The 576,716-nt window shown below is 41.5% G+C and overlaps 12 protein-coding genes, 1 non-coding gene and 1 pseudogene across 47 annotated transcripts; 7 read left to right on the plus strand and 7 right to left on the minus strand.

Moving 5' to 3' along the window:
• The first annotated feature begins 4,031 nt into the window (after nt 1-4,031).
• Nucleotides 4,032-127,272, plus strand: MCU (mitochondrial calcium uniporter). The gene is made up of 8 exons (XM_061635304.1): nt 4,032-4,293; nt 109,997-110,066; nt 112,334-112,504; nt 113,476-113,580; nt 120,590-120,750; nt 121,739-121,942; nt 123,625-123,741; nt 125,378-127,272. The coding sequence occupies exons 1-8, from the start codon at nt 4,147-4,149 to the stop codon at nt 125,453-125,455; spliced, it is 1,053 nt and encodes a 350-aa protein (XP_061491288.1). The 5' UTR covers nt 4,032-4,146; the 3' UTR covers nt 125,456-127,272.
• A 7,470-nt stretch (nt 127,273-134,742) lies between these two features.
• Nucleotides 134,743-184,766, plus strand: OIT3 (oncoprotein induced transcript 3). The gene is made up of 9 exons (XM_061635305.1): nt 134,743-134,997; nt 142,579-142,953; nt 150,740-150,850; nt 153,561-153,683; nt 165,480-165,602; nt 170,061-170,221; nt 171,389-171,804; nt 179,035-179,134; nt 182,224-184,766. The coding sequence occupies exons 1-9, from the start codon at nt 134,907-134,909 to the stop codon at nt 182,404-182,406; spliced, it is 1,683 nt and encodes a 560-aa protein (XP_061491289.1). The 5' UTR covers nt 134,743-134,906; the 3' UTR covers nt 182,407-184,766.
• LOC133389914 (5S ribosomal RNA) lies at nt 143,987-144,105 on the minus strand. The gene has a single exon (XR_009764221.1). It is a non-coding gene; the product is annotated as a 5S ribosomal RNA (ribosomal RNA).
• Nucleotides 175,616-197,363, minus strand: PLA2G12B (phospholipase A2 group XIIB). Of its 7 annotated transcripts, none has more exons than XR_009763959.1 (5): nt 196,970-197,358; nt 192,637-192,725; nt 190,602-190,767; nt 185,555-185,760; nt 175,626-176,099 (listed from the first exon to the last, which is right to left on the minus strand). XR_009763959.1 is itself a non-coding variant. In XM_061635308.1 (4 exons), the coding sequence occupies exons 1-4, from the start codon at nt 197,205-197,207 to the stop codon at nt 176,038-176,040; spliced, it is 555 nt and encodes a 184-aa protein (XP_061491292.1). In that variant the 5' UTR covers nt 197,208-197,363; the 3' UTR covers nt 175,616-176,037. The 7 variants fall into 7 exon arrangements, 5 of the variants coding, with proteins under 5 accessions (XP_061491292.1, XP_061491294.1, XP_061491293.1 ...); XR_009763958.1 differs by lacking the exon at nt 175,626-176,099 and adding an exon at nt 176,106-176,224; XM_061635308.1 differs by lacking the exon at nt 185,555-185,760 and having other exon boundaries at nt 175,616-176,099; nt 196,970-197,363.
• Nucleotides 197,364-221,706: 24,343 nt separating this feature from the next.
• P4HA1 (prolyl 4-hydroxylase subunit alpha 1) lies at nt 221,707-268,087 on the minus strand. Of its 5 annotated transcripts, none has more exons than XM_061635316.1 (15): nt 268,006-268,087; nt 259,827-259,948; nt 258,252-258,348; nt 257,609-257,760; nt 255,758-255,895; nt 254,396-254,638; nt 248,822-249,030; nt 248,504-248,680; nt 246,314-246,384; nt 233,384-233,483; nt 231,991-232,044; nt 229,600-229,665; nt 229,032-229,100; nt 226,971-227,067; nt 221,707-226,541 (listed from the first exon to the last, which is right to left on the minus strand). In XM_061635316.1, the coding sequence occupies exons 2-15, from the start codon at nt 259,912-259,914 to the stop codon at nt 226,471-226,473; spliced, it is 1,632 nt and encodes a 543-aa protein (XP_061491300.1). In that variant the 5' UTR covers nt 259,915-259,948; nt 268,006-268,087; the 3' UTR covers nt 221,707-226,470. The 5 variants fall into 5 exon arrangements, with proteins under 5 accessions (XP_061491300.1, XP_061491297.1, XP_061491298.1 ...); XM_061635313.1 differs by lacking the exons at nt 246,314-246,384; nt 268,006-268,087 and adding exons at nt 244,199-244,269; nt 267,833-267,999; XM_061635314.1 differs by lacking the exons at nt 231,991-232,044; nt 268,006-268,087 and adding exons at nt 231,879-231,932; nt 267,833-267,999.
• A 5,635-nt stretch (nt 268,088-273,722) lies between these two features.
• Nucleotides 273,723-292,684, plus strand: NUDT13 (nudix hydrolase 13). 11 transcript variants are annotated; one of them, XR_009763961.1, is made up of 12 exons: nt 273,723-273,838; nt 275,730-275,832; nt 276,232-276,396; nt 278,315-278,454; nt 279,007-279,114; nt 280,730-280,836; nt 282,382-282,507; nt 284,127-284,238; nt 284,558-284,712; nt 287,526-287,750; nt 290,849-290,917; nt 291,066-292,684. XR_009763961.1 is itself a non-coding variant. In XM_061635318.1 (11 exons), the coding sequence occupies exons 2-10, from the start codon at nt 275,744-275,746 to the stop codon at nt 287,718-287,720; spliced, it is 1,197 nt and encodes a 398-aa protein (XP_061491302.1). In that variant the 5' UTR covers nt 273,723-273,838; nt 275,730-275,743; the 3' UTR covers nt 287,721-287,750; nt 290,849-292,684. The 11 variants fall into 11 exon arrangements, 9 of the variants coding, with proteins under 9 accessions (XP_061491302.1, XP_061491301.1, XP_061491303.1 ...); XR_009763960.1 differs by having other exon boundaries at nt 273,724-273,838; nt 290,836-290,917; XM_061635318.1 differs by having other exon boundaries at nt 290,849-292,684.
• On the plus strand, nt 291,108-292,766 carry LOC133389652 (protein FAM200C-like; annotated as a pseudogene).
• Nucleotides 292,767-299,144: 6,378 nt separating this feature from the next.
• ECD (ecdysoneless cell cycle regulator) lies at nt 299,145-320,846 on the minus strand. 3 transcript variants are annotated; one of them, XM_061635328.1, is made up of 14 exons: nt 320,695-320,846; nt 318,005-318,217; nt 316,892-317,009; nt 316,430-316,517; nt 315,947-316,125; nt 314,777-314,969; nt 312,754-312,882; nt 310,514-310,639; nt 308,310-308,395; nt 307,643-307,749; nt 302,917-303,100; nt 301,431-301,498; nt 300,887-301,104; nt 299,145-300,662 (listed from the first exon to the last, which is right to left on the minus strand). In XM_061635328.1, the coding sequence occupies exons 2-14, from the start codon at nt 318,201-318,203 to the stop codon at nt 300,438-300,440; spliced, it is 1,920 nt and encodes a 639-aa protein (XP_061491312.1). In that variant the 5' UTR covers nt 318,204-318,217; nt 320,695-320,846; the 3' UTR covers nt 299,145-300,437. The 3 variants fall into 3 exon arrangements, with proteins under 3 accessions (XP_061491312.1, XP_061491311.1, XP_061491313.1); XM_061635327.1 differs by lacking the exon at nt 320,695-320,846 and adding an exon at nt 320,173-320,519; XM_061635329.1 differs by lacking the exon at nt 320,695-320,846 and adding an exon at nt 320,006-320,155.
• Nucleotides 320,326-355,798, plus strand: FAM149B1 (family with sequence similarity 149 member B1). Of its 5 annotated transcripts, none has more exons than XM_061635331.1 (16): nt 320,327-320,643; nt 324,491-324,586; nt 325,459-325,591; nt 326,683-326,825; nt 327,672-327,791; nt 331,119-331,289; nt 332,303-332,490; nt 333,622-333,755; nt 334,330-334,383; nt 335,811-335,923; nt 337,369-337,593; nt 340,514-340,631; nt 341,055-341,180; nt 342,371-342,452; nt 342,549-342,683; nt 354,739-355,798. In XM_061635331.1, the coding sequence occupies exons 1-16, from the start codon at nt 320,594-320,596 to the stop codon at nt 354,804-354,806; spliced, it is 1,956 nt and encodes a 651-aa protein (XP_061491315.1). In that variant the 5' UTR covers nt 320,327-320,593; the 3' UTR covers nt 354,807-355,798. The 5 variants fall into 5 exon arrangements, with proteins under 5 accessions (XP_061491317.1, XP_061491315.1, XP_061491314.1 ...); XM_061635330.1 differs by having other exon boundaries at nt 320,328-320,643; nt 354,736-355,798; XM_061635333.1 differs by lacking the exon at nt 341,055-341,180 and having other exon boundaries at nt 320,326-320,643; nt 354,736-355,798.
• A 4,424-nt stretch (nt 355,799-360,222) lies between these two features.
• DNAJC9 (DnaJ heat shock protein family (Hsp40) member C9) lies at nt 360,223-366,770 on the minus strand. Its single transcript, XM_061635336.1, has 5 exons — nt 366,223-366,770; nt 364,060-364,200; nt 362,643-362,897; nt 361,411-361,497; nt 360,223-360,768 (listed from the first exon to the last, which is right to left on the minus strand). Exons 1-5 carry the CDS (start codon nt 366,400-366,402, stop codon nt 360,649-360,651), a joined length of 783 nt encoding a protein of 260 aa, XP_061491320.1. The 5' UTR covers nt 366,403-366,770; the 3' UTR covers nt 360,223-360,648.
• An 8,727-nt stretch (nt 366,771-375,497) lies between these two features.
• Nucleotides 375,498-392,012, minus strand: TFAM (transcription factor A, mitochondrial). The gene is made up of 7 exons (XM_061635337.1): nt 391,542-392,012; nt 386,456-386,589; nt 384,126-384,196; nt 383,788-383,937; nt 381,191-381,286; nt 378,477-378,533; nt 375,498-376,304 (listed from the first exon to the last, which is right to left on the minus strand). The coding sequence occupies exons 1-7, from the start codon at nt 391,601-391,603 to the stop codon at nt 376,047-376,049; spliced, it is 828 nt and encodes a 275-aa protein (XP_061491321.1). The 5' UTR covers nt 391,604-392,012; the 3' UTR covers nt 375,498-376,046.
• Nucleotides 392,013-395,004: 2,992 nt separating this feature from the next.
• UBE2D1 (ubiquitin conjugating enzyme E2 D1) lies at nt 395,005-447,739 on the minus strand. Of its 4 annotated transcripts, none has more exons than XM_061635338.1 (7): nt 447,441-447,739; nt 408,779-408,842; nt 408,656-408,687; nt 401,013-401,090; nt 399,635-399,740; nt 398,114-398,207; nt 395,005-395,850 (listed from the first exon to the last, which is right to left on the minus strand). In XM_061635338.1, the coding sequence occupies exons 1-7, from the start codon at nt 447,708-447,710 to the stop codon at nt 395,805-395,807; spliced, it is 690 nt and encodes a 229-aa protein (XP_061491322.1). In that variant the 5' UTR covers nt 447,711-447,739; the 3' UTR covers nt 395,005-395,804. The 4 variants fall into 4 exon arrangements, with proteins under 4 accessions (XP_061491322.1, XP_061491323.1, XP_061491324.1 ...); XM_061635339.1 differs by having other exon boundaries at nt 447,495-447,735; XM_061635340.1 differs by lacking the exon at nt 447,441-447,739 and adding an exon at nt 410,133-410,425.
• An 8,305-nt stretch (nt 447,740-456,044) lies between these two features.
• On the plus strand, nt 456,045-463,773 carry CISD1 (CDGSH iron sulfur domain 1). The gene is made up of 3 exons (XM_061635342.1): nt 456,045-456,172; nt 462,106-462,311; nt 463,365-463,773. Exons 1-3 carry the CDS (start codon nt 456,142-456,144, stop codon nt 463,452-463,454), a joined length of 327 nt encoding a protein of 108 aa, XP_061491326.1. The 5' UTR covers nt 456,045-456,141; the 3' UTR covers nt 463,455-463,773.
• A 15,842-nt stretch (nt 463,774-479,615) lies between these two features.
• On the plus strand, nt 479,616-541,333 carry IPMK (inositol polyphosphate multikinase). Of its 6 annotated transcripts, XM_061635348.1 has the most exons (9): nt 479,618-480,278; nt 488,197-488,282; nt 492,206-492,302; nt 497,054-497,226; nt 506,690-506,771; nt 507,579-507,812; nt 537,662-537,756; nt 538,154-538,202; nt 541,316-541,333. In XM_061635348.1, exons 1-7 carry the CDS (start codon nt 480,074-480,076, stop codon nt 537,667-537,669), a joined length of 885 nt encoding a protein of 294 aa, XP_061491332.1. In that variant the 5' UTR covers nt 479,618-480,073; the 3' UTR covers nt 537,670-537,756; nt 538,154-538,202; nt 541,316-541,333. The 6 variants fall into 6 exon arrangements, with proteins under 6 accessions (XP_061491327.1, XP_061491328.1, XP_061491332.1 ...); XM_061635343.1 differs by lacking the exons at nt 537,662-537,756; nt 538,154-538,202; nt 541,316-541,333 and adding exons at nt 511,487-511,647; nt 512,043-514,159 and having other exon boundaries at nt 479,616-480,278; nt 507,579-508,151; XM_061635346.1 differs by lacking the exons at nt 537,662-537,756; nt 538,154-538,202; nt 541,316-541,333 and adding exons at nt 511,487-511,647; nt 512,043-514,159 and having other exon boundaries at nt 507,579-509,181.
• The last annotated feature ends 35,383 nt before the right edge of the window (nt 541,334-576,716 follow it).

Raw genomic sequence — 576,716 nt, forward strand, 5'->3', positions numbered from 1 at the left:
TTTCCTGAGGCTTTTTAAAATATGTCGTAAGATATAAACTGAAATAAATAAACCCCAGCAAAAAGGATATTCCCATTTCCTTTCGAAGAGAATGCAAAAGAAAATGGGAATATCCAGAGGATTTTCCTGGAGTCAGAGGAATATTGTTGGAGGTATCCCACTTCAATGCATTATGTATTATTTATTTATTATTATTTGATTTATATCCCACCCTTCCTCCCAGCAGGAACCCAGGGTGGCAAGCAGAAATGCTAAAAACACTTTAAAATATCATAAAAGCAGAGCTTAAAATACATTAAAACAAAACATCTTTAAAAACATTTAAAAAAGCTTTAAAAACGTCTTTTAAAAAGGGTTAAAAACATATTATTAAAAAACATTAAAAAGCAATTCTAACACAGACGCAGACTGGGATAGATCTCAATTTAAAAGGCTTGTTGAAGGAGGAAAGTCTTCAAAAGGCGCTGAAATGATAGCAGAGATGGCGCCTGCCTAATATTTAAGGGGAGGGAATTCCACAGGGTAGGTGCTGCCACACTAAAGGTCAGTTTCCTATATTGTGCATAACAAACCTCCTGATAAAATGGTATCTGCAGGAGGCCCTTACCTGCAGAGTGCAGTGATCGACTGGGCATATAAGGGGTAAGACGGTCTGTCAGGTATCCTGGTCCCGAGCTGTATAGGGCTTTGTATACCAAAGCAAGAACCTTGAACTTGGCCCAGTAGTAAACGGGCAGCCAGTGCAATCCTTTCAGCAGCAGGGTGACATGTTGGCGATACCCTGCCACAGTGAGCAGTCTCTCCGCCACATTTTGCACCAGCTGCAGCTTCCGGACCAACCTCAAGGGCTACTTGATTATAGCTTCATCTTGATATGATGTGACATAGCAAAGGTGCTGAAAATTAAACTTTAAGCTCTTCAAGATGTGGATGATCTTCTGAGTGAGGAACAAGGAAAACATCAGCATGAGCTACTACCAGAATAGCAGAAAAAGCTTATCAGAATAAGCCTTACCATACTGTTTCCTCCTGTATATTAGAAAGGTCCATCTCATGCCTTCATAGAATAAAGACGTTTCTACAGCTTCATCTTGATACAGTGAAGCATGGGACAGGCAAGGGTTGAAAGTGTTCTTCATGGACAAAAACAGATCTCTCAGGAAATTGATCTTAATGTTATTGCTAATGAGTTCATTCAGAGACCACCAATTAGAATTCGGTGTGCAAGAAGTCTATAAATGTGAAGGATGGCTTGCATTGTTATGTCATAACCAGTGGGTCACATAGACAAAGGATGTGTCAAGGAAATCAGCAGTAAAAGTACAGGTTTGTCACAAATCAATGAATGCCAACTATGGGGGGGTTTAAGGGAAATTGGGGAGGATAGGTGGGATATGGTGGATGGCTAGGGAGGGATACAGAGGGTTGAGGGATATGAAGGAAGGAGGAGAAAGTTTACAGGAACAGAGAGACAGTTTGACTTTGTTGTAAAATTTTAAAAACTGTAAATAAAAATGTTTGTATTGTTAATTAAAAGTGAAAGGTTGGTTGTATTTCAGTTGCCTGAAGATTTTTTGTTAAAGCCAAATGTGTTTTACAAGTTGAACCTGTACAGCAGAAATAAGCACCATTGAGTTTGATGGTGCATACTCCCAGGTAACTATGCACAAGATTGAAGTCATGCCTCATAAACTTAATTATAAAATTTTATTGTTTGCTTTGAAAGTTTGTCTTTAAGGTGGAGTTTTTAAGCAGTGTGTTAGAAAAGATATATAAAATCCCAGTGGCATGACTCTGGATTTTCCTTGGGGGCATGGCTGTGTGGGCTGTCATGATGCACCTCACAATTGTCCCCAAGATGTGCTTGTAACACTCACAAGATAGTTGGTTGAGAACTAGAAGTGAAAAGAAGATGATTGCAACTACTTTGAACTCTATACAATGCTCAGAAACTGAGTTAGAGCACAGCAACTGTTTTGCACTCTGCAATGGCTAAGAGACAACCATGGACATCCCAAATGGAGGTCAGCAATTATCAAAGGTGCTATGGACTTTGAAGAAGCACAAATACAGGGCGAATGGGACAAACGAGCTAAGCGGAAGGCATGTCAAACAAATCTTCATGATGACCTTCTTCCATCTGGAAACCTATGTCCTCACTGTGGAAGGCTGTGTGGATCCAGAATTGGCCTGCACAGTTACTTAGGGACCCACAGTTAAAGACCTTATCTTGGAAGACAATCTTACTCGGCCACAAGTGATTGCCAAAAATGTCAACCATGTCTTTACCAAATAAAGGCACCCATGATGCTATAATTTCATACTGCTATGTCACTCTTCTGAATGAAAGAGAAACAACACTCCTGCAATTGGATAGCCAAGAAAATTACAAGAGGCTACCGTAAGGACAGAATATGGAGAAACCGATTGGTTCCCCATCGGAAAGGGTTTGAGACAGGGGTGTATTTTATCACCCTATTTATTTAATCTATACGCAGAACATACCATACGGAAAGCAGGATTGGACCATGATGAAGGAGGTGTGAAAATTGGAGGGAGAAATATCAATAATTTAAGATACCATACTACTAGCAGAAACCAGTAATGATTCAAAACGAATGCTGATGAAAGTTAAAAAGGATAGCACAAAAGCAGGACTACAGCTGAATGTCAAAAAGACTAAAGTAATGACAACAGAAGATTTATGCAACTTTAAAGTTGACAATGAGGACATTGAACTTGTCAAGGATTATCAATACCTTGGCACAGTCATTAACCAAAATGGAGACAATAGTCAAGAAATCAGAAGAAGGCTAGGACTGGGGAGGGCAGCTGTGAGAGAACTAGAAAAGGTCCTCAAATGCAAAGATGTATCACTGAACACTAAAGTCAGGATCATTCAGACCATGGTATTTCCGATCTCTATGTATGGATGTGAAAGTTGGACAGTGAAAAAAGCTGTTAAGAGAAAAATCAACTCATTTGAAATGTGGTGGTGGAGAAGAGCTTTGCAGATATCATGGACTGCAAAAAAGACAAAGAATTGGGTGTTAGAACAAATTAAACCAGAACTGTCACTAGAAGCTAAAGTGATGAAACTGAGATTATGATACTTTGGACACATTGTGAGAAGACATGATTCATTAGAAAAGACAATAATGCTGGGAAAGAGAAGGAAGTAGAAAAAGAGAAAGGCCAAACAAGAAATGGATTGATTCCATAAAGGAAGCCACACATCTGAACTTACAAGTTATGGACAGGGTGGTTTATGACAGATGCTCTTGGGGGTCACTGATTCATAGGGTCGCCATAAGTCGTAGTCGGCTTGGAGACACATAACAACAACAACAACCAACTTTCTTGTGTTACCTTTCTTAATGTGAAATTTGTGTCCATTTATTCTCTTGGGTAGAGACTGCCCGGTTTGTCCTATGTACATGCATAGACATTTGCAGATCTTAAAGTGACCATCCTAAACGTGAATTTCAAAGACAAGACACAGCAGGAGACTACTGAGATACCACTATAGCCACTGGCCTGCACCCATCTTTTTCTAGGGTTGCCCCCCTCAGAAACTGGAAAGTCTACACTCCTGCTTCTTTACCTAATGCCAGAAAACAAATATTAACTAGCTTTGAAGATTGGCCAGCAGTGTAATCCTAACCATGTCTACTCAAAAGTAAGCCCTATTGAATTCATTGGGGCTTACTCACAGGTAAGTGATGTTAGGATTGCAGTTTAAATTCTTGACGGCTGTCCAACTTCCACCCACCCTCCTACTCTTGTAGGCGGATCCAATTTGGGGTATGGACAGCAATCCGCTTTTAAGTGTCGCTAGCGGCTCTTTTCTTTCTCTACCTGAAATTCGCTCGCTGCTTAATAAGCCAGCAGCTCATACTGAATTACCCCCCCCCTCTGACCGAAGATTCTCTCGATGTTTTGTCCCGCCTCTCTTAATAGCTACACGCCGGCGATTGGCGGCCGCGGTTGCGGCGGGCTTGGCCTGGGATTGACACGCGATGCCCGCGCCCTTAGCAAAGGGGAGGGCCGAGCGATTGGCTGGTGCGCGCGCGGGGATCTCCCCGCCCCCTTCCAGCAACCCCGCAGCGCTGCCTGCCGGAGAGCGGGGCGATTTCCAGTTGAGAGATGGCGGCCACCGCGGGCAGATCGCTGCTGCTCCTCCTCCTTTCCCGGACCCCTGGCGGTGGTGGAGCAGGAGGAGGAGCGGCGCTTACAGCCGCCGGCTGCTTCCCGGGGCTGGGGAGGCATCGTCAGCAGCAGCGGCACAGGACGGTGAGTCCCTCGAGCGGCGGGGCGGAGGCCAGAGCCGGGACAGGAGGGCAGGTGCTGAGAGCCGGGACGCCGGCAGGGCAGCGGAACTCGGGTGGCTTGGCGTTGCCCTTCCTCTGAGGCGCACTGAGCCGCCAGGCTGAGGCGTGTGAGGCACTTGAGCGGCGGGTTTTGTCACGCGGGACGTGCTCGGTGCCGCCGCCCGTCGGAGCCTCCTTCTTTCCCCCTTCTTCAGGCAGGGAGCCCAACCCAGTTCTCGCCCAGGGTCCGCCCCGCCAGCGGAGGGCCCGCCCGCTCGCTTGCCCGCCCGGGACAAGGGCGACCCTGGTTCCTCCTCCCCCGTTGGGTTTCCCCGAGTGCTTTCGTGCCTCCTGTTCTTGGCAGTGGCGTCTTGGACAAATCGATGCATAGCGCGGCTGGTTGGCTGGCAGAGAAAGCGAGAAGGAGCTGCATGCTGCGGTGTGCAAGGAAAAGAGGCGGAGGAGGGAGCCGCTGCTGCTGCAGTGACTTGGAGGAGTCTTTTTCTCTCTCTTCCATCCCCTCCCTCAGTGCTGCATCCCCTTTTTATCACAGCAGAGCACCCGGCCTTCCTTGCGTGGGCCCCTCTTAACTTGATAGACTGAAAAAAGGGGAGGGAAAGAATAACTTGAATAAGCGTTTTTGGATGGATGGGATCTTGGCTTCAACTCAATTTTTCATTCATCCAAGGAGCAAAAAGGATGGGGGCACTGCCCTGTTATTTCCTTATTAATTATCCCCCTTCATTTCTACTTAGGAATGCAAGGACTATGGAGAAATTGTACAGAGTCTTTCCTCTCTTCTTAGGCTTCCTAGATCTGTATTGTGGTTAGATTCCAGCTAGTGATCTCTCATAGTTGTGAGAAGTACATTCTCTTTCTCTGCCTGCCCCTTCTCCCAGCGAAGTTGTTTGTTAAATAGAATCAATACAGAATCAGGTTGAGCTGAATGTGCATTGGTGGGCAGAACTTCTCTCATTGATGCTTTGCCTGTAATGTATAAGTTGTAAAATAATAAAAGTGCATTGATGCGTCCCAGTGGGTGCACTCAGTACTCGAATCCCGGTAATCTGAACGTTCATTAATTGACAGCAGGGAATTTGCATATGATACCAAAGAGTTCACAAGTGAAACTGTTAAAACAGTACAAAGGGAGTGTGGGTGCTTGTGTTAAACGCCTGTTGCTGAACTTTGCTGTGCACTTCCCCGTTGCTGCGATGGGAGCGTACACTTCCTCGTCTTGTGGTTGCATTTAATTAAACTTTGGGTATATTGAGTGGATTATATTTCAATGTGTCTGGGAAGCAGCTGTGCACTTCTCCCCCAAAAGCTCTTTAGAGGACTCTCTGCAGCCTGTTACAAATTTCTTGTGATCCTTTCATGATCTAAAACGCCAGCAAATGTTCTCATTAGGCACATATGTACTGTTCAGAATAAGTTAAATATAACCTACCATGAAAGCTCTTACGTTTTTTGTTTTGTGATCTTCAAGTGAACAGTTTGAAATTACTGTGGCATTTTCAACAAGAAATTAAGTTGTAGAATGGCATGTAATGAAAGCTTGTTCATATTGAGTGATCCTTGTAATTTTTATCTTCAAAGATGTAAAGTGTTGGAAATCTTATCATCCAAGGTGTCAAGTGAATAGGTATCTTGTTCTTCATTTATACTTGACTTCTAAGCCTCTTATCCCTCTTAATTTTTACTCTCAGTTTTGACATGTTGGGCCAAGGAATGCATCTTGTGTAGAAATTTAGAGTAATATATCATTGCAATGAAACAGGTATCTGACAGTCTCACCTGATACAGGATTTCAATGAGATGCGGATTTGCTAGACTTAGTTACTTAAGCTAAATGTTAATAGCCTTTCCTAATGTAGCAGAAAAATAGTACCATGGTAAAGTGAGTGATAACAATGTAAAACAGCTTGGAAAAATAAGCTTAATAGTTATTGTGTTGTTCAAAACAATCTTAACAAATTTGAAGGAAGATATTTATTTATTTATATGACACTGATTGCAGTCAACCAGTGGATCACTGATCAACTTTGTTACTGGCTGTATTGCTAAGAAATCAGATTGCTTTTGATGAGCATGGCTGCATGGATTATTTGCTACTGATGTAGCAATAAAAACAGGAGTATATATGAAACATTTTGTTTAGCATTCTCCATGCTACAATCATGCTCAAGTTAAAAGGTCTTAAGAAAGACAAGGCAGTTGTATGTTGTGTTCACTTTGTTTCAAGGTTATATTATTTTTCATCGAGCAATCATCCTGTGTATGCAGTAGATGGCAGTCTGTGTTGTTCTGGTGATTTGTACAAGACCAAGGTAGTCTCTGGCTGTTCTAGTATGCAATTGAGAGGAATGCTGAAGTTGGTTGACCTCTATATAGCAGACAGTTTAAGAATCTCTGCTGCCCCTGTCACGTGGAACATCCTCTTTCAGTTAACCTGGCATGATACAGATTCTTAATAAGGTTAGGGAAGTCAGGGATAGGTGGCTGGGTCCTTTTTTCACTATTGATGCCCATGGGTTTGGCCCTGTGAATAGGATGGATTTCCACTTGCTATTAAGATGAGGGGAAAGCAATGAATCCAGCTAGCCTTACTTATTTGTCCTGATTCTAGGAGAAAGAACTGGGTATGAAGTTCTTTCCTGTGCATGCATGACGCTTTTTTAGAACCTGCCCATCTGTGTTGTGTTTTTGTGTTGTTTATCCAGTTTTTATAAGATAAATATCCATTTGGTTATGAAAGTGGTTGCTGTAATAATGAAATAAAATTTGAGGAGCACCATGGACTCCTCCTTGGGAACTGGATTTAATCCTGCAGTGCCACTGATTTCTGCAAGCCGTACAATACCAGTGTGTTGCCCTGTATTAGTTTATCTACCACCACCTCAGGGCCACTGCTAGCTTAGGACTGGTAGTGATATAGAACTCTCATTCCTGTTTTGTGTGCACAAGGAGTGGTCTTCCTCATTGTTTTGGTGTAGTACAAAATTGCCGTGGAGACTTGCCTTGTAAACCTTAACTCAGTTAACAATGTCAAGAACTCCAGTTTACCAGGGGAAATGTCACCTCCTGGTGGATGAGCTAAAGAGTTCGGCAGTACTTTTATACATAGGATGTAGCTAATTGTACTGGGAAATAATCCCAAAATCAAAGTAGGGTAGCAACTATTAGAACCAACCAAAATGTAATGAAAAAGTGAGCAATTTTGTTTGCTTTTATATGTTAGCTCAAATTGCATTATTTCTTTCATTGAATACCTTTTTCGCTTCTTGTGTTTATATTTATTACATAACTGAAATACTCAGTTATGTACTTATAATGATATTCAGAGAGGCATGTTCTCTGGCAGTTTCCCATTCAGGCATTGACTAGATCTACAGCTGCTTAACTTCAGAAAGTCTGCTGCATTATGTACCTTCAGATTGTGCCTATAGGATATCTTCAAAGTAAACCTTTGAACCCAGTACTTAAGAAGGGCCAGTTAAAGAACAGATTCAAAATTCAGATGGTAATGCAGCAGAGTATTCCTTTCCATATGAAGGATGGTTTGATGTGGAAGGCACATTCTTTTATACATTTCATAGAAATAATAAAATATATATCAAATGGTTCCAAGGCTGAGAAAAATGGGGGAGGGGTACATTCTAAAGTGAACTGCCCTATGTGCCTGTGTGAACTCTTCATTGTGCTCTTTGACAGAGTTTGTGATTTCACTCAAATTGTTTCTGTGACTGCTGGCTTTCAAGTAAACTATATGGGGAGTTTTTATGCATGGACGTGAGTTATGTGTGTTGGGGGGAGCATTATGCTGTTGTGAATGATAAACATGCTCATGTCTCTTCTACATGCTGATCCAGCCCTTTCCAACCTGTTGCCCTCCAGATATTGTTGGGCTACAATTCCCATTAGTCCCAACTAGCACAGCTGTTGGTGACTGGGGCTGATGGGAGTTGTAACCCAGCACTATCTGGAGGGCAACAGGTTGGAGAACACTGTGCTAATTGAAAATAGTTCACTTGCTAATACAAGTGAACCAAACAAAATGATCATGTCTTGTAATGCAAAGCGTGTGTCATGTTTCTTCTTTGAAGACAAATGCAATAAGAACAGAGTGTGGGTTTGTAATAAAATTTCATAGTACACATACACAGGATCTTTACATTTGTACTCAACTATGTGGTTCAAAGTGTTGTGAGTATGCATATTCAGTTGCTATTTGTAATTATCTGTATGTACTGCAATTACACTTTTTATTTTTATTTTGTCTTTACTTGACTGACTGGTGAATCAGTGGCACTGTAAGAAGTTCTAATGGAACAGCTTGGTGTTCCTAAAGGAGGGGAACATAAGAAACAAAATTTCTTTAGATCTAAATAGAGTCTTCTGGCACCCTAAGGTACCACAAATCTATCATGGTATATTGTTCAGTAGACTACAGTCCACATCTTCAATTGTGTGATGTGCTCAGTTGACAGGTGAACATACACATGAAAATGGAAATGGACTGCCAATTTATGGCGACCCTATGAATAGGGTTTTCATGGTAAGCGGTATTCAGAGGGGGTTTACCATTGCCTCCCTCTGAGGCTAGTCCTCCCCAGCTGGCTAGGGCCTGCTCAGCTTGCCACAGCCACACAAGCCAGCCCCTTCCTTGTATGCAACTGCCAGCTGGGGGGCAACTGGGCTCCTTGGGACTATGCAGCTTGCCCACAGCTGCACAGGTGGCAGGGCACGTAACCCCTGAGCCACTCACTGTGGGGGTGATCTTTAGCTGGCCCTTGACACCCAGGAAACACGAGCGGGGATTTGAACTCACAGACTCTGGACTCCCAGCCAGGCTCTCCTCCTCACTGTGCTATACCAGCTGTGATCATACACATAGATATAGAAAAAAAAATGTAAAGAGTAAAGTCAGAGGGAAATGAAATGTGAAAAATACAGATGAGCAATTAAAGTTTAAATGTATGTGAAATGTGTCAACCAAATCTCACCTACAATGAGATTCTGTTACTTCTTTCCTGTGCTACAATTTGATATGCCTGTCAGTAATTCATCTGACCATACATCTGTGCTGATAGCTGTAACTAATTTTGGTTTCTTATACTGTGAAACGTACCTTATCTAGTAACATCTTGAACTTGGCTCCCTTGCTTAACTTGTTCCACTCTTCATGTGCCTCCACCCATGGCAACAACCATCTGCTTGTGGTAGAGTGTACAGACAGCTTTGTGCATGCAGCCTGCTGTTGCATTTGACATTTTGTGGAATAAGGCAAGAAGATATTAAGTAACTCTTTTGGTGGGAATCTCTCCCTTCATCCTGCTTGCTTTAGAGGTAGAGAATGGGTTTGACTGAAATTAGCAATTGCGTCAGCAGAGTGGTTAGTATTGCAGATGTACCTGGAGGATCTGGTAGACTGAAGGATTGAAAATCACCTTGTGCAGGTGGGGGGCAAGAATTCTTGGGTTTGAAGGGACAGGATGAGAGTCAGTAGGATTTACCCAGTTTCTCTCATGCTATTTCTTTTCTGTATCACAGCTTTTTGAAGCTTCACATGGTGCCTCCTACCTTCTTGTCTTGCCATGTTTGTTGTGAACATGCCTTTGCTTTATGGGGATAATGTCTGCGTCAGAAATAGCTATGAGTGAGAAAAGTCAAAGGTGAGGCTACCTACAGTGTATGTTTTTGTACATGGGAGCCACTCCCAAGTTTGTGGTCCAAAGAGCAGGATGTTACATTTCATAATAATTTGTAGGATTTGAGGGTATAGTGTAGTAGTAATACTTGAATGATATTTGCAATAAAGGGAACAGCATCACTGGAAAATTATTTTTAGTGCTTTCTCATAACAGCCATACTCAGAAAAGGATGAACATTTCAAAGTTAAGGTCACCTGGATGGCCAAATGCTTGGGATTTTTCCTGTCCAGATGATAATAATAAAATATTCTTACTTGAGGCTCTGTCTTGTTGATATTTGCTTCTTCTTGTTGTCATGCTGAATACTTGAAAAAATGCACGGTGTTGAGTAAATCATACAACTGGATGTCTAACTCTCTAGTAGGTGCTTAGTCCAATACTAGTAGATACTAGCACCAACAGTCTGTTACTTATCTATATTTGCACAAGCCTTCCACTTGCACAACAAAACTTTCCCTTCTTCTCTGCAGTCCCCTGTGAACCCAGAAAATCTATTTCAGGGAGCTTAGATATCTTCCAGAGCTAATTTTGGGGACCCATAGAGGGAGCTCAGGGAGAAGAGAGGAAGAAAAAGTCTTACGTAGGCTGGAACTCCACTCATGCAGCATTGGATACAACCCTGAATAAAACCATTGATAAAAAAAACCCTTAATAAATACTGAATGACTGATTTATTCTTAGGACGTCAAAAAAGGGAATATTTTCCTATTCTATTTTTGATTCATTTGTCTTTTTGTCATCTTGAAATGTTTTGCTTGATACATATTGCCCTGGCATGACTAAAGATTTGAATAACATTGCAAATGGAAGCTCCCTGACTGCACTTAACAGCACCATTCAGCACACAAACAAGTAAAAACAATCCTGTTGGAAAGTCTCTCTGGGCCTCATAAGCTCAGTTGTAATGCCCTGCAATGGATCACTGGGAACTTGCTATTGTTGAAATACTGTGGTGGATCCGCTGAGTAGATTCAAAGATCATAAAACAAAATCTTATAATTGACAAAATATTGAGAATTATTCTGAATGATTTCGTGTTTTAACCAAGATACCCAAGGTATCTCAATTGGCAGGTATGATGGTCTTAGTGATATGGGGCTTAAGAGCATGGCTTTGTTAAGGCTGAATCTTGGGTGAGATTTCATGCTGTCATATGGTAAATTGTTCTGCAGCAGAAGGTAACTGTTCAGTGAGGACTGAAAGGATACTGGATGATGCAGTGTACTAGCATTCTGAACACACTGGGGATGGTAATGTTGCAGTTGCACCAGCGCTGGTACTAAATCCAATGTTCATTTCTAGAAAGGCTTGTGTGGATGATGTGCAATTGTTCTAGGATAGTGTAACAATTTTAGTGTTGATTAAAGTTATCGCTCACCTGAAAGATTTTTTTTATGCAGGTTGAGCACAAGACTTTAGAATATTATTTGGGAAGAAGGGTGGGATATAAATTTAATAATAAATATTAAAATAGCAGAGAATTCCTTGACATGGATGGGATAAGCTTTGTGGCTAGATCTGGAGAATAAAATTTCTAATGCTTTAATATAGAGCACCCTGAAACTACAGACATCGCATCAATAAGGCTGATGTATTCTTAGAAGTATGTGGATCTTCAAGAACACTTTACAGAATGAAATAAAAGCATTCAGCTAGCCAATAATTACAGTAAAGTCGGTTCATCTCTGTCCCCATTTTCCAATAGTATGCATTTATGCAAGACTTTAAATTAGAAAGATCTTTGTGATGCTGAGATACTGGTGAAGGATTGCAGCCAAAGAGGTTATGTGTCAATTATGAGTCAAGCTGCTGTTCCCAAAGTGTGTTTTCAGCTTAACAGCAATAACGCATTGCTTCTATTTAATACGGTATTGGGCTTTGAACAGGCCAACTGTTCCTTCCAAAATTCTTGGCAGAACCCCCCCCCCAAATGCTCCTATCGGACTACTCTTGGAATTGAAGATCAAGAGTTTATTCCATGTTCTAACGCCATTGATGTCTGTCACTTGTGAGTGACTCCTGTCGTATATTCTGTTTTTAATCGTGGAGTGGTACAATGTTTTAATATTACATGTAAGTAATATATGAATGCTACATGTCTGGATCTGGATACTACCTGCTGCTGCTGCGAACCATTTTCGAAACATGCTCATTGACTGCCAGACTGTTTTTATGCCCAATTTGAGGTGCTATTCTTGAGCATTAAATCCCTAATAATTCTGAGTAACTCATGGAGTATCTTAACTAAGATCTGCTCTGAGCTTTGGTGGTTCTGCTTAAGGAACAGAGCTATTTTTGTGCTGGCCTTTCCTTTTCTGGAGCTCCTTCCTTATAGAGGTTTGGCAGGCACAGTTTTTCTTCTTTCATTGTGCCTTCAACAATTATTTTTGTTGCTGTTACCTTTTGCTTATGTCCTTCTGTTAATTCTTCTTTGCAGATTTATCATCTCAAAATCATACCATAATTTTTTACTATTGTTTCCTCATATATGTACTCATATATACACATGTAGGTTTCTCTGTTTGTTTGTGTGTATGTATGTGTGTGTGTGTGTGTGTGTGTGTGTATACACACACATAATATACACATATACATATGTATATATGCTTATTGTATTTTATGTATTTAAAATAATTGTATTTTATGTATTTAACTTACTGTTTTGGCTTGTGTTTTTATTCTGTATAATTTTATTATGTATGTGTGTGATTTTATTGTAAGCTGCCCTGAGTGCCTCATTGTGGGGTAAAAGGGTGGGATAGAAATATTGTAAATAAATAAATAAATACATACATAAATAAATAAATTGTTCAAAATTAAGTAGCTCAACATTCACCAAATTGAGATGGCTTTTGTTGTCATATGAATGATATTAATAGTTTTTACAACTCATTCTGATATCTGTGAATTTTTAAAGAGAACAGTTACCTGTTGTGCAGCAAATGTTTTTTAAAAAAATAATGTTTTTAAGAGGCTGCTAGGATCTAAATACTTTTTGTTCATCCTTGTGTTCATGGAGCATTTTTCACCCAATGCTTATTAGCCATCTGGTAGCGAAGATATTGGGGAACTAGAACCATTGGCTTTGATACTAGCAAAGTTACATCTAAAATTAGAAATTTTAAAAAAGGTGAAGTCCTGATGTGCCCCGAGTGAGCACCAAGGAACATGATCAGCATCCTCGGGTAATAATCTGTAGCTGGACTCTTAACATTTAACACTTAAGAACATGAAGGTGGGGGAGAATGGGAAAATGGCGAGGAGGCTTTTTAGGAGATTCTTGATTTTAGTAGCTTCATAATATAAATCGCAATAGGTAGGGTTTTGTTTGATTTAATTGTGTAATAACCTTACAAGATCTTCTCATAATCTTTGATTTGGGTGCCAGAAAGGCAAGGATTACATTGTTACACGTATCAGTATTTATACATTGGCAAAATTGATACAAACTCGAAATAGTGAACATTGGAAATACATTGCTGATTAAACAGTATGGATGAGCATTGCTTTCTACTGAAAAGTCGCTGTTCTGAAAGATTGCGGTGCTGATTGACGGCCTTTGAGCTAGTGTTATACATCTTCTAAAAATGCTGATGCCGCAGAAGGATTGATGTTTAGAAAATGCTAAAGGGGCTAGAGCTGAAAAAAGGCTCCTTTGGCAGGAAGGGTGAAATATAAATTCAGTAAATAATAAAAAAATGGAATGCTCTCAGTATGTTGGAGTAAATACTGCCACTTCAGATTGGGGTTAGAAATGGAATTAACCAATCTAGCAACAATTTTCTTATATTCTTTATCAAAGGAGTGTAATTAAGTAATTCAGTTTTGCTTATTTTTTTAGAAATGAAAACCCCAAGATATTTGAGTGTAGAAATGCAAAGTTTTAATTGAGTTTCCCGTTGTGGAATTCCTTGTAGTTTGGGAGCCAAATTAAAACATAACATTTCTGATTTATCAAAATTAATTTGTAAACCAGCCAGAAATCCATATTCCTTTATAATTTCAATTAGCCTAGGAATAGCCTGCATAAGATTTGTTACCAGAACATCATCTGCAAACAGATTTAACAGATGCGATTTACCCTTTAAGCATAATCCCTTAATAACCTTATAAAACCCTCAAAATTTGAGCTAATGGCTCCATTGCCAAAGCAAAGAGTAAAGGTGATAGTGGCCAGCCCTGTTTTGTACCTCTTCCAATTTCAAACATCTGAGAATCTGTTCCATTTACCCGAACACACCCTCTTGAGCCCTCATACAGACTCTGTATTGTGCTTTTAAAATTCTCACCAAGATTCTTGGAAAAGAAACTTCCAGAGAACCTTATCAAAAGCCTTTGTTGCATCAAGCGAAATGACCAATGGCCTCTTTGTACGGTTGCTATAGTGTACTGCATTAAATAACCTGCGTATAGGGTCCACTATAGTCCTATCCCTTACAAATCTTGGTGCAGGTAAGTTGGGGTCATGTTTCAGTTCTGATAGAAAGGTTTTCATTTCCTCATAAGGAGCAAAAGAAAGAATAGAAAAACTGATAGTGAAAATAAATGAAAGAAATGCATTTAATATCTTATAGATCTTTGTGTTACAGCTCAGATTCATACTTGCTACTTATTCTGTATTGGCATACGCTACTGTCATTTTCCTTTTGTCTACTTCAAATATTGTTTTATATCCCTTGGGAGTTGTTGTTGTTATGTGTCTCCAAGTCGACTACGACTTACTGTGATGCTATGAATCAGTGCCCTCCAAGAGCATCTGTCATGAACCACCCTGTTCAGATCTTGTAAGTTCGGGTCTGTGGCTTCCTTTATGGAATCAATCCATCTCTTGTTTGGCCTTCCTCTTTTTCTGCTCCCTTCTGTTTTTCCCAGCATTATTTTCTTTTCTAGTTCTGGTTTAATTTGTTCTAACACCCAGTTATTTGTCTTTTTCGTAGTCCATGGTATCCGCAAAGCTCTTCTCCAACACCACATTTCAAATGAGTTGATTTTTCTCTTATCTGCTTTTTTCACTGTCCAACTTTCACATCCATACATAGAGATCAGAAATACCATGGTCTGAATGATCCTGACTTTAGTGTTCAGTGATACATCTTTACATTTGAGGACCTTTTCTAGTTCTCTCATAACTGCCCTCCCCAGTCCTAGCTTTCTTCTGATTTCTTGACTATTGTCTCCATTTTGGTTAATGACTGTGCCGAGGTATTGATAATCCTTGACAAGTTCAATGTCCTCATTGTCAACTGTAAAGTTGCATAAATCTTCTGTTGTCCTTTAGTCTTTTTGACATTCAGCTGTAGTTCTGCTTTTGTGCTTTCCTCTTTAACTTTCAACAGCATTCGTTTCAAATCATTACTGGTTTCTGCTAGTAGTATGGTATCGTCTGCGTATCTTAAATTATTGATATTTCTCCCTCCAATTTTCACACCTCCTTCATCTTGGTCCAATCCTGCTTTCCGTATGATATGTTCTGCGTATAGATTAAATAATTAGGGTGATAAAATACACCCGACACACACCCTTTTCGATGGGGAACCAATCGGTTTCTCCATATTCTGTCCTTACAGTAGCCCTTGTCCAGAGTATAGGTTGTGCATCAGGACAATCAGATGCTGTGGCACCCCCATTTCTTTTAAAGTATTCCATTGTTTTTCATGATCTACACAGTCAAAGGCTTTGCTGTAATCTATAAAGCACAGGGTGATTTATCTGGACTTTAAGGTATAGTATAGGATATGTATTGGAAAATGGTGTTACTAGATTTAATTGCCCACAGTGAATTTGGTTTTGAAGCACATTACCCCCCAAATGCATTCTGTTCTCTTTTCAGTGCTAATTACTACTTGTAATTGTGGCATAAACATTCTTTTGACTTAGATCAGGCCACTTAGCTGATAACTAATAAGAATTGGCAGACATCATTGGTAATTCTGCAATAGTGACTGTTAGCAGAAAATGTTTTCTTAACAATCTCAATTGCCTTGTGAGCAAAAAAGAAAATTTGGAATTTAGGTGGCAAAGCATTGTATAGTGCAGTGGTTTCCAACCTTTATGAGTACAGCTCAAAAAATCTCCTGACCCCCCTTCCCCACTAATTGTAATTTTAGTCTCTTAATTGAAAAAATGGTGCTTGACAAAATCACATCTCCAAATAACCCTTTCCATGAAAAGCTCCCTGAAGACAGGGGGGTGTTGCTTTTTTTCTTAATGCAAATGTCCAGTCAAACTGGGATCCCGCTTCTCCCCCCTCAACAGTCTGAAGATGTACAGTCCTGTCTCCCAACACCACTGGGTTACACTGTTGGGCTAAGATCCAGGTTCAAATCCCCACCCAGCCACCACTGGGTGACCTTGGGCCAGACACAGTCTCTCAGCCTGACGTGCTTCACTGGGTTGGTGTCAGGATGAAATGGAGGGGGGAGGAGAACCATATGACCACCTTGAGCAGTTTGGAGGAAATGTGGGATATAAATGCAATAATCATTAACTAAATAAATACATTTCAGCTGCAGTATGTGGGTCCCAGCCTCAGCCAACCTATTGAGCCTTTTAAAAATCATCATCATAATCAAGAAGCAGCAATGTGGTAGTGGTGGGGATGTGAAGACAAAAGGGTGGATAGGTTGAGGAGGGGGGGTTAGTGCTTTTAGACCTTGGGATGATCATCAGAACTGATAACTTGATTAGCATGCTCTTGGGGAATGAGAGTGGAGCAGAAGACAGATCAGCACATGTACACACACAAACACATCTGCCCCTCCTGCAAGCATCTGCAGGCATCCATGCATTTGGGCATGTGGGAGGTGGGAAACCCTCAACTGCTGCAGCATCTTGGAGAGAGAACTTGTGGGGGCAGAATGCAGGTGGAAAAAGGGGGGGCACTGGCACATGCACTTAGCCTCAGAGATGGGGGGCAAGCATGTGCTGAGTTTCCTCACTGCTCCTTGGCTCTGTCTGGGCTAACGGCGCGATCTGGGCGACCTCGCAAATAAGAATAATTTTTAAAAGGAGGTGGCAGCGAAGCAGGAGTCAAGAAAGGCAGGCAGGCTGGCTGCCAGGAAGGAAGGGGGAATGCAGCCTTTCCTTATAGCTTTGTTTCTTTTTGTTTCATGAAAAGCCCTCTGTCATTCTGAGTAAGGGTGTTGTCAGCAGTGGCAGTGCAAGGAGATGGGAGTTGTGATAGTAATCCCCTCTTCTTCCTGGTAGCACCTCTCTCAGCCTTCTTTGGCATCTGCCATGTGTGGTATAGGCAGACGCCTGCCGTCAGTGCGCCTGAAAGATGCTCTGGTGCTTCAGCAAAGGCCTCCCTTCTCATTTGGAGCAAGAAGAGAGGTGTTATCTGCAGCAGCAGTGGGAAGCGGACAGTGTCCAGGTAGTGAAGAAATCCTTTTTTTTTACTGTTCGAGGCCTCCACTGGATTACTTCGTGCCCCCCCGGAAGACATAGCCCTCAGGTTGGGAACTACTGGTATAGTGGTATGAGTGAGGGTCATCAGCCCTAACCACTGGTAAGGAACGGATGTGAATAATTTGAAACATTATTTTCACTGCTTTATAGAAATTGGCTTTATAAGCAATACTGTAGGAATCAGTAGCGTTCAATTTTTATATTGCCAGTATATCCCAGGTTGTATCAAAAGCTTTATGATTATAGTTAGTGCATTTCTGGTATGACAGCAGTTATGATACCACCTGTGCACCCAGACCTCTTGGTAGCTATAGCACTTTACTATGCACACTGTTGTCCAGAGCAAGCAGGACAGATAATATTATGCCATCTTCATTAGTAACAAATTGATTTCTGGCTCAATTCTTGATGCTGGGTTTCGTTTTTTAAGCACTAAACTAGGAACAAGGACATTGTGGTTCTCCAGATGTTGAACTCCATCCCCTATAAGTCCCAGGCAGTATAGCCAATGGGAAGTGATGATGGCTGTTGTAGTCCAACAACGTCTGGAGAGCCACAGGTTCTTCATCCCAATCCTAAACTGTCTGACACCTGGACATCTTGGGAATCACCTTCTCCTACATGAACCTGCCCAGGAACTTGGCTTATCTTCTGAGATGTTGCTTGTTCCCACCAACTGAACATCTGTCAGTGGCGTAACAAGAGAGAGGACCTTTTCATTTGTGACTCCCAGGTAATATAATGACCTCACTAGAAAGCTGTGTTTTGACTGCTTTAAAACTGGCATTTATGACACTATAACTTCAGTAGGCATTTTTTAGTTGGGATTAGTTTTAACATATCTGTCTGCTTTCTTTTTTAATTGTCTGCTCTCTTATTGTAGTCTTGTTAGGCAATTTTTTATTGTTAAAAGCTGACTTGTGAATACTTGCAGAGAAATGTGGTGTGTATATATTTAAATGATTCACTAGAAAAGATAATACTGCTGGGAAAAATAGAAGGGAGTAGAAAAAGAGGAAGGCCAAACAAGAGTTTGATTGATTCCATAAAGGAAGCCACAGACCGGAACTTACAAGATCTGAACAGGGTAGTTCATGACAGATGCTATTGGAGGTTGCTGATTCATAGGGTCGCAATAAGTCGTAAGTGACTTGAGGGCACATAACAACAACATATTTATATTACAAACAAACAAGCCTAAAAATGTTTATTGTGCATCAGTGCACCTTCTTAGTACTGGAGCTCACAATTTTACTCTTCCTTCCTTTTTTTAGAATGAAAATACTTATCTCTTCTTCCTGCCCTATACCAAAGCCCTAAAGCAAGACTTCCTAGTCCATGCCACTATTTTTGAATAGTTGGCATACTGTTGCTTCAGGGTTACTCAAAATGATCTCCTGAGCAAACTTTTCAGCTTGCAACATGTCTTCAATTACTGTTCTTAAAACAAGTAATTGGAACATCCAGTCTCTTTGTGAAACTAGTAATTACACAGCCACGAGAGAGAGGGGAAAAACAGACCCCTTTTGGACTTTTTTCTCATAATCTGTTGAAATTCATTAAAAAATCAGCCATGTTCACAGAGTACCTGTAATCCTATTACTGACCTTGCCCCATACTCTGACCTTCATCTTCTGCAGTTTAAAGGTTTAAAAAATGCCTGGCTGATTTTTAATTCATTTAAGAAATTTGGCTTGAACTCAATGATAATGTCAGTCCTGCTCAGTAAGAACCAACTGTCAGTGTTCTAAAAGCCAGACTCCCAGCTGCTGGGATTGGCTAATCGGGGCCACACCCACACCAGGTTTCACATGAGACAGTCCTGGCTTCCCCCAGAGAATCCTGGGAAGTGTACTTTGTGAAGGGTGCTGAGAGGAAACTCCTATTCCCCTGACAGAGCTCCAGTGGCCAGAGTGGTTTAACAATCAGCCACTCTGATTGAAGCTCTGTGAGAGGGTGTCTCCGAGCAACTCTCAGCACCCTTCACTAGCTACATTAGGGAAGAAGCCATGACTGTCTAAAGGGAAATAAAGGTCTGGTGTGGATGTGGCCAGGGACAGTTTTGGTTTAAATTTGGGTGGGAGGCTACATGTGCCTGCTGTAGTATGAAAAGGTGGGGGAAACCCTGAAAAAGAATGATACTGTTCACAGTGTTTTCCTTTTGGAAAGGAAAGGGGCTTCCCCTCTGCCCAGTGCCCACCCACCCAATCTCCCCTCCTCTCCCCTTTCTGCTCTCCTTCTCCCCCCACCCTTCCCCCAGGTGACTTTCACCTCTCCTAAGCATGATTGCACAGGAGTAAATCCTCATGAAGTCAAAAAGCATGCAAATGATCAAACTTGCCTCCCCTTCTCCCTCCTATCCCCTCCCTCTTGCCCCTTTCCTTCTCCTTCGTTCACCCCTCCCTTCCCCTTCCCCATTTCATTCCAATCCCCTCCTTCCCTCTCCTCCTCCTTCCCCTTCCCTCTGCCCCTCCCCTCCTCCTCCCCCATGGTCAGTTTTACCTATCCTAGGACTACAACCTGGAAGACCAGGGTTCAAATCCCCACACAGCCATGAAGATCACTGGGAGACCTTAGGCCAGTCACGGCCTCTCAGCCTCAGAGGAAGGCAGTGGTAAACCCCCTCTGAATACCACTTACCATGAAAACGCTATTTATAGGGTCGCCATAATTCAGAATCAGCTTGAAGGTAGTCCAATTCATTTTCAAGCATGATTACATGAGAATAATCCCACTGAACTCAATAAGCATGCAACTGATCAAACCTGCCCTCCTCCTCCCTCCCATCACTTCCCCTTTGCTCCTGCTGTCCCCCTTCCTTCCCCTCCCCCTTCTTCTGCTCCTCTTTCCCCCCTTCTTTCTTTCCTCCCCCTTCTCCTCCCACATGGTCAGTTTTACCTATCCTAGCCATGATTGCACAGGAGTAAATCCCACTGAACTCAGTAAGTATGCAAATGATTAAACCTGCCCTCCTTCTTCCCCTCCTGCCTGCTCCTCTCCCCATCCCCTATGTTCAGTATCATCTATCCTAAGCATGACTGCAGGGGAGTAAATTCCACTGAACACAATAAGCATGCAAATGGTCAATCCATTCTCAGCAAACTTGCACAGGATCCCATTTCTTACCTCCCTGATTAAAAAGAACAGAAATTCACTAATAGGCAAAAAACCCTTGTGGTTTAAGAACGTACCTATAGCCAACAAATATTTCTATCAAACATTAAAAAAGCAGGGGAATCGTGCAGCATATGCTCAGAGCAGAGCTTGGAAGATTACTTTTAAAAAGTAATAAATTACAGTTAGAGTTGCATAGCCCAAAAGGTAGCAATCACCGTTACAGTTACAATTGCTCTGAAAGTAACTGATTACTTTACTTTTTCTCAAAAGTATTCACTACAGTTACATTTCAGGTACTTTAAAAAAAAAACACCTACAAGGTGCTGGCCTTGGCTGCTGCACATCTAAGTAGCCTAAAACAACATTAAAAATAAACACACACATACAGAGGTAGTAGAATAATTCTTTTTATCCATAAGAGAGTAATGGTGTTCTCTCCACTGGTAAGGGAGGTGGGGAGGGAGGCAGAGGCCACTACTCAGATCTTTGCACGTCAAATCAAGTGCAACCCGCTCCCCTCAGTCAGCAAGCATAATCTTTCTCACTTAACCACCTCCCGGACCAAGCAAACATTTCCCCCTGAGATGCAAAAAAGTTAAATACTGCAAATGCAGCACAGTAGCCAGAGAGGGTGGTGGAGGCCACTTTATGTGCCAAGTGCAAACACACACACAGACATGTTGTCATCTTTCACCTCCACAGTTCTTTATCTCCATTCTGCTTCTGCCTCCTTCTCCTTTATCCATGTTCTTGCCCTCAGACTCCTTTTTCCCTCCACTCCATTTTTTAAAACAATTGTTTTCTCTACTCCACCCTGTCTCACTCTCCACCTCCTCCCTTGTTGCCTCCTACCCACCCACAGATCATGATGATAATGAAAGTTAAAGAGGAAAGCACAAAAGCAGGACTACAGCTGAACGTCAAGAAGACTAAAATAATAACAACAAAAGATTTATGTAACTTTAAAGTTGACAATGAGGACTTTGAACTTGTCAAGGATTAGATAATCTGAAAACTTGTTTTTGTTTTAGTACTCTTACCAGTACTGAAGACCAAAGAAGTAAACCTGCTGTAAACCGCCCAGAGAGATTCAGCTATGGGGCAGTATATAAATGTAATAAATACATAAATAAGTACCAATGAATTTCTTGGGCAAAATAAATAATATGGTTCCTTTTGAAAAGCCTGGGATAGATTCAGCAGCTCTCAGTCCCACAACCTGGTTTTTTGTGCCAAAGATCAGACCTTGAGCATCTGAAGCAATAAAAAAGAGAGTCTGTTTTCACGTGCAGAGAGCATTTCCATGCTGACCTCCAAACCACTGGTCTTGATTTAGACACATTGTTTGCTGCAGGCTCAGGCAGAGATAGTTATTATCCCAATGCTTTGCTCTTTGCAGTCCTAATAGATCTGAAATCAGCAGTAGGGAAGGGAGGTGTGGCCAACATCGAGCAGAGTAGCTTCAAAACACAACCAGAAAAACCATTCTGGCTGTTTGAAGCACCTAGTGTGCCCACTGCCAGAGAAGATCCAGAGGATGAGCTACAGAACTTTGAAAAAGATATTAATCACTATTTTATTTACTTTATTATATTTATTTCCCACTTTTCCACCAAGAAGCTCAAGGTAGTGGACATGGTTCTCCCCCTCCCATTTTATTTTTGCAGCAAACCTTAGAGGTAGGTTAGTCTGAATGACAGTGACTGCACCAGGATCAACCCAGTGAACTCCCATGGCTGAGTACGGAATTGAACTCTGGTCTCCCAAGCTCCTAGTGCAACACTGTAACAACTACTACACCACACATCCTTCAATTTTCCAGTTGCTGCAATCACTACAATAACTATACAGTTTTAATTTCATCTGGAACTCCTCTCTCTCCATGTGCTGTGGTTAGGATAGACAAACTGGATTAACATATAGATAAATGGGGCATATTCAGGGCAGCCTATGAAGGATAATCCCATTTTAACCTCACAACAATTCTGTGAAGGAGTATCCAGTGAATGTCATCGCTGGCAATGGATTTCAACACAGGTCTCTGTCCTCCGGGAATTCTGTCCACACATAGTACACAAAATACATATCAATATTTTCCCTTAGCATATTTATGGCTGGCTTCATTCCAGATGAAATTTCTGCTTTCATCTATTTTTTTAAGCTGCCCTGGAACCAATGACTGCCTCAGAGCCAGTCTTCTTCATCCATTTCCTATTTTTATTATATGTATCATCCTAAGTAAAGGCATTCCTGCTAAAATGTTTATTAGCTGCAGTGGGGGGCGGGGCTAGCCAGAGGAGAAAAGAGAGGCAAAAATAAAGCTTGGTGATTTCTCTGCCCAGCTGTTACTCAGTCCTGGCAGGGGGGCACCCCCACCTGAGAATTAAAAACCTGCAATGGAAATGGCACAAGCATTACACATAGATGAGCCACACAAACACACGCAGGCCGGCAGATCGGCAGCATTGTCCAGTTCTCGAGCAACCCCAGAGCGAGGCGAGTACAGGGGGGGAAAGGGGACGGGGAGGCACTAGAGAAAAGGGGAAAGGGGGATTAACTAGAACCTTTTCCTTCCCCCATCTTGCCGCCACATTGTCTCCCTCCATCAGTTAGATGGTGTGCCTCAGCCGGCAAGCCCCAAGGAGCGAAATCAACAAAGCCACACTTCCTAGTCACATGCCCAATATTTTCATCCTGTCGACTTTTCACAGGGTTTCCTCCCCCCTTGCCATGTGAAGCAACAACCCAATTGTGATGCCTCTTCTCCCTTTCCAGTCACTGCCATCACACAGCTACCTCCACATTTTCCTCCCAGCAAACTGGGGTGGGGGAGAGAGTGAAGAAGAGAAAAAGCAGGAGGAGTGGGAGGTGGAAGTACTACAGATGAGGAGGGAAAAAACTGCTCTAGCAGCCAGCTACCTATGCTGGAGACAGGCGTAGATCATGTGCTCTGGTTATCTGTCAAAATAAAAATCCTGAAGCGATACCTAGTCATCACTCATGCATCTGCAGGACTTTTACACCTGATTTTCTATTTGGTTTCTCCTTCCAGTTGCTAAAAAGCTCTCTCCTGAACTCACCACTGTCACCAGTGACACCATATTTGCTGAGCAGGGTTCTCTTGACTAGGAGTGTGCAAGAGGGGGTGGCAGAGACAGCGTGGGCAAGAGAGTGGGGTGGGGGTGTTAGGAGGAGTGACGGAGTGTGCAAGAGGGGGTGGCTGAGACAGCGCGGGCAAGAGAGTGGGGGTGGGGGTGTTAGGAGGAGTGACGGAGTGTGCAAGAGGGGGTGGCTGAGTGAGTTCGGGCAAGAGAGTGGAGAGGCAGTGGCAGGCAGGAGGGGGGAGGCAGCGATAGGTGCGAGGGGAGAGGCAGCAGGCTGGGAGGAGGTGGCAGGACAAGCTGTGGGGGGCACACACACACACACACCATCGTCACTCATCTCAGCTCTTCATCTCCATTCTGCTTCTGTGGTCTGGCTCTTTACTTCCTCCCTCGTGCCTCCTAACACAGAGCACGAGGGAAGAGCAGCACTGCGCAGAAGCCCAGTATAAGGGACATGTCTTTCATCCACCAATCACAGCAGCAGTCTTCTCCTGCTTCCCACCCCGTAACATCCAAATGTAACAGAGGAAAAGTTACAGTTTCAGCTGAAAAGTAATGAAATTACCATGCGTTCTGTTACAAGCAAAATGTAACGAAGTTACCCCCTCGTTATGCAAGAAAGTAATGATTACAAGTAACTCGTTATTTCTAACGAGTTACTTCCAAGCTCTGGCTCAGAGGCACATGTTACGAAATTCTTCCAAGCTACACAGGAAGTGGATTGGACTGTGAAAGACCAACCCAAATGGTGTTTGCATTTTGACAAATTTGTAGGGCAGTACAATATCTCAGAGGAGGTCAGGTCTCCTGCTCCCCTGGTGCATTCACTATAGCTGCCCAATTCCCTTCTTTCTAAAGTTTGATAGAAATATCTGTTGGCTATAGGTACATGCTTAAACTGCAAGGTTTTTTGCGTATTAGTGAATTTTAATATTTAAAGTTTTGTTTTTGTAGTATTAAAATTTCAATCCTGTGTATAGGTAGCTTGTTTCATTGACCATCTAGATTAATACCAATACCAAAGTTAACTGAATATCTTGGCATATTTTCAAAGTATTTCTCCTCAGACTGAAATATATTTTACCTTTCTCAACAAAAAGCTACATTATGTGAATTGCTTGATGCAAATTATAGCTGTCTAGAGCTGTGGTTTGTATGTAGATGGCCATGACAAATTAATTTGTAGTATTGTGGTTCTCAAAGAGTTTGATATCTTCTTGAGTTGCTAAGTTAAGTGTGTCAGTCATACAGAACCATAATAATGTTGAAATGACCTGGCAGTGGGATACTTCTTTTGGGGAAGAGGTTTTTAATAACCTATTGAGTTGATTGCCAAATGAAAATATATATCTTCAGTTTGTAAGTAGGTAATTGCTACACTTTGCTACTATCAAATACTTAGTCCCTATTTATTTATTTATAAATGTTCATACTGCTAAATCAAGGGAAAAAGTCCTGTACATAGGAAAATGAATCTCCAGTATTTCCAGTCTTGCTAACTAGGTTTGAACCAACAGTATTGGTCTGGAAAGGCACAATCCTCTAAAACAGGTAAATGCCTTCAAGAATTGTAATTAAAGAATTACACTGAAACACATTTTAGAAATGAGATTGCCATATTGGATTGCTGACAAATCCTCTACCCCCTCTATCAGTTTTTCATGATATTATTCTTTTTGACCCAGGTTTAAATCACACTGGGTAATTTTCCAATTACACATTGAACCTAGATCTAATCAGAGTTCGAATGGATCATAAAAATGTATGCTGATATTTTGTTAGCTTTGAAAGAAAGTGTTGGTTTATTGAACATTTGCAGCAAGTATTAAATCATGGGTGGAAGCTTCTTAACCTGAACTGTGTTTCTGCTCACTCTGAATATCAGAAAAGCAATGGTGTATATTTTTCCAACAAGGGAGGTCAAAGAGTTCTCATACAGCACCTCCCCATACAGCTTTGCTTCAAGCCAGAAATATAAATTGTCTCTTCCATTAACTCATAATGCAAATCAATGAATTTTTTATGTTTTGAAAAGAATTTGATTATAAATAGCAAAGTGGAATAAAAATGTCTGCCGAACTATTTTTAGCTTGAGTAGCTGAAAGGGTCTTGTGGAATAAATCAAATTTAGATTGCACATTTCATACCTTCTTTGTTTATGGGTATGGATTAGGGATCTAATTAACATTTTATAAAGACATTCTTTCCACTGAAATGTTTGACCCAATTACTGCAGATAAAAATAATATATGAACAAATATAATGATAAATCTTTTTTTTAAATTAGGGCTTCAAGTGCATTGATACTGGCCCCTGGAGTTCTATAATAGCAAATGTTAATATCCATTTTTGAAAACATTTTATAAATTAAATCAGTATTTTCTGACAGATTTCTTATACTTTGACAATTAGTAACAATCTCAGTAGGCTACATTGAAATGTAACTCTTAGAATCTTTGATTTTTATATAAAATCTATTTTTCATGTTTGTTGCTATATTGGCTTAGGGCCAATTTATAGTTGGCAAGCTAAAGTGATAAAACTTTTCCCGGGGTGTCTCCAACCTTAGGCTGCGGGATAGTGATGATGAAAGATTTTAGATATTTGAACACTTCCCCCCCCTTGCATGTACAGAGATAACTTGTTGGGGAGATGTCAGTTTGTGCCAGGAATATGTCAGAACCATTGAGGAAGAACAGAGGTAACAAATTCTGGCATGAACTTGGTGGACACTTGTAAGATTCAGAGGTCTAAAACCTGGTGGCAGTGTTTGAATGTGTTACCTTTTGAGGCACAGAGTCTGCAGACTTGCAGGCTGAACAGTGCCACCTAGGCATCATTACAGCCTCCAACAGCTATTTAGAAGGTGGCACAGGGAACCTGTACAGCTGCACCTAGCTCTATAAAGCTTCATCCTCAAAGCCTGCTCTTCCATCTGATGGTAGCTCGTTTCTGCCTAATGGAGCTCCTGATCACCCTTTCTCACAGTAGCTGCTGCCTCAGGAATCTGGCAGTTTGCATCCCTGGGTATGCTACTTGACTCCGGCCTGTCTGCTTATTAGGTGCTGCTTTGGGAATTTGACCTTTGTCTCTCTTGGGCACAGTGATGTGGGTATTCTAGACTTTTTTTCTTCTGGAAAGGCGTCTGTAAAATTTCTGATCCACTAAATTTGGCTTACATTTAGTAAACAAAACTAAAAAAAGGTTTTATGCAACAGGTTTTTATTTTTCTAGCGAAACATTTTGGCTTCTGCCTTTATCAGCTGCTAATGTGCAAATGTAATGATGCCGTTACCAAGGTGGTAAATGTTCACTAACAGGTAAAAAACCCTTGTGGTTTAAGAATATACCTATAGCCAACAGATATTTCTATCAAACTTTAAAAAGTAGGGAAATTAAGCAGCTATAGCGAATGCACCAGGGGAGCAGGAGACCTGAACTCCTCTCTGAGATATTGTACTGCCCTACAAATTTGTCAAAATGCAAACACCATTTGGGTTGGTCTTTCACAGTCCAATCCACTTGCTGTGTAGCTTCGAAGAATTTGGTAAAGTGCCTCTTGAGCATATGGTGAGTGGTGGCAACACCTGCAATCAGGATTACATCTCCAAAGATGGAGAATTACCTTTTTTGTATGTTTGTTGGTGTTCTTACTTTGCTTCTTTCTTGTGTTACTACTGTTTCTACAGAGAATTTAACATAGAAAATTATATTTCTCTCATTATTCATCCTAAAAATCTGTGTCAAATTTATTTGTATTAATTTCAGAGCCTTTTTATTGGTCAGGGGCAGGGAGTGGAGGAGGAGAGGAGGGAGGGTGGGTCAGGGAGGAAGGGGGAGGAGAGAGGAGGAAGGGGGAAGTAGGGGAAGAGAAGGGAGGAGATTGGGTAGGTGGGCACTGGGCAGAGGGGAAGCCCCTTTCCTTTCCAAAAAGAAAACGCAGTATCATTATTTTTGGGGTTTCCCCCCACCTTGTTATTCCACAGAATACATATGTAGTCTCCTACCCAAATTTAAACTAAAGCTGTCCCTGGCCACATCCATGCCAGACATTTATTCAATTTTAAACAGTCATGGCTTCCCCCAAAGAATCCTGGGAAGTGTAGTTTGTGAAGGGTGCTGAGAGTTGTTGGGAGACACCCTATTCCCCTCACAGAGCTATATTCATCAGAATTCATTGGGAAGAGGGGCTGACTGTTAAACCACTCTGGCCACTGTAGCTCTCTTGGGGGAATAGGAGATTCCTAACAACTCTTAGCACCTTTCACAAACTACACTTCCCAGGATTCTTTGGGGGAAGCCAACTGTTTAAAGTGGAATAAATGTCCGGAGTGGCCTGTGACGCCCTTCCCTGGCTCTCCCTGTCAGGTTCCTACCTGCTCATGGTTACTGCCTGTCTCTAGGCACCACCAGGGACTCCACCAGTCCGGACTGTCCTTTATTTTATTTTTTCTCTCCCCGCTCTAGCACAGATCTCAACAGATCCCCCTGCTAGGCAGCCACCAGTCACGTCCTAATACTAGTATTCCCAGAGACTCTGAATACTGGTATTGTTATTCTCTTCACCGCTGCCACCATTTGTTACAGTTTCCCTTCAGCCTTGGTCATTACCTTACCCTCCCTTCTGGTCTGTGAAACCCCAGCCAAGGATCAGGCCTTTGGTAAACCAAATTAAGTATTTATTAAAGATAACAAAGCTAACAAGATTAACAAGATTTCTTCTTAAGGCACATAAGCATATGGTTTTACTCAATACTAATCCGAACTCCACCCCCCTCCTTCTCCACTCTCTCCTGGCAAACCACTCTCTCAAACCCACCAAACAACCCACTCAGTTTCACCTCATCTCCCCAGATTCCACTCTCACTCTTCCTTTTATACGTTCACCCATTTTAAACACTCAGCCAATCATCTAGCATTCTACTGCCCATTCACTCCCCCTCCTCTTTCACTCCACTTACCATGTATCTTCTAAACAACCAACACTTGCCATATATACATTAATATAGGAACATCACATGGCCCTCTGATTAGCCAAGCCAAACAGCTTTAGTCTGGCTTCTAGAACACTGACAGTTGGTTCTTACTGAGCATGCTTGCGCTATTATAGACTCAAATGTTAATTTTCTTAAATTAATTAAAAATCAGCCATACATTATAAAAACTTTTAAACTGCACAAGATGAAGGTCAGAATATGGAACAAGGTCAGTAATAGGATTACAGGTACTCTGTGAATATGGCTGATTTTTAATTAATTTCAACAAATTATGTGACCACTGACAAAAAAGTCCAGCAGGGGTCTGAACTTTTTTACTTGTGTTTCAGATTTTAAAGTCTGGATTCTCTCTGAGTGTTTTGTATATCACTATGAAAACTTAGAGGGTTCTTAAGCAAGCATTTCTGAGTTCAGGATTACCGTATATTCCGGCGTATAAGACGACTTTTTAACCCAGGAAAATCTTCACAAAAGTTGGGGGTCGTCTTATACGCCGGGTGTCATCTTATACGCCGGAATATAGTACCGTATTTCTCCTGCTTGCAGCCTGGCCCGGCGTCCCCTCCCCTGAGGGGAATCCCCATTGCTCCTCCGTCCCCGCCATCTCCTGCGCGGCCTCCTCCGCCGCAAAATGGCGGCCGGGGCGGGGAGCAGCAGCAGCAGCCTCCCCGTGTCCTTCTCCTCCGTGGCGGCCTCGCCTGCGCCGCCTCCCACCGCTGCTGCTGCTCCTCCGCCCGCAGCTGCTCAGGCGAGCGACGGGGCCGCGGCGGCGGTGGCTGCTCCTCATCGGGCGGCCAACGGCGGGCCGCTTTCGTTGTTCTCGCCGCCGCAGGCCGCGCCGGCGCCTCCGCTGACGCACAACCACCAGGCGGCAGCAGCAGCAGCAGCAGCCTCCCCGCGTCCTTCTCCTCCGTGGCGGCCTCGCCTGCGCCACCTCCCGCCGCTGCTGCTGCTCCTCCACCCGCGGCTGCTCAGGCGAGCGACGGGGCCGCGGCCGCGGCCATGGCGGCTGCTCCTCCTCAGGCGGCCAACAGCGGGCCGCTTTCGCTGCTCTTGCCGCCGCAGGCCGCGCCGGCACCTCCGCTGACGCACAACCACCGGGCGGCGGCAGCAGCAGCGGGAGGCGGCGGAGGCGGGAACCCGCTGCCGACAGCTGCCCCTGCGGCCTCCTCCTCGGCGCCCTCCACCGCCGCCGCTGCCTCCGGCCTGCTGGCACCGCGGGAGCTGGCCTACAACTGGCAGGCGACGAAGCCGACGGTGCAGGAGCGCTTCGCCTTCCTCTTCAAGAACGAGGTGCTCAGCGACATCCACTTCTTGGTGGGCAAAGGTCGGTGCGGGCTATGGGGCGAGGGGGCGCTGGCCACGCAGGGAAGAAAGGGGAGAGGGACGCTGGCTTTTTAAACGGGGATCAGGGTCTTTCTTGCGGCTGGGGGCAGGTTGCTATGGGGGCAAGCGGGTTGAAGAGTTGTGGCTGTGGTTGGGGGGCTGTTATTCCGGCATATAAGATGACTTTTTAACCCAGGAAAATCTTCTCAAAAGTTGGGGGTCGTCTTATACGCCCAGTCGTCTTATACGCCGGAATATACGGTATATGTTTTGTAAGATTTTGTTTTGAAGTGAGTTTTCAGAAGCAGCAGAATGACATGGGGGGTATTTTCAATTTAACATGGTGGAATGTAGAAAATCCATGCTGGCTATAGTATACAGTCTCATGGCTATATAATGAACAGTTTTTCCAGGAGCTGGAAGTAATTTTATTGAAGTATTTGATTAGGAAAAATATTTTAAAAAGTGCTCTTAGTGTGGTTTTAAGTGAATAAATAATACTGTGTCTCAGAATTGAAAGGTAAAGTGGGAATGGGTCCTTAGATATGGGTGTTGTTACTTGTCATAAGCCAGGTACATCCTGTGTGTTCATCTGAACATAAAACTTATGGCTTTTGAAGCAGTATTTCTTGGCTTGCTTTTGAGCCTTTGTGGTTACCAATGAAAAGTTGCCTGTTTTAAGGGTGTGAGAGGGAAAACAACCAGAGAACATATATATTGAAAAATGGAGCAACTTCAATATGTATTGGTGCAGCAGGATGCAGGACAATGTTCAAACATGCATTTTGTTGGAAATAATATAGTAATAGACCACATTTTTGACCTTGCCTACTCAGTTGAGTAATTATGTACTTTCTCCTTTTTTTGCACGCATATACACACAGGATTATATTTTAAGTTCAATGCTTGTATGTTTATTTAAAAAAATCCTTTAAAACATCTTTTTTTTGACAGCTTGGCCCCAGCTGAGTTCCAGTTGTTGTTTCTAGTGATTTATCAAGTGTACACAGGAGCTGTGTTGAATGCCACAACACTAATTATTAGGAGCTACCTAGTGGTATGTTTTATATATTTCTGACTGGAAAGGCAGTTGCCAACCTTTACTCTGCCTTGCTTTATCTATATGAATTGAGCCCCTTGGTTAGTCTGTGAAAGGAAAGGTTCTTCTGATTGTGGGGTGGAAGAGAGATGCTATCAATATAGTCCTCCCTGAATCAATACAGAAGTTCCCTCTTGTGACATTTACTAGCATTTGGCAGGATGGTGAGCACACAGCCAAATCATAAATATCTGAAGAATGCCACAATGTTGGTCTTACAGTATACTAGCTATGGATGTGCAAGAAACAGCAACAGAAAAACAGCAGCGGATGTACTGAACTTAGAGTGATTCAGATGGGATTTAAGTTGCAGAGTGGCAACTGTGTGTTACGTGCTGCTCAACTGGAGCCCCTGTAGGCTTTTGTGATGAGATTCAATTTACAATATGTATTTTGAACACTTTATAAATAGTATGGTATTGCAAACAAATGGAAAAAAGTATAACTTTATAACTTGTATTTGCTGTTTTGTTTTGTGCAACTCCATTCTGTGAAAAAGATCCTCCTAGTACAGTTTCCAGGCAGTTCTCTACAATACATTATATTGTGAAGTATGGGGTGAATACTGTAATTGCACAACATCGTTATGAGCACTGTGCTCTCCCACCTTTATAAGTCTTGCTAAGAGTCCATGAAGCCAAGAAACTCTAGCAAAGTCAGCATTCAAGACAGGAACAATTATACTGCAACTACTAATCGCCACTTAAGCTACAGCTCACATGCCAGAAATGGCACCTGCTCTTGTCCTTCCCTCTTAGAGCTCTCCAGCTGCCTATAACCCAGTGAGATTGATTAATTTTGCTCAAGTTTGCAAATAGAAGACAACATTTTCCTGACTCTGAATACATTTATGGTGTCTGGGAAGCTGCATAATACAGGAAGCAAATGATGGTCTGCATGGTTTGTTCACAGGCTTGCATAATTTGATTGTATGATGCATATAGCTTGCTTAGCAGAATTTCAAACAGAAGTAAAGATGTGGCCATACACAGATGGATGTGTTGGATTGGCAGTATTTTGTTAGTAGTCTGGTAACATAAGCAACTTTCTTAGCATCAAATAGTCCAGAAGGAGATTTGGGATACAAATCATTAAGAGATACATTAGAAAATATAAATCCCACTGTAAATTTTAAATTTCTGTTTGGTTAATTAAGCATTTGTAACATGATTGCTTTCATGTTTTCAGATTTCTTGGGAATCATGGAGCTTAAGAAAAAAAGCTGAAGTCTTTGGTATTCTGATAGGTCATACGGAATTGCCAATGTGGTACCTGCAAATGCAGGAGCCCCACACTTAAAAAAAAAAGTTTCTAACTCTTCTAGAAAGAACGTTACAAAGCAAAATGTGTATATATCTGTCTAAGTAATTTATGTGAAATGAGCCAGCCTGGCTGCTCCCATCTATCAATGTTTTTAGCCAATGAGTGCAGTCAGAGCTGTGATTGATCATTGAGTTGTTTGGACGCCAGGCAATAGAAATTGCTGGGGTTATAAAGAGCTGCTGCTTTCTCCTCCCCTTTAGCGCATTTTTCCTGCCTCTTTCTGATTTTCTAGTCCTTGGAATCTCCATAGTTTGCCTTTCCTTTTCCCCTACCAACCAGGATGCATCTTTCCTGTGGTGGGTTCATCTGAGATGAAGGTAATCCCTAGGAGTTATTTTCTGCAAATACTGCTGCACAATACATGTAGGTGGATGTTAAACACAGGCAAATGTGAAAACTTTGCCAAGAAGCTTAGGCATGTCTCTTGCTGTGCAGGAGCTAAAGACCAGGGACTTACTGAGAATTTACTGTACAGTGAATCACGGCTGGCCCCAGACTGCAGCAGGCCCTTGAAGGTGGTGGCGATGCAGCAGCACTGCTGCCACCTTAAATAGGCCTGGCCACATCAGAGCATTAGCACACTGTGTGCACACACTTGCCATCACCCAAGATGGCAGTTGAAGCATGTTGATGCCCCTGCCACCATCTTATTTATTTATTATTTTTTTATTAAATTTATATCTCGCCCTTCCTCCCAGTAGGATCCCAGGGTGGCTTGGGTGATGGCAAGGATGCATGTGTTGATGGGCAATGCAGGAAGTGATGCAACCAGCCTGTGCCTCAGGAGGGGTGTTTGCCTTGGAGGGTGGCTCCCGCTCCACAATCTGTGCCAGCATCCCGTGCTAATACGGATGGCAGAGCCGGAGCTACGCCCAGCCAGCAACAGGGACCCTTGGCCAGAGTTGAATCTGGCTGCCTGCTGGTGCTGAGCCTGCAGTGAATTCATGTACAATACAGTGTTATGCATGTCTACTTCAAATGTAAATCTTTGTGTTTAATGGGACTTACACCCAGGTAAGTGGGATGGCAGCCTAGGCTTTGGTTTAGGGTTGGCATTGAGGGGACTTCCGGGAAGGGTGACTTAGCCTGTGCCTGCTTTTGAGACGGGCTCCTGCCTCAAAAGAAGCTTATTCAGATATATCAGTCAGTTTTTTCTTTTTTTTTGACTGATTAAACTTCTCCCGGGTAGGGAGAAACGAAGAGATTAACCTCAAAGCCTATTTTTGTTGGGACGACCAGATCTCATTAATTTATGGGACGAGGTCCAGCCGACGAAGGTGGGACGGATTTTCAACAGCAAGCTCTATCTGTTAAAGCGAACGTTCATCTTATCTTCTAAGAGAGAACGCACTAACAGGCAAGCACCCTTCTTTCTATATTTTTCTTTTACTTGACTTAAATTGTTGCTGTTTAAAAGAGATTTGCCAGATTGATCGGTTTTTGACATCTCACTGGGGAGCCGTAACTTCTCTCTGCTACGCACTAATTAATAGCTTATCTCTGTTTTTGTTGCAAAAAGCTGTCCTGGATTTGCATTCTAAAGATACACACAGAAGAGGGATTTCTATTCCAGATTTTTATTTTGAAAAATATTATACTGTTTTGAGACTACTCTCTTTTTGGTCTATTTTATTTTGACGAATCTGTTTCTTGACGATTGCCATTAATTGCTTCGATCCTGGGAACTGCATTTTGTTTACTTAACTATTGGAGAGATAAGGCTGTCTGCTCTGTTTATACTGTGATGTCACCAAGTTTGGAGTATTAACCCAATTGTTGCTGAAATAAGAAGTGGTTTTCCTATATTTTTCTTTTAAAATGGCAATTAAGAAAGTGGCTGAGAATCTGGAAATAACTATGTTTCAGAGAATAATGAATGAGATTGAGATAACGAAAATTGAATTGAGTAAAATGAAGCAGGAGATTAAAGATATAAGGGTCCCTGTGAGAGAGGTGACCCTGGAAGGGGTCCCTGTGAGAGAGGAGACCCCGGAGATTGGAATAGGGGTCCCTGTGAGAGAGGAGACCCTGGAGACTGGAATAGGGGTCCCTGTGAGAGAGGAGATCCCGGAGATTGGAACAAACGTGGAACAGGAACAAGATTTGGAGTCTATGGACTTTAGAAATAAAATCTATTGTTTGGAACTCAATGTTATCTCTGAAGAAATTAATGAAGATTCTAGAGATAAAGTTATCAATGGCATGGATTATCTTCTGGACTGGAATGATGTGATGGAGCCCAATATAGAGAAAATCTATGGAATTAACTGCAGCCATGTGACAATGGAAAAACTTTTAAGAGATGACCCAGTGTATTTTGAAAAAAAGAACAGAGATATGATTTTACAGCAGTATTTCAGCAACTTATTCAGAATGGATGGCAAGAAAATATTTGGGATAGAGGTAATTCCCATCAGACTCTTATTATATGACTATGGCTTTGACAGCAAGATTATTATGGAATACTGATAATGGAAGATTGGATATTGAAATTACTGGACTTAACAAGACTACTGAAGATGGAAGATGGAAAATGGAACTAATAGAGATAATAGAACAATGGCTACTGAAATTACTGAACCTAACAGATTCTGATGTGATGGATTAATTGAAATGTTTATTTTGACTATGGTTATGACAATAAGATTATCATAATTAGTAATGAGATGGATTAATCGATATGCTTATCTGGAAAAAAAAATTGATAGATATATTTCTTAAAGAATTGAAACCTCTCTTTGACTTTTTGTGGAAAGAATAAAGTAATGTTTATGAGATTTGATGATTAAGTAAGATAACTACTGGAGGAAAGTGATTTTATAATATGACTTAAGAGACAGGATTGCTATATATTATAGACTTATAACTGATTTGATCTTTGACAAATGGGAAGTCAATATTTTACTCTTTATTTTTTATTTTTGTTTTTTTTTTTTCTTCTTCTCTTTTTTTCTTTTTGTTTAACTATTTTTGATTTTGTTTTTTGTCTTTGAATGTTTTATGATTTTGTCTTGTATGTTTTATGAAAATCTGAATAAAAATTATTGAAAAAAAAAAAAAAAAAGGGTTGGCATTGAGGAAAGCAGGGTTCTTTAACAGCTGTATGGCAAGCAGAAATTCAGCAGGTTAAGCTTATCTAGTATGGAAGTACAATTATGGGAAAAGCTTCACCATGGCTGTACTGTCTAATTTTGTGTTATGCCATGCCCCTCATTACAGCCTTGTTGTGTTATGCCACTCCCCCCCTGACAGCCATTTTGTGCTGGCACCCACAGCATTCTTTCAGAACTCAGAATGTGCTACTGGTCCAAAAAAGTTGGTGATCCCTGCTTTAGTGGTTGCCTTCATGCTATCATGTTTCCATTTAGTAGCATGTCACACTGTGTTTGAGCTTATCTAAGATGGATTCTTCTCAGTTGGAATCTGCATTACCCTACAAGCTGCAACAGCCACAAATCTTAGTCCTTAACTGCGAGTTTATTTTGCTTAAAATAACTTTTAACTTTTTACCCTCTGACATGCTGCTACAGCTTAGTTCAGCAGGTAGAAGGGGTGAGGTACGGAATGTTAAGTACAGGGAATTTTGTAAGTGGTATGAGTTTTGTAAATTGTGAGTCTTTGTTCCCTTCTGTCTATATGCTCTTATGTCTTCTCACTTGCTGCCTGAATAAAGATCATCCTTACTCATGGGAACAACTTTACTGGTAGAACTCCTTTGCTTAATTCATTTTAGCAGCAGCAGTTTTTCTTTCCTCCTCTACCAGAGCTACTTGGATAGCATCTGCTTTGTTGTTGCTTTTTTCCTTCTCCCTTATTCATTCTTTTCCCCCCATTGTGAACCATACTGTTTCTCAGAGAACTGAGGAAGGAATGAAATCTCCTGTCTGAATGTCATATATGACTGTTTCTGAATGATATCCAATATTGTGTGAACAGAAGACCAACCTGTGCCAGGAATCTTGCCTTCCACAACTCCCAAGTACTCAGTGCCCCCCCCACCACTTCAGAGGGTCTAGGCTACTTCGTGGTCTGAGCTGATAAATATTATGAGTTGGGGGGCAAAATCTATATCTTGGGATGATTTTTGACATCCCGTGTTCTTATGCCACATGCCAGTATCTGAGCCCTGTGGCTCCCTTTCTTATTTTATACATTGGTAAAAGCTCTTCTCTGCCCACCATATTCATTCATTTTGTATTAGCGTGTGCTGTGCTGCACTCACCTCTGAAGCAAGGCATATTATTTAAACTGCCCCTGAAATTTGGAATAGAGTATTGGGTAGCCAAAACATGTACAAGAAGGGAGCTAACAGAAGCTTCTCAGGCTTGGAAGAACCCCATGTTTTGAAGAAGTTCCAAAAAATTTTAGGAGAAAAAACTTAAATCCTGCCCCCAACAGTCCATTAAGCATGATCAGTGGCTGCAGAATGCTGGCTGGCTGATGTTGGGTGGGGCAGGAAGAATGGAAAACTAGGTGGGAAGGGGAATAGATGGAGTACCATGGAGGAGGACATTGCTGGCTGGCTGGACCAGTGAACAGGAGCACTAGGTTTATGGCTGGAAAGGGGAATATAAATTATAGTCCATCATGCTGACAATAGTTGAATCACAATAGTTAATTCAGCAGAAATGTGAAGATTCAGAAAAGAACCTAAACTTCTGAGAGAAATTTTCCCTTGTTTCCTGAGAGCTGGTATAGAAAGTTTAAATGTGGATGGGGGGATTGGATAAACCTCTTAAGAAATGTTGATGCTTGCAGAATGTCCAATAAAATTAATAAAGAATTGTTATTGTTATTAATATTGTAATAGGAAGCAAGTACTTAACAGGACTATCAACAGATTAATCTGTTTTTAACTAATATATATTACTGTAAATTAGTTAAATCTGTTATTGATTTTATATTTAAATAATATTACCAAAACCTCAGTATAGGTGCCTTTTTTGAGATACGGAGAGAAATGTAAGTACTTAAACTTAAATCTTTTAACCCTTTTTCATTCTCTATTACCATAACCCGACATAATAAAAATGGCTTTGCAAACACTAGTTTATCTTTAACTTGCAGCTCCACAGATTAAAATTTGGCCCATTGACTCGTCCATGGATTTAAACTCATTAAAGCCTACAAACTCACATTTAATGTGAAGATATGTCATTTGAGAATTATAACATTAGTGCATTTCTTCAAATCACTTAGTTATGAGGTAACTAGGGAAATATAACTCTTAATAAATACACCACAAATAGTACTGTATTCCCAACCCTCACCTAAAAAAACCTCTGAAATTTTCCCTTTGGGGAAAAAAGGTAAACTTTTCCAAATCATGAAAGTTCCCAGGAATTTTACATTGAAGTAGTTATTTCCTATCCCCTGAGTTGTTGAAAGAAAACCATTTAGAAAAAAACAACTGGGTTTTTGCTTTGTTTCCATTCCTAAATAATAACATTTTAAAGGCTCCATAGTTAGAAAAAATTACTGGATCTATTAAAGTTTAGACAGACTGCATTTACCTTTGTTATACCTTCTATAGCTTGGCTTTCTCTTTATGGGAACTGCTGTGGCTGTGCATTCCAATGGAAGCCTTTTTCCTTTTGTTCTTAAGATGAGGGGAAAATACAATACCCAAGGTTTTTCATAGATAACCAAGGGCTGATCCTGATAAACCTGGTTTTGCCTTCTTTTCAAACTGGGTTATTTTCTGGCAATCATTTGAATTGCATATCATGTAGCTGTGGTTTCTTTCATATGAAGTAGCTGTGTGTGTTTCTTTTAAAACAAGCTTGGTCTAAATTGCTTTGAATCTACCTGGGTGCCACAACTGGGTGCTGAAAACATTGACATGGATCAGTGAAATATTGCCCAGAGCTTGGGATTTAAAAAAACAGTGGGGCTGGAATAGCATTGTCTGTCACAAGCATCAATCTACATTCTTCTGAACAGGCTTGGTGCCAGTGGGCAGCCAGATTGGGTATTCGCTGAGGGCCTCTGGAGCTGAGAGGGTCCCCTGTTGCTGGGGCTGGGCAGGTTTAGCTCCAGGTCTGTGATCTGCGCTTGCATTTGTTTGTGGAGCATGTGCTCTGGGACCTGATGCTGATGTGGATTGCGGAGTGGTAGCCACCCTCCCTGGCACCTGCTGCTCCCAGTGTGGGCTGGCTGTGCAACTTCCCATGGTACAGTGTCATCTTGCTGTGCACGAATGCTTACCGTCACCCAAGATGGTGGGAGAGGCATCAACATGACCCCCATATTGGATGTTAGCAGGGATGCGCACGCAGCACACTAATCTGTGATGTGGTCGGACCTATTTAAGTCCCTGCTACCACCAAGGGCCCCTGCACTCTGGTGACCAAGCGCCCACTGCAGGCTGCTGCCAGCCCTGATTCTGAATTTAGCTGCATTTGTATCTAAATAGGTGCTGAAAACCATTGTGGTGGTCAACAAATTGACTGAAGCGTTCTCTGCTCAGCTGTCCTCAGCTAACCTCAATATGGAAAGCAGGACTGGAACAAAAAGCACAAGAAGTAAAAATTTAAAAATGGCTGTGTTAATCTGGTATTTACAGTGTTAGAAATCTGGTCCTAGAACCAAATTACCATTACTACCATTGCCACCCTGGGCTCCTACTGGGAGGAAGGGTGGGATAAAAATTGAATAAATAAATAAATAATACTGTATGAGCCAGTCAAATTCTGTCTACGTAGACCCAGTCTAATTTGAGAGACAGAGAAGCAGTTCCTTATCAATCTGTGTAGGGAAGATATGGTATTTTTTGTAAAATGTATGCGGAATTTTGTGTAGCCTACCTTGCCAGTTGAGACTTTGCATTTTATTTTAGGATGATCAACCCAGATAACTTTTATTTTTCTAGAATGGGGGAAGATCATTGTGGATCTACACACAAATTTTTAATTGCAAGACAACTTCCTACCTTTTTTCTTAAAGCATCCAGCACTGAAAACTAACAGTTTTGGTTTGCCTGCACATGCCCATATCTGTACTTGTGGTCAATAGACTTCCCAATGGACTGTAAATGATACTAAGTAAATGGTATTATTAGTTGGGTTTACTATACTTTATTGTCAGTAAAATTCTGAAGGGGGGGAACTGTATAAGCTTTTTAAAAAAGGAACCCAAAATTGCAATTATATTTCTTCAGTGATTCAGATGTAATAACTTTGTTTTACGGCAATCAAGCAGTTTCTTTCTTCAGACTATTGTACCGTAGCCTTAAGTTCCTTATAAATGAGAGAGCTGAGGCATTACCATGAAATCAGTAAGCGTCTCTCTCAGTGAATTTTTTTTTTTTAGTTTTGAGAAGCTACAAAATTGCTCATACGTATTGCATGGCTCTTCTTTATCACTTTTGTTAAAGTCTGGATCCACAAAAAGTTCATTGGGCTTAGAATCCTAGCCAGAAAGCTTCTGTTTTTGTCCTGGAGGTAAGCAAGGATATTATTGCAAACTGTCAGTCTTCCCCATCAGAGACATAATACAGGCATGGTCAATGCAGAACAAGTCCCAAGAGCAAACGGCATTCCCTTTGTTTTTAAAGACCTCAGAACTTAGCTCAAGAGAGTGAGTGACATCCATTCCACCCAAAGAGAAGGGCTGCTGCTTTTTGTAACAGCCTTCCCTTGCAAGCCAGGGGATGGGGGGTCAGCTGTAGCCCTTATCTACCAGAAAATCTACTTATTATCAGTCTCAGTTTAACAATTGATTAAATTTGGAATGCGCATGATTAGAGAAGTTCCAGCCATCTGATTACCAAAGGACCACCAATTCTGGACAGGAACTGGAAATATTTTTCAAGTCTGTGTGTCCTCTAATCATGAAATCAGGCTAGGAGAATCATAGCGAGGTTTTTTGTTAATACTTTGGGAACTGATGTGTCTGTCCTCAATATATCTTAGGGGTGACTCAGGTGGGTCTAGCCAACTTAATTATTAGGGTAGGGCCTCAGTATTTAACTTTGTTTATTTGTTAGGTTAACACAGCAGTGAGGAACCTCTGGCCCAGCCTTTCCCAACTAGTGGGCCACTAGATGTTGTTGGACCACAATTCCCATCTTTCCTGACCACTGGCAATGCTGGCTGAGGCTGATGGGAGTTGTGGTCCAACAACATCTGGTGGCCCGCTAGTTGGGAAAGGCTGCTCTGGCCTGTGGCCCTAATTAAGCCTGCCAAGCTTCTCCATTTGGCCTGTGAGCCATGTCCATCTGCTTTGCATCTGATGTCAGGTGTGGGGCAGGTAAAGTTGGGACTTGGATGAAATGGGCTTTGCATCTGTTCTGTGGTTCCTGCAAAACCCCTTGCACAGTGTTTCCCAAGCACCAACAATAAGCTCAGACACCAGCAGTCAGCTGTTAACAATAAATAATAGAAATATGTAGGATTTAAGTACCTACTAAGCTGTGAACCTAAGTTAGGACTAGCGTAGAATACCACCCTTAGAAAATGAACTATAAAAGCAAGCACACACATCAGCTCCAGAATGCATTAAACTTTATTTATCTGACTGATATCCCACCTTTCCTCCGAATTTGTAGTCCTACACATAGTCTCTCCTTCTCCCCCCCAAAAAATTCTTGCAACAAACCTTCAGAGTAAGTTCAGCTGAGAGGACTGGCCAAAGGTCATCCAATGAGCTTCATGGCTGACTGGGAATTTAACCCTGAATTTTCCCAGTCCTGTGGCCTGCGAAGAGCCATAAATTGGTGGATTGTGTTGGATGACTGGCCCCTCATCGGCTCTCCCTCTCTCTCCCTTTTGAATTAGAGTTCTACTCCTGGTATATCTGATCCTCACACAGAACCCTGACATAGTAAACTCTAACTTAAGTGAATCCACGAATGACAACTTCAGCTTCACTTTCTGCCCTGGATTTGCTTTGTCGTTTGGACCCCAGGATTTCAACATAAAATCCAAGATGGCTTTCAACAGATGTTGAGGTGCTATTTCATTAATCTTAACTTGTCAAGGTTACTTGGCAATAAATGTACACAGATGGCTCTTGCAAAATAACCTGAGTTATAGTTCTTATCAGCATAAATGCTCCAGTATATAACTGTTAGATGGAATGGAAGTGTCAACAGTGCAAGTAGGTTTCAGTACAAGCATGAGGCCTTGAGGGAAATCTTTCCTGAGAATTGAGCAATTTACTATTTTCCATCCTTTCAGTTAGCATCATTTGCGTTACTGCAGAAACAGAGCTTCAGAGAAGCCAGATATGAAAATGGGATTTTCTGTAAGAGGCACATTTCTTTGAATCAGAAGCCAAATATACAGAGACCAAATATCAAAAAATATTATTGAATAGTATTGAGACAACAGAACATATCAAGGGCATGTGGTTCCAAAATGTGTTGTTCTAGTTATATCTGTGTTCTCTTATAAATCTTATTATCATTGTTAATAATAATAATAATAATAATAATAATAATAATAATAATAATAATAATATGGACCTTGAGTAACTGTAGGTGAATATTAATATGTAGTGCAGTGTGGAATGTCCTCTGCACTTTCTCTAGAGAACTTAACAAAAATTCAATCAGTTTTACCCATGGGCAGGGCGGGTTCCAAAGGGCGGCCAGGTGGGACACTGGCCTGAGGGTCCCTGGAGCTACAGAGGCTCCTTCGCTCGCCGGACAGGAGCTTCCAAGCTGCCCGCCATCCCCGCAGTTCACCTACCTTTCTCTCTGCTGTTTTTTGCAGTTTGCCATCAGTCAAGATGGCAGCTGAGGTTTCCCTTATGGGCTGAAATCTTTGCCGCCATCTTGGTTGATGGCACGCAAGCGTGCTACACGCGCGCATTGCTGCCATCAACCAAGATGGCGGCAGAGCTTCAGCACCTTAGGGAAACCTCAGCCCCCATCTCGATTGATGGCAAACCTGTGCGTGCAGTGTGCGCAGCCGCAAAAAACAGCAGAGAGAAAGGTAGGTGAAGCGGGGATGGCAGGCGACTCAGAAGCTCCTGTTTGGTGAGCTGCGGCTGTTTCCACGGATCATGGAAGGGGAGTGGAGGTTCCCAGGGCAGGCTGGTGTCCAAGGGCCCCGGCATGTCTGGGGCTGGCCCTGCCCATGGGGTTTAATTCATGTTACAGAGGAGCATGTTTCTGTTCAGCATATGCTGACTTGTTCATAAAGTTTATCTGCATAACTCTTTCTTCTGTTCACTTGTAAGTGCAGATTGTGATGCATTATAAACACAATTATGTGTTCTGTCTTTAGTTCTGTTCTTGGAAGTCCAGTGCTCTTGCAGAAAAGATCCTTGTACCCCTCTCCAGCTCCAAGGTGGAGAGAAATGCTGGGGCTGCTTGTGGTGTGCATCTCAGAGGAGCACAAGGTGGAGAGAAGTCCTGGGGCTAGTTGTTCTGGCACTGTGCTTGGATGGAGCACCTCAAAAGCTTCTCAAAAGTGCAGTATCAGAACAAGTCCCAAACTCCTCCCAATCCTTGAAGCTGGAGAGGGGAGTGGGGATTGTCCCTTTAGTTGTATTGTTGGCTTATTGGTACAAGGAGACTTCCACCGTGGAGTTCCTTCCTTTGGTCAGAGCTAGGTAGTAGCACACAGGCTACACCCTTCCTAATGCCTCTGAGGTTGCCAGTTCAAGGTCTGGTACAAGTTTGAGTTCTGCCTTTTTCATAGTGGTAGTCTAGGTACCTACTGCATCACCTAAAATGCCTGAGAAGCACTCTGTGGGGATTCTCTTGTGTTCTGAGACTGCTGGGTATCTCTCCCTGCCCCAGTACTCGATGCCTTTTGCGGACCACAGAAAATATGTGAATTCTTACTGGATTAAAATTCTTTTATTAAGCCAACATTTTCAGGTTATATACGAAAATCTGCAAGTGTCCTGCATGTCATGTTTATAAACATTTAAATGAGCTGTTAGGTAATATTTTATTTCTAGGCCCCAAGAGTTGTTCAGAAATGCTAAATTGTAGCCAGAACTATTGCTGAATGAATGATGGAACTAAGAGAGGGGAACATAACACTCTAAGTTTCGTTTCTTCTCTCTCATGAGAGATCACACCCTGAGGTGCCTCTCAGGCTGTAACATCTTGGAAAGGAGATAAAATGTATCCCTTCTGGATTGTTGTTATTTCTCTTGCCTTGTTTCACTTTACACATCCTGTGCAGTGTATACAAACTCAGCACAAAGGAAGAAGTGTTTCCCAAATACTTTGCTTTGAATTGTATCTATAGCTTTTACGTCATAATGCTGAGTGGATAACTGTTACAAACATACTAGCCTATCTTTATCTCTTTTACTGGTGTCAATCTAATTCTTTTCCTCGCCTTCCTAAGTTCTTATCTCAAATTAAGTTTTCTTTGATTGACAAGTGTATGAATTCTTTATCACTGCCTCGCTTTTTAAGAATTGTGAGAAATGTAACAAGGATAAGAAGATGCGCTTGCTTTATCTCTGTAATATTGTATTCCCTTCTTGTTATGATTTTAGTAACATTATATTTTGTTATGCTTATGAAACCTATATAAATGATGCTTCAATTAATAAATGGTGCTCTCTTCCCTGTCAGACTGCTGTCTGAACAGCTTAGAGACCCCTCTTGATCAAGCAGTATTGTGTGTCTATTTTCTGTTTATGTTTGGTATCTGGCTGAACCACTGAGAAAGGTAAATTACATTGCCAAGCTTGCACTCCCATCCAGGGCGGAGGGGTGCGTTAGCTCGCCCTTTCACAGGGAAGGGGGGGCACTTAGATTTGGACCCAACAGAGCTTTTCCCAAAATATGCCATCTTGCACACCAATCCTATATAGCTTTAAAGGCTTAAGGTAGAATATTGTGCTTTTTCATCTTTTTTTAAAACATAACTCAGCTCAAACAAGTGTCTCTTAAAATCCCCCATCAACAATTAACTCATGATGATAGCATCCCTTAGGCTTTCTCTTACTGCTGTTTTTAACAAGAAGATAATCCTTTTGGTTCAGAGAACTCTCACTTGTTCTCTCCATTTATGCCTTTCATTGCAGCTGTGCATATAGAAGGGCCTCCATCTTAAAATGTCTGCCCCCAGGAATTACAAGAGGCTTCCATATTGATAACTGAAGATGCCCTGGGTTGAAAAGGCTTTCTTCTACATGTTCAAGGAAAATGAACCTTTTAATATTCACCAGGCATCATGCATATTTTGGAAGAAGGAAGCCATTCAGACTCCAGGCAGTTTGCATAACAAGCAATATGCATAGAAGCTCCTCTTCCTACTTACTTTCAATAGCTTTCAAGATCTGCCAGATGAAGTAGATAGCCTTGCTCCTACTTCCATATAAGGGAGCACAAATCTTAAAGCCTATCATTCATTACATAAACCCTCCAAGTACTTCTCTGTTAGTCTTGTTCTCTGGATTTGACATCCTTTTGTCTAGTCTCTCTTATGCCTATGGACACACTTGCATTTATAGCATTTATACTGGTTTTATTGCATCTCCACCTCTGTGTTGTGTATGCTGGGACACAGGTCAGTCAAACTCCAACTCCCCCTCCAAAAAAGGTTAAAAACATATTGTTTTTTTAAAAAAAATCATAGAAGGATTAGATCCTAAAAGGTCTAACATAAGCAATGGGGCTAGGTTATTCCAGTCAAACAACAAATATGTGTGCAGCTGGGTGCAGATTCATTTCCAACTGCACTCAGACAAAATGGTCTCGCTGCTTTTTAAGGAACTAGTGTGCACATAACCTGAGGTGCAAAAAGGGGCAAGTGTCTCTGAGAAGGGCTTCCTCTTCTAAAGTAAACTAGTCATGAGCGATTGTTTCACAATTTATTCTCTTGTCAACTTATAGAGCAGCATCTTAGGGTTACTATCCATAATGTTTGGGAGGTGTTTCGCATGAGTAGTATTTTGATTCTACAGAAATTACATCCTTCATTTGAACCATTAATCTTAAATTTTGTGCCTCACCTTTATTTTGAATGAAATAAATACAGGGAAGTAAAACAAGTCTTCAGCTCTGCGACATCTATTGTATAGATTACTGTAGGTAGTATTGATTTCAGTGAAAATCCATCTATTTGTAATCATGTGCTTGCTAGGAAGTGGCTGATGACTTGTTGGGGAATTCATCCAATAAAGGAAATGTTTCTTAGCATCTCAAAGGGCGCTCTGCTATGTCTAACTTGGGGTCTCAAGTTTAAAGGTATGTGTGTGTTTGATATTTTACTTACCTGTTTTTTCCAAGACAGAACAGGAAATATTACTCAGAGACAAATAGCATTTATGATATTTCCTGGCAATTTGTTTTTGGATTTCTGATTTTTCCTCTTCTTCTTGATAGAACTTTTTAAAAAAAAATTCAGACTTGTCAGGGGACTGGAAACAAAGTCCTATGAGGAGAGATGATGATGATGATATTTATTTATTTATTTATTTACTTACTTACTTACTTACACACACACACGCTCTCTCTCTCTCTCTCTCTCTCTCTCTGCGCCTTTTGGCCAAAAGGCCCGTAAGGTGGCTTACAAAAACTAAACACAAATATAAAAATACATCAGTAACAACAATACAATTTACAAAAAGCAGCAGTTACAACAGCCAATAAAATACATTAACAAATCACAAACCAAACATTCACTCCTCTCTCTTCTTGGCCTTCTAAAAAGGGCCCAGGAGAAAAGATGGGAGGCAAACGCCCATCTCCAAACTGGCAGAGACACACACAAAGCAAGAAAAGCCCCTCTAGAAGGAGCAGAGAGAGGAAGCCGGCCCAGCAATTGCGGACAAGGGAAACAGCAGCAGAGTCAACACCATCCTGAGAAATGTGTCTCTCTGGTGAACCTTCCCAGTCTAGGCTCAAGGCACACTCTCCTCCGCACTCCCAGCACATCCAATAGGCGAAGAAGCAGGACAAAGGCTTGAGGAGGAGGCTGAAGATGGCCATGCCGGCACTGAAGTGGGTGGTGTCAAGCAGCGAGGAAGGGCAACACAAGCCGTGGTGGCGAGGACGCCGGCAGCAAAGAAGAGGGCCAAGGTGAACTTGCAGCGCCCGTCGCCGGAGACATTGCCCAGGCCGGAGATGCCGCAGTTTTCCTAGGAGGTGAGAATACTGAGGCTTGTTGCTGGCAGAGGGAATGCCTTGGAAAGCAGCTGCATTCTGGATGATGAGGAACTTGAGCTCCATGCTGGCTGACTCCAGATTGAAAGAACTGGGCATGTTTAGCCTTGAGAAGAGAAGACTGAGGGAGGATGTGATAGCAGTGTTCAGGTACTTGAAAGGTTGTCACACACAGGAAAGCTGGGATCTCTTCTCGATCATCCCAGAGTGGAGGACACTGAATAATGGGCTCAAGTTACAGGAAGCCAGATTTCGTATGAACATCAGGAAACACTTCCTAACTGTTAGAGCAGTACGGCAATGGAACCAATTACCTGGGAAGGCGGTGTGCTCTCCAACACTGGGGCGTGAGGTGCGAGGAAGGGAGAAGGAGGGTGGTGCATTACCTGAAAAGAAAGACAACTGAATTGATGGAGGGAAGTCATTCAACGTGAAAAGCGCCAACTGGCAGTCCTTCCACCCCACCCTGCGAGAGAGGAACATGCTCACTGTTGCGCTGGCGTGTGGGGGAGAGAAAGAGCGCTCCTCACCGCAGCTTCCCGGCACGGGGCCTCCTGCTCAACAACAGCCTGGCACGGGGTCTCCTGTGTGGGGCCTCCCAGTGCAGGGGCCTCCTGCTCAACAACAGCTGCTGCCGCCGCGTCCTTCTCCTCCTCCTGCTCCAGGCAAGACCCAGGTCCCCGAGCCCGAGCTCCTGCAGCTGCCTCCCAACATAAACCATCACCACCACCACCAGCAGAAGCCTGGGGAGTAGCAGCTGGGCGAGCCCGAGGACATGGAGAGGAAGACAACACTGAAAGAGCAAACAGCTTTGCTGTAGCAAATGCCTGTCGCCCTTCTGCCTCTCAGGAACTGCCGCCCCCGCTAACACCACCTCCTCTTTCTTGGCGGTGCCGATAATGATAATGTTATTTGTTATTTAATTTTCTTTGTTATTATAATGTTATTTATTATTTAATTTAATTTTTGTAAATTGCATTGCTTGTATTGTATTTTTATTGTATTTTTATATTGTATTTTTATACCTGTGTTTATTTTTGTTTGTAAGCCGCCTTGAGGGCCTTTGGCCGAAAGGCAGGGTAACACCACCACCACCACCACCACCACACTGGAGGCATTCAAGAGGCAGCTGGACAGCCACTTGTTGGGTATGCTTTAAGCTGGATTCCTGCATTGAGAAACAGGCTGGACTCGATGGCCTTATAGGCCTCTTCCAACTCTATGATTCTATGAAAACAGGTAGTAAAACAAGAACAGGGAAAGTGTTAAAAATATCAAATGTTTGTAGTCATAACTTCTTATTATGGGATAATTTAGTATTTATTTCTATATTTCGTTTACTTGTTATCGGAGTCTGAGTACACCTTCCACCCCCATGTCAAAAGCAGCTTCACGTGCTTTTTATAGTGATCTACTTTCTCTTCTTTGAAAACAGGGCTTTGAGTTTATTTGCAGCCTTGTTAGGTTTTTGGGGGGGGCATTATGTAGCTTCTATTGATCTTACACTGATTATTAATTTAAACATCATTTATATCCTGACTTCCAGGTCCTTCTCAAGCTTGCAGACTTTCCCTTAGGTTACTTGCCCAAACGGCAAGAGCTGTGGGAAGGCTAAACCAACAATAAGCTTCTTGAATGAGACCAGTAGGCTGTGAAAATGGATGAGGAATATAGTATAGAACTGGTGTATATGTTGAGTGTCCCTTGGGAAGTCTTATCACATTGTCCGCCTAGAAAGCTGTCCTCTTTGTGAACATCAGTCAGAGGCATCACAAGAAAATTCTCCCTTAAATAGCTGCTGTATCATTCCTAAACTTACTTCTAATGTCTTCGACCTCAGTGTTTGGGGAGACCATGATGAATCTGTAACTTGTAACTAAATTGTACCCATCAGTGCACTGCTGCTATTTTGTTATTTTTCTGAAGTGCATGTTCGCTGTAAGTAGGAAAATTGTGCAAAGCTATTATAACCTCCTAAAACTTTACCAGCAGACCAGAAAAAACATCAGTTATATAGTTGTGTATTTTGTAGTTTGTTTACATGTTGCTTCTTGTAGATCAGTATTTAGATTCAGACACTTAGAAAAATAAGCCTGAGTGCTATACAAGCCTGAAAAGTACAAATTGCTTATGATTTGAAACAGTAGTTTTCTTTCCTATTTTAATAGCTTAGAATTGAGTATAATGTATGATATGAACTGTAATGCTTATTAAGACTATTTCCCCTTAAATATTTCACATTGTTTCATTGTCATTTCCTTATTTTTTTAAAATACCTGTGCTCTGAAGCCTATTTCTTGCTTCCTTGAAGTGTACTGATGTTGCTAGTTGGGGGAGGGGTGTTGGAGCATATGTGTGGGTTAGGGTTGCCAGGTCAGAAGCATCTGAAACACTGAGATTTCAGGGGCGTGCTCTAGTGATGTCATGTGGGCGTACCCTAATGATGTCGTTAAGCATGATACATTAAGCATCAACCACAGTTGCTTGGAGCATACCACTTCAACAATTTTTTTTTCTGATTGGAAATTGGTAGAAATCTTAGCTAAATGAGAGTGTTCCCAGGCCCAGCTGAAGTGCCAGGATCATTCCTTCTCAGAGAGTCTGGGTAAAGAACATTTAATCTAGTCACTTGCTTCTGGCAAGAAAGGTTTAAGTGCCCTCAGGCCAGGCCAGTCACCAGAAGGCCATTGTAGGAAGAAAGCCTAGTGTTGTGGAAATGTTGGATGGGAGCACTCAAGAGAAAAGATGGATGCCCCCGAAGGCTGCAATTCTAAACGCACTTACTATAAGGGGCTAAGCCACACTCAACAGAACTTACTTCTGAGCAAATATTGTTAGGATTGAGCCATTGGTAAGGCTTAACTAGAGATCCTCTGCAACGATATCCATATCAAAGCAGGCTTGGCAATCCCCTGCCTGGAATGCCCTGCCTGCCTTTTAATGTGGCTGCTCCAAACATCTTTACAGACTTGACCCTTCACTGCAGAGAGATGTTTGAGAAATGAGTAAGAGTAAGATGTTTCTGTACTCTTTCCTGCCTACTCTGTGGGCTGCTATAAACTCACTGTGACAGCCAACATAATTCCAATGAGTAATAATTGACAGAGAGAAAACACACACGGTTTGGTCTGCTTTCACAGGCAATAGATTGGGCACAAAAGCAATTGAAGCCATACTTCCCAGTATGTGAATTTTCTTTTACCACTATTGGGCAAGAAACAAACCATCATGCAGATAACAAGGTGCATCATCAGTGGGTTGAAGAGGGTTGAGCTGACCACATGGAACCACTGATGTTGCTTCTATGGATGTAAGGGAGTAAGGTCAGAGGTAAACGAAATGCAAATAGAAATAGAAAAACAAAAGGCAGTGATGATTTCGTAAATGCAATACCATACCAACCACAACAAGATTCTTGTAAGTAGGACAGAAAGCTCAGCATCCCACAACAAGTCAGGGTTCCTAACCAAAACTAAAAAAAATCCTGGCAGCCAGTCAGCCAAGGTGACAGAAATCCCCATGCAGCACAATCTGACCTGGGAACTGCAGTTAGTGCAGAATGCTGTGGCACGATTGCTGAGATGAGTGAGACCCTATCAGCACATACCTCTGCTCTGAAATCTGCGCTGGTTGTTGATTTGCTACCAGGCCAAGTTCAAGGTGTGCTTTTCATGTTATGGGTGCCATGTAGTACTTGTTTTGGTCTTGTACTGAGTCAGGTCATTTGGTACCATCTAGCTCAGTACTGATGACATGGACTAGCATTGGCTCTCCAGGCAATAGTCTTTTCCAGAGATTTAATTTTGGACCTTTTAATGCAACACATGTGCTCTACCATTGAGCTATAGCCCTGTTTTAAAAAGTATCTTTTAAAATTGTTCTTTTCAATTCACTAATGAATGGACAGCATACTAGGGCAGATTCACACCATTCATTTAAAGCACATTCAACATACATTTGAAGTACATGAATCCCACCATAGAATCCTGGGAACTGTAGTTCGTTAAGGGTGGTGGGAACTATATGTATGGGGGAAACGACACTTCCCAGGATTCTTTGGGGGAAGCCATGGACTTTAAATGCGAGTTGGATGTGCTTTAAATGTATTATGTGGATCTGTATTCATAAACTTTGCCTGCATATAAATAATTTTAAATTAAATTTTAAAATGGAAATATTTATAAAGTTTACTGGGTGATCATAGGCTACGCACCATCTCTCAGCCTAATCTGCCCCTCACGGTAAAAACTACAGAGGGGGACCATGACAACCCCAAGGAAGAAGGACAAACGTAAAATGTAAAGAATAATTTAGAACCATAGTGTGAAGTCAGATACATATGAAGACATAGTATGAAGAAATATGTATATAAGCATGAATGTCAAAGATGTTTATTTACACAACCTGTAAAGATATTTATAGTGCAATCCTATACATGTTTACTCAGAAGCAAGTCCCAGTATATTCAATGGGGCTTACTCAGACAGGGAAGCATGCACAGGACTGCAAGTTAGTGATAAGGAACTTCACTCACCCAATCCAAAATTCAGAATCATGCCACTTTAAGCTGTTTTGCAACTGTTTTATACTTGTTTTATGGTTATTGGATTTTAAATGGATTTAGTTCTTGTTGTGAGCTGCCTTGGTTTCCAACCCTACCTCACAGGGTTGTTGGAAATATTTCATACACACACACACACAGAGGAGATGTAAAAATACATACATCCCATATAATAGTTTATTGTCAAAACCAGTTGGCCATTGCAGAACATTTTTTAAAAAAATAAGTATTAGTTTCCTGCCAAATAAAAGCAGTGACACCTAAGTAAGCCCTGCCTAACTGCTTAAAAAAAAGGATCGGAGGGGAAGAGAAAGATTTACAGCACAATCCTTTTTTACGTTCTCTCAAACGCCCCATTGATTTTCACCACAATCCTAACCATGTCTACTTGAAAGTAAGTACTACTGAATTCAGTGGAGTTAGCTCCCCGGGTATGTGGAATTAGCACTGCAGCTTTGATCCCAGAAAAGCTTCATACTGGGAAGGTTTTCAAAACAGGTTATGAATAAGACAAATAAACTGCCCTCTTCAACAGTCCAGTAAAATTTAAACTTGTTTGACTCCTTAATTAGAAATGTATAACACTGCAGCATGTACACTTCTTAAAATATATGTTCAAAAATTATTTGAAAGATAAAATGTATAATATGCCAGTTTAAAAAATCCTGCATGTACGCTTTTATGTCTACCAAGATCCTGCTGTGATCTTCTGTTGTAGTGCAGTCCTATGTATGTTTACTCAGAAGCAAGTCCTAATCCTGTACATAGAAAGTATTCTTTATGCTGCTGAAAGCTATATATTTACTGAATTCCTGATGTGAGATAAGCAGGAAAAGGAAAGTGGGTTTAGGTATTGCCAAGGGGTCAACAAATCTTGTCAACCACAACCCTGACTTCACTTATTGGCTAAAAAACTGAAAGGGTGGGGATTACAGCAGCCCGTACTAACAGAAGTTGCAGGGGGGTGGCTGATATTTTGGTTTATATCTTTTGAACCAGACCACCTAGAAACTTAATTTTTTTAAAATGAAAGCTAAGAATCTGGAGATTAAGGTGACTCACCCGGTGACTTGGAGAGGACCCCCCAAAACCAGAGTCTCTGGGTGAAAACCTGACACCTGGCAAACCTAATGTGGATATTTTTGCAGCAAATGAAATGCCAGAGAAATCCCATGCTTCAATATATGCTGTATCTTCCTAGAACTTGTTCACAGATAGATAGGCTTTTATTAAACGGTTTTCTATAAGCCATTTCTGTGCTTTTTGGTGGTGGTAGGGAAGCAGTGGTTTCAAAAATAGAGTTATTCTCCCTTTTTACAATCAAAGCAATGGTTAATTGAAATGGAAACTCTAAATGTTTAATTCATTTTTCTATGTGCTTCATGCTTCATTGATAGTTTAGATGAGAAAGGTTGAAGTAAATATTGTGTAAAGAATCAAAGCTTCCTTCCTGCCAACGCACTCCAAGTAGTTTACAATTTTTAAAACAATGGCATGCAATCTAATAGTCACAATACAGAAATGAGAAGGTGATGGGGAGAGAAGGTGAAAATGAGAAGGTTCCAGTTCCCACATAATGTAACATAATTGTTATAATGACCAGGTGAAATGCATACAAGGGAGACAGTTCTAGGAAGGAAAGGGTCAAAAGGTATTTGGTCCCAGCTGAGCCGATGGAGGGGGGCTTGCAGTACATTTACATTTACATTTACATTTCAGACAACCTATTCTGATCTTGCAAATGGAGAACTGAACAAGAGAACAAATGTTCTGTTGACCAAGTTTATAGTTGAACTAGGGCTGAATTGAATGGCTACCCAAATTATAAAAAAAAACCCATTCACAGGTGACAAATTGGGCCACTTGTTTCAGCGATTCTGAGCCCCTGAAAGAGTTTGAGGGTTTAACGGTATGTTTGCCAAGGTGGCAGTTGCTGCTTTCTAACCCCCTTTAACAATTTAAAAGGTTTTGCCACTGCTACTGGATTTCCTTCCCAGAGTGCCCCAGGAATTATACTAGCACTTTGCAGAGGAAGCTGCAGCCACCACCGTAGTAAGGATCCCAACCTGCACAAATGGTGCAAACTGTTCTGGTCTTTGGTTCTGCATGTGTATAAAATCCCACCCACTCCCAGCCCCCAAAGGAGGCAAACTAGCAATTGGAGGAGGTTGCTACAGCTGTAATTTGAACCCAGATGTTTGAAATCAAATTCAGGCTTGCACTCACTAAATTCCCTGAGCTAAAATGTATTTGCAGTGCCTTTATTATATTCACTAAACTTGAAGCCAAGGAGGAATCTTCTCCATTATCTCCCTCCACCACGCATTTCCCGGCTGAGATTAGCCAGTGTGGTGGGAAACATGTACATATTCCACCAGTCTTTTGGCTTTGTGATTGAATATGGCTGCTGCTATATTAACTTTTTATGATAGGATAGCTTGTTTTTTTACTGTTTTTGTGGTAATCTCAAGTATAACCTGCCTTGAATACTTTTCTGAAAGGTGGGTCATAAAATCTAAAAAACTTTCAAATTATGGTAGCATTTTCCCAGTCTTATTACACTTTCTCTGGTCTGTTACTAAAACTGTATTTTGTTACAAGGCAGCAACGTATTACTAGATTAAAAGGGCATCTGAATCACTGCCATAAATAAAGGAATGTCAGTACATATTGCAGTAGTGAGCATTGCTTTGTCAATCAGGGTGCTCCTTTTATAATGTAAATTAGATTCATCATGAGAGTGCTCTACTGCTGGGTTTAGGCCAGGGATTCCCAAACTGTTGTCCATGAGCTTCATTCAGATGATCTGCAGCATGTCTACATTAAATATTCACATTGAGTTTTAATTGTATTTTATTATATTACAGTTTGAATTCTCTGGAATGCAGACTGTCCTACTATAAAGTACAATATAAGAAATAAATGAAGTAATAAAAAGACAAGTAAAAATCATATAGGCTCTAGCCCCTAAATCTGTTCTGGGTTTTCCCCCAACCCTCCAGAGCAGTTTGTGGGAGGACATGGGGCACGCACGGGGAGAGGAAGGGGGGAAATGTTCCATCAGTGCAAGGATTTTTCCTTGTACAACAGAATGAGTTGTGTTTTACAAAGGATTATGTATCCTGCTCTGGGATTATAACAAAGAACAGATAAATAAATTATTAAATAGAAGATGCTAACGACAAAGAGCAAAAATATCCATGGAGTATGCTGTAACTTGCACAAATGTCTAAAAATGCAGTATTTGAAAACACCAGTATTTGTATATGTACCTGCTGTTGGAATGCTTTCCATCAGTTCAGGTCAGTAACCTAGAAATTTATTGTAAGTACTTCTTAGATTCTAGATTCACTCTAGCTATGAGAAAATTAAGAGTTAAATATATATATAAAAAGTGTGGGGTGAGTGGGATGTGACATGGCTCTGCTATGGCTGTAGTATTTACATACAGTAGGGCCCCACTCATATGGCAGGTTAGGTTCCAGACCCCCGCCAAAAAGTGAAAACTGCCAAAAAGCTGATCAGCTGTAGCACGGGGGTCTGGAACCTAATCCGCTGATCATGCCACAGGATCCCCTCCTCCGGCGTGATCAGCAGGAGTGCGGGAGTCTGATTGTCCCCGAGGAGAAGATAAGCTGTAGCGCGCTACAGCTGATCTTCCCTTCTTCTGGCGAGATCAGCTGGAGTGCGGGGAGCTCCAGCCTCCCTCCAGCTGATCGCCCCGCTGGCGCCATATTGGTGGAATGCTGAAAAGTGAGGCGCCGAGAAGCGGGGCCCTACTGTACTAAGTCATGGGGTGGGTCAGTGTATCTTTCGCCTGGGAAAGGAAATTCTATTTGAAACTTATTGCTGCTATTTCTTTATTGTATGTTATTGAACTATTTGATGAAATATGATTTGTATTTTAGTATGTATTTTGTATTTTTCTTTAGGACGAATTGTGGTAGCCTATGGCTCTGAGCAATAAAGATATTCATTCATTCATTCAACTCTAGATGCAGTGATTATGCAGTCTAATGAAAACAGCAAGAACAAATGTCCCATTTTTCTGCTTCTTTAGCTGACACTAGTATAACTGTATTCTTATAGAAAATAAAAACTGTCATTTTGTGTGTGTATGCTTTTAATGGTGGAAATTTAAATATACATAAAATATTCCAATAGCATGTTGTAATGAGACCAGAAATAGCCACAGAAAATATTTAAATGCAAAAATATTTAAATGTTAGATCTCTGAAGATACCTTTGTGTGACAGGAAATCTCTGTGTTACCCACATTTTAGCTGCCAAGCATTCAGACTGGTGACAGATTCTTTAATATAAAAAATGTCAGGGGAACTGTGCACATGACTTTGTACAGGAAATGCGCCAAGCCTCTTGTACTGAAAAGGACTATAGAATTGCCTTACATTTCTTTCATTTCTAGGGCATACTATGGGAGCCTTGCACCAAAAAAAGGTAATTCCCAGGGGTCCTAGGGAGAGAAAAATAGAAAAATAATATTTTAAAATAACTGTGTTCTGGGCACATTCTGACTAACAGTAAGCATGATTGAAATGTGCACTGAAGAGGAATTTTGTACGTCAGGAGCATGGGATTTCCAGCCATTACAATGCTCCTCCTCTGCTTTGCCTGCTTAGCATGCAAAGGGAGTGTCATCATTCAGCATGAGTATCTCTCCGTCTCTTATACATCACACACTCAGCAAAGCCACCAGCAGTGGATGCGGAGAACCTTGGCAGCACAAATGGCAGTGCTTTGCTAATAACCTTGGTGCTGCTGCTGCAAGGTTACTGGCTGTACTGACTGAAAGCTACAACTTTATTTCCATTATCAGATAGTCTGTGCATACCTCACTTTTTTTATCTTCAGGCTTGCCATCCTTTCTAAAAAGGAGCTAGTTTATTAAGAGTTGCAGTCAAATACAAATTTGGTATACAGGCAAGATATCAGTTCTGATATAGGCTTGCTCCTTCTGGTTACTTTTTTTCTTTAAAAACAACAACCCCTAGGTATTAGTCTCAGAATGCAGCTGTTTGTAATAAAATACAGAAACAGATGTTTTTAAAGCTCGCTCAAAATTTGAGTATAAAATGAGGCTGCATACACACCATACATTTAAAGCACATTATTTCCCCCAGAGAATCTTGGGAACTGTAATTTGTCAATGATGCTGGCAGTTGTTGCTCTGTGATGGGTAAACTACAGTTCCCAGGATTCTTTGGAGGAAATAATGTGCTTTAAATGAATGGTGTGTATGCAGCCCTAGGTTCCATGAGGTACGAAAGTTTATCAAGAAGTTCATTACTAGTATTTTTTTTTCTAATGCTGCTGTTGCAATTAAAGGCATAATAGATGTTCCCCAGTTATATTAGAAAGTATGTGTTTTATTATAAAAATGTTCTTTTGCCTGGCCATGCATACTTACTCTGGTCTAAAAATGTATCTCCTTGCACGTCTTTCAAAATAACCCCTCTATGGGCTTGTTGCCTCGTATAAATGATTTTATGCTAGAATTAGGGAGCAGAAGGGTTTATTATTTATTGATTTGATTTATATCCTGCCCTTTCTCCCAGTAGGAGGCCAGTGTTGTGATCTGTATCCAGCCTACCTAAACATGTTCATGGTTATGATCTTTGTTTCTATTGGTGAAATACTACCTCTCTTAACAGTATCTAAACTAACCTCTGTCCAAAGGCTGTTGAATTGATCATATTCCTATATGTTGTTGAAACAGTATTCAGTTGTGTTTAGACCTTGTGAATATGAGATTCAACTCTAAAGCGAGGAGGATAAGACACCTTTCTTTGATTCCTCGGCTGTGACATAGCCTTCAACTGAATGAGTGAAGCATCAGTAGAGTGTAGTGATGCTGTAGAACAGCATACCCCAACCTGGTGCCCTCTAGGTGTTGTTGTACTCTAACTCCCATCAACCCCACCCAATATGGCCAATGGTTAGGAGCTGTAGTCCTATAACATCTGAAGGGAACAAGGTTGGAGAATACTTGTGTAGAAGCATCGATACTTAGAAAGAATCCTACAAAACAGAATTTACGTATCTCTAGACTTCCTTTAGGCTTTCATACAAATGTATTGGATTAGTGTGAGCACAGCACACACCTAAATATATTTCTACTAGGGGCATTGCCCCTGCTTGCTTCCTTGCCAACCCTGCCTATACCCCACCCTACAACACCTCAACCCCTCTGCTAGGAACCCCCTATCCATTTCTCCATCCCCGCTGTCATGGGCCCCCTTGCATTCCTCCACAACCTCTGCCAGGTGGCCCTTAAGTGTCACCAGAGCTCCCCACCCCACCCCAGGGGTTGCCAGAGCTCCCTGCCCCATTCTCCCCCCCACTGCCACCCCAGTAGTTGCCAGAAGTCCCACCCCCCTTCTCCCAACCCCCCAAGGGGTGCCAGATCTCCCCTTCCCTGGCTGACCTCCCACCCACCTGGTGAGGCAGAGCTCCCGGCCTTGCATTCAGGGGTAGTGTGAAGCTTATAAAAATATAATATAGGTAGAAAAATCCTTTTACAGTGTAAGCTTTCAGTCTGCACTGAATGTGTAGAGGAAGCCCAGCAATGCAGGAATCGATTCTGTGTACAAGAATATATATTATTGCATGGCCTGTCTCTAGGACCACTTTATAAGTCACAGTTAGTACTCAGGATCTGCTTTCTAAGTAGAAAATATGCATGTGTAAAGTCATTTATGCTTGGTGTTCATATGTAGCATGCAAATAATGGCTTTCCCTTGGAAAATGTGTCTTCTGCAACCAAAAAAGATAAAGCCTCCTTCCACTCACAGGCATGAAGGTATCATTCATAACTTGCACTGTGGGAATTGGTTCCAGAGTAAAAATGCAATTTATAATATAACCCTTCATTGTCTGGCTGAGTCAGAGTGGAAGAATTCTTTTCCCTGAGTTGAGTACCATTGGCAAACGCAGTTCTTTGAGTTCCTAAGGTGACCAAAAGGCACCATCTGCATACAAGAAAAAGGTATCTGCAAGGGCTTGTGTGCGTGCGCATAGAATTCAAAGAATTGCAGAACTGCCAAAAACAACAACACAACTCACTAGAAAAAAATCCTAAAAGGGGAAGGTACCTCAAAAATAGCCCAGGGAGGACTGAGCATACCCAGTGGCCACAGAATGCTGTCTGACAGTTGGAAGTGGGGAATGGAAATTTGGGGGTGGAGGGGGTGGAACAAAGTATTCTAGGAAAGGGCAGGCTGGCTAGGACCTTGAACAAAAGCATTTCACATTGCAACATTTTGTTGTAGTTTCCACTTTAGCAATTCTTAAACATGCTTGTTAGCTTATTTTGAATAATCTATTAACTATACAAGTGAAATTTGTTAGTTGTATTGTCTTTATAGTAATGATGTGAAATACTGGCTGTTACCAAAAGACACAGTCACAAAGGTGAAGTCCTCCTTAGAGTCTGAAGGGACAATGCAGTTCTCCCAGGGAAGTCAACAGTGCTTCCTATTCCTTTACCCAGAGGTCCTGCAGAATCAGTGCTCTCTAGTGCAGATAGTTGGCTGATACTAAATTTGGTGTTCCTGTCTAAATAGAGCAAGCATTTTAAACCAAATTTGGTAATATGAAGATAAGTACACAAGATTGGCTTGATATTCTAGTCAAATGACCCTTCACAAATGTAGGTGCTTGCAGGAATGCTGTGTCCTTCGTTCATGTCAGCTGTACAATGGGATCTATATAAGACAAGAGATAAGCCTCTAGAAATGGTGTCTATGAAGCAAATAATCTTTTTGTCATGGGACTGAGTTAAGAGATGAGATGATTGATTTTGTCTCAGGCTGGATAGCGACATCTCATTATTTACTGAAAGTTCCTGCTTGAAATGAAGCTAGCCACTTCCACTCTCACAACATATAGCCTTGCTTGCTTAGTCACCTGAATATCAAACTTCATCTGAGAAGGGAACTCAAATTTTCTCAAAGTGAAGTAATATTACTCTAACTTCTCAGGCTCAGAAACGAAATCTGTTTGCATCTCACTCTCCCCCCTCTCCCTCATTTTGAAGAACCCACTTAAGAGTATAAATTCCATTTCTTACATATTTGTCACTTGTTTATGTTTTTATCTCATATATATTTAGTTTCATTACTTAGCAGTCCAATTTATCATTTCTATTTGCTATTAGTTTTTAAATGAAAGCAGGAGGTAGACTAATACTCATCCAGCATTTTGCTAGATTGGCTGAGAGATAATTTGTTGTTTTTCACCTTCCCGTTCTTTTCAAAGTGTTCTAAGACAGAAATGAGTAATAGTCACAGATTCTTATAGCAATAACAACAAAAGTGTTTTTTTCCCGTAAAGGCCTTGCTGGTGAAACTCCACATGTGAATAATAGCATGCTATTGCTGAAAAGTTTAAATTCATAGATCACAAATGAATATATCTGTGACTGTCATCCTAAAGTGTAAAATGGAATTGCTTTTTGCCAGCAAGCTTTCAGGTATATTGCTTTGGCCTGGGCAGGTGTGGCGCTTTTGTTCCAGGTACAGGTTCAAAGAGGCTTCTCTTCCTCTGGAATGGAGAGCTGCTGAAGCATGAAGCTGTGAGCTGCTGCTTTTCTCTGCAAGTTGGTTATGTTAACGTTCCTTTTTCAGAAAAATAAAATTTGCCAGCTTTTTAAACTATAGTAAGAGACTCTGTGTAACAATCAGTCATGCTCTGGTGCCAAAGTGGGTATGCTACTGTAGTGTGAAACTTACGAGAAAGGTGGTATGCACGTAGATTAGGACTGAGCAAAATGAGGAGGACCAGGCATTCATGCAAAATCTATGCCACATCTCTCTTTGGTCCCTGTTTTCTCAGCTGAATGTCTTTAAAGAATACTGTAAACCTATTTAGAAAGCAGTAATCTGTTGAAAAAGGCTTTCAACGAAAAGCTTACAGCCATCAGCATGCCTTGGCACTATTAAATAACTTAATTACCATGGATTAGTTTTTGTTGTGGTGTTGAGAGTAAGTATGTGCATTGGGCTACGTTTGGTGTGTTTGGATAAATGTCTCTCCCCACCCCCTTGATGCCTATGTGCTTTTGCAACTTGATGAGGAAGAGTTACTGTTATAATCTAGCTAACAGGATTTTTAAAAGCTGTGTTCATTTGAAAGTTGCTAATCCAGTTATAAATTACTTGATGTGAAAGTATGCAATTCTGCAGTTGGTTCCTCTGAAAGCTGGTACATTAGCACGCTGCTGCAAGTAAGACTAGCAGGCATAAGTGTTTTGATAAATTATGCACAAGTAGCGAGAGATGTTGCATTTGCAAACCTTCTCCATCGCCCCTTTCCCCAAGCACAGAAAGGGAATTTGAATTAAAGCAAGGAGTAGACGCATTTGCAGCTGGCATGGAATATAATTTCTTTCAGGATCAGGTCTGGTCTAGATAAAAGTAATGGCTTACATTGAAAACTTGCAGTACTGCAAGTAATAGGAAGTGATAGACTGCAGTGATAGATTTGAACTATATCAGTGAGAGAGGTCAATGTCTTTCAGCTGAATGATGGCTGTTTGAGAAGGTGTAGAGAGGCAACTGCAGCTAAATGTCAACAAGAAAATTATGACAAGTTTATCTTGCCAGATATAATCTTGGTTTTGGAGGACCAGCAAAAGTCATTCATTTTTCTAGTTATATACTCTGTGCAGAAAAAAACCTGAATCCTGCCCTAAGAGAACTGAATTCTGTCTGTGTGAATGATGTCATATGCATACTTGCCTGTTTTGCATGATTCTGCTACTCAATGAAAGAGAGTAAAGGAACTGTGCAAGGTGTTAAATCTCTGCCCCCTAGTAAGTAAAAACTCTTGAGTCTCTATCTAGTTTCCAGTATCTCACCAGAAATTAACTGTGGACTCTGAAGTGTTTTTGGTGTAAGGACTAAAAGCTTGCTTTAAATAACAGCACCTGACGTGTACAGAACAAAAAGCTTTAGCATTGCTGGTAAAAGTGCAGTGATTCTGAGGTGTGTGTGTGTTCTTGGGTATACAAGCTAGTCTGTGTGATTTCATTTTTCTGTTTTTTTGTACAAGATTTAGAACATAACAATCGACAACAATTGCTCCTTTACTCCAGTAACGATCCTTCTGACAATGGCATCTACTGGATTGAACAGAAGTATTTGCTAAAACTGCTTCCTTCTTCTTAATAGTGTTCTGCTTCTTTTGGTTTCCTTCCCACCCACCCCCCGTGATACATCTGTCCAAGTGTTACATTTAAAGTTGCTCAGTTTCCATAAGGCTCTCAAGTCACAATGCAGCTGCCATGTGTGCAAGCATCCTTATCTCTGGATATATTATGGTGGTGAAGAAAAGTTTCTTTAATGGTTCTTTCGTGAGAAGTGCACAGTGTAGATGTACCTAATTTGGAAATGGCAAATGCTAAAAAAGGGGAGGAGAGTAACATATATAAAAAAAACTTTTTTAAAAAAGCTGTTCAGTATTCCTGGGTTTATTTTCAATATGCACTATGGCCATGGTTGATGAAAAAAAAGCAGTGTGATTCAAATGCTACCTTTCATTTTGCTTCATAGGTTTTTTTCTGTTGGCCGTCCTATGCACCTTTCATTTCATGCTGTGTTGTATTTGGCAAAATGTGTTTCAATTAGGACAGGCATTAAATTAAAGAAATTAAATTAATTGATTATCTTTATTTATGACATTTTTATGCCACCCTATAATGTAAAGTTCTCTGGGTGGATTATAATAACTAAGTACAAATAACTGAGATAAAAAGTAAGATGTAAAACCATTAAAAGGGGGATCTACACATATACCGCAAAACAGAACTCACTACACCCCAAAATTAAAAGCAGATTTTAAAATGCAGAGCCCTAGACTACTTAAGTTATTCAAAAGGCCAGGTGGTTCATGCATTTTAACTATGTGCAATTATAAATAAAGGAGTTCTGAAGAATAAATACTTCAGATGATGTCCAGTGTTAGTCATACTTGAAAAAGACCCACTCATATCAATGGACTTGAGTAATGATTCATTGGGTCTGCTTTGAATATGTCTTAGATTGGATTTCACTCATATTTTGTTTATACATGGTGCACACATGTGAGAAGGGAGGAATGTTTCTAATATGGCTTTAGCCTTCTGCATTTTTATGTACTTAACCCCTCCCCCCAAAAAATGTATTTAGGGCAGTATCCAACAAATTCATTCTGTCAGTTTTAGATTCTGGATTTAGGGGGGTGCAGCGGGAGGGGAGTGGGAGTTCTGTTGCATAAACAGAAATCCTTGCACTTATGGAAATAGTTAGTAGGATGCCACAATTATTATTTAGAAATTTATGTCCCATTATTCTTCATAAAATCTCACAGCAGTGTACAACACGTAAACATTCATAAAATATATAAAACGTATCACATCTAAATTGCTGTCATCCGCATATTGAGGATACACAGTTCCAGATCCACAGAGGATCTCTTCCAGCCGTTTCATGTAGACGTTAACAACAGAGGATAAGAGAATCTTGAGAGACTCCACAGAGCAGCGGTGGAGGGGTCAAACAGGAATTGCCCAGCATTGCTTTCTATGATCTTCTAGTCAGATAGGACTGAAGCCAGTTCTGCTTATGCAACATAACTCCTACCCCCTTCTTCCCTGCAGCCCCCTGCTTATCCTCAAAATACTCCAGAGTGTTGGGGGACCCTCTCGGGCAGTTTTTAGTGCCGCAGGGGGAGAGGAGAGGAAGGGGAAGTTTCATTGCATCAATGGAACACCATTTGCACAGCATTGAATGCAACCCAGTGTTCTTACTAGGTTCATTGTAAATTGACAAAATGTTGCAATCCTAATTACACTGTGATTTTCACCCTTTCCATAACATGTAAATTTGGGCATTTGTGCTTTACAGCAAAGCCTTTTATTGTGTAGATCATGAAAAACTATGGAATGCTTTAAAAGAAATGGGGGTGCCACAGTATCTGATTGTCCTGATGCACAACCTATACTCTGGACAAGGGGCTACTGTAAGGCCAGAATATGGAGAAACTGAATGGTTCCCAACTGGAAAGAACCAGACAAAGAACGATCCAAGAAAGTCTTCAACGGCAGAACAGGCAGAGGATAACAATGTGTATGTTACAACGGCTGTGAAGGCGGATGAAGGCTGCAGCAGATAAAAGACTTCCAATCGTCGTGGTGTCCATGCCATTGGATCAAAGCCTTTTTCTGTCAAGATTGTGTGTTGATCGTCATGTGCCAATCTCCCCACGTAAAACAAATTAACACACAGGTGTCTTCCAAGCAAACCAAACCAAACCAAAAGTCCCATGGCGATCGGTGAATGGCAACAGGGTCAGGACTGTGAAATCTGGAAGCCCCTAGTCATGGACTGGCACATGGGCGGTGGATACAGACTCAGTCATCCTGGCTCAAGGACTGAGGCAGTTGAGTAGTTTGGCAGCTATATCCACGACTGAGCAGTCCTATTCAGGATCCACTCTGCTCACCCTGTATGAGGAGGGGGCTAGAAAAGGTGCCCTAAACATAGTCTGCCTCATCTCTCTCCCTGACTGGATTACCGTGTCCAGTGGGGTCACCACTTAGCGGTTGCAAAAGACATTTGAATTTTGGAACATGGAATATACGGACATTGCTGGACAGTACAGATAATGAACGTCCTGAATGCAGGATTGCCATCATTGTGAGGGAGTTGAGACATTTTAATATTGACATAGCAGCACTCCAAGAAACTCGAAGAGCAGGAGAAGGACAACTGAAGGAAGAAAAAGGAGGTTATACCTTCTTCTGGAAAGGACTGCTTGAACAAGAACGACAAATACATGGAGTAGGCTTTGCTATTAAAAATGATCTTGTGAAGCTCTTGTCAGAAGTTCCTATTGGCATTAATGAATGACTCTTATTATTTTTTATTTATTTAAAATATTTCTATCTCACCATTCTATTCTACAATAGGGCACTCGGGGCAGCTCACAATAAAATCATATACAATAAAATCACAAAAACATTTAAGCAGACGAAAATAATAAAATACAGTTAAGAAATATAGGGGAGTGATATTAAAAGGGACTAAAAGGGGGAAAAATAAATAAAAACTTCATGCAAGTCTTGTTTTTTATTGTTTCTCGCTTAATCAAAAGAACCCTCTGGAGGCTACAGTTGTGACTTGAAAAGCCGGGGTTGGGGGAAGGAAGCTAATTTTCATTTTAAATTTGCCCCTTTTTGCTTTCCTCTACTCCATAGGATTCAGGTCCATGTTTATAAAATGCACTATATCCTACAAACCAATTGCACAAACTTGTTTTGGAATATTTTGCATATTCCTTATGTGAAATGCATGGAGTATAAATATAGTGCTTTTGAGAAGGAGTTTGAATTTGAAATAAAAATTCCAAAAATAAAGTAACCAAATAGGATGATCCAGTATCAGTAAAGTAAAACAGAACAGGATATTATTGACTACATGACTTAAATTAGTAAATCCATTTATTTTAAAGTAATGCTATCTTCAAAAAGGTTAGTATTTTGGGGAAAAAGTAAAAATCCACTGAAATCCATAAACATTGGGCTTTAAAAAAATATGATCAAGGCTCGTTGACAAGAAGATCTAGAGGAGTTTCACCAGATACTGTTTATTTCATCATAGCCTGTAATCATATCCTATTTCTAATTTTCTTTATAAGTTTGTCTTGTGTGAACAGAATTGATGCCAGAAACTGAGCTTTGGATGCAGTCTGGATGCTTTTCTTCATTGGTAGAGTCCAAACTAATGAAGTACAAACCAGAGTGGTGCTTTAAAAGCCTGGAAGCTAGTTAAGCCTATGCCACCACAGGAAAAGCTTTCTCTTCAGTTTCAGCTTATTGCCTAGCTGCTAGCACATGCTTTCTGTGGACATAGTTACTGCCAGTGTTTTGCCAATATATTTAAACGATATATTTAAATCCCACTAAAACATGCTTGAACCAGAAAGAACTGTGGAAAAACTTGTTCTTTTTCTAAGACTTTGTGCAGTTCTTTTTACACTGTAGATAGTTTAGTTTTTATTTTTTTAAATACTGTAACTTTGGGGAGAATGTAGTTGTAGTGTTCATCCATTTTTGTATTTGCACATTATTACCTAGAGCACTCTGAAAAAGACCATTGCTTTGTACATGGTTGAAATGAAAGCTTTATGAATGAAATCTGAGGAATGAGTCATGCCTTGAAAGAGACTTTACTAGTATTTGTAATGCAAGCCCACTCACCCTTGTGTTTGCATTGCTTATTTTGTTATTGCAGTAGCGGAGGTGGTGTAGGCACTAGATGAAGTACAAACCTCCCATTGAATCAGTTTTTCTTGCAGGATAAAAATCATGCAAGTCTAAGCATTAATGGGATTCCTGGCTGCTTATCTATTTATAGTTCTCCATCCAAGCCCTGTTACTCAATAGCATTAAAAAGTGTATTATGGGGTGTGTGATGCATTCATGTCTAAGCGCTAGACAAATGCTGCAGCTGCTTTCCTATATGAGAAGTTCAAAACACAAATAGTTGGAAGGAGAGAATTAAATGTCAGCCTAGATAGGTGGAGTTGGGGGCAGGTTCTATGTAAGACCAAGGACTTGTTTCTAAACTCTTCTGTTCTAAACACTGTCTCAGTCTTGCCAGAATTGTTTATGTCTCTGTTAGTTCCACGCATAAAATGACAATAAATATTACATTTGTTTTACAGTCTCTCTTGGTTTGACCAAAACCCAAACGTTTCTTCCTAATAATTAGAATCAGTTAATGGCTAGTTTAACTAATAGCAGCAATAGATTATTTTAAATATTTTTTGATATAGACAGCATCACAATTAAATGGCCTCCTTCAGCGTTGTACTTTGTTTACTGTTGAACAGCAATGTGTGGCTTGTCCGTTTGGGAGTTAATAGTGAATTCACTGTTACTCATGTCTTCAAGTTTTTTATGATATCCACATCGTATCATCCTTATTAAAAGGTAACCCCGTGCTTCCTCCTGTTTAATCCGGATTTTCCAGTTCTGCAGGTGTAATGGTTAGAGACAGTTAGTTCATGAATTCCAATGAGGCCATTAAAACACAAAACGGTAAGCAGTCTAGTAGCCTTTATTACTGACCATACACATAGAAATAAGCAAATATCCCATGTTCCTTCAACAGCGTTTAGGAGCTCCCCTGAAGACAGGTGGTTGCCATTCTCCCACCCCTGGGAAATGCCTTCGCCAATGGCTAGAACAGGTGGCTGCTATGTCCTGCTGTGTGTGTCTCTGTCCTCCCTCTCCCTCCTTCCAGCAGCTCCTGCATGGTGTGACGGGCTGCTGCTTATACTCTGGGTGCTTTCACACTGCACTTTATTCCGTTATTCTGACGATTTATTTCCTGTTAATTTGCGCATTAAATTTGAGCTTTCACATGACATAACGGGTAGCTCCGGAATTCTGGTGGAATGTAGTGGAAGTTTAGGGCTAATTTCCGCAATAAATGATACCAGAAAAATTCCGATAGCAGGCTGGGAACCTGGAAGATTGTGAGAGTTTTGCGCTAGCTGCCGCTGCTCACGTGACAGCCCTCCCAGCATGCAGTGCGTTCCCGCCCTTACCAACAGCCCTCCCAGCATGCAGCCTTCGCTCAGCCTGTGCTGCTGCTGCTTGTGCTCAACCAGAGCCTCTGCTGCTGCGCTGCTGAGCCTCTCAGCTGATCGCAATCGCACCTCTTTCAACCCCCCCCACGCACCGAAAGAACAGGCCTCAAACCAAAGGTAGACGAAGACCTGCTCATCTGGTGTTGCGTGAGGCCGAATGAAGGGGGGGGGAGAAAAACTCTGCTCTGTGTGTGAAAGACTGTTGTGCAAAATGCCGGTATAAGAGGTACTGCAGTGTGAAAGGGATTTTTGAAATCCAGAACAAAGCGCTACCTTTTTAATCCGTTAAACTAGCGCTATTAGCCCCATGTGTGAAAGCAGCCTCTGTCTGATCCTTCCCTCAGACTGCCGGCATGGTGGAGTGTCCTACTACAGGTGGAATGTTTCCCTCATGAGGGCTTACAGTTCTCATGGGAATAGGAAGGGGATCAGCCAGTACAATTCTGGACATGTCCTCCCTATAATGCGTTCATCATTTTATTTGTATGCTGCCTTTCCACAAAAAATTGTGCTCAAGGCGGCTTATTTTCCGATAAGAAAAATAAATCCAGTTTCAAATCAAGCATATCACAAATGTAGACATACTGTGTCACAGTTGTTTTGGTGGGTGGTTCTTCAAATGTGTGGTGACATTCTCACTAGGTGCTCTCTATTGCTAAACGCTCTGCTTTCATTTGTTCCTCACCTGGCCTAGCCTAGCTAACATGTTGCCACTATATCAGTCTTTTAATTTACTTTTATTTTTCAATAAGAAGGTGTTGTGCAGAACTGTTCTAACACAAAACATCTTTTTATTTTAAAAAAAATATAAGCATGAATCAATAGCTATAATATATAAAGCGGAATCTGCAGTGAAAGGAGACAACAATGTGACGGGAGACCTAAGGGACATGGAAGGAGGGAATCAGTGCTACTATTTCTGTGCACAAAATGAGTTCAGACCTGTTTCCAGAAAATGCCAAGCAAATGGACTCATTATTCACTCATCAATCCAGTCAGAGGCATTTCACTTTTCAAAGGAGCCATTGGAATAGTTGTGACATAAGCTTTGCTCGTCTACTTCATAAGATTTTCCAACACAGCTTCCTGCAGGTGTTTTTGTTGTGTGATTCTTTAGTGTGTTTGGCTACTAATTAGGAGGCTGATAGTTCAAGTCCACCCAGGAGTGGTTGGTTTCATTTTATTGTGTTACCCATTGTAACTATCCCTCATTTTATCTGGGTAGAGGAATCACTAGGGAGGAGAAGGGATGTTGGGGTTCAGTCTCATCATGTGTGCACCTATTTACGTGGCCAGCTGGGCAAGAAGGTGGAGGAACTGGGCACCAAGAAGTAAAGGCAGTGCAACCTCAGCAATTTAAAAGGCCAGATTTCCCCCCCCCCCATCATCCCTATGCTGCAGGAAACTCTTTTATGTATGAAGCCCCAACTGTACAAGAAGTGGCCAGTGACTCCCTTGTCTTCCCAAAGCAGCTCCTCAAGGAGGGGTCCCACAAGGTGAACTTCTGGTTTCCTGGATTTGCTTTTTCTAGAACCTTGTCACAGCCACCATCACCCCTTCCCTTTCTCCTTCCTTGTATCTCCTTCCACACCTTGGAAGTATGTCAATTTTGCACAAAAGTGCTCTTTTTTACCTTGGCTGCCTCCCGCTCAGGCCAAGCAGTCGAGGACTGCGTTCCCAACAATGTCTAATTGGAAGTATATCCCATTTAAGCGGGGTTAAGATTTCTTCCCAAGAAGTGAGCTACCACCATGCATTTCCCCCTGTGATTGGTGCTGCTGCCCTCCACATTGGCTCAATTAAGCCAAGATTTAACCAAAGGAAATATAATTGTGGCTGCAAATAAAATCAGCATTGAAGAGCAAGTGGAGTTGTTGCACATCATCAGGTGAAGAGGTCTCATTAAGGGGTGGTAATGAGGCATCAATGGATATCTAGCGGACTTACACAAATTGCCAGCAAATTTCAGTCTTGTACAGTACTTCTGTTATTAAAGGTTAAAAGAAGTGAACAAGTGGAAATGAGTGTTTTCCCCCAACCTCCTGCTACAGTTTCCCCATTGTGAATCATGATCACCAAGGCTGGTAACATTTGCTTTTTTAAAAAAACAGTTTTTATTATTATTTTTTAATATCTTTAATACAACTATAATGTTTAAATACAATTCACTCATAAAACATAAATCTTAATAGGTAAATGAAATTATTAAAATATGAATCAAAATATACCCCTCCCCTCCCCCTTGATAGTGGCTTAATTTTGAAACAATCTAGTTAATTTACCAGAATAAGTAATATAGTTTAAAGGAGACAAAATATTATTAGGCATTCACAATTTTATAGTAATAAAAAAATGGGTGTTGGTGGCACCCATCCATGTGCTATTTGAATTACATGCAAAATAAAGGGATACCCGAAATCTGCAAAAGTGGTAACATTTGCTTTTGTGGTCCTACACACTTCCAGGTTTGGGTTTTTTTTAAAAAAAATGTGTGCACAAATACGTGTAGGAAAAGTAAAAAGATAGTAGAGGGCAGAGGAAGAGGCATGATTGAAGGGAGAGACAGCCCCCCCCCGGATATCTTCCAGCAGGCTCCACCCACTGTGGACAGCAAGTGCCAGAATAGCCATGAATATAGTAAAAAAAAACCCAACAACCCTGGGGTGTCTGTATGTTTGCAAGCCGATCATGCAAGTGAAAAATTGGATCTGAATAACCTGTTTGTGAGATAATGCCTCTGTAGACACAGCTTTGGTTAGGGCATTCTGCAGAGTTGTTTGGTTATGTTGTCATAGTAAACAGCTCTCTGACTAATCTGTTATATGCACTGTCTGTAGAAAACAGCTGAATCTAGTAGTATTGCACAGAGGGCACAATCCACTGAAAGTTTAAGTCCCACCGGTATCGATTGGAAAGAGTATGTGCTTAATTCTCCCATTGGTTAAATGGAACTTAAAAGTACTTATCTTTGGCTGGATCATGCCCAAAGTATTTGTTATTAATCAGCATTGTTCATTTAAAAAATATCTCCTGCTTATGTAAAATCCCTAATGTGTTTCAGATCATGTAACAATTTCCAAGAAGTAGTTAAAAAGAATTCAGAAAGTTTTTTTCCACTCCATGTTATTTTACCTCTTTATGTATCATCCCCAGCAGGTTTTATATATCTGAAAAGTCTGAAAAATTCGAGACTCTGGGGACAAACTGTACATTACAGTCTGCTTCTGTGTTGGAATTGCTTTTTAATATGTTTTAAAGTGGTTTTGTTTTAATGTACTTTAAGGTCTGTTTTTTGGTGTTTTAAAGTGTTTTTAGTGCTTTTGTTTGCTGCCCTGGGCTCCTACTGGGAGGAAGGGTGGGATATAAATCGAATAATAAATAAATAAATAAATATATGGGGTCTCAAATTGTATATTGTTGACATTATTGGCTTCACTGAATAGAAGATGCCTCTAAATGCTGCAAGCCGCTATTAACTACATTAGAGCTGCACAAACTAGTACAGTAGGGCCCTGCTTCTCGGTACCCCGCTTTTCAGTGTTCTGCTAATATGGCGCCAGTGGGGCAATCAGCTATAGCATGCTACAGCTGATCTCCTCTTCTGGCGCGATCAGACTCCCCCGCTTGAGCTGGAGGAAGGGAAGATCAGCTGTAGCACTCTATAGCTGATCTCCTCGGGGGAGGTCAGACTCCCACATTCCAGCTGATCACGCTGGAGGAGGGGAAGATCAGCTGTAGCTTCTGGCATGACCAGACTCCTGCTCGAGCTGATCGCACCTGAGGAGGGGAAGATCTGATCTTCTCCTCCTCTGATGCGATCAGCGGGTTAGGTTCCAGACCCCCACGCTACAGCTGATCCACTTTTTGGCAGTTTTTGCTTTCCGGCGGGGGTCTGGAACCTAACCTGCCATATGAGTGGGGCCCTACTCTATGTTGAAACTGTCTTGTGCTGCTTTTAGCCGGGCTTCTGGTAACTCATTCTTACGCACACTTAGGAGTAAATCCTTGTGAAATGAGGCTTATTTTCAAGTGAGTGTTTTGAGGATCAGGGTTCACTTTATATTAATAATGATATATTACTACTTAAGCGTCTAAAAGAAAGGCAGTATTAAACAGAATTAACAGCTAAACCCTGTCCACGGACTTATAAAGCTGAGCTTCAGGAGACAGAGTGGCCTGGTTGTAAAAGACCTCACAAAATACTGATAGATTAATTGAAATGGGATTACAGACTTTCCCCCCCAGTTTTCACTTTAGTTGATGTGCTGTGTTTGAATCTGCCATCCATGAAATGACTAAATGCTTGAATTTGTATATAACCTTGCTATGCATGTAGCACTTGTATGTGTAGTTTGAAAGCTTGCATGCTTTAAACAATAGATATTTGTCAAATAATAGGTAACACCTTACTTTGTCTTCTTAAACTTCTGCTTATGAATTATAGACTGCATTCATATCCATGTGAAGCATTGAATTCAGCCTTCGCACTGAGCTATATAACTGTAAAGAATTCAGTAGTATTTTATGATTTCAACTTCAGAATGATACATACACACAGTGTTCAAACATGCCACTGACTGCGTATGCCTTTTCAAAACCATCTATTCATGGACAGGAAAAAAATATCTAGTAGAGTGTTCTGAAAAATGTAGCTGGCTAGATGAAAATATACTCAAACCTTTTATAATATGGCATTCTAAAATATTTATTAACTATCCAATATTTGCTGAACACATTTTAAACTCCAGCTGTAAGTGATGGGTATTATTTTTGTACCTTATTTCTGATAAACTTTTTACACTAATATACATGTCATGTAACAACACTTCCTATTTTAAACAGAAGAGTTAAGTGCATCCTGCAAAACAGCAGAGTGCGGTCTTTTTACTATGCTGGCCAGCCACTGGTTTCTTTTCAAGAAATAAAACGTATACCATTCCATATGCAGATAAGGTACCGTATGTAGAGTATTAAGGGTTGACACCAATATTCTTAGCTTTACAAGAAGGGGGGCTTAACGTTTACTGAAAGCAGTTCTTACATTGGCAGGTATTACTTCATTAATGTCCAAATCTTTGTTGTTTAAGTGTGTCACCTATCAATTTTGCATGTGTACTATATTGCATGTAGAAAGCAATGGTTAGAAATCATTTTTAACAAGTGTGATTAAAGTCTAGGAGACAGCTGTTAGATGGGTTTACACCCATAGGTCTGCCAGTTGTGGGGTTCCTGAACAGAGTTAGCCTGGCCACAGTGACCCATGTACTGATAACCACCTGGCTGGGTTACTGTATTGCATGCTATGTGGGGCTGCCCTTGAAGGTGGTTTGGAAGCTTCTGCAGAATGCTGCAGCCAGATTGTTTGAATGGCTCAGCTTTTCGGGACTATGTGAATGCTGATCCAGGAAGAATTGCATTGACTACCAATTGTCCACATTTATCAACCTGCCTGTATGCTAAGATCAACATTGGAGGTCCTCTTTGGTGTTCCACCACTATTGTGAGATGCATTATGTGGTAAATTGGGACAGGCTTTCTGTGCAGTTGTGCACTGTTTGGAATACACGCCCTCTCAAGATACGGTTGGTGGCATCCCTTCTTGAGTTTTCTCCTTAGCTGAAGTTGTACATATTTGCTCAGGGGTTTGCAGAATATTAATGATCAGACTGGGTTACAATGTAGTTATTCCTGTATTTGATGCTGTCATTGATATGGTGTATTGTTCTGATGGTTTTATTATGATTTTAAAGTGTACCCCCTAGAGATGTGAAAGCCTGGAAGAAAAAGGGAAAATGTGGGGGGGGGAATCCCCCCCCACTTTCCCCAGGCCTTAAAATCTCTAGTACCTGTTTTAAGATAGTTTATGATGAAGGGCCGACTAGAAATACATTAATTTTTTGAATTTCAGCTCTATAGCTTAGTTTAGTAAATGTGGAAGGTGTGTGTTTACACATAGTGCTCTCATAACTTTTGTCAGTTCTTAAAGTTGTTTTGTGACCTGGAAAAGTGATCTGAGTTGTCATTCTTATCTCTCCGGGTTTCCCTATGTGTAACTTGCTTAACACTGGTCCATAAAAACGTTCCTAGTTTCTATATTGGTGTGTTAAAGGCTTGACCCTGTTTGTTATACACATATGTAATCTAGGAATACTGTACATACAGGGTTGCAGCCTCTAACACCTACCCAGGGTGAGGTCTGAAGGCACATAACACCACCACTTTGTTGAAGCAGAGTGAGTCTGGGCCTGATCAGTGCCTGCATGGGAGACCACCCAGGAACTAGAGGTGTGTCACCTGGGGTTCCATGATAGAGAAAAGATGGAATGCAAATGTAAGATAAATAAAGTGCACCGTAACTCCTGAACTGGACATATGTACATGACATTCCCAAAGCTTTCAGTCCTCCTTCATCCATATCCTCCCAAAACGGGTGGAAAAATTGTATGCGCCAATAGTATTACATGTATGCCCAATTGACATACAGATCTTAGTTCAATTATTCACAATTCACATGGGAAATATTCAGCAGGCACACCAGCCAGCATTCTACTATGCACTGGATTCTACTACGCACTGTGTTGTAGACATTTTTGGGAGATGAAATGATGCATCTATCTCTTAAGTGAATCAGAAATAAACATTTTAATGTCCCTGTTGTTACATGATGATTTTAACAATCATGTTGAGTTCTTACCTGTTTTTTTAATCTCATTTCAGTAATTCTGGCTAATATGTAATATTTTTGAATGTATCTAGGCCATTTATTGTTAAATCATTTTTATGTAAACATTTATATTTCCTTTACATTCTGTCTTTCGTGAAACATTAAATTTTTATTTATGCATAGAACTTTTATGCTTTTAGAATTGGGATTGCAAATACTAAAACGACAAACCAGAAGTGCTCAACTTCAGAAGTTCAGTTTACTGACCACTATGTTCAGTCAACAGTTGTGGTGTGTGTTTTGGTAAGAGGTAATCGGAATAATATATGGCCTAAGAGCATAGCCTCCTAAGACTAGATACAATTTTTACCATTGGAGGACAGATTCTTTGGTGAAGCACGATAGTTTTGGCAGTAGTCCAGGTTGAATGTACTGGCTTAACAGTCCGTTGCCATCTTTCTATTTCTGGTTTGACAGTTTAATAATTTGTTTTTCTGTGGCAGCTCATAGTGCTAAATGTGGCACATCACAGAACGATCAAAGAGTAGAATCTTGCTGTCTGAGCCAAGGAGTCACCCCTGGTTTAAAAGAACAAGTTAACAATAAACATTGTTTATTGTAATTTTAAAAAAACTTGCAGTGCCTCCTACTACTCTGTTAGGGTTCTTGCCCTCATATTAAAACTTCCCCTTCAGAAAGCAGTCAGGCATGAGTTGTCTTTGAAGCTTGTGGTTGGAAAGAATCTACCATAAACCCTAAAAAGTCCATGTCAAATGTCCAGGGTGATTTTAAGGCAGAGCTGTGTTGAATATTCAGCTTTTCTGGGTAGTTTTTGGGCCCATGTTTCTCTCACTTGATGCATCTTCCTCCTTCTCCACAGTGTTCTGTAGAGGAATGAGGAAGACCCTGAGTGAAAGCTACAGCTAGTTTTTGGCTGAAATTTAAGGATTCTGCTTTTCTTTTAAACATGGTAACCATTAGCATTTGTCAAAAGGATAAACTGAAAGGAGATGAGGAGAAACTACCATGTATGTTACTCTCTGGAGTAAGAGTGATCTCTGCTTTTATATATGCCCCCCAAAGCATTCTGTTCAGCCTGCCTCTGAAACTTTGTTATTCATTGGTCAGTTTTATTGTTTGGCCATAGGCTGTTACACAGCTTTCGGTTATGAAACTAAGCAGCTATTTTAAAAGCCTTCAGGTTATATGTTGATTGAGGAGTGAGACAAACTTTATATGGTGAAGTACATTCACAAAAACATTTCTGAACTGAGGAGCTTATCTTATGAAAAGTATTATGTACCAGTTTCTCCTAGATTCTAATTATATATATCTGTGGAGCTGGACACTTAAAATAGAAAGTTTCTGGCTCTTTACATTCCTTTTTGGGACATAGAAGTTCCCAAGATTGGGATGGGTCACCAAAATATTATGCCAGCATCTTTGAAGAAGCTAGATTTTTTATTTTGTAGTCTATATCTGACTTGACATGCACCTTTTTATTTTGAATGGAAATCTTGGTGCAACAAGTTGCCTTTGTTTTGAACATCATGTGCTGGAAGTGGAGAGTGCAGAAAGGTCAGTTATTTAGAGATGTGAAGTATGAGAAGGGTACCAAATCTAAAGGACTTGTGGAGGTCAGAGTTATAAGTCAGAATATGAAAGAATGCCTTGGGCAAATGTTGTTATACGGACAGTAATTAAACAAGGTTTTATGGATTATCTCATTGGTGATCTATTCAGCCTTGTAGTGAAGGAGAGCTGTAACAAACTATCAAATGATATGAAAGAAAGATAATGTTTGTTCTGTTACTTAATCACTTGTACACTCCTTTTCTGGTCTTGATAAATAAGCAAACTTGAACTGGGGAAATCTTTTTGCTCCTCGCTTATTTTCCCCCTCAGTTTTTTTCTCTATTGTCTTTTTTCTCTGTTTGTTGCCTTTTATGGAAAATGATTCATTTTGGTTTATTTTTAATAACACATTCTTCCACATTTTCTTCAATGGAGTTTTAATAGGCACAGCCTATTGTCCAGGCTTTAATGGCATGTACATCTATTTTCTTAGGTTCTTGTATATTTATTGTAGAGAAAAAACATAACCACAACATGCAATACAAATGCACTCTTCTCTTGTAACTCAGAGGAAGGGTAGGAAAATTGCATAGGTGTTAGCATGTTAGAGGATTTCTGTAGGAGACTGTAACAAATATAGCAAGGATGTCTTCTCCTTTCGTGCATGAAAGATGTTAGCCCCTCATTAGTGACACCTGACTAAACAGCGGCAAGTGTGGTGCGCAGGCAACCTAACCCAGCTATGTCTCAGTCAGATATTTTAGGACTCGGTTTATCCGAATGAATATGTGGAAGGATGTATAAGTTTCTACAATATCCTATTTAGGTTTTTGTTATAAAATATCAGTCTGAACAAGTTGTTTGAACTCTTACTTTTTGAGTGATTTAGGGGGGGAGACAAAGTACCTTGCCTATTGGAAAGCTAGTATGGATTACCAGCTGGGCAGGAGCTGTCAATTAATGTGAATATATTAAATCAATCTGCAGTGCTGCTTGAGTAGAAAGGATTGTATTCCTGAAAGCGGTTTTCTTCTGCTTCACACAGAGGTCAAGGCTTTGAGAAGATCCCAGGGGCTTCTTTCTTTTCCTTTATGTCTGGAAACAAAGCAAAGAAGATTGCTTCTAATAAAACATGTTTTGGTTTCAATTTAGTAGAAGGCTATAGTTATATCATTATTTAGTGCTCCAAGACAAGTGAGTGATTAATTCTTCCCACATTCACAATCACTGGGATTCTACCAGTTTTGAAAACTGAGTGCCTTCCATTGCCCTTTAGGAAAAGGATCATGTAAGAAGGTTTGAACATGCAGACATTTGCCTATAGTGAACTCACACATGATCCATAGGGAGCTTATCAGAAACTGTGCATGTATCCCACTTGAGCAGGTGTGCAAATTTGGTTTTGGAGTTAGAGTTTTTTTTTCTGATAGCAAAAGTGGGCATGGCCAGACACACACCTCTCTCTCCAGGCAAGCAACAGTTCAAGGATGCATTCCAACCAGGTAAAATTACTAGAGGAGGGCACAGGCAAGTCCAGTGTAGTCTGAGGATGTGTGGCCTGGGCAGAGTCCCATGATTGGATAGCCACAGCTGGAAGGAAGGGATTAGTATCTGAAATATATGGGAACTGTGAAAGGAAAAACCCCCCTGCATACAAGTAATTGGAAGAAGGATGAGAGAAGGATTCAGTACATTCATGGCAAGGATGGCTAAGCCATTGCCCTCCAGATGTTGCTGGACTGCAACTCTCATCATCCCTGTCCATTTACCATGCTGTTGGAGCTGATGGGAGTTGGAGTCCAACAACAAATGGAGTTTCCTCACCCTTGATGTATGGCAAATAAATGTTTCTCTTGCTAAAAGTCCTTAAAATTATGTGATTTCAGTATACATTCTATTATTGTTGTTTCATGAAAAAGGAAATGGGATATTGAGAAGAAGAGATCCTTTTCTCCCGCCCCCCTTTTGCACATAAAGTCTTGCCAGCACATTCAAAGGTTCTAGAAATGTGTAATGGAAGTGAGCCAAAAACTATCAGGGCATGATATTCTATTTAACCCATAATTCAAATGTAGGACTAGCATTGAATATCACTTTAAGCCTTTACATTTTACAGTGTTAATCCTTAGGCTGAAATAAAATGCTTGAAGATAGAACATGAGACCATTGATTATTCTGCGTTCTGTAGTTCTTGCAGAAATATGAAGGCTGGAGCCACACATTACATGCAGACAAGCAAGGTGTGACTAGTGGTAGTAATTCTTTCATGTTTATAGGGCTTTTAAGAACAGGGCACCTGCCCAAGTAGTTAATAAGTTGGATCTTGCAAGGATCTGTTTTGGGACTAGTGCATGTTTGCTTGTTCATAAATTAACTAGAGTTAAGGGTGAACAGGGAAGTTGTCTGGTTTGCTGATGATATAAAATTATTCAGGGTGGCAAAAACAAAGCTCCCAAAGTGGATGAATGGACAGTAAAAAGTCAAATGTGGTTCAGTGTAAGCAAATGTAAAGTGATGGACACTGGCGGGCAGGGGAGACTCCTAAGTTCTACATGGATGGAGTCTGAACTGTCAGTGGATGACCTGGAAAAAAAAGCTTCGGGCCATTGTGGATAGCTCAGTGTCACAGCCCCCCCCCAAGTAATCAGTTTCTTCTAAGAACACCTGAAGTTGAATAGCCACCATCCTTTAGAGCACCTTCTCTAAAAATGGGATATTAGCAACTGGGCAATAGTTGTTAATAATCTTCCCAGTCCTAGGTGCTTCCTGCAATGAACATTATGATTTTGTAGCATAGTGGTCAAAAGAAAAACACCTGGCATGCTCAGTGTCTGTTATTTGTAGGGGTTAGTATCTTTTTCTTAAATCTCCTTTTGTGAAACCATTGATTTTATGTTGTACCATCACTGTGATCAGCCTGGTTCCCATAGCTTAGGTGTGGGGGACCTTGGGCCAAATGTAGCCCTCCAGGCCTCTTTGTCTGTCCCTCAGAACTCTCCCTAGGCCATTCACTTTCTCCAGGCCATGCCCCTCACCACCCCTGCTCTGTGCCCTCTTCAAGTGTTTTTGCCTGGCTGGAATGTGTCCTTGAACTGTCGTGCCTCCTGCTAGCCAGGATGGGAAGATTTATATGTATGGAAATGTCTGATCTTTGCATAGCTGGAATGTAGCCACCTGCACAAAAGGTAAAAGCCACACCCATTGCTCCTCCCACTTTCATGTCTGATCCCACACATTGACTCCTGAAAGAGTTCCCCATCTTTGCAGAGAAATTTGTAGGATATACTTCTTAGCATCTCTTTCCTAAATCCCTTTTTAAACTGTTGGTTCCATCCTGCTGTACCATTGCAATATATTTTAGTAGTTCTTAAAAAAGAAAGATAATCTAGGTATGTTTTTGTTGTCTTGTGATGTTTCAGTATTGCCACATTCATATAAAACTAGTGAAAACGTTTAATGGTGAAAAACAGCATGACATAACATGTACTTCTGTGCATTTAAACTATGCCCCAAACCAAGTTAGTGTAGCATTTGTTCACGGTCAAAGACATTGCTGAAGTATGCATTGGCATTCAAAACAATATGGCATGTGGTTTCATATTCTAGTTGTGTGACAAGCTATGAAAGTTTCTGACAGTGCCTATAAATGTGACCTCAGATGTGCCAGTTAATCAAATGCTTTCTCCTATGGCATAAAGACAAGTTGGTCATTGCATCGCTTGATATCATCAGGATAGGGCATCTTTTTCATCTAGAAATAAGCTTGCCAAGTCTAAACTGGCCAGTGGTATGCTGCCAAAAACAAGGAACACACCCTGCAAATAGTCCGTTTTGCTTTCCATCAGCATTAGTGTGGGTTGTGTCCTATGTAAAGCAACCTCCAAATTCTTATTAAAAACCAAAGGGAAGCAGACACTGCATTAAATGAAACCTTTGCTCCTTTCTTCATTAAATGAAACCTTTGCTTGCATGCAGCTTCTTGAATATTTATAGTAGTTGAATGTTTAGTTGCATTCCTTTCATAGTTACAAAGATGGATGCATGTGAACGTGCTGGATATTGTGTTTAACAGTGTGAAATTATGTAAAATGTGAAAGCAAGCATTATTGTGTGAAGTAAGATCTTTATTTGAATAGAAGATCTGCAAACAGAAAAATTATTTTTAAGTAGTATCTAATAGCTGGAATCAGGTTTTTTTCTTCTGTTCTTCATTTCCTTGGGTTTGCTCTTGGACATTAAAATATTACCCAGTATAAAGATGCAGTTAAAGGCATGGATATAAAAAGATGTTAAGTTGTTCCATTAAACTATTGTAGTAATGCTTTTGTTATGCCTCCTGCAGTTACTAAAATTATTTCCATGACTCACCAGGTATTCTGGGCTATAGTTCAAGAATAAATGAGTTTGGTCAAATAGTTCAAGAAAGTTCTAGTGTCTTTAGTCATAAATCAAAAATGTGTTTTTCATCGATACACCTTTATTTCCCACCCACATTCCTATTATGTTCACTGGAGCACAACTAAAACTTGTGAAGCTGATAACATTTTGTTTTGGATTTTATCAGAATATTTTTGTCAAATAGCTTGTGTTAAACATTGTTCAAGAAACTCACATTAAGCATTGAAGTATACATATTCTCTACATACTTACCTAGTCCTGTTGAAGATAGACTTCTGACTAAATATGTACAGGATTGCACTGTTGACATGGGTTAGTACAGCTGGCATATATTACTCCAAAAAGTACTTGATTTCATAAATATTTGGTGTATTCAACACAGTGTGGAAAAATGTTAAATGGGTGCTGGCTTTTAAGTCTTTCCCTTTCAACCATTCTTTTAAAAACCCTTTCTCTGCCTTGATAGTGTATGAAGTGTGCTTAAAGGGGTTTAATGAAGGGATGGGAACGTGTGGCCTTCCAGATGTTGTTGGACTCCAACTTTTATCTGACCCAGCCAGCGTGATCAATGGGTTCCACATCCCTGGTTTAATGAGTAAAATATTCATTGCTACCTGATCCTAGAGTCAAATGTGCACAAGTCAGTGTGGCATGAAATAGGTTTATGATTAATTATGAAGTAAAATAGATTTATTTCATTTGGAAAAATTTGGACCAGGATTTCTTATGTCTTAATTCACTTTATATACCATGATGGTGAATATAAGATAGTGGCTAAAGAGTTACAGTACTAGAATGGATGTTTGCTGTTTTGGTTAAGAATGAGTGTATTTTGTGTGTGGTGGAGCTGCAAAAAGCTGAATAAATAAATAGATTTTGTATTGATTGAAAGTGGATATGGAGAAAAAATATATGGATGTATATTTATATGTGTGGTTTGGTACTTTAAGGCTGACATTAAATGAATGATTTAAAAAAGAGGTGATGGAATCATAGCACTTGACTCTACACCTCTGCCGTAACTTTTTCTCTCCAGTGAGAAGATGATTTTCCCCTTCCTTCATTTCTGGCTTTGAAGTATTATGCTTTTACAGTAGGGCCCCACTCATATGGCGGGTTACCTTCCAGACCCCCACCAAAAAGCGAAAGCCGCTGAAAAGCAGAACTCCGTCAATAAAATGGCGCCCGATGCCCGAAAAGCACCGTAAAAGCGGAACAAGCTCCATATGACTGTGGCCTTACTCTAATTGAAAGCTGCCATATTAGCGGAAGGCCGAAAAGCGGGCTGCCGAAAAGCGGGGCCCTACTGTACTGATGATCTAGTGCTAAGGTTGCAAACCTTTGCATGCTTACCTGGGAGGAAGTCTCACTGAACAAACAGCACTTACTCCTGAGTGAACTTTGTCTGCAATTGCACTGTAAATGAATGAAGCAGAAAAGGAAATGGTAGTGGTTGTTGGTAGCAAAATCCCTAAAAGCAATAAGGATTGTGTGTTGGCTTCTTTGTTGACTCTGAATTCTTTGGTATTTTCCTTAATTCACCTTACTTGTTCTTCTCTCATTGTCCCTTTCTCTGTGCTCATGTGTTGAAAGGTTTTATCTGACCAACTCCATGTGGCTCTGTACAGGTCACTGTGAGCCTCTTGATCATCTGTTTATAAGGGTGTAGTCATCCAGGGTCTCGCACAAGGTATTAGACCCTTTAGTTTTTGAGGAGCAGGGTCCCTTTGTCTCCAGCATCCTGCGAGCCATTCAGCATGACGGGGGAGTGTGCTAGCCACTGAGAAGAGTCTTATAACATGTTTCCTTGTCCTTTCCTGCAGGTTGTAGCCAATCAGAGTGAAAGGAGGTGAGTCAGCCCCTGAGAAGATTCTTCCCAGTAGCTAACACACCTTTTTCATGCTTATTGGCTCCTAGGGATGTCTGCTGTTGTGGGAGAAGGCACTAACAAGGATCTCATTCTCAACTCAGCAGCAAAAAGGGGGGAGGGATGGCTGTGACTAATACGATGAGACCGTGCACTTCTGAACTTGCCACTACACTTCTGTCTGTATATGGCAAGGTCTACATTCCTGGCATGATGTTAGGGCAGATTTTTTTGGACACACCAGCTGCACCTTGCTTTCCTTAAAACTATTACAAAGAATTGTAAGGAACAATGACTACCCTTCTGTATTATTTTTAAAATATGTGTTTTTTCTTCCAAGAAGACTGTCATATAGTTGGGAGATTAAGAGAATAGCTATAATTTTAAAAGCTTCTGCAATTCCATTACATGAGTTCATATAAATTAAGCTTTACTTGGCCAATATTTTATTAAGGTCCCTGTAATTTTATTGGAACAATGGTATTTTTTAACTTAGGAAAAGAGTGCAAAAGCAGAATCATAGAGTTGGAAGGGACCTCAAAAGTAATCTAATTCAGTCTCTTGCCAATGCAGGAAATCTGCTGTTACAGCATCCCTGATGGTTGGCCATCTAGCTCTTTCAAAACTTTAAAAACAAAGGAGAGCCCAACAGCTTTTGAGGCAGTCTATGCTACTGTTGAACAGCTTGAACCATCAATATATTCTTTGTCGCAGTTAGGCAAAATCCCCTTTCTTGTAACTTGAACCCATTGGTTTGGGTCTTACCCTTTGTACCTGGGGAAACAGAAAACAAATTGGGTCCATCATCTGTGTGACAGCCCTTGTTTAAATATGGCTATCAAAATGCCTTTTAATTGTCTTGTTTTCAGGCTAACCATACTGAATTCTTTCAGCCTTTCCTCCTAGACTTGGTCTCTAGACCGCTTACCATCTTTGTCACCCTCTGTTGGATATGTTCCAGGTTATTTATATCCTCCTTAGTATCCAGAGACCCTCCATGGCGCAGAGTGGTAAGCAGCGGTAACGCAGCCGAAGCTCTGCTCACAGCCGGAGTTCGATTCCAACGGAAGGAGGAAGTCGAATCTCCGGTAAAAGGGGTCGAGGTCCACTCAGCCTTCCATCTATCTGTGGTCGGTAAAATGAGTACCCGGCATATGCTGGGGGGTAAAGAAAGGCCGTGGAAGGAACTGGCAATCCCATCCTATATATGCGGTCTGCCTAGTAAACGTTGCAAGACGTCACCCTAAGAATCGGAAACGACTCGCACTACAAGTGCAGGGACACCTTTACCTTTAGTATCCAGAATGGGGCAGAGTATTCTGTTTGGTCAAACCTCACCTGGAGTGGAGCAGTACCATTACTTCTTGTGATCTGCAAACAGTTCTTCTATTGAAGTCTACAACTGCATTAGTCCTTTTTGCTGCTGCATTGCACTGCTGGCAAGAGAACTAAGATAAGATTGGTAAAGGTCATTTGTGTGTTGACAATGGTATCAGGAAATCATTCTTATGATTATTCTAGTAACTAAATTACAACATAGAAACACTATAATCTCGGGGTAGTTTTCTGTATTAGGAAGTATCCCTTTGATAACTCACAGGCTTGTCCTGTGTCTTACACACACTACTTTTTTCAGTCTGCTTTTTGTCAGTTCTGCCCTGTCATCCTGTCTTAGCTACTTGAGTTGTGATAAATACATAGGTAATGGCATACTGAGCAAGTGAAGCAGCTGCTTTTATTGGGTCAGTTAACCATTTAAAGTATTGCAAGGTGTCAAACTGCACAGAGAGAGAGAAAACATGGTTGTTATCCTCAGAATCTGTATGTGCCTATGTGCAAGGGGGAATGCACAAGGAGTTGGTACATGGATGATTTTTCTTCTGACAAGAGCCGCAGAATCGGGGGGGGCACAATTTGAAATGGAGACATGGCACATGGTATATTTTTAACTTTATAAAGTGTTTAAAATTTCTAGGTGCTGTACAAAAATTAAAAAGGGTTTTCTGCCTGCAGGCTTATGAACTAGCTTGTCCCTGCTACTCCTCCCCCAGCTTTGCAGCACTTTGGCAGGAACCCAGGTTTTGACCTGGATTTTTGCTGAATATGTAATCATGGTCTAATTTTCATCCAATGCTAGATAGTACCGTCAAATCTAAAATGAATTAGCAAGTTAGACTTAGAGCGTTACAGCAATGGAACCAATTATCTAGGGAGGTTGTGGGCTATCCAACACTGGAAGCATTCAAGAGGCAGCTGGACAGGCACCTGTTGGGTATGCCTTATAGGCCCCTTCCAAGTCTGCTACAGTAGATTAGCTGTAGTGCGGGGAGCTCCAGCCACCGCACTCCAGCTGACAGCGATCAGCTGTAGCACAGGGAGTTCCAGCCACCGCACTCCAGCTGACAGTGATCAGCTGTAGTGCGGGGAGCTCCAGCCACCGTGCTCCAGCTAACAGCGATCAGCTGTAGCGCGGGGCACTACAGCTGATCGCTGTCAGCTGGAGCACGGTGGCTGGAGCTCCCCGCACTACAGTTGATCATCCCGCTGGCGGCGCCGCATTAGTGGAACACCGAAATGTGGGGCCCTGCTGTATTCTATGATTCTATATTCTAAGTGGTTTGTGGATTTAGTGTGTCTTCTCTTCAGAACTAAGTTCTATATTCACTAACAGGCAAAAAAAAAAAAACCTTGCAGTTTAAGAACATACCTATAGCCAACAGATATTTCTATCAAAACAGATATTTCTATCAAATTTTAAAAAGCAGGGAAATTGGGCAGCTATAGTGAATACACCAGGGAGCAGGACACCTGAGCTTCTTTCTGAGATATCGTACTGCCCTACAAATTTATCAAAATGCAAACACCATTTGGGTTGGTCTTTCACAGTCCCATCCACTTCCTGTGTAGCTTGGAAGAATTTGGTAACGTGCCTCTGAGGGAGGAGGGCGGGCGGGCTGGAGTAGGCAGAGGAGGAGAAGGAAGAGGGGAGGGGTGGAAGAAGGGAGAGGAGAGGGGAAAGAGGGGAAAGGCAGGTCTGATCATTTGCATACTTATTAAGTTCAATGGAACCTTGCAGTCATGGTTAGGATAGGTAAACCTGACCATGGAGGAGGAGGGGAGGTAGGGAAGAGGGGAGCAGAAGGAGGGAGAGAGGCAAGGAGGGGGTTGGAAGGGAAGGAGCGAAGGAAGGGGGAGGGAAGGGGCAAATGGGAGGGAGGAGAAGGGCAGAGCAGGTTTGATCATTTGCATGCTTATTGAGTTTAATGGGATTTACTCCTATGCAATCATGCTTAAGATAGGTAAAACTGAACATGGGGGAGGGGGAGGAAGAAGGAGGGGAAAGGAAGGGGGAGGGAAGGGGCAAGAGGGAGGGGATAGGTGGGAGGAGGAGGGAAGGGCAGGTTTGATCATTTGCTTGCTTTTTGAGTTCAGTGGGATTTACTCCTGTGCAATCATGCTTAGGATAAGTGAAACTGACCTGGGGGAAGGGGGAGGGAAGGAGATTGGGTGGGTGGGCACTGGGCAGAGGGGAAGACTTTCCATTCCAAAAGGAAAATATTGTGAACAGTATCATTGTTTTTCAGCGTCTCCCCCACCTTTTTATTCTACAGCAGGTACGTGTATTCTCCCACCCAAAACCAAAGCTGTCACTGGCCACATCCACACCAGACCTTTATTTCACTTTACACAGTCATGGCTTTCCCAAAGAATCCTGGAAAGTGTAGTTAGTGAAGGGTGCTGAGAGTTGCTAGGAAATGCCCTGTTCCCCTCACAGAGCTTCGGTCAGAGCAGCTGTTAAACCACTCTGGCCACTGGAATGCTGTCAAGGGAATAGGAGTCTCCTCTCAGCATCCTTCACAAACAACACTTCCCAGGATTCTTTGGGGGAAGCCATGACTTTCTAAAGTGAAACAAAGTTCTGGTGTGGGTGTGGCCCCCTGATTAGGCAAGCCAAGCAGCTGTGAGTCTGGCTTTTCGAACACTGACAGCTGGTTCTCACTGAGCATGCCCAGGCATATCATTGACTTCAATGCTAAATTTCTTAAATTAATTAAAAATCGGCCAGGCATTTTTAAAAAACTTTTAAAGTGCAGAAGATGAAGGTCAGAGTATGGGGCAAGGTCAGTAATCGGATTAGAGGTACTCTGTGAACATGGCTGATTTTTAATTAATTTCAACAAATTATGAAAACTCTGACAGAAAAAAATCCAGCAGGGGTCTGGTTATTTTTTCTCTTTTTACACTTTGAACTCTCGGTCTCTGATTCTGTGTATCACCATGAATATTTAGAGGGTTGTTCAACAAGCATTTCTCAGTTCAGGACTATAAATTTTGTAAGGTTTTGTTCTGAAATGAACTTATGCGAAGCATCAGAATGGCATGGGGAATATTTTCAATTTAACATTGCAGAATGTGAAAAATCCATGCTGGCTATAGTATACAGCCATTCTCATGGCTGTACAATTATAGTACAATAGGGCCCCACTCATATGGCAGGTTCCGTTCCAGGCCCCCGCCGAAAAGCAAAAATCACCAGAAAGTGGGGTCCTACTCAGCTTTAGCGCAGGGAGCTCCAGCCGCCGCGCTCCAGCTGACAGGGATCAGCTGTAGCGTGCGAGCTACCCACTCTTCAGCTGATTGCTCCGTTGGCGCCGGTGTATTAGTGGAATGCCAAAAAGCGGGGCCCTACTGTGTTGTGCAAAGCAGAGTAAACCCTACTCATGCTTGAAAAGTTGTCATCTTTTCATAAGTGCAATGAAAAGTTGCTCACAATAAACAGTTTTTGGCTTTTTTTAAAAGGTCAAGGCTTGTTTTCTGTAATAAACATACCAGGTTTTCGTATCTGTCATATGATGACTAAATGATTTCATATTGCTGTGCATAGTGACAAGTAAACACTTCAAGTTGAGGGCTTTTTAAAAATGTATCAAGTACACCTTGAAATAGTTTACCACTGTGCCATATCAGTAAAGTCCCCTGATACTGAAACCCTCTTAAAGTCTTACCCAAGTTAAAAGGATAGCTTCTGAGGTGACCTTAACTATATAGTTCTGTCCTAGATTGCAGGATTTCCCCACACATTTCCAGAGTGGGAGGCCTTATCCAAATTTGTGTTCTAGCGTTGGGGGCTTGAATCCTTTGCCTAATCTGTAGTCTTGATCCAGATCAAGACCCCCATATCTACTATTTCTATTGCAAAAAAAGGTTCCATTGAAATTAATGGGACATTTTAAAATTGTAAATTGTAGATTAGAGGAGGCTTAATCCACATTGAGACCACTGGAGGGGGCAAAGGACTGCAGATAGTTTCAGAAGGCTTGTGCAAAACCATGTAAGCTATAATTAAGGGAAGGCAAAACAACTACCTCCCACACACACTCTTTGTATTACCCTGATCCAGATTGGTCTCCTGCAGTGTGTGTGGACTCTCTCAAGAGTAGAACTGTGCAGTTAAAGTGATGTAGCTTGGCCTTTGTGAGCCATTAAAAGAGGAAGGGAGACGGAGTAAAAGTATAAACCTTATAAAAATGCTAAGGGTCTTTAGTGGGTAATGGGATACTTTCAAATAATATCAAATTATTATAATTGTATTTGATTATATATCTTGCAGTCTTTACTGGTTAAAAATACCATATACTGTACACCTATCATAAACCAAGGAATAGTTCTTTCTAAAAGTACTTTGTAATAAATGTGCCGTCAATAATTGGAAATTGTGCTACCTAGTTTATATTAGCACAGTTTGAACATTTCATCTGTTGTAACTTTCCTTCCTCAATTAATGGTCTTTTTGGAACATTTATTTGGTGAATCTGACATTAGCATTCTGCCTGAATGTGTGTGTTTGTGTTTTTTTAAAACAAACATATTGTGCTGTTGGGCCACAGGCAGCATTAGCAAAGAAATTATTTATTTATTTATTTACTCAATTTGTATCCCGCCCTTCCTCCCAGCAGGAGACCAGGGCGGCAAACAAAGCACTAAAACACTTTAAAACATCATAAAAACAGATCTTAAAATACATTAAAACAAAACAGCATTAAAAATGTTTTTTAAAAAAACTTTTTAAAAGGGTTAAAAACATTATTAAAAAACATATTAAGTCCTTGTGCCTGCAGAGCAGATAGTTTCAGAAGGCTTGTGCAAATTAAGCTGCAAACGGCACAGCAACTAAGGTCATTAGCCAATCTGCTCCAGCCTGGCCTGCTTTGTTTTCAGCTGGCATTCATGCAAGGAGGAAGCAAATAATAATGTTGGTGCTCTTCATCCATGCCATTGCCTGGCCCTTCCTCTTTCACAATTGGAGGCTCTTGCTTAATTTTTGTTTGTGACTTTGCCCCATCTCCCCTGGTGCCACATAGATAATTTGCCAACCAAAGCTAAAGACCTGGAAACCAGAACTTGGCTTCTCCACAATCCTTTAGTGAATGCTGCATCAAACTTACAGGACATTTGGTTGCAGGAGTGTGCAAGAGTGAAAATTTCACATTTCTGCAATAAAATTGGCTACCACACAATTCTAGCAGTGTGATTACTACTTCATGCCAGCCAGAAAATGCAAAGTGAAGTGAAATGCAACCATCGTATTAAAGCAAAAAGTGTTGTAACCCTTCACACAGCGTATGTCTTTCAGAACTATGCCATTGCTTGTCTGAAACATATTGTGAAACTGATAAACTTGGCAACTAAAACTAACTAAGATCATACTGGCTCTAAACCAATCAATTTCCCTGGAGCCAATATATTCATTGATATGTGAATATTTTATATTTGTCATCATTCCTACTGGATCAGATATGCTGCAGGGAAACAGAGCAGAGTACCACTCAAGTTGACATAGTGTACTTGGACTTTCAAAAAGGTTTCGACAAGATACCTCACCAAAAATTCTTGTAAGCTTAGCAGTCATGGAATAAGAGGAGAGGTCCTCTTGCGGATCAGGAACTGGCTAGGAAACAGAAGGCAAAGAATAGAAATAAATTTATAGTTGTCCCAATGGAGAGATGTAGAAAGCGGAGTCCCCCAAGGATCAGTATTGGGACCTGTGCTTTTTAACTTATTCATAAATGATCAAGAGTTAGGGTTAGCAGTGAGTTTGCTGAGTTTGCTGATGATACTAAATTGTTCAAGGTTGTTAAAAGGATTGTGAAGAGTTCCAAAGAACCTCTCCAAACTGAGTGAATAGGTAATAAAATGGAAAATGAAATTCAATGTAAACAAGTGTAAAGTAATGCATATTGGGGGGGGGGGATATTAGTTTTACATATACACTGATGGAGTCTGAACTGGCAGTAACTGACCAGGAACGAAACCCTGGAGTTGTAGTGGATAGCTAAATGAAGATGTCAACCAGTGTGCCACAGCTGTGAAAAAGGCAAATTCCATACTAGGGATCATTAGGAAAATACTGAAGATAAAACTGCAGATATCATTGTGCTGTTATATAACTCTATGGTGCAGCCACATTTGGAATACTATGTACAGTTCTGGTCACCTCACATCAAAAAGGATATTGTAGAGTTGGAAGAGGTTCAGAAAAGGACAAGTGATCTTCTATACATGACTGTAGGTCAGTGGTAGAGCATATGTTTTGCAAGGTTCAATCCCTGTCATCTTCAGCTAGAAGTTGGGAAAGACCTTATTTGAAACTCTGAAGAATTGCTGCCAGTCACTGTAGACAGTACCTCGGCTTGATGGACCAGTGTCATGCCTCGATATAAGGCACCTTCCTAAGTTCAGCATCAATCATTCCGAGACCACTTACTTGACCCACATCTACATTCTTATGAGCGTTTCTGTGGCTCTCATTGCATGTATGATGCCAGGATGTGTTAATGAGTCCTAGTGTTTTCCTATGCAGCCTCTTAACAGGTCTGTCAACATCAGAGCCAGCCCATTACTTCCCTTAACAGTCCTAACAGAATAAAGATCAAGAGCTGTTCTGTGTAATAATAGCAGAATTTGGGGATCCTTAAATCCAGAAAGGTTGAGAACCATGGTCCTGGAATAACTTAGTTATCGTTTTAAAGACGCACTGAGACGTTCAAGATAGCCAGATAGGTGTCTGTCTAAGATTTGTTTCCTATATTCATATTCTAAACAGCATTAAACAGTGCTTGTGTGTCTCGGCTTTCCTTAAAGGCAATCAGGGCTTTTAAATATTTATTACTTTAAGAGCACTTTTTGACAGTTTCAAAATTTTTGAAATTTAACAATCGGCTTCCCCCTGCTAGTTAATTTTTATAAATAAAGGTTTTGGTAAAGATGATTATTTGGTATAATGATTTGTAAGTATTAAATGTGGGGATTTAGTGAGTCATTTATGGGACAGCCTTTTTTTTTTTTTAAACACCTTTCTTACACTAGTTCATATCAAAGTGCTGAATTAACGAGAGTGCAGTAATCACTGAGGGTAGGAATACTCAGTTCTGCACTGGCTCTTTAGTGCTGTCCTGTAATGTGTGGCTGAACCCTGCGTGAGGTGGTGATTTTCTTTTTGTCCTATTCCAAGAGAAGGCCAGGGTTGAGACTCTTGCTTTGTGAGCCTTGCAGAAAACTCCTGTTATTGGGTAACTCTCTCTCTCTCTCTCTCTCTCTCTCTCTCTCTCTCTCTCTCTCTCTCTCTCTCTCTCTCTCTCTCTCAATATTTATAAATATATAAAAACTATATAAATACTACTTGCAGGCAGATAGGTTGGGGATGCAGTAAAATAGACACATCCTCTTGCTCTTTCTGTGCCCCACACTCTTAGATTGGATTGCTGCAGTACTCCACAGGGATTTAAGAGCATAAATGGCACTTAAGGGGAAAATTCTTTTCTCTGTCTTATCTCAATAGTTATTCTCCATGGGTGTTGAAATGATCTATGGAATTGTGTGTGGATGTGTGCAAATGCTGTGGTAACAGTGTGTTAGACCCCATAAACTGTTGCTATGTTGTGTGAACTGTAATACAAAAATTCAGTTACTTTGTGAGGGTGAGTCCCCCCCGATATCAAGATTAATAGCTTCAACTTTGTCTGAGACTACCTTGTAATAACAGTATCTTGTTTTTCAAAACTATCAATATGGCATTCTAACAAGTTATAATCTCTCCTCAGGTCATCATAGTAGCATATTTCTGTGATGGCAAAAGTGAAAGCTGCATTATCTAAGGAGGAGCTTAATTCCTACTTGAATATTAAACAATGCCATACAGTTTCTCTTTTACATTTTAATTTTTTTTTTTTTTTCAATAATTTTTATTCAGATTTTCATAAAACATACAAGACAAAATCATAAAACATTCAAAGACAAAAAACAAAATCAAAAATAGTTAAACAAAAAGAAAAAAAGAGAAAAAAAAAAACAAATAAAAAATAAAGAGTAAAATATTGACTTCCCATTTGTCAAAGATCAAATCAGTTATAAGTCTATAATATATAACAATCCTGTCTCTTAAGTCATATTATAAAATCACTTTCCTCCAGTAGTTATCTTACTTAATCATCAAATCTCATAAACATTACTTTATTCTTTCCACAAAAAGTCAAAGAGAGGTTTCAATTCTTTAAGAAATATATCTATCAATTTTTTTTTTCCAGATAAGCATATCGATTAATCCATCTCATTACTAATTATGATAATCTTATTGTCATAACCATAGTCAAAATAAACATTTCAATTAATCCATCACATCAGAATCTGTTAGGTTCAATAATTTCAGTAGCCATTGTTCTATTATCTCTATTAGTTCCATTTTCCATCTTCCATCTTCAGTAATCTTGTTAAGTCCAGTAATTTCAATATCCAATCTTCCATTATCAGTATTCCATAATAATCTTGCTGTCAAAGCCATAGTCATATAGTAAGAGTCTGATGGGGATTACCTCTATCCCAAATATTTTCTTGCCATCCATTCTGAATAGGTTGCTGAAATACTGCTGTAAAATCATATCTCTGTTCTTTTTTTCAAAATACACTGGGTCATCTCTTAAAAGTTTTTCCATTGTCACATGGCTGCAGTTAATTCCATAGATTTTCTCTATATTGGGCTCCATCACATCATTCCAGTCCAGAAGATTATCCATGCCATTGATAACTTTATCTCTAGAATCTTCATTCATTTCTTCAGAGATAACATTGAGTTCCAAACAATAGATTTTATTTCTAAAGTCCATAGACTCCAAATCTTGTTCCTGTTCCACGTTGGTTCCAATCTCCGGGATCTCCTCTCTCACAGGGACCCCTATTCCAGTCTCCAGGGTCACCTCTCTCACAGGGACCCCTGTTCCAATCTCTGGGGTCTCCTCTCTCACAGGGACCCCTTCCAGGGTCACCTCTCTCACAGGGACCCTTATATCTTTAATCTCCTGCTTCATTTTACTCAATTCAATTTTCATTATCTCAATCTCATCCATTATTTTCTGAAACATAGTTATTTCCAGATTTTCAGCCACTTTCTTAATTGCCATTTTAAAAGAAAAATATAGGAAAACCACTTCTTATTTCAGCAACAATTGGGTTAATACTCCAAACTTGGTGACATCACAGTATAAACAGAGCAGACAGCCTTATCTCTCCAATAGTTAAGTAAACAAAATGCAGTTCCCAGGATCGAAACAATTAATGGCAATCGTCAAGAAACAGATTCGTCAAAATAAAATAGACCAAAAAGAGAGTAGTCTCAAAACAGTATAATATTTTTCAAAATAAAAATCTGGAATAGAAATCCCTCTTCTGTGTATATCTTTAGAATGCAAATCCAGGACAGCTTTTTGCAACAAAAACAGAGATAAGCTATTAATTAGTGCGTAGCAGAGAGAAGTTATGGCTCCCCAGTGAGATGTCAAAAACTGATCAATCTGGCAAATCTCTTTTAAACAGCAACAATTTAAGTCAAGTAAAAGAAAAATATAGAAAGAAGGGTGCTTGCCTGTTAGTGCGTTCTCTCTTAGAAGATAAGGTGAACGTTCGCTTTATCAGATAGAGCTTGCTGTTAAAAATCCGTCCCACCTTCGTCGGCTGGACCTCGTCCCATAAATTAATGAGATCTGGTCGTCCCAACAAAAATAGGCTTTGAGGTTAATCTCTTCGTTTCTCCCTACCCGGGAGAAGTTTAATCAGTCAAAAAAAAAAGAAAAAACTGACTGATATATCTGAATAAGCTTCTTTTGAGGCAGGAGCCCGTCTCAAAAGCAGGCACAGGCTAAGTCACCCTTCCCGGAAGCCCTCTTTTACATTTTAATTTTTCACTTTGTTAAAAAGCAGATACATTTAAAGTGCTTAGCGATTACCTTGCTATTAAATTATTTAAAGAAACTATGCAGAGTAACATTCCAATATTCAAACAATGTCCATCTGAAGTATCCTAATCTCTGAGTAGTTGAGTATACTTCTAGAAGCAGCCTAATAGATGCTTTACAAAGGTAATATACCTTACTATGTTGACACTTTAAATTTTTACTTATTTATTTCAACAATTCATATAAATCTTAATTACAGTCGTCTCTTGGTATTGTACAAGAGATGCAGAACAATGAAACTAAAAATGAGTTACAACTATAAAACTAGAATTCAGTTTAAAAGCCTGTTAGAATTGTTTTTTAAGTCTTCAGTAGGTGATGGAAGTTCAATAAGGAGGGAGCCTGTCTGACTTAAACTGAAAGGGAGTTCCATAAAATTGGACCCACAATACTGAATGCATGGCTCCTGGTAGATCTGAGTCATAGCGGACCTCTAATAGCGATTCCCCTGAATACCTCAGTGATGTGGCAGGGATGTAAGGGATCAGGAGGTCCCTGGGGTATTCTGGGGTATCCTAGTCCTGAGTTGTTAAAGGCTTGGTAAATTAACACAAGAACCTCATACCTAGCCCGGTAGCATATGGACAGCCAGTGCAACCTTTGGAGCACCAGAGTTATGTGCTGATGATAGTCTGACCCCATCAACAGTCTAGCTGCAGTGTTTGGCATCTGCTTGAGCTTCCAGACCAAGACCAAGGGTAGCTCCACACAGAGTGCATTGCAGTAATCAAGTCTTGAGGTTACCATGAGTCACCACGCCCAGACTATCCCTGTCCAAGAACAGCCGCAGTTGGCATACCGGCCATAGTTGCTCATGCTCAGTTTTATTTTGATTAATCTGAGATGAGAATCATCCTGCTTCCTTAGATTCTTGATTCACTGATATTTTTCCTTTGAGAGAATTGGTCCGTCTTACTTTTTAAACAAAGCAGATTATGTAAGAGACACACTGTTTGCCTAAATTACTATTAATTCAACAGTGATGTGACACTTGATTGTCACATGTAGAGTATTAAAAATCTTGAGTAACTTGGTATGACATAAATCAGAATGATGTAGTGGTTAGACTGAGTATTGAACTAGAACTGGAGACCAGGGTTTACATCTCCACTCAGCTGTATGAGGATAAAATGGTGAGGGGTAGAACTGTGTATACCACTTTGATCTCCTTGGAGGAAAGGTGAGATATCAATGTAATAGATAAGAATTTTGGGACATGTTAGAAATGGAAATGCTGGGAGCTTCTCTTCTGTCCTTCACCACCTCCTTATCTGTTCGTTTGTATGCTGCCTTTCCACAAGATTGTGCCCGATATATCAGATGAGTATAAGAACGCAAACTAACAACTCCAAAATAAGTTAATACATAATAAAATTATCAGTCCATCCAACTTTGTATAACACAGTATAAGTAAATGAATCTAATCCAGTGTCTTAAAACCAATTAGAAAAGAGAACAAAACCTAACACAGAAATAAAAATATGCTACATGCATGGCCAAATAGATCTCTGTTCCACAATGGCAACATGGGGTTCCCCACAATTTTCTTAAGACACATTGGTTATGAGCCACACCTTGTGGCAGCTTTTTTCCTATGTCTTCCCTGTGTCTCTTCCCTTGCCAATCTCTTACCTGAGGAAATAAAGATGATCACTTCTCCTTCAGACCCCCAGATGCACACACTGTCTTGATGTTAGTCTTGCTACCAAACACCCCTTATACCATTGTCACCCGGGCAGCAGATTTTAAGAGATTCCAGGATGATAGGGTGAGGCAGGTGGAAATGCTCAACCCCTTGATGTTTGTTTCTCCCCTACAGACCTCTTTAGGGACTACTTAAAATGAATGTTTATGTCCAGCATTATAGAATCATGGAATTTTAGAGTTGGAGGGTATCATGGAGGTCATCTAGTCCAACCCTGCATTCAGTGCAGACCGTACAGTGCAGGGTGCAACCACAGCATCCCTGACAGATGGTCCAGTTGCTGCTTAATTATCTCCAAGCAAAGGAGAGCCCATCACCTTCCAAGGTCATCTATTCCACTGTTGCACAGCTCTTACGATTAGGAAGTTTCGCCCATGATAGCCATTGCATCAAATACATGAGAGCATATTGCTTGTATGGGAGTCAGAGCATTTCACTATTCCAGTATGTCTGTTTTGATTGGCAGAGATGTTCCAAGGCCCTAGAAGTCTTTCAAGCCAAGCATCTGGGGTATTTTAGCAGGAGATGAATCTAGCATAAGAACATAAGATCATAAGAAGAGCCTGCTGGATCAGGCCAGTGGCCCATCTAGTCCAGCATCCTGTTCTTCATCTTCTGCATTCAAAATATTTGCTCTACCACTGCTTTGGAGAAAAAAGGTGTTATCTAATTTCTCTGACTGCTACAGAGGGGACACTGTGCTGGTCTTATTCATTCTTAATGGCAGTAGGACAGGTGCACAGAGTGGTGGGTGTCCCAGGGCCACCAAATCAGAGCCCTAGAACAAGTGCCAAGGTATATCACTGTATCAAGACAAAGTACAAAAAACTGCCTTTTAGGAAACCAGAATGACTGTGTAAACAATAAGCATAAATATCATGGAGTAATGGTTTCCCTTTTTCAGGAAGATTTTATTCCTCCTCTGCTACCTGCTCCTCGTGTAGATTATTCTAACCTATTTTTGAGTTCTCTTAGTAATGCAAGGCATGAGCACAGGCATGGAAATATTTGTGACAGCTTCCAGGTTTGAGTCAAGGAATCTGTAAGCGACACCAAGCCTTTTGCCAGTAAAAACAGGTTATGGGAAGACCAAATGGCAGGGGCTCTGCTTTCATGGTTCTTCCCTCTACAGCATTCTTGAAATTACACCCTGTGTATGAATCACAGCGTTGTATATTAAGGATGGGGAGGAGCATCTTCCTGGTGTCCAGCCTAGTTAGTGATCCCAAGAATATTCTTCCCTCCCCCTATGTATCTCATCTGCTTTTAACACCATTCTTCCTCATGTCAAGGGCATTATAGGTTTTGGCAGACCTTCCCATTTTTATGTGCTTCAGTACTGGCATCAGTGACTAGATTTGCTGGGGGAGGGTACGCATCAATGCCAGGATAGATTGGAAGTTGTTCTGTATTATTACTGGAATGATGGTGAACCTGGATTATATGGGAGCATTCTTTTTTCACAAGTATAACATTGCCGCAGTGTGGGGGAGGCAGAGAGAGGGAGAGGCAGGCAAAGAGTTCTTTAACGTCCTGCCCCTGAGAGTGAACATCAACAGAGGCTCTGTCAAAATTCTCTAGCTTGTTTCCATTTATTCTTTTATATGAAGACTAATCTGTGGGCACTTTTCAGACTGTCATTATTTTTGGGTTTCAGTCATATACCAGCAAATTCAGATTATGACTGAATTATGACTGTCTCACATGAAATCAAAGTCTGGTGTGGGTATGGCCCCCTGATTAGGCATGCCAAGCAGCTGTGAGTCTGGCTTTTAGAACACTGACAGTTGGTTCTTACTGAGCATGCCTGACACTATCGTTGGGTTCAAGCCAAAATTTCTTAAATTAATTAAAAAACAACCAGGCATTTTTTGTTAACTTTTAAACTGCAGAAGATGAATGTCAGAGTATGGGGCAAGGTCAGTAATAGGATTACAGGTACTCTGTGAACATGGCTGATTTTTAATGAATCCAAAAGGGTTTGGGGTTTTTTTCTCTATTTTTAGACTTTGAACTCTCTCTTCTCTCTGACTGTTTTGTGTATTGCCATGAAAATTTAGAGGGTTGTTAAGCAAGCGTTTCTGATTTCAGGACTATAAGTTTTGTAAGGTTTTGTTTTGAAATGAGCTTATGGGAAGCAGCAGAATGGCATGGGGGGTATTTTCAATTTAACATTGCCAAATGTGAAAAATCCACGCTGGCTATAGTATACAGCCATTCTCGTGGCTGTATAATAAGGAATGCCATAAGCAATCCCAGCTATAATTTCCAACCCGAACCTTCCAGCACTCCATAATCTCACTACTAAGTAGGGAATCCTGCCCACATCTTTAACCATAAGGATTTTGCGTTTGCAATACTGAAAAGACAGTGGTATGTCAAAAATGTTTTCATAACTGAAATACATGTCCTAGTTTAGAGTAGGAGGATTTATGATTGCCAGGGGCAGGGCACAAGCCGAGACAGCATTCAGATAGATTGGAAACAAGCAAGATGCACAGCTTGGTAGGGCTGGGAGAAAGATGTTACCCAAATTCTCCTCACTGCTTTTGTGCAGAAAGGGGTGCAGTTGAAACCTGAGCATACCAGCTAGATCAGGGATGGTGGAACCTGTGGCCTTAAGGAGTTCCTGGGCTCCAATTCTAGTCATTCCTGACCATTGGCCATATTGGCTGGGACTCATGGGTTTTGGAGTCCAGTGACATCTGAAGGGCCGCAGGTTACCCATCCAATAAAAAACATTTAAAACCTGTTTAAAGCATAAAAATATATGATAGACAAAGTTTTGTATTTTAAATGATCTAAACTTTGAAGAAATAGAATGTTTATACCCTCAAAACATGGACTCTTCACATCAGATCATTGAAATGGACTCAACCTATCTTTTCCAAAAAAAGGCTATCCTCCAAGTTGCATATTGATTAGTTACTTGTAATAGACAGCTTTAAAAAAACTGTAATTAATGTCCTGTAATACTGGAATAAAGTTGATATTCAAGAATATAGTCAGGCTGATCCTCCAGTGCTGCTGCCCTGCAAATACAGAATCAGTCTTGGACTGGGGTGCCCCAAAATCTATCTCTGTGTTTGTGTCTTTTCCATTTGTGTGCAAGATATATTATGTATTGTCTTTTTATATGTATGCTTGATAGCCTGTCATGAGAATAGGGTACGGTAAAAAGTTAACATTAGACTTTAATGCTGAGCTTAATATATAACCAAGCATGCTTTACTTGCATTTTTTCTCACATACTCGAGAAAAGAGCTTTCTGAATCCATTCTTTCTCAGGAAAACGTCTGAGCCATAAGAGTAAGCACCTTGTTTCCTTATGAAAGCTCAAGGATGAAAGAAGTACTTAAATATCTGATACATGCTTAATTCTTTCATTCTAGTTCTTTATATTCTGAAATACTGCTTAAGAGAACTGTCTAAACAGAAGATGTTGAAAAGGACTTCTGGCTGCCTTGTCTTTGGACTTTGCTGGTCTTCAAGTGAATATAGTTTACTAGTAATTATTCAGCATCTCTGCATTTCTGAGAGCCTTAAAATTTGCAATAGAATATATGACTGCTTAAGATTGTGGGAAAGTGCAAGTGGGGGGGGAAGCATAGGTTTAGAAGAGATGCAGTTTAGCCCATCACTAACTTGACAGCCAGAGGTACTGATATTGCTTTAGGAAAGCTTGCAGCACTCCTGTAATGTTACTGGGATTGTGGCCAACAAGTTTGAAGGTACTTGTATGTTGGAGCCAAAAATGGATTTTTATTTCACAGTGCAGAGCTGGAAGGAAAACTTGGCTTTTCATCCATAAGCAACTAATTGGTTTGACTGTGGGTCAGACGTGACTGGATTCATTTTGAGGGAACCTGCAGCATAATGATGTAAAAAGCTGTTAATTTCCCCTTTAGTCCTTTTAATTTTTTTTCACAGACAGTAGGAGCTGAACATCTGTCTCCAGAGCTTCAGTGTCCCAGTGCTAGATTTTACCATAAAACAAGAAAGTAGAGTATAAGATTATGTCTGTATGGAATATTATGTTAGCTTGAAGTTCAGATATCTTAATTCTGTGGTCAGATAATGGCTATACCTGTTTTTCACATAGAGAAATTCTATAAATCTTACTAACATTGGATTTGAAATACAGAAGTTAGCTGACCAGGAACTATTCTGGAATATATACAGTTAACAATCTAAACTAGATGGAAGCTAATATAACCAGCATATATTGGGCTGGTGCAGGCATCATATATGGTTGGTTGCCTTAAACCTGATTAAAAGTCGAAATGCTAAACCCTGCAGTTATGAGCTAAATCCTGCCAAGGGATTGTGTGCTAGGGAAAGACCAATGAGATTTGCTTTTAATCTTGCAAGCAGAGAGGTTATAAAAGCAGGGAAATGATGGTTTGTTCAGTATAGATACAAGATTTAACTATGGTTAATGCGAACAATGATTGGCAAACCCATTTCAAACATAGTTTCATATCCTAGTTTGCAGCCCGTCCTTAACTATGCAGTGGTCATTCAAGTGTAACAATTAGCCATGATAAGGGGAACAAACAATGAATAAAGCATTGTGTCAGCATGGAGTCACTGATCAAAGAATAAAAGATGGTAGCAGTTAAATCAATGCCAGCTGCAATGGAAGTTGGCATCCTATTTAAAATGCTTTTCATCCAGATTACAAATATCGCTCCAGACTGGGGAGTGGGGGTTGAATTATGGAAGCTGCCTGCTTACCCAATTTTTTAAAATGCCTATCATCATTGCATCAATGAGAGGTGAAGTAGGTCATATGTAGAATCTTTTTACCATTAGAATGCAACCCAACGATCCTGTTTCTCCTCTAGTCACATCCCCTTTTGTCATCTGAGTAGTTACAGTTTCCTCCAACCCTGCCACCCCCACCCCCAGTTTGGTGTGAAGTTAGCATGACTAATTTTATTCCACAGCAGGTGGAAGGGAGTGTTGGTAAAGGGGCTGGCAGAGGTCCAGGGTGGGGCTATGGAGCTGTTAATAGGTCTCTGTGCTGTATACATGAAGCTTATTTGTCATGTATCCATATTAGCAACATATCATTGAAGGAATGGTTGTGAAATATAATAACTGAAGTCTGGAATGAGCATTCATTATTCTGCTGAATTTTTGTAAGTTTGTTGGATAGCAGGTGTTATGGTCTGTTACCCTTAAGATCAGAAACTAAAATCTTTCAGCACCTTATAGATGGGAGAGCACTGATGTTTTTATAAATGTGAGTCTGCTTTGTATGGTGGTTTTGGGAGACCAAGAGCAGCACTCAATGATAATGGATTCATTTATCTCAGTGTATCTAGTCACTGCACAATTAATTTATTTTATCTAATTTGCATTAGCTATGGCTCATAAATATTATACCAGGCTTCAATTCTGAGATTTCTCTCATTTGGTATAAATGTCTGTTATAGCAGTATACTGTAACTTGTAGAATCACAGAATAGTAGGACTGGAAATTACCTGAAGGTCATCCAGTACAACTCCTAACGTTGAAGCATGATTTTTTATTATTACACTTGGTCTTTTAAATCAAACAGATAAGAAGGCAATTGAAGCTACATCATACCAGAGAATTGTGTTGAGGCTGATGAATACATTCAATAAGAAAAGGCCAGAGGACTTGGACACTCTTTCCTTACTGCATACTACAAGATGTGTCCTAATCCCATGAGCAGCTGTCCTTTCCTCTCATGTTCAAGGGCAGAGACAGATTTGGGGAGTGTGCTGAAGGTAGTTCAGTGACCCCACTTGTGTTTTACACTTCATGGACCGTTATGAAAGTGCTTAAAATCGTGTTACTTTAATATTTTGGGTACAACCCATCTTATTCGATGTTTGTTCATGATAACTAAAAGGAACACCCATAGTAAGAGGCAGCATGATTACTATATGTTTTTAAAGATTTTTGTTTTAATATGTTTTAAAGTCTTTTGTTTCTAAGATGTTTTAAAGTGCTTTTAATGTTTTTGTTTGCTGCCCTGGGCTCCTTCTGGGAGGAGGGGCAGGAGATAAATTTAATAAATGAATAGATGGTTCTTTCTGTGTAAGTGAATGCTTTTACATAGCTTAGGTTAATACACCACTTGTCCCTGCTTCTAGACAAAACAGGGTTGACCATGGTGTTATATGCCTTGGTTGTAGCTATTTACCTAAAACATGGGGCTGCTGTTAAAGTATTAGGAAACATAAGCTGGTTCAAAATGCTGCTTCTGCAGTTCTAACAGTGAGCAGTCCTAGATCATGTGGCTGCTAGGGCTGTGCACTGTATTTGTACAAATCACAAACCAGATCAGTCGGATTTGGTCCAATTTGTATCCTGTCCAGATTGAGTTGAAGCAGATACAAATCTCTATAGAGCAGATCGACTAATCGTGTATCAATTTGTAGAGGTATGTACAGATCTGTAGCTCGAAACAGTCTCTAATGAACCCAGACAGGATGTCTCTGAAATGGAACAATTATATCACCTTAAAGGAGAACACCAAGGTGGGGGGAAAGGGAGAAAGGCGGGCATGCTATCACCCCATCACAGTGCTTGGAAAGGGTGAAGTCTTAAAATGGAGAAATGTTTTGTAAGTTCTGTCACTTAAAAATGTTTGGGGGTTAGGTGGCATTTGTTCAGCTTTTGTATGTTTTTTGTTCTTTCCCAGTTAATCCCAGTTCCATCCTTATTTAGATATTTTTTCAAAAATGTTTGTTTGTTTTTATTTTATTCTCATTGCTAAGAATTATTATAAACTGGGTGGGCATATTTAGCCACAGCTTTCTGAATTCAGTATTATTATTTTCAAGTTGCTACCCACAAACTATGAGAAGCAGCCAGGCTGTTTGGACACATGTTTTATTATTATTGGCCATTCAGCCAGCCAAACCCTTGGGGACATATTAGCCAGCATTCTGAGTAGTAGTAGTAGTTGTTTTCAATTGCTAACCAAGGTGAAAATTATTGATAATAAATAGTATCTTTATTTTTATCTCACTCGCTACTACTCGTCTGAAATTTCGCAGGGTTAATTCCCTCTATAGGGGCTATCATGTCCCCAGATTTTATGTATTTATGTGTATTATCTCCATGGTGCTCAGTCCATGCCTGCCTGATAGTATGTACATGTGTATATTCACTAATAGGCAAAAAAACCCTGTGGTTTAAGAATGTACCTGTAGCCCACAGATATTTCTATCAAACTTTAAAAAGCAGGGAAATTGGGCAGCTATAGTGAATACACTAGGGGAGCAGAAGACCTGACCTCCTCTCCGAGATATTGTACTGCCCTACAAATTTGTCAAAATGCAAACACCATTTGGGTTGGTCTTTCACAGTCCAATCCACTTGCTGTGTAGCTTGGAAGAATTTGGTAACATGTGCCTCTGAGCATATGGTGAGTGGTGGCAATGCCTGCCATCTCCAAAAATGGAGAATTATATTTTTGTATGTTTGTTGGTGTTCTTCTTACTTTGCTTCTTTCCTGTGTAACTAATGTTTCTACAGAGAATGTAAACTAGAAAATTTTATTTCCCTCATTATTCATCCTAGAAATCTGTGTCAAATTTATTTTTATTAATTTCAAAGCCTTTTATTGGTCAATGTCATATGATGGTGAAGACAGCCTTTTGTGTTTCAAATGGTAGGTTCTGTTCTGTTTCTATTTTGGATGCATTAACATTGAATCTGAAAGTAGTCTGATGTAAAATCAGACTGATTACAATATGTTGCTACTTCAGCAATGACTCTAGCTATTGGAAAAAAGAGGATGCATATTTTCAGCCTGCTATGTTTAAACCACTTCATTTAAGGCAAGGTGGGCACTGTCAATTAAAAACATAGAGCACACCTACAATTTTCCTAGAATATATTTCACCTCCCACTGTTTTATCTTGTGCAAACTGAGACACTCCTGAGGTCCACTGCAGACTATTCTGCAGAATAGTCCGTGCCGTTATTCCACAAATATGTTTGGAGTTTTTTTAGTATAAATTTTGCAAAGAGTTGCTGTACTTCACATATTCACAGAAATAAAAGAAAAAGAAAATGATTTATTGTAGAGAACTTCATGTTGCTTCCTCCCTGCTAAAACAAGATCAGCACAGCACATGTCTTCTTTATATTATTTGGGCTGATTACTAAATTCTTCCAAGCTACACAGCAAGTGGATTGTGTTTGCATTTTTACAAATTTGTAGGGCAGTCCAATATCTCAGAGAGGAGTTCAGGTCTTCTGCTCCTCTGATGCATTCACTATAGCTGCCCAATTTCTCTGCTTTTTAAAGTTTGATAGAAATATCTGTGGGCTATAGGTACATTCTTAAACCACAAGTTTTTTTGCCTATGAGTGAATACACTTAAGAAGCAACTGTGTGTTCTGAGATTCTTAAACCTGAAAAGAGTCACATTATCCACAGTATCGAAAATACTGATTAAAATTAAATCATAGCAGACAATAGCAGTGTTGCAAAGGAAGGCATATTACAGCCAAGTCACAAGCTAACCTCTGACTCATTTATTATTTAAATTGAGTGAGTGAGTGAGGTTCGGGGGGCAGGGCGAGTGAGTGAATGGAGAGGGCAGGCAGGGGAAGAGAGCGGGGTGAGGGGGGCAGGGCGATTGAGCGAGCGGAGATGCAGGCGGGGGGAGAGAGCGGGGGTGGAGGTGAACTCTACATTGCAGTGTATGGATGCAGGAGGATTTTTTGTTTAAGTCACAAACAGTAGTGTAGTCATCCAGGGTCTCAGGGGGTCTTAAACTCATTACATTTTGGGAGCAGGGTCCCAGCAGGGTCTTTATGTCTCCAGCATCTTATGAAACAATCAGCATGAAAGGGGAGTGTGTTAGCTACTGAGAAGAGTCTTCTAACATGCTTTCTTGTCCTTTCCTGCTGATTGGAGCCAATCAGAGGGAAAGGAGGTCAGTCAGTCACTCAGAAGACTCTTTTCAGTAGCTAATACTCTCCTCTTTTGTGCTTATCCTAGGGACGTCTATTGTTATGGGAGAAGGCATTAAAAAGGATCTTATTCTCAACCCAGCAGCAAAAAAGAAGAAGGGGCATGACTGTGACTATCATGAAGAGACCCTGCACTTTTTATTTTGCTACTGCGCTGCTGGTCACAAACAGAAAAAACACTTGGCCACCTCATTAGTGTAATATGGTATTACACTAACTGCAAATGTTTGATGCCCCTGCAAATGTCTGATGAAGACCTTCTGTTCTCTGCAAAAGATGAAGAGGAAAATGCCTCTTCCCTATACAGCAAAGGCTTTCACAAAAGTGGGAGGTAGCGGTCAACACAGGACTAATTTCAGATGGGGGCTTCAACACAGGACTAATTTCAGATGGTCTGTCTGTCTCTGTCTGTCTCTGTCTCTCTCTGTCTCTCTCTCTCTCTGTGTGTGTGTGTGTGTGTGTGTGTGTGTGTGTGTGCATGCGTGAAAGTGATTTAAGATTAACAGCAACCAAGGCTAAATTCAAGATTAAAGTGTTAAAAACAAAGTCTCATAAAATCTCAAAATAACTACAGCAATGTTATGAGCACAGGTCAAACAGCCACACACACTCCAAACCAAAAGTATTTGAGCCACACACACTCCAAACCAAAAGTATTTGAGCATTTGTCATTTATAAACCCATTCAAGGATTTATACCACCAGCATCAACCCAAACACAAGAAGCCTCTATTTTTCTCCCATGAGTGGGAAAGCAATGATCCCTCCACCCATTGCCGCCCTGGGCTCCTTCTGGGAGGAATGATAGGATATAAATTTAATAAATTAAAGAAATAAATGCTGCTGCTACAGTCAATTTAAAAGTTCTTTAAAGAAAATAAAAATAAAAACCAAGAGACTGAACAACACTGGACTACACTTCAAGGCTGTCATACACAACTCCTTCTCAGCAGGGCTGATGTAACTTATGCATTCTGAAGCACTATATCCACCCCTCCCCACTGCTGCACTATGAATATACTAATGATGAATTTATTTCCATTTGCTTTAGCAGGGTAATTTAGCAGTCTATGTAATTTTACATACATGGGGGGGCAAACTTTTAAAAAATGAAATTAAACCTGAGTTAGACACAGCACGATATTATCTTTGCTGCTACCTTTTGCTTTTGGGTGGATATGTTATTGTCCTGTTAAAGCTATGCTAAAATCCTATATTTTTCTGTTATCTAGAGAACAATCACTTCTGTACTAGGGAAGTGACTGAAAATGAGCCAGACTTCTCCACTGCTTGAATCTAGAGAGAAAAATGTCTCTCACACATACACATGCATGAACACTCACTTTCATTCTCTCTCTCTCACTCACACACACACATACCAGGTGGGGGGAGAGAGTGGGGTGCGGGGAGCAGGGCGATTGAGCAAGCGGAGACGCAGGCAGGGGGAGAGAGCAGGGGTAGGGGGTGGGGGTGGCAGGGAGATTGAGTGAGCAGAAAGGGCAGGAGGGGGAGACAGCGGAGGTGGGAACACACACATATACACACACATCACCGTCACTCACCTCCACAGCTCTTCACCTCTTCACCTCCATTCTGCTGCTGCCTTCTCCTCTGTCATCCTTGCTCTCCGACTTTCTCCCTCCACCATCCATTTTTCTCTCTCTCTCCACTTCCTCCCTCGTGCCTCCTCACACAGAGCATGAAGGAAGAGCAACGCTGCACAGAAGGCCAGTGTGAGGCACATGTCTTTTGCCCACCAATCACAGGAGAAGGCTTCCCCTGCTTCCCCCAAGTAACGGGAAGGGGAGGGGGGAGAGGGAGGGAAACGAAAGAACTCCTGGTTTCAACTGCCCTTGCGTGACGTTATCATTCACCATAATGCATTTTTTAATCAATTAATTAAAAACAAACCATGCCTTTTTTACTTTAAACCTACTGAAGATGAAGGTCTGTGTTTGGGGCAAGCTCAGGGATTTGATTAGAGATACTTTACAGTCATCTCTGATTTTTAATGAACGTCAACAGATTATGAGAACTTCTGAAGAAAAAAGTCCAAATGGCTTCTTGTTTCTCTAGCTCCCATTTTTCACTTTAACTTGTGAATTCCTCGTGGGGGGATTGTGTATCACCAAGAAAACTTTCAGGGTTGTAGAGCAAGCGATTCTGAATCCAACAGTATAAGACTTGTAAGTTTTTGTTTTGAACTGGGACTATACAAAGTACCAGAAAGGTGTGAGGGGTATTTTCATTTAACATGGTAGAACACGAAAAATCACTACTGGCTATAGTTTACAGCCACTCTCGTGGCTGTATAAGTGTTGGGAACCTAGTTTTAAAATGCCCTCATTTTTTTTCAAATGTTGAAGAAAGGAACAGGGGAAACGCAGGAGCATGTGAATTGGCATGACTGAGCACTCACAGCCTTTAAAAAATGAAAAAAGCAAATTTTAAAGCTGGCTAGCATGACACGCCCTAGAACTGCTCATCTGAAATTTGGCAGGGTTAATTTCCTCTATTAGGGTTGCCATGTCACCAAATTTCATGTCCCTATGTGAAAAAACAAAACCATTATGTCCATTTTAATTGTAAAATATTTTAAAATTTGTAGCTGGCTAGGATGAACACCCTTTAAGCTATCTACCTGTGACTTGGCAGGTTTAATCTCCTATATAGCAGCTATCACGTTGCCGTATTTCATATCTCTAGGTCAAAACCCAAGAATGTTACAGCCATTTCAGTTTTTGACAGGACCTGTTGTACTACTTTACGATAAGTGTCCAACAGTTAGATATCAACAACTATATATGCTGACCTCAGAAGAAAATTACCCTGTGCTTTATAGATTACAGCAAAGCCTTTGATTGTGTAGATCATGAAAAACTATGGAATGCTTTAAAAGAAATGGGGGTGTCACAGCATCTGATTCTCCTGATGCGCAACCTATACTCTGGACAAGAGGCTACTGTAAGGACAGAATATGGAGAAACCGATTGGTTCCCAATTGGAAAGGATATGAGACAGGGGTGTATTTTATCACCCTATTTGTTTAATCTATAGGCAGAACATATCATACGGAAAGCGGGATTGGACCAAGATGAAGGAGGTGTGAAAATTGGAGGGAGAAATATCAATAATTTAAGATATGCAGACGATACCCTACTACTAGCAGAAACCAGGAATGACTTGAAACGAATGCTGTTGAAAGTTAGAAGAAAGCACAAAAGCAGGACTACAACTGAACGTCAGTTCAGGACAATAACCATTTAATATATGCTTACCTCCCTAGAGCATTATAGGTACAGTAACTCCTATTGTCAACTGCACTGTTTTGTCTCGTTGTATAAGTTATTCTTGTTTTGTATTCTGTTCTACCCAAAACCAATAAAAACATTATTAAAAAAAAGAAGAAGAAGGCTCTGTAAACCACCCAGAGAGCTTCAGCTATGGGGCGGTATACAAATGTAGTAGTAGTAGTAGTAGTAGTAGTAGTAGTAGTAGTAGTAGTAGTAGTAGTAGTAGTAATAATAATAATAATAATAATAATAATAATGACAACAGATTTATGTAACTTTAAAGTTGACAATGAGGACATTGAACTTGTCAAGGATTATCAATACCTTGGCACAGTCATTAACCAAAGTGGAGACAATAGTCAAGAAATCAGAAGAAGGCTAGGACTAGGGAGGGCAGCTATGAGAGAACTAGAAAAGGTCTTCAAATGCAAAGATGTATCACTGAACACTAAAGTCAGGATCATTCAGACCTTTGTATTCCCAATCTCTATGTATGGATGTGAAAGTTGGACATCGAAAAAGGTAGATAAGAGAAAAATCAACTCATTTGAAATGTAGTGTTGGAGGAGAGCTTTGGACCATGAAAAAGACAAATAATTGGGTGTTAGAACAAATTAAATCAGAACTATCATTAGAAGCTAAAACGATGAAACTGAGGTAATTATACTTTGAACACATAATGAGAAGACATGATTCACTAGAAAAGATATTCATGCTGAGAAGAACAGAGTAGAAAAAGAGGAAGGATTGATTCCATAAAGGAAGCCACGGACTTGAACTTACAAGATCTGAACAGGGTGGTTTTAACAGATGCTATTGGAGGTCACTGATTCGTAGGGTTGCCATAAGTCGACATCAACTTGAATGCACATAACAACTATTAGTAGTGGTAGTGGTAGTAGTAGTTGATTTCTATCCCGTCCTTCCTCCCAGCAGGAGCCCACATGCTGACCACATAATGATATATAGTTTCAGTCTTTTCTCTTCTTAAGAACATTTTATATGAAAGCAGGTGTCGCAGCCTCAATCTAGTTTAAGAGTATATGAGCCCAGGTGGAGAGAGAATTAATGATCTTGTTTCCATCAGGCAAACATATCCTCCTAAACTGAGGCTCTAGATTAGTTGGGGTAACAGCTGCAAAACTACACAAAGAGAGACGAACCAATTTAGGCAGTTTCATAGATTCCGATGGAGCAAAGAAGTGTAGCAAGGAGATTATTGGGAATAAATAGTAATAACAGTGTAGATTAGAATTAGGGTGGTTGAGAATGCATGTTAATAAAAAAAGAAAGGGAAGTAAAAACTGGAGTGATGAACTTTTTTATCTTCTCATAGATTATTTTAAATCTATACTATTTTAAAACTGAAACTCCTGTTCAAGATGCTTGGAAAGGGAGTCTCTGCTGTTTCTAGATTCAACTTGAATGAGCATTATATTCATTACTGTATAGTAAGATAGAGACTGCAGCAGTGAATATAATATTAAATCAAGATGGACCACAGTAGTTTTGTGATACTGACAAACTTCTAGCTGTACAGCGATATCATACAAATAAACCCCTGTCAATTGTTTCCCACTTAGGATGTCTCCTATGTGGTATAGGAACCCATATGCCTCAAAAACAACCATCACCTACGAGAGAGTATCCCTTTTATTACTCACTCCAAAAGCAAACAATTTATTGTGCATTGAAGGATTGGAGATGCAACTACAGCTGTTAGCTAGTATTCAGAAAGAATAACAAACTTGCTGAAGGAAATATCTACATCCTTGCCAACCAATACAGCTATGGGTTGGTGTTGGTGTTGCAGTGGCAGTGCTCTGTTAAAAGACAGGATTGCTTTATCCGATTTTGAAATATCAGTTCTGGAAAGTGCAGTAATGCATTGCAATACTATCCCGTTTCAAAATGCATATGGCATGTAACAAAAATAAGTTAACCTACAGGAAAAATGTCTCCTTGTAGTTCATTTAGTTCAGTAAAGCAATTTGATGTGTAGCATGGTAATTATAGCATATTTGAGCAAACTCCTTTATATGAAGTATTGTACTTAAGAAATGAAGAAAATAAATCCCTTTTTCCAAATGGCACTTTGGTGTCCTCTGGATAAATTGATTAATATATTAATGCAGAGCAACAAGAGGATGTTCCTTGGCAGCTCAAGTGATAGACTACCATTTTCTCTTAGGAAGCAACACGCTGAGACAGTGCAGATGTTACTGCAGCCAGATAACCTGGTGACAGGCTGCACACACGAGTGGTCTACTCAAGATCTGCAACAAGTATTCCTGGGATTAGAAAAAAATCTTTTTTTTTAGTCATGGACGTAGCCCGTGCTACTGTATGTCCTTACTTCAGACATTAATTTATACACAGAAAAAACAGATGTTAAACATTTCATAATGTAATGATAGTACTGTCTCTTAATTATCAACTACTGTATTATATTCCAAGTCACCATTTCTTTTTCAGTCACACTTAACAAGACATTAGAGGTTATCAGTGTGGGCTGAACACAGTGTAAAATTCTTGAAAACCAAAGGCTTCCATTAATAATTTAATTCAGAAATGTAAAGGCTGCAGTCCTCAATACCCTTATTTGTAAGTAAGCATTTGGCAAAATGAGCCTCGCTTTTACATAAGGAAGTTTAAGATAGAAACGCATTTGTAAGCTTTGTGGAATAGTTAACCTTTTAAAATTTTTATATGAAGTTATCGAGATGTGTGCATGGGTTTTGCAGTATGTAGATGGCAATGAACATAAAAGGATTTAAAATGATTTTATTAACTGGAGTTTGGAAGGGGAGGTTTATGGTGATTTTGCCATTATTTCTCCAACATAGTGAAATTCAAATTTCATCATCAAAGAAGTTAACATGACATAAAAATGCAGCAGATTTTATACTGAATTGTTTGTTATTTAATTGTTTGTTAATTGTTGTCTGTGGGATTGTTTGAATAAAATGATCAAGGCAGAAATGTGTAATTGATGTGAATAATCAGTACTTCCAAGTAGGCCCTCTTAAGCATTAATTAATGTAATTACTCTTTCAGCCCTCAAACGCTTCCCTGTTTCTACTTCGAGAAGTTTGCTTGTATAAAATGTACCACATTGAACAATGTTGTGCAGTCTGAGATTCCTAAAAAGATGTATAACCTGGATTCTAAGTGATAGTAATCCATTCTGTTAGTATTGTGCTTCTTTCTTAGATATGTTCAATATCTTGAATCTTTTTTCAGCCTGTTAACAAACCTACTCCTTTGACTTGGAAAATGGAAATGTATTCCTAAAGTGCTGCTTAAAGATTTCATGACTCATTTTCTTTCCTTTAAATCACGTGAGCAAAAATTTGTAAGGTATAAGAATTGGCTCATGAAGACTATATACTGAATAACAGATGGCAAAAGGTGCTAACAATTTATTGTCTTCCACAGTAGGTGGTAAGATGTGGCTAGATTGGAATCCTGACATGGGTCATCTGAAATAACCTAGCAGTTGCTGTTTTGATTAATAAATCTTGCTTTACTGTGTTTATTTTTCTAGGCACACCAAAGGCTTCCTCCGTGGCAGACCATGAGAGTGGTCTACTGCAGTACTGTAGTGCCCTCTGATGGTGAGTATGATAAATAATTTTGTTTGATAAAAGATTTCTATCCAAATGCTTCAAGAGTTATGTGTGTGTTAGTCTTATTTTAATCAGGGGTGTAGCTCAGTAGTTTTTTCCCCCATAGTAGCTGTAACAAATGAGATTAAGTTGTAGAAGGAAGTAGTTCAAAATTAGATGAAATGGTTTGCTAGTTGAAAGAATATACGGTACCTTGCCTACTCTAGCCTTCCTGAACTGCTAAGTTACAAGAAGTGGTGCATGATTTTCTAGGTCATTTGCCTCCCCTCCCCTCTCTTGCCTGTTCTTCAGCTAGATGAGAATCTTTTTCATGATTTTTTTTTGTTCTTGGTGACTTCATGTCAGCCTTGTCTAGGGCTGTTGTTTCAAGGTCATTCCTGTGTCTTGAAGGTAAATAAGATTTCCTCTTCCAGAAATTCAGAATGACCTGCAGCTGTGTGTGGTCTCATTCAAAAAGTAACTTAAATCATTTAATTTTTAAATATCATTAAATTTTTATTTATTCAACTACAGTTTCCTTTGTTTTGCAAATGCAACTTTCACAACTGATATTTGAAAAGCTTTTTTTGCATTTCCTGCATTTTTAGTTTGAATTTGAAACCTATATGGCTAGAATATATATGTAGCCTTAAACTGACACTCTTGGTTTTCTGTACCATGTATTCACACCCTCTACAATGTGTAAATTCCAGACTAAAGACATTCTTAGTGGCTGTTGCCCAGACTTCTTTAGTTGTATTTGCTTAAGAGTGACTGTGGTTGTAGTTGCTCAAAATACCCCCCCCCCCGATCATCTGGCCTTGGGAATGTTCCAAAGCAATTCTAAAGTCACCCTTGTTTCAACCACAAATGGAAAGAAGATGTGGAGTCTACAGAGTCATATTGAAACTTTGTATCTGACAAAAAGCCAGTGAATACTTAATTGAACTGAAAAGTCCAACTAAAAAGAAAAAATATTTTTATAAAACACTCTCCCCCTTCACAGACTTCTATGAAAGACATGGTCCCTGCATCATGTCAATGAACCCCTGGCTTTGTTCCAGTGTTTAAAATGTAAGTGAGCTGTTATGTTAGAGCCAGCCAGATATTGTGTGTATTCGGCTTATATCCTGTGTCTCTCTCTCTCTCCCCCCCCCCATTTATATTTAATGTAATACAGTGTATACTTGTCACACTGATGGGAAACATGAAGTCTTCTGACCACTGTCTAGTGGGGCACTTTGAAACATGGCTGTTATTCTATAAAAAAAACAAACCAAGTTGATCTAGATAAATAGTCAGGACTGCTCTAAATTTATATATGCTGAAATGCTCAAATGTTTTAAAAATACTGTTTTTATTATTTTAAAACTAAAATATGGATTTGAGAATCCATTGTAATTAGTAATAATATCCCATTTAACAACCACAAAAGGAAGAGTTTAAAATACTATCCAAAATAAAAAGTATTTTCTAAATATTGGGTATACATTGGCTCATCTCCAATAGTACCATGTTAAAATTGGATTTAAAAGAAATTGGCCAGTAAAAAGGAATTGTGAGATTCCTGGCATTTCACATGAGGTTTGCATGTGCAATGACTATGCAAGCCTTTAACAACTTAATACATTCAGTAGAGAGCAGATTTTAAAAACTGCAAGAAGCACCAGTTCTTCACCCAGATAGTAGAGAGCTCATGGATTTTGGTCTGAGGGTTGTATTCAGAGTAGCACTATGGTGAATGTTCCATTAGTGCAAAGATTTCTCCTAATGCAATGAAATGTTCTCCCCCATCTTCTCCCACATGCCCCTTAAATCCCCCAACCCTCTGAAGCAGATTTGGGGACAGTGAGAGGCATGGGGCGGGTAGGAGAGAGGGGAAAATCCCATTGCGTTAGTGCTAATTCTTGCTAGCACAAGGATTTAGTTGAATACCACTCCTGAATCTTCCAGCATTCAGCTTCATTGGATGGCCCCAAGTTCTAGTATTATAAAAGAGAGAACCTTATCCCTAATCACTTTCTCCACATGATGCATAAAGCAGAGGCATGTTTTTTCTATGTATTAGGCTTCAAGACAGCACTAGTGCCAGTATTTATGTGTGTGGGAGCTGGGGGCGGTGCATGTGTGCATGCAATCTAAACATTGGCCACCTGAATAGAGCTAATATTCTTTATTTGTTTGTCCTGTGTATTGTAAACTTTGTCTACCTCTATTTTAAATTATGTGATATGCTTGAAATAGAATCTGTTTTTACTGTCTGCTTTCCTCCCTAGACGTTACAGTGGTTTACCAAAACGGGTTACCTGTAATATCTGTGAATCTTCCATCTCGTCGTGAGCGTTGCCAGTTTACACTTAAACCTATCTCAGATTCTGTTGGAGTATTCTTACGGCAACTACAGGCAGAAGACCGGGGAATCGACCGGGTTGCAATTTACTCACCAGGTACTATTCAGCATTAGTGAAGCAGTCAGATGAACTTCTACAATACAAAGTTAAATTCTGCTGATCAGTTAACTGCTGATTAATTTTATTTCTTTGGAATAGTAAACATGCTGTGATTTAGACTGCTTTTCACCTAAGGTAAATTTTAGCATTAGTGAATCATTTAACTCTCACTACAGCTGACATATATAGTTAAGTTTCAGTTCTGGTAAAGAGTTGTCTGTTGCATACTACTAGGCCTACAGAGGTTGGTTCTAGGTTAGAGACTTATCTACTTTGGTTCTTGGAGAAATGAGAAATACTATGCAGAAAATTATACATTCCATTTTACCACAAACTGTGGTTACCAAGCAGATAGCAAACAGAGGGGCTAACTATGTGAAGTTGACATTACCTGTGTGTTAGAATGCTGGTTGTGCCAGATTTGTATAATGGGGTGGGGTTAAACAGAAAAGCAGCAGTCAGGAAGGGGGCGTTAAAGCCTTTCCCCCAGCTGCCATTTCTTGTTCGTACCCTCTTCTATCCAGCTGTTTTTCTCTTGGAAAAGCTTGCTCAGAGTGCCATCGAGAGAAAAACAACCAGAGTGAATGGGACTTGCAGTAGAAAAAAGTGGGCAGGAAATGGGTTCAGCATCCCAAAGTACTAATGCTCCAGTTTAAATCCTAGCCTACCTACCCTACTTCAATCCTAGCCCTCCTACTGTACTTAATATGAATTTGGTAATGACCTACATTCTAACACATAGACCTGCCACTGTAATTAAAACCCACAGACCCATACCGAGGACAGCTCAGATTCTGGGAAGCTTTTGTTGTACAATTTTGAAGCTGTGGATTGCACTCCTAGAAACATGTTGCAAATTTAATAAGCTCTTACAAAGTATTGTACAGTGATTTGCACTGGAAGGCAGTACATAGACACCAAATTTCCAGAGTGTTCTTAATAAAACCTCTTCCTATTTTCTTTTGCAGATGGGACACGTGTTGCCTCTTCAACAGGCATAGATCTTTTACTTCTTGATGATTTCAAACTAGTAATTAATGACTTGACTTATCATGTTCGTCCACCAAAGAGAGGTAACAGCTTCATGGAACTGGGGTATATATCCAGAAGTCATTTTCAGGGAGACCCTCCATCTAGCAATTTAAAAAGAGATAATTTCATCTGTAGTGAGACAGATAATTGATGGGTCATCTTTTGCAAACCTTAACATTCTGAATTGTGACCAAATCATGCTTTTTTCTGACTATCATGATGTGGAGATAACTGCGTAAACACCCAGACAGTGTCTCCAGCGTCTCAAAGACAGAGCTACTGTGACTTGCCCAGCTATATGCTCCCCTCTCTGAGTCTTCAGTCACTCCTCCCACCCTGCACTCATCCACTCTTACCATCTCATTTCATTAATACTTCTCATCTTTTGATTTTATTCTCCCCCCCCATTTCTATAAGAAGGGCTTCATACTGAAGAAGTGACAGTCTGGTAGAAAGATGTTTCAGGTGAAAGTTACTGTCCTCTCATACAAGAAATTCATCTAGGGTAAAAGAACGCTTGTACAAGGGGGTTGAGGGTGGATCCCATTAATAAGAATATAGATTATTTGAATGTGTAACACATATATTGGCCTCACGGTGGCTTAACTTCCTCTTGCAAGCATTGCTGGTATAATAAGGCAGTTTGTTAGTCTGCTAGGGATTATTTGGAAAGCACCAGTAGTTGTGCTACACATGAGCTTGGATTTGAACTACAGCAAGCAGTATTCTGTTCATGGAACAAGACTTTTCCATCTCTTCCTCACTCTCTACTGCAGTTCCCAGCAATCCCTCAGAAGCCAATCCTGAAGGTCAGGAGAGCCTCAGGAATGGTGTGGGATAGAACAGTGGAGACTGCAGATAGAGGTGAGAGTCAGTAGAAATCACAGACACCGCCCTTCCCTTATGTAAACTGAAATGCCTTTCTGCTTTGAAACCAAAACATGGATAGCAGTGCATGTAGGTACCCTTTTTTAAAAAGCCAATTATAACATGCAACTAGGGCAAAACTTGGTATATTAATAGGACTATGCTACCAACCATGTGATCATGATGGTAGCTGTGACTTTGAATATTGAAAAGACAACGAAAATATTAACCGCCAACTTCACCTACCACCTGCTGAAATCCAGGATCTTGGTTTGACCTAGGTGCCAAGGGCAGCAGCGAACCAACTGCTGTTCACAGCGTTTAGCACTTCTAAAGTTTTGGTTTTGCTGTTGGACTGTATCTGTGAAATTCTTAAATTGTAGATGTCACCAAAAATAACTCTGCTCACAAATAATGAGGGAAGTCCTGTGCCATAATCGAAGCAGCCAAAAGTAAATTACATTTTTGAGAAGAGAAGTTGTTGCCAAATACTTATGAGACAGAAGAGGCAAGGAGAATTATTGATTCCATTTCAGTGAAAAGCTTTTCTGTTTTAGAGGTGACCTGATGAGCCTTACCATGCATAGAACTAATCTGAGTGTTTAGGGAATAAGATTTGGCCCAGCCTTAGGCCTAGCTGTTCACTTTTCCACCCTAGTTGCTTGGTCTCCTTCCTGTCTTGCCCTCACTACCATAATGTTTGAGTAGTACTGCTCAAGTTGCTTCTGCTTTAATATCTTAGAGTTTCTTCTGACATATTACAGTACCAGTGTCACAAAGATGGTTTTGATGAGATGCTGATTCGTCTGACTTGTTTAGTACTCATATCTGCATTCCCTGCCCAGTTTTCCTGGAAGCACCACCTCCCCTCCTGACTTGTCCATTCCCAGCAGCATGTGCTCTTGTTTTGTCATGTGAGAAGTGATCAGTCCTGTCAGATTGGCACTGTTAGACAGAGTTGTCTTGCTTTACTTTTATCAACATGGGGCTGTTAAATAAAGTTTTCCCAACACAGAGTTTGTAGTATTAGATATAATATACTGGTTGCAAGAAACAGGAACTGTGTTTCAAGATGAAATGTTCCATAACAGCTAAGTTCTAGTGGAATTCCTTCCGAGCACTGTCTTGCTTGGGGGACAGCTTTTTGTGTCAATCCTTGTGTTCATTGTTTTGGTGTCATAGGAAATACTGGAATATCCTTTTAAGGCTACTTTGTATATTATTATTTATGTGCAGAAACATAATTTCCATGCAGGAAGATGTGTATAACATAAAAGCATGAAAGCTAGAGCAGATGTGCCTTTCACCCAGATGTATAGTAACTCCCCAAGTTCCTAGTGCATAGGCACATGACAGGTAAAAAAATCTTCACTACACATTTTCAGTACTACAGTATGTGCATGTTTTCTACTGAGATTTTACGGGCAGGAAAACTAATTGGCCCCATATGTGTCCAAATACCAGTAGCGAAAAGCAAGGAGCACAGGAGGCAGTGATAGTACTTGTTGAATTGGAGTTACGCTTGCTTCCATGGGTGTGTTAACTTAGTTTACGAGCAATACTAAGATTGCCACTAGTGACAAAGAGGTGTTGGTACCATTTATGCCAGCAAGTACTGGTGGCCATGTGGCAGGGGAGGGGAATCTGTGGTCCTCCCAGATGTTGCTGAACAGCAATTCCCGTCAATCCCAGTCAACGTGGCCAGTGGTTGGGGAGGATGGGAGTTATCCAACAACATCTGGAGGGGCACAGGTTCCCCACCTCCACCATTGAGCAAACTTCTTGACGCTTTGTGAGGCAAACTGAGCCTGTACTCATTATGTTCCCTGAGGTTTCCAAAGGCAGCTTTTTTTAAAACTGCCTTTAGAACTTGCCTGACCACTCTTAACTTATTTGTGTATTCACCTAAAATACCTTTCACCAGGTACTCTGTCTTGACCATCATACATTTCGGACAATATTCATATATGGTGGAGTCCCTTGCCTAATATCAGAAGACCGTCGCACTCTGAGTCAGATCACTTAATATATAAAATACACTAGCCTATTGTTCATTCTTATCAATACATTTCATTGTAAAGCATAGGATGCTTGCATGTTTGAAAATGGAAATGGATTGCCTTCAAGTCGATTCCAACTTATGGTGACCCTATGAATAGGGTTTTCATGGTAAGTGGTATTCAGAGGGGGTTTACCATTGCCTTCCTCTGAGGCTGAGAGGCAGTGACTGGCCCAAGGTCACCCAGTGAGCTTCGTGGCTGTGTGGGGATTCGAACCCTGGTCTCCCAGGTCATAGTCCAACACTCTAACCACTACACCACACTGGCTCTCACTTGCATGTTTATATAGGCAGTTTTATGTTGCCTTGATCAAATATATAAATGGGCCAAATGTGTAAGTGCAGTTTGTGGCTCATACACGCTGCTCCAAAGCAACTTTATGGTCTGTGTTTTGGCCTCAGATATGGGATTTGTTTAAAAAAAAAAAAAAGTAAAGCTTCCCAAAGCAATAGATTAAATTGTGAAGGTAGGGATAAAGTGAGGGACCCTGGTCTTCTCTCTAAGGTCAGAGAAGAGCTGCATATGAGACATCTGTGAGCATAATAAGATAGGCTAGAGGTTCTTATGAGGAGAGGGGGAATGTGAAGTATGATGGGGTTGAATTCTAAAGTGGATGGAACCTTTGTGCTCCACCAGCCAAATTTGTGCAGGATAAATGCACTCTTGCAGAGAAACCTCTTTGATCCTTATAGAATTGGTGGGAGTGACTTCACCCTTCTTTTCTTTTTACCCCAAAAGTGATTTGGGAAGAAGAGCTCCTGCTTTCTTATGATACATGGCTTTAGGACCCCATTTTTGGTCTCTAATACCAGTGCTGAGATTACACCTCAGTCAACAGACCTTTGTATGCAAGGAACAGGCTGGATGAACACAGTTGTGTCTGCACACAAGGATCTCTGCATGCTCTCCTGTAGAACACATTGTTGGTACTGGGTTGGTGCGGGCAGAAATTAGTGTAAATTTAGAAGGGAGGTGTAGGTTCAGAAAGGTTGAGAAACGCTGACTTGGACCAAATTTACATGAAGCTGGAGAGGCTTTTGTCCGTAGGAATGCAAATAATAATAATAAAAAACCTTATTCCAAACACCAAGCGGAAGTGGCAGTGTATCACATGTTCAGTTTATTTACCCATTGATGTGATGAACTCCTCCAGGTTTTGATTGATAATAATAGAGTTGCATATAGTGTAGATGCAGGGATAGGGGGTAGGTCCACAATAAGACCATTAACAAAATGCTGTATAGACTGTAAAGGCCCTTCCAAGCTTTCTGTACCATTTTGAAAGGTTATTCTGGCCTTTCTTAACCTGATGCCCTCCAGATGTTTTGGAGAACAACTCCCGTCGGCCCCAACCAGCATCGCTAATGAGCATAGCCAATGGGAGTTGGAGTCCACCAACATCTGGAAAGTACCAGGTTGAAGAAGGCTGGTTTAGGCATGCCCTGTCTTTTGGAGGAACTTTTCATTAGGTATGAAAAGTACACATTTTTGGAACATTTATCTGTAAACCTGTGACTGACTTGCTTATGTAGAGTTGCAAGCTGGTATTTACTTTCATTTAAATCCAGACATAAAAGCTTTCTCAGAACAGATAGAAACAATTCGTTTCATTTCAGTCAGTGAACCATATAGAACCACGTAAGTGTTCTTTGACTTTTTTCTTCAGGGTGCTAAGTATTCTGAGAACAACAGTAGTGCTAGGTTGCTGGCCTGGATATCTCAACATCAGATCTGTTTCCTAAGATGTCTACTACCACCTGATTCTGGAAAGCAAAGGTTAATTGTGTGTACTAGTTCCGTCACTTTTCACCTATGCATGATTCAATATATTTTGAGATGCTTCTTGGATATATTGAAGCACATTGATATAAAAACACACTGTAGTTTATAAAACATCTATGTTTATATTTCTTTGTCTCAATAGAGAAGATTAGAGCTTGCAGGTATTGGCATGGTTCAAAAGTTGTACTGTCTTCATCTCTGAGCATTGTCTGCTGTTGTATAACTGCTGAACTGACATGTCAAACTTGGCCTGTCTTATAGATTTCACTGAGACTTAACAAAGGCAAGCCAAACCTGAAGATGGTTTGCTGAAATTTACTGCATGCAAGGTTCTACATATTTTAGTTTGCATTATCTTGACAAAATTTACAATATCTAATTTTTAAGTAGAAACACCAACTAGTGTTTACATTAATCTTAATAACCTTCACATTAATTGCTTGGTAATGCATACAAATTTGTAATAATACTGAAACAATATAGTTATAATAGGCCAGCATGGAATATGAAATACCATATAGGAGTTGGCTTCACTGCCTTCTTGGACTTGCAAGTCCATCTTCTCTTAGATACTGGGATTATTTTATTCCAGTTTATTATCTTAATATATTTGTACATAAAATGCCAGTACCTCTTTAGCTATATTAAACCAATTAGACCAAGCAGCCACTGATCTTAACAAATGGTGAGTACTAAACTCTGGCACCTCCATTTGGCCTATTACATTTTTGTTGTTCCTGGGCTATGTTGCAAAACTGTTGTACACCCATGTTAATGGAAGCCTCTGTTTGTATTAGTGGGAGATGTAGGATTAGCTCTGAATTTAGGGAAGCAGAGAAGAATGCAGTGTGGTCATGGCCTAATAGTAAAATTAGATTCTGAAAGATCAAGCTGAGTACTTAGAAGAGATGTGAAGGACTAGAAAACAATTTGAAAAATTCAGAGGGATTTTTTTCTTCCTTCTCTTGCAATGATTCTCCCCGCCTCTGCTTTTCCAACAGATTTTGGAGAATGCTGAAAAAAAGGTATTGAGAAATGTTTTCTCTTTTGGAATGAGTGGAATCCTTTTTAGTAAAAGGCTTTACTCACTCAAAATGCGTAGCATGCTGATTCTCTTACATAAAAATCTTCAGCATTAGACTTATAATTTCTGTGTATGTTATAGGCGTATACAACACTCAGATTGGCTAGTACAAAACAGTCCAGTCCTATGCATTTTTACTCTAAAGTAATTCCAACTGAATTTCAATGGTTAATGTGGTTGTGTGTATGTACCTATTTAAGCACCATTAAATAGAATGGGTCTTAATTCTGACTAAACATGCATAGGATTGCTCTGCAAATTTCAGTAATACTGAGTTATAAATGGTACAAGGAGTTGTATTCAACTAAGTCCTACTCAGAGTAAAAAGGTAAAGGTGTCCCCACACTTGTAGTGCGAGTCGTTTCCGACTCTTAGGGTGACGTCTTGCGACATTTACTAGGCAGACCGTATATATGGGGTGGGATTGCCAGTTCCTTCCCTGGCCTTTCTTTACCCCCCAGCATATGCCGGGTACTCATTTTACCGACCATGGATGGATGGAAGGCTGAGTGGACCTCGACCCCTTTTACCAGAGATTCAACTTCCACCTTCCGTTGGAATCGAACTCCAGCCGTGAGCAGAGCTTTCAGCTGCGTTACCGCTGCTTACCACTCTGCGCCACGGAGGATCTTTACTCAGAGTAGACCCATTTAAATTACTCAACCTGTTAGTCATGACTGTTAACTTCATTAATTCCTGAGTAGGAATAGCATTGAACACCACCCATTTATGTTGTTGAAGCAGTACAATTGATGTGATTTAATAAGGCAATTGCATATATTTAATAAATATATTGCATGTATTTCAGTTTTACCAAATATGTCTTTCTGAGGGACAGAGGGGACGTTTTTTCCATGGCTTCAAAATTTCTGGCACTTTTATGTTTCTAGTCCTGGGACTTTCTGCCTCTGTAATTCTAATGATGAAAACTCTTGCAGTGTAGAATGTTTGGAACTGAAACTATTGATCAGGATTTTATTTTTTTAATAACAAGCGAAGTAATAATCCCAGTGTTTTGATTAGCCTTTGATTTTTAGGAGCTTGAAAGAACATGGTTGTCCATATCATGTGTGTCACTTTAAACATTAGTTTTCAGTGTGCCTTCGTTTGAAATGAGTGGTGCCGTTCTCTGTTTCACTTTTTTCTATAAGCTTCAGTGCAATTGGAAGTTTTTTATTTTGATTCTGGTAAGGTGTAAGAAGAATAACAACTGTAAAAAACAAAAAAGAGCATTAAAAAGTCCTTCTGCTTCTTTAGACCTTTTAAGCCACGAAGATGCAACCACGCTGAATGATGTAAAGACATTGGTTCAGCAGCTGTATACCACACTGTGTATTGAGGAACACCAGCTGAATCAGGAGAAAGAACTGATTGGACGGCTAGAAGACCTCAAGCAGCAGCTGGCACCTCTGGAGAAGGTGAGAACCTCTTTTCCATTGAGTTACATTCTGAGGTCCTCTGACAAGTGAATACATCAGTGACATGGCACAAATTGCATGGTACGTTAGCAATAAACACAGCGGAAAAAGTTGAGTTTAATGTCTTTTTGTTGCAAGTAGGATTCTTAGCCCAAAGGGTAACATCCTTTATGCACTTCTTTCTGGTCTTTGTAAGAGTAGCAAACATTAAATATGTTCAAAGTGAGTTATTTTTCATCAGCAAAATGAATTTCTTGTGCTGATATTAAACATTTCAGGGTAAATCAACAATGTATTTCAGATAAAAACGTGAATATCTTTTCAAAGGGAAATATACTATACATGTCATTGCACATGCCACAGAAACCATCTGGTCTTGACTTCCTGGCTATGTTTACATAGAGTACAAGGAAGTTGAGAGTACGAAATTCCAGCACTTTTGGGAATCACCTGTAATAAATTGTCCTAGAACTGTGTGGGGTCAATGCTCTTTTTCAAGCTCTTTTATCAAAAGCCACCAAGAAAAACAAAATCAGCTAAGTTGCTATCTAGTTCAGTTTGTCCCTCCATTCTTTCTCTTTCACATTTATAAAATCTGCCACAATGTCAAGACTACCTTCATAATGTAAAATACCATGGCCCGGTTTAGATTTAACATTCTCAGCTCACTAATCACAAGCTGTAGCCAAGGTTTGTTCTAGTGTTATACAGGATTAAATGTTTTTATGTTGTTCCACCCCCTTTTTATATATGTAAAAAAGGGAGGGACCACTGGTATTCAACAGAAAGAAATGTGGCACAAAATGAATGGAAACTCAGTTATTTTGAACTTGAAAAATGTCAAGTCACTCAAGTCAACTGTAAAAAGGATTTTTATAATATCAGCATTGAAAACACCAATCAATGTATGTGCCTATTTTATGTTATATCTTCTTTGAAAAATTAACAGCTCAACATCATGCTAGTCCTGAATATTTTTGTCCTGCAGGTTAGGATGGAAATCTGCAGAAAAGCAGAGAAGAGGACCACGTGGGTGCTATGGGGAGGGTTGGCTTACATGGCCACTCAGTTTGGAATTCTGGCCCGGCTCACTTGGTGGGAATACTCTTGGGACATTATGGAGCCAGTCACCTACTTCATCACATATGGTAGTGCCATGGCAATGTATGCGTACTTCGTAGTAACGCGTCAGGTGAGATTTGCTTTTTGTTTTATTCTACCTTATAGGGAACTCTCCAAAGAAGCATTATCATAAGTATTATTTTTTCTCAGCTGTCCCACTCTTTTCTTGCAAGCTAGAGTAAATATCCTTGCATAGTTGTTCACCTTTGGCTGGTTTACCAGTGCCATCATGAAGTGACAAATATGCAACATAAAGTGATAACTTGCATGTGTGAATGGGCCACGACATATACAGCTTTCAGATCCTCTCAGTTCCGATTACTTTTCAGTTGCTAGTTCACACATGAAGTTGTCACACATTCAATCACCAATGATAGAGGTTTCTTTTAAAAAAATTATAAAGGTGTTTATATACTGCAACTCATAAAGTGGTATACATGTTTAAGCCAGTCTTTAGGCTTTCTGTTGTAACCAGTATGCCTTATAAAGAATGGTGTGGCCTGTCATTCTTTTTGGATTTCCACGCTTTTCTTCGTGTTTCTGTTCTGGACTGTGAAGGCTGTCTAGGGAAGCAGAGTGCACCAAGGCTAAAGGCAGGATGTGCAGGGAATATCCTACAGCTATTGTACAACACTTGCACATTTTTGTTTGATAGGTTTTGGGGTAACTTTCTCATCCAATAGTAGGAACTTTTCTTGAGGATGGGGCTGGCTTTCTCTAGAGCTGTTTGTGTTTCCAATAACCTATTTTTAACCTGTCCATGAGATGTCTGAAGATTTATTTTTTTTAAAAGAAGTGAAAGACTCAGGCTTATGATATATTGCCACGTTCTGATGATCTCTCTGCCCATGTCCACAGTTTCCAGGCTGCCTCTTACATTATTTTTCTAAATTCACTTCTATTAGAGCGTAGGTCACTTTTTTAGAAACCCCATAGCTTTGTAGAGGAGTGCCCTCAATACTTTTATTAAGTGTAGTAGGATACAAATTGCAGCTGTACAGTTTTAAATGTCATGGTGACATGAGTTTAGGGCTCTGAACTTTTTAATATCATTTGAGATGTGTTACACCATTAAATTGTGTATAGGATTATAGTTCTCAAGGAGTAAATATTCCAGTTCCCTAGCAATGGATCTAGCCTATATTTACTCAACAACCGCCCTGGTTCCCGGTGCAGTTTGCATGAAATTCTGATTCCAGTAGATGGTGTTGGTGTGCTAAGCAACAATTGTGGAAGGAGATGGTATGGACTGAGCAGCTTTGGTCCTTTCCTTTCCTACCCACAAAGGCTCACTGAGCATTAACTGAGCAGAGGAAATACCTTCATAAATCAGAGCTTCATTTCCTGACTGCTGTGGCTGTAATGCATCGCTGCACATTTGCCCTTTGTCAAAGCTTACTTTCTGCTAAATCCTAGAGAAGGCAAAACCAGAGATGTAAAGTGGGGAAAAAGCCCTGCCATATCTTGACCCCTGCATATGAATCTAACCATATGTAAGATGATCAGTGCGGAATTGCAGCCTCTTCATCGGTGATGTGCCTAAAAGACTTGTATTTTACCCCTCTTCATTTGATAGCCAGACTTGGTTCTTGCATGTAGATAAGCTTTGATATTCTGTGATGCATTATTGCCCGTGTCCTACGTTAGCCAACACGGAGATTAATTAAACAACAATTTGGTCCTCTTTCTTTCCAGTCCTCTTATGTTCATGTCCTCATAGTTTTTTTTTTCATTCAATCTCAAATGTCACAGGAGTATGTATACCCAGATGCCAGAGACAGGCAGTACTTATTATTTTTCCATAAAGGAGCCAGAAAGACGCACTTTGACCTAGAAAAATATAATCAGCTCAAGGATGCTATTGCTCAGGTAATGAAAATAATTCCTTAAATAATGGGAGAGTGAGATGAACTCCTCCCCCTCCCTCCACTTTGTTGGTTCTTGGTAATTGAATGGTACAGTCTCCCATATTCTCTTCTTCCCACATATTACGAAGGCACTGCATCTTATGGCAGGCCTTTATAATTTTGGCATATAGGTACAAAGTTGAAATGGCTTATTTAAACCTGCAAGAATACAGCTTGGGAAATCAAAGTCCTAGTTGAGTTTTGCAGTGACTAAAATAGTAATGTCTGTTGGACGCGTAGTATACACTTGAAATGATTGCACATGTCAGACCTCTGTTCCTCCCAGTAGATGATTATGAGCAGTTGCTACCAAACCTCAACCCTTTTGCCCACTATTTGTGAGCACAATTGCTGGCAGTTTCATGTGCTCAGCAACCCCCAGGTGGGAATAAATGTGCATTAATTTATGTGATAGGTTCAATACTAATGGCCCTATGAGTTGCCATGGCAACAAGACTAATCTATCCTTGGCCAACCTAGGGTTAATGTTAAAAATGGCGCGTCTGTGGGAATCTTACTGTCTTGCATAGAATAAAACGGGTAGGGATGAGGAGATCGTCACGGGCTGACAATTGAATCGCAAATGACGAAACAATTCCATAGTTGGAACTCTTTCGAAGAGCATTGTAGTCCTGCTGTTCTGTACAATTCTCATTTGTTTCGGTAGTCTTCAGTGAATTTCATCTGATCTTTAGAATTGCCAGCTGTTCGTTGTTTTCCTAGTTTAGTCAGTAAAACCACATTATGTCACATAGCCATTTATCATGGTCTGAAATTTCAGAGAACTTCACAGTTGGCCCAATAAAGAGTTTTTCCTCTTAATCCCATCACCAGACCCACAGTGCCTTCATCTTTTGGCCCTGTCAGACTTGGCCCTGATGGTATTTTAGAAGATAGACTTGGCAAGCTTGCTTATCTTTCTGAAATGTTGTTCTTTCTGCCACTAGCATTAATTTTGGATTCTAAAATGTAGGGTTGTTTGGTTGCATTCAGGAAATAAGTATTAGCTGGTGGGAGGTCCATATGGTCTCTAAGAGAGAAATACTCTGACACACGCTATTTTTTTTTGGCAACTTGGGAAGATGCTGCAGCTGAAATTGCTAAGATTTTGGAGATAAGTATGCAATTATGTAGAGGGGGATTATTGTACTTAATTACGTCTGTTCTTTATTTCATTTGGGTATATGTAAATAAGAACATTGTGCTTGTGTTATCATTGGTTCAGAAGATATAAAGTATTATTTTTCTTGTAGATTTCTGACAGTTATAGCCTCAACAACAAAGATCATATTACAGCAGGAATGATTAACCTGTGGCCCTCTAGATGGCCCACCTGTCGGGTATGCTTTAAGTTAGATTCTTGCATTGAGCAGGAGGTTGGACTGTATGGCCTCATAGGCCCCATCCCACTTTACTGTTCAATGATTCAGTGTTGGTGAAGCACAACACCCATCATTCCTGACCATTGGCCATACTGCCTGAGGCTGATGGTAGTTGCAGTTCAGCAACATCTGGAGGACCACAGGTCAGCCACACGTGTATTATAGCACATTGAGGGGAATTATTGTTCTTATGTCTTTGCTTTTCTTAATTTTTAGGCAGAATTGGATCTTAAGAGGCTTCGAGACCCCTTGCAGGTACATTTGCCTGTCCGACAGATCAACGATAAAGACTGATCAGCAGAGATCCTCTGAACCCTGGCAGAATTGGCAAAACTGTTCATAGCTCTTGCCTCTTTAATTAAAGCATTGCTGGTGGAAGCTGGGTGGTCTTGTGGGGGTGGAGGGCTTTTTTATCATTAAAACAGAACAAAGACCTTGGCTAGGGATGGGGCAATGTGTTCAATCAAAAGATCGGGCATTGTGGGATGTTAAGTCTTTTCAAAGGGCTTGACAAATACTGTCACATGTATATGTTCTTTCTTCCTGGATGAAAATATATATTAAAAGGTTCGGCATTTCATAAACAGAATGTATGGGGGCATATTTTTCCAGCTTTGCAGTGTCTGCCTCTTGATGATGCACCAGCAGCCTGCTAAGCTTTTTAAAAGATTTCTCCTGTTTCAAAATAATTATAATAGATAATGATAGAGCATCAAAAAAAGCGAAGAAGAGAAAAAGCCATCTTAAGACGCTGTGGCTGCAGATCCAATTGGCCCTAGTTTCTTCATTAACATGCACTCTAGATTGAACCTAGTGTGTTTGTAACATTAATGTGAAACTGCTGTTTACTTTTAAAATTACAAATCATGAGGTTACCCTCCCTGCCCAGTTTCTATCAAGAAGACGTTCTCCTTTAGTGAATGATAAAATCACTAATCAGCTTTATCAGTGTCACAAACTGAATAACCCTTGTTCTGAATATTTGATAATTGACACTTTCAATGACTTGCTACATTCTTAAACTTGAATATGTCCCACTGCCCTGGATCTGCTTCTAAATATAAATAGTGATGTTGCATGAGATAATTTTTCATATTCAGTCTTAAGGGACGAAAGTATCCCCCTACTCTCTCCACCCCAAAAACTGGTAGCAACCTGGATTATCAAATCAAAAATGTTGGTTTAAATATATATTATATTGGGTACTTGGCTACAATCATGACTCTTTACTTATACAGCTTTAGAACAGGGATAATTAAATGTGACATTTGCACAGCAGAATGAATTATGTGTCTTAATGAAATTGCCTGGTCTAGAGACTTTGTCAGAGGCCTGGAAGAAAAGACACAAGTTCCACATTAATTCACAAGCCCTCTCTTCTTTTGATAGCTTTAAAAGAGCCCTCTGCTGCCTACAGGCCAGGGTTTTTCTGTGGGGTAGCAGACTCCTTTTTATTATTTAAATATTTAAGGAAACGGCACTCATCCTCCTCCTCTTGCAAATCGACTGGGTTTTTTCTAAGCGGATCTTGCATCCTACACTGAGTGGAATCAGCCTCTTCTTATCGTCCTATTTGACAAATACTGTGCAGACAGGATGGAGGTTGGAGAAGGGCTCTGAGCTTAATTTGCAGAAAGGCCAGGTGTTTCCTACTTCTCACTGTGTCAAGGCGAGAGGCTCCCACTCTCTGGAGAACTGTGTTTCAAAGTGTACAAAATAAATATAAACCAGACGCCAGGTGCCTTGCAGATGTGGAAATGCAGACGGGATTGTTGCTGCCTCCTCTCACTCGATGGCATGTTGGACCGAGTGGATGCATGTTCCAAGGTGTTTTTCTCTCCCCACCTTTTGTTTTTCTGTTTTCAATTATTTTTGAATTTTTTAAAAAATGATTGTTTTATCCTCTTTGTATGTAGCATTTTAAAAGGGAAGAAAATGAACAGTCCTGTAGCAGAGTGCTTGGTGTGTGTTTAGGGTGAGGCAGGGGCATGAAGAAAAAGTCCTGAAAAATAAAGTAAAATATGGAACATGTAAAATCCTGTATCATTTATTAAATATGTATAAAAGAGCAATGTACTTCTGGAACAATAAATAATTATTCAGTTTTTGAACTGGTGTGTTGAAATTGCTTTGTGCCCACTTGAAGGCAGCATACCCAAGATGAAAGGGTTTGCTAACTTTGTCCTGACAACCTCTTGGGCTGCTTCCATTTACAGACAAGCTAAAACCAAAATGTCTCCTGCATTAGAAAAATCATACATGGAACATAGTTCTGTGTGGAAAATAATGTTGCTGTTGTTGTTATGTGCCTCCAAGTCGACTACGACTTATGGCGACCCTATGAATCAGTGACCTCCAAGAGCATCTGTCATGAACCATCCTGTTCAGATCTTGTAAGTTCAGGTCTGTGGCTTCCTTTATGGAATCAATCCATCAATGAATCCCAAATACCATGAATGTGGTGATAATCCTCATTGAATGTACCTCTTGTACACATGGAAGTTGGAGGTGCTTACTTGAGCTCTCGGCAGGTGAGTCACTGCTGTGTACCGGGAGGGGGAGGGAAGGGGTGGGCAGTATAGTGCAAACACACCAGCAGGAGCACCAGATTGGCTTGACCAGTGAGTTTGCACCACACCAACCTCACCACCACCTCACCTCACCTCTCCTGGTAAACAGTAGCGACTCACCTTCCAGGAGGTCAGGTAAGCACCTCCCCCCCCCGCCGCCTGCTACTGACTTCAGTAAAATTGAATGGCATGAGAATTCTAGTGTCTTATTCAAGATTTGGTACTGCAGCATGATGAACAAGAAAGAAATATTCATTTACTTCCATGCTGAAATTTCCACCAGCAGGCATACTGCTAGACATCTGGGGTTGTTTTGGCACCCAAGATGCTTGTTAGGGATAAAATAGGCCAGGTGGCATGATGCTGCAGTTGAAGTGATGAATGGAAGGGTTAAGCTCTGTTTTCCAGCATAGCACTTTTTTGCTTCAAATTGCATACTCCCGTGACCACTTTGCAACAGTAAAGATGCATGGACTAAGATTCTTTAGCTCAATTGTCTTAACTTAATATTCTATGGAAGTCCCTGTAGGCATTGTTTAGGGAGAAAGGGGCACTGCCCTAGAAATGCACTGAAATGTAAACAACCCAGTCCTGTTCAAAATCAGTTCATTAAGTACTTCCACACTACAAAGATGCACCTTTTGTTGTTGCCTCATTAAAATCTATGAAAAATTTAAAAATGTGCTTCAACAAGTCATCATTGGTACCATCCTCAATCACAATAGTTCCAGGAAATGTGGCCTTTGCTGCATCAATGGAGACCCCCCCATCATCCACTGTTTAACCTATCCTGCCAGCTACTGATATAAGCAGCAAACAGGCATGTGTCAACTCATAGCAGGATTCCTGCAGCAATACAGTAAGGCTCAGATTATTCATAAGGCAATTCAAGTGGGGTATCTTTGCTGTTGCCAAGCATCCATCCTTCCTGTTTGGATTCGGTCCTGAGAGTCTAAGGAAAAGTGTGGATACATGAAGAGTAAGTTGCAAGCAAGCACAATTTGTGTCATTACACAACATTGTTACTGATCATGAGGCTCATCTACTATGGACTTTGTTTCCAATTACCTAGCTTTGTGGTGCTCCTGCTGAACAAGAAAGAAATATTCATTTACTTCCATGCTGAAATGTCCACCAGCAGGCATACTGCTAGACATCTGGGGTTGTTTTGGCACCCAAGATGCTTGTTAGGGATAAAATAGGCCAGGTGGTATGATGCTGCAGTTGAAGTGATGAATGGAAGGGTTAAGCTCTGTTTTCCAACATAGCACTTTTTTGCTTCAAATTGCATACTCCCGTGACCACTTTGCAACAGTAAAGATGCATGGACTAAGATTCTTTAGCTCAATTGTGCTCCTGCTGGGAGGAAGGGCGGATATAAATCAAATAATAAACGAGAGACAGCCTTAAGTCAGATCTTAACCTGGCAGGCTTATTGTATGTATGTAGAAGCATTATGTGAGTTCTTACTATTCTGAAGTGTTACAGCCAGACACAGGACCTCAATGAAAACTCTGTCCTTGGCAAGATTACTTGCAGAGAAGTGTGTATGCGAACATGTCCATGCGATATTTCGCTGCCACTATTAGATCATCTCTCAACCGTCCAGCAGAGCTCTTTAAAATTGTCCGAGGGCTTCTACATTCTAGCCCTCAGGATATTAAAGATTCATCGGTAACCTGCTGTAATGAGTTCGCTGGGCACTTCCAAGAGAAAATTTTATGCATCCGCCGGGACTTAGACTCCAATGTTATGGCAGTTGAACCTAATGAGGTAGCCGGAGCACAGTCTTGTCCTCATTTATTGGATGAATTTCAGTTAGTACAGCTTGAGGACGTTGACAAGGTACTTGGACTAGTGCGCGCAACCACTTCTGCACTAGATCCTTGCCCCTCTTGGCTTGTGAAAGCTGCCAGGGATGGAACAGCCGGCTGGGCCAGGGAGGTTATAAATGCCTCCTTGAGAGAGGGAGTGGTCCCTAGCTGCTTAAAAGAGGCAGTAGTGAGACCACTCCTGAAGAAACCCTCCTTGGACCCAGATGATTTGAACAACTACAGACCGGTTGCAAACGTTCCATTTTTGGGCAAGGTCTTGGAACGGGTGGTTGCCAGCCAGCTCCAGGTGCTCTTGGATGAAACCGATTATCTTGATCCATTTCAATCCGGTTTCAGGCCCGGTTTCGGCACCGAAACAGCCTTGGTCGCCCTGTATGATGACCTATGTCGGGAGAGGGACAGGGGGAGTGTAACTCTGTTGATTCTCCTTGATCTCTCAGCTGCTTTTGATACCATCGACCATGGTATCCTTCTGGGAAGACTCACGGAGTTGGGAGTTGGAGGTACTGCTTGGCAGTGGCTCCGCTCCTACTTGGCGGGTCATCTCCAGAAGGTAGGGCTTGGGGAGCATTACTCGATACCCTGGACTCTCCATTGTGGAGTCCCACAGGGATTGGTTTTGTCCCCCATGCTTTTTAACATCTATATGAAGCTGCTGGGCGCGGTCATCAGGAGTTTTGGAGTGCGTTGTCACCAGTACGCTGATGACACGCAACTCTATTTCTCCTTTTCATCTTCTTCAGGTGAGGCTGTTGATGTGCTGAACCGTTGCCTGGCCGCGATAATGGACTGGATGAGAGCTAACAAACTGAGGCTCAATCCTGACAAGACTGAGACGCTGTTGGTGAGTACCTTCTCAGCCCAGATGATGGATGTTCAGCCTGTTCTGGATGGGGTTACACTCCCCCTGAAGGAACAGGTCCATAGCTTGGAGGTTCTTTTCGATCCGTTCCTGTCTCTTGAGGCTCAGGTAGCCTCGGTGGCACGGAATGCGTTCTACCATCTTCGGTTGGTAGCCCAGCTACACCCATATCTGGATGGCAACAACCTCGCCTCAGTTGTGCACGCTCTGGTAACCTCTAGACTGGACTACTGCAATGCGCTCTACGTGGGGCTGCCTTTGAAGACAGTCCGGAAACTTCAGCTAGTGCAAAACGCTGCAGCCAGACTGCTGACGAAGACCAGGCGGTCCGCGCATATTACACCTGTTCTGGCGCATTTGCACTGGCTGCCTATTTGTTTCCGGGCTAGATTCAAAGTCCTAGTTTTGACTTATAAAGCCTTACACAGTGCAGGACCACAGTACCTGGCGGAACGCCTCTCCCGATACGAACCTACCCGCTCACTACGTTCAGCATCAAAGGCCCTCCTCTGAGTTCCGACCCACAGAGAGGCTCGGAGGGTTGCAACGAGATCTAGGGCCTTTTCAGTGGTGGCCCCCAAATTATGGAACAGTGTCCCCGATGAGGTGCGACTGGCGCCCACTCTTTTATCTTTCCGGCGCCAGGTCAAAACTTTTTTATTCTCCCAGGCATTTTAATATTCTTAATATTTTTAATACTTGAACTTATTTTAACATATTCACTTGTAGCTAATAATGTTTTAGGATGTTGAATGTTTGAAATGTACGTTTTGATGTTTTTATTGTGATTTTATTGTACTTTATAGTTGTAATAACTTTATGCTGTGCACTGCCCAGACAGCCTTCGGGCTTTGGGCAGTATAAAAATTGAACAAAATAAATAAATAAAATAAATAAATTGATAGGCCCATTAACTCACCTGGCCACTCTATTAGACTAACAAAGGGAGTTCTGGCCAGCAGAGCCTCCTGGTGCAGGGTTCCAAATCAGAGGCTGGAAGAGGACTCATAGAAATCATCCATCTCAACCCCAAATTCCTAACAGTATCTTGACTCACTACTATTACACCACAAATTGTATTTATAATTAAAAGGCATGATATTTCCTTTTGAAAATTAAAATAATTATGGGAGCCAGGTTTGAAAGAGGGTGTGGGTTAAAAAGATTGAGAGAAACTGAGCTAGAGGCAAAGATGTAAAATGTGTGCAACTTTCATAGTAAAGTGTAAGGATGGGGCATTCAGGTTAGGATATTAGATAGCTTATTTGCGAATGGTTTTCCCCTATTTTCCAAAATGCTTATTTTATTTATTTTTTTGGATTGCTGCCTCAATACTATTTTGTTTGTTTTACCTAAAATTAATTTTTCCTTATATCCATCTTCGGATCCAGTAACATTTCAGTTAAAGGCAGGTGATTTTGTATTTTTAACTTTTGCCTGGGTGGAATATGAGATCATAGAATCCTAATATAACTTGTTTACCAAAATAAGGTCTTCCTAGCTCCTTGACCTCTAACAATCAATCTTAGACACGTGTTCAAGCTTATCTAGAATATGCAATCTTCCGTCAACTGCTGACAGGGTCTTGCCACATGTGGCTGATTCTTGGTGGCCTAATAAAAGCTACAATTAAAATATGTTTTTCTTGTACTCCCCTCCTAAATCTTGCTGGACCACATTTGCTGTGAAAAGCTACCAAAAACAAATACTCCACATTGTTTATGTCAAACTGGATAGTGGAAATGAGACTGGCAAAATTCTTTTAACTGGCTACTTAGATGCAGCAAATCAGGACAATGATACCAGAAAATGACAACAAGTCTCTGGCAGAGGTGCACCTTGAAACTGCTGTTGATCTTTAATGTCCTCTTCTGTGTGTGTTTTAATGTACTGTTGCCTGGCTTGAACTGATAGGCTATAAATGAATTGGACAGAGGCAATGGCCAGTTGGAAGTGATTATACAGCCATGATGGTTGGCTGTATACTATAGCTAGCATGGATTTTTCACATTCTGCCATGTTAAATTGAAAATACCCACCACTCCACTGCTTCCCATAAGCTAATTTCACAACTAAATTTTACAAAACTCATAGTCCTGAATTCAGAAACGCTTGCTTAAAAACCCTCTAGGTTTTCATGGTGATCCACAAAACACTCAGAGATAATTGAGAGTTCAAATAGTAAAACAAGAGAAAAAGAATCCAGACCCTTGTTGGACTTTTTTCTGTCAGCGGTCTCATAATTTGTTGAAATTAATTAAAATTCAGCCATATTCACAAAGTATCATCCTATTACTGACATTGCCACATACTCTAACTTCATCTTCTGTAGTTTAAACATTAAAAAAATGCCTGGCTAATTTTTAATTAATTTAAGAAAATTAACATTGGAGTCTGTGGTACAGCAGGCATGCTCAATAAGAATCAACTGACAGTGTTCTAAAAGCCAGACTAACAGCTGTTTGTCTTGGCTAATCAGGGGACCACACCCACACCAGACATTTATTCCACTTTAAATAGTCATGGCTTCCCCCAAAGAATCCTGGAAAGTATAGTTTGTGAAAGGTGCTGAGAGTTGTTAGGAGACTCCTATTCCTCCAGTAGCCAGAGTGGTTTAACAGTCGGCCCGTCTTCCGATAACTATAGCTCTGTGAGGAAAATAGAAGCTATGACTGTTTAAAGTGGAACAAATGTCTAGTGTGGATGTGGCCCCTGTTAGGGCAGATCCACACCATACGTTTAAAGACCATCCAACACACATTTAAAGCACATGACGTCCCTCAAAGAATTCTGGGAACTGTGGTTTTCTCTTCACAGAGCTACAAATTCCCAGCACCCTTCAGTTCCCAGGATTCTTTAGGGTAAGTCTAGTTCTTCCAAATAAAGGAAGTGCTTTAAATGTGCATTGGATGCGCCTTGAATGTATGGTGTGGGTTTTCAGAAAGCCGGACAGGCTACTCTCATTGCATGTTGCCAGAAGTTCCTTTGATGCTATGGCACCTGCTTGCTTGCAGAGCCCTGTTGAACTGAAGAATCCTCTAGCAACTCTCCTGAGTCTCCTAGTTTTTTCATGTTGGGGTTGGGCAATAGAGAGAATAGACTAGAATGTCTCCAGTTTCTATCTTTTAGGGTTTAAGGCAGCCTTTCCTCACCTGGTACTTTCCAGATTTTTGTATTTCAGCTCTTAGCAGCACTAGCCACCACAACTAGGCAAAAACACTCAAGAAGGGCACAGCACAGGGCTAGTGAGGGGTGTCATCTGGGGACTATCCAGGGGATACTGCATTTGATCCCTGAGCCTGAGGTTCCCCACCCCTTGGCCTTAGTGCCTCTATATCTTCCATCAGCAAGGAAGGAGTCTAAGCTGGACTATCAGAGTCCTGGCCTCTGGGAGGGTACAGAGCACAGAGATTACACAAGCCAAGACTGCTGCCAGTGAATAACCAGACTGGCTGTGCTGATTGTTAACCCAATAGGGCTGCACAGGTCTCTCTGGACTTTCAGTCAGTTGACTACCTCCTTTGAGTCCTCCAGTTCCCATGGCAACTGAGAACTAGTCAGCAGCCTGCCTCTTAATGTGGCCATTTTTGTTTGGCCCTTCCCAAGGTTCACTACACACAGGGCTCCCATTTTGTCTGACACAAGCCACATTGTGGGGGATTTGCTGTGGCATGCAAAACTGCTGGTTCTGATCATGGCAAAGCAGGAAATCCAAAGCACTGATACAAAGTGGGCAGGAAAAAGCATCCCCCTCCATTCCTGAGCAGAGAGGGTGAACACCAGTTATGCGCTCTAGCCTGAAGTAATTGGTTGCTTTTGTTTGGATCACTTGGCTCCTAAGTTTTAAAAAAGCGTGGTTGCAGCACGAGATGTAGATCCATAGCAGGAGATATCTGTAACATCATCACTCAAAGACACCCACCATTCGGCTGAGATGGATAATTCCACCCCCTCCCCAGAACTGTTTTGCCCAATTTTGGCAGTCTCATAACAGGAGAGAAGGCCCATTGTCTCTTTCTCCACAATTTCCTCTGACCAAGACTCTCTGGTTGTCCCTTCCTTATTTAGGGAAACAGAAAACAAAAATGGAGATAATAACTAGGAGCCATCTTTCCTTCTTCCTGCTCTCCACAGGATGTCGGTGTACCCTTCCTCAGTGGTCCTTCCCAGATAAGATAGCAGACGTGTCACTGTCGGGCACTTGTAGAAGAAAACAATCAGAGGATGGGTTTGGAAACAAAATGAATGTGAGTGTGTGTGGGGGAAATAACCCTCTTTGTCTCTAAAAGGCAGCCTGCTATGGGCAGGTCAAGGCTACAGCCACTTCCTCGAATAAAACCTCCAGGACCCTTAACAGACCTTCTCTTCATGGGATCTTGCTTCAGAAGTCCAAAACCGATTAGGTGTGATTAAGAGAGCGAGAGAGTCCAAGTGAATCCACAGTGTGCGCTTACAAGGAATTATTTTGACAAGCGAGCATGGCCTTTGTCAGAGGGGGGATGTTCCTGTTTCACATGTTGTCCTTCTGTCTCCATGCTAAAGCACAGCCCTTGCAGGAAAATACTGTAGGTGAGTAAATGCAGTGCCATTTATCACATGTTTGGAGAGTCAATGTTCTTGCAATGACTTTGTCCTCCTCTTAGGCCTTTTCCAGCCAGTCCGGTTTTAGTGCACTGAATGCACAAATATAAGTTACCCCTTTGTTGTATGCAGTCCAGAGTTACACTTATATTGCAGGGGTCATGCATTTCCACTATCACTCCATGTGCTGAATTTTCTACTACTGGAAAAATGTGGTCCTTCTCTGTAAATCTCACAGGCACCTAAATCTTGCTCTGTTGTCCTATTAATGAATGTCTTATTAGGTGTCAAGAATTTTCTCTGACAAGAATAGCAGGCTATACATTTTTCAAAGTAAATAAATCCTAGCTTTATTTAGCAGTGATAATGATTGATTTGATTAGTTTTAATGTTTTTATTGAAATTATTATATTGTTAGTTTGATTTTTCTCTTTGATGTTCTCCATCCTGAGAACGTATGTTTGATGAAGGATGGGTTAAAATGAGATAGATATCACCTTGGGTCAGAAGATGCTTCTCTGTTCATGTAAGCAAGCACCCACTCCTCCTGTATCTGCAGCTGTATCCCGCACCATTCCCAATGATCCCCCAAAGAAGCATATTTTTTCATGGGACTGCTGAGGGAAAGGGGAGGTTGGTAAGCTCCATCCTATAAATGTGAACTCTCTTGAGTTCATGGAAGGAAAGGTAGGATTCAAGCCTTTGCCTGTAATGGAACTGCTGAGGTGTGGTACCACTACACCTTCCCATGCCTAGGCCATATTGTAATTTTCAGTGGTTTTAGGGCAGGGATGGATAACCTTTGACAATCCAGACAATGTTGAACTCCAGTTCCCATCAGCCCCAGCCAGCATGGCCAATGGTCAAGGTTGATGGGAGTTGTAGTCCAACAACATCTGGAAAGCCAAAGATTCCGCTGCCATGCTTTAGAGGCTGAACAATGCCCCACCACCACCACCCATTTCACTGGTTCTATACCACCAAGCCTGGATGAGTTCTTCAAACTTTTTTTAAGTGACATAAATAAGCAAATCGCCAACCTTTGGTTTTGCAGCATTTCAATTTAATCTTATTTTATTTAGTTACGTGAAAGTGGAGCACTACCCCATGCAATGTTGCCCAAAATGCACGCTCCAGATATTTTTTTGAAAGAGGGACCAAACAGGAATTCAGCAATGCCCCCATAAAGCAAGTGTATTGCTTGCGCGCGCACACATGCATGCACGCGTGCGCACACAGACACACACACACACACCAAGTGCAGACTGAATATTGAGCTACTGTCTTTGAATGGGAAATGCTGAAAACTATCCAGCAAATGCTAAAATGAGCCTTTTTGCCAATTCTCTGGATAGGACCTAAAATGAATCTAAGTGCAGATCCAGAAATTACTGGCATGAAGATTATGCTTTGCATATGAGAAACAGAATGAAACATGGTTCTTTTCAAGAAATTGGAACACAACTCTCTCAAAAATGTAAATTACCACAACATTGCTGTAAAAACTTGAATAAATGTTGGATTCATTTCTCTATCACATCAGCATCCTATCCTTTCTCCAAAGAGCTTGGGGCAGGGCACATGGGATTTTAGCCACTTTATCCTCGAAAGAACCCTGTGAGGTAGGTTAGGCAGAGATTGGTCACCCAATGAGCTTCATAGCTGAGGGTGGATTATAGGTGTGCGAAATCAAATCTAGTGTGAGCAGCATCTGCTCATGCAACAGAGCTTCTCCTTCCTCTCCTCCTCCCTGCAGCCCCTCATAGACCTCCCAAATCTTCTCTGGAGGGTTCAGGGCTGGAGGGGAGAGAATATAAATAGGAAGGTCCACAGCGCAACCAAATTGTGCAAATGAGCAGACATAATTGGATGCCATCTACTATCTAAGCATCTGTTCAATAAAATCCCATGCTCTCATTTACTGGTTTACCACTAAGCCAGACTCCGTTAAGTGATGCATTTCAAATCCTAGATATGCATGGGATACCTAGGCACCAAAGACTTACTTCAGAAGCATAATTTCAAATAGGGTGCTGGCAGCGGTGTAGTCGTCCAGGCTCTTGGGGAATCTTAGACCCTGTACTTTTTTGGGAGCAGGATCTCAGCAAAGTCCCTTTGTCTCCAGCATCCTGTGAGGCAATCAACATGAAAGAGGAGTGCCTTAGTCACTGCTTCCTTGACCTTTCCTGCTGATTGGAGCTAATGAGAGTGAAAGGGGGTGAGTTAGCCACTGAGAAGAGTCATCTCAGTAGCTAACACTCTCCCCTTTTTATGCTTATTGGTTCCTAGGGATGTCTATTGTGGGAGAAGGCATTAACAAGGATCTCATTCTCAACCCCGCAGCAAAAAACGGGGAGGGGGCATGGCTATGACTAACATTAAGGGACCCTGCACTCCTGAATTTGCCACTACACTATTGGATGTTGGTTTCAAGAAATTCCATTGGTAGAAGGCAACATTCAAACAGAGTCCAATGGCTCAGTCTGGATCCATTCAGAGCCAAACATTCAAATCACCACATGATATGGGTTGTGTGGCTTTCCCCTCCTGTATTTCCCACTGTCGGGCAAGAACGGCTGTGGGTGGGGTGTATACTCATGCTGCTTTTGATTAAGAAAATGGCATAATCACAGTAGACACTGACAGACAGGTTTATACACAGAGCTACATTTCTATTGTGTTAAAATGCCAGGAGATCAGTCATGGATCCTGCTGTATAATGTGCCTATCTTAACAGGAATATGAATTTCATCCACCTCATTATATATAATTGTGGGCAAGCAAAACAAGAATGAACAGTCAGCAATCACAGTTTATTTGTGTCCAAGTTATTTTCTCATTAGGTTATAATGCATATTCTTACTTTCAAATGGTGCTAACTACATTGCATAATTCCTAAAATTTAGACTGAATAATATAACAGTGACTTAAGAAGCCTAGTGGGAAATAGAACCTCAAAAGGGAGGAAAATGCTTTTTTGATATGTCTAGTTGGGACAATTGCCTTTTTAAATGTCAGGATCATGAAAAGTAACTAATTTGCCTTAGTCATGAAAATATTAGCATAAATCCTGCCTTAATGATGGACGTGGCCAGTCATGGTTAACTGCTGCTTAATCAGGTGTTAAGTGAATGCAAAGATTTATGCTGCAAACTTTCACTGCAGAAGCTGCTGAGGGAAGATTAAATTCAACCTTGATAAAAAGTGAACTGAATATTTTTTATTACATTCTTCTCTCTTGCGGCTTCTACTTGAAATCTCTATGAAATTCTGTTTGTTAGGTATAGGCCAACTCAGATGCCCTTTGCACATATACACAGCAGCTCCCATTGTAGGGAACAACACTTGTGTGTAATCGAGAAACGGACATTGCTTAAATGAGGTGGCTCATGTAACACCCCTTCATTGTTGCACAGTTAGGAAAATTTCATTGCAACAGGGAGAGGGGAAAGCGAGATGGAAGGCAAGGTGTGGCAAGGAAGGAACCTCCCTATGAAAGTGGTTCATAAGCTTTAATTGGAACAGGACTGTGGCACACATTTATTGATAAACAATGGTCATAAGGAAAGTTGCGCCAGTTTTGTCATATCTGTTCTGCATGGCGCTGGCTGGGGCTGATGGGAGTTGTAGTTCAAAAAAGTAACTTTTCCAAGCTCTGGTTGGTAGTTAGCTCTCAGCGTTTGTATTATGCAGAAAACCCCTGCGCCCTGCATTCAGGGTGAACTTAACTCCTGTACAGTCATTTTCAGACCTGCAGATCAGAGAAGCAAGCCTTGGTTCATGTTCCCTCTTGCTCAAATATAAGATTGGTTGGGACACATAGCACGTCCTTTTCTGTTGTGGCACACACCCTCTGTCTTCAAAAACCCACCAAGTCACCCTCTAATGTTCTTTCAACTGCTAGCTCAAAGCATTCCTATATGGAAGGTCTTTCTTTGGCTGTAAAATGATTGGTGTTGCTGCATCGTGCTTTAGTTGTTGCAGATTTCATTGTATTTTTATGGTTTTATATTGTATTTTTACCATGTTTTCAATATGATTTCCTTCATGTAAAAAAAAAGTAACAATGCAAATCAAGCGGCAGGCAGATCATTAGCATCAAGGGCCAGGCCCAGTCTTTAGACCTTTAAATGCTAGAGGACTGAAATTCCACTCTTCCACTGTACAAAATATATAGGAAATTGGTTTGTAAGGTGGGGGGAAATTGCAGACCACTGTACCTGATGGTAGCTTGAGATAAGTGCTCTGTCCTGAAGTGAGATCAAAGCCACTCTAGCTAACCATTATCAATGAGAACACCATTCTGTATAACTGTCTGTAAAAAAGACACAAAATATTTATTTATTTATTTGTTTATTGCACTTGTATACCGCCCCATAGCCGAAGCTCTCTGGGTGGTTTACAGCAATCAAAAACACCAAAACAAATACACAATTTAAAACACATATTTTAAAAACAATTTAAAAGACAATTTTAAAATTTAAAACAATATAAAAACAATTTAAAACGCATGCTAAAATGCCTGGGAGAAGAGGAAAGTCTTGACCTGGCGCCGAAAAGATAACAGTGCTGGCGCTTGAAGCCAACAAAATAGAAGCCTGAAGACCTTTTTTAATCTCCACTTACCAGCAGGAGGTCAGCAGGGCAGTGAAAAAGAAGGACACAACATATCTGCCAGGGCAGGGAAATATGACAGAGAAGACAGCCTCCCCTGATGAGGCAGAGACATTGCAAGACATTGCTAGGTGCATCAGGCAATTTAACAGCACAGTGGGCCAACTCTATAAAGCCCAGTTTGAAAATATGTGAGATTTTAAAAGAAAAAAGAAAAATAGTTCTCAGTCACAAGAGTAGCTTTTGGTACACAAAAATATTATTTGATTAAAATGTTTAGGATGAAATCCTATAGGCCTTGGGAGGCCATCCCAGGGGCCATCAGATGTTGTCTCCAAGAGAAAAGGCGGCCCACTGCTGGAATTCATCCCTGGACATCAGAGGGAACTTTTCACCATCATGAATGCTTCATCAAAGGAGAGGATACAGCATTTGTGCAGGGTGTGTGTATGTGTGTACTGGGACCACCCAAGACCTGCAGGATCCTAGGGTCCCTCCTGCGCTCTCCACAGCCTCCTCTGTCAAGCAGAAGCAGAAACTGCACCAGCCCAAGACCAGCCCATTGGAGGGAACCAAACAAGAAAATAAAAGGTTTCCCTTTCCCAGCTTTTGCCTTAGCCTCAGCAAGCCAATGGGGCTAAGGAAATGGTGGTAGTTTCTCAGAAGATCCCTTGGATTTCTCTGTCCATTGGAAAGAACGCAGGAGTATATTTGTATCACCTCAAAAAAGACATTGTAGAGTTGGAAAGGGTTCAGAAAAGGACAACCAGAATGATCAAGAGGATGGAATGACTCCTCCGTGAGAAAAGATTGCAGCATTTAAAGATCTTTAGTTTAGAGAAAATGTGAGTAAGAAGCGACATGATAGAAGTGTATAAAATTATGCATGGCATAGAGAACATGGGTAAAGAAAAGGTTTTCTCCTCTCATAATCCTAGAACTCTTGGACATCCAGTAAAGCTGAATATTGGAAGATTCAGGATAGACAAAATAAAGTACTTCTTCATGCAGCGCATAGTTAATATATGGAATTTGCTCCTACAGGAGGCAGTGATAGCCACCATCTTGGCTGGCTTTAAAACAGGATTAGATAAATACATGGAAGATAAGGCTAGCCATGATGGCAATGCTCTGCCTCTGTGGTTGGAGGCAATGTGCTTCTGAATACGAAGCCAAAGAAGGGGAGAGTACTGTTGCACTCAGATCCTGTTTGTGGAGTTCTCATGGGCAACTGGTTGGCCACTGTGAGAACAGGATGCTGGACTAGCTGGGCCATTGGCCTGATCAATCGGGCTCTTCTTACGTTGTTATGAGTATAAAAACCAAGACATCAATTACAATTCTCTCTCTCTCTCTCTCTCTGTATATATGTTTAATTATGACCTTAGTCATACGTGAGTTTGTACGTGAATAAATGCAACACCCACCAAGCTCTGGTGGCCAGTAGTACTAATTACCATTTTTTTTTACATTACATGCATAATAACTTTTACAGTTACCATGCAATGAGATCTCAGTGGCTATAGGTTATCAGAGGGAATCCAATTCATGCCAGATGTTGGACTACAGACCATTATGGTATAAAAAAAACCTTGCAAATCCATGTGATGGCTACAGGTTACATCTCATGTTGGCACCTTGAGATAATCTAGCTTCACAGATACCACACTACTCATAATTAAGTCTTGCTTTGTTTAATGGGGCTTACTTCCAGTGAGTGTGCACAAGACTGCAGCTTTAAAGGTATTTTTCATTCCTTAAACTGGGGATAGATCCAATACCTAAGATCATGTTATGTAATTCTCAAAGCCTCTACTGAATTTTAATCAAGGTATGGTGATAATATTTGTATAAGAAAAGGGGAAAATGTGTGACATACATTCCATAATTTAAATGTATTGCCATTTATGAATCACTTTAGAAAAAATATCTTGAACACACACGCACACACAAAACCCCAAGTACAACAATTTCATATATGTAAAAGCAATTTGAATACACACGCAGACTGGGATAAAAATCTCCACTTAAAATGCTTGTTGAAAAACGAAGGCCTTCAATAGGTGCCAAAAGGGCAATATGGGCAGAGTATGTGCTGCTATGCTAAGGGCCCAACTCCTACATTGTACAAAACAAACCTCTTGATGAGATGTTATCTGCAGGAGATCCTCTCCTGAAGAGTGCAGTGATTGGTGAGCGTATAAGGAGTGAGACAACTGCATCTCTTTTTATGGATCGGTATGTAAGGTGTAATTTAATAGGTGTTAACTTGTAAATGGGATGCGATGCTGGAGTACATGTGCTTACCAACTTTACTGCGGAATCTGGCCACGGATAATGAGGCCAGCTTGTGACTCTGAATCACAGTACAGTTCCAGGGCTGGTCTATTGTATGGAGAATAGAATGGCCCCCAAGAATACAGAACTTGGCCATCTCTGTCTCAAGCAACTGATTATTTGTCTTTTATTTATTTATTTATTTATTATTTGATTTGATTTATATCCTGCCCTTCCTGCCAGCAGGAGCCAAGGGCGGCAAACAAAAGCACTAAAAACACTTTAAAATATCATAAAAACAGACTTTAAAATACATTAAAACATCTTTAAAAAACATTTTTAAAAGCTTTCAAAACATCTTTTTAAAAAAAAAAAAGGTTAAAAACCTTTTTTTAAAAAAGGCTTAAAAACATATTAAAAAGCAATTCCAACACAGACGCAGACTGGGATAAGGTCTCAACTTAAAAGACTTGTTGAAAGAGGAAGGTCTTCAATAGACACCTAAAAGACAACAGAGATGGTTCCTGTCTAATATTTAAGGGGAGGGAATTCCACTGGGTAGGTGCTGCCACACTTTTTGCTAATCTTCATTTTTCAGATCTTTCTCCACAGAGTTTTGGCATGTATACTGTTGTTCTTTTGATCACCACTGGGTTCTCTCTTCTTTCTGTGTTCCAGCTCTTGATCCTTGCTCTGCCTACATCAGTCTGAATGAACCTTGGAGGAACACTGAATACCACTTCAATGGCTCTCATGATCAGCCTGAGTGTGACAGCCATGTCGATGGGGAATGGTACCGCTTCACTGGGATGGCTGGTGATGCCATGCCCACCTTCTGCATCCCAGAGAACCACTGTGGTACCCACGCTCCAATCTGGCTGAATGGTAGCCACCCTCAAGAGTCAGATGGTACTGTCCAAAGGCAAGCCTGTGCAACCTTCAATGGAAACTGCTGTCTTTGGAACACAACAGTTGAGGTCAAGGCCTGCCCAGGAGGCTATTATGTCTACCGCTTAACCAAGCCTAGTGTCTGCTTCCATGCCTACTGTGGGCGTAAGTGACCCTCAACATAATTCTCCTTTGTTGCTACAAAATTTCTTTGGTTATAGAGAGGGGTTGCCTTTGGGGCACATAATGATTTTGGGAATGAAAGTGAAGGATCAGGGAATTGCATGATGCTGTTTATTATTGATCAGACCATTCTAGATTGCAGTTGGAGGTTCATGTTTTTGAATGATTCCTCATGTTCTTTAATTCCCTGCATATATACACAGCAAGACTTTTCTCCCTGGCATGAGCCCTTTGCCCTGATTTTTAGATGGCAGGATATTCAAATGTGATCCTTGCTGTTTGGAATGATATAGCACTGCAAGATCTGCCCTGCTACTCTGTCCCACCCATCTTCCTGACAGGACCATCCCAGAACTGGGTGAGAACTTAGAGGAAGAGGTGGATCTCATTACTGCTCTGGTAATTACAAGGTTCAAGAGGAGTCAATGCATACCAATAATCCTCCTGAGAACCCCATCCTGAAAGATACCCCACTCAAGGAGACTGGAGGTTCAGAGGAACCAGCCCATCCTGATTGGTCTTACCCCCACTCCTGTTCCACCAGGATCACCTCACAGGAGCAGAAGTGATGGCATGTTTAAACAGAAGCCCAGAACCAGAGGTGCAGTGCCCATCTGGAGACAAGAGGTCAACCATCCTTGAGCTCTTTTTATGAGGAGGAAGTCAGAGGAGGAAGTCAGATTCCTCACATGCTCCAGATCAGGGCCCTGATGACAAACCAGGAAGGGATAGGATGGCAGAGCTGTCTATAAAGCTGCTCAGTTGGGAGCCCAGCTGATGGTGTAGCAAAATCTTACTCTGCTGTGCTCCCTCTGACTCCTTGATGGACAGCTCCCCTGCTATCCTCAACATCCAGATCTTGTATCCACTGGACACCTCCTTGGCTTTTTGTTGTTGTTATATGCCTTCAAGTTGATTACAACTTATGGCAACCCCATGAGTCTTTTATTGATATATTCATAGGGTTTTCATGGTAAGAGGTACTCAGAGGTGGTTTTACTATTGCCTTCCTCTAAGCCTACGGCACCCAGTATTCCCAGGTAGTCTCCCATCCAAATACTAACCAGGCCTGACCCTGCTTAGCTTCTGAGATCAGACGAGATCGGGTGTGTTCAGGATAGTATGGCCATAGACCCTTGGCTTCTAGCCAGGCAGAATTTTGAACCATGGGGTAGGAGTGGGACACCTACCTGATTCCTCTGTACAGTAATACCTCAGTTAACAAATCCTCCAGGAAAGAAGCTCCTTTTAACAAAGTTTTTTTGGGTGCAGGGGGCATGGGGGGTGTACACTCTGACATAGCCAGAGTGTGGCTCCTTGTCTACTGGATTGCACCTACTGCAGGCAACTCTGTCATGCATGGCTAGAATGGTGCTCCTTGCCAGGCGGCACAGGCACCTCTGCAGTAAACAGCGCTTTGGGTCCCTTGAAGCACTGTTTACTGCAGATGCATCTGCTCAAGTGTAGGGGAGGATGGCAGAGAGAGAGAGAGAGAGAGACCAAGCACAGGGTGGTGGTGGTGGCTGCCCCTTGCCTGCCTGCCCAAGTGTACAGAGAGGAGAACTGTGCTCAAAGCTTTACATTGTTATGGCAAGATGCTGTATGATAAAAGAAAAAAGGCAAAGCAGGCATCCCGGGATGCATTTTTGAAGAAGCCTTCAAGTAGTCTGTATGCAAGATTTACCTGATCTGGTTGTTTCATTTCAGACATGCGCATTGTTAGTTTTGAATAAAAAGTTTGCTGAATTATGTTGAACTGCTCTTCTTTTTGTGGTGTAAGAAGCTATCCCTATTCTTCCATGTTACTCTTAACTCCGGTACCAAAGTTCCTGTAAAAGAAGTAATGTCCAGGAACGCATGTACTTCGTTAACTGAGGTGTTACTGTATAGCTCAGTTCTGAGAGACAGAGCTAAGAATGTTTGAGCTTTGACAACAGCATTAGGATAACCCAACCAAGCTTTTGAAAAAGCACAGGGTGTTTTGTTACCAGAGGATGATGATTATTATTATTGAATTTCTCACCTCTGTAATAAGAAAGGAAAATCTACAGTGGCTAGACTTTACATTCATTTTTTTAAACGGCTGCCTCTCTCTTTTGCTTTCTCTCCAATCTTAACAATATTCATGCATGTTCATAAATTAAATGGTGCTCTACTGTGCCTTTGGTGTCATGTATGAAAAATGTCTTAAGTCAGTTGTTGAGTTTGCAGTAGGGACTTCTCATATAGGACTGCCAATTAAAAACAGCAACAACAAATCTTACCTTGTAATTTAAAGCTGAATTTCCAGTTCAGCTCTGCATCCCCAGACAATCTCGTTAATAGCTTCCTGTTGTGCTACTCATTGATATTTATAGTTTATGACTGAGAAATCATTTTAGTAATTTATTTCTTCTGGCAAACAATTTCCCCATGTGCACTGCAATAAGCAGAGGAGGTCTCATTTGTTAAAGTATCAAGCCTTTTCTGAAGTGGCATCTTCTTCCTGGAACTCTTTCCTAGAGAAAGTCACCTGGCCAACCCCCTTGTGAATTTTTGGAGGTGCAGCCAACATCTCCCTTTTAAGGAAAGCTTTTGCAATGCTGCATGACTTGATTAAATTGATTGTTTATAATTCAAATATTTAACATCTTGCATTTCTTTGATTTTAAAATACCTTTATGTGGGGAGGATCAATTAAAGGGAAGAACCTCTATATGATGATGGGGGCCCAATGGCTGATCACTGTTGGAGACCAAATGTTGGACCAAATGGACCCTTAGTCTGATTTAGCAATTTCTCATGGCTTGGAACCAAAGAATTCACAACAAACTCTGTATGGCCCATGGGAGCTTTGGATTTGTTTCTTGAACTTCAGTCCCTACCCCAGTCCTGCCTGGCAACCCTCTTTGAACTCTATGGGAAGTTTCAAAAACTTAAGAAGCTATTTTATACCAGGGCAGACTATTTGTCCATCTAGTTTAGCGATGCCTACTCTGACTAGCAGCAGCTCTCTAAGATCTCAGACAGAGCTCTTTCTCATTATCTGCTACCTGATTTTATTGAGATGGCAGGATGTCTCTCCAACACTGGAGGCATTCAAGAGACAGTTGGACAGCCATCTGTCGGGTATGCTTAAACTTGGATTCCTGCATTGAGCAGGGGGTTGGACTCAATGGCCTTATAGGCCCCTTCCAACTCTACTATGCTGTCATTCTATAACTAAACCCAGAACCTTCAGCATGCAACACATCTGCTCTACCAATGAACTATGGTCCCTCCCCGTGACGGTCAATTCTGGTTCTTACCTTGAAAGCGATATACATGGATGGACCAACTCTACTTCAGTAATAATATCCGTTTGATTTATTCAACACATAAGGACATACAACATGGCCTCAGCCGTCACCTGCGATCATAAAAACTATGAGTTGTTAAATCATCCAGAGGTACTGACAATTGAATTTTTAATGCAAATAAATACAGGAACTGTTTGGGATACCAGCAAATCTGGAGGGGAAAAGATACAAACTGCATGTCACCTTTATACTTGCCTGACCTTGGAAAGTGTCTTCCTTAAGATATATGTATTGATTTCCTCCTTTTTTTGCTCAAAGTCTTATCAAACGGAGGTTGCACAGATTAAGGGGATTGCTGGTACTAAAAGACTTCTACAGAATCAATAGAGTTACTGTTGCTCAGGGATGGTCTGTATGAGGGCACCAGCATGTTTAAAAACCATACTGGCCAGAGGGTGTTGGCTGGTGTAGCATTTCATATCCAACTGCTCTTGATACTGAGAAATCATTCTAGCTGAAACCAGAAACCAAAATAAACACAATGTATAATCAAAAATATTATTTGCAACATGTATTATAAACTTGCCTTATATATTGCAGATGACAGATACAAAATTATAAAAATGTGATGTAAAATTGTTACAGTACTGATATACAGTGCAATTTGTCGCTATGATAAATAGTGAGGAAAAATCAACATCTAAAACAGTGTTCTGATTGGTGACCACAATCTGCAAATAGCAGTCCTTTGAATATATATGGTAAAGTCTATCAAATGGGGTAGGGTGGAGGAATCTTGATGAGTAGCCAGTCTTCTCATAGCCCATTTCACTATACATACATAGAACTTGTATGTGAATTCACCTTATACCAGGGTTGGACCCATTCGCCCATTTAGCCTGGTATTATCTACTCTGACTGGTAGCAGCTCTTCAGGTCTCAGGTCTTTCCCAGAGCTGTCAGCTAAAATCCTTGAACCAGTGCTGCCACAGAGCTCACCATGGCTCATCACGTGGCCAGAGGCCACAAGGACCAGGTTGGAGAATCTTTTTTTTGGTTGAGGGCTACATTACCCCAGTGGACAGCTGTCAGAGCCCACATTCCAATAGTAGGTAGGACCAGACCCACACACAATAGCAAACCCTTAATACACACACCAACATAATAATAATCTTTATTGTTACAGTCAATGACCAGCATGAGGTAATCTGATAAAACTGTTAAAACACAATACTATAAAATAGAATGGTCAAAGACATAGTTATAAAATCCAAAAAACAAAACAAAACCAAGAATTACAAGGTGGTTAGAGTCAGTTTGTGGCGAATTTTGATCGCTGCAGCACAGAATTTGGCAACACTGGAGGTGATAAAAGTATTTTGATCAGAAAGAAGTCGGAGGATATAACATGCATCTGATAGTCCTAGGGTTTTCGATAGGAGAGGTACAATTAAAGATCTCCGTAGATCAGAATAGAATGGGCAGTGTAGGAGAACGTGGGTCACTGTTTCCACCTCTCCAGCGTCACAAGGGCACTTACGGTTGTAGTAGGATTTTTTTTATATCTTCCCTCCAGGACAGTAGAAGGAAGGACATTAAAACATGCCAATGTGAAAGCTCTGTGATGCTTTTGCACCGAGAGTGTAAAAAGATAATTTGCAGGTTTATTGAATTGTGGCACTCTATCCATTGAGGCATAGTTAGAGGACAAGCCCAAGTCTTGTTGGTGCTCGATATCAGCAATGCGTTGCCTAAATGTTGACCAAGCCATATCATATCCTTGGGAAATGAGGGAGCCCAGGGAAAGACGATACAGCTGGAGCTTTTGAGGCAAGGTTTGTTTCCATAATGACTGGAACTTGTCCTGTAGTGTTAGTGGGGCCAAACCAGTTGGAAAAAAGATTCGTTTCAGCCAGAATTTGAAAATAGCGAGCCAAACCCTGGTTTCGACCTTTTGCAGGCCAGCCTCTAATCATAAGACAACATTTGGGACACAATGAGGTACTTAGAGGACAGCCCTCAAGAATTTGGATTGTACTACTTCCAGAGGTGTAAAACTGGGATAGGGGCCAAGTTGTGCTCCATATAAAAGCTGCATTAAAGACTTAGTCTTGAACAGCTTTATTGCCGCTGGTACATAATGGCCGCCTCTAGTGCGGATAAAGTTTAATATGGCAGAAGCACTCCTTTGGGCTGACTGGGCAACTTACCCTGCTTGGGCCTTCCAGCTGCCATTTGCCTGAAAAACAACACCCAGGTACTTGAAAGCCTTTACCTGTTCAATCTTGTGTCCACTTATAGAACATTTGTACATCCTTGGTCTTTTAGCAAAGGCCATGACCTTTGTTTTTTGATAGTTTGCTTGTAGCTGTTCATCATGGCAGTATTGCGCAAGGGCTCGCAAGGCTCTCTTCAGTCCTGTGGGTGACTGGGACAAAATTACTGCATCATCAGCATATAGTAGCACTGATAGGTGCCTGTGGGCTAGCTTTGGAGGATGTATATTTAGGCAATCAAGGGATGTAGGCAGTGAGTTTATACAAAAATTAAACAGCAGTGGGGCTAGTATGCATCCTTGCTTTACTCCTTTAGAGGTTGGAACAGGGCTTGAAAGGAGGCCCTCTGGATTGCACCTAATTCTTAAGAAGGTGCTTTCATGTAGTTTATACATGAGTAGCAAGCGACGGTCCACGGTGGGGGCCTCAAGTTTTTGCCAGAGTTTGTTTTGGGAGATAGAATCAAAGGCAGATTTGAGATCAACTAAGGCAGCAAACAGATATGTTTTGGGTTTGCTGCTATATTTCTCCACTAGGTGCTGCAAAATTAGTGCCTGGTCCATTGTGGATCAGCCTGCTCTAAATCCAGCCTATTCACACACCAACATAAACACATTCACAAAGCTATTTTCCATAGAAACAAATGCATATATTTAATTCATAATAACCCCACTCATTTCACTTTGATTTTCTACATAGACTTTTCCCAAAGTTTGTAATAAAAAAGTTATTCAACTCCCTTTATTTGTCTTGACTATGCAAAAGGCAAAAAGAACTCATCAATCCCAGCAGAAGAATGCAAATAAGATCAATCCACATGCTGGACTACAAGCCCTGTCTTGTGGCTGGTTAAAACCTCAAACTTCAAAATGCAATTGCATCCCCAAAATTGCACATATGCAGTTGCAAAATGCAGAGATAACATTTTGCATATTTGTAAGGAACACTACAACTCTGCTGAGACATTTTCCTTTCTGCTTTGATCTGCTTGCAGCAGATCTTTTTGCAGAAGGAGCTGCACGCTTAGCACAGCATTATAGCTCTTTCCCCTTTCAGCTGCTCCTGGATGAACAGCTAATAGTAAAGCGGGGACTCAGAGGGCAGGATGAAATCTGCCTGCAGGCCCTATCTGACCTCCCCATCCTTATCTAAAATAATAAACTCTACTTTTAATCCCATGGATCTCAGTGCTGAGGAAATCTGATTTACAGTGGACTCCTATACATGTGTGCTGAGAAAACAGTCCTATTTAATTCAGTGGGTTTACTCCTACATAAGCGGGAAGAGATCACAGTCTTAGGTCACAGTAATGTTACAACAGCACAAACTATGATGACTTGTATCAAATTCATACAAAGTGGCATGATTTAAAGCAGGGCCAGCAGCAGACATGCTGGGACCCTTGGGCAATAACTTGCCCCGGGCCCCAACGCGTGTGCACCTACCTGTCTCTTTCAGAGAGGGAGCTTCTTCCGCCTGTTCGCTGGCTCTGTCTCCCCTGTCTTTTGCTGCTGCACAGGCTGCTATGCACACGCATTGCTGCCATCAACCAAGATGGCGGCAGAGGCTTCAGCCCCTTAGGGAAACCTCGGCCACCATCTTGGTTAATGACAGTCCTGCATGTGCAGCCCATGCAACCACAAAAGACAGGAGAGACGGGTAGGTGGAGCCAGCAAATGGGTGGGCGGAAGAAGCTCTCTCCCTGCAATCCACGGCAGCTACTCTGCTGCGGATTGTGGAAAAGGAGCACTACTACTCCCCCACCCTATTGAGAGGCCCCTCAGGGGCCTCAGTGGCTCCAGAGGCCCTCGGCCAGGGCCCGACCTGGCTGCCCTTTGGGACCGGCCCTGATTTAAAGTGAAACATGGTGAAGTGGAAGATAGATGTTGAACCCTTCCCTCTGCCCATTCTTCTTGCCAAAGCCTCTTCTCCCCAGCTGTTTTTCCCATTGAAGGCTGCTTTCAGTGCTGAAAACTACTAGAAGAAAAATTGCTTAGGAAGAACAGATATAGGGTGGGGGGGGGCAGGAGAAGGGTTCAGAACTCCTCTCCCCCTCTCCCATTTTATAGGAATTTGGTGGTAACCTGATTCAGATATACAGATCTACCACAGTTGTGCCTCGTTCTGTCCTTTGCTTCCACCCTATTAACTTAACTGCGGATATGCAAGTCAATTATTCTGCATTCTTAACAATCCTCCTTTGTTATTTTGCAGATTTCTATGACATCTGTGATGTGGTTGATTGCCGGGGTTCTTGTTTGGACACTGGAGATTGCATGTGCTCTTTAGGGACAATATTGGGACCTGACGGACAGACCTGCCTTGGTAAGGAAAGACCTCGGAACAGAAGAAGCAAAAGGAAAGGACCAAGGTGGTGGGAAATGGGGAGAAATGAAAGAGTTACTGATGGATTTCATCATTCCAGTCATTACTTTTTTATTATCCATTTCCGATTGTTAGGTGGACCTTTCAAAAGTTGCGCTTGCCATTTGCCAGTGGAAATGCAAGCTAGCATAGATCATAAGGGTATATGGGAGGACTAGGAGGTGACAGCTATAGAAATAGAGAGAAGAAAGTTAGGAAACAAAGACTGTCAGAGGAAAAGGACAGCATTTTGAAAACACACTGCATTGTGAATCTTATCTGCTCATAAATCCTGTGCAAATAGATCTGTGAAAAATATGAATCAGGAGCAGTTAAACAGTCAAAGGTTTTGCTGGACAAAAATTCCCATCATTCCTGACCATTGGCCATGCTGCCTGGGGCTGATGCGAGTTGTAGTCCAACAACATCTGGGAACCCAAAGGTTGGGAAAGGCTGGACTAAACTAGGAGTAGAAGCTTTCACAGTCATGTACCCTTCCTTTCTTTGGCACATCATTGGGATGACCAAACCACAATTTGCCCTAAAGGAATGTTTAAATTTATTTATCAGATTTCTTACCCATAATATCCCAGGATGTATTACAACAATATACAATTATAACAACAAATAAAACAGTTAACACTTCTAAAAACAAGTAGAACTGTTCCAGCTACAACAGAACAGCGTATTGACAAACTAAGCATCTAGACCAATAGGACTCTTAAATATACCAATAAGGCATATGTGGGGAAAGTGTGTGTGCCTCCTCTCCCATCTACCCAACTATCTGAGCCTCCTCCTGAACTCTGTATTAAAACTTGGTGCTTTTTGATCAAAACCAGCAGAGTTAGTTGGGCTTTAAATAAAGCATCCACACTGGCTCAAGGTAGAACACGTTTAATCCAAGTAAGCCATTATTCCAAAGAAAGATAATAAAACACAGCCATTGGGAAGAAAGAAGAAAGTTAATTTCTATTGAAGCATTGTCCTAATTTAAATGAGGAGAGGAAATAGGAGCAGGCAACCAGGTTTTTCATTTTTTTACTAATAATGTAGAAGGGTTACTAGCCCAGTTCAAACCATCTCACTTAACAGTTTCAGTTAAAAAAGGAAAAAATCAAAAAGTGCCACATCCATCACAGATGACATACATCCAGCCAATTGCCCTGAATCTGAAGACAGATGGATACATTTTAAACATTTAGCTTTGCCTCTGAATCATCAGATGAGGTGCACAGCAAGAGTTCAGTTGCTCTTTGCCCTCGAAGGTGCTATTTGCAGTAGGCAGAATTGTTTGGGGGATGCCAATGGCAAAATGGCATCGGGAGGAAAAGGTTAAGCCACCTCCCATACTGTATACCATCAGGAGGACCCAGCCTGGGTCCCTGTGCAGCTGCTTTTTCTCAAAAAAGGAAAGGAAAGGAAAAGGGCCAGTGCTACAAAGCTCCACATTAAAATTGGCACCATCTAGAAGTAAGGACTTCCCAGTTATATTGTGGCATCTCTGACCCTTAACAATTTGTCAAACTTTCCCCTTCCTCATCATGAATAAAACTGTGGGCATTGTTTTTTGAAAATCATCATTAACATTTGGTAATAATATCTGATAATAATATCTGAATATCTGAGCAGCCCTTCATCAGTCAAATTAACTGGTTTAGCTTTTCATTCAATGTGCAGTTCCCTGGCTATATGTTATACATCTTCATTCTCAACTGCCATTTCCTATCACTTTCCTTATTGCAATGACAGCTGGTATAGCACAATGGAGAGGAGAGCCTGGCTGGGAGTCCAGAGTCTGTGAGTTCAAATTCCTGCTCATGTCTACACAGGAAGTGGATTGGACTGTGAAAGACTGACCTAAATTGTGTTTGCATTTTGACAAATTTGTAGGGCAGTACAATATCTCAGAGAGGAGGTCAGGTCTCCTGTTTCCCTGGTGCATTCACTATAGCTGCCCAATTTCCCTGCTTTTTAAAGTTTGATAGAAATATCTGCTGGCTATAGGTACATTCTTAAACCACAAGGTTTTTTGCCTATTTGTGAATTTCTCTGCTTTTTAATCCTGGAGGTAAGAAATGGGATCCTGTGCAAGTTTGCTGAGAATGCATTGATCATTTGCATGCTTATTGAGTTCAGTCGGATTTACTCCCTTGCAATCATGTTTAGGATAGGTGAAACTGACCACTACAAATTTGTAGGGCAGTACAATATCTCAGAGAGGAGATCAGGTGTCCTGCTCCCCTGGTGCATCCACTATAGCTGCCCAATTTCCCTGCTTTTTAAAGTTTGATAGAAATATTTGTCGGCTATAGGTATGTTCTTAAACTGCAAGGTGTTTTTTCCTATTAGTGAATACTCTATCTGTGCTGTGCCATATAAAACCTTCATCCAAAAGCAAAGAAGATGGCACAGAACTCTGATTTATATAACTCTTCATTTTATTTATGTTTTGCTTGTGAGAACAGGTCTGACTCTAGAGTCAGAATCCTGGCTGTCCTTTCATAACACATTGTAGTAAATAAGTGGATCCTGGCTAGCCAGTGCCACCTAGAGAGAAATTGATTCCCTGATGCTAGTCTTGTTAATGGAGCTATTGTTTTGCATATTCCATGTCCTCCTAATTACCATATAGTTAAGCTATGGATTTGTGGCTCCTGTTTCCATGCAGATGAAAATGAATGTGAACGGAATAATGGAGGTTGTAGCGAGTTCTGTGTGAACCTGAAGAACTCCTACCGTTGTGAGTGTGGAGTTGGGCGAGTTCTCAGGAAGGATGGAAAGACCTGTGAGGGTGAGTAAGGAGGCAAGTGAGTTAGGATCCCTTGTTGAAATTACATCCCTGACTAGTACATTGAATATCATCAGTGGAACACTGAATTTTAAAAATCTCTGCCAGCAGTCATAGGACAGAGTGATGTCGTACAGGTCCTAAAAGCTTCCTGAACAAATTGTGAATTTCTTTTCATTGAGACTATTTTTGCTGTATTAAGCTCCTGTTTGGCCATTGCATGTGGCCACAGTGGGTCAAAAGTTATGCAGGCATGGTTTAGGGCAGGAAAAAAAGCCCTGTGGCCCTCCAGATGTTGTTGGATTACAATCCCCATAATCTCTGACTCAATCCAACAGCATCTGGAGGGCTGAAGTTTCTCCATACTTGCCTTGCAGCATACATCTTTCTTTAAAAAAAAGAAAAGGCAGCATGAGTTGAACTTGACACCAGAGCTGCCCCCAGGCACTGGGAAGCGGGGCACTTGCCCCAGGCCCCATGCTTTGGGGGGGGCCATGCTTGCCGATCTGCTCACCAGCTGGCTCCTCCCTCCCTGCCTGCTCGCCTTCGCCACACCAAGCAGGGCGCAGCGCTCTCTCTCTTTCTCTCTGCCCGGGAAAGGGGCTTGCTTGCCTGCCCACCCACCCATCATGCCGAAGCTGCCGCCGCCACGGCTGCTCCTGCTGCGGTCAGCGAGCGGTAGCCGCCCCGGGGACAACGACTCGGCCAAGACCAAGATGGTGACCAGGAGTAAATGTGTGGGGGGGGCAACTATGCTTTTGCCCCGAGCCCCGCACATGCTAAGGGAGGGCCTGCTTGACACTAACAGAAGCCTGAACTAACCAACAGGAACTAGAGTACCATTTTAGAGCCTTGTATTGTTAAGTGCTGTCTCTGTAGCGTCCCAGCTGGGAATCAACTAAACTGTAGAGTGCAGCACCTAGTAACCAGTATAACCAGTAGAGTCCAGTAGCGTTTTAGCTTGCTTATCAGTGCCAGTCGCCGACCGAAATAATAGACCATCAGCCAAGTCTTTAAGAAAACAAAACTTTACTGTTTTCACACCGTGCTCCGTCTCTTGCTCACCAACCAACTCTATAATGCTTTCCTATTACCCCCACACCTCTGTGTGCTCATTGAAGCCTTTTTATTGCTGCTTCACTTATCAGTTACAGCTGCAGCCTGACCTTGGGCGTTTCTGCCAAGTGCTGTCAATTACCGGCTTCACTGTGTCTTTAACTCCTAACAGTCTTGTCTGGAACTGGCTGTGTTGCCCACCTAAGCCTGACAGCCCCCACCTTCCAGACAGACATTCAAGTTACACTTTTACATTTTTTTTCACAGTACAATTATACATTTCCTTTGTTACATACATTTGCTTTTTACTTTGTACAGTCTTCAGGCATTTTTCACTTTTCTACATTCTTTACACATTTAACACATATATGCACAGTCACTGTCACCTTCTTGAGCATACTTTGCCATTCGTTTTCTTATGCTATTGATGAACAGAGTATCACTGTCTGTTATTACTTTGCACTGTTTGTTTTCCTCTTTGTTTGTCTCACCCTGTATGGCTGATACTTGGAAACGTTCTGGAGGTTTCCCTTTGTTTTGTCTTGTTGACCTCCTTAATGTTTCTGTTTCTTGTTCCTGTTCTGTATCTATGTCTGTGCTTGATGCACTGCTACTGGAATCAGAGCTGCTTGTCTCTATCTCCTGTTTTGTTTCTTCCCTTTCCTGTTTTATTTGTTGAGCAGGCTCTGTTGCATTTATGCCATTTGTGTCACTGCAATCTAGATTTACATATGTTCTGTGGTTCTCTGAGTCTTGTTCTTGTGTTCTAACACTCCTGCTGAGTGTTACACTACCATCCTGTGGAACCCACACGCGGTAATTCACATGTTGAAACCCCAACACATATCCCTTTTTCGCTCTGGGAGCCAATTTTCCCTTTCTCTTTCCCTTGGGAACATGCACCCAGCATGGGGAACCAAATCTCAGTATGTGTAGTAGTCTGGGCTTTCTTTTGTACAACAGTTCATATGGTGACATGGCAATAGTTCTATGCAGTACTCTGTTTTGAATATAAGCAGCATACATTAAACTTTCTCCTCAGAAAGATTGATCAAGGCCTGAATCCTTTAACATTGCTCTCATTGCATCCTGCAATGTTTTGTTTTCAGCTGTCCCATTCTGATTCACATTTACAGCAAGGTTTATTCCTTTCATTTCCAAATATTCTTCCAGGGCCTTTCCTGTGAACTCCCCGCCCTGGTCAGATCTAATCTGTTGCACCTGTGTACCATGCTGCACTTCTACTCTGTTTAGAAAATGTTTTAATTGCTCTGCAGCCTCATCTTTTGTTTTCAATAACTTTACATGACAAAATCTTGAGAAATAGTCAACAATCACGAGAAAATATTTAGCACCACCTTTTGTTTTGGGAAATGGTCCTGCTAAATCAACATGTATTGTCTGATAAGGCTTATCTGTATTTCTTTCAGCTACTTTGTTAATTGGAGCTACAGTGGCCTTTGTCTGCTGACATACTTCACACTGCATGTATTGCTTGCAGTCTTTTAGTTGTACATCAGCACTGAATTGCTCTGCCTTTTTCACAGTCTCATAATTTACATGCCCCAGCCTTCGGTGCCATTCATGGATACATCTATCATGTGTTTTCTTATGCGTTACTAGTGAGGCTTGTACTGCAGGGTTTACATTTACATAGAACATGCCTTCCTTACAATATCCTTTTAGGCACACCTTTCCCCTTTTCATTATTTCATATTTCTTGTTACTAAATAACACACTATAATTCATTTGCAATAGTTTTGAAACTGACAGAATGTTGTTAGTTAAATTAGGCACAAATAAAACATTTGTCATTATTGTTTGTAAAGCACATAACTGTACAGTACCCTTACCCATCACCTGTTGTTTAGTGCCATCAGCTAAACTCACGTCTTCATTAGCCGGCACCATTGTTTTAAATAGACTTTTATCTTTTATTAGTGAATGGGTGGAACCTGAGTCCAGGACCCACAAACTATTGTCTCTGTTAACAAAGTCTTTTTCATTCTTTGTCTTTGCACTCACCAACTGCACGTGTGGGGGTTTTCTTCCGTCCCTCCTCCTTCTCAGTAAGTCACAGTCCCGCCTTAAATGATGCAAGGAGCCGCAGTTGTAACAAGCTTTAGTCCCAAAAGCCTTTATCTCAGTCTTTTCTTTTCTTTCACTCCTTTTGTTCCATCCCTCTTGCCTTTGTTTTGTTTCTTTTCTTCTCTCCCACTCTTGCTTTAGTTTGTCTGCAGCATATCGAAACGAAAGTCCAGAATCGGGCATCGCTTCAAGTGCGCTGATAACAGGATTCCAAGAGTCATTCAGTGTTGAAAGAGTGATATAGATCTGCTGCGTTTCAGAGTGTTCCACTCCCCTTTCTTGTAATTCTACAAACAGGCTTGTAATGTTCATTAAGTGTTCTGACATAGTTACTTCGTCAGTTAGCTGCATTCTGTATAGTTTTCTCGCAAGACTTATTCTACTGCTAGCTGTTTCTTGAACATAATATGCTCTTAAAGCAGTCCACATTTCTTTAGCAGTCTCTTTACCTCTTAGAAGCAGTAGTTGCGAGTCTCCAACAGCCAAGATAATTAATGACTTCGCTCTTTCATCCAAGCGTAGCCATTCAGCAGGTGGTGGAACGGAGGGGGGTTGTTGGTCAATTACCTGCCATAAATCTTCTCTGTTTAGATAGGCTTGCATCCGCAGCCGCCAGCATGAGTAATTTCGTTCAGAGAGACGTTCCAGTGGAATGCCAGCCAAAGTTACTCCAGTCATTCTTGCAGACCTCTTATCACTTTGGTTTCCAGACAACACGGTTCTCTATCTCTGCTTTGCCGCTCTCCCACAGCTCACCAGCTCTCCGGCTCAGCTTCCTTCGGTTGTCCGGCGTAGCTCAAGCTTGCTCACTGGTTTTAACTGGGTGTTACTGGTTTGGAACTGGGCCCATAACCCTTGTAGAGTGCAGCACCTATTAACCAGTATAACCAGTAGAGTCCAGCAGCATTTTAGCTTGCTTATCAGTGCCAGTCGCCAACCGAAATAATAGACCATCAGCCAAGTCTTTAAGAAAACAAAACTTTACTGTTTTCACACCGTGCTCCGTCTCTTGCTCACCAACCAACTCTATAATGCTTTCCTATTACCCCCACACCTCTGTGTGCTCATTGAAGCCTTTTTATTGCTGCTTCACTTATCAGTTACAGCTGCAGCCTGACCTTGGGCGTTTCTGCCAAGTGCTGTCAATTACCGGCTTCACTGTGTCTTTAACTCCTTTTTTTTTTTTTTTTTTATATAGTTTTTATTCAAATTTTTCCAAAAAACAAACAAAACAAAGTAAGAAAAAACATAACAATACTACAACAAAAAATAAAAATAAAATGGTTGACTTCCGATTTGTCACAGATCAGCTATAAGTATATAATATACATCAAACCTGTCCCTTAATATGTACATACAGAATCCCTTTTCTCCATAAGCTGTCTTAATTAATCGTCAAATCCCAGTATCATCATTTTATTTTGATCTTTCGACAAAAAGTCTAAGAGAGGCTTCCAATCCTTAAGGAATGTATCTGTCGATTTTTCTCTAAGTAAACACGTCAATTTATCCATTTCTACTAAGTCCATTAATTTCAGTAGCCATTCTTCCATTGTTGGTATTGATTCCATTTTCCACTTTTGTGCATATAATAATCTTGCTGCCGTAATCATATATAATAATATTCTTCCATATTTCTTTTCTATTTGTTTATCCATAAAACCCAGTAAAAAAAATTCTGGTTTTGACTGAATATTTATCTTTAAAATTTTTTGCATCTTCCTACCTATCTGTGCCCAGAATAATTTCGCCTTTTTACATGACCACCACATATGATAAAAAGATCCTTCTTGTTGTTTACATTTCCAACAAACATTAGAGACATTACTATACATTTTTGACAGCTTTTCTGGAGTCATGTACCAACGGTACATCATTTTATAAAAATTTTCTTTAAGATTATAACATAATGTAAATTTCAAGCCTTTTTTCCACATATTTTCCCATTGATCCATTTGTATGTTATGACCAAAATTTTTTGCCCACTTTACCATGCACTCTTTTACTTGTTCTTCCTCCATATCCATTTTCAATAAAAGTTTATACATTTTTGCAATTATGTTTTCATCATTTGTATACAAACCTATTTCAAAATCAGATTTACTTATTTCAAACCCATACATTTTCTTGTCCATTTTATATCTTTCTAACAATTGTAAATAGGCAAACCAATGAAAACTATATCCTTCCTTTATCAATTGTTCTCTCTCTTTCATTGTGTATTCTCCATGTACATTTTCTAATAGTTCTTGATAAGTTAACCATTTCTCTTTTCCAGACATTTCTCTTCTATAAAACGCTTCTTGACTTGAGACACATAATGGTATTTTCGAGTAAAACCTTGGTTTGTATCTATTCCATATTTTCAACAGAGAACGTCTTATAAAATGATTGTTAAAGTCTACGTTTACTTTTACTTTGTCATACCATAGATATCCATGCCATCCCCACTTCAGATTGTGGCCCTCCAAATCCAATAGTCTTTTATTCCTCAATAAGATCCATTCCTTTATCCAGACTAAACAGCAGGCAGCAAAATAAAGTCTCAAATTTGGTAATCCCAGTCCTCCTCTTTCTTTAGCGTCTTGAAGTAATTTAAATTTAACTCTTGGTTTTTTTCCTTGCCATACAAATTTAGAAATATCTTTTTGCCATTGTTTAAAAGGTAAATCAGAGGATATTACAGGTATTGTTTGAAACAAAAACATCATTCTCGGTAATACATTCATTTTTATCACAGATATTCTACCCATTAATGACAGTTGTAGTTTATCCCATCTTAGCAAGTCTTTCTTAATCTCTGTCCATAATTTTTCGTAATTATTATGAAACAGCTTTGAGTTTTTATTTGTCATGATGATGCCTAGATATTTCAACTTTTTTTCTATTGTAAAATCTGTCTTGTCCATTAACTCTTTCTGTTCCCTTAAAGTTAAATTTTTCACCAACATCTTTGTTTTTTGATTGTTGATCTTAAATCCTGCTAACGGTCCAAATTCTTTTAATTTGTCCATCAATATATGAATTCCTTCCAAAGGGTTTTCTAGTACAATTATCAAATCATCAGCAAATGCTCTCAATTTATATTCTTCTTTTTTTATTTTTAGTCCCGAAATTCTTTTATCTTGCCTTATATCTCTAAGCAGCACTTCTAAAACCAGAATAAATAAAAGGGGAGATAATGGACATCCCTGTCTTGTACCCTTTTGTATTTCACATGAATCCGTTAAGTCTCCATTAACAATTATCTGGGCCTTCTGTGATGTATAAATCGATCTGATCCATTTTATAAAGTTGTCTCCAAAATCCATTTGCTCCAAAACCTGGAACATAAATTTCCAATTCAAATTATCAAATGCTTTTTCAGCATCTAAAAAAATCAAAGCTGCTTGTTTATCATTTCGTTGTTCTAAATATTCCAACACATTCAAAACATTCCTGACGTTGTCACGTAATTGTCTTTTAGGTAAAAACCCTGATTGATCTTCCTGAATAAATTGTTGCAATATTATTTTCAATCTTTCAGCCAAAATCATTGTAAAAATTTTATAGTCATTATTCAGTAGAGATATTGGCCGATAATTTTTTGTTTTAGTTAAATCTTGGTCCTCTTTAGGTATTAATGTTATATTAGCATTTTTCCAACTATCCGGTATCTTTCCCTCTTGCAAAATAGAATTCATTGTAGACTGTAAGGGTAGCAAGAGTTCTTCCTCCAAACATTTATAATACATTGCAGATAGCCCATCTGGTCCTGGCGCCTTTCCTAATTTAATTTTATTTATAGCTTCAGATATCTCTCTTGACGTAATAGGGCCATTAATAACTTGTCTCTGAAAATCTGTAATTTTCGGCAAATTCTGTTTAGATAAATACTCTTCTATTTTTTCAGATGGAATTTCTTGACACTTATACAATGTTGAGTAATATTGATGAAAAATCTTTTTGATTTTTACATTATCTGTCAGCGTCTCATCTCCTTCTTGTATCTTTAAAATAATATTTTTTTGACGTTCTTTTCTTAATTTATATGCTAACCATTTCCCAGGTTTATTTGCAAATTCAAAAGTCCTTTGTTTAGCAAAATTTAATTTCCTTTCAATTTCTCTAACTGTCAACATTGATACTTGCTTCTGTAACATTTTAATTTGATTTACAATAGAAACTTTAGCTGGATTCTTTTTCAATTCTTCCTCTTTTTGTTTTATTTCTTCCAAAATTAATTGCATTTTCTGTTGTTTCTTTTTTTTTAATTCAGAATTACATTTGATAAAGTATCCCCTCATAAATGCCTTACTAGTATCCCAAACAATATTTTCACTTGTTCCTTTATATAAATTATATTCAAAGAACTCCTTTAATTTCTTCTTACATTCTTGTACTACTTTATCATTCTGTAATAAAGATTCATTTAGTCTCCATCTAAATCCAAGATTTTTTTTTTTTAAAGTTAATATCACAGGATTGTGGTCCGAAAAAGTTTTTGGTAATATATCCATTTTAAAAATATCCTTCGCTAAAATTTTTGACATCCAAATCATATCAATCCTCGAAAATGTTTTATGTCTTTCTGAAAAATAAGTAAATTCCTTTGCATTATCATTTATATATCTCCAGGTATCCACCAATTCTAAATGTTCCATGAGTTCAAAACAAATCTTCGGTAATTTACCTTGTGTCTCTTTGATATTTTTTTCAGAAAGCCTATCAATTTTTGGTGAGATTACCCCATTCCAGTCACCCATGACACACCAATGCTCATATGAAAACTCTGACAATTTTTCCATAAGTCCTGTGTAAAACCTTGTTTTATCTTCATTGGGGGCATAAATACCCACTATCAAAATGTTTGTACCTTGTAAAGTAATTTCAACCCCCACAAATCTACCACTATCGTCCAATAATACCAATTTAGGAAGCAATTGTGGGTTAATATAGAGAACAATTCCATTTTTTTTTTTTGGTCCAGCTGAAATAAATTCTTCACCCAAATTTTTACAAATCAAATATTTGGAATCTTTCTTCTGAATATGAGTTTCTTGTAAACAAATTATATCCAATTTTAATTTTTTCAAATAATGAAACACTTTCTTTCTCTTCTGCGCCGTGTTGGCTCCATTTATATTCCAAGTTAGGTATTTGTAATCCATCGTTAAGCGTGTATTTTAAAATTTGCCTGATGCTCCTTTTGATCCATCATCTTCCTTCCCCTCCTCTGCATATCCTTGTTGACTTTGTTTCCCAGGAACTATATCCATATCTTTGAGTTTATCTTCTTCCATATCTTTTGAAGCTTTTCTCAAGAAGTCCCTTGCTTTTTGAACAGTATTCAGTCTGTATTTCTGTTGTCTGAATGTAAAAATCACTCCTTCTGGAACGTCCCACCTAAATTGAATTTTGCATTGCTTAAGTTTTTCTGTAAGGAAAGCATATTCTTTTCTCTTACGTAAAAGTCTAATAGGAATTTCCTTCATCACCAGTATTTCCTTACCATCAATTTTAAAGGTATATTTAAAGTGTTGCTGTAAAACCATATCTCTAGTCGTCTTCTTTACGAAATGAACAAGCACATCTCTTGGAATTTTTTTCATTGTTGCATATCTGGAGTTAATTCTATAAACTTTGTCTATTTCAAATTCCATCCTATCTTCATTCAAGTCCAGAAATTTTACTAAAGCATTAACAATTTTATCTCTAATGTCTTCACCTGTTTCCTCAGGGATTGCACGGAATCTCAAACAATGCTCTTTATTTCTCATTTCAGTCACAGCTAAATAGTCCAAATTTTTTTCTAGTTCCAGATTTAGTATATCTGTTCTATTCTCCAAGGTTTGTACCTTTTCTTTAGTATTTTTTGCATCTTCCTTTATTTGCCCAATTGTCCCTTTAATCTCATCCACTTGTGTTTTAATATAGTCTTTTATATCTGTCAATTCAGTTTTCATTTCCTGTTTCATTTCCTGTTTTATAGCATTAATCCCTTCCATTATTTTTTGAAACATTTCTGGGGGTATATCCTCTTCCTGTGTATCAATAGAACCTCTTCGCCCCTGGGCCTTGGTTGTTTTTTTAGTTGTCATTTTCAAAAAGAGGCCTTTAATTTCTAATATTAATCACTGTTTCAGAACCTAAGGGCAGTCTATTTCTTTTCTTTTTTTCCCTCCACCAAAAAGAAGAGTTAATATTCCAGGCCTATTATTGAAATCCAGCCAGCACAACACAGTCCTTATCTGCTTCCAAGAATGCAAAACAATTCTGGTTGCCAAGACTAAACAATTAGTAGCATATACGAGCAGCGGATTCATCCAACAAGAAATAGTCCAAAGAGAAAAATAGTCCAAAATATAATAATTACCTCTCATCCGTTTTTAAACTTTAAAAGTCCAAATTCAAGCCAGCTTTTTGTCGTAAAAAAAGTATATAAGTTGTTTATATTTTCTTTCTTCCTTAATTATATTTAAAAGAGAAAAAGTATGACTCACCCAGGTTTCTCAATTGCTGATTCATAAACAAATCCCTTTTATTGCAGTAATTTAAGCCAAATGATAAGGTTTAGGCAGAAGTGGGCTCGCTGGTTAAGAACGTTTTTTTTGAGAGAAGAAAAAACGCTTCGCTTTATTCCAGTTCAGCTTGCGTGGAATTCCTGACTCCGTCTTCAGCCGATCGGCTTGCCTTCTTATCTCAGGAATTTCCTGATCAATTCCAGCCGCCGACAGCTCAACGAAGTCTTGTGGAAGATCTGATCGGTTCTCCTATACCTTGGAGAACATTTAAGCCAGTCCAAGATTCCTCTTGGCTGGCTTTTAACCTGAAAAAAGCTTCCTCTGAGGCAGAGCTCCCTCAGAGACAACCACCAGCCAGCACCACTTCCCGGAAGTCCACTGTGTCTTTAACTCCTAACAGTCTTGTCTGGAACTGGCTGTGTTGCCCACCTAAGCCTGACATAAACATGGTATTAAATGCATCTTTGCATTGGCTGTACAGGCTTTAAATAAATGCAGCTAACATCAGTTCTTTGGGACTGCAGCAAGCGGGGAGGGGTTAACCGTTTCCTCCCCTGTTGCATTGCTGAGAAAAATCCCTCCTCTGAAGCTGCTATTTGCATTGGGTGGAAATCCCTCAGTGGTGCTATGCTGATAATTTTCTGCCCTTTCAATGGATGCTGTTTGCATTTTAAAAAACTGGGACATTCAGTGCAAAGGCACATTTATCCTCATGTCTAGTTTGGCCCTGGATTGTTGTCTGAGGATAAATGGTGGATGAGCAGTGCTTTTTTGTGTGATGCTACTCACCAGTATGGAGTACCACCACCTCTTTTTTTTTTGCTGCCCATGTACTGGCACCATGACACTTTTATCATGATATGAGTACTGGCACCTCATTTTTTACAAAAGAAAAAAAAAGCACCATGGATGGGCCACTGGTATAACCAACGACGGCTGCCCTTTAGCCCATCAACCACATCGATCAACAAGATTATGGTCCCTTCATAATCTTAACACCTGCTTGGTACTTCTTATTCCTAATTTCTGGTCTTTTGGGGGGAAAGAGAAGGTAGCATCTATTTTAATCATTTTGTTTTTGCTAGGAAGAGTAATAGTTTCTTTTTCCGTAAATGTTGGGAAGTTTGTACTTGCTATATAGATAGTTTTAAACCTCTGAGGTAATAGGTGACATTTTTCATGTGTGTAATGCTCTCCAAGGACTTTGTTAAGCAATAAACAATTGGGTTTGTCTGTTTCATATTTACTGATATGCCATGTGGTTTATGAGCTATTCCAGAAAAGAGATAATTCATTTTGCAGCCACCCCAACATCCATTGCACAGCAACAAAATCCTCAAAGGTCGCCATTTGTTATAACTGTTGTAATCTCAGAGGGGCGGGATTTCCAAGCATATCACGTAGCCCCTAATGTAAAACTCATTTGAATTGGTGCGAACTTGACTGCCTAAAAATCATGGACATTTTGAAAACTTCACTGGATATTTTCCATTCTTTCAATATGTACAGAGACTTCCCCAAATTCCCCCCCCCAGCTTAAGTGACTATAGAAGTACAAATACCAGGATCAGGGCTGCTAGTTTTTTCCCCAAGCCTCATGAAACTTTCAGAGAAATTTTAACTAAACACAGGTACTACCTCCATCAAACAACCATTGCTTAAAGGGCAGCAAAAAAAATCTCATCTCACACTATTGGCAAACTGAGGATGGCTTCAGAGTAGGACATTTCACTGATTCACAGGAAGCAGGAAGTACACATGCCCTGTGCTTCCTCTTCCTCCAAAATCATTGTCATGTCCAATCGGGAAATTCTCCTGTACAAGCCCCATTAAAATTAAGGATAGCAGTACAAAAAGCACGCCCCATTGGCTACTCATGTTCTTCCACAGTTTTCATTCATTTCAATGAGGCTTACAAAGGAGAACTTCCTGAGGTTTGCTAAGGATTTTTCCTTGGATTATTTGCCTGGGATGATTATAAAACTAATTTATTGTATAACATATGACAGTTTGTACCACTGTTGCAATTGCTATAAAATCTCTTTCTAGTTTCTTTCAGCTTTGGGCAGATAGACACATTCATCTCAAGTAGATCCATTATTGGGTTGAACAAAGTTTTTTTTTATGTACCTGACCGTTATTTCTGTCCTAGAAATTGAAGGGTGTCACAACAACAATGGAGGCTGCAGCCATACTTGCATCACAGTGGAAGACACCTACCAGTGTGAGTGCCCACGAGGTCTAGTTTTGTCAGAAGACAATCACACCTGCCAAGGTAGGACAATAGGGATCTCTAGTGGCGAACAGTACTTTGTGGCTGGTCTAAGAGAATATTGCTGTGGGGCAAAGGCATTTGTGTCTTTCATTTCCCCACCCTATTAGAAATGAAGCACATTTTGAAGATGACCCTCCTAAAAGCTGAGTACAGATCAACAGATCAATCCATTCCTTTCTAGCCTTGTGCATTGGGGGAGATCTCACTTAGGTTCTGGACCTGATTTTGCTTCCTCACAATTTTCGCTGGCTGTGTGCTCACTGCTTACCACAGGGTCTGCTTTTCTCAAACCACTGTTATCCTCCTTTACAGCAGCCACACTTCACTCCTGACCTGCCATTTTGGTGGGCAAACACAGCATCCAATATTACCCTGCCACAGCAAAATGCTGACCGACCTAAGAAGTAGACTGCCCCACATTTGTCAGAGGCAGTTGGTGGGTTCATCCTGCAATGATGTCTTCTGCAAGGCTGATGTGTGGGGCAAATGTCCCATATGCCCAATAGGAGGGATAATCACTAATCAGCCTGGCAGGCAAGAATGCTTAGTTTGAATATCTAGTGCAATGGGAAGACTCTAAAATGCTGTCCTCCTGCACAAATGTGTTTAAGAGACAGCCATTGCACTTTATTAAGCAAATCAAGTTTATGGCCACCCGTGCAATAGTTTATGGGGACATAAAGTGTAGAGCTTGCCTCCAACTGTATAAATACAGCTTTTTATTAATTCTAATTAGGTGCATGGTGATATAATTGTTCAGCAGTTACCCGAAGCAGTCTGCACATGAATGCTTTCATTTTACCCTCTTCCTGTAAATTAGTAGTAAACAGTACCCTGAGTACTGCTGACGGGAGAGTTATTATATTCCCTGATTAGCTCCCTCTTAGGAATTATTTACATTTTCGAAAGCACTGAAAGACATGTACATTTCTGGAACTGCAGATATGGGGCGGGGGGACACTAACATATTGGTGGTGGCAGTCTTTTCCTGAAAAGTGATGGTGAAAAATGGAGGGTGAGGAAATGCAGTTTAAAAATCATTTGCCTTAGACAGCAACTGGTAATACACGGCTCGGAATGGGATAAGAGAATACTGCAGGTCGTATCAAGATTGCAAAATGATGAAAAGGAAGAACGATGAAAAGGTGAAGAGAGATCCAAAGTAGACATAATGGTGTCACACATCGCTTTAAATGTGGTGCTATCCAAACCAAAATGTGGGGGGGGGGGAGGGAGGAGAGAAGAGGCAAGTGAAAGAAAAAGTTGCCCTTGCAATGCCTGCCTTGATTGTCATAGGGGCGGGGAGACAAAACGTGGGTGCATATATACAGTATAAATGAGTGTGTGTGTACCAAGCAACACTGCCCACTAGACTGCCCACACACTACCGCATACGGCCCTCCAGCCCCAAAAGGTTGTCCACCCCTGTGCTAAAGGGTTGTGGGGATGCTAGCCTTCCCTATACATCCAGCTTTCTGCCATAGCCTCCCAGGCTGAGGGAACAGATGAGACTGTGAGGAGATATGCCATGGATGCGGAAGGGTTTAGCATTCCTCTTCCACACTCCGCATTTGCCTCAGATACACATGTTGGCCCCCAGTTCTAAGGATGGGTGGGAAAAGAGAGACCTGGACAATGCACTTTCTTATGGTTTTTCCCCCTTTAAAAATTGCTTCTAAGAGGAAATGCATATTTTCTGCAATTACCTCATTTGATTGATGAGAGAGGCACTCAGAATGGGATCCAAACAGGAGAAAAGCATCAAGCATATTCATTTATCAGGGAGTTCATTGAATGACTTAATAAATGCCCTAAATCAGGGCTGAGAGCTGATCCATTCATCTGTACAAAGTTATCTGTCTGCCAGGCATGATTGGAAATGCTTTCCAAATTGTCCCTCAGAGGTTTGACAGTAATATTTGTCTCTCTGCCCCCTTCCCTGCTTTCTGGTTTGTTCTTGGCTATTTGGTATACATCAGTTCCTCATCTCTCTACCAGAGCTGTAGCAGGGAGGAGACTGCCTTTTCATTTTCCGATTCTGACAAAACAGCACCCTTGGTGAAGTCAGTAGGGAAATGCACTTTGAGGAATATTACTTTTGCGCAAATGAGTGTGCACATCAGCAGCATATTGTTGTCTTGCCAAAACTATTCCCTGGACTGGGCAGATAGTTTTAAAACAGATTTGAAACCTGAACAGTAACATTTGAGGAGAAAAGAAAATTATGTCTCAAGGTGCTTTTTTATTCCAAGATTCCAAGAGTCAGAAATCAATTAATCAAATTTAGATACCAGCAACACCTGTTTTCATGATTCTGAAAAGCCTGGTGAAATTAACTGTTTACGTCGTTAACAGGATTCATAAAACTATACCTTTCTACACTAAAAAAAAAAAATTTTGTCTGTTCATCACTCAAATTTGAAATTGATGTTTCAGTGACACAGTGGAGACTGTATTCCAGAAAATTCCACTGTTTGTTTTTTTCTATTCAAATGTTTTTTTCATAGAATAGTGATAGCAACAAAGGAAAAAAATAGTTAAATGAATAAATGTGAAGGGGCTATATGGTGAAATTTCTACCAATGCCTCAGGTGATAGTAGCCTATTTTGAATTTTATCCCCTTAGGATATTTTTGAGAACAGGACAATGTTCCTTGGAAACATCACAGAAATTCATGCCTGCTAATGAATCTAGTTGCATAAAGTTGTATTAGGGCAGGGACAAGTGGGTCCTGCAACAAATTTTGCAGTGTGAAGTGCTTCTGCTTAAGATACCAGACAGCCAATCATGCCCTTTTCAAGGATACTCTATTCCATTCCTTCTCCTCTCCTATTTTCTTCTCCCCAAAGCATTCTCTGTACATTGAGCTGTTTTTTTGAGCCACCACCACCTTAAGTTGTTTTGTACTTTAAAATATGTTGGTGTTCTCCTGAGCTTCTTGTGCATGGATGGCACTGTTTCAGCTTTATGAAGTACCCAGGCTCAGATAATGAGTCACCTCTTCATATATAGCATGATAGACAACTTGGCATTTTTGGGAGGCCACTTTATTCTCCAGACACCACTCTAAGGGCTAGAACAATCCAACACCCTCATGGATAGTCAGGCTCTACAAGTGGCATTGCCTAGGAGGGAAAGGGTTCATGTTTATGAAGCACATGCACCCAAATGGTATAAATAAGCAATTTGGGATGACCTGGGGCTGAAGAATCAATGTATTCCTGAAAGAGCCTCTCAGGAGACAAATTTGTCTGTGGGTCTTTGCCTGTCCAGAATGCTCATGAGATAGTAATATAATGCAATTTTATACAAAACTGACACAGAGACTTACTGGTTTACATCCAAAAAAGCTACTTAGACTCACACAAGGGACTTGTGCTGTCAAAGTACAATTTTTGTTTGATATTTTAATTGGAAGAGCCGACCATGGAAAGTCACAAAATTCTTTTTTGTTGTGTGAAATGTTTAGTTGTGGGCTCTTCTTGACAAATGTATTCCAAAAACATTCCATGGCAACCGGTGAATTGCAATTAACAAGATGTGAAAACTCTTATCTGAAATTGTGGGAAATTGTGCTTCTCTATCCCAGCAAACTTGCACAATTAGACCCCCCTGATATGTGAAAGGTTGCTGCATCACACATGCTGATTAGATCAGTTTGCTTTAGCTTTGTTGATTTATATGCCACTTTCCCGCAGTAAACTGTCCCCTCAAACAGCTCACAATCAACGTACATGTTTGAAAAAAGTTTATTACAAAACTTTATTTAGTACAGCCTAGTACAGGAGTTCGAGCTGCTAGTGCTGGTATTGCTACCATAAGTCTCTCCCCAATGCATTTTCCAGCCCACATTCAAACCTTGTATCTGATTCCCCCACCCCAGTTTGGAGGCTATGAACTGGACTGCACATATTCTCCAATTAATTTTTTAAAAACCCAGCCAGGACATCTTCATGCCACAAAGGTAACCCCACAGTTTCTTAATCTGTGAATACCAGGATATCACTGCTAGACTAGTATAATGCTAATGCTAGCCATCTGCAGCATTACCACAAATGGGAGGATATTTTGCATCTGGAAAAGATCTTGATTTGTGGAAGGATAAAAAATAGTACCCCACTCTAATACTGAATCATCATATAAGTGCTAATGCCACCACTGGATCCCAGAAATACAATGAAAGTACAGTTAAACGCACATCCTGAGAAGTAGGTATGGCACAGCAGAGATGACAGACAGCTTTTGGGAGGGATAAAAGAAACTGAATCAGAAGCTTGAAATAATAACAATCTTTTGCAAGCAAGCAGATCCAAGCAAGTTTTCCGCCGGGCAAGGGGAGCATATATCCAGAAGCATTTGCTGTAGAAATAACAGACCTCAAAGGAAGACTCATATAGCTTCTCTAAATTGATGCATTTAGTTTCCAGCTCACTTACTAGATTTGCTCTTTCTTACAGTGCCGGTCCTATGCAAATCAACCTCCATAGAGGTGAACATCCCTAAGGAACTTGTTGGAGGGATGGACCTCTCACTCATCAATGGTTCCTGCAAAGGAGTATCCAATGGCACACATGTCAACATCATCTTCTCCTTGAAATCCTGTGGTACCACTATAGATGTATGAACTAATATAAACTTTTCTTGTTGACTGGCAGGGTTATGACAGCTCCACTCAACTTCCCCCGCTACTGCTGATCAATCTATAGCAATTCAGTTGGGTCTTCACTTTCTTTTCTTCGTTTTTATAGCTCCACTGTTACCTGGAAAGCCCCCCTCCTCCTTCTCCCCACAAGGCATAGGCAGCCGTTCTGCTCAGTCTTCAACTCCTTTGCCCCCCCCCCCAGTTCACAGGTTTCTCTCTGCAACATGGGAGATGATCAAGGCATCAGACTACACACCTTCCGTGGCCTCTTCTTCGCTCAGATCTGGTCATCTCTTTTCCTTCACACCCTGCCTCAAAGTCAGTATAGGGAAAGAGAAAATTTCTCTCCTCTCCTCTCCCCCCATCTCCCACCCCAAGGGGGAATACAAGCCTTCTCATCCTCAAAATGTCTACTGTGTCAAGGCACCGTTTTGATCAGAAAGGCAGAAGAGAAGAGACACAGAAACACTGGTTGAAGGAATGGAGCCACCACCCTTCTAAAAGAGTTCAACTGGCTCACCTTTAAGGGGCTATCCAGTGACAGAGAGCTGCCCAAAAAGGCAGGCAAGAGAGTGAAAACTTAATTGAATATCTATGATCAGCAGCTGCTGGGGGTAACTGAGTGGTGATGTAATCCTGCCTGCCAATGAAGGGTGTTTTTCAGTCTCTCTCCAGGGTTGCAGTTTACAGCTTTTTTAATGAAAACTTTCCCCCCTATAGTTATTGACTGGGTAACTGTTGACAACACATTGAATTCTAAGATTTAGAAAAAAATCCTATTTCCCTTATTTTCCATTTTCCATACTGGTTTTGCAAATCAGGATGGAAGAAAGTCATTGAGGTATGTAGGGCATTAAAGCTCTACCCACTGACAACTGGAAATCATTTGCCCAGACCTGAGATTTTAGCATGCTTTGACCAAACACTTTCAGTCTTATCTTTGTTAGCATAAGGACTAGAAACATGTTTTAAAAAAGAAAGAAAAAGAAAACATTTTCTGGAAAACTGGATTCTGCTCCCAGTTCCAAATTCTACCTTTTTTTCCTGCCCTCCTGTAGATTCATACACATAATAAAGTTGCTCCTGACTCATACTTCTATGTCCATCTGTCTTCACAATATTTTCTTTTCCCCTCTGATACAGGTAGTGAATGACAAAATCATTGCTACCAATTTGGTGACTGGCTTACCAAAGCAAACTGCTGGCAGTAATGGTGACATCATCGTCCGCACAGGCAAGCTGTTGATCCCTATAACTTGTGAATTCCCTCGTCACTACACCATCTCGGAGGGCTACGTCCCCAACGTTAAGAACTCACCACTTGAGATCATGAGTCGCAACAGGGGTGTCTTCCCCTTTACCCTTGAAATATTCAAAGACAAAGAGTTTGAAGAGTCCTACCGGGATAATCGCCCCACCCTCAAACTCCGAGATTCTTTGTATTTTGGGATTGAACCCTTGGTGCATGTGAGTGGTCTTGAAACATTAGTGGAGAGCTGTTTCGCCACCCCTACATCCAAGACTGATGAGATCCTGAAGTACTATTTAATTCAAGATGGGCAAGTGTTAATGCTGTTTCTTTCATTTATCTGATATTTAAAACCCGATTCTTGTCGCTATTTGGGTCCCCCCCCCCAAAGCATGGAGGATATGGGCAGTGCTAACTCTTACTCAGGCATAATGGCTTTTGGCAGGCAGGGAAGGGGTAGGCTGCCAATCAGAATAGTCACCAGCTGTCATGGCTATCCAGGCAAAGCTACCTACTTCATGAAAAGGAACCAGAGGGAGCCATTGGGTAAGCAAATGGTTGATTTACAGCAGAATTTACAGATGGCAATGCTCCGTTTAATTGTAAGGTTTGATCATTGCTGCCAAGAGTTAAAGGCGTGCGCCCTTTGGTGTAGGCCATCTGGTGACCCGCCATTGCAGCATATATAGCCAATTAGCAGAATTGTGATATTTAGTGTTTGGATTAGTGGAGAGCCTATGCAACATTTGTCCTTCTACAATGTTTCTTGATAAAATAAGCCCCTTTGATTGGCGACATCTGCAAATATTCTGGACTTCTTTCAAACCTTACCCTCATGATCTTTGGGGCCTATTTAAAGCATGACATTTCCCCCTTGTATGTGGAAATAATCCCCACCATAGCGACTGTTGGGGCACAGGTCTCTTCAGACACTGATTAGGATAGCAGAAAGGACTGGATCATGTGACACACACACTCACTTCCATGCTCTCCACTTTTCCCAGAAATCCCTAACCAACCTTTTGCAGGATCACTTTTCTTGTGAGGAAAACATTCTGGAGACTTAGAGTGATTTGTAATCCACTGTTTAGGCACATACAGCCCAAGCAGACTGGGAAACTTGCCTTCAAGCAATCCAGCTCCCCAACAGGTGGATGCTAGAAACCCGTTAGCAAATATTTTCATGTGCCAAACTTGGACTGTTTTCCTCTCAGTACCCACCTGAATGTCCTCCTAACGTGGGCAGATGGGGCCCAGGATAAATTGCAGTGGACTGGGCTGTGGAGGCTAGTGTCAGTGGGGCAGTGAATCTGCTCCATGTTTTCATCCAGACTTTCAAGGAGCTGTCCAAGGTGCTCAGAAAGAGGGGCATGGGATTTTTAGTTAGCTAAAAAGGAGCACGCGTTTATAAAGGTTGTGAACCACTGTGCTGGGGCTTGATGAACTTCGTTTTGCTGCCTGTTAGGAATTGCAGAAATGCAGAGATTTGTTGGTCAATACGCAGAAGGTTCCGGGTTCAGTCCCTGACATCTCCAGGTAGGGCTGGGAGAGATCCCAGTCTGAAAGAGAAGCACCTTAAAGGTTTAACAAGGTTTAATCTATGAAATTTCTGAAAGAATAACTTCACTTCATCATATGCAGGTCCTAAAATAAAAGGCCTATCTATTTAAAGCATTTTTAAACTATGTTCTTTAGCCTCCCAGAATGGCTTACAAAGATCTGCAGTAAATCAGCCTTGATCCACGGGTGTACCATCTAGAAGACATCACACACAAAGAAAAGGGGCTAGGGAGGGAGGAGGAAGACAAGCAAAGCCATGCACCAGTTCTTAAAGTTGCAGTTCTTATAACAATAACCATGGATGGAAACCATTCAAGTAGCCTGATGGAATAGCTGCCACTAGGTGACAGCCAAGGAAGCACCAAAGGCAGCCAGTCTCCCAGCAGAAGTGATGGAGTAGGTTTGCTTCTTTTCTTTCCCTCTGCTCTGCTGCTTGCAATTCATTAGAAACAATTAATGAAATTTCCTTTTAGGATGGCAAGTGAGTATTGTTAAAATGTACCATTTGTAATCAATTAAGAGCCAACCATGCCTTCAAAGGAAGCCTTGTTGATGAACAATTCAGTAGCATCTGGTATTTATCTTGTCTTCTAAGATATGTGGGTATTAGTCTTTTTCAGATGTACCGCATAAATTTTAAGAATTCCCTCTAGAGATCCGTCTTTGTATCTGCTGCCTTTGGAACAATTTTGGAAGTACTAACCTGAAACTCATCTTTTATATTAAAACTTTGCCAGGCACATCATCTGTGGCCTGTGAATAACTGCTAAATACTGACTTCATACTTCTTTACTAGATTTCATATAAACCATCCTCAAATATACAGGCTGTTTCCATGAAGAACCTTTTCTGCTGGGCTGAATTTAATCAGAATTAGGTGCTCTTAGCTATTATAGCCTTATTTTTTTTGGCACCAGTAGGGTCAACAATCCAAAGCGTTTGAAAAACAAAAATTCATTATGAGGAATTTATATATCATGCTCTGGCCACATCTGGAGTACTCAGTACTATGTCCCCTTCTGGGCACCTCATGTAAAAAAGGACATGGATAAAATGAAGTGTGTCCCCTGGAGGATGACCAAGATGGTGAGGGGTCTGTGGAAACCAAGTCCTATGAAAAACAGTTGGACGAACTGGGTATGAATAGAGAAGAGGAGGTTACGGGGAGATATGATAATAGCCTTCAAATATCTGAAGGGCTGCCACACATAAGATAGAGCAGACTTGTTCTGTGTTGTTCTAGAAGGCAGGACTAAAGCCAATTGTAGGGAAGTGGATTTCAGCTAAAATTAGGAGAATTTTCTATTAGTAAGAGCTGGTTGATCATGGAATAGACCATCTCAAGCGGTAGTGGTCTGTCCTTCACTGGAGGTATTTAAGCAGACGTTGGACCATCTGTCAGGGATCCTGTCATTGCATCCTGCATTGTAGAGCTTGCATGGAGCATGGACTAAATTATCTACAAGGGCCCTTCTAAAATTCAGTGATTCTACTGTCTCTGCAAAATGTTATTATGCTTATAACCCGTGCTTGTGTGTGTGCGTAAAAAATAAGGCGGTGGTACTCATACCTTGATAAAAGTCCTGGGAGTGCCAGCACAACAGGCTTGCCATGGGCAGAAAAAAAGAAGTGCCAGTAGTCCTTTCCAGCAGTGAATACAATCACAAAGCCCTGCTTATAGCCATTCCACCAGGGGCCCAGGGCAATGAACACAGCTTCCCCCTCCACTTTATCCTCACAAACAATCCTGTTCATAGAGAGTTAGTAATTGCCTCAAGGTCACCAAGTGAGCTTTATGGCTGACTTAGTTTCCCTGGCCGTAGTTCAACACTCAGTCTAACCCAGGGGTAGCCCATGTAGTGTCCTCCAGATGTTGTTGGACTACAACTCCCATCATCCCTCAGCACCAGCCATGCTGGCTGGGGCTGTTGAGAGTCATAGTCCAAGAACATCTGGAGGGCACTACATTGGCTACTCCTGATCTAACCCTTGTATCGCACTGGCTCTCCCCAGCTAATCTAAGCTGGTGGGTAGTCCCTTTAGATTCCTTAGTACTCCTTTCATTCTCTTCCTTGGCCAAGCAGCTTGTCACAAGCTCTCTTATATTACTCACTCAGCCCCCTGTGAAGTAGTTTGCTGCTATTCCCACTTTTCAGATGAAGACCTGAGACTTAGCAAAGGTGACACCCATGCTAGTCATTGGTCGTCTTGGGTATTCATCTGTGGTCTTCCAGGACTTATTCTAGAAACCCAGTTCGTTGGTTTCCACTCTTTTCTTTTTGTTACATGGTGAAATTAACATAATTATATTACACTTAAGGTCTTTGGCATTTATAGTCTTAAAATACTCATATCATAGCACCATAGAAATGTAGATCAGCTAGCCATAGGAACACAGGCAGCTGCCTTATACTGACTCAGACCATGGGTCCATCTAGCTCAGTATTGTCAACACTGACTGGCAGCGCTCTCCAATTTTCAGGCAGGAGTCCCAGCCCTTCCTGGAGATGCCAGGCATTGGACCTGCATTAGCTTTACCTCTACCCTCTGAGCTACAGCCCTTCCCCAATCCCTAGCTAGTCTTAGCTCGTGGATAATCCTTTTGGATTCCTTCATACTGCTTTGTTCTCTTCCTTGTATAAGCAGTCCATGGCAGCATTTACAAAATCCGTCTTTTTTAGAGGAGAGCACACAGGTGACTTCTCTTTTTATTTGCAAAGATATACACTGAACAGGCATTATAGGGGTGCAGAAGCCAGCACACAGGTAGGCTGTGCTGGTCCCAAAGCCACATTAGTTGTCCCCCACAATCCAGATCAGGTCCATGCCAGCCAAGTGTGAATTTGTGCTATTCAGCCTCCCTTGCAAAACATATTCATACCCTTGCTACTCAGTCAAAACTCGTTCCGACCCCTCTGCAGGTAGGTGCGATCTACACTCCAGGTGCTCAGTTGCTTGCAGTCTCCATGCAAATGCCAGTTCACTACCAGAGGAGTGGTGGCTGGAGTAGTCGGCACACCAAAAAACAGAAGAATCTTGTTGCACCTTAAATACGAGCAGATTTATTATGGCATAAGCTTTGAATAACAGAGGAACATAAAATCACAGCGATACATTCATTTTCTTTACACAGATGTTAACTTTTGGGAGCTAGTGGCTGGTGTGTGTATCTGCAACAGAAACAACGTTTGGCATTTAGAACATAGTTTGTATGTCAACTAAAAGATTTCCCCTGACTTGGTAATAATGTAAGGAGCTGCACTCAGGTGGCAATCATTATGACTTTAAAAATGTAATTAAGTCCTGCCTAATGAGTCCTCCTCTTCCTGGATAAGCAGTTAATTAGCTATGTATGCCATGAGTCCAAGTATAAAAGATTGTTGTAGCCAGGGGAAGCTCATAATAGTTCATGTCTGTGGCTTTCCCCTTCCCTTCTCCACTACTACAGTTTTTATAACACTCAAAGTCCACATTCCTGAGATTAGATTGCTGGAGAGAAAAATGTCATGTTGTGTTATCATTCATTGCAAAACCAGATGTTTTTCTCTTTGAAAAGGCATGTTACTGAAAAGTAACGCCAACATCTATCAATTAATTCACTGTTGTGGTATTTTTATGTCCATAGTATTACCTCTAATTTTTAAAGTGAATGACGTTTGCAGTCCTTAATCTACTTCCTTTCAATTAATCACCCTAGTTTCTGTTCTGGATTAAGCGGATTGAAAATAAGACACCATGTTTATTGAGATCCAAATGAAAAATAACTGTATGAATCATCCATCTGTTGGCATCACAAGTCCCAAAACCTCAGAGGTATAATTATACCAAAGAATCTCTGATTGGAGATACACAAATAGTTCTTAAGGGAGCCAAAATGGCTTGAGAGAGGCATTATTAATTAATTAATTAATTAAATTTATTAGTTGCTTTTCTTCACAAAAATTAACCCATACTCCCCAAACCCTCCAAAACTTAAGCATCGAATGCCTGGGAGAAGAGGAATTTTTTGTCTGGTGCCTAAAGATAGATAATGATGGTGTCAGGCATGCCTGTCTGGGGAGAGTGTTCCATAAGTGGGGCGCCACCACTGAGAAGGCTCCTCTTGTGTTGCCATCCTCTGTACCTCCCTCAGAGGAAGCACATAAAGAAGGGCCTTAGATGCTGAATGCAGGGTCCGGGTTGGTTCATATGGGGAGAAGCAGTCCTTGAGGTATTTATATATTATTTATTATCATTATTTTGGGTATTGGGGTCCTGAGCCCTATAAGGCCTTACAGGTCAAAACCAGCACTTTGAATTGAGCCTGGAAAGGAATTGAGAGCCAATGCAGTTGTGCCAGAATTGGTATTATGTACTCAGACCGTCTTGCCCCAGTGAGCAGTCACCTGCAGAATTCTACACCAGCTGCAGTTTTTGAACTGTCTTCAAAGGCAGCCTCACATATAACACATTGCAGTAATCTCCCCTAGAGGTTACCAGAATGTAGACAACAGTAGTCAGGCTATCCCTGTCCAGATAGGGTCGTAACTAGGCCACCAGCCAAAGCTGATGGAAGGCACTCCTAGCTACTGAGGCCACTTGAGCCTCAAGGGACAGCAATGGATCCAGGGAACCCCCAAGCTATGTCCTGGCTCCTTCAGAGGGAGTGTAACCCCATCAAGAGCAAGCCACACCTCCTCCATCCAGGGAACCACCCACTCACAGCACCTCAATATTGTCTGGATTGAGCTTCAGTTTATTGGCTCTCATCCAGTCCATTACCGAGGTAAGACATCAGTCATCACATCCACTGCCACACCTGGAGATGTAAAGGAAAGATTGAGTTGTGTGTTGTCAGCATATTGACCTCACTCAGCAGTTTCATGTAGATGTTAAATAGTGTGGGGGATAAAATCAAACCCTGAGGAATCCCGCACTGAAGGCTCCACAGGGCTAAGCAATACTCCCCAAGCACCACCCTCTGAGTGTGACCATCCAAGTAAGGCTGGAACCACTGCAAACCAGTGCCATCCACCCACAACTTGGACAGCCACCCCCGAAGAATACCATGGTCAATGGTATCAAAAGCCACTGAGAGGTCAAGGAGGATTAATAGGGAGACACTCCCCACATCCCTGTCCCTGCATAGGTCATCATATAGGGGGACCAAGGCGGTTTCTGCGTCAAAATTTGGCCTAAACTCTGATTGAACTGGATCTAGAAAATCGGTCTCATCCAAGAGAGCCTGGATTTTTACTTTGCTTTGCAAAGCATGCAGCCAGTTGATTCATCAGTATCTCTCATCAACCAGGCTTGGCTGGGTTTATTTAAGCATAAAAAACAAAACACTATGTTCACCAGAGCTATATGGAACAAGTATAGACCCTCAAGATTTGTCGACACCCAATTTCAGACCACCTTTAACTCTCTAAAGAAAGTATTGTCCATCTCCAACCTTACTATTTACAAGCCACAGGGCAAAAAGACGCAACCAATCAACAGAAAAAGTAAAATTGTTATGAAAATGTATTAGATGTTTGTGATAATCCTTGTATTTGGGGATCAGGGAGGGAAGGAAGAGATTTTTTACTATGCCATCTCCACTGTGTCCTTAGTTCTGAAATGATACTCCTTGAAATAAATATCTGTATATCTCTGTTCAAAAAAGGTGAACTGAGGATAAACTTGATTGCAATATGTTGGCAAATCCCTTGGCTATTGGAAGCTCTCTCTCTCTCTTTCTCTCTCTCTCTCTCTCTCTCTCTCTCTGTGTGTGTGTGTATGCAGAGATTCAATGTGCATTCTGACCATTTTCCTTGCTGCATTATTGTTGTTGGTGTTATTTCTGGCAATGCTATCAGTCCTGACTTCTGTTTTCCCCCTCTTCGTTCTTGGATGTTATACCATCACCAACCTCTCTACCCTGTTCTGGCTGGAAAGTGTGGTGGTTTTCCCACCACATCTGTGAAAACCATTAACATTTCTCTCTTTATTTCTTTAGCTGTGTTTCCGATGACTCTGTGAAGCAATACACGTCAAAAGACCATCTTGCCAAGCACTTCCAGGTCCCAGTGTTCAAATTTGTGGGTAAAGACAACAAGGTGAGGAAAGGTGCTTATAGCACCTGGCTGTCTCTTTAACAGTTTACTAGACATCATTGTGGGCAATGGATGCACCAAGGTGCCCTTTCACCTCTTAAGGGCCCCTGGGGGATGCAAATCAGAGATGCATTGCCTTCTTTCTGTTTTTTCATAAGAGAGGTGGTGTGAAATGATCATACTCAGTTTAGGAACTCACTTCTGGAACAGGATAAATAAAACAGTGGGGTAGAGGTGCTTTTCCTAATGCCAGAAACGTCTGTTTCTGTGTCACACTCTAATGTGACACTATAGGAACAAAAAAAGAAAGCAATCAATAGAAATGTGAGTGTATGTGTATTGCAATATGATGATGCAACATCCCATTGTTACAATATTCCATTTCAATGTTCCAATAAATTATTTGTATTGCTTTCTGTTCCCCGCCTCTCCTCTTGTTGACTCCATTTTATTTATTTACTGAATAAATTTTAAGTATTTATAGACTATTCTTCAGCAATGGTCTCAAAATGGCTTGCAATAAAATAACAATTTTTAATGGTTAATCTTAAAAATCACAATACAATAAGATAAGTGAGATAAAATGCCAGCATAAAACCTTATCAGAGACCTAAAAGGTCAGGGCAAATAAAAAGATACTCATCCAGCACTAGCACCCTCCAGTCATTGTTAGACTCAGCTCTGGAGGGGTAGTGCACCCATTTGGGCAAGTGCACAACACAAGCCTCGTCTGGAGGAGCCCCCAAAAGTCTTCCCACTCAAGTCTTTCCTTGACTGAGGATGGATTTTACATTATCATAATAATCCTATCATTACTTAAGTGATCCTGAAAAAAAAACATTTTATTGTGGTCAACTAACCATAATCCCTGGGGGGGGAACAGCCTGTATAGTAACATGGCCCTTGAAGAGTTAAATATTACAACTTTGTATTATGGGCTAGTGTTTGGACTTTCTGATTTCAGTTTCAGTTGTGGTCTTTCCCTAGCCGGGAATGAATAAGCATGCTTGTTAGCCTGCTGTAAGAAGTAAGAGTTTGTTTATTCTGCAATTATTAGGATGAGTAGAGCAGGCTTGGATGCTTATTGCTAAAGGGTGAAATGAAGAGGTAACTTAATGGGATCTAAAAACAAGTTTACTATTATTGTTAGTATTTATTGCCTACCCTTCACCCAGAAGTTGTAGGGCGGATTCAAAGTTTATTCTTTTAAATGCTCACTATATTCACAATCATAGTGGCTATTTTTCTTCTTTTTCTTGAGTATCAGATGGCAAACAATGATAGCATCCCCAGAGGAACAGAGACACTACTGTGCACACTACAGTTTACTAGGTAGCTGGCCATCTAGACTGTAGCTCATGCCCAATTTCTTATTTTCCCAATGTGTGTAGCTCAGCATGAGGCCTTTTTGGGGTTTCTGTGCAAAAAAATCACACCAGCAAGTAAAGAAAACGCCAATTGGTTTCCACAATTAGTTCCCAATTGCTTAGTTAGTCCTTTATATACAAACAGGTAAAACATTTTCCCTTGATTGTGCAACAAGAAGGAAAATCTAAAGGTCAGGAACAAGTCTAGAAGGAAGGACCCTTAAGGATGAGTTAACACCTTTTTGTATCCCTTTGTTCACTGTACCCTTAACATCCTTTTTAATTATGAAAAAAATGTTTTTTAAACAACTATGCCAGTCATTTGATTGTGTTCACACTAAATTTTCTGTTAACTTGACTTTTACATAGCCTGTTACGTAAGTTGAAACACTCTCTGCATAGAGGAAGGGTGAGGGGGACAGTTGTCTAGTGGCAAATTCAGAAGTGTAGCATTCTTTCATGATAGTTGTAGCCAGGTCCCCTTTTAAGATTGTACAACCTTCTACTATAGAATAATCTGGCCAAGCTTGAATACTGCTTTCTGCTTCTCTGTAACTGTCACTATTTGACTATCCCTTCTCATTGTCAGAGATATTGCTTGAATTACTGAATTCAGTGTCTACACATTTATTTCCTGCTACTACCCAACTACTTGATGATGTAGATGGGATGCTATCATCAGGATTCACTGTTTCTTCTCCTGCAGTTACAGAATTCTCACTCTCTCCAACTTGTCTTGGCTTTTTGAAGGAGGAAATAATAAAGGATTGCTGATCCTAACTTCTGGTATTCACTACAACACACTCATGTTACCATGCACAACACACAACATAAGCACACGCGCACGCGCACACACATGCACCATAATTAAAAGCTAAAGCACCATCTCTCTCTCTCTCTTTCTCTCTCTCTCTCTCTCTCTCTCTCTCTCTCTCTCTCTCTCACACACACACACACACACACACACACACACACACACACACACACACACACTCTTTCTCCTCCACCAAAAAAGTATTTTTCTCATCTCCCTTACTCCTGGCTTTGGGTTGTAACAAAACCAAACATAGCCCCCACACACTTTCAAACACAACCCCCACACAATCAGAACGAAAGGGGAGTGTGTTAGCTACTGGAAAGAGTCTTCTCAGTGGCTGAGTTATCTCCTTTCACTCTGATTGGCTGTAATCAGCAGGAAAGGACAAGGAAGATAGAAGACTCTTCTCAGTGCCAGCACCCCTTTAACGCAAATTGGCTCATAGGATGCTGTAGACATAGGGACCCTCCTGGGACCTTTCTCCCAAAAAAGTAAGGGGGCTATGACCCCCTGAGACCCTGGACAACTACACCCCTGGAGGGGGAAGACAGAGAAGAAATGTCAACAATGCAATAGCAAGAGCTAGACGCTAGGCAGAATCAGTGCAAACCACATAGCCTAATCAGTTCTGAGCATAGGAGGCTGCTTCTCTCAACTTCAGTTTCAGGCATGTAATCTACTGGTATCTATTGTTCACTAACTCCCATCAGAAGCCTATAGATTCCATGTGGTTGAGAGGCAAAATAGGATATTATATGAGTTTCTTGCTTCCATGCAAATACTTGTATCTCCATCAATTTGAATTTACCTAGCAAATCCTGCCTCTGTCCATAGCAGAAGTGCATGACAGATTTAGCCAGGCTTACTGTGTTGATGCTTCATATTCATCAATCTCTTTTTATATTCAGGAAGTATTCCTGCACTGCCGCGTCCTTGTGTGTGGAGTGACGGATGAAAGGTCTCGTTGTGCCCAGGGCTGCCGCAGACGGATGCGCAGATGGGCTGAGACAGAGGAAGAGGAAGCCAATCATATGGTTAATCACATCCTGACTGGTGGCCCCATTAGAATTGATGTGGAGGAGTCAATCTAACTCAGCCTTTACCAAGCTGGTGCCCTCCAGATGTCCCATTTTTGGCCTAAAGCCCCATGCTGTCTGGGGTTGGTGTAAGTAGCAGTCCAAAACATATGGAGAGCACCAGGTTGGCGAAGGCTGCCCTACCTTGTGAACATGCTATCTCACGGAAGTGTACACCTTTGATAGTGAGCAATAATCTGTGTTTGGCAAGAAAAGAAAAAGCTATGAGATTTTTATCCGCACTGAAAGCATGTCATCAGCTTTGTTAGAGTCAGATTAGATGCAGTCTCATCCAAATGCTATTTGATGCCTGATAATGGATGGATGGAGCAAAATTTAATGGGACGGTTGATTCACAGGATGATAATGGTACCAATTTCTGTTAGAAATGATTTATTCGAAGAGCATGCAAAATGTCCAGGTATATAAATCTTGGCATAAATAGGAGTTTTTGCAAGGCTACACTGAGATAGAAATCAACATCAGGAAAGGGACACCGTCTACACCTTACCAACAACTTTAAACTAGCACACTTGATAATTGTTTAGGTGTTGAAATCAACACAAGCTGAGGAGTGGACGGGTTGCATCTAGGAATTTTGAACTACTTTATAGTATTTACATGGTGAGATCCTGCATCATCACAACCTAGACAAATCTTTCCTAAAGTGAGATGAACCAGTGGCATAGTAATTTGCAGTCTGGATAGGCAATAAAGCCCTTCAGAGCACCAGATTCACAAACATAAATCCAAAGGTCAGTGTGGCTGATCTCACCTAGTAAAAAATTGTTACCACTGAAACGGATAGAATCAATTCAAGTTACTGGATTGAATGAAGAGGACACTTTCAGCACAACTTTGTGACTCTCTACTCAGAAGTAAAGTTCCATTTTGTCCAATAGTGCTTACTCCAAAGTAAATGTAAATAGGATTACAGCCTTAGTCACTGTTTTCTGTTCAGTAAACGTTGTGGGTTTCAATGATGCTGATTTTGGAGATCTCTTGCTACAGTCTACAAAGTACTTATGGCAAAAGCAGGGGTGGCCCTACCATTTGGCAGATTGAGGCAGCTGCCTCAGGCAGCAGATGCTGGGGAGTAGGTGAGGTATTGATGAACAGTGCTGTGTGTGCTATTTGGCTTGCCCTACAATCCCAAAGCTAGCCTGCTGCCTTCAGGTATGGTGTAGTAAAAGTAAACTTCCAGTTATTGCCTTCCATACTTAAAACGGGGACAGGCAGCATAATGTCTTGGACTGATTTCAACCAGAACAGTCCAGAATTTATCTGTTCCTCATTTAATTCTTCTGCATTGTCCCCTTCTTCCTCCTTCTCTCTAATTTTTGTGGGATTACTCAGAAATACTTTATAGATTTCTGCCAAATGCCCTGAATATGCACTGATTTAAGAGATATACATTGTGCATCCAATCTGTATAATCTACATTTTTAAAAAAGCTTTGGAAATAGAGGCTGAAACTTTTATATATTTCAACTTCCCAAATGTGTACTACTAGAAAGGCCACTAAATGTACCATTCTCAGTAGACAGAGTTGATCTCTGATCTTCGTTTTGTCCCCATTCTTGGTTCATGGAGCATTTACCTTTTGCAATGTTTTGATCAGATTGCTCTTTTTATGCACAGCTATCATGAAAGATTAAAAATGTAATGATAAAAGACAGTATAGGAAACTGATGGACCTACCAAGCATCACTCTAGATGGAGGGAGAGCATACTGGGAGACAGCACACTTATTGCAGGATACCATAAACTGAGGAAAATGTGGTTTAGTTATGGGATGATGGAAAAGAGTAAATAATGCAAGGCAGATACAATGTCAATGACTGGACAAATCTAACACTGTTACTACAGTATAAAAAACAGTCCCAGAGTTTCAGATCATTGACAGTCAGATCACAAAAGTTTACTTATATGAGGTTATGTTTAGAAAAGGACTTCTAATGCTTTTTTTTAATCAGAGGAAAATAGGCAAAATGTCAGAAACACTTCAATTTGGGACAAGAGGCAATTTGTGCGTACAGAGAAATAACCTGGAGGGTCTAAGAGTTATATTTTGGAAGAATAAGAATGGTTATAAAAATATATATAGTTGCACCATCCAAAGTTGTAAAATAATAGTAATTCTTTGTAGCTAGAAGAGTGTGTCATAAACATTACTGGCAATCTCCAATGTTATTTTGAAGTATAGATGTTATTTAATAAAAGTTAGCTTTACAACTGCCTGCATGATAAACTTTTCATATTCTCAAAATAGCCGATGTTCCTTTCTTTCTCGTTATGAGGCAATACATATGTTGTTTCTCTTTAAGTGGAACAGTGCTTAATGGAAATAAAATTGACGGCAATTTCAAACCTAACAGAGTGTGCTCTTGCCATTCTTTCCTTCATTGTCCTCGGGTGAATCCCCAGAATCAACCATTCTGTCTGTGAGCACACTAGTCGCCTACAGCAAAACGTTTCCATTAGCCACACCTGGACAGGGAATGGGTTGATCTGCCGATCAGTTGCAAAATCTCTTTGAAGCTGATTTTTAAAAAAATGCACTCAAGCTGCTCCCACCAGGTTTTACAGGGAAAAGGGGCAGGGTTTGACTAGTATCGTGTGCCCCCGTTTTCAGAAGAGAGAGGTGGAGACGCACTGGAACTGGCTGAACAGTAAGTGTGTCTCTACCCTCTGTATGCTGTTGAGTAGTCTGTTGTCCAGGACTGTTGGTGCATCCCTGCATATATTTTTCCAATAGGGTACAGTTTACATAACTCTGAATGGCTCTATACCAAAAGCTGTGGCAGCATTAAATGTCTGGTGATAAGTTAAGGCAGGTCTGCTGTGCCCGTATTTGCTGCGGAAATGTACTATAGCCAATATCGCACCACATATTCTCTGTATTCTTTGTTACGTCTGGAAGGCTCACACATAACAACACAGTCAAACTTCATTGAGGTTTGTCATTCAGCCAAACAGATGCTCTGGGAAGGCAATAGAAGTTGTCTGATGGACCCGACAAGGGTGTCAGGCCAAGGCAGCCTCCTACTGCGCATTCCTTTCTCAATCAGTTCCGCTTTTCAAGCTGCAATTAAGGCATTTGTGGTGTTTGCAATAAACTGCTTCCCTAACTTAACTCTGCTGTCATCAAAAAGAATCGCACCTGTTTAGGAAGCAGAAGACGGTGCCTCTTCTAAGCAAGGGACCCATGAAACCAGCGCTGTCACTGTCAGGCAGCTTGATGCTTGCCTCACAATTCGTCTCGTTCTTCCTCATTGCATATGCAGGCGCTTCTTTGGCTGTTCATAAAGGGGCGGCAGCCCAGAGTCCTGACGGTTCTAAAAACAGTGTCAGCTATTGTTTCACATGCTGTAGCAAAAGGACAAACAGGAACAATTGTCAAGAGCATCACCGATTTCCACTGTACGTTTGCTGGAGTTTGGTCCGCTTGTCAACAAACAGGTGTTTGTCACACAGATTGCTTCCTGATCTAACATGCCAAGAAGAACTGGTTCAGTCTAATCTGAACAGCCAGCTACAAAGTGCTAGGCTGTGTACACACCACACATTTAAACTACACGACACATTTAAACTACATTTAAACTGTACATGACTTTCCCCCAACGAATCCTAGAGACTGTAGCTTGTTACGGGTGCGTGGAATTGTAGCTCTGTGAGGTGGTAACAACACTTCCCAGGTTTTCCATCTCTAGTGTAGCTGATAAGTCGTTCTGCCATTTGCATTGGAAAAGTGGGAAGAAGCCAGACTGCCCCTTTTGTGTATTTATTTCTAGGATTTCTACCTCGTCTTTCCATAAAATATTGTCATAGTGTGTTGGTACCGAGCCAAAGACAGTCAGTCATCTAATGTCATAATGCTGTTGGGTAATGACACCTGTCAAAGCTGACATACAGGGATGGAGGGAGATAGTTCAAAAGGTCAGCTCAGCTCTGTTTGCAGTTCTTCCCAAATACCCAACAACCTGCTGATCACTGCGTTTTTGGGAAGCTCTGTGTACTGTGCTGAGCAAGCTTTGAAAGCTCTGTGCTTGGTGCTTGGGAAGCTGGTTGTCAGCTGGTTGGGAACTGCTGTCCAAAGCACTTTGGAAGCCCTGCACTCAGAGCTTCCCAAGCACCAAGCACAGGATTTAGAAAACGCCTTGCGCAGCACTTCTGGAGCTCCCAATCAGCTGTCAGGGGCTTTGGAAGCACTGTGCCAGAGGCTTTGCGAGTGCTGCCAATCAGCAGTGTCTGCAAAGCCCCTTTCAGCCAAGCCCCACCCTTATCTGCTTCACACCTGACATAAGGAGCAGGACAGTGGGTGTGGCTTGCCCAAAACAGGCTAGTGGACCAAATGGGGAAGTCCAGTGGGCCAAATTTGACCCCAAAGTGGAAGGTCCCCCACCCCTACTGTAGCCTGTTGTTCCCGTTCATATTACGAGTTAAGCAAGATGTGACATCGGAGATCCATGTTTGGAATATCTCACTTTGTATTTTTTTCAGTAAATAGCAGATGTGTGTGTATATGTTAAAATATGGAAAAGAGGGGATTGGACTGAGGCCTCAGCATTAGGGAAGGTAATTTTCACTCTTTTACCCATGACATTTTCTCAATTCAAATTGCCCCTTCCAAAAACTGCCTGGAATGTTTCCCCCCATAGGACAGCTTCAGGGAAGTGTTGGAGAAAGAAAGGGCAACCCCCCTCTTCCAGCATCGTAGCTCTGATCCCAGTCGCACCCCCCTTCTTTTAACTTACAAACCAGGAGTTCCTGATCTTGGCCTCTCCACCTCGTCTAAGTGATGATGAGTTTGCACTGCCCTTAAACCAACAAGCCTTGGTAAAACGTGTGCATTTCTTTCATCATGCTTTATCTCTGCTTGTTGTTCCTGCAACGATGTGTGAAGAAGAGCCTCTTCATTTTGTTCTTAGTTCTTACTTACATTCTGGCCAGTATTTATAACTACAATGGCTTTGTTTAATTATTAGGACTAGTCTGGAAAGGGGTTTGGGCATAATTATAAAATAAATTGTACTATAAATTTCCATGCCACATGAGGAAGACAGAACCATTCCTACCAGAGAAATACTTCAAAGTATGACAGAAGAGCAATTCAGATGAAGGAATGTGAACTCAGAGACCGAGAAATGTCTATGCTTAGAGCAAGGGTGGGTAACCTCAAGGCTGGGGGCCAAATGTGGCCCTCCAGGCCTCTCTGAATGGCCCTTGGGACCTCCTTAGGCCATGCCATTTCTCCATGCCCACCCACCTTTCTCGTACCCTCCTTGAATGTTTTTGTCTGGCTGGAATATGGCCTATTGTGCAAAGGTGAGCATCACATTTATTGCTCTACCCACTTTGCCACTGGCCCTGCCCAACACTGGCATGAGTCTCCTGAAATGTTCCCCACTAGGAAATGCAACCCTGAGCTGGAAAAGATTTCCCCATCCCTGGCTTAGAGGGTTGACTTTGAAAGAGGAAATCTAAGGGACGCCGAGTGCACATATAAGGGGAGGGGAGAGAATGGCCTATCATTAAGGGGTGAGTTTCATTACTTCAATTTAATATAAGTTTTCATCCTCATGATGCAAAGGAAATCTTGGGAAACTGTGAAGCCAGTATATGTGAAAGGTCTGGAAACTATGATAAACCCTGTATGTCTATGCAATTTCAGGTCACCTAATTTTTAAGCCAATTGCATGAATTTCAGAATCTGACTTGCTATTCTAACTGCTGTGAGTCAGCATTATCATGATGTTTGTTCATGGCAGTTGGATGGAAGATTTGCTGCTGAGGGGGAGGACTCATCACGCCACACACCCTACACTTTTTTGAGGCAGGGTGTGCATTTGTAATCTGTAAGCTCAAAAAATAAAAAAGAGTAGTCATGTTTGTCACCGAGCTAACAAAGACCTTCAAAGCTTTCCAAGGAAGGTCTCTTTCAGTCCCATTTTGGTAATGCATGTGGGCATGCCAGGCAGCAGAAAACATGCATCAGTTCTATTGGCCTTGACCTGGTTGATATTCATGAAAAATGGATGCAAATTGTGTTGACCTTAACTGAATTTTCTTACAATTCATATCCAACCACATGCATTGAAACAGCCGTACCCCATGGCCAAAGGCTCTTGCATGGCTAACAAGATTTCCCTGCCATGCCAATTGAACAATGGTAGCCAAAAGGCAGATTGGGATCTACTGGGAGACCTCTGGGTCCACAGACTTCTGTTAAGACTACTGAGAATTGTAACTTTGTGAACTACAGTTCCCATGATTCTTTGGGGGAAGGCATGTTCTTTAAATGTATGGTATGCATAAAGCTTAAAAAATAAAACTGAAAAAGTTCAGAGTTCCAATGAATACAAAGAAGATGTGTTATCCTTTGGATCATGGCCACAATGCGCAAATGAATTGTGTCCCCCCCACCTGTTGTTATCCTTCTATATTAAGCCATGCTAAAAAAGTTGCTTATCTCAGAAATAATGAATAATCTATTCATCTCTTGCTAAAGCTCACCTGCAGAGGGCATACTTTCTATCCAGAAGGTCCCAGGTTCAATCCCTGGCACCTCAAAGTAGGAAAGATCCCTGCCTGAAACCCTGAAGACCCACTGCTGGTTAGCATAAATATACAATACAGAGCTCGACAGACCTGTGGTCTGACTCTGATATAAGGCAACTCCCTAATGTAGCCTCATGTAGAATGCAGTTGAAATGAACCTGAAGATACTGTCCTAAGCACAAATTTCGGCAGAAATCAGTGCTCTCTCCCATGTTACAAGAATCAGTGAACAAAATGTAAGTCAGGGGTGGAGACATTGTGGTCCTCCAGAAGTTCTACTTCTGCTCCCATCAGCCTCAGCCAGCATGGCAATGGTCAGAGATTGCTGGAGTCCAGCAACATCTGGAGGGCCACCGGTTCCCCATCTCTGAGGTAAACAAATTGTAGAATGATGAAGAGGCTGGAGGAATGGAGGAGAAACTTGGATAAGATGCTCACAGCATATAAACCCTTGGGGGACACTAGTATGGTCTGTTTCTTTGGTTTCTAGTAGGCTGTGTACATTATAAGTACTAACACCACACATGTTCAATCACCCTAATGAGACAGGAAGCCAATGATGAGGGAAACTGTCTTATGGAAGCTGCATCAGCAGCTCTGAAATGTGAACTTTCCCATTAATCTTAATTGTTACACTTGGAAAATAAATTAGTGACCCCTTTGCCATCTAATTGCTGTAAACTGAACCAGAGAGGAATAAATGGAGTATGGCAGAGAAATGCTAATCTCTTCATAAAGGATATTTTTCAAAGGAACACATTACAAGTTTTAAAAGGCATGTACTGTATAAAGTTAAGATTCCTATGAAATCTTTTTGAAAATCTGTTTATCTACTCTGGAGTTGGGAAATTAATTTAGTTTGTATTTTAATACTAACTCTCTGCGTTTTCACATCCTGAACCACTACACTAGCTAAATTACAGTTCTCTTCCTAAATTTGCACATCTCCAAACTTTGCGACGCAGTTCTCCATCCAAAGAACACGCACCAAAATGTGTATATTAGTGAACACAAAAACACACAGTGAAAATAACATGCAGAAATGCATTCTATTTAGGAAAGGTGCTTGCAAAAATGAATCTACTGGGCAAAATTGTCTGCAAAAATGCATCTATTAGGAGACATGAATATGAATATTCATGCAGACTTTAAAAAAAGAATTGAAGCACGTGGAAATAGGGGAAATGGGAAATTGAGAGAAACTGGAAATGACAGAGTTGCCCATTCTTACTCTGGAGGTAGCCAACCGGCAACTCAAGAACTACACACTACTTGGGGCCAAACAATGTAGGCAAGATTATGTTTGCCCATCACCTTTCCCCAATAGAATGCAACTGCCCCTATCCTCCAGATCCTATGTGAAAATGGGTGCCTTTTTTGTCTCACTGTGGTATCTGATGTCTTTACAAGTATTGCTAATTAATGTATAATTTGAGTTAGCATTACTGAACAATCAACAGCCAGCCACTCATTGGAGATGTCAGGTGTGGGAGAGGTAGATCAATCTCAAAATGCTATTTTTTATTTGAGTGGTAAGTGGCTGAGTTCTAGTGAACAGGACTGGTCCATTCCTATCTACGGCTTAGGAAGTCAGCTGCTGCTGATCTACCCTTTCATCTGTGCAATGCCTGCCTGAATGGAATACTCACCTTCCACCTTGGAGACAAAGCCAAGGCTGCGTTTAAGGTCGGAGCAGATCGACTGCAAACACCAGCGAAACTTGGCATCGCAGCGGTATTTGTTGGCACCGCAGGTATCATAACATATATCCAGCTGGTTGCAACACTTAGTCATGGCTGGGATACCCATATCCAGCTGCACAGGAAAGGAGATGGAAGAAAAATTCTGATATACAGCATTGTCCCCCCCCATATTTCACTTCTAAATGCTATTTATGAAATTTCATTTTGAATGTATTAGCGGCAACATATGAAGCTGCCTTATATGGATGGCCCTTCTCCTACCCACTATGAGAGAAACATGTTGCAATGAGATTAAGCCTCTCTGATCATCACTTCACTTTCAGTCTTGGGAAACAAAGGTATAGCTCTTAATGCAGAGGTAGCCAGTGTGGTGCCCTTCGGATTTTGTTGACTCCATCCAATTCCCATCATTGGAACAACATAGGAACACGGGGAGCTGCCTTATCCTGAATGAGACCATTGGTCCATCTAGCTCACTATTATCTACACTGACTGGCAGTGGCTTTCCAGGTTCATACAGGAGTTGCTCCTGGCCCTACTTGGAGATATCAGGGATTGAACCTGGGACCTTCTGCATAGAAAGCAGATGTTTGACCACTGAACTATGGTCATTTCCCATGCCATAACCATTGGCCATGGTGGCCTGGGCTGATGAGTGCTGCACTCCAACAACATTTGGAGGGCATCATGTTGTTTATCACTGTCCCAATGCAGCCTTTCCCAACCTGGTGCCATCCAGGTCGGCCTTTCCCAACATTTGGGTCCCCAGATGTTGTTGGGCTACAACTCCCATCAGCCCCAGCCAGCATGGCCAATGGTCAGGAATGATGGGAATTGTAGTCCAGCAATATCAGGGGACCCAAAGGCTGCTTCAGATGGTTTGGACTACAGCTCCCCTCAGCCCTAGTCAGCCTGGACAATTCTCAGGACTGATGAGACTTGCAGTCCAAAACAGCTGGAGGGTGTCAAGTTAGGTGAGGCTGCCCTAATGTGTGCCCATCTATGGCTTGTAACTGCAGAAATGGCAGCTGATACAAGAAAAGGCTCGTCTCCTAGTTGTACCCTTGTTACAGATGGCTTGAATGGATCAATGAAGCTGCCATCCCAGATCTCTTATAGACTCATCAGGAAACATCCTAGGAGTGCAAACTTATTTTGTTGAATCAATTTTAAAGGAATAACATCCTGATATATTCCAGTACAAGAGAAAGATCAAGCTGCTCAAAGGAAGCGTCTGGGCAAGTATAGCGATGAGTGAGGCTTCCACTGATGAGCAGCAATTCACACTTACAAAACAGGTTTGCTGAAACAGGGGTACCCTGCTGTCTATGTATGGTCAATAAGCCTTGAACTGCCAGATGCTCAATCCCTTTTAGGCAACCGCACCAGTCAGCACTTAAGACCGAACCTCATGAATTAGAATTCATGGATTCTAATCTGGTCCCTATCCAAGGACCACGGTCACTCCTTTGGAATGCTTCTCCACTGCAACGTAGTTACTCACGCAGCGTTCCTTTTTGATACAAAGGCCACTTTTTCATCTTTCAGTAATTATGATGATAATTGGAATGGTGAATCCTGCATCCATTGACGCAATTCCCATCCATTGACACAATTCCCATCCAGAGGACTTATTCCTTCACTGCAGCAGCCACCAACAGTTGGAGGCTAAATACTTGGGTGACAAGCCAATCAAACAGAAAATTATATGGATAGCAGTCAGATGAGAGTTGATCATTTTGTTTGCCATCAGCAGCCAGACGTCACCTCTGACACGGCAGGCAGACAGCTTGTATTTGACATCTGGCTAAGAGTGGATGTCTGGGCAAACATTGACCGGTATGTTCTTTCCATTAGGACAGCAAGGACAGATGAGGGGACAAAAATAACCAAGCAATCACAGCACTGCCAGCAAAGTCAAGTGTGTGGGGTTTGGTTAGTAAATTATTTCATCAGGAAATCAGATGTTAGCGGTACATACACTTTCGGGTACCTTGAGACCCAGGAAATAGGAGCTGCAGCCATTGGGTTCTGGAGACTTGTAATTTGGTCTAGGCATTGGTGCTTTCCCTGTAAGACAAGCAGAAGAAAAAATATATTAGTAGTTCTATGTGATAGTCTTGGAAATAATGATTTTGTACAAAGCCTTTTGCAGGGTTGGTGAACAACAGGAAAGGACTGTCTTTGGTTTGCCAAAGAGCAAGGGATAAATTTAGTTGAGTATCCTTGGGAGCAAGCCTGGCACCAACAGTCAGCTAGATCAGGCACTGGCTGAGGACCCCAGGGGCTTGGAAGGGCCCCACACTAGCCTGACTCAGCTATGGCACCATTCACCACCCTTTCCACTCCCAGATGCTTTTTCAGTGGCGTTGCATTGCACTGAATAACTTAAGATGGCATTTGGCCATCATGGGTGAGGCAAGCATAGCTCCCATTGAAACACATCACCACCTATCCACCACTGAAGCATGTTCAAGGGCCTTGTGGAGAGCGGTGAGTGGTGCCACTGCTGCCACAAGCAGAATTGGGTCCTACCCTGGTTGGGTGGGGATCTGATGCCAACCGAGCTTGGGAATATAAAATTGACGCCATATGTGTAACATCATACCAATTCTTCCATGTTAACTACTGTAGATTAGAACTGCAATTAAAATTTGAATTCGCAAAAATGAAGAAAAAATCTGGCAAAATCGACAGTTTTATCACTCAACATTTCAAGCATCACTTCACATTTGAAATTTGAAATGCATTTTGAAAGTGCATTTCACTCAAAATTGAAGGACTTTAGTAGATCCTGCCATCTTGATTGTTTTTATTTTATCGGATGTGACATGTGATATTTCATAAAATGTCAACAGTCAATGAACAAATGTGTGTCTCTGCCAGAAAGGCTCCTTTGATCTCCTATGTTCCAGGTCATGTACACAATGGAAATTCAACGAAGTCAAGAAAGAGACTATTCACACCGCATTTATTTTATTTTTACAAGGGGCTTGACCCCTGTGCACTTCATGCCCCAACTCCATCCCTGGTGCCCCTTGGCACCCCCAACACCCCGACCCAAAGCACCCCCAAACACACACACATACACTGACATATATCAGGAACCCCCAATCACACACGGCACACACAGACACGCACTCACACAGACACACGCATGCACACACACACAGAGGCAACTCCCAAATGTACCACCACCACCCCCTGGCAACTACCAAAATTGTCACCAACCCCCAGGCAACTCCCCTAAAAAAATGTTGTTTTTTACTTCTGTAAACGTTGGTGTTCTCCCAAGCCTGTAATTATCTCCCTCTTGCTTGTGGTGTTGCCATTTTAGGTGCATAAGGAATGGCATCCACATCCTGAACACTGGAAATAGAGGGAATTATCCTCCATCTGTTTCCCTTCAGAGCAGAATAGTGGTTTGAGGTATTGCATTATTTACCCTCCATTAGCCTAACAGTGTACAGATGTCTTTGTAATCCAGATAGAGACTGTCATTCAAACCTGCACTTGTTGCCAAACTAGCATTCAGCATTCCAAAGGCAAATGTTGAGCAAGATGCCCTAACCCTTGTTGCCAGGTCAGATGCCATGTCACAAAGGGATGACTTCCTCCCTTCTTTTGCTGGCATCTGAACCCCATGACCTCAGTGGTGTCTTTAAATTCTTAAGAAGCCAGAGGGCAGAGTGCTGTTGCACCCAGGGCCAGCCTTCTGGGCTTCTCATAGATACCTGGTTGGCCACTGTGAGAACAGGAGACTGGAACAGATGGGCCACTGGCCTCACCCAGCAGGACTCTTGCTGTGTTCTGACATTCTTAAAGGATGTTCTTCACATTACATGGCAATTAACCCAGGTTTGCAGCCAAATGCACACTTGACAAGCAGCGGCAGCCAATCCTGTCTCTTTGATGCCAGATCTTGTACAATATTATACCACATGTTTGCATGACATTGAATATGTCATGTGTGAATTGCATCTGAACCATCTGTAATACTCGGCAGATGTGTGTGACACAGAAATGCTCTTGTTTTTAAAGATGCAAAGCCTTGAGGGATTTTTGCTACTCACAAAAGGAAATCAAGGCAAATAACCGCTGTCCACTCTGGGGGGAAAATGAGCAGCGAGTTAATTATCAGTTTCTGGGGACTCCATTAGTACCATTTTCAGAGATTAATGGAGTGTGGGAGGCATCCCAAAAACAAAATGTACAGTTGTAAGTCTCAACAAAATAATGACACAAAGTATTTGGCCTTCAAAGAGATTGGGAACATTCCTTTCCTAAATTCTCCCACAGCCACATCAGACAGCAAACATGTGCCAAGCATGGACGGTCAATGGCCCCAATCCAGCTATGTACACATGTCTTTGTGTGCACCAATACCTGGAACCCAACAACACCTGGAAGCCTGGTTGCAAGCCTAGTCCAACCTTTGCCAGCCTGGTGCCCTCCAGATGTTTTGGACCGCAACTCATGCTGTCTGGGGCTGATGGGAGTTGTAGTCCAAAACATCCGGAGAGCACCACGCTGGCAATGATGAAGGCTGCAATAGTGCACTGGACTGGAGCAGAGAGGCCTGGGTTTTGAAGTGTCTGCTGCCTGTTTCTGCTAGCCTAGGACTCCTGAGAGGTGGTACTGGAAGCAGAACTGGCTTTGCCAGCAAGGCAGACAAAGCACCCACCTGGAAATGGGCATCTGCTTCATCTGTGTGAACACAACAAAAAGCCTCATGGCCCTGCAAAGACTAACAAATTGATTATGGCATAAGTTTCCATGATGTACACATTCCATTTAATCTGATGCATGAAGTGTTATCCTGAGTTGTAGGTATATATACACATGGTTTGGGGGGATGACATTGTCAAAAGGGAGGTCAGAGAGAAATGAAATCTAGAGAAGTACATGATAATTATGTACTTAACTGTGGTAATTCACAAAACAATTCTTGATGACACAGACATCTTGGCCTTGGTAAGCCAATTAACTAATACAGTGTGCTAAAAATCCTTTGTTTTGGTTCAATCCAGAAATGATGGCATTGAAGCTTTGTCATTCAGTGATTACATGTTACTACAGAAGCGTTGTAAATGTCTTAGAGAAAGAGTGGCTTCCTGTGCTTGTGGAGAAGGTGCACAAAGGCCCCTTAGCAGCTTGATAGAAGGGTGACATCCACTGCAATGAAGGAATTTCCATACCTCCTATCCCTGTTTATTCGACCAACAGGTCAGGCTGACCATTTTCATTTTAAAAAGTTTTCAGAGGGGCAGCCCTGTTAGTCTCTTGCACAAAACCAACAAAGAGGCATAGATATATGATGAAGTGGGCTTGAGTCCACAAATGTGTATGCCATGATCAATTTGATAGTTTTTACAATGCCAGTGTGGTGTAGCGGTTGAGGTGTTGGACTACGACCTGGGGGACCAGGGTTTGAATCCCCACACAGCCATGAAGCTCACTGGGTGACCTTGGGCCAGTCACTGCCTCTCAGCCCCAGAGGAAGGCAATGGTAAACCACCTCTGAATACCATTTACCATGAAAACCCTATTCATAGGGTCGCCATAAGTCGGGATCAACTTGAAGGCAGTCCATATCATATCACTACAATGCCACAAGACTCTTCAAATAATAATAATAATAATAAAATACTCACCCACCCTTCAGGTTACAACAATTTAAAAATACAATATTAACATCTGTTAGAACAAAATACAGCCAAGACAATAGGGTGGGTCCCAAAATTTATTATTATTATTATTATTATACTGAAGACATCTTTATAGGGTAAATTGTACTTACAAAAAGGATAATTAAAAGAACAGTAAAAAGGATAGATTTATTCATTCTAAATAGGTGAAATGAGGACTGTAATAAACTAGGTTAATGATTGTAGCCTGGAAACTTGGAGTAGTAGGAAGTCCTGATTAACTAATCATTACAGAAGTGTATAAGTTCATCTACTGGAATGAAAAACAACAAGATGGCTATGTTCTGTCTCCAAATAGGCCTCTGATTACCAGCTGCTGGGATTTGCAGGTTGAGAGAGTGCTGTTGTCCTTGGGTCCTGCTTGTGCAGGCATCCTATAGGCATCAGGATGGCCCCAGTGAGAATAGGATGCTGGACTAGATGGGCCACTGGCCTGATCCAGCAGGACTTCTTATGTGGAGAGTAATATTCCGGTCAACTCTTGAGAACTTAATGTGCATATGGACGTAAGTGGGCAAAATCTGAATTTGCCTGGGTTAGCAAGAAGAAAAAACACTGAGTAGAATAAAACAAGACCAGACTAGAATTGAAAGAAGAAGCACTTACCATATCTGCACCGGTATTGACAGACTCCGTTCTTCCCCCCTAGCAGCTCAGAGACAAAGTCTAAATAATTATTCACGGCCTCAAAGCCGTCCCGGATGGTCCCAATACCCCAGTCTGAAAAGGAGACTTCCTCGGGCAGTACCGATGGATGGCCTGCGCTGTTTTGGGTTGTTTCTTCCGTGCTTTTCCCCATGGCCAGAGACATATACAGAATCAGTGCACTGCTGATCAGCTTCATCCTGAAGGTGGGCCAAGCAAATCCAGACACAAGGGAAGTCGCATCAAATGTAAGGAAGTGCAGTCAGAGACTGAGGAGGGGGGTATAAATGAGCTGTTTTGAAGTTTTGCATGGCCTGTATACACCCCTCTTAGGTGGACTTTAAACACTCCTGGTGTAGCAGGTTGAGATCACCGCAATAAGGGAGTACAAAGTTCACATACTTTGGCCCAAGCAGAACTCAATACACTGAGTCCGTTGCCCAATATTTAAGGCTCTTTTATTTGCTCCCAGGGCCAGGCCAGCACAGGTGGATCCCTGCAGTGGCAGAACTTCAAGGCTGACCATAAAATCCCATAAAGGGAACACATCCCCTCCTAAGACCCTTGAGCTTCTCGACCCACCCCCTCCCTCTAGCTATCATTTCTTTTCTCTTACTCCATCACTTTTGTCCAGTAAAATATGGAGCAGGAAAAAGAGGCTGCAGTCTGTGGGGGCTGCTCCATTTGGGCAAATGGGACACTGCCCCACCAAATTCACCCTGTCCTCAGCCATTCCCCATCCAGTCCAGGGGAGTGGCACTGCCTATCAGCTTCCTCCTTCTTAGTTTCAGTGTTGCCCCTTGTAAAAATAAGCAGGGAGGAGGGTAAGGACAAAATTAGAACGAGTTGGTTCTGACTCTCATTGGCTCTTGCTTCACCTAGTGGTGGCCTCCCTACATTCCGCCCTACCCATCCTAATGGGCACCAGTCGGCCACCATTGGCTGCAATTGGAAAAAAGCCTCTAGGGTAGGAAGCCAACTTTCCCTCTCCCACAGCAGGTTTTAAAGTCCCAAAGATATGTCCCCCTCGCATCCCAGCGCCAGACCAAGACCTTTTGCTCCCTGAAGCAGAGGCCAAATGCAGGGGCCAACTGCCTTGCTGCCCCTTTCAGATGCCCATTTAGGGTGGTCCTACTTTACAGGGGGCAGGTCTCTAGCTGAAGGGCTGTCAGCACACGATCCTCTGTTGGAAAAATCTTCTGCCTGAAGGGCCGCCCGGTCCAATTCGGATTTGGAGATAAAGAACCATCAGGAGGGAGAACAAAGGCTTTGACATTGCTCATTATCTGTGAACACCTGGACAACAGACTGAGCAGGCACACAAGTTACAAGGTCATCCTTACTGTGGAGAGATGTATTGTGTTTCTGTTCAGATTATGGTAATTACTTCTACATTTGCATCTATACATATAAATAAGCATATGCAAATGTTATGTAAATCTGTGGCCTCTTTTATCCTCTTTTTGGGGGCGGGTGATGCATTCTTTCTTTTTGGGGATATGCATCAGTGGCTCCACTAGACCGTTTCCCCACTCATAGTGCTGCCAGAAGCAGGTTGCTTTCTCCTGCTGCATGGCAGGACCAGCTACCAGCCACGTTTTCTCAATAGCAATCTCTTCCCTTTGCTCCGTTCATTTTTACAGAAAGGGAGAAAAGGTTCTTGCAGCCGGGAAAGCCCTTGAGAAAGAAACACAACCCCTCTCGCTCCCCCTTTGGCATACAGCAAAAGAGAGGGAGCAAAAAGGATCTTAGAGGGCAGCAAAATACCGTGAACTTTCCCCCCCACACTACAGAAGCACTGAGCAGTTTTTGTCTGGAGGAGGGCCCGTTGACCCCCTTGCCATGTGAGGCTGTGGCAGCAAAACACAAACGGAGATTCTTGTGGCACCTTCAGGACTACGAATGGAAACCCAGGCCCGCCTACTCTGTCTTCTATACCGGAGTTCAATGGAACTTACTCCCAGGTAGGGATGGAAGGACTGATCAGTTTTTGTCCTCTCAGTGTCTGATTTTTCCAACCTTAAATTCTCCACATTTCTGCAGCAATCTGTTTTTTTATCCTCATGAAAATTCTCTCGCACTTTAAGGTGAATATCTCCACACATTTTTGTATGTGTTTTTGACAAATGTACCCATTTTTGTAAACGATTTCTCCTAATATAATGCATTTATGTATGTTATTTTCACTTATATATTCATTTCTATGCATATGCATTTTTATAAACCTTGTTTGGAGAACTGCATTGCAAAATTTGGATAAGTGAGAATTTCAAAGGGTAGCTGTGGTTTGGCTCTCATATTGTTTGGGAAAATGCCAGTTTGATAGACTTGGCTTCCAGTGCGGAATCTAACTTCTCCCCCATCCCAGGAAAGTGTGTATAGGACTGCAGCCTTACAGATTTGTTGTAGCATAAAACTACCAAAAGCTAGCATAACCTATAGTCAAAAACTTTTATTACAATCAGGCTGTGGGCATGCTAGTCACTTCAAAAGCAGCCAGAATGGTTTTTCTGGCTGCGGTTTGAAGTGACTCTGCCCTCTGCTGGCCATACCTCTCTTCCCTACTGCTGCCTTCAGACCTTTCAGGACCTCCCACAGCAAAATGTTGGGCTGTCTCTGGGTAGAAACACACTCACTGTTCTGCTGGTTCCAGTGTGTCTTCACCTCTCTTTTCTGAAAACAGGGGCACATGACACTAGTCAAACCCTGCCCCTTTTTACTGTAAAACCTGGTGGGAGCAGCTTGAGTGCATTGTTGTTTTTTAATTCAGCATCGAAGAGATTTTGCAACTGATCGGCAGATCAACCCATTCCACCTCTAGGTGTGGCTAATGGAAATGCTTCGATCTGGTGAATAGTGTGTTTATAGCTTCTGCCTGAGCCTGCAGCAAAGCATTTCCATTGGCCACACCTCAAAGGCAAATGGATTGTCTACCAATCAGTTGTGAAATCTGCCTGGAGTTGAATTTTTTAAAAATGCACTTGAACTGATCCGGCCAGTTTTTAGAGTAAAAAGGGCTGGAGTTTGACTAGCGTTGTATGCCCGTTTTCAAAAAAGAGAGGCGGAGAGGCACTGGAGCCAACTCCAGAGTAAGTGTGGCTCTACCTTCAGTCTGTTAGACTTTAAAAGTGCCACATCTCTTTCATATTTCTTTTCCTGCTCAAGTCTGGCTAGAAAGGAAACACAATTGGCCTTATCTCTCCGTGGAAAGCATGTGATAACCTAAACACATATCAGTGAACGTCATCAGCCTTGGGCCATAATATCTTAGTAATATCAGACTTGTTCAGAGACTTTTCTCAGTTCCTGACCCAGCAATGGCTTTATTATTCATTTGAGAAACTCAAAAGGGAGAATTAGTACACACAGAGATTTATCCATTTATTTATTGGCAGCAGTTTGTGCAGAGGTGTCACACCACTGGAAGACAAGTGATTTTTCTGAGAAAGGTGGGATTGGGCGAGTCTGGCAAATGGCGTTATATGAAAAACTTACCCAATACCACGAGACCAGCAGAGGGCCCCCAAAATCAAGGACGAATTTGCTGCTGAATGGATCCCTTCATTTTACAGATTGACAATGGAATGCTTGTGCTGATGCCACCACAAACCCAGGACTTCTTTAGAATGATATATACCAATGGGCTACTCTGCTGGCCATTGCGGTAACAGCACATTTATTGTTGGGAAGATAGGGCCCTCTGATTGGCTCTCATTGTAGGGGTTGGTGTTTTCTTAACTTCTGAGATGTGAGTTGATTCATTTCCTCATTGCCCTTGGGCATAAGAGCGAGCAATGGCACATCAACACCCTTCTGGAGACCTCCCAAACGATTAGAGATTGGCCTTTAATCTTGTATTCATAGAATCACAGGCCTGGAAGTGACCTCAAAGGTCATGTAATCCAACTTCCTGTGGATGCAGAAAATTCACAGTAGCTTCTTCTTAAGAACTTCTAACAAAGGAAAGTCCTCCACCTTCCATGTGGTCTGTTCTACTGTGGAACATCCTTACAATTTGAATCCGTTGGCTGAAGTCCTATTTTTCCTTTCAGAGCAGCAGAAAACAAATTTGCTCCATCATCTATTTGACAACTGTTCAAATGTTTGAAGATGCCCATTTTATCATCTCTTAATAACTTCTTCTGCAGGCTAAACCTACCCAGCTCCTTCAGCCTTTCCTCATAGGACAGTCTCTATGCCCATTGACATCTTTGTGGTATGTCACTCCAGAATGACACTGGACCAGTTTTTCACTGCTTTTAAAAAAGGTTTTTGTGACTCAAATATACTAGTCTCACTATAAGCCCTAAATGAACTGTGTGACTGCTCAAGTGTGTTAGAGAAATGCACCCTGCACATGCACAGAGGCACTCTTTCTTATTGTTACACATGTTCCAGGACAGAGAGAATATTGAGCTGAATCCTAGCTCATCTCCAGCCCTACTATTGTTTGGTGTTGTCCACTATGTTACTGCCAGGAGTGTACTGGCAAATTTAGAAGTGCAGGATCCCTTCACAATAGTCACATCATGCCCCATCAAACCTCTCACACCCACGTCCACTTCAAGATTATGCAACCTTCTAAGGTTATTTCATTTATTGAACTTATAGCCTACCCTTCCTCCTGAAGAAGCCCAGGGTGGCAATACAGTTACTGTATTTTACAGTCTCTGTGATTGATAAGTGAGTTGTGTGGACACCAGGAATCCCTGTGGTCCTAAAGAGCTGCTGTTTTCCCCTCCCCTGCACTTAGCTAGTGGCTTCTGTCTCCTTGTAATCTCCATTTGAGATCCTTATAAGTTATTCTACTACAGTTACGTGTGGATAGATGTTAAAAAATCCCATGGTATACAAGTTTACTCAGAGAAGCATGTCTCTTTGTGTTTAATGGGGCTTACTCCCAGGTAAGTGAGTACAGGATTATAGCCTAGGCTTTCTTGTGAGGAAGGGGCAGAGAAGAGGTCATGGTGAAAGGGCCCCTTGTACACACCAACCTGGGCATAAGCATGCTTGAATACAATTGCGGTTTATGCATGCATCTAGACACACAGGTACTGCTTTAGAGTGGTGTTCCCCAACCCCACAAAAAAAGATCAGTCGCATGTGATTTCATTTGCATTGTCAGAGTTTTGTGATGCTCTTCCTTCAGTAGTTATTGACATTCACACTTCCCTGGTAGTAAGCCCCACTGAACGCAGTGGGACTTATTTCTGAGTAAGCATGCGCAGGAATGGGCTGTAAGACTGCCATCCAAGTCTCCCTTGAACAAACATTCTATTCCACCCCACACACACAGAGACCATCTACTTGAACAACCCCTTTCCTTCGGAAAATTCCTCCCTGGGGCAAAGAAAAAGAAGCACTCGCTGGCAGCATCTTCAGCATGCAGGGACCCATCCACTGCTTCATCCCTCCCTTCACAACTTTTTTTAAAAGCAAGCCCCAATCACTCCCCCAAACCTTGTGGCTGGCTGGCGGCCTGAGCTTGCAGTGATCATAAGAAGGTAAGTACCTGGGCTTGGCTGTCCACCCTCCTCTCCATGCAAACGTCTATCTCTCAGGTCCTCTCTTTCCCACAACTGGCTCTCGGGAATTGCACAACTTGATTGGCTGTAGAGACAGAGGGACTCTAGGGAGGGGCCTGGAGGGGCCATCTGCAAAAAAAGTAACAGGACAGCATCCAAAGGCATCCCATTGTCAAAACACTCTTGGTTATTGCCAGGACCACCTGAAGGCATTTCAAATGAAGACAATCAAATGGATACCTTCCTCACTACCATCCCCAAAGTAAAGTATATATAAGAACACATGATTAATGCCAGAGCTAAAACATGATCTATGTGCTGTTGCCAACTGTATTGGAAAAATGGTTGGGGTGATCCTTGGACAGTGAAGTGTTCCTTGGCTTTACAGGTGGAGAACCTTTGGTTCTCTAGATGTTGCTGAACTAAAGCTCCCATCAGCCCCAGCAAGCATGCCAATGGTCAAGCATTATGGGAGTTGTGGTTCTGCAATATCTGGAGGGCCAAAAGACACCCCCCCCACACACCCTAGAGATTCTGCCCATCCCAGCCAGCCATTGGCTGTGTCTGACCTGGAAGGATTATAAAAGGTTGCAAGTCATGCCAGTACTCCTATGGGTATGCAACATATCTTATGTATCTAATCTTGGTTTGACCATGACTCCTGGCTGTTGCTCACAGCTGCCTAGAGCACAACACGAACACACAAAGGCTAGCTGCCTGTCATTGTGCCTCTATCTCTTCTACAGGACCGAGGCAGAACAAAGATGGGTTTTTTTAATGGACCGGTCTGAGATTTCAGTTTTCAGTAAAGTAACAAAACAGATCTCTTCATGAAAGGTTGCAAAAAGCGTAATCTTAGAGTTGGTCTGATAAAAAGCCTTCATACCTTCTGCAAACACCTCTTCATATTTCCTGTTTATTCACATATATTTCTAGTTAAAGCAGTTAGCAGATCAATTTGATGTATACATAGCAGATTAGGAATGCCCTCTGGTTTTTATTTTGAGGATCTGTTATCAGCAAATGCTGCGGCAGAGGAAAGCAGGTTCAAGAGTCATGTTGTCCAGTATGCTTCACTTGAAGGAGCAATTAAAGTACCTCTTAGCTGAATCATCTCTCTGCATAAAATACCAGGTTGCAACTGCACCACTTTCAGAAACCTTATATAGATCAACGCTTTTGCTCGATATGGATGAGCCTGTAAGCTCCAGGTAGCTATGACCAAAGATAATGCAAGTATATTTAACACAATTTCTTTGTGTGGCTATCCTCTTAACACTAAATAATGATAAGAAGAGACTGGGCTTTCAGCCAGTGTGGTGTAGTGGTTAGAGTGTTGGATTAGGACAGGGTTCAAATCCCCACTCAGCCATGAAGCACACTGGGTGACCTTGGGCCAGTCACTTCCTCTCAATCTAACCTACCTCACAGGGTTGTTGTGGGGATTAAATTAGGAGGGGGACAGCCATATATGCCACTTTGAGCCCCTTGGAAGAAAAGTGGGATATAAATGCAATAAATGATTCTTTTCTCCTATTAAATCAGAAATGTACTAATAGGGATGTGCAATTCATCACCAGCCAGGCTGTTCTGTGGCTTCCATTACCTTTCTCAAGGAGCAAGTGTGGAGTGATTTATTGTGTTGATGTTTATGGCACCTCTGTTACTTTTCTGGATCAGCCTTATGAAGAATTCTGTATATCACATTACTGACATTTGTATTGTACCCTTCCGCCAAAGAGTTAAGGGAAGCCTATGTAAAGGTCCTGTATTTCATCCTTAGAGTGATCCTGTAAGGAAGGTTAAGCTGAGAATCTGTGAGCAGCCCACAACCACCCAGTGTGCGGCCTGCCTGAGTGGAGATTTTCCAGTCTAGGTCCAATAGTCTGCCTATTGTCCCATACAGTAAAAGAAGCTGCTACGAAGACTCTGGCTTCTCGCCATCATTACAGGAGTGTCTGTGGCATTAGACTGTGAACAAATTGCCAATTAAAGGTGCAGATTGCCTGTGTGTCCCATGTTATAGGGCAAACAATTCCCTGCAGAGTACTGGGAAAGACTTGTGCCTGAAACCCTGAAGAGCTGCTGCCAGACAGTGTCCTATTTTATCAGGCATTTTAGCTTTTCTTGAACAGATTTTAATTGGTTTTAGATTGTGGATTTGCATTTATATTTTTTGTATTGTTCTGTGTGATTCTATTGTATTTATTGTAATGGTTGTACACCGCCCAGAGAGCTATGCTAGTGGGGCGGTATAAAAAATCAATCAATCAATAAATAATAAATAAATAATGAGCTCAGAGGACCAATGATCTGACTTGGTGTAAGGCAGCGTCCTGTGTTCCTATATACACTGGGCACAGATATGCTTCATCTCAGCCGCTGTTTAGTACATTATCTAGTCATCAACTATCTTCAATTTCAGCATTACGTAGGTGTGACTATCCTATCCAGCATATGGATTTTTTAAAAGTATGATTACTCCAAAAGAGAAATTTGTTTCCAACCTTGAGAAGAAGTGATACAACAGAAGAAAATGAATGCTCTCAATTGGATTCCTAAAGACAAATCTGTCTTTGCAGCCCTCATTCAAGGTGAACAGATTTAGTGTGAACTGGGAGTAAGGAAATGGGGGGAAAGTAACCTATCAGCCTCGTTCATAGGTCATCACCCTTCTAATGCTGAATTGGCTTCATTTGACAGCAGAAATAAAATGCAGGTGGATCAATTAATTCACTAAGCAGTGTTATCAGCTGATAACCTGATCAATGTTATTTTTCTTACAATATTTGTTGGCTTTTTTGCTATTTGTATTCTCTGCAAATAGCATTAGAAAGCAAAATGAAGCTAAAGCAGTTCAAAAGGTCCCAGCTGTATTGCCACGACTACAATGCTTATTCAAATATTGATGCGCCCCAGTTCAGATAAAGAAATATTCCACAGTCACATCTAGCAGTTCTGTTCCCACTATGAATGCAGGTAATAACATGATTTGTGCAGTCATGTTTAACAAGTTCATTCAGTATGTATTTTAATAAAGAAGGGTGCACTCTATCATATTGATTGCTGGAAGGCATGCTTGGCAAACAGGATGTAGGCAGAAAAAACAGAATTAACCTGTCCGCTTTCCAAATCCAGAATATAGATTTGTTGAGGCTGGAATAAGCACATACTTGAGTGTGAGCTTTTTGTCTCAATCTTACGCATCCCGTCTCCAAACGCAGACCTATCAAGTGTGATGCCACTGGCTGCTGCTGACCTTGCTCCCTCATTAACCCCTCTGTGCAGACCTGAGCTTGGGAGTTCCCAGTCAGGTCCTCCAGCACTCCTGCCCATCCCTACAAACATCACTGAAGAGGCTGGCCAGGGGTCGGTGGCGGCTTTGATGTTTGCAGGGAGTGCCACTGCTTGTCCTCTGAAATGTTTGAAAGCAGGTGCTTCCATAATCATCCTCACACTGGCTATTGCTGAGAGCTCACAACTGTTGTGATAAAGCAGAATGGGCAGTAAGTAGAATAGTAGGCATAGGCCATAGACAGGCACCACATTAGGATCTGCTCACGTTGCCGTAAACTAAATATGCAGTTTGCTGCTAAATATGTATTTACTGCTGGCTTTATAGGACAGGAGAGCCAGTGTGGTGTAGTGGTTAAGGTGTTGGACTACGACCTGGGAGACCAGGATTCGAATCCCCACATAGCCATGAAGCTCACTGGGTGACATTGGGCCAGTCTCAGTCTCATGAAAACCCTATTCATAGGGTCACCATAAGGCGGAATCGATTTGAAGGCAGTACATTTACATTTTATAGGACAGAGTTAAAGATGATATGGGAACCAAAAATCAGCATTTGTCTCTAACGAGATGAGACCTCTCTCCCACCCGACCCCTCCAAACACACACATAATTATTGTTGCAGCCTAACCCAGATACTTTCAGCCCAAGTCTATTCTTAGGTGGCAGTAACACCACTGATTTCAAACGAATTCATGTCAAGTTCTGGTGTGGGTGTGTTCTGGGTTGCAGCTGTCGACCTGATCATCTTGATTCAGAAATAGTTCCCAGGGATTTCAGTGAGATTTACTGTCAGCTAAATGTGTATGGAAGTGTAGGCTGCAACAACCCTATGCAGACTGTTTTATTTATTCTCCCATTTGACATATTATCAATTATGGTATCAGGTTGGCAATGTGCTCCCTTTTGTGCAAAGGATCCTTTCTCCCTGTTTCTCATCATTAAAGTTCCCCCTTGCGAGCTCTTAAGTGTGCAGGTCATGGGGCCAGAGAAATGTGCCCCATCATCTGAGTTGTGGTCTTCCTCTGTGTGATGTATATTCTGGTGGTGTGTTTCTGGCAACTTTGCCAGCAGTGTGTTTCACCACGGTATCTGGGCAGATCTGCTGGTGCTGTGTTGGGGTGGCAATGTATCTGGTGTTCCACCAGCATGGCAGGGCTTCCACCAAATCTTATAGCTCCTCAGCCAGTGGATCTTAGTTTAGGATTGCTCTGTCAATTGTTACTGCCCTTGATGGCCAAATGATTGCCAGTGTTTGGATAGGATCTGCTTCTCCCTGTAAGTGCACAGGCTATTCCTTCTGGTTTGTGAAGTTAAAGGTAAGATTAAGACAATCTCAGCACACCTGCTCCCTCTGCTGGCCTTGTATGTGCAATTGCATGGAAAATCTCTTTGATATGTCCTTAAATTAGTCAAACTGTCATTTCTAAATGTGTTGATGCGAAGCTCTTTAGGTGTGCAGCACACGAAGGAATCTTCTCACTGCTGAATACATCATATGAAGGCAGAGGTGGGAGGAAACTGTCTGTGGCCTTAGAACAACCCTTTCCACCTCACGTCGATTTACAGTTTTGCGAGACCGGATAGATTATTATAGTGTGTGTGTGAAAGGAATGCTTGCCACAGAAAAACAGGGCTTCACAGTGATACATTTGTAAACAAACGTTTAAGATTTCTAAAGAATTAAGCTATCTGCTGCTGAGATCTTCAAAGTTATGCAGAGTGCATGTGTGTGTGAGTACTTTATAAACCAGATCCTAAGAAGTTCATAGAAAGTTTTGTGCCCCTCCTACCTCCAGCAGATCCCTGCATCTCCAAAAATGTCAGGGAGATCCTGCTGAACAATGTGGGATGGATGCAGGGGAAGGAGGAATCACCCCAAATGAGGTTTGAGTCCAACAATAAAGAAGTTAACAGAAATTTCCAATCCCTGCCTTTCTCCAGCAGCTCCACCAATTGTTCAGGAGTGCCTCCCTGACTCTCCAGAGCTTTGGGGGGATTGCAAGTGGTTGCAGATGGGAAAAGGGGACGCAAATCTGTCTATCATGACCTTATTTATCTTAGGATACAAGCCCATGCCTGGCGCCAGCAAGCAGCCAGGTTGGGTACTGGATGATGGCCCTTGGCACTGAGAGGGGCCCTTTCTGCTGGGCCTGGGTGGGTGTAGGTCCCACTCTGTAATCCACGTGAGCATCAGGTCACAGAGCATGCATCCTAGGACCCGCTGATGACATGGATCACGGAACAGTAGCCACCCTCCCCAGTGTTGGCTGTGTGTGTTTGTGTTGCTTAATTTTGTTTAAAGCAGCACTACAGCAAGCAGAGAGGAACAGCAGATGTTGAAATGCGAGTGTGCCAGCGTGTGTGTGCGTTTTACCTAAGAAAGCAGGCTTTTACCCTGCTTCAGGATCACTGAGACTGGAGACTTAGTAAAATAAGAAAGGCTACTTTATTTATAGAAATACATAGTAGATAGAAAGGCAAACCTAGTTCTAACTAAGTTGGAGGCGTAACACCCAGGTGCTGGAGTTAGCCCCGTGCTAGGAGAGAGAGCAGAGACAAAGGGATGTCTCCTCTCTCCCGGACAGTCAGAGAAGGAAAGAAGTGGAAAGGGCGGAAGGAGGAGGGGCAGGTAAGCTTCCCTAAAGACGTAACAGTCTAGTGACAGAAGGAAGTCAGTCAGAGCATCATAGGTAAAGGTAATCAAGCCTATCCATCTGGAGGATCCTAGCTCTATCTCCCTTCTGGAACACAAACAAAAGAACAAACAGGAGTTGCTCCTGCCCCACTTCCAACACCCAGCACCCCCCTGCTGCCAGAGTGGGGTGGCTGTGCAACATCCTGTGGCACCGCAGCACTACATCAGCACACTGTGCATGCATGCATGCATGCAATCACCCAAGATGGTGGCAGGGGTATCAACACGCCCCCCCCAACTTGGATGATAGCAGGGGTATGCACACAGCATGTTAATTCATGACGTGGCCAAGCCTATTTAAACTCCCACCCGATTTTAAAATTCCAGCTTTCTTCAGAGTTTAGTGTTGGAAATGTAGTGCAGCAACTTCCCATTCAAATTCCTTTAGGGGGAATCCTACTTTTTACTGGACAATGGCAGCAAGCCATATTTGCTCAAATGTAGTTCTTCTTGTAGTTCATTCTGCTTCCTGACTCCTAACTCAGCAGAGCAGAGGGTCAGCTGGTCCAGAGGCAGTGGCGTCACTAGGGTTGGTGTCACCTGGTGCGGTAACTCATGGTGTCACCCCCATGGACCTCCTCCCGTACTAGACCATACAGAATCCTTAGTAATGTTTTTTGTACTAATGTTACTCGTAAATCGTAATTCCCGTATATCACTGAATGTAATGGCAACAGTAGTGACATAAACAACTAGCAAAATTAAAATTACACCTTTAAATTACAATATCATACGCACAGCCCAAATTCTTGCTCTTATCACTAATCGAGTTAATTATCTTGCATATGCCCATAGTAAATTTTCAGATACTTTCAGACCCTCAGCAATTTTCAAGTGGTCTATGGAGAAGAAAAGTTTGGGAACCCCTGGTATAAGACATCTGCTTATGTCCCTATGCTGCTCTCACCCCTCATTTAGGTGCCTGGGATTCATGCGTGTGGAGATACCTCCTTACAGTTATGGAAAGTGATTCTTAATAATAAGTCCCCAGACACAAAGTTACATAGGTATTTATCAGTTGTTTAGTAGAAAATTCAGAAGTGCAGAGTCCCTTCATGATAGTTGCAGCCACATACACACTTTTTTACTCCTGGATTAAGAATGAGATCTTTGTTAATGCATTCTCTCGCAACAACAAACATCTCTAGGAGCCAATCAGCATGTAAGTGGAGAGCGTTAGCAACTGAGAAGAGTCTTCTCAGTGGCTGACTCACCTCCTTTCACTCTGATTGGCTCCAATCAGCAGGAAAGGCAAGGAAGCCTATTAGAAGACTCTTCTCAGTGACTCCCTTTTCATGCTGACTGTAGGATGCTTGGAGACATAGGGACCCTGCTCCCAAAACAGCAGAGGGACTAAGATCCCCTGCGCAACTACCCTCCTGGTGCTTATGGACATGACCATAATATATTTTGTGACGTGCAAGTTCGATATTATTTATTAAGTATGTTTAGGATTATACTGATGGCATTCCCAAATATGTACTTTCACACAGACTTTGGTTTTCCATAACACAATGTTTGTCCAAGCCTTCACACTTGGGGGGGCACTACTTGCACACCCATAAGCACATCAAAGTTGGATACACACCTGAACCAAGATCCAGACAAAAGGGCACTCAAAACAAAAAGGTAATTACAGTGGCTGAGTAGATCTTGTACAGTGGTTATACTGACTGGGCAGCCACTGTCCTTCACATTTTACAAAATACTTTTTCCTATACAAAGATTAAATTTCTGTGTATGAAACAGTAATATATGAAGTGGTCTCAATAGTGAGAAAAGTAAACAAATGAATGGTGATCCAAATGTTTTTCATTCTCACATTATGAAGCTAGCTGCCAGATGATGTATCACCTTCCCTACGCATGCAGCGTAGACTGAAAAAACAGCACCCAAGCCACCATTCAATACGTGCACGTGTTCTTTCCAACATGAATCTACAGGTCTCAAAAAGTAATGTGTGACAAAGTCCTCAAACACCTTATAACATGCCTCAAACATGGTCTCTTGTTCTACCAGCATGCCTCCACACCATCACTTTGCCAAAACATAAGGATAGGTAAATTGCTTTTAGGGAGGTTCACAATTATGATTTCCTATTTATTTAATCTAAAAATATTTAAAATACATAAAAACAGCCAGGGGAAGATATTGGAGAAATATAAAATAAATACAAATAAAAAAGGGGGGGGGGAGGTGAAGAGACCTGAAATGTGCTACTCACCATCTCTCAGCCTATCCTCCCCTCAGGATGAAAACAATGGAGAACCACGACCACCCCCAGGAAGAAGGGCACACTTAAAATGTAGAGGAAAAAAGCGTCTACAACCATAGTGTGAAATCAAATACTTATTGGGACACAGTATGAAGAAATATTTATATAAACATGACTATCAAATATGTTTATGAATTACACAATCTGTAAATATATTTATAGTGCAATCCGATGTTTGTTTACTCAGAAGCAAGTCCCAATGTATTCAATGGGGCTTACTCAAACTGGGAAGTGTGCAGAGAACACAGCCTCAAGTGATAAGGAACTTGTTCTTTCAACTTGTTCTTTTAAGTTGAGACCTTATCCCAGTCTGAGTCTGTGTTGGAATTGCTTTTTAATATGTTTTTAAGCCTTTTCTTTTTTTTTTAAAAAAATGTTTTTTTAAAGATTTTAAAAAAATATTTTCAAAGATGTTTTAATATATTTTAAAGTCTGTTTTTATGATGTTTTAAAGTGCTTTTAGTGCTTTTGTTTGCCGCCCTGGGCTCCTACTGGGAGGAAGGGCGGGATATAAATCAAATAATAAATAAACAAACTTCATTCACCCAACCCAAAATTCAGAATCATGCCTCTTTAGGATGTTTTCCAACTGTTTATTCTTGCTTTATGGTTATTGGATTTTAAATGGCTTTATTTCTTGTTGTGAGCTGCCTTGGTTTCCAACCCTACCTCACAGGGTTGTTGGAAAGACTACACACACACACACTGCAGATGTATAAATACATACAGCCTATATAATAGTTTATTGTTAAACCAGTTGGTCATTGCAGAAAAATCAGTATTAGTTTTTTTAAAAATCAGTATTAGTTTCCTACAGAATAAAAACTGTAATACCTAAGTAAGCCCTGCCTACTTGATTTAAAATAGGACTGGAGGGGGGGAGGAACAGAAAGAGAACACAAACACAGTTCTTTTTTACATTCACTCCAAAGTCCCATTGATTTTCAGCACATTCATAACCATGTCTACTCAAAAGTAAATCCTATTGAATTCAATGGGATTTACTCTGGAGATATGGGATTAGCAATGCTTTTACCCCCACAAAAGCAAGTATTGGGAAGGTTTTCAAAACACTGCCCAGGATCTGACTCCTACACACAAGAGGGGAAAAAACTGAAATGTATATACTTACCCAATTTATGAGATGTTCAGATAAACGGAGGGAAACCACCATTTTCTGGCCTTGCAATGAGGTTTACTAGACACTGCCACAGGTCAAACAAACACTTCACTCATTGGCTGCAATCCTGAATGGGCAGGGTTAAAGCTATGAAGTGCTATACTTCATATAAAAAAAGATTTAACGGGGTAGCTGACGATTTTATGTATATCTCGAGAACCGGACCACCTAGAAACTTTTTTTTTTAAATTAAAGCTGAGAATCACCCCCCTCTGATAGTGTCACCTGGTGCGGTCCACACATCCCGCACCCCCCTCATGACGGCACTGTCCAGAGGACATATAGGCAAGCTAGCTCTCAAAAGAGTGAGTGAACAGAACGAGCTGATGGGAGTTTGGCAGGGGAGTTCAGGGGGGGAGGACCCTAATTTTTTTTCTCCCTTGTATGGCACACCACATACCAGTGGGACCTCTCCTGTTTACCTTGAAGGAGGACAGGACAAAGCCGAGGCCATTCCAGTACAAGAAGAAAGAAAGAAAAGGCAGTAGAGATTATGGATGGGAAGGACGCTCCAGTGGTGGTGACCTGCAAGGTGTGTGCAATGCTGGTTTTCTTGCCTGAGAACAACATGGTGTACACATGCAACAAGTGTGTATGGGACAATGACCACAAGACATCTCGATGTAATGAGGAAGTGTCGGATGGATGCTGAATTCCCATCCCATGCTCCTGTCTGACGCCCCTGCATCCCAGCCAGATGGGCCTTTTGGCATGCTTTCCCTAACCCTGCCTATGTAGAATACAATAGTACATAAGTCTGGGGGACTTTGTTTATGTAACACAGATGAGGTAAGAAAGGCCATTAAATGGCAAAAATAGACAGTGGATGCCAATCACTTGTTATTGAAGATGTTTTCTCTCACTGCTAAAGCCTAGAAACTTGGCCTTCCAGGCAGGTGCAATAAATCACGGTGCTACAAAGCTCAAGGACACTGACCAACAGAATTGATAAACAAAGGCAGAAGCATGAGACCTAAATTAAAAAAACATCCCCACAGGTATAGCTATTGAACGTTACAGGTGCAAACCTGCACCCAGGTCCAGGGACTCTTTTGGGTATAAATAAGGCTCCCTAACTCCTGCTCAGGGAGCCTCAACACAGACCTGAGGCCGAGGTGCTGTGCAGATATCGGCCAGCTGGGATCTCTCCGTTGTTGCTTGTCTGGGGCTCCCAACGACTCAAAAGACGTGAGATAACTACGCTCATTAGTTGCTTTGTCTGTTTATAGCCTTGCCTGCCATAAACCACTAGCTTCTATCTCAAATAAAGCAATAACTCTTCTTCACAAGTGTGTTTCATTGCCTTTGAATTCCCCCTTAACTTTCTTGCCTTTGGCAAAACAAAGTGTAAGCTGGTGGGCTGTTGGAAGTGAGGGGCCTGGAACGGCGGGTGGCCACACTGAACTGTATAAGAGAAGATGAAGAGTGCTGAAATAGAACGTTGGAACAACAGCAAAGAGAAGTACAGGAGATGGAAGAACAGCAGCATGCTGAAGCAGAAGAGGACACTGTTGTGGAGAGAAACAACAAAATGGAGGAAACTCTGTGGAAAAGGGTGACAGAAGCTGAAGACTTAGAAGTCACCTTTCACTGGTGGAACTACGGAACGGCATCCAGGTACTTTAGGATAAGACTGGAGGACAGCCTGCAGGAAAAGAATTACAGGAGACCCCACATGACAGCGAGCGAGAGGCTGAAGCTCAGTCAAGCAGAGGCAATGAAACCATGCCCCATGACAAGAGAAGAGTAGTAGTGGTGAGAGAATCCCTACTGCGTGGAACTGAAACCCAAGTATGCAGAGAAGATCCATAAACTCGCCAGGTATGCTGCCTCCCTGGAGGACAGATTAGAGATGTGACAGAAGGGTTGCCATCATTCATAAAGCCCCCTGACAGATATCCCTTTCTTCTCATCCATGTGGGAATGAATGATACTGCCAAGCAGAGCTTTGACGCAATCAGGTCAGACTTTGAAGCTCCTTGAAGGAAACTCCAGGACTTTGGGGACCAGATACTTTTCTCATCCATCCTTCCTGTAACTAGGAGTGGAAAAAGAAAGAAAAACACTCCGGGTGAATGACTGGCTATGAAGGTGGTGCCAACGAAGAGATTTGGATTCTGGGATCACAGGCTACACTTCCTGAAAGGCGGACTGCTGGCAAGTGATGGATTGCACCTCACAAGGACTGGGAAAAATGTGTTTGGCCACAGCATGGAGAACCTAATCAGGAGAGCTTTAAATTGAATCCTAAAGGAGAAGGAGACGTAAACTTGGCGGTAACGCCTAACAAAGGCTTGCGCACAGTAAGAGGAACTGAGGGAATGGAGCCCAGTAACAGTCTTCATAAAAATGTAGGAAGCCAGGCCATAAGTCACATGGTCTTCAATGTCTGTATACTAATGCCCAGAGTATGGGAAACAAACAGTTGAACTCTTAATAAAATGTAAATATACTGCCTTCAAGTCGATTCCAACTTATGGCGACCCTATGAATAGGGTTTTCACGGTAAGCGGTATTCAGAGGTGGTTTACCATTGCCTCCCTCTGAGGCTGAGAGGCAGCGACTGGCCCAAGGTCACCCAGTGAGCTTCATGGCTGTGTGGGGATTCGAACCCTGGTCTCCCAGGTTGTAGTCCAGCACTTTAACCACTACACCACACTGGCTCTCTTTGAACTCTTAATACAGGAGAGTAAATACAACTTGATAGGTATAACTGAAACTTGGTGGGATGACTCCCGCGATTGGAATACAGCAATTGAAGGATATAACTTGTTCAAAGAGAACAGAAGGAATAGAAAGGGAGGTGGAGTTGCGCTATATGTTAAAATACTGTATATTCCGGCGTATAAGACGACTTTTTAACCCTGGAAAATCTTCTCCAAAGTCGGGGGTCGTCTTATACGCCGGGTGTCGTCTTATTAGGGTTGCCATATTGCCCGGATAGCCGAGTTTTACCCGGATTCTAAGCATGCCACCCGGCGCCCGGCTAACCCCTTAGGTGGCCCGGATTCTCAGCTTTCATTTAAAAAAAAAAAAGTTTCTAGGTGGTGCGGTTCTCGAGATATATATAAAAACGTCAGGCACCCCCCACCAGTTAAATCTTTTTTTAAACTACTGTATAGCACTTCGTAGCTTTAACCCCGCCCATTCAGGATTTCAGCCAATCAGTGAAGTGTTTGTTTGGTGGCAGTGTCTGCAAAACCTCATTCGAGGCCAGAAAATGGTGGTTTCCCCTCCTGTTTATCTGAAAATCTCATAAATTGGGTAGGTATATACATTTCAGTTTTTCCCCCTGTTGTGTGTAGGAGTCAGATCCTGGGCAGTGTTTTGAAAACCTTCCCAATAGTTGCTTTTGGGGGTAAAAACAGTGCTAATCCCATATGTCCAGAGTAAATCCTATTGAATTCAGTAGGAATTACTTTTGAGTAGACATGATTATGAATGTGTTGAAAATCAATGGGACTTTGGAGTGAATGTAAAAAAGAATTGTGTTTGTGTTCTCTTTCTGCCCCCCCCCCCCAGTCCTATTTTAAAGCAAGTAGGCAGGGCTTACTTAGGTATTGCAGTTTTTATTCTGTAGGAAACTAATACTGATTTTTTTAAAACTAATACTGATTTTTCTGCAATGACCAACTGGTTTAACAATAAACTGTTATATGGGCTGTATGTATTTATACATCTGCAGTGTGTGCATGTGCGTGTATGGAGTCTTATGATTCAGAATTTTGGGTTGTGTGAATGAAGTTGCTTATCACTTGAGGTTGCATTTCTGTCCCTGTTTGAGTAAGCCCCACTGAATACACTGGGACTTGCTTCTGAATAAATAAACCTAGGATTGCACTATAAATATCTTTACAGTTTGTGTAAATAATAAATATATTTGATAGCTATGCTTATATAAATATTTCTTCATTTATCATATTTTTGGTTTTTGGTTAGGAATCCTGACTGGTTGTGAGATGCTTAGTTTTTTGCCTTATAGGAATCTTGTTGTGGTTGGTATGGTATTACATTTAGGAAAGTGTTACTGCCTTCTGTATTTTTTTTCCTATTTGCATTTCACTTATCTTTAACCTCACTCCGTTACAGCCATAGAAGCAACAGCAGCATATGCAAGATAATTAACTCCCATTAGTGATAAGAACAAGAATTTATAATTATTATTTCAATTAAAACAAGAGGCTTATCAATACTTTGAAGAGGACCAGATATTTATTTTCTTTCTGAGCCCAGGACTGGGTCTTTCATGATGCCCGGTGTGTGTGTGTGTGTGGGGGGAGCAGGAGAGTAGTCGATAAGACAGACATCCTGGCATTGATAATCGAATTAGCAAGGTATGTGTGGGATTATTGTACACTTCCAGGCTCAGTTTCATTTTGAGTATGGAGGTGGAACCTGTGTAGATGTGGTTATCAATGGGAGAAGAAATTTTGAGTTAAGCAAAGCTCTGCTTTTATAAAACCTAAGAAACATACAGTACTTTGAATGTCTGAGTGCCTGCACCAGTGGAATACTACAGGAACTTGTAAAACTTGCTGCAACAGTATTTAGAACTGAGCATGTGGTGTGAAAGACTCCTTTTCCTAACATTTTGGCTTGTTTTTCTCTGATTGTGTATTTTTATTGTTTTTACTATATTTGTAAGCTGTGCTGAGCTGTTTTTAACAGCAAAAGGGCAGGATATAAATTCTCTTAATCAATCAATAAATACTCCATAGTGTTGGAAACTAGAGTCTAGGCATTTAATGTTGCTTTTTAAAAAAAGATTTCTCACATTTTCCCCCAGTTTTTGGTGGTAATTCCTAGGCACAAAAACAAAACAACTGGACAATCCAAATATTAATATTTATAAGTTTATAAGTGACAGTTTTCCTGCTAAGTACCTACATGTCATAAGCAGGGGTAGTCTTATACGGCGAGTATATCCCAAACTCTATATTTTAACTGGAAAAGTTGGGGGTCGCCTTATACGCCCAGTCGTCTTATACGCCGGAATATACGGTATATATCCCTGCACAGAAATATAGGACAATGAGCGTGGTAGCTCCACCAAGAGTATCTGGACAAGGAATGAAAGGAGTCTACTACCTGTCATGAACCTGTAATGGTCATGAGTTATTAAAAATCTAATAGCAATACTTTGGCTCCAGTAAGGGACTCTGGGAGACGGTTACAGTTGGAAAAGACAAGCCTTTGCCAATTTGCAAATCTGAGTTTCACTTCCCAGCTGAAGATGGTTAGAGAAGCCTTAACAAACTGCACCTGTTTATCTTTGCTGATTAGCAAGTGCCTGGTACCCAAGGTCATCCTTGGCCTGTACAGTTGGAAAACACAGTTGGGAGGGGGGCCTGAAGGCACGGAAATGTGAGAAACATCGAGAAGAAAGTTACATCAGCCAATTCCTGATTGGTCAATTAATTTTGGACCGTTAGGATCTTTTTCCCTTAAGTATAGGGCTAGAGACCCATAGCCTTTGTTCTCTGTTCTCTGCCTATGCTGACTGGCACCAGAGTTCCAAACCTTTCTGCCTTATGGTTCCAGGGGTTGCTTATGGGAAGGCAACCTATGTCTGGTTCCATTGCTTTATGTTGAACATCCATCTCTCTTAGGAGAGGTGCCACGCAACCAACTACCTCGTGTGTAAGTAGTTAGGTGAGTTAGTTTGTTATTTTCTTGTTGGGTGTATGAATTCTCTTGTAAGAACCTAAACCCCTGTTGGGTGAATGGTCTTAAAGGATTACTTGCTGCTATATGTTATGTGCACTTATATATCTTAATAAAGCTACTTCTATTTAACCTGGTGTGTTCAATTGAGAGAAGGGGTGGTTCTGGATTCAGTACCTTGACCAATCTCAGTCACTAACTACCAAAGAGGGTTAAGAAGTTAAAGGCTTGGATTTTAAGTGTTAAACCAGAGGTGCCTGGCAAGGAGTGTAACTGTGACTCTTGCCTTTTAGGACCTTGGTTTTATATATCTTCTGGGCTCAGAGATCCCCTGGCTCTGAGTGGACCAGTATACAGGGGTGGTGGCAGCCTACCTTCTACCTTGCAGGGTTGTTGTGAGCGTACACAGCCTTGGCAAGGGTGAAGTAATAGCTTTTTGCTTCCAGTCTCATTTCCTTAAGGGTGGGGGTCTGAGTCTGATGCATGAACCCAGTACCTTGAGGGTCTGGGGGTCATGACACTACCAACCACCCATGATGTAGTAGCAATGGGGGACTTCAATTACCCCAATATTGTTGGGAGACAAATTCTGCCACAGTCCCTACAAGAAATTCCTGACTTGTGTTGGAGGTAACTTTCTCCTACAGAAAGTGAAGGAAGCAACTAGAATCAGCTATCCTTGACTTGATTCTAACCAACAGAGATAACTTGGTGGATAAAGTGGCAGTTACGGGAACACTGGGGGAAAGTGACCAATCTATACTAGAGTTCTTGATTTTAAAGGAAGCAAAAGCTGAGAGTAGTCATACGCATACCCTGGACTTCAGGAAAGCTGATTTTAATAAACAATCGTAAGATTCCATGGCAAGCGACCCTAATGAGAAAAGGAGCCCAAGATGGGTCAGAATTTCTAACAGAGGAAATTCTAAAGCCACAATGGCAAACAATTCCATCAAGGAAAAAAGGAGGAATACAGCAGAAGCCAGTGTGGTTTCACAGAAAGCTTAGAGATGACCTGAAAACAAAAAAGGACACATACAGGAAGTGGAAGGAAGGCCAGGCCACAAAGGAAGAGTACAGGCAGGTAGCACAGAATTGCAGGAATGGTGTCAGGAAGCCTAAAGCTGAGGATGAGCTGAGGTTAGCAAGGGATGCCAAAAGCAACAAAAAAGCTTTCTTCAAGTACATCCATAGTAAAAGACAGAGAAAAGAAATGGTAGTACAGCTACTCAGTGAGGATGGCAAAATGATAACAGATGACAAAGAACAGACAGAAGTACTTAATTTCTATTTTGGCTCAGTCTTCTCCCAAAAGAGGGTCTATAATCCTCATGGGAAATGTGAAGTTGAAGGGGCAGGATTGCATCTTAAGATTGATAAAACAAATGGTCAAGGAATACCTAATCACTCTGAATGAGTTCAAATCTGCAGGGTCCGATGAACTGCATACTATTGAAGGAAATGACCAAAGAACTCTTGGAACCGCTATTATCTTTGCGAAATCATGGAGGATAGGTGAAGTGCTGGATGACTGGAGGAGGGCTAATGTTGTCACTATCTTCAAAAAGGAGGAACATGGGAACTACAGACCAGCCCCATGGTATTCTGATTAGCAAGCTAGCTGAATTTGGGCTGGATGGAATAACTATCAGGTGGATCCACAGTTGGCTACAGAATCGTACTCAAAGAGTGCTTATCAATGGTTCCTTCTCAAACTGGGGGGGGAGGTAACAAGCAGGGTACCACAGGGCTCGGTCCTGGGTCAAACGCTCTTCAACATTTATATTAATGACTTAGAGGAGGGGATGCAGGGAATGCTTATCAAATTTGCAGATGATAGAAAATTGGGAGGGACAGCTAATACCTTGGAAGACAGAAACAAAATTCAATGGGATCTTGATAGGCTGGAGCATTGGGCTGAAAACGACAGAATGAAATTTAACAGGGATAAGTGCAAAGTTCTACACCTAGGAAAAATAAACCAAATGAGTTATAAGATGGGGATACTTGGCTCAGCAATACTACATGCGAGAAGTATCTTGGGATTGTTGTTGATCACAACAGCGTGATGTGGCTGCAAAAAAGGCAAATGCTATTTTAGGCTGTGTAATGTTCCTCCCACTGGCACCACCTGTCAGGCTTCCACCAGGGAGAAATGTAGTTTTTATTTCTCTTTAGCTCACCCTAGCACAGATCTTACAAGATCCCACTGCTAGGCAGCACCACCAGCCACTCCCTGTAAACAATACTGCTAGAGACTTCGCCTTAGTCTCCCTTCTGGCTTATTGTTACTTTGTGTCTGGGTGCACTTGCAGGCCACAACCCCCCTGTATCTTTGTGCCAATAAAGCATACAGCCCTGGGTTACCCTGGATACTTGATGATACACTATCTCTTCACCGCTGCCACCATTTGATACTGTTTCTCCGCCTTGGTAAATACCCTGCCCACTCTTCTGGTCTGTGAAAGCCCCAGCCAAGGATCAGGCTTTTGGTAAACCAATAGTATATTTATTTATAAACACCAGGAAATAACAAGATTATGTAAGGTATGTTTCACAAGCGTATGGTTTCATATAGTGTCACTCTTTATGTTTCTGGTCATATATATTGCCTAAATATCAGCCAAATACAATCCAAGCCCTCAGAACTCTGCCAACCAACTCCTCCAAAATCCCTCTCATCAACCAACTCACCTCCTCAACAACTCTTCCCCCCCCCACTCAACTGTCATCCTCTCATTTATACCTTCAGCCATTCAAACACTCAGCCAATCATCATCCAACATTCTCCAGCATTCTAGCCCATGTACTCCCCCCTCTTACTCAGTCACTTGCCATATATCACTTAATAAACCCGCACTTACCATATTTACAGATATTAAAATACAGAGACATCACAGGCTGCATTAACAGAAGTATAGTTTCCAAATTGCATGAAGTATTGGTTCCCCTCTATTTGACACTGGTTAGGCCTTATCTTGAGTACCGTGTCCGGTTCTGGATACCACACTTTAAGAAGGATGCAGACAAACTGGAACAGGTTCAGAGGAGGGCAACAAGGATGATCAGGGGTGTGGAAACAAAGCCCCATGAGGAAAGAATGAAAGAACTGGGTTTAGCCTGGAGAAGACCGAGGGAGGTATGATAGCACTGTTCAAGTATTTGAAAGATTGCCACATAGAGGAGGACCAGGATCTGGATCTCTTCTCGATTGTACCAGAGTGCAGGACACAGAATAATGAGCTCAAGTTACAAGAAGCCAGATTTCAGCTGAATATCAGAAAAAACTTCCTCACTGTTAAGAGTGGTACGACAATGGAACCAATTACCTATAGGGAGGTGGTGGGCTCTCCAACACTGGAGGCATTCAGGAGGCAGCTGGACAGCCCCATTTGGTACACTTTAATTTGGATTCCTGCGTTGACCAGGGGGTTGGACTTGATGGCCATATAAGCCCCTTCCAATTCTATGTTCTATGATTCCCTAACCAAAGAGAATGCTCTATTTGTTGAAATGGAAGGAGAAGCTCTCCCTGTGCTTTGGAGCCACTCCAACACATCAAGGTAACAGGCTTGTGTAACGAGTTACAACTACCTTACTTAAAGATCCCATGTCTGGTCTATTTCAGTGAAAAAGCCTGTGCATTAAACACAGCCCCCTTTCCTGCATGCTGTATCCAATTTTTATGAATGGTACTATGTTTGTAACTGGTAGGAAGTAGCCAAAATTATTTAAATACTTGTGGTATAGTGGTTAGAGTGCTGCACTATGACCTGGAAGACCAGGGTTTGAATCCCCACAGCCATGAAGCTCACTGGCTGACCTTGGGCGAGTCACTGCCTCTCAGCCTCAAAGGAAGGCAATGGTAAACCACCTCTGAATACTGCTTCCCATGAAAACCCTATTCATAGGGTCACCATAAGTTGGAATCGACTTGAAGGCAGTAAATTTACATTTTTATTCTCCATAGCTTAAGTCTTGAGATACCAAACAAGAATAGGATGCTGTGAATGAAATACAGCAGAAAGAAAAGTGACACCACACTTCAATGTGGAACATTGATTCTCCCTATGAATGGCAAAGGCTTTTATTTACATTTTACATCATTTATTTATTACAAAAAAAAAGAAAAAGCAATACAGTAAGGCAATTTCTCAAATACCATTGTAAGCCACAACAGTTATCATTCATACTTCACACAGAACTGCATTCACAGAAGAGTTAAGCTCAGGACCCTAAAGCAACAGAGAAGGCAGCAAGATCTAGGTCTCCTTGGCTAACCATGAATGCAGAAGACTAATGAAAAAAAGTGGGTTTAGTATCATGGGTAAAAACATTTTCTTGCACCATTAAGAATGATCCAATTCATCTGCAAAAATTAGTTGCTTTTTTCAGGAATGGAGACATGAAAGTGAACTTTTGCTGGAAAAAGAAGTACCAAATTAAGTTTCACTTATTCAAACATGGGAGCGATTCACATTGTGAGTAATAAGCGAGCCAATAAACCAGCAAGAACAGAAATGCAAACATTCCAAGTGCCTAACTCCTAAAGTGTGCTGCTTCCTAGGAAACTGAGATGTTTTCATGAACTATGGAATAGAAGACAGTAAAAGCAACCTTCATGAATGAAGTAACATTTCATACTCAGATACACAAAAATATTTAGATTTCAGTGGTGCCTCCTAAGTGTGTGGCACAGAACTGCAGGCCTTCCATACAAACTCCAGAAAAACTCTCAACAGATTAATTTCTTTATGTTAGCAAGAGGTTAGCAAAACTCACTGTTTTGGCTCATCTTCCATCTCACAGGGCTTTTTCTTCAGTAAAATCCAAGAGCCAAAACTTTAAACTTCCATCCACTATCAAAATGTCCCATTGCTTTACTGTTCTAGCTCTCAAGACTTCTCTGTAGTTCATAGTCAGTTCCATTGTGCAGTAATTCCGCTTCTTTTAAATGAAAATAAAGCAACGTTTTCTTGGTTTGGGTTTTGTTCTGGGAACAGATTGCTACGATGCAGTTACAACTTGACAGAAACAAGCTAATAGATGATCCCATGCTCCTAAAGCCAATGTGTTCTTTGTGTTTCCCATGTCTCTGTACAATTCATGGATTTATTTTTTTAAATCGGAAAAAAGTGCATTGCCTTTGCAAAAAAGAATGATGACAGAAATTCTATATTTACCATAGCAAGCAAATGACACATGTTGGAACATAGCACTCAAACACCTATGCTGTTTTCAACATATGGGACTAAACACTGGTTGCTCTCAAGCTAAGATGGTTCACCTTTGTCAGCCTTTAAAAGTAATGTGGGATACATCACCTTGTAGGTGAAAATGGGCCTTGCACTCTCCACCCCAAGAACTGTGGCTATACAAAGCTCTGTAAGACTAACGGCTTCCATATTTACTTTACTGTTGGAAAAAGCTCTGAATGAAGGTAAATCATAGAAAGCATTCTCATGCACTTGAGAGCCTGCTCAATAGAAGTCTGCATGTATCGTGACTTGTTAGTCAAGGTGTGTTTAGGATTGGCAGTAGTGGAAAATTTCCACTACACAGACAGAAAAGCCAAGGATGAGAACTGCTGTTTAATCTTACAAGAGGAATTTACTAACACTGGTTAAATGTCTGTGGCTTAATTTAGCTGAAATCTGCTATTGTTGGTTGCAATTTTTTTCGCAACATTTCCCGAACAGAAAGAAAGCTTCGCTAGCTGTTTACTAGTAACTTAAACACAATACAGAGCATAAAACAGCAGTTCTAATATAGAACATTCTAGAACTAATGGATTTGGCACTGTCTGTCCACCCACAAGTTATAGTGTTAAGGGCAAAGTACTCTGAGTTGAATTAATGTCTATAGTATCTTTTAAGAGGATCATTGTCACAACCATCCATCTTGCAATACTCCTTCTCAATTTATGCATGCCCTTTTGGCAATGCACTCCACAATATAATTAAGGTGATGTATTTTACACTTGGAAGTAACAGGCACTAAAATCAAATGATTATCAAAATAAACGGAAGTTCTTCAGTTTCAGCTGTATTGCAAAGTGTGCTGCCTTACTTTAAAGACTTCACAGTCACAGAGTTTACAGATATGCTTAAATTAAATCTTTTTTTCTGTTTAAGTAAACTGAAGCATCCTGGCACAGTGACTTTGTTTGGAAGCAATGCTAAACAATGGTTTAGTGTTATGTTGATGAGCCTTGGATTGTGTGCTTTCCTCCATTCCATGACAACTATGTGGAGGAAATCAAAAGATTTTGCTGCCATTCTTAATTAACTGCAGTTTACCGTTATATATAAACCTAGACAATCTTTGGTTACTCTTAACTATGGTTAAAGGGACAAACAAACTTCAAACCATGGTTTATAAAGTTGGCTTATTCCTTAAGTCACAGCTGAGGCTAAGTATAGTTTGTCTAGGCTGGATGTAAACAGTCATCTGAAAACGGAAGTGAAAGCTTCCTATCTCCTCTTCATGGCTGCACTACAGGTGGGAGAGGAAGTGCATAAATCTGACGTTCATGCACATTAACCCTAAACTATAGCTTAGTATTACATCCAAATCAGGCCACAGAGTTGAATGTATTAGTACAAAATAAGTAGGCATGGAATTGCAGCCTTTATGTCAGCCTTTGGTATGGCAGGCAGTTTTGACAAACTAGTCATTCTCTTATCTTTACATTCAGTCTTTAGATTATTACAGTTCACTTTGACAACAGTAGCTTAGTTTTTCCAAGATAGGGCAATCTCTGTAATATTCAAGTTTTTCAAAGAGCCCCATCTCTAGGAAGGGGTGGGAAAAAAGAAAAATAAGGATGAAGACAAGCAATGTCTTACAGTATTGGGACTGTTCCAGAAATGTCTTCAATTGCAATTGACTCCTCTCTAGGGTTGAGTGCAAAAGGAAAAATAGTTCTGCAAGTTCTACAGAACAAGTCAGCTGCACTTGGTGTTAACTGTAATTGTTTTCTCCTGCCCCTGTGATTTCACTAACAAACCTCCCCTCCTCCAATCCCAGGAGCATCTTTTTTTTAAATGGAAACATCTTTAATTCATTGGGGACAAAAGAACAGACAAATGTAGAACAGCCAGGTAGTGCCATCAACTAAAGAAGGGATAACTGAGCCAGCATTTGATCAACTACTATGCATGCCTCTTATTTTGATTGCAAAGCTGGTAGGACTCCCTCCCATGGCTGAGGCCCACACTATGAGCTCTTTTTACGTTATGTCTGTCTTCACAACAAGACCTGGCCATTATTCAAGTGTGAATGCAGCGCTATATAGTTTTCTTGTTATCAAACTTAGCACACCATTTATTTACTTTACCAAAAAAAGCACAGCTTATAGCAATTTGGGGAAGCAAGCCTCTATTTGTTTGTGGCACTAGAGAGTCAAGATGTTATTTATGGCCCCCACATGAATCTTAGGATCTAGCAAGTTCATACAAGTTCATGATCTCGTACAAAAGTCATCTATTTCTGTTCCAAAATACTGATCAAACTACTGATGTGATGTACAAATTTATTTGTACAGTGGATTCCAAATCATTCACTTTTGTTCAGATAGAACTTTGGCTGCATTTGAGAGAAAGCATCAAAGAAATGCCAAGCATGCCAAAACGCTCTGATCAGAGACCTCTCTACAGAAATAAAAAATCCTCATTCAGAAAAATAAAATGGCTAAAATATAGAAGAGAGCTTTAACTAACATCTTCAGAGTTCAAATTACCTTCCTGTAAATACAGTGCTACTTTAAGTAAAAGACTAGTAAGCAGAGACAGTACGCATTCAGGGTCCACAACATACACAAAACAAAAAGCTTTCAAAAAAGATTTAGTATTATAAATATATCATCTTTGTCACAAAACACCTCAATTGAGAAACAAAGTTTGGCATTTTCAGAATGAAAGTGTGCATTTTCTCATTATACAGATTGTTTCATACAAATGAGACCAACAGTCTAAGGCACAATGCTGTGTTTAAACCCATGATATTCTTGTCTGAATCGATTCACAGGGTTATTTCAAATTATGAAACAATAAAAGCAGCAATTAATTTTTAAAAGAAAGGTATTGAATCATATAGTTAAAAAGATGTATCATACCTGGAAAACAAATTATGTCCTCCCCACCCCCACCCCCAGCTGTTTTTGGAAGCTGTAACAAGACAGTGCTGCTCAAGTCACTTATATGCACGTAACTGCTGGCTCATTTCTTAGGATAACCAACGAGGTTCATCCATCTGGCATTAAAAAAAAGACCTTCTGTGTCTGAATGTTCATAACAAAGCCATCCAGAAATAGACAGTTTGAAAGGAAAGCTCATGGACTCAACCCAAAATCTTTGCATTTGGTGGAGTTTTGCCACTGATGTCAATGGGATGCGACTCACAGTCCCTGTCCACAGTTTTATAGCAGTGGTCAGGCATTCTAAAAACAATAGAATAGAATAGAAAAGACAATTGATACTGTACCCTACAAGCAAACAAAGTCCTTGTCTGGGGATAGATTGTCCACATTCATTCTACCATCAGTATAATGAAGTTTATAATGTCTCTGCAGAAGTTATTTTTGGCCATGGCAACTCAGACTTCAGAAATCAAATATATTCTCTCTATAAAAATGTAAATGGGTATATTAGCAAAGGTATTTGTCCTTAGGTAAGAGAAGATATTTGTCGATAGATGAAGCACTAGTCGGCACTGGAGACAAAAGTTGTAGTGGAGTGTTAGTGCAAACTATCAGTGTTAATCAAGGGAAATGTGGAAGGGAAGTGTAATTTGCACAAAAAGGAAGAGAAATGGGAAATGTATAGATCAGTCTGACTCTGATAAAGTACATGGTCTTCGAAATTCTTGTCCACGTTCATGGATCCATTTATTGGATACTAGAAAAAAGAAAAAAAAGCTGTTTTTGCACACCTGGCTAAATTCAGTGAATACTTATTGGTCTGTAAAATATGGTTTTAGTTACAGAATTCTCAAAGTCTAACTAGAAACGTGACATGATAAATTACTTCAGATTTATTGGAGGACAATGAGATGCAACATCTAGTAATATTGATATGAAAAGACCAATATTTATGTTGCATGGAACAACCCCATCTGCCCACAATGAATGATACAGCAGCTGGCTGACAGCACTTGCTTACATCATATATGGTTTTCATCTCCTTCTCTCCACCTCATAATTTTAGGTATCATCCTCAAACTCCACTGTCTACCGATATTTTTTGTTGTAGATCATATCTTTGGAGTATATTTCAAAATGTGACCACTATGATGGCTGTGTAATTTCTCAAGAGCTTCATACATACCCCATTTGTTTCCAACTAGTACTGGACAGGCAGCATGCCTTGTGCTGTAGTCTCCTTCACCACTTGGAAAAAGATTGTACCAAAATACAGCTGTTCCCTGGTAAGATACAAAGCTGTGTCAACCCATTACACTGCCTACACTCCCTTCAGAAAAATAAAGGGCTAAGGCAGGCTAAAAACAGATGCTCTACAGGTGACAGTGAAAAGGAGTTGTGGCAAAGGCATTGGTCATCTCTGCCTGCTGTGATTTCTAAGTGCTCCACAATGCTATGCTCACACCATCACGTCTTGAGCTCTTGGCAATGATGTGGTTTTTCCAGAAACGTTTGAATTAATTTGCATAGGTTAATTTGAATCAGTAAATTTTCAGTTTGAATCGGAATATTTTCTGAAGCCACAGGGGTAGCCAATGTGGTGCCCTCAGATGTTGCTGGACTTACAACTCCCATCATCCTTGATCACTGGCCATACTGGAGTCCAACAATGTCTGGAGGGCACTACATTGGTTACCCCTGATCTAGAGAGTGATCTAACTAAGCATGTTTATTTTACTTGAATTTAGTAAACAAAGCTAAAAACTTTGAAGCTTACCTAATATTTATTTGCAAATGACATCCATACATTGTTATTAATGAACTCATAAAACAGAAAAATGTTCAGCCCCACATCACTGGCTCCTGGCTTTATGATACTGAAAGGAGGAGCTCACACTGGTGCTCTTAAGCATATTCTCTCACTACATCCTTATTTTACTTTGGGCCCTGAGTTGCTTGACACAGAGGGCAAGTGATTCCTGTAAGCCACAGAGCACCCGGTATTCAGTCCAAAGCGTCCATATGCCAAACTGCCCATACAAGGCACTGTGCCAGCTATGTCCTGCACATCATGTACTTTTGGAATGGATTTTCTCCCTCTTCCATACTTCTGGCTTATGGCTGAAGTACTTGTGTATTAAGCAGCTTCTTACCTACTGTATCTTTTTTCTTTTATCTATGTTTCGTGGCAGCGTATTATGTCCTCCCTTGAAATACACTCACAATGCTATGTCAGTGGGCAATAAATATTGTATTTAAAATAACCTATGACATTTCAGTAACAGGAAGTTAAATGTCATTTTAAAAATGTTTTAAAAAACAAATTCTACATTTAAAAAAATATATATTCATTTCCAATCAACTAAATGATTTATGCAGTATTAAAAATGCACTCTGTACTCTTAATCTCAAATTCTGCAATCATACAGTGCTAATTTTAACTTTATAATTTCAGATAAGTTTGCTCAACTTGCACAGCACATTCCATTCTGTGCTGTCCTTTGGAGAACTTGGAAACTGGTTTTAGGTTGTGTAGCAATGACTGGGAAAAGAAGGGACAGTACTCTACTGAAGTGCTATCTACAACTTGCCCTTTCCCCCCAAATTGTTACACAGAGGCCTGGTTCAGATGTAGAAATGTTGGTCTGATAAACCAAAGAACTTGCATTGTGCATGTGCTCCCTTTCCCCCCACCTTCTGGTGGTTGGTAAGCCACAATTTCCTGTTGCATCCCAACTGGGAAGCTATAGTTTAGATTCTAACTACAAAGCAGGATTTCAAACAGTGTTTTGATCCTGGTCTGCAAGCCAATACTGTTAAACCACAGTTTCCTAGTTTGGATGTAACAAGAAACTGTGGTGTAACAAATTCTGGAAGCATTGCATTAAGGTGTGCAGGAGGAGGGGAGAGAGCACACAGGAATAACTGCTTTTGTGTTTTCAGGGTTATCTTCACAGTGTTGCAGGGAAGCTTGCTATACTTTTGCGGCAAAAAATACCAAAGCCTTCATCACTTCCAGGAATCAATGATGTATCAGAATTCTTATTCCACATTTTACCACAGTCACGGTCAGCTGTATTTCTAGACCCTCCTTGACCTTCATCATCAAGCACGCTTTGCCTGTGAGTAAGCATATGTGTAAGTACCACTCTACTTTTTGGAAAGATTCAGAACATTTCACACAGCTTCAATTTATGATCAACCATACTAGGAAAAGAGTCAGCTAATATACACACAGTCTGTTTACCTTTCTAGGCCAAACACTAGCTCCTACTTCAGGAAATACAGTTGTTCCTCCTGCTGCAACATCACTCATCTGAGAAGAAAAAAATGTAAGCTGTAAGCCTGCCACCTCAAAGATTCTCTTTATGCCATAATAAAAAATACCCCCTCCAGATTTCACCACTTATTTTATATAATGGTCATTGCACTGTTTGTAGAAATTGCATTCTCTTTGCTACTGAAATATTATTATTATTTATAACCCTCCCTTCCTCCCAAAGGAGGCCAAGGTGGCAATGAGACAGCCCAAATTTTAAAAAATGAGTATGATGACACTATTGGGGTATGTAAAGTACTCCACTATAATCACACAATTAACATTACATTCTACGACAGGGGTTGCCAACAGTTTAGGGCCAGTGGGTACATTTGAGATTTTGAGAAGGTGCCATGAGAGCTAGTCACAAAATGGCTCCCATAACACAAACTGGGATGTGATATGAAAAGGGCTACCTATTTTTCCATAATTTTAATTGGAGAGAGAAACTTCTTTGGCAGCACTGTGAATTTTGGCTTCTAAGTATTCTACTTACATAGAATAGCCACGTTGCAATTCTGTTGCCTGTACCCAGTTCTTTAAAGGCATCTGGCTCATCTTTCTGTGTACAAAAATATATGAGGCATAACTGTACAACTAAAACCAATAGCAGCACACAGTGTTAGTACTAGGACAGACATTTACAAACAAAATTATTGTCAGAATGTATGAAAGTAAGGGCAAATTAGTAGAAGTTACCTGGGGGAAAAAATCTAGTATTTTCTCCTGGAAGCTAAAGGTATCCATTCAACTAAGCAGTCATTTCAGCATTTGAGTTTTACACAATCAACATTCAAAAGTTCTTAAGAAACAAAGCATGCTTCTGTTGTCATGGGCCTCGCGAGACATTACTTACTAGGTAATCTGAATGTGGGATATCTCTTCAGTGCTGCAATTGAGAACTCTTAATTCTTTCCAGGGAATGGTTGGTGTGTGTGCATGCGTGAGTGCGTGTGTGATTCTACCCATTCGTGGTTTTAGTGTTGCCTGGACAATTCCTGAGGCAATTACTTTTTTAACCTTCCACCTACATTTTCACACAGCTTTTAACTGATTTGCCAACCTGCACATGTATTCATGGAATAAGCCAACAGGAATGAGATTTGGACACTGTGTAAGTCATTGTTGATGCATTGCTGATGCTGAAGATATTGCTATTCTAATATTCACTGCCTGGTACACCACTGACATTAATGAAGTAATTAATTCTATCAGGCTAGAAAGCAAAGAGAGAAAAAGGAAGCAGGGAGGGTAAGGACTGTCTTGCTTTTAACTCATTTGTCAACTGCCCCTAGGAGCCTCTTTGGCTCAAGAGCAGCATAAATATGCTTTAAAAATGAATAAATAATAAAGTAGTTCTTTGGAACATGGTCTTCTGGGACCTCTCTCACAATGTCCATGAAGAAGCAACAGTTATCACAAGCAAAAAAAGTCAAAATGACTTTTCAAAGCACATCACCTTCTTAGGCATAGCAAGTTTTTGCTGCTCTCTCCTATGTCTATATATGAGAGGAATTGGTCTAAAAATCACTTAAGAAAAACCTGGCAACAAGAAATTGTATACTGACCACCAACTGCAACTCAAGACAACCAAATGTTTGAAGTATACTTGACAGCTGCAGCTATCTATGCCAAGTCAAACAAAATGCTTTTCATCCCGTGCATTACAACAAACTTCTTTATACTGGTCAACCCTAATTACTTCCATGTTTCCCACACAGTACTAATGGATGCTATTTTAGTACATTAAGGCTGCAATCCTACACACTTACCTGGGAGTAAGGCCCACTGAAGTCAATGTGTTTTATTTCTGCAAAGATATGCATAAGGTTGTGCTGGAAGGATGCATTCCTATACATATGTATCTGGGAGGAAGTCCCATTTAACACAGTGGGACTTGCTGCATAGGATTGCAGACATGCATAGAACTATGCGGTAAAAGTATTCTTTCAGAAATTAAACTCATGCATGAAGACAAAAATGTCTAACAACTTGCAATATGTAAGCCAATATATTCATTTCAATTTTTTCATTTCATATTCATTTTTTTTAAGAAAACCAGGAAAATCAAGGTTTTATGTTAAGACAATAATTTTAATGAATGTATGGTGGGCATGGCTCAAAGGGAAATGTTAATTGATCGTGTTATTTAACACATAAGTGCCCTGTAAACCACCATCTGAGTTCAGTTGCCTTATTTCTTGCAGCCTTGTGTTAAGATGGAATGAAATAAAATAAATAAAAAACTAAAAAAAAAAAGACAGCCCATCCAGAAGTAAATGTAGGCCAAGACAGAGATGTTAACACTTCAAGATCATTTGGTTCTTCTGATCTGTGCAGCAACTTCAAACAGGCATATAGTTTCAGTGATCTGGATCCCATAAACATCCAGTGCTACCTAACCACATTTGGATCAAAACAAAAAACTCACCCTATGGTTCATTGCAGCAGGTATATCACTGACGCTATGGCATAATGTTTTATCATTACTGTAAATGGATCAGTCACAATTTTCTGCAACTCAAGTTTCTACAGAGTGACACTTTGAATCCTTTCCTTCACTTACAGGATTTCACTTTAACATTTCAATATTTGTTATTCAATGATATTTGTTATTCTCTGTATTATTTTGTTAGATGGTGGTTTAGAAGACTTTATCCAGTTACATGGATTAGAAGACTTGACAATCTGAATTTTACACAAACACTGAATTGAACGTTTGTGCCACAGGCCTAGGCTTCAGAAGATTTTTTTTCACCCATCTCTTTTACTTGCCCGAGCAAAGTCATAGTGGGGCTCATACTGTCCTCCCACTCCATAATTTGCTACCTGGAAGAAAGAAACACAGTACATGTGAAGCACAAAGGCAGGACAGAGAGAGACTTACCCTTCCAAAATCAAAATGAGGCTCGTACTGGCCTCCTACGCCGTAGTTGGCTACCTACAGTAGAAGAAGCACAAATATCCAATAAACCACCCAGAATGAAAGATAAAGTTTCTGGTTCATATTTACAGTGAAGTTTTTGCTAATAAAGAGTGACATAGTTCAAGTCCAGCAGCAATGTGTATGGTGGGGCAGAGCTGCCCTCCAGACAGTGGTGTTGCTGCTGCTTACTTGGACAGGGCTGGGGCAGGGCAGTGGTTAGGTAGGGGCAATGAAGGTACAGCATCAGGAGCACCAGATGGGCAGCGGTGGTCACCACCCGGTGCAAGCACACAGCTCTGAACTCACCGCTGCCCTGTCTTGGTAAGCAGCTGCAACTTCAATTTTGGGAGGGCAGCTACGTGGCTCCACCCACTACACATACCACTAATGCTCAAACCTTTGTAAGTTATGACCCTCTCAAGAGTGACATTCAAGCAAAACTCCTGCATTGCTGTGCTCTTCTGTTGGTTGTTTTGTGATTTTATTTTATGATTTTATGTACTTGTTTTAATTGTGGTCACACCCTGGGACCATACAGTGAAGGGCAGGCTGTAAGCACAACAAAGAAACAAATAAATTTGCCATGGTTGAACCATGCTCTCTTTAGAAACACAACAGACTTGATCTCCTCTTCCAAATAAGGAACAAAATTAAGCAATGGTCTGAACATTCCATTTCAGCTGCCCTGACAAGAAAACACTGAACACCTAATATAACAGATTCAACAACTTCATTGTTGTTTTTTTAAAAAGATCCAATTGGAACTTTTTTTTTAGTTTTGATTATATGCTTAAATATTGTGGCTAACTGCATTCCACATAAAAACACAGGTAATACAGCCCTGTTTTTTATTTTAATGAAAAGTCATGACTTTGAAACAGCAATGCTGTACGTATGTGCTTTCCCTGCCTGACATCTGCATGATTGACACTGTCCCCTTCCATCCCTGTAAGATTTCAAAATGGACCCAGGGCTAACCCCCACCCTGCAACAAAACTTCTTTTCTGCTCTCCAGAAGCAATTTTTCAGGGCTCAATGTCAAGCTTGCCTTGTGTTTGTCTGCTCTGTCCTTTCCCATAATGCTGCCTGCCACTATGTTTGCTATCACAAAAAGAGCAAAAAGCAAAACTGAAGCTGAATTGAATTAAGAGTCTTGAAGTCTTCTCTTTGTTTGAAGAGGAACACACACACACCACCCCCACCCCGTATGAGATATGCCAATGCTGGCAGCAAGATTCTCAATACTGAAGAAGCACTGGATTTGGCCCATGAGACATTTGTTTTTTGATCTTCTCAGAGTGCACAAAGTCAGCATCACTTTGTCACATGCTTAAATTTGTTTTTATTAGCTTACCTGGAGCTCCTCTGCTGTAGAAACATCCAGCCCTGTTAGATCTTGTATTCTTGCATTAATACGTGCCACTACAGGGTTTTCATATCCAGACAGCCAGGCACTAAACATGAAATGGGATATTATTAAGAACATAAGAAGAGCCTGCTGGATCAGGCCAGTGGCCCATCTAGTCCAGCATCCTGTTCTCACAGTGGCCAACCAGGTGCCTGGGGGAAGCCCGCAAGCAGGACCCGAGTGCAAGAACACTCTCCCCTCCTGAGGCTTCCGGCAACTGGTTTTCAGAAGCATGCTGCCTCTGACTAGGGTGGCACAGCACAGCCATCATGGCTAGTAGCCATTAATAGCCCTGTCCTCCATGAATTTGTCTAATCTTCTTTTAAAGCCATCCAAGCTGGTGGCCATTACTGCATCTTGTGGGAGCAAATTCCATAGTTTAACTATGCGCTGAGTAAAGAAGTACTTCCTTTTGTCTGTCCTGAATCTTCCAACATTCAGCTTCTTTGAATGTCCACGACTTCTAGTATTATGAGAGAGGGAGAAGAACTTTTCTCTATCCACTTTCTCAATGCCATGCATAATTTTATACACTTCTATCATGTCTCCTCTGACCCGCCTTTTCTCTAAACTAAAAAGCCCCAAATGCTGCAACCTTTCCTCGTAAGGGAGTCGCTCCATCCCCTTGATCATTCTGGTTGCCCTCTTCTGAACCTTTTCCAACTCTATAATATCCTTTCTGAGATGAGGCGACCAGAACTGTACACAGTATTCCAAATGCGGCCGCACCATAGATTTATATAACGGCATTATGATATCGGCTGTTTTATTTTCAATACCTTTCCTAATTATCGCTAGCATGGAATTTGCCTTTTTCACAGCTGCCGCACACTGGGTCGACATTTTCATCGTGCTGTCCACTACAACCCCGAGGTCTCTCTCCTGGTCGGTCACCGCCAGTTCAGACCCCATGAGCGTATATGTGAAATTCAGATTTTTTGCTCCAATATGCATAATTTTACACTTGTTTATATTGAATTGCATTTGCCATTTTTCCGCCCATTCACTCAGTTTGGAGAGGTCTTTTTGGAGCTCTTCGCAATCCCTTTTTGTTTTAACAACCCTGAACAATTTAGTGTCGTCAGCAAACTTGGCCACTTCACTGCTCACTCCTAATTCTAGGTCATTAATGAACAAGTTGAAAAGTACAGGTCCCAATACCGATCCTTGAGGGACTCCACTTTCTACAGCCCTCCATTGCGAGAACTGTCCGTTGATTCCTACTCTCTGCTTTCTGCTTCTTAACCAATTCCTTATCCACAAGAGGACCTCTCCTCTTATTCCATGACTGCTAAGCTTCCTCAGAAGCCTTTGGTGAGGTACCTTGTCAAACGCTTTTTGAAAGTCTAAGTACACTATGTCCACTGGATCACCTCTATCTATATGCTTGTTGACACGCTCAAAGAATTCTAATAGGTTACTGAGACAGGACTTTCCCTTGTAGAAGCCATGCTGGCTCTGCTTCAGCAAGGCTTGTTCTTCTATGTGCTTAGTTAATCTAGCTTTAATAATACTTTCTACCAGTTTTCCAGGGACATAAGTTAAGCTAACTGGCCTGTAATTTCCGGGATCCCCTCTGGATCCCTTTTTGAAGATTGGCGTTACATTTGCCACTTTCCAGTCCTCAGGCACGGAGGAGGACCTGAGGGACAAGTTACATATTTTAGTTAGCAGATCAGCAATTTCACCTTTGAGTTCTTTGAGAACTCTCGGGTGGATGCCATCCGGGCCCGGTGATTTGTCAGTTTTTATATTGTCCATTAAGCTTAGAACTTCCTCTCTTGTTACCACTATTTGTCTTAGTTCCTCAGAATCCCTTCCTGCAAATGTTAGTTCAGGTTCAGGGATCTGCCCTATATCTTCCACTGTGAAGACAGATGCAAAGAATTCATTTAGCTTCTCTGCAATCTCCTTATCGTTCTTTAGTACACATTTGACTTCCTTATCATCCAAGGGTCCAATTGTCTCCCTAGATGGTCTCCTGCTTTGAATGTATTTATAGAATTTTTTGTTGTTGGTTTTTATGTTCTTAGCAATGTGCTCCTCAAATTCTTTTTTAGCATCCCTTATTGTCTTCTTGCATTTCTTTTGCCAGAGTTTGTGTTCTTTTTTATTTTCTTCATTCGGACAAGACTTCCATTTTCTGAAGGAAGACTTTTTGCCTCTAAGAGCTTCCTTGACTTTGCTCGTTAACCATGCTGGCATCTTCTTGGCCCTGGCGGTACCTTTTCTGATCTGCGGTATGCACTCCAGTTGAGCTTCTAATATAGTGTTTTTAAACAACTTCCAAGCATTTTCGAGTGATGTGACCCTCTGGACTTTGTTTTTCAGCTTTCTTTTTACCAATCCCCTCATTTTTGTGAAGTTTCCTCTTTTGAAGTCAAATGTGACCGTGTTGGATTTTCTTGGCAATTGGCCAGTTACATGTATGTTTAATTTAATAGCACTGTGGTCACTGCTCCCAATCGGTTCAACAACACTTACATCTCGCACCAGGTCCCGGTCCCCACTGAGGATTAAGTCCAGGGTTGCCGTCCCTCTGGTCGGTTCCATGACCAACTGGTCTAGGGAACAGTCATTTAGAATATCTAGAAACTTTGCTTCTTTGTCATGACTGGAACACATATGCAGCCAGTCTATGTCCGGGTAGTTGAAGTCACCCATTACTACCACATTTCCTAGTTTGGATGCTTCCTCAATTTTATATCTCATCTCAAGGTCTCCCTGAGCATTTTGATCAGGGGGACGATAGATCGTTCCCAGTATTAAGTCCCTCCTGGGGCACGGTATCACCACCCACAACGATTCTGTGGAGGAGTCTGCCTCTTTTGTGGTTTCGAGCTTGCTGGATTCAATGCCTTCTTTCACGTATAGAGCGACTCCGCCACTAATACGTCCTTCCCTGTCCTTCCGATATAGTTTATATCCAGGGATAACCGTATCCCACTGGTTTTCTCCATTCCACCAGGTCTCGGTTATGCTCACTATATCAATGCTCTTCTCTAAGACCAAGCACTCCAGTTCTCCCATCTTGGTTCGGAGGCTCCTAGCATTAGCGTACAGGCACTTGTAAGCAGTGTCTCTCTTCAAGTGTCTTTGGCACTTGTGGTTAGGCCTGTGGTAATTTTGCTCTTCTGAATTTATATCCTGTGCCCCTGCTCTCACAATGCCTACTTCTAGGCCTACCCCTTTTAAAAGTTCATCATTTCTTTGGTTTTTATCCCAGGGGGGAGGTTTATTCCGAACCGGACCTTTCTCAGCTCCTGTCGGGCTCCCCCCTCAGTCAGTTTAAAAGCTGCTCTGCTACCTTTTTAATTTTAAGTGCCAGCAGTCTGGTTCCATTCTGGTTCAAGTGGAGCCCGTCCCTTTTGTACAGGCCCAGCTTGTCCCAAAATGTTCCCCAGTGCCTAACAAATCCGAACCCTTCCACCCGACACCATCGTCTCATCCACGCATTGAGACTGCGAAGCTGGGCCTGTCTGGCTGGTCCTGCGCGTGGAACTGGTAGCATTTCAGAGAAAGCCACCTTGGAGGTCCTGGCTTTCAGCATCCTACCTAGCAACCTAAATTTTGCTTCCAGGACCTCACGGCTGCATTTCCCCATGTCGTTGGTGCCAACGTGCACCACAACCACTGACTCCTTCCCAGCACTGTCTACCAAACTATCTAAACGACGGGCGATATCCGCAACCTTCGCACCAGGCAGGCAAAACACCTTGCGGTCTACACGCCCATCACACACCCCACTGTCTATGTTCCTAATGATCGAATCACCCACTACAAGGATCCCTCCACCCCCTGGAGATATATCCTCGGCACGAGAGGATAGCTACTCATCCCCCAAGGAATGGGTCCCTTCTAAGGGATCGTTTCCCTCTTCCTCAGCTGGATGCTCTCCTTCCCCGAGACCATCATTCTCCATGATAGCAGGAGAGCTATCATCATTGGAGTGGGACACAGCTATAATGTCCCTGAAGGCCTCCTCCACACACCTCTCTGCCTCTCTCAGCTTTTCCAGGTCCGCCACCTTGGCCTCAAGGAAATGAAGTCGTTCCCGGAGAGCCAGGAGCTCATTGCACCGAGAGCACACCCACGACTTCTGTCCAACAGGCAGATAGTCGTACATGCTGCAGGCGGTGCAAAACACTGGAAAGCCCCCACATATTCTTACCTGCATAGTTTTGTTTAAGGTTTATTATGTCAATGGGTTGGAGACTGCGGTTTAGTTGAGGTCAGGGAACAGATGGGCAGAGTATTCCTGAACAGTATGATTCCTGAACAGTATGATCCAAGTATCACATTTCAAGAAGAAAGCACTTTTTAACTGTAAAAAAAAGTCTACAGGCAAAAGTAGAGGCTAAATGTGGTAACCTGACAGTTTGATAATTCCTCTTAGTGAGCACCTTCTGCAAATACTGCAACACTACTGAATTTATTCAAAGCAATCTATTTTGGGTGGTGTAAACTCTCAATTATATGAAAAAGACACAGTACTGCAACATATGGCAGATCTTTTCAGACCCACCACAATTGCAAAAGAAATGCTGCAATGGTGTATACTCCAGTACACACTTCATTTTCTCCGTGGGATTTCTGGCCCAAGACTGAGGACAGATGAAGTGAGCTCAGATCCCAGTACAATCATATTGAGGAAATATTTTTGTATGTGTGAAGCAACCATTAGATTGCTGATTTAGGTCAAAACTAGCCATCTTCATTATGAATTGTGTATGAAAGGGAAAAATTTATCCACTACCTTATCCAATTTTCCTCTTAATGGCTTTTGCTCCCTCCAGTTAAACCAGTGAGCCTGGCTGTGAACAAAGTGTATGCATTCTTATATGCACTCAGAACTCCCAACCCTGCACTAAGGAGCTGGCAGGAACAATCGTCCCAGAAGAAGTTGTTTGACAAACAGAGAGCTGCACACACAAAGGATGAATGGACTAAATACTGAACTGTCTATGTGTATTTCAATAAGCTACTAGTAAGATCACTTTTTTCCTTCAAGTGTAGCAAAAGATCCACCTGCTTTTATTGCTCCACATGGTTACAAATACATACGATGTGGGCTCTGTGCATACATACTACTAACTATCCTGAAAAAATTCACTGAGTAGTGCTGGGATTGAGACCATTTTACAAGCTTACAACTCACTCACAGAACTAGTTTCCAGAGGGGTAGCTGTGTTAGACCTTTGCAACAAAAACAAAGAGTCTTGTGGCACCTTACAGACTATTTTAATTGTGGCATAAGCTTTCATGGACTAGAGTTGGATTCATCAGATGCAAGACGAGGTTAGTCACATGCACAAATTTCCTTTCTTACCAGGGACTGTAATGACAGGGTGGACTGTTTAAAGCAGAAAAGTACATGGACTACTCCCTAGTATGAAGCAGTGCCCAGAAATAGTATTCATTTACATATGGGGAAATGGCATGATCGTATCTCTTCATACTTGAAACTGGAGAACCTATAAGGAGTTTGGCTCTCTTCCTGACCGAGCTCTTTGCCACATCAGATGCAAGCAGTTTCTTTTAAAGTGCTCACTCAACTTTTCTACCTCTTTCTATTCCAACCTGCATTTTCTATTATGGTAGCTAATCCCTACATACACTCTGTGCGCACATTTTCCCATTTCATAGTTCCTTTTCATTTCTAGTATTGCCACCTTTTCCCTGACGGACAGAAATTCATCAGAAATAGTTTCTGCCCTAGGGCTATGCTTCCTCTGAACTACAGAGATGAATCTGGCTGTCCAGCTGAATAGTACTTTGAAATACAGCTCTGGGATTATTGGGTTGGACAATTCTACCTTGATACTGAGGAATCTGATCTGAAAAGACCCAGCATGGGAGACCTTTGCAACCTGCATACCTGTCAGATCTATGCTTGCCATGCAGCTGTTAAAAACACAAAATCCCTATCAGAAAGATGGTTGCAACTCTTTTTCTGTTGAAAAATGTCCATTCTGGTTTGTGGCTGGTAGCTTTAACAGCACTAATGATAAAATGTCATGGTTTGTACACCTTAAAAATGAGTAGTAACCAAAAGCTAAACATTTGGAACTGTAGTCAACATGATTCTTGCATACCATCAATGGCCAAAGACTCCTTGTAGAAACCCATTCCATATATACTAGTTTGAAATGATGAGACTGCATCTTCCCTACAGCTCTAGTATATTACCCTCCTTTCAAAAAGGATCACATCAAATCTAATCAAAAGCAGTAAAATATGACACAACACAGGTTACAGAATCTCAGAGTATGGAGAAAGTAGAGCTGAATGTCTGACCAAAATTACTAAATAAGGAAGTTGAGAAAAAAAAAATCAGAGCAACTGTTAATATAAGAAATACAGAAAAAGAATATATTTCCTCTAACAACAAAAGAGGCCTAGAGAAAATTATCAAGTGTCCCATGAAATATTACCCATAACAACACTTATTTTGTCAAGAGGGAAATTCAGATTATAGCAAAGTTAGTTTAATAATGATAAACAAGCTATACACACTCTATGCTCAACATGCAAGTAACTGTACAGTACAGTGAGGGTACCAGAGATTTGTCATGGTCACTGATTAACAAGTTCTACCAAATAATAATCTTCTAGACAATCCAACAATCTCTTTGTGGAAAAACAGAGTATTTATTGGCTATTGGTGTAATAAGGTACAAGAGAACGCAAACTCACACAAATTATTGGGAGTGTTATAAGTATTGAAAACTGCTCTCCGTTTCAGCAGATTGTATTTTTATGATACATTTTTTGTATTTGCACAATTGTGCTTATTTGCTCAAATATAGTTTTTTGTTGTTGTTGTACATTATGGATGGTATTCTTGTTATATCTTTGAAGGAATGAATGTAGCAATAAGTATTAAAAACAAACATAATAACCTTATTTTTCTAATATGGGTATACTTGTTCCTCACAACTAAATACAGTTGTACTATTGGGAATAAAACAGATGACTACTTCACCAAAAGGTTAGTTCTTTTTTCCTAGCTCATACTGCCAATGTCAGTAAAATATTATTTGTCCATTAAAAGTGCAGTCCTATACATGTCTATGCAGAAGTAAGTCCCATTAAATTCAATGGCACTTACTTCCAGGTAAATTTGTACTGGATTGCAGCCGTAATGTTTTATACCTGACAGCATCAGATCCTAGTATTTGTTATAGGACAAACCAATCAGCGCAATATTTGTTTAGGAAACTGGCATATTGGAGTCATCCATATAAAGACAGATACCACCTTTTTACTACCTCCAGGTCAAAAACTGACCTTCTTGATTACTATACAATTGTATCTGTGCTGGCTGCCAATTGCTTCTGGGCTCAATTTAAGGTGCTGGCTATTGCACATAAAAACCTAAATGCTGAGCGTATTTTATGAAGCACCTAATTCCATATAACCTTCCTCTGCTGATTGCGTTCATTTGGAAGCAATCGTGCTCCAGATTCTTGTTTCTGAGGAAGATTTCATGAGTAAATATATAGAGGTGCTCTGGAACTATTTCTGAAAGGGAGGTTTGCTGGGTGTATGTTATTTCATGGTTTTAAAACAGGGACAGTTGTTGCACTCCAGCACTCATCAGCCCCAGTCAATATGGCCAATTGTTAGGGATACTGCGAGTTAGATCCTGAATGAAAGCTTGGCAGAATAGACCATTTAGCTCCTTCGTCTACAGCAATTATCTTTACTAGGCCATTTTATATGGCATTTTAATTATTCTATTCTGCTGTAATGTAAACCACCTTGAGAATTCTTTTGGTAGGGAAGATGCTAAATAAATACTTAAATGAAGGTACAGTGTGTTGTTTCTCTATATTTCAGTTTTTCTCCCCTCCTATAGCCCAATTTTAAAAAAATGTTAACTTAGAAATCTAATTATTCCAATGCTTGTTTCACTTCAGGTCAGTCAACACATCACTATCAATCTTGCATCCATCAACAGCAGTGTGGTGGGTGGGGAGGGAGAGATTTTCCTGCAAGAAGAATTGCACAGCCTCTCGTTTCCTTTCCTAGGAAGATCACTCATCAATACTTTTCATTTCAGAGCAAAGTCATCTGGAAGCTAAAATAACCCTGCAGTGCCTCTGTATCATTTCAAAAGCATCATGCTTTATGAATGCTGTAAAGTGCTATTACTGCTCTTGACAACATAAAACGACTCTTCCCAGAGTAAATATTTTAAAAGTTAGATTTAGTAGGCATAACAATACTTCTAAAGTTCTCACTTTTTGAAATTAATATTCAAGCAAGGTACTTTCACTTCCATGCCACTGCATCAACATTTCCTTTCATACATTCAAAGATTCAGCATCTCTCTAAAGCTGTTAAAACTACATTAGTAAAAGTAGTTTAAGAAGTATTGTCAAAACACATGAATTTGTCAAATGGAGACTATCTCCCCTGTGGTCTAAAGAAGTTCCTTTAGAGAGGTAAGACTTTTTCTAGGGAGGAAACTATCCTAGAGTAATTGGCAATCTTACAGGCATACATCATGACCAGTAGTTTCCTAAAAATTAGACTGACCGAATTATTCTGGTACTACACACAGTTTGGCTCTAAATGCTGCTTCCCACTGCTGGCTAAGTGCCACCCTTATATAGCTTGCCACGTACTTCAACATGAACAGTAGTCCTATCATAAGCAGAGGCATGCTATAATATAGAAATGTGTTAACTAGGAAAGAGTGTTTGGAATGTTGGGGAGGAGGAAGCCAGATTCTTTTAAAAATACAAGAGGCAGTATTTGGGTTCCCAGTAAGAGTGGTGTTGCTGGAATATGTTTTTTTTTTAATTCCAATATCCTTGATAAAAGCAAAAAGCCGTTTCTCTGCAAATACATATTTTGGTTTTGAAAAATGTAGCTTCTTGTATTGCTATGGGATTGCTTAGTGTGTGAAGCTTTTCACAGAACTGCATAAGAACAGATTTAAACATATTGCACATAGCTTTACTTTCTCATATGGCAACTGCTGAATGAACGGTGTATGCTTCTAATTACCAGATGGTTTCTGCAGCGGATAGAGCATGAGCAAAGGATGGGGGGTGGTTGTTGTGTGCTATAAAAAGCCCACTGATGTCAGTTGCAAGTGAAAGAAATGTTCAAAGTGTCCACAATAGTTTCTACTGTGATTTAATTTCACCAGAAAAGGAATAACATTGTCTAAAGAGCTTAACAGATGTACAAATTATACCTAATAGCTCACACTTTTGTTCCTACACTTTGTCATCACAACCAAAAACAAAAACACTCACACTTGAAGTGGTCACATACAACATCAGATTTAACAACTGAATTATGAAAGGAACCCAGACTGCTTTTTGCCTGCTCCTAAAATGTGTCTTTTGATGTAACAAATCCCTGAAGGTCAAGGCAGCTTCTCTCTCCTTCAGCCTACAAACACAAGAAGGCTTTTAAGAGTAAAGGGTGGTCTTTGCCTTAAACCCCCCCGTTTGGCCCTTCTGCCAAAATGCAGGTAAACAGCACATCTATTGTACTGTTCTACTGAGTGCACAACCTTAACAACGGAGGGCATTCATTTCCTCCAATCAACTATTTTCCATATCTTACAACAGACAAAAATTAAGCTCAAGTACAGATCCATTAAACAATTCATGATCACTTTCTACACTAAGCTTGTGAGACATGTATGTGCTTGCATGCTAGTCCCATCTTGAAAATCCCATATGTTTTTAGAAAATTTGAAACACATTACACATATCCCGTATTATACACATTTGGTGTAAACGTTAGATTTTTCTGGGATTTTGGAGGGGGGTATTATTGCAAAAGTAAAGAAAATTTTGAGACTGCTTATTGCCCTACTTTTTAAGAGTAGAAATTGAGAAAATTAAATGTTGTTCTTAAGCTATTAATGGTATTAATAGCAGCTCATTAAAATATCCCCTTAAGTCAGTAAGCAACATTTTTGCCATAATAAGTTTTATTCGTACACATTTAAAAGGATAGGAAAAGACAACTACTATATTTAGTGCACTATTTAAAAATAGACTGTGAACTAGGAATCTCAAGTTATCATTAACACAGAATGTTCTTCCTGTTTACCCTGTACCTCCTAGGACAGCCTTTCCCAACTAGTGGGCCACCAGGTGTTGTTGGACCACAACTCCCATCAGCCTCAGCCAGCATTGCCAATGGTCAGGAAAGATGGAAATTGTGGTCCAACAACATCTGGTGGCCCACTAAATGGGAAAGGCTGTCCTAGGAAGTGCTTAAAATTAACACAGGTATCCTGATACAGAAGTAAAAGCAAGCACATGCTATAGCGTGTAGTATACATGGATTCTGTGAAGACGGAACAATTTAGTGTGTAAGTTCTGGTAGGTCATGCAGAAAGAAAATAAGGTGCATGCATCAACCCACTTAAAAGTGTTTAGCAGTGCAATCTTATATATGTACTCAGAAGTTAGCCCCATTGAGTTCAATAGGATTTACTCCCCAGTAAACATGTAAAGGATTACAACCCAAGTCTCACTGATTTCAGTGTGGAAGAATTTAGGACACTCCTGAAGGGTTTAACTTTGGCTGCTTCTTACCCATAGAGTTTAATTTTGAGGATTTTCCCCTTTAAGCTTTCCAAAATTTCAATGTGACACATTAGTGTTTTATTTCAAGGCTACATCCTTTCATCTAATTAGCCATACAGAATCCCACACCAAGTTTGACACAAGCTGCTAGAAAGAGAAATTCTGTAGCCATTTAGACATACTAGTGTCCCCTTACCTCTTAGAGACTCTGTAATGTGCTGTGGTCAGTTTCCCAGTCTGAGGGTCATGCACAGTAGCTCGGCTCAGCTACAAAAAGAGAAAGGACAAGGGCTTACTCTAGTAGCAAGCTTCTGGGCCAAGCCACAGGCAATTAGAAGGGTTCCGATTGGTCTGGATGGTATGTAATGCTCAGATCAGCAGGAATATTTGAAAGGATTACAGTAGCTGCTGCTACTATTATTCCCCAATTAATCTCAATTGGTTAAATAAATTTGGTTGGATTGTCCTTTCACTTTTTTCCTCCAAAAGAAAAGTTTATGCAAGCTGCTTGTTTGCAGAGTTTCACAGAAAACTTCTCAGTACCCAGAAGTTAATTTTTTTTCTGGCCTTCCTGCCTCAGCTATTTGTTGCTTTTAAAGTCTGAGTTTTACACATGTGTTAGTGAGCTATTGTTATTATGATATGCACATTTAAACTTGTCTGAAACCTTATGTAAACAATAATTGACATTTAAGCGCAACGAACACATTGCAAATATTTGTAAATTGGCCTGCCCTCCTGGGAACGCGTTTCCAAATTGAGAATGACGAAAAGGGCTATAACTCAATGGCAGAGCATGTGCTTTTCATGCAGAAGATCCTGGGTTCAATCTCTGGCATCTCAAGTAGAGCTGGGAGAGAATCCTGTCTGAAATCCTGGAGAGCTGCTGCCAGTCACTTTAGACAATTCTGAGCTAGATGGACCACTGGTCTGACTCAGTATAACTTTCTAGTTCCTATGTATGTTCCTAAAAGCAGAGTACACATTTTAAAACAAATAAATAAAGTGTCACAGATACTCAGAACCCCAAAAGACTCCGAAGTGAAATAGATAATTTAGGTTCGTCTGCCCAGCAGCATCTGCTGGGGTTGGAGTTTAGCCAAGAAGACCAAGGTTCAAACATAGACTTAGCGATTTAACTCATGGAGTGACTCTGGGCCATTCACTAACTCTGGGCCTAACTACCTCCCAAAGTATTGCAAAGATTAAATGAATAACCCTATCATGTGTACTGTCCAGAGCAACTTGAAGAAAGTGCAGGATACACATACGAAAAATAACATTGTGTGGTGGTCCGTGAACGGTATGGGAGCATCTGATGCTGAAACTAATTTGCGGTGGATCTGATCACTCCCATACGTTGAAACCCCACATAAGAGCAGGATATAAACAAATATTGTTGTGATTATTTATTATTAATATTCTGTCAAACTCACAATAGGATAAATCCAATAACTGTTAATTATAGGGAATTACTAAGAGGAAATCTATTTAAAATTTATCCAGTCAGTAAGTTTAATTAAATCTGTTAATCGCTTCCCACAACTAGCAGAAGTCCCAAAGCGATTTACAGTAAACTTTAAGACTCAAACAGCACATTTATCCACATCAAGCTGCAGAAAGATGTCTAATGTAAGAAGACTGAGTTTCTACACAAATGTTACTGAGATATTTTTACTAAGATGTGCAACTTTAGACTTGTGTGAAACTTAATGTAAACAATAATGGCCATTTAAGTTAGCCCTGTAAATATTTGTAAATCTGCTAGCCCCCTGAGAAGTATTGCCCAAATGTAAGAAAACAAAAATGGAATTAACAATCAGGCAAGGTAAAATTATAATTTATGTTACAATGGGCATATAGAATCTTCATCTTCAAATACACAGCCTTGCCAAGACAGTTTCTCTGTAGTTTTCATACACAGGAAGCAGGGAGCTCATTTTCACTAGTGTATAAATTATTCTGCATGCCAATGCCAGTCTTGTAGGAGGATATCCTCTAAAAACCAGGACATGGCAGACTTTGATAAAGAAAAGTGACACACTGCATGATAGAGGGGACAATAGAAATCTCTACCCAAAAAGAAAATGAGACATACTGAAACACTAGGAAAACATCCTAAATCAGCAAACAAGGACAGAACTTCTGGTTAAAAGAAGAGTCTGAGAAACTCAGCAGTAACAGTTTGTTACAATACCTGCAAATAGCACAGAAATTTTAAACTAGAATATTTTCTGGCCATTTTCTCCCCAAATAAGCACCACAGAGGCACTCAATAAGGGGACAGAATATATGGCATGTGAAGTCTTACCTTTTGCTAATTCTGTAATGTGCAGTCTCCAAGACTCCTGTTATGGGGTTTGAAATGGTGGCTCGCCTCAGCTGTGAAGCGAACCAATCAGAACAGTTGCATTACAATATATATATATTGCATCACATCAATCCGACCATTCAGAATCCTATGATGGAGCACAGGCTCCAGTAGATTGCTTCTCATTAACACCGTATGTACAGCAACAGAATAGTATCTTGCACAATACTGAGATCCCTTACCAGGCTGGTACTCCCTTTTTGTAGCATACAAGAATGGGACTCACCTGCACCTAGCTCGAAGCAACAGGGCATTTCTGAGAGTTACTGAAATCAAGGCAAAGATCAAGAATAATGTTGGATATAAGGCCATCAGTTTGGCTTGCACAATTAAGGCCAAACTTGACAGCTTATTGTAGGTATTTGACATACTTGATGTGTAGTACAGGGGTGGGAAACCTGTGGTCCTCTAGATGTTGCAGGACTCCAACTCCCATCAACCCTAGTCAGCATGGCCAATGGTCAGGGGTGATGGGAGTTGTATTCCAGCAGCATCTAGCAGGCCATAGGTTATCCACTTATATGATAGTGTCCAGTTGTTTACTGGCTCGAGTATACCTGTGCATGGCTTAAACAGAGCTTGTCTATAGGCAATCCACATCTGGTTTCACTTTAGATAGCTTCCCAGCTGCTGATACAAGTCTGAAACACAAGATGTGACCATACGTCTAACCAGTTGGGCACCTCTTCCATTCCATAAAAGAAGGTGTGCCCACTTGCCTGGTAAGAAGCAGTGCTGGACATTGTGCTCCTAATCTGAAGTGGGGAAGAGTTACAGAGTGCTAGTGTGTGCTGCTTCTTATCTTTCAAGTGCACCTTTGATCAAAACAGTGAAAGAGAGACCACTGGGACAACCTCTCCTTTCCTAAAAGGAGGGTGCCCGTTTGGTTAAAACAGGTTGCAACTCACATGTTTCTATTGGCCAGGTCAGTGCCTGTTCACAAGCTGCTTATGGACTGATGTTGACAAGGCAAGAGCAATGCATGGGAGACACATATGCTGCTTTCAACACAGCAGGCACCTGCTCCTTTGGAATATGAGAGGCATCCCCTGGAGGCCCTTGTATCATAACAGAGATCCCTTTGGAGCAATTTCTCACTTCCCAAAGAGGGATGTCTATAGTCATTCTCTTGACTGAGGAGACAGACATTCCCTGACCAGGCTGTGAGGGAAGGTTTGTTTCATGGCTGAGGAGGGGGAAAATCCCTCATGAATTTATTTAACCAGGAGTTAGGAATCATCTGTTTACAAAAACCAAATTAAATAACTAATCTTGTTTACATACATATATAAACCAGTTTTTATAGCTCTATAATGGGTCAGTCGTACATTTTCTATTTTCCTAGGGGAATGTAATCTCTGGATCCATTTTTAAAAGAACTAATATCTGCTGTGGGTGTCAGGACGAGAAACTATAATGACTATGTAATCAGTCCTCCACATTAACTAATCTCACTTAAGTTTCTTCAGACTATCTGTAAAGTGACTGCAAAGAACATAGCCTAAGTGGAGTTTTATTCTGATTTCATACTGCATTATAACTTTATCATTGCAGAGAGGTAAGAAAGCACATTATTATCTACTGCCGTAATAGATATTGCCACTTAAAACTGAATCTGAATCAATACTTATAGTTTGCAAACAGAATTAAAAAAATTAAAATAGTAGAAACGGTAGTATATTTATCCAGAGGTAGTTTATGTGTACTGCAAAGATTCTGAAGTTGTACTATGGTTTTGTAGGACTGTCTTTCAAATCAAGGAATTTATATATCCTACCTAGCTTGTTGAGAGATCCTAAGAGACCTGGATAGGAAGCTAGGTCAGCCTATTTGTCAGTCTAACTCAGTATTGCCTAATGTGACAGGCAGTGGCTCACCTGCTTTTTTTCTTTTATAAACTGAACTTATAAAAAAAACTTATAAAAAACCCGAATATGCCAGGGATTGAATAGGGATCTTCTGCATGCAAAGCATGTGCTATAACACTGAGTTATTCATCAGTTCTCAATGTCATACAGAGACAACATTTCATCACAGAATTATCAGAAGTAATGTGTGCCATCATGAAACAAGACCTGATCACAGGAGTTCATATCATTAAAAGAGTATGGACAGATTTAAGTTCTTTACCCTTGGTTTTGCAAGCTCTTTCACAGTTTCTATTTCTTCATCAGAAATTATTTCAAGGAAGCGAACAATCCGAGGGCGATCCCATTCGTCCTCTTGTTTAACAGGACCCAGTATGTACCTAGGATTCCCATTCCCATCATAATAGCGGCAAAAGAGTTTCTTTTGTCTTCTTGGAGTCTGAAAGTTTGAAACAAAATATTAAACATTTGTAACTAAGTGCATACATATCTGAGAAGATATAGATAACTAGCTGCATCAGCAGATTTCCATAATGTATTTTTAAGCAGTTTTTAAAAAGTACATAATGACATTAATTACCATTTTGAGACCCTCACCACGGCACAGCATTTCATACTTCTGCCTTTCTGGCAGATTATCCTTGGAAGATCCCTTTTTCTGGGTTTTAATTTCTTTTCCAGTCTGTTCATCTGTTTGGGCAATAGACTTGTTTGCTTCTTTTTCTTTTTCTTTAGCCATGATATATTCAAAGTATTTCATGTTGCCATTTGCTCTCTGATGTTCTGGATCTATTGGAAATAAAGGAAATGCACACAGATATCTTTACAGCTTTTTGTGAAAGCAAAAACTTTCAACAAACTTTCTTTTCACAGCTATCTTTCATTTTAGGCATATGCTTAAATCTGAATATACCAACCACTAACCCTGTCATGTTAAATCAGCTGTTTCAGTTGGAATATATGCATATTCTCATTATTAAGAGACAATACAAATTCCTAACACAAAGAAATAAACGAATAAATGACACGGAATGGAATTTGTGGTAGTTTCTTCAGTTATGAATCTTCCCCTAAAATAACTCAGAAGAATGAACACTTCTTTAAATCACTGTAAGCCTTGTGGGTTGTTTGTGGTGGTACAAGTTTTAAATTACTAAAAAAAAATGTTTGGCTCTAGAGATATGTAAGAAACGCTGATCTAGCAACCGTGTCGAGATCCCGACGCACCTCTGTGTTCCACAGAGTGACAAGGGCTTCAACAGGGTCACCTGCTCTATCTACTGGGAACTCCCCCAGGGCATTCAGGAATCCAATGGATTCCATTAGGCTCCGGGGGCGGACCATCATAATCTGTCCACCACCCCTACAGGGAAGGATCAGAGCCATACGTCTAAACTTCACCAGGAAGTGATCTGACCATGACAATGGGGTGACATCCATTCCCCCATCTCCAGACCACCCCTTCCTCCATCTGGAGCAAAAACCAAGTCGAGGGTGCACCCTGCCCTATGTGTTGGGCAACTTGAGACAGCCCCATGCTCGTTATGGAGGCCATGAAGTCCTGAGCTGGAACACTAGAGGCAGCCTCAGTATGGACATTGAAATCACCCAGCATTATCGTTCTGGGCTCTTCCAACGCCACAGCCGAGATGACCTCCACCAGCTCGGTCAGAGAAGCTGCTGGGCAGCATGGTGGACAGTACACCAGCAGCAACCCTAGTTTACTGTCTCCTCAGCCCAACATCAGGTGCAGGCCCTCACAGCCAGCTCCAAGACAGAGTGGTTTCCTGGTGACAGAGATGGAAGTTCTTTAGACCACAGCAACTCCTCCCCCCCATCCCTGCAGCCTATGCTGGTGCAGCACTGAGTATCCAGGTGGGCAAAGTTGGGTCAGATCAACTCCTTCAAGCTCACCCACCCAGGTCTCGGTAACGCACACCAAATTGGCACCTTCATCCACAATCAAGTCATAGATGAGAGTGGTCTTATTATGTACCGATCTGGTAGCTGAACTTGGTAATAAAACTAGAACTTGACATTGATGCATTATTATAACTGACGAAAAACACAACTAACGCACTGAACAGAAGGTCATTATGCACCAAACAGTAGTAAGCATCTGATTCTACTTGTAAAACACGATGCACAAGCAGATTGACATTTACAACAGGTTATATTAATCAATGCGGTATTTCCAACAAGGTGTTCTGCCAGCAAAGCAAGAATGTTATGTAGGTATTGCAGGCCAATGTGGCAATCCAGAGGTTTTAAGACAAGGTGCTTGAAAGACAGAAGTTGATAGTAACAGAATGAACTTAAGAGATCATAACAGGTGTGTCCCTTTTTTTAGATAATTTGAAGCAAAGAATAAAATTAGTCTTCATGCTAAAGTACTTTTAGTATAAGCGAATAGTTTAATTTTTAGTAGCAATGTAAATAAGAACAGAAGATGAGGAACCTAAAACTAGTAATTGAGCAGAATATGAAATGGGGACTGACTGGACACTGGCTTTCAGATGTCTCCCCTCCACAACCCAGTTTCCAATGAGACTAAACTGGACCCTTCCAGAATCAATGGCAATCTAAAATGGGTCCATTGGGGCCCGCAGAGATTTCTAGGAACCATCCCCATTGCCTCCCCTCACTGTCTCCACTTTCAGCTTACCAAGGCAGCCAAAGGGCAGCAGGAACCACCACAACTGGATCTCAGGGTTCACATTCTGCTGCCCAAAGCATTCGAGTGGTGGTTCCGAAGTGAAACCTATGCCATCCTAACCCTAGTTCCTCAGGAATTTGGGGAAAAAAGGGAGAGCAAATAGGAGCAGGCTGCAGGCCGGCCTCTAGGCCCTCTTGCATTCCCTATCATGTCAACAGGGGCATACTGGGGGCACAGCCTCATCTATTTGGAATGGATCCAATTTATATTCAGAATTGTTTCAAATGCTTAAAAGTTATAACCCCGTGTCATGGTCAGATCACTATCTGGTGAATATAGACCTCTCAATGCCACACAACCTCCGCAGGGGACAAGGACCTATTAGGATGGTCCGCCCCAGACGCCTGATGGATCCTAAAGGATTCTTGAATGCGCTGGGAGATTTGGAGCTGACTGAAGGACGCCCGGTCGAAACCCTGGTGATGGAGTGGAATAGGGAGATCACTAGGGCAGTTGACCAGGTGGCTCCGAAACGTCCTCTCCCCCTGAATAGAGCTCAGATAGCACCCTGGTATACACCACGGTTGCGAGGTCTGAGACAGGAGGTGAGACGACTAGAGCGCCGGTGGCGGAAATCTCGCTCTGAAGATGATCGGACACTGGTTAGAGCAGCAATAGCTGCCTACCAGATGGCAACAAAGGCAACAAAGAGGGAATTCTTTGCTGCCTCTATTGCGTCCGCAGAGTGTTGTCCCAGGAGGTTGTTCCAAGTGGTCCGAAGCCTGGTCGGTCCAGTTGCTCAGGAACCCATGGAGCACTCTAAAGCCTCATGTGACACATTTGCTAAACACTTTGCCAATAAAATCGAGCGTGTGAAGAACATGATTCCGCACGCCGTGGATACAGGAAGTGAGCCAGAGTCGGCCAGTTGCAGTCCGGTCCGATGGGATTGGTTTCAGCCCCTCCCCTCTGAGGAAGTGGACAAGGTGCTCTCTACTGTGAAGCCAACCACCTGTCTGTTTGATCCTTGCCCCTCGTGGCTCATTATGAGCTGCAAAGAGAGGCTGAGCGAAGGGATCAAGGCAGTGGTAAATGCATCCTTGGAAGAGGGTGCAACGCCATCAGCCCTCAAGGTGGCAGTAATAAAGCCCATCTTGAAAAAGTCCTCCCTGGATCCCCAAGAGTTGAATAACTTTCGCGCCCAGTCTCTAATTTACCATTCTTGGGCAAGGTGATTGAGCGAGTGGTGGCCAAACAGTTACAGACATACTTGGATGAAGCAGATTATCTAGACCCATTCCAATCTGGTTTCAGGACTGGACATGGAACTGAAACAGCCTTGGTCGCCCTGGTGGATGATATGAGGAGGGCGTTAGATAGGGGAGAATATACCTTCCTCATCCTCCTGGATCTCTCAGCGGCTTTCGATACCGTCGACCACGGTATCCTTTTAGATCGCCTGGAGGGATTAGGAATAGGGGGCACTGTTTTACGGTGGTTCCGTTCCTATCTTTCAGACAGGCATCAACGGGTGGCATTGGGGGATGAGGTATCAGACCCTTGGCCTCTCAACTGTGGAGTGCCACAGGGTTCCATCCTCTCCCCCATGCTATTCAACATCTATATAAAGCCGCTGGGGGCCATCATCAGGAGATTTGGGCTGCAGTGTCACCAATATGCAGATGACACTCAGCTCTATCTCTCGTTTAAGAGTTGGCTGTGGACACCATGTCCAAGTGCCTGGAATCAGTAAGTGGATGGATGGAGGGGAATAGGCTGAAGCTGAATCCCGATAAGACTGAGGTGTTGCTCGTGGGAGATAAGAGGAGGTTGGGAGATATAGACCTGGTGCTTAATGGGGTGAGGTTACCCCTGAAGGAACAGGTCCGCAGCCTCGGGGTCATTCTTGACTCCCAGCTGTCCATGGAGGCTCAGGTTTCAGCAGTGAGCTGGGCAGCTTGGTATCAATTACATCTGATACGGAGACTGCGACCCTACCTTCCTGTCCATCTACTCCCATGGGTGATACGTGCCCTGGTCTCCTCTCGCTTAAACTACTGTAATGCGCTCTACGTGGCGCTACCCTTGAAAACGGTCCGGAAACTACAGCTGATACAGAATGCGGCGGCACGTTTGATTAAGAACAGCCGTCACCGTGACCATATTACTCCGGTGTTAGTAGATCTACACTGGCTACCAGTTGCTTACCGAGCCCAATTCAAGGTGTTGGTGTTGACCTTTAATGCCCTATACAGTTTCGGCCCACTTTATCTGAAGGAGCGCCTCCAGCATCACCAGTTATGCCGCCTGACGAGATCAGCCACACAAGACCTCCTCTCGGTCCCACCAGTTAAAACTGCTAGACTGGTGCGGACCAGAGAGAGAGCATTTTCAATTGTGGCTCCCACCCTCTGGAATTCCCTGCCTTCTGACCTTTGCCATGCCCCCTCCCTGATGGGGTTCCGTCGGGCCTTGAAGACCTGGCTATTCAGGCAGGCCTACAGGATCTCTGGAGTGGATTAATTTTTATGCTGTTATTAACTGGAAGGGGTTTTTTAGACTATTCATTGATTGTGGTTCTTTTATATTGTATTTTATTGTGCAATGTACGTCGCCTAGAGTGGTCGTTAATTCGGCCAGATAGGCGACTCATAAATAAATTATTATTATTATTATTATTATTCAAACAAAATCAGATTTAACGGAGCAATTTTGAATCAGATACAGGGTTGGTGTGTCTGCCAGTCTTTACGTGAAAATAAAGACTAAATCTGGTGCTGAGCTTACATTGATGGTCTAAGGATATGTCATCCTCTTGTACTGAGACTGTGGCTACTGCCATCAGTGCTGCATTTGAGCCAGAGGACAAGGCTTATGGAGCAAAGCAGCACCACTCACTAGCACCTTACCCTAAAGGCGGGTCAAGTGGCCAATCCCCCAGAAAAGATGGGGAGAATACAGGTAACTGGAGCACAGCTGGATTATCTCAGTCCTGGTTGCCTCATATAGGATACCACTGTTGCTGGCAGAAATACTATAGCTACGTCTAGTTTTGCAGACAACACTATTCATGGAAGTTCACAACAAAACCTTAGATCCTGAGATAAGTTAGCTTAAGAAAATTCATGGAAGGCAAGTTTCCCTGTGCCTCCTTCTTCCTGCAGCCACTTGCACCTACCAATAAGCCTCTCTGAAGGATCAAGAGATGGGAAACATTCCTTACACGAACTTCCTTAAGTTAACATATTACAGGATCAAAGTCTGTTTTGTGGTAATTCCCCCCTCCTCCAGCAGCCCCCCATCCCCCATTGTTCAGGAGGGTCTCCTGAACACCCATATTGCTTTTGGGGAAGCATAGCTAGCTGCAAAGGGAAAGTGGAGACAGGAAAAAAAGAACTGCATTACTCAACATCAGAGATCTATGGTGCACAAGAGAAAGGTCTTCGCAGAAAAGTAGTTATTGCAACACACTGGAAATATTTATGTTCTTTAACATACCCAACTCAAGTAGCCGCTTTGTGAGCATCACTGCTTCGTCCAGATCCCCTTGCTGGTACACAGCATAACTCAAGTAGTCGAGAACAGAAACCTTGTCAATAGAAGAAGAAACCTCTCCATCATCCAGCTGTTTCAGAGCTTGCTCCATCCATAGCTCAGTATGGTAGTAGTCTGCTTCAGTGTATGCAATCTTGCCCAGCTCAAAGCAATCTTCGGCTGTTAGAAATGTCTTATGTTTCACTCCTATAGGAAAAAAGAAGCCGTTAATCTTTAATCAAGGCTATATTGAAATTGCAATACTGAACTAAAGCTGCACTGTTCTATGTTTATTGGCTTTTTAATGACTCAAAAGCCGATGATAAAAAAAATTATGCAAAACTAGCGCTAACCAAAGCTATTTAAACTCATCTTCTTTATTACAGAACTGTACTCCATTTTTGGTGGTTATCTGGTTCTTCTTTGTACATTTATTGGAAAACCAATAAAATATATTTACACACACCCTTTTTATTTTGTATAGACTGCAATTAACTTTAAACTAGTGCCAAATATATTATATAGGTGCATTTACTACTTAATGTATTATAACCGTTTTTAGATGTAGATTCTAAGGACCACCAGGAAAACCAATTCAAAGAATGTGCCCTACTAAATTTTTACCTTTCCTAAATCCTACAACAGGGGTGGGAAATCTCTCCTCCCCCCAAGAGGGCACATTTCCTCAGGTGTAATGTGTAGGGGACCAGATCCAAAAGTGGGCAGAGTACCCTACACTCTCAGTCAACAGCATACACACAATTGCAATTTGCATTGAGGAAAAAACTCCCATTTGCTCCAATGGGAGGGTTTTCTCCCAATGCAAATAGCTGGCCCTAGGCCAGAGTAGTGGTGGTAAGAACAGCTCTAAACCTTTGTCTCCTACTGTGGTCACAATCCAGATCTGACCCCCACCCCAACAACCTACAAGTGCATTGCCAAACAATGTATTTATTTTAATGGATCCTTTTTTGACAATGCAAATTCCAGGCATGGGCCCCCAATCTAGATTGAGACCCTAGTATGGAGGTAAGGGGGTGTTAATCCTTTGCCCCCCCAACGCAACTGGGGAGACAAACACAACCTATAGCTATGGTTTGTGCTAAAGAATAAGCTGGTAATTAAAAATAGAGCATGCAAAGGAAGGGTAGGAGGGAAGAAAAGAGTACAGCATGCAAGTATAAAGTTCAATCCTATAGCAACAAACCATAGTTCAACATAAGTGAACCAACTCTCCCTCCTGATCCATACGCACACACACTTTCTGTAAAGTTTTTTTTCTTAAAGACTTCCCTTCTATACTTACAAAATTTATCAAAGTTTTACCTGGAAGATTTCCCCTTGAGAGAGTGTCTGTGTCTAAATTATATGTATCCTGGAGCCGTAAGAGAGCTTTGGCAGCACCAGTCTGATCTTCATCGTTAGGAAAATACTGGCGCTGAATAGTCATGTTGGAAATAAACCCTAAAGAAAAAAAGGTTTTAGAATCAGAGAATTTAAAATTGGGAGGTACTTTGTAGATCATCTAGTCCAACTCCCTGCTCAGTGCAGGAATCTTCATATTTATTAGTTCCTCCAGGGTAGGATCATGTAGCCCAACAACATCTGGAAAACCACAACTCCTATAAGATCCAGCCAGCATGACTAATGATCAGGGACAATGCAAGTTGAAGACCAGCGATATTTGGAGGCCTACATGTTTCCCATCCTTTCTCTACATGAATCCCAATCTCAATTTCATTGCCTCCAGCCTGCCATCTACTCAGCACCATACCTCCTTTCCTGTTTTGTCTGATCCTTTATTCTCCTTTCCTGCTATTGCAAACACAACACTGAGTGCCCCATTGTGGGGTAGAAGGGCGGGATAGTAAATAAATAAATAAAATATAACCTACAGCCTTTCCCAAGTCCCCACGTCAGTCCCCACATGTTGTCGGACTACAGTTCTCATAATTCCTGACCATTGGCCATGCTGACTGGAGCTGATGGGAGTTGTAGTCTAGCAACCAAAAGGATGGGAAAGGTTGACCTAGCAGGAATCACAGCTTCTAACTCTTTTTCCTTTAGATGCTGAATACAATTTTGATTTAATAATGATTATTGCATCAGATACATATTCTGCTTAACTATGAAACAGTGCTCAAATACATTTTTTCTAGTTCATCAGCAATTATTTGAGATACATCTGGCCTAAAAAAGATTTATATGTATTAGTGCGGTATCAAACTTTCGATGGCAATTTTTTTAATCATTCAAAGAGTGGGGTGGGGCACTGGATGGAAGTAAAGTTTGGAGAATTTTCTGCTGGTTTTTGGTGGGGGTACACTCACCTTATTTGACTGTATAAGGTGATGGAGGGGTTCTTTATGTCTCTTTAAACTTTTTTGCTCATTCACAGCAGCACAAAGCGCTCAGCATACTGGCTTCCAGCTCAGCAGCACTGCCCAGGATACCCATATGACTACATGACATTGCACAGTCCCATGGGCATCCCAAGAAGTGCAGTTGACCTGGAAACTGACATGCAGAGACCTATATGCTGCTGTGATCTAGCACAACACTTTTACTTATAAAGTTTTTTTAAAAAATAAAGACCCTTCATTTACCTCAAACAATAAAATAAGGCAAGTGCAGCCCACATAACCCTGGAAAATTCTCAAAAATTTGTATTGCCCCTCTAAAAGTTGCAGAAAATTGCTTCCCAATTCACAAGGGATGACCCTGTGAAATTGGGAAGCAAGCTTTTGCCCAGCACTAGTTTATGTTATCTAGATTATAGCATGCTGGTTGAGTTACCTTATTGAGATTACACCCAATTTTTTTATTTTTCCCTTCTCCCATTCCTGCCATAAACACACACAACAGAGTGCTACAACTCCATTTCTATTAGCCATAAAGACAGAGATGGACTTTTAATCTGACTTCTAGTGATACCACATCACTAAGCCAAGTTAGTGCATGCAGATACAATTCCAAATCTCACTGAGATTTCAAGCCTCCCCAATGCGAAATTATTAATATTTTAGGAGATACCAGTGAGTTCATGGCTAAGAGAGAATTGAAATCAGGGATTTCCTGGCTTACAGCTCATTGTAATATCCACTAACCACATTAGCTCTCAGCATCTAAGCCAATCTTTGGTTTTGTAAGACTACAAAGGCTTTTAAAAAAACCTACCATCAGACATATCTTTCAGGACTAGATTCTCCAGCTCACTCCACTCTGTGTTAAGCCGCTTCATTAACTTGAATGCATTCACAGGATGGCCCAAAAATCCCTCTGGGTCTTTTGTTGCAGTGTCTGTCAGCTTATCCAGCTTCTCTGCCCACCTACAGAGATAAAATGGAAGCTAAATATTTTTACTAAGTCATTATCATTCACAGTAGTGAACTGATATCTGATACCTTGTATGATTTCATAATTTAAAGATAAATAAATTATACAGATTTTTAAAGTTAATACACCTAATTTTTAATAATTTCTTCTTTACATTTTAAATTTTGTAAAGTCACTTGGAGATTCCCTACATATCAAGCGACTAATAAAATGAATAATTAATATTTATTTATTTATTAAAACATTTCTATACTTTCTCCAAAGGTTTGAAGTAATTTAGATTAATGAAGAAGGAAAATTTAGAACTTATGCTAAACTTTATTATCCACAGCTCATATTTAAATTCTGGACTGCTTTCAATCAAAGTTTTGCAGAAACAGCAACTATTCTTACTCCTACAAAAAGCCATAAATTATTTGGCCTGGGGGCAAATTTTTATGCACTTAGGGAGGAGGCACCACTAAATATTAGTATTAAAGCTTACTTCTTAATCTGTTCCAGCTTGCTCTCTTCTGCCTTGATATAGTCTTTCAATGAAGTCACCAGGTCTTTCTCAGTATTTATCAAATCTGTCATGTGACCTAAAAAGATAGTTTAATTCAATCATGCCTGTGATCAGTTATGAAATCTTAATGTGGTTTTAAAAAAACAACAAACCAAATGCATGAACGGTTTGCAATTACTTTACATGTTCTAATGATTGCAAAAAGGTGTTAGGGAAAGCTTTCTCCCTACTGTGGAAGTTTGAAGTCCATTGGTTTTGCCATGTTAGCAAAATATAATGTCAGTAAACGTTACCATTGTGACTGAAGCAGAATGTAAGTTGTAAGACAGCAGTCTGTTTCACTGCACTAATGATTTGCAAATATTGCAAGATCATTTCATATTTATTTGCTTAGATTACATTGCCCCTGCATACTGTCCCTGTGGATTTGGATTTTCCTGCATTAGTGAGTTTCTCAGAGGCAGTTTTATAACACATTGAGTGGTAGTTTTGCCTTCAAGGACTCCCTTCTTCCCCAAATTACTTTCTGTAGCACACAACATATTTATGGATAGCCAATGAAAAGGGGATTTATAACTGAATACTGAACTGATAAGCAAACTCCTTGAGACATTCTCACTTTTTCTCTCTTCTGGGAAAGCAACATCCTCCCCACTTTGAAACCCAACTTGTTTTCTGTATTTCTCTGCATCCCCCAACAGATCAGACAGCAAACCACGGCCATTACACCATAAAACAAATTCCAAATGAAATACCCCTGCCACTTACTAGTTTCACATTTCCTTGGGGAATGGAGAACGATGCATTTACACTTCTATGTTTTCAAGTGTCAAATATCTCCCATCTCCCATTTATTTGTTATTATATCAAACATTTTGTTTTCAGTGACATAATATTATACAAACAGTTCAAGCATTCTTGCCCTAGAGCCATTTCCAACTTTACCATTTAAAAAATAACCCATGTCAATAGAATTATTGACTTATAAAAGCAACTGTACAGTTGGTCACTTGCTAAGGAGGAATTTGTACGCTCTTCTGGCTAGACGTATGCCAGAATCATCACTCAAGCAAACTTGTGACAAATACAAGTTGTAGCAGGCAAAAGTTTTTTTTGTACTTATTTGCAAGATTAGGTTAGATGCAGTCATCTTACATATTCAACATATCTGAGTGCATCACTAACAGATCTTAATACATGTGTGGTAGGATCTGCACCCATAAATAGTCCTCCACTTATAAATAAAATACAAACATTATTCACCTAAATGGTTAGTACTGCTATCATCTTTTTTTAAAGGACAGCATAGTTTAAGTATTTTTCAATTGCTTCTTGAGTACTTTTTGCTGCTTATTACCTGGGATTTTTGTGTTTTTTATTTAATTTTATATTTTATCGTTGGTCATGTTCTAGCTTTATTGCTTTCACTAAATGTTGGAAGGTAAATGAATAAATGTTATAAATAAATAATGAAACTCAATGCACCACCTTTTGCATTATCGTTACTACATTATTCAGAAGGGCTTGACAATTCTACTCAAAAGCATTGCTTACCTATTGAAGTGAAGAAATCTGTATGGGCATAAGTAGAGGGCAGCAGAACACAAAGGACTAGAAGCCACCATGACTTTGTAAGCATCATAGCTCCCCTACTCAGTTGATGCCTTAACGCACACCTAAAAGAGAATTAAAGTAACACTTTAAATACAGTACTGGAAGATGGAGTACAGTTTTAACAATTACAATGCATTTAAAACAACAACAGCAATACATAGGCTATAGAACCAAAGAAGCAATTTACATGCATGTAACAGAACTATGTGCACAAGAAACCACCTGTGCAGCAGCTTTCTTTACACATGTATGTCTGGATTATGGTGAAGAAAACGAGCCTTGTAACACATTAACAATCATTCATGAACATTATTTTTCCCACATAACGTAAGACACAAGATCTTTAACATTTCCCCAGAGCTATCTGTTGTGCTGATGGTGTTTGCACTTCTTCTGTAAATGAAGGAGAGAGCATGGAGGCCCTTTTCAGTGTTCTTTGGCATTTAATCTTAGCAGTATGCAAGGACAAAACAACTAACTTTATGTATTTTTTTTATTCCGTTTCAGTACTATTGCATAATCTATAAATGTTTAAAATATAAACTTTTACAAAATGTAATTCAGAATCAAATCTCAGCTATGCCTGGAGCCTTGGCTAATACTTATGTTCTCAGATGTGCCTCTCCCCTTGACACATTTGAGTATTTGCTGCACAGATACACAGTGCTCAAGTGTGACACTGTCTTTCTTTTAACACATGAATCAGTCCTCAAGGCCAGAGCTAGATGTTACTGGTTATGCAAGATAGCTTAACTTGAAGAAATAATAATAAATTCACATATATACGTTAGAGAGAAAAGCTACATTGCTTCATCTACTTTTCTGATATCAAAAGGATCATGTCCTGTAGATAATAACATGAATTAGACCAAGCTTTTCAAGCCTACACATTTGGAATGGGCAGATGTTATCATGCTTCAATTCGCAGCAGTTCACAGTAAATCAGTCTGTGTGAGCAGTTCACAAAATGGTCAGAAAAGCAGCTCAGTGTCTATAAACATACCACCCCTAAATAAATTCTTGATATTATTTGCGAGAGGCAGGAATGAGCTTTGAAGCACAACCAGAAGAGAAGAACAGATAAAAGCATATGAGGCATCAAATAGATGTTCACACATTCTCATAACTAAAGTTTCTCAAGCACATACCTAACCAGATTAACCCTGCATTTTCTTTTGATGGGCTCTCTGCTTATAAGAATAAACATGAGGGCAAAAGCAATTCAATAATTTTTAATCTAGGTAAGTACTCTTGAGAATAAACTGTGGAGTTTGCTTCTCAACGATGAAAGGAATGGTCACAAATTGTTATTATGTTCAACAGTTGCCTGATAAAAATGATTAACCATGCAATCCTAGCCATGTCTATTCAGAAGTAAACCCTACTGAATTCAATGGGGCTTACTCCAGGTAAGTGGGTTAAAATTGCAGTCCTAGTTAACAAAATTATGAAGGTATCTGGGGAGTCCAGCTACATCAATGGAAGTTGAAGATAATATGCTAGCTTCCTTACACTCGCCCTACTGTTGCCTTCTTGTTGTATGATCAAGGAGAAATGTTTACATAAGTGTTCTTCAGGTTAAAAAGGGGAAATGGTTGCAAGGAAAAAATTATAATCTTTGTGTGTGCAAATACTGAATTTCAAAATAACATGAAGAGGTGTCAAAATCAAGCAAATAGGCCTGTTTCTTCTAGCTCCCACCAACAGATTCAGACATGGGACTCTCGGTTTGATTATTGCCAAGGGCTCTAATCCAAAGGTTAGCAAGTGACTTGAACATAGCTCAGGATACAGCTCCCATGTGAGGAAACAAGGCATGAAGCAGCATGATTGCTTAAGTGAAGGCATCGTTGCAACATTTGACACGCTCCCAGCATCCCCTTAATAAAGAACAGAGTGGGCAGAGCTACTTTTGCAGGGCACTTCTCTCAGCTCGGGACTGGACAAGAAAGCAGACAAGAAATGCCTATGGGTAAGCTGGCTACAGACTCAGTGTGTTCACACCTGTGCCACTGACGGCATGCCTGGAGGGATGGGGACAATTCTGCTAGATCATCTTCAGGCCCCGCCACTGACACCCCATTCTGAACTGTGGGCAAGTTTGCTGCAAGAGGTGGGCTTGGCTACAGATCAGCCACCTTGGGTGGTATGATCAGAGGGGCTGACAGTTCAACCCCTTAATTCCCGGTCAGGATCTACCTCAGAGGCAGGGCTGTCAATGGGCAGACTCCTGGGCTCCTCCCCAACATCCTCATCCACCACGCCCTGACTCCTGGACCCCTCTCCCCTAGATCCCAAGCCACCTCTCCTCATACCAGTCCTGCCAAGAGTTCTCCATGGGGCTTCATGATATTTATAGATTACCAAAGAACAAAGTGCTACTAGTAAGCAGATATTTACTAGGTAAGTTATATCAGTACTTGGATTCAATGAGCAATACTGTGCACTGTCATGACCCCCAAACCTAGCCTCTCATATTATCCCATGGAAAAAACATATGAGGATGAAATACAGGCTACTCCACTGGAGAGGGTCCTCAGGACATCCTCCTGGGTCTTCCCAAGCTGATGTAGCTCTCCCACATTCCTCAGATGACCCCAGTTCTTTTCTGAGACAACACCTTCCAAAGCTCAGCCAGCAGGACCATTGGCAGCTGTTCTGGGTCCTGAACTGCTAGAGACTTGCCATAACCCACTTGCCTTCCTGACCTTGCTTCCACTTCCTTTGTGAGCCCCAAGCCCCAGCAGAACAGTAGTTCTGGAAACAGTAGTTTCCCGGAAAGAAACATACAACAGTAACATATCACAAAATATAGATGGCTAGCCATGTTAAGCTGTTACACAATTGAGTACACACACATACCTGTGCACTAGCACTACATATTTATTATGGAATAAGCTTTTGCTGTTTAAGCTTGTGGTGCAACAAATCTGCTACTCGTTAGGGTGCCACAAGACACACTTTTTACATCATAAGAGAAAAGGTATGTCTGATGGTAGGTGAACTTGTTTGGGAGAACCAAGTGACCTTAGGTGTGATTCACATATCCAGAAAAAGAAAAACACCTTCCTAACTTAACCTCATGCAAATAATGCTTTGCTGTGTTTCAAAGCTCTATCATTAAAATGGAAAGAATACGACATCCACTCCTACAGGGCTTTAGTCAGATAAGAGTCAACCTCTTGACTTCCTTAGTCACCAATTTTTTAAAAAAATCAGTTCAGGATGAGTGGAGTCAGTGCACTAAACCTTCATTCATGACCAAGAGAGTGCTGCTATGCTTTTCCACCCAAGGCCATTCATGTACATTTTCTTTTGGGTACCAACAGAATAAAAGCGGCATGTCAGTGTTGTTGGGTGGGAGAGAAAGATGGTTAGTTCTACCAACTAATCTTGAAGATTCAATCAGAATGTGTCTTAATTTTGATACACATCAGTCTGGAAATTTAGGGGCAGGCAGCTCAACCACCTCCACAGTCCATCCAACTGCCTTTGAAAATGTCCCTGATTTACCTTTACCTTCCCCACATTGACCTGTTGTGCGGAGTGGATGTGTGTTGCTCACCCACATCCTTAGATGGCTAATAGCAGGACTTGGTTGGTTTGACCCTCTGTTTTATTTTTAAGGCATCAGCATTTAGGTCTTCACCACCTACTGTCCCAGCCTTAATATACCTCTTCTGGGCAGAAGCAGCTTGTGCATTAAGACGATGCTAAGAGTTCCATTCTGTCAAAACTAGCTGCCAGAATCACCAGCAAGCCAGCCTTAGCTCCGGAATATATGTTTTACCTAAACCTGTGAGATTATAATCCTCAAGTAGTTTGAAAATCACATGCAAACATAATGTGGCCTTTCAAGGTAAGGTAGCATCAGTATGCTGATGACACACAGCTCTATTTCTCCTTTTCATCTTCTTCAGGTGAGGCTGTCGTACTGAACCGGTGCCTGGCTGTGACAATGGACTGGATGAGGGCTAATAAACTGAGGCTCAATCCAGACAAGACTGAGATGCTGCTAGTGGGTGGTTCTTCTGACCAGATGCTGGATGTCCAACCTGTCCTGGATGGGGTTGCACTCCACCTGAAGGAGCAGGTTCGTAGCTTGGGGGTTCTCCTAGAATCACCTCTGTCACTTGAGGCTCAGGTAGCCTCAGTGGCACGGAGTGCCTTCTACCAACTTCGGTTGGTGGCCCAACTACGTCCCTATCTGGACAGGGATAACCTGGCTTCAGTTGTCCATGCTCTGGTAACCTCTAAATTAGATTACTGCAATGCACTCTACGTGGGGCTGCCTTTGAAAACAGTTCAGAAACTACAGCTTGTGCAAAATGCAGCGGCCAGATTGGTAACAGGGACCAGACGGTCCAAACATATAAAAACAATTCTGGCCCGCTTGCGCTGGCTGCCTTTATGTTTCCGAGCTTGATTCAAGGTGCTGGTATTGACCTATAAAGCCTTACACGGCTTGGGACCACAATACCTGATGGAACGCCTCTCCCGATACGAACCCACCCATACACTACGTTCAAGATCAAAGGCCCTCCTCCGGGTGCCTACTCTGAGGGAAGCTCGGAGAATGGCAACAAGGGAGAGGGCCTTCTCAGTGGTGGCCCCCAAATTATGGAATGATTTGCCTGACGAGGTGCGCCTGGTGCCAACACTTATCTTTTCGACGCCAGGTCAACACTTTCCTCTTCACCCAAGCATTTTAGCATGTGTTCTATATTGTTTTAAATTTTTAAATTGTGTTTTAAATTGTTTTTAAAAGATGTATTTTAAATTGTATTTGTTTTTAGTTATTGTAAACTGCCCAGAGAGCTTCGGCTATGGGGCAGTATACAAGTTTAATAAATAAATAAATAAATAACCATCATGCCAGTAAAAAAGTAGAAACTAGATTTTAATTTATTACCAAGAATTTGGAAGAATAGTTTCACAAAACTGGGATTCATGCAAATTTCAATCATATAACCCACTGCAAAAAGTCACCTTACCATTAAGAATAAAACAGTAAAACACCTTGAGCTTGTTACAAATGTAAGAATGTATTATGAAAGAGGTAACAGAGATTGATAACTTGGTCAGGCAGCAGAGCTTCAAGGTAATCCTACTTTCCAGTCGTATTTTGTCTTTAGAAGAAAGGCCTCAGTTATACTGAAGCTGAAGCTGCCATAAGTATCCAGCTCTTAGAGATTAAATATTTTCAGGAATTGGAGGGCATTGGGAACATTCTGTTTTTAAAAAAATGTGGACACAAACATGTATTTGTAGTATTGGACTATCAGTCCCAATGTCAGTTATATCCTTTGGGTTCAGATATAAATTCCATCTGAATTGACATCACACATATATAAAGGATGCTCATGTTTGCAAAAACAGAACAGGCAAACAGTATTAAACAGTTGGGCAATGAGGCATGTAGGATTTTACCAATCATATACATCAGTGCTGCTGGACAATTATTAGCTGGACAAGCCTCTGATTAGTTAGTAGAAAATATAAAGTAAAATTCTTGGAGCATCAGTAGTGTTTATTTTAGTGTGAGCAGCTTTACTATCTTGCTTCAAACTTTGAACTTTTCTAAACTGAACACACAGGATTGTATCCAAAGGTAGTTCTACAGAGAACAGACCCACTGAAGTTCATAGACATGACTAACATAGGTTCCTTAATTTCAGTGGGTCTACTCTGAGTAGAATGCAGTTTGATGCAACTCACAGCATTTTTAGAATGGCATATTTGGATTACTTTTTTTCTTTCTGGGCCTCCTCAATACATTCATTCATCAATATCAAAATGCAACAACCGATCAAGACCCAATGCCCTATGGGAATGAAAGTGACAGTCCAGATGGTGCAGGCCCTAATGTCTTCCTCACTTGCTTTTTTCATCCTCCTGCTGCTTCCCCCAGGGCAGCTGGTTGTACATGGGGGGGGGGGGGCTGAGACAGTTCAACTAAAGCAGACTCTGAGGTCTTCTTTACCTGCCTCCCACTATATGCCAATATCATTTCTAAAGTTACACCACTTTCAGTATGGAACAGAAAGTGATTTAGTGGCATGAACATTACACAGCCTTAACTAGATGGTCTGTTTAAAAAGAAAAAAGTCATACAGCTTGCCTCTAGTAATTTAAATGAATTTTGCAATTAAGAGAATGTATGAATAGCAAATAAACTGATGCAGGATCTCTTGTCCATATAGCCTTTTATGCTGCATGAGTTTCAGGAGTCTCAATTTTCCTTTGCTGTTGAAATCTTATATGTAGACCTTGAGAATTACAGATGTACATTCAACATTGTATCCAAGTATGATGCAATGCTAAATTCTCAGAAACTCAAACTGAAGACTAATCAACTAGCTTAAAGCCCCTGATAAATTGGCAAGGAAAAAATAGCCTGATCTTACATAATCCTACATTTATAAAAGCTCAGATTTTTCATGTCTATGTGACCCGCTTAAAAGTGCATGCTATTCATACTTGGTGAGCATGAGTAACAGTCAGCACAAATAGCTCATCTCCAGAAGTTTGTGAAGCGAGCAAAAGGTTGATGAAAGAATGCTACTGCCACGTATTTCACCCTCCCCCACTCACGTAATGGACACTTCATTTGTCTCAAAATTCTTTCCAAGTGAAATCCAATAAAAAATACCAAAGCCTTTTCAACTGCAGAAGAAACAGTTAAGTTTCTGTATAAACAGCCCTCTTTTGCATTGGCTCTTCAGTCCATTCTTATGTTTGTTCCCTCTTGTTTGCAAAGAGATCAATTTACAGTGTGTGTGTGTGTGTGTGTGTAGAATCCAGATCGCGCATGGCTTGCTGAGGAACTTGCACACAAACCAATCCTATTCAAAAGTTGTGTCTAATTTGCTTCCGAAATAACTGAAATTCAATGCATGTTTGGCTAAACATGAAAGTGAAATTTATACTTAAGAATTTTTTTTAAAAAAATTATTGAATGACTAAGCCTTGTATGCATACTGGTATCAGGACAAGGAGCACATCAAGACTTGGATTAGTATCTTTTCCAGATGTCTAACAGCCAGAGATAAGAGATTCTAGAAGGGGGAAGGCCTCAGATTTCTTCGCATTCACATAACTCTACTCATTATAAACTACTCATTATACAGACACTTAAACTACTCCTCATACAGAAAAATGAACGGATCTAAACTGTTCTGATAGCAAGAAGAAGAGTAAGAGCAATCCTGAGGGTGGGATTTAAAATACAGACCCACATCCACATCAGCTCCAAACTCATTTCTCCCCTGGGGCATAGACGGGGTGGGAGGGAGAAATCTCTGCATGCCTTTGACAAGACTGGACTGGACTCGCAAGTTGCTACTGGGCACAGTTACTTCCAGGAAACCAGAGAAGTTTTCTGAGAGGGGTAGAGAGCCTATCAAGTCCACAGCACCTTCCATCAGCTTGGCTGTCTTGGTACGAACCTCTTTGCCAAAGAAAGGGAAGAGAAAGCGCCTGGCGGAAGGAAGTGGGGAGATTCCCAAGCAGGAGGGCGACACTGGGACTCTCCAAAAAGCACGTCTCTCATCAAAGGGAACGGGGAGGGCAAAGATGGGACAGAAAAGTAGCGACAAAGGAGAGGCTTCGTGCTGTTTGTTAAATGAGGTAAAATGTACTCTGTGTGGAGGGTTTTTAAAAACGTTGTAAGGCCTTACAAGAGTACATACTTTATGGAGGGTCCCAATGAGGAAGTTTCCCAAAACGCTGCTGCTGGAAAAAAATAGGGGAGGGGGGAGCAACGCCAGACCGGGAAGCATTTCACTTCTCCTGGGAAAACAGATTGATTGATTGATTGCTTTATTACGGTCAAAGACCAGCAGAGCTGGGAAAACAGAAAAAGAAACGAAGAGCCCCCCCCCCTCCGGCGGATGCTTACCCTATCTCAATGTCGAAAGGAACAGAACGCAAGCCAGAGAACTCGCCTTTTATCGGTCGACACCTCACTCATGCGAAGGAGTAAAGGGAGTGGGGTTGATAAAAGCCCGGCAAGCTACCCTCAGAGAAAAGCTGCTGCTCCCCTTTCTGTCCGTCCCGCCTCGCAGCCACTCCGCCCAGTCCCAGACTCCAAACAACAGGCCCCTTTCGGAATGCTTACACGGGCCGGGATCCCGCCCACCGGCCCTTGGAGGCGGCCCCTCAGAACTCGGCAGCAGCAGCGGCTGTACGTGAGGCCGGTCACAGCAGCGGCACCCCCAATTATTGCGCAGGCGCAAGCGTTAGCTTAATACCCCCCCCTCAATGCCTTTCTTCATTGGGGCTGGCAATTGCTGGCCGATAAATAGACATCTGTGCTCTCCTTGAGTTTGGGGAGACTTCTCCTTAAGGAGGGGGGGGGATACGCGTGTGTGACAAAGTTGTGACAAAGGAATTGCAGTTCTATGCTCACTTAGGTCCCATTGGAAATGAGTGGGGCTTATTTCTGAGTAACCATGCATAGCAGTGTGGTACATAGCGGGGAGAGGCTAAATGGGTGCGCTGGGAGGGGGGAAGGTTGAAAAAGTATGACTTTATGGCCTCCTCCTCCCTACCCCACACGTAGGTATCTTTTCCTGCCCTCCTGTAATAAGGATTGCATCCTTTTAGGGCAGGTTCACACAGTATGCTAGCTACTGGTTATCTCATAACTGAAAGAATGGGCATTCGATGGTTTCTGTTCAGAAATACTCTAGAGGTGAAAGATTACTCCAGAGAAGGGCTTAATATTGTGACTGGATCTTTCCGATACTGCAAATGGGCTGTTGGCAGAAGGATATTTTTTTTAGTTTATTGGATTTCCTCAGAAATTTCCTCTGGATTAAATGGGTTAAAAAAATACAGGCTGGCATTTTGATGCCAGTGATGTCATATGGTCCCTATGAAAAACTTGCATGCACAAGGAGCACTCATCCTACAATAAAATATCCATCTGGAAGCACTAGTGCAAAGGTTTATGAGGGTGTCTGTGATGGTTTGGTGTCATACAATGCACAGATGACCCTGTCCACCATGTCCACACGTTGAGCATGGACATCTCGGCAGGAAAAGCCTATGCTTGTAGAATTCCACAGAAGCTTGAACCCTGTGCAACTGGGATTCCAGCTCCTATAAAAGCCTACACACCTAGAAATCTACCTGTATAGGCTTCCCCTGCTGATCCAGCCAACCTGGAGATTTGCAGGGAGATTGGGGCTGGAGAAACCACATGTCAGGGCAGGGCTAGCTGCAGGGCCCCACTGCCTCTTCCATGTGTGGAACACCTTCACACATATAACGGCTTATAAACACAGTTTCCTTACCCACAGTTTAGCACAGAAAATAACTTTCAAATAAACGGTGTTAGAAGCATTATATATTAATGGATGAAAGTTCCATCTATCTTTCTGCCAAGGAAGCTGGGCATTTCCTTTATCGCAGACACTGCACTAGCCTTGTTTTCTATTGTTATGGAGAGATTTATGTGAACTGTTTTCTCACATAATCCTATTAGCCTAGTGGATTAATTTGGTAGTGTTTGCAATTTCAAGAAGCTAGTGAGAAACACTCAAGCATAACCCAACAATGTTGTATATTATTTATATTACAAGTGTGCCATATTCTCTCAATGGCTCATTTTTTATTTTGCATGCAGGTATGTCTTTTAATTAAATGTTTGGCAACCTTTTTTACCAACTTTGAGGGCAAACAAAATAAATAAAGGTATGGCACTATACTTTGTAAATACTCTCTTTATTTTTGAATTTAGTATAAGCATTCATCAATCGGCGTGCTTAAGCAACAAATGTCACCCTCAGGGTGACTGTTTTAAACTGCACAGCTTCAGAAGCTTTGTGTAGCCTTTTGTCCTGTAAATTGTTTGAATGTTGCTATATTGTTAAGTGGAGCTGACTCTTCATCTTATAAAATCAGCAATGGTTGCAGTACACAAACAACTGGGGGAGGAGGGTGAACCATCTCTAAGCTCTGATGAGTATATAACTGACACAGGAAAATTCCGTACTTATCAGAAATTAATTTCCTAACAACTGCCCATTGATGAGACGTCAACCAACCATTTTGGACTATTAACTCTGCAGAACAAAGAAATGATTAGCTGAAACTATGATCTCAGATTCATGGGATAGTATATAAGACATACTGTAGTGTAATCAGAACTATATGGGCTAATTTGTATGGAGGCTAACATGGGCTGTAGATGTGAAGGATCCACTTCAGGATAGACAGTATTGTGTGTACTAGATGTGCTTTGTTTCTCTTTCAGCTTTATAATTTTGTGAAGTTGCATGCAACCAGGATGGACTACAGTCTTCAAGGGAGGCTCCGAAGAGATTCACAGCCTGTGTGTATTATTTGCTATTCATGCACATTATTCTCTCTTTAATTAATCAATTGCAAGATTTATAAACTGCCTTTTAGGATTTTTATACTCACATGGTAGCTTCCATACAATATTAAAATACAAATAGCCCCCAAAGAAAAAAGAAATCAAATATGAGCAAATATTTTACAAACTCATCATACACCAGTGGTAGAGCATCTGCTTTACATGCAGAAGTTCTCAAGTTTAGTCCCTGGCATCTTCAGGCAGGGCTGGGAATGCTCTTTGTCTGACACCCTGGAGAGCCGCTGACAGTCAGTGTAGTCAATACTGAACTAGAGGGACCAATGGTCTGACGAGGTATAAGGTAGATCCCTATGTTCTCACACCAAAAAAAAAGGAAAACCACAAAACCAGCCATAATGATAAAATACCTAATCAAGCCAATATAATACCATTTAAAACTAGATAAGCCTTACAAACCTTATAGTCAACTATACTGAAGCATAATGCACTTTTCTCTAAATTCTGTTCTTATTTTATTCTGTTCTAATGCCTACCCAGGAATCTGTGAGTTTTATTTAAGGTATGATTAATATCTAGGTTATAAGCCAGGCTTTGAGTTCTAAAAAATGAGGAACAACCTTCCTTCTTTATTCTAGAATTCTAGGTGTGTAACCTGATACTTGCAGCACCTGGGAGGGACATATTCTGCCTGCAATATCCTGCAGTCTACAAGCTGTCCTCCTGTCTGCAAGATCTAGTCTAATTTTTGTACTTTGTTTTGCATCTTTCCTCATTCCCTGCTTTGTACAACATCTGACCTAATGAAGAGTTCTGGAGGCATTTTGGTGTGGCCCAATTGTGGATTTTTGACTTATTTTAATGTATAAGGTGCCTTGGAAAAATATGGTGTTGAAGGTGTGGAGTATAAATTTACAAAAGATATCAATAAAATCTGCTTGATTATAAAAATCCTTCAATAAAATACATTTAAAAAAATAAAAATCTGCTTACAGCTAAAAATATTATATCACAAGTTGTTAAATGCAACCGTCTCCTTTGTCACATGCTGACAACAGGTTCCTGATCAAGCGGTAAGACTCAGCCTGGTGTCCCCCAGGTTTTTTGGACCACAACTTCCATAGTTTCCAACCAGCATGAGGCTGATGGGAGTTGTAGTCCAAAACATTTGGAGAGCACCATGTTGGAGAGGCTGTTGTAAGGGAACCAAGTCTCCAGGCAGAACTACATATTGTACATGATTCGTTTTTGGCAGTTTTTATTTGTTGTGATTCTTTTTCGGGAGAATTACATTTTTGTGGTGGTTTTAACCCCCCCCCCATCAGCATGTAACATGTAGTTCTGCCTGCAATGCATTCTGCTTTTTTTTTTTGCTTAAAATAATAAATTTGGGATTCAGGTTATCAGCTGAAAATATCAGGGTTTTGTGTGTGATGGGAAAGGCTGATGAGGAAGGACCATAGTTCAGTAGTAGAGCACATGAAAGGCCCTAGGTTCAGTTCCTGCATCTTCAAATAGGGCTGGGAAAGATCTCTGTCTGAAACTCCAGAGAGCTGCTGCCAGTCAATATAGATAACACTGAGGTAGATGGGCCAGCTTGCACTTGGTATAAAGTAGGTTCCTTTGTTTTTCTGTGTGTGGTTTTGCTGCTGGGTCAGTTGCCAAAAAAGCAAGAAGCAAGGCCATCTCCCCCTACTCTTAGCTGTAGTTTTTGAGTGGTTCATGCCAGATGAATACAAAAAGAGTCATGTGGCATCTTACACATTTATTCTGGCATATGCTCCAAACCACTGGATTCTGTCCCCAAACCCACCAAATACTGGACTCATTAAAAAGCTCTTTGTGTTCTGCTGTGGTCTGACTGCATTGCCAAGCCTGTTTTGGGCTCCACTATCAAAACCTAGAAAGCGCACATCTCCACTCTCTTTACAGAAATCAGAATTTTGATTTCCTGAATTGGCAGTCTTTGTTGGGAGACTAGGAAATATCACCCACAGCATATAAACATCATTGCTAACATAAGAAGAGAGAAAAAGCCCTGTTAGATCAAACCAATGGCCCATCTAGTTCAACATTCTGTTTCTCTATTAGAAGCCTCTGGGAAGTCCACAAGCTGACAAATTGTGATATTGTGCTAGGGGAATTGCATATTAGGATTGGTAGTAAAAAAGACATAAAGGTGCTGGGAGAGACAGAACAGGAAGGGGTGGAGTTTCACGAAGAGTGCTGGTGGTGTGGCTGAAATAAAGAGGATTAAGTACTGGTCTCTCATTGCGTAAGATACAACACAAATATTCTATGTGGTTTTCTTTAAAATTAGTTGCTTACTAACAGAGCAATTCAACTTGTTCGAGGCTGGCAGGAGCGAAGCTGGTGGAGGTGGAGCTGGTGGAAGGGGCCACCACATCCAGCTGCTGCTTGGAGTCCTCTCAGAGAGGAGGAAGCTGGCTGCGCCAGGAGGGCACAGTGGAAGGAAAGAAAATACATGTTTCCTTCTGCCACCCCTTTTCCAGGCGTACCTGCTGCCGTGATGGAGGGCCATGGGAAGGAGTTGAACAAGATCTGGATATCACGTAGATCCCCCCTTGGTCCCTCCTCCAATATACCCCTAGAGCTCCCCTTTTTCAGGCCTTCTGCAGGCTTCCACTGGCTCCTCTTATGCTGGGCTGCATTTCCCTGGAAGACCTCCGGCTGAGCTGGCTGGGGACAGGCTCCGCCATGGCTGTGTCAGGATGAGGGACTTCTGCCAGCGTAGCCCGGCTGAGGCAGGACCCAGCCAGCTCAGCCAGGAGTCCAGCATATCCAACTCTCCTCAGCCTGGCATAAACAGCAGTTGGACTACCACCCGGGAGACCAGGGTTCGAGTCCCCACACAGCCATGAAGTTAACTGGGTGACCTTGGGCCAGTCACTGCCTCTCAGCCTTAGAGGAAGGCGATGATAAGCCACCTCTGAATACTGTACTGTTTACCATGAAAACCCTACTCATAGAGTCGCCATAAGTCAGAATTGGCTTGAAGGCAGTCCATTTCCATTTTGCACACTAATTTATTTTCTGCTGTTGTAATAATTGTTACCAATAATTAATAAAATTAATAATTATCATTAATATTTTCTGCTGTAATAACTTTTGCCGTTTGTTCTTGTGTTGGATGAGGATGGATATTTTATATTTTTAGGTGACTTGGACAAACACTTTTAGTGTATATGCATTGCTTTAATAAATTTTCTAGTGCATGTTTTAATTTTGTATTTTATTGTAAATTGCTTCAGGACTCCTTTTGGTTGTGTGAAGCATTACATTATTTAATACATTTACTAAAGAAATGTTAGAGGAAAATTAGGAAGTAGCTATCCAAGTCCTACTATTGTTAGCACTTTAGAATACTTGCCGTATATGTATGTCCTTCACCCCTTGTCGGTTGTGAAAGGAATTGTAACTGTGGAACTACACTTCCCAGAGGCCCATTTTGAGTCAAAGGATTGTGGGTAATTTACTTCGGGTTACTAAATAGTGAGCCGAGCCCTTAGAAAATCTGTCTTGGTCCCTGTTATGGAGGGCAGTCGCTCAAGGCTTGTCGCTGACTGAAACTACACTGCTTTTTGTAACCGTAAGTGAAAGGCATGCATTTGTCTTTCTTGAGAGATTTAACCCAGAGAGGCAGCTTGGAGGACAACGGGGTCTGTCCTTTTGAGCTCTCTCGTTTAGCCCCTTGCTGATTGATTTAGCGTTTATAGAACCTGCTACAGAGTTTTCCTGGGACTTGTGAATGTTTTCATTCACAACAGAAATCACTCTTATAATAACTCGTTCTTTAAAAGCAGAGCCGTGGACTCTTCAACATTCCGCAGATGAAAATAGGGACATTTGTATTTGGAACGTACCTTGTTTTAAAAACTAAAAATCACTAAGTGCTTCTTCCTTTCCAATTTTGCACATGCCTTCAGGGTTTTCTTCACATACTGTATGAATTTATTCTGCAATAGCCTGTTCTGCACATCTCCTGCAGCAAGTGTATGTAAGAAAACATAACAGTTAATTCAAAGATAAAGGCTATGACTCCATTTTTTAATCCTTGAGGGTTTTTAACAGTAGGTATAGGCTACAACCCTGAACACACAACAGAGTATATTTCGTTATTTCACATTTATAGCCCACCTTTTCTCCAAGGAGCTCAAGGTGTTGTATATGGTTCTCCCCCTCCCCGTTTTATCCTCACAGCAACCCTGGGAGGTAGGTTAGACTAGTGACTGGCCTTAGGTCATCTAGTGAGTTTCATGACTTGAGTAGAGATTTCAACCTGGGGGTCCTAGTCCAATATTCTAAACCTAAGTCAGAACCATGTTGGTAAATCATCTTGCTGCTGTTTTAAAGTTATACTATTTTTGTTGTGATTTGAATTATCTTATTCATTGTTTGCTGTTGTGCATTTTATACCTTTATCTGTGATCCATTCTGCAATTTGGAATCAGTAGATAAATGGAAATAATAAATAAACAAATCACATTGAATTTAGTGGGAGTCAGACTGTTTCTACTGAGTAAACATGCTTGAGATTGCTCTGTTAGTCTCCCTATGGCTTGTTGTACTTAATAGCAGCAACTTCAACACAGTCAGTGGCATTTACCATTGATAGGGAGTACTCTAACAATATTTAAAAGACAATTTCCAGGGACAGGTTCCAAAAAATAAGGTAAATAGAGATAACTATTCCTTGAGCTCTCTTCCATCTGTTCCTTCAAGGGTAAAATATAATTTTTCTCAAATGCCTGTTGTCAAATTGCATGCATCATTGTTCTCTTCCTCCCCCCCCACACCCAGTGAAATGGCTTTCTTTGGTAATTATGTCAGAAAATTTGGTCATTTACAGCCAAGTCTGGGTTGTAGCTATTTGTTACATTGAATATAAACTTGTTTAAAAAGTTGGATAAGCCAGACTGGAATTTTATCCTATAATAATGCACATTCACAAAAACGTTTTGGAGGATAATTGATCACCAAATGATACAGAATCTGGGGATACTATGAGATTCTCCAGGATCCTTTTTTCCTATTAAACTATTTGAATTGCACAAAATAGTATTGTTTGCAAAAAAAAAGGAGACTACAAATGATATCTGTAGGCAAGTAGACAGAAAAAAGTGAGCATTTGCTTTAATAGTCAACTGACAGATTTTATTACATCGAGAGAGAAAAGACAATGATGAAATATGTTTGTGATTAATTGGTCTGCTTTTATTGAATATTGAAAGAAGATGCTATTTTCAAAAATGCAGTATGGTTCCACTGGGTTTTGAAATGAAGTCATTAATAACTTGATTTTCCTGAATTATAAATGAATTAGAGGATCTAATATAGAAACAAAGGTGTAGGTGTGTGTGTGTGTGTGTGTGTGTTGGTATCCTTGATAATCTGTTCAGATGTATAATCTGTTCATGTGTAACATTTAATAGTATATGTTATTTAAACTTACATAACAAGAATATGGTGTTGTTTTTAAGCTGTGACACACAAGATGGCAATTTCATTGATTTGTCAAGCAGGATATAGAACAGCTGCTTCTCTGTATTGCAGGCTGCATTCAACCTATGTCAAGAGAATAAGGTAAATTCTTAACCTGTGGGAAATTTGGGGTTTAGCCCTGTATTCTAAAAATTGTTAGTAATGGGAGAAAACTAGAATTAATCCAGTACGTTTTACTGCTTGTTGTTTTAATTAAGGGTTGCTCACTTTTCATTGCACATCTATATTATTGGCCAGACACCAGCTGTATGTGTGTGTTTTAAAGCTGTTAAAACAGAACATTGGGTTTCCTCAACACCTCAAGTTCTGGACAAGTTTAAAAAAGCAAAACAAAATGTTAACATGTTAGGATGAAGCAAATTCTTGTTATAATTGTTATTCAGTACTACGGTCCAGTCCCATTTCCCAAATGCTGTTTGAACAATCATCCGTAATCATATGAAGTAATTTTGTTTCTGTTATCTCTGTTAAATCTGCTAGGTTTATGTTACAAAGGAGGATTGGATGCCAAATGAGAACACCTCTGAACAGGGCAATCCAGACCCCTGATCTGCCATGCTGGAGGGGGGCTGGATTACTGTTTGGCTCTGCCAGCGGAGGCAGGTGGAAACCCTGCCCCAGAAACTCTCATTTTGGGGGGAAGAGGTAGGGAAGAGGTAGCGCCGGACTACCCAAAGATCCACTGGATCCTGAGTCAGTCCATCTCCCAGTGCTGGGTCTGATCTGGTCCACCAGCCTGGAGCTGCTGCAATGAAAAGTGGGACACCCCCCCCATCACCTTCTGTCCTGGCCGGTGTGAGCAAGAAGGACTTTGGATGTGGAGGTGACTCTGTTGAGGCCTGCCACTCCCAGATCCAGACGGAGGTTAGGATTGCACCTTAAATCAAGTAACTGAATAATTCATGACAACTGGCTGAAGGTTCTTAGCCTAAAGAGGCTGGAGTTGGGTTTGAAGTGAGGCTGAGAATCTTTGTCATTTCTCATGAATAATCCAGTTACCTTACAAGAAGTGTGCTAATTTTCATGCAACCCTTCCCCTTTATCCTGTGTCTTAGGACATAGCAGGTTATTATACCTGTTAACTCAGAAGTAATTAAGCTCCTCTAAGTTTTATGGAATTCACTCACAAGGTACATATGCATAGTGTTGCAGCCCTACTGAATGTAGGGCAGAGAAGTGTTAGCAATGTGCTCAAATTCCCATATGTATGGTGAGACTGCAGTTGTTTTGTGCAAAGTGCCCCTTCTCCATAATTTCCTGTAATCGGAGTTTGTGACAGATAAGTGTGCATGACTTAGAGCTAGAGAGAGAGAACCTCATGCCATGCACCCTATAGTCTGAGTTGTGGTCTACCCATGTGAGGTTAGGTACTGTGGTTGTATGAGTGTGGTTGGTACTGTATTACACCATATCCTAGGGGTGGACAAAACCTGTGGTTCTCCAGATGTTGCTGGACTACAACTCCCTTCTTCCCTGACTGTTGACAACGCTGGCTGAGGCTGATGGGAGCTGGAGTCCAACAACATCTGGAGGGGCATAGATTTCTCACCACTGCCACATCTTCTGCTCTTTTCTGCCAATATGAGCAGAGCAGTCATTGATGCAGGGGGGCTATTTTTGAAAATGTTCCTCCTCACATTGGAATCGGTGGGAGGGAGATTGTTTGCACTAGGTCTCAGGCTGGTGTAAAGTTCTACCACCAGCAGGGTGTAGTTGTGGATTGAAGGGATATAGGTATTGGCATAAGTCTGTTCCTCTCTTGTGCCACCCATATACCACCCACAACTTTGCCATGGCTTTAGCTGTTCTGTCAGTGCATCTCTGCCAGTGGAATGGCTCTGCCTGTTTGGTGTTCCATCTGCATTATCTGCCATGGTGCTGGCATGTCTGGCATTCTGGGGATTGTGCTGAATCCTGTAGCTCTTCTGCTGTCAGATCTTCAGAACAGGATAGTTACTGTCTGCAAGAATGAACACAGACACTTTGAACTTTTCCTCATATAACTCTTGATGAGCAGGCTGATTGGTTCATGCCCAGAAAGAGTTAAACAGGGCCAAAATGCATTTAAAAACTTCAGGAGTCCAAACTTCATTCCTCAGCAACATTTCTTGTAATCTTGCTAAAAGGTGATTCAGAAATATTGCTGCGTGTTCAAGCTCCAGTGGATATTGTGAGCTGGATCCAACTAAATTCTGCTCTGAGAAGACTTATTGAGATGAATGGATCTATGTTAGTCAAGTCCACTCATTTCAGTGGGCCTACTCTGAGTATGACTAACATTGAATAATACAGGATTTTTTTAAAGACATCTGTAGCAGAGACAGAGAATGCAACAACAACTTCTACCACAGAATTCTTTAGGCCACAACCATATGCTCATTTATCTGGGAATAAGCCCCATTTCACTGAGATGGGCTTACTCCTGAGTAAATACAGATAGGATTGCACTGTTGGGCTGCAGTAGTAAACTCACCAAGAAGAAAGTCCCATCAGAGCGGATACATAGGATTGCCCTGTTATGTTTGATCATGCAATGCTCTTTCTGATCCTTTCCCAAATGCAGGTATATGTTTGAGCTAAAAGAAGATGATGCTGCATGTAGGCAAGGCTATAACTCAGGAACTTTTTTCCTGTTTTACAACTTCTCTCCCTTCTTGCAACACAAAGGAACAATGGTCTTGGCCCCAAAGATAAATGCATCAGGTAACATTTTACAGCAAACGTCCTCCTAGACCAGTGAACAATTTTCATGAGAAGTGTAATATCTGTTAAGGCAGCCTTTCCCAACCGGTGTGCTCCAGATGTTGTTGGACCACAACTCCCATCAGCCTCAGCCATTGGCAACGCTGGCTGAGGCTGATGGGAGTTGTGGTCTAACAACATCTGGAGGCACACTGGTTGGGAAGGCTGTGTTAAGGTATTGAAGATGCTTTTGTTGCTTGCTCCCAATTAACCTGAGAGAACAGCAGTTTAAATAGTGGGTGCACAAAGGAGGCAAGGGGTTAGAGACCTTTAATGGGGAAGTCTCAGTCAGTGCTCTTAAAAAACTGCAATTCCTGGTGTTCCTTCGGGAAACCTGTGAACTGTGAATCAGATTTCAAGAGACTTTAGGTTTCATGGTGGAGATTATAAACATTCCTGTGACTTTTGTTCTAGTACAGCTGTCCTAGATTATATAATATTTTGAACAAAGAACCATAGATATTGTTTTGTTGTATCTTCTTAAACTTCCCCTTTTTTTCATCTGGTTTTCAGAAATTAAAAGAATTCTGGAGAAGTTCAGACAGGGAGAAGAAAGGATAGAGGATTCCATGCTGGTTGGTTGTTCAGATGAGTGCACACCATATTTTGCTTTGGATCTAGGTTAGAATTACCTTTTATATACATATATATCCAGTCCTAATCCCCAGGTTGGAGATAGCCATTGTTGTGCCCTCTAGATGTTGCTGGACTCCAACTCCCAGCAGGCCCTGCTAGTATGGCCAGTGGTGCTCGGACTTGGGAGTCCAACAACATGGGGAGGGCACCATGTTAGCCATTCCTTGGCTCTAAATGGCATGAAGCTGAATCCCAAATGTATTTACTCAGAAAAACCCCTCCTATTCAGCCAAATAGGACTAACTCTCAGATGTGCGCACATGATTGCAGCCCAGAATCCTTCTTGAACTTTAGGACTTCTCAAACTTTCTTGTGACCTACAAGCTTTTCTTAAGGATGGTTTTAATTATTGCTACTTGGCCTTTGTCTTGGCTGCTGGTTTTATGGTTTTACAACTATGTAATGATGATGATTAATTTATGGTTATTTTACAGATTATACTTGTTTTATTATAATAACTGGTTGTGAATTCTGTGACTTTTTGAAAGGCCAACTGGAAAGTGGTGTATAGTCTTTAAATAAAATAGATTCTCAGAATTTACATTTTAAAGATACTGGGAAAACAACCAAGGAATAGAGTATTTCTTCAAATAGTCTATAAATCCCCCCCCCCAATAGCCAGTGTCCTTCGGAAGATATATACAATGCAGTTGGCAGTTCTGATGGGAGTCCTTGTCAGGAGAGATAATATCGTGAATGGGGAATCAAAGGAACATCACTAATCCTTGACAGGACAGAGTGTCACTGAGAGAGACTCCTGTCAAAATCTTGGAGAGCCGCTGCCAGTCAGTGTAGAGTCTGTAGAGTTAGATGAGCCAGTGGTCTGACTGGATTAAAGGCAGGTTCCATTGTTTCTTTGGTCAATTTCAAATGATTACCATGTATCCTAAAAAGAGTTTTGCATGGTCAGACTGAAGGACCATCTAGTCTAGCATCCCTTTTGCAACAAAGGAACATAGGAAGATGCCTTATACTGATTTAGACTACACTGATTGACAGCTGCTCTCCAGGGTATCAGGCAGGGAGTCTTTCCCAGCCTTACCTGGAGATGCCAGGGATGGAACCTGGAACCTTCTGCATGCAAAGCAGTTGTTCTGTCACTGAGACACATGACTTCAAGCTGGCATGAATCATAGAGCTGGAGGCCATCAAGTCCAGCCCCTCTGATTAATGGAGGATCAGCAATGCAGGATACAGCTACAGCATCCCTGACAGGTGGCTGCCAAGGACAGCACATTAATATAAGATCTGAGGAAGACATTTAGTCAAAATGGATTTGTATCTACTAGTGTGCCATTATTTATGATAAATTCATGACTTCTTTATAGACTTTATTTCTTTTTGACTTTATTGTATTTTGTATCTTTATATTATTACTGAGTTCAATACAGAATCTTTTGCATATTGTGGGTCTTTATTATTATTGTTGTATTTTATTTTATAAGAAACACATTACATTTCAGGTGATCTTGTCACCTGTGTGACAGCAACAATGTCATCAGCTACCTTACTGTAATCATGTCCTTTTGATGCAAATCCAAGGGTGTGGGTGTGGGTAGTAACTGAGAAATCTGATTGCCATAGATTTATTGAATTCCAGGATTCTTGGAAAGATCTGCCCTTGAATCTGAACTCAATGGATCATTTGCAGAATTGCGGAAAGCTTTCTTCCAGTTAGAAGAGGAAGATGCATCCTTGATTTCCACGGTAATAATTTAACATTTAAACGCGGAGAATATTTGTGTCAGACATTAACTCAGATATTAATGTTAGAAACCTGCAGACAAAGACTGTCTTTGTGACTGTTTCTTCAGATCAAAGTGTGAAATCCAGCTTTTCTTACCTCTGCAGCTTCCAGCCATGCAAATTCATGTTCTCTTCCACTTTTTCTTTCCTCTCGTGTCTTCCTCTGGCTTCTCCTCTTCCCCTTATTCCTGTGAACCACACCCTCTTCCAACCCTCCTCCTCTGACCTTAGGCCCATTGGCATGCTGTCAGAACATCTCAATGGAGCCAAAGATATTCAGAGACCCTGATCAGAGTCAACTACTGTCAGCCAGAGAACCTGGGGCTTCTTCACCCTACTGTAACATTAGGACACTTCTGCCAGTCACTGCTAGGGCTTCAGTACTAGATCCCTTAGTGCTTCACAATATCCATTTATTAGGGGAAGGGCCACAGCTCAGTAGCAGAGCATCTGCTTTGCATGCAGAGGGTCCCAGATTCAATCCTAGGCATCTCCACCACCAAATCCCTTAGGGCTTTACAACATCAATTTATAAGGGGGAAGAGCTGTAGTTAGTGAAAGAGTATGTGCTTTGTGTTCCAAAGGTCCCAGATTCAATCCCTGTCATCTCCAGGTAAGGCTGGGAGAGAACCCTGTTCTGAAGTCCTAGAGAGCAGCTGCCAGTTAGCGTGGACAATACTGAGCTAGATGGACCAATGATCTGACTCAGTAGAACACGTATGCAGAGCGCATCAATGCAATGGGTGGGTGGGTGAAACTGAACTGCTTTCTACGCTCACTGTGGTTTAGGACCGGTTCCTGCATTTCACTTTGATGTGGGAAAGTCATCAAGAAATGATTTCACCTCCTCAGTTGAAATATGCTCAACCTCCATGTAGTGCTGGCTGTTGTTTACCATATTTTGGGATAGCCAACTATAACAGAGCTGACAATCAGTTTGTTGGGACCAAAGATACATGTGCACTCTAAAGTTTGGAAGCTCTGACTTGAGGGACATCTCATTGCATCTGGATTGATAGAGCACCCAAAAATGGGCTGTTTAAAGATTATAAAGTACTGAAAAGTGCTGGAGCGATGATTAAAGAAAGCAATCAATTAGGGAGTAATTTATTCTGTTTTTATAAACCTCAGGCAATACTTCAGAGGCCAGGTCCAGAGAGAAAGTGGACATGGAGGCCCCCAAAATGATGTATCTCCTTTTATTTCAGAGCCATTGTGGTGTAGTGGCTAGAGGGTTGCGTTTGGATGTGGGAATCTCAGATCCCCCTCTCATACAAGAAGCTCAATAGTTGGCTTTCCCTAGCCCACTCTGACCTGAGGATTTTTGTGCAGATAAAATAAATATGGTTAGAGGAAGAATGTGCTATATCAGATGCAGGGGACCTTTGGCCCTCAAGATGTTGCTGAACTACAGCTCCCATTGTTTAGGGGGGGATTTTAATAAATGGGTTGCAGTTCTTTTCAAGATACCCTCAGAGTCCTTTGTAACTTAACTAATGTTTATAGGCTCAGTCTCTCCTTCGCTGGCATGACAACAACCGATATTGTGGCAAAACTGGGCAGCCCACAATGAAGAACCTGTCTGGGAGCAAACGGGTTTGTCACAGCAGTGGAATAATCTATTACCCACAGGTGGGAACCTCAAGTGTTTTTGCCTGGCTGGAATGTGTCCTTGAATTCTGATAATGCCGCTTGTTGTCTGGATGGAAGATAGAGAGGGGTATGTGAGTGTGTGAAGAAACTAGCCTACATTCAGCGTTCCACCCACTTTTGGCCCCACCCACCACCAGCATGTGGCCCTCAGAAGGTGCCCAGATGGGAACGCAACCCTCAGCCTTAAGAAAGGGTCCCCACTCTGGTGTAAACAATACTGAGCTCAATGGACCAATGGTCTGACTTGGTAAAAGGCACCTTCCTATGTTCCTGTGCTTCAGGAAGCCTGCACACAATGTGTATGCCTGGCATCATTTTTAAGGCACATCTTCAGTCAAAGGAGGCTGACCCTGTGGGTGGGGAGACTCAGGATCAAACTAGAAGTTACAACAAATGTGTTACTGGATATCTACCTCTTTTAATCCCCCACCCCCACTGTAGTGTTTGTGTGCATATGTGTGATTCTTATGAAAGTCTTGTCCTTGAAGCTACTTTTTGCCCCAGTTGGAAAAATATCTGGGCACAGCTTATGTGCCTAGCTGTTTTTACTAATGGGGCACATAGCAGCTTGTGGGGGAGGGGGAGTCAGTCGGTAAACTGGTGCTGAGGGAATGTTTTTTTTTTATTTACTGTATATTTTGGAAAGTTGTCTGTTTGCTGTGCATTTGGACACCTCTTAAGATATCGTAACCACATTTTGCATGATAGTTCCTGAGTTCAAAGAGCAGGTTTTTCATTCATATTTGGATACAGTTGAATGCCATTTTGAATCAAGATGGTAGATGGTACCTTTCAAAGTTGCACTGATTTGAAATGGAGTGCATATTTTTCCATGTTTTATGTCGGTGCCAGTAGACATTTTACTATAGGCAATGGCCTATGGCTGAAAACCAAATAAATAAATAAAGGAAAGGAAGGGAAAGGAATCAAGATGGTAGACTACAATCACAATATGCCGTATGTATATGTTTAATCAAATATTATGCAAGCCAAAACCAAAACAGAGAAAAATAATCTGAGCTAAAATAATATAAAATATAATAATCACATTTCATCCACCATAAAAGCATAGTCAAAAGTGTCCATATCAATATTTAAATGATGCTAAAAGTATTAAGATGATGTTAGAAGGCTGGAGAGAATAGAAGAGGTCCTCTCCCTCATTACTATCCCCCAGATTTCAGATTGAGGGGGTACTTAGAATCCCTCTGCACCACAGTCTGCCTCATTGCCCCCTGCTATTTGTTAAAGTTTTGAAGAGAGAGAGATGCATTCTTGTATATCTGTTTTCACATCTAGTTTGATCCTCAGTCTTCTTGCTTTGGTTGACAAAAGCACCAAGGCTGACCTTGATATTAGAACAGTACTAGAGTCCCCAGCATGATCTTGTGTTCTGACTGACTGTCAGTTACTTTGCTCCAGGTTTTGCCTATAAAAGCCAGGAAAGTGTTAAGTGGGAGCCACTGTAGAGGCCACTTGCATTTCTCACACATTCCACTTCCATGATACTCTGGTTTGAACGGCAGTTTTGTACTTTGTACAGTAATCAGCTGGTCAGAATCCTTCTTAATTTCCTGTGCTTTTTTGCATGTTTTTAGATATTTCCAGTGGTCATTACTTTGGTATCTGATGGGAGTCGATGCCTTCTTGTACGGCAAGCATCATTTCCTAGAGGGATGTACAGTGCTCTGTCTGGCTTCTGTGATATGGGTAAGAAAGCACAACACCACATTATAAGCCAACCCTTCAAACATCATCAGCATCACAGCTTCATGAAATATTTTGCCACCCTGGGCTGCTGCTGGGAGGAAGGGGCGGGATATAAATCAAATAATAAATAAAAATAAATAAAATATTTTACAATGGTAAAAAAAAAGTTTGTGAATTGGCTGACATGCGAATGTTAAAGTAATGTACTTACCCTAAAAGGTGAGCTAGAAAGCCATAGAACTAATAAATAAAAATTGCATGTAACGAGAGATTTTCATGCCCACCCAAAATAAAACTTGGCTATACTGTCTGCTTCAAGGTGAAACTTTGGAAGATACAGTCCGGCGGGAAGTGGCTGAAGAGGTGGGATTAGAGGTGGAGTCTTTGTGGTATTCTGCATCTCAACACTGGCCATTCCCAAACAGCACACTAATGATAGCTTGTCATGCGCTGGTGCACCCACAACAGAGTAAGGTAAGTGGTTGGGGGTGGTTGGAATCTTTTATTTGATGAATTTATACAGAGCTGTCTACACATCATCCATTTAAAGCACATTATTTTCCCCAAAGAATCCTGGGAACTGTAGTTTACCTCTCGCAGAGCTATCATTTCCAGCACTCTTAAAAAACACATCTCGTGATTCCTAGGATTCTTTGGGAGAAATAAAGTGCTTTAAATGAATGGTGTGTATACAAACTAGTGCTGCGTATGACCACAAGGTTCTTCAGCCTTGGGTCCCCAAATGTTGGGACTACAATTCCCGTCACCTTTGACCATTGGCTAAAGTGGCTGGGGATATGGGAGTTGTGGTCCAACAACATCTGGAGACCCATGGTTACTGAACCATCCTTTATTGACTTGGCTTATCTAAATGTATATGATCCTTGACATAAAATCCTCCTTCAGCTTGGTTCTTCTGTGCTTTCCAACTAGTGAAAATGGTTCCAGGTAGCATTAAGGTGCCCTTCTGTTCCCAGCCTCACTTCTCTATCCCAGCTGCCTGACAAGCAGAAGTTAATTTAATTGTCATAAATAGCTGATTATATTTAACTAGGTTCTTATCCGCCCTTTCCCAGTGTGGATTACAACAATATATAATTATGAGCTGCAAGGAGAGACTGGGCGAGGGGATCAAGGCAGTGGTAAATGCATCCTTGAAAGAGGGTGCAATGCCATTAGCCTTCAAGGAGGCAGTGATAAAGCCCATCTTGAAAAAGTCCTTCTTGGATCCCCAAGAGCTGAATAACTTCCGCCCTGTCTCTAATTTACCATTCTTGGGCAAGGTGATAGAGCGAGTGGTGGCCAAACAGTTGCAGACACACTTGGATGAAGCAGATTATTTAGATCCATTCCAATCGGCCTTCAGGACTGGACATGGAACTGAAACAGCCTTGGTCGCTCTGGTGGATGATATGAGGAGGGCGTTGGATAGGGGAGAATACACCTTCCTCGTCCTCCTAGATCTCTCAGCGGCTTTCGATACCGTTGACCCCGGTATCTTGTTAAATCGCCTGGAGGGGTTGGGAATAGGGGGCACTGTTTTACGGTGGTTCCATTCCTATCTCTCAGGCAGGTACCAACGGGTGGCATTGGGGGATGAGGTTTCAGACCCTTGGCCTCTTAATTGTGGAGTGCCACAGGGTTCTATTCTTTCCCCCATGCTATTTAACATCTATGTGAAACCGCTGGGAGCCATCATCAGGAGATTTGGGCTGCAGTGTCACCAATATGCGGATGACACTCAGCTCTATCTCTCATTTAAGTCCTCACCAGAGTTGGCTGTGGATACCATGTCCAAATGCCTGGAGTCCGTAAGTGGATGGATGGTCGAGAACAGGCTGAAGCTAAACCCTGATAAGACCGAGGTGTTGCTCGTGGGTGACAGGAGAAGGTTGGGAGATATAGACTTGGTGCTTAATGGGGTAAGATTGCCTCTGAAGGACCAGGTCCACAGCCTCGGGGTCATTCTTGACTCCCAGCTGTCCATGGAGGCTCAGATTTCAGCAGTGAGCCTGGCAGCTTGGTATCAATTACATCTGATACAGAGGCTGCGACCCTACCTTCCTGTGCACCTGCTCCCACGAGTGATACATGCCCTGGTTTCCTCTCGCTTAGATTACTGTAATGCGCTCTACGTGGGGTTACCCTTGAAAACGGTCCGGAAATTGCAGCTGGTACAAAATGCGGCGGCACGCTAGATTAAGCATAGCCGCCGCCGGGATCATATTACCCCGGTGTTAGTAGATCTTCACTGGTTACCAGTTGTCTACCGGGCCCAATTCAAGGTGTTGGTGCTGACCTTTAAAACGCTATACGGTTTCGGCCCAGTTTATCTGAAGGAACGCCTCCAGCATCACCAATTATGCCGCCTGACAAGATCAGCCACACAGGACCTCCTCTCGGTCCCACCAGCCAAAACAGCTAGGCTGGTGCGGACCAGAGAGAGGGCATTCTCGATTGTGGCTCCCACCCTCTGGAATTCTCTCCCTTTTGATCTCCGACATGCCTCCTCCCTGACTGGTTTTCGCTGAGCCTTAAAGACCTGGCTATTCAGGCAGGCCTATGGGATTCTCGGGAGGGATTAGTTTTATGATGTATAAATTGATGTTAGAATAATTGATGATTTTGTTTTTGATTGTACAGTGTATTTTAATGTACTCCTGTAAGTCGCCTAGAGTGTCCGTTAAGTCGGACAGATAGGCGACTAACAAATAAAATTTTATTATTTATTATTATTATGAACAAATGCAAATTTAAAACATCTGCACTTAAAAGACTTGTTGAAAGAGCAAGGTTTTCAGTTGGCGCCAAAAAGACAACGGAGGAGGGAAGGAAATTCCACAGGGTGGGTGTCACTGTACTAAAGGCCCAGTTCCTGATAAGATGGTATCTGCAGGAGGCCCTTTCCCCTAGAGTGTAGTGATCAGTTGGGTATATAGGGGGTGAGATGACATTGTAGGTATCCATAAATATTTAGTATTTATTTAGGTATATTTAGTATTTATATAGTGTATTTTGTGTGGTCAAAGCACTTCATGTACATTTCAGTTATCCTTAGAACAACTCTGCAGGATAGATTGATAGTATTAACCTCACATTGATTGTTGGGGAGAGGTCTGAGAGAAGAGTGCATTGCCAAGCCACCTAGTGAATTTGGGACAGAGGCAAGATTTGAAACTCAAGGCCTCCTGTTTTGCAGCACAGTCTTTTAGCAACAACACTACACTAGCTCTCATTATGACCCTATTGTTTTTGCTTGGTTTGATTTTAAATCTTCTCATTCGCAGATTAATATCAACATACAGGAGCTAGAAGCAGCCAAGTGGTTCAGCCATGAGGAGGTCGTGAAGGCTCTTGGACGGGAACCAAAATCTTCCAAAGAAAAGGATGACAGCCTTTCTTTTTGGGTGCCACCTAAGCAAGCCATAGCCCACCAGTTAATTCAAGAATGGGTTAAGAAGCAAGCCTCTGTGCCTGCTTAGAGATGTCTGTTCAACCATTTACTGCTCCAGGTAAAAATCTGCTGAGTGGTATTCAACACTAGTCCAGCTCAGAGTAGCCTATTGAAGTTAACAGACTGATTAACTTAGGTTCATTAATTTCAGTGGATCTACTCTGAATAGAACTTAGTTGAATACAGCCTAGTATTAATTTTACAATCAGTGTTGATTTCAGTGGCTCTCCTTGTTAAGTTTTTCTGCAGGAAACTTATAGGCACTGTCATCTCTAAGCCCTATTGCAGCCTTCGCCAACTTGGTGCCCTCCAGATCTGTGCCAGAGTGTGATTCAAGAATGAGCCAGATAATTGTGCTGTCTGGGGCTGATGACAGTTATAGTCCAGCAACATCTGGAGGGCACCAGGTTGGTCAAGGCTGTCTTCTGATTGCAGTAATTGGGGATAGCTTGCTATAAATAGGCATATTTTATATGATAACCTGAGTGTATATGGGTGGCAGATTAGGGTTAATCAATTTAAAAACATTTTATTTAAACTTTATTGAGATAAAACAGTGACAATGCAAATAGTACCAGCTCAGTTTCTTCAGCCCTCCACCGATATAACGATCTCCATGCCCAAAGAACCAATTGGGCACTTTAGAATAAGTAGATCAAATAATTTTGAAAGGAAAAGAGGTTTGGGGGTGGGGGAGTAACAAGGGAAAGGACGAAATGTTGCAGACATGTAGAAGCTGGTATTCAATTACATTCTTGCACTAGTGCAAGGGGATTTCCTCCCCACTGTGCATGCCCTTCACCATCCCCAAATCTTTTCTGGAGGGTTGGGAGTACCCTCAGAGCAGATTTAGGGGGTGCGCGGGTGGGGGAGAATGATCCATTGTGGAAGGAGAAATCCTTGCGCTGATGGAACATTTACCTCAGTGCTTCGTTGATTACAACCCAGAGAGTTCAGTGCCTTTATCATGAGATTATATGCCTCAGCAATTGGAATAGTCTTGAATTTCCTTATCTCTAAAATGATAGTTCTGTGTCTCAAAAATGCTCTTAAAGGAAAGGGGGTGGGTGGGGAGAGACCAGATGGGAGAGACTATTAAATTCAACAGATGCTTAAAGTAAAAATGTTATGGTTTGCCAAACACAACATGTTTCCTACTCAAGATTGTGGTGGTGCACAGGATGATCTGTTTCTCAAGCAACACAGTCCTGCCTATCCAGTCTTTCTGTCTCTGAAGCAATGTTCAGACACCATTAATCAAGGACTGTGATCTATGGCAAAAGGCAATTTGGTTGAAAGAGCCATACTTACCAAGTGTATGACTTCCTTTCAGAAGAATGCCATTCTGGCACACAAAGTGGAAGTGACTTATTTTCGGTGCTGTGAACTTCTAAGTTTTTAAAATTGGGATTTATTGGCAGCTGAAGTCTGGCACAGGAATCCATGTAGATTTTTCATGTTGACACAGCATTCTTTATATATAGTTCCCTATGGAAACCATTCCCAGTTGCTTCCTTTGAATATAACTGTTACGTCAGAGCTGGCCCCAAGTTTAAAGCAGGGGTTGGCAACCTATTTGAGCACATGGGCACATTTCCAAATAGGAGACTCTGCTGTGGGCACAGTGCACACATCACAGTGTATACTATTGGCTACAACAGAATGCTCCTTTGAAGCCGAATTTCAGTGGAAGGAAGGGGGAGGGGAGTGAATCCTGTCAGCAGCCCCTACACCTGTGGGCGCCACATTGGCAAGTCCTGGTCTAAAGACACTCAGTATTTTGTAAAATTATTTACTGGATATAATTATACAAATGCCGATGAGATCCAGTTAAAACCAAAAAACTCTTAAAAACCTGCATCATCAAAATTGCAATTAGTCCTACTCATAGTAGACTCATTGTAGTTAATAGGTATGGCTAACGTAGTTTCAGTCATTTCAGTGGGTCTACTCTGCATAGGACTTCGTTGAATATAACCAAGTATTTATTTATTCTATTTAATGGTGTTCGTATGCTAAATTATAAAAACCTCTAAATAGTTGATATAGAATACAGTCAAAAGGCAGTTGAGAAGCTCATACGCTACAGTTATTTAAATATAAAGTTCTCTTGAAGTAAAGGCGTTGACCATCTCTTCTGTTTATTTCACTTCCTCTGTAACAACTTGCAGTTGAATTTAATCTTTCCAGCAGAAACTAGTTGGCTTTGACTTTAGAAAGTTGCTCCTAGTATTTACTGCTATTACCCATAGTTTTTTGAAGTTTGAGCTCTTTACCTACGTTTTTAAAGTAACTGATATAACATACCAGAGTTAAGAGTTTTTTTGTTTTGTTTCATTGTTTCTCTTATAGTAGTTCACAATTTTCTTGTCATGGGTGTTCACTATGCAACTAAGATATATTTCCTTTGGATGCTACAGTACTCTCTCATCTTTCACATAAAAAGTATATTCCATCAGTCCAGATTTCTTCCATCTGGGAATATTGCCCATATACTGCTTCCAACCCTGAATGCTCCATAGTTTTCAGGTTAGAATGCTGTAAAAAAACACAGCTGGAATAAAGTATCCATTTGGCTGAACGGCTTATTTAATTAGATTTTTAGTTCAACCCATACTTTCATTGAGTACTAGAAGACCTGCACTGGCTACCAGTTGTTTACCGGGCCCAATTCAAGGTGTTGGTGTTAACCTTTAAAGCCCTATACGGTTTCGGTCCAGTCTATCTAATGGAGCACCTCCAGCATCACCAAATATGCCGCCTGACGAGATCAGCCTCTCAAGACCTTCTCTCGGTCCCACCAGTTAAAACAGCTAGGCTGGTGCGGACCAGAGAAAGGGCATTCTCGATTGTGGCCCCCACCCTCTGGAATTCTCTGCCATATGATCTTCGCCATGCCCCCTCCCTGGTAGATTTCCACCGAGGATTGAAAACTTGGCTGTTTAGGTGGGCCTACGGGACTCCTGGGTAATCTGGTTTTATTTCGTAAAGATGGGGGGGGGTTGATTAATTAGAGACTGATGTTATAATTGTATTTATATGTTGTTTTTTAATTTTTATGTACGCCGCCTAGAGTGGCCGTTAATTCGGCCAGATAGGCGGCTTAGAAATAAAATTTTATTATTATTTATTATTATTATTAGGAATTTCTCATAGGATTCCAGGGAAGAAAGAGGTCTCTCAACAATCAACTCGATTCCAAGAAAGACGTAAGATAAGACTGAGGTACATTGTTATTCCTGTAACGAACACAGAGAGTATTAGCTGGTAAACTACATTCTGCGCAGGGCACACAACACGCTTGCAAACCATGCAGCAGCGAAAAGGTTATAATTCTCTTAATATGAAATGAAAAAATATGTTTATGTTTCAGTACCCTTCCAGTGTCGAAGAAACATTTTTGAAATGATGACGTTATGGTTTCACCTGCGTCACAGAAAAAGACAGTACCCAGTGACAACAGTGCATGCTTTGCTGCATGATGTTTTCAAATTCCAATCTTAAACCATCGAAGCTTTTAGAACACTGCAACAAACAGTACGGTGGTGAAGCTGCAGGACATACTGTTAGCGCCTTGAAAATTAAAAGGGCAAAATTTGATGCTAGCGGTACTATCACTACTTTTACGCATGCGTCAGTTCAGAAGCCATTGTTACAAGCTTCTTATCAAGTTGTGTATATGTGTGCAAAAAAGAAGCCTCATACAATAACTGAGGAATAAAACCGTGTGCATTGGAAATAGCAAACACTGTGCTAGGTTCAGAAGCACATAAGAAAATACAACAAATTCCCGTCAAATGATGTAATCCAATCGAAAATTAACGACATGAGTGAAGACATTTTAAATCAAGTGATCGAAGACATAAAAGCCAGCCCTCTGAAAGTGGCTATCCAGCTAGATGAGTCTACTGATGTCAGTAATTGCAGTCAGCTGCTAGTGTTTGTGCGTTATGCAAATGAGAGAGATATTACCAAAGAGTTCTTGTTTTGTGAACCACTGGAATTGACAATAAAAGTAATTGATGTGTTTACTCTCATCAAAGGCTTTTTTTCTGAAACATGAAGTTTTGATGGATGTTGTAGGATCAATTTGTACTGATGGTTTAGGCAAAAATTCAGCTTTTGTTTCTTATGTGAAAAAAGAAAATCCAGGTGTTATGATTAGCCATTGTATGCTACACCAACACGCACTTATGGCAAAAACTTTGCCAGAGAATTTGAAAAATACTTTGTCTAATGCGGTGAAAATTGTAAATTATGTCGGAGGACGGGTGACCAACCATTGCCTTTTTTGTGCTTTCTGCGAAGAAATTGGTTCTCTTCACACCATCCTCCTTTTCCACACAGAAGTGAGATGGCTTTCTAGAGGTCGAATGCTCAGTAGAGTATATGCATTGCGCAAAGAAATAATTCAGTTTCTCAAAAACCAAGGGAGTAACTTTGTTGATGATTTTCGTAAGAGTGATTCTATTCTTCAGTTGGCATATTTAGTAGACATATTTACCCATCTCAATGAGTTAAACGCATCTTTGCAAGGATATGACATGAACATCATAAAGAGCAGAGAAAAACAGTCAGCTTTTATGGGAAAACTCTCAATGTGGATAAAGTGAGTGGAAAAGAGTAATTTTGCAAACTTTCCAGATGACACAAATTTAATGGAAGATGGCAATTGAAATGAAAGCCAGCTCTCATGCTCATACGCAGTTTCAAAAAATGATGTTAGGACAGTTCTGGTGTTCTCAACTGAAAACATTTCCACGTTTGGTGAAGGCAGCACTTCAGTTTCTTATGCCATTTGCCAGCACCTACCTATGTGAGGTGGGCTTTTCATCACTTCTTCATATAAAAACAAAGGCCAGAAACTGCTTAAATGTGACTGATGATGTTCGTGTGGCCCTTTCAAAAAAAGAGCCACGTATAATGAAAATAATTGAAAATAAGCAGAAAATGAGAGCAGAAGAGCCATTAAAAGAAGTTTTTTTAATTGTATGAGAATTGAGAAGTTGTTGTTCTTTGAGTCTGTGATTATAGCATTTAATTTAATACATTAAATCTATGTATGTTAATCTAATTTTTTTCATGTAATCCCTAACCTTGTACCCAAGTATTTCAACACTGATGGATGGGCTTAGGCAAATTTTATTTCTTGATCGTTCAAGTGTGGCTAAGTTAGACTAAAACACACATTCAAATAAAAAATGAACGGTATTTTTTGGGGGGGGGCGGAGAGCATATTTTGGAAATCCAAGGGGTGCTGGCAGTGGAAAAGGTTAAGAACCACTGCAGTAGAGAATGGCATTAAATGATGTGGGAATGCAAGATTAATTGAACAGCAGTGCTAAAATGAAATATGGATTTTACTTGTTTATTTACATTTAGAAGCTGCCATTTTTCCATCATGGAGCCCAAGGTAGTGAACGTATGGTTCCTAGGCAGTCATCCATCCAGGCAGTGTCCAGACTGGCTAGCTTCAGAAAGGTGGAGGCCTTCAGAATGCACCCGGGGAATGTCAGTTCCAGAAGTCCGTGGGAAATCTAAAGCAGGGGTGGGGAACCTTGGGCACTCCAGTTTATTTATTTATCTATTTATTCAATTTGTATCCTGCCCTTCCTCCCTGCAGGAGCCCAGGGCAGCAAACAAAGCACTAAAACACTCTAAAACATCATAAAAACAGGTCTTAAAATATATTAAAACAAAACAGCATTAAAAACATATTAAAAAAACAACTTTAAAAAGGGTTAAAAACATAATAAACAATTCTGACACAGATGCAGACTGGGATAGGTCTCAACTTAAAAGGCTTGTTGAAAGAGAAAAGTATTCAAAAGGTGCTGAAAAGACAGAGATGGCGCCTGCCTAATATTCAAAGGGAGGGAGTTCCACAGGGTAGGTGCTGCCACACTCAAGGTCCATTTCCTATATTGTGCAGAACGAACCTCCTGATAAGATGGTATCTGCAGGAGGCCCTCACCTGCAGAGCGCAGTGATTGACTGGGTATATAAGGGGTAAGACGGTCTTTCAGGTATCCTGGTCGCGAGCTGTATAGGGCTTTGTACACCGAAACAAGAACCTTGAACTTGGCCCAGTAGCAAATGGGCAGCCAGTGCAATTCTTTCTCCAGTGAGCAGTCTCACTGCCGCATTTTGCACCAGCTGCAGCTTCCAGATCAACCTCAAGGGCAGCCCCACATAGAGCGCATTACAGTAATCCAGCCTAGAGGTTACCAGTGCGTGGACAACAGTGGTCAGGCTATCCCGGTCCAGAAACGACCGCAGCTGTCTCACCATCCGAAGCTGGTAAAAGGCACTCCTAGCCACTGAGGTCACCTGGACCTCTAGCGACAAAGATGGATCCAGGAGCACCCCCAGGCTACGGACCTGCTCTTTCAGAGGGAGTACGACCCCATCCAAAGCAGGCAACTGACGAATTATCCAAACTCTGGAACCATCAACCCAAAGCACCTCCGTCTTGCTAGGATTCAGACTCAGTTTATTGGCCCTCATCCAGCCCACCACTGAGTCCAGGCAGCGGTCCAGGGCTTGCACGGCCTCTCCCGATTCAGATGTTATGGAGAAATAGAGCTGGGTATCATCAGCATACTGCTGACACCTTGCCCCAAAGCTCCTGATGACTGCTCCCAAGGGCTTCATATAGATGTTAAACAGCATGAGGGACAAGATGGTACCCTGCGGCACCCCACAGCTTAGCTGCCAGGGGGCCAAAAGATAGTCACCCAATGCTATTCTCTGAGAATGACCCTGGAGATAGATAAGAACAACAGAGTTGCACTCCCCATCCTCCCGATAAAGGTCATCCATCAGAGCGACCAAGGCTGATTCAGTCCCATAACCAGGACTGAACCCAGACTGGGATGGGTCAAGATAATCTGTTTCATCCAAGAGTCCTTGCAATTGCTGCGCCACAACCCTTCCCTAAGAAGGGGGTATTTGCAACCGGTCGGTAGTTGTCACAAACCAGGGTGGGCTTCTTCAGGAGTGGTTGAATCACCGCCTCTTTCTTTCAAGGTAGCTTGAACCACTCCCTCTCGCAATGATGCATTGACCACACCCTGGATCCATTTGGTCAGACCCCCTCGGCAAGCTTTAATAAGCCAAGAAGGGCAAGGGTCGAGAGGACACGTTGCTGGCCGCATCATCGCAAGCACCTTGTCCACGTCATCAGACCACATCAACTGAAATGGTTCCCAAGAAGTTGCAGCAGACATTGCACTGAACACCTAATTGGGTGGTGTTGTTTGACTAGAACTCCCATCAGCCCCAGAAAGCATGATAAATGGACAGGGATAATGGGAGTTGTAGGTCAGTGACGTCTAGAGGGCCACAGGCAAAAGACAGATAGTGAATTGAGGCATTCGACAACACTGCTTATATGTAGTTGGCTCATCAACTTTTTCTCCCCAAGCTGTATGGTTTCAAACAGACTCAGTCAGATTACATGAGGGAGTTTATCATAGGTCCAGGCTCAGCATAGCACTTTCACTGTCCTGAGGTTGCAGACTAAGCCAACAGCTGCTTTAACAGGCCATTTTAAACAGAATTACATTAACTAGAATTCACTTGCTTAAATGTTTCTACTTTGATGATGACTATATATTTTTATATAACTGTAAGATGCATTTTTGCAAAAACCCAGTCTGTTGTGTTGCCACGTTCAGGAAGAAGTACAGTACTTATTGCAGCTGAAGAATAATGAACATTGATTTGGCTTCAGCAACAAGTGTAGAGATCAAAAGCTCAATTTAAAAAAAAAATGCAAGTATTTTGTTTTAAATTGCTTCTCAGATGGAAGCTCAGTCAATTAGAGGTCACATTCAGTTCAGTGTCTGCTTCTCAGTTAAAATATGGAGGGCATAACAATTGTCCTTTCCTCAAGGAAGTTGAACAATGTTTCAGTCAAATTGGACTCTGTAAATGCCTGTCTCTCTCTCAGAAAAAGACCTGATGAGAGCCTTGGATCCAAACAGAGGTGGGGTGGAGGGCTTTGTTTAGCCTTAACAAATGTTACACCTATCATCTACCACCTCTGACATTTAATTTTAGGAGCAATTGTTCATTCTTTACCATAGAAGTTTAATAGTTTTTTAAATGTTTAAAAAATTGTCTTTAATGCTGTTTTTTTAAAAACTGTTGTAACCTGCTCTGGAACCTCTGGGTGAGGGGGTGGCTGCTGCTGGTGGTAATTATAATAACAACAACAACAACAACAACAATAATAATAAAAATAAATGAACTGTTAAGTTTTGTTTGAACTTAGAGGTATGCATGAATCACTTAGCATGAATCATTTTCATGTCTGGTAGAAAAGCTGGAGGTCCTGGTTGAGAAACTAGCAAAGTTAAAGGACTGTTGAAACATTTTAGACATATGAGCAGCTGCAGTATTTCTAATTTTTGTTTTTGCATACCCCTTCTGTCTCCAGGGATGTGTTCGGTTCCAACTAAAGGGTGGATTTGGCTCTTAGCAGTGAATGTCAGTAGTTCTTCCTATTGTGGTAAAATGCTTTGCACTTACTCTCTTTGAGCCAAGACAAAAGCATAGTGTTAGGACTCAATAGAAAAGTAATCTAAATCCCCCAACACAAGGTGTCAAAAGCAAGCATGTAAAAGAAAAGCAAAAGATATTTACAGTAAAACTTAAATGTGTGGGGAACATTTGGCCCTCCAGATGCTGCTGAACTACAGCTTTCCTCATCCCTGGCCATTGGCCATGCTTGTTGGGACGGATGGAAGTTGTAGTTCAGCAACAGCTGGAGGGCCAAGGATTCTCCACAACTGAACCAGACCCCCTGCATTCCAGCTTACAAAAAGAACGAAACCATAGTCATTCTGTAGTTGGAAAGGTAATTCCAAGAGGCACCTAATATCTGAATGTTATCCCCCTCCCTTTTCAGTAGCAACCCGAGGCCACTAATAGTTAGTAGCAGAGCTTGGAAAAGTTACTTTTTTTAAACTACAACTCCCATCAGCCCCAGCCATTATGGCCACTGGATTGAACTAATGGGAGTTGTAGTTCAAAAAAAGTAACTTTTCCAAGCTCTGGTTGGTAGCACTGTCATGCCTCAGAAAGCTGCTAAATCAGGTGGCTAACCTGTGGCCCTCCCAATATTCTTAGATTACAACTCTGGAAATTCAGAGTCTACTCCTGAACAAAATAATGAGTTGGAACATGGAACCACAGGAAGGTGGGTAGAAGCAACATTGCACTAAAGACTCCCACTACTATAATGTCATTGGCTGCCACTGGTATACACACATGTGAAATGCATATGGTTTCACACCCATGTGTCCTGCTATTCCCCAGTGACTGGTGTGCAGAGGCATGCTGCCTGGTCCTGAAGGTAGAATATAGCCATCATAATTTAGGAGCTGTTGATAGCCTTATTCTCAATCTATGTCTAATCCCATTTTAAAGCTGTCAGATGGGGGCCATCACAGCACCTTGCTCAAGTAGGCCCCCTCACCTTCCAGAGCAGCATTTCAGGGGGTAGGGGAAGGCAGAAGTAACAGAAGGGATTGTAAAGCTTCTGTGAAAGGAAGCTTCCTTAAATTAACCCAGCTTCTGGTCCAAGGATGAAGATAAGATTTACACTACACTAGTGATGGGCTGGTTCCGCCGCAATCGGATTTGCTATCGGATTACCCATGATTTCTAATATTCTCTATATTTGCGGAGAGGATTTAGAAGTCTCAACTCTCCATAGCTGTTTTCCAATTATCTTTTTAAAAATCTGCTTTGAAATCGATAGTGTGAGCGTTCATGTTTATCAGTCTTAACTTTCTATGTCAGCTCTTGAAATGTGTATTCCCTTTCACTTAGGTCGCGTGTATTCGACAGGCAGAGGGGGCTGATGCATTCTGTAAAATGACATTTGCTGAGCCTGCAGCGGGACAGGCGGGGAAAGAGAGGAAGCCACCTCCAAATATCTGTTGTCCCAGAGTGATCCCTTCTATTTGCTTTATCTTCTTTTTCTCTCTCTCACACACACACCATTTAGTGGAGGAAAGGGGCATAAATTGATCATTTTGTAGGACAGGAAGTTTTTATTTGGGGCTGGAGTGTGCAGTGCATTTAATTGCTTTCCGCTCATAGAGGGAGGGAAGGAAGGAATACAGAAAAGACTGTTTGGGTATAAGGGAAGAAGGGGGAAAGATGATTTCCACTTAAGATTAACTTGAAGGTCCCCTTAGCTCTGTCTCCTCCTCCTCCTCCCCAATGTATGTGCGTGCGTGCATGTGTGTAAAAGCCCCATCAAACTGCAATCATTACAGCTGTTTTTCTCCCAGCACAGCTTTTATACTGCCAAAAAAAAAAAACACTTACTGACTGTGCTGGGGGCCATAATGGGCATAGATCAGAGGAGAGGGAGAAATTGACTAGCTTTGCCTAGGTGAAACTGCCAAACTGGTAGGCACGCAGGCGATCTAGTTTTCCATGGGGGGGGGGGAGAGATACGTTTCAGATAAGAAGTGCTGAAGGGGCACGATGAAACTGGCCACCACAGAGAAAGCCTTTCCCCCCCTTCGTTAGAAATAATTATCTAAATATTGATATTTCTCAAGAGGAAAAAAATCAGAACAGTAAAAGTAAACTAGTGCAGAAAGCAAATTGAAATGGAAAGAAGCCACCTTTCAGTTTGATGGAAATGCAGTTGGCTCGACTGCAACATGAGGATCCCATCCCTACAATACACTTAAAAGCTGATGCTAAACAATGTCTTAGTGAAACTAGAATTAAAAATCACTTTGAATCCAAAAAGGCCATAGGATATATTGAATCTCATTCTCAGATGTCAGGGACAGAGCTCCAATATCTGATTCCTCCCTCCCCCAACATCTGATACAGTAGGGCCCCGCTTTACAACGTTCCGCTAATACAGCAGTTGTGAATTGTAGAAAGGCCCTGCTTTACAGCGCTTGTTCCACTTTTACGGTGGTTTTTTGCCGCTGTGCACCATTTTGGTCAATGTAAGTCAATGGGATCCGCTTTACAGCGGGGGTCTGGAACATAACCCGCTGTATGACCGGGGCCCTACTGTATTACACTTTCAATGTGGGTTGGGCCAGGGCATTTCTAGGAAGGATTATGAAACTGCTCAGTTCTGAAGGATCCAAAGCAGTTCTTGTCCTCTGACACTCCCCCAAACCAGGGTCAGATTTAGACCATCTCAATGGGAGCAAAATGTTTTAAAAAGACTATGGGTCACAATAATGCTCTGACCTTACTAGTGCCTGGTCAGCAAGAACACAAGAGCTGTGAACGATAAACTTTTCAGATTTTGCCCCCGCTCCCAGGTTAGGATGGAGTTAACTTTTTTTTTGCTGTAAATTTTTGTGTGGGTCATTTTGTGTATGGAAAAGTAGCATGAAAATTAAATATACTTCCAACAGCTGCCTAAGAACAAAGACTGAAAGAACATTCTAGAAACTCATTTTCTTGCAGCCGTTTTTGAATATGTTTACTTATGTGACAGTTGGTGTGTGGAAGATCACTAGACAAATAAAATTAGATAAAATATCTAACACTACAAGCTATAATGGAGAACAGGAAAAATCCTTCCCATTAAAATTATTTAACAAAAATGCATGAAAAGAACGCTAAGCAAATGTTAGGGTGGCATTCAATTAACTCATTCTGCCAGCATATGGATTACTGCCAGCACAACACAACTTCCTTCCCATGTGCCACCTAAATCTGTTCTAGAGGTTAGCCCAACTGTCCAGAGCAAATGTGGGAAGGGCACAGAGAGGAGGGCCAGTTCTTGCTTTCTGTTTTCATTACACTTTAACAGACGGTCAGTTATTTGAAATTAAACTTGTTCAGTTTCACAAGCTGGAGTGATTATATAATCACTTGGCACCTTATAGAATTAACATTAATATTACAGATGGGGAAGATGAAGGCCATTTGAAAGGGATGTATTTAAGACTGAAACATAAGACTTAAGATGTAAGCAAGATCTGACTCAGCAACATCTGGCCTGGAAACCATACAGTGACTCCTTAGGTAAAACAGGCCTGAACCTCCTGCTAGTTGCAGCCTAAATATCGACAAGCCAGGTCAATCCTAGTACAAGCACTGTACATAGTGAAGCTTTTGAAGTTCAAAAACAAAATAGATCTTTACAAAACATGACAAAAACCTTAACAGTAATAATCAGCTCAACAGATTAAGGTTGCCTTCTCTTAACTGCTTGACCTCATTGATGTCAAAAGAAAGTTTTTTTCCTGCACCATTTTGAATGTCTAATTATTGAATGTTGGAAAGAAATATAAAAAGGCCTCACTGTGTATGAAGAGAATCTCATTGCAGGTTATTTGAGGTATTACAACTAGGAAGCAAAAGGAACATGGGTAAGACTTGGTGTTTTTTCTTTTCTTTGTACAAACACCCACTTTACAGAAGGCCCTTTGTGTCCTTCCAACATTGTTTCCAACACCTTTAATATAAAAAGTCATATGGAAAAATATTTGCTATGCTCCATTTTTTCAAGACATCCTAGTTATATTACTAAAATGTTTTTTCAAATATGAAGACTATTTTTGTATTTTTAGATGCTGCTTGCGTGTATTTAAAGTTGCTTGCATACTGGTCAGCCAAGTCCTGAAAACCTTTCATCCTTCATTCCAAAAGGGGGAAAAAAGAAAAAGAACTGCTTCTTGTGATGTGCTCCTATGCAACATATCCCTAGAGTAGGAAACCAGATTTTTCCATCAATGAACAGCTAGTGAGATTTGTTGTCTGTATTTTCAGGCAAATGTACTCCCATGCTTTGCAGAAGGTTAGAGGCGGGTCCTGCTAGTCCGTCTTGAGCATTATATGACTCAAGCAGGTTAGTCACAAGGTTTAAATCTATATCCACAGGTGTCAAGTTAGTGTCATCTGCAGCAAAGTTGTCTTTCAAATCACTCTCAGGATCTTGGGATGAAAATACTTTATGAGACCCAATCTGTAGAAAAGACAGACGGTGAAATTTCAGTTACGTTTTTACTAATATTGCATACAGATCTTTTTTTAAAAAACATGATTTACACACAGCTGTTGCCAGAAACAGCCAAGCGTTAGAAACACTGTGTAAGTTAAAATTGTAGCTGATTTTTGGAATAAGGCAATGATTGCATACTTCTCTTCTTCCTAATGATCACTATATAGGAGGACTAAGTTAAAACATACCACTTTGGACTGATTGGTAAAACTTTTTCCAATATTAGTGGATGCCAGTTCATGGTCCATTTCATCCATGTATGATTTGAGAGTTCCAGATGGTTCATTCTGAGATGCTGTTTCCTCTCTACTACCAGCTTCCAGCTCAGACTCTTCATCACTATCTAGGAATTCATACTCTTCTTCCTCTTCCAAATCATCAGAATCCAACTCTTCTGAATTTCCTCCTAAAAATGTAACAGAATCAATTCCCCCAAAAATACAGAGAGAGGGGAAAAAATATAAGAATATATTTGAATAACCAATAAAACAATATGTTACTAACTTTGGGAAGAATGTTTTATCTGTTTTATGTTTTTATTATTGGCACTTTATTGTTTGTTGATTATTCATTGTTTTGTGATTGTATATTAATTTATGTAACTGCCCTAGGAATGGAGGGTGAAAGGCCAGTAACAAACAAACAGATTTAAGGAAAGGAAGAAATCGTGATTTACCACAAGAGTCTTCCCTCTACACCCACCCCAATTTCCATGGGCACCAGTAAACTCACCCAATATTTTGTCTAATGCATTTGTGAATGAGTCAACATCAAAAGTGACGCAGGCCTCAGCAGGGGACCTGAAAGGAAAAAGGTCATAATTACATTCTTTGTATAGCTGGCATTTGTTATTTGAGAAAAAATATATTGGGTTGTACCTAGCAAAACGTTTCTGCAAATGGAAATTCCTTCAGTTTGCAAAAGGGGGTTTAATCCACTGGAGGCTTCTGCAAACAGAAGGGGTGGCAAAGCCAATTTTTGCTTATTCACTCTCCTGCTCTGCAGTCCCGTGAGCCATCTCCCACACTGTTACAGGGTGTCTCCCAACCCTCCCCAAACAGATTTTTTTTTGCAGGGAGGGGCTTCAGAAAAAAATCACATCGCCTCCCCTCTTCTGTTTGTGGGAGCTGAAAACACCCTTTTCTGGGAGCTCAGCTCATGGACTTCAAGATCCAGCCCATTGTATATTACTGAAAAGTGCAAAAATAATTACAAAGACAGTTGTGGCATGAGTTTGCATAGGCTAAAAGCCTACTTCAGATGTAAATCCAAAGCTTTTTGCTGTTTTTGTTGAAGCAGAACAACATGAGTATTCTAGGGGAAAAATGTGTCCATCTGCCTACGAACGTTGGCAGAATTCACTGTATGATCAGGACGTTCAAAGTCTTTTAAAGTAAGACTTTTGAATATAATAAAGACAGGCTTCACCTAAACATTAGCTTACTGATATGAGTTATGCATGCAGACCAAACCTGCAGCACATATAGACCAATTGTGATCTTTTCTCTGTATATTTTTGGCCTCTTGAAGAATTCCAAATACCTACTGTTTTTATCTTTCTGCTACATCTTTGTGGGAATATCTAAGCCCAGCCCACTCACCCCAGCAGATGTGAGAGTGAATAATGCCTGCATTCACTACATCCCCTATTACTCTTCCTCTCTAAGGATTTAGAGACACCTGGAGGAATTGGCGGCATTTTTTTCCAGCTTGTTGAAGCCAGCAAGTCAGTGACATTCTCCTGTCCATCTGCATCACTCAGTGGATAAGCTGATCAGAGTGTGAAAGACTTGTTTGCTGTTGCTGCTAAACTCAATGAGAAATGGGGGAAGGGAAACCAATCATCCAACCTGTACAGTGGCCTATAGCCTAATGGTAACAAAGGAGGCTCAGTATTATCTATAGATAATATTCTATCTCCAATTCTAACATAACTTCTGTTTGTTCATCAAATAATCTTGGAACTTTTGGAATTTTTCCAGTTCCTCTTGGCAGCAGTTAGTCACTTCAGGATGAGTTCAGCCTCAGCAAATTATACAAAATGGCTAGAGGATCCATTTGCAATTTAAACCTTTAAGATCTTTTTCCAGTAAGAAGAACATGATTGAAAATCTAAGGTAGTTCAAGCCTGTGCTATGTCGGCTTGGAGAACTGAATTACTAAACAAATGTTTCCCACTACACAGAAACTTGCACCAATCGGGTATTTCAAGGCATACCATGGTATTTCTGCTCCTTCATGTGTTGAGACTTTAGATATAAAAGCTTTCATGCTTTCAGTGACCTCTGCCAAGTCATAGTTCTGTTCCTCCTCATTTGAGGGGGGAGTGGACTTGTTTGTGCCTGATACCTCCTTAAGGATCTGATCCAGAGTGTCTGGAGAGATTTCCAACCAGCCATTATCTGAAAGAGTAAGACATAATACACACTGTCTAAAATGTGGCAACTCTGGCTCAGAAGTCAACTCTAAAATGAATGAGTTACTAACAAGCTGCCAAGGCTCAGTGGAGAACATAAGAAAGAAGGACAGGGGATCAATGTCAGTTACTTTGTGGCTCAAAATTGAGCATCACTACTTCCACCGCTCTTTTTTAAAAAAGCATTAAAGCAAGAAACACATTTCAGCTTGTTCCTTCATTGAGTTGATCTTTACTCCTTTTGTGCAAAATGGGTAAATTTATATGTAAACTCATACACATTATGCTGAATCCTAATTCACCAGGCCTGAAATAGATATGTTATTTGGGGTTAAAAGATCAAGAGCAGGTTGAGTAGTCCTGGACAGAGACATGTGCTACTTACTGGATAGTGGGGTCAAATGCTCATATGATTAGGCTGAGAGATGCCACATCACACAGTGCAAGATCCCGCCGGGCAAAGCCCAGGTCCCCAAGCCTAAGCTCCCGCAGTTGCCTCCCAACATAAACCATCACCACCACCACCAGCAGAAGCTTGGAGAGTAGCAGCTGAGCAAGCCCAAGGACATGGAGAGGAAGACAACATTGAAACAGCAAACAGCTTCACTGTAACAAATGCCTGTCGCCCTTCTGCCTCTCGAGAACTGCCGCCCCTGCTAACACCACCACCTCTTTCTTGGCGGTGCGGATGATAATGTTATTTGTTATTTAAATTAATTTTTGTAAATTGTATTGCTTTTATTGTATTTTTATTGTATTTGTATACCTGTACTTATTTTTCTTGTAAGCTGCCTTGAGGGCCTTTGGGCAAAAGGTGGGATATAAATAAAATTTAATAATAATAATAGATTACATGCTCCCTAATCTTCCACATACTAAATTTCATCAATACCTGGATTAGTTGTTGCATCCGACTATTGTTATCTCTGGTTAGAAATGAATCCAGGAAGGACTTCCGGGAAGGGTGACTTAGCCTGTGCCTGCTTTTGAGACGGGCTCCTGCCTCAAAAGAAGCTTATTCAGATATATCAGTCAGTTTTTTTTTTTTTTTTGACTGATTAAACTTCTCCCGGGTAGGGAGAAACGAAGAGATTAACCTCAAAGCCTATTTTTGTTGGGACGACCAGATCTCATTAATTTATGGGACGAGGTCCAGCCGACGAAGGTGGGACGGATTTTCAACAACAAGCTCTATCTGATAAAGCGAACGTTCATCTTATCTTCTAAGAGAGAACGCACTAACAGGCAAGCACCCTTCTTTCTATATTTTTCTTTTACTTGACTTAAATTGTTGCTGTTTAAAAGAGATTTGCCAGATTGATCGGTTTTTGACATCTCACTGGGGAGCCATAACTTCTCTCTGCTACTCACTAATTAATAGCTTATCTCTGTTTTTGTTGCAAAAAGCTGTCCTGGATTTGCATTCTAAAGATATACACAGAAGAGGGATTTCTATTCCAGATTTTTATTTTGAAGAATATTATATTGTCTGAGACTACTCTCTTTTTGGTCTATTTTATTTTGACGAATCTGTTTCCTGACGACCGCCATTAATTGTTTCGATCCTGGGAACTGCATTTTGTTTACTTAAGCATGGAGAGATAAGGCTGTCTGCTCTGTTTATACTGTGATGTCACCAAGTTTGGAGTATTAACCCAATTGTTGCTGAAATAAGAAGTGGTTTTCCTATATTTTTCTTTTAAAATGGCAATTAAGAAAGTGGCTGAGAATCTGGAAATAACTATGTTTCAGAAAATAATGGATGAGATTGAGATAACGAAACAAAACCTGCGACAGGGTTGTAAGGAGCTGAAAATTGAATTGAGTAAAAAAAAGCAGGAGATTAAAGATATAGGGGTCCCTGTGAGAGAGGTGACCCTGGAAGGGGTCCCTGTGAGAGAGGAGACCCCGGAGATTGGAACAAACGTGGAACAGGAAAAAGATTTGGAGTCTATGGACTTTAGAAACAAAATCTATTGTTTGGAGACACAGGAGATTAAAGACATAGGGGTCCTTGTGAGAGAGGAGACCCTGGAGACTGGAACAGGGGTCCCTGTGAGAGAGGAGACCCTGGAGACTGGAACAGGGGTCCCTGTGAGAGAGGAGATCCCGGAGATTGGAACAAACGTGGAACAGGAACAAGATTTGGAGTCTATGGACTTTAGAAATAAAATCTATTGTTTGGAACTCAATGTTATCTCTGAAGAAATTAATGAAGATTCTAGAGATAAAGTTATCAATGGCATGGATAATCTTCTGGACTGGAATGATGTGATGGAGCCCAATATAGAGAAAATCTATGGAATTAATTGCAGCCATGTGACAATGGAAAAACTTTCAAGAGATGACCCAGTGTATTTTGAAAAAAAGAACAGAGATATGATTTTACAGCAGTATTTCAGCAACCTATTCAGAATGGATGGCAAGAAAATATTTGGGATAGAGGTAATTCCCATCAGACTCTTACTATATGACTATGGCTTTGACAGCAAGATTATTATGGAATACTGATAATGGAAGATTGGATACTGAAATTACTGGACTTAACAAGACTACTGAAGATGGAAGATGGAAAATGGAACTAATAGGGATAATAGAACAATGGCTACTGAAATTACTAAACCTAACAGATTCTGATGTGATGGATTAATTGAAATGTTTATTTTGACTATGGTTATGACAATAAGATTATCATAATTAGTAATGAGATGGATTAATCGATATGCTTATCTGGAAAAAAAAATTGATAGATATATTTCTTAAAGAATTGAAACCTCTCTTTGACTTTTTGTGGAAAGAATAAAGTAATGTTTATGAGATTTGATGATTAAGTAAGATAACTACTGGAGGAAAGTGATTTTATAATATGACTTAAGAGACAGGATTGTTATATATTATAGACTTATAACTGATTTGATCTTTGACAAATGGGAAGTCAATATTTTACTCTTTATTTTTTATTTTTGTTTTTTTTTTCTTTTTTTCTTTTTGTTTAACTATTTTTGATTTTGTTTTTTGTCTTTGAATGTTTTATGATTTCGTCTTGTATGCTTTATGAAAATCTGAATAAAAATTATTGAAAAAAAAAAAAGAAATGAATCCAGGAAGACACCTAACCTTGAGTCAACCTCAGTTCTGATTAATTACATCCAGGGTTCCAAAAGTTTACATGCAAGAGTATATAGGGAACCCATGAGAGAGAAGGGGAAGACAGGTAACCAGCATGCTATTCTTCACAGCCCACTCACTATTATTATTATTATTACATTTATTTATACCCTGCCTTTTGGCCAAAGGCCCTCAAGGCGGCTTACAAAGAAAAATAAACACAAGTATAAAAATACATCAATAACAGCAATACAATTTACAACAATTAAACTAAATAACACTACTACCCCTTGGTAATACTGCAGCTATACTGCACCACAATTATACAAGTCAAACTAGAAGAGGGAGGGGTGTGTCATGCCCTCGGACCCTCAGGAGCCATGGGGTGCATGCTTCAGACCCAATTCCCCCACCTTGGGCAATTGATCTGGAACCCAATTCCCAATTTCCCCTTGCCAAGGCTGTGCAAACCAACACCAACCCTGCAAGGTAGAAGACAGGCTGCCACAATCCCTTCACTGGTTCAACTCTGAGCTAGGGGAACTCAGAGCCCAGAAATAGGTAAACCAAGGTTCAAAAAGACAAGAGCCAAACAAACATTCCTTGTCCAGAAACCTCTGGTAAAACCAAAATACAATCCCTTCTTTGGTAGTTTATGGTCAGTGGTCAAGGTGCTAGATTCAGAACCAAATTGGTCTTACTCAATGAATACACAAGGTTAATAAGAAGCTGCTTTATTAAAAATATAAGTGCACATTTAATATATAGCAGCAAAACAATTCCTCAAAACCACACCCAACCAGGGGTTTAGGTATAACACAAGAGAGTTCAACACAACAGAAAAATAATAAACTAACTAGCCTGTTCTACTTACTGAAGAGGTAGTTGTTGGTAAATCTCATCTCTCCTCAGAGAGACACCAGCATAGCAAGAAGCAGTGGAACCCCACATAGGTAACCACCCATCTAGATGGAACCCAGGGGAACATTCAAAGGAACGTCCAGGGGGAACAAAGGCTATGGGTCTCAGCCCCTATACTTAAGGAAAAAGGCACACAACGGTTCAGGATGAATTAGCCAATCAGGGGGCTTTCTGATGCAATCATATTCCCGAAGCTTCTTCACTTTTTCACGCCTTGCAGGCCCCCCTCCCTTCTCTGATCTGAACCTTCTCAGGCCCGCATGGCCTTGAGTACCAGGCTCCCAGCGGATTAGCAGATAAACAGGTGTCCCCAAATCTGATCCACAGGGTTGGGGGAATCCCCAGAACAGATTTCAGGGCCTCTGAGGAGAGGGAGTAAAAAGCCATTGTGCAGCCAGACGTCCTTGTGCTAACACAACTATCATGGGATATCACTATCAGTAAATAGACACCAAGGGTAATCCACTTGTAGCCTTGCTCTTTCCCTCATACTTCTTACCATCCTCTGGAGGAAGACTGTTGGTTTCTTTCCCAAAATCCTCCAAACTAAAGGAAGTTGCTTTTAATATGTTCAGGATTTCTTCACCCGGGCTATCAGCAACTGAACTAGCAAAAAATAAAACATAATTCCAAAAATACAAATAAAATTTACTGAGCACACAATGTTTAGAACCACTTTTCCACTTTGTATAGCCCACTATATTCACAATTCAGCATAGAGCGTATGTGTGTGAAAATCTTGAGTATTTCCACTATGTGCACCTGTGTTTGGAAGCCAGTTGTAGAGGACAGTCAATGTCTACAATACTTATTTTTTCAGCACATTCATAGTATGTATTTTTTAGGTCTCAGTGTTGGTTCAGGCAGTTGTAATCTAACAGAAAACCTTGATAGTGTTGGCACATTCTTAGGAAAACTGTATTTGCTAACAGTTTTGGATGACAATTTTCTCCTTTGTGGATGCACCCTCACCAAGGCTAAATAAGCAGGAAGTGAAATCTAGTAGCAACTGTATGTTATAAATAAATGTTACACAATATTGAATAACATACACTTGTGGTATGCATATACATTATGTTGCTATTGTAAGCAAAACAAACAAAAATCAAGGAAGCTAGAAAAGCTAAGCATAGCTGAATCTATATAAGCAAACTCAACACTCTTACCTTTGTGGATTGATCACAGTATGTTGGAAATAACTTTCTGCTCTATGCAACAAATCCAGATACTGAGCAGAACCTTCCAGCTCACCCTATGAAATTCAAACATAATAGTATGTCAACGTATACCCCTCTGATACAAATATATAAGGGGATGTCCACAACCAATGCAAAATGTGTATGTATGCAGGAAGCTCCATGAACTCTATAATGCCCAATAACTGATCACTGTAATACTACCACTGGTAAGAGTTGTGATAAAAACAGTTAGCAAAACAGTTAAACACTTTGGACTCAGACAGAAGAGTTAATTTAACTGTTGACAGGACAGAGGCAGAATGCCTTCCTATACCAATTGTTCCTCCTCTGCACAGCCTATTGCACTTAATAAAAACTGAAAGCATGATTGAAGCCCTTTGAATTGAAATGGATGATCTCCAGATTGACTCACATGATAAAGCTGCTTTTGGATTACAACAAAACAGGGGGCAAGGCACAGCTTTTTCATTAAAAAGCACTGGTCCTAATACTGAGCAATTGCCCAAAGTGCCAAAACCAAATAGTCAGAATACAGCAGGCTTATTGTATATAATACACAAGTGGGTCTTGCAACAAAATGACACAATATGGAATACTCCTGTTCAGTGTTCCATCCAGCCATGCCTTCTTTTAGAATGAAATGGACGGCCTTCAAGTCAATCCCGACTTATGGGCAACCCTATGAACAGGGTTTTCATGATAAGCTGCATTCAGAAGGGGTTTACCACTGCCTTCCTCTGAGGCTGAGAGGCAGTGACTGGCCCAAGGTCACCCAGTGAGCCTCATAGCTGTGTGGGGATTCGAACCCTGGTCTCCCAGGTCATAGTCCAACACCTTAACCACTACACCACACTGGCTTTCTTTTAGAATACTCCATTCCATTAATCTTCCACTCCCATTTCCTGCCCCCCAACCTAAAAAAAACTATTCAACATTCTGCAGCAACTGAACATGTTCAGTTCTCATTGATCTGTTTAGGGTTCTTTGCCCTGCTAAGATTTTTATTTTTTTTTTGCAAATTTCAGGGTTTCCCTGACGCCGATGACACCTCTCTTGTTTCTCAGTAGACTAGTTTTGGCTATTTAGCCATCATAACTCAGCACCACAGGTTGCTATCTGTCTGTATTATCTCCTTATAAGAACATATTGTAATATACTGCACAGTCATAGAGAAAGATGTATAAAAGTCAAAATTGCTGCAGTATGATTAGAACAAAGAGGAAAACCCAGAGGGTAACAGTTCACTGTTAGTCATGAGTGCTCCTAGTATCACCAGGTGGTAGCCATTCCATCAAGCTGCAGGGCAGGAGAGAAGAGAAAGGATACTGGGCCAGGATGTTGCAAAGCCAGGTTCCTCCCTCCATTAACTGTCACCTACATTAGGCTATGACAAGAAGAGGAGATGCAAGGCCACCACCGGCTATGCTGATAATTCTTTGTGTTTATTATACACATTACAAACACTGATGACTAAAACAAGTGCTGAAATGTGCTCTTAAGAGTGCAAGTAAATAACTAAATATTCAAATATTCCCCGCAATAAAAACTCTGGGCAGATGGAACCCTTCTTTCTCAACCTGCTAGTTTTGAATATATTGGGAATTTTATGAGGTGTTTAAAAATAGGGGAGCAAACAATCATTTCCCAATCTGTAGCCTATCCAGAAACACATCAATTACTAGAGAATTGAATTAGTGGTTAAGGTGTTGGACTTTGACCTGGGAGACCAGGGTTTGAATCCCCACATAGCCATGAAGCTCACTGGGTGACCTTGGGCCAGTCACTGCCTCTCAGCCTCATGAAAATCCTATTCATAGGGTCACCATAAGTCGGAATCGAAGGCAGTACATTTACATTTAGTTGAGCTCTTATATTCAACCCTCCAAAGCCCTGAATCAAACCACAAGGATGAATCTTAGGAAACTGGGCCCACTGGAAAGAATCCTGTTTTAGCTTGATGCTGTAATACGGAAGATAAAGGCACCATTCCTTTCACTCTATGACTCTGGCAGCAAACAAATCCCCCATCAACTTTAACTGCTAACCAGAATTCAGATGTATGCCCTAAGGCAAGTAAGGTGACATGAAACCTGCAACATACAACCTAAGTTTAACTGGGTTAAGTGATTATATGGGCTTTGTTTTCTTTCAATTCATATGCAAAATGTTACCTTAAAATAATTGTTTTTCTTAAGACTGTTGAGAAAAGTATTCCACAATGGACCATTCAACATGCTTTTCTTGGAATCATGAGAAGGTGAACTACACTTGGAGCACAAAATTTCAAAACCATGAGCCTGTAAGAGATGTAGGAAGAATGAATGATTATTATGGACACAGACCAATAAAGTTAGATACACAATAAAACATACAGCTAATTCAAACAGTTAAAAACAAATTTAAAAAGCATATTTCTGTATAAAAAGCTGACCAAAAAAGTAACCTGATCTGCACTGAAGTAAGGAAACATTTTGCAGCCCTCACAGTAATGCGTCCCTTAAACAGAATACCAAACCTTCAGATCTTCCCAGAGTTTATAACAGAGAGCGAATCAACCTCTCTCCACACTCACCATATAAGTTACAATGCAAAAGAACATGATCAACAGACTCTATTGCTCCAGCTCCACAGACACAAACATTCATTAACTGGAGCCTTGCTAAATTGTTCATTTAATGTTGGAGAAGGCAGTACACTGAAAACAAGTGGTCATAAATGTATTCCTATATTGGCAGACAGTTAATGTGTACAAGTATGTAGCTGTAACAATCCCATAATTTGGAGAATGATTGAGAAGTAATGAAGAACAGAATTTTTCAGCTGCAGTTCTCATACACTGTAGATCTAAGTCTACTAATCTCTTTATATAACTGTCAGGATGCAGGATTGGGATCCTGGCACTTCAGAGGATGAGGAGGGGGAGAGGATCATTTTCCCAGAGTTGTGCGAAGAAAAACCCGGGGAGGGGGAAGGAATTCCAGAGTTAGCTTTGCCCAGCAGTGAAGACCTTGAACCCGAGACAGACACAGACGCCTCTCAGAAACTTCCCACGCTCATCCCCCTTCTCAGGCCAGAGCAGTTAGAACCAGAAGGAGGGAGAGTTCAACTCCCTCCTCAGTCAGAGAAAGAACCGCCTGATGGGCATGACATCCACCCCCCTCTTTCTCCAATACCAGAAACAGACTCTTCAGAAGGGGAGGGGGCAGCGCTTCCCCCTTCGCCAAGAACCAGGAAAAAGCAAAAGAGAACAAGGGGGAGAGAAAGGAGGGGTGTAGACGAAGGCACCTTGAGGCGGAGCGAGAGAATCCGCGCCAGAAAGGGCCCTTCATAAAAGTCGGGGGGGGGGCAGGGATTCCTTGTTCTGTCAACTTTCTTGCATGTCGCAGGACACGTGTATGGTGTTGCTTCATGAGGAGACGTAGTCTCTGTCTGGATATTACTTTAATAAAAACTGAATTGCTTTCACCAACTGGTCTGATTCCTGAGTCCAGTCCTGGACACGACAATAGCCAAGTTGGATCTTCTCCAACTCATAACTGCCCAAAACTTAATCTTCTCTCTTGTCCATCAACTAACAAAGGAGTCCAAGAGCAGTAAGAAAATAAAACTAGCATGAACCCAAGCTTTACACTGAACTGATCAAATACCCACTTCCAAAAAAGCAGCTGAGTTCCCCACACAAAAACCCAGTATTAAGGAAAGTAGACAGAACTGTTTCCACTTAAATCCAGCAATCAAGATAGGAATGCTGTAAGTGAGCTGGGCCAAGGACATAGCTTTATAGGCTTGAACAGATAAAGAAAAAAAGTTATCACCTTGCATAAAATAGAGTCTTGAAATAACCTGTTGGCTGCAATTTGCTGAATCAAATTACCAGAGCAGGAAGAAAACCACCACCACCATCTCTTTGCTTTCCATTTTCTTCAATTTTTAATCCAAGACTTGTTGGGATACATTTTCAGGATGATGTATCTCAGGGTATCTTTTAATTGAAATAACTTTAAAGCACACAAGGAGAATTTAAGATATTAACTATATTAGCTGTAATATAGTTATTACATATTAACTGGAAGAGCTTGCAACCTACTACAGCTTCTACTTCATGGTAAACATGAAGCACCATGAAACTCCATGGTTCTTACTTTAATTTCATACTTGCTGTAATAAGAATAGAGCATTAAAGAACCTTAAAATAGTGTCTATGTAGTTTTCTGTTAGCTAAGGCCCTGGACAATGTGCTGAACTGGACAAAATCTTGCTTCTAGGGTCAACTAGCAAAACACTTATTTTAAAGCAAATAAAAGCTTTTATGTGCATTATTAATAAAGTTATACATGTAAGAGAATCAATATCTTACTAGCCAAACCAAAGTTTTGTGTTGGAAATATCAAGTGTTAAGGTAAAGGCTTACCAGTTTCATGCCTAGTTCATGTGCTTTATACTGGGGATGTGACTGAGGAGGTAATGAGTATCCGCTTCGTCTGTCTGGTACAAACGTCTGTTGAACCAACTGTGCATATAGACACTTGGTAAAAGTAACCTGAAAATATAACAATATTTTATTAAATATACACTTGCCTCAAATCATGTTTGTTTGAATGTACTTTGAACCATAACTAGTTTCAAGCATTATAGAAACGGGGGGGGGGGGAACCCAAAATGTTTTCCAAAAAATATTGTGACACATGAGGGACTACCTGATCTAATGACTCATGAACTTTTGTAACCAACAGATTAATTCATCAGATGCACTAAGATGAATTTGATAAGTAAGTTATTGTCTCAAAGGTCATGCCACAGTACATCAATTAGTTCCTGTGGCCTGATTATCAGCTTGTGGTAACATGGAGAAGGCTTTTTCACTGGCAGCGCTGGGGCTATGGAATGCATTCCCTGCTGAAATACGAGGGGCCCCATCTGTATTGGAATTCTGCTGGCTTTTGAAGATGCACCTGTTCACACTGGCATTCCCTTCATCTCTCAACCTGTTTTAATTGCTGTGTTGTTTTAATGTGATGGTTCTATTGTGTGTTTTAATTATGGATGTTTATACCTGTAATTTGTTTTTATAATTTGTAGACCACTTAGAAGCCTATTTTGGCATTAAAGGGTATATAAATTAATGAATAAATAATCTTGGCTCTGTCTTCATGCTAGAAAATGTCATGGTCAGCATTTAAAGAGCTGCATGCAGACCTCTGCTCATGCGTGAACACCTTTTGAGCCCTCTCTTTCTACTCCAACCCCCCACCAGCACCACATACACTTTAGTGGACAGCACGATGAAAATGTCGACCCAGTGTGCGGCAGCTGTGAAAAAGGCAAATTCCATGCTAGCGATAATTAGGAAAGGTATTGAAAATAAAACAGCCGATATCATAATGCTGTTGTATAAATCTATGGTGTGGCCGCATTTGGAATACTGTGTACAGTTCTGGTCGCCTCATCTCAAAAAGGATATTATAGAGTTGGAAAAGGTTCAGAAGAGGGCAACCAGAATGATCAAGGGGATGGAGCGACTCCCTTACGAGGAAAGGTTGCAGCATTTGGGGCTTTTTAGTTTAGAGAAAAGGCGGGTCAGAGGAGACATGATAGAAGTGTATAAAATTATGCATGGCATTGAGAAAGTGGATAGAGAAAAGTTCTTCTCCCTCTCATAATACTAGAACTCGTGGACATTCAAAGAAGCTGAATGTTGGAAGATTCAGGACAGACAAAAGGAAGTACTTCTTTACTCAGCGCATGGTTAAACTATGGAATTTGCTCCCACAAGATGCAGTAATGGCCACCAGCTTGGACGGCTTTAAAAGAAGATTAGACAAATTCATGGAGGACAGGGCTATCAATGGCTACTAGCCGTGATGGCTGTGCTCTGCCACCCTAGTCAGAGGCAGCATGCTTCTGAAAACCAGTTGCCGGAATCCTCAGGAGGGGAGAGTGTTCTTGCACTCGGGTCCTGCTTGCGGGCTTCCCCCAGGCACCTGGTTGGCCACTGTGAGAACAGGATGCTGGACTAGATGGGCCACTGGCCTGATCCAGCAGCCTCTTCTTATGTTCTAACAAAAATCACACCTAAAAGTTGAGGCATTATCTTGAGTGTCACTGAATTTCACCTGAGGAGATCTGGTCAGAAAAGAAAAATTACTAACGCCTCAAAGATGTGCACAATAATAATAGTAATTCAAAACACAGGACTCTTTGGTATAGCTACTTTATGTGTTTTTATGTTCTTTTTCCCACACATTTTCTATCTCCTATTGACTGCGCCCTGTAAAAATAGATTTCAATATGATCACTCTAGTAACATTTGCATCTCTGCTAGTCTCCTATACACAAGTAAAGAATGTAATAAAAGCCCATAAAAACATATATAATGTACACATAATGTGACTTGCTGAGTAACAAGATTGGCTCAAAGTAGAATCATCACTTACGGAAGTCATTACACGTGTCTCAGGAGGGAAAGTTTTGAAAATGCGACATGCTCTTAAATCAATCGGGTCTCGCAGATAAAAAGCCTGGACTGCAGCAGATATTAACGCAGGACATTGCTTCAGTACTACTACAATACCAGCTGGAAGGTAACAGTGAGCTCGGTGAAAGAAAGTCTGAATTCTCTCAGGATACCTGTGGCACAAAATTGTAACATGATGCTGATTAAGATACATAGCTCGAATAGGACCAACAGTTTGTTTATACAAGGTAATACCTGTTCTTTCTTTTTTTAATCTAGCAGTATACACATATATGACAGATTTAAGGTAGTAAAACTAAGAAAGCTATACAGTAGGGCCCCACTCATAGGGCGGGTTACGTTCCAGACCTCCGCTGAAAAGCAAAACCTGCCGAAAAGCGGAACTCCATCAATAAAATGGCACCCAACGCCCAAAAAACGCCATAAAAGCAGAACAAGCGCTGTATGAGTGGGGCCTTACTCTATTTGAAAGCCGCCATGTTAGTGGAACGCCGAAAAGCAGGGCCCTACTGTACAATCAAACTGGAAAACTCAAGCCATTCAATAGTGCTGGATGTCTTCAAAGTCTGGGCACCTGTACAACTACAAAAAAAATCAATTTCCTCCCAACCACAAACTGTTGATAGTAGAACCCTAAATATATGTACTCAGAAGTCTCATTGAGTTCCATGGGGCTGGAGCTTACTTCCAAGTCAGTTAGTAGGACTGCAGTCCAAAAGGTCTGAAAGTGTAACATCTTTTTACTATCAAGGATGACTCTTTTTTCATTTTTTTCTACCCTTAAGGGGGGAAAACACTACCTTGTACTGAAAACTATTAATCATTAATGACATGAGAGAAAACTATCATGTTATTTTTTCACAGTTGAAAGACTAGAAGGTTGTAGTTGTCTGATCTTAGCAATGTGTTTTTCTCCCCTGACTTTTGTGTATGTGGAAAAGCCAGATATGTACAGAGGCCTGGATGTCAATGGTTATAGCCTCTCCGTTACAATACAGTTTAGAAATCTGGCCAGAAATCTCCCATGCCTTTATCATACAAGAGATACCACAATATGTACACTTAAGTAGTATGTGAAGTATTCCAGACACTGTATAATTGAAACATTATTTCCGATCAGGTCACTTACCCACTGATGCGCTTGTATACTGCTGTTCTAACAGATTTGGCAGCCACAAAGCTACCAGAATGGATAGATAACAACTTCAGTGCCTGAGGAATTGTAGGATTGGTAGCAGGTAGTAATGTCTCTTCTTCAGGACTCTTTGGCAATGGAATTATGCATAACTCCCCACAGTGAAAAAATACCTGACCAAAAAAAAAAATTCTTTGCCAAGTCTGAAAGTCGTTAATACAATTTATAGTTTCATAAATGATAATGATTTACCAAAGCAACATCACCAAACTACCCTGTAAAAAGTAGCTAAAAGACTTCAACATTGTACCTCTGCATGATAAATGTTTAAAGGATTTTAAGACTTCTTTTTTTTACAAAGGTTTCCAAGGCGACACAGAAAAATAAAATAAAACTTTATAAGCATAGCCAATATACACGCCAGCATCTTTAGATTTAGCATTGTTTTGGTAGTTGGCACTTTTAAATCGTTCTTACCCGATTACTGCTGTTTTCAGGATTCATCCACTTTGGAAGGTAATCAGCTGCTTCTATCAGCAGAAATTCACCATCATTATCATCAACCCTATTCAAATGGAAAATTAGAAAGCTATCCTATGCATATCTGGTCAGAAATGAACTCAGTGTGGCTTACACCCAGGCACATGTGCACAGGATTTTAGCTTTACTCCCTCATAAACATGGAACTCTTTCACCCTGATTTAGCAAGAGTGAAAGCTAAAATTATAAAATACTTTGAGGTAATCAAAATATGGCCTACTCTTAACCCAATCCCTGAACAATTAATCCCTTTGCCTCCATTTTACATTAGTATAATAGAAAGATGCCACAAAAGGAAATCTAATAGTTTAACTGAAAAACATATACATAATTGAGCTTAAGCTACTTCCACAAGTATTTGAATTTTGAATGTAATAATTGTTGCTAACAGAAAGGTACCTAGCTGCTAATTCTGCAAACTCTTTTGTAATTTCCTTGATAAGGTATACAATAAACCATTCATCTTCAATGTTATCTCCAAATTTTGTGAGACCACCAATATGAGCAGGAGTATCTCCTGGAAGAAAAGAAGTTAGACCATATTATTTATTTAACAAAATCTATATACTCGATTATAATAAAATATCTTAGCAGTTTACAAGATATATGAAATTTACCAATAAAAACAGTTAAAAACAAGTAATTAAAACATTTAAAAGAAAATTCACAGGAAAGTAAAAAGAGATTAAAACACATCAACATCTATATGTCTGGACTGGCTTGCTTAAACAAAAATGTTTTATGCAGGTGCTTAAACAGATAAATAGAAATCTATATAAAATAGAAATGGTTTAATACAGAAAACAGTCTAATAGTAATATTAGACTATTTTCCAGATACCCTTTGTAATAACCCTCTAGTCCCAATACCTTATTGTAACCAAGCCAAAGCACATATAAATTGAAATATTAAGATAATCTTGCCGTGTGCCTCCATCTCCCTCCCCTTCCCCTCCTCCCATGCCTATTTTAAGAATGTAAGCCCCTTGGAGTAGGGGCCTGCCAAACCTGATATTTGCAAAACACTATGTAAACAGAGAGAGTACAAATTATTGGTTTAAAACTATTTTTCAGGTAGACAGAAGTGTAATAAAAATTGACACCTGAAGTTGTAAGAGAAGGCTAGAAGAGCTCAGGTTCCTTTCATAACCAGGCTGATCATCTGGCTTAGGGATTTTTGTTCATTTGCTTTTCCTGAATAAGGTAGACTAAATGCATGGTATAGATAGTTTTTAAGTGTATGAAACATTTGAGTAAGGAACATATTCTGTATGAAAATCAAAATTTGAATTTTTTTGAAGCCATCTAAAATTCATTGGAAAATTAAGATCAGCACAAAAATCCACCCATTTGGGTCAGCAGAAATCATGGTCATTTGCATTAAACCTTGGACAGCCTCTATGATGCCACAATATCACTATCTGCATATTCTATTGGTTCTCATAGAATTGGGAGGCCACATTCTAGATTCAAAAACATCAAACCAGAATGGCAGCAATGGCAATCATTTTACCTTTTGCAGGTTTGCACTTTAGATTAAATGGCTGATTTTGCCAAATGTAGGAAACCAGCATGGGTGCAAGGTGTGCTAGTATCCCTTCAATGTACTGCTGAAGAATCTTTTGAAGATGTTCAGGATTTTCTGGTTCATGCATCAAGAACAGCTGGTACTCCACTGCATCTTCTGCAGATACAAGGTTCAACTTCTCCATTCTGTACAAAGTACCTTTTAAAAAGAAATGTTTCAAGACCATTTTCACAAACAATAAAAACACCTCCAACACACACATTAAAAATGCCAACAAGGTTGTCAAGTCAAGCTTTTATTGAAAGAACATGCATACTCCTATTTTTCTTGAGTAGTTAGAGATAGGTATATATAGACATTTCATAATGAGCCCTTCTGCTATCTATTTATTTTTTTGTGTCTTCCAAAGTGACAAGAAGAGTGCCACAGACAAGAATTGTAAAGAAGCCTCTTAATCCTAAAAGCTAGAAAGGTCATTTTTTCAATTTTTATCATTTGGTCACAAAATCATTAAATAATTAATCATTACACAATCATTAATCGTTTTCTATTCAGCTAACAGCCAGATTAATAGTTGATTCACTAGCTGAAGATTTTTATTTGCTTTATCTCTGCTTCATTTGCAAAGTGACCCTAAGCATTTTGAAGGAGAATACTGCTACCCCTTTCGATGTCAATATGTGCATGCATATTGTTTAATACACAGTCAGCTCTCTGGTCTTCATTTTCCTTCAGATCCACAGGCTGACCAATGATCCTTCAACACTGGGGTTTTTATCCTGACAGTGTGACAGCAACTTTAAAGGGTCACAGGTGGTAACTGTGTCCTTGATAGGGCAATTTCTTTCATGTGTAAACTGGAAGCTTCAACAGCACAGGAATTGAATACTTATGCAAGCAACATGTTTCAGTTTGTTTTTTTAACAAACATTTCCCAACATAAAACCAAAGTTACCTTACAGTAATTGATTTTGAGTTTCAGTGTTTCAAAATAAAATATCATACAGAACAAAATCACAAAGTACCATTTGTAATTCAGTAACATGAAAACATTGATCAGGGGTCTGATTACTTTTGCAAGACACTCTGTGTGTGTGTGTGTGTGTGTGTGTTTATATCCAGTTGTGTTAGTGTCACTTGTAGCAAATGGCATAAACTTTCATGGCCCATTTTCTCAGATGTAAATGACAAAGTGGGTTCCAGCCTGCAAAAGTTTACACCATAATTAATTAGTTTGCCTTTAAGATGCCACAAGACTCCTTGATATACATATTCTAGTCAAGAAAATTATTATATAGTGAACCTTCCCAGCTATGTTAACAAATGATGTTCAAATATTTTGTTCACCTAGCAGCCACAAAGCAGTACCTGGAAATTGTCTTTACGTATTCCCTTTTTGCTCACAGATCTGCTACATTTTTAGATAGCAGGGCTTCAGTACTACTAAAATTACGTAAGAGACAAAATCCCCCCCCAAAAAACCCTCAACACCACCAAGTAAAACTTTCCACAATATTTCATTCCCATGCAACAAGATTTGTATCTCGCCCAATAACAAAGAGATGAAGCAATATTCTGAATCACTTTAAGACAGCTTCCTAAAGTTCTCTGGGTGGTTGACAGTGAGAGAGATAAAAGTACATAAAAAGGTACCTGACTTTCTGAATTATTTCCAACCTTGCATGTGTAAAAGGCAAAGAGGGTTTCTGTCAGGAGAAAAGGAAGCAGCCACTGTCCTCTCGGAGGAGAACAAGGCCATGACTCAGTGACAAAGCGTATATTTTGAATGCAAAAAGTCCCACTATCTCCAGATAGGGCTGGGAGAAACCCTTGTCCGAAACCCTGAGGAGCTGCTGCCAGTCAATGCTGACAATATTGAACTAGATGGGACCAATGGTCCCAGTCAGTATACCTGTTCCATCCTAGTGGTAGTTTAGTCACTACCAGTTATCTGGGAGTAGCTCGATCCGAACACGGTTTACTCACTTTTGAGTAATATGCCACAATCCGATTTGCGCAACTGCCACGCATATGCTGTACGTGGGGCCTGTTTACCCACGTCACGACAAGCGAGACAAAGCCCGGTGGATTAGGGCGGAAGAGCAGCCTTCGCTCATGAGCCCGTTTTGGGTCTACTCATAAGTAAGCCTTACCGAGTTCAGTGGAACTTAATCCCAAGTAAGCGTGCATACAAAGGATTGAGACTCGTCCTGTCCACTTGGAAGTAAATCCCACCGAACACAGCTTTGAGCCGGCAAAGCACCTATTTCTGTTTGTTTTTTCCCCGTTGGAAAGCCGCTCGCTCTTCCCACCCTCCTCAAGGCAGCTGACCAAAGCTCCACGCGACCCGCCGCTCCGACTCCTTCAGCTAAGAAACCTGTGACGCCACTTCGACCGCGCCTGATACCTCACCGCCGCGCGCCCCCGCTCGCATCCTTCACCATAGAGCTAAGGTTTATCCCTAGCCTAGATCGGGTAGGAGGAACGGGGCGGGGCGTCGCCATGGCGGCCAAGGGCCGAGCCGGCCAGCCGGCAGCGCCAACGGGGACCGAGATGAAGCGCTGAGGTGGGAGGATGATCTCGCGATACACACGGAAGCCGGTGCCCCCCGACGCCCTGGGGATGTGAGTGACCTTCCCGCTGCTGCCCCTCTCCTTCAGCATCCTCCCACTGACCTCTGCCGCCTTGTGAAACGTCCGAGCTGGCGCTTGATCCTCTTCGCCAGTTGTCAGCGCCGCCTGCCGCTCTTGACGGGCGCTCTTCTCATTCCCACGTTCCTCTCCCCGTGGCGCTTACCACAGCGCCGTCCTCGGTTTCCCTAGAGGCCTCCCCCTGCTGGCCAAAATGGTCACTGCCTCTGTGCGTGTGCTGCAGACAGGCGAGTGCGAGGAAGCCGCGCGCCATTGGGCGGGCGAAAAGCCTCCAGAAGTGGGGGACGTGTGAAAGAAACAAGCTCTTCGGCCTAGTTCCCATTGAAGTGGCAGACTGGGGTGGTCAGGGCTGCACCCTTTCAGAGTGCCGGTCCGAGCTCTCCTGGGTGAATGTTCACGCACCCACCACAATAGATACTTTCACATAAAAACCTGCCATGCGGAGGAGAAGGGTACTAGCCTCCCCCCTGACATTTAGTTTTCTATGTTGAGGGAGTTTTTTGTTTAGGGAGAAGCAATCCGTCATATGAGACCACAGACACTAATTTACTACCTCAGGGAAAACTAAGGCTGTGATAGGCTTGGGAAGGCCTAAAATAAAAAGCTTGTTTCTGCTGCCTGTGGGGTATATTTACAGATATCTTGGATATTCATCCATTTTTCACATGTTCAGGAAATAAATGGGAGTTTAGGGGGAAAACGCAACAATTCATGGGAAAATCAAGGGTTCTAAAGGTTGCAGTATTGTGCAGAGTTAGGCATGCCTATGCCTGCCGGTTTCAGTGGGGTTGGGCAGACCTAAGTCAGCATATAGTTGTGCTGAATCTGACAGGAACAATTTTAATACCCAAAAGCAAGGCAGTGCAAAAATGTGCATTTCCCACCTTTGGGAGACAGTTTTTTTTAGCCATTGCTTAGTGTTGTACATTTATTTTCACATACTGCTTTATGCTTAACCTTCCTGAACTATGGTTTGGATAAAGGAAACATCTCACAGGCTTGTACATCTCTGTCCGTTTCCCTTCTTGCAATCAGATTCTCACCTCCCATTTTCAGAGCAAATTATAGTACAGTATATACTTTCTGCGAAAACAAGACCAGGAGCAGACTGCGGTACAGATCATGAACTGGTAGTATGGAAAATCAGAGTAAAGCTAAAGAAGAACAACAAAGCAATTATAATGCCAAAATACAATTTAAATAACATCCCATATAAAGCATATAAAGATCAAATAAGGAACAGGTTTGAGGCTTTAAACTTAGTTGACAGAGAACCAGAACAATTATGGAATGAAGTCAGAGACGTTATCAGGTAAGAATGCAAAAAGACAATACCTCTAGTTAAAAAGAGAGAAAGACCAGAATGGATGACTGAAGAAACTCTTAAAATGGTTAAAGAGAGAAGGAAAGCAAAAGCAAAAGGAGATAGAAACACAGTCAGAACCCTAAATGCAATAATACAGCAACTAGTATGTAGGGACAAAGAGAACTATTACAATAGTTACTGTATAGAACTAGAAGAGGACAACAAAAAGGGTAGAACAAGAGCCCTGTTCCAAAAGATTGGAGAAATGAAAGGGAAATTTAAATCAAGAGTAGGGATGTTGAATAATCAACAGGGAAACACATTGACTGACCGAGATGAAATAAAAGGAAGATGGAAGCAATACACTGAAGAACTCTATAAAAGAGATGCCAGGATGACAGATTCATTCAAGGAAGAACCGTATGATGAACCAGAATGCGAGGTGAAAGCTGCTCTTAAAATACTTGGAAGAAACAAATCACCAGGAATAGATGGCATACCAATAGAGTTGCTACAAGCTACTGAAACTGAATCTGTCCAAATTTTGACAAAGATCTGTCAAGGAATATGGAAAAACTAAACAATAGCCCACAAACTGGAAGCGTTCCATATACATCCCAATTCCAAAGAAAGGGGATCCCAGGGAATGCAGTAATTATCGAACTATTGCCTTAATATCCCATGCAAGTAAAGTAATGCTCAAGATTCTACAACAAAGGCTCTTACCATATATGGAGCGAGAAATGCTAGACGTCCAAGCTGGATTTAGAAAGGGAAGAGGCATCCAACAAACATATGTTGGATAATGGAACGGACCAAGGAATTTCAGGAGAAAATCACCCTTTGACTGTGTAGATCATGAAAAACTATGGAATGCTTTAAAAGAAATGGGGGTGCCACAGCATCTGATTGTCCTGATGCGCAACCTATACTCTGGACAAGAGGCTTCTGTAAAGAGAATATGGAGAAACCGATTGTTTCCCCATCGGAAATGGTGTGAGACAAGGGTGTATTTTATCATACAGAAAGCAGGATTGGACCAAGATGAAGTAGGTGTGAAAACTGGAGGGAGAAATATCAATAATTTAAGATATGCAGACGATACCATACTACTAGCAGAAACTAGTAATGATTTGAAACGAATGCTGATGAAAGTTGAAGAGGAAACCACAAAAGCAGGACTACAGCTGAACGTCAAAAAGACTAAAGTAATGACAACAGAAGATTTATGTAACTTTACAGTTGACAACGAGGACATTGAAGTTGTCAAGGATTGTCAATACCTTGGCACAGTCATTAACCGATGTGGAGACAATAGCCAAGAAATCAGAAGAAGGCTAGGACTGGGGAGGGCAGCTGTGAGAGAACTACAAAAGGTCCTCAAATGCAAAGATGTGTCACTGAACATTAAAGTCAGGATCATTCAGACCATGATATTTCTGATCCCTATGTATGGATGTAAAAGCTGGACAGTGAAAAAAGCGGATAAGAGAAAAATCAACTCATTTGAAATGTGGGGTTGGAGGAGAGCTTTGCGGATACCATGGACTGCAAAAAAGACAAATAATTGGGTGTTAGAACAAATTAAACCAGAACTATCACTAGAAGCTAAAATGGTGGAACTGAGGTTATCATACTTTGGACACATAATGAGAAGACATGATTCATTAGAAAAGATAATAATACTGGGAAAAACAAGGGAGTAGAAAAAGAGGAAGGTCAAAAAAGAGATGGATTGATTCTGTAAAGGAAGCCACAGACCTGAACTTACAAGATCTGAACAGGGTGGTTTGTGACAGATGTTCTTGGAGGTCACTGATTCATAGGGTCGCCATAAGTCGTAATCGACTTGGAGGCACATAACAACAACACGCATATCTATACTGATGCAAATGCTATGACTGGTTCAAACCATTGTTTGTAAACCTACCTCTACCCATGGTTGCAAAGTATGACACAGAGCTCATTGTCGTAGGCTAAGCCTACAATTTTGTATCTCTTTGCCTGGACATAAATCTCATTGAACTCAATAGGACTAACTGAGTAGATGTTTATAGGATTGTGGTGTAATTTTCTGAATGTACATTGGATCCTATCCATACCCAAGCCCAACATGAATCTTTGCATGTGAGGACTCAGACTAAACTAGATTAGTCAGTATGTTGCTAAGTATGTGTGCTGAAGTGGGTGAAAGTGACGACTGACCTGTTCATGAAGAAAACATGTTGGTAGTCCCCATCCTGAAATAAAAGGAATATATCATGGTACAGAAACTCAGTTTCGTACTTTGATAATTGATCAATGTCATGTGAAAATCTTTTGTGTTTTTCTAGTGTGACATAACCTTGAACGTATTGTATATTTGAAAAACGTATGTATTTATAGTAATGAGAATACTTTCCAACAATTTTTAATGCCGATTGCCATTATTAAAAAGAAATTTTGTGACCTTTAGAGGCTGGAATTTATTTCCACTAGTCAAATCACATTTTTACTTCTTTCTTTCTTTTTTAGCCAAGGACTTACAAAAAGTATCTTAGAACATCATCCCCTGCCAGACTCACTGGATGACAGTTACCCATCCACTGAAAGTCAGGAAGACATTTCAAGGTATTGGGATGGTATAATTATTTGTATTTTTTGTGGGAACAGGATAGAAAATATTTTATTTATTTAATTATTTAATTTAAATTTATATACCGCCCTAAGCCAAAAAGGCTCTCTGGGCGGTGTACATAAGAGAAAATATATTTGTTTTCTGCTCCTGTTTCTCATTCCTAAGGCTATTGACTGTCTATTGTTTGGCCGTGGTCAAATGTCAATTCTATGAAGCCAGATGTGCCCTTGTGGAAAGTAGTAACCTAACATTTTCATTTGCATCATTTTGTCATTAGATATCAAAAGCAAGAAATAGATTGTTTCTTTTCCAGTGCTCTAGAATAGGGGGATAGTCATTCACAGATACCCCATTTAGGAGCAGGCATCTATTTCCTTACACTAGAATCATAACTGCATTTTAAAATGATTCTTTTATAGTTGTTATACATACCTCTTTTATCTCATTTCAGTTTTCGTGGTATAATTGTAACTTGGGGCTCTAAGATAAAAAAAACCGTATTCAATATTGTTCACATACATTTATATTTACATAATACTGTTAGTTACAGTGGAATGTCATTTCATTGTTTCAGGAGTTACTAAATTTTAATTGGTGGTGTAGCTTAAGGTTTGTTCTTTAGTATGATTGTAATAAACTAATGCTTTACATATTTTATCACTAGTGGAATTTTGTATGCATGTATATTTTATGGCACTTTAACATGTATCTTCAGATGAAGGATTACATTATTTGAATGATAATTTTCCCACTAGAATCTAAACTGTTGCATGATTACTTCCCATTTCCTTTGAAAAGTTTAGCCCATATGATTTTGTCTTATGTTAATATTCTTTTTTCTCCCCCACCCCAATGTACATTTTAGTGAGTCTGAAAGTACAAAAGATTCCAACTACCAATCTGTCACTTCAGTAGACAATGGGAACTCATGGTCAGCTAGTCAGAGCTTCACAGGGACCTCCACAGAAGACAGTTCAGTCTTTTCTTGGGGCTACGATGTGAGTAGATTATAATCCTTCAGTTTAAAATGAGAAGAGACTTTGATAAGTATTAATAAGCTTAGATCCCTGTCGTTCACACGCTGGTCCCAACAGATAAACTCATAAGTGTATAAGTTGGTAGGTAGGCTTATACGAGTGTTGAAGTATTTCAGTTACATACATGCATATGTTTTTTTCCAGTTACATATATAAATGAAGTGAAACTGCAAAAATATTGTAATCCTAGCCACAGTTGTGTTTATTCTCTGTTGAGTTTGGTGCAGAATTCAGCATCCTTAAGATCAGTCTTTATCTTAATTTTTTTTTTCAGGTTTCAAAGTTCAATGACTCAGAAGAATTTCTGATAAAAAATATTGGTGTGGTTCCTTTTCAGAAATCAGTGATTCTGTTTTGAATAATTTAACAAATTAGATCCTTTGAAAATTATAGTTGCATTCTGGCACATTGTGTCATGTACTTTTACGGATATGGCACCTGGATCATACGTGAGGCCTCAAGAAGGTCACCTGTTTCTGAACCTTCTCTATCCCTCCCCCATCTATTCTTCACCTCAGTTTTGTTATTGTTATCCTGTAACAAAGTATGTGGTGTAGCCCCATTTATTTCATTATGATTACCACAAAGTTTATAATGTATCCCTTGTTTCTTTTTTGGCCTTGAGTTACATTTTGAGTTGTCTTAGTGCTTCTGAATTCAGCTTGCTCTGTTATTCTTTACAAGTGGGACCTGTAACACAACATTGCATTTTGGGGTATTCCTGTTTAGTATGGTAGCAAGCCAGTTATACCCTCCCAAGACATTTATTTATTTTATTTGCTCATAAATAAATAGATACTTCCATTTTGGTTCCCCCTCCCTCCAGGTTTTCCATTCTTTTTTTCTCTCAGCAGACACTCACTGTTCTGTGGCCACTGATCATTCTCAGTCCTCACTGACCTCTGAAGCTCTGTGTATCCGCTGAGGGCCCCTTACCCTTTCAACTATGCAGTCTGCAGGAGGCATACTGAAAAATTCCTTATAAGCCACTTGTTTCAAGTAAAAATGTTTTCTTTTCCTTTTTAATCCCCCTGCTGGATTTTTCCCCCTAGGAATTTGATAAAGCTGCTACACGGCAAGTTCAGCAGATATTCAGACATATTGATGAGCTCTTGTATGAACAAAAAACAAGTGTGTATGTTGAAGGCCTAGAAGACGAGTGCCAGCAATGGATGTCAAGCTTCCCCCATCTCAGGTATATTAATGATGTATCTCATAGTACTAAAGAACAATGCAGGAACCAGGGCTGTGGAGTCGGTATGTCAAACCTTCGACTCCGACTCCTCTATTTTTCTACTGTCCGACTCCATCTCCTTCATAAATGGCAAATGTATATTAATTTTTCTACTGTCTGACTCTGACTCTGACTCCTTCATAAATGGCAAATGTATATTAATGTATTAATAGTAATAAATTAATATTAATATTAAAATATTAATTTTATTTTGAAGTCGGAGTCAGTACATTTCTACTGACTCTGACTCCACCCAAAATTGCTTCCGACTCCACGACTCCGACTCCACAGCCCTGGCAGGAACAAGGCTATAGTGTTCAGCTCCTTCAGAGTTGCTGTAACTAATGTTAAGAAATGGAGTGTTTTTATTGTTTTAAGAAGCTTTAAGAAGTTTTAAGAGCAAGAAGCTCTTGCTTTTGAATGAATCATTATGTACCAACACAATGGTTGATTCCAATATTTCTTTCCCAACCTGTACTTTGATGCTGAATGACTCAACAGTGCTTCTGTTGAACCATACTAAATACAATATTAACATAATGTTGTAGAAAATCATAATTTTGTACTGCACTAATGTTTAGGATTCAGTACTAATCAGAATTACCCACAGTGTAATCTAAACGCTCTTCAAGAGCAGGTGCTGCTATGGGTTGTGCATGGCTTCTCCCTCATATGTAAATTGCTTCCTTGAGTTGTACCTTTGGTGTACCTGCTGGATGCCTTAGGTCCTATTTTGCAGATTAGGCATACTTTGACGGTTTTCTTCAAAGGCTTTTGTTGTTTTTATATTTCTGTCTTTAATATCAGGATTGTAGGCAAACAAGTAGTGATTCCTACAGATGAAGGTTATGGATGGTACTCAAGTTCAACTTGCAGCACCTTAGGCTCAGCTGATATGAGCCCAGCACAAGAGAAAGATCCAAGTGAGTAAGTATCAAAAAGCTCTAATTCTGCACAAGTGTTTGATTATAATTGCTGAACAATCAGCAAAGTAATCCTACTAGGTCAGAGGAGGGAGTGTTTGTGGTGGATGAATTGACAAATCAAATCTCTGCTGAGCTTTCCCTTTGTTTGCCTTTTATTTTATTAAAGGGGCAGCTACTGTGTATTCCTTTTTTTTTTTGGCCTTTAAAAAAGAAGTATAGAAAAGCAAAAGACTTTCCTTCCAGTTCATCCCAGTGGGAAGGAAAACCAGTGTTTGAAGCCTCCCTTAATATACCCCCAGGATGCCTTATTTTGCCCTTTCCACAGTTAGGACACCAACAGCAAAGAAGGGACAGCCATAAGGTTTTTCACAGCTGCAACAAGGAGACCTCTGAGGGTGGATCTTCTGCCCATGGAGCACCTGTGGAGATGGAGATCCATGCAATCCTGTGGTCCTTGGGATGCCCTCCCAGGAACCATGGGGTTACACCTTAAGCCTGAAATCCTATGCACACTTATCTGGAAGCAGCCAGTCCAACTGAAGTCACTATGACTTAAGAATAGAAATGCATGGTTTAGCACTGTGAGCCTCTCTCATATGAAGCATAAAATGAACTCCTTTTCAGTAGCACAACTTTAACTGTGGAAAAGGCAAACTCCATACTAGGAATCATTAGGGAAGAAACTGAAAAAACTGCTGATATCATACTGCCATTATACAAATCTATGGTACAACCACATTTGAAATGCTATGTACAGTTCTGGTTCAAAAACCAGTTCTGTACAGTTCAAAAAGGTGGAAAAGGTTCCAAAAAGAGCAACCAAAATGATCAAGGAGATGGAGCAATACCCGTATGAGGAAAGGCTGCAGCATTTGGGGCTTTTTAGTTTAGAGAAAAGGTGAGTAAGTGGTGACATGATAGAAGTGTATAAAATTAAACATGGCATGGAGGATGTGGATAGAGAAAATTATTCTCCCTCTTGCATAACATTAGAACTTACAGACATCCAATGAAACTGAATGTTGGAAGACTGAGGACAGACGAAAGAAAGTACTTCTTCACATATCAGATATTTAAACTATGGAATTCACTCCCACAAGAAGTAGTGATGGCTATCAACTTGGATGGCTTTAAAAGAGGATTAGACAAAGTCATGGAGGATATGGCTATAAATGGCTACTAGCTGTGATGGCTATGCTATGGTCAGAGGCAGTATGCTTCTGAATACTGGTTGCTGGAAACTGCAGGAGGGGTGCTCTTGCACTCAGGTCCTGCTTTTGGGCTTCCCATGGGTATCTGGCCACTGTGAGAACAGGATGCTGAGCTAGATGAGCCGTTAGCCTGATCCAGAAGGCTTTTCTTATGTTCTTAACTTTTTCCTTATTTTGATTGGGAGAGGAAATTCTTCTTTGTAACCATTTTGTTTATGAGATGTATTAGGTCTTCAGTGCAAATCATGTTTTTTGAAAGCAGCTATAGCAGCAATAATATATGTTAGCAGCATTAATATCTTTCAGATATTGCTCACATATCTTGCAAGCATTGGCATTATTGGCCTAGATCCAAAGAAATGTGCAAAAGGAGACTTTATAATTATTTCCTCAAACATCTGTCCTCCATGGCACATAACTATTTATAAAACTGAGGGGAGGTTCAGTAGCAGTATATGATATCGTATAGGAGCCATCAATTCAAAAGGCAAAAAACACATTTAACTAGTGGAAGCACTGTGCATGAGTCTAATCAGTTCTTTGGTCCCAACTCTTGACAGTAGTAACTCCTGTTGCATTGGTAGGATGACAGTTGTTTACATGTCAAAGGGTGATCATGTACCAAGTATAGAAAATTTATACAACCGTATGAATGTTTAGACAATCCAACATTGTATTGCTGGTTGTACCAACTCTTATAATTTCAGAGTATTAATTTTCATTTGAGTCAGCAGATGCTAATTTTTTCACAAATACTTTTTAAATAATTAATAAAACTGCTCCTGAGATTATTTATTTACCACTGGTGGTAAAAAAAAACAAAAGAGAGAGAGAAGATATAATTGCCTTCAGGATAGTTAGAATTTTCTTTTTGGATCTGTTGTCCATTTTTTTAAAAAAAAAATGAAGTCATTTTTGCAGCTTTCATTTACGGTTGGGATCCAGATCTGCCCATGCTATGCATGAGAAGAAAGTGTTGCTATTGGAAGAGCTTAAGAGCCCCCCATGGGTGAGCAGGAACACTTTTATATGCCAGTTTGGATCTGAACCTATGTTAATTCATTTGTATTGCATTTTAAAATCTAAAGCCTTGCATATATACCGTATATTCCGGCGTATAAGACGACTGGGCGTATAAGACGACCCCCAACTTTTCCAGTTAAAATATAGAGTTTGGGATATACTCGCCGTATAAGACTACCCCTCTTCCAACGCACACCAAATAAAAATTAAAAAAACATCAGATTTGCTTGGATTGGTCAGCTCTCCCTGCCTGCCCAGCCCTCCCTGTCTCCAAGACTATCAGAGCAGTAGTGCAAACACGCCTCTTTCACCCGTCTGGCCCGCCCTTGTATCCTATTACCTCCTTCTCTGCCTCTCAGATCTCGCACATGCGCGCCTGCGCCGCTTCTCTGCAATCCTCAGGAGCGAGATCTGAGAGGCAGAGAAGGAGGTTTGGTAATAGGATACAAGGGCAGGCTAGATGGGTGAAAGAGGCGTGTTTTTCTGGGCACAGCGCCGCTCTATCTCTTTTTTCCATACCCCGGGCGTCCCGGACGCCTGCAGCTTGTTCCGCCCTTCACTTACACCTTCCCGGTGAGGCGCCCCCTCACCTCGTCATCGGGACCGCGTTAAGTCACTTCTTTCCACGAATCCTGGTGAGTGGATTTTCTTCTACCGTACTTGTACAGCGCCACCCTTGCTGCTTTCATACGGTCGCCGCATACGGCGGGGATACGGCCGCGGCCGTTTTTGAGCTCCCTCCACCATATGCGGCGACCACAGATTCTCCAGTCCGGCTCGGAAGTTTCAGCACCCGCCCTATAAGACGACACCCGGCGTATAAGACAACCCCCGACTTTTGAGAAGATTTTCCTGGGTTAAAAAGTCGTCTTATACGCCGGAATATACGGTATTCATTTTTCTTCAGTTATATGAGACTGAAAGCTCTTAAAAAGGTTCTTAACCAATTAGTGTACAGGGTGTATACTTAAGTATGTAAATTATTTAAATCTGCCTCTAGTTCTCAAAAAAATAGGTTGCCCATATTACTGTTATCATAACTGTAATAACATAACATTTTTATATATTCTTCTTGTTTTTTGCCACTTGTTCAGGTTTAGTATTTTGGGCAAGAAGGTTCCTGTTTCTGTTATTCCTATTTGTAAAGAAGATGATCTTTCAGTGCATCCTGAATTGTGTTTGTTGGAGAGTGAAGAAGGAGAAGATGGAGTTATTGTCTCTGAAGGCATAATGGAGGAATATTTAGCATTTGATCACAGAGATATGTACGTATTGAATATTTGTTTAATTTCATCTATAGTGATATTTGCTGCTAGTGACTAGGAATTAATTGCTAAAATGTAATTTGTTCCTAACAGTAAAAAATAAATCACCCAGCAATCTTATGTTTGAAACAAAACAGGACAAACTTAGATGATTCCTAGTTCTAATACAGAAATGGTAATACTTCCACGGAAATGCTCGTAATGATGGAACTAATTTTGTAAGGCTGCAATCCAATACACAGTTACCTGGCAGTAAGTTCCATTGAACACAATGGAGCCTACTTCTGAGTAGACATGTATTGGATTTCAGCCTTAATCTTTGTTAGTGATGCCCCACTACAGATTTAATAATTTGTCCTCTTATTCTTTCCGAACATCATTATGTTGTTCTAATGCTGATTATAGTGCAATGTATGTATTAGTGGGTGAGCAAATTGTTGAATAGCAGAGGTCACACTAAAAACCTGTGAGCCAAAGGACCTGACCTCATGCTGCATATTTTATTTATACATAATTTGAATAAAATGTCTGTTAACATGGTGGGTCCAATGCTGTTTCACTGCCATGACTGCTGAAAATATTCTGGTTGCCATTTATCATAAAGTTCCAGTTAAAGCCAAGAGTTTTATTGTAGGTTTTTAGCCATTGGACTTAGTTGTGGTCATCTGAGATCATTATCATCATTCAGTGAATGCTAATTTGTAGAATGATTATTCAGCTTTACTGTAGTATGTTCTTCTGATTGTCCTGACCAGCTTGTTTTTCTTTGGATACAACTCCCTAGTTCCATTGCAATGTTAGTTCTACTCAATGTAGACCTATTGAAATTACTAATGAAATAATGTACATTACTATCTTAAGTCCATTAATTTCAATGGTTCTGATTTGAGTATAATTTAGTTGGATGCAACCCAAAGTCTCTAAATTTGCCAAGTGTACACAGAGGAATTTCTGGCTTTGTTTATGATAGAAAGTTAAAATAGAACTGTAACATTATCTTCTCTTACTCAAAGGGAAGAAGAGTTGCATGACTGGAAAATGGGTCTTTCACCTGACAGGCGGAAATTAGGTTTCCCTCCTATCTCGCCATCATACTGCATGAGAGATGCTGTTCGTTCTTATGTGTTTGATGATGTCTGGAGTGAGGTTTTGGGCTATATGGAGCAGTTAATCTGTAGACACTGGGAAGGGTCAGTCTCAGGTAAGTCTCAAGGCTGAAATGTTACCTGAGCAACAGATATAATTCTCTGAAGCTTTTTTCAAAATATAATTTTAAATTCTCAGCATTGGCTAACTATTTTTTTTAATATGCCTGGATACAGTTGTGATCAAGTGAGCCGTCTTTTAAGACATTTCACATTTGCTCTCATTAGGAAGTCTGATCTTGTGTGTGGATTTTAGTGGCCAGGGCACAAACAGTGCTTTGTACTTTGTAGCTAATGTATCATCATAGGCTTGCCAATGGGACCAAAGCTGTCTGTGCCCTTGTCTTTGAAAATTACTTTCTGCTCAGTAAAGTCAGGGTAGCATTGCATAAATCCCAGATTCAAAGCCTCATCCAGGGATCAATAACCTGCAGCCCTCCAAATGCTGTTGAATTATAATTCACTTCACACCTGTTCATTGGCCCTGTTGGCTGAAGCTGATGACAGTTGGACTCCAACAATATCTGGAGGGTCAGAGATGGCCATAGGTTCCTCATTCCTGCTCTAATGTGAGGCTGTCTCTAGTCCTATCTCTGCCAGAGCTATGTATATCACTTGTACACCCAACCTGCACTGCTGTGAGAAAGCCAATAGCTGTTTCCATGTGGGGCTGGATTTGGGTCCTAAAACTGATGCAAGGAGCACAAGTTGTGGGATCTTACTAACCGATTTTATTAGGAGCTGTGCTCACATAGTCTCTCACAGAAGTGGACCTTTACAAATCTAAGGGTATATATTTGCATTTGGCAAATATGGCTACCTATTCTCAAATATTATCCCTTTCTCCCACATGTATGTTTGCCTTCTCTGATTTAGGGAACAGATTGTGATTTATACTTAATTATGAGCTTTGGCCAAGGCATGTGGGCTGCAGAGTTTCGTATTAGCTGTGCTTTTTTTAAAACATTGGTGTGTGTTGGGGTTTTGTTTTGTTGTTTTGGTCCACTGATGTTTGTGAAATTTAACTCCTCTAACTCTTTAAGTAACTCTGTCAAAAATCAAGATTACGAAGCCCATTTTGTACTGTTTTTAAAAGAGATTTTTAAAAACTTTCCTTAAAATTTGGCTTTATAAGACTCCAAAGTGAACAGTGCATAACTGATTCACGTTTGTCATATTTCTGGTAGATGAGGAGAAGAATGTCATAACTGTAGAAGCAAGCCGGACAGATTCAGGAAGTCCTTTTATGCAGTTTGAGCCTTTGCCATTGTTGTTACCTCAAATGCCACAAACTAAGATGCCTTCCATCACTTCAGATCTGGTAAGGTTAAGAGGAAACATGATTTATGTCAGGCTGAGCTGGCGTCTAGGCAAGGAAAGCCATAACATTTTCTCGTCTGAAAATTAGAAGTTGCAATGGCTTGACTTTGTCTGTTCTTGTGAAACTTTCATTTTGTCATGTATTATCACAACTCTTAAAATTATATCTACCTTTTCTTATTTTGCACATATTTCCCTTCTTTGCACTTTGACAAGATCGAGGTATACAGAGTTAGAAGACTAGTATAGGATTTTCTACTTAGAGCCCCATTGTGAGGCTCTCTTGAACAGATATTAACTATTATCCAGCTTAGTGGACAACAGAAAGAACAGAAATTGCTGATTTGAAGCATAAAGCATCTCTATTCATTACCTTTGTTTTTTAAAAATATGTACTAGTTCTTTCTCTGCATACTCTCCAAGAGACTAGATGCCCATAATAGTGATAAGTACCCGAGGTTTAATCAGTGTTTGATCTGTTTTAACTCAGTTTCTTTCCTTTTTTTATTTTCCCCTCTCGACTTCCCTGTATAATTCCTCTGTCTTCCTCATGTATACCTTGATTGTATGCATAGTACTCAAAACGCAGATGTGGCCGCAAAACCAAAAAGAAGAGAAAAACATCGGAAGTATGTATAATGCAGAGGGTATAGCTCTTTTCTTTTTCCTGCTGGTGTAATATGGTGGGTGGATTTTTTTTTAGCATTTTCCTAGATTAGGCAGCGTGGTCTCATTTACACAGAAGTATGGAACATTAATTTCAGCAGAACTTACTCCCAAATAAGACAGGTTTGGGTCACATCCTTTGTTCAGTTTCTTTTCTGTTAAGGAGGCAATGGGGCATATCAGGCAGGGGCAGAAAAAAGCTATACACCAGTGTATTCTTGTAAGCAATTTAGATTAGTTATACATGAATAACATTCCAGTTTAGCAAGTTTAGGCAGATCCTGAATAAATTCAGTAATAACCCTAACAAATGTCAGTGAGATTTGTGCTTACATTAAGTCTTTTTAGGATTATGCATTTGGCTCCTGAGTACTAAGCAGGACTTTGTGCATGCCAAGGCTTTTCACTCTCCCCATTTTGCCCTTTAAAAAAGCTACTAAAGATCAGGTGACCCTCTGGAGTAAAACTTCAGTGCATGCACTAAAGGGCTCGTATGCAAGGCTCCTTTGAATCTTAGCTTTTTCTTGAATGTAACTGTATTTGTTTTATTGGAGGCTGTAGTCAAGGAAGGTTGAGGCAAGATATGGCAGGCTGTGTATGATACAGTGCTTACTACAGAAGCTGCTCCAGCCAGACACAGTTTTGGTGGGACAAGGATAATTAGAATGAGGGAGGCCTGCCTAAGAAGGGAAGAACAAGGCTGTTTGTCCTTTCACAGGACCTGACAAGAGGGGGGTTGTGAAACACAGTTTTAAGTCCAGCTACTTGCTGATGCTCAAGCTTTCTATCTCTGCCAATGAGTCAGGATGTGGCTAAGAATACGTGCAGGAGTGACTGGATCAACAGTTAGGAACAATGAATGCCCCCTCTCCCTGTTTCCTAACATTTACTTCATTGCACTGCACATTTTATCAACAGAAAGAAATTCAGCAATCCTACGCATGTGTAGCTAGAAGTAAGTTTCGCTGAAATTAGACTGTCATGTTTCCATGCAAATGTGCTTAGGACTGAGTTGATAGTATTTACACAGAGTAAAGATGTAATAATGTTACCAAATAAATTTGCTTATGCAAGTGAGCTAAAAAACTTTCTCCACTAATAATATTTTGTGCAGATTAATTTATTTTAAGTTTAAATAACCTTGGTTGTGAAGGCCATGTTGTATAATAAATAGAATGTACTGCAGAATTTAAAAATGTATGAAAACTGTTTATAAGACCATTCATAGCTTTTTACATGTTACTTTGGAACAATTTGAGGGTGTACATTGCTTTTCTTGAGTGTGTTGAAAACTATTCTAATCATTTTTCGGTAAGAATGAACACTGAAAATTAACAGGTATATATTTCATTTAATGGTGAAAGTAAATGTAATTTCTTCTAACCTGCAGGTAAATCTCTCTCAAGGAACAAGCAGTGGCCCACGACGTAATTTGAATGGTTTGATGGTTATTCATGGGATCCCCTTCCACCAAAGGAACTTGCCTCTGATGGATAAACTATTGTAAGGATCAGTCTTTTGTTTGTTCTGTATTAAAGCCGGTCTACTAGTTAGAAAAATAAGGAAGCTAATGTCTTGACAACTAAGATTATATTTGACTTCTAAACATTTTCTTCCTGTTCTGTGTATCCTATGGGGAGCAGTATATTCTGCAGATACCTAGCCAGTTAGGCAGTAAAGCCGTCCTAATACTAAAGCTGTTGTATAACTGTATTAAACAAAAGAGGAATGCCAAATGTTTCTGTTTAAATACATGATTAAATACTTTGTGGATTCAGGGTCCCAGTTGACAAATCTAATATGCTTTAATAAAGATAGCTGACAAAATGTAATTAGGGGTTTTACCCACCATTTTAGGAATAAAACCATAACAAACAGTAGATAAATTCAAATATAAGGAGAAAAGCATAACCAATAAAGCAGCAGAGAAAATCCATAAATGAGACAGCACCAGCCGTTTCCAGAGACTACAAAATGCCTGACAGAATAAATAGGTTTTCACCGCTTTTGTAAAACCATAGGCAATCAGCATAAGACAGATGCGAGTGGTACATTCCACAACTATGGAGGAGCTATAGAAAATGTTCTGCTCAGAAATTGTCAGGTGCACGGTGGGGTGGGGTAGGAATCTGACTGTTGCAATGGGCGGAGATCGATATGGTGGAAATACCAAATGTCAGTGAGCAAAACTTAATGGTCACATTTGCACATCACATGAAATCATGGTTTAGCACAAGCTAGAACAACCCCAGCCAAGCCTTGGACTCCCGTGCTCTCCTCTCACCTCTCTATGTGGGAGGGCTTCAGACATTTTTACTTTCATTTTTCTTAAAGTTGGCTTGTTGTATTGAATGGACCAGGAGGAATTGTGGTTTTTACTTTTTATGGCTATTTTAAAGAAACCAATTTCATCACTCAGTTTGACACTGACCCTAATAAGTGATAAACCGTGATTCCTGGTTTCAGGTGACAGGACAAGCCAAATTTAAGATAAACATCTGAAGTACTCCACTTAGCTATGCAGGAGGAGGAGCAAGGGGTAAGCTAGTAAGTTTGCTCAGTGTAGTGATGTTTGCACCACAATAGGTGTTGATTAACATCCCCTTTTCACTGAAATAGAAATACAAAGGACAGTGCTGAGATAGACTGTATCTTATACTTTTTAAATTTTTCTTACTTTATACTCTGCCTTTCTTCTGTCATGAAGCCAGTTGTGGTATATTTGTGGTTCCCAGGCATTCACCTGCCCAAGCATGAACCAGACCTGCATAGCTTTAGCAGACTGGTGGCCTGATGTGTATGGGATATATGTGGGCTTTATAGAACAGGATAGTTGTGCTGTAGCTGCATTTGTAGTGGTGCTGTGCTTAGTTAATTTATGCTGATGGTGTGAAATCGGTTTATGAATTTTTCATTTTGCTTCTGTGCTTTCCCCCCTTTGGTGTCAGAGAATTGGATGACAGATTGCTTATGAGGCCAGGCTCCAGTTCTATCCTGTCAACCAGAGTTCGGCCAAATCGCCCACTTGAGCTCAGTACATCTTCTCTGTCCTATTCTGCACAATCTACTAGAAGGCGTAACCCACCACCACGTACTCTGCATCCCATCAACACTAGCCATTCTCGCTCAGGGACACCAAGACCCGTGGACGAAGTCATTAGAGGAACACGACTGTACGTTGATATATAACTCTGGCTTAATCTGTTTGGAAATGTTCAGCCTTATAGAATCAAAACTTGAGAAAATCAGGGATGGGGTGAGTGAGGCAAGCAGTCAAATAAGAAGTAACATTTGTAATCTAATCTGTTCACTTTTGCAAAAGGAAAGGCTATACCAGTGGTTCCCAACCTTTATGAGTATGGGACCCCCTTTGTAAGCTCAAAACTTTTTGTGCCACCCCCCGCACACACTAATTGTAATTTTAGTCTCTGTTGATTGAAAGAATAGTGTGTGGCAAAATCACTTCTCCAAATATCCCTTTCCATAATAAGCTCCTTGCAGACAGGGAGGTGTTGCTTTCTTTTCTTAATGCAAAGGTCCAATCAAATTGGTATCTCCCCTCCCCCAGTCTGAAGATGTACAGACCCGTCTCCCAACACCAGTGAGTTACAGTGTTGGAATAAGAACCAGATAGTAGGATAAAATGGAAAGGTGGGGCAACCATGTGCACCACTTTGAGCAGCCTGGAGGAAAGGTGGGATATTAATACAATAATAATTAAATATATACATTTCAGCTGCAGTATGTGGACCCCAGTCTCAGCCAACCTGCTGAGCTTTTTTAAAAAAAAATAGTAATCAAGAAGGAGCAATGTGGTGGTGATGGGGATGTTAGATTGTGCACTGCAGACAACAGAGTGGATAGGTGAAGGAGGGGGGTTAGTGCTTTTAGGCCTTGGGATGATCATCAGAACTGATGACTTGGTTAGCGTGCACTTGGGAAATGAGATTGGAGCAGGACACATCAGTGAACACACACACAAACACACCTGCTGCTCCTGCAAGCATCTGTAGGTGTGCATGCATTTGGGCACATGGGAGGGGGGAAGCCATCAATTGCCATAGCATCTTGGAAAGAGAGATGGGGGGCGGAGTGTAGGTGGAAGAAAGGGGGTGCTGGCACACACACTTAGCTTCAGAGATGGGGGGCAAGCAAGTCCTGAGCTTCCTCACTGCTGCTTGGCTTCTTCTGGGCCGAAGGCAAGTTCTTGGTGGCCTCGCAAATAAAAATAATTTTTTTAAGAATATGGGAACAAAGCAGGAGCCAAGAAGGAAGGGGGAGAGCAGCCTTTCCTTGCAGCCTTGCTTCATTTTGCTTCACGAAAATCCCTCTCTTCTCATTCTGAGTAAGGGCTTCAGCAACGACAGTGCGAGGATATGGGAGTCGGCGATAGTAATCCCTTTCTGGTAGCTCCATCCTCAGCCTCTTTTGGCATCTGCCACATGTTTTATAGCCAGACGCCTGTCCTCCACATGCCTGAAAGACGCTCTGCCTCTTCAGCAAAAGGCCACCCCTCTCATTTGGAGCAAGAGGAAGGTGTTGTCTGCAGTGGCAGTGGGGAGCAGACAGCATCCAGGGAGTAAAGACTTAAAAAAAAAATTCATTTATTTACTGTTTGCAGCCCCCTCTGGATTACTTCACAGCCCCCAGGTTGGGAACTACTGGACTATACCATTTTAGTAAAATTGCTTCTATGTTTCTAAGCAGCTTCTTGTGACATTTTATGTATGAATTGAAGTCTTTCCAGATTATAATTTTATTTGTGCAATTATTATTTGATATTGTGGGGAATCCAAACATATGTTCCTCTAGCTCATGCCTCTTTTGCAGGCAATCATAATTTCCCCAGCACTCAAGCTGCAGTATACTATTGCAGGGGAAAATGCAGCCTTTCTTCACCAATAGACCTATTGCATTACAGACTGCTACATGAAACATGGCTGCTTATTATAGCCATTTGATAGGTAGTGCCCATGATATAATTGATGTTGGGTGATACAATTCTCCTTCCCATCCAGTCCAATAGTGGCGCTGAAGGAGATTGGCTGTTTAAGTTTGAATCAGTTGCAGTTACTATACATTTTCCATTCTGCAGCCTCAGACAGAGAGCTCTGCAGTGATAATCTCTCAAGGTAACCAAGATGTAGATCTATGAAAATTATATGTGATCACTGTTGCAAACTGGATACACAGACAGATTACTCCTAAAGCGTGCACCACCTGCAAAATCAGTGGATGGGTGCTGACAACTAAAGAAATTGATATGGATTTTGCAAAACTTCCCTTGGCCCACCAACATCTGTTTTACTTGAGTTGAGTTTAACACAACTTGTTTCATCCACTTTAGCCATGTAGCAAGATGCTTATTATGTCAGAAACATAGCTGCGCTGTATGATGATATTTATTGTCTTCAGATAAATAATAGCTTGCCTTGTTTCATTGGTATGTTTCTTGCATCTGAGCTCATACTTACCATACTCTTGTCTGGTAATTGAACAATGGATAGCAAGTGAGCATTGCACCTCAATTCATTCCTAAAGTCCTGGCTTTTGATAAGACGATTACTGCAGATATTTGTTAAGATTGAGGCAGATCCATCTGATTAGGTCACAACTGAGTTCCAGAGATAAAAGAGAAGCAGTTTTTTGAAGTGATTCATATGGAAGGCGTTTCATAGATTGAAATGTTATCCTGGTGCTGTGTTGCTATTAATTGCTATGAAATTATTTAGATAAATTTTAAAGAGTGCCAGGTTACCCGTGTAAGACAATTATACTTATTGCATGCTTTAACTCTTGGGTAGGGAAAGAATTGAAGCTTGATAATTGTAAGTGAAGTAGCTGCAACCACCTTGTATTTATGGATAATGGTTGAGTAATAGAGAGAAATTTCAACAATTTCCTTCACTTCTTATCTCTGCTGAAGTTTCATCCAATGAGGAGCTCACAGTTTAAGCCACATCTCATTCTCCCAGCACATCAACTTGCATGCACCATTTGTTTTGTTATTTTACTGGAACTCACGTCAGTCTTACAATGTCCAGTGCAAATATTAATATAATATAAATATTAATTGTTGTTGGTTTTTTCCAGCTCCACTACAAATGAGCAACTGTCATCACCTTCTCCAGTGCCACTGAGCAGAAATAACCTCCTTCCTCCTATTAGTACTATAGATATAGCAGAGCATTTGGAATCCCAAAAACAAATGGTAAGCCATATGTTCTGTTGCAGGAATTCAGGTCTCAGAATTATCGGGAACCCTTCAAACCTCACCTTGTGGAACTCACTGTAAAATAGTAATGCTCTTTAAAACTAAAACTACACCCACCCTCAAAACAAATATTGATTCTTGAGAATTTATATCGAATTTTTGGGGTTGCAAGTGACCTGTTTTGACTGCTTGAGGCGGCCAACCCAGAAGCAAAATGCTTCATGCAGTGTTATTACCAGGAGACTGAAAAGGTTAGTCTCTCTTTCTCTGTCTCTCTCTTCTTCAGCAGATTAACTACCTGCACCAGTGACTGATGCTGCCTTGATGCAGAGGGTGTGATACTACTATTTTCAAACTTTTGTAGCTCTTTTAGTGTAAAGTTGGCTCTAAAACCAATTTTTCCCCCTATTTGCTGTGTAGAAATCTCAATGGAATGCAAGCCGGGCTCGCAGTGCAATAGCAGATGTAATTAACCACCAACCAGTACATGAGAGATTTTTATTACCTGATAGTTTCTCCAGGCCCAACACATCACATGCATTTTGGGTAAGGTGTGTCAAATTATATTCAAACCTAGAAAGGTACATATTTCTTTTGCCATTACTGCAGATACTACCAAGATACATAGGCTGCAATACAGAGCCTTATGTTTGCACGTTTCTGTTATTTAAAGTGTAGGTACAAACCCTTTGGATTGCGGTGATGGAAGCTTTTAAACTAATTAATTAGAATTTGCACAGGTCATTTCTAAGTTGTAGGTTGTGTGGCTCAAGTATATTAATTGTTTCCATCTGTGTGTATGGCACTTTACAAAGAACAAGTATGACAAGTCCCTATCTCAAGAGGCTTACAATTTAAAATAGACACAGGAAAACAAGAAGGAAAGGGGAAATGTGAGCATGGATAGTCAGGGAAGGTGTGATTGTTCCAATTACACATATATTGTTTTAGTTTGGGAACTATGGGGATGAGAGCGCAGCAAATTCAGACGGAGCAAGAGAAGGATAAAAAAGGGGGGAGCAGTGAGTTGGGATGAGATTAGGAAAGGGAAGGCAAATGGCTGCCATAACGTTGGAAAAGGATGTATTAGGTAGAATCAGAAGTTCAACCAGTCAAGGCACATGTAGGCTCTTCAGGGACCTTTGGCAGCTCTCAAGGTGGGAGATGCAACAGAACAGACACCTTGGTAACAATGTCATACCTAAGCAGTCCTGATCTCTCTGGGCATGTGTAGGCTCTTCAGGGTTCCCAGCCCTTGAAAAAGTGAAGCACGAACAGCTGAAATGAAATTGAGTTCTATGGATTAAATATCTTTACCTGCATTGTTTTAATCACCACTTCTTCCCCCTTGAAATTAGATATGAGAGACTTACTGATTCAGAATAACTGCTTGCTCCATACCTTTTCTCTCTGCTCACCTCTGTGTGTGTGGAAGCAGCTGGATATTAGGACACTACAGCCTCTCTGTGTGCTGTTAAGATATTGAGATCTGGATGCTGAATAACTTTACACTGCGGAGAAGGAAGAGTGGACGTAATGTCCTGGAGTGTTGCTTGGCTGTAGGGGAGGGAAGTGTTATGGGAAGTTTTCAGAAGAAACAAGGCTCTGTTGAGCCTGTGGGGATCCCTCCTCGCGTGGGACCCAAACATGGAGAAAGGATCATGCTATTTGAGTATTTTGATTTTTGTAATATCCTGATTCAACATATGGTACAACTATTTTATTTGATCTTTTAGCCAGATTCACAATATCATCGTTCGTGCACTGTTATTGATTATGCTAATCAACCACGAAATAGTAAAGGATCTGCAGGCACCGGTATGTGCAAAATTGGGCATTTACAGCTTAAAATGGCTTTTGTATGTTAACCTAATGTGCAACAGCCGTAAAATTGAAATCTCTATTATTTTACAGATTCTATAAATGTTGGAGTGATGGGAGTCAGTTTAGGAATATCTAGCTCTTCCTATATTAATTCTTTCCACCACCAGACTCTGGGTCATTTCCTTAATGAGGTTGAGGAAGACAAAGAAGACCATCTTCCACTGGGTAAGAAGTAAACGGCAACACATTTCTTTGGTTGCATCTCATAAAATATTTGGCATCCTTTTTGAAGTTGTTGATCATTTTGTCGAATGTGTAGTTTTTAATCTGGAGTAGCATCCCTAATTTTATTCCCGTCATTTCTGCTGTTCATCATACAGATCAATGTTCCAACTGTATTTGTTCTTTCAATCTAGCTCAGTAGACATGGCATACAACACACTGCTCAAACATTTACCCTACCCATGATGGGGGATGGGGGGAGAGTAGGATTGTACAGGCTGGCTTTTCCCTCTTTGTGCCAGCTGGTATGCCTCTGATTAGGCTAGGATTCCCCTTTGTGCAGAGGAGCCCTACATGTGTACATCCCTAAATACCTAAAGCCAGTTCTCACAGAAGCCGGATGGTACGGCTGGTCAGTTTGAAGGGGATATGGCTAGCCAGTACGATCCCTCTCCTCCATTATGCATTGGGTGAATAGATGAGGGGGATTGTGTGTACCTGCCTCATGAGAAATAAAAAGTCAGCAAAACATTGATATGTAAATTTATATAGCATTAGAAGCTTGCACATCTCCAAGGTGGAGAAAATATTATACAGCCACAAGAGTGGCTGTGTACTATAATCAGTGTGGATTTTTCACATTCCGCAATGTTAAATTGATAATACCCCCATGCCATTCTGATGCTTCCCATAAGCTCATTTCAAAATAAAACCTTACCAGACTTACAGTCTGGAACTCAGAAATGCTTGCTTAACAACCTTCTAAATTTTCGTGGTGATACACAAAACAATCGGAGAGAATCTGAAGTTCAAAGTGTAAAAAGAGAGAGAGAAAAACCAGACCCCTTTTAGACTTTTTTCCTGTCAGGGTTCTCATAATTTGTTGAAATTAATTAAATATCAGCCATGTTCACAGAGTACCTGTAATGTTATTACTGACCTTGCCCCATATTCTGACATTCATCTTCTGCAGTTTAAAAGTTTAAAAAGTGCCTGGTTGATTTTCCATAGGAGGAATGCCATCATGCTGGATTATAGCTCGTCCTATCGTCCGAAGGCAAGAATGTTTCTCAAGTCAAGACTAGGGGCGTCAGGCCCCTCCCACTCTCCAGTTCATTCTTGCCTTCGTACCGAACAAGTTTGAGATTATTGCTTAGCTTATAGATAAGTCTTTTGTGTTTTTGTGACAGGGTGGAAGATTTATGTGTGCTTCTGTACGTTTTGTCCTTCCCTGTCTTGCCTTTGTTTAAAATTTGATTGTTTCCCCTGGGGATTTTCTTGCAGGGTTTTTATTTTCCCCTTGATTCTTCCCCAGTGAGTGCTTAACGGCGCTTCAGACAGACCACGGCTGCGGGACTCTCTTCTATAGGCGGCGGACACTGATTTTTACAGGAGCTTGCGGCTGCAGCTCCTTGCCCTTCTGAATGGCCATTTCGGGAGACCGCGGCTGCGGTTTTCCCCTCCTCAGCAGGCGGCCGCGAACTTAATCCGGCAGCCTGCCGTTACAGCTCTCGCGCTGCCGTCCTCCTCTTTTACCCTCACTACCTTTTGCGCCAGTCTCAAGCCTGTGCCTGCAGTTTTCCCTATTCAGTGTCCACTCCAGTTGAACTTCCCGCCCCCCCCCAGCTCGGTCTGCGGCAGTTTAAAGCTCGCCGCGACCGCCTTTGGAGCCTGCAGCTGCGGCTCCGTCTTTCCCCTTGCCAGCTGATACTGTCCCGCGGCAATAGAGAGCTAGCTTGCTCTCTAGCTACGATCGTGCTTATCAGCCCCGCGCCACTAGATCATCTCGTTTGAAGGCCTTTTTTGAGCTTGTCGGTGCTTCCCTAACCGCCATTGCTTCTTCACCAGTTCTAGCCTTTTTTGATTGGCCTATTTTCCCGCTTCTTTTCTCCCGCTCTTTCTGCTAGCCCTCTAGTATTGCAAAGGGGGTCTCCCTTACACAGGCGGTGGATAGCAGAGCCCAGTATTCCTGTCAGCTCCCTCTGTGTGACCTGCCCCTGCTTGTGTGTTACAGCTAGGATTCTATCACTTTATATAGGTTCCTTTATTAACTCTGCTTCTGCTGCTGGCCCTGCAACTATTTGATTACTGCTGCTATCTGAACCAGTACAAAGACTGTTATTGCTACAACGCCTGTGCATCTGTGCCTGTTTCATCAAATCTATTAATACTGCACTGTTGTGCACCAGACTAACTGATACCTAGTGCGCAAGGTGCTGATACCATATTAATCCCTGTTTGGACTGTACATTCTGCCCCATCCGTGGCTGTGTACAAAGGCTCTTGATACCACACAAAGCTGTTTGAACTGTGCATTCTGCCCCATCTGTGGCCATGTACCAGGCTGTTGATACTATATAAGGCTGTTTGAACTGTACATTCTGCCCCATCCATGGTCGTGTACCAAGGCTGTTGATAATATACAAAGCCGTTTGAACTGTACATTCTTCCCCATCCGTGGCAGTGTACCAGGCTGTTGATACTATATAAGACTGTTTGAACTGTACATTCTGCCCCATCCATGGTCGTGTACCAAGGCTGTTGATACTATACAAAGCTGTTTGAACTGTATGTTCTGCCCCACCCGTGGCCGTGTACCAAGGCTATTGATACCACACAAAGCTGTTTGAACTGTACATTCTGCCCCATCCGTGGCCATGTACCAGAGCTGTTGATACTGTGCAAAGCTGTGCAAATATTACATTCTGCTCCATACTGTACCACACCTACGGATACTGTGCCAAGATATCTGGACGTGCATTCTGGTCATGTACTAAGACTGTTCATAGTGTACATTCTGCCCCATCGTGGCAGTGTACTTAGCCATCAGCCAGTGCATTCTGCCCCAGTCGTGTGCCGTGTACTGAGCCTGTTTGGGTCTGTACATTCTGCCCCATCGTGGCAGTGTACTGATACCCATAGAAAATATAAGTTGGCGGAACAGTGCATTCTGCCCCATCGTGGCAGTGTACTGCTACCCTTAATAAATATATGATGGCAGAACAGCCGGAGACAACCCAGGCAACCTTACAAAGCTGTTTGGACTGTACATTCTGCTCCATCCCATCTGTGGCCGTGTACTAAGCCTGTTCATAGTGTACATTCTGCCCCATCGTGGCAGTGTACTTAGCCATCAGCCAGTGCATTCTGCCCCAGTCGTGTGCCGTGTACTGAGCCTGTTCGGGTCTGTGCATTCTGCCCCAGTCGTGTGCCGTGCACTGCTACCCTTAAAATATATGATGGCAGAACAGCCAGAGACAAGGCACCCAAGCCGAAACAACAGCCAGAGGCAAACCAGACGACCAAGCCTAAAACACCCAAGGCGGTCAGATATAAGCATGTTAAAGCGGTTGCCAAAACAAAACATCTTGCCAGCCACAGCACACCCAAGCGACCTCGCTATGTCTCTGCTCCAGATCCAGAGGGTTCAACCAATGCACCGTTAACTACCCTCTTTCAGTCTCCTGCTGTGTCCTCTGATGAGGAGGACTTCCCTGGCTTTTCTGAGCATCCAACGGTCACCCAACCTGGGGCTTACTCTATTTCACAACCTGTGGGGCCGTCTGCACTTCCGCCTATCCAAGAGCAACGGGCTACATCTCCAGGACTGCAGCTGTCCCAGGAGTTCATTACTCAACTTCAGGGCATGCTGTCGTTTTTCGCTCAGAGACAGTCACCATCACAAGTTCCCGCTATACCTCCACACAGTGGGGACCAACTTGCTCACAGTGAGACGAACCCTTCATGTTCTCCAAATCCGTTTGACATTGCCAGGGGCAGGTTTGCTGGTGCAGAAGATTCCGCAGTTCCGCTGCAAGACGAAGGAGACGTCGAGAGTGACCATTCAGAACATGAGCAGGATACATCCTATCGCCTCTTCGATTCCTCAGACTACCAGCCTCTTGCACGCAGAGTGTTGAACACCCTAGGCCTTCAATCCACCCCAACTGCAGATGCTACTCCCGCTTTAAAAGGGGCCAGGGTCTTGAAATCCCCTGCTCCAGCAGAACACTATCTACCTGTGCCAGACCCCATCGCTAAACTGGCCACGGATGAATGGTTTTAGCTCTTACAAGCACGCCGTTTTATTAACATTGCGGACAGACTTTATCCTTTGGCCCCAGACTTTACTACCAAGCTGGCCGTCCCTGGCATAGATGTGCCAATTTCCAGTTTAGTTTCCAGATCTCTCTTGCCACGGGAAGGAGAATCTCATTTAAAGGATGCCACTGAGCGGAGACTGGACTTCGCCTTATGCAAGTCTCATGAGGCTACCGCCTTTTCTATGCGGGCATCTACATCGGCCTCTATGTTTACCAGGGCAGCGATGATGTGGTTGGACGACCTCATCAAGGATCCCAATCCAGACCCTGTTTCTCTGCGAAGATCGTTAATAAAATTGTGCAAAACAGCTGCTTTCGTGGCCGACGCCACCTTGGACGCGAATCAGCTAGGGGCACGCGCCATGGCGGCTCAGGTTGTGGCCCGACAGACACTCTGGCTTCGTCACTGGCAGGCTGACTCTACTACCAGAGTTAATCTATCACGGGCACCTTATGCTATATCTTTACTTTTCGGCGAGGAAGCACTAAAGGCAGTGCTTGTTGACCCTAGGACACTCGAAAGCCTGTCTTGGCCACCATCACAGACATCGAGCGCAGGCGGTGTTCCTGTCTCCAGACCGCATATCCACCATCACAGACATCGCAAGATCCCTGATGCACAAAACATCCGCAGACGTCATGCTTCTAGCCAGGGCTCTAGGAATGTTGGTGTCCACCATTCACATTGTTCCATGGGCTCGAGCTCATACTCGTCAGCTACAGTGGGACTTACTGCCGTTCCAACACGACATTGCCAGCTCAAACCATTGAGCAATTCCCTTGAGCCCCAAACTGCATTCATCATTCCGCTGGTGGACGAGGGTAAAAGATCTCACCCGGGGAACTCCGTTCAGAGAACCCCACAGGACTGTCATCACCACAGATGCCAGTCTCCTCGGCTGGGGAGCCCACTGCAACTCTCAGTTTGTTCAAGGGGTTTGGACCGCAGCAGAACTGGCTCAGAGCATCAGTTGGCTGGAGCTAAAGGCGGTCCACTTTGCTCTGCTCCATTTTCAATCTCTGCTCCCCTTGGACCATGTTCTTATTCGAACCGACAACACTTGTGCAAATCACATTTGAACAGACAAGGGGGAACGAGGTCGCGTTCCTTACAGGATCTAGCTTACCTCATCTTCGACTGGGCAGAACACAATCTACAGTCCTTGAAAGCAGAGCATCTCAGAGGTATTTGGAATGTGACAGCGGACTGGCTCAGCAGACAGCAAGTCTTTCCAGGAGAATGGAAACTTCATCCGACCGTTTTCCATCTTCTCCAGCGTCGATTCGGCCCCTTCTCAGTCGACCTGTTTGCTTCCAGTCGCAATTGCCAGCTTCCCAGGTACTTCACACGATACCTGGACACGACAGCGGAAGCGGTGGATGCTCTGTCAATACTGTGGCCGGATGGCCTATTGTACACCTTTCCTCTAATAGCACTGTTAGCCAGAACCTTGCGGAAGGCACGGCGTGAGAGGGCACGGCTAGTGTTGATAGCACCATATTGGCCCTGTCGACCGTGGTTCTCAGATCTCCTTGCAATGTCGGTGACGGATCCTTGGCCACTACCAGTCAGGCCAGACCTCCTATCCCAGGGCCCAGTATGTCATCAGGACCCCAAGTGGCTCAACCTAACAGCGTGGCTTTTGAACGGGGACATTTGAGATCGGCTGGCCTGTCAGACGCTGTTATTGACATTATTTTGGCCTTGAGAAGACCATCCACCACTCGTATATACCAACATACTTCGATAACGTTCTCCAGGTGGTGTCAGTCCCAACACATCGATCCTTCCAAGGCTACAGCACAACAAGTGCTGCAATATCTGCATAGGGGCCTCATGCTGGGACTTAGACCCAACACATTGCGTCGACATGCGTCCACTCTGTCGTCCATTCTTTCAGTATCTTCCACTGACGCCCCTATTGCCTCATATCTGTTTATCAAACGCTTCCTCAGAGGCACTGCTCTACGCTCGCTGGCTGTGGCTCACCGTTTTCCATCATGGAGTTTGTCAAAGGTTCTGCAGGCCTTACAACATCCTCCGTTTGAGCCAATCAGGACTGTGCCTTTACGTCTGTTGTCTTTCAAGGTCCTGTTCCTGATTGCAATTACATCGGCGAGAAGAGTCTCGGAACTGGGCGCATTGTCTTCTGCTCGCCACCTCTGTGTCTTTCACAAGGATTCTGTTGTGCTGAAAACTGATCCTTCCTTCCGTCCCAAGGTCAATTCAGTTTTCCACTGCAACCAGGACATTGTTCTACCTTCATTTTGTCCGAATCCTACTCATCCTCTCGAGAAGGCTTGGCATTTGTTGGATGTTCGGAGGGCTCTCAAGACCTACCTCTCCAGGACCCAGAATATACGACAGACCGAGTCTTTGTTTGTATCCTTTAATCCACGTTCTATGGGACATAAAGTTGCTAATTCTACCTTATCCCGTTGGTTGAGAGCATGTATTACCTTAGCTTATGAGTCCCTTAAGCTTCCTGTTCCACCTAGTATAACAGCTCATTCCACTAGATCAGCAGCCACTTCGGCTCCTGTTGCCGATATTTGTAGAGCTGCTGTTTGGTCTACTCCACACTCATTTATAAGGCATTATAAAATAGATCGTTATGCTTCTACCGATGCCTCATTTGGCAGACGAATTTTGCAACAGGTTCTTAATGACGATTAGTATGTGGGTGGTCCCTCCCTGTTACGGGCTGCTTTGGTACATCCAGCATCATGGCATTCCTCCTATGGAAAATGGACCATTGGTCTCACCTGAAGGGTGATTTTCATAGGAGGAATCCCATCATGACCCTCCCAGTTGGAGGATAACTACATATTTTTTGGGATGGTTTATATATTACAATTTCGTCATTATATTATATTATATTATATTATATTATATTATATTATATTATATTATATTATATTATATTATATTACATTTTAATTTTCTAGTGAAGTCAAGACTTCTATTACTGTTTTCGCTAGGTTAGAGTCAGATGTTACTGTTATAATAATAATAATAATAAATAATAATAAAATTTTATTTGTTAGTCGCCCATCTGTCTGACTTAACAGACACTCTGGGCGACTTACACAATATAAAACACAATTTAAAACATATTCATACAACAGTAAACCACCTGTTAGTAATAGCCTAACCCACCCCAGAAATCCCATAGGCCTGCCTGAATAACAAGGTCTTTAAGGCTCGACGAAAAGCCATCAGGGAGGACGCATGTCGAAGGTCAAAAGGAAGCAAGTTCCAGAGGGTGGGGGCCACGACCGAGAAGGCCCTCTCTCTGGTCCGCACCAGCCTAGCTGTTTTCACTGGTGGGACCGAGAGAAGGTCTTGTGAGGCCGATCTTGTTTGGCGGCATATTTGGTGATACTGGAGGCGTTCCTTCAGATAAACTGGGCCGAAACCGTTTAGGGATTTAAAGGTTAATACCAACACCTTGAATTGGGCCCGGTATACAACTGGCGACCTGTGTAGCTCCATCAACACTGGGGTGACATGATCCCGGCGACGGCTTTGCTTTATTAAGCGTGCTGCCGCATTCTGTACCAGCTGCAATTTCCAGACCGTCTTCAAGGGTAACCCCACGTAGAGCGCATTACAGTAGTCTAATCAAGAGGAGACCAGGGCATGTATCACTCGTGGAAGCAGATGTATAGGAAGGTAGGGTCGCAGCCTCTGTACCAGATGAAGTTGGTACCAGGCTGCCCGACTTACTGCAGCTACCTGGGGCTCCATGGACAGTTGAGAGTCCAAAATGACCCCCAGGCTGCGGACCTGGTCCTTTAGGGGCAATCTCACCCCATTAAGCACCAGGTCAAAGTTTCCCAACCTTCCCTTATCCCCCACCAGTAACACCTCGGTCTTGTCGGGGTTCAGCTTCAGCCTGTTCTCTCCCATCCATCCACTTACGGACTCCAGGCAATTGGACAAGGTTTCCACAGCCAACTCTGGTGAGGATTTAAATGAGAGATAGAGCTGCGTGTCATCCGCATACTGGTGACACTGCAGCCCAAAACTCCTGATGATAGCTCCCAGCGGTTTCATATAAATGTTGAATAGCATGGGGGCGAGGATAGAGCCCTGTGGCACACCACAATTAAGAGGCCAAGGGTCTGAAACCTCATCCCCCAACGCTACTCGTTGATATCTGTTGGAGAGATAGGAACGGAACCACCGTAAAACAGCGCCTCCCATTCCCAATCCCTCCAAGCGATTTAACAAGATACCGTGGTCAACGGTATCGAAAGCCGCTGAGAGATCCAGGAGGACGAGGAAAGTATGTTCTCCCCTATCCAACGCCCTCCTCATATCATCCACCAGAGCGACCAAGGCTGTTATGTTCTTGCTGGTTGGCCTGTTGGCCTTTTTTCCTGCATGTTTAGATATATCTCTTTCGACTCACTGTGAATGAACTGGAGAGTGGGAGGGGCCTGACGATAGGCCCCGATAGGACGAGCTATAATCCAGCATGATGGGATTCCTCCTATGAAAATCACCCTCAGGTGAGACCAATGGTCCATTTTTAATTAATTTAAGAAATTTATCATTGAACTCAATAATAACGTTGGGCATGCTCAGTAAGAACCAACTGTCAGTGTTCTAAAAGCCAGACTCACAGCTGCTTGGCTTGGCTAATTGGGGCCACACCCACACCTCACCTTTATTCACTTTAGACAGTCATGGCTTCCCCCAAAGAATCCTGGGAAGTGTAGTTTGTGAAGGGTGCTGAGAGGAGACTCTTATTCCCCTGACAGAGCTCCAGTGGCCATAGTGGTTCAACAGTCAGCTGCTCTGATTGTAGCTCTGTGTGGGGAATAGAGCGTCTCCTAGCAACTCTCAGCACCCTTCATTAACTACATTTCCCAGGCTTCTTTGGGAGAAGCCACACTTGTGTAAAGTGAAATAAAAGTCTGGTGTGGCTGTGGCCAGGGACAGCTTTGGTTTAAATATTGGTGGGAGGTTACATGTGCCCGCTGTGGAATAAAAAGGTGGGGGAAACTCTGAAAAAGAATGATACTGTTCACAATGTTTTCCTTTTCAAAAGGAAAGGGGCTTCCCCTCTGCTCAGTGCCCACCAACCCAATCTCCTCTACCCTGCCCCTCCCCCAAGTCAGTTTCACCTATCCTAAGCATGATTGCACAGGAGTAAATCCCACTGAACTCAAAAAGCATGCTAATGACCAAACGTGCCCTCCCCTCCTCCTCCCTCCTATCCCCTCCCTCTTGCTCCTTACCTCCCCCTCCCTTCCCCCTCCCTTCCCACTTCCAATCCCCTCCTCCTCCCCCTCTCCCTCAGTTTTACTTATCTTTAGCATGATTGCACGAGAGTAAATCCCATTGAACAAACATGCAAATGATCAAATCTGCCCTCCCCTCCCATTTGCCCCTTCTCTCTCCCTTCCTTCACCCCTTCTCCCTCCCTTCCGATCCCCTCCTTCCCTCTCCCCCCCTTCCTCCTTCCCTCTACTCTTTCCTCCTCCTCCCCCATGGTCAGTTTTACCTAACCTAGCCATGATTGCACGGGAGTAAATCCCACTGAACTCACTAAGCATGCAAATGATCAGACCTGCCTTTCCCTTCCTTCCCCTCTCCCTTCCTCCCCTCCTCTCTTCCTTTTTCCTCCTCCCCTACCCACTCCAGGCCTCCCTCCCCATGGTGAGTTTTACCTATCCTAAGCATGATTGCACAGGAGAAAATCCCACTGAACTCAATAAACATGCAAATCATCAAACCTGCCCTCCCCCTCCTGCCTGCTCCCCTCCCCATCCCCTGTGGTCAGTTTCACCTATCCTAAGCATGATTGCAGGCAAGTAAATCCCATTAACTCAATAAGCATGCAAATAATCAATCCATTCTCAGCAAACTTGCACAGGATCCCATTTCTTACCTCCCGGATTAAAAAGCAGAGAAATTCACTAATAGGCAAAAAATCCTGCAGTTTAAGGACGTACAAATAGCCCACAAATATTTCTATCAAACTTTAAAAAGAAGGGAAATTGGGCAGCTATAGTGAATGCACCAGGAAGCAGGAGACCTGATGTCCTCTTTGAGATATTGTACTGCCCTACAAATTGGACAAATTGCAAACACAGTTTGGGTTGGTCTTTCACAGTCCAATCTACTTCCTGTGTAGCTTGGAAGAATTTCCACTTCCTGTGTAGCTTGGAGATGACTCCTGGCAAGCAGCAACTATACCTTTCAAAGAAATATATAGGGTAGTATTCAACTAACTTGTCAGTGCAAGGATTACCACTAGTACAACAGGAATTTCTCCCCCACATGTACCCTAAATCTGCTCCAGAGAGTTGGGGAAATCCCATAACAGATTTAGAGGGTGTGCAAGGGGGAGATGGGGCAAGTCCTATTGCACTAATGATAATACTTTAACTGATGGGACCCTGACTTAGCGTTGCATTGAGTACAAATCATCATCATCATCATCATCATCTTTATTGCAGGGCCACTGGCCAACACAAGATATACAATCCACAACAAAATCCAAGATAAAACTTTAACAAGTAACAAATAATTAAAACGATATAAAATCAATGTGTTAGTCTTATGGCCATGTATCTAGTTCCTAAATAAACTTTAATTGCTAAAATGGCAAATTAAAATACGGTCGGCATCAGTAGAGCCTCTTAAAAATTCCATTTCGGGTTGAGTTCTGAAGATAAACCTGCTCTTAGTTTCCTAGCTGCAGATGCGAATATAGCTACGTGGTGTGTCACCTCATAATTCTGGTCAGACATTAGGAATGATACTTTGTCGGCAATCGTGGCCAACTCATAAAGGTATGGCCACCTCAATGTGAGGTTCATTCTGAGATTATAGTAAATTGGGCAATCCAGTAAAATATGTGGAAGGTCCTCCACCCGTTGATACCCACATATACAGTATCTTTGTTCCTTAGGAACATTAGCAATTCTTCCTTCCCGTTCCGCATTAGGCAAGGTGAAAAATCGAATTGAGGTAAATGCATGTCTGAGGTTACTGGGCATAAGTGTGGTAAGATATGGGGAGTAGCTGTGATCGGTTTTAAATCTCCAATACCATGGGGCGGATCTGCTATTAAGTAGATATAAGCGATCTAAATATTGACTATGATGGATAACAGCATCTCGAAGTTTCATATCCGAACCAATGGTATTGAATTGGTGAGTAGTTAGATGGTACCTATGCAGTAAATTTTCTAGTCTAGCTCCCCAAGTTTTCTGGATAGAAGAGTGGGTTAAACATAAGTTTAACAGATCCTTATTTCGTTAGTTCCAGTAGGCTTAAAAAAACTAATGAGACGTCTTCACGATCTCTGTGTAATTGAGGGGCTGAAAATAAATTACAAAAAAACTAAAGTTCTAGTATTTGGGAAAAGACACGTGAATCATCGCTGGTCAATGGAGTACAAATCATAAACAGAGCATGAGAGCAAACTAAAACTTGCAAAAGCTCAAATGGCACAATCCTTTCCCATTCCCTCTCAAAACATACTTAGAAAATGTGAATGTCCTATGTATATGCTGTCACTGAAGGCTCCATGTGTATTCTGATGTACGCTTATATGAGAGGGTCATACCACAAGAGCACATGCACTTTTGAATCATAATTAATGGGTTTATGGGTTTATTGTGGCATGAACTTTTGTGGGTAATAACTTTGGGTTGTATTCAATGCTGTGTCAGCAGGGTTCCACTTTTGCAACTGTACTTCCATTTCTTCTCCTCTCCCCCACTGCACCCCCCATATGCCCTGGAGGGTCCCCCAACCCTTCAGAGGTGATTTTGAGGGTGCGCAGGGGGCTGGAGGAGACAGGAGAGGAAGAAAAATTCTGTTGGTTGCGTGGAAGTCCCTTGTGTCAGCAGAACTGCAGAGTTGGACATATGCATGAAGTTGACTTTCAGTGCAGTTGCTTTTAAGGTTTTATCTGATTTTTGCTTAGTAGGTCTTCAATTGCATGGTTCTGTGAGAACTCACAGCCGAGGTGGATCAAGAAGCAGGCAGGGACAGTAGGATGTTATGGAAAAGACCCATCTGTTTCCAAAATGAGGGAGCAACTATAGAAGCTTTTAAAATCAGTATTCAACTGTAGCAATATAAAACCTGTTTACAAAAGAACTGTTAAATCTTTCTTTACAAAGAGTCTTATTTTTGTATTAACTTCAAACAACTGCCAAAGACTACAAGGTTGTGTCTGAATTTTGTTCCTACAGATTAGCTATGCTATTCTATAGGATGGTGAAAGCATGTATTCAAGAAATCAGCTAACCTCTAGTATCCTATTGCATGTAAATTCCATTGCAAAGAATGTATGCCTAAAGAACCTGATTCCTTTAGCAATAATGTGGTAACATCAGTTGACTTGCCAGTTATTAACACTTGATGGCAATATGTTTAGTAAAATTAAATCAGATTATTGCTTGGACACACTTCTAGTAGTTTCTCTAACTGTATGAAATGTTCTGAGTACCATCTGTTCACATACTTTGGAAAACTGCAGAAGCTGATGTCTGAAAGTGGCCGAGATTAAAGCTTATAGTGTACCTAAATTGATTGATATATTTAAATGTATAATGCTACCATTCCCCATTAAAAACTTACCTCTTCAACCATTGACTTGGCCAAGACTCCAAGGGGCTGCAACAATTTTGTATATTACAACTATACTTATAGTATTTACTTTCCCTTGTTTTAAATGAAGCAAGATTTTTGGTAAACATGTAACAAGTGACTGTCTCTGCAGCAATAAGATTCAGTTTTAAGGTTCTGTCACTGGGGAGAGAGATACACACTTTGTTAACATGCAAATGTTATAAAAAGCACTGCCTACGCTGAATGTTGCATTTAATGTCTGTTGTAATTTTAATATAACTCAAGGTCTTACTACAGAAAGTAAGTGCCAGACTGCAAGTATGAAGCTATGTAAATTAAATATAGTTTTACATTATATTCTAGATACCATGTGAAAGTTGTAAAAGCCAGAATGGAATGGATTCTTATTCAATTGTAATATGGAATAACTTTTATATGCAAATAAAAATATTTTCTAAACTGTATTTGAATTGTAATTAAATACTAAGCCTAGAGCCTGGTTTTGGAATGATGGACTCAATGTCACTGGCCTAAGGTCACTCAGTGAGTTTCAAGGCTGAGTAGGGATTTCACCTTGGGACTCCACAGCCTTAGTCCTACTCTGACCACTATAGCTATTGGCTCTCACAAGTTTGTATGCATGTTCATAGCTGGCACACTCTTGGTAAGACATTTCATGCACTTACCAATCTGCATTCTTCCATTAACTGCACCAGTGTTGTCCTGTTATCTAGTAAAGCCTGGGAGATATTCTTCATCCTTCAGGATTACCCCTTGTGATGTTCCTGTATTAATGTATATATGGTAAGTGCTGTTTGTATAGAAGATACATGGTAAGTGGAATGAAAGAGGAGGGGGGAGTAAATGAGCAGTAGAATGCTGGATGATTGGCTGAGTGTTTGGATGGCTGAGAGTATAAATGGAAGGATGACAGTTGAATCTGGGTGGACGTGAGTGGGTTGTTTTGGTGGAGTTTGGAGGTGAGTGTGAGTTGGTGTATGTCAGGAGAGTGTGGAGAAAGAGGGAGGTGGAGTTCGGATTAGTAATAAGTCAAATATCACAGTAATAGATGAAACCATAAGCTTCTAGATCATTATCAAAGTTATCTTGTTATTAATGTTATTTAATAAATACTATTTTGGTTTACCGAAGGCCTGATCCTTGGCTGGGGTTTCACAGACCAGAAGGGAGGGTAAGGTAATAACCAAGGCTGAAGGGAAACAGTAACAAATGGTGGCAGCGGTGAAGAGGAGAAGATAACATTATAAGTATCCACAGCAACCCCGAGTTATGAGTTATCTGCATTGATACAAGGGGGTTGGGAACACCATAGGCACGCAGTCACGAATGTAACCGGATAGAGAGACTCAGGCAAGGTCTCTGGGAACATTGGTTGTAGAACGTGACTGGTGGTGCTGCCTAGCAGGGGGATCTATTGAGATCTGTGCTAGAGCGGAGAGAGAAACCATAAAAAAAGGACAGTCCGGACTGGTGGAGTCCCTGGTGGTGCCTAGTGAAAGGCAGTAGCCACGAGCAGGTAGGAACCTGACATGGAGAGCCAGGGAAGGGCGTCACACCCCTCCCTCACAGTAAGGAGGCAGGGCAAGCTTGCTGGTTTGCTTCTACTGCTGAACAGCTCCCAGACCACACACCCCAGCAACAGCAGAGAAGGGTTTTTGTTAGTGTTCTACAGAGACCAACAGTCAGATAAATTTGATTTTTTCCTGTCTTCCTCCTACCTTCCCTTCCCAACTGGCACATCTTAGCTAGAGCCCATTATGGGCAAGGGAAAGAAGGGTTTGTGGCATCCCCTGCCTTTTCCCTGGACTTTGGCCAGGGAAAGAGCTCATACACTACTTTAGTTAGTGGTGTCTTGAATGCCAGGGCCTCAACCCTTGCATCTTCCTCTGGCTCTTGAGAGTCTTTGCAGGCCATGCCTCTTCCCCTGACCCACACCCCCTCTGTGGGTACCACCCCACCCCCTGTGCCCTCTCCAGTGCTTTTGCTTGGCTGAAATGTGTCCTTGACATTCTGGCTATTGGATGGCTGGAATGTAGCTGATTGCACACAGGTTATATCCATTATTTTGCTGGCTTTTGCCTCTGGCCCCACCCACTACTGCCATGCAGCCCCAGAAAGCTGTCCACAAGGGAATGTTGAAGAAGTGCCAGGGGCCTTCAGATTCATGTTTTGACAGAACATAAGCTAGTGTCAGTCAAGGTGGAGCATTTGGCCAGGATGACGAACAGCGTTACAGGCTGAGTAGAACCATCAGCTAGGTCAGTTGATGCTACACCCTCAAGCATTTAACCTGCTGATACAGATTTCTCACAGACCTGTTTGCATCACCCATGCAGACAGGTCAGAAAGTTCATATGACACAGTGCGCAAAATGAGAAGGGGCAAATCCTCTAAACAAGGCATAGGGTACCTGTGACCCTTTATATGTTGTTGGGCTCCAGCTCCCCTCAGCCCCAGCCAGGATATTGTGTCCAGGAGTGATGGAGCAGGAGTCTTCACATCTGGAGGACCACAGGACTCCAACCCTGCTCTAAACACAGGTCCAGAGGGTCTACAGTGTGCCTTTCCAACTCCTGCCTAGATCCTCTGGAAGGTGAGAGAATGGGAGATTATACTAATTAGACCTTCCCCAGAGGCTTTAGTTCCCAGAACTAGTCACTGTGCATAGAACCACATTCGTTGCTGCCAGAACCGAGGTAACCAATAGCATGGAGGATGAATATCAGTGGCAGAAGCATTTTGAGTGCTGAATACTCTTTTGCAGGGATGAGGGACCATTTTCAGTCTGAGGGCTACATTACTTCATGGGGAACCTTCCAGGGTTTGCATGCCAGTGATGGGCTAGCCTAGGAGCAAAAGTGGATGCAGTGATGGATGACTTAATTTTGTACAATAAGCTACATTTTAACCCCACGAGAGTCAGTTTATATAAACACACCCTCCCTCCTAGCAAGCAAGGGCCATTATCCCAGGTCGAGAGCACATTCCACCCAGACAAAAGCACTGGGATGGGATGCAGAGCTGGGGCAGTGACCTTAGGGCAGAAGATCATTTAATCTTGCCCATGTGGCCTAACAAATGTGTTAAACAGCCATATCACACCACCACCTTGGCAGCTTTCTGGAGAATGTCCCAGGATGAAGCTTGTGAGGCAGTCACAGGAGCGTTTATCTGTATTTTTACCAGTTGGTAGATGCCTTTTCCTCAGCAGATGGATTTCATCAAAGGGTTTTACAGAGTTCTGTGGTCTCTCTCCCCCCCCCCACTGCCCTGGAGTCCCTGTCTCGGGGATAGTGCTTTGTTAACATCCCACAGGATGGAGAGTATAGAATATCCTTTTGCATCATCTCCTGGAGAAACTTTATTACCTGTAAATTCATTTTGGGAAGAGGCAGTGGCATTTGAATCGCCTCTTTTTAATCCCAGGCAAGTTACCTCCATCCTTGCGGATGATAAGACATTTGTGGAGGTGTAAGGTAGTTTCCGAGGAGTTTTTCACGATCACCCCCTCTTTCATTGGCCCTTCCTTTGCTTGGTTAGTTTGAGGTACTTTCAGATTTTTGTTTGCCACCCTGGGCTCCTTTACAGCTTCCCCCAGTCTCAGCCTGAGAGGGCAGGAATCCTCCACCAGCTGACGCCGTCTCCTTACTGCATGGGAGCAGCAATGGCAAATGAAAAGGGAAGAACATTCCTTTCCGGAGCAAGAATTAAGAGTCCTATTTTTAAATAAAGTGACTGAAAGACTGGCCCCTGCAATCAGATAATACGCACATAAAAATATACATCCAAGGCCCTCCAGAGCACTGGGATACATTAACATTGACTGAACATATATTTATTACATTTATATGCTGCCCCATAGCCGAAGCTGTCTGGGCGGTTTACAGCATATGGAACTGTTATTGCACACACACATTCCCCTTGCTAAATCAGTGTCTGTTATGTGCCTTCAAGTCGACAACTTATGGCAACCTTATGAATCAGTGACCTCCAAGAGCATCTGTCATGAACCACCCTGTTCAGATCTTGTAAGTTCAGGTCTGTGGCTTCCTTTATGGAATCAATCCATCTCTTGTTTGGCCTTCCTTTTTCTACTCCTTTGTTTTTCCCAGCATTATTGTCTTTTCTAGTGAATCATGTCTTCTCATGATGTGTCCAAAGTAGGATAACCTCAGTTTCATCGTTTCACCTTCTAATGATAGTGCTGGTCTAATTTGTTCTAACACCCAATTATTTGTTTTTTTCGCAGTCCATGGTATGCACAAAGCTCTCCTCCATTTCAAATTAGTTGATTTTTCTCTTACCCAGTTTTCACTGTCCAACTTTCACATCCATACACAGAGATTGTGAATACCATGTTCTGAATGATCCTTAAGTGTTCAGTGATACATCTTTCCCTTTGAGGGCCTTTCCTAGTTCCCTCATAGCTGCCCTCGCCAGTCCTAGCCTTCTTCTGATTTCTTGACTATTGTTTCCATTTTGGTTAATGACTGTGCCAAGATATTGATAATCCTTGACAAGTTCAATGTCCTCATTGTCAACTTTAAAGTTACATAAATCTTGTTGTAGATTTTAATTCTATAGCTCTGATTAAGAGCCTATTTACAGAACAGTTGGAATTTAGTTATCGCCATCCGGAATCACTGATAGCAATTTGTTATGAAGTTTCACATTATGGTAATTAAGTACTTTCAGTAATAATTTGAGTATCTTGTGTACTGCACTGGAAAGTTGACAATGCTTTCTTATAGGCTTTAGGAAAGAGTGTCCCCAAGTGCATCTATGTTGCATCTGAAGATTGATTTTTCACAACTACTTTTCAAAAACAAGTTTTATTAAGTTTAATAAATGCCTTTATAAAATCAAACTGTGACAATATTTGCCATGTTGCTCACATGAGGTTACGTATTTAAAATCAACTCAATATATTCCTGTAACATACAATATTGTTTTCCATAAATACAAGGTGGGAAAGTTTTTTTAGACTGGCCAAGTACTGGCAGTTTCCTCACAGCAATTTTGCTCTACAGCTATAATCCCGCTAAACACCACCTTGAATCTTCTGTAGCATTTTGGAGCTTAACAGCAGCGTTAAGTTTTACATCTTGCTTTTTCTGAATGTGTCTTCTACCCAACGTGCGTGGCAATGAATTGTTGAAAGCATATTTTTCCTTGGCTATCTCAAAGCAAGATTAAAGTTAATAGAAGAAATGAAGTGAAATCAGAAAATTTGTAAAGGCAGTCATTTCATTCCTTTCTTGGGGGCTGTTTTCTTTCCTCCTTTTTTTGATTTGTTTCCATACTTTGCTTCCATATCAGCCAGAAAACCATCCATTTCTTTTTTTCGGTTCTCATTTCTGCTCTGTTAAAGGATCAAAAATAAACTGGTTAAATGAGCTCAAACATACTTTACTAGCTTCAGCTACAAAAGGTTTGACACTTAAGATAGTTTGTAAGATGGAATACATAAGAATACTTACAAATGTTCTAAAATAATGGCTCTGCAGAACAATCTAAAGAAATCAATTGTTGGGAATTATGAACAATATTGTTCAATAGACTATAAAAGAAACCGCACTCTTTCTAAGGGCCACTACAGACCAAACATTTGTTGGCAGTTAGCTACGGTGAAGAGATCAGATCGCAAGCGGAATCACATATCGCTTCTTCCCTTTGTATGCAAATTCTCTTGTATATCCATCCCCTTAGTCACAGCATTATTCAGACCCTATCAGCATATATATGAAATTGAGGGCTGGTCCCAGTGTGCATGACTTTACAGCTGCTTCTACAGAATCTCACTTCCAGTTTTGTTGGCCTTTCACAGTCTGCTTTGGACGTCAACATTAACTATTCGGTGTTGTCTGTAAACCTGGCTATCTCATTGGCTCACCTGACTCCAGATCATTTCTGAATAAATTAAATAACACTGGCTTCCCCCCCCACACCAAAAGGTAATGCTATCTGACTTGTTCGAAGGATTTGCATCTTTCTTCAACCTTACTTGAATTAGTGCTTTTAGATCATCTTCCCCTTCACCAAGACCCAGTTCTTCTCTTGATTTTTCTGCTTCTTTAGCTTCTTGTTCAGCCTGAAACAGTAATATACTAGCTTGAGTTACTGAAATGATTGAGATTTTTAATATAAATTTAATAAATGACACAACTGAACCTAATTTAAAACAACCAAAATATACAATTAAAATGTCATCAATACAAACATAGAGATGAAAAGCTTGCATCGCAAATGTGATTTCTCACTATCTTATATATCTGAACATGCCAACTTCACAAGGGAGTCAGATTGTGAGGACTTTGCAAAAAAATGCATACTATCAAGACAGTCTGATCTTAGACTAAGTTTGTAGCCAAACATGTTTCAACCTTTATTAGGGCTGCTTCAGTGGACAATATGAGTAATTATTAGATCTTGATTGTAGTGAATATGACCTATACAATATAACATATGTGTCCTATTCAGTCTGTTGGTCTTCAACTGATAATCCTTTGTAATATGAGCCTCTCGGGTTAACTCAAATTTCTTATATATCAGCAATTTATTTGTTGAGATTATATTATAGGCATTTCTACTCTGCCCTTTTCAACAAATTCCAAGGGTGGCTTGAATAAAGTTAGGGAAGCTTGCCACATGTCCTGGAGTGAAGAAAGACCAATATATATTTTGCTGCATTGCATTCAGATTGCAGTGATTTTTCAGATTGCAGTGATTTATGTTAAATGAATATCATGTCATAAATATTAAATAAATGGAAGTATATAATAAAATCCTGAAGATACTCATTTTTGGCAATTAGAACGTTAGGATTCTGTTCCATAAGGATATTTTAAACTTGGTATGTTGATTCAATGTATATATAAAAAAAGATATACAGTCTCTTCCCTCTCATTCCAGCACTAAGTTGAACTATTGTGGGGGAGGGGCTTAATGAAATCCACATGCCCTATCTCTGACTTTGCCTAATTTTAGTAATATTATGCCCTCCACATAAGCTTTCTAAAAACCAGTAGTTAAGGGTGATAACACAAAATGTTAGGGGTGCAATTCTTGCTGAAACTGAAGCACTGGTTCAAACCCGCAAAACGGTATTACATTTAAAAGACCTGTGACGTAAATGAAATAAGAAATAAGTTGATGGACAGTGAAACATTCAGAATTGTAGTTAATGCTACAAGTTATACATTTGGTCACTGAATCTTTTATCACTAGCAAATATACCCTCCGTTTTCTTGAATTCATCTTCTGCTTAGATTCTTTTACAAAGACTTTATAAGATGGAAGTTCTCCAGAATGAATGGCATTTTGGATAATCTGTCTTATTCTTGGTTCATCTGTATAATCAACACACAGTACAGATTCCATAATTTTGTCCATATCGCCTTTAAAATCCTCATATGCTGCTTTAATGTCCATTAGCTCTTCTGCAGAATCTTTGTACTTCTTCTCAAAGTCTTCAATATCTTTTACTGTTATCTATTTTTTTAAAAACAAAGAGTTAAATTCCACAAACAATCTTTTTATCAAGCCTGCATTACACACACACATTTTCTATCCTAAGTTCATCGTTATTTTAGAAGTTTACCTTTCTGTAATTTGATTTCTTCTTTACAAAGCCTTTTAAGGAAGAATATGTATGCAAAGCGAGGCAAAGTAAGAATAAACAGACTAGACAGATTAGGTTGTATTGAACTGCAGCGGGAAAAAATGCTTCATTTGGAGGAAGTGGTTGGAATCCAAAATGCTTCCTCCAAATGGACTTCAAAGGAGCTCCCTGTAACCGCCAATCAGATTATTAGTGCTGAAAGTACATCTTCAAAGAGATTGCCATAACCACTGATCAGCAGTTACAATGGCCTCCTGTGAATTTTGGCAGGTGTCAATCACCTGAGATCATCAACTCCAGGAGGGTTCTGCCCACCTTTCAAAACTGGCCCATGGTGGGTGGGGAAATTAAGGATTTCTAAGTCATACTTAGGAATCAGCTGCATGATTTCCATAGGTCTACTCTATGACTTAGTTGGAAACAAACTTGGAAAGGATGAGATTTCAGGACCAAAATATTTAAGAGCTGTCACAGTTTGCTTCTACATACCAAAAAATTAAGCTGCATCCCCTTTACTACAATAGTGTTAAGCAAGTTTCACCAATGAGCAAAGAATTAATGAAAATGCACTGATCTTTAGATTTATTTATTTATTTATACCCCGCCTTTCGGCCAAAGGCCCTCAAGGTGGCTTACAAAGAAAAATAAACACAGGGATAAAATACAATAAAAACAATATAATATAAAAAACATAAATTAAATAACAAATAACATTATCATAATATTGTTAATTAAAAGCACGGGAGAGCCCAGGGTTAGCTAGCTGTGAAAATAGACCATCAGAGTATACACAATGTATTATATACATAATACACAAAAAGCCACATAAGGCTCAGATTTGCAAAAATCAGTCTTCGCAGACCTAGAAAATTTTGGCAAAAGAAAAAAAGGTTAAGGTCAGAGGTCTCACAGAAGTTACAGTTGTCCCACCAACCAAGAAAGCATCACTCTCTATACAGATTTTATCATTCCAGTCATGGCTTGAGGACCCACCCCATAAAGCTTTCCCCCAGGTTGAAGAAGACTGCCTACTTTTTTGAAGAGCTTCCTCCAGTACTCTTCCCAGTTGCGGTCCTGGGTTAGCACAGTTGACTCCTCATCCACAATCCCCTGCTGGTCATACAGAGCCCGCTGTTCCTGGTCACTTAGTACTGTATACACCTTGCCCAGGATCTGAGAGAAGACAAGACAAACCACCTCACCACTCCAGGAAGGAGCAACTCATCCCTTCCCACCATCCCCCAAATGGCTGCTTTCTAATTCAAGTTACAGTATTAAGTTATCATCATTCCCTCAAAGAGTGACTCCAAGTAGCTTGGAAACAAAATGGGATTGCCCCAAAATTATGAAGTAATTTCAACATACTCAAGGGACTCCCTAGGTAAAGTGAAGTATACAAGTTTGTAAAGTAAAATGTTTTTTTAAAAAATGAAGACAACCTGACAAGGATCTAAAGGATGTTTAGGTGCCAACTGAGGGGATGGAAAGGAAATGGGAAGAAGAGGAAATTGGCCTGCTCAAGCCACCACCTAAGAGTTTACAGCAAGCATTGTGAAGTTGGAAATTAGGGTTGAAGGGATGCAGGTGACTAGAATGAAAAAGTCCCTACAGGGATGTTTCAGCCAGGAGACAGAAAAGGAAAATGGATGCCTTTTCCTTTTCCACTGTCCTCCATGCCTTGCAATATAGCTATATAAAATGCTCAGATTCAGAACTGGCAGGCTGCCCAATCCTAACCCCTTTTGTGCTATATGGCATAGCAGGGAAAGGGATGGAGAAAGGGGGAAAAAAGGGTCCTTCTCCCTTCTGCGCTCCTAAAACTTCCTGATCATTCCCCCTGCCGACTGAACTGGAGCTCTTAAAGGATGAGGGGCTACATGGCAGGTTCCACTTGTTCCCTCTAAGTGAAAACTCAAGTTGGACAAGCGTTTGTCAGTCTGGAAGCCAAAAACAGGGCCACCCAAAAATAGAAAATGGTTTCTATGTAAGTAGGGGACTTCTTAGGTATGCAGAAATATGCTTCTAAATTAAAAGAAAAAGAACATTTCTAAAAGGTGGCCCACCAATGCGTTGTGAAGCAAAGATGGTTGGTGCCCCTTGAGACTAACAGAAGGTGGGGAGCCCATCAGGAGATGGAGCCGGCTGCCGATAGGCAAAGTAACTAATTCTAAGTTTTGTTTCCACCCTCCTTCTTGCTGAGTTTTACAAGGCACGACACTTTGGCCACATTCAACACCATACATTTATTCCACTATTTTTCCACTTTAAACAGTCATGGCTTCCCCCAAGAATCCTGGGAAGTATAGTTTGTAAAGCGTGTTAAGTGTTGTTAGGAAGCCTCTCTTTCCTTCAGAGAGCCACAATTCCTTAACAATCAACCCCTCTTCCCAGGGAACTCAGAACTGCAAGGTCTATGAGGGAAATTGGGCTCTCCTCACAACTCCTAGTCCTTCACAAACTACACTTCCCAGGATTCTTTGGGGAAAGCCATGACTGCGTAAAGAGGAATAATAGTGAAATAAATGTACAGTGTGAATGCAGCCTGAGATTAAAAGGAGGAAACTGACAGGCAGGATTAGATGTAAGTAATAAAGCTGGCAAGTGGGGGCTGACTGAGGGCAGACTGAGGTTGATGGGACAGGGCTCCATCTGCTCTCATGGACCAACCTTAACTGCTGTGAACTTTCAAGGTTGACAGCAGGGCTCCTGGTCCAAGCTAGAGCACTCAAAGAGAGCTGAGGATTCACAGCAACATTATGTTGCAGCAGAAGCCACTTTTATTATATTTCCATCCTGCTCCTCTTTTTTAAGGAGTCCTGGGTGGCATACAAGGCGTCTCCTGCCTCCAGTTTGAGGCAGTGTGTGTGGCTCAAGATCTCCTAGCAAGTTTCGTGGCTGGACAGGGATTTGAACCCGGGTCCCTCTGCTACTAACCACATCACACTGGCTCTCTGCGGTTGTTCCCTTTCTCCTCTCCCCACCCTTAATTACTGCATGGCACGTTGCATGGCCTTTTCCATTACAAAGATGCAGTGATGGGGGGGGAGAAGCTTTTCCTGTTTGATTTCTGCCTATTATGCGAGCTGTTGGAAAGCGCAAAGAGTCTCCCTGGCTTGCCTACGCAGAAGGGAGAAGCTCCAGCACCGCTTCTTTCAAGCGAGCCGGCGGTCGGCTCCGAGATGTTCTTGCCCTCACCTGAAAATGCAAGGTGGCCGTCTCTTTATTGGCGGGGTCGGCGCGGTCCGGATGCACTCGCAGCGAGACTTTGTGGTAGCCACGGCGGATCTCGTCCGGCGAAGCCTCCCGCCTCACCCCCAGCACCTGGTACAGGTCGCCGGCGCCGAAGGCCCCGTGGCAGAGCTCCAGCAGCCCCATCCTCGGGCGAAAACACTCCAGGACCCGCCGCAGGCCCAGCAACGTTAAGGGTCACTAGAGCGCTCCGTTTTCCTGTCGGCCACGCCCCCTCTTTCTCCCGCGGTACTTTACGGTGGCGCCAGGAGATGTCGCACACAAATGAGAAAAAAGGTGGGGGGCAGAAAGGAGGAAGGAAAGGGGCTATCCCTAGCCTATGCACGGGCTACAGTTCGGAGGGGGGGATGGAAAACAGCTATGGGCTGTGTGATTATCCCATAATAAATATAGAATCTATCCCTTCGCACGCTCTTGTATTCTCTGTAACTTTGAAGGTTGATAGTGGCTAATTCGTTTCACTTTGGCAGTATCACTATCGTTTGCGAAATGAGTGACTCTGTCCTTTTCTATCTCTACCTTTATTACAGTAAGGATACCAACACGCCGGTTCCACCTCTCTCTTCTGAAAACCGGGGCACATGACGCTAGTCAAACCCCACCCTTTTTACTGTAAAAGCCTGGGCTGTAAACAAACTAGTCGCCGGATCAAAGCGTTTCCACTAGTCACACCTGGAGGGACAACTGGTTTATCTGCCGATCAGTTGCAAAATCTCTTAGAAGCGAATTTTTTTTAAAGGCACTCAAGCTGCTCCCACCAGGTTTTACAGGGAAAAGGGATGGGGGTTGAGTAGTTTGCTATGCCCCCGTTTTCAGAAGAGAGAGATAGAGACGCACAACTGGCAGAACAGTGAGTGTGTTTCCACTCTTGGTGGGAGCAGCTTGATTGCATTTTTTTTTAAAAAAAAATTCAAACAGATTTTGCAACTGATCGGCAGATCAACCCATTACCCCTCCAGGTGTGGCTAATGGAAATGCTTTGCTCTGGTGACTAGTGTGTTTACAGCCATGTGTTGGATTGCAGCCTAAGCCTCTTTGAGGGCAGCTGACCCACTGCGCTGAGATGCTGCCCTTGTCAAGCAGTTTAGGCTCTCCATAGAATGTTCATTACGGTGGGCCAATTCCTGCAAGCTGTCACCACCAGTAGGACTGGTTGTTCCACATTCACCCCAGGGGTTGTCTACAGTTCAGTAGGTAGTAAGAATGGACCCTACTTCAGAATGAACGTGCAACATTCCAAAGGAGAATCTAGCAAAAGGCTCCACTAGCCGAGGAAAGGAGAGGACCATGAGATAGCCCAGCAGATCTGCTTTGGGGAATGGTAGAGCATCTGCTTTGCATGCAAAAGGCTCCAGGCTCCACTGCAGAGAGCTTCTGCCAGTCAGTGTAATGCAATGGTTCTTAACCTTTTTTGGGTTACAGACCCCTTTGAGACTCTGATGAAAGCTATGGACCTCCACAAATGAATAAATACATAAATAAATACTATTTATTGTATTGCATTGGGAACTGATTTTGTCCCACCTCGTTCACGGACCCCCTGAAGCCCATCCACAGACCCCTAAGTTAAGAACCCACATCATGTTAAGAACCTCAGTTGTACAGTCATTTCATATAGGCTGTGCCCACCTGCCCTACCGCTGATGATGCTGGCTCTTCGGAAGCTATGCAAAATACTTCTTTGAAAGGGGCTTCTAAAGAACCCTGTGCACAAAAAAGGTGACCTGATGTCATTGTTGCTGCCCTCCTGTCAAATTTGGGGAGATAGTCTGGCTTGCTGGGCTAAAAGGTTTCCCATCCTTCCTGTAGACTCTGCTGCCCTAGATGGACCAAGAGTACCACTTTGAGGAGTGTCTTGCACTTGTAGCAACACAAAGAAAGAGAGAGAGAGAGAGAGAGAGAGAGAGAGAGAGAGAGAGAGAGAGAGAGAGCACTCTTTGCTGACACAAAGTAGGGCACAGTTGTCTGGGTGCGATTCCAGGCTGGACAATTTATCAACACACACTCATTGTGTTCTGTTTTAAAGTTACAACAGGAATACCAATCCTGCTTCCAAACATCTGTGAGCCAAATATCATTCCATGCCAGGTGGGCATTCCCTGTTTTCCAAACCTCAGTTTTTTGGGGTGGGTGCATGGGTAGGGAGAAATTATTATTTGGGCCATGGTGTGTGCAGGAAATTCCCTCCCCCTTTGCTATTGTCCTGCTCATGATGTCCCTGCTCCCTGTGCAACTTAAAGAGAGACGACAGAAAATAAATTGATGTTTGGAAAGGGAAGGGTTAAAGTGGTAGAGCTGATTCCTAGAGAAGTGAGATGGGTCATAGAGAAGGGAACAGCTAATGCAGTATAGAGGTAACAAGTCCCCAAGCCTACTGAACAGCTGCATGATTGACCAGGTATATCTGGGGAAATTGCACAGCTGTTCCATTGTATTAAGAAGTGTCAGATTTTCTGTGCTCTGAGGGAAAAAAACCAACCTAGGAAGTTGAATGGGAAAAACAGGAGCAGCATGTTTTGCTCATGATGTCACACAAACGCCCTGCGAAAAGTGAGTGAACAAAGTGTAGCGCAGTTCAGTGTAGAAACCGCAGCCCAGGTATTTGAAATGGAATGAAGTAAAACCAGCTAACCGCATCTGAGGCTGAGCTGTAGCCTTTTTCTCACCTTTAGTGGTGGGCTGCCTCCTCAGCCCTGCCATATATTCCAGTTCTTGAAAAAGGGTTCTCTGATGCCCAAAGCACAGGGGGACTGAACTAGCATGTCCATTCACAACATATGTGATTTAGTACCATCCTGTGTCACAGCAGATATCATTTTAATGACACAAATGCATAAATGCGTCAGTGTTTAGTCAGAAGTAAGATCCACTGAGTTCAAAGGGACTTACTCCTAAGTAAGTATGTGCAGGATTATAGCCTTGAGGGTACAAATGTACTCTTGGAACCTTCATGGGAGTAGCTTATCATGATTATCTATTACAATTACATATTGCTTCTGTGTCAATTCTGTCAAGGCAAATAATGGCAAGATTGGATAGACATAGCATAAAAGAAAAAAAAAGGAACCAGAAGGGAAAAGAGGAATAAAAATATTAGAGTAACAGCTATTACATAAGCACAACTAGACAAATTATTATTTGAAGACATATCCAGGACTAGCCTTTACAGGAAGTTGGGGCCTTTCTACGCTTAACTTTTATAGCAGTGTAGTGGATGGTTTTGATGTTTTATTTTGGGCATGTTTCTTGCTATTCTGGAATAATGTACTCAAAAACCCACTTTTTCTTCTTCTACCGCAAAAAATCTGATATTTGTGAAAGATCCAAAATGGATCCTCAATATTTTCATTTGTGTGGAATGTGTTAGAGCTTTGTCCCACTTTCTGTATGGAGGGGGCAGCAGTTGGCGGGCATGATTTGGGAGACATCTGTTTTGCACCATTTTCCTCTGACTTGTGCGAACTGCGAGTTTGAGCTGGACACTGTTGAGGAGATAATGGCAGACATAGGTGGGAGTTCCAGCACATTCCATAGCTTGGATACACGTTCATCTTGTCTAACCTAATCTCCTATACTCCCATGAGATTAGAATTCTGAAATATTAGGCATCATACACACACACACACACACACACAATAGTTTTGAAACTGCAAAAGGGCTATCCCTGTGCGTATGCTCAGAACTCCAACATTTACTAGCTGGAGAAACACAAGGATATGTAAGGGATGTGACTACAGCCACAGAACTTTGTTCAATTTGGGCATAACCTGCCATTAGCGTGGAAGGGAAAGACCCTTCCACACGACTCTCTAATAGCAACATGTGTCCAAAGGGGTAGTCAGCTCCAAATTCGCTCTTAAAACGTCAGCTGAAACAGCAACTCTACCACTATAAAGTAAGTGCAGAAAGGGCTTCTATGCCATAACTGGGAATGGAGAAAGAAACTCAAAAGAAATTATGCAATATATAAATATATAAAGTGTGGTAACAGCATGGCCCTGTACCCTACTATACAGAGAAGGGCTCCCTGATTCAAGCCTAATTTACAGATGAACTATAAGAAAGGAGAGCAGAGGCTTTGAAGCGGCTCATCAGTTAGCACCTGCATAGAGGACTGAATTGGCACATAGATCACCTCCACTATGCAGAGATGTCTTTGTTTAAATTATAGTAATTATTTCTAAGTTTGCACTTATAGTTATGAATTAGTATGTGCATATTTTATGCAAATGGGTTTTTTTCAATGTATAAGCAGCCACCTCATGAAAACATGGCTTAGCGAGGATTTGTAGGGCTGCTTGTGTGGTTTCATTCTTTTGAATTAATAAAAGTATAGTTTCCAAATTGCATGAAGTATTGGTTCCCCTCTATTCGGCACTGGTTAGGCCTCATCTTGAGTGCTGTATTATTAATGCTAGATTAACTAAGCACATAGAAGAACAAGCCTTGCTGAAGCAGAGCCAGCATGGCTTCTGCAAGGGAAAGTCCTGTCTCAGTAACCTATCAGAATTCTTTGAGAGTGTCAACAAGCATATAGATAGAGGTGATCCAGTGGACATAGTGTACTTAGACTTTCAAAAAGCGTTTGACAAGGTACCTCACCAAAGGCTTCTGAGGAAGCTTAGCAGTCATGGAATAAGAGGAGAGGTCCTCTTGTGGATAAGGAATTGGTTAAGAAGCAGAAAGCAGAGAGTAGGAATAAACGGACAGTTCTCCCAATGGAGGGCTGTAGAAAGTGGAGTCCCTCAAGGATCGGTATTGGGACCTGTACTTTTCAACTTGTTCATTAATGACCTAGAATTAGGAGTGAGCAGTGAAGTGGCCAAGTTTGCTGACGACACTAAATTGTTCAGGGTTGTTAAAACAAAAAGGGATTGCGAAGAGCTCCAAAAAGACCTCTCCAAACTGAGTGAATGGGTGGAAAAATGGCAAATGCAATTCAATATAAACGAGTGTAAAATTATGCATATTGGAGCAAAAAATCTTAATTTCACATATACGCTCATGGGGTCTGAACTGGCGGTGACCGACCAGGAGAGAGACCTCGGGGTTGTAGTGGACAGCACGATGAAAATGTCGACCCAGTGTGCGGCAGCTGTGAAAAAGGCAAATTCCATGCTAGCGATAATTAGGAAAGGTATTGAAAATAAAACAGTCGATATCATAATGCCGGTGTATAAATCTATGGTGCGGCCGCATTTGGAATACTGTGTACAGTTCTGGTCGCCTCATCTCAAAAAAGATATTATAGAGTTGGAAAAGGTTCAGAAGAGGGCAACCAGAATGATCAAGGGGATGGAGCGACTCCCTTACGAGGAAAGGTTGCAGCATTTGGGGCTTTTTAGTTTAGAGAAAAGGCGGGTCAGAGGAGACATGATAGAAGTGTATAAAATTATGCATGGCATTGAGAAAGTGGATAGAGAAAAGTTCTTCTCCCTCTCTCATAATACTAGAACTCGTGGACATTCAAAGAAGCTGTATGTTGGAAGATTCAGGACAGACAAAAGGAAGTACTTCTTTACTCAGCGCATAGTTAAACTATGGAATTTGCTCCCACAAGATGCAGTAATGGCCACCAGCTTGGATGGCTTTAAAAGAAGATTAGACAAATTCATGGAGGACAGGGCTATCAATGGCTACTAGCCGTGATGGCTGTGCTGTGCCACCCTAGTCAGAGGCAGCATGCTTCTGAAAACCAGTTGCTGGAAGCCTCAGGAGAGGAGAGTGTTCTTGCACTCGGGTCCTGCTTGCGGGCTTCCCCCAGGCACCTGGTTGGCCACTGTGAGAACAGGATGCTGGACTAGATGGGCCACTGGCCTGATCCAGCAGGCTCTTCTTATGTTCTTATGTTCTGGACACCACACTTTAAGAAGGATGCAGACAAACTGGAATGGGTTCAGAGGAGGGCAACGAGGATGATCAGGGGACTAGAAACAAAGCCCTATGAGGACAGACTGAAAGAACTGGGCATATTTAGCCTTGAGAAGAGAAGACTGAGGGGAGATTTGATAGCACACTTCAAGTACTTGAAAGGCTGCCACAGAGGAGGGTCTGGATCTCTTCTTGATCATCCCAGAATGCAGGGCACAGAATAATGGGCTCAACTTACAGGAAGTCAGATTTTAACTGAACATTAGGAGAAACTTAACTGTTAGAGCGGTACGAGAATGGAATCAATTACTTAGGAACGTGGTGGGCTCTCCAACACTTGAGGTATTCAAGAGGTAGCTGGATAGCCACCTGTCGGGTATGCTTTAATTTGGATTTGTGATTGAGCAGGGAGTTGGACTTGATGGCCTTATAGGCCCTTTCTATGATTCTATGAAAGACATGCCAAATGGAGGTGGGTGAGTACTTTTGTCACCCCACTCACAGGGCCTACTTCCCCTTTCTGTCTCATTCCTGTTTCTGTTCAATACATCTGAGACTTGGAGACAAAAGAAGGGTTGCGTGTTATCTCCGGAGTGTGATATAGGTAAACCTATTAATCTGAGTCTAGATGAAACACTATAGCAGTCGGGGTATTTGTAACATCTGAGAGAGTTGTTAGAAAGGCCTCCTATTGAGAAGGTTCAGTAACTGGGATGCTCCTGGTTTAATACCTTTGCAGCCTTTTATTTCAAATTTAGAAATCTCATTTACATTGGTAGTTGTATCTTTGAGGCATTTAGCTGCCTGTGATGTTCGGCAGCTAATGTCCTTTACATTTTCCTCCATGAACACATTACACCATTGTGCCAGCATTCGTACTGGCTAATCTGGGTAAATTTAAAAGGTACTTGGCATTACATAAATTAAACTGCTTCCCCAGAGACACATCACAATCTCAAACACGAATGTCCTTTTAAGCATTAACTTTCCTGCTGTAAATTGAAAAGGAATGCAGAGAAGAATTATCTGTGTTGCTTCCAGGTCTACAGGGTGGATATACCTTTTTAAAATAGGATTTTTAAAATTGAAGTTTGATTTGTTTAAATTGGATTTTTACTTTTTTAAAAAATGTCAGATATAGGTTTCTCTTGGAAAAAAATACCCTGGTTAAAAATGAAATCTGAACTTAAACATATAATCTTATCAACAGAGTAAGGGTGGATTTATGACCTTCTTATGAAAGACTGTTTTCTTTACCAATTTTTCTTTGCAAAGAAAACCAATTTCATTATTAACCACCAGGGCTGTGGAGTCGGTATGTCAAACCTTCGACTCAGACTCCGGCTCCTCTATTTTTCTACTGTCCGACTCCAACTTTTCTATTTTTCTACTGTCCAACTCTGACTCCTTCATAAATGGCAAATGTATATTAATGTATTAATATCAATAAATTAATATTAATATTAAAATATTAATTTTATTTTGAAGTCAGAGTCAGTACATTTCTACTGACTCCGACTCCACCCAAAATTGCTTCCAACTCCAACTTCACAGCCCTGTTAACCACACAGCACAATAGTACACGTAATTATAATTTGATACTGGGGCCAAAGACTGGTATGCCACCATCACTGTCATCCACTGATCCTTCTTGGTGGTCTTTTACTCTTATTTTATACCCAGTAATTTATTAAGGTGTACTTTGTTACAGTGTGGTGTGGTGTCCACAACAGTTTCCTCTGGTTTGCAAAGGTGCCCATGGGCCCCCAAATTCAGGTGACTTGACCTGAATGCTACATGTCCCCTTTAAATGTTTCTATATGCTAATCAAAAGGACACGGACAGTTATTTTCTCTCTTGTGGAGAACACTGAAATGCCCAGTAACTACATCCCAGCCCTTGCTTCTGGTTCAGATTGACTTTTTGGGAATAGGGCAGATAAGACAAAAAAATGTGCTGTGATAGAATGCAATTCTACTGCAGCTTGACTGATAACAAGCATCAAGTTATGTTTTTCTAAAATAGTTCAATATTTAAGAAACATAGTATACCCTCTGAGTTTGCATAAAAGGGTCTGCAAGATCCAGTTGTGGCAGCCCACTAGCACAATAGCCATTCTGCTGGCAAAAGCCCATTCTTAACATAGCACAACAGCCAAATCCAATGAGTGGCTTGGACGGGTAGAAGTGTTGTGCAGCATTAACCTATCGTATCCTGTTTTGTTATGCTACCAATTGTGCAACAAAGTCAACGACCTGACATTTTGCACTAACATTACATCAGATCTCATCCAATGTATTTATGGTTATAGCAGCACATTAGCATACATTTTTAATTGGGAAGTTTCTAAATAATGGAAGGCAATATTCAGCTAAAACATACTCAGAGTAGATCCATTAAAATTAGTGGGCTGAATTGCTATGACCTGGGAGACCAGGGTTCAAATTCCCACACAACCATGAAGCTGACTGGGTGACCTTGGACCAGTCACTGCCTCTCAGCCTTAGGGGAAGGCAATGGTAAACCCCCTCTGAATACCGCTCACCATGAAAACCCTATTCATAGAGTCGCCATAAGTCAGAATTGACTTGAAGGCAGTCCATTTCCATGTTTCATTGATTTCAGTGGATCTCCTGAGTTGATCTCACACTGAATATCACCCAGAAATATTTGATTTTAATAATGATTTAAAGCAGCATTTTTTTTTTTTGAAATGCTCTGCCACTTGAGGTTCAAACATTCTCCCGAGTGTTGGCAATATAGCTTGTTTTGTGAGGTGTTTAGTTCCCAGAAATGAATAAGGAACTGTTAGCAACATTTTTTTGGTTTTAATTATAAGAAAATCAGAAACATTTTTTTTTATATTTGTTTTTATAAGGTAGTTTGCACAGAGCCTCTATGAATGAATCTTCATTGATCCAATGATCCCTGGAATCTCCAGCTGGGTCTGGAAAAAGCTCCTGACTGAAACTCTGGAGAGCCACTGCCAGTTAACAATACTGAGCTTGATGGTCCAGTGGTCTGACATAAGGCAGCTACATATTTTTTAATTTTGGTCTACAGCTGTATTATTAAATCAACATTCAGGCTCAGTTTTGAGATTTGGGGCAACAAGAAGTGGATGCTAAGGTTTTCACCAGCATCTTAAAAAATGTATTATGGCAGAATTACAGGGGCTCTATAGGAAAGCTGCAGCAAGCATGCCAGTGCAAGTGTTTGGATCAGTGTGCCAGTTGGGTTTTAAACTTTGTTAACATTTAAGATAGTTTTCAAGATGTATTTATTCCATCAAAACTATATTTATTCCATAAAGGTCTTATTCCAATTGGAATAAAATGAGAGGAAAACTGTTTTATACAAAACTTGCAACTTTATTTATTCTAAGCAATACAAATAAAGTATGCATTGTTGGTAGATACATAACAAAAACGTAGCTGAAAAACACTATTCAAAATCTGTAAGTTCAGTAGGTTTTTTTAATTAGAAGGCTGAAATCAGCAAATATACATGCTTTTTCCAGTGATTACATGCATTATTTACAGACTAAATAAATTTGCAGCCTACATTAAATTTAAATTTCTGGTAAGTGACAAGACACTGTGAAATTAAATAAATTTGCAGCCTACATTAAATTTAAATTTCTGGTAAGTGACAAGACACTGTGAAATTATATAGATCATGGTTTTAAAAAAGAAAACATCTTAATTTACAAGAGAATGCTAAGTTACACATTTATGGAAAAAGCATCTCCTCTCTCATGATCACTCACTGCTTAAATTCTCACAAGTTTGATTTATTCTAGTTTCTTGAAAGTTTCCAAAAAAGTCTAACCTTAAGACTTCACTTCAGTTTCTTTCCATGTGCAATCAGAAAATATGCAATCCATGTTCTTTTCCAACTTATTCCTCAGATTGTCTTGCTTTTACTGTTTTTTCCTCTGTTGCTTGAGAGGCAGCTTTGCTTCCTGAAGGAGTCTTTAATGCTGTAGCGCTCTTTTTTGAAGCAACATTTTTTGCAGTCTTCTTTCTTTTTGGTATTCTCCTTCTGATTTTATGACGTACAAGATCTTCACGTCCAATTTCTATCATATGCTCCTCCCATGACTTCATTTCATTTTCATAACGGATCCTATCATCCTCAGCCAGTTGCTGGTAAGTCTGGGAAATAATGCAGAGAAATGAGATTCATCCATGGAAAAATTGGCTGTGTTAAAAGGTAAAGAAACTACAGAAAGCTTTACCCAACCACTGAGATATTTACTTTCCAGAACTACAGACATCTCTGAAGCATCCGAGGGATCTATGTCATGTAGGAAGTGTTTACACATGTCTGTTTCATACAGGTATTATCTTCAGCAAAACTCCGTAAGGTGGTTAGGTGACTGACCCCTTATTTTTGCGACAATGCATAATTCTCCCTTATATGACAAATTCATGCATCTTAAGACACATTTTCATGTATAGCTTAAAGTGATACAAAGAGCAGTCTGTGAAGGCATGTTTATTCCTCCAGAAACACAACTGAGGCATTTAACCTTTTGGGGGAACAAAGTGCCTAACACCTGGCAATAAGCAAATAACAGGTAAAATACTAAAAAGCTTATTTGTATTTGAAATATTACAATTTGAATCAGTATTTGAAACAGTTTTTCAGCCATACCTAATTATTTAGTAAATTTGGATTTCTAAACATTTATACAGATAAGATACACACAGTGGTGGCCAAACAGTTGTAGTCCATGGAGGATACAAATGATCAGGATCCACTTCAGTCTGGGTTCAGGTGCAGTTCTAGGACTGAAGCAGCCTCAGTCACCCTGATGGATGACCTGTATCAAGAGCAGGATCTCTCTGCAGATGTTGATACTATTCACCATGTTATCCTCCTGGAGTAGCTCTGTGGGATGGGTGTTGGCAGCACTGTTTTACAGTGGCTCTGCTCCTACCTACTGGGTTGTATCCAGAGGGAAGCACTGCAAGACCATGGTCCTTGATCTATGGTGTACCAGAAGGTACAATCCGTATAAAGCCAATGGGGGTAGTCATTAGGTGTTTTGTCATCAGTACACTGATGATACCCAGCTCTACTTTTCTATAACATCTGGGTCAGGAGAGACTGTACATAATCTACACTGTTATCTGGGCCCAGTCATGGGCTGGATGAGGGCCAATAAGCTCAGCTTGAACTGTGGGAAGACAGAGGCACTCTAGGTTGGTGGCTCCCTTGTTCGAGAGATGGGTCAGTTGCCTGTTCTGGACAGGGTTGCACTGCCTCTGAAAAAACAGACTTGAGAGTTTAGGGATGTTCCTGGATCCATCTTTGTCACTGGATGCTCAGGTAGCCTCAGAGGCAAGGAGTGCCTATTGCCAACTAAGACAGCTCTAGGACAGGGATAGTCTGGCCATGGTGATTCATGCACTGATAAGATTCAATTATTGCAATGCACTCTATATGGACCTACACTTAGGGCTGGCCCAGAGGCTCCTGTGGCTGCAAAATGCTGCGGCTAGACAGTTGATGGGGCCAGGCTATTGCCAGCAGATAACTCAAGAGCTCAAAGCATGCACTGACTGCTCATATGCCAACAGGTCAGATTTGAGGTTCTACTATTTATTTACAAGGCCCTTAACAACTTGGGTCCAGGACACCTCAGAGACTGCCTGACCTCTAATATCCCTGCCCAGTCACTGAGGTCTTTGGGGAAGTCATCATTAGTGGTCCCCCATGCCTTGGATATGGCTCGTATCCACCAGGAGCTGTGTGTTCAGTATTGCTGGCCTAATTTTAATAGAAATTCCTTTCAGTTAAGGTCAGAAAGACCCCTTCCTGTTGAATTTCTAGTACATACTGAAGACTTTTTTAAAAAAGATTCCACCAGGCTTTTTAATTCTGATTTTAAAAATTTAACTGATTTTGATTTTCATTGTATTGAGTTTTTTGTACACACCACTTAGAGCTGGTAATTAAGTGGCACATGTACTGTCAAACTAAGTAAATAATATTCACACTCTATGGCTACATTCAGACATAGTAGGAAACTATGGTTTGCAGTTACCATGAAATCCTTTACAAGGGCTTCCCCTCTTACACATGGCAGAGGAGGTATGAAAGCTTTTGCTTTTAAAGTGTTCTCTGAACTGGGTTCTCTCGACACAATTCATCAGATTCCATGGCCAGTTCTCACTAATATAGGTGCATAGTATGTACTGAACTATTTTGTAATCATGAATTATCACTGCAAATAATTGCTTGGCTGCAAACTTAAGCTTGTCAGATTCCTAATTTAAGTGTTAATTTATTGGAATTCAAAGTCACTTTTATGACAATACCTGCTTTTGAGAACTGCTCGTTTTTTGCCATTCTTCAAATAAGTTTTTCAACCTTCCCTACAAGAGAAAGAAAAAAAATACAAGGATATTTGCTAAACTTCCATAGGAGAAATCTCTTCCCTACACACACACACGCTTACTTGCTCTACAATTATAATGCAAGATATGCACAACCCGACTATAAACAGACTGGGTGATAGCTGAAGTCACTCATAGTCAGAGTAGACCCACTGAAATCAGTGTCAAGCAATTTGACATCAATGTGTCAACTCTGAGTATGACTTGGTCTGATATCACCCAGTGTTGCTCCAATGCAAAATTTCATCTCCAAAAGTTGCACAGCAATTTTAGAGTTGGTTACACCCAAAAGTTTCAAATTCACAATATAATTACTGAATTGTAAGGCAGGTAAGCCACAGCCAGCCAACCAAATACATCAACACTGACATCAAAGTCCACTAAAAGACTGGGGCAAATAATAAAGGCCACAAGATTACCAACACAGCATGATTAGCAGAGGAAATCTATCATACTGGGAAAGGGAGAGTCTTTGGTGGAGGAGCTGCCATATCCAAGTCCTATTTGACTTACTCCAGCAAGGCCAAAAGAAGGTGTGTATCCTAGCCGAATACTTCCGGTGCTCTCATCTTTTTCTCCTCTTAATTTTCCTCCCATTGGTTCTATCATTCTGGGGGTGTGCTGGGGAAACAAGGAGATTTTGCATTCTACAGATACAAGATCTCACAGGACCTGCCCCTGGCATACTCCTTTTTATTCTGGCACCAGAGCACCAATGAGAGGGAAAATGGATGTGGAGATCTTCATAGCCATAACAAGCACCCTCTGAGTGTAGATCTGCATCTCCATAAAGTGTCTTATGGCCCCTGGGAAGCCCTAACGGTGTCCTAATTAACATTAACTGAAGCCTCCACCTTAATTACTCTATGTGTGAGGCTGTAAGGGGAAGAGAAGACTTCTTTATGGCTGTCAATGCAGAAATGGAGGTCCTTCAAACCTGCACACTTTTTGGAAGTGCTAGGCCTCTGAGCTGCCTGTGAGGGGCTGGGGACAGTTGGGAAAAGTGGAGATTTCTTATGCATTATTAAGGAGTGGATTTGTAGTCCAGCAGTGACTGCAGGACCACAGGTTTCCTATCCCTGATGCAAAGGAACAGGAGTTAAGGGTCAGGATCCATGTATTTTCTATTCAATTTTAATAAAATATAGTGCTATTCAACACATCTGTTATAATACATTCATGCTTACGAAATATTTTTCATCATCCATATTTAATTCATATTTCTTGTTACAGTATCAGATAAAAACCTTACACCTCCTGAGGTATGTGTCTAATAATTATGACAACACACACATTCAAATTCTGCGAAGTTCTGCTCCTTTTTGCCTCCTTTTGTTTATAACTTGTAAGCTTTGCCATTATGGCATAGTGATTCATTTTCAATTCCTGCTTTGCCATAGTTAGAATTTGAGCCTTTTCCTGATATTTTGCATAGCACAATCTCTAATTATATAGGAGATTAATTCCTCTAGTTCAGAGGTTGCCAACATGCCATGTGCAGGTGCATATGAGCCCGCAGAAGCCTTTGCTGGTGCCCAAAGGATCCCTTCCTCCACTGAAATTAGGCTTGAACTGTATTGTTTTGCCGCCAACAGAATAGGTTGCAATGTGTGAGTGGTGCCCATGACAGTTTCTCTGGTTTACAAATGTTCCCACAGGTTCAAAAAGAATGGCAATCTTTGTCCTAGTTGGATAGAGCCTATTTTTTTTGGTATAAGTACAAATACAACAGGAACTAATCTAATTTCAACCTTGTATTCCACCCCCCATATATTCCGTACTGAAGATCAAAACTCCTTTGTCTGCATCTAAATGAAAGGACAGTTTTAAGGATCCTACCCAGGATTCATGTAATTTAACAAGGTGACTGTCAAGCCTTCTTAGCTACAAAGGTAAATTTGAATAAGGTGGCTGAAATGCCTCTTGTAGTTTGCTAGAGATATGAAAGCCTGTATAAAAAAGCCTGGAAAACCTGTCCCCCCCAAAAAAAATTTCTCCCCCCCCCCAACTTCACATCTCTATAGTTTGCAATGCCAAACAAGTTGCCTACCCAGTGACCACTGCTCTAGATACCTCATGCTTTCCCACAAAGTGCAAATAGTCTTAGTAGGCAATTCAGTTCAATGCAAACTTGTCTTTCCCCCATCCCTCACAGCTGCACTTAGTCTTAAAAACAGAACAAAAGTGCCAGAGAGCTGAAGATGGATCTCCCAATGTCTCATCCAGTGTTGACGCTTACTCACAGATAACATTCAAAGTTTTCACATCCATTAGCTACAGTTATTAAATAAGGTCAGAATTTCAGTATTTATAGCTTGATGAAGCTATAAAAAACTGTTGGACTGTGTTTTAGCTCAGACAGATCATTGCAGGTGTATTGTGCTGCGGTTTATACTGTATCTGCAACTACAAGATTCCTACTGTGGAAAAATATTTGGTTGGGAACACAGCCTCTTCTGCTATCAAAATGTGGAAGACACTCGCAATACCTTAAAATTCCTGCTTGAACCTAAACATGTTATGAATAGATTGATAAGAAATAGCCGTTATTTCAGTTCTAAATTTCATTCTCAATGCAGAAAACAAGAACAGAAAACTCTTATACAGTTAGAAACAAACAGCTTCCCTTTGATTACCTGAGTTGAGATTCCTTTACTCTCTTGGAAATGTTCAGCCACAAAAATGTTGAAGGGATTTCGAGGTCTTTTAGGTTTTCCCAGCATTGTTAATTGCTAAAATGACAAGAGGATACCAGTAAGCACTTCCCTCATGCAATATTAAATTCAACCACGGAAACACACACACCTGTATAGCCGGGATCCCAGAGAATGGTAACCTTTTAAAAACACTTACACAGGCAGCTCCATGCATCTTATGAAGTGCTGCTCTGGAAGACCCTCTGACCTTTCACGTCAAAGCTTTTTAAGGGAGGCATATTACGGAAGCCCCCACAAGAAGGTTGAAAAAACCCATGCACATGAGAACATCAGATACACTGTTTTGAATTCCAGCCTCTATTAGACATGCCAATTTTCAAAGCAGAGCAGTCCAATTTCAAAAGGAGAGTGTGATGCCCCTGTATTTATAATACTGTAAATATGGTAAGTGCTGGTTTATTAGAGTATATATGGTAAGTAGACTGAGTGAGAGGGGGGAGTACATGGGCTAGAATGCTGGAGAATGTTGTATTATGATTGGCTGAGCGTTTGAGTGTCTGAAGGTATAAATGAGAGGATGACAGTTGAGGGAGAGTTCTGTTGGTGGGAGTTCTGAGGGAGGTTGGAGTTGGTTTTGTGGGTTGGATTGGATTAGGCTGGTAGTGAGGCAGGTTATTGACGACTAGAAACATAAAGAGAAATGCATTTGATGAAACCATATGCTTGTTAACTATACCTTTAAGTTATCTTGTTATACCTGTGTATATAAATAAATATTTCTTGGTTTACCTAACGCCTGATCCTTGGCTGGGTTTACACAGACCAGAAGGGTGGGCAGGGCTTATACCAAGGTTGGGAAACAGTATCAATGGTAGCAGCGGTGAAGAGATAGTGTAACATCAGGTATCCAGAGCAACCCAGGGCTGTATACTTTATAGGCACAAAGATACAGGGGGGTTGTGGCCTGCAAGTGCACTCAGACACAAAGTATCAATAGGCCAGGAGGAGACTAAGGCACAGTCTCAAGGCAATATTGAATTACAGGGAGTGACTGGTGGTGCTGCCTAGCAGTGGGATCTTGAGAGATCTTTGCTAGAGCCGGTGAGAACCATTTAAAGACTAGGACCCTGAGGTGGGACCTGACAAGGCAGTGACCACAGGTGGGATCCTAGCAGGTGGTGGCCTGAGGTGGGATCCTGACAGGAAGGGTCCTGACAGAGAGCAGTCCCATTTCAATTATACCCAAGTCACTTTATAAACAACTTGTCAAAATCCAACGATTCATGTTAGTGGGCTCATCTGGAATTTTGAGAAAGTGCCATAGGCTCCACCCTCTCAGGTTGCTTCTCTACCCCCTACCCCATATCATACTCTTCCAACCACAACAGCTGTAGGGGACTGACTGAGTTGGTCCAGGTAGCGATTAATGCTGTGCCGGAGGAGGGAGAAGTTCCATCTGCCCTGAAGGAGGCAGTGGTGCGTCCCCTCCTTAAGAAGACCTCCCAGGACCCAGAAGAGTTCAACAACTATTACCCAGTGGCAAATATCCTCTTTTTGGCCAAGGTGCTCGAGAAGGTGGTCGCAGGCCAGCATGCTTGGAAGAAACTGATTACTTGGATCTGTTCCTGTCTGGCTTCAGGCCTGGCCATGGCACTGAAATTGCCTTGGTTGCTCTGGTTGATGACATGTGGGAGAGAGATAGGGGGAATGCAACCCTGCTCGTTCTCCTTGATCTCTCAGCAGCTTTTGATACTGTTGACCATAGTATCCTTCTGGAACATCTAAAAGAGGTGGGGGTTGGGGGCACTGTGCTTCAGTGGTTCCACTCATGCCTCCAGAGCTGCTTTCAAAAAGTAGTTATGGAAGGCTACTTTCATAGCACCATGGGAATTATCCTGTGGTGTTCCGGAGGGCTCCATCTTGTCCTCCATGCTATTTAACATAGATACGAAGCCGCTGGAAGCTGTCAGCAGGATACTTGGAGTGAGATGCCATCAACATGCAGATGATACCCAGCTCTACCTCTCTATTCCATCAGAATCAGGAGAGGCAGTTGAGGTGTTGAACTTGGAAGCAGTGATGGACTGGATATGGGCCAATAAACTGAGGCTGAATCCTGAAAAGACAGAGGCGCTATGTGTCCTGAGTTCTCATGTCCAGGAGGTGGGAAGATGGCCTGTTCTTGATGGGGTTCTTTCCTTGAAGGAGCAGGTCTGCATCCTGGGAGGTACTCCTTGATCCAACACTGTCACTAGAGGTTCAGGGAGCCTCAGTGGCTAGGACTGCCTTTTTCCAGCTCCATCTGGTTCACCAGATTCGTCCCCTTTTGGATAGAGAAGACTTGGCCACAGTGCTCCATGCTCTGGCAACTTCCAGACTGGGTTATTGCCATGTGCTCTATTCGGGGCTACCCTTGAAGATGACTCAGAAACTTCAACTGGTCCAAAATGCAGCAGCCAGGATACTGGCTGGGGTTCCCTTTAGAACTCATATAACCCTGTTTTAAAACGGTCACATGCCGTTCATGTGTAACTGATGCAAGTGTCTCAGTACAAAATATCATTTTAAATACAAACCCTCTTTTTTCTTGATACTCTTCTTTTTTCCCTTTTCCTTCTCTTTTCCTCTTTTAAAGCTGCCTCCTGCGCAGGAGTTAGTTGTGCCTTGTATTTGGCCATTTGTTCTTTGTAAACCTGTCTGTCAACCTTGGCAGCTGCTTCGTAAGGCTAGAATAAAAAAAATACCCATCATTTTGTTAAATTTTATTGTGAAAAACGTGTCTGTCAAACAATGTAACAGCAGACATTAAAAGGGGCTGTCCAAGCCAGGGAAGAAATTTTACTAGTAAAATAGGAGATAGAATAAAATTCTATTGACATGAACACCAAATTTCAGAAGCTAAAGTCATGCTTACTTGTTTATCAGATGCTGGTAGCTCCCTCCAAGCGTTTGCTACCATTCTTGTAACATCCAAAATACTTATGTCTGCAGAATAAAAAAAAATCAGCTACAAAGATGAAAATTCTGTCAAATTTAAAGTTAAAATTGTAACTCTTTCAGGAATCAACAAAAACAATTAACTTCATAAATGATATACAAGTTGGTCCTCACTGTCATCTATATCAAAACTATACAAAATTAAAATTTGGTGTGCATATTATCCTAGACACTTTCATTACACAGAAGTCTAAACACAGGATCTTTTTTTTGGTAAACACTTTAGTTTTCTCTGCAGGTATCAATTTTTCATTTTTCAACAAGGTTTCTTATATACTACATTCCGATACCAATTCAAACAAACACAAACAAAATATAACAAATAACCAAAGAAACTAAAAGTTCCAAGATACATGTCTGAGACCAAATTCAGTGTAATGTCCATCTGGTGAGGAAGTGATTCAACATGTCTGATCCTGCAATAATTTCCAGGTCTACGCATGTCTCCAAATCTGCCAGGCCTCCACTGATGGACGATGGGCAAATGAGTTCACAGAGGAAACACAGGATCTTTTTATTCATACAAATATTTATATAATGTCTTTTTAGTCCTCAAAAAGGTCCATTGTGGTTTACAACTATGAACATGCCTTTTCCAAAATAAAAATGGAGGGCAATAAAAATGGTAAAAATAACTTAAAAGACAGCATTAAAAAAGATTAATTGTTTGAATACTATTAAAAGCTTGGCAGAACAAGGTCATCTTGATTGCCTACCTAAAAAGTCATTTAAGACGGGTCCAGATGACCTGCCTTCAGGATGTACCTTCACAACTAGGTGCTGCCACCCAAAAAAGCCTTACAGCGTGTCACTGTCAAGCGTGCCTCCCTTTGCAGCAGAACATAGAGCAGGGCTTCTGATGACAATCGCAGCTGATGCAGGTTCATCAGAGGAGACAATCCATCAGGTATCTTGTCCCCAAGCCATTTAGGGCTTTTTAAGGTAATAACCAGCATCTTGAAGCTGGTGCAGATGGAACACAATTGGGGTAACATGATCCAAACTGCAAATGCCTGAAAACATTTGGGCCATCACATTTTGCACTGTTTGCAATTTCCAGACCCTTTCCAAGGGCAGTCCCATGTAGAACATGTTACAGTAATCTAATCTGGATGTGACTAAGGATGAGTAACTGTGCCTAGATATGCTTTCTCCAGGAAGTGATGCAACTCTTAGCCACAGTAGCCACCTAGAAGTACACCCTATCTGTTAACCAGGTCCTTCAGAAATTATGCAACCCTGTCAAGAACAGGCCATATTTCCATTCTCAATATGTCTAAATGAAACACAAGGTCTTTCTCATAATAGCAGCAGCCAAGCAACTCATGGGACATTAGCATACAATTAATATGCTAATTCTCCATTTATGCACTTGAACAAGCTTCAGTCTGGACAAGGGAGACCATTACAGCAGAAACCAAGAGCATACTTATCTTGCAGTAAACAAGTTGTATTTCTGCAGCTGGAAAGCACAGCATATTACTTTGGCAGTTGCTCTCTAACTACTATAAATGCTACTGGCTGTTCAGGGGGACAGAAAAAATGGAAGCGCAGATGCTATAGTGCTATGCTTCCCACAAAAAGGACTGGTTTTACAGAATTGGGGCATGTTAGAAAGATAGTTCACTGGTGGGGATAGATGGGAAGCTACATCTTACTACTTGTCTCTGTGTGGCAATTCCTAATCACTCCAGGCAAATGGCAAACTTCTTGAAGTAATTTTTTGCCTGCACAACCCCTCCAAATGTTTCTGGTCTTGGGGCCTTATTTCTTTGCCTTTGTACTTTATCATTCTGAAGAACTTTTCCAATTAAAAAAAAACCCTAAATGGAATTCTTTCAAAAAAAAACAAGAGAGATATACACACACACTGAGTTCTAAAGAAATCTTTATATTTATTTTGGTAGGAAATATAACTTTATTTTCAGATGCTTTTGACTTGCCACAAGCAGGAAAAACCAAAACCTATAACTTCTGTGAAGTCTCACCCATAACTGCCTACCCCTGCCCTAAATCTTATGGGCTTGCTGATGATCCATAAATGCACACAATGGTTGCACGAAATACAATGGAACCAGAGGTTTGGGGGAATCATTTGTTTTGGACAGCCAAGAATTCAGGCAAGTTAGAAGACTCCTGGCAAAAATCAGTCTCATAAACCGATCAGCTATCCTTTTAAGATTCAGAAGAATTGTCACTATTTTAACCTATGTTATAATGTCGTCTCATTCATGATGAGTTTCTTACCTGGATTTTGTTTCCTATAAAGGGGTTGGTATTCTTTATAAAAGCGAATGTATGCCGTCAATGGATACTTTGGACAGTTATCTGAACTAATCTGTTTTGAAAACCATTTCTCCACTGTGCAAGCAGGACTGCACCTTAATAAAAGCAAAGTTATTAGCTGTTAATACACCAATATCTATGACAGAACCCTACAAATAATGAGAAAACTAGACATTACAACAAGAAAAAGAATAGTCTGGAATCGAGTAGAAATAAGTAATGCAGTTACCTTCATAAGTATAAAAAGAACACTCAAGCATCTTCTACTCAGATTTAGGAGACCAACAAGGGTACTTTTTGAACTTGAACATTTCCTAAACCCAGCAAAGCACTGTATCATCAAATGCAAAGCTGGGGGGGGGAGAGGGAACCAATAGAAAGACTTGATACATTTACCTATATGAACTTGGTCCATATAGCAGACCAGCCAATGATACCTCTGTTTTAGTTCTTCTCCTCTCAAACAAGCTGGCATGGGATCAAGCTCAGGTTGCAGAGATCAGATATGGTCATATACCTAATCCCAGAAGAAAAGCCTTATGCAGCTATATAGTGGGCCAATGAAACCTCTTAGCTGATCGTTATTAGGGCTGCCAAATGATGTCTCAGAGAATAATAATTTATTCTAGAGGCACAATCCTAAAGCAGAATTTCCACAATGGCTCTTATTTTGGAAGTTTTCTGCTGGTATTTCTAATCAGGATGCATCAGGAAGTCTTAAGTTTGTTGCACGATGACAATGATTTAGGCAGACAAGAAACATTTAGGGAGAACAAGAGAGATGTACAGACCGGACCAGATAAATGTAGGTATCAACTAAATAGAAAATTCCACTGCTCCCTTAACACAAAACACATTTCTCTCTCAGTACGTTACTCAAAGCTGCTTCTATACAACAACATTTAAAATAGGAATACCTGGTCTTTCAGTTGAGGCTTACTGTCAGAGACAGACAGCTAGAAGGTGTCAAGAATAACTTTGGTCAAGCTAAAATGGTTCAACCAGAGAGAATTCTGGGAGCCTTGTGGATCCCTAGGACACCCCGTTGAGAAAGATCCCCGTGGTTCAGTGCCAGACGGGCAATTTGCAAAAGTCAAGAAGGTGCAACTGAACCTTATCTGTTATCTCTTATATGCTTCCTGGGATCAAAAGCCAGGAAAAGGGGGGTATTGCACATCAGGACCCCTGGGTGGGACTGTCTAGCCCCCCCATCTTCAAAGGAGGTGATCACAGAAGGGGCACCTAGGATGTCTACCTCCCCTTATCTTCAAAGGAGGTGATCACAGGAAGGATGGCTATTCCTCCCCCTCCTTGTTGACCAATAGAATCCATAAAAATGAAAGATGTTCCTTCAGTTGTTGTCCCCTATTTCCATCTGCCTTGATACGCCTGAGGATTCCTGGGAACCCGGCTATCTTACTGTGAGTAGGAGATCTTAGGTTAGAAAGCTCTTTGTTATGTTCTTTTGTCTGTATTGAATCTCTCACCTTTGTTATGCCAGTGTATCTCTTAGCCTGGCTGAGAGGGACTAGCTTTGAGGAAACAACTGTTCCTCTCTTTTTGTATGTACCTTTCTTTTATTTTAAATAAACTACCCTTTTATAAATGGTGTGTATTGCTTGAAACTAATGATTCTAAATCTAGTCCTTGATCGCTGAACACTACTGATTAAGGTTGATTAGTGTGGATTAATGCTCCAGAGTAGAGGCTGCTACAAGTAGTCTGCTCTCGGAACTCTGTTGGTGCTCTGAGGTCCCCTTCCTCAAGGTAGAAAGCCAGGAAGAGGGGTGGTGGCAGTTGCTACCGTAATCTTAGTCCTGAAGGAGGAAGAGTTTGCCTGGGAAGCAGGAGCCCAAAGTAGTTGGGACTGTTGTTAGAAGCAAAGACCCCCCCTTGGGGTGAGGTCAAAGGACCCCAGGGGGGCAATCTTTGACAGAAGAAAAGTTATTTCAGCTGAAATAATGAAGCAAAGGTGGGATTCAATTTGCCCGGCCCCCAGCAAAGAACTGAATCTCAAACAACAAAAAACCTTTCTAATCAAAAGGGGTAACCATAAGAACCAGGCAATTCTGGTTCATATTGTCAGACCCAAGACATTTTTTAAAGTAATTCAAGTCTTAATGAATTATATGTTAGGTACAGTTGCCAGACCTCAGATACTTGAGACTAGAAACATAAATACATATATAATACCACAAATATTTTAAGAAAGGTAGCAGGCAGGTCCATAGTAACTACAGACCAATCAGTCTGATTGATATCCCAATCTAAATTTATGTTAAGTTTGTTCTGCAAAAGGTTAGAGGCCAGAGTGGAAGAAATGCCTTACTAGCTGAAGAACAGGCAAACTTTAGAAAAGGAAGATCTATTATGGATTACACCTTACTCTATTTTACAATCAAATACACAGAAAAAGACGGACAGCTTTTCTCTGTTTTTGTTGACCAAAGTGTGGCATTTATTTATTTATTATTACACTTATACCTTGCTTTTCTTCTCATCATAGAAACCCAAGGCGGCTTACATATGGTTCCCAGACAGTCTCCCATCCAGGCACTAACCAGACCTGACCCTACTTGGCTTCAACAGGGTGCTGGCCTCATGTGCCTTCAGACTATAAATAAATGATGTCTCTGGGATAAAATGCTAAACACAAGCATAGACTTGAGACATTTATTTCTAATGAAAATTATGTATTTGGAAACCTGTTTGAAGGTCTGATCAGCTTCTATGCCCTTTCAAGCCTGACCCCGACATATTGGATCTCATCCAATGTATTTATGGTTATAGCAGCATATTAGCATACATTTTTATTTGGGAAGTTTCTAAATAATGGAGGACAATACTCAGCTAAAACATACTCAGAATAGATCCATTAAAATTAGTGGGCTGAATTACTACGATCTGGGAGACCAAGGTTTGAATCCCCACACAGCCATGAAGCTCACTGGGTGTCCTTGGGCCAGTCACTGCCTCTCAGCCTCAGAGGAAGGCAATGGTAAACCCCCTCTGAATACCACTTACCATGAAAACCCTATTTGTAGGGTCACCATAAGTCAGGATCGACTTGAAGGCAGTCCATTTCCATTTTTCACCAAGGCTGTAGGGTGGTTCATGACAGATGCTCTTGGAGGTCACTGTGACGCCCTTCCCTGGCTCTCCCTGTCAGGTTCCTACCTGTGCGTGGCTACTGCCTGTCACTAGGCACCACCAGGGACTCCACCAGTCCAGACTGTCCTTTTATATGGTTTCTCTCCCCGCTCTAGCACAGATCTCAACAGATCCCCCTGCTAGGCAACCACCACTCACGTCCTAATACTAGTATTCCCAGAGACTCTGAATACTGGTATTGTTATTCTCTTCACTGCTGCCACCATTTGTTACAGTTTCCCTTCAGCCTTGGTCATTACCTTACCCTCCCTTCTGGTCTGTGAAATCCCAGCCAAGGATCAGGCCTTTGGTAAACCAAATTAAGTATTTATTAAAGATAACAAAGCTAACAAGATTTCTTCTTAAGACACATAAGCATATGGTTTTACTCAATACTAATCCGAACTCCACCTCCCTCCTTCTCCACTCTCTCCTGGCAAACAATTCTCTCAAACCCCACCAAGCAACCCTCTCTTCTCCCCCCAGATTCCACTCTCACTCTTCCTTTTATACGTTCAGCCATTTTAAACACTCAACCAATCATCTAGCATTCTACTGCCCATTCACTCCCCCTCCTCTTTCACTCCACTTACCTTGTATCTTCTAAACAACTAACACTTACCATATATACATTAATATAGGAACATCACAGTCACTGATTCATAGGGTCACCATAAGTCATAATCGACTTGAAGACACATAACAAACCAATGCTGTAGTTTAACCCCATTTCTTTTTAAGTTCCATATAAATGACATTGTCATATACTTGCACAACCAGAATTATATGCCCAACATGTTAAACAGAACAGTAAATATACTCTATGCGAATGAAATGATCTTAATTCAACAGTTCAAGTTGGTCTGAGAAAATTGCTAAGATAGTTAAATTCTTATTGCACAGAAAAAGATCCAGTAATCAATAACATCAAATCTAAAGTAGTAGCTTTCAGAGAAGGAAAAAAGTCATATAGATAGCTTATTAATGCTAAAGAATTAAAGCAGGCAACATTTTGTTATCTTGGCACAATCTTCCTGTCACGTGTCTAAACCAGATGTATTATTTTGTCAATCTTTCACTACTCTTACCAAGTCAGTGAGAACACAATGGGGGTAAAACGAAGATGGCTTAAACTTCACTATGAGCCCTAGAGAAAATTTGAAGAGATCTTCCTTTGCGTCTGTCTTTTTACCTTGAAATTTAACTCCTTCCCATGGAAACTCGGGCCACATTCACACCAGACATTCCTCTATCCCACTATAAACACAGCCATGGCTTTCCTCAAGGAATCCTGGGAATTGTAGTTTGTGAAGGGTGGTGAAAGCTGTGAGAAGACTATTGTTTCCCTCACAGAGCTACAATTCTCAGAGTTTTCTAGGAAAACAAAATGACTGTTAAACCACTCTGACAAGCTGTAGCTCTGTGATGAGAATAAGAGTCTCCTAACAATTCTCAGCACGCTTTACAAACTACACTTCCCATGATACTTTGGGGAAACTATTACTGTTTAAGGTGGAATAATAGTGGGATAAATGTCTGGTGTGAATGTAGCCAATATCCCTGACGCTTCAGTCAAACCCCGAGATCTGGCAACTCTTAACAGCAGAAGGAAAAAGGAGAGAACACGAACTCTCGCAGCGCAATGCTATCTCCCGCTCCCCTCATCGACTCGGAGATAAGCCCCGCTGAGCCCAATAGACCTTACCCATCCCAGAGTCAGTGGGCGTCGGATCGCAGCTGAAAGGCTTTTGTCAGGAATGTTTAAAAGAAACGTGCCTTTCTTTCTCCAACCCGCGATGGAGGCGGTTGGGGGCGGGGAGGGGGGTAGCATCAGAATGGGAGTGGGAGGAGCGAGGAAGAAGATCCATGGAAGATCTCCACCGGCCGGCACAATTACCTGAGAACGTGACGCGATCCAGGCAGAGCCGACAACACGCGGACTAACAGCGCAGCCGCCATAACACCTCCTTAGAACCGGAGCCCTCTTCTCCTCCCTTCAGAACCACCGCGCTCCACAGGCTCTACTATCTACAGTCCAGGCGCAGAGGCAGAAAGAGAGGCACCTGTGAGCGCATGCGCTCACGAACTTCGAGATAGGGGGTCAGGAATACAGCCGCTCGTTTCCGGTTCCTATCCGGCCGCAGCCATATGCGTTCAATTATTTTGTGAGGGATAACCCGATTTCTTTGGCGTGCTTGTTCTGAACGATCGAGTGGGAACTAAACTTCTCTCGTTCTATCTCTTGCGCAGAAGTTAAAAGCGACAGCCATAGGCCCCAAGACTTCCCTGCGGGGGAACGCCCATCCCATTGGCGGGAAAAGGGGTTGAAGGAGGGACCCGGAAGATAGCTTTGATTGAGGGGTGGGCGGAGCCAGCACACCCTTCGGTGGGTGTTCCATCAACCCCTGCCTTTGGCCAGAGACAGGTGGGCGGGTTTGGCAGCACCTCACCTCACCTTAAGAACATAGGGAGAAGTTAGTCACAGAGGTTTTGATTGGTTGAGTGCCGCAACATAAAAGTTAAAAAATGGTGTCTGTGCTCTGGCCTGTGGACTAAGGGGATGCACGTTAGAGGAGCGATAATAGCTATGTTAGGAGATATTAAGCAAGCTGTCGGCTCACTCTGCTTTTACTTTTTCAAAATTCCCAATAAAATGTTTTCCCACTACGTTCTATACGTTAAACCAGGAGTAGTCAACAGGGTATCCTCCAGATGTTGGATTCCAGCTCCCCTCCGCCCCAGCCAATATGGCCGATGGTGAAGGTTGATGGTAATCTCAAAAACAACTGGAAGGCCACGCATAAAACGACGGACATCTACCTTGCGTCGTCCCCACCCCCCCAAAAAATACGGTAGCCTTGCTATCGTTCCTTTCCTGGGCAGCTACTAACAAAAACTGGTCAAACATATTTTATTATTAGGTTTAAATAGCATTTTTGCTTTTTGTAAAGCTATGACTTATTTACATTACCTTTCACACTGAACTAATCATTTTTTATACAGTAGCATGGCCTTATAGCCCACTTGTAGAGAGATTATGCAACAACAAGCTCATTTCACTAAGATAACTTAATGTATTGGTTCCAGCTGTTCCTGCTTTGGCATCTTCCTCATTTGCTTCTGCAAAAACAGGCTGTATGTAGCCTTAGGAAAGAACCATGGAAACACTAAAGAGTTTAACACATCTATTGGATCACCCCTTACATATTTAAACCCTGTCATTTCTAGTAATGTTGTATTTGCCACCATTCTAGACCTCAGAGCTTCATCTAACAAGTTTGGATAACAAAACCACAGAGAACACACTTACAAACCTCCCCAAACCAAACAACAATCACTCACAAGTTTAAAGTGCCATCACTCCTTTTCTTACTCAAAAGGGTGAAGAATAAAACTTGACACACTCAGATTTCAAATCAAATCTTTATTTTCATTCAAGCCTCAGCTGACATCTTTAGGCAGAAAAATACCACATCAGAAATAGCTAGAAAGTACGCCTTATTTAACATTAGCTAGAATGACTAAAGATTACACTTCAAGAATTTCAGTGATACAGAGATCCTTTGCCTTAGTCATGCCAATAGTGCCAAGTGAGGAATATACAGAGAATGAGATGGCTCAGTTAGTGCCCTCGCTAAGGCATTGTACAGTATAAACTGGTATTTGGTGGAGGGGACTGAAGCACAGACAAAATTTATGCCACCATAATGGAAGCACCAGGACTGAGCAAATGTTTGATATGAGGAAAAAAAAGAAAAGAGAACCTTCACAACTGATCATTTAAACAACAAAATAACATTTATCAGGAAATACAAAACATTTAAGAGGGAATGCTTAACACCCTCAGAAGCCGTGGTTTAAAGTAAGTCCAGAGAATGAAGTTCTATCTGCTTAAAGGTGCTATGATTAGCCTGAAAGTTCAGTATGTAAAGCTAGTCTCTGAACTTCAGTGTCACTGAAAAAAGAGACAAGTATGGGCTCAACACACTTGTTTTCAAAGAACTCTATGAAGTAAGAGTAACAGGCTTGTTGATCTGCATCTTTTGCTCAGCCTGAAGACTTTCATTATGGTAAGTAAATTCCTTTTTGTATGATGCATACTCCAAAGCATAGCAACATCTAACACTTTCAAACCAGCCTGCATATCATTTTAGCAAAGCAGAAGATTAAATGTTCTTTCACGTTTTAACAGGCATGCAAATCAAACTACCAAATTTCAGAGCTCACTGTAAGGGATTAAAAGACTATAAATTATTTATTCTGGGACAAACCTATCATAAACATCTAAGACAGAGAGGGGTAAAAAGGTTTGAAAAATTACTCCATCAGAATCTTGTACCACTAGTTAATTTTAAGTATTCGTGACAAAATGTGGTAAATAACTTTGCCTTCCAGGCTATGGCATCCACTTTTTTCAGGTATAGTGAAGCAATAATTTACTGCATGGAAACACTTATTGGCTATTTGTAGAGATTGGTCTTTTTCACAGCAAGCAACGACACTACAGAAGTAATGCAGTGATTATTTTTCAGTGCTTGTTTCATAAAGCTTCCATCTTATGATTGTATACATTGACGTAAACAACTGAAGCCTAGATGACCTTTATGAAAAGTACAGACTTATTTCCTAGGCCATCAGAGCTATCCAAGAGTTTTAAGATTAAAATGCTTGTTTTTAAAGTCCAGTAATAGAAAAATAGCCTCTGGGATGCTTGCCACATTGCTACTCATTCCAGTTATGAAGATTTTGTTTAATTGTTCCTTGGTATAGGAAAGCACTAGGACTACACTGCTTTTTCCAAAAGGGGTCAAAGTGTGTGTGATGGTGGCAAAACTTCCTAGTCAAGTAAGCTTGTATTTAATTAGAATTACTGCAGCCGCGAATTCAAATATATTTAGCAAGGATTGACTACCCCAAGAGCAACATACTTTTTAAAAGTTAAACCACTCTTATTTGTAAAGACCTTAAGGCTTTTTTCTCCATGCATGCAAGGTGAAGTATACAAAATGGTTTAGAGGCATAAAGCTTAGTGTGTGGAAGTATTGCATCAAAATATTGTTATACACGTGAAGGAGGGAAGAAGCTTCAGTGACATTTCAACAATAGTTATCAATTTAAGCAAAAATGTACTAGCCCAAAGAGAAGCTTTTGTAGTGGGTACAAGATCCAATAACTTAGATCATATACACAACACAATGAATAAGCACATAAAATTGTGCAACAGCTACCATAAGAGTTCATAGCAATTTCAAACATATCAGTTTCTCCCAATAGCAATTCACACATTTAACAATATTTTGATCTTTTTAGAGCAAGCATATGTAAAGAATGTGCAAGAGTTAAAGAACAGCCAAGGCAAGTAGTAAAAAACACATTTTATTTATATGGAAAAGCTTCAAGTCAATTTTGTTAAAATGTCAGAGATTATACTGCCCTTATAGGATAAAAAAAGTCAGCTGTGAATAGAACAAAATTAGTTACATTTCTTTCTACAGAGCAGTGCAATTAGTTCACATTGCAATAAAATTAAGTATGCAACAGAATCAAAACCAAGTGTTTCTCCATAATCAGTATACTGAGAATTAGAGTGCAAAGTTTGTTTTAAGAAGTTTAGCAGTTTATAGAGTATTCCTCCGGGGAGGAATAGTTCACTCATTTAATAGCAGTTGTATTTTTTTCAATACTGTGCAGAAAGTCTAAAGTGAGTTGACTTGCATGGTAAATAAAATATAGTCTATACAGTAAAAAAATACAAATTATACAATGAACTAACGAAGAATGAAATTCAAACACGGACTTACAGGACTGACATCTCAAAGACACAGAATATTTCTCATGTAACACCTAGTTTTTCAGCAAAAATAACTTGGTTGCTCTACAACTGCATTATGGATCTTGTAGGCTGGAGACAGAGATGTCCAAGTATCTTTAAAAACATAATAAATGTCTTTTGCAAAGCATACAAAAAGGATAAATACTCTCATCACAGTCTTCAGGTTAATTTTCGTAGTTATTTCCTTGTTCCAGAAACACATTTATATGGGTGAAAATCAAAAAGGGCTTCATGGTACACTGAAACAGTAAACTGTGCTCCATTTCTAATTTTGAAAAAACCCTAGAATTTACAGTACTCTGGTATATATGAAAAAGTCTTCAAAGTTTACATTGCATATTTCTGTGTCCATTCTCTTGCATGTCTGTTGTATCTGTAAAAGAAAATAAAGTGAAAACACACAAGCTTATGATTCACAGTATTGCCATCATATACCAAATATATTTAACAGATTATGTTCATGATCTTGTTAAGCTGTATGTTACACTTACATTAGAAAAAAATGTATAGATTCAAAGCAGACTTGGGCAACCTAAGCAGTGATACATCGCAGCCCCTTTGGATAAAAGAGCAGGTGTTGAGTAGAAGGCAAAGCACTCCATGGAGAAGCTGAGGTGCAACTTGAGTCTACTACTACTGTTTACACCTAACAAGCTACATATGGGTTTGGTATGTTTTAATGGTTCTGAGTTTTAGAGATATTTAAAGTATGTTGCTTATTATGTCTTATTTTTTTGTTCTTATATTTTGTAGTATATCGCCCTGGGCTCCTTTGGGAGGATGGGCCATTTAAAAATGCAATTAATAAATAATACATCATGTTTTTCCAAGACAAACAGAAAAATTGAGTTAAGGCAAGGCTCACTGAGATGGCAGATAACTCCATAACGCACACCTGTGGTTTCCCTCACAGAAGATCTGTGCATGGTTATTGGTAGAGATTGAGCATGTACATGTACACCCTGCCTAATCCCTCAGAGTATGGGCTACAAGCCAGATATAGAAGTTGCTAGTCCAGCTAAAAAGAGCTGTGCAGATAAAGTCACAGAATGAACATGGAGATACGGACTGTACTGAGTGGAACTAATGGGCAGCAACCCAATTATATGTGCAGAAGAATCAGCACTGTGCAGGAAGCAGATAGGGCTGTACAGGAAAATGGACAAACAGCAAATACCTCAAGGGATAATGGGACTTAATTCTAAAGTACAAACTTTGAGGCAGCAATCTGTCATGTATGTAGGGATATGAAGACCCAGGAAAAAAATGGAAAAATTCAGGAAAAAAACCTTTCCCCCTAATTTTTACCAAAGTGTTTTTGTGTTTTTTATTGAAAAAATTTGGACTATGACATGTGAAAGGGTGTATAAGCTGTTCAATCTGGGCACACCTTCAATTTTCAGAAGTCGATGATAAATATGATGACAAATATGAATTTTCATTTTCAAATATTACATATAATTAAATACATACTTTTACTATACCAAATATGACAATCTACCAAGTTATACAAGATGCATTTTTATGTCCCTAAAATAACGAAGTGTCTTTAGATCAGTAAAATGTGCTAAAAACCTAAGTACTGCATATTTTTAACATTTTCCTCCAAATTCTGTTTTTTCCCGCAAGAAAACCCAGGAAAATACAGGTTTCTTCCACAATGGCTTAAAAATTTCTGGAAGTGTTACATCTCTACACTTATCCAGTGCCTTCATATTACTACACCTATGGATCTTTTCCCCTCTCTGTCTTAGAATGAAAGAAAGAAAAGTTTGCAAACTGAATTACAACAATGTAATCAAGAAATAGCCCAGCTTATTCAACTGCCAAAGCTTCCTAAATCAAAGGTGTAGCATACTTACCTTTATCAGAATGAGAACAGATACATACAGCCAACCAAACATGTACCTACACATCACCTCAGTCTGCTCGCAAATTAAGATTCTCCACAATTAAGACTGTGAACATAACAGCTTAAAACTCAGTTCAAAGCAAGGGACTTATACTGAACAACATACTAAAGACAACTCAAGATCATTTTGATGGCACCAAAAACAGTCTGTTGAGGTCTTCTTCCAAACATTTGTAGGGATGCTTATTTAACATTTGAAAGAGTAGATGTCCAAACCTTGGCCAAATAGTTTGTTATCTAGAAATTTGGTCACTCATTAAAACCAAACTGGCAGATCAGTAAATTCTAGGATAAACAATACTTCAGAACAAAGAGAGATAGAAAGCTGACGTGGTGCACAAGTTAAATAATTCTATAGACTAACTGCTGCTTCAGTCTGAGAACTGCAAATTTAAGATACAATACCAAGGATAAAAATAGAGGAAGTTTGTAAGATGTCAAAATGGAATAATGTTATGATTCAGAGGTAGTACAACTGTTTGTAAGTTTTTAAAAATCCTAATTTTTCAAGAGGTTATGCAACTAAAAAAGCTTACAGGTATTATCCAACATTAGTCCAGCTCAGAATAGACCCACTGAAATTAATGGTTTTAAGTCCATTTATTTCAGTGTGTCTGCTCTGTTGGATATCACCCTATCAAAGCAGTTGAACTATAGGTGTGGGGGGTAAGCACGGAACAGCAAAAAATAATTGATAAAGATTTAAAATTATATTCATACTTACTTTTCCTTGTCTGACTTGTAGATTTGTGCAATATCTGGTACTAAAGGGTCATCTGGATTAGGATCACAAAGTAAAGAGCATATGGACAAAAGAACTATATTTAAAAAAGAGAGAACAATTAGACTTTTAACAACACAATAAGGATCAAGAGGTAGATACTAAGTTTTCGTCTTTTATAGTAATTCAGCTTTTTAAACTTTATGGAAGATGAAAAACAGTAGATGTTGTACACTCAAGTCAATATTTCTGGGTATGCTGGCAGAGTAGCACGTCCTCTGGCTCCAACACATCTACCCTCCCCACACATACAGCATTTTTTGTTAGTCTGTGGGAAAAGGGGCTGAAGCAAATCAGGGGCTTGTAACCCTGAGTAAAGGGAGGGGATATGACAGAGGTGTTAAACTGATAGATGGTGTAGAAGTAAAGAGAGAAACTTTTCTGCTTCTCCCATAGCAGAACCCAGGATTATCCAATGAAGCTGAAAGGTAGGATATTCAGGAAAGACAAAAGGAAGTACTTCAATGCATAGTTAAACTATGGAATTTACTTCCACCAGTTATGAGATGACCACCAACTAAGATGTCTTTAAGGGGCAGAGCAAATTATTTCTAATGTATGGCAATAATCAGACTGTTACCAGTGTCCTCTTATTTTAACTGGAATATCCCTTATTCCATGTGTGTGTAGGATTGCAGCTTGAAAGTACAAATACGTCTTCAAAAAACATCTGAACCCCTAAACATTCCAGAAGACACTACAATTCTACAATGTCCTCTCACCTTTAAAGTTAGAATATGGCAACTGAGGCATTTTGTAGTGTCACTGAGGCACTGAAGAGGCAGCTAGACAGGCACCTGTCAGGTATGCTTTAATTTGGATTCCTGCATTGAGGAATGGGTTGGATTCGATGGCCTTATAGGCCCTTTCCAAATCTGTGATTTTATGATTCTAAATATGACAAATAATGTTAAAAATGCTGTATTATTCCTTAGTTTTTGTCCTTTTTTCTTTTCCTTATCCTTGTATCATTACGACTGAGTAAAATACGTAAATTCTATCACTGTACCTAATCCCAGGGAATGTCTGGAGTTGAAAAAAGCATGTTACTTATGAGTGGCAACTCAAATTTTGCCTTCACAGGTGAGCAATATTTAACTTTGGAGGCATAGTGTCTCTAATGTTAATCACCCCCTACTCCACACACATAGCTTCCTTCCATTCATAAACAATGCAATACATGCCTCTCAGCAGAGACATACATTGCAAGGTTGGAGGGATGCAAATTTTAAGCAAAGGTGGGATTACCCCACATAACTGAATTGTATGTGATGAAAAGTATGAACATCTTTTGACACCAATAGGAAAGTAAGAGTGGAACAGAATAATATCTTGCAAAAAATCTTTGTAAAAACACCAGTCTGGATAAGGCTTCCTTTAACCTGGATACATTTTGTGTCATAAATCATAATGGGAAACAAACAGTGGCCAGAATTAGGCCTGGTTTCCTTCATAAATAGTTACCTTTAGAAACAGTCAGAGCAGGTGACCACTGTGACCTCAGGATATCAAGACAAATACTCCCATTACTATTTATGTTTGGATGGTATATTTTTGTTGTGAATGCAATCTGTAACAGAAGAATTGTTACATATTTTTAACAGTGCTTTTAACCACATGCATTGCTCCTTTGTATTTTATATCTCCATTGGATATCTCTAAAAGGAGAATACCTTGGTTTTATAACATAGTAGAGCCCCACTCATACGGCGGGTTACGTTCCGGACCCCCACTGTAAAGCGAAAACCGCTTTAAAGTGGAACTCATTGAATAGAATGGCGTGCGATGCCTGCAAACCGCCGTAAAAGCGGAACAAGTGCCGTACGAGTGGGGCTTTAGTCTAATTGCGATCGCTGTATTAGCGAAGAGCTGTAATGCGAAGCGCCACAAAGCAGGGCCCCACTGTAGTGATACATTCTGTTACACAATATGTTACAAATGCACAAGCAGCATCAGATATAGCTGTTCCTTGGGTAAAATTATATGAAAAGTGCCTTATGGGCTAGGTAGAACATGATGATTCAATCTCTCTGGCAGTGCCTAAATACAAGCTCCTCAGAAAATATATAGTCGCATACACTGATTTAAAATTTGAGTCCTCTTACACCTTTATAGTTATATATGCAATTCCAGCAAAAGTAAGACGGTTAAAACTGAGACCATTACAGCAATTTGCCCATTAAAGGAGACACAGAAGAATACTTTTCAAAACGCTATTGAGAAGCTTGGAGTTCGCAGGAAGCCTACCAAGATCAGTAATGTCAAAGAAGCTCTACACATGTTTAGATTTACACACTACTACCTACTAAAAAGTCCTGAAGCAATTTACAACCAAATTCTTTTTTTTAAAAAAGTAAAATCACAAACATTATTAAAATGTATTTACAGCAGTTAATCAGAACCCTACATAAAATGTGTATGCTTGGTATATTTCTTAAAGTTTTTCTGCAATATGCAGGGATTCCATAGTCAACAAGCTTGTAGAAAGGGTTCCTGGAACAAGGAAAGCTTGAAAAGCACTGATTTAGACCTATTGATTATGAACATAATCAAAGTATTGTAATATGGAAAAGAATAGCTGAATCTACAAAACAATATGGCTGCAGTAAAATATTGTGTGGATTGGATTCATCCCAAGTGTTCCACAAAGCTCTGGGCTAGGCCCTCTTCAATTTTCTTCAATAAATTAAATCATGTATGCTAGATAATAAATTATCTATGCTATACTGTGCTGATCCTTCTGCATTTAACGTTCCCCAATAACTAATGCATCAAAACAGATGAAGCCAAGTCCTATTCTCAGAAGTGCAAATTACGTTTAATTTTGTTATAAAATGATTACCTTTGGTGGTTTGAATGGGTAGTCTGTTGGAAAATGTACTGTGAGAAAAAAGACTCCCCCCTGATAAGCACTGTCAGGCTGGAAAACAAGCAAATTAACAATATTATACTTTAATTGTTTTTGCCAATGTGTTCCCAGTACACTTTGCCCAAGCTCAGAACCCTTGTTTTCCTGTTCTTCAACAGACATAAACTATGGTTATCACCACCACTCCATGTGGTGCATCTGTGTCTGGATTGGAATTGCTTTTTAATATGTTTTTTAAAGCTTTTTTAAAAAAAGATGTTTTGTTTTAACATGTTTTTAAATATGTTTGTTTTAACATATTTTAAAGTCTGTTTTTATTATGTTTTAGAGTGTATTTGTTTGCCACCCTGGGCTCCTACTTGTAGGAAGGGCAGAATAAAAAAATAAGTAAGTGTCTGTTACAGGAAGCCACATAGCAGAGCAGGATGCAAAAATCAAAGTGCTTGACCGTCAAGAAAGGCTGGTTTCATTGCCTATTTGAAATATAAACACAACCAGAGCTGCTAGATTACAGTTCTGAGGATCTTCACAGCTTTAAATCCACAAGTAGCTACTTGAAGTCCTGGTTTCTATTTTAAAATGTGAATCTTCCATCATTTTTCAGTTATTCACTGCAATATTAGATAATTATGCAACATATCTGTAAATTCTGCACACACATTTTGTTAAAGAAAATGTCTGCAACTTTAGGTCCACTATGTGTAGAAGCACAATGCAGAAGAGGTTTCAGAATGAAGTTCTGCAACAGATCCTTCTTTCCAGCCCTAAACAACAGTTAATAAAATACAACAGTCACAGTCACTCAAAACTGGAGTTTTGAAACTGAACTGAAAACTGCCAGAACACAATGCACTTTTTTTGGGGGGGGGGAGATTTAAAGTACCTTTTCCCACTTCTCAATCAGAAGTATGCAACTCAAATTACTGAAGGTTTATTTATTTATTTATTTATTGTACTGATATACTGCCCCATAGCTGAAGCTCTTTGGGTGGTTTACAATAACTAAAAATATTAAAAGAAATAAACAAATTTAAAAACACATCTTTTAAAAACAATTTCAAACACAATTTAAAAATTGAAAACAATTTTATTTTATATTTTTACGGACTCAGCTGCCATATATGTTAACTATGGAGTAGCGTGTGTCACATTTTTAAACTCAGTATGCTCTTTTTTAGCTCACTCTCAGTAAGCACCCTCTTTGTCTTTGCACTCCGTAGCATGCTCATACTTTTCTCCTTAAACCAGCTGTGGCTTAAAGTATGAGTTGTATAAGCTACCCTGATATATTTCATTTGAGGGGGGTATGAAACAGATTTCCCTGCCCTGGTACAAGAATGGTAAGTTGCTTCAAAGCTGGTGTCAGATCAGCTCAGGTGCTCAACCTTCTTCCCGCCCACCCCCCAAAAACCAGGCACAGCTTTCATTTCTGTTCAAAGAATCAAGTCTCAAGATGTTTCTTCTGACCTTGGTGAAGAGAAACACCAGACACCAAGCTCAGGCATTTAGTTAAGTGAACCAGATGTAGTATTTTTAACTCATGAGTCAGATACATATTTTTAACAAGTTTTTTTTTAAAGTGAAGAGAAAAGTAGCATCCCATTTCATAACAAAGACACAAACCAGAAATTATATATTAATTAGCAATTTAGATTTTGATAACATGCCTATGTCATTCCTATCCAGATAACGCTTTTTAAAATGGAAATTGTTCACATTTGATCTATCCTCATTATTAATACCAATATTATTGTTGCTTTGAAGATAATACAATAAAATGCAAACTGAATCAAAATGAATTGTAATCAAGCTAGAACATAAAACAGAGAGGTGATAATGACTATAAATATACTGTACGTTATCATAATAGGATGATATAAAAAGGGCAAATTGCTGATATTAAGGTTTTCTTTATGGAAAATCCTCTGCTCGCATGATTGCGAATCTTGTAAGCCATTATAATTTTTGTAAGTTATAATTATTTCCATAAACTACAATTATGACAAGCTTTGCTATTAAAATTTAATCTATGTTATGTGATTATGTACTAACTCTATTCTGTATTCTACTTTTTTATTGTTAATTTTTATCCTTATAATATTCTTGTATGCCCTAATTTTAAATGCAGATAGCTCTACTGCCAACACAAGTAAGATTGAGGATAGAAGACAACCCTCTCTTTGTCCCTTAAGACAAACTGAACATTTTTCAAGTAGTCCCATTTCTATAGACTTCTGCTTTTGGACTTGGGTACCATGTCCTAAATCTTTCTGCATAATTTAAGGTTTTTAATGTTTCAAATAGGAAAGACAGTATTATTAAAGGCTTATTCGGTGCCTAGAAATAATAGAGCTGTTTCTTGCTTAGTAACAGAAACGTAATCTATAATAAGTATTCCAAATTCTGTAACTGAAATTCATAGTTGGTTAGTAAAGAACTTTTCATCAGTTTGCTTTTAGAAATTATTTTTTTAATAACTTCTATGTGCCTTAGGGTTCAATAAGAGAACACTTGTCTGAAGGAGACAGCTGCACTGGGAAAGTAATCAATTTAAATAAAATCAAGTTTTATTTCAAAGTACAGGTGTGTAAATTAGAGAATTATCAGACAGCTTAATCTGACACAGCTGGATATAAATCTATTCTTTGATAAAACACAAGTAATAACACTAGTGGTCTCTGAACCAGTCTCTCTATTAGCTCTCTTGCTACTCCATTACTCTCTACCACCACAGATCTCTGTCCTCTGTTGGTCCCATTTGTTTCAGTCTTCCCACTTCCAGTCTCTTCTCCTCACCAAGTTCAGCGACAACACCAAACTAGGTTCTCACTCTCATAGCAAATCACCGAGTCTTAGATGCAGGTAGGTCATGCAGCATGGCTATATATGTCTGGCTGCAATAGCCTGGAAAAATTCTACCAAATCAGTGATCTCTGAATCCAGGAAGAGAAGCTGTGCAGTGATGCGGACTTTCCCCCATCACCACTTTTTAATAGACTTGGGCATGCCTTACCTGCTCCTATAAAGCAGTGGGAGAGGGCTGCAAACTGGAATTTGCAATTCTCACAGAGGTACACATATAGGGTGGTTCTTCTAGCACAAACAGTTTTGGCTGTGCATTGAAATTTCCCCTCCCACTCCTCTCCCCATGCTCCCCTTAAATCTGTTGTAAATCTGTTTCCCCAACTCTCCAAAGCAGATTAAGAGACATGCAAGAGATGTGTAAGGGGGGGGACTCTTACACTACTGGAATTGTTTAGCTGGATACCACTCAAAAGTCAGAAGTGAAAGTGGCCTGTATACAGCCTTTATGCTGTATACACTCCATCTGTCCCTTGTTTCTCGTGCCTGTGTCTGTGAAATTACTATCCTTATTTCATCTCTATTTTTGCCAATTGGTGATGTATTGTTTTGTGAGTGCAAGCTGCTAAAGTTGTTATACTTCAGCATTTAACTGAATCCTCAGGATTTCTAATCAAATTTTCAAGTGTGGTGCAGATGTAGTGATTATTGTACATGTACAGCATGTAATATATACATATGTACACAAATTCATGCAAATTCATCGTATAATGAAGTCATATACAGTAGGGCCCTGCTTTTCGGCAGCCCGCTCTTTGGCGTTCTGCTAATATGGTGGCTAAAATTACAGTAAGGCCCCACTCATACGGTGCTGTTCCACTTTTACGACGTTTTTCAGGCATTGGGCACCATTTCATTGAATGAGTTCCACTTTTTGGAGGGGTTTCACTTTTAGGCGGGAGTCTGGAATGCAACCCGCTGTATGAGTGGGGCCCTATTGTACTGCAGCTGCTAAAATATTTTAAACTACCGAAAACTATCATATCATCAATCTGCCGCCCAGTGGAGCTCTTCAGAATTGCCCGGGGGGTATTACACACTGGCCCCAAGGACATGGTAGAACCATCTGAGGCCCACTGTAATGAATTTGCTAGGCACTTCCAGGATAAAACCTTTAGCATCTGCCAGGACTTAGACTCCAGTGTTATAGCAGGTAAATCAAGTGAGGTATCCAGAGCACAGCCTTGTCCCGATTTCTTGGATGAATTTCAGTTGGTGCAGCTTGAGGATGTTGACAAGGTGCTTGGACAGGTTCGTCCAACCACTTCTGTGCTGGATCCTTGCCCTTCTTAGCTAATAAAAGCTAGCAGGGATGGAACAGCCGGCTGGGTCATGGAAGTGATTAATGCCTCTCTGAGAGAGGGGGTGGTCCCTGGCTGCCTGAAAGAGGTGGTAGTGAGACCACTCCTGAAGAGACCCTCCCTGGACCCAGAAAATCTTAACTATAGGTGGGTGGCAAATGTTCCATTTCTGGGCAAGGTCCTTGAACGAGTGGTGGCAGGCCAGCTCCAGACACTCTTGGATGAGACCGATTATCTGCATCCATTTCAGTCTGGTTTCAGGCCTAGTTTTGGCATGGAAACAGCCTTGGTCACCCTGTATGATGACCTTTGTCAGGAGAGAGACGGGGAGTGTGACTCTGTTGATTTTCCTTGATCTCTCAGTGGCTTTCGATACCATCAACCATGGTATCCTTCTGGGGAGACTGGCTGAGTTGGGAGTGGGAGGGACTGCATGGCGGTGGTTCCGCTCCTACTTGGCGGGTCGGCCCCAGAAGGTGGTGCTTGGGGAACATTGCTCGGCACCCTGGACTCTCCGGTATGGGGTTCCGCAGGAGTCAGTTCGTCCCCCATGCTGTTCAACATCTACATGAAACCGGTGGGTACGGTCATCCGGAGCTTTGGAGTGCGTTGCCATCAGTGTGCTGATGACATGAAGCTCTATTTCTCCTTTTCATCTTCTTCAGGTGAGGCTGTCAACGTGCTGAACCAGTGCCTGGCTGCAACAATGGACTGGATGAGGGCTAATAAACTGAGGCTCAATCCAGACAAGACTGAGATGCTACTAGTGGGTGGTTCTTCTGACTGGATGGTGGATGTCCAACCTGTCCTGGATGGGGTTGCACTCCCGCTGCAGGTTCATAGCTTCCAGGTTCTCCTAGAACCATCTCTGTCACTTGAGGCTCAGGTAGCCTCGGTGGCACAGAGTGCCTTCTACCAACTTTGGTTGGTGGCCCAGCTACGCCCCCATCTGGACAGGGATAACCTGGCTTCAGTTGTCCATGCTCTGGTAACCTCCAAGTTAGATTACTGCAATGCACTCTATGTGGAGCTGCCTTTGAAGATGGTTTGGAAACTGTAGCTTGCACAAAATGCAGTGGCCAGATTGGTAACAGGGACCAGACGGTTCGAACATCTGAAACCGATTCTGGCCTGCTTGCATTGGCTGCCTGTATGTTTCTGAGCTCGATTCAAGGTGCTGGTTTTAACCTATAAAGCCTTACACGGCTTAGGACCATAATACTGTACCTGATGGACCGCCTCTCCCGACACGAACCCACCCCTACACTACGTTCAACATCCAAGGCCCTCCTCCGGGTGCCTATTCCGAGGGAAGCTGGGAGGATGGCAACAAGGGAGAGGGCCTTCTTAGTGGTTACCCCCAAATTATGGAATGATGTAGCTGACGAGGTGTGCCTGGCGCCAACACTTATCTTTTTGCGCCCGGTCAAGACTTTCCTCTTCTCCCAGGCATTTTAGCATGTGTTTTGCTGTGCTACTCAGGGATAAGCTATGGTTTGGCTTAGTTTTTGTCTGAAATCCAGACAAACCTCAAACTGCAACCAATATGTTGGAGGTGACAAATCACGAGTCCAGGTACAGACAATATACTAAGCTAAACCATGATTTCATTCTGGATAGCGTAGCACCAGCAAGACTGGGAGAGAAGCACTGTGGCCATGAACTCCTCTCTGGAAACCTGCATCCCTGTGTATTCCCACCAAGCTATGGTTCAGCTTAGCAATATGTGTGAACTGAATCACTGTCTTGACTTTTAAATCAGTAGAAGACAGGGTTATTACAGACTGAATGAATTTAGTTTATAGCAGGCAGACTAGAGTTTGTAGCACTGTTCAGCTCAGGCAGTTATACCATAATAAAACAGAGGGGTTACAAGAATGTCCCTGGTTTATCATTGAAATCTTGGAGACCTTCATTCCAGATGTAGGATTAAAACTATTAAAACTCTGCACCCATTCATGAAGTTCATATTCTGAAAAGTTGAAACCAGCAGCTTCTACAAACCAGGCAAACTGAGCCAGCCAATTAATGAAATTTATCTTATTTTGCGTACTTTATTCTGATGTTTTGCATATTATGGAAGGGGCAAGAACACTGAAGCCCTACTCTCTTCTGCTAAAAGTTTTTTTAGTTACCTACCAGACTTCATAGATTTCAAGCATTTCTTCACAGCCACAAGGACTAGCTTGAAAGAAACAAAGAGATTCCAAAGAGGCGGAATTTTGTTATCCCTACCACATTCTGTATTTTTTCTGAATACCTGAATTGTGGCACATATACATCACTCAATGTACATCATTATTCATACACTGATGTTCATATGAATTAAACATTATAATATCTCTTATCTGAAAAAAAATTTTTCAGCTTTAAAATCAAACAGTAAAGACCTTGGCTCAGAGTTCCTGAATGGCTTATTTTGAACCATGTCCCAACTCGAGTTTATTTTTTATCCCCTAAATTGGTCAATATGCATACAATGTGATAGTGTACCTCTCATTGTGTATAATAGGGGTGGGGAACCTCCAGCCCACAAGCCGAACGTGGCCTGCCAGGCCTCCCCATTTGGCCAACAAGGCTGTTTTGAGGAAGTCACACCCACCCACCCTACACCTGATGTTACACGTGGTATCAGGTATGGAGTGGAGAAGGCAGGGCTTTAAAGGAACAATTGGGAGCTTAAAGTGGGCTCCCAATTGTTTCTTTGCAGGAGCAAGGTGCATTTCCAATCACCCATCAGCTGATGGGCAGTAGGAGTGTGCCTGGCCCAAGGAAGCTTCTCCCTCCCAGGGCTGCTCTTTGAAGCTGCCCCGCACTTCCCTTTTAAACCTCTGACATCAAGGATGGAAAGGAGAAGTGCAGGGAGATTCACAAAGGGCAAGGGATTTTGATAAGTGGGTGGAACATGTGATGTCATAATTATGCCATGTAATTGACATGGGTTACCTTGCCCACTTGTCAAAGTTGGCCTGCATGGTGGCCCCCAGAGCCACAAAGGTTCCTTATCCCTGATATATAAAGTATACCTCTGGCCCCCACATAATCACAGGCTATCCCCCTCACAGCTAGGGTCACAAGGTATGTCTTCCGAGACAAGCTTGCATCCCAAGCTTGAACCCCTTCCTAGCACCTTCCATTTTAGAGATCTACCACACTAAAAGTGTCATTTGCCAGTTAAACTCTCCTTAGTTCTGGAAAATTCAAGAGGACATTTGAAGGCTTTGAAACTATACTGTAAGCCAAATGTCAAACCATCTAGAATGTGCATAGTGAGAAGATACTAAACAACTGCAACAAAAGATAGCAAAAAATGTTTAGTAGTAAGTTTTAGTCTTAGCCTAATTAGTGCTATATGTGTTCCCTTCAAGTCCCTTCATCAGTGGATACAGAAATATATTAAAGCTTATTATAAAAGAGTAATCAGAATATCAGTTATGTAAATTGCATACTTACAGGTCCCATAATAGTTGCTTGCCAATGGAACACTGAAAAACACAAAATATTATTCACCTTATTAAGTGTTTAAGCATAACAAAATAGGCAAAAGTATCTTGCCATCAACTATAAAGATCTTACAGTCATCTCCAACAGGTCCTGCTGAACAGTGTGCAGGTGGGTCACGTTGCAGATCACTTAGCTCCTACAGGAAACATGAAAACATTTGCAATGTTACTTAAACAAACCCAAGATTAATTATCCAAATGTGGATCCTCTTTAGGTTTGATCAAGTGCTCCCAAAATATACAACAAAAATGAAAGAGAAATTTTAATGCACACACACAGTTTTCTGAAAACACAATGGAATGACAAGTAGGTTCAGCACTGAGCACTTCAAAATTAGGCAGCTGATCTCCATACTTTACTGCATATAATTTACACCTTATTTCCATTAACATGGTAATCACCAAGAAAGTATGCATTCCACAATATTTCGATTCTGAAACTGTTACCCTCAAACAGGAAAAACCTGATGTAGACTTGTAAAACTTGTAACACTTTTAAAACTTGATAAATAGACTTGAAGCTGAAGTAGAAAACAAAACTGGGGAACGATCTAGATTCTAAGCTGTGACTTGCACACAGAAATACACAAGGCACTCTTTACACAATAATAATTATTAAAGCTTTTCTTCCCTTAAAGTCAATGCTAAATTGGAAGCCACGATTCATGACAGATTTTAGAAGACTACCATAGGTAATAACAAACAAGTTCAAGACTGAGTTTCAGGAAATGCTATAATTACAAAAGATAACAGCACTATCATCTCTAGCAACATTAGTGAATAGTTATTTAAAACTATTTTAAGCCTTTTCCCCCTAATTCCTCTCCCCCACTAGTCAGCTTCAGTTCAAAAGACAGTATGTTCACTAGGAATGTGCTAGAATTCCACCCAATTTGGATTTGGTACAGAATTTTCCATTAATTCACTTATTCTCAATAGTTGAGAACTGGATTTTAATGTAGCGAATTTCCATGACTTTTTGAAAATGGACTTTTTTGAAAAAAAATCAGCCTCTAAAATACCAATTTTAAGAATAATGTATCAATATTTCCTTTTAAAACATTAATATTTCCTCAAGTATCATTATTTTTAAAGGAAATATTGATACTTCAAAATATTGATATTTTCTTTAAAAATATCAATTACTAATTTTTTCAGAGCAAAAAACCCACGGATCTGTAAAAGCAGAGACTAGCAGATAAAGAACGAATTCAGATCGATGCCAGCCTGTTATGTTGACTGGATGCTTTTGAACTGGCACTGGCCAACGGATCTCATCCTTAACATTCACTATCACAAGGCACATTCAGAAATTACAATGAGCAAAATCCAGCCAAAGTGTAACAATTTCTGTTGATTTAAACTAAAGACTTAAACTAGCAATGGAATCAAAGATAATCAAGTAATGAACTTTGTCTATATCTTACCCAATTTGTAAATGCTTTCCTGCTTGATCACTTGAAGACTATTCTTAATTGTCATAGGTGACCAGGTGGGGACCCTCCCTTAGTGTGCACTTCTCTCACATTTAAATTATTTTCGAGAATCCTTTTTTTGCCAAATGGTAGACAGGAAAATGCCATGCACCACCATCCATTTGCTCTTCCCCAGACAATATTGAGATGAATATTGATTCAAGTATCTGAATGTAGTAGCCACCATGTTACCAACTCTCACATAATGATTTTCTTGACCTTCTAGCAAGAGCACTAAGGTCTCACCTATCTACTTGCAACTAATTTTATTCAGAGGAACCAGCTGCATACCAGTCCAGCAAGGTCATTTAAGTGTACACTTGCCCGAAGAAACCAATGGCAAAATCTTTTAGAAGTGCAGTTCCCTTTTTAATCTAAGTGGCTCAGGTTTCACTGAGAGGGGAGAACAAGTTATTTATGCAAAGCCAGATATTCCCAGTTCAAGAGAGGATCCACAAGTGTCAGATTTCCAAGCATCATGAGTCATGAACATTGGAGCCAGCAAGCTCTTAAACAAAGCAGCAGGACTCCAGGCAGAGGAAGACATTATCATTACAGTTTCCAGCTTCAGATGAAACTAAACATCTCTCTTATATTGTCAGGCCCTTATGACCCAAAACACCAAACACAGCCCACCAGACCACATACTGTGACCTTCCAGGTGCTCAACAACCTCTCCGCTTTTTTCAGTCACAGTCAGCTAGCAAAACCAAGAGGTTTAACAAGCTAGAGGTGGTGGGCTGCATGGGTTCATGGGTTCAGAAGTCTGGGAGGTCTGCATTAACTGAAACAGCTCAAATGTAGGAGTGACATCACTTTGCTTAAGAGCAGATGAGGTGTCTTATAGGATTTCTGCATGAGAGAACTTTGAATTGTTATTGCCAGGTTGACCTCAGCGTCAGAGACCTAAGCGCCGGCAAGATACCTTTAATTGGACTAGTCATTCAGAAAGGTCACAGCAATCTTGTTTAGACTGCTTAATATTCAGAATTTCTAAGCAGTGTGCATAAAATGTTTAAAACATAGAAAGAATAATCAAAATTCATCATAAACAGAAACTACCTTAAAATGCCTGCTGAAATTGGAAAGTGTTTGTCAAGCACCTGAAGTTCAGCATGGAGGAGGCCTGTCTAATCTCAGTTGGGAGGGAATTCCACAGGATTAAGCCCACAATTCTGAATGCACGGCTTCTGGTGCATCTCCTGCCAAAATATGTTTAATGACACTTGTACAGTAGGGCCCCGCTTTGCGGCGCTCCGCTTTGCAGCATTCCACCGATACAGCGGTTGTCAATTGCAGAAAGGCCCCGCTCCTACGGTGCTTGTTCCACTTTTACAGCATTTTTTAGGCGTCGAGTGCCATTTTAGACAATGTTAGTCAATGTGTTCTGCTTTACGGTGGATTTCGCTTTACTGCGGCGGTCCAGAACAGAACCTGCCGTATGAGCGGGGCCCTATTGTACAGTTCACAGCCCACCAAGGAGTCCTCTACTGAAAACAAGAAAGTACAGCTGCACTCTTGTGTGGTTCATAGTCATCTGAAGAAACTCTTGTATAGCACATGTTCTTGGAGACTAATATCCAGTAAAAGAGTTCAAAACATTTTTTTTTTATAAAAAAGCACGTTATGCTGCTATTAACCTTACTATTCTTTCTGCACGTTCACCATAGGCCTTTATGTCTTCGCTCATTTACTAGATAGGAAATATTAGGCTGACTACAGAAAATAAACTAATTTGTATTGCACGAATTAAAATCTGCATGGAGTAGCAGGGGCATATGCTTAATGAAGAGCAATGCTGGAAAAATACCAATAATACCCTGGATGGCTAAACATTAATATTAGTGACTAAAAATATTGAATTTGCCAGTCTATTACACTAATAAGACCATTCACACACACACACACACACTCTCTCTCTCTCTCTCTCTCTCTCTCTCTCTCTCTCTCTCTCTCTCTCTCTCTCTCTCTCACTCTCACTCACTCTCACTCACTCTCACTCACTCTCACTCACTCTCACTCACTCTCACTCACTCTCTCTCACTCTCTCTCACTCTCTCTCACTCTCTCTCACTCACTCACTCACTCACTCACTCACTCACTCACTCACTCACTCACTCACTCACTCACTCACTCACTCACTCACTCACTCACTCACTCACTCACTCACTCACTCACTCACTCACTCACTCACTCACTCACTCACTCACTCACTCACTCACTCACTCACTCACTCACTCACTCACTCACTCACTCACTCACTCACTCACTCACTCACTCACTCACTCACTCACTCACTCACTCACTCACTCACTCACTCACTCACTCACTCACTCACTCACTCACTCACTCACTCACTCACTCACTCACTCACTCACTCACTCACTCACTCACTCACTCACTCACTCACTCACTCACTCACTCACTCACTCACTCACTCACTCACTCACTCACTCACTCACTCACTCACTCACTCACTCACTCACTCACTCACTCACTCACTCACTCACTCACTCACTCACTCACTCACTCACTCACTCACTCACTCACTCACTCACTCACTCACTCACTCACTCACTCACTCACTCACTCACTCACTCACTCACTCACTCACTCACTCACTCACTCACTCACTCACTCACTCACTCACTCACTCACTCACTCACTCACTCACTCACTCACTCACTCACTCACTCACTCACTCACTCACTCACTCACTCACTCACTCACTCACTCACTCACTCACTCACTCACTCACACACACACACACACACACACACACACACACACACACACACACACACACACACACACACACACACACACACACACACACACACACACACACACACACACACACACACACACACACACACACACAGACAGAGACAGTGCTAGCTGGATCAGGCCAATCATTTCAATAAAAATAAATAAATAATAGTCCAGCATCCTGTTCTCACAGTGGCCAACCAGATGCCTATGGAAAGCCCAGAAGCAGGATCTGAGTGCAAGAGCACTCTCCTCACTTGTGATTCCCACCAACTGGTATTCATAGGTATACTGCCTCTGACAGTGGTGGTAGAACATAGCCATTGAGAAAAGTAGCCACTGACAGTCTTATCCTCTGTTAATTTGTCTACTCTTTTAAAACCATCCAACTCTAGCGCTCGCATAAAAACTTCATTGGATACCACCCCATGACCTGTAGCCACAGTTTATTCTTGGCTATAGATCACCATTAACAAGGAGAAAGCTTAACCACACCCCCAACATGCTAAGCCAAATCTAGGCTTCATGCAGCACTAGAGGAAAAAAGACCAAGAAGAAGCAAGCCCACACGTGCATATTAAGCCATAGTTTGGCTTACCATGACATGCGAACCAGGGCAATGTCTACTTTACGTCCAGGATGCCAGTCCAGATATACCAACCTCCATTAAAACCGTGTAACAATTGTAGGTTCCATACAGCATTCTAAACAAGCCCACAAAAGTTATTATGCTACGTGATTTCCCTGTTTAGTATTATCCCTGTAGGCATCTGATTCCTTCCAGACAACACAATATGGAATGTTCTACCATCTGAAATTAGGTAGGCATCTACTTTCAGGTGCTTTCACCACCAGTTAAAAAATCATTTATTTGCCCTGGCTTTCCCTGTTAGTACTGGTCCTAGATAATTAGATTTCTGTTCTGGTTTGTGCTGTGAACTGTTTTGCTGTTCACCATAATGAAATGTGGTCTTTTTTTAAAAAAAAAAAATCTTGTGCCTATCCTTTTGAAATCACACTTCTCCCATCTCTGCCCTGATCAAGGTGCACACCATCTCTGAAGTTGTTCTCACTAAACTCTTCCTCTTTCTGCTCTCTTTGATGAAGGATGTTTTCTCATTCCAAGTGAGCTTTATCTAGAATGGAATCCACTTGTGCTATTAAGACACTTTCTTTTCAAAATACTTTTAGAAATAGGTTTGTAAGCAAATGGAAAGCTTGAATAAACTGCAACATTCCCTTTTGCTATTTGTCTATTTTGAACTAGATACGTGCTCCAGACAACTATTATCTCCAGGAAAGCTGAGAAGTATCGGTACAATAAGACCACACTCATCCATGATCTGATCATGGATGAAGGTGCCGATTTAGTGTTCATTACCGAGACCTGGGTGGGTGAGCTGGGAGGAGTGGATCAGACCCAGCTTTGCCCACCTGGATACTCAGTGCAACACCAGCACAGGCTGCAGGGATGGGGGGGGGAGGAGTTGCTGTGGTCTACAGAACTTTCATGTCTGTCACCAGGAAACCAGCCTGTCTTGGAGCTGGCTGTGAGGGTCTGTGTACTATCCATCCTGCTGCCTGGAAGCTACTCTGACTGAGCTGGCAGACAGATAAATAACTGGCTTATTCAGGCTTCATTACCTTCAAGCTGGCTTTGATAAACCTATACATACTTCTTCAACAACTCCATTACTGAGAGGCCTGTCAGGCAAGTCAGGCCTGGCAAATATCCTTTGTGAGGCACAATAGCTAACCAAGTACAGGTGAAATGTTATCATGTGAATCAAGCTTTAAACCATTTTGCCTGAAGGCACAGGAAATCGATGAAAGGGTCAGACTTTTCCATCCCAACAAACAATCAGATTATCCAGGGCTATGAGCATAGGCAAGGCTGACTCCATGTTTCCGAAAACTGCACAGAGCTCTAGGGCTCCAGAAACATCTTCTGTGCTGTCTACCTCCCCAGAAATCTGATGTGGGAGCAGTGAAATGTGAGCTGTCTACTGGAGTGTTTAAAGCTGGGTTGAGTGGGGACCCTGCAAGACCAAAGGCATCTGGCTCAATTTTACACCATGTACAGTCATGGCAATATAGATAATTTCCTTGAGCATGCACAGTGTGCTTTCCCACTCATCACTAAAACAACTATAAGTAGCTCCAACACACCTGGCACTAAGGCGATTGTTTCCGTAGCAGAGTTAGGAGAGGAAGATGTTTACAGAGTGCCCTGTTGGGGCAGGGAGAAGGGAAAGTAGACTAGGGAAAATGAAGCAAGAGCAGGGGGGTGAGGAATACAGCAGCAGGAGCAAGGCCAGTTGTGGGAGAAAGTACATGGTGCCTCCCATACATACAACCAAGGGGCAGAGAGACAGGAGACCAAAACGTTACATGTGAAGACACAGGAAGGAACTGAGGTGTCATGGGAGAGCTAAGGGAAAGGTTGAAAAGTGAAAGACGAACTGAGACATGAGGAGCTGTTGTTATTTATTTTTCAAGAAAAGTTCCCATGTTTTTGATGAAACCCTGCAAACTCCAAAGAATCTCCCATATGTTGGTTAGAGAAAGCTGCTCCAAGTGGTTCCCCCCTTCCAACAGTACAGCAAGACGGGTGATAACTATTCAGAGAGTGAAAATAAACTTCTGAGCTATTCCATGGTCCACCCCCACTGCTAGCACATAAGGCAGGAGTTAACCTGTGGTCCATGGATGGGCTTCAGGTCATCCATGAACAAGGCACAAAAAATAAATTTCCAAATCAATACAATTAATTGTATTTCTTTATTTATGCGGGTCCATAGCTTTCATTAGATTCTTAAAAGGGTCCATGATCCAAAAAAGGTTAAGAACCACGGATATAAGGGGTGGAAGATTTGCTAAAAGATGATGGTGGTTCCCCAGCTGTCATCTTCAATTCTTCACTTTCAAAATGTGGAACAGTGGCCTACTTTGGGAGGAGAGGGTATTGCAACAGACAGTATTTTGCAAATCAGAAGGTTTTTTGTTTTTGTTTTTTTAAAAGATGAGACTGTATCAGTCCAACCCCTTGTGTGTTTTCTCATAGGTAAGCCCCATAGCATTCACTGGAGCCTACCACCATAGGGGCTTACTCAATGCACAAAGGATTGGAGCCTGAGCATCTGCTGAACATATTGGCAAATCTGGGCTCTTGCCAACAGATTGTTGGGGGCAAGGGGATAACGCTCAATTCCCATAAATTGTAATGGGCCAAGAAAATCCTGTTGGCATCACTCTGCCTACACTCTCTACCTCCCTCGTAAACCAGGATCCTTATAAACAAGAACAATATCTTACATTTCCCCGGGCTGCTCCTTATCCATAGTCCTTAAGTACAGTGTATAAGGAAAAACAATTTACATTCAAAATAATACAAGGGGAAAGCTTACATAAAGTTCCATCACTTAATTTTTGTTGTACATATGGTCAGTATCCGATTCAGAGATAAGTGATAAGAATGACACCACCACCCCAGCAACAAATTACGTACTGTGAGTAATATGGTCAAGAATTCCTACGCATAAGAAAAGCATAGATTATGTTGGATACTGCAGCTTTTGGAAATGCCTTTTGGGTTACAGTAGGACCCTGCTTCTCGGCGCCCCGCTTTTTGGTGTTCTGCTAATATGGTGCCAGCGGGGACGATCAGCTGGAGGGCGGCCTGGAGCTCCCCGCACTCCAGCTGATCGCTCTGGAGGAGGGGAATGTGATGTTCCTGTATTAATGTAAATATGGTAAGTGCTGTTTGTATAGAAGATACATGGTAAGTGGAGTGAAAGAGGAGGGGGGAGTAGATGAGCAGTAGAATGCTGTTCTAATAGACCTCGCGCTGGGAGTCGTCTTGCTGCAGGAGAGAGGAGGCACCAGACATCCGGTGGCGTATCTTAGTCGCAAGCTAACATTGAGGGAGAAGAATTATTCATCGGTCCAAAAGGAGTGCCTAGCGGTCGTGTGGGGACTGAGCAAGTTGCGCCCATACGTGTGGGGACGAAGATTTACGGTGACGACGGATCATCGGGCCTTGTTATGGTTACAGACTATGAAAAATCATAACACTATGCTGCAGAGGTGGTCCTGGGCTCTACAAGACTATCAAGTGGACTTCAAGTTCATCAAAGGCAAGGACAATGTATTGGCCGATGGACTTTCCAGGCAAGTGGCCGGGACTGCAGTGACGTGACCCAGAAGTAGGAACAAAAAAGACATTTTCCCCATAGAGACTTGTTTTTATTGTTAACGCGGCGTATGAATCCTAGAGCAGGAATAATACTCTGCCATTATTTTTAAGGGGGGGGAAATGTGATGTTCCTGTATTAATGTAAATATGGTAAGTGCTGTTTGTATAGAAGATACATGGTAAGTGGAGTGAAAGAGGAGGGGGGAGTAGATGAGCAGTAGAATGCTGGATGATTGGCTGAGCGTTTGAATGGCTGAGAGTATAAATGGAAGAATGACAGTTGAATCTGGGTGGGTTGTTTTGGTGGTGTTTGGAGGTGGGTGTTAGGTGGTGGATGTCAGGAGAGTGTGGAGAAAGAGGGAGTGGGAGTTCTAGTTAATGATAAGTCAAGTATCACAGGAATAGATGAAACCATATGCTTAAGTATCATTAGAAAAGTAATCTTGTTATTTCTGTTATTTAATAAATACTATTTTGGTTTACCGAAGGCCTGATCCTTGGCTGGGGTTTCACAGACCAGAAGGGAGGGTAAGGTAATTACCAAGGCTGAAGGGCAACAGTAACAAATGGTGGCAGCGGTGAAGAGGAGAATAATAACATTACAAGTATCCAGAGCAACCCCGAGTTATATGAGTTATCTACATTGATACAAGGGGGTTGGGAACAGCATAAGCACGGAGTCACAAAAGTAACCAGACAGAGAGAGGCTCAGACAAAGTCTCTGGGAACATTGGTTATAGAACGTGACTGGTGGTGCTGCCTAGCAGGGGAATCTAGTGAGATCTGTGCTAGAGCGGAGAGAGAAACCATAAAAAAGGACAGTCCGGACTGGTGGAGTCCCTGGTGGTGCCTAGTGAAAGGCAGTAGCCACAAGCAGGTAGGAACCTGACAGGGAGAGCCAGGGAAGGGCATCACAGGTGGTGGCTGTAGCGGTGGGATACGAACAAAAGAGAGTCCCTAACAGTGGTGTGGCAAACAGAAATAACAAATAAAGATTACTTGTGAGAGTGACTGGCAAAGAGTGTGTGGCAAAGAGTGAGTGAACTCCAACAACATGGCTGAATATATAAAAATGAAAAGAGAGGAGCTGGTGGAGAAGTGCATAACATTCAATTTACCTCACGAGCGTAAAGGGGTAGATGAATTGCGGGTAGCACTAATAGCATTTAATATTGGGAACAGCATAAGCACGGAGTCACAAAAGTAACCAGACAGAGAGAGGCTCAGAAAAAGTCTCTGGGAACATTGGTTATAGAACGTGACTGGTGGTGCTGCCTAGCAGGGGGATCTAGTGAGATCTGTGCTAGAGCGGAGAGAGAAACCATAAAAAAGGACAGTCTGGACTGGTGGAGTCCCTGGTGGTGCCTAGTGAAAGGCAGTAGCCACAAGCAGGTAGGAACCTGACAGGGAGAGCCAGGGAAGGGCGTCACAGGGAAGATCAGCTGTAGCATGCTACAGCTGATCTTCTCGTCCGGCACGATCAGACTCCCCTGCTCGAGCTGATTGCACTGGAGGAGGGGAAGATCAGCTGTAGCATGCTACAGCTGATCTTCTCCTCCTTGGGGGCGGTCAGACTCCCACACTCCAGCTGATTGCACTGGAGGAGGGGAAGATCAGCTGTAGGATGCTACAGCTGATCTTCTCTTCTGGCGTGATCAGATTCCCGCTCGAGCTGATCGCGCCCCAAGGAGGGGAAGATCTGATCTTCTCCTCCTCTGGTGCGATCAGCAGGTTAGGTTCCAGACCCCTGCGCTACAGCTGATCCGCTTTTTGGCGGTTTTCGCTTTCCGCTGGGGGTCTGGAACCTAACCTGCCGTATGAGTGGGGCCCTACTGTACTTTACTAAACCACAATGTAATCCCACTCAGAAGTAAGGTTCACTGTGATCTATAGAGCTTATTCTCAGGAAAGTGTGCATAGCAATTCAATCCTTAGTGTCCTACAGTTTATCATTAGCTTATAGGCATCTGTTTCCTTCCTACAGCAATTCTGAAAGGAATGATTTGAGTGGCAATAATGGAGGGTGCTTTAGTCTCTTCTCAACCCACTACACAATTTTAATTATGAGCAAATTTTACATGGTGATATCCATCTAAAACATTCAGAGGAGATCCACTGAAATCAGGGAACTTAAGTTGCAATCATCCATAAAAATTTCATCTTCCTCACCAGGAGACCAATCCACACAGTGTCTGGGTTTGAGGGACTGTTTGTGCTGTTGGGCCAGAGAGACATAACTGCCCTACAACCTTCCTAACCAAGCTGGCAGAGGTAATCTAGGATGTGGTGTTGGGGAACCCTTTCACAGTGGTGTTGGGGGACTTCAATATCCACGCTGAGACTGTCTCAAATGGGCCAGTTTGGGATTTCATGGTCTCCATGACCACCATGGGGTTGTCCCAATACATCAATGGCTCAACACATTTAGTTGGACATACCCTTGACCTGGTCTTTGCCACAGAGCAGATTGGTACTACTCCGTTGATTAGGAGACTCAGTGTGAGTCTGTTGTCATGGACAGACCATTCTCTGGTAAGGTTTGGGTTGAATCTAGCTGCTCCATGCTGCAAGGGGGGGGGGGACTCATTGAATAATAATAATAATAATAATAAAATTCTATTTATGAGTCGCCTATCTGGCCGAATGAACGGCCACTCTAGGCGACGTACATAACACAGTAAAATACAATATAAAAACCAATGAGGACCACAATCAATAATTAATCTAAACACCACCCTTCCAGTTAATAACAGCATTAAAACTAATCTACCCCAGAGATCCCATAGGCCTGCCTGAACAGCCAGGTCTTCAAGGCCCGGCGGAAGCCTATCAGGGAGGGGGCACGGCGAAGATCAGAAGGAAGGGAATTCCAGAGGGTGGGGGCCACAATTGAAAATGCCCCCTCTCTGGTCCGCACCAGCCTAGCCATTTTAACTGGTGGGACCGAGAGAAGGTCTTGTATGGCTGATCTCGTCGGGCGGCATAATTGGTGACGCTGGAGGTGCTCCTTCAGATAAACTGGGCCGAAACCGTATAGGGCTTTAAAGGTCAACACCAACACCTTGAATTGGGCCCGGTAAACAACTGGCAGCCAGTGTAGATCTACTAACACCGGAGTAATATGATCACAGCGACGGCTGTTTTTAATCAAACGTGCCGCCGCATTCTGTATCAGCTGTAATTTCCGGACCATTTTCAAGGGTAACCCCACATAGAGCGCATTACAGTAGTCTAAGCGGGAGGAGACCAGGGCATGTATCACCCGTGGGATCAGATGGATAGGAAGGTAGGGTTGCAGCCTCCGTATTAGATGTAATTGATACCAAGCTGCCCGGCTCACTGCCGAAATCTGAGCCTCCATGGACAGCTGGGAGTCAAGAATGACCCCAAGGCTGCGGACCTGGTCTTTCAGGGGTAGTCTTACCCCATTGAACACCAGGTCTATATCTCCTAACCTTTTCTTGTCTCCCACGAGTAACACCTCGGTCTTATTGGGGTTTAATTTCAGCCTATTCCTTCCCATCCATCCACTTACGGCTTCCAGGCACCTGGACATGGTGTTCACAGCCAGCTCTGGTGAGGATTTAAAGGAGAGATAGAGCTGAGTGTCATCCGCATATTGGTGACACTGCAGCCCAGATCTCCTGATGATGGCCCCCAGCGGCTTTACATAGATGTTGAATAGCATGGTGCCTGTCTGAGAGATAGGAACGGAGCCACCATAGAACAATGCCCCCTATTCCTAATCCCTCCAGGTGATCTAAAAGGATACCGTGGTCAACGGTATCGAAAGCCGCTGAGAGGTCCAGGAGGACGAGGAAGGTATATTCTCCCCTATCCAACGCCCTCCTCATATCATCCACCAGAGCGACCAGGGCTGTTTCAGTTCCATGTCCAGTCCTGAAGCCCGATTGGAATGGCTCAAGATAATCTGCTTCATCCAAGTGTGTCTGTAACTGTTTGGCCACCACTCGCTCAATCACCTTGCCCAAGAATGGTAGGTTAGAGACTGGGCGGAAGTTATTTAACTCTTGGGGATCCAAGGAGGACTTTTTCAAGATAGGCTTTATTACTGCCACCTTGAGGGCTGATGGCATTGCACCCTCTTCCAAGGATGCATTTACCACTGCCTTGATCCCTTCGCTCAGCTTCTCTTTGCAGCTCATAATGAGCCATGAAGGGCAAGGGTCAAACAGACAGGTGGTTGGCTTCACAGTAGAGAGCACCTTGTCCACTTCCTCAGAAGGAAGAAGCTGAAACCGATCCCACCGTTTAACCGGAATGCAACTGGCCGACTCTGGCTCACTTCCTGTATCCACAGCATACGGAGTCATACTCTTCAGGCGCTCGATTTTATCGGCAAAGTGCTTAGCAAATATGTCACAGGAGGCTTTAGGATGCTCCATAGGTTCCTGAGCAACTGGACCGACCAGGCTTCAGATCACTTGGAACAACCTCCTGGGGCAGCACTCTGCGGACGCAATAGAGGCAGCAAAGAATTCCCTCTTTGTTGCCACCTGGTAGGCAGCTATTGCTGCTCTAACCAGTGTCCGATCGTCTTCAGAGCGAGATTTCCGCCACCGGCGTTCTAGTCGTCTCACCTCCTGTCTCAGACCCCGCAGCCATGGTGTATACCAGGGTGCTATCTGAGTTCTATTCAGGGGGAGAGGACGTTTCGGAGCTACCTGGTCTACTGCCCTAGTGATCTCCCTATTCCACTCCATCACCAGGGTTTCAATGGTTCACCCTCGGAGACTTATGGAATCTGATAGATTCCTGAATGCTCTGGGAGATTTTCTGGCTGGCATGGCTGGTGCTCCTGTTGAGGCTCTTGTCTCACTGTGGAATGATGAGATGTGTAGAGTCATCAACATGGTCGCTCCTGAGTCAATCAGAATCAGACAGAGTTGGATGCCACAAGTAGAGCAAGTCCAACAGAGCTGTCCAGAGCACTGTCTGTTCCACTTGTATGGGATCAGTTTCAATTATTGCAGCCTGAGGATGTGGACAAGCTACTTGAAGAAGTGCAGCCCACCACATGCCCCCTTGACGCTTGCCCATCCTGGCTACTGAGAACTAGCCATATGGAACTGACTGGGTTGGTCTAGGGAGTGATAAATGCTTTACTGGAGGAGGGGGAAGTTCAATCTGCCTTGAAGGAGGCGTAGGTGTGTCCCTCCTTAAGAAGACCTCCCTGGACCCAGAAGTGTTAAACAACCATCACCAGTGGCAAATATCCCCTTTTTGGGCAAGGTGCTTGAGAAGGTGGTAGTGGTCCAGCTTCAAGCATGCTTGGATCTGTTCCAGTTGGCTTCAGGCCTGGCCATGGCACTGAAACTATCTTGGTTGCTCTGGTTGATGACATCTGTTGGGAGAGAGATGGGGGAATGTGACCTCACTCATTCTCCTTGATCTCTCAGTGCTTTTGATACTGTTGACCATGGTATCCTTGTGGAACATCTTGAGGAGGGGGGGATTAGGGGCACTGTGCTTCAGTGGTTCTGCTTATACCTCCAGAGCCACTTCCAAACGTAGTGGATGGATGGGGCTGCTCTTTCCTTGAAGGAGCAGTTCCACAGCTTGGGGGTACTCCATGATCTAACACTGTCACGGGAGGTTCAGGTGGCCTCAGTGGCTAGGAGTGCTTTTTTCCAGCTCCAGCTACTTCACCAATTTTGGCTCCTTTTGGACAGAGAAGACTTGGCCACAGTGCTCCATGCTCTAGTAACTTCCAGACTGGATTATGGGCAATGTGTTCTACATGGGACTGCCCTTGAAGATGACTTGGAAACTTCAAATTGTCCAAACTGCAGCAACCAAATCACTGGGGTGTGTGTGTCCTTTTAGAATTCATATAACCACACTGTGTAAGGCTTTATAGGTCAAAACCAGCACCTTGAATCTGGCTCGGAAACAAATAGGCAGCCAGTGCAGGCGGGCCAGGACAGGTGTTATATGCGCAGACCAGCGGGTCCTCGTTAACAACCTGGCTGCCACATTTTGCACTACCTGAAGTTTCCGAACGGTCTTCAAGGGCAGCCCTACGTAGAGCGCATTACAGTAGTCCAGTCTAGAGGTTACCAGAGCGTGAACAACTGAGGCGAGATCGTCACTGTCCAGATAGGGGCGTAGTTGGGCTACTAAGCGAAGATGGTAAAACGCATTCCGTGCCACCGAGGCCACTTGAGCCTCAAGCGACAAGGAAGGGTCAAAAAGGACCCCCAAGCTACGAACCTGTTCCTTCAAGGGGAGTGTAACCCCATCTAGAACAGGATGAACATCCACCATCTGGGCAGGTAAAGAGCTCACCAACAGTGTCTCAGTCTTGTCTGGATTAAGTTTCAGTTTATTAGCTCTCATCCAGTCCATTATCGCGGTTAGGCAACGGTTCAGCACATCAACAGCCTCACCTGAAGAAGGTGAAAAGGAGAAGTAGAGTTGCGTGTCATCAGCGTACTGATGGCAATGCACTCCAAAACTCCTGATGACTGCACCCAGAGGCTGCATGTAGATGTTAAAGAGCATGGGGGACAAGACCGACCCCTGAGGGACTCCACAATGGAGAGTCCAAGGAGTTGAGCAATGTTCCCCAAGCACTACCTTCTGGCGACGATCCGCTAAGTAGGAGCAAAGCCACTGCCAAGCAGTGCCCCCAACTCCCAACTCCGCGAGCCTCCCCAGAAGGATACCATGATCGATGGTATCAAACGCCGCTGAGAGATCAAGGAGAATCAACAGAGTCACACTCCCCCTGTCCCTCTCCCGACAAAGGTCATCATACAGGGCGACCAAGGCTGTTTCAGTGCCAAAACCAGGCCTAAAACCGGATTGAAACGGATCCAGATAATCGGTTTCATCCAAGAGCGCCTGGAGCTGGCCGGCGACCACCCGCTCCAGGACCTTGCCCAAAAAAGGGACATTCGCCACCGGTCTATAGTTGTTCAAAATATCTGGGTCCAAAGAAGGTTTCTTTAGAAGAGGTCTCACTACTGCCTCCTTGAGACTACCAGGGACTACTCCCTCTCTCAAGGAGGCGTTTATCACCTCTTTGGCCCAGCCAGTGGTTACAGCCCTGCTGGCCTTCACCAGCCAAGATGGGCAAGGATCAAGGGCAGACGTGGTCGCCCGCACCATTCCAAGCACCTTGTCCACTTCCTCGAGCTGCACCAACTGAAACTCATCCAACAATGAAGGACAAGACCGCGCTCTGGACACTTCAATGGAGTCATCTGTCATAACATCAAAGTCTAAGTCCCGACGGATGCAAGCAATCTTATCCTGGAAGTGCTCCGCAAATTCGTTGCAGCGAGCTTCCGATTTTTTCTTAGTATCAGGAGGGCCAGAATGTAAAAGCCCTCGTACCACCCTAAAAAGCTCCGCTGGGCGGCAAAGAGATGATCTAATGGTGGCAGCAAAATATGACTTTTTTGCCACGCTAACCGCTTTTACATACAACTTAGTGGAAGCACTCACCAAAGAATGACTACATCCGTCAGGAGTTCGCCTCCACCTGCACTCTAGCCTCCTTCTCTCTTGCTTCATCACTCTCAGCTCCGGGGTATACCACGGTGCTGTTTGAGTTCTGCACCGAAGGGGGCGCGCGGGAGCCATCATGTCAATGGCCCGGGTCATCTCCGCATTCCACAGATCGACCATGGCCTCAACAGGAGCGCCAGTGCTATCAGCAGGAAAAACTCCCAGAGCGCTCTGGAAAGCAACAGGATCCATAAGCCTCCGGGAGCGGACCAACTTAATAGGTCCCCCACCTCTGCAGAGGGAAAGGGTTGCCGTGAGTCTAAAGCTCAGCAAGCGGTGATCTGTCCATGACAATGGAGTAGATGAAAAATACCCCACCCTCAGATCACCATCTCCATGACCAGTGGCGAAGATCAAATCAAGAGTATGTCCTGATACATGCGTCGGGCCAGTAGCAACTTGAGACAGCCCCATGGTTGTCATGGAGGCCATGAAGTCCTGAGCTGCCCCGAACAAGACAGCCTCGGCATGAATGTTGACATCCCCCAGTACCACAAGTCTGGGGGATCTCAACAATACCTCCGAGACTATCTCCGTCAGCTCAGCTAGGGAAGCCATTGGGCAGCAAGGTGGGCGGTACACCAATAGTATTCCCAATCTGTCTCCTTGGCCCAGCACAAGATGAAGACACTCCAAACCAGTCGCCGTCTGGACAGGGTGCTTAGTGAGAGAGAAAGAACTCCGATAGACCACAGCAACCCCGCCTCCCCGGCCCTCAGATCTACCACAGTGCTGCACCGAATACCCAGGTGGGCAAAGCTGGGAAAGAGCAACTCCTCCCTGCTCACCCACCCAGGTTTCGGTAATACACACAAGGTCGGCACCCTTCTCCACAATCAAATCGTGGATAAGGGGGGGTTTATTAACGACCGACCCAGCATTTAAAAGCAGCACCTGGAGATCCTGCTATATCATCCAACCCTTAAGTACTTCATTACTTTACATTCTGAGAACCAACCCAGGGGACATGTATAGACATAGTTTCCATTTCACATTAAACCATAGTTAAAAGCAAAGTACAATTTAATGTGAATGCACCAATTGCTGATGCACGTTGCTGGAAAACAAGCCAGACTCTGGCTTGTTGAAATGACTGAATGTGGGCTTGCAGTTTGTTTCTTGCCAAAAAAAACTCATAAGCCATGGCCAAATTTTGTATTTGGCTTAGGCTCATGGTTTGTTTGGAAAGAAACAAACCAAGAGCCTTTGTTCAGATATCAACAACAAGCCAGATTCTGGATTGTTTCCTTGCACTGCAACAGGAAGAGCAGCAGGGCAAGAATTTTTCAGCAATGGGCACCAGCACACTGCATGTTTACATTAAACCATTGTTTGTTTTTAACAATAGTTTAATGCAGTGTGTGAACTGGGCCAGAATAAAGGTAAGTGTACCCTTAGTCAAAATCCAAAACTTCACTGAGGGAAATGACAATCCGTGTGAGGAGTATGCCAGCCTAAAATCTGATACGGAGAGTCAAGGGGGGGGGGAGAATCCTTCCTAAAATTCTTTTCTCCAATTCCTGTTTTTAGCAGTCATGAAATTGTGTGTGGTTCCTATTCAGGAAGGTTTTGTAATAGGTTTCTGCCTGTTGTAGCTTCCTAGAGCCTTGCTGGGAAACCAGACTTTGGGTGTGTGTGACTGAATACCTAGTTACTGAATGAAGCAATTTGAAAGAAAAAGACTAGAGGCAATGAGCAAGGATGCAAACCTCCAGCTTAGCAGTCGAAGCAACTTTGCCATACAATATAGTTGAATTTCAGAAGCAGATGAGACAATTTGACAATGGCTTGGTTCACATGTGACATTAAACCATAGTTAAACTAACTTTGAGACAATGACTGGTTCCTGGCAGTTCAGCAGCAGAAGTGAGGGAAGAGGGAAGCACCCGTGATTTCAGCAGTGTGCACAAGTGCTGGTTTTGAGTGTTAGCTAGGCCTATTCTTGGATGGGCTAATTTGAAAGCAGGGCTGGCCCAAGACACTTTGCTGCCCTAAGTCTACCAGACAATGACTCCTCCCCTCCCAAATCAAGTTGCACAGCACCAATACCTGGTCAAGTTATTTTGGCACTTGGGGCAGATAATCCTACATATAATGAAAACATAAGAATAATGAAAACCATTTGCGGCCCTTTCAGAACACACAAGATCAGCTGCCCGAGGCAATGCTAGCTCCTAAAAATACTGGGGGCTTAAATCCATTTAATTTTTATCCCACCTCTTCTTTTCAAGGACCTCAGGGTAGCTTACATGCCCCCCCATATCCTTCCTCACAATAACAACCCTATGAAATAGGTTAGACAGAATTGGTAACTGAGTCAATGTTGCATTTTGGGTGATCAAAAGCTCAGTAAGCACCGGGCAAATCAGTTGCTCTACTGCTGGTGGTGGCTGAAACTGGAGTGGCACAAAACAACAGCATAGGATGGGGGGGGGGAATACCAAATGTGGAGATTTGTAGTTAGTCCCATCATTCATTGCACAATAAAATCATGGTAAAACTCTTTCACCTAGGTATTTAAAATTGCTGTTGAATGTAGTCTGTTTTCTGCTCCACAAAATCCTTATAAACCTATTTATATACAATTATTTTTTTCTCCTAGAAACAAACTGTCAATATAGGAATCAAATTGATTATATAATTGGTAGCAGAAGATGGAGAAGTTCCATACTTTCTGGGAAAACAAGACCAGAAGCAGACTGCGGTACAGATCATAAACTGGTAGTATCGAAAATCAGAGTAAAGCTAAAGAAGAAGAACAAAGCAATCATAATGCAAAAAATATAATTTAAATAACATCCCAGAAGAATATAAAGATCGAACAAGGAACAGATCTGAGGCTTTAAACTTAGTTGATAGAGAACCAGAAGAACTGAATCAGAGACATTATCAGGGATGAATGCAAAAAGACAATACCTCTAGTTAAAAAGAGAGAAAGGCCAATAGATGACTGACGAAACTCTTAAAATGGTTTGAGAGAAGGAAAGCAAAAGCAAAAGGAGACAGATACATGGTCAGAACCCTAAATGCAATAATACAGCAACTAGTACGTAGGGACAAAGAGATATATTACAGTGGTTATTGTATAAAATAGGGCAACAAAAAAGGTAGAACAAGAGCCCTATTCCAAAAGATCAGAGAAATGAAAGGGAAATTTAAATCAAGAGTAGGGATGTTGAATAATCTACAGGGGAACACACTGATTGACAGAGATAAAATAAAAGGAAGATGGAAGCAATACATTGAAAAACTATAAAAGAGATGCAAGGATGACAGATTCATTCACAGAGGAACCGTATGATGAAGAACCAGGAATTTTAGAATGTGAGGGGAAAGCTGCTCTTAAAATACTTGGAAGAAACAAATCACCGGGAACACATGGCATACCAACAGAGTTGCTACAAGTTACTGAGACTGAATCTGTCAAAATTTTGACAAAAATGTGTCAACAAATATGGAAAACAAAAGAATGGCCCACAGAATGGAAGTGTTCAATATACATCCCAATTCCAAAAAAGGGGATCCCACGGAATGCAGTAATTATCAAACTATTGCCTTAATATCCCATACAAGTAAAGTAATGCTCAAGATTCTACAACAAAGGTTCTTACCATATATGGAGTGAGAAATGCCAGATGTCCAAGCTGGATTTAGAAAGGAAGCAGTACCAGAGATCATATCGCAAACATACATTGGATAACGGAACGAACCAAAGAATTTAAGAAGAAAATCAACCTGTGCTTTATAGTTTACAGCAAAATTTTATAGATTACAGCAAAGCTTTTGATTGTGTGGATTATGAAAAACTATGGAATGCTTTTAATAAAATGGGGGTGTCACAGCATTTGATTGTCCTGATGCACAACCTATACTCTGCATAAGAGGCTACTGTAAGGACAGAATATTGAGAAACTGATTGGTTCCCCATTGGAAAGGATGTGAGACAGGGGTGTATTTTATCACCCTATTTGTTTAATCTATATGCAGAACATATCATACGGAAAGCAGGATTGGACCAAGATGAAGGAGGTGTGAAAATTGGAGGGAGAAATATCAATAATTTGAGATATGCAGATGATACCATACTACTAGCAGAAACCAGTAATGATTTGAAACGAATGCTGATGAAAGTTAAAGAGGGAAGCACAAAAGCAGGACTTCAGCTGAACGTCAAAAAGACTAAAGTAATGACAACAGAAGATTTATGCAACTTCTCAGTTGACAATGAGAACAATGAACTTGTCAAGGATCAATATCTTGACACAATCATTAACCCAAATGGAGACAATAGTCAAGAAATCAGAAGAAGGCTAGGACTGGGGAGGGCAGCTGTGAGAGAACTAGAAAAGGTCCTCAAATGTAAAGATGTATCGCTGAACACTGAAGTCAGGATCATTCAGAGTCTGGTATTCCCGATCTCTATGTATGGATGTGAAAGTTGGACAGTGAAAAAAGCTGATAAGAGAAAAATCAACACATTTGAAATGTGGTGTTGGAGAAGAGCTTTGCAGATATCATGGACTGCAAAAAACACAAATAATTGGTGTTAGAACAAATTAAACCAGAACTATCACTAGAAGCTAAAATGATGAAACCGAGGTTATGATACTTTGGACACATAATGAGAAGACATGATTCATCAGAAAAGATAATAATGCTTGGAAAAACAGAAGGAAGTAGAAAAAGAGGAAGGCCAAACAAGAGATGGATTGATTCCATAAAGGAAGCCACAGACCTGAACTTACACGATCTGAACAGGGTGGTTCATGACAGATACTCTTGAAGGTCACTGATTGATAGGGTTGCCGTAAGTCGTAGTCGACTTGGAGGCACATAACAACAACAACAAAGTTGACAATGAGGACACTGAACTTGTCAAGGTTATGAGTACCTTGGTACAGTCATTAACCAAAATGAGCAAAGTCAAGGAAGCTCTTAGAGGCAAAAAGTCTTCCTTCAAAAAATGGAAGTCTTGTCCAAATGAAGAAAATAAAAAAGAACACAAACTCTGGCAAAAGAAATGCAAGAAGACAATAAGGGATGCTAAAAAAGAATTTGAGGAGCACATTGCTAAGAACATAAAAACCAACAACAAAAAAATCTATAAATACATTCAAAGCAGGAGACCATCTAGGGAGACAATTGGACCCTTGGATGATAAGGGAGTCAAAGGTGTACTAAAGAACGATAAGGAGACTGCAGAGAAGCTAAATGAATTCTTTGCATCTGTCTTCACAGTGGAAGATATAGGGCAGATCCCTGAACCTGAACTAATATTTGCAGGAAGGGATTCTGAGACAAATAGTGGTAATGAGAGAGGAAGTTCTAAGCTTAATGGACAATATAAAAACTGACAAATCACCGGGCCCGGATGGCATCCACCCGAGAGTTCTCAAAGAACTCAAATGTGAAATTGCTGATCTGCTAACTAAAATATGTAACTTGTCCCTTGGGTCCTCCTCCGTGCCTGAGGACTGGAAAGTGGCAAATGTAACGCCAATCTTCAAAAAGGGATCCAGAGGGGATCCCGGAAATTACAGGCCAGTTAGCTTAACTTCTGTCCCTGGAAAACTGGTAGAAAGTATGATTAAAGCTAGATTAACTAAGCACATAGAAGAACAAGCCTTGCTGAAGCAGAGCCAGCATGGCTTCTGCAAGGGAAAGTCCTGTCTCAGTAACCTATCAGAATTCTTTGAGAGTGTCAACAAGCATATAGATAGAGGTGATCCAGTGGACATAGTGTACTTAGACTTTCAAAAAGCGTTTGACAAGGTACCTCACCAAAGGCTTCTGAGGAAGCTTAGCAGTCATGGAATAAGAGGAGAGGTCCTCTTGTGGGTAAGAAATTGGTTAAGAAGCAGAAAGCAGAGAGTAAGAATAAACGGACAGTTCTCCCAATGGAGGGCTGTAGAAAGTGGAGTCCCTCAAGGATCGGTATTGGGACCTGTACTTTTCAACTTGTTCATTAATGACCTAGAATTAGGAGTGAGCAGTGAAGTGGCCAAGTTTGCTGATGACACTAAATTGTTCAGGGTTGTTAAAACAAAAAGGGATTGCGAAGAGCTCCAAAAAGACCTCTCCAAACTGAGTGAATGGGCAGAAAAATGGCAAATGCAATTCAATATAAACAAGTGTAAAATTATGCATATTGGAGCAAAAAATCTGAATTTCACATATACGCTCATGGGGTCTGAACTGGCGGTGACCGACCAGGAGAGAGACCTCGGGGTTGTAGTGGACAGCACGATGAAAATGTCGACCCAGTGTGCGGCAGCTGTGAAAAAGGCAAATTCCATGCTAGCGATAATTAGGAAAGGTATTGAAAATAAAACAGCCGATATCATAATGCCGTTGTATAAATCTATGGTGCGGCCGCATTTGGAATACTGTGTACAGTTCTGGTCGCCTCATCTCAAAAAGGATATTATAGAGTTGGAAAAGGTTCAGAAGAGGGCAACCAGAATGATCCAGGGGATGGAGCGACTCCCTTACGAGGAAAGGTTGCAGCATTTGGGGCTTTTTAGTTTAGAGAAAAGGCGGGTCAGAGGAGACATGATAGAAGTGTATAAAATTATGCATGGCATTGAGAAAGTGGATAGAGAAAAGTTCTTCTCCCTCTCTCATAATACTAGAACTCGTGGACATTCAAAGAAGCTGAATGTTGGAAGATTCAGGGCAGACAAAAGGAAGTACTTCTTTACTCAGCGCATAGTTAAACTATGGAATTTGCTCCCACAAGATGCAGTAATGGCCACCAGCTTGGACGGCTTTAAAAGAAGATTAGACAAATTCATGGAGGACAGGGCTATCAATGGCTACTAGCCATGATGGCTGTGCTCTGCCACCCTAGTCAGAGGCAGCATGCTTCTGAAAACCAGTTGCCGGAAGCCTCAGGAGGGGAGAGTGTTCTTGCACTCGGGTCCTGCTTGCGGGCTTCCCCCAGGCACCTGGTTGGCCACTGTGAGAACAGGATGCTCGACTAGATGGGCCACTGGCCTGATCCAGCAGCCTCTTCTTATGTTCTTATGGAGACAATAGTCAAGAAATCAGCAGAAGGCTAGGACTCGGGAGAGCAGCTATAAGAGAACTAGAAAAGATCCTCAAATGCAAAGATGTATCACTGAACATTAAAGTCAGTATCATTCAGACCATAGTATTCCCAATCTCTATGTATGGATATGAAAGTTGGACAGTGAAAAAAGTGGATAAGAGAAAAATCAACTCATCTGAAATGTGGTGCTGGAGGAGAGACAAATAATTGGGTGTTAGGACAAATTAAACCAGAACTTTTACTAGAAACTAAAATGATGAAACTGAGGTTATCATACTTTGGACACATAATGAGAAGACATGATTGACTAGAAAATACAATAATACTGGGAAAAACAGAAGGGAGTAGAAAAAGAAGGCCAAACAAGAGATGGATTGATTGCATAAAGGAAGCCACAGACCTGAACTTACAAGATCTGAACAGGGTGGAAGTTGCTGATTCATAGGGTTACCATAAATCGAAATCGACTTGAAGGCACATAACAACAGAAACAATTGTGGGGCTGCTGGAGATGGCAACCCATTTTTCACATTGGACCCCAATAATCCAACTTTAGATATTGGCCAAATGTCACTCTTTCTGTGGAGAGTTCCAGCTCCTTGTATCTCCATTCATTTTTTCCCTTACCCTTACCTATAAATAAGAATAGCAGCAGCTAGAAACAGCATCAGCATCAGTTGGGACTGCTGGAGATGGAGACAGGCAGCAACACATTCCTTGTGTGCCTGTGAAATGTGTTTGTCACGTGGGGCTGGTGCTACCTGAAAAGGTTCAGGTTGCATGCAGTGCCACACTCCTCATGGGGTTTAAGCTACAAAGGCGCTGCCTACACAGGCAACAGAAATCTGTTGCTACTTCCTGTCCTGCCCACTGTTGATGCTGCAGCTACCCCATATCTAGAGAGTGAAGCTCCAGAGAAAAAAAAGAAAAATGGGGGGGATGGACTTTCTCCCCAATTTCTTTTAGCTTTTTTCCAGGGCCTTCACATCTTTACACATGTCCAGGGAGATGGGTTGGGTTGGGGAGTTGTAGGTGAGAATATATTCTTGTTCTGCCAGGCAAAGAGAGAAGCAGTTATACTTGCCTGCATAAAGTAAGTGCCAAAATACAAGGCTGTCCTATTCACCTGAGACCACTAACATCCCTATCATGCATTGCAACTTGTAATATCTTTCAACTTTATTGTTATTGTTTTTAGCCAATGGCCATTACAATATGAAAAACATATGAAAGAACATATTTATAAAACATTTAAAACATTCAATTTCAATCCGATAATACATGGGTAAAACTCTGAAACTTTAAAAGAAAATAGTAAGAATTTACTACATTTGTTTAGAGTAGGAGCACACTCAAATGAGCTCACCATTGCTTTTAAAGCTGGTATATTTCAGGAAGGCCATTCTGATCTTTGCTGTGGCTAGTGCAAACAGGGCTACCCTGTAAGTGACAGATTTGTCTGTATCTGCCAGCAGCCATCTGATCTTATACTCATCTGGCTGGCTTTCTAAAAAAGTCTGAAAAGGAAGAATGAACTTGGCCCTTGGTGAATTATATAAAGGGCAATATAGAATATAGTGCTCCATACCTTCAATTTGCCCTGATCCACATACACACAAGTGATCCTTTGGTGGGTTTTTTTGTATATCTACCAGCCAGATAATATTCAGTGGGCATCAGCTGAAATCTGAGCTGAGTAAAAGCACACCTTATAGGGAAAAAAGTTAACTCCCGCAAATAGGTAGCCTTTTTGTGGTCCGATTTGATTTTAGCATTCCAAGTGGCAGACTTACAATTCTTTATATATTCGAGATCTTTTTGAGCATCTTTACCAAAAAGTAAGTCCCTGATCTTACGTTCGGATGCATCCTGCGTTATCATAGCTGAGGAGATTGAATAACTGAGCATCAGGCATCTGCAAGATTGTACCCAACCTTCTCAGTTCTGTAGTTCCAAGAAGCATATTTTTGCTAAATGGTGTTCTGGCATCACTGATAACTTTTTCCAATACAATATCATGGATTTATGAATGCATACTTTTAAAGAAGGGAGACCTACTTCACTCCTTAACAGTGTGCCAAGTGTACTATGTGCTACAGACAGAAGCTGGCGCAGAAACTTGTTTTGGATTATATCCAGTTGGTCTCTGCAATGCTCACCCCAAATTGCTGCTCCATATAAGAGATGGGACACAATCTTGGCCACAAAAACTTTTAATGTTGGTTCTGCTAATTGATAACCCTTGGTATAATAAAGTTTCTTTATAGGCCCCAATAAATGAGCAGCTGAGGATGTAATTGCCTCAAGGTGGGTACACCACAGGGTGTTTTCAGAGAAATGGAGCCCCAGGTATTTAAATGAGTGACATTGTTCTATTCTGTGCCCATCCAGAGTCCATTTATGCTGCTTATGCCTCCTAGCAAAAACGACAACTTTAGTCTTATTGATAGATAGTCCTTCATGCTTACAGTACATTTCAAATTTGCTGAGCAATCTTCTCAGGCCCACACAAGTTAGAGAAATGAGGGCCATATCATCTGCATAAAGAAGAACTGTGATCTTTTGTTTCCCAACAGCAGGAGGGAATAAAGAAGGGTCAAGAATTTCCTGCGTAATGTCATTTATATTTAGGTTGAATAAAAGTGGGGCCAAAATACAACCTTGTTTGATGCCCCTTGAAGTGGGGATTGAGTCAGAGAGAAAGCCTGCCCTGCCCACTTGGATCTTAATATTGGTGTTGGAGTAAAGCTGTTGTATGAGAAATAACAGGCGTCTATCTAATGAACTGGCCTCTAATTTTCCCCATAGACGCTGTCTACCTATGGAGTCAAAAGCAGATGATAAATCTATGAATGCAACATATAGTTTTTTGATGCATTATGTACATTTTTTTGAATTAGATAGTTCAAAACAAAGCACTGATCAATTGTACTAAAACCCTTGCGAAAGCCAGCCTGCACTGGGGATAAAATTTGTTGTTCTTCTGCCCAAAGTTCTAGTTTCTCTAGAAGGTATGCATATATTTTAGCGGGGACATCAAGTAGGCTTATTGGGCGATAATTTTGGGGTTCCCCCCCAATCGCCTTTCTGGTAAATTGGAATTACAATGCTAGACGTCCAACTCGCTGGCAATATTCCAGTTGCATTAATTGTTGTGAATAATTTTGCCAAAATTGGCGCCCACCATACTGGATCTATATGAAAAATTTTGGCTGGTAGCATGTCCCAACCTGGGGCTTTGCCCACGGTGAGCTTCGCAATACGACCTTTTATTTCTATTACGCTCACGGGGGGCCATACAGGAAGCATCTCTAGAGCTGACTTATCCATTATTTCATATCTCACTACTCGATTACCTTCAATGCTACCTTTATACATATTTCCAAAATACGAGGCCCATTTTGCCATAAACTTGTAATATCAACCAGTAGCACCCTCTTGACCATGTCAGAGGTGTCTTAATTGTGGAGAGATTGTTCTTACTGGGACTCCACACTTATGGAACTCCGTTTCCCAACAAACTCCCCAAAATATAAGCATCTTTTCTATCTAGAGTGACTTACAGAAGCCATGCTTTATAGCTTTATATTACCACTTTCCTCTTGACCCAAGGACTAAGATCAAGTATTTTAGTAAAAGTGTGCATTCTACATTTTACACTTTGAAAATGGAAATAAACTGCCTTCATAGGGACGCCATAAGTCAGGAGCGACTTGAATAGTTTTTTCATGGTAAGCGGTATTCAGAGGTGGTTTAACATTGCCTTCCTCTGAGGATGAGAGGCAGTGACTGGCCCAAGGTCACCCAGTCAGCTTCATGGCTGTGTGGGGATTCGAACCAGGCCGTAGTCCAACACTTTAACCCAGACTTTCCCAACCGGTGTGCCTCCAGATGTTGTTGGACCACAACTCCCATCAGCCTCAGCCATTGGCTGAGGCTGATGGGAGTTGTGGTCCAACAACATCTGGAGGCACACCAGTTGGGAAAGGCTGCTCTAACCACTACACCACACTGGCTCTCATTTTACACTTTATTTTTGTTAAATATATTTACACAGCTGTTGCCGGCATGCATCTCTTAGAATGAGCTGGGGAGACTAATTTGAAATACTTCATTCTGAAATACTTTATTTCAGGGAATTACAGCTGATGTAGGATAAAGAAATATGAATTGTCCATAATCCCATTCTTCTAAGATTTATTTTAATAGCACATTATATTTTACCAACTGAACCAACATTCAGATACAAAGTGAAGCTTGTGAATGCATAAATTGATAGAAACAGATGTCGCTCAATTGTGCCATCAGGAACAAGAACAAAAATCAGGACTATTTCACACGTAACCATCAAATGCATTTTACTGCAATATTAACCAACTGTCTTCTGGCATGAAGAATTCTTTGCAAATATTCTTTCAGGTATGAAGGATTCAAATGCCTCTTCATAATCCTTTTTGTTTTAAAAAAATCCTTTCAGCTATTCTCAAGTATTTCTAAGTAAACTTTGAGATATGAGCAAATACTGCAAATTATTTTCCTTTTTTACAATAGTAAAGAAATAGCATCTTATGGCTAACGTGTCTTCCCTGCTGGAGCACTTACAACAATGGATAAAAATGGAAGTTGTAACAGAAATGTAAATGTGCACTGCCTACCAAATCTGACAGAGCAGTTCTGCAGATGAACTGTGTATGAATGATTCACTGACTTGCCAAACCACAAATAGAGTTTAAAATTAGCACCCTAATAACCTCTCTAAAGTTGCCAGAGATTTGTTGAACAACTTTGCACTTCAGTACAGTTGCACTCAGGACTAGCTGATGAAACACCACAGCTCTTTTTCAATTTCACACCACAAAAACACTTTCAATGTGCTATAGGTAAGAAGATGGAAAGGAGAATATATTTGGTACTTGTGGAGTACTTATTTACACAGTACTTCAACACTGAAAATTGTTAAAGCAGATTCTGCTTCAAGAATTTTATTGTCTCTTCACTTTAAATTGATTTCCACCCCCAAAACCTCCAATATAGATTTGGCACATCAAATTCCCAGCCACAGGACATCCAAGCACAACCCACACCTTTCTCCCCAACAGCTGCACCAGGGACACAGAACTATGGAGTATATTACTTGAAGTGTGTTACAGAAAGGCTAAATGTTGTTATTAATCAACACAAGTGATTCACCCATGTGTGGGAAAGATGCACAGAATCCATGTGATTAGTACTCTTTTCACACCATTTTTCATTTTATTTTTGTGTAACTAGTGTGTTGTTTTTCCTTTTACAGCAGAAGCAGGACTTGGGTATGTGGAGAGGAGGTTCAATGCTTCCCCCTGCCCCCCCCCCCCCCGCTGCTATAACCCTCAGGAGTTGGTGGCAATTGAATCCTCCCAGGGCTAATAGCTGCTTGGCGAGACAGATTTTTCAACCAAACTGCAGAGTGAGTGAGTGAGCAAACCCACCTTCCTGCAGTCCTGATTGTGCTTGGGGCTCACAGGGCTGCTATTATAGAAAAAACAGACATGTTAAATATATTCACATATTTAACACATCATGTCTCCTTTGGCCCTAAGACTCTGCAATAATAGCATTTGTACTAAATTATTTAATTGGACAAGCAGTAGGCTTCCATGAAGACCTGCATTCTATATCAATTAAACTAGCCAATCTAAATCCAAAATCCTGGTTTCAGGCACTCTTTACCTATATTACAGGCAAGGAGAAACCAGTCCAGGATACAACTGTGAGAAGCAGATAAGGTAGAGAGCATTATTGGCTTCAATATCCCAATACAGAATCTTCTAAGAGTCCCAACTGTTTATTCTTGAGTTGGCAGGCATTAACATATCCTTGCCATCAAGAGCCAAAGCACTAATGCTCTAGTACAGGCATAGCCAAAGTAGTGACGGGGGTGGGGGTGGTATCCAGCCTGCAGGCTTCATTAAGCCTGCCAGGCTTCCCAATTTGGCCCTTGAGGCCATTTTGCCTGGACCATGCCATGCCTGTCTGTCACTCACCTGACATCATACGATGTCAGCCATGGGAGAGGGAAAGCCATGGCTACAAAAGATCAATTGGGACTCCTAAACTGTGCTCTCTACTGGTTCTTTGCAAGCAGGGCTTGTGTCTGATGTTGCTTAAATTTGGCACCCAAGGCAAACTGTGCTGCTTTCAGCTGGGATAGGATCCACTTGGAAGCTTCCAACTTATAGTCACTACAACTCCCATTGTCCCTCACTATTGGCCATGTTGGCTGGGGCTGATGGGAGTTGGAGTCCAACAACAACATCTGGAGGGCATATTGTTAGCTACCCTTGCTCTCATGCATTCATTTGCTGACAAGCCTACTTCATTCCTCATCAAGTCATCAACTGTCAGCAGCACAGAGTGCCTGCAAATTATCAGCACACCTTTTCTCACACATTAGCTCACTCTTCTAAATAATGGCTTTCCTGACATACCATATATCATTAGGTTACATATATCAAATATTAAGACTGTGTTTATGAGTGAGAGCCTATCCCCCGCCCCAGAAATTAACCATATAGGGCAATCTGAGATATAAACCTATAATAATTTTTTTGAAATTATTAATACTCATTAAACACAAAACCTGTTACTATAATGAAGCAATCTTACACAAAACACAAAATGAAAAATTAACAGTCAGTATAACTTTGAAGCTTTACTTCTCAGCAGGCATTTCACATTGAGATGTGTACATTAATAGAAATATTAATCACAGCAGGCATTTGATTTCCATGTACTCTATAATGCCCCCCAGCTATTTTTAAAATACACAACTCCTCAGAGTTATAAAAACAATTAATCTTAGAGATGGAACATCCTGAGGAGAGTTGCATGTACATTTTCAGTAACAAGTGCCAGAGGGCAGCTGCTCATCTGCAGAGATCTAGTGAAGAACCATAATTTGCATTGTTTTTTTTAAACGGGGCAGATGCCAAATTGCAGTTGTTAGTCATGTTCAGCTATTTTACATATTATTCAAACTGTTCACTTCCAACATGAAAAATCTTAACTGTGGCTTGGAAAACTTCTTGATATTTGAACTTCCTGAGTTTTAATTTCTGGTCCTCTGGGTATGAAATAGTTTTGTATTTTTAGCATTAAGTTTCTCAAACTATTTCCTACCAATACCTAAGAGCTGCTTTGCACTTTATTTGGCAGTATTCTCAACTATTTCCCCACATACAGTAAATGTGAAGTGTGAAATGTGCAACCCTAACAATGAGACATGCAGAGAACTACAGATATACATAACAGCTGTATGTCATCCTTCTCCCAAGGAGCCCAGTATAGTAAGTATATGATTATCTAATGTTACCCTCACCCATCACCTTGTTAGGCAAGTTGGACCAAGACATAATGGCTTGCCTAAGGCCACCCAAGTAATAGCTAAGCAAAGATTTCAACCTGGCTGCCCTAGTCCAAATCCAATACATCATCCATTAAGCTCACTTACTCTTAATTGGCCACATCTCCCTGCTGCATCTCTTCCCTTCATACTTCAAAATATTTATATCAACTAATGCTGGTGTAAACCAGCAGCCATATTATGAGGTTCCAAAAACTATACTAAGATGAAATTTGGAATGATCAGATTCCAAATTTCTGTATAACGCACAAAACAGGACCACTGCAATCCAGACTTAACATGATTTTTTACATTTTTTCCAACCACAATATCATTTTTAGAAGTCATTTGCTTTCTTTAGAAACCCAAGTATTATTCTGACTTGTATGCATTCATTCAAAGTTATCTTGTTTGGTATTTTATATAACTTATACCCTTGCTTATCAGACCAAAAGTGGCCCATGCCTTCTTGACCATGGCTTGATTTCTCTTAAGCCTCTTGTTAATTAAGGACTTCCTGTATGTGTAATTTGATGGATCAGACAGAAGGAGGGTTTGTGGACTATAGAAAGCACTGGTTAAGACAAATATTCCTATTAAACTTACCCTGTATTCTTTATGATGGCTGCATTTAGCTCAGCAGATAGAGAACATAAGCCTGTTTTGTTGGTTTTCAAGAAGATATTCAAACTGTTCCTGAAACTTTAGTCTTGGGGTTGTACTCAGATACCACCCAGTTTCAGAGATCTCACCAGTGCAACTTTAAGTTGACAGGCAGGCACCTTAATATGGAACCTGCCTTCTGATATAAATCATTCTCCACATGTTTTTAGGGATTCACTGTTAAATTACTCTTTGGTTATCTCTCTTTTCTTCCCCTTAGAAAAGTGTGTTTTAATCTGTTATTAGTTTATGTAGGCACAGTGAGTACTGAGTGTATTTTATTTTGTAAACCTTCCTAAACACCAGCTGACAGCTGGGTGGGGGGTTAAATGTGCTAATTATTATATTACTTCCAGCTCCAGAACATAATCATAGTTAAGCATTACAGGCTGAATGCAAGTCCCATTTGCCATTTATGAAAGCAGCATGTCAGCTTTACCGCAAGTGTTAAAACATGACATCATCCGCAATTAGTAAGGATCCATGTGTTGCCTTGTAAGATCCTGTAACCATGAAGGACAGCTGCATTGACAATAGCTCTCCAAATGTCTTTCTGTTCATTTTACAACCTTTCCCTAGATTGCCACTCTTTTACAGCCAGATTTACTGCATTCTTCATTAGTGTTTTATCACTTACAAGCCTGGCTTGCAGTCACTTCTTCTGTCTGTTCAGGAGGGCTTTGGGGGTGAGAAAAGAAAGGAAGTCAAGAGGAAGCTTAGCAACTGTGTTTTTTGAGCAGGTTCTCCTACTGAGTCAATGAACCACTGATCCTTCCTGCACTGCTTATGCTTAGGTAAATGTGTGAAATCCTGGTCCACAAGGGAGGAGCCCACCCTGCAACACCTCCCCTTGCCACAACCAGTCTTCCTGAAAGTGGGGTGTGACATTCCTGTGTCTCTGGGATTACCACCTCCCGAGTCCCAATGCCTGGCTGTAAAAGAAATCCCCAAGAAGTCCACCTCACCTTCGGTCAGGTATGCCCTCTGAACCACAAGCTTCAGCCCCACCACCTTTTCACCAAAAGGTGACCACTGATGTAATCTGTCTGTTAAATTGGTATAGGTACAGAATAGGACCTAAGTTTGGTACCTCGCTTGACCAAGCTGACACATGGGATTTTGAATCAAACAAATAAACTTTATTATATACAAAATGTGATAGTAAATAAGTAAGTTGTTATTGTCCATATCCTACCTACCTATCCTACCCCACTAACCTCAATGAAATCCTCCCCCAAACCCCAGCCCTACTAACTAGATATCTTTCCCTGACCCCTCATCCTATCTAGCTCCAACTGTCAAACCCCAACGGTTTTTCTCTTTAAAACTCCCCTTGGAATTCTCACTCACACCCCTCCCACTTGTCAGACATACCTCATCTGCACCTACTAACATTCTATTAATACTTTCTTACCTGAATACAATTTCAAAACAGTGTTAAACATGCATTACTGGAATGGAGAAGTTCTACAGCATGGGACTTCTCACATTGCCCTATGGCAGGTGAAGAAGTGCTGCAGCAGTTCCCACATCACTGGAGTAACATAAGAACAAGACCAATGAAAGGTAGAAAGGTGCTCAATTTTGGACCTCATGATGTCATCCAATATCCATCTAGTCATCTCCCTCCCTGCTTCAGCAGAATACTGACTTATTTAATATTGCTGACACTGTAAAGGCTTACAAGCAACAGAGAAAATAATAATAACTTGCCTAACCATTCAAGTTGTAGACCCTGGGGAAAAAATCCTTACGAATTTTATTTTGGCATTAAATAAGTTAGCCTAGTGGTTCCTATGCTGTTCTGAAGAACACTATTTAGAATATGCTTATTCTTCACACACCACATTTTCTTACCTTCTGGCTATGTCATGTGAAGATAACTGAAAGGCTACCAAGCAGAAACTGAGCATTTCTAGTCACACAATACAGCAAAGTTCTGTGTGTATTTGGGGGAACGCCACGCACATCAGTAGTTTCGTTGATGCTTCACCCTTCGAGTACCTGCACTACTCAAGAAGAAAGCCTATTTTAAGTTTCTACTTTGTTCGTTATTATTTTTACCATGCCATCAGTGTACAGGATGACTTCCAGAGCAACACACACAAAAACTGAGAGGTGCCTGTTGCCAACAAGAGTACAATTTAAAATAAACAATTGGAAAAATAAAGGAAATAAAAGGTGAGCAGGAAGGGATCTTACCAAGGAATGTGAGCAGATGCAGATTTTAAACCAGAAATTACCCTTTAAATTTTTAAATTAAAAAGAGAGTTGCCTCTTCAGCATATAGGAAAAATGTCAAAGAAAACCTCCAACATTTTTCTCTTTTCAAGGTATTTTCAGGAACACCTAAAAATGCGTTCCCAGATCACAATTTAAGAATCAATGTATTAGCCAAACTCTATTATCTAGATTAATAGTTTTAAAAGCATAAGGCCAATAGTGAGACAGCTTGAAAGAAGATGCAACTTTTAATACAAATCCATTTGAATAGATGTTTACGAGATTCCTACTCTGACTTTCTACTACCTGTTTAAAGCCAATATTACAAGTTATAATAGAGACATGCTAAAACCAAACATACTAAAAAACAATACACCACCACCATTTTATAAAACCCATTGGTACGGAATAAACCGGAAAAAAACACTGCTATTAACTGAAAGTCTGGGTAAGTCAAATAACCTTGCAACACAATCTTACGTATGTTGTGCTCAGAAGTAACCTCTACTGAGTTAAAGGAATATTTCTCCCAGGTAAATGTGTAAAGAATTCAAGCCTTAGTTTGGCACCTAAACAATAATGGAGAGCACCAGAAAAATCTCCCTGGAAAAGGGAATGCTGTCAGTATACCATCACAAGAAAGGCACCTGCCTCACATCTGAAGACCAAAGTAACCAGTCAAAAGACATCTGAAGATTATCTTAATTGCAAGGCAGATCCTTTACATACCCTGTCCCAGCATGTTATAGATGAGCACCAGCACTTTGCATTATGCTTTGATCCAGCACTGTTAAACTGGAAGTCAATGAATATTTTTCAGTATCAAAGAGATGTGGTCACTATGGCAACTGATTAATATGACCAGTTAAGAGCCACATCTGTATTTTGAACCAGATGAAGTATTATACAGCTTCACTATCAGCAAACCCCTACATAGATTACTTATATTACTTGTGCCTGACCTATTTCAAGAGCTTTACAGATAATTAAGGTCAAAGTCACCCATCATATTCCCCACCCACCTAAATTTCTTCTGCCTCCTCTACTTGCTCAAGGCCAAAATCCTCCTCTCCTTGGTGCTAACCTAAGGTACTGGTTCCAAGGGTCATATTCAACTAACTTTTATTCAGAGTAGACCCACTGAAATTATTTACCATGATTAACTTAGGTCCATTAATTCCAATGCATCTACTTTGAGTAAAAGCAAACTGAATACGACCCTAACTGTTTAAAGTTAGAACTGACCACATAAAAGACCATTTCAAAAGTTGAAATACACCACATCTGACAAAAACAGGTGTTTTATATGGTGAACCATGTTTAGAGTTTCTGTCTGCAGAACCCATCTCCATGTTATATTCTTTTGTTTTTATTTGGCTGTTTGACTATGGGATTGTGATATTTCATTTGTTGTAAGCTGCTCCGAGTATTGTGAAGGTACTGGAAGAGCCGAATATAAATCTTTAAATACAGAGTGCTGAACAGCAGTTTTTAACAGGGCACATAGCAGTGGGTCTGGGGCATACAACTCATACTTTTTGCCCAACTACTGGTGTTTCAAGAAAGATGAACAGGAAGGCTGTGTCAGAAGCCAACAAGGCACTGCATGGTACATCTAGACTGGAAACATCAGGAGATTCACAATAAATTGCTAAAATTGAGTTCTGATACAACAAATCAATGGGCAAGCCACCAAATCAGGGTGTGATTATAGTTTGCTTCTTGTCTGCTGACCAGGTAGTAGGATCAAAGTTTGACTGGTCAAGAGACGTCAGATATTAGTCAAACATCAATTTATCAGAAGAGTAACAAGAGAAAATATTATGATTACAAGAACTGCTGTCTCAGGCAACACAGTTTCCTCCCAAAAGCTTCACAACACCTCATGCAAATTCACAGGAGGCTCTGCCTTCACTCCATAGAAAATGCAATAAAAGGTGGTGCTAGTCCCAACTGCAGCTCACTAGTGATAACTGTTTTCACAGCATGCTTTTTCCTGAACAGGAACACAACATTACGAAATGCTTGGGTTGACCGTACATGACCAATACGACAAGCTAAGCTATGTGGCTCAATAGGGAGGGGACTCCACTGAGTCACTTAAACTTAACTTCTCTATAAATATCCTTAAGGTGACTGCTTTCAAGATGGAACTGATGATGAACTCTTAACATTTGCTCCTTAATAAACACCCCCATTAAGTCTTGCGTCATCTGAATGATCAGGTTTAAGACACTTTAAGACACCAATTATACCTTATCTAACTTCAAGTTTCACTTTGGCCTTCGCTGCAATAGTAACATCTTCAGATGTTCCTTTTCTGGATACTGGATTTCTGCACTAAATCAGCTGACCAAGATCTGAAAAGTGCTGAGAATGTAATAGAAGATAATATCACAACCCAACCACGATGCTGACTGAAAGTATCTAGGCCCATTCCTGAAATACAGGATGCAAAGGGTGGTGTTTCTTTCTTTTGCATTCCTCATCCTTAACAACTCAAATCTAGCAAATGGTCGAAACACCATTCTGTTGTTGATCAGACCAAATAAGAGGGAGTGCAGCCTGTCCATCTGTACTAGACACATATATGTAACAGATGTCCCTTGATAATCCAGGGAAAGAGCAGGGTGGGTGTTTGGTTTTTACCTTTGCTGGATTGTAGACCTCCCTTCCTGGGATGCAGAATGTGCCACACATCTCTGAAGGGAAAGTCAGAAATCCAGTGAGAGGCCAGTAGACATGCTACTCCTCATTTTGGAACAAACTGCAAAAATCATTTCAGCTTTCATAAGCACTCTGAAGCTGTGGTGGAGCAAAATGTGGTAGTTCTGCCCATCCTCAGAATGTACAACTGAATTCAAAATATCAATTTCACTCTCTATGTATTAACATCTACAAATGAACATTTCCTATACCCAAAGTATTTTTAAGAGCCCATTCCTAACTTTCTTTCTACTGAAGTGAGTCTTACAGATTTCAATGAGGCTTATTTCCAAGTAAATGTTCTCACAATTGCAGCCTTGGCACATTTGTAAAATGCCCTAAGAAGGAAGCTGTTCTCAATACAATGAGGTAAAGCTAAAGAGTAGCCCTGCTGGACCAGACCAAGGGCTATCTAGGCAAGCATCTTGTTTCCCACAGTGGCCAACTAGAAGCCTATGGAAAGTCCACAAAAAGGACACAAGAACAAAAGCCCTTCCCCACTGTTGTCCCCCAGCAACTGTTATTCAGAGGCATACTACATCCGATCCTGGAGGGAGCATATAGCGATCATGACTAGTAGCAATTGCTAGCTGTATCTTCCATCAATTTGTGTAATCCCCTTTGAAAGCTTCCTAAAACAGTGATCAGCACATCTTATGGCAGTGAATTCCATGCAATGTGTGATGAAGTACTGCTTTTTTATTTTTACCTGGCTCTCCTGTCAAGGAGGATCTCCCAAAAGCCAACTGGCTGCATCTTTGAATGAGACATTACCTTGCATAGACAATGTGAGTCAGAGATCTTAGACCTCTTCTTGCAATCCTAACCAGCCTGTGGTCATATCAGGTCAAACATGATTTCATTAAGTAGTTCCCCCTCATCCACATTTACAAAGAAACTGTAAATGACACCAATTACTGCTAGCTGTAACATCTAGCTTGGTTTCCTTTTTGGCAAAACTTCAGCCGCTCAATCATTCACCTTCCTTAGCTTTTCACTATTAACATTCACTTGAGAAGGACAGCAAATTGCAACATTTGAATTCACTTTCTTTTTTTTAGATTACTGAGCAAGTACTAAAGCCTATCATTCCTGTGAAGACCAAGTTAGAAAGAAGAAGTCTCCCAAACCAAAAATTGGCAATAGCAGCACCGATGACTACCTAAGGAAATGGAATCGATAAAGACTTCTCAGATTGAAGCATATGACTCACAAAGAAATTGCTCCTTCAACGTGGCAGGCTCTAGACTCCTAAATTATTTGAGTAGATATGAAGCAACCTATGGTCTTTCAGATGTTGCTGGACTCCCATCCCCAGCCAGCATGGCCAATGCTCAGGGATGATAGGAACTGTCATTTGAAGGTTCCCCAGCCATTTTAGAGGGAATACACACCATTTTAATAATTCTCTTCCTACCCTCATTACATCAGTTAGAAAAAACTACTAACACTGCCAGTGTACACTCCCAATTTCTACTATGGGTTAAAATATGAGTTTCACCAGGAGCCCACACTTTCAGCACATTTTTAATTAGCTTATGGATAGTGTCATTATATGGTTTGGTCACTAGGTGGCATTGGATTTAGCTATATTTGGGTGAAGTCTGGAGTTTCTTGTTATTTTGTCTTGGAGACAATTAAGTCCTCGTCTAGTTTCCTACATGGTATGTCCTCCAAGCTTTCCAGAACAATCAGGTTGAATGTGGGCTAATTAGGTATAGTACTTACACTGCCCTAGCTGCATGGTAACTACTGCATCAACAGTTCTTCTTGCCTTGCTGAGGTAGTGCCAGAAGCCCAGACCATGCAGGAGGAACTCATGATGATCTCCTCATGCCAGCATTGACCCAGTTTCCCAAAGGTGACCATGGTATGGGGGAGAAGCTCCAGCATGATCATCTCACACTATCCCAGCAGCACAGAAAACAGATTCCATGCCAGTGGAGCAACATAACTATCACACTATATACTTTTTACCAAGCACTCTTTTGTGCGAGTTTCTACATTTTGCAGATTAAAATAGAACAGTCCACTAAAACCTTATTCCTAGACTATATTACTTCAGGTTGCTGATGCATTGGGTTTATATGTGTAAATCGCATGGGGGAGGAAGGTAGAAATTACTATGATGTGTTAAATTTGTATCCCACCTTTCCACTGACTGGTGCTCAAGGCGGCTAACAATAATACTATGAACACAATGCAAATCCAAATACACAGCATTCCAGGAAACCAATACTTCTGATGTCCTATCTTTCTACAGACAATCCTTAATTTCATTTTATGAGGGGAGAATATGAACACATTGTGCGCAGGCACACCACACTGCCTGAAGCGCCACAGTCAGGAAAAGCTATACCATTTTATTCTACTCCATCGAATGTATAATGCTTGTCTGTTAAAGCATACTGAAAAATAAAAGGTTAACTAAGCATTCTTCAACGATCCCAAGCGCTCGCCAAACCATTCCAGAAACAGACGCGCCTTAAGGCTTTCCCGAAGCTGTCCACGAAAATATTATACATGCTATCCTCAAAAATAAAAGGAGGAAAAAACGATCTCCCCCTTCGCCCTAAAGCCCCTTCATATTAGGCCCATATCCCCTCCCCCTCTCAGCCATCACTCCTTCTCTCCCCCCCCTCCCCCTCGCGAGACCTGCTCACCCTTCAAGCCCCAATCCTGCGCTCCTCCTGCTCCCTATTACTAACCCTAGGGCCCGGGCGGCTCGAAGCTCACCCAGTTCCTAACGGACAGTGAGCAGACCGGACCGGCCCACTTGGGTACGCTCACCTTCTGTATCCGTTTCAGCGCCATGGAGAGCCGGGGATGCGGGCGGGCCGGTGTGGGGAAGCTGCGAGGGGGAAAAAAGGAGGAGGAGACGACGACGGCGTTGGCTGCTCCAGGAGGGGGCCGGGCTCTCACGGGGCGTGTTAAGGCCGAAGCCGAGGTGCCGCTCCGCTCCCAATCGATGGATCTTTTGTTTCCGCTTGTACTAATAGACTCCATACACCGCCCACCTTCTCCTGGCCGCCCGAGTTGCATTCTGGGGCATGTAGTTCCAGCGGGCCGGAATGGCGAGGCAGCGCACTCTGGAGTCCTTGTCGCAAAACTGCGAAGATTACAAGCGTCTCTAGTAGCGGGTGGCCACAGAAGTTGGAATTAATATGACAAGAGAAGTGGGACCCTACAGTAAACTATTGCTTTTGAGGGGAAGAAGCCTTCAAAGCTGTCGCTTCTCGGGAGGGGAGGCTGCCCAACACTGGGTAGCCTCCAGCTTAAGTAAGGGGAACTTACTGATAAGCGCATATCAACTGGCTGACCTGCTATGTTTCTCCTCAGGCGAGAGGTTGCTGAGTGCTCGGTAGCCTCACCCTTGAGGGAATAAGGTAAAAGTCATATTTTGTAAATTAAATTTAAAAAGGGGCTTAGGTTTGATAACAAAAAGTAAATATTGCATATATTTGAATTCCCCCCTTTTTTCACAGATCCTCCCAAAGCCACCATCAAATGAGAGAGATGACATCTGACTTTTTTGACAGAACTGTGAAAATCAAAGTTCTGTGCTGCCACGACACAAAAACAGATATTCAAGGCACAGATCCTCATGATTTTTACACAATGATGGGATAAAACCATAAAAGCCCAGCTCTGGTACTCCACAGGACCACCATGACACAAAATAATGGATATGAGGCATAGACCCCCATACTCCCAAAATAACCAACAAATTACAGGTTATTTGCACCATGGACCATACACCTGGCTCTTTATGGTGCTAACATTGTGCAAAAACTTGGATTCAAGGTACAGATTCTCACAGATCCTCTGAATTCTTAGACAGGATGCCTAAAATACCGTCAAATCACATTAGTATCCATGGAATTAAACATAAAAAACATAGACCTGGTGCTTTCTGACACTGCCATGGCCAAAAAACAGATACAAAGCATGGATCCTCATGATTTTGACTAGTTTTTACAATCCCCCCCATTACAGTCACAAACAAACCATAGATCAAATGCATGCTCACTCCATAGACAGTGTCCTGGAGACACTGCCAAGGCACAAAAACATAGATCTGAAATACAGATCCTCAAGGATAGTGTCAGTTTTTTACAGGGTATTCCACCCCCCTCTCCAAAAATTTAATCAGAATTAATATCAATATCCACGGAATGCACAATTAAAAAACCTACAGATCTGGGATGCATCATGGTGCGCATGTGCACACGCACAATAAAAATCTGAATAATTAATCCTCATAGATACTCTGGATTGTTTCAAGGAATCCCCCAAAGAACTATCAGATCACAGCCAACAAAGTTTAAAATCATGGATTCAGGGCTTTAACACACCACCATGTCACAAACACATAGATCTAAGGCAGAGATCCTCATTTAGGTTCATTATGTTTATAGTGGACCCCCCCCCCAAAATAGTTCCCAATAACAGAACATACCTCCTCCAACAGAATACACCTTAAAGTTACAGATCTGATATTCCATGCATTTCAAAGCAAGACTCATGGATCTAGGGCTTCAAAGATCTGGCATAGCATAAAATATGGATTTGAGCCATGGCTCTTCGTGGATATTGTTATATGGAACCTCCAAAACAACTCTCAAATAACAGATCATAAAAATATCTATGGATTACGCTATAGAAATCAAGGATTTGTTGCTTCCATGGTACCACCATGGCACAAAACCAGGAATCCGGGACACAAGTTCACAATAACAGTTTTACCAAGACCAGCAAAAAGAAACGGGCTATAATTGGGTATATTCACAATTTTGCTTGTACAAAAACTAAGGCATTTAGTTTTAAATTTCATAAATATACCAAAGAGTATAATTTTAACAATGCTGTACATCGCATATTTTATGTTGTTAACACAGTAAAATAAGTTTGTTTCATAAAAAAGTATTACATATACTTCAATCCCCCACGTTTCCCCCCACAAAAAATAAAAAAAATTTCTTCAACAACTTTAAATCTAAGTTTGTCACACATACACTCGGGCTGCAATCCAGTATATGTCTACTCAGAAGTAAGCTCCACTGGGTTCAATGGGGCTTACTCCCAGGTAAGTGTGTATCGGATTGCAGCCTCAGTCTTGAAAACGTAAGTAAACAAATCCAATAAATTTGTGCAAATGGTTTTAAATCAATTACATATAAGTGGGATCTATGCTTTTCCTTGGCTCGGAGTTCTAGTGAACAACATGTATGTTCCAAATGCAATCTTTCTCCTAAGGGCACAGAATGCTTTAAATGTATTAATCAAAACTTGATTTTTCCTAAACAAAAAGTACTAAATACTCCCTTGCTTATTTCATGTGCCACATAAATAAATAGTACTGACTGAAGTCTCTCATCTTACTTATCTGCTGCACTTACAGTGGAACACAACTCAAAGCCTGATCCACTCCTTCAGTTCTCTGTGGCCTTTCTTTTAAGCACCAACATCCCTAAAGTATTTAGCAGGTCCATTGCTTTCCTCAATGTTTTACCTTCAGTTTCTATTCTGACACCACATAATATTTACTGCTCCTATATCTTTGTAAAATGATACCCTCCACTGGAGACTGAAGTACAGAAGAAATTTATTACAACTGACAGCTGGCTGGCTGCCCTATCTTTCAGTTTTCCTGATTGCGTTCCACAGAATTGCTTCCCTCCATCCACCAACTCTCAGAACACTTTGGTTCCTACAACCTTTAAGTGAGTACAGTAATATCTCAATTTACGAAGTACATGAGTTCCCAGACATGACTTTAACAGAAACTTTGTTACCAGAGGTAGAATAATATGAAAAGAATAGGGATAGATTCCTACACCACAAAAAAGAATAGTTCAATATATTTCAGCAAACATTTTATTCAAAACTAACAATATGCATGTAAGCCAGGTCACTTGAAGGGTTCTTCCAAAATGCATCCAGAGATGCCTGTCTTGCCTTTTTCTTTCTTTTATCATGTAGCATCTTGCTATAGCAGTTTAAAGGTTTGAGCACAGTTCTCTTCTTCATATACTTGAGCAGGCAGTCAAAGGGGCAGCCACTCTGTGCCTGGTCTCTCTTTCTTTTTGCCATCCTCCTCTGCAGTGCACTGTTTACTCTGAAGGCATCTTCGCCACCTGGCAAGGAGCACCATTCCAGCCACACTTGAGAGAGCTGCCTGCAGCAGCCGCAATCCAATAGAGAAGGAGTCACGATTATGTCACAGTGTGCGCCCCCCCTTCCAAAAAGACTTTATTAATAGGAACGTCTTTCCTGGAGGATTTGTTAATTGAGGTATTACTGTACACACTTCCTAAGACGTAGTAGGAAAAATAACTACTACTACTACTGTACTGTTACTTAATGTATTCACTGCCAACAGTACTGAGTGTTATAAAGAGCTTTGGAATGGCACAACCAGATGGCTAGTTAACAATGTGAAGTTGATCCTAACCATGTTTAGCAAAGTGCATACAAAGCGCATGGTCCACCACACTGAATGCAATCCACCCATTGCAGTAGCCTGCTGGATGCTTAAAAACTGCTCACAAACAGGCAGCAAACCTGGAGATTTATCAAGATCCTGCAGAGGGTCTGCCTTCAGGTGGGTCACAAGGTGTGAATAGGACCAGCCTGACCAATTGGAAAAGTGAGGCAACTGCCTCAAGCAGCAGACACTGAGAGGCAGGGAATGGTGGTGAGGTGTTGAAGGCCAGGGCTGTGTGTGCCACATGGCCTGCTCTGCACATCCTAAAATACCCTGGTCCTTCTCAGGGAGCAGTAGAAGGTGTTGTTCTGTTGGCAGAGTTGAAATAAGATTAAACTGCAATCCAATCAGTACATGGTATAAGAGAGGGCACTATCTTGTCCTCAGGCAGCAGAATGTCTTGATGTGCACAAGGTGTGTTAGGTGGACAAGCCAGGCAGGAGCTGAATAGGCAAGAATGAGAAAGTTAGTAGTGGGCTCAGAATTGACACATAGCAGATAAAAGGAATGAAGGCCACTTCCAAGTTTGGCATCATTGTAGGTGGCTACCCATAGTAAGCCCTGGGGTCAAGAAGAGTATAAATGCACATCCCTGTGAGATTTTAGATTTCCTATGTGTATGTTCCATGTGTGGAATGAGGATAACATAGGCATGCTATTTAAAAAGAATAAAGGCAGTGATTAAAAGAGACAAGCCAGTAGTGAAACTGATGAACCACCAGCTAGGTGCTGCTTGAGTGGTGTAGTGGGAGTGGGAGGAACCTGGAGCTAGTCAAGAACAGCATCCACTTTCTCTGGCCTGGGAAGACATAGGCCAGAAAGACAGAGAGAGCTCTGTAAAATCTTACTTAAATAAAAGTTGGTGTTTGTTTAGAAAGCACAGTGTGTTTGATGCTGTATAAGCCATCCAATCATCTTGAGACAAGCAGTACTTGTGAGCAGAGATACAATTTACCCCCTTGAGTCTCAGAATGTAAGCTTTTATTTATTTATTTATCAATCAAAATGTATATACCCCTTGATTGTGAGAAACCTCTGAGCAGTTTACAAAAAATAAAAATATCAATAAAAACAACTGCATGACAGATAGATAATCAACGGTATTGCGTGACAGACGTTTAAGCATCTCCGTTAAGCAGATTTCCCCATCCTGGTGCTCCCCAGATGTTTTGAACTCCCACTCTCATTAGCCCCAGCCTGCATATCTGATGGTCAGGGATGACTGGAATTGTAGTCCAAAACATCTGGAGGTTACCAGGTTGGGGAAGGCTAACACAGAGCAAAAAATTGAATATATTGAATTTCTGTCTGCCATGTTCATCTGCAAGGCAGAATCTCTTATCAGAAAGAGGTAGCAGGCCTACTTGGAACATGTTGTGAAGACAAAATAATAAAGATGAGAGTGACTCTGAGCTTGCCTTTAGATCACTACAGCATTGTAAATATAGCCACCACCATCCTGCGCACTGCCTATCTGATATTAGAAAATTGCACAAGTTGCTTTGCTCCTGTTTTTGCCATGTCTGTGCACATGTATGAAAGTTAGGGTTGTCTTTCTATTTTCTTATAGAAGACTCTGACAGCTGCATAAGAGATGATGAGAAATTCAACTAGTGCAGCCTTTGTCAAACATTTCACTGATGAGGAAAGCAGCGACAGTTGTTTCTAGCCATCCATTACCATCATATAAATGTGCAGCCCAGTCTTAACCATAGGTATTTAGTTTGCCCAGGTTGGATGAAAGAGTTGATAATTTGCAAGACTATTCCTAGATAAGTATTCTTAGGATTGCAGCCTAATAATATATGTGTGTGTATTTGGAAGTAAGCACCACTGAATTCAGTAAGGGTTACTCCCAGATAAGTAATTCTGGACTTGCAGCTTTAAAGGCACTCAGGCTTTTGGGCTTCACACAGGCATCTAGTTGACCACTGTGAGAGCAAGATGCTGGAGTAAATGGGCCATTGGCCTGATCCAGCAGAGCTATTCTGATGTTCTTAGGAGACTGTAAGTCAGGGATAGGAAACCTGTGGTCCTCCAGATATTGTTGAATTATAGCTTCCATCATCCCTGATTATCGGTCTTGCTGGTTGCAGTAGATGGGAGTTGGAATCCAACAACATTGTTTTTTTTATATACAGACCTATTTTACTTGTTTCTATTATCTTCCTGTTTTATGGTTATAACTGTTATATATAATTGTATATTTTATTGTTGTGATCTGCCCTTGAACCTTATATTAAATGGCGGATAAGAAATCTAATTAAAAAATAAAACAAAACATCTGTATGGTCACAAGCTCTGAATCCCTGCTGTAAGTAAAAAAATGAGAAACAATTGGCAACAGATTAACGTCTTATTGTATTTTTTATTTAACAAAATGTATACATCACTTGATTGTAAAAAAAATCCTCTATGTGGATTTCTTGATGAGCAAGCAATAGGGTAGCCAGGTGAAAAAGAAGAAACATTAGGGGAGGAGGCTGCAACTCAGTGGTAGAGCATCTGCTTTGCATGCAGAAGGTCCCAGGTTCAATCCCTGACATCTCCAGGAGAGCTGGGGGAAAGCCCTATCTGAAAGCCTGGAGAGGTGCTGCCGGTCAGTGCAGACAATACTGATCTAGATGGAACAATGCTCTGACTCAGTATACGGCAGCTTCCTATGTTCCTACATCTCTTGCACATTTAATCATTGTGTAGAAGAAGAAAATTCAGAAGATGTACATTTAATGACAAGCTACACTTGGTTAAATTCTCTTTTCTACCAACTTTTTAAAGGTTCAGGACCAGTGGTGGCAGGCGCCCCTTAAGACTGATATGGGGGAAAGTAGACATCAACAGTACGTGGAGCCACAGCCAAGGACAGGTAGAGCCAACTAATTCTAGTTTTGCCCCTGTCCTCTTCCTCCCTGCTGAGTTGTACAAGGGCAACACTGAATGTCAGGAGGAAGGTGACAGCCGGTGCCATTATCTGGAGTGGATGTGATTAAGAAGGCAGACAAGTGGCTGGGCTGGGTGGGACAATGCCCCATTTGCCCTAATGAACCCGCCTCCACTGAGAGCCCCTGTCCTCTTTTGCATCTGGCCACCAAAGCTGAGCAGAGGCTTTCGAGCTTGTTCATTTAGTTATTTAGTTCATTTAGTTATCTAGATCCATTTCAATCGGGTTTCAGGCCCTGTTTCGGCACTGAGACGGCCTTGGTCGCCCTGTTTGATGACCTATGTCGGGAGAGAGACAGAGGGAGTGTAACTCTGTTGATTCTCCTTGATCTCTCAGCGGCTTTTGATACCATCGACCATGGTATCCTTCTGGAGAGGCTTGCGGAGTTGGGAGTTGGAGGCACTGCGTGGCAGTGGTTCCGCTCCTACTTGGCAGGCCGTCTCCAGAAGATAGTGCTTGGGGAACATTGCTCGACACCGTGGGTACTCCAATGTGGGGTCCCGCAGGGTTCGGTTTTGTCTCCCATGCTTTTTAACATCTATATGAAGCCGTTGGGTGCGGTCATCAGGAGTTTTGGAGTGCGTTGTCACCAGTACGCTGATGACACGCAGCTCTACTTCTCCTTTTCATCTTCCTCAGGTGAGGCGGTCAATGTGCTGAACCGTTGCCTGGACGCGACAATGGACTGGATGAGAACTAACAAACTGAGACTCAATCCTGATAAGACTGAGATGCTGTTGGTGGATGGTTTTTCCAATCAGATGGTGGATACATATCCTGTCCTGGATGGGGTTACACTCCCCCTAAAGGAACAGCTTCGTAGTCTGGGAGTCGTTCTAGACTCTTCCCTGTAACTTGAGGCTCATGTAGCCTCGGTGGCACGGAATGCGTTCTACCAACTTCGATTGGTAGCCCAGCTACGTCCCTACCTGAGTAAGGAGGATCTTACATCAGTAGTACATGCTCCGGTAACCTCACGTTTGGATTACTGTAATGCGCTCTACGTAGGGCTACCTCTGAAGACGGTTCGGAAGCTACAGCTGGTGCAAAATGCGGCGGCCAGACTGCTAACAAGAACGAAGCGGTCTGACCATATAACACCTGTTTTGGCCCACTTGCACTGGCTTCCAATACGCTTCCGGGCCAAATTCAAAGTGTTGGTATTAACCTATAAAGCCTTATACGGCGCGGGACCTCAATATCTGTCGGAACGCCTCTCCCGCTATGAACCGGCTCGTACACTACGGTCTGCTACGAAGGCCCTCCTCCGGGTCCCGACTCATAGGGAGGCCCGGAGGGCAGTGACAAGATCAAGGGCCTTCTCAGTGGTGGCCCCCGAACTATGGAATAGTCTCCCCGAGGAGGTTCGCCTGGCGCCAACACTATCATCCTTTCGGCGCCAGGTTAAAACCTTTCTCTACTCCGAGGCATTTTAATTTTTTGTTAATGATTGTAATGTTTGTAATTTGATTTTAGCCTTTGCTGTTTTTAGATTGTGAAATTTGATTTTAGACTGATGTTTTTGTATTATATTGTATTTTATTGTATCTATGTTCACCGCCCAGAGAGCTATTGCTAGTCGGGCGGTATATAAGTTTAAAAAAAAATAAAATAAAATAAAATTTGCTTAATGTGTTTACGTGCCTTGTCTTTCCTCCAAGAAAATTTAGGGTGGCAATCCCAATTCTTCCTTTCCCTCTCGCCCCGCTTGTTTAATCCTCACAGCAATCTCTGGGATATTTTCAGTTCAGTGTGGCAATGCAATTATAGACAATTAAAAAAATCCACTTTTGATCTCTGTCCCTCACGGCCGCCCTTTCCGCAAAGCCGAGCTTGAATGTTCTTGCACAGTCCCTTTAAGAAAGAGAGGAAGTCCGCTGCCGTCGCCATGTTAAAAGCTCTCGTACGCAGGCGCAGCCTGCTGACTGCTGTTTCCCTTGTCCTATCTCGTGTGTATTTTGCTTTAGTCTCAGAGAGTGGCTGTGCACCGTGAATTCAGGGTTGGAATAATGGGGCTCGGGTCGAATTCTTCCGTGAGGGGTAAGAATGTGCAGGTCGGGGGTTTACTGCAGCCTTGTAGTCGGGGGTTGTGTGGGAATTTTCTTTCACCTTCTAGTATTATTCCCCACCCCGCTTTCCCCGTGTTGCGAATTAGAGACTTGTTGCCTTAACACGGGCCCTGTCTATTTTGCAGTCCCCCTCCCCCCGCCTTCCTGAACCTGCACATCACACTCTAGAGAAAAAAAGCTTGGAGGATCTTTTCATTTTCTCGCTTTCGTTCTGTGCATCTTTGCAGTGTCTGAATGAGGTAGGGCTGCAGTTTCGAGGCACGTCCTTGACTGTTATCAGAGGGAGTAGTTGTTTTTAACTGGGTGATCTCTGAGGCTTTCCTGGCCCTTCCTTCGACCTTCATTAGTTCTTTGTTCTCCGTGGCTCCTGTGGTGGTTTGCTGCGGCTCCCGAGTGTTACACTCGCCGATGCCGACTGTGATAATCTCATAGATCGTTTCTGCGCAGCGTGTTTTGTAGCAGCGGCGATGTCCCCAGGCATCTTTCTTTCGTCCGTACCTCCTTTTTCCAGGCTTAGGGCAAGCCCCTTTTTTTTATCCTCCCACCTGTTTGCTTTGGAGGAGCCCTTGGGCGACGTTTCCCTCCATGTGTACATTTCAGCATCGGTGCTTTCTTCCCTAACCTCTTCCATACTTTGTTAGTGGTGCATGCTTCTGAGCCGCGAAACAAAGGAACTCGTGACTACTGCGCAGTTAAAAGAAAAATACCAAGCATGTTGGTCACGCTAGCACTAAAAGCTAAGACACCGCGTTAGTATCCAGAGTTCACTTCTTTTCAGAAGTGGGCGTGGGGAAGTCTTGCCTCGAATTGTTCGTGGTGATCTGTAGCTGACTCCCTTGAGTCTCTTCTTCTGACACCTGCTGCTCATCCTTTAAATGCGATGTCTCTTCAAGACAGTGGGGTAGTTTAGGGTTTGGGGGGGGAGAATGTTCCCAGAAACTAGGTGTAGGTCTGAGGAGGGTTGCTTTCAGACCGCTTTTCCGAAGTGGAGAAGCTTCAGGGCTTAGTTTACCTAAAAGTTGCACCTGATATACTGAAAGCATACTCTGATTTGGCTCTGGATCAGTGGTGAGCAGAGGGCAGTTAACCACATAATCGGAGACTGTCTGGCCTTTTTATTTGTTAGACTGGTTTACCTCACATCAACTAAGACTTTCAGGTGATTTACTATTTCACATGTTTGAGCCCCCCTGCCCGCTTTGAAAACAGATTCTGAGTGGCCTGGCTTTTCTTTGATATTGCGTGAGTAACAATCTTCCATGCTAAGTTCCATATCTGTAAAGGACACTATTAAGCCCATCTTGTTAGGCAAAACATGATAAAGCAGGCAAGTTCTGTATGAAATGGAAATCACCTGCCTTCAAGTCGATTCTGACTTATAGCGACCCTATGAATAGGGTTTTCATGGTAAGCAGTATTCAGAGGTGGTTTACCATTGCCTTCCTTTGAGGCTGAGAGGCAATGACTGGCCCAAAGTCACCCAGTGAGTTCTGTATACAAATCCAAAATAAAGCTGGTGAATTTGATGCTGAATAGTTCTGTTGTGTGAAAGTAACCATTATGAAGACTAGGACCTTATGTGCTAAGTCAGTTTCAGATCCAGCACCCTTATTTAACTCAAGCAAGCATTTGGGGACCCATTTCTTAATCTTTTTATTGTACATTTGTATGGTGGTAGCACTGCTGTAGTGACCCACCTGTTGAAGACCAATGCTTTAAATTGATACTCTGACTTAAAGTGTTTTTATATAACTGCAAAATTCTGTTAAAAACAAAAACAAAGCAGCTCTGGCTTGTTGGAACAATTTTTGACTTGGCTTGTTAGCAGAGTAAAGTTTCCTTATTCTGCTGTGCAAGTTCATTCCATGGTGACTGCACAGCTTAAGGCTATATCACACATTGTATTCATTTCTGGAACACTACATGAATTAGGCTCTTCTATATACTTTCTTTGGGATTGCTTTCCTGTTGAGCTTTGGAAAAACTGCTTAATTCTCTTTAGTCATGCTCTTGAATGAAAGAGTTCTGTAGCAGTATAATTCGCTCTAACAATATTACTTAAAAAGCACTCCTTACAACTGTTTTCATTATTTTTACCCCCCCCCCAAAAAATACATAAGAGCTGTTGTCAATCTTTTTATCTCTTCCTCTCCACCCTGGCAGCAGTTTCAAGTCTCTGCACTTCAGGCCTTAGTTTCTGGGCCTTCACATCTTTAAGAGCATCTGATGCTCCCCAAGAATTGATGTTTTTAGTGGGTGTCTCTGTCCAGAGTTATAGGCATGTCACTGTTGGTACCCAGACAGCACATACGTTATATAGCTACTTCCTTTTGTTCGTACCAATTTGTGTACATTCACTGTAGCTCCTGATTACCACTTTCCCTTGCATTCTGTAGTGGCAACACTGAACCCACCCTTTATCTTATGTGTTGAATAAATAATTGAATGTGAGATATTCCTTTCATATCTTTGGTATCTTGGTCTGTGTGATCTGTTCCCCACTGTAATTTATATGTGCCTATGGCACAGGTGCAGCCTTGCAAGTATGCAGTTATAGCCCTAATGTTCAACAAGTACAGGAGTTCTGTAGGTGCAATATTTTCCCTGTGATCTCTGTGTGCCCATGCATCTCTAAGGTCCCATCTGCACTATATATTTACAGTAGTATCATACTACTTTAAACAACCATGGTTTCTCCCAAAGAATCGTGGGAACTGTAGCTTGTGAAGGGGACTGAGTATTATTAGGAGACACCTATCCTCTCACAGAGGTATAATCCTCAGAGTTCTCTGGGAAGAGGGATTATTAAACTACTCTAAGAGTTGTAGCTCTGTGAGGAGAATACAGATCTAACAGCTCTCAGCACCAAACAAAAAACTACACTTCCCAGGATACTTTGGGGGAAACCATGGCTGTCTGAAGTGGTATGATACTGCTTTAAATGTATAGTGCAGGTAGGGCCAGAGTTCTGTCTGTCATGAACCAGCTGGGTCTCATGTGTGTATATATATTGCATAGCTTTTGTTGCGTTGTTAACACTTATGTGTGCAAGGAATGTGTGAATTATTTGTCTTATGAGGCTGTACATTTAGAGTTGGGTGTACTTTGAAATATAACTCTGTATGAAAGGATGAAACAGCCATGTAGCTCCACTAGGAAGGTTCAGTTGAGGACATAACACCTTTGTGTGAACTACCTAAACACTGACAAACAGCGAGAGTTTTCAAGTTTCACAGAACTCTTCTTGAGGCAGGTAGAGAGAAACGAGGAGGAGTAAAAAAAAGACTTTGCCAGTGGAGTTTGTCTTGACCTACAATATGTTACAATTCTCAATATGGTTGTTCGGGAAGCTCCTTGTTGAACTTAGCTTTAGCTTGTGTAAGATCTCTGGTTATGCCCAGTGATGTAGGTTTTCTAGAAAATCTTGAATGGGAAGATTCCTCTGCAAATCAGGGTAATTTGCATAGAGAGACTTGCATCAGATAATTTTCTATATGTATCGGAAAATTTTCTGATCCTCTAGACTAGAGAGTGACCTAATTTGACATGTTTATTTTGTGTTTAGTAAACAAAGCTAAAAACGTTGAAACGGCCATGCTTGCCTAATATTTATTTGCAATTGGCGTCCATTTGTTACTGATGAACTTACAAAATGGCAAAGTTTCCATGGAAAAATAGCTAGTTATGCCCAAAGCAGTTTGGTTCTAAACAATAATCAGTCTTCCTGAAATGCTGTCTTCAGGCTCTAGCACATTGCAGACATGACTTCTATCATGTCTTCACTAACAACTTTCTTTCCACCTCCCTTCATTTAATATTGAGCCTGAGAGGAATTCTGTAATGACACTCCAAAAGGAGCTCACTGCTCTTGTTTTGTTTTTAAGCTGGTCCTAATAAAGATATTATGGACTTGGCCCTATCACCTATGCATAAGTTGGTGGAGTTTGAAATTCCTACTTTCTAGAATATTTTTCATCTGCCTGGAACCCCTGCATGCTGCAAAGCTTGAGGCTTCTACGGTAAATATTTTAGTTGTGTGGGTTGCTGGAGTGCAGGGGTAGGAAGCCTTCTAGCTGTGGCCCTAACGAGGCCTGCTCCCTATGTGGCCTGTGAGGCTGTTTCGATCAGTCTGCACCCATTTGCTCTATACCTGATGTCATATAGGGTGTCAGGTGTGGGGCAGAGAATAACTTCTGAAAAGGTTTTTTGCAGACATTGCCAATCAGGTGATCTGTAGTGCATAGATATGTGATGGCCTGGGGAAAAGACAGAACATTTTGGGGGAAGGGGGAAAACCTTTATTTTTCTGGGGGAAAACAGAAAAATTGGGAAACATGAGGGAAAAAAAATCTTTTTCATTTTCCCCCCCTGGGCCTTCACATCTCTAGCAGTGCATGTGAAGCCCCTTTCCAAGCACTCCATGAAACAGCATTTTGATAGGAGCTTCTGAAAGTACAAAAATCAGCTGATTGTCAGATCTTCAGCAGTATCTTTCAAAGCACTCCACAAGATAATGCTTTGAGAAAGGCTTCTGAAGACCCCTGCGGGCAAAAAAAGTCATCGGGAATCATTGCAATGTCAACTGATTGACAGGCAGCTTTGCACACCTGTCAAACATGCCCCCATGGGGTGGGGGACATAACAATCTGGCCCGCTGGTCTAAAAAGGTTCCCCAGCTCTTCTTCAGAGAAACTTCAGACTTCATATAATACCTTCTGATGAAATGGCAGTGTGGTTAAGGTAAAATGTACTGCTACACAAGATTGCTGCCTTGGGATTGCTAGCCTAAACTCACACATCACAATGAGTTCAGTGGGATTTAAACTTTAAAGTAAACATACTTTAGAATTATAAATTGGGAAATATCTGCCAGTTAGCAAAGTTAACCACCTCTGGTTAGCTGGTGAAGCTAGTAACCTGTGTTGCATCAGTGACTATGGTACATGAATAGGTTGGATTCTCTATTCTTAATTGTATCTTGGGCACTAGATTAATTGGACTGGTGACCTTGTTTTTACCTGCCACATAATATTGGAATGTCTTCTCTTCCTCTAACACCCGTTTCCATGTCAGCTCTTGGCTCATTCTATAGCTCTATTTAACACTCTTAGGCCCAGGTTACTTCTCATTTAGTATTACTTAAGGACATGTGTTAGTGCTATTTGCAAAAGGTCAGAAACATAGCTGACTTGGAAACTATTCTGTCCTAAATGCATGGAGAGGAGGAAGAAGTCTTAAGGGTTAAGTACTTCCTTGAGATTTTAAACACTATTTCTAGTATTCCAAAGTTTCTCACTCCCTCTCAAAAACAAATGAAGTGGTTCCTTCCTCTGAGCTGGTAACATGTTCTCTCTTTAAAGTTGTCAGCGTCATTAGAGATGGCTTCGTGTCAGAACAAAGACTAAACCTGCCGTCCTGTAACCCCTTAGCTGGGATTAAGCCCCATTTAAACTTGGTGGAATTTGCTATTTAGTATAAGTGTAGAACTGCATTTTTAGGGTTGAATTCAACTAAGTTATAGCCCATTGAAATTAAAGTTAGCCATGTCCATTCATTTCAGTGCATCTACACTGAACAGGACTGGCATTAGCTACAACTCCAAGGCTGGAATCCTGTGCACATTTTAAGATTAACGTCTGTCTATGTTAAGTGAGTTACTTATGAGTAGACATACATAGGACAGATTGCTTTCAGCTTGTGTCCTTGAAATGTGGAAGGAAAGAGGAAAGCCTACTAAATGGTATGAACCTATGGTATGAGGAAAATGGAACCTATGATATGAGGAACATGGAAAATTCTGTCAAGTGGAAACCATATTGAACCATAGCTTCTCAGCACCAGGTTGTTTGCACAGAAGTATCCCCGTGAATGCTTTTTGACCATTTCTCCATCTTTTTGTTTCAGTTGAATGGATTGTAGCAGTTTCATTTGCTGCCGGAGCAGCAGCTGTTGGGTATCTTGCTTACAAAAAATTTCTCAGCAAGGACAGATGCTGTAGTGGGATGGTAAACCTCCATATCCAGAAAGATAATCCAAAGGTAGTTCATGCATTTGATATGGAAGATTTGGGAGAGAAAGCTGTATACTGCCGGTGTTGGAGGTCTAAGAAGGTAAGAAAATGGCCAAGCTCTTGTAACTGTTTTGTATTACAAATATGCCGAACCTTCCAGAACCAGCATCCTTACTGCTAGTTCATAACAATCAATCAGAAGAAATAACTTAAGTAAGAAACAGTTGTTGGAGGAAAGCTTTTTAATTATTTCCAGAATCAAAAGAAGTTACCATATTAGGAAGGCTTTCTCTAGAAACCATGTGACTTGGGAGTAAATGTCAGAGAATATTGATGTTTAAGGATTTGGTATTTTCAAACACACTTGGAAGGATGAGTTATGACAGGAATAATTGGAACAGTGAGATAAGTTCAACATTAGAAGCAAAATTATTATTAAAGCATAAGAGGTTATATGATTAAGCAGATGAGTATATATTGATCAAATTCATTTTTATTTATTTCAGTTATGAAGTAGTAGTCTAGTTCTATCAGTGTTCAAATCTGAATCTTGATATTAGTCCTTAGACAAATCAGTTTTATTTATAAAGTTTAGGACTGACAGGTCTTCTGTCATATCCAGTACCGGAACCTTCTGATGGCCTGCTAAATTCTTAGATGGATGGCATGATGATTTTTTCCCCACATTGGCTGCAATTGCATTTGACGCTAGGCCATGGTTTGGTCAACAAATCAAGATTTGCTCAACTAACCACAGGTTGGTCACACAGATGAACAAAAATGCCGTGGCTTATTTTTCCAAAGTTTGTTTTGTTCGCACTTATTTTTGTTTTGTGCCCATGTAGTTTAGCAAGTGCCTGAGGGGGAGTGGCCTAACAAACCATGGTTAAGCAAGGCTGTTTGGTTCAGACATAATGGCAACCATAGTCTTAAAAAGCAGTGGTTCATAAGCCAATGTTCTGTTCCATTTGCCAGAAAACAAAGCATGGTTATTTGCTGGGCTGGGTGGAAATTTTCAAGCCAACAACATTTTGGCTAAGAAATCATGGCTTTGTGCAAATCAGGCCAGTCTTATATTTATTTGGTGCCTGTGAACTCTGCTTTGCTTTGTTTTGCTAAAAGTGTGTTTAAGCCTTCTTAATTTTTTTCCTAGTTCCCGTTATGTGATGGGTCTCATACAAAGCATAATGATGAAACAGGAGACAATGTGGGACCTCTGATCATCAAGAGAAAAGATGCATAAATGGTGAATAATCTGGACGTCGCGCAAACAACCATGTTGCAGTACTTTTTCCTCACCTGTAATTGGTATAAAAAAGAGGTCTGAAGTCATTTCACTGAAGATTTTTAGATGTGGTATACATTATGCTGCACCACATGTAATTCATGGTGTTTGCCTTGCTTAGACACTACACTGTATATGTTAGGAATGAATACTTGTGACTTGCTGATTTTTTTGTCTTGTAAAGTATACATTCTCATTAAGTGTAAAAAAAAGACACCTTCAGAATGTACTTGGAACTATATATTAGAAGATAATACATTAAATTATTTTCGACTAAGCTATTGCAAACTGTCCTTATTGTTCAAATTCATAAACAATGACAATAAAGTTACTCTTTTTAATTAATCTTTATAAAGCAGCACAGTTCTCCATCCAGTTCAAACATGGTATGCCAGGAATAGGGCTTTAACATATAGGTCATGAATTTTTACAAAATACTTTGACTAATTTTGAAAAAGTCTTCTGACCTACCAGTGTGTGTTGTAAGTATTTATGAATATCTCAGATGGGAAGTGCCATTTTCCAAAAGGAATTCCTTCATGTGTGAGAGAACAGGTAATGCCTGCTGCAACAAGGGTGTGTGTGTGTGAGAGAGAGATTAAAAACTGTTTTATCTTTTGTAAAACTGAGAGCAATTTTTTTCTCATGCAAAATTATGCTTTCTTAAATCCTATACATGTATACTCAGATTTTAATACATCTTACTCCCAGTTAAGTGAGTACAGATTGAAGGCTTAATTCGTGAGCAGGGCAATCCTAAATAGGTGGTGGAAGAGGTCTATGGCAGAGGACCTGCCACTTCTATGCCCTGCCCCTTGCTCATGGCAGAAGGTGCTCTTTCCGTTCCCCACCTCCTCGTTCATCTTGTCTTTAATTGACATCAACAGTAAGGAAAATAACTACACTGTCTTCAGAACTGGCATAGTTTTTATCCTTTTTCAAGGGTATGTTGGGGGAATGAGGTGTGTGTTGGTAGATTGTGAAGATTTGAGGCTTCCTCATATCTGCTGACTTACCCCATTTGTGGCCCCACTGCCAATAGAAGGATCTTCTGTTCTGTTGAACCAGGGTGGCCTCTTCCTATGGAGAAGGATGGTCTACAGCATCTTAATGTCTTTCAGCAACCCTCCCAGTGAACATAGGATTGCTGTCTGCATAATGGACTGCCTTTAAGTTGATTCTGACTTATGGCGACCCTATGAAGAGGGTTTTCATGGTAAGCAGTATTCAGAGGTGGTTTACCACTGCCTTCCTCTGAGGCTGAGAGGCAGTGACTGGCCCAAGGTCACCCAGTGAGCTTCATGGCTATGTGTGGATTGGAACCCTGGTCTCCCAGGTCGTAGTCCAACCCTCTAACTACTACACCACACTGGCTGTCAGATTGCTCTCCACAATGCATTTTTTGTGACTAAAATGTGCCTGTGTAATCTAATTTTTCCTTTAGCAAATTATAAAAAATAGCTAGATGTGATGTTGGGAGTCAACAGGTTAGGGATAACCTGAAATAGGTAGTTTTCACTGACAAAAGGGTGGCAGATGTTGATCCTAAGAGTCCGCAATGTCCAGGGAAAATTTGGACTGGTGGTTTTCAAACAGCAGGCCCCCAACACCACACATTTTGAATTAAAGTGAGTTTCATAAACAGTTTAACAGACTCCCTATGTCTTCAAAAGAAACTGTTTTTAATCTTTGTATAATTAAGTAGTTAATTATATGCATTAAAAAGTATTTTCATCTTTGTTCTACATAAACCCAAAGTGCATGGACAAGAGAACTTTTTAATTTAAAATTGCACACTGTGAATATGGTTCAGCCAATTTAACCAATTGAGTGAAATCAAATGCTGACGCTTTCAGGGGGCAGAAACGAAATTCAAGAATTTAATGTAATGCCAAGAAGGGAAACCTTAATTGTACCACATCTGCATAGCTGAATTTGTGTAACTAGTTGGCTTGCATAGATGTAGGCTGGGTGTGGTGAACATTTTCATAACTGTCTGACTAACCAATATGTTTAATATTGTGCATTGATAAATAAAACTTTCTAACTGTTCTGTAAACTAGATGCCTTTAATGAGAAATGGTAGTGAAAAATACTTGTCACCTAGAGGATCTAAGCCCTTTCTGTGGTTATTTCCTTCATTATGTCAAGGAGCATAACCTTATGGCTTTTAGCATGTTGGGACAATATGTGTTCTCCTCGAGTGAAGAGGCCAATTGGCCTGTAACTCCTGGTGGAGGCAGGTCTGCTTCCTGCTCAAACTTAGTTATCTCGATATAGCTGCCGAGGTCTTCAAAATACCTGGCTGTGTTCTTTCAGTGCTAGGTGCAAAAAACTGGTTTTTGGAATCCTCTGGAGTTCTAAAGATGTCTTTGTACAGTTTCTAGGATCCATTAATCACTGAATGATTCTTGCCAGACATCTGAAAAGCTCAGTAGATGTGACTGGAGTGCCTTCATTGCCAGACAGGGGTGGGCTTATGGTAGCAGCCATCACTGGGCACTTTCAATCTGGCTTTGGAGGGCTGGCTTCATCTTGGGTTGGAGTCTCTTGGTGTATAGTTTATGAGGTCACAAGGCTTGAAGGGTTGTGTTGCTTTACAAGGCACCTGGCATCTTCTGAGGATTGTTAACCCTTGCAAAGCACCGTGTCTCCTTGGTTCCTGATGGGGAGCTTCCTAGTACAGCTGATCTCAATGGGACTTAGTGCCATCAGCAAGCCCTTCTTGCAAAGAAAGAACTGGGAGCTCACCTTAAGTTCCTAATTGTTCATTAGGAGCCATGTTCTTACCTGCCCCATACCTGATGTCACATATGATTTCAGGTGCAGGTCAGGTCAGCATGGTTTGGAGAAAATTGGGACCAACGGGCCAGAGGCCCTTGACCCCTTGTTCTAGGCAATTTCATATCCTTGACCAAGCTGTCTTCAAGAAAATCTTCTTGATGGGTCTTCAAGCTCACCTGGGTACACCCAGCTGCATTGGAAGTAGCATTGTTTAGTGGGAGGCAGCCCCACGTCTTCCAGAAGTTACACTGGAGACTGCCTCTCAGTCCAGAGGGCAGGGCCTTCCTAAAACTAGCTGCTGGCTTCTCTCACTTGGGATGAACAGAAACTAACAGTAAGTATAGAATTTCTGTTTTCATTCAACTGATAATCATGATCTCTAGATATCAAAGAATATTAGATGTGCAAAACAAGTATACAACATGGAGGGAGTTGGTGCAATGATATTAATCCACCAAGTGTCATTTCCAAAGAAGCTAGAAACATTAGCTTCTGCAAAAATATATCCAGCTCACTAATGGAATAAATAACTGAATATTGCTGGAACTATATGGATGCAGAAGGGGATTCCTGCCAAATTTTAGACATATAAAATTTGGTGGAGGTGAGGAATTCCTAGCCTCTCCCAGGCCATTCTTCTCCAGGCCATGAACCTTACTGATGCCGCTCTGAGTATCTGAGTGCTTTTGCAGGGCTACAATGCTTGAATTGTGTTATTGAAGTGTCTTGCTTGCCTGGATGAAGAAGGATGTGTGTATTTGCGGCTGGAATGTAGCTTAGTATGCAAACAATCATATCTGTCCCCACCCAATACTACTAGCATGTAGTCTCTAGAAGGTTGCCCACAAGGAAGTGAAACCCTTGGGCTGGAAACTGTTCTGTATGGGGATGGGATAGATAGGGATGTTATGTGTGCTTGCTTGAAAGTAAACTCTTATTGAACTTAAGGGGGAAGTAAGCTGATGCAGGACTATTTGTGTCATCTGTTTTGCTTTCAGATAAAGTGAGGTTTTTCTATGTTTGCTTCTTATTGCCTCTTTTGTAATGATAGAGTGACTAAGAATAAAAGAGAAAAAGCAAGCTCGATAAAAGACCATAGTAATTTGTAATGCATTACTATACATTTGAAGGGAACACAGACAAAACTAAACTAAAAAGGGAAGGGGATTGGGTACCGGGGGGGGGGAAGCAGACTCCAGCAGAGCCTGCTGGGCATGGACTTCATACAAACAACTCCAAACATGTATCCCAAATCTGAGTGTTTGTTCTCTCTGTGCCGCCTACTGAAGTTAGCTTTTTCATGTGCTGCAAGAGTTAATAAGTCTTCCAATCACTGGGCAATCGGGGGAGCCATATGTTCCTTCCAATATTGTAGTACCAGCCTTTTAGCCACCCAAAGGACTTGCAAGGGCCAGTTATATTGCCCCTCTGTCAAAACTCACTGTGCTGGGATGTAGTTATGTATAATATTAACATCTTGAGAATCTGAAGGATTTTTCCAAGACCAAATTAATACAGATAACTTCCATTCAAAACAGTACCATTGCAGGGCATAACTAGACTGTGTTTCAGTGTTGCCCCTGGCATATCACAATGCCAGCATGTATCTGTTGATTAAATGGGCTCCTGATAGGGGTATAGGGCCATGCACAGACACCAAGTGATATTGTAACTGCAGATATTGCCATTCTGTTGAGAGGGATAGATCGAAATGGGCTCTCAAAGGGGAAAAAGGGAGGAAGCCCCTGTCTTGTCTTACCAACTGGTTTGGTGTAGTCAACCCCCTGCCACCCATCTCTTCCACAGCGCAATCTCCCCCCCAACCCATTTTTATACTGGGATTAAACCATAAATTAAGCTTGTGGGAATAAGGGTCAAAATAATGCTTTACAACCAGCTTTTTCCAAGCTTCCCTAGTGGCCATAACCGATGGTGGAGAACTATTCCCCTGGATATATTTTGAACCCACCCCCACACCCCATTCTGACAGCAGGGGAAACGTAACAGGATTCCAGGGAGGCCCTCTGATACAGTGAGAGTTACCTTAGTGATAGACTAGATCATGTAGTCATGCAGCAAAAAGCAACTTGGGAGTCACTTTCCATCAGATGTAACATGCAGGTTCTGAACAAAATAAATCTGAAGATCTTTGCAGCTACTGTATTTCTACTGGTGTATGACAAGTGTTCCTTCTGCTCATACGTTAAGAGTCCAAGTGTGAATCACCATGATGCTTTAGTTCTACATACTAAATAGAGACTGGGAAAACGGTTCCCAAGTTTTGCTCTACAACAAAATGAAATTGTAACCAGTTGTATGGGGCTTTCATAGAATCATAGAGCTGGAAGGGTCCTATAAGGCCATCAAGTCCAACCCCCTGCTCAATACAGGAATCCAAGTTAAAGCATACCCAACAGGTAGCTGTCGAGCTGCCTCTTGAATGCCCCCAGTGTTAGAGAGCCCACCACCTCCCTAGGTAACTGTTTCCATTGTTGTACCGCTCTAACAGTTAGGAAGTTTTTCCTGAAGTTCAGGCGAAATCTGGCTTCCTGCAACTTAAACCCATTATTCCATGTCCTGCACTCTGGGACAATCAAGAAGAGATTCTGGCCCTCCTCTGTGTGGCAGTCTTTTCAAGTACTTTGAAAGTGCTATCATATCTCCGCTCAGTCTTCTCAAGGCTAAACATTATTATTGTTGTTGTTATTGTTATTATTATTGTTATCGTTATTAATTACATTTGTATACCACCCCATAGCCGAAGCTCTCTGGGTAAACATGCCCAGTTCTTCCAGTCTCTCTTCATAGCGCTTTGTTTCTAGGCCCCTGATCAATCTCGTTGCCCTCCTCGGAACCCTTTCCATTAGCCTGTGATGGACATGGCATATTTTGAAGACGTTAGTAAATGCCTTGCAGTACATGGTGCTCAAAGCTATGGACATATTCTTTCATGGCATCAGCACATTTTTTTCTATCTAGATTTCCTTGACCTATGTGTATACTTGCCACTGTGAGAACAGGATGCTGGTCTAGATGGGTCATTGGCCTGATCCAACAGGCTCTTACATTCTTAATGTTATACTTCATACTTGAACTTTTCAAAGTTTGTCCTAGGTCTCCTTTTTGATTGTGTGAGCTGGTAATCTCTTGGAAATAACTTGTGAGCTTGGGAGGTCTTGGCTTATTAGCTAGGTTCCATTGCTTCATGTGTTTGCTGAAAGGAACTGCACCATCTTGTTAACAGGAGCAACGGCCTCTGAATGTGTTTTCTGCCTGCATTGTTGAGCTGCAAGTCATGGTCTCTTCTGAAGAGGTCATCTTTATTTTATTTATTTATAAACATATTTGTTTACTGCTGTTTCATTTTTAAAAAATCCAAACGGTTTACAATAAATAAAAACCGTATAATAAAAACCATTAAAAACAAGGTCAACTACTGAAAAGAGACATCTTCCTAACTGCCTGCATGAGCCTGGTGCAACAGAAAGTCTTTCAGCAGGCGTTTAAGGGTTAAAACAGAAGGTGCCTGCTGAAAACCTTTCTGTTGTGTTTTGTATAGCAAATTATACCAACAGCTAAAGCTGCACAGTGGGATTCTAGCAATCAGTAGTTTAAATTCCATTCTGTAGTACACAAAGTACCCAAGTTTCTTTCATGTGTGTGTATAGGGAGAAACAAAGTTGTCCTAAATGAATAACTCTATTCATAGGTAGAGATCAATCAAATCTGCTACACAAAGATGATGATATACTAATGTACTACAAAATGCAAGTGGGGTACAACAAGCCACCTGCAGGGAAAATCTAACATATAAGAGTAGAGAGTTTCTTGTGAAAGCTAAATGTGCGCATACAATCCGATCTCTCTCCTATAGAGAGAAATGGTGTTGGGTAATCTTTTAGTGGGCGAACAGCTATTGATTTGTACTAAGTGTTTGAATGCTTTAAGTCTAGAAAATATATGAACTGCTCCAAGTGAGAGAACTTGATTTGTACAAGGCTGTGATTTCAGTGTTTGAAATGCAGTTTGGTAGCTGTCAGTTCTGTATTCAGAATAAGGCTAGCGGTCCTAATAGGGAAAGAGGCAGTGGGTATTTCCTGATAACTACACTATGGGTCAAGGTAGATTAAATGAACTCTGAACCTTGCTCTCGGTCCTACCTGTGGCTACTTGGTCTCGATGGCAAGAAAGCTCCATTCCAAATATAGAGTGGACCATTAAAAAAAAAAACGTTCTGGGACTGAGCGCTGTTTGCCCTGACTCTTAGCCTTTATTTAGCTGTGGGCCCCTCCATGCTCTGGAGAAAACAGCAAATGCTCTGCAATGCATAAGGGGAAGGCATTAAATACTGAGAACTTTGAGTACCACAGATAATGTGCGTCAAACTTCAGTATGAAACTGTTTAGTGTACAGCACAATTTGTACACTACTCTTGGGCAGAGATTATACGTAGCCTTTCCTTGCCAATATGTGATTCTTTCGACAACCTTGAGTTAAATGTATGAAGCTGAAAAATTAAACCAATTGAACTGCTGCAGACCTTGTGAATAGATAGTTGCAGTCAGTTACCCTTTACTACCTGACAGCAGCCAGGATTTCAGCAGTGTAGTAAGTTCCGTTCATGATAGTTCTTGATGACCATTAGTGAGGCTGACGCTTCAGTTCCAGATATTTTACTTAGGGGAGCATTTGTGTCCTGTCTTTCTGCTATATAGCATCCCAAGCGGCTTATAGGAAATTTAGAAAACAGATTAAAAATGAATTGTATAAATGCAAACAATTTTTTTTAAATTGTCAAATACTCCTCCCCCCCAATGAAACATCTGCCTAAGCAGGACCTAGTGGTGGAAAGGTGGAGCCTAGGCACAAAGTTCTATGGCTTGGGTGCTGTTGTAGGGAAGGGCTGTGTATCTGACAAACACATGTCCAAGATAGGGAAGGTTCTTTATGTATTTTGGTCCCAAGCCATTTATGGGTTTAAAAGTAATACTAGCACTTTGACTTATGCACAGAAACTAATCAGTAGTCAGTACAAGTGGAACAATAAAGGTATTGTCATTAACCCTATGTACTGCTGTTCAGGGAGGACGGTATATCTTAGGACCCAACATCAATATCCAAGAAGATTCATCAAGATCCTGCTGTATTTAGCCAAGCCTCCCACAAGCCCCTGCTTCTGGGAAGATCTTAATCTGCTCCTGTTGACAAATTATAGACTAAGGCTGCAGTCCAATACACACTTACCTGGGAGTAAGTCCCATTGAACCCAATGGAGCTTACTTCTGAGTAGACATGTATTGGATTACAGCCTAAGGCTACGTACACAGTTGCTTAAAAAGCAGTGAGACCATTTTGTCTGGGTGTGGTTTGAAATGAATCTGCAGCCAGCTGTACACATCTTTCTTGTTCAGTAGACTACATCCAGCCCCACTGCTGATGTCAGAGCTGTTAGGACCACCCACTGCAAAGTGATTCATTGGACACACTTCGGAATTGCAATGGGTGGATAGACAAAACAGTTTTCAAGAGCAGAGACACGCTTACTGTTGTGCTGGTTCCAGTGCATCTCCATCTCTCTTTTCTGAAAACCGGGGGGGGGGGGGGAGGGAGGACATGATGCTAGTCAAACTCTGCTCCTTTTTACTCTAAAACCTGGTTGGATCAGCTCAAGTGTGTTTTTCAATTTAGCTTCACACAGATTTCACAACTGAGTGGTAAATCAACCTGTTGTCCTGCAGGTGTGTCCAATGGAAATGCTTTGCTGTCAGCTCAGGCAGAGACAGTGAGTGGCCCAATACTTTGCTGTGGGTGGACCTTAAAGGTCTGTAGTCAGCAGTGGGGAGGTGTTGAAACTGTGTGTCTCTTTAAGAGGAATGGTTTGGGTGTAACACATGGAGAGGCCTAATAGGATACCATTTTATGTAACTTCAATTGAATATGATGAGAAATGAAAACAACTAGGTTTTCCCGCCCTTTTTTAAATCTTTTTCTTTTCCTCACAGTTGGTAGAAGCAGAGTTCAGTTTGTAAGCTAAGTTGGTCAATTTATAAATATAATTCACTAATAGGCAAAAAACCTTGCGGTTTAAGAACACACCTATAGCCAACAAATATTTCTATCAAACTTTAAAAAGCAGGGAAATTGGGCAGCTATAGTGAATGCACCAGGGGAGCAGGAGACCTGACCTCCTCTCTGAGATACTGTACTGCCCTACAAAATGCAAACACAATTTGGGTTGGTCTTTCACAGTCCAATCCACTTCCTGTGTAGCTTGGAAGAATTTGGTAACGTGCATCTGGGGGAGGGGGAGGGGAGGACATTGGTTGAATGGGCACTGGGCAGAAGGGAAGCCCCTTTCCTTTTGAAAAGGAAAACATTGTGAACAGTATCATTATTTTTCAGGGTTTCCCCCACCTTTTATACTACAGCAGGCACATGTAGCCTCGCACCCAAATTTAAACCAAAGCTGTCTTGGCCACATCCACACCAGATCTTTATTTCACTTTAGACAGTCATGGCTTCTCTCAAAGAATCCTGGGATGTGTAGTTAGTGAAGGGTGCTGAGAGTTGCTAGGAGACACACTATTCCCCTCACAAAGCTACAATCAGAGCAGCTGACTGTTGAACCACTCTGGCCACTGGAGCTCTGTCGGGAATAGGAGTCTCCTCTCAGCACCCTTCACAAACTATACTTCCCAGGATTCTTTGGGGGAAGCCATGACTGTCTAAAGTGAAATAAAGGTGCTGTGGGTGTGGCCCCCTGATTAGCCAAGCCCAGCAGCTGTGAGTCTAGCTTTTAGAACACTGACAGTTGGTTCTTACTGAGCATGTCTGACATCATTGAGTTCAATGCTAAATTTCTTAAATTAATTAAAAATCACCCAGGCATTTTTTAAACTTGTAAACTGCAGACGATGAAGGTCAGAATATGGGGCAAGGTCAGTAATAGGATTACAGGTACTCTGAGAACATGGCTGATTTTTAATGAATTTCAACAGTTTATGAGAACTCAGAGAAAAAAGTCCAAAAGGGATCTGGTTTCTCTCTCTTTTTACACTTTGAACTCTCTATTCTTTTTCTCTGACTGTTTTGTGTATCACCATGAAAATTTAGAGGGTTGTTAAGCAAGCGTTTCTGAGTTCAGGACTGTAAGTTTTGTAAGGTTTTGTTTTGAAATGAGTTTATGGGAAGCATCAAAATGGCATGGGGATATTTTCCATTTAACATTGCGGAATGCGAAAAATCCATGCTGACTATAGTATACAGCCACTCTCATGCCTGTATAATCACTGTTAAAGAAGTCAAGCCTCTGAGAACCATTATTCCTGTTAAGAAGACCTTTTGTTGTTGTTGTTATGTGCCTGCAAACTGATTACGACTTATGGCGACCCTATGGATCAGTGACCTCCAATAGCATCTGTCATGAACCACCCTGTTCAGATTTTGTCAGTTCAGGTCTGTGGCTTCCTTTATGGAATCAATCTATCTCTTGTTTGGCCTTCCTCTTTTTCTACTCCCTCCTGTTTTCCCCAGCATTATTGTCTTTTCTAGTGAATCATGTCTTCTCTTTGTGTCCAAAGTATGATAACCTCAGTTTCATCATTTTAGCTTCTAGTGACAATTCTGGTTTAATTTGTTCTGACACCCAATTATTTGTCTTTTTCGTGGTCCATGGTATGCGCAAAGCTCTCCTCCAACATCACATTTCAAATGTGTTGATTTTTCTCTTCTCCGCTTTTCTCACTGTCCAACTTTCACATCCATACACAAAGATCGGGAATACCATGGTCTGAATGATCCTGACTTTAATGTTCAGTGATACATTTTTTGCATTTGAGGACCTTTTCAGTTCTCTCATAGCTGTCCTCCCGTCCTAGCCTTCTTCTGATTTCTTGACTATTGTCTCCATTTTGGTCAATGACTGTGCCAAGGAAACTGATGACAAGTTCAATGTCCTCATCTGTTGTCATTACTTTAGTCTTTTTGATGTTCAGCTATAGTCCTGCTTTTGTGTTTCCCTCTTTAACTTTCATCAGCATTCATTTCAAATCATTACTGGTTTCTGTTAGTAGTATGATATCGTCTGCATATCTTAAATTATTAATATTTCTCCCTCCCATTTTCACATCTCCTTCATCTTGGTCCAATCCCACTTTCCGTATAATATGTTCTGTGTATAGATTAAAGAAATAGGGTGATAAAATACACCCGTGGCTCACACCCTTTCCAATTGGGAACCAATTGGTTTCTCTACATTTTGTCCTTATAGTAGTCTTTTGTCCAGAGTATAGGTTGCGGATCACAACAGTCTGATGCTGTGGCACCCCCATTTCTTTTAAAGCATTCCATAGTTTTTCATGATCTACACAGTCAAAGGTTTTGCTGTAATCTGTAAAGCACAGGGTGATTTTCTTCTGAAATTCCTTGTTCCGTTCCATTATCCAACATGTGTTTGTGATATGATCTCTGGTGCCTCTTCCCTTTCTAAATCCAGCTTGGACATCTGGCATCTCTCGCTCCATATATGGTAAGAGCCTTTGTTGTAGAATCTTGAGCATTACTTTACTTGCATGGGATATTAAGGCAATAGTTTGATAATTACTGCATTCCCTGGGATCCCCTTTCTTTGGAATTGAAATGTATATTGAACACTTCCAGTCTGTGGGCCATTGTTTAGTTTTCCATATTTCTTGACAAATGTTTGTCAAAATGTGGACAGATTCAGTCAGTGGCATCACTAGTGGGAGTGCGGGGGGGTGCGGACCTCTGGTGCGCGCCCTCCCAGGGGCATGGACGGGTGGCTGGTATCACGCGCGCACACTCACCACACGCTCCTGGCTGACGGTGGAAGGCCCGTCCAGGCTTCACCGCCAGCGAGTGGGTGCCTGCTTTCGGCACATACCGGACTGGGTCCCGGGGGGCCCTTGGTGAGACCCCAAATCTTGTGCTGAGCCGCACGCATCTGTGTGAGGCCAGCCACCCCCATCCATTCCCCTGGGAGGGTGTGCGCCGGAGGGGCACCCAGCCGGAGAAGCAGGCCTGGGAACGCCAGCACGCCTCCCTCGCCCCACCGATGCTGCTCCCAGTCTCGCCCGCCCGCCTGTGTGCCTCCGAGGAGGAGTTAGCTGCTCTGACCGACCCGGAGCGCTTCTTGGCTCCTTTGCTGGGCAACGGTGCGGGGTGGGGCAGCTCTGGGTGTCACCTCCCTCATGGTGTCACCCGGGTGCGATCTGCACCCCCCGCATGCCGGTAGTGACGCCCCTGGATTCAGTCTCAGTAGCTTGTAGCAACTCTGTTGGTATCCCATGTTTTCCTGGTGATTTGTTTCTTCCAAATATTTTAAGAGCAGCTTTCCCCTCACATTCTAAAATTTCTGGTTCTTCATCATACGGTTCTTCCATGAATGAATCTGTCATCCTGGCGAATTCTTCAGTGTATTAAGAAGACCTTAGCTGTTGCAATAGGAGGGAAGGTGTGACCAGTAGAGGGCAGAGTCGCTTCAAAACACAGCCAGAAGAACTATTTTGATTGTGTACCCACAGCCCAAGTTGGTGTGAAGATGGCTTGAAGAAAAAATGCATCCGATCTCAAAAATCCCAGATTTTAAAATGAGGCAGAGCATAATGAACATTGTGTGTACCGGAATTAAAAAAAAACAGAGGAGGAGAACCTATGAAGCTGTAAGTGTGTCTGCAGTCTAGTAGAGAGAAGATTCTGGCCCTTTCTTTTCCTAGGATGGTATTCATTTCCTAGGGTGGTATTCATTGGTGTTCCTACTCAGAGTAGACCCATTGGAGTTAATAGAGATGACTAACTCAGGTTCATTAACTTCAATGGGTCTACTCTGGTAGGACTTAATTGAACACAACCCATCTTGTACTCTTTTGGGAGGTCCTATTTTGCTTCTTAGCTACAAAGTGTCTAAATTTTAGTTTCAGACTTAGGAAATATTTTAGTACTCTTTATTAGGAAATATGGAGATATATTACACATTGGGAGTGCAAGGTAGTAGAAGAAACTATCCATCTCTTCCTTGCCATATCTGAAGCACATACTCATACCATGTTATTGCACATGCCGTTCAAATATATTTTAATTATTATATTTATATCCTACTGTTCCTCCAAGGAACTCAGTGAAGCATGCACAGTTCTTCTTCCTCTTTATCCTCACAACAACCCTGTGATTGGCCAAGGTTTATTGAGTTTCATAGCTGCGTGGGGTTTTGAATCACTCCTAGTTGAACACTCTTAACTATTTATCAGATTGTCTTATAGTCTGTCATGTGAACCTTTGCTCTGTCTTGCCATCCTATCTACACAACCCCTGCTTTTCAGTTCCAATGGGTCAAATATTTATTAAATTTATATCCTGCCCTTCCTCTCAGAAGAAGCCCAGGGCGCCAAACACAAACACCCTAAAACATCTTAAAAACAAGACTTTCAAACATATTAAAATAAAACATCTTTTAAAACATATTACAACAAAACATCTTTTTAAAAACCAGTTTTAAAAACATATTAAAAAGCAATTCCAACACAGATGCAGATGGGAATAAGCTCTCTACTTAAAAGGCTTGTTGAAAGAGGAAGGTCTTTGGTACATGCCAAAAATATAACAGAGATAAGTGGTGGACTCAGGGCTGTGTGACCTGGATGCTCTGCCTTGTGCACTTTGTTTCTAAGCATGTTTTTTCAAAACTAAGTAAGTGTGCTTACTAGGATTGTATCGACTAATACAGGAACCTGTGGTCCTCCAGATGTTGTTGGACTGCAACTCACATCATTGGCTATGTAGGCTGGGGCTGGGAGTTGGAGTTCAGTGTGATGTTCCTGTATTAATGTATATATGGTAAGTGCTGTTTGTATAGAAGATATGTGGTAAGTGGAATGCAAGAGGAGGGGGGAGTAAATGAGCAGTAGAATGCTGGATGATTGGCTGAGTGTTTGGATGGCTGAGAGTACAAATGGAAGGATGACAGTTGAATCTGGGTGGATGTTAGTGGGTTGTTTTGGTGGAGTTTGGAGGTGGGTGTGAGTTGGTGTATGTCAGGAGAGTGTGGAGAAAGAGGGAAGTGGAGTTCGGAATAGTAATAAGTCAAATATCACAGTAATAGATGAAACCATAAGCTTCTAGATCATTATCAAAGTTATCTTGTTATTAATGTTATTTAATAAATACTATTTTGGTTTACCGAAGGCCTGATCCTTGGCTGGGGTTTCACAGACCAGAAGGGAGGGTAAGGTAATAACCAAGGCTGAAGGGAAACAGTAACAAATGGTGGCAGCGGTGAAGAGGAGAAGATAACATTATAAGTATCCAGAGCAACCCCGAGTTATGAGTTATCTGCATTGATACAAGGGGGTTGGGAACAGCATAGGCACGCAGTCACGAATGTAACCGGATAGAGAGACTCAGGCAAGGTCTCTGGGAACATTGGTTGTAGAACGTGACTGGTGGTGCTGCCTAGCAGGGGGATCTATTGAGATCTGTGCTAGAGCGGAGAGAGAAACCATAAAAAAGGACAGTCCGGACTGGTGGAGTCCCTGGTGGTGCCTAGTGAAAGGCAGTAGCCACGAGCAGGTAGTTTAGTTTAGTTTAGTTTAATTTCATTTATAAACCGCCCATAGCCAACGGCTCCCTGGGCGGTGTACAACATAAGATAATACAATAAATCAACAAAAATCACGAAATATAAAAATACAGATACATAATAACAATAATGTAATATTAAGATCACTAAACCATTAAAACATTAAAATACTTTAACATGAATTAAAATGCCTGGGAGAATAGAAAGGTTTTAGCCTGGCGCCGAAAGGATAACAACGTAGGCGCCAGGCGTACCTCCTCGGGGAGACTATTCCACAATTCGGGGGCCACCACCGAAAAGGCCCTGGATCTTGTCACTACCCTCCGAGCTTCTCGATGAGTTGGTACTCGGAGGAGGGCCTTAGATGTCGAACGAAGTGCACGGGTAGGTTCGTAGCGGGAGAGGCGTTCCATCAGGTATTGCGGACCCGCACCGTGTAAGGCTTTATAGGTCAATACCAGCACCTTGAATCTAGCCCGGAAACAAATCGGCAACCAGTGCAAATGGGCCAGAACAGGTGTAATATGTGAGGACCGATTGGTCCTCGTCAACAGTCTGGCTGCTGCGTTTTGCACTAGCTGCAGCTTCCGAACCGTCTTCAAGGGCAGCCCCACGTAGAGTGCATTACAGTAGTCCAATCTAGAGGTCACCAGAGCATAAACAACTGAGGCGAGGTCGTCACTGCCCAGATAGGGGCGTAGTTGGGCTACCAACCGAAGGTGGTAGAACGCATTCCGAGCCACCGAGGCTACCTGAGCCTCCAATGACAAGGAAGGATCGAAAAGAATCCCCAGACTACGAACCTGCTCCTTCAGGGGGAGTGTAACCCCATCCAGAACGGGATGAACATCCACCATCTGTGCAGAAAAGGCATTCACCAACAGCGTCTCGGTCTTGTCTGGATTGAGTTTCAGTTTATTAGCTCCCATCCAGTCCATTATTGCGGCCAGGCAACGGTTCAGCACATCAACAGCCTCACCTGAAGAAGATGAGAAGGAGAAATAGAGCTGCGTGTCATCAGCGTACTGATGGCAACGCACTCCAAAACTCCAGATGACCGCACCCAGAGGCTTCATGTAGATGTTGAAAAGCATGGAGGACAGAACCGATCTCTGAGGGACTCCACAATGGAGAGTCCAGGGTATCGAGCAATGCTCCCCAAGCACTACCTTCTGGAGACGATCCGATCTGTCTGATAGGAACCTGACAGGGAGAGCCAGGGAAGGGCATCACATTCAGCAACATCTGAAGAGCCACAGGTTCACCAACAGTGCTCTAGCAGATGTTTAAAAGTGAAAGAACTGTCTGTGCTTTAGTTGTAGTAGAGTGAGGTTGTAGTTGGAATAGTGTTAGTTGTAGTAGTTTGTTCCTGGCCAGATCTCATTCATAGTCTCCACACTGAATTTTGGAGCTACTCCAAGTCCTGCTTCAACATGAGCTCTGAACAGACCTTCTATGACAGCTGAGGGGGGGGGGAGGTACCTGTGATAATCTAGAACAGATGTTGCTGGACAAGCTTCCATTATATTCAACCATTGACCATGATAATTGGGCCTGATGGAAGTTAAGTTAGAGTCCTGCAACATCTGGAGAGCTACAGGTTCCTCACCACTATGCTAGAGCTTAATTTGTAGCAGGGCTCGGTTGCAGAGCTTGTAGTTAATACTAGGGTTCAGTCCTGTAACACAATACTGGACTTCCTTGTCTCTGAGGATATGCAGAGTGCTTTCTCTTTTCACTGTTTATTAGTCATCTCCATAGATATCTGGACCTAGAGAGTAGATCTACCTACGGTAGCCCTGAGCTCTTGCTACATCTCTTTTAGTAATTAAAGCGCTGCCCTCCTTCTCACGTTTTCAGCGGCTGTAGTGAAACCATTCAGAAACCCTCAAGCCAAACTGAGGATGGGCAGGTTTCGTCGCCACTTCTGCGCAAGCTCTGTTTGAACCGCGCGTGCTCAGTACCAGTAAGGTGCTGCCTCTGCCCAGAGCCGCTTAGTCAGTCGAGCTGAGCGGTTGAGGCGTCGAAGGGAGCTGCTCCGCTAGCTGAGGGAGAAGAACGACGGACGGAGCTGTACGATGGAGCCGCGGGCCTGCCCAGGACAGCGAACAGCCGGCGGCGGAGGCAGCAGCAGCAGCAGCAGCAGCGGCGGCCCTTGAAGGCGGGGAGGACGTGGGAGCCGCGGAGGCCGCCCCGGGAAATGGCCACCGAGCCCTGGCGCTGTGCAAAAAGCAGGGAGGCCGAGCGGCTCCCTCGGGGCGTCAAGGTGGACGTACTTCCGAGCTCGGTAGCGACAACATTGGCAGAGGACGGAGGCGAGGAGGGAGGGAAGGTCCGGCTCCTCAACGGCTGTGTGCCGCTCTCCCATCAGGTGGCCGGGCACATGTACGGGAAGGATAAGGGCGGTAAGTGACAGGCGGGCGGAGGGGTAGGGCAAAAGTTGGCGTAGTCGTCCCCCTACTTTGGGTCTGCGTAGGAAGCGGAGAGGGAAGATTGGTCTCTCACGCTGCGGGCATGGGAGTGCGGGGGCGGCGCCAAAAAAGGAGCCCCCCCCAAAGTATATTTCGTGCTCTTAGAAATATACTTTGCGGGTTCTGTGTCCAGACCTCACCCAAGTTGTTTTGGCTTGGCCCCTGTAATTATGATAAAGGGTGGCTTGACGGACCCGAGTAACCTTTTTCCTGACTTGAATCTGTTCACAATAAAAACTAAAACCCACTTTGTTTTTTTGCTTTGAGTGTTTTTTCCTCTCTTCTAGGCTTCCGTGTGTGTGTGTTTTGGGGTGAATGGGAACAAGTGCTATAGTGCTTAATAATATTAGAGTGAGTTTTATTTACTTACCATATTTGTGATCTAAATGCCAAAGAGTTCAGGGTGATGATATACGTGAGTTACTTATTCCTTCTTTCTGATAATGTTAGTTGTGAGTGTTGCAAACGTAGGATTACTTAATTTTATCTTCCTCCAGAATCCCATAAGAGACTGCTCATTCTGAGGCCTTCCACTGACTTTTATGGCTGAGTGGGGATTTCCACTTAGGTTTTCCCAGTCTACCTACACAAGGCCCTGGTCCAGTTGAGAGTGACTACTGACAGAGGCTTGATACTTACCTCTGGTCATTTAATATTATGTTTTTAATTGTAAGCCATCTTGAGTAATACATATGTATTACTCAACCATGCCGCCCAACAAGATCAGCCACACAGGACCTTCTCTCAATCCCGCCAACTAAAACAGCTAGGTTGGCGGGGACAAGAGAGAGGGCATTTTCAGTGGCGGCCCCCACTCTCTGGAACTCCCTCCCGTATGACCTTCGACATGCCCCTTCCCTGAATGTATTCCGCCAAGCTTTGAAGACCTGGCTCTTCAGACAGGCCTTTGGGACTTGCGGGGAGGGTTAAATTTTTACGACCAATAGCCTACTACTCTGTACTGGAACTGTTTTATTGTTTTATTGTTATATTGTATTTTATGATGTATTTTATTATGATGTAATGTATTGTTGTTAAATTGTACGTCGCCTAGAGTGGCCATTGGCCAGATAGGCGACCCACAAATTAAATTATTATTATTATTATTATTATTAGAAGGGCAAGCTGTGTGTATGTCGGTATGTATGTGATATCTGAACATGGTGTTCTAAAATGGATTTTGAAAAGCAAAATTTTAAGGTTTTTGAAGTTCAAAAAGTCAAATTAATGTAAAACCCGGATTTGGTTTTATCTTTATGATTACATGTAGTGGTATTCTGGTACCTGTACTTGTATACACTTGGTAGTTTCCAGTAACAAAATCTCTTCTTTTCTGAGCATATGCTAGTGGAGTAATGCTGGAATAACACAACATTTTCCTTTCTAGCAAACTGTTTAAATCTCTCGTGATGGCTCCTTTATTGTGTCTACTGCTACACATTCTTTGGGGGGTTTTTTTGGCCTTCAATAATGTGACCTCCCTGTTCTTTTTAAACCTTTAGGGATTTATAGAAGGTTCTTCTTTTTCTTATTGATACCCAAATATGTACTCTTAATCTGATGTGCTTTTGTAGGGTTAATGTTTATGAAGAGAGAGTTTTGAAGGTGGAAAAATGAACTATCTCTCCCTTTCCTGCCCCCACAACAAACAAAAATCAAACAGTATATGTAGGGTTGTCAAAAAGATGCCAGGGATTCAATTCCAAAAGAGGTTATTTGGTTAACAGAGAGATCTCTTGTTGTGGGGTTCTAAAGGAAACAAACTGCATGAGGAAGAAACACACTGATCTACTCCTGCTTTGAGTAAACATAAAGTTTGGTATTCATTAGGGAGAAATTTCATCACTCTGCAGAAAATGTGTTATCCTAATCACGTTCTGTGTTGTGGGAAATGGACATGGATGGAAATGAGGAACGGGGAAAACTGATGAGTGAGTACAAGAAGGAACTTTAAAAGATTATGCCATTTAAAATTATTTAGTTAGTAAATAGGGTTTATATGTGCATATAAATGTGCATATAAATGTGTCTTCTCAAGAGAAAGTTTCTGGTTAGTCTATTTTTCTTGTCTAATTATTTTCTTCTAGTCTTTGGATTAGATAAATCAGACAGACAGCCAGTATTGGACAGATACACGTGCGCTGAGCCTTAGGTGTTTGAATATATTATATGCTTGTCCACACACCAGCTCAGGTAGGGGTTTGTAAAGTTGCTTAATACAACTCTGTGTGAGACACTGAGCTGGTATCAAGTAAGGCCCTACCTGGGTTGGGGAGGGCCTGCTTTTTGTTTTTAAGATATTGTATTGTCCTAGATGGAGGTGGGTGAATGAGCTATCTTACAAAGATAGTTTGTAATCCACTTAGAGATTTTTTCAGAAATGTAAAATATATATATATAAAGTGGGGTACTATTGCTGAGGAGGCCCTCTGGTGAGTCAATAGATCACCTTAACTTGGTTGATGAGGGCACTCCCAGAAGAGTCTACCTAGCTGGCCTTACTGCCTGCACAGGGTTATATGGAGAGAGGTGTTTTTTCGATACCGAGATCCTAAACCATTTAGGACTTTAAATGTTAGAACTAAAGCCATGAATTGAGCCTAGTGATAAACAGGTAGCCAGGGCAGGCCTGAGAACCAGTGTTACATGATCACATGCAGACATACCCAGCTATGCTCTCCAAACCATCCTCAAAGGCAACCCTGTGCAAAGTGAGTTGCAGTAATCCAACCAGAAGATTTACTAGTGTGGGGATGACTGTGGCCAGGTTCTCCCTGTACAGGAACAGTTGTAGGTGGTAAACCAGTCAGAACTGGAAAAAGGCACTCCATGCCATTTCAGACTGCACACCTGATCCTTCAGCGGGAGTGCAGCTCCATCTAGAATGGCCACTTTCCTATTTCCTGGACACAGGAACTACCAATCCACAGTACGTCTGTCTTGTCAGGATTCAGTTTTAGTTTATTAGCCCTCATTCAACCAAATACTATCTCTAGGCACTGCTCCAACACATGCCCAGCTTCACCTGATCCAGTTGGCAAAGAGAAACAGAGCGGAATGTTTTCTGTATATTGATGATATCTCACTCTAAAGACTGTTCTCAGTGGCATCATATAGATGTTAAAGAGCACAGGGGGACAAGATATGTTGGTAAATATAGCCTCAAATCACAGTTTGCAACCATGGTTGTTATGGATTTACTAAATATTGTTGGCTAAACCACACATGCACTTACCATAGTAAGCTCTGAAACAGAAAGACAGGAGATGATGTGTGAATGTGTAGGGAAGAGTCTCAAAAGGCAGAGATAAGATTTGAAACAGTGACTTCGCTGGTTACAACTCTTATGCCATATGCCCCTTTCTTCAGTTGCTCTTGGTCCAGAGAAAGTGACTGCAGTTGAGCATATTTGCTGCTTTGTGTTGCATAATCACTTTTGTACTCACACGTTTTGAGTTCAGACAGTTGTTAAAATCTGTTTCTTCCATTTGTGCACTGTGCTTTCTTCCAGGGAACTCATATCAGTGTGTGCTAGCCTCCAAACAATGTTGCGAATCAGGTTAAACTGAGAGATGGTGATTTGCAAGTCTGAGCAGAAATTTGAAACTGGACCTTAATACATGTCCAGGCTCCACACTTAAATATTGATCCAAATTATGTTCTTTCATATATATCTTTCCCTTTTTTATAAGATGCAATTGTTCCTTTTTATACAGGTAACCCATGAAACACAGTCACAAAAACATAGGTTCAAATGAAACAGCATAAAGAAAGCGTTTAACAAGAATGCCAGTTTTCTATTGAAAGGATAGCATTTTAAGTGAGAACATAGGGCTCATCCAGACAACTGCAAAATGTGTGACACGCCCGCTATGTGTGTTCATTATTTTTCAGTCGTCCAAATGACATCTCGTGCTGCTGCGCATTTTCGCGGGTTAAATCCGCTCCTTGCAATACTGGCAAAAATGCGATTTGCTGTTTAAAATCGGGAATCATCCGCTGTGCCTTCAGGAGTTAGGATGCAATATTGCGGACTTTACAGCTGATGGGCGGTTCTTGGGCGTTTCCCCTTGCCCCTTCTCCTCATTCCAGCCAATCACGTATCTGCACTTTTGCGCGTGTGAGAGAATAAGCCCGGGAAAATTGAACCAATCATCGCAATGGTGGGGTGTTGGGGGGGTGTCTGCAACTACTGCGCAGATGCATTTTGTTCTTTGCCAGCCTGCAAACTGGGCGGCCGCTCTGGGTGAGATCTGCAAGGCACAGCAAGCGAGAAAGGGGGTGGTGGTCGAAAGCTTTGTCAATTTTATTCTACTTGCTGGGGGTTTTGCTTCAAATCAGAAAAGCATACATTCCTTTAAGTGTAATATCTGGAATACAAACATGAAAAGAGCTTCTGGTCGGTTTCAAGCCTTCTCTGGAAAGCTTTATCAATTTCATTCTCAGTGGGAAGGAAAGGGAGAAGGGGGGGTGACACGTTTCTTGCTTTTTTGGAGAAATAAGTGCAGTTGCCAGCATGTGTATCTCCTTAAATATCAATAAAGGCAGAAAAGCATACATTCATTTAAGCATAATATCACAAATACAAACAAGGCAGGCGTGAAACCGACCAGCAGCCTTTCCTTCCGAGGCGAGAACTCCTTTACAGCCATATTGTGCTTTGTTGCAAAGGGGGAGAGGAGCATACGTATTTTTTTTGCTGACCAATTGGTTGATAGGGGGAGGTTTTAGAGGCGGAGCTTGGAAAAAGCAAAAAGAATGTAGGGGTCTTACTGCTGCGGGTGCTAAAAAGTGTTTTTTTAATTGGGAAAGAGTGAACTAAAAGGCAAAGTGAGGACTATCAGATGACAAACCGGATATGGAAACCGTGGATTATCCCGCTCCGTTTGGATAAACATAGACTGATTAGTAGCTGTCTTCATGAGTAACCTTCCTCATCAACTTCTGCTTACACTGATATTCTTCTTAGGTCACAGTTTCTCTCTAGGTTAAAAAGGTACAGTAGGGCCCCTCTTTATGGCAATTTGCTTTACAGCGCTTCGCTAATGCAGCAGTCTCAGTTAGATGCAATTAGACTAAAGCCCCACTCGTATGGTGCTTGTTCCGCTTTTATGGTGGTTTTTGGGCGTCGCGCGCCATTCTATTCAATGAGTTCTGCTTTTCAGCGGTTTTCGCTTTTCAGTGGGGGTCCAGAACGTAACCCACCATATGAGTGGGGCCCTACTGTATGTTATGGAGAACTATCCCTGTTGCAGTCAGTCTCGGGGACAACAAATCTGCATTTATGTTGATTTGGGAGCTATAAACATGGAATATGGGAAGCTTAGGTTTAAGGACTTGGGCATGTACATGGTAGTGGATGAAGAATTTAGCTTCTTGAGAACATTGGATATTTTTTTTAAAGCATTTTCTAACCTTTGTCTACAAAGATAGATTTTAAAATGGATGCTCAATGTCTTTTAGAATCTCAGAACCCAAAGTGGTGGCTGAACAATATTTCTAGTAGTTAAGGATGAGACTTTTGTGACCTGCCTAGTGCCTGACTAGAAAATCCAGAATAAATATTTAAGATAAAAAAATGCAGATCTTCACTTGCATAACTTAGGCAGATCACAAGATTGATTTTTTAAATTCTTGATGCAGATCTAAGGTTACCTTGATACAGAATTTCAGGGTTTCTTTTTTAAAGTGCAGAGTGCCCACAACCCTACCTATATTAGTGTAACTGTATATTCTTATGTTTGTTCCTAGTATTCCTTATCTCTCTGTTCTCCCTACTACTTCTGACTGACTTGCTGCTGACATTTAGAATATAAACTCCTTGGGGCAGGAACTGTTTTCCCTAGTTGCTGGTGCACACATAGTAGAATCTCCTTAGCTGATTTCAAATGGAGGGGTTCCTATGAGAATTGTTTCCTCCAGTATAGGCATAGGTTGTTCTGACATGTGATCTGATTACTTTAAAATTCGTAGTGAAGGGATTGTATAATAGAGGTGGGAAGGTGTAAACACTCATATTTTGTTGGTTTGATAAAGCGGGTTTGATTGTGGCTTCACCCTGGATTGTATAATGGGAACAACTTGTGCAGTTATAACACAAATAACTATTGCTCATAATATTTTTTTCTGTTGCACCTGGAAGCTAAAATTTTCACTGTGCTTTGACTAACAAAGTCCAAAGGCTGACCTTTATAACTATAGTATAACTATTACATTAAAATATAAATCTTGGTTATTTTTTAACTAATGAAATGAACATTCAGTGCAGATTAATTCTTGAAAGTGTGGCTGTTGGGCCAATCTGGCAATCTGCTACATGAAAGTCTTCTGATTAACATGGTGAAAAAGCTTAAAAAGAAAAGTAGGATAAAGCTTGTGGCAGCATGTAAGTTTCAAAATTTGCTTATTGATATTGTTGCAGCACCTGTTATAGAAATTCATGTTGGGCTCATATTTTTATCTTTATTTTTCCTCTGTAGGTATATGCAAAGTACTGTTGTCCTAATGATAATATTGCTGCCCAGTAATTTTTGTGGATTTAGACATTCCTCCTCAGTGTTGAAAAGTTGTACTCTGACCCTTTTTTTAAAGCCATAATGAAAACAAAGTCAGGGTCTCAATAATTAGACCTATTCAGATTCTATTCCTAAAATATGCAAAATTTAAAATACATAATGTCATGCTTTTAGTCTATGCAGTAGATTTAGGTTGCCTTCTTGCTTGCAAATTATGAACTTGGTTTTTCCTGTGAGGTGTACTTACAAAATATTCTATAAAGACTTGCTTAGCATCTCTGGTGTGGCAAAGAATTAGTTTGCAAAGTAGCAGCAGATTTTAAAAAGTTCATTCTTGATGTGTGTTTCAGATTTTTCAAGGCTTATGAAGATCAAAGAATGCAGTTTGCTGGGTTAAAGCAAAGCACTTTGCATTGCTCTTTGCAACCAATAATGGTCTTTGAAAGTTAATTAGTTAAGTGGTGATTAGCTTGCAAATTATATGAAGCAGCAAATTGTTTTGCCTTGATTTAGCAAGCTTTGTTCTTGGACAAACTTACTCCACAATAACATTATTCAGTAAATGTGATGTTCAGAATTAAGATTCTGTTTTGGTGATGGAAAAATAGAGAAATTACCTGTAAAATCTGTTAATCTCTTGCTCCATATTTGGCCTGGTTCGCACAAAACACTAAGCCAAGGTTTAATAAACTATGTCTTAGTGTTGCATGAACCATGCCCAGCAGCTTTACTATGGTTTCTTTGCTCATGAACTTTGCTTTGTTTTGAACTCAGCACCTTCCTTAACCATAGTTTGTTTGGTCACCCCACCCCAGTTGCTGATCAAGGTGCAAAGGCATGAGACGAGCATGTGGAAAAACCCCAAATTTTGGAGCAACAAGCCATAGTTTGTCTGTAGGGCAACGCATGGTTAACTACTGAGTTGTTAAACAAACCATGCTTAGCATTATGTGTGAACCAGGTCAATGTGTAAAAGGCTTGCTTGGTCTGCAGGATGGATGCCAGACTCTAAAGGCTTCTAAACACTCAATTTGCTCATTGTTAAGAGATGTCTCTCCTCTTTAGTCTTTCCCCTGAGCCTTCTAGATAGTCCAGGAAAGCAGCATGTGCCCAGTATGTTAGAAATACAGAAACCCTGTGGGCTGAAAGTGAAGGTTTATTTTCCCTGTTTTATAGACTTCATTGAAAGAAAGTGGTTTCATAATTCACATTAACTCTCTTCTTGGGCCACTTTTGTCTTTAGAACTGCTAGTATATATGCTAGATTCTGTTCTTATAGTTTGCCTCAAAAACATAAGCATCTGTAGATGAGGACAAATTTATTTTTTGTTACCCAGGCATTTTGCAGCATCCTGACGGCACAGTCCTCAAACAATTACAGCCACCACCTCGAGGGCCCAGAGAACTAGAGTTCTATAACAAGGTAAGTGTTTTCTAATTCATCCTTTAACTATCTGAAGTTACGTCATCATGCTGAGTTGAACCACCGCTCTGTGTAGCTATCACTGGGAACATCTGCGTGTAACTTTACTATCCCAACTCAGCATGTAAGCTGCAAACTCTCAAGATGGTATTCTTGGTCGGTGCTGGAGACTGATTAAACATGTGGACACAACCTTTGGACCTAAATATGTAAGGCTTCTGTAGATTACAAGAAGCATTGAAACAGCTTCTAAAGTATTGTTATGTAGTCAGGTCAGATGTAACTGGTGAATCTATGAATCTGCAAACTTTGGCTGGTCTTGTTTATAATAGTCAGAGCACAATCATAAAAATCCCCTGGATTCACTCCCCAGCTCAGAAGAAAACTGGAACCTGACCATTTCACATTGTGTTTGGGAGGCATTTGGAACATCTCAGAAGTGCAACACAACATAGACAAGCTTGGGAGTAGCACTTGTTAGAAGAGAGAAATGTTTGCCACAGCAAGCAAATTTTTAGACTTAGTGACCTGTGCCCATACCATTCTCTGAGCAGCTGATGTTTTTGACTTGCCTTCAAGAACAATTCCGCACAGAGTTATGTGTTGTGCTTTAACTTTGAGGTTATGAAGGTATTAATGGCAGTTTCTAGTTCTGAATCTCCAGGGTGCTGCTACAGGGAATCAGGCAGTTTCCCCCCTGTTTTGATCCTCACCCTCTTGAATTAGCTTTCTGCTGAAATTTACCTTAGTCCATCACTTCTGAAGTTTAGCAAGTTCTGTAAAATGTTTTTATTCATGCATGCACTTGTATTGATAGAACATTAGTTTTGCTTTTAATTGATTATATATAATTAGTCTTTTAATTTATGTGGATTTTTAAATGATAGGTTATGTAGAGTAGCACGAAGTAGGTGGGATAACTTTATACAATGGATCCTGGGTTCAGATTCCATCACAAAGACTATTATGAGTGCCAGTGTAGTGTGTCTGAGCACATGTGGAGTGCAGCGTTCTTGCCACTGTGTGTTAGGTGCCCCACACATCTTGAATTAGGGAGTATCTGTATGAAAGATGTAACTTATAGGCAGATTTGAACTCTGACTCATTTTAGAAATTAAACATCTAGTGATATTCAGTGTTAGTCATACTCTGAATAGACCCACTGAAATTAATGGGCTTATTACATAAATGCCTAAATCAGTGGTCATCTTGTCCACACCACAGCCACCATGGTAGTTTTTCCACATGTCTGTCTGGTTGTTGGGCAAACATCCATGTTGTTTTCCTCATTTTTTATTTTCCTCATGTCAGCTGTGATGTGGCACTACTGGCCAGGCCTGGTGCCAGAGGGTGACCAGCCCTGGCTGAGGGTCCCTGAGGGGTCCCTAAAGGGCCCCTCCTTAGGGTGGGAGAGTAGTGCTTCCATTCCACCATCTGCAGCAGCAATAGCTCCCGACCCTGCCGTGGATCACAGAGAGGGAGCTCCTAGGCACCACCACCCCAATATAGGCACTGCAGGCTTCAATAAACCTGCATGCACGCCCCACCTACCTCTCCCATCCCTGTGAATGACATGCATGCTGTGTGCGCAAGCCTGCCATCAACCAAGTTGGCGACAGGGGCTTCCCGAAGGGGCTGACACTACTGCCACCATCTTGGTTGATGGCAGGCATGCATGTACAGTGCACACGTCATTCGTAGGGATGGGAGAGGTAGGTGGGATGTGCAGGCAGGCTTTTTAGCCCCGTGCTGCCTGTATGGGGGGTTGGGCTACAGTGCTTCGGGCCCAGGTTAGGCTGGTGCTCAAGGGCCTAGTCATGCCTGGCACCAGCCCTGCTACTGGCAACTGCCCCAGCTGATTTGATTAACAAAGGGGTTATCTAAGCACGAAGGTAGGAAAAGTGGCTTATGGATGGAAGAGGGAGTGGTGCACTGTACCAAATTATATCTGATATTTGAATAACAGTCTCTTTAATTGTTCATTAGGGTGCTAGAATATTCCTGCTGCCCTGTTTTCTTGAAATCATGTTGTACAGGAAGCCAGGGGTTGTGTAACTAGTAGTTACTGGATCTCATGGCATGGGTAATGCATCATAGAAGTTAACTGCAGGTAGTAAATAAAGCAAAATTAATACTTAAAAATTGTAGACTCCTTTCTTTAGTAAATTATGATGTTCTTTTGAGTTGCAGGGTGTGTATTGTGTGCTTCCCATCAGAGTTGTGTACAGTAACATTTGTGTGCATGTGGAGAGAAAATGTAAATAGTTCATTAATGAAAGAGCTCTTGAACAGCTTGTGCTGAAACATTCAGTTGCAAATGATTCCATACCTTGTTAAGGCCAAAGGCAATGTGTGATCCCCATTTAGGAATGGTCTCACACAACAGAATATTTTTTCACACTCTATGATTTCTTCAGTGTAAGTAATTTGATTATCATACCACTTCTGTAGTTGGACACCTGTATTGAATTATATTTTTGGAGGGGTGGGACTTGTAAAATGATTTTTTTAAATTTATTATTTGATTTATATCCCACCCTTCCTTCCAGCTGGAGCCCATGAATTAAATCATCATAATTTGTAGTGTGTTAAGAATAATAACATAGAGTCCTAAAATTAACCTATTAGCAAGCTTTAGTTTTTTCCTGACTATACAGGAGACACACAAGGCAGCCTGTATTCTGTGAACTGGTTTCTCTTGGTGACAGCAAATCCAATTCTCTTGGTGACAGCAAGGGTTTGAGGGCAGTTTTGCTTTATAAATATGTATAATGGACAGCAGTAATTTGTAAATCCAGTAACTCAGTTTTATGGTCTTGTTCATTTCCTTTTTCAGTGTAATTTTGTCTCTGAAAAGTACATGTTCAACATTTTGCCTCTGCAGATGTTGTTGGATCAAAACAGTCAAAATTTGATCTGCTGCAGAAACTGCTGCAATCCTAAATTGCAAACTGGTGTCATTTAGAAATTAGTCCTTGTGTTGAGTTGCATGTGAAAGAATTTAATATTTTTTTGTGTTCTTGATTAGTGATATTGTTTGCTATGTGGCTTGGCTGCAAGCTTGTTTTTGCTACAAAAACATGGTCTGTTCATTATACTGAAAATAATATTTCCAGCATAATATTTAATGACAAGTGATGCACTGTGCAAAACAAATAATTGCATCGCTTAAAAATGTATCATCTTTTTGCTGTAGAATTTGTTCATCTTACCTACTTTACAAACGCTGTCAGTGACAAAAAACTGTTAAAAGAAATACAAGTTCTTCTAACGTTGTAGCACCCAAGTTTCACAGTCCACACACATACCCTGCCAAGAAGTCATATTCTAACAGTGGCCACTCCTGTATGTCAAAGATAAACCCACAATGTATAGACTGTGTTAAGAGATCTTGAGTTTACTGAATGCTTTCCAGGGTTATACCAATCCAGTCTAATCTTTTAAAGGCTATTCATTTTAGAAATGTGGGTGGAAATACAGTTGATTAATGCATTGCTAAAAGATGATCCCCCTGATACCTGATTTTGCCATAACTGAAGATGAGAGAGGGTTACCACACTTTTCTTCTCATCCCCCATCCTACCGATGGTATGCATAAGAATGCTTTGATTAGATTAGCTCATGCTGCACATGTTCTCTAAGACGCTCGTGTGCTTTAGTGCCATCAAATTCTATCAGTTTCGGTTCTGATTTTTTTGGTGGTGAAATGCTGTAACCTATATTGTTTATAAGACATGAGAGCTGTCAAACTGTTGGGCACAGTTATATCATTTACACTGTTTCATTTCTAATTGGATATTCCTCTGGGTGTAAGGTTTTAAACACACAGAACTTATAATTATCCAAATGTAGCCTGCCAAAGGAAGGAAATGGGTGGTTTGTTGCAGGTTCAAATATATTTCTTAAAATGTCTTTTATTTCAGGTGTATGCTGCTGGCCGTGAAGACTCTGTGATGCTAGAACTCCAAAAATATTTGCCAAAATATTATGGAACCTGGTCACCACCTACTGCACCCAATGGTACTACTCTTAAAACTCACAGTGTGCTAGACACTAATTTTATGGCAACTCTTGTGGAGATGGTTCTGAGAATGCCAGAAATTCAGAACTGCATGGTAAAGCCCTGTCATATAGAACACCATGAAATGATAAAATTATATGCTTTGTTGATGGAAAAATATGGTGTAAATAAGGGCTGCTTTCTGCAAATTAAATTGAATCTTCAGTAAGATTGAATTAGCATATTAAGGTCCGGTGCAGCATTTGTATATCAAAATATGTCTTCAACTGCTCACAGCAGCAGGAGTGCCATTATGATACATTTATATAATTGAATAATAGTATACTGTTATAAATCAAGTTTAAACTCTTACATTCGCAAGGAAAGCAGTATTGCCCATGAACAGATCAACAAAACCCGTTTAGATTTAAGCATGAGCTGTTATATTTAGTTACAGACAAAATAAAAATTGTAGGGGATAAGCCTTGATAGCTCTTGCTTGGGAAGGATGTAATGTGCTATGCACAGCCAATATTATTCAAGTTTTCATTGGGTTATTCATGTTTTTCATACCACTGCTGCTTCTGGCAAGGCTGAGTACTTTTACATGCATATTTACCAGCTGACTCTTACCTTCTTCATAGGTGCGTTGTTAAAATCTATGCATGCTTTTTAAATTTATTTGAGGAAATCAATGCTTTGCCTTTTAAAAATGTGTTTATTTACTTATTAAATTTATATCCCACACTTCAGAAAATTTCTTACAAGGTAGCAAACAACATAAAGTTAAATCAAACATATGACAATTATATAAAACATTCCAATTAAACACAGAAAATTAGTACAGAACACTCACGCATAAAATAGTAAAAAGTAACAACTGGTAAAATAAGCAGCTAAACCATTTCTATAATACAGCTAATCCACAGTCCATCTGGTGAACCACATTTTAACCTTCATTATGCAGATGTTGAGATTTGCTGGTTCTATGCATGCATAACTCTCCTGATCGCTAACCATGATTAAAGGAATCTCGTGTGCGAATCTCCTTGAAGGTCTTTACCACTGTTGTGGGCAATGCGCTTACCTATGGCAAATGTTAACCAGGGCTGGAAGCTAGTTTGTACCCCATGGTTAAGGGAAATATTATTAGCATTAACTATGGTTAAGACTGTTGAAGGAGAGACTGGGAGGGACTCCATGGTTAGAGACACATCTGTCCTGGGGCACTGTGGAATTTTGGCTATCCTTTGCTAGATGGGCTAGATGGACCAATGCTATAAGGTAGCACCTTAAATCCTTGTACTCTTCTTTTTTTAGTTTTAAGGGATAGGATTCTATGCATGGTGGTAGTTGGCTGGAGTCCATTACCAAACATTGGACATTAAAAAAACTAGTGGTGAGCTGAATTACAAAGATTCTAGTTCCCTTACTTTTTCTGTTCCTCCGAGACCTCTCAGGGGGAAAGAATAATCTTATGTCTTGACAGACTTGCTGAAATAATGGATTACGACCATGGCCACCATGAATTTTCTGGTTCACCTGGTCCATTGCAATTTAAAGCATGTTAAGGGGTTTTTATTATGAACTTTTAACATTATATATTTTTCTCAGGATGTTAGTTACAATTTGCTTCATTGAAGGCTGGCTGCCCTAATCAGCTTTACAATGAAGCAAATTGTAACTGACATCCTAAGAAAGCACATGATGATAAAAATTTATAGTAAGCCCTTTTAACAGTGTTTCAAGATGAGAAAAGATATGGTAATAGATACATAATTAAGTACAATCACTGACTAAAAGGAATAATTGGGAATCAGTTTATGATCAATTTACATGTGTATTATATGTAATGTTTTGTATTTTACTTGTTTGTATTTATTGCAAGTCTCCTTTAGACATTTGTGATATAAGGCAACAAACAAACAATAATCATAATATATAAATTTAAAACATCCATCTACCACTGCAAATGTTATTATAATCCCTGTTAAAACAGTCATTAAGAAAGCTAGCAAACCTTGGAAGTTAAAAGTTAGCTATCAGGTGCCTGGGAGTAGAGGTAAGTCTTCACCTGGGTCTCAAAAGATATCCATGTTGGTGCCAGATGGCATTCCACAGTTGATACGGTGGTACTGTGAAGGCCCTCTCTCTTTTGGCAGCCCTCTATATTTTGCTGGAGGGGCACTCAGAGGAGGACCTCAGATGATGCCCTAAGCAAGCATCTGGGTAGGTTCAAAGTGTGAGAGATGTTTCATAATTTATGGAGTTATGTGAATCAGATGCTGCAATTGTGGCAGTGCCAGCTGATGTGTCCGACACAATGTCGAACCCAGTTTTGTGGGATCAGTGTGAGTTAATGTGGCCTGATGATGTGGACAGGATACTGGCAATGATGTGCCAAATCACTTGCTCATTAGTTCCTTGTCCATTCTGGCATATTAAAGCTAGCCAGAGTGTGGTAACTGAATGGGTCAAGGGTGGGTACAAGCAACTTTGTGTGATGAAGAGTTGCCTGCTGCCCTTAAAGAGGTGAAAATGTGTCCACTTCTTAAAAAGCCCACTGTGGACCCAATAGAGTGTAACAACTATAGATGAGTTATCAACACACTTTTCTTGGCAAAGGTGGTGGAGACAGTATTTGTGAAGTGACTGCAGATATTTCCAGATGAAACTGATGATCTAGATCAACCTGCAATCATTTATCATAAGATATCATAAGACAGGCAGGGGAACTGTGACCCTGGTATTTCTGCTCAAACTCTCAGCAGCTTTTGATACCATTGACCATGGCATCCTCCTGGATTGGCTCAGTGGGATTGGTATCAGAGGCACTGTATTATGGTGGTTCCATTTTTTCCTTCAGGGCATGTTGAAAGCGTAGCACTGGGTGAGTGCTCCTCGCCCCCTGGCAGTTGTGCTACAAGGTTCTGCCTCCAGTGCCAATTAACACCTATATGAAGCCATTGTGAGCAATAATAATAATAATAATAATAAATTTAATTTCTGTGTCGCCTATCTGGCCAATGGCCACTCTAGGCGACGTACAAAATCATTAAAATACAATTAATAAAATACAGTGATACAATATAAAACAGTGTAAAATCAATAAATCTACAACAACAGTATTAAAAGAGGGCAGGAGGCATTACAGTTATAGCAGTTAACCCTCCCCAGAAACCCCAAAGGTCTGTTGAAAAAGCCAGGTCTTTAAGGCTTTCCGAAATACATTTAGGGAAGAGGCGTGCCGGAGATCTTGTGGGAGGGAGTTCCAAAGAGTGGGGGCCGCCACTGAGAATGCCCTCTCTCTAGTACCCGCCAATCTGGCTGTTTTTGTTGGCGGGATTGAGAGAAGGCCCTGTGTGGCCGATCAGAACGCTGGTGACATGCAGCCCTGTTTCTCCATAACATCTGAATTGGGAGAGGCTGTAAAAGCTCTGGACCAGTGTCTAGATGCAGTGGTGGATTGGATGAGGGCCACTAAATTGTGTTTGTATCCTAAGAAGACAGAAACGCTTTGGATGGGTGGTTTCCATGTCCAGTAGAAAGGCAAGTTACCCATTCTGGCCAGGTCACACTTCCTCTGAAGGAGCAGTTATGTAGCTTGGGGGTACACCTGGATTCATCTCTGTTACTAGAGGCCCAACTGTTCTCTGTGGCTATGAGTGCCTTTTACCAGCTTTGTCTGGTTTGCCAACTATGGAAGATCCTGGACAGGGATAGCCTGACCTCTGTTGGTAACTGCAGCATGCTCTACGTAAGGTTGCCCTTGGGCCTGGTCTGGAAGCTCCAGCTGGTGCAGAATGCAGGGAACACATAGCTGCCAATATATGGCACTGTGGTTAAAACATTTGCTGTAGCTGCCCCTCTACTATTGAGATGGGTTCAAGGTCCTTGTATTAATTTACAAAGTCCTAAACATCTTAGGCCCAGAGTACCTTAGGTTGCTGAAAACCTTTCTTTGCTGCCAGGTTTATGCAGACAATTAAGAAAAACATTTTCTGTAATAGTCAGCTATTCAGTTATTCATTTTTTTGTTTTTGATTATATAATTGTAAACTGCTCCGATTTTATTTTTTTAAATGAAATTGTGGTATATAAATATTCTTATAAATAAATAAGATATTGGGGTCCTGAGTCATGTCAGTCTTTGTTGGTCAAAATGGTATTTGTAAACTGATACTTAGACCACATCCACACCAGACATTTATTCCCCTTTAAATAGTCATGACTTCCCCCAAGAATCCTGGGACGTGTAGTTTGTGAAGGGTGCTGAGAGTTGGTAGGAGACTCCCTATTCTCCTCACAGAGCTACAGTTCTCAGACTTCTCTGGGAAAAGAGACTGACTGTTAAACCACTCTGACAATTGTAGCTCTGTGAGGAGAATAGCAGTTTCTTGACAGCTCTCAGTGCCCCAAGCTACACTTCCCAGGATTCTTTGAGGGAAGCCATGACAGGTTAAAGTGGAATAAATGTCTGGTGTGGATGTGACCTTGATTTTACTTCTTGTACAGCGGTAGTTTGGGGTGGGGGAGAGGTAGCAGTGGCTTCCTGGTGAAGCAATGTGACAGCAAGGTCAGGGAAGATTTGTTGGTAGAGTACAGGTGTGTGCACACCTGCAGGGCTGCCTCATGGTAACTCCGACCTCACTCACTCACTCACTCACTCACTCACAAAGTCAATGCTGTTCTTATATTCTCTCTCCTGACCTCTAATGAGTAGGTTGGTTAGATTGTGCTATTGATCTGATTTATTCTGAATTGTTAACAGATTTGTACCTGAAACTGGAAGATGTGACACACAGATTTAAAAAGCCATGTATAATGGATGTAAAAATAGGCCAGAAAAGCTATGATCCATATGCCTCTGCTGAGAAGATTAAGCAACAGGTCAACAAGTACCCATTAATGGAAGAGATTGGGTTCTTGGTGCTTGGCATGAGGGTAAGATGTAGTTCTCCATTGGATTGTAAATCTTTTTATGCTCTTGACAACATGTGGACAATTAAAATCATGTTCAGAGGATATTTTCCCCATGAAGAGAGATTTGGAGTGAGCAATGGCTTTGCATGCTTTTTGCCATGCGCTGTTTCTGCTTCCCTTGTTGCAGGGAGATGCAACTGAACTGGGGCAATCTGCATTCACTTCTCCCTGAAAAAAGGAGCAGGCAGAGTTTGGAAACAAAAAGCCTATTCTTGATCTCTCCCTAACTACAATAAACAGCATCTCTCCCAAGATTTTCTAATTTTTTTAATGGAGGGGCCTATACTCTGTCTAGATGTGTCCTTGGGCTTTGATAATGATTTCTTTTAATTTCCTTGATTTTCTTGCACTGCTTTATCCTTCCTCCTTTACCATGCTGGAGTATCAACAGTTCTGCCTCTCACTTCCCATACCTGTGCTCCATTGCAATGTTTTGCTCAATAACATTAAGAAATGGCTAGATTTATTACTTGGTTATTAAGGATCACTGTCAGGTTTGTCCATAGCTTATGAAGCTGGGAATGAGTGTCATGGCTGTATGTTCCCTTTGCCATAGCACAGATCCTGGTTTGCGTTACATCTGAACTGGAGAATTCTAAACAAAAACTTTGAATCTGACCATCCTGTCTTCCACAGTGGCCAACTAGGCATACAGTCTCTGATCCTGAAGGTAGCATGTATCTATCATGATGAGTAGCCATTGATTTCTTTTGTTTTGGAGCTCTCTGGATACATCCACCCTGCAAGGGGGCAAAGTGCCACCCACAACTCCAACCTTTAGATAGCAGTGCCACCACCCTGCTTATAAGGCTCTGAGCTAGTGGGCTGCAGGAATACTTATAGCCTTCAAGGTCTTAGGAATTGGGAAACTGCCGTCATTCACTGATAGAAGGAAGAATCAACCTGTCCCGTCCTGATTCCCTGTTTACCTACACCTTAGAATGTGTTGCTGGACCATCTCAGCTCAAAGAGGGTAAACTAGTATTTCAAAATTGTAAAGAATTTACTACTTAAACTATGTGAAGGGCTAGCATAAGTCCCATTTCAGGAAAGTAATATTAGAGATTTGCCAATCCAACTTGGAGTATCAGGAGGATTGCAATCGTCAGAACATATGACTATGCTCATCCTTGAAAAAGATGGGGGAGACATTATTTTATTATTTAAAGTTGAATGCCACTTTTCCATATAAATATGCTCAAAGCAGCTCAAAACAGAACAAAGAAAATGAAAGTCAATACATCATTACAATACCAATCAAGTACAAAGTTATTTCAGAACATAGCAATCCAACAAATAACTCCGTTTGATCATATGAACATTATAACATTTAAAGTCATCATGGAACAAACGGTTAATCAATTAGTATATATTAATGAAAAGTATAATGAATATTCCAATGCAGTTGTGAGTCAACAATAATATAACTAGCAGTCACTGCTTGTCAGCACTATACCAGATAGTACAAAAACTAACGAAGTATATAAAATTTTTCATAGGGGCTTAACTTTTTTGAAAGGTGCACAAAGATCCTAACGACATGATCATATATTAAAAAATACGCAAATCTATAAAATGCATTAAGAACCTATAGAAACTAAACTTTAAAAGTACAAACATTTCATAGCAGCTTGATCTTGTAAAGTGCTCTAAAAATCACCTCTTCATCAATCTTCTTATTCTTACTTGATCCTATTATTCTTACTCAGTCTCTCAGTGGCTTTTGATACCATTGACCATGGTATCCTTCAGAGCTGACTTAGCGAGATGGGTATCAGAGGCACTGTTTTACAGTGGTTCTGATCCTACCTCCAGGGTTGTTTTCAGAGAATAGCATTGAGCAATTGTCTTTTGGCCCCCTGGCAGTTGCGCTGTGGGATGCTGCAGGGTACCATCGTGGTCCCAATGCTGCTTAACATGTATTTGAAGCCCTTGACAGTGGTCATCAGGAGATTTGGGACAAGGTGTCAGCAGAACACTGATGTTACCCAGCTCAATTCTCCATAGCATATGAATTGTGAGAGACTGTGCAAGCCATGGACTGGCCTGGACTCACTGGTGAGCTGGATGAGGGCCAATAAATTGAGTCTGAATCCTAGCGATGCTGTGGGCTGGTGATTCCTGAGTTTGGATATTTGGTCAGTTGCCTGCTTTGGATGGGGTCGTACGCTCTCTGAAACAGCAGGTTCATAGTCAGGAGGTGCTCCTGGATCCATCTTTATTGCTAGAGGCCCAGGTGACCTCAGTGGCTAGGAGTGCCTTCTACCAGCTTCAGCCTTTTCTGGACCAGGATAGTTTGACCACTGTTGTCCATGCACTGGTAACCTCCAGGTTGGATTACTGTGATGTGCTCTATGTGGGGCTACCCTTGAGGTTGGTCCAGAAGCTGCAGCTAGTGCAAAATGTAGTGGCGCAACTGCTCACTAGGGCAGGGTATCGCCAGCATGTCACCCTGCTGCTGAAAGAATTGCAGTGACTGCCTATTAGCTACTGGGCTAAGTTCAAGGTCCTAGTTTTGGTGTTTGAAGCCCTATACAGTTTGGGACCTGGGTACCTGAAAGACCAACTTACCTGTTATATACCCAGTCAGTCACTACACGCTGCAGGTGAGGACCTCCTGCAGATACCATCTTATCAAGAGGTCCGTTCTGCACAACATAGGAAGCGGACCTTTAGTGTCATGGCACCTACCCTTTGGAATTCCCTTGCCTTAAATATTAGACAGGTGCCATCTCTGTTATCTTTTCAGCACCCACTGAAGACCTTCCTCTTTCAACAAGCCTTTTAAGTTGAGACGTATCCCAGACTGCATCTGTGTTGGGATTGCTTTTTAAGATGTTTTTAAAGCTTTTTTTAAAAATATGTTTTTAAAGATGTTTTGTTTTAATATATTTTAAAGTCTGTTTTTATGACATTTTAGCATGTTTTTGTAAAAAACATTTTAGTGTTTTTGTTTGCCATCCTGGGTTGCTACTGGGAGGAAGGGTGGGATATAAATTAAATAAAAATAAATAAATAAATCTTCATAGGAAGCCACTCTTCTGTCAGCAACCAATGGCTTCCATCTCTTCCTTCACTCTGGCCTCTCACCCCAGATTCCCGTTAAAGCCATCAGATAATCACAAAAACTTAAGAGTGTATATTTGAAACCAACCTGCATCTCTCACCAACACCCCCTCCTTACCTCTCACTCACAGAGGGGGGACCATAATAAATAACAACAAAGAAAGTGCCCCTTTGGGGTCGCTCCCTGTAGGAGTCACCCCGTCACCCACAGCAGTGCCTCCTTTTATCCCATACCCAAACACCAGTCTGAAGGTGGTGTCCAGAGCTGGCTCAGATACTGCCTGAGGTATTAAAGGGTTAGAGTCACATCCCTTAACCTGCACTTCTGAGCTGCCAAGAGTCCCACTTTCAGAAAGTGACATCAAAAGGGGGTACTGGGGAGACAGACAAGATGTAGGACCCCCAAGAAATATTGTTTGCTTTGAGAGCTGTTGACTGGGTGGGCAGAAGCAGGTCTATAGAGCACTGAGGAATCTCCAGAGCATTAAATACAAAGATTGAAACTGTGTAGATCTTTCAGGGTGAGAGCCAGTGGCATCCGGAAATCCTGCTAAGATGCAAGAAATTTAAATCCTTCACAGTAGTCCTCCAGAAAGCTAATATAATATATATAGATGGGGTTGTCCCTTTAAACCTTTGGTGGCAAACTACATGCAGTGTGTACAGTGGCACAGGGGACAGTCCTGTTCAATGAGATGAATTGAACTTTTCTGACTGTTACTATTGCACAAAGAGGAAACAGATTGATGCTGCCTAGTAGATCCAGAAAAGGAAAAAAACCTCAGCGAGACAAGAATTGGGAAGATTTCCTCCCCCTCCCCCAAGTACAAACTCTTCACAGATACCATTTTAATAAGTGGTTGGATATAATCAGTAATGTGCCTTGGTTACTAACACTTATGTGATTTTCACCTATCTGCAGCCCCAAAATTTTGAATGCCATAAATAATTATATTTATCTTCTTTAACTCAAATTAATTTTAACGCATAAGTTTCTCCCACAGTTCATCTATCCGGGAAATGAAACAGGGCTATCCTCTCTCCCAGATCTCTTTTCATTAGCCATAGAGGTACTGGTGAGCAGGATTAAGGTAGACCCTCAGACTGAGGGAGTCATTGTGAATGCTAAGAAGTATATCATTACCCTCAATGCCAATGGCATATTATTAGTGACAGAATTTTAGTAGACCCATACCAGCATTGAAGGGTCAGCTTCTTAATTTTCAGAAAGTGGCAGGGCTGGAAATAAACTATGCAAAAATCAGAGCTCCTGTGGGAGCTCCAGTCCTTGGAAGAGGAGTGGAGGGGTTTGTGGTCTAAACCCCACCTCAGGATCAACTTTGTTGTATTTACTATCGGTTCCCCTCTGTGAGTGAGAGTCAAGGAAGGGAAGGGATGTTGGTGAGGCTCCCTGTGAGAGAGGCAGGGTGGTTTCAAATATACACTCTTAAGTTTTGGGGGTTATCTGATGGCTTTAACGGGAATCTGGAGTGAGAGGCCAGAGTGAAGGAGTTAATAAGATTCTGTTCTTATTGTTGGCTTCTCAAATGGATGTTCTGGAAGTGTAAAGAAGGGTTCTCACTGAGTCGTTGATATAGCAGGATTTGGCAAACAGCCCTGAAAGGATACCCTCACATAATTCAGTTGGTAACAGCTTGAATGGGACCTCTCAATTTAATTTACAGTGTACATCTTGTAAACAAGTGTGAAGTGATACACATTGGGGCAAAAATCTTAATTTCACTTATATGCTTACGGGGTCTGAACTGGTGGTGACTGACTAGGAATGAGATCTTAAGATCATAGTGGATAGCTCAATGAAGATATCGACCCAGTGTGTGGCAGCTGTGAATAAGGCAAATTCTATGCTAGGAATCATTCGGAGAGAGACTGAAAATAAAACTGCCAATATCATAATGTTATACAAATTGTGGCATGACCGCATGTGGAATACTGGGCACAGTTGTGGTCGACCCACCTCAAAAAGGATATTTTAGAGTTGGAAATGGTTTGGAATAGGGTAACCAAAATGATCAGAGGGAGGGAGTAATGCCCTTATAAGGGAAGGTTACAACATTTGAGGCTTTTTAGTTTAGAGGAAAAGCGTGTAAGATGACATGATAGAGGTGTATAAAATTACGCGTGGTGTGAAGAAAATGGATAGTGAAAGGTTTTTCACTGTGTCTTATAAATACTAGAACTTGTGCACACCCAGGGAAAGTACTACTTCAGAGTGCGTAGTTAAATTGTGGAATTTACTCCTACAATGGGTTGTGATGACCACCAACTTGGATGGCTTTAAAAAAGGATCAGAGAAATCCATGGAGGATAAGACTGTCAATGGCTACTAGACATGATGGCTATGCTCTCCTTTATGGTCAGAGGCAATATGCCTCTGAATGCCAGTTACTGGGAACTGCAGGTGAGGAGAGTGCTGTCACACTCACATCATGCTTGCTTGCTTCCCAGTGGCACCTGGTTGGTCAGTGTCAGAACAGATGCTGGACTAGATCAGCCTTTGGCTTAATCCAGCAGAGCTCTTCCTACTTTATTATAGGCTGTAGAAATAACAGTGCATAATCTTTCTTAACCATGTTTTTGAAGTTCAGTTTTTTGCATTTGCAGATGACAAAATATTGAATAAAAAGTTTTTTTTAAAAAACTAATCCTCACAATTCCAGCTGACTTTGCAGGCTGCCCCTAGGAATCTGGTTGGCCACTGAGAACAGGATGCTGGACTAGATCAGCCTTTGACATGATCCAGTAGGGGTTTTCTTACATGCTTTCGTTTTATGAGAAGGGCAGAAAATATACCTATTTTTGCCACTCCATGAGTAATTTTTTGTACCTCGTGTCATGTTACCTCTTTTTTAGGCAATTAATAACCTGGGTTTAATGGTTTGGCTTAATGCAAACCAGGATCTCTGCAAGAGAAAAAGGATAGTAGTTGGGTGAGAGAGGCAACAGTGCTTGTCCACAGCTTTGTAAACATTGTCCATATAGCCACTGTATAAATTTTTGACAATATTTTTTGTGCTACCTTTTTTTTTTTGCCAAAATATCATTTGGGGTTAGAGATTTATGTTCTATGGCCCCCACCCCAAATCTGAGCAAACTAGCTGCTATTTACCATTAAATATATTTTGTTTCTTAGTCCTGACAGCTTTTCTCAGAAACATTTAGTCAATTGGTTCCTGTTTGTGCCCAGTCACACTCTGGTCTGCTCAAGTCGCAGAAGGATCATTCCAGTAGATTTCACTGGATGTGAATATAAGTGGCTGCTGCACTATTTTAAAAAAAAAATCCAAAAAATTATATCATTCGTACCCATATTGAAACACCAGAAACACAATTAGAAAAAAATTATGTGGCACCCCTGATTACAGAGGGGTCAAAAAGTGGGGAGGGTAATCTAAAAACTGGCGTTATCTTTAATTTCTCTGCTTCTATAAATGATATCAACTTCAACCAAAAAAGGTTTTATTCACCATAGTCTGGACATAATTTTTATACAGTTGTTAACTACTTTACACTAAATACACGGTGAGCACCAAGAAAAGACAGAAAAAGAATTGTGGCTTTTGCTACCTTTGACCCCTCCCTAAGGCCCTTAATTTCAGTATCACAGATGCTTTTATTTTTTGCCATTTCCCTATCCAAAGTAGAGAAAGTTGACGTCCACAGAGTTTAAGTATCTTCTAAGGAGGAAAAATCCTGAAGTTGGCCATTTTATAAAATTGTTAGTGAGTCCTCGTATCTCAAAGGAGAGTAATTTAAATACCTGACGTTTTGATAACAGAAAACCTCTGTCAGTGCAATCACCATCACCAATTTTCATCATAGTGTTTTGCCCATTTTTTCAGATTCCCCCTCCCCCATTTTTGCCACATTTGCCATTGCAGCTGTTTTTCATAGTCAATGTTACTGAAACAAATCTTAGATTGGATGCCTGAGGCCTTAATTTTGTGTTAAATTGATAGATAATGAATTTACTTTAAAATGGTGCAGAAACCACCCCCTGGTGAAAGTATCTGGACTGATCCAGAAGTCTTTGTACAATGCACAACATGATGCTAAAAACACTATTTGATTCTGGTAAATATGTTCCTTGTTTGTGGAAGGTGTATACAGTAGGGCCCCACTCATACGGCAGGTTAGGTTCCAGACCCCCAGCAGAAAGTGAAAACTGCCGAAAAGCGGATCAGCTGTAGCGCAGGGGTCTGGAACCTAACCTGCTGATCACACCAGAGGAGGAGAAGATCAGATCTTCCCCTCCTCGGGCGCGATTACCTCGAGCGGGAGTCTGATCACGCCAGAAGAGAAGATCAGCAGTAGCAATCAGCTGGAGTGCAGGGAGCTCCAGCCCCCCTCCAGCTGATCGCCCCGTTGGCGCTGTATTAACGGAACGCTGAAAAGCAGGGTGCCGAGAAGCAGGGCCCTACTGTATTTGAATCTAGCCAATTCATTGTCCAGGCTTTTAAAAGAAGGCTAAACCCTCTTTAACCCAAGTCAAAACACTGATTCATCTATATTAATACTACCTATACTGACTAGTAGTAGCTCTAAGGTCATGGGGGTGAAGCTGTTTCAGACTCTCTTTCTAGGGGCCTGAAATGGATAATAATGAGATTGAACCTAGAACCTTCTGCATTAAAATTGTATAATCTATTACTGAGCAATGGCCCTACTCCATAGTCTGTGAGCCACCTGCTCAGCCAACCAGCCTCTATTTACAATAAAATCATTTTGTGTTGTTGGGAATTTATCTCGCACAACATCTGCTAAAGAATATTTCTAGTATACATTTGTTAAATCGGCCTAATGCTAACACATGACAACCTCAGTGAAGCTGAACATATCACTTCTGTTTGATGCATTTTCTGTCTTGTCTGGACTGCCTGTCTCAAAATATTTTATCCTGTAACATTTTTACATAACCTCCTGTTAGTGAAGCTAGTTAATTGGCTTATTCTGATTCATTAATCATGCGACAGATTTTGCTTTTAAACTTATAAAACTGGATTCTGATGCTAAAGAACATTCAAAACCTAAACAATTACCCTTTAGGCAGTAGATTATGATTATAATTTCCCTAGCCAAGTAGAAAAAAGAAAAAGAAACAGTATATTTTCTGTTTGATCCACATGGGGACCTCAGTGAGGCTCTAGTTATTAATATATTTAATCCAAATTTCAATCTTACTGCAGGTTGGGTTTTTTTGCATTTGAATTTGACAGGAGTTTTTGGTCTGTTTGGTCATAGATGTTTTAGGGAGCTATTAATGTTGTGTATGTGATACTCAATTTCTTTGTTTATGTTTTGTCTCTCAAGTGGGGTTTTTATACTGCCAGAGACATGTTCATTAACATTTGGTGGGAGGAGTATACTATTGCTTTATCGTTAATAATAATCTTCTTGCGTCAGTCAGTTGCATTTCAATCATTGCCAGATTCACTGTTAAATCAGCCCTGTATTTGTACTTACCTTCACATCTGGTATAGCAGAATAAATGTACAATGTGATTTCCTATTCTGGACTCTGGCATAAAATGATAACTTAAAATCTGCAAAAAAATGGTTGCCTTTATATGATGAAAATGAGTGATTTGTACAGAGCCATAATCGCAAGAGTTGAGTTTCTGATGGATTTCCTATGTCTATATGCATTTCTCTGGGATTTTAATTGGGAACCTCATGGTCTGAGGCCTGTATGTCTTCTTTTTGCTTAGTTTCTGAGACTGAAAAATATCAATCTATTTACTGTCCCAGAGATAAGTTTGGTGTTGTATCATTGATACTATGATCTTCCTATTGTAGATAATGATCTCTTTGTCTCTAAATGTGGCACAGTGGTTATATACATTTATATTTTTATAAATATTAATTTTATTTCTATTTTTATGCAGCATGTTTCTTGTCCTGTGAACAGTTTTGTTTTGTGATGATTTTCGGTCATAAACAAATTTGTTTAGTTTTGATCTCCATGGGAATACTAAGCTATCACTGGCTCATGTCCGAAGGCTACATAGGGCAGTTGATTTCAGGGGCATCAGAGGACATTGCTGAACACCCACAATTCTTTGCATTGGTTTCTTGTTCTTGGATTGGATGTAATGTAATATTCCATTGAAAATGCTGTAATCCACTATACAGCCTTTTGCACAGTGTAATTATTGAGCTGAGCTCGTGTTGCTAGATAGATCCAGCTCATGGAATGGTTTTAGATTTGTGTGGATGAAGCATCCTGAAGAAAAGCCTTCTTTTGCATTCAGAATATTACATTGGAACTGTTCAAAGGACAAATAAATGTTGAAATGAGATGGAGAAACACATTATATTTTTTTTGTGTGTATTTTAAGGTTTATCACCCCCGTTCTGACAGCTATGAGACACAGAACCAGCACTATGGAAGAGGATTAACTAAAGATACAATAAAAAATGGTAATGTTTCTATTTAGATTCATTCCTTGTACTAGCTATTTCAGACCTTTACTGCAAGACTAGATGGGCTTATGACCTACATGTACTGTGTTGTATAGTTAAAAAAAAAATTGAGGGTAATATAATAAACATTTTCTAGCATGCAGGATTGCTAGGCAAGGGAAGGAAGTGGTACCATTTTGACCAGGGGCTAAGAGCAGGAGGAAGAATGAATAGGGCCTGTTGCGGGGGAAGGTGGTAAAGGGAGTGGAAGTTGGGGAGGGATGTCTTTTTCTCATTTTCTAGTAGAATTTATGGAGGATAAAAATAATATTATGTAGGATTTCCTACTCCTGAGTGGTAAGTAAAAATGTTGAGTATTGATGACACTGTTTTGAATGTTTAAAGTGATTCCCATAAATTCTCAGTAATTCTCACAAAAATCCTGTAAGATAGGTCAGTTGTTGTTCTCATATTGTACTGAGGGAAGGATGAGGCTAAAAGATGGGGGGGTTGTTCATGTACATGTCAGAAGCAAGATTTGAATTGGAGAACACCAGAATAAATCAGACACAGAAGTATGATATTTAATATTGTAAATATTATTTTGATTATGGGAAATCTGAATTAGGCCATTTGTCTGAATTTTATGTGTGAAGAATGGAGCATACTATCAAATGACTGTGAATAATGATTTAAACCAGAATTCTATTATCAGAATAGTGTAAAATTTATTTTGCTTTTTGAAAGATAGGCACCTTTCCTGCACTGAAGCAGTTTGAACTTTCCAGTCAGTAGCCATTAATTGAAGTGGTTTCTTTCTTGCAGGTGTTGCTTGTTTTTTTCATAATGGATGCTACCTGAGAAAAGATGCTATAGCTGCCAGTATTCAAAAGATTAAAGAAATATTGCATTGGTTTGAGAACCAGAAGCAGCTTAACTTTTATGCAAGTTCTTTACTATTTGTCTATGATGGTTTGTATCCGATGACAACTACATGGTTAAATGATGGCGGTCTAGTTGAGAAGGGAAGAGTGCCCAAGGGACAAGTGCCAAGTGGAGGTACATTGGAATATAATAATAACATGCACGTTATCAGTTCTACAGAAAATGGCAAAGTAGAGACCTCTGTAGGCAAAGGCTTCTCTAAAATGTATGCACTTCACAAAAGGCACCAGAGTCAAATTTCTCTTAAAGTTGAAACTGTGGAGCAAAACAACGTATGGAAGAGCAGTACTAGCCTTTCACAGGAACATCTGAATGGAAATGTTATACCTCAGCTGGAAAAAGTTTTCTGCCACATGCCTGCTATGCTGCCAGAAAGTGTGGAGGTTGAAGTCAGAATGATAGATTTTGCGCACGTGTTCCCCAGCAACACACAAGATGAGGGCTATATTCATGGTCTGAAGAATTTAATTACTGTCCTTCAAAATATTTTAGATACTTAATTTTTTCCCTATGATTTCTACTGGGGGCCAATTATAATGAAAAGCAACAACATTTCTGCACTTGTGATTCTGTTATGTTGGTTTGTTATTGTTCTACATTTTACTTGTCTTTGTACTTGGGGTAGGATGATCAAGTATTTTATAATCTTACTCAGGAAAATTCTGTAGTTTCTTACAGTTTAGTCAGAGTAGTTAATGAAATTTAACTGGTAGTTGTAGGAACTTGCATTTAACTAACGAAGCTTAGCTGAAATTGTGGGAAAACTTGTATCAGATAAAATGATTGAGCTTTCTTGTATCGTTAAATGTTTTAGCTTAATCACAGTCTGTTCATGCAGCCAGAACACTGAGCCATATATCTAAATAACGGGTTATTGGAAGAATATTAGGATATTATCCTTGGGTCTTTACCACATCTTTAAAACTGGAGTAATTCTATTTATTTCTAAGGGATAAATGCTTAGAAATCTGTATTCTAATTGAACCAGCATTTTTTAGTGAGATGTGAATTTACTGGTGCATTCTTAAAACTGGTCAGTTGTGTTCATCTTTTCATGGCTGAACTTAAAGGTATACTCCTACAGTGTAATTAATATGTAAGTGCTATTGAAAAGTTTTTCAAAAATTGTGAAATGGGAGGTGTCAGCCATGTAAAGATGTAAAATGCTGTTTTGAAAAGTTTGTGTTAGAGGCTCTTTTTCGTTTATAAGATTTATCTTAAGGTAATCAACTAGGGCTGGGTTTCGACATTGCAGAAAAGCAGCAAAAGAGAATGTACAAGTGAGTCCACATTGTCTGAAGCCAGTTAGTAAAGTAAGATGGTACTGTGACCATTTTTTGGTGTGGGCAATTTTGTTGAATTGCACACTCAGTAGCAAAGACAGTTTCAACAGGATGCAGTTGGAGAAAGTGTCTGAAGAGCTCTCCAGTTTCTCATGTTACATCCTCTTGAAGTCATCTCATCCAAGGAATGTCTGATCATTGTAAGTAAATCCATGCCAAAGAATGACCATTATGCTATCTTTTGGGAAAGAGTATTCAAAATTACCAAGTTGTTTATGGCCAGAATAAAGCCTGGTTCAGACATAATGCTAAACCATGATGAAGATGAGCAGGTGTGTGCTGCAGAGTCGTACCTCCCTGGGCTGTTTGGTGAGGAAGGGTGGGATAAGGCAAATAAATCAAGAAATGTGCTTCACTTTTCTGTATGAGTAGAGAATGTTTGTTCAAAAATGCGAATGGAAGCTTTAAACCACAGTACTTAAGTCTGAATACAAAACTCTGGTTTGTTAAAACTGAATTAGTAGCACTGTAGCTTCATATCATAGTTTGAACAAGTCACGATTTACCTCTATTGAGACATAATTGGAAACTCTCATTTTGGAACAAACCACAAACAGAAACTTTAACGCCTTCTTGTGCGTGAAGGGGAGGGGAGAGTGTGAGTCCAAGGCTCGGGTCTGCTTGTTCTCTTAGCATTATGTTTGAAATGGGTCTTATTATTGGGCCAATATTGGGCTGGTGTAAGAGCACTTCTGGCAGCTTCCATTAACATTAAAAAAAGCAGGAAGGAAACTAGAATGACATTGCAATGTTTACTACATGACAACTCACAGCAACTCTCATGGGCATGTTTCAGAATATCTTTGGCATAGAATTGCTTGTAGGAAAATCCGGTGATACGGGGCAGAAAAATGTACTAATCAGAAAAATTTCTGGAAAATCTTAGTGCTTTATTTTTCCATGGAAATTTTTCCTTTTCATAAGCTTATTAGTAGTAATGAGTGGATGCCAGCTGTACATACAGTATCAGGCAAGCTTAGCAATTACAAAGTTTTTAGCTTTGTTTACTAAATACAAGTAAAATACATGCTACATTTGATCAGAATTTTTTCCAATTCAAAATTTCCCGGGAAACCCACACCTCTGGAAAAAGCTTTGTAATCAGAAGTCCCATTTTCTAATTGTGGTGTCAAGGAGAACAGTTTGCTTGAGTTCAAACTGTATCAAGAACTAGAGGCAACCTATCACTTAGCAGGCAGAGTTAATGGAAACACGAAGTCCCAGCAGTGTTGTAAGGGAATTATGCAAATATACACTTGCCCTTTCCTGCATTTAATTTTCTCAACATTTAGAACAAAAGCCAGAATTCCAGGTTTAATTTCAGTGTTCTGCTAATACTGAGTCATTAAATGGTGTCTTGTATGCTAATTGGACATAAGACATTATCAAAGAATTGTGTTTCACTTACTAAGGTTCACTGAAATACTGATTTTAAGTGGAAGCCAAATGTGGTAATATGATAAACTTAAATTTTTAGTTTATATTTCAAGTGTGTTGATATCGAAACAAATGCTGTATTGATAAGCAGTTTTAATATAGGTTATAAAGTGAGCCTTAACTAATAAAAGCTAGTGTCAGATATTCAAAGGTGATGCCTACCATCTTTAAGAGTGATTAGGAGAATTCAGTGTTCTGTGAACTAATTTAAACAATATTCTGGAAAAAGTTACACTGTTTTTTCCTAATAAGCTGTCTTTGTCATGGGTAGCTTTTTTTATAGTAGCCTATGTTTTCACTGGCAGTTTTTTGTTCAACGCAGAATATTTACACAGACGTATGTAATATACAGGAATATCTAATGTAGGCAGGTGTCTTTGCTTTCTTGTCCTGTGCCAGTGGAAATGTCATTGCACATCTGTAAGGCAGTAGCCTGTATGCTCTGTAGTATAAATATTGTAATTGTTCATTTCTCTGCTGCTTACCATCTTTGATATAACTACAACATTGTTGGATCATCTTACAGAAAACAGTCCTGTCTAATTTTCAGTTTTTATAGGTGCAATCATTACAGAACTCCTATTTTCATTCTGTTTGGAATATAAGACTACTTTATACTAGAAGCTGGGTGTAGCTAAAAGTGACCCTCGAGCTTAGACTAAATTCAGTAAACAGTAAATTCAGAAATTAATGTTTTCTGACTTTCACTGGTGAACAGAAAGGAGAATAAAAACTCAAAATGGGATAGTATACTTTCCTTTACCTTAGTGTGCTTTCTATGCCCATTATTTATGAGCTGATTCCATCATTTCCATTTACTGTGCGTCGGAAGCCTTGCAGAGTGATCCTTTAATAGCATAAGCTTGGACATATAATTGTGAAAGGTCTTATTTCAAAGATTTCCTGATCCTATATCTTCTTTGAGTAAGTTGGATGTGCACAAGGATTTTTGATGCATGCAGAGTCTACCATATTCACCTAATGAAGAGGGCAACTTTATATGTGCAGAACAGATATGCCTACCTCTGATTGAAGTGAATATGAAAACCTGCATATCGTGAGAATTTGGTGTATGTATCAGAACACCTGTAAAGCTTGAAATTGGAGCCCCTGTATGGAATAAGGAGTATTTCAAAATCTGTGTGTCTTTGGAAGGAAGAATGACTAAGGTAAGCGCTAATGAAGATTACTGCACAGATACAGTCTGTGTAAATGACATTGATTTTGACAAGTTGGCTCTTGTCAGAAGGGCACTTCTTGAAGTATTGCTTCTAATGTGTTTGTGAGAATGCTCCTTTTAAATGTATTTTGTGGGAAATTATGTACAATCTTACCGGATAAGAATTTAAATTACATAATTTTTTAATAGCAAAACATTTTCATTCTTGGTATTTTTGGAAATTAGTTATTCCTGTTGCGTATATTCAGATGAGATTTAAAATAATTGTATTATGAAATGTTAAAATATTTTAACTACTAGTTTTACAAAACTGAAATTCTGTATAATCGTGTTTTCACATGGAAGTTGTATTTTCAAACAAAGTATTTTTGTTCTGTTTTACAGGAAAACTATTTTTGCAGATCCCATACATTACATACCATTCCATATGAGATGCTTACATTTTAGGAAAGACTATTTTCACTTAATTTGTGGATCAAACCAACAGTTTGGCAGATTGCAGCTAGATCCTATCAGCGCCTACTTGGAACGAAGTCTCAATGAGTTTTGTGGGTATTCCTTAATAAGTATGCATAGGATTGTGGCCTTAGTTTGCTATAGTAGAACTGAATAAGATTTACTTATGAATGTGATTGGTTGTCACTTAGAGTGCAAAATGCTGCACAGATTTTGAGAGAAACATATTTCAGTATTAGATACTAATTGAAGGAATTAATTAAAAGGGCACAACCACTATAGGTCTTGAGCCTAACCCATTCTAAATTGCTTTGTAGTGCCCTTTTAAAGGACTGCAGCTAATCTAAAAACACTGCTTTCTGCCTATTCATATTAGCTATCTTAAATTATTTTTATGGTTTACACTATTTGCAATAACTGTCCTTGCTGAGTGCCTTCTGCTTCAGTTTTGGTACCTTTTAAATGACCTCGCATAGCATCTAATGTGATGTAATGCAATGTTTAAGGGAGAGTTTAACTACATTGATGATGTCCCATTACTGTTAAGAGAGTATTGCTTCAATATTTATCTTCTGTTGATCCTAAAGCCTCCCATTCCCACCCCAAACTCAAATGTGTCTCCTAAGGGATTTTGTCTGGCTCTCCAGTTACCAAATAAGAAGCCAAAAAAATTGAGAAGGTGTGGCATCTATTGCAACAGGGCTTGGAAACCGGGCATTTTTAAGGGGTGGGAATTGTGGCTTTGGGTTGCCCACCCCTTATCCCTTCTTGAGTGGCCCTACCTCAAAACTAGTTGCTCACTGGGGGCATATTGCCTTCACTAAAAACAAACAAACTGGGGATTTAATAAACAATCACATGCATCCATGTGCCTTGTTGGTACTCAAAAGAAGCAATGAATTAGAATTTCTGAAAAGAGGGACCTCATCTGTGTGGTTGTGAACCGGTCCTTAGGGTGTTTGAAACTAACTATATGTGAATCTCTTTGAAGTGGACCTTCTGTAGCATAACGTATGGAAACAAATTTGAATATTTAAGATTTCAGATTGTAGAGGCTAAAGTAGGCAGCAGTAAATAATTTACTCACTGAAAGTGTAACTTTTTGTAGATTGTGTCCCAAATCCTTACATTCAATTTTGGTTTGCCTGTTTTCTATGTACTGCTCATGCCGATAAATCATTGAATTGGAACATAGAATGATGAACTCATTCAGCTGTGAAATACTATTCCATTACATGTCTATGAGCTAAATACTGCACATTTGTAATTGTTCATAGCAGTTTTGTTAGCTGAAGTTAATGCACATTTAAAACTTGCATACTATGAATGTTTCTACTAACTTTGCTCGATAACAATTCTGACCAGTTTTTAATATAGGTATAGAAAATTAATTTTTGTTTGCCATACTTTTAGAGAAGTGACTCCTGTATATTTAGAGTTTATCATTGTGTTGATAATCTTTATATGAAATCCAGCAACAAGAAAGAGAAGCAACAGTGATTTGGGGAACAAATGAACATTTACACACATTGTCTAAATCATTGTCTGAATATGCTTTTGAAATCTGTATAAATGTTGGCACTGGATAAAAAAATCTGAACTGGCTGAACTGACTTTGTACTAAAATGTCCAAATATTATTATATTGCACATCTGAATATGAATGAAACCAGAGTGCACATAAGCACTTTAATAGTCTGGGAAACTGTACTGGAAAATATGTGGAAGCATGTGAAATTGCACCTAGAGCTGGATTAACTGATGGTTTGGGTGGGAGGAGGGGGGAATTTTACAGCTTAAATGTATTGTATATGAATGAATGAATGTAGTCTGATCTCATTTTCTCTGGCTCAAAAGTTCAAAATTGTGTTGTGCAATGTCCTTTGTTTGGTTTTTGTGTGTTTGACTATAAATGATACTGTGGGGAGACTGTTGTTGGACTGCAGAGGTATGTAGGTTATTTTATAGTAAAAATCTATTATGCTGTATACCAATTCTTTTGTAATTTATGTGATATTTAGGTAATTCTAATAGCTGTATATTGGGCTGACTATTAAATTGTCTTTTAAGTTAACTTGAGTATAGTGTCCTTGATTTATTAAGCAATATATTGCTTCAATTATGAGAAAAAAATATCCCCCCTTTTGTAATTTCTGTTGCCAAGTGAAGTTCTTCCCCTCTAAACTGTCAAGTTCCAAGCTACTGATGAAGCGGAGTGCTACCAACCCCCTCATACTTTTGTTACTGTTACTAGTATTAATGTACATAGTCTTGGTTTGAGAAGTTTACTACCCAACGTTTGTGTGTGTGGGAGAGACAGGCAAGAGTAGAAGGGCTCTGTGGCCCATAATTAGCAAATATTTGATAGGCAGGTAATAGGGACAGGAAATCTGCTGTAGTGGCATGGCAGTTGTGGAGTTCCTTCTCTCAGGAAGCCTGTCAAGCCCCCTCTGATAGCACCTGATTTTTTTATTATTACAGAAGGCAATTTACAGTGCCTTGAAAAAGTAATCAGACCCCTGACCAGTGCTCTCATATTACTGAATTACATAGAGTGCATTGTAATTTTGTTCTGTATGGTATAGCACAGTGGGGAGGAGAGCCTGGCTGGGAGTCCAGAGTCTGTGAGTTCAAATCCCTGCTCTTGTCTCCTGGGTGTCAAGAATCAGCTAAAGATCACCCCCACAGTGAGTGGCTCAGGGGTTACGTGCCCTGCCACCTGTGTAGCCGCTGACAAGCTGCATAGTCCCAAGGAGCCCAGTTGCCCCCCAGCTGGCAGTTGCAGACAAGGAAGAGGCTGGCTTGTGTAGCTGTGGCAAGCTGAGCAGGCTCTAGCCAGCTGGGGAGGACTAGCCTCAGAGGGAGGCAATGGTAAACCCACTTTGAATACCGCTTACCATGAACACCCTATTCATCGGGTCGCCATAAGTCAGGATCGACTCGAAGGCAGTCCATTTCCACATTCCACATGATATTTTATTTTGAAACACTGAAACTCAAAATCAATTACTGTAAAGTGACATTAGTTTTATGTTTGGAAATGTTCGTAAGAAACAAAAAACTAAATCATGCTGCTTCCATAAGTATTCAACCCCCACACATTAATATTTGGTAGAGTCTCCTTTCACTGCAATAACAGCCTTACGTCTTTTAGAGTAGGTATGTACCAGCTTTGCACACAGTGTCGGAGGGATTTTGGCCCATTTTTCTTGGCAGATTTGCTCCAGGTCGTTCAGGTTGGTTGGACGTCACTCTTGGACCACAATTTTCAAAGAGCGCCACAGATTCTCAGTGGGATTGAGAATCAGGACTTTGACTGGGCCACTGTCGGACATTCACCTTTTTGTTCTTCAGCCACTCCAATATTGCTTTGGTGTTGTGCTTGGGATCATTGCCCTATTGAAAAGTGAATTTCCTCCTAAGCCTCAGTTTTTTAGTGGACTGAAGCAGGTTCTCTTGCAGTATTTCTCTCTATTTTGTTCCATCCATTCTTCCTTCGATTTTAACAAGATGCCCAATCCCTGCTGATGAGAAGCACCCTCACAACATGATGCTGCCACAACCATACTTCACTGTAGGGATGGTGTGTCTTGAGGCATGGGCAGTGTTAGGTTTGCGTCACACATAGCGCTTTGAGTTTTGGCCAAAAAGCTCTATCTTGGTCTCATCTGACCACAAAACCTTTCCCCACATCGCAGCTGGGGCACACTCATGCTTTCTAGCAAACTCCAGACACGCTTTCAGATGGCTTTTTCTTGCCACACTCCCATACAGGCCAATGTTATGCAGAGCTCTTGATATGGTTGACTGGTGCACCATTACTCCATTCCCAGCCACTGAACTCTGTAGCTCCTTCAAAGTGATTGTTGGCCTCTCTGTGGCTTCTCTCACAAGTCTCCTTGTTCAAGTGCTGAGTTTTGAGGGACAGCCTTTTCTTGGCAGTGCCTGGGTGGTGTGATGCAGCTTCCACTGCCTGATTATTGATCCAATTGTGCTCACTGGGATATCCAAACACTTGGATATTATTTTGTATCCTTTTCCTAATCCATTCTGTAGAATGCTTTTTGGTCTTCATTTTCCTTCAGATTCACAGCCTGACCAATGATCCTTCAACACTGGGGTTTTTATCTTGACAATGTGACAGCAATTTTAATGGTTCACAGGTGGTGGCCAATGGTAAGGTAATTGTGTCTTCGATGGGGCAATTGCTTTCATCTGTGTAAACTGGGAGCTTCCATAGCACAGGGGTTGAATACTTAGGCAAGCAACATGTTCCAGTTTTTTATGTTTCTTACAAACATTTCCCAACATAAAACCAATGTCACCTTACAATAATTGATTTTGAGTTTCAGTGTTTCAAAATAAAATATCATACAGAATGAAATTACAATGTACCGTTTGTAATTCAGTAATATGAGAGCAATGGCCCATACTTGCATTACATACTGATTACTCTCCCTGTTGGACTTCTGTGCTGCAGGTTGCCACACCTTGCAGGACCAGGCCTCCAGGAACTCAGCCAGCTGTTGCTGATTTTGTTCACCTGTCCCTTCCCTGGAGGCAATACATAAGCTGGCTGGCTGAGGTGGCTCGTGCTTTGTAGATTTCCTGGCTTTTTGTGGGACTGGCAGGTCTTGAGTTATGTGCCTGGGAGAGAGGACTCGGAGCCAAGCGGGGAGACTTGAGGGGGTCCCAATTAGTGTAGTGACAGGTAGAGGGAGATACGGCATTGTGAGGAGGACTTGCCAGGTAAGAGGAACGTGGCCCAGGCAGTTAACTACTGTGCCTTGTTCCGGTCTTCCCCACACCCGCAGGTTTGTTGGTTGCCCTAACAGCCAGCTCTCAAACCTCTGGATGCTGCTCCTAAATTCCAGATCAGTGCACAATAAGGTATCCCTCATTCACAATTTAATTATGGATGAGGCAGCCAATTTGGCATGTATAACTGATACCTGGGTGGGTGAGCAGGGATGAGTCAGTCTATCCCAGCTATGTCCGCCAGGGTACCTGGTTCAGCATCAGGGTAGACCTAAAGGTCGGGGAGGGGGAGTTGCTGTGGTCTGTAGGAGCTCCATCTCCCTCTGCAAGCACCCTGTCCATGTGACTACTGGTCCGGAGTGTTTGCACCTTGTGTTGGGTCAGCAAGACAGACTGGGGATTCTGTTGGTGTACCGCCCACCCCACTGCCCAACAGACTCCCTAGCTGAGCTGACGGAGGTGGTCTCGGGTGTACTGTTGAGTTCCCCCAGACTGTTGCTCATAAAATAGTGTTGCTCATTTTCAGTAAAGCTAATTTTCATGACTCTCAATCTACCCGGAAACTACACATTGCCAAATTTCTACAGTCGAGGGTTTTGAAGCAGATCAAGGTATCAGACATCTCCAAAGTGGAATATCTTTATAGCAATTCCTCAGATGCCAAGGTTTTGCTTACCTTTAGAAACTTGGATGTTGTAATGGCACTGACTTCTGCAGAATAGTCTTCAGTGGACCTCAGGAGTGTCTCAATTTGCACAAGATAAAACAGTGGGAGGTGAAATATAGTCTAGCAAAATGCTAGGTGTGCTCTTTTTTAATTGACCGTGCCCATCAAGAATGCCTTTACCATCAAGAATGCCTTTACTTTTACAAGAGGGTCATGGCTTAGGGGCAGAGAACATGCTTTGCATGCAAAAGTCCCCACATTCAATACCCAGTATCTCCAGTTAGGGCTGGGAGAGATCCTTATCTGAAACCTTGTCAGTAAGCACTGAAACTCCACTGTTGGTTCTACTGGACCTCTCAGCGGCTTTCGATGCCATCGACCATGGTATCCTTCTGGGCCGCCTTGACGGGATGGGACGTGGGGGCACTGTGTTGCGGTGGCTTGGCTCCTTCCTGGAGGGACAAACCCAGAAGGTGGTGCTGGGGGATTCCTGTTTGACTCCTTGGCTGTTGACATATGGGGTCCCTCAGGGGTTAGTTTTGTCCCCCATGTTATTTAACATCTACATGAAACCGCTGGGTGAGGTTGTCCGGGGGTTTGGGGTTCGGTGTCATCAGTATGCTGATGACACCCAACTCTGTTTTTCCTTTCCACCTAAAGCCAAGGAAGCTGTCCTGGTCCTGAACCGGTGCCTGGCATCAGTGATGGACTGGATGAGGGCGAACAAGTTGAAATTAAATCCAGACAAGACAGAGGTGCTCCTGGTTAGTCAAAAGGCAAATCAGGGAATAGGGATTCAGCCTGTGCTGGATGGGGTTACACTCCCCCTGAAGACACAGGTTCGCAGTTTTGGTGTGCTCCTGGACTCAGCTTTGAACTTGGAGGCCCAGGTCTCTGCAGTGGCCAGGAGTGCTTTTGCCCAGTTAAGACTGGTGCGCCAGCTGCGCCCGTTCCTGGAGACGCCTGATTTGATTACAGTGATGCATGCCTTAGTTACATCCCGTTTAGATTACTGTAACGCGCTCTACGTGGGGCTGCCTTTGAAGACTGTTCGGAAACTTAAACTGGTACAAAGAGCTGCAGCCAGAGTGCTAACTGGGGCTGGTTACAGGGACCATACAATGCCCTTGTTACAACAGCTCCACTGGCTGCCAGTTTGTTTCCGGTCACAATTCAAAGTGCTGGTTTTGACCTATAAAGCTCTATACGGCCTAGGTCCAGGCTATTTGTCAGACCGTATCTCCCCATATGAGCCTGCCCGGGCCCTGAGATCTTTGGGAGAGGACCTTCTCTCAGTCCCAACACCTTTGCAAGCGCGATTGGTGGGGACATGAGATAGGGCCTTCTCAGTGGCTGCCCCCAGGTTCTGGAACTCTCTTCCTAGGGAAGTATGAATGGCCCCTTCCTTGCTATCCTTCCATCGGCAGGCAAAGACTTTTTTATTCCGACAGGCTTTTGGACTAGAGGATGTTTAAGATAGGGCCTCATAAGGTCTGTTGTATTGTTCTATGGTCCTATACTTAATGTTTTAAATTGTTTTAGTATCTTAAGTGTATGTTTCATGATTTTAATGTTACGAATAGTTTAATTCTATTTTAATTGTATATTTTTGTATGTTTTTTACCTATGAGTAGTTTTTATTTGTAAGCCGCCCTGAGTTCCAGTTTTGGAAAAAGGGTGGGGTAAAAATAAAGATTCAAAGATTCATTCATTCATTCATTATTATGTTTGGAGTTTTTGTAGTGTAAATTTTGCAAAGTGTTGCTGTACTTCACATATTCGCAGAAATAGAAACAAAAGAAAATGATTTACTATAGGAAACTTCACTAAAATTGCAAAGGAAATCAGACATATTCAAAGTGACCATCTGAACTATATCAACTGTCTTAATAAGGTTGCTTCCTCCCTGCTAAAACAAGATCAGCACAGCACATGTATTCTTCCTATTCTTTGGGCTGATTGCAGGTGTTGCCACCACTCATCATATGCTCAGAGGCACATGTTACCAAATTTGTCCAAGCTACATAGGAAGTGGATTGGACTGTGAAAGACCAACCCAAATGGTGTTTGCATTTTGACCAATTTGTAGGGCAGTACAATATCTCAGAGAGGATGTCAGGTCCCCTGCTCCCCTGATGCATTCACTATAGCTGCCCAATTTCTCTGCTTTTTGAAGTTTGATAGAAATAGCTGTGGGCTATAGGTACATTCTTAAACCGCAAGGTTTTTTGCCTATTAGTGAATATATATGTATAAGTGTGTGTATGTATGTATATGTGTGTGTGTGTGTATATATATAATTTTATATATTTTAATTTATTTTAATGTTTTTGTGCTTTATTGTTTACAATTTTATTATGTATGTGTTCGATTTTATTGTAAGCTGCCCTGAGTGCCCTTATAGGGTAGAAGGGTGGGATAGAAATATTTTAAATAAATATTTTGTACCAAGTACAAAAAACAACCCACACACAGAGATGCATGAGAGCCATAGGAGCTTTAGCAACACACTAACAATAAAACAACTCAGTCTATCAGAGATCTGGGGGAAATGGTAAGTTTACCTGGCACCAAAAAGATGTCAATGAAGGTGCCAAGCATACGTCACAGGGGAGAGCATTCCAAGACAGGGAACCACAATTGAAAATGCCCTCTTCCCTGTCTACAGCCTTCTTCAGAGGAGGTACCTGGAGAAAGGCCTCTGATGAAGATCTAAGGGTCTGGGTGAGAGAGGCATTGCAGTAGATATGGGGTTCTGAGCCTTAAAGTGCTTTTAAAGTTCAAAGCCAGCACTTTGAGTACAGTTCGGAAACATAAAGCCAACCAGTGTAGCTGAAACAAAATTGGTGTTATATGATCTCTTCAGCTCAAATCTGTCAAGAGTTGGGTAGTTGTGTTCTGCACTAGTTGGAGCTTCCAAACAATTTTCAAAGTCAGCCCCACATAAAAGCACATTATAATCGTCCAATCTTGAGGTTACCAGGGCATAGATTACTGTAACCAAGTTATCCCTGTCCAGATAGGGTCGTAGCTGGGCCACTAGCCTACTCTCTGGTGGAAAATGCTCCATGTTGCCATGGCCACCTGTCCCTCTCAAGTGACAGCAGTGGATCCAGGAGAACCCTCAAACTATGAACTTGCTCCTTTGGAGGGAGTATGACAGTATCTGGAGCAAGCTGCACACTACTCAGACCTGACCAAAGAACCACCACTAACAGAATTTCAGTCTTGTCTGGATTAAGTTTCAGTTTATTGGTCCTTATCTAGTCCATTATTGCAACCAAGCATTGTTCAACACATGCATTGCCATACCTACAGAAGAAGAAAAGGAGAAACAGAGCTGTGTATAATCTGCATAGTGATAACACACTCCAGAATTCTTTGACTCTACTTAGCAGTTTCATGTAGATGTTAAGGAACATGGGGGACAGAACCGATCCCTGAGGGACCCCATGCTGAAGAAACCGTGGAGCTGAGTAATCCTCCCTAAGAACTACCTTGTGGAGCCAGCTATTCAAATAGAAGTAGAACCACCATAGTATGGTGCCCCCAATACCCAACTCAAATAGCCAGAAGGATACCATGGTCAATGGTATCAAATGTCGCTGAGAGATCAAGAATAAACAGTCACACTCTGCCTGTCAACTTGTAGGCTCTTTTTTCAGTCTTACCCTTTGCTTTGCATGTGATCAGGGTAAATTGTACAGGGCAACCAAGGCAGCTTCCATACCAAAACCAGACCTAAACCCAGAAATGTAAAAATTGATCACCCAGAGTACCTGGATCTGGTTGGCAACCACCCTTTCAAGAATCTTGCCAGAAAGGGACATTTGCCACTGGTCTACAATTTGTAAGATCTTCCGGGTCCAGGAAAGATTGCTTCATACTGAAGCATAGGTATTAAAATCACCCAACAGCTATCTGGATCTGTTTCCAGCCCTAAGCGAAACACAAAGTTACCTCGTGAGGTAAGGAACAAATGAGAGAACTATTGAAAATACTACTCATGACTCACTTAGGTGGAGTTCAGTACAAACAGCTTTCCAGAGCTCAGTTTAGAGTCGCACTGAAGTCGAGGTCAGCTTGACCAGAGTTCCACTGGAAGTTATTGAAAGTACTAGCTGCTGTTAACTAGGTGATCAAGATCTATTTCCTTTGCTCTGTTGCTTTTCTGATCCACCTGCAACAGGAAGAGGGCTCTTTAAATCCTTAAGCGCAATTTGCTTTCCACTGAAGTTAACAGCAGAACCCTCACTGATTTTAATACTGTGGGTTTGGCCTGAAGCTGACGCTTCTTTCAGGCTGACTTAAAAGAAACAGAAAAATATAGTTTCATTTTCATATTAACATATAATTACTATTCATAATTGGCCCCTTATAAATGGCCCTCTCGATTTCCAAAGAGCTTTGTAATCCTTTATTGAGGCCATCTTCCTATTGGTTTAATGAAGCAGGCAGGTGCTTAGTGTAAAGGAGGGTGGGGGGAGGCAGAAAAGGACACAATTTTCAATATATATTAACAGGCAAAAAACCTTGCGGTTTGAGAACGTACCTATAGCCAACAGATATTTCTATCAAACTTTAAAAAGCAGGGAAATTGGGCAGAGACCTGACCTCTCTGAGATACTGTACTGCCCTACAAATCTGTAAAAATGCAAACACCATTTGGGTTGGTCATTCACAGTCCAATCCACTTCCTGTGTAGCTTGGAAGAATTTGGTAACGTGCCTCTGAGCATATGGGGAATGGTGGCAAAACCTGCAATCAGCCCAAAGAATAGAAAGAATACATGTGCTGTGCTGATCTTGTTTTCATAGAATCATAGAGTTGGAAGGGGCCTTGTAGGCCATCGAGTCCAACCCCCTGCTCACAGCAGGAAATCCACAGCTAGAGCATCTCCCGCAGATAGCTGTCCACCCTCTGCTTGAAGACATCCAGCGAAGGGGATCCCACCACCTCCTTAGGCAGTCGGTTCCATTGCCGAACTGCCCTTACTGTCAAGAAGTTCCTTCTAATGTCCAATCTGAATCTACGCTCCTGCAACTTAAAACCATTAGACCTAGCAGGGGAGGAAGCAACATTATTAAGACAGTTGATATAGGTCACATGGTCACTTTAAATGTCTGATTTCCTTTGCAATTTTAGTGAAGTTTCCTGTAGGAAATCATTTTCTTTTGGTTCTGTTTCTGTGAATATATGAAGTACAGCAACACTTTGCAACACTAAAAAAACTAGAGAAACAACTGTGGAATAATGGCTCTGACTACTCTGCAGAATAGTTTCCAATGAACACGAGGATCATCTCAGTTTGCACAAGATAAAACAATGGGAGGTGAAATATAAATATAAATGGGATCCTGTGTGAGTTTGCTGAGAATGGATTGATCATCTGCATGCTTACTGAGTTCAGTGAGAGATACCCCGTTCCCCTCACAGAGCTTCAGTCAGAGCGGTGGTTAAACCCAGATCATGGAAGTAATTAGTCACAAGTAAGGAATTACTTGTAATCCATTACTTTTTTGAGGAATGAGTGGGTAATTCCATTACATTTGGATTGTAATAGAACCAGGAGTAATTTTATTACTTTTGAGGAGTAATTGTAATGTTTCCAGCATTACTTTTGGGTATTACTTGGAGGGAGAGTAGGGGAAGACGTCTGCTTCTTTGATTTGTGAATGAAAATCATGTGCCTCAAACTGGGCTTCTGTGCAGCGTTGCTCTTCCCTCATGCTCTGCGGGTGGGTAGGAGGCTACAAGGGAGGAGTTGGAGAGCGAGATTGGTTGGAGCAGAGAAAACAATTGTTTTTTAAAAAATGGATGGTAGTGGTGAAGAATGGAGTGGAGGGGAAAAGGAGCCGGAGGGCAAGAGCATGGATAAAGGAGGAGAAGGAGGCAGCAGCAGAATGGAGATAAAGAACTGTGGAGATGAAAGATGACAACCTCTGTGTGTGCATGTGTGTGTCTGTGCACTTAGCACACAAAGTGGCCTCCACCACCCTCTCTGGCTATTGTGTTGCATTTACAGTATTTTAACTTTTTTGCATCTTGGGAACATGTTTGCTTAGGTGAGTGTCCCTTAATTGGTGGCAGGGCAGGGTCTGGGAGGTGGTTAAGTGAGAGAGATTATGCTTGCTGGCAGGGGGGGGGTTGCACTTGGTTTGACGTGCAAAGATCTGAGTAGTGGCCTCTACCTCCCTCCCTACCTCTATTACCAGCAGAGAGAGCACCATTACTATCTTATGGATAAAAAAAATTATTCTACCTCTGTATGTGTGTGTTTATTTTAATGTTGTTTTAGGCTACTTAGATGTGCAGCAGCCAAGGCCAGCACCTTGTAGGCTTTTTTTTAAAACAAGTAACTGAAATGTAATCAGTTACTTTCAGAGCAGTTGTACTACTTTTTTGGGCCTTGTAATTGTAACTGTAATTTATTACTTTTAAAAAGTAATCTTCCAAGATCTGGTTAAACCACTCTGGCCACTGGAGCTCTGTCTGGGGAATAGGAGTCTCCTCTCAGCACCCTTCACAAACTATACTTCCCAGGATTCTTTGGGGGAAGCCATGACTGCCTAAAGTGAAATAAAGGTGTTGTTATTGTGGCACCCTGATTAGCCAAGCTAAGCTGATGTGAATCTGGCTTTTAGAACACTGACAGTTGGTTCTTACTGAGCATACCTGGGTTTATCATTCAGTTCAATGCTAAATTTCTTTAATTAATTATGAATCAGCTAGGCATTTTTTAAACTTTTATAAACTGCAGAAGATGAAGGTCAGAGTATGGGGCAAGGTCAGTAATAGGATTACAGGTACTCTGTGAGCATGGCTGATTTTTAATGAATTTCAACAAATTATGTGAACTCGGAGAGAAAATTGTCCAAAAATTTCTTTTTTGTGTGTGTGTAATAATTTTTTTATTATTCAAATTTTCATAAAACAAACACAAACAAAAACAAACAACAAAAACAATACAACAAAAATAAAAAGAACTTGACTTCCGATTTGTTACAGATCAGCTATAAGTATATAATATATATCAAACCTGTCCCCTAAAACATACGAAATTCACTTTTTTCCATAGTCTATCTTAATTAATCGTCAAATCCCATTATCATCATTTCATTTTTTTCTTTCAACAAAAAGTCCAAAAGAGGCTTCCATTCCTTAAGAAATGTATCTGTCGTTTTTTCTCTGAAAAGGCATGTCAATTTGTCCATCTCTACTAAGTCCATTAATTTCAATAGCCATTCTTCCATTGTTGGTATTAATTCCATTTTCCACTTTTGTGCATATAATAATCTTGCTGCCATAATCATATATAATATTATTCTTCCATATTTCTTTTCCTTTTGTTTATCCATAAAACCCAATAAAAAAAATTCTGGCTTTGACTGAATATTTATCTTTAAGATTTTTTGCATCATCCTACCTATCTGTGCCCAAAATAATTTTGCCTGTTTACACGACCACCACATATGATAAAATGATCCTTCTTGTTGTTTACATTTCCAACATACATTAGAAACATTACTATACATTTTTGACAACTTTTCTGGAGTCATGTACCAACGATACATCATTTTATAAAAATTTTCTTTAAGATTATAGCATAATGTAAATTTCAAACCTTTTTTCCACATATTTTCCCATTGATCCATTTGTATATTATAACCAAAATTTTTTGCCCACTTGACCATACATACTTTTACTTGTTCTTCTTCCATGTCCATTTTCAATAAAAATTTATACATTTTTGCAATTATACATTCATCATTTGTACACAAACCTATTTCAAAATCAGATTTATTTATTTCAAACCCATACATTTTCTTATCCAATTTGTATCTTTCTAACAATTGTAAATAGGCAAACCATTGAGAACTATATCCTTCCTTTAATAGTTGTTCTCTCTCTTTCATTATATATTCTCCATGCACATTTTCTAATAGTTCTTGGTAAGTTAACCATTTCTCTTTTCCAGCCATTTCTCTTCTATAAAATGCTTCTTGACTTGAAACACATAGTGGTAATTTTGAAAAAAAAACCTTGTTTTGTATTTATTCCATATTTTCAACAAAGGACGTCTTATAAAATGATTATTATAATCCACATTAACTTTTACTTTATCATACCATAGATATCCATGCCATCCCCACTTCAGGTTGTGGCCCTCCAAATCCAATAATCTTTTGTTCCTCAATACAATCCATTTCTTTATCCAGACTAAGCAACAAGCAGCAAAATAAAGTCTCAAATTTGGTAATCCCAGTCCTCCTCTTTCTTTGGCGTCTTGTAATAATTTAAATTTAACTCTTGGTTTTTCCCCCTGCCAAACAAATTTAGAAATATCTTTTTGCCATTGTTTAAAAGGTAAATCAGAGGATATGACAGGTATTGTTTGAAAGAGTTAATGGAGAAGACAGATTTTAAAATAGAAGAAAAGGTGAAATATTTAGGTATTATTATAACAAATAAAAATTCAAAGTTGTTTCATAATAATTATGAAAAATTATGGACAGAGATTAAGAAAGATTTGTTAAAATGGGTTAAATTACAGTTGTCATTAATGGGTAGAATATCTGTAATAAAAATGAATGTATTGCAAAAATTTCTCTTTACACTTTGAACTCTCGATTCACTCTGACTGTTTTGTGTATTGCCATGAAAATTTAGAGGGTTGTTAAGCAAACATTTCTCAGTTTAGGACTATAAGTTTTGTAAGGTTTTGTTTTGAAATGAGTTTATGGGAAGCATGAGAATGGCATGGGGGTATTTTATATATGTATATGTATATATAATATACATACATACATATAACATGTCAAACTAACAATTATGAGAAATAACCAATTCCAAAAATTAACAAAATATAAGCAATTGAATATACTGTGGTCTATGAAGCATTTTAAAGTGTAGCATTCAAAGCCATATGGCTGTATTGAATCTTGTACCGTTACGTTCCAATGCATTATAAAACTACTCCAGTTCTCAAACAGCCTTTAAGAGGAAGCAATAAATATTATGTTCACCCCACTTCTGGCAAAAAGCAGAGCTTGGAAAAGTTACTTTTTTTGAACTACAACTCCCATCAGCCCAATCCAGTGGCCACATTGGCTGCGGCTGATGGAAGTTGTAGTTAAAAAATGTAACTTTTCCAAGCTCTGGCAAAAAGTTCTAGGCGTGCTGGGTTTAGTTTTCTTTGGAAGGAGACCACCTGGAGGTTGCTTGTTGTTTTGCAATATTTGATGAGTTTGTTTGCAAATATACATGTTGAGTACATATAGGTGAGGCACAGCTTAAATACTCCAGCCAACTGGCAAAAGTCCACTGTTCCTACATCACTTCTCCAGGACAGAGAACATTTGCTTATTTAAGGGGTTTTATATACCACTTAATCAGCAAAACCTTTAAGCAGTTTACAAAAAATATATAATATACATTTACATTACCATAAAATCTGATGCTAAAAACAACTTAGCTTTTCTTCAAAATAAAATCTGCCGTTTGAAAGAAAATATTATAAAATAAAATCATATATTAAAATACATGTCAGATTTATGTGTCTGAGTAGGCTTGCTTAAACAAAAAGTGTTTAGCAGGTGCCAAAAGCACTACAGCGAAGGCGTCTGCCTGTTTATCAATGGGCAGGGAGTTCCAAAGTGTAGGAGCTGCCACACCGAAGGACTCACTCTTTGCCACGTGCAGAAAAAACATTATGTAAAAGTGTGAGTTCCACAGATCAAAGCAGTCAAGCGGGCAGATATCAGATAAGGCGATCCTTCAGGTAAATTGGTCCTAAGCTATTAAGGGCTTTATATACCAGAGATGTACGTTTTCAAGAACCACCTGATTCCTGTGATTGTTTTGTTTTTAATATTAATTTTTAAAATTGTAACCTTCCCTGGGAATTGCTGGTGAAGGGTGGGTGATAAATGTAGTAGCAGTAACACAGTAACGTCTTGAGTTTGGCCTGGTAACAGAGTGAATAGTTACTGACATGCTGTGACGTACAAATGAGAACGCTCTGTGAAAAATGAAGTAACAGAGTTGGCAAGCATTAACTGCTCACATATGTTTGATAGCAATGGGGCTTAAGGTATGAAAGAAGTCACTACACAGAAGGAAACCAGAATTTCTTTGGAGTTCAGGCAGGGGGCTTGTGACAGAAGCAGCCTTTTCATGGGAGTGCAGCCATTTTTGAAACTGTTGCAGCTGTAAAGACTTGTGTCTCCATGAGAGCTGTGGTCTATTTTGGAAATCTTTACCTCACAGTTGCTCCAAAATCTGTTGCTTGCTTCTCCAATACTTTTCCTTGTTAAACAAAATATTGTGATGCTTTTGCAGTGCCTCGCTTGCACAAGAATTCCAGTGGCAGGTACTGAAATGAAAATTCATCCCCTATTTTCAAAGTCTTTGTTTTTCATTTCCCTTGTATAATTCCTTTTCCCCCCCACAGGCTTTGGCACCGATGATGAGAACAGCTCTGTTGATCATAACATTGCTGGATTTTTTTTTTTTAGATTTTTAATCTATATATGAGGAGTCTTTTTTTCCCTATAGCTACATCACCCCATACAGAACATCACAGGGCAGTGACCCAAACATGGGCATTTTTTTTGCCATTGCCCTTGCACCCACGATCGAATGCCCTTCCCTCTGCCATATGTGAAGCTCCCTGGGAAGAGGGATTGAATGTTAAACTGCTGTGGGAAGTGTAGCTCTGTAAGGAGAATAGGGGCTCCTAACAACTCTTGCCCCCCTTAACAAACTACCATTTCCAGGATTCTTTCGGGGATACCATGACAGTTTAAAGTGGCATAATACTGCTTTAAATGGGTAGTGCAGTTGGGGCCTAAGAAACTGTATGTCCAGTCACTTCTGAATGTAGGTGGGGGAGCACACCATGTTGTCCTTTGCCTCAGGCATTAAAATATTTTGGTCTGGCCCTGATGTGCCTGCTTGACTTCCAGTGCTGAGAAGAACAGGAGCCAGGGAAGGATTTGTCGTAAAGGAAGGCCGTTATAAAAATGCTGGTCACCATGGCTCCCTGTGAGCTATTCATCAGTGTGGAGAAAACCTTGACAGAGGTATTTACTGCTTGGCTTATTGTTTTGTATTAAGGTTTTCTGCTTAGCCTCAGGAACAGAGATTCTGCTAAAAGTGAAGCCTATTAGACACAGCGCCCTAATGCAGCTCTGCTTTCTTTTGCCTACAGCTGAAATAAGCTTTTAAGGAGGTAATACCTTGAACAAAGAATAATATGAAATAGGTTATTAGATTCCCTCTCTGTCCCCCCCTTTCAAAGCAGAAGCTATTATTTATTAAATGCAGCTCCTGAGCAATATTTCTGCACCCATGGTTACTTTTATTGATACAAAACCTGGGTGGAAACCTTCAAATGCATTCTTTGGGACTGTCTTGGAGTGAGGTCATTCTAGAATACAATTGATTTAAAAAAAAATAAAATAAAAATAAAGCTGTATATTGCTATCCATTTATAATTTATTGTGAAACAATTTAAATAATGACATTTTCCCTCTGCATACAACTCACATCTAAACTGCATTTCCTATATCAGAAATGGGGAGTCTGTAGTCCACCAGATGTAGCTGGACTACAGCTCCCATCATCCCTGACCATTGGCCATGCTGGCTTGGGCTCATGGGAGCTGTGATGCAACAATATCTGGAGGGTACCAGGTTCCCTATCCTTGACTGATATTATGAGTGATACTGATTAAAAATCACTTTGATTAAAAAAAAGAAGCAACACCAACTAATGCTGCTGAGAGCTAAGTTTTTCGTAGACTGGATAGTACTTAACAAAACTCCAGCAATTTATTTCAACTGAAGAATGACCTAATTGGCTACAATTTTGAACAGAGGGGAGAGGAGGATAGGCGTTGCCTGGGGACTTGAGACAGATTTTTATGGACCTTCTCTTTTGGGATAAGAGATGTAATTTACAGGTGGATTTTGGATATAATCTTTATGAGGCTTATTGGGAATTTGCGGCTCCTGAGAGATTTGGTGGCCGTGTCCCATATGTGGTTAGGGTGTAGGTCAGGTTGGAATCTGATATGTTGCAAAATGTGAGTGCCCCTCGTTTGTCTGTCCGATGGCCTTATGGATGGATGTGGATTCCTCCTTGGATAGATTTGGAGGAGTCTCCAAAACTCAGGTTGGACCTGTGATTATGAAAAATAGGGCAGTGGAGTGCATTTTGTCTAAGTGGGACCAGTGGAGTGCAATCTCAACGGATGGTTCTCGGGAATCTCAGGATGGTCGCGTGGGACTTATTTATTATATTCCAGCATTTCAGATTCAAAGGGCTTGTCGGTTGTCAGACTGGGTTTCGATTATGACTGCTGAATTGGTTGCTATTTTATTGGCTTTGGAATGGGTGTAGGATGTGAGACCTGATTGGGTGGTTGTGTTTTCAGATTAATGGTCAGGTTTGTTGGCTATTCAGAATGGTGGTATAGGATGTCAAAGTAGTATAGTGCATGAGATTTGGAGGTTGAACGCTGAACTGGTGCATATGGGTATCCTAGTTCAGGTTTGTTGGATCTTAGCTTATGTGGGCATTGTTGGGAATGGGATAGTTGATCAGGTGGCTAAGAAGGTATTGGAACAGAGAAGCATTGATTTTGTGTTGCCTCTGTCCACTTTGGAAGTCAGAAGTAGGGTTAAACTGTTGATGCTGAGTGAGTGGCAGGAGTGGTGGGAGATGAAAACTATGGGTCAGTAGGTGTTTTCTTTTGTCCAACTTGGAAGGACTTCAGAATTTTGATTTAAAAGGATGACAGAGACAGGTTAGCATGTTTAGAGTCCTAACGGGCCACTGTACTCGTAGGAGTGGTTTGTTCAGAGTAGGACATATAGACTCTGAGGATTGTGAGCTCTGTGAGGTGGTAGAAACTGTGGATCATGTTATTTGGAATTGTATTAGGTATATGGAAGCTAGAGAGTCTCTCCTCTGAAAGCTTAGTGTTTTGGGGATTAGAAGCCTGAATGTGGGTTTGGCCCTTTGGGACAAAAGCCTCTGGGGCTTGGTACTTGAGATTATTTGGCAGTTTGTTAAAGACACTAAGCTTTATGAAAGGTTGTGAATGAGTTGTTACACAAGGTTGACAGTAGGTGGGGATAATAGGACCTTATCTTGGCCTTGATTAGCCATTAAACACCACCACCACCAGCAGCAGAAGTATAGGTGTTATGGTAGCGAGGGTCCATAATAGCTTGTTCTGCTTTAGCGGAGAGGTCACAGCTCCCCATGAATATACAAAGTACAGACTAGGTTCTGTCTGGCAGAGAGATGAAGAAATCTGGCAGTAGTTAATACTGCAATATCCTTTCTTCCAACTTCCAAAAGGTGTCAAACTGTCATTTTGAGGGATGCAATTGACTTGTGTTGACATTGGCTGAACATACTTACCTGCCAATCAAGGCACATCTGAGTCAGAAACTCATTAAAAGATGTCTGTTGCCAAATAGTTCTTTGTCCCTCAGCATCTCTCAGTTACCATCTATGCTGCTACACAAGAGAAAGCCAGATGCCTGTTTGTTAATAGCTATGTTAGGATACATAGACTTGAAGTAAAAGGGTTCTTGAAGCAACATCCTGCCTCTTCCATTTTTCCTCTTCTTGTCTTTTTATTCTTAGAAAACATAAAATTTGGCTGTTGGGGTCTTGGGTGTATTTGGACCAAAACTCTGTGTTGTTCTAACGTTATGGCCTAGTCACGTGGTGCATGCTACCTGTGTATAAGTAGGGTTTGACAGAGGAAAGCAAGTTACTTTGGTCTCTCAGGACATTCAGGTGAGCTCGATGCTCTCTTTGTTTCTCCTAGTGAGTGTTTCCCATGGATCCCCAAAAAGCACTCCTATCCAGAGGGGTTTGTTGGCAACCTACTTGACAGCCTCTGGCATGACTGGCCTATCCAAACTGACAGTTGTGGAAGGAAGGGAATAAAAGGTTCTTTACCCCCTTTTGTTATGAGTGCTACCTCAGGGAAAAGCAACTGGGTAAAGAATTGGAAGTAAGAAATAAAAAAAATAGAACATAAGAAGAGCGCTGATGGCACATCTAGTCCACCATCCTGTTCTCCCAGTGGCCAGTCAGATGACTATGGGAAGCATGAAAGCACTCGGCACTCAGTGCAACACAAAGCCATGCCCAATGTGAGGACCACCCTGCAAAGGGTGCTCAGTCATCATGTGTAGCTTTTTCTCTGCTATTTTCATTTTTTATAGCAAGCTGCCACAGAGATTGCAGTCTGCAGTGGAAGACATCAGTGAGGAGACCAGTTCTTTTCTCCTGTGATTTTTTTCTCTCTCCTAATAATATCAACCTCCCAAACTGCTTTTGCCTTGCTTATAAACCAAAAGAACTTTGGTCATAGATGATGGAGGCCACTTCAATTTCCCAGAACCTGTAATAGATGCAATATATGAAACAAATTGTGAATCTGCACTGTGAGGTGGTTTTTTTTGGCAGTTGTAGCTGTTCAATTTAATGAAACCTTAGGGGGGAAATGTTGCATTCTGCTTTTCCCATTTCCGAGACTTCACATCTATGGAATGATACCCAGTAACTTGATAAATAAAACTAGCTACCAAGTAACCCTTTGCTGAGTTGCTAAGCAGCAGTCAGATTATTTAAAGAAATGGAAATCCACCATCCTGCATTTCAGGTCTCTCACATCTCCACATACACTGCCTGTTCTGTTCCATATAGGCCTGTCCATATTTGTGGTGCTGAAGGAAGGCTGGATTGCTGATGCAATTTCAAAGTTGTTAGATCCATATATATAAGCTCTCTGTGTAGTAGCTGTATGGTCCTTTGCTACCCCTAACTTCCTGGCTATTCATTTTGCTGAGTTCTTGTGCTTGTTATTTCCTTTGACATCCAAATAAAGTTGGGCTTAAGTATGATATTGTATGAAGCTTACACTCTACATAACACCGTTGCTGGCATATACAGAGAGCAGTATACAGGTCCCTCCCCCTCCCGGTTTCTCTAAAGCAGGGGTCATCAGCCTTTTTGGGCCCATGGGCACATTTGCAAACCATCAAAACTGTTGTGGCCACCACACAAGTAACGCAACCAAGCACACACTGCAACCTGTTCTGTTGGCTACAACAAAATACTTCTTTCATGCCTAATTTCAGCAGGAGAGGGGAACCTATGGGCGCAAGGATATGCCTTAGTGGGTACATGTGCACATCCGTGTGCAACACTGGTGACCACTGCTCTAAACCTTAATTCTTAAAAAGTTTCCAGAAAACAAATTTGAACAGTGTTCTCAGAAGATTTAATCTGCTATCTTATTCTGCAATAGCCCTGCCCTCCACTGATATAAAATTCAAGAGGGTGTTTGTTCTTTTGGCTAGAAAATTTAATGTTACCAACTGTTCCAAAAGTCTTGCCAGCATATGAAATGGCAGACTATCTGCTGCCTGGTGCTTTTGTGTTCATGCACACACATTTATATATATGCACACTAGAGACCAGATGCATCCAGTGGTGGCTGGTGCCCATTGGGACTGGTGGGGCGGAAAGCAAGGAGCCCAACAGTAGGCGGAGATAGAGTCAACGACAGGCAAAGCCAAATTTTGGATGTCTCTATCCTCCTGCTGAGTTGTACAAGGGGAATACTGAGGCTAATGGGGAGGAAGCAGGCAGCTAGAGTCACCCCCTGACCTGGTTTGTACGTTACAAAACAGGTGGCCTTGGAGGATGAAGACTGAGGATGGTGGGGCAGGCCCTATTTGCCCTAGTGGATCAGCCTCCACTGGATGGATCTATGATCCCACTTTGTGGTAGAACTTCTAGAGAGCCTGAAGAAAGAGAAAAATCCTGGTGACAATTTGAAAATACACATGTACAAATTGAGGAACAAAATGATATGCTTCCTTTTTCTGCAGTAAAAAAGAAGACTGAGTATATGAAGCTCAAAAGTAAAGTTTCAGAACTGGAAACTCTGGATCTTTGAGACATAGATTCTGGTTAGAGGAGTGAATGAGCTGACTTGATCACATACATTGTCAGGAAGACTGCTGAGCTTGGCTGTGGCTTTTAAATTTTTTTTTGCAAGGGTGGGCTCCAACTGTTCTAAAACATTCTGGAACCATGCTAGCTTGTTTAGAAAAAGGAAAGTGTATATGTGCGTGGGTTTGAGACAGAAGATGACCTTATGTTGTATATCTAGGCAGACAGTTTGGTGACTTGGTAAGAGCAAAGCTATTCTGTTAGCATTTTAACAACATATCCAACAGCTACTAATCCATTCCATACCTTTACAGCTGTCTAATCTAACAAGCAGTTTATGAGCATGGCTTTGTGACTTTAAGGTTTTTGTTTTTTTACTTAGGAGTGGCTTGGTTTGTTAGCAGATTGCTATGCATATTATTTCTAAATTAGGTGGATGCTTACATTCTACTGGGAAGCACTGAAAGAGAACTTGAAGGAGCTAGTGGCTTTGCAGTGTTATGAGATTTCTTCCCTTAATATGAACAACAGTTGCTGTTGCATATAGCTGATCACGCCCTTTAGATTTTAATTCATCCTATGGGTCTTTCTGCTCAATTGAGTAAAACATGCCTCAAATGCTTTTGCATACGTCTCCCACCCTTTTCAGCAGAAGGAAATGAAGGGTTTGTCACTTATGAATTACATTTCAATCTTGCATCCAGATCATGAGAAGTTAATGGCACCATTCCAATTCTGCTTTGGTCAGACCTCATCTGGAGTTCTGTGTCCAGTTCTGAGTACTGCAGTTTAAGGAGACTGACAAACTGGGATATGGCCAGAGGAAAGTGAGAAAGATGGTGAAGGACTTCAAGACCAAGTCTTATGAGGAAAGGGGGAAGCACTTGGGCATATTTTAGCCTGGCAAAAAGGTGACTGAGACAGCTGTCTTTAAATAGTTTGAAAGGCTGTCACAATTATGATGGGAGCAAATCCTATGGTCTGAAGGCACATGAGGCCAGCACCCTGCTGAAGCTAAGCAAGATAAGGTCTGGTTGGTGCATGAATGGAAGACCACCTGGGAAGCATACGTTAGCTGCCTTGGATTTCTATGAAGAAAAGAAAGGTGGGGTATGAATTTAATAAATAAATAATAAATTTGTTTTCTGCTGCTCCAGGATTAAATGAGATGGTGACTTTTAAATATGAACTTCCTTACAGTATGAGATGTCCGACAGTGAAACAGACTGTTTTTGAAATCCGTGTGTGAAAAGAAGCAATAGAAACTGCAGTTTGCATGAGGGACAGAGAAAGAGGGAGGTTTTGAGATCTTGAATGTGTGTTTTGTGGGTTGCCTCTCTAGAGATTTAAAGTTGGGCAGTGGATTGTACTGTAGAGTGTTTTAAACTGTCTCTATCTATGGTCAGCCTGCATATCTGTAAATAAATTCAAATATTTTTTAAAGAACACCGTAAGCCTCCACTATTTCCTCTTTCCAAACCCAGGTTACCAGGTAACTCAGGCAAGCTTCTCACTTACATGGGTGTCAGGAGTCTGCATAAATTATTTATTTATTTATTTATTTATTTATTTATTATATTTCTATACCGCCCAATAGCCGAAGCTCTCTGGGCGGTTTACAGCATAAAAATATCCAGTATACAATTACAAACATATATCAAACACATTGAGACAATATAACAAAATAACTAAACATAGTTAAACACATGGACACGACAGACACAGTCCTAAAATGTTAAGTATAAAAACTTATTAAATCAGTTAAAATATTAAGCTGTTTAAGATGTTAATGTTAAAATTACTAAAATTAAGATTGTGAGTGATAGATGTAGGTGTTAAAAGTAGATATTAAAATGTTAAAATGCCTGGGAGAACAAGAAGGTTTTTACCTGGCGCCGAAAGGATAACAATGTTGGCGCCAGGCGTACCTCATGAGGGAGAGAATTCCATAATTCGGGGGCCACCACAGAGAAAGCCCGTTTCCTTGTTGTCACCTTCTGGGCTTCTCTCTGGGTGGGTCCCCGAAGGAGAGCCTTTGATGTTGAACGTAGTGTACGGGTAGGTTCATATCGGGAGAGGCGCTCCATCAGGTATTGTGGTCCCAAGCCGTGTAAGGCTTTATAAGTCAAAACCAGCACTTTGAATCGAGCCCGGAAGCGTATAGGCAGCCAGTTCAAGCGGGCCAGAATCGGTGTTATATGTTCACATCTCCGAGTTCCTGTTAACAATCTGGCCGCCGCGATTTGCACGAGCTGCAGCTTCCGAACCGTCTTCAAAGGCAGCCCCACGTAGAGAGCATTGCAGTAGTCCAATTTTGAGGTTACCAGTGCATGGACAACTGAAGCAAGGTTTTCCCTGTCCAGATAGGGACGTAGTTGGGCCACCAACCGAAGTTGATAGAAAGCACTCCGTGCCACCGAGGCAACCTGTGCCTCCAGTGGCAGGGATGGTTCTAAAAGAACTCCCAAACTATGAACCTGCTCCTTCAGGGGGAGTGCAACCCCATCCAGGACAGGTTCTCCCATCTGGTCAGGAGAACCACCCACAAACATACTCTTTTAAAAGGGTAGCTAATGTGGTGCCCTCCAGATGTTGTTTGGACTCCAGCTCCCACCAGTCCCAGCCAGCATAGTCAAAGATCAGGGATGAAATATCCACATCAACTGGAGGGCACCATGTTGGCTATCTCTGCTCCATGCAATCATATTTGGGCACAGAGGAACTGAGGGAGGAAAGAGGCCAGCATTTTGTCAGGTTCAAAAGAACACATGCTGTACACTGTTTAATAAGTTTTAAGTGTAAGCCTTTTTTAAAGAAAACATTCTTCATTCACAAAGTGGTGTACAGTGACAAGATCAACCAATACAATGTAAAAACATTAAAAACAACCGTGCTTCACAATAATAATAAAAAGCAGCATAAAAGCAATCAACCAGCCTAGCATACCATAAACATGCTATCATTAATCACGAATGCTGTCTTTGCAGCCCCGACTATTTCAGGTACTAAAAGCTACAGGGGAAAAAAGCTTGTCAAAGCCCACTGGAAAATCCAGCTTTTTCAGTCCTGGCACTTCATATTTGGAATTCCCACTCTAGAGAAGCTTGCCCAGTGCCAGCATTTCAGCACCAGGCAAAGACCTTAGTATTGTATTTATAACGATGCTGCATTTCATTGATTTTTGTGTCTGCTGCTTTTGCGCATTTAATATATGGGGTTTTAATTCTATATGTTACCATGAACGTTTTGCAGTAAAGGGTGGCCTAGAAATACAATAAACACAAAAATAAATAATTTGAGCCAAAACTTGGGATCAGGATCAATGATGGGTCTCAGCATTTAAACAAAGATGTAGTAAGCAAAAAGAGAGGGCCCTTCATGTAGACTAATGTCCCTTTACTACTGAACAATCTGCATTAGAAAGAAGGTCCCTGTGATGTGGGTTTTCCACAAAAAAATTAATTGCAGTTTCCCCCCTGTAAACGTATTGGTAAATTTTTCTGTTGCTCTAAATGGATTTGGATTGGATCTGAATCTCTAGATTTTGAACTGACATGTTTGTGTGTGTGTGTAAATCAACAAAACATATTTATTATTGTTTAAATGTTATATTCAAACAAATTCAAAGCTTAATTTGGGCATTTATTTTTACTGGAATGCTAATAAATCTTTCAAGACATGACTGAATGCAGGAATAAACCAGAGAAGAAAAATTCTGATAAATGCACAAAATATTTTATTGTTGTCCAGTGTGTTTTGGAAAAAGAAATTCCTTCCTTGGACTCAATCTTCATTGTTGGTGCCCTGCAAAAATATACTCTTGCTTCTTTTTAAAAAACCCTGATTACTATTATTAATTCAAAGGGAAAAAAGTGTACTATTTCAACACTAGATGTCAGTGCTGTTTCAGTTATTCTGTTGCTTGTAGTAGACAATATCTCTGGTATAGTGGCTTCCTCTTCATATATAAGTAGTAGTGTGTTGTCCTTCACACATGTTTTTCTTTTACTTTTTCAGTAAGCACAGTGTATTTCTTTTGAGTACTGTATAATAATGAAGGATGGCATAGTTGATGTTCTTTTTAATAGGTTTCTGCTGTCTCTCATCTCTCATCTCTCATCCCTAACCTCTAGCTAGATAACAAGGATGACCAACATGACAACCCACTTTGCTATTAAGCAAGATTCCATAGAGTGGTTTTATCCCCATCTTGAAAACTAAATGGAAGGTACAATAGCATAAGTTTGGGAAAGCCAGAACAAACCAATACTCTTATTATTGTCAAATGCATTCTTGGGAAATTACAGGGAGGGAGTTGGCTTGGATCCACTATAATTTGTCCATGAGGTCCTTTCTTGTCAGTACCCGCTGAAGAAGGAAGCCCTACCAATGTGTTGTGTCTTGTTTAAACATGTGTTGCTCAAGAGTAAACATTTCTTAAATGAGTGGTGAGGAACCTTTGACCCGTGGGCCTAATTAGGCCTGATAGACCTCCCCATTTGGCTGACTGTTAGTCTGTTTTTTTCTAAGCCATGCCTACCTGCCCTATACTAGATGCTACACTTTTCTGTGAATATAATCACCTGATTTGCACCAAGGGGATCTAAATGTATTTCTGTTTGCAGATGTCCAGGGCCAAACTGTGTGTGATATATACATACTTTGGTGTTGCATGTAAGTTAAAAAAAACAAAAAACTATGAGTAGCAGCTTCTGGGGGACCCATTCAGGAATGGAACCATGAAGCCCAGGGAAGGCTTCTTTTTTAACCTTTCTGCCCTACACCATGATTCTGACAAAAAGCACCCCAAGAAGCTCTTGGACATGGGAGGGGAGCGCCCATTGGTACCAATGGGAGCATTCTTCCCATGTCATATAGCAGCTGGGAGGGAGATTTTTATTGGAAATACAGCATGGGAGGTAAGGGTTAACCTTCGCTCAATGCACACACAATGGTCCCGCTCCTGATCAGGGCCCACAGCAGTATGTGTGTGTGTGTACGCACTCTCTCATGATGGTGTCAGGGTTGTTATATTCAGTCCCTCTTTCAATATTGTTTGTGCCTGCAAACGTGTTGGAACCTCCCTTGTCCACGACTTAATTGTGGATGAGGGTGCCGACCTGGCATGTCTAACCGAGACCTGGGTGGGTGAGCAGGGAGGAGTTGCTCTCTCTCAGCTTTGTCCACCTGGGTATACGGTGCAGCACTATGGTAGACCTGAGGGTCGGGGAGGCGGGGTCGCTGTGGTCTATAGGAGTACTTTCTCTCTCACGAGGCATCCTGTCCAGATGGCAACTGGTCTAGAGTGCCTCCACCTTGTGCTGGGTCAAGGAGACAGACTGGGAATCCTGTTGGTGTACCGCCCACCTTGCTGCCCAACAGCTTCCCTAGCTGAGCTGACAGAGATAGTCTCGGAGGTATTGCTGAGGTCCCCCAAACTTGTGGTGTTGGGGGACATCAACATTCATGCCGAGACTGTTTTATCTGGGACGGCTCAGGACTTCATGGCCTCCATGACAACCATGGGGCTGTCTCAATTTGTTACTGGCCCAACGCATGTATCGGGTCACACTCTTGATTTGATCTTCGCCACTGGTCATGGAAATGGTGATCTGGAGGTGGGGTGTTTTTCATCTACTCCGTTGTCATGGACAGATCACCGCCTGCTGAGTTTTAGACTTACGACGACTCTTTCCCTCTGCAAGGGTGGGGGACCTATTAAGTTTCACTTCGCTGCCTCTATCAGGACATCTCTCTGCCGCCCTGCAGAGCTTTTTAGGGTTGTACGAGGACTCTTACATTCTGGTCCTCGAGATACTATTGAAACATCTGAAGCTCGCTGTAACGACATCGCAGGGCACTTCCAAAATAAAATCGCATGCATCTGTAGGGACCTAGACTCCGATGTTATGACAGACGAATCCATTGAAGTGTCCAGAACACGGTCTTGTCTTTCATTATTGGATGAGTTTCAGTTGGTGCAGCTTGAGGAAGTGGACAAGGTACTTGGATTGGTGCGGGCGACCACGTCTGCTCTAGATCCTTGTCCATCTTGGCTAGTGAAGGCTAGCAGGACTACTACCACCGGCTGGGCCAAGGAAGTGATAAATGCCTCCTTGAGTGAGGGAGTAGTCCCTAGTAGCCTCAAGGAGGCAGTAGTAAGACCTCTCTTAAAGAAACCTTCCTTAGACCCAGATGACCTGAACAACTATAGACCGGTGGCGAATGTCCCCTTTTGGGGCAAGGTTCTGGAGCGGGTGGTTGCCGGTCAGCTCCAGGTGCTCTTGGATGAGACCGATTATCTGGATCCGTTTCAATCCGGTTTTAGGCCTGGTTTTGGCACTGAAACAGCCTTGGTCGCCCTGTATGATGACCTTTGTAGGGAGAGGGACAGAGGGAGTGTGACTCTGTTGATTCTCCTTGATCTCTCAGCGGCGTTTGATACCATCGACCATGGTATCCTTCTGGGGAGACTCGCGGAGTTGGGAGTTGGAGGCACTGCTTGGCAGTGGTTCCGCTCCTACTTGGCGGATCGTCACCAGAAGGTAGTACTTGGGGAACATTGCTCAACTCCTTGGACTCTCCATTGTGGAGTCCCTCAGGGGTCGGTTTTGTCCCCCATGCTTTTTAACATCTACATGCAGCCTCTGGGTGCCGTCATCAGGAGTTTTGGAGTGCGTTGCCACCAGTACGCTGATGACACGCAGCTCTATTTCTCCTTTTCATCTTCTACAGGTGAGTCTGTGGATGTGCTGAATCACTGCCTGACCGCGATAATGGACTCGATGAGAGCTAATAAACTGAGACTCAATCCAGACAAGACTGAGACACTGTTGGTGAATGCCTTCCCTGCCCAGATGGTGGATGCTTACCCTGTTCTAGATGGGGTTACACTCCCCTTGAAGGAACAGGTTCGTAGTCTTGGGGTTCTTTTCGATCCTTCCTTGTCTCTGGAGGCGCAAGTGGCCACGGTGGCAAGGAATGCATCTACCACCTTCGGTTGGTAGCCCAGCTACGCCCCTATCTGGACAGGGATGACCTCGCCTCAGTTGTTCATGCTCTGGTAACTTCTAGGTTGGATTACTGTAATGCGCTCTACGTAGGGCTGCCCTTGAAGACAGTTCGGAAGCTTCAGCTAGTGCAAAACGCAGCAGCCAGACTGCTGACGAGGACCAGCCGGTCAGCGCATATAACACCTGTTCTGGCCCGTTTGCACTGGCTACCTATTTGCTTCCGAGCCAGATTCAAGGTGCTGGTTTTGACCTATAAAGCCTTACACGGCATGGGACTGCAGTATCTTGTGGAACGCCTCTCCCGCTATGAACCGACCCGGTCACTTTGCTCAGCGTCTAAGGCCCTCCTCCGGGTACCAACCCATCGGGAAGCCCGGAGGACAGTTACTCGATCTAGGGCCTTTTCTGTAGTGGCCCCCGAATTGTGGAATAGCCTCCCCGAAGAAATACGCCTGGCGCCGACACTTCTATCTTTTCGGCGCCAGGTTAAGACCTGGCTATGCTCCCAGGCATTTTAAAGCGTTTAATGTTACAATTTTAAATCTCTTTGTTTCAGTTTATTTATTGTGATATTTTGTATTTCTGTACTTTTAATCTTTTGTACACCGCCCAGAGAGCTATTCGCTATGGGCGGTTTAAAAATGAAATAAAATAAATAAATAATACTGCTTTGTTTCTAATCAGAGCATATTCCATAACTTTCTGCTGAAATCCTGTAACTTTTTATATTGCAAATGTTTCACTTTATTTTTTGTCCCACTTTTGTGCTTATAGTGCAAGACTGCCCCTCCAAACAGCAATGATGCAATAACATTGTGGAAGCATCAGAGAAGAATTAAAGCAGACTGATGTGTGGATGTTCCAGTATCAATCTGCCACCAATGTGCTATTATTGTGTCAATGAGATGTTGCAAACAACCCTCCGTCTGGAGGGGCCCTAAAGCATGCATTTTAACATCATATGTAGTTTGGCTCTCATTTGCATGCTTTCTTCATGTTTTTTTTTTAATTGGGTGGTGGGCCTGTTCTTAACATTTTGGGAATTCATGAGGGTTGGTTGCTTACTGAAGAAACATTTTATGCATGAACTGAACCAGTATGTGATGACTGCAAGAAACAAGGCACCTGTAGTCTACGTGCTGCTGTGCCATAAAAACCCAAATTGAGCTCCCTTCTCCCTTACCAAATGTGTGAACAATAATTACCTGAGAGAAATTAATCTGGTCTTCCTGTTGTAATGAAACAAGATTAATTCTATCAGTAGTCGTCCACAAAATCATGTAGTTTTGCAGCTGCATACAGCAAAACCTAAACACCTTTAAACTAGAGGTGGTATTAGGGGAAAAGTAATATCTCTAAATCCTGTTGGACCCACATTTCTTCTCCACTTCATTAAGTTTAAACTGGAGCAGCTGTCAATCAAATAAATCAATAAAATGCCCTTTATTACACCATAGGCATTCATATGCGGGGAAGGAAGTGGTAAATAAATTGTTGCTGCCATTTAGGATTCCTATATTTCCCAAGTGATCTTAGCTCCATATGCTTTTGAAACACCATGAAAAGGACGGTAAATCTTTTGTTTGGCGTCTGGATAATGCTGGTAAAAGTAATGAGGAGAGAGACATTTTTGCAAGTTTAGCAGAACTTTTATGGAATAAAAATAACAACAAAAATGTCCTCATTTCCCCCTAAGAAGAGTGTTCCTCTTCAGGGTTCTAGTTAGCATAGAACAGGAAGCTTCTTGATGAGAGTTTCAGAAGGGGGGAAAGGAAAAAGAACTTTCCTCCCTTTTCTACTTCCCCATGCCTTCCTCTGTTGTATTATGGAGCGCTGGCTGCTAACCTTGAATCTGACTATTTTATTGCTCTGTACTGGGGGTAGCTGTAGAAAACGGGAAAGTGAAAAGACATTCTTTTTAAATTTTCTTCCTCATGACACATCCCTGTATAGTGCAGGGAGGTTGGTTTTTTTTACCTTAGAGCACCCACACCTCATTTTATTCACTGTCCATTAGGAAACGTACTATAAGCTGTTAAGGGTTTTAGTAGGCCAGTTTGCTCTCCTTTCTGCCTTCCATTATCCTTTCCCCTGTTCGACTGATACCTGAACTGTCCAGGTCACAACAAATCTTGACCATAGACTTACAGAGCAATCCAGCTCAGAGGAAGCTGGCATAAGTTGTACTGGAGCAAGAGAAGCCAGCGTAAAGTTTCGCCACATCCAATTGCCATTCAGGAGCCTCAGGGTTGGCTGAACTCTGGTTCAGCTGGGAGCTATGCACAGGGACCAGAAAGTAAAAGCCTGCTGTCCCAAATACTGGGGAGTAAGCCCTCTCCACTGATGTCTGTTGTATTTATTTTCTTAGACTGACCTTTTCCCTGGTGTAGCTTTTGCCTGAATTGGGTCCTGTAGAAGCGCTCTGAACACAAGTTGGATGTGGCCTAAGTCCCCTGACCGTGGCCCCTCCCTTGACATGCCCCTTTTTGGGGCTTTAAGATGGCTTACACTGATTTACGCCATCTCCATTTGTGCCGGTGTCTGCTGAGCCGACTAGGTCCAAGCTCTGCCAGCATAGCCCAGCTGAGCCAGAACCCAGTTGGCTCAGCTGGAGATCCACCACATCCAACCCCCCTCAGCCTGGTGTAAATGCAAATTGCATTGCACCCTAAACTGCTAGTAGTTAACAGTCCCTTCTATTTTCTGTTCCTTTAGACACCATTTTTGTTCTTTGGGGCAAAAGTGAGAGATGCTTGAAGAAGACAGTTGAGAAATCCAGAATTTTAGCGTAGCTGTGACTGGGCAATACTCTGTCTCTCTCTCCCCCTCCCCCGAAACAAAAGGTAGTAACAGAGATTGAAGTTCCTGTCTTTGGAATTCAGCATAAACCAAGAAGTTTTATTTTCAGACAGTGGGGTGAGTTACCCTAGTATTAGTATCTCTGTAAGCTCAACTTCCACCAGCATTCTGTAAGACCTAGAAGCTCACCGGTCCTTGTGAGATAATTTCAGAAAACAAAAAAGCTTGTTTTAGTTTGCATACTTACAGTCTTCTTTGTACCTAGAGAGTCTCCTTAGTATGTAGAAATCACTGTCTTGTTTTTGAGTGGCCCTATTTTGTTCTCAAACTGAACCAGGCAAGCTTGCTTTTAGAGGGCAGGATGACAGTGTTGTTGAACGCCAGCTCCCATCATCCCTGACCATTGGCTATGCTGGCTGGGGCTGATGGGAGTGGAAGTCCAAATACATCTGGAGGACCACATACGTCTGGAGGACCACAGGTTCCCCATTCCTGCTGTCAAGGGACTAAGAAACAGGACCCAGGATGGAGCTGTGCAGATGAATGGGTGGGGCTGTGTCAACAGGAGCAGGTTTGATTCTTGATAACAGGAGTTACCAAGGGCAAGAGGTAAGGTCATTCTCCACCCCAGTAGTGTCCCTGAGTGTAATTACTTCCTTCCATATAAGTAATTGCCATGGGGGGAAATAGGCATTACTGTACTTCTTTGAAGGAGAAAGCAGCCACTGAGCAGAAAAGCCAGCACTTTTATTGCATGGAATCCAGCCTCAGGAGGACTCTGCATAGGGAGAGGGAATACAGAACCATGGAATTTGCTTAGGGAGTAGTAATCTGCCTCATTAAATGTAGCAAACTGTCTTTTGGATGTTTGGAATGAAGCTTTGTAGTGAGGAATCTGTCTGAGGAAAGCCTTAACTACCTCCTCACTATCACTAAACCAAATCAGGGGTGGGGGACAAAGGGGAGTGGTAGTGGAAGTTTTAGGGGGATGTAGAGTTTCTTCCTAGCGTTTCCTGAAATATCAGAACTCCTGACAGACGAAGCCTATAAGAATCACTAGACTGAGAAGTAGATTGCTTTTCAGGAAAGACTTGATGAGCTGAAATTAATTTCTCAAGAGTTCATAGCAGAAGCTGGGCAAGCTGCCTGCAAAGTGAAGATCTCAGGGACAGGACAAATCAAGTAGACCTGTCTCTTTGTTAAACTACACAATAGCAAGTTGAAAGCCTGGCCCATGTGCTGTTGGACTCCCAACTCCCAACAGCCCCAACCAGCATGGCTGATTGTCTGGGAGAATGGGAATTGAAGTCCAGCAACATTTGAAAGGCCACGGGTTCCCCATCCCTGTTTTTCAAGCATCAGGTCACAGCCCCAGACTACCTGCAAGCATGTTCTAGATCGACTAGTTGAATGATAACAGCACTCAGGCAGCTGTGCCAGCACCTGAATTGGCAGAGGTGCTCATTTGGAGGAAGCATGGCAGACTCTGTGACATCTTAAAGGGAAAGGAATTCTTTTTATAATTCTAATGTTCTTATCATGTTGAAGCAAATTTTAAGGCTGATAGTATTCACTCATGGTGTGTGAATGGTATGGAACGTCACTCAGAAGAAATTGGATTCCAAATTGTCAGGATGAGGGCATAGGCCAGTAAGAAAAACCTCTTGCAATGTATGAACCTGCAATTTATTGATATTTAGCTGTTGGGAATCACAAGTGGGCTGAGTTCTGTTGCACTCAGGTCCTGCTTGTGCGCTTTCCATATGAGACTTGCCATTTCCCATAGGTTGGCCACTGTGAGAAAAGGATGCTAGACTAGGTGACCCTAGGTCTGACAAACAAGGCTGCTCTTATGTTCTTACACTTGTGGGTAACATTGCAGGGGACAACAAAAGCGGCTCACCACTACTGACAGCCTGGATCTCATTGACAAGAATCACACGGGTGTGTAATGTATCCTACATGGCACAAGCTAGCATTACTATGAGCCAAGACCTTGTAGTGAATGCTCATGATGGGAGGAAAGTGTAGCCAAGCTACAAGTAATCAAACTTGAGCAACAGCCACACCATACATTTACAGTTTTTTATAACACTTTAAGAGTCATGGCTTCCCCCCCAAACTCCTGGGAACTGTAGTTTACCCCACCTAGAGTTACAGTTCCCAGCACCCTTCACAAACTACAGTTTCCAGAGTTCTTGAGGGGGAAGCTGTAGCTGTTAATGTGGTATGAGTGCTTTAAATGTATGGTGTGGATATGACCTTAGTGTGTGTGTGTGTGGTGCTATACAGTTGAATATGCAGCGATATGCAGATAAATGCTGGCTAGCTGCTGTGGGACAAATGAAATGGGCTGCTGCAATCTGGATTACAATTTGGGGGATCACTGTGGTAGGATACAAGGTGCATCTCTAGCTGTATCTCCTATTTCAGCGATTACATTCATGATATGGACTTCAGTGGGAAACACAGATAAAGTAAATGAACTGCAATAGGCAAGACTGTGGAAGGGATGGGAGGAACAGAACCTGACTGGACAGGGAGTAGGTTTTGCCCATGCCCAAATGGTACTGCTAAATGACCTTTTTACTGTATGTGAAAGTCTGCTGCTCATTCTTATGAGAAAAAATAGAGCAGCATATCTTAGAGACGGAGGCAAATATTAGACCTGAATCCATCCCTTCCATGTGCAGATGGCAGGTACTTCCAATGTGCACAGAAGGTAATTCATTTTTCATTTGCCAGCAATTTCTCATGCTCCCTGAAAAGCTGTCTTGGAGCATTCCTGCACCTTTGGAAGGGACTTTTGGCGATACAAGGTGATGCTATTGGAAGGGAGGGTGGGAAACCTTTTAGAAACAAACATAGGAAGTTGCCTTATTCTGAGTCAGGCTGTTGGTCCATCTAGCCCAGTATTATCTACACTGGCTTGCAGTGACTCTCCAGGTTTTGGGGCAAGGGTCTCTTCCAGCTCTACCTGGAGATGCCGGGGACTGAACCTGGGACCTTTTGCGTGCAAAGCAGCTGCTCTATGGCTAGGGATGGGCAAATCTGTCAATGCTGGTTTCTCTGTTTCCCATTTTTCCAGCCTTAAGTTTGGTTCTCCACATTTCCACATTAGTTTGCAATTAGAAAAAAAATTCTCATGAAAATGCACTAGCATTTTAATGCAAATTTATCCTAACATACACATTTTTGTATACAATACAGTAATACCTCAGTTAACAAAGTAGATGTGTTCCTAGACATTACTTCTTTAACACAAACTTTGAGATAGGAATAACATGGAAAGAATAGGGATAGGTTCCTACACCTGCTCATAGATGATGGGGGCCCTTCAACAAGGGCTTTAAAGGTGCCTACCTGGCACCCACCCACCCCTCCTCCTTCCTCCTCCCAGTCCTCTGAATTAGGTCTTTCCCTCCTCAGCCCTGGGAGAAAGTAAGATCTCTCTTGAAGGCAAAACACACAGGCTTGTCAGTTTCACCCTAGCAAAGCAAAGGTAGGGTCTTGAAAGCATATCCATAGCAAAGCAAAGACACAGGTTGGTCAGTTTCACCTTACAGCAAAGGAACAGGCTTGAAAGTTTATCCATAGCAGTGCAAAGCTAGTCAGTTTCACCTTTAAAAAAACTCTTTCCTGGAGGATTAGTTAACTGAGGTATTACTGTATTCAGGGGTGTAGTAGTCCAGGGTCTCAGGGGGTCTTAGACCCCTTACTTTTTTGGGAGCAGGATCCCAGCAGGGGCACTCTGTCTCCAGCATCCTATGAGCCAATCAGCATGAAAAGGGAGTGTGCTAGCCACTGAGAAGAGTCTTCTGACATGCTGCCTTGGGCTTTCCTGCTGATTGAAGCCAATCAGAATGAAAGTAGGTGGGTTGGCCATTGCAAAGACTCTATTCAGTAGCCAACACTCTTCCCTTTCATGCTTATTGGCTCCTAGGGATATCTGTTGTTGTGGGAGAAGGCATTAACAAGGATCTCTTTCTCAACCCAGGAGCAAAAAAAAAAAGGCGTGTGTGTGACTGTAACTATCATGAAGGGTGTCATGTTTCCTGGGTATGAACGCCATAACCATATCTCCCACATCATACACACGTTCCCTGGCTGTTCTGTCATACCAGTAACTTTGCTTCTGCTGTGCTTGACTCAAATTCTTTTTCACCACCTCCATCATTTGTTTCACTGGTTCACATTCATCCTTTCTCTCAGCAAGCATCCACAGTCTATATAAAATCCCATTCTCACACACAACTTGATTCCTCAGTTTGTCGGTGAAAGGAATCTGTTGGGTCAGGGCTTGTTCCTTTATTTGATTCAAACTGGTATCCTTATTCAGTTCTTCTCTGAAATGCTCTGTCTCTTCCCCAGAGACCAGCTGATACAGTTTGTCTCCTTCAGCAGGCCTGCTAGTAGTTGTTATGGTGACCTGAGGCTCGCTAACAGTTTCCACCCTGTTTGCTTCAGCCCCCCTTAACATGGCTTCTTTTTCTCTGCCAAGTTGCTGTCTGGTCACCACATATATTTTCCCTTGGGCTCCCATAACATCTCTTCCCAGTATTACTGGTTCCTGTTGCTGGGCATTAATGCCTACTTTATATCTGCCCTCTCGGCCTCTCCACGCCATTTTCACCAGAGCCACAGGCAAGCTTTCTGGTTGACCCCTCCTTGGATATTCACCATTTCCTGAGGTAATATTTATTTATTTATTTATTTTATTTATTAAATTTCTTAGTCGCCCATCTGGCTGGTTCTCCAGCCACTCTGGGCGACGTACAATATTTCTTCAGATTTTATTAAATCTGGCCTCAGTAACGTCTGAGCAGCACCAGTGTCAAGCAATGCCCAATAATTTGCCCCTTGTACACTCACTTCCTCTCTCAGACTTGAATCAAGGTCTTCTGTCCAGTTTATCTGGCAAAACTGAACCTTTTTCGCTGTTTCTAAAGCCTTGGGCTCTGTTTTCACTGCCCTTGTCTGAGCAGGATTACTACTGGGGTTGGCAACCTCACATTGAAAACGTAGGTGCCCCGGTCTACCACATTTGTAGCATAATTTCTCCTCACTTTTAGGGTACACAGATCCACTCTGGGGTGTCCTGTGCTTTTAGATGTTTTCCCCACCCAGCCAGTTCTATTGGAGGCAAAGTGATCCGCCATCTCAGCAGCCTCCTGCACAGATGTAGGGGAATGGTCTTTGACCAGGAGCCTTATTTCTGGTGGTAACTGATGGTATAATTGATCCAGTATCATGAGGCTTTTCACCTCTTCCACTGACTGAGCTTTGGCACTACTCATCCACTTTCCAAATATATCCATCAATTTTGCTCCCAGTTCCACAAAAGACCTCCCTGCTTGGATCTGACAGTTTCTGAAAAGTTTTCTAAAATAGTCAGGTCCCAGTCTAAATCTTTTGTAGACTGCCTCTTTAAACTCAGCATAGGTGACGGGCTTGTCTGAGGGGAAATATTGGTATACCTCAGCCAATTCCCCTTTAATCAGGTTTGATAAATACTGCATGTATTTATCTTCAGGTAACCCCCACAACTGAGCTGCCTTTTCAAAGGTTGTGAGATAAATTTGAGGATCTTGACCAGGCTCATAGACAGCAAAGTCCTTTGGAGTAATTTTTATTTTTGCTCCATCTCTGTCTTTCCTTGTCTCCTCAGAGTGAAATTTCTCTCTATCCAATTTTAATATTTCCCCTTGTATCTCGGCATCCACTCTCATTCTCTCAGTTTCCATCCTCAATCTCTCAGTTTCCAACTCCCTCTGTTTATCTTTCCCATCAGCTTCCATCCTCAATCTCTCAGCTTCCAACTCTCGCTGTTTATCTTTTTCTTCCGTTTCAAAGACCCTCTGCTTGTCTTTTTCCTCAGCCTCCCTCCTCAACTTCTCTCTCAAATAGTCTATATAAGCGGGATTGCTTAAGTATCCTTCTGGGATCTCTTCCCTGACAGGTTGTTTTTGCTGGGCAGTTGCAAATCCTATAAGTGCTACCCTCAATTCATCTACCCCTTTACCCTCGTGAGGTAAATTGAATGTTATGCACTTCTCCACCAGCTCCTCTCTTTTCATTTTTATATATTCAGCCATGGTGTTTGAGTTCACTCACTCTTTGCCACACACTCTTTGCCAGTCACTCTCACAAGTAATCTTGTTTTGTTATTTCTGTTTGCCACACCACTGGTAGGGATTCTCTAGTATTCGTATCTCACTGCTACAGCCAACACCTGTGACGTAGTCTCCTTTGTCACCACGTGTCTTTGGGACTCTCTTTGGTTCGTATCCCACCGCTACTGCCACCACCTGTGACGCCCTTCCCTGGCTCTCCCTGTCAGGTCCCTACCTGCTCGTGGTTACTGCCTGTCTCTAGGCACCATCAGGGACTCCACCAGTCCAGACTGTCCTTTTTTATGGTTTCCCTCTCCGCTCTAGCATAGATCTCAACAGATCCCCCTGCTAGGCAGCACCACCAGTCACGTCCTATAACCAGTATTCCCAGAGACTCTGCCTGTGTCTCCCTCAATTAGGTTACCTCTGTGACTGCGTGCTTAAGCTGTCCCAATCCCTTTGATTTACTCAGACTGCTTATAATTCTGGTTTGCTCTGAATACTTGTGGTGTTATATTCTTCCCTTCCCCGCTGCCATCATTTGTTATCCTTCAGCCTTGGTATTTACCTCACCCTCCCTTCTGGTCTGTGAAACCCCAGCCAAGGATCAGGCCTTTGGTAAACCAAAATAAGTATTTATTAAATAACACAGAGAACAAGATTTCTTCATAAGGCACATAACCATATGGTTTTATCTAATACTAATCCGAACTCCACCCCCCTCCTTCTCCACGCTCTCCTGACAAACAACTCTCTAAAACCCACCAACGTCCACCTCACATCCACACCACATCCACCCAGATTTACCTGACATTCTTCCTTTTATACTGTCAGCCATTTTAAACATCTAGCCAATCATCCAGCATTCTACTGCCCATTCACTCCCCCTTCCTCTTTCATTCTACCTACCATGTATCTCCTATACAACCAGCACTTACCCTATTTACACTAATATAGGAACATCACATTTCCCCCCCCTTAAAACAACGGCAGAGTATTATTCCTGTTCCAGGATTTATACGTCGTGTTAACAATATAACAAGTCTCTATGGGGAAAATGTCTTTCTTTGTTCCTCCGTCTGGTCATGTCACTGCAGTCCCAGCCACTTGCCTGGAAAGTCCATCGGCCAGTACATTGTCCTTGCCTTTGATGAACTGGAAGTCCACTTGATAGTCCTGTAGGGCCCAGGACCACCTCTGCAGCATAGTGTTATGATTTTTCATAGTCTGCAACCATAACAAGGCCCGATGATCCGTTGTTACCGTGAATCTTCGTCCCCACACGTATGGGCGCAACTTATTCAGTCCCCACACGACCGCTAGGCACTCCTTTTGGACCGACGAATAGTTTTTCTCCCTCGGCGTCAGCTTGCGACTCAGATACGCCACTGGATGTCTGGTGCCTTCTCTCTCCTGCAGCAAGACGACTCCCAGCGCGAGGTCTGACGCATCTGTAGCCACGATGAATGGTTGCTCATAGTCTGGTGCTATTAATATGGGTCCTTTACACAAGGCTTGCTTCAGCAGATCAAAAGCCTTCTGACATTCATCCGTCCATACCACACGCTCAGAACACTTCTTCTTGGTCAATTCATGCAAGGGGGTTGCTATTTCCCCCAAATGTCTCACAAACTTCCTATAAAAACCAGCCACACCTAGAAATGCCCTTACTTGTTTTTTGGTTAAGGGGATAGGCCACGCTTGTATTGCCTCCACCTTGCTCCATAAGGGGGTGATTTTCCCACTCCCCACCTTATGTCCTAAATAGATTACTTCCTTTAGCCCAAACTGGCATTTCTTAGCTTTTATTGTGAGGCCTGCTTTTCTTAAGGCCTCTAATACTGTTGTCAGGTGTTGGACATGCTCAGACACCGATTTGCTAAAAATGGCCACGTCATCGATATAAGCCACTGCAAAATCTGACATGCCTCGCAACACAGTATTGATTAGACTCTGAAATGAACTTGGTGAGTTCCTTAGTCCCATGGGTAAGGTCACAAACTCATATAACCCATCTGGTGTACTGAAGGCAGTTTTGGCTCTGGATTGCTCGTCTAGTTCCATTTGCCAAAATCCTTTACAGAGGTCTAACGTAGAGATAATGGTTGCTGCCCCCAATAACTCTAACATTGCGTCTACCCTGGGCATAGGATACGCATCTGGGACCGTGATTTTATTGATTAGCCGATAATCAATGCAAAACCTTGTCGTTCCATCTTTTTTCGGAACCAGGACAATACTTGAGGCCCAGGGACTGATGGATTCCCTGATCACTCCTAATTCCAGCATATCTTCCACCTCCTTTTTGATCTCACTCAAAACTTTCCCATTCACACGGTATGGCATAGATCTGATTGGGGCATGGTCTCCAGTATTAATGGAATGTTTGGCTATACTGGTTCGGCCAGGTTTATTACTAAAGAGATTCCCATAGTTTTTCAAAACTCTCAGAATCTCTTCTTTTACTTCCTCCTTCACCTCTTCTGACCATTCCACTTGATCTACCCCTCCTTTGTCTTTGCTTTCCTGTACCAAATCTGGAAGTTCAGGCCCACTTCCCTCAGGGAATAAGGTAACTTGCAACACCTGTGCATCCCTGGTATGGTAAGGCTTTAACATATTTACATGAACCACTTTGCTTTTGTTTAATTGGTCTGTGGTGATTACATACGTCACTGTGTCAAGCCTTTCTCTGATGGTATATGGTCCTTCCCAGTTAGCCTGTAATTTGTCATGTTTCCTGGGTATGAATGCCATAACCATATCTCCCACATCATACACACGTTCCCTGGCTGTTCTGTCATACCAGTAACTTTGCTTCTGCTGTGCTTGACTCAAATTCTTTTTCACCACCTCCATCATTGATGTTAATTTATTGCGGAACTCCAATACAAAATCTACTACAGATGTTTTGTACTCTCCCAGGGTTCCTTCCCATGAATTTTTTAACAGTTCCAAAGGTCCCCTCACTTTTCTAGTGAACATGAGTTCAAAGGGTGAGAAGCCTGTTGACTCTTGAGGGACTTCTCTGTATGCAAATAAGAAGCATCCCAAACGTTCATCCCAGTCTTGTGGGTGATCTTGTACATAGCTTCTTATCATGCCCTTCAAAACGCCATTGAATCTCTCTGTTAGCCCATTAGTGGCGGGATGGTAAGTAGTGGTCTTTAGATGTTTTAGACCACAACATTTCCACATACATTGCATCACTTCTCCCATGAATACACTGCCTTGATCCGTCAGCACTTCATGAGGGAAACCCAGCCTCATAAAGATTTTTAATAAAGCCTCTGCCACTACAGGGGCTTCTAAAGATCTTAGTGCTTCTGCGTCTGGGTACCTGGTGGCAAAATCCACCACCACCACTAGATATTTCTTGCCATGCCTTGTGGGTTTGGAAAAAGGGCCCACCAAATCTATTCCCACTCTATGAAAGGGTTGTCAAATTATAGGAAGGGGCTTTAAGGGTGCCTTAGTCTTTACTCCACTTTTCCCCACCTTTTGGCATATACCACAAGATAGACAATGTTGTTTTACATCTTTGGAGATGTTTGGCCAATAATAGTGTGCAGCCAATCTCCTCTTGGTCTTTTTTATTCCCAGATGTCCTGCACATGGGACATCGTGGGCTACCTCTAGCAATCTGGTTCTGTATTTGCTAGGTACTATCAATTGCTTCACTGGTTCACATTCATCCTTTCTCTCAGCAGGCATCCACAGTCTATATAAAATCCCATTCTCACACACAACTTGATTCCTCAGTTTGTCGGTGAAAGGAATCTGTTGGGTCAGGGCTTGTTCCTTTATTTGATTCAAACTGGTATCCTTATTCAGTTCTTCTCTGAAATGCTCTGTCTCTTCCCCAGAGACCAGCTGATACAGTTTGTCTCCTTCAGCAGGCCTGCTAGTGGTTGTTATGGCGACCTGAGGCTCGCTAACAGTTTCCACCCTGTTTGCTTCAGCCCCCCCTTAACATGGCTTCTTTTTCTCCGCCAAGTTGCTGTCTGGTCACCACATATATTTTCCCTTGGGCTCCCATAACATCTCTTCCCAGTATTACTGGTTCTTGTTGCTGGGCATTAATGCCTACTTTATATCTGCCCTCTCGGCCTCTCCACGCCATTTTCACCAGAGCCACAGGCAAGCTTTCTGGTTGACCCCTCACTCCTTGGATATTCACCATTTCCTGAGGTAATATTTCTTCAGATTTTATTAAATCTGGCCTCAGTAACGTCTGAGCGGCACCAGTGTCAAGCAATGCCCAATAATTTGCCCCTTGTACACTCACTTCCTCTCTCAGACTTGAATCAAGGTCTGTTACTTCTGTCCAGTTTATCTGGCAAAACTGAACCTTTTTCGCTGTTTCTAAAGCCTTGGGCTCTGTTTTCACTGCCCTTGTCTGAGCAGGATTACTAATGGGGTTGGCAACCTCACATTGAAAACGTAGGTGCCCCGGTCTACCACATTTGTAGCATAATTACTCCTCACTTTTAGGGTACACAGATCCACTCTGGGGTGTCCTGTGCCCTTCAGATTTTATTGGAGGACTCACTCGCTGTGGTATCACATCCCTTCTGCCAGCATTATATGGTCTGGGTTTAAACTCTCTTGATGTTTTCCCCACCCAGCCAGTTCTATTGGAGGCAAAGTGATCCGCCATCTCGGTGGCCTCCTGCACAGATGTAGGGGAACGGTCTTTGACCAGGAGCCTTATTTCTGGTGGTAACTGATGGTATAATTGATCCAGTATCATGAGGCTTTTCACCTCTTCCACTGACTGAGCTTTTGCACTTGTCAGCCATTTCCCAAATATGTCCATCAGTTTTGCCCCCAGCTCCACGAAAGACCTCCCTGTCTGTATCTGGCAGTTTCTGAAAAGCTTTCTAAAATAATCAGGCCCCAGTCTGAATCTTTTGTAGACTGCCTCTTTAAACTCAGCATAGGTGACGGGCTTGTCTGAGGGGAAATATTGGTATACCTCAGCCAATTCCCCTTTAATCAGGTTTGATAAATACTGCATGTATTTATCTTCAGGTAGCCCCCACAACTGAGCTGCCTTTTCAAAGGTTGTGAGATAAATTTGAGGATCTTGACCAGGCTCATAGACAGCAAAGTCCTTTGGAGTAATTTTTATTTTTGCTCCATCTCTGTCTTTCCTTGTTTAATCAGAATGAAACTTCTCTCTTTCAAATTTTAACTTTTCTGCCTGTAATTCTGCATCCACTCTCATTCTCTCAAATTCCAACTCTCTCTGTTTATCTTTTTCCTCAGCTTCCATCCTCAATCTTTCAGTTTCCAACTCTTGCTGTTTATCTTTCTCCTCAGCTTCCATCCTCACTCTCTCAGTTTCCAACCTCAACTTCTCTCTCAAATACTCTATATAAGTGGGATTGCTTAAGTATCCTTCTGGGGTTTCTTCCCTGACAGGTTGTTTTTGCTGGGCAGTTGCAAATCCTATAAGTGCTACCCTCAATTCATCTACCCCTTTACCCTCGTGAGGTAAATTGAATGTTATGCACTTCTCCACCAGCTCCTCTCTTTTCATTTTTATATATTCAGCCATGGTGTTTGAGTTCACTCACTCTTTGCCACACACTCTTTGCCAGTCACTCTCACAAGTAATCTTGTTTTGTTATTTCTGTTTGCCACACCACTGGTAGGGATTCTCTAGTATCCGTACCACCGCTACAGCCAACACCTGTGACGTAGTCTCCTTTGTCACCACGTGTCTTTGGGACTCTCTTTGGTTCGTATCCCACCGCTACTGCCACCACCTGTGACGCCCTTCCCTGGCTCTCCCTGTCAGGTCCCTACCTGCTCATGGTTACTGCCTGTCACTAGGCACCACCAGGGACTCCACCAGTCTGGACTGTCCTTTTTTATGGTTTCCCTCTCCGCTCTAGCATAGATCTCAACAGATCCCCCTGCTAGGCAGCACCACCAGTCACGTCCTATAACCAGTATTCCCAGAGACTCTGCCTGAGTCTCCCTCAATTAGGTTACCTCTGTGACTGCGTGCTTAAGCTGTCCCAATCCCTTTGATTTACTCAGACTGCTTATAATTCTGGTTTGCTCTGAATACTTGTGGTGTTATATTCTTCCCTTCCCCGCTGCCACCATTTGTTATCCTTCAGCCTTGGTATTTACCTCACCCTCCCTTCTGGTCTGTGAAACCCCAGCCAAGGATCAGGCCTTTGGTAAACCAAAATAAGTATTTATTAAATAACACAGAGAACAAGATTTCTTCGTAAGGCACATAAGCATATGGTTTTATCTAATACTAATCCGAACTCCACCCCCCTCCTTCTCCACGCTCTCCTGACAAACAACTCTCTAAAACCCACCAACGTCCACCTCACATCCACACCACATCCACCCAGATTTACCTGACATTCTTCCTTTTATACTGTCAGCCATTTTAAACATCCAGCCAATCATCCAGCATTCTACTGCCCATTCACTCCCCCTTCCTCTTTCATTCTACTTACCATGTATCTCCTATACAACCAGCACTTACCCTATTTACACTAATATAGGAACATCACAAAGGGATCCTGCACTTCTGAATTTGCCACTACACTACTGACTGTATTGCCTAATATACACACTTTTGCAACGCATAGTTTCCTTAATATTTCTGTTTTTCCCAATATAATGCATTTTTAATCTTATTCACCCATATATGCCTTTGTAGGTACATGTTACCCTAGTATATGCATTTTTGTGTACATTATTTGGCTGGAGAACTGCCTTGTGACATTCAGATCAGTGCAAATTTTGACGAATGGCTATGGTTTGGTTCACATAGTGTTTTAGGTTAATTCATAATGTTTTAGGTAAATTCACCTTTAAATGTGAATTGAATCATATTTTTCCATTATTCCTACCTTCTACTGAGCTGCACCCCTTCCCTTGCACAAGCAGAAGCAATCTCTTACTGTTTCATGCCTAGTGTTCGAGTCCAAGACTGAAGCTGAAAGGTATGGTAGAAAGTAGCCTCGTTTTTATTCTTAAGTGGTCTTGTGAATGTTTGCCTGTTTTGTGGCATGGCTGAGGCAGCCCTCCCATCCCACAGAGGAAATGCTAAGACAAGCTGCTGCTGACTTTGAGATAGAATCAAGATTCTAATTATTTCTCAGTGGGGAAGCTTGTCATAAATATTCACTTTCATTTGGGCAAATATTTATTCTGCTCTAGTTTTGGCTTGGAGATGAAGATGTTTCAAACTCATAAACACATTTGACATGTTTACATTTCTCTTCCAAAGGCACATGAGATTCATAGCGGTGGTTTTACTGTTCCTAAATGACTGGCACTTTAAGCTAAGTGATGCATCCTGGGGAGCACTGAAGGCCTGTATGTTGAGAATAATGAATGTTTCATTTCAGGAAGAGCGGTATTCTAGTAGACTTGAAGAAGCTAAATGCAGGCCTTTATTGAAGTCGCCCCTCTAGATCCTCATGACTTTGGTAATTAGAGGACCTTATCTAATCTTTCCTTCCCAGCCAAGATGGTCCAGTGACCTATGGATGGAACATTTTGCTCCTGGATGAAACTGATTATCTCTAGATCTTTTTCAATCTGGCTAGGCTCAGGGCTGAGAGAGCTCTAGCTGTCTTGACTGAGGAGCTTCTCTGGGAAAGAGACAGGAGAGCATAACCCAGTTGATTCTCCTGGATCACTCAGAGGCTTTTAGTACCATCAATCATGACGTCCTTCTCTTCCCAGAGAGCACTATTCTGCCACTATTTTCCAAAAGCCTCAAAAGCACTTGGGCTGAAAAGGCTAGTTTTTAAGTTGTTAAGGATCTAGTAAACTAGGACAAAGTGTTGTATGCTGACATCCATTCCCATTTTTCCTTTCTGTCTGAACAGTGTGGCAGTCTCCGTCCCTGAGTAATTGCTTGGGAGGTTAGTAATAAGCTACATGAGAATGAATAAGCTGAACCAAATACAGACAGGGCAGAACTGCTTATGACTGGTGGTTCTTTAACCAGACAAATGGTAATATGCATTTCCTGCATGGAGTCATCCTTCCTCTGAAAAAAAGCAAGTTCTGAATTTGAGGGTGCTCTTGAATCTCTTCCTTCTCCTGAATTCTCAGGTTGAGTCTATTGCCAGGAGTTCCTAAGCATATTTTTTCTGAGTAGAGCAAATGACGCTTTAGGGAAGATGATATAAGCTGGGGAATTGGCAGCTGCCCCTCTGCTGTGGCTGCTTTTTGAAGTGATGAGTCAGTCAGTCAAATTTATTTGCTAAAAAGACCCTGACCATCACAAAACTACAAACAATCAAGTTTAACATTTTAAGAAAGATGATCCCAGCATACTGGATCCCATTTTGTGCCATCAAATTTTGTCTGATCTGTTGGGCTGCTAGAACAAACATAGAAACCTTTATATGTAACAACTCCGTTTTGAAGGGGGGGAAAAGCCTTGCACAGAACTCCATATAGCATGACAATTGGCCCTTCATCACATCACTTCACAATGGCTCCTGCTCTACATTTTCATTCCTTAGTTAGGTCACATCCACAGTCACCATATATTTAAAGCACTCTTATACCACTTTAGAGTCGTGACTTCCCCAAAAGAATCCTGGGAACTGCAGGTTGTCAAGGGTACTGAGAGATGTTAGGAGCCCCCCTCACAGAACTACAGTTCCCAGCTGAAGAGTTGCGTTTGTGTGGAGTTGGAGCAATAGAATCTGTTGATCATGTTCTTCTGAGCTGTAACCTGCATAGTAAGTGTAGAAAGAGATTGATTCTCCTTGTACTAGTAATTCTCCTAGGAAGGGCCAGAGCTTGGAAAAGTTACTTTTTTGAAATACAACTCCCATCAGCCCAATCCAGTGGCCATCCTGGCTGGGGCTGATGGGAGTTGTAGTTCAAAAAAGTAACTTTTCCAAGCTCAAGATTTGGTATTGTTCTGCATATGGGATATTTCCTCCTATGTTACTAAGAGAGTTGCAAAACAATTTCTGACTTCAGTACAGATCAGGAGAAATTTTCTGCTGGCTACTTGAGAGAGAGGAAAAAATGTATGTATCTGTTTTTTAAATTGTTTTAACAAACTATCTTTATTTGTGTACCTAATTTTATTGGTCTGCGATTCCAATAAAACACTCATTCGTTCACATTGCTCAGCATCCTTAACCAACTACACTTCACAGGATTCTTTGGGGGAAGCCATGTTTTAACTGTATGGTGTGGAAGTGATCCAAAGACGTGTTCATGTGTTCATCCTTCATGGGAGTACAGCTGTATGAGGATGGAGAGCAGGGCTATGGTTGCTGCCCCTCCCCCTTTGCTGTTCCCCCCACCACTTATTTGTGGGGCAGGAAGGTCTGAAACAGGGAACCTGCTCTGGGAGTATAGCCTCCCCACATAATTTAGAATGCTTTGTGGATGGTACAGAGGCAAGTGCAGCCCCGCTCTCCTCCTCATAGGATTGTAATTGTGTGAGGGTAGTACACCGAACAAGGGCTATAACTGTTTATGCCCACTTGTAGGTTCTTATGTTTAAACACTATTCATTACCTAGGACAGTGCTCCTTCCAAGGCGATTCTATGACATCCCCTTTCTCCAGTATCTTGTGGCTCTCTTAGGCTGTCTTGCTGTCAGTGTCATTGAAGTGCAAGCTTGTGTGTACGATATTGTCCTGCTACGTCAGTTGTGCTGCGTCAGTGACAGCAAGGAAAGGGTGCACCTGATTATGTAGCCCAGGGTACGGATGGAAGGATTTGTCCATTTCAGTTCTCACAGTTTCTCATTTTTCCAATCTTAAATTCAGCAATTTGCAATTAAAAAAAAAAAAAAACCCTCTCAAAGTTCTTCAGCATATTAGCGTGAATTTCTCCGAGTAAATACATTTTTGTATGCAGTTTTGCAAGCAATTTCTCCAAATATACTATATTTTTGTATATTATTTTCACCAATGTAGTCATTTTTGTGCACACTTTCCCCTAATGTATGCATTTTTGTAAACATTGGTCAGCTGGTGAACGATATTGCAAAATTCTGATAAGTACGAATTTTGAATGATGGCTGTGTTTCAGTTCTCATATTGTTTTGCGCAAATCCGATACATTTGGCTTTAAATGTGAACAGAATCAAATTTCTCCCCATCTCTACAGAGACGGGGAGCCTCAAGCCAGCGGTTGAATGTGGCCCTCCTGGCCTCTCTATCAGGCCCTTGGGACCCTCCCTAGGCCATATATCCTCCCCAGGCCACTCCCCCTTTCTCCAGACAGCACCCTTCAGTGATCCTGTTCTACTCTCTCCTCCTGTGCTTTTCCCTGAATAAAATGTGTCCTTGAGATGTCGGGATGATTATGATTAAAGACATTTATGTCCTCTTTACTCATTATGATGCCTCTTGCTTGCCCGGATAGTGAATCGAGAGATTGCCTGTGTGACTTTTGCCTGGTTGGAACATGGCATGCCAGACATAGGTGAGAACCAAAACAGTTGCTCTCCTCACTCAGCCCTCCACTGAACATGTGGCCCCCGGACAATTACTCACAAGGGAATGTCGCCCTTGGGCTGAAAAAGTTTTCCCACCCCAATGTATGTGGCTCATTGCACGCTTAATGGCTCTCCTGTTTTTGTAGACCCGAGCATACAACAAAATAAGGGGCTGTTGGAACTCCTAGTTGGCTTCTCCTATGCTATACATGTTTAGCAGATTGCATTATGCAGACCTGATCGAGGTTTCTCTCCCCTCCCTGCTTCACTTTCACCTTGCATGCCTTTCATTTTATTCCTAGAGCATTATGCACAAATCAGAGGCTGCAGTGATTTAAGAAGTGGCTATTTCAGGAGAGCTGTTCATGTAAGCAAGCCTTGGGTAAAGTATGAAATATCTCACTCTACATTATCATCTGGAGAAGTCCTTAAGAGTCGGTTTGCTAAGCTTCGCCCCACCCCCATTTGCTCTGAATAGGATATATTGTGGTTTGCCTGCAAATTAGAGCTGTTTTAAAAGAAAATAATGAGTCTTCTGAACACTCTCTGTGACCGAAAAAGATCCATTAATTCAAAGGCAAGTGTTCTTCACTTTGGCAAGCAATCTAAGGCTTTCTCCAAAAGGAAAACATTTCACATTTGCTTCGAGTGCTGGAATGATTCATGTTAAGATGAAGCCAAGCACAACCCCCTTAGCAACAGCTTCACTTACACATTTTAGTATATGAACATGTTCTTCTAGTAAGATTGATGGCTTGTGGTTGACAGAACTTAACTGTTCTCATCCCGGCAAATATGACAGGCAAATTCAGCTGTTGAGCATCCAAGGCTGAATTTTAATCTACTCCTAATTTTGTTTTTGACTCTTCTATCCAGCAGATCTAATTATCTGCTGCAGCCGTCAGAGGGAACAGGGCTTTGGAATCACAGTCTGAAGCTAGAGACAGGCAATAAGGTTACATACACTTTTATTGAGCCCACCTAGTCTAATACTTTCAAGACTCTGATTGCCATTGGCTGTACAATCTGAGATCTTTAATTAGAGATGATGAGATTGAACTCAAAGGCTGATTAGTGTGCTACCCATGGTGAAAGCCAGTGAAAAATGCTGTCGAATAGGACCAGCCTCAGGCGACAGCATTGTTGGGTGCCTGTTATGGCCAGCACTACAGCTAGGGGCCCACTGCCAACTCCTATGGCCCCCAATTCTGGCAGCTGCTCTTTCCTATTGTTACCTGTTCATCTCTCCCCTCTGAGCAAATGAGCAGTGTCAAAAGCATAGAGAAGGAGCAACAGTCTCTGCTCAACTTCCATCTTTCCCTCCCTCTCCCTCTTGGTATTTTCATGGATTAGGCCCAGAGGAAAAAGTCAAGTAAATGGGCCGTGATGACAGTGGCAAGAAGGAAGTGGGCCCTCTGCCCCCCATTAAAAAAAACGCTGGAGCACCAGCACTGCTATTGCATGATGACAAATCCTTGCAGGGTGGTGTAACGGGAACAGCTGCAGCACTGGAGGACTGGAGAAGACCTGCCCTGGGAGTGAGCATCTGAGCATCTGGGTGCTTGCTTGCTCCTCTGGGTTGCTGTCTCTTGAGACAGCTGATGTCCCTGCTAAGTGCTGCAAGGACTGGGACCCCCTGTCTGGCCCTGACCCCAGAGAGGGGCTGCAGTTAATCTTGCAGCCTCTTGCATCAGCTCCTGGCTGGGTTAGGAGGCATAAAAGCCCAGCTGCCCTCGGGGAGCCCCTTAGGGAGTCCCGAGGGGGAAGGTACTACTTCCTGCTATTTTGTTTAACCAATCTAGAGGAGATTGGTAGTGGGGAGGGTGATTGGAGCATGTGTCGTTCCTGCACAGGGTCTGTGCAGTCAACTGAATGATAGGAGAATGCCATCAGATGCCTTCAGAGTGAGAGTCTGTTACTGGCAGAAGGCTGGCCCTCCCCGGGTGTGAGATGGGGGGGAGTAGGTGTGTCCTGTTTGAAAGATATTGAGTGGGTCTGACTGTTCCCAATTTTGTCAGAGGCCTACTGGGATAACTGGTTCAGGTAGGTTTTGTTGATGGGCTTTTGTTGGGTCCATATCAGGTGTTTAGGAGGAGTCTTAGTAAAGAAGAACATGGGTGATGCCACCCCAGTTTCAGGGACCCTGGGTAGAGGGAGGTATAGCCATGGCGAGATGGTGAACTACCACAGAAGATGAGGGCAAGGCTATCTACGTCTTGTTCCTTGCTCCCACTGCTCTCATGGATGGATTCCTTGTTGCACATCTGCTATGCCCACTGGCCTATGTGTGCTGCTGTTTAACACCAGATCGGTACATCATAAGACTACACTCATCCATGTTGATAGTGGATGAAGGTGCCAATTTGGTGTTCATTACCAAGACCTGGGTGGGTGAGCTGGGACAGGGAGGAGTTATCTGACCCAGCTTTGCCCACCTGGATACTCAGTGCAACACCACCGCAGGCTGCAGGGACGGGGGGGAGGAGTTGCTGTGGTCTACAGAGCTTCCATCTCTGTCACCAAGAAACCACTCTGTCTTGGGGAAGGCTGTGAGGGCCTGCACCTGGTGTCGGGCCAAGGAACAAGTAAACTAGGGTTGCTGCTGGTGTACCATCCAACCTGCTGCCTTGCAGCTTCTCTGTCCAAGCTGGTGGAATACATCTCGGCTGTGGTAGGGAGGAGCCCAGAATTTTAGTGCTGGGTGATTTCACTGTCCATGCTGAGGCTGCCTCTAGTGTTCCAGCTTGGGACTTCATGGCCTCCATGATGACCATGGGGCTGTCTCAAGTTGTCACTGCCCAACACATAGGGCAGGGCATACTCTCGACTTGGTTTTTGCTCCAGATGGAGGAAGGGGTGGTCTGGAAATGTGGGGTGGATGTCACCCCATTGTCATGGTCAGACCACTGCCTGGTGAAGTTTAGACTTGTAGCTCTGATCCTCCTCTGCAGGAGTGGTGGACAGATTAAGATAGTCCACCTCTGGAAATTAATGGAATCCATAGGATTCCTGAATGCCCTGGGGGAGTTCTCAGTACGTAGAGCAGGTGACCCTGTTGAAGCCTTTGTCATGCTGTGGAACAGCGAGGTGCATTGGGCTCTTGACATGGTTGCCCCCGAGCACCCTCTCTGGCATCGTGGAGCCCAGTTTGCACCTTGGTGAGCTAAGGGCAATGAAACAGGCTGGACAATGGCTAGAACCTATGGTGAAATATGTGGTGTGAGGCTGATCGGCACACGTAAAGCTTCATAACTGTGCCTACTCTGAGGTGGTGAGGGTGGCGAAGAAGGTACATTTATCTGCCACCATCGCATCCTCAAGTAGCCATCCAGTGGAGCTTTTCTGTATTGTCAGGGGTCTGTTGACATCAACTCCAGGAAATGGAGTTTTACACCATTCAGAGCCCCACTGTGAATTGTTTGCAAGGCACTTTGAGAATAAAGTTGCTTGCCTCCTTAGCAATCTTGATGCCCCATCCACATCTACTGTAGTCCCCAATGAGGTGTCCAGTGCAATGTCTGCTGCAACTTCTTGGGAACGGTTTCAGTTGATGCGGCCTGATGACGTCGACACGGTGCTTGCATTGATGCAGCCAGTCATGTGTCCTCTTGATCCTTGCCCTTCTTGGCTTATTAAAGCTTCCCGAAGGGGTTTGACCGAGTGGATCCAGGGTGTGGTCAACACATCATTGCGGGAGGGAGTGGTCCAGACACCCTGAAAGAGGCAGTGATCCAACCGCTCCTGAAAAAGCCCACCCTGGACTCATTGGTTTGTGACAACTGCTGCTTGGTTTCAAATACCCCCTTCTTAGGGAAGGTGATTGAGAGGATTGTGGTGCAGCAATTGCAAGTACTCTTGGATGAAACAGATTATCTTGACCCATTCCAATCTGGGTTCAGGCCTGGTTATGGGACTGAATCAGCCTTAGTTGCCCTCATGGATGACCTTTATCGGGAGAAGGACAAGGGGAGTGTGACCCTGTTATTCTTACTTGATCTCTCAGCGGCTTTTGATACCATTGACCATGGTATCCTTCTGGGCTGACTGTTTTACAGTGGTCCAGATCCTATCTCCAGGGTCATTTTCAGATAATAGCATTGGGTGATTGTCTTTTGGCCCCCTGCAGTTGTGCTGTGGGGTGCTGCAGGGTACCATCTTGTTCCTCATGCTGTTTTAACATCTATATGAAGCCCTTGAGAGTGGTCATCAGGAGATTTTTGGCGAGGTGTCAGCAGTACACTGACAATACCCAGCTCTATTTGTCTGTAACATCTGAATTGGGAGAGGTCGTGCAAGCCCTGGACTGCTGTCTGGACTTGGTGGTGGGCTGGATGAGAGCCAATAAACTGAGTCTGAATCCTAGCAAGATAGAGACACTGTGGGTTGGTTGTTCCTGAGTTCGGATAATTGGTCGGTTGCCTACTTTGGCTGGGTTGTACCCCCTCTGAAAGAGCAGGTCTGTAGTCTGGGGGTGCTCCTCGATTCGTCTTTCTCGCTAGAGACCCAGGTGGCCTCAATGCCTAGGAGTGCCTTTTACCAGCTTCAGCTGGTAAGACAGCTGCGGCCATTTCTAGACAAGGATAGCCTGACCACTGTTGTCCATGCACTGGTAACCTCCAGGCTGGATTACTGTAATGCACTCTTATGTGGGGCTACCCTTGAAGTTTGTCTAGAAGCTACAGCTGGTGCAAAATGCAGTGGTGAGACTGCTCACTGAGGCAGGGTATCGCCAACATGTCACCCCACTGCTGAAAGAATTGCAGTGGCTACATAGCTACCGGGCTAAGTTCAAGGTTCTGGTTTTGGTGGACAAAGCCCTATATAGCTTAGGACCAGGATACCCAAACGACCATGTTATGCCTTATATACCCAGTTGATCACTGCGCTCTTCAGGTGAGGGCCTCCTGCAGATACCATCTTATCAGGAGGTCCATTGTACACAACTTAGGAAACAGACCTTTAGTGTAGTGGCACCTACCCTTTGGAATTCCCTTCCCTTAAATATTAGACAGGCGTGTGATGCCCCTGTATTTTTATGACTGTAAATATGGTAAGTGCAGGTTTATTAAGTGATATATGGTAAGTGACTGAGTGAGAGGGGAGAGTTCATGGGCTGGAATGCTGGAGAATGCTGTATGATGATTGGCTGAGAGTTTGGGTGGCTGAAGGTATAAATGAGAGGATGACAGTTGGTTCAGGGTTCTGTTTTGTGGGGGAGTTGTTGGCGGTTGGTTGTGGAGTGTGGATTGGAGTTGGTTGTGGGTTGGATTGTATTTGGCTGATATTTAGGCAATATATATATGACTGGAAACATAAAGAGTGACATTATATGAAACCATATGCTTGTTAAATATCCCATAAGTAATCTTGTTATTTCCTGGTGTTTATAAATAAATATTTTATTGGTTTACCAAAAGCCTGATCCTTGGCTGGGGCTTTCACAGATGAGAAGGGTGGGCAGGGTAATTATCAAAGCCGGAGGGAAACTGTATCAAACAAATGGTGGCAGCGGTGAAGGGAGATATTGTAACATCATCAAGTATCCAGAGCAACCCAGGATTGTATACTTTATAGACAAAGATACAAGGGGTGTTGTGGATGGCAAGGGCACTCAGACACATAGTAACAAGAAGCCAGAGGAGACTACAGGCGAAGTGTCAGGCAGTATTGTTTACAGGAAGTGGCTGGTAGTGCTGCCTAGCAGTGGGGTCTTGTGAGATCTGTGCTAGGGTAAGCTAAAGAAAAATAAAAAGTGTGATTCTGACTGCTGGTAGCCACGGGTGGGAGCCTGACAGGTGGTGCCAGTGGGAGGAACATCACAAGGCGCCATCTCTGTTATCTTTTCAGCACCTACTGAAGACCTTCCTCTTACAACAAGCCTTTTAAGTTGAGACCTTATCCCAGCGTGTGTCTGTGTTGAAATTGGTTTTTAATATGTTTTTAAACCTTTTCTTTCTCTTTTTAAAGATGTTTCTAAAGCTTTTTTGAAAAATGTTTTTAAAGTTGTTTTGTTTTAATATATTTTAAAGTCTGTTTTTATGATGTTTTAAAGTGTTTTTAGTGCTTTTGTTTGCCGCCCTGGGCTCCTACTGGAAGGAAGGGTGGGATATCAATCAAATAATAAGTAAATAAAATAAACTGTCTTGCGAAAGTATTTTTCAGCAGCCGCAGTATGGAGTGACTAACACACGTGAATCCACCCTTTAGCAACTACATCAGAAGATACGCAAAGCTATTGAATAATATGCACAAAGTTATTGACTGGTGGTGATCATTTTATAAATTTTTAATTGTACTTTGTTTTAACTATTGATCTTTGTTTTATTCTATTGTAAACTATTTTGGACCTTCTTGGTGACTGATAGATGGATAAACCCTGGAATAAGTTTTTTTTTTAACAAAAGGCATGGATCTTTTACAGAAAAGAGTGCTGATAGTATCCAAAGATGTAGGAATTTGTGTGCATGTGTTTTTGTACAGGCATATATTATCCAAAATATGGAAAATAAGAATTTCCTCTCATTAGTTGGTCCTCTCACCTTTTCCCTTACCGTACCTGGGTCACATTGCCATTCTCTTTTGGATATGGAAAGAGCCCAGCTCTTTGGCTAGGTTCTCTAGCCCAGGCTTCTGGAATGGGACCACCATATGCTGGTGAGGATCTCAGAGCTGATGAGATCTGTTGTGGCAAGAAGTGGAAGTGGACATTCCCCTCCCCACAACTGAGGCTGTTTCCCAGCTCAAGCTAGAGAAAAACAAGTGTCCCTCGAATCAAAACTTCTGTTGAAACTGGAAAAAATGGCACAGTGTATTAGTCAAGCTCAAGGCTGGTGGCTACCATGCAGGGCCGGTTCCAAAGAGTGATCAGGTGGGGCACTGGCTGAGGGCCCCTGAGGGCCCTCTGCTCCCCTTCCATGATTTGCGGCAGGATTGCCACTGCAGATCACACGGTGAGAGCTTCAGAGCTCTGCCATTCCCTTGCTTAACCTATCTTGTTCTGCAGTTGCACACACAGCAGAGTCGGAGTCGGAGTCGGACAGTAGAAAAATAGAGGAGTCGGAGTCGGAGTCGGACAGTAGAAAAATAGAGGAGTCGGAGTCGAAGGTCTGGCGTACCGACTCCACAGCCCTGGGTCAAGCCAGAGGCAATGATAGGCAGAGCCAACTAATTTTAGTTTTGTCCCCATCCTCCTCCCTGGTGAGTTCTACAAGGGCAAAACTGAGACCAGGGAGGAGGAAACTGGTAGCCAATACCACCACCTAAGTAAAAAGGGAGGCAAGTGGGCTTGGAGGCATCAAGACTGAGGTTGGTGGGGCAGTGCCCCATTTATCCTAATTGACAAGCCTCCACTGGGAAAGACACTAGCTTACAGCAAAGAGTTTTACAATCTTGTCTGCAACATACATGTGGAATAGGCATATTCTTTGAATGAAGCACATTTTCCCAACAGACCTATGAACAAAAACAAGAATTCATCCAAGTTGTTACATGAGACAATAGCTGTTTACTATGCATTTCAGTTGCTTTATACTGTGGTGTATAGAACAGTTTGGTTTTTAAAGCTGCAACTTAAAGAGAGAGGTTTCTGGTTCGAAAGTATATCCTGTAGTTAAGCAAGGGCTAGGCTTGGATTCTGTTACTGAGTATTCTCTCTCCCCCCCCCCCGTTATTTCTCTGGTCTCCAGCAGAGTCATACCAGTGATTGAAATGTATACTAGTGATTGTGTTACCTCTATGTGCAACATTTGTAGAGGGTTTGACTGCAGGCTGTTTAGACCCCATTGCCTGTTCACAGGATTACCCCCAGCTCTTACATTAGAAATGAGGAAGTCGCCTTATACCTTTTGTAAGGTCCTCTAACTGGAAATTGATTTATCTTATTTATGTGCTTTTTAGTTGAATGCGGTCCATTGCATCAGAATTTGCACTGGAGTGGTGTGCTAGTGCTAAATATAATTGATCTTGACGTATTACATTGACTAAACTAAAATCTAGAACAGTAAGATGAAAACACCTTTTAATCAGAAAGAAATCGCAGTGGTTGTGAAGCCAAAAAGTCTTTTAATGTATTTTAAAAATTATTTCTCTTGTTCCCTGTTGTAACTTTTCCACCTTAACTTTCTTTCCTTGACCTACTTATTAAAGCAAGATAACTGTCTTCGAGCCTACGCAGATTTTTTTTTTTGCCATCAGGTAATTTAATTTTAATAGAGGCTATGAATCAATGTTATTTAATTATTTCCTCGTCAGCTTCCTGTGAGCTATTCGAAGGGCTCTTTACAACATTGTAAAACAATTGTGAACTCTTAACCTAACCTGTTGAAAAGTAGCAGATATCCAGCTAGGTCTGAGATTACAACCCCATCTGAAGTTACAAGATCAACTGCAGCTTGACACAGCATTTGGTGAATCTCATTCGTACTGGTATAAAATGAACCCCATCTTAAAGCTAGTAGGTTTTCTCCTGGAGCCAAGATCATGTGAGCAAGGTATAGGATCACTCCTACCATTTAAGCAGGGTAAAATGGCCTCTCCAGAAGCAGATTTCAGGGTACATTAAAGGGAGGGAAAAATGATTATTTAAGGCTCAAGCTACATGTGACATTCACAGGTCTGTTTCTGTTAAACTTGAGTCTTCACCAACAACGTATAAAGCAGGAGCAGGTGGGGAAATGATTTTTTCTTTTTTTAAGAATAAAAAGAGTGTGCAGGTAGGGCCACCCTTTTAGTGCCTTTCACTCGATCAGAGTATTTGCCCATTTAGCCCAGGATTATCAGACTGGCAATGGCTCTTCCATGGTCTCAGGTGGAGGTCTTTCCTCATCAGCTGTTTATCTGTAAATTAGAGATGGCAAGGACTTCCCATGTGCAAATCTTTCAGTGAGCTATGCCCCTTCCCTGAGCTATAAGTCTTCTCTCTCAGGTGCTTTAAAAAGTTAAAACAAAAGACGTGTTAAAACATTATTTACATATAATGGGTACTAATAATGTATAAGACTTAGGTGTTTTCAGTATGTCTCAATAATTACTTAAATTAAATGTGTGCCATTACTTTAAGGAAGCTGTTCCTGTATATCTTTCTCTAAATTCATTTCCCTAATTAAAAACTCAAATAATAGCTACTCTTTTCCTAAGTCTTACCGCAGTTAGCTGTCCCAGAAAAACACAGGGGAAGTTCTCTCCCTGGTCTAAAACTTACTGGAAGAATACAGGTTTGAACAGAGTGTCTCACCTGCCACTCACAATGGACTGAACCTCTTGGAGCAAATTATCTCTTCCTGGCAAGCTTACTCCAGCTTTTCTTAAGGTTCTCCTTTTGGTTACGGATTTGTTGATCAAGACACAGTAAAGATATCACATCACACACTTGCCTCCTCTGAAGCCAACTTTCTTCTTCTGTCACTCTGATCAGAAGCTGTTCTGGAATCTTCTTGTTTTTCTCTCATATGACTTTACTTCTGATACTGGATTCCAGCTGAATCTAATGTGATATTAGGAATGAAATCACAGGGAGTTGTTATGGAGACAGCTCTTAGAGTGAAACACAGGGGCAGGAGAACTTGTAATGAAAATTCCAAACAAATGTTCTCCAGAGGTATTAGATGCCAATTTCAGGTTGTCTGTTGGGTTGAAGTTGATAGAGTAGCTTACAACAATCTTGCAGTGTTATCCATTGCTTTTACCCTCATAACTAAAATATGTAACTTGTCCCTCGGGTCCTGCCTGAGGACTGGAAAGTGGCAAATGTAATGCCAATATTCAAAAAAGGATCCAGAGGGGATCCCAGAAATTACAGGCCAGTTAGCTTAACTTCTGTCCCTGGAAAACTGGTAGAAAGTATTATTAAAGCTAAACTAAGCACATAGAAGAACAAGCCTTGCTGAAGCAGAGCCAGCATGGCTTCTGCAAGGGAAAGTCCTGTCTCAGTAACCTATTAGAATTCTTTGAGAGTGTCAACAAGCATATAGATAGAGGTGATCCAGTGGACATAGTGTACTTAGACTTTCAAAAAGCGTTTGACAAGGTACCTCACCAAAGGCTTCTGAGGAAGCTTAGCAGTCATGGAATAAGAGGAGAGGTCCTCTTGTGGATAAGGAATTGGTTAAGAAGCAGAAAGCAGAGAGTAGGAATAAACGGACAGTTCTCCCAATGGAGGGCTGTAGAAAGTGGAGTCCCTCAAGGATCGGTATTGGGACCTGTACTTTTCAACTTGTTCATTAATGACCTAGAATTAGGAGCGAGCAGTGAAGTGGCCAAGTTTGCTGACGACACTAAAGTGTTCAGGGTTGTTAAAACAAAAAGGGATTGTGAAGAGCTCCAAAAAGATCTCTCCAAACTGAGTGAATGGGCGGAAAAATGGCAAATGCAATTCAATATAAACGAGTGTAAAATTATGCATATTGGAGCAAAAAATCTTAATTTCACATATACGCTCATGGGGTCTGAACTGGTGGTGACCGACCAGGAGAGAGACCTCGGGGTTGTAGTGGACAGCACAATGAAAATGTCGACCCAGTGTGCAGCAGCTGTGAAAAAGGCAAATTCCATGCTAGCGATAATTAGGAAAGGTATTGAAAATAAAACAGCCGATATCATCATGCCGTTGTATAAATCTATGGTGCGGCCGCATTTGGAATACTGTGTACAGTTCTGGTCGCCTCATCTCAAAAAGGATATTATAGAGTTGGAAAAGGTTCAGAAGAGGGCAACCAGAATGATCAAGGGGATGGAGCGACTCCCTTACGAGGAAAGGTTGCAGCATTTGGGGCTTTTTAGTTTAGAGAAAAGGCGGGTCAGAGGAGACATGATAGAAGTGTATAAAATTATGCATGGCATTGAGAAAGTGGATAGAGAAAAGTTCTTCTCCCTCTCTCATAATACTAGAACTCGTGGACATTCAAAGAAGCTGAATGTTGGAAGATTCAGGACAGACAAAAGGAAGTACTTCTTTACTCAGCGCATAGTTAAACTATGGAATTTGCTCCCACAAGATGCAGTAATGGCCACCAGCTTGGACGGCTTTAAAAGAAGATTAGACAAATTCATGGAGGACAGGGCTATCAATGGCTACTAGCCGTGATGGCTGTGCTGTGCCACCCTAGTCAGAGGCAGCATGCTTCTGAAAACCAGTTGCCGGAAGCCTCAGGAGGGGAGAGTGTTCTTGCACTCGGGTCCTGCTTGCGGGCTTCCCCCAGGCACCTGGTTGGCCACTGTGAGAACAGGATGCTGGACTAGATGGGCCACTGGCCTGATCCAGCAGGCTCTTCTTATGTTCTTATGTTGCTGGTTGGACTGAGAAAATAGCATGCTATATTCCTGCAGTTTAGTTCACTGTTATACCCTGGCTGGGAGGGAGGGAGAGAGAGAGTGTGTGAGTGAGTGAGTGTGTGTGTGTGAGTGTGAGAGTGTGAGTGTGTGAGTGTGAGTGTGTGTGTGTGAGTGTGAGTGTGTGTGTGTGAGTGTGAGTGAGAGTGTGTGTGAGTGAGAGTGTGTGTGTGTGAGTGAGAGTGTGTGTGAGTGAGTGAGAGTGTTGTGTGAGTGAGTGAGAGTGTTGTGTGAGTGACTGAGAGTGTTGTGTGAGTGACTGAGAGTGTGTGTGTGTGAGTGTGTGTGTGTGAGTGTGTGTGAGTGTGAGTGTGTGTGAGTGTGTGTGTGTGTGAGAGAGTGTGAGAGAGAGTGTGTGAGAGTGTGAGAGAGAGTGTGTGTTTATGGCAGCTCTGAAATGTAGTCTACTGCTACTAGATAAGAGGTGGGGATAAGAAGCTGGTTTGGATTCCCAGTCAAAAATCCCCACACCTCCCAGGTAATCTGATTAAATTGCCCCATCAGAGCTCCTCCTGGGCTAAATGCAGCCTTCAGTTATATGCAGAAGCTGCATGTTCCATTGACTTGCAAGCAGACTGATTTCATGTACAGTAGGGCCCTGCTCATACGGCAGGTTCTGTTCCGGACCGCCGCTGTAAAGCGAAATCTGCCATAAAGTGGAACGCATTGACTAACATAGTCTAAAATGGTGCCCGACGCCTGAAAAATGCTGTAAAAGTGGAACAAGCACCGTAGGAGCAGGGCCTTTCTGCAATTGACAACAGCTGTATCGGTGGAACACTGCAAAGTGGAGTGCCGCAAAGTGGGGCCCTACTGTATTATTTTATTAATTTTGTTACATTTATAACTCACTTCATGCCATGAGCCTCCAGGGGATGTGGTACACTAGTGTACTTTGAAATCTTCAAAAACTGTCTCCATTTTGCACCAGACATAAAATGAAAGTTAGAGCAGGGTCTCCTTGTCTTTGATATTAACTTTGGTTTTTGAACCCCTCAGCCACTGTCTCAGTTAACATATGTGCACCAGGATATACGGCAACATTTTGTTGCAGAGCCTCATGTGTGTCCCCCACTATTAAGCTTCTCATAGATGAGTCCCTAATAATCTTTTCAAGGAGTCTCAGCGCACTGCCTGAAACTCATGATCTAGACTACATGGCAGCATGTACTCATGTATTATTTAAAATGATCAAGGGCTTAAATTAAAATTCACTAATAGGAAAAAAAACCCTTGCGGTTTAAGAACGTACCTATAGCCAACAGATATTTCTCTCAAACTTTAAAAAGCAGGGAAATTGGGCAGCTATAGTGAATGCACCAGGGGAGCAGGAGACCTGACCTCCTCTCTGAGATATTGTACTGCCCTACAAATCTGTCAAAATGCAAACACAATTTGGGTTGGTCTTTCACAGTCCAATCCTCTTTCTGTGTAGCTTGGAAGAATTTGGTAACGTGTCTCTGAGCATATGGTGAGTGGTGGCAACACCTTAGTGCATTGTGGGTCTCTATCCCAAAAGAAAAAAATTGAGCACTTTCAATTAATAATATCAGTTGAAAGTGTTACCTAACATGAATGTGGATGCTATAATAAGCCTTTAGCACTGTCACTCAGGCAAGTGTCCTTGGTACAGAACAGATGCTCAGAATTGGAAGCGTCCTCCATTCAGGAATAAATCCATGCATACAGCTTCATAGTGGTAGCAGCCCTGTCTTGAAGTCATGTATCACAATATTTGAAACACATTTCCTTCATATTTAGCAAATATTAATATCTTTCCATTGATTGATTGATTCTTGCTCATAGCACCAGATTTCATAGAATCTGGCTGTGTAAGATGCAATGGTTTGGAAAAGTCTGCATTATTTCTTCATTTTTTAAAATGTGCTTTAAACAAAACAAAAATAACTGAAACAATGAAAGTGAAACAATCCTTTCATCACCACTCTCCCTTTCCAGTAATCCTTTGGAAATCTTTTTAATCTTGCTTTTTTAAAAACCAGATTCAGATGGCTACATTTATTTCAGTCCCCCTAGTGAATGACAATGGGCAATTCTTCAAATTTTTGACCCCTTGTCTTAAATTCTCTGCCAAAAAAAAGAAAAAAGGAAAGCAAAAGTCTCGTTGAATGGCTAGCAATATAATCCAATCCTGTTATGGGAAATGATAAATATAAAATACATTTATCAGCCCAACATTTCCACTGCAATGATAAATGTTAGTAAAAAAAGTCAGCTATCTAGCTAACATGTGTAGCTGAATGTTGTGACTCAGTTTCACAGGTAATAGAGGATATTCCACTTTCAGCACCTTGGACATCTCCTTGAAAGTTAACTAAAGTCCAGCTAATACCCAGAGTGGATTCACTGTTCCACTAACATTGGAGCCTCCACTGCCCCATGATATGGTCTGAAGGTACATGAGGGAGGCTGTTGCTTTGGTCAGTGCTTGGATGGGAGACCACAGGGGGACCATATACCTGCTTCCTTGGATTCTATGATGGGAGAGAGGTGGTAGATAGATGTAAAGAAAAAATACCATCATTGTATGTTGCTCCAAAAAACACTATATAAACAAAAAGGACAGACTTGTGCTCTGAGGACTTTACAATTTATGTTTCAACTTTGCAGGAAGACAACAGTGACATGGGTAACAGAGGGTGGTATTCAATGCTAGTCCTACGCAGAGTAGACCCACTGAAGTTAATAGATATGACTAAATTAGGTTGATTAATTTCAATGGGCCTGCTCTTAATAGAACTTAGTTGGATACAACCCAGAAATTTGGTAGTGGGGAATGTAGAGGTTGAACATACGAGGAACTGAATGTGGGTGGGTTAGGTTTGAGTGTTACTGTTGGAATGGGGTGGGTTAGGTTTTAGTGTTACTGTTGGAATTTTAAGGTTTTAATGTGAATTGTATGTTTTATGTTGTGCGTCGCCCAGAGTGGCTGGAGAACCAGCCAGATGGGTGACTAATAAATTTAATAAATAAATAAAATAAATAAATGTGAGCAAATTCAGTAAAACATATAATAGGAGTTTGGAGGAGTGTTCCCCCAATCCATTGATAGAACACATGAGGGAGATTGCAGGTGCATTTATCATGAGAAGGGGTTTTATGTGTGCAATGATGTACATGTGTAGTGCTCCTTCACATGAGACTTGGCCTTAACTGGGCTTAACTTCACTTGGCCTTAACTGGGCCAAGGTTGTAGCTTGGTTATCAGAACTGTGAAATGTTCAGGGAGAAACCATAGCACATCCCAGGATTTCAAGTAACCACCTCTGTGTGATGCTACCTGTTGGGGCAGACAGTAGTGCTGCGGATGGCCATTAATCTGACCTGATTATGAAGTATAACCTAATCAAAGGAGAGTATGTGTTTGAGTACATGCTGAGAAACATTTCTTTCACCACTAGGGATGTGCTAGAATTCCTCCCAATTCAGATTTGGTACTGAATTTTCCAATAATTTGCTTATTTGCTATCATTGCAGATTGGATTTTTATGTAGTGATTTTCCGTGGCTATTTTTGGAAATGTATTTTTTTTAAAAAAAACAGGGTCTAAAATATTGATAGTATCAATATTTTATAGATATTTCTTTCAATTTATCAATATTTCCTTTTAATTGAGCAATTTAAAAATATTGATATTTCTTTAAAATATCAGTATTAATATCAATATTTTTTCCGAGGGGGGGAGGAACAGATCAGTAAAAGCTAGTGGACAAAGGATGAATTTGAATCAATACCAGTTTTTCAGGTTGATGGATTGCTTTCAAAATGTCACTAGCCAATGGATCCCATCCTATTCACCAGTGAGTAACTATGCAATCAGCCTTCCTGCAAATCTTGGATTTAAGTGAACCATTTTCAGTTTACATGGTATTACTTCTAGGTAGGGTGCATCATACAGGCTGAACTCTCTCAGACCAGCTTTTCAAGGAATGCATGTTTGAATGTGCAACCTTTTAAAAATCTTGTGGACAGGGAGTTGAGCGTTCTAAACTTTGCATGTGCAAGGAGATAATGTAAGATAATGTGGGAACTTCCACATTTGGGTGATTTAGCCAGACCCAACACTGTTGCACTTGAAACTGTACTAGTAATAGCAACTCTGCTTGCCAACATCTGGAATCCAAATGACATTCTGTAGTTGGGTGGGCAGTCTCCCTTTCCCCAGCCCCAAATGTTCTCGTGGAGGGATTTTAATCAGAATCATGGTGTGGTGAGAAAGTGTTAGGGTAGAAACACACTCACTTTTCAGTCGGTTCTAGTGCGTCTCCACCTCTCTCTTCTGAAGATAGGGGCACATGATGCTAATGAAACCCTGCCCCTTTTTACTGTAAAAACTGATGGGAGCAGCTTGTGTGCGTTTTTTAAAATTCAACTTCAAAGAGATTTTGCAGCTGATCAGCAGATCAACCTGTTCCCCCTCCAGGTGTGTCTAATGGAAATACTTTGCTCTGGCAAACTAGTATGTTCACAGCCTTAAACACTGTGTTCCGCACTTGGTTCAGTCCAAATTGCAGTTGCCTCTCTGTGTATGTAAAGACCATGCTAATCAGGAAAAGAAGGGTTGAAGCACTGCAACTTTCCTCGAGGGGAGTGGCAGACCACAGGACAACATCCAGAGTTGCACAATTGGACTTCCCCTTGCTCACCTGCCCCCTCTACTTCCCAAATCCATCCTAAAGAGTTCCCCCAGCCTTCTGGAGCAGACTGATTTTTTGGGGGAGAGGGGTGCAAGAAGCTAGGAAAGAGGGAACTGGAATCCATTCTTCCAATGGTGTCTGTTTTGTAATAGGCCCTAACTTTGAGACAGCTGTGCGATAGGTCTGCTATACCTGGGGAAATAGTGCAGTTGTTCCACTACTGGATTTTTGAAGCTGAAGGAGGAAACCATGGAGGAGAATGTTTTGTTCTCGGTGTCACGCAGATGCCCCGTAAAAAGTGAGCAAACAAAACCTAGCTATTCCACAGTCAATACCCAATATGTATGTGACATCAGTGTTGGGATGAGACAACAATGCTTGTAGTTAGTTACCTGAACCAGTGGGGGTGCTAGACAGAAAGAATAATATTTGTGTTCCTCTCACTGACTACCTTGTTAATTTGCTTGTTTTGTTGAGCATCTCTTCCTGCTTTTTCTTGGACCACATGCTCTCCTTTGTTCTTCCACCATGTTGTGAGGGTGTGAGCTGCTACTATAGGCTGCTACCTATATTAGGCTGCATTAACAGAAGTATAGTTTCCAAATCGTGTGAAGTATTAGTTCCCCTCTATTCAGCACTGGTTAGGCCTCATCTTGAGTACTGCATCCAGTTCTGGTCTCTGCACTTTAAGAAGGATGCAGACAAACTGGAACAGGTTCAGAGGAGGGCAACAAGGATGAGCAGGGGCCTGGAAACAAAGCCCTATGAGGAGAGACTGAAAGAACTGGGCATATTTAGCCTGGAGAAAAGAAGAC

Source organism: Rhineura floridana, chromosome 7, assembly GCF_030035675.1.
Source record: "Rhineura floridana isolate rRhiFlo1 chromosome 7, rRhiFlo1.hap2, whole genome shotgun sequence".
Classification (NCBI taxonomy): domain Eukaryota; kingdom Metazoa; phylum Chordata; class Lepidosauria; order Squamata; family Rhineuridae; genus Rhineura; species Rhineura floridana.

Excerpts from the sequence above, each read along its gene's own strand:
- PLA2G12B (XM_061635306.1), bottom strand. The coding sequence starts at position 197,207 with ATGAAGCTGATCAGCAGTGCACTGATTCTGTATATGTCTCTGGCCATG. Across the intron at positions 190,768-192,636 it reads GTCTCAAGGTACCCGAAAGT|CTGGATATGGGTATCCCAGC; the intron begins GTATGTACCGCT and ends TTTCCTGTGCAG. Across the intron at positions 185,761-190,601 it reads CTTTGTCTCCAAGGTGGAAG|CATGTGAAACAATAGCTGAC; the intron begins GTGAGTATTCCA and ends CTTTTGCTACAG.
- FAM149B1 (XM_061635330.1), top strand. The coding sequence starts at position 320,594 with ATGATCTCGCGATACACACGGAAGCCGGTGCCCCCCGACGCCCTGGGG. Across the intron at positions 327,792-331,118 it reads CAAGAGAAAGATCCAAGTGA|GTTTAGTATTTTGGGCAAGA; the intron begins GTAAGTATCAAA and ends CCACTTGTTCAG. Across the intron at positions 340,632-341,054 it reads TGGAATCCCAAAAACAAATG|AAATCTCAATGGAATGCAAG; the intron begins GTAAGCCATATG and ends TTTGCTGTGTAG.
- TFAM (XM_061635337.1), bottom strand. The coding sequence starts at position 391,603 with ATGGCGGCTGCGCTGTTAGTCCGCGTGTTGTCGGCTCTGCCTGGATCG. Across the intron at positions 378,534-381,190 it reads GTAAAGGAATCTCAACTCAG|GGAAGGTTGAAAAACTTATT; the intron begins GTAATCAAAGGG and ends TTTCTCTTGTAG. Across the intron at positions 376,305-378,476 it reads CGAGCAGTTCTCAAAAGCAG|ACTTACCAGCAACTGGCTGA; the intron begins GTATTGTCATAA and ends ATTATTTCCCAG.
- UBE2D1 (XM_061635338.1), bottom strand. The coding sequence starts at position 447,710 with ATGGAGTCTATTAGTACAAGCGGAAACAAAAGATCCATCGATTGGGAG. Across the intron at positions 399,741-401,012 it reads ACCCATTCAAACCACCAAAG|ATTGCATTCACAACAAAAAT; the intron begins GTAATCATTTTA and ends CTTCTGTTACAG. Across the intron at positions 398,208-399,634 it reads TGCTCTGACTGTTTCTAAAG|TTCTTTTGTCCATATGCTCT; the intron begins GTAACTATTTAT and ends TTTTAAATATAG.
- OIT3 (XM_061635305.1), top strand. The coding sequence starts at position 134,907 with ATGGCCTTTGTCAGAGGGGGGATGTTCCTGTTTCACATGTTGTCCTTC. Across the intron at positions 134,998-142,578 it reads CTTGCAGGAAAATACTGTAG|CTCTTGATCCTTGCTCTGCC; the intron begins GTGAGTAAATGC and ends TCTGTGTTCCAG. Across the intron at positions 179,135-182,223 it reads TTGTGGGTAAAGACAACAAG|GAAGTATTCCTGCACTGCCG; the intron begins GTGAGGAAAGGT and ends TTTTATATTCAG.
- DNAJC9 (XM_061635336.1), bottom strand. The coding sequence starts at position 366,402 with ATGGGGCTGCTGGAGCTCTGCCACGGGGCCTTCGGCGCCGGCGACCTG. Across the intron at positions 364,201-366,222 it reads CGGCCACCTTGCATTTTCAG|ATCCTGGGCAAGGTGTATAC; the intron begins GTGAGGGCAAGA and ends GTCTTCTCTCAG. Across the intron at positions 361,498-362,642 it reads TGAATTCAAGAAAACGGAGG|GCTGAACAAGAAGCTAAAGA; the intron begins GTATATTTGCTA and ends TTACTGTTTCAG.
- NUDT13 (XM_061635318.1), top strand. The coding sequence starts at position 275,744 with ATGGCAATTTCATTGATTTGTCAAGCAGGATATAGAACAGCTGCTTCT. Across the intron at positions 276,397-278,314 it reads TCTCATTTTGGGGGGAAGAG|GTATATGTTTGAGCTAAAAG; the intron begins GTAGGGAAGAGG and ends TCCCAAATGCAG. Across the intron at positions 284,713-287,525 it reads TGCACCCACAACAGAGTAAG|ATTAATATCAACATACAGGA; the intron begins GTAAGTGGTTGG and ends TCTCATTCGCAG.
- IPMK (XM_061635343.1), top strand. The coding sequence starts at position 480,074 with ATGGCCACCGAGCCCTGGCGCTGTGCAAAAAGCAGGGAGGCCGAGCGG. Across the intron at positions 480,279-488,196 it reads GTACGGGAAGGATAAGGGCG|GCATTTTGCAGCATCCTGAC; the intron begins GTAAGTGACAGG and ends TTTGTTACCCAG. Across the intron at positions 492,303-497,053 it reads ACCACCTACTGCACCCAATG|ATTTGTACCTGAAACTGGAA; the intron begins GTACTACTCTTA and ends AATTGTTAACAG.
- MCU (XM_061635304.1), top strand. The coding sequence starts at position 4,147 with ATGGCGGCCACCGCGGGCAGATCGCTGCTGCTCCTCCTCCTTTCCCGG. Across the intron at positions 113,581-120,589 it reads TGTTCGTCCACCAAAGAGAG|ACCTTTTAAGCCACGAAGAT; the intron begins GTAACAGCTTCA and ends CTGCTTCTTTAG. Across the intron at positions 123,742-125,377 it reads TCAAGGATGCTATTGCTCAG|GCAGAATTGGATCTTAAGAG; the intron begins GTAATGAAAATA and ends CTTAATTTTTAG.
- ECD (XM_061635327.1), bottom strand. The coding sequence starts at position 320,209 with ATGCACGCTTACTTGGGATTAAGTTCCACTGAACTCG. Across the intron at positions 303,101-307,642 it reads CAGTCTTCCTCCAGAGGATG|ATAATGGCTGGTTGGAAATC; the intron begins GTAAGAAGTATG and ends TTACTCTTTCAG. Across the intron at positions 301,499-302,916 it reads GAAGGAGCAGAAATACCATG|GTCCCCTGCTGAGGCCTGCG; the intron begins GTATGCCTTGAA and ends TTTTCCTTTCAG.
- P4HA1 (XM_061635313.1), bottom strand. The coding sequence starts at position 267,858 with ATGAGTGAGGTGTCGACCGATAAAAG. Across the intron at positions 249,031-254,395 it reads AAAGCGGCTACTTGAGTTGG|ATCCAGAACATCAGAGAGCA; the intron begins GTATGTTAAAGA and ends TATTTCCAATAG. Across the intron at positions 226,542-226,970 it reads ACTAGTTGGAAACAAATGGG|TATCCAATAAATGGATCCAT; the intron begins GTATGTATGAAG and ends TCTTTTTTCTAG.
- CISD1 (XM_061635342.1), top strand. The coding sequence starts at position 456,142 with ATGGGGCTCGGGTCGAATTCTTCCGTGAGGG. Across the intron at positions 456,173-462,105 it reads GTCGAATTCTTCCGTGAGGG|TTGAATGGATTGTAGCAGTT; the intron begins GTAAGAATGTGC and ends TTTTTGTTTCAG. Across the intron at positions 462,312-463,364 it reads GGTGTTGGAGGTCTAAGAAG|TTCCCGTTATGTGATGGGTC; the intron begins GTAAGAAAATGG and ends TTTTTTTCCTAG.